General features: G+C 41.1%; 5 protein-coding genes, 2 long non-coding RNA genes, 1 other non-coding gene and 3 pseudogenes across 26 annotated transcripts; 4 read left to right on the forward strand and 7 right to left on the reverse strand.

Annotated features, from left to right (window-relative positions):
• The first annotated feature begins 2,850 nt into the window (after positions 1–2,850).
• Fgd4 (FYVE, RhoGEF and PH domain containing 4) lies at positions 2,851–230,085 on the forward strand. Of its 8 annotated transcripts, XM_021236542.2 has the most exons (18): positions 2,851–3,158; positions 164,792–164,941; positions 175,900–176,083; positions 180,171–180,672; positions 194,278–194,367; positions 197,040–197,185; positions 197,602–197,758; positions 204,077–204,215; positions 206,858–206,916; positions 207,241–207,387; positions 214,246–214,418; positions 216,657–216,687; positions 216,914–217,006; positions 217,310–217,435; positions 222,545–222,685; positions 225,408–225,451; positions 228,610–228,750; positions 229,635–230,085. In XM_021236542.2, exons 1-17 carry the CDS (start codon positions 3,005–3,007, stop codon positions 228,701–228,703), a joined length of 2,430 nt encoding a protein of 809 aa, XP_021092201.1. In that variant the 5' UTR covers positions 2,851–3,004; the 3' UTR covers positions 228,704–228,750; positions 229,635–230,085. The 8 variants fall into 8 exon arrangements, with proteins under 8 accessions (XP_021092201.1, XP_004855076.2, XP_087056310.1 ...); XM_004855019.3 differs by lacking the exon at positions 225,408–225,451; XM_021236543.2 differs by lacking the exons at positions 2,851–3,158; positions 225,408–225,451 and adding an exon at positions 105,219–105,625.
• LOC101713856 (ZZ-type zinc finger-containing protein 3 pseudogene) lies at positions 84,557–85,852 on the forward strand (annotated as a pseudogene).
• Positions 148,082–148,642, reverse strand: LOC101711704 (transcription factor BTF3). Its single transcript, XM_004855015.3, has one exon. It carries the CDS (start codon positions 148,640–148,642, stop codon positions 148,160–148,162), a length of 483 nt encoding a protein of 160 aa, XP_004855072.1. The 3' UTR covers positions 148,082–148,159.
• A 5,566-nt stretch (positions 230,086–235,651) lies between the features above and the next one.
• LOC110344005 (uncharacterized) lies at positions 235,652–271,414 on the reverse strand. The gene is made up of 3 exons (XR_015446972.1): positions 271,354–271,414; positions 254,065–254,201; positions 235,652–235,980 (listed from the first exon to the last, which is right to left on the reverse strand). It is a non-coding gene; the product is annotated as an uncharacterized LOC110344005 (long non-coding RNA).
• On the reverse strand, positions 257,269–258,961 carry LOC147821476 (transcription factor BTF3 pseudogene; annotated as a pseudogene).
• Positions 263,843–268,122, forward strand: LOC147821477 (uncharacterized). Its single transcript, XR_015446891.1, has 2 exons — positions 263,843–264,135; positions 264,244–268,122. It is a non-coding gene; the product is annotated as an uncharacterized LOC147821477 (long non-coding RNA).
• Positions 271,415–271,516: 102 nt separating the features above from the next.
• Positions 271,517–342,772, forward strand: Dnm1l (dynamin 1L). Of its 9 annotated transcripts, none has more exons than XM_087200194.1 (21): positions 271,517–271,704; positions 274,703–274,786; positions 311,667–311,814; positions 317,200–317,246; positions 317,651–317,722; positions 320,122–320,208; positions 321,331–321,493; positions 324,114–324,234; positions 325,176–325,307; positions 326,721–326,927; positions 330,367–330,487; positions 330,696–330,851; positions 331,075–331,164; positions 332,798–332,890; positions 335,336–335,392; positions 336,061–336,138; positions 336,447–336,479; positions 338,472–338,648; positions 338,810–338,919; positions 340,527–340,686; positions 340,935–342,772. In XM_087200194.1, exons 6-21 carry the CDS (start codon positions 320,200–320,202, stop codon positions 340,989–340,991), a joined length of 1,764 nt encoding a protein of 587 aa, XP_087056320.1. In that variant the 5' UTR covers positions 271,517–271,704; positions 274,703–274,786; positions 311,667–311,814; positions 317,200–317,246; positions 317,651–317,722; positions 320,122–320,199; the 3' UTR covers positions 340,992–342,772. The 9 variants fall into 9 exon arrangements, with proteins under 9 accessions (XP_087056320.1, XP_087056311.1, XP_087056312.1 ...); XM_087200185.1 differs by lacking the exon at positions 274,703–274,786 and adding an exon at positions 315,314–315,352; XM_087200186.1 differs by lacking the exons at positions 274,703–274,786; positions 336,447–336,479 and adding an exon at positions 315,314–315,352.
• A 1,327-nt stretch (positions 342,773–344,099) lies between these two features.
• On the reverse strand, positions 344,100–351,435 carry Yars2 (tyrosyl-tRNA synthetase 2). The gene is made up of 5 exons (XM_004855014.3): positions 350,613–351,435; positions 349,739–349,906; positions 345,835–345,990; positions 345,485–345,655; positions 344,100–344,585 (listed from the first exon to the last, which is right to left on the reverse strand). Exons 1-5 carry the CDS (start codon positions 351,392–351,394, stop codon positions 344,426–344,428), a joined length of 1,437 nt encoding a protein of 478 aa, XP_004855071.3. The 5' UTR covers positions 351,395–351,435; the 3' UTR covers positions 344,100–344,425.
• A 40,341-nt stretch (positions 351,436–391,776) lies between these two features.
• Pkp2 (plakophilin 2) lies at positions 391,777–473,886 on the reverse strand. 4 transcript variants are annotated; one of them, XM_087200040.1, is made up of 13 exons: positions 473,549–473,886; positions 458,803–458,915; positions 457,754–458,451; positions 448,545–448,680; positions 431,866–432,073; positions 421,046–421,223; positions 406,249–406,366; positions 404,709–404,873; positions 403,604–403,777; positions 399,856–400,009; positions 394,857–395,046; positions 392,091–392,178; positions 391,777–391,972 (listed from the first exon to the last, which is right to left on the reverse strand). In XM_087200040.1, exons 2-13 carry the CDS (start codon positions 458,809–458,811, stop codon positions 391,904–391,906), a joined length of 2,187 nt encoding a protein of 728 aa, XP_087056166.1. In that variant the 5' UTR covers positions 458,812–458,915; positions 473,549–473,886; the 3' UTR covers positions 391,777–391,903. The 4 variants fall into 4 exon arrangements, with proteins under 4 accessions (XP_087056166.1, XP_004855070.1, XP_087056164.1 ...); XM_004855013.4 differs by lacking the exon at positions 473,549–473,886 and adding an exon at positions 472,968–473,280; XM_087200038.1 differs by lacking the exon at positions 473,549–473,886 and adding an exon at positions 472,968–473,263 and having other exon boundaries at positions 403,520–403,777.
• LOC147821478 (U6 spliceosomal RNA) lies at positions 411,813–411,917 on the reverse strand. Its single transcript, XR_015446997.1, has one exon. It is a non-coding gene; the product is annotated as a U6 spliceosomal RNA (small nuclear RNA).
• A 44,677-nt stretch (positions 473,887–518,563) lies between the features above and the next one.
• On the reverse strand, positions 518,564–520,717 carry LOC101712773 (glycerophosphocholine phosphodiesterase GPCPD1-like; annotated as a pseudogene).
• Between the last annotated feature and the right edge of the window lie 55,999 nt (positions 520,718–576,716).

Here is a 576,716-nt window from a genome sequence, read left to right on the forward strand (position 1 = left end):
AGGGGGAAAATCCTTCCCAGAGAGTCAGAAGCAAAATTTCCCTCCGGAAATGGTTCTCCAGACTCATTAGGCAGAACCATTGACTGGCCAAAGAGACCAGGATTACTGGAACACCTGACTGTATCCATCCAGAAGAGGAAGAGGGAAGGCTGGAACTCACTGGACCACACTGACTTGGATTCCAATTACACTGATGTGCTTTGTTGTGTTGTTTGTATGTACAGTACTGGAGATGGAACCTGGGGCCTCATGCTAGGCAACCGCTCTACCACTGAGGTACATTCCCAGCCTGATCCGTATTTCTGTAATGACCTTAAAAATAGGAGATGTAGGCCTGAGATATAGCTCAGTGGTGCCACTGCCTGCCTTGCAAGCGCAAGGTCCTGAGTTCAATCCCTGGAACAACAACAACAACAAAAAATGGGGCATGTGGACATTTAATATGATGGCTAAAATGCAAATCTGTCCTCATTGCTTATTAAAAACTCTTGAAAATTATTCCTTTGTCCTCAGAATCAAGTCCTAATTCTTTACCAGGACTTACAAGGTCCTGAATGATCTCTCTCTGTGCCCCTCCCCTGTCTGTCCTGAGTCCCTTCCACTAGGTAACTCTGTCCCGGCACCACACCTCTCTCCCAGGCCTCCTTCCCTAGGAAGCTTCTCCTAACCAAGCTCAGGCAAGGAGCTGCCTTCCTAATTTCAAGAACACAGGGGCTCTGCTTTACAAAGTAACTGTTTTCAAAGGATTTTAAAAGATATCGACTGCCACTTCCTGTTTTTTGTTTTCTGGGGATTGAACCCAGAGCCTTTCCCGCTGCACTACACCCCTGTCATATGGCCCCAAGTTCCTTTTGTGTAAACAGATCATCTTTAGTTAGGTCCTCATGAAAACACCTTCTGTAGCTCTACCCCAGTGCTACTCACACCAGTTAGTGACCTTTACTACTCTCATGACATATAAATTCCTACTTACCGCCAGCATCAAAGTGAATAAAAAATAAGTGTACAATTCATTGTACTGAGGAAATGACATAACTTGTCAGATGGAGCGAAGTCTTGTCTTTCTTTTCGTGGTGTGGGGAAAAAACCCAGGTCTTTGAGCAAGATTAAAATAAGAGTGAATCGGCTGCCAAATTTTGATCTCTTTAATTTTGGGAGTGATGCTCAGCCAGTAGTGAAATCAGCTGATTTATTCATAATTTTCCTATTGAGTGTTCCTTTTTAGTCCTCTTTCCCATGACTTACAAGGTCCTGAATGACCCACCCCCATTTCAGGATCATTTCTCTCTCCCCAAACACCCTAAATCAATCATCTTTTAGTTTCATTTTTCTTGTTAAAGGCTAGTTAATCCCAGACTCATGTTGTTAAAGTTAACTTGAATGTGGAGCCACAACATTTTAATTAGGCTTAAAAGATATATGTCTAGCCAGGTGTGGTGATGGCACACCTGTAACCCCAGCACTCGGGAGACTGAGGCAAGAAGATTGGAAGTTGGAGTCCAGCCTGGGCTATATAGGAAGACCCCATCTCAAAAAACCAACGAAAAACTGAAGAAAAAAAAAAAAGAGGTAGAGAGATGTGTATCTATGAATATGCCAAGGTTTGAATGTGTCCCCCGAAAGTTTGTGTTGGAAATTTAACCCCCGAATTCATGTTAGTGGCAAACTGAGTTGGAGTGTTTGGGAAGTGCTTAGACCAGGTGGTACGGGTTTCAGTGATGGTATCCCCAGGGTGAACAAGGGCAAGCCCTTTCTATATTAATTTGTATTTGAAACCATTTAAATTACATACAGGGGCCGGGGATTCAGCTCAGTGGCACCACACCTGCCTCGCAAATGCAAGGTCCCGAATTCTATCCCCAGTACCAAAACCCAAAAACAAAGACAAAAATTACATTCAGTACTGAGTGGCACAGTGGGTAACACTGAAGTCACATAAGAGGTGATGACTGTGGAACTCGGTTTGGGAACCCAGCCTTCCTTCGAAACAGGGTCTCACTGTGTTGCCCAGGCTGACCTCCGACTCCGGGCCTCAAGCAGTCCTCCTGTCTCAGCCTCCCAAGTAGCTGACACTATCGGAGAGCACCACTGCGCCTGGCAGAGAGCAGGAACATTTTAAATGCAGATTAGGCAGCCAGTTTAAATTACATCTTTGTTTTTGAGGAAATAGGGTCTTGCTATGTTGCTCATGCTTGCTAAACTCCTCGCTTCGCATAACCCTGCCGCTGGCCACTTCGTCCAGCTAAAAGTGCATTTTTTGAATTTGGTATATAGCCAAAAACACATGGCTTGGTAATTATAGGACTCTGAACGCATCCTGACAGCGTGGGTCCGAGGCTCTCGAGACCCACGGGCGCTCCTTGGTTTTCTCTTCCCCACTCCTCCGCGGGCCTGGGCGCGGAGTTCCGGGCATGGCTCGTGTCCCCTGAGAGGACAGCCGAGGACAGGACAGCCGGTGCAGAGACCTGGACAGGGTCCCACGGTCTGCGACCCTTCTGCGGAACCCTGTAAGATCCGCACAGCGGCCAGAGAGGCGCGCGTGACCCGAGCTGTGGGTCTGGGTTTGGCAAGCTCCCCGGCGGAGACGGCGGAGCTGCCGGGCTTTTCTTTCGGCCGCGAACCCAGCGCGGGCCGCAGGTGGCGGCCTGGCCTTTCCGCCTGCCAGGTGTGCGCGCAGGTGCGGCGAGGGGGCGGGGCCTGCCGGTCCAGGGGCGGCTGCGGCCCCGGCCCCTCCCAGGGCTTCCGCTCTGCCCCGCGCGTCCTCGTCCGCCAGCCCAGTAGCGCTCCCGGCTCGTCCCTCGTCCCGCGCCTCGGCCGCGGCGATTGGCTCAGGAGGGCGGGGCGGGACCTTGGCGATTGGCTCGGGAGGACGGGGCGGGGCGCTGCGGTCCGCAGGTGAGCGCGGACCTAACCCTGTGCTACGAGGAGTCTCCCGACCTTCTGAGTCGCGGCGAACTCGGGTCCCATTGCCGGAGAGCGCGGAGCCGCCCGCCAGCCCGGCACCATGAGCGGCGACTTCCGGCGCGTGGCGATACGGCGCAAGTCCAACCTGCCCCACCTGCCGCCGGGGGTCCCGCGGCCCTGGAGCGCCCCTGCCCAGCGCGTGGGGCTGGGGGGGCTGCCTGCCCCCGGGGGCCGCGCATGCGCAGAGCCGGCAGGTGAGCGCCGCTGGGCGGCGAGCGGGCGCGACGGGCGCGACGGGCGCGACGGGCGCGGACCCTGGTCTCGAGGCGAACCTGGCAGCGAACGACTCAGTTCTCGTCGGGGAGCTTAGAACTAGAACGGCCGCCTGAATTTCTTTTTCTTTCTTTCCTTCCCATTCTTTAAAACTCTCCCCGCTCGTGGTCGCCGGAGAACTCTGAGGTGGCTTGGCCTCCGAGACAAAACCCTCGCTAGAGCAGCAGAAACGCAGGCGCTTTTGTTAACTATCATGCATTTTGTCACGATTAAGCAGAGCTCTTTTGGTGATTTAAATATGATAAATGTTGGAGATTTTAAATGTTCCCGTCACGTCCTTGTGACGTATAGGGCAAAAGACCACGAATGCGTGATGGATTACAAATATTTGAGCACATCAGATGAGGGCAGAGACGGCCGTGTGGGAAAATCTGTCTGCAGTGAACTGAATGACAGTGATTTCGGTCTCGGTGTATTTCTTGCAGAATCGGGACGCTGTTGAAGTAATTTCTGAAACCTTGCAGTTTTAGGTTTGATTCGTTCTTAAATGAATGGAAGAATGGTTTATCAAGCGAAAATGCTTTTGTTTTGAAGGTACTTACTATTTTTTAACTTAACAGAGCCAACTTGCTGATCAGCTGTTTTCAACTTGCAAATGGTGGGGTCCAGATTCTTTATATTGTCCTTTTACTAAGATCACCTGGTTTACTTTCAAACACTCTGACTTGGTGAACAGAATATAAATAAATCCCTCTTGGAAGCAAAGGCGAGTGCTGCAGGGCATAAATCGTGTGTAAAGCAGCTGTACTTATGGAAGGACCCCCCCCCGCGCACCCCATTCATTTATTTTTGCGGTGCCAGGTAGGGATGGAACCCAGGATTTGGCGCAGGTCAGACAGCTGCTTTTCCATGAGTTACACCCCCAGCTATTCTTTTTTTCTTTTTTCAAGGAGAATCCAGCAACAACTTTTCTAGGTTTGTTACATTGTTTACTCCGTGAAACTCAAAGTCCTTGTTGGTATTATTTTAAGGCTTGAAAGATAGAATTACTGTATCTTTTTTTTTTTTGATAATTACTGTATCTTAATAGGTATAGTTGTTCCCCTTGTATATTATAATCTGTAATGTCTGTAGAAGAATCTAGTTTCGTTTTTAAAATTTAACTTACTTATTTTTAAATTAGGACACTTGCAGTATTTTAAACAACTGGGCAACCACACCCTGTGGGGAGGAAACATTATAGAAAGTGCTTCCTTATTTGGATTAAACCCTCTTCCCTGTTTTGTGGCATCATTTATTATTACATAAGCACCCCCCCAAAAAATAAACGTGATATAAATTCTTGAGAAGTACCAGTTCACTTCATAACACCCAGGGCAATACTGATATATAAAAACCATAAAATTTAGATGCATTAATGTGGACATTACTAAATAGAAATGTTACTTTCCCTCTTAAAGAAGCAATAAGGGCTGGGGGGTGTAGCTCAGCATTGGAGGGCTTGTCTGGCACATGTGAGGCTTTGGGTGAGACTCCCAGCACCGAAAAAAAAATTAAAAATAGAGGGAACAAAACCTGAGAGGTTAAGAACTTGGCAGAGAATTCAGTCAAGCAGTGCTGTGCTGTGGTCTCTCTTTATGAAATCCACTAATTTAGAGTTCTCTGATTTTTGGACCGGGGATTTAGCTCAGTGGTGCCACCACCTGCCTCAAAAGCACAAGGTCCTGAGTTCGATCCCCAGTACCAAAACCAAAAAAGTATGATACTAGAGTTCTCTGACTTTTTTGCTCAAAATAATATGAAAATAAGCTAGGTTTGGTGGTGCATGTCCATAATCCCAGCACTTTGGGAGGCCAAGGCAGGAAGATCACAAGTTTAAGCCAGCCCAGCCTGGGCAAATGAGTGAGACCTAGTCTCAAAATGAAAGAGACTGGAGATGTAGCTCAGTGCAAAGTCCCTGGGTCCAATCGCTAGTAAAATGGAGGAAAAGGGGCTGGGGATTTAGCTCAGTGGCATCTCCCCTGCCTCGAAAGCGGGAAGTCATGAGTTCAATCCTTGGTACCACCCCCCCACACACACACACAATGGAGAAAAAAAGAAAGTCTACACACTATATCCACTGCGTGTGCCTGAGTGTGAAGCTCTCCCAGGAGTGCAGCAGAGAAGAGAAGGCATTAAGGGCAGAATGTCAGGGTTCAGCAGCACCCAGGTTCTAGTCCCTCTTCCATCACCAGGTGTGAATTGGGCCAGTTTCTTAACTTCGGAGTTTCTTCATCTGGACAGTGGAAATGACAGTCCTTTCTATGATTGCTAGGGGCATTAAATACAACTCTACAGGTATGACAGGCACAAAACAAACTACTAGGTGAGATCATAACAAGAACTCACTTGCTTATCTGTGTCCCAAAAAGTCTGACAGCATTAGGACAGGAGACTGTCTATAATAGTTTTTTAAAAAAATAATACCTGTTGAATTAATAAATAAATGGTCTCCTTCTTTGATGTTCATAATAGCTGCTATTTATTGCATGTGTTTTTGTTTTTGAGATAGAGTCTTGTTATGCAGTCCAGGCTGATCTTGAACTCATTGGTATGTAGTCCAGTCTGGCCTTGAATTTGCTGTGTAGCCCAGACTCGCCTCAAACTCGAGATCCTCATGCCTCAACCTCTTAAGTGCCGTCAAATACATTTTCTATGTGAAGAACTGTGCTGTGGTATACACAAGTATATATGTATAAATTTACTTGACAACAGTCCTCGGTAGATAATATTCTGCTCAATTTACAGCTGAAGAAGTTGAGGACAAAGTTGTACTAATGTACTCATGAACTGAGTTGTACTCATGAACAAAAGTACTCATGAACAAATGTACTCATGAACAAAGTTGTACTCATGAACTGAGGATGGAGGCAGGATTCAAATCTCAGTGTGTCTGGCTTCAGAGGTGATAGTCTGACAGAGCCTACAGCAGTCTCTTTGAGGCAGGAGGTATCTGTTAGTATTAAGCAAATGGTGAGAAGCTGAGAGTAAAAAGGGTAATACCATAGACACCAGGTCATCTTTAGGCTTGGAAAGGGGATGTTTTGACTGTCGTGACCCCAAAAATTAAAGTTTAAAGATCCAAACTCATTAGATTACTCTTTCAAAACAAAATTTTTAGCCCAGAACAATGGCACATTGTAATCTCCAGCTACTTAGGAGACTAAGGCGGAAAGATTGAGGTTTGAGCCCAGCCTGGACAACTTAGCAAGACCCTGTCTCCAAATTAAAAATAAAAAGGGGCTGGAAGTGTAGCTCAGTGGATCTACCTGATTTCTGACCTACTTCTATCAATAACTCCTCCATTAATTTCCTCAAATCCGATTATGGATCATATCTTTCCCATGGTAAAAACAAAACATTACATGGTTCCCTAGAGGCCCCTTGTTGACATCTGTAAACAGATGTCTTTTGTCTAGAAAAGATCACCTTCAATTGCTGCATAACCTTTTACCAGTAAGTAATTCCTTATTATCGAGGCACCTTCTGAAAACTTGTACGGATAGTGATCTTTTTTGTCCGGACTCTTGGAGGGGGCCAGCCAGGCCTTGAGTGCACTGTAGTAGTGGTGTTTGTTCCCAGGAGTTCACTTGGCATCATTTGCAGAGCATTGTATTGAGTTGGTCATCATCCGGGATCGCAGCGCAGGGCTGCTTTAACACAAGTGTCTGGGGTCCTTAATCAGCTTTGTGTTACTGCCTCACTTCTGTAGGACCAGAGTGAAGCCACCCCAGCCCTGTGCCCTTCATTAGCTTATGATAGCATGTGGTGGATCTGACAGAATCCAGGCTTTTATGTACGCTGAAGCAAAGACTTGCAAGTATATATCCAATAGTAAAAGAGAAAGCCACTACATTTATTGAAGGTAACAGGAAGATGTGCTCAGGGCAGGTCTGTACAGCAGAAATAAGAATGTGGCATGGACAGAATAGTGGTGTCTGAGTGGTAGGGAAATAAGCACACAGATCAATCAGGCTTTTGGATTCTAAAAGCTGTGCACCCCAGCCCAGGTGCCTCTCACTGGGTCTCTGGATAAGACTGACAGGAATGATTGACAGGGTGCTGAGACATCTCAGGGGCTTTCCAGACACAGGCCTGTCCCAGAGTTCACTGTTATTAAATGACATACACGAGATGCAGTCCATGTGGATGAACCTTGAAATCTGACATGCATGTGCTCTAGACTGGAGCAATAGAGGTTTCCAGCGTCTTTGCCATTTTATTGTTGCTTCTGTTAGAATAACGGAGGGAGGATTGGCCCTGGGGTGTTGCCCAGATTCCTTTGGGTAGAGGGGTAGTGGTTTCCCAGTCCCAGTTGTGCTACCTGTACTTACACCTGGCCTGGCCCGCAAATGCCTGGCCTCCTTGGCAAGGCTGGCCCGGTCCTTTGTGATAGGCTCCCTGGTAATGATGGCTTTAAAAAGCTGAATGGCTTTAAGTTAAGTTCATTTTGGGCTGGGGATTTAGCTCAGTGGTTCCGCCGCCTGCCTCGCAAGCGCAAGGACCTGAGTTCGATCCCTGGTACAAAAAAAAAAAAAATTAAGTTCATTTATACAATGTTTTGTTAAATAGATGCTAGGAAATAAAAAGTCAACATCTAGAATCAGAGAAGTTATAAGCCATCCTAACTGAAGACTGCTGTGGGTTGTTGCTGGTAATTTCAAGTGTGAGGCAGTATAGTCTGTCAAACATTGTCAGAACATGGGATAGCCAGACTTACTTAAAAATAATATCCCTCCAGAGAAAAATGAGGCTGTAAAATGACCTTTGTTTTCTCAGCAGAAACTTGAGTAAGCTGTAACCTTTCTCCTAAAACCTGGTATCTTGTCATACTGAGGACTCACCAATATGTTAAGTAGCATTGAGAATCTAGAGGTGAACGGGACCAGGGCCTTGACCTTGAGTACTTGCATTCTGGAACACAGAATATGATGTACAACAAAAGCTACTCTGTGTGTGTGTGTGTGAGAGAGAGAGAGAGAGAGAGAGAGAGAGAGAGAGAGCCAGTCCGCATGGCTGTGCTAAAAGCAGGAAGGTGGGCTGATTGGAAGTGTCACGTGCAGACCCAGCCTTCCAGGTCATCATGAGCCCAAGTCTGCTCTTGTTGGAGCAGTGTCCCACGGACAGAGTCTGGGATTCCATATCGAGTTGAGGAAGCAGTTTGGTCTCCAAGTTCTATTTGGAGCCCTGGGCCAATTAATCCATCAGTATTGCTATGCTGGGGAATGTAGCTTAGTGGCACAGCACTTGCCTGGCAAGTTCCAGGCCTTGAGTTCCATTCTTGGTACAAAAAAAAAAAAAGCAACAAAAAAACCAAAAACAACAAAAAGCATTGGTACTGCTGTGTTCTATCCAAATCCCTACATTATTTTTTCATTCCTGGTGCATTTTTCTGAGCCCACTAACTCTGGCATCCTTCATTCATTCAGCAAGTATTTGAATGTCTGTGTGGAGCCAGCATTGGAGGGCCTAGAAATCAAAGGAATGTACAATATGTTCTCAACTTATGAACATTCAAGTCTAGAACTTTCACAGATAGGAACAGATCCCAAATTGCAAACATTTGTAGATGCAAACAAATTGAGGAAGTAGCTCATGTGTCCGCCAGACCTTGCCACAGTTGTGCTGCTGTGTGCTCACTGTATAGTAAGATAGTGTGCAGTGGTACAGTGCTCAGTCAAAGCCCAGGGTATCCAGAAGCAAGAGGGAAAGCAGTGGTGATGTGGAGGGGACGGCTAGGAAGTGCAAAGTCAAAATAATTGAGAGTTTGAACCAAGGTGAAAAGATAGTAGACATGACTCATTCTTTTTATGCTTTACTTTGTATATTTGTGTCAAAGGTGTGTAAGATTCACTTTGCCTGGTCTAGGAATGAACCTGATTTATGAACGTTCTCGCTGAACAGCACTCATTCGTAACTCCAGGACTTACCAAACTGTAGTGGCTCAGTGGTGCAGTACTTAGACCACCTGAGTTCTTAGCTTGCGGATTCAAGGGTGTTACCAGGTTTTGGGGTGCTGGAGTCTCCTTCTGGAGGTGATTTCTAGGTTCTTTCTGTCCTGAGGAAAGAATTGATCAAGACAAGCACAAACAGTAGTAAAGTTTTATTGAAGATAGGAAAAGAAACAGGCTCCCGAGCAAGTTTGGGCCATGTAAAAATAGGAAAAGAAGTACACTCTACAGCGTGAGGGTGGGCCACCATGCAAGAGAGAGAACAAGAGAGAGTTGAGTGGCAGTAACTCAGTGTGCCAGATCCTTTTGTATCACTCAGTCCTCTGGCTAACATCAGGTCCAGACCACCTTTTTTTTGGCATCTGGAATGGAACTCAGGACTTTGTGCTTGCGAGGCAGGTGTGGTGCCACTGAGCTCCATCACTGGCCCTAGACCATCCTATTGAAAACCTGCTGAAGCTCTTGTGAGAAGTCCACATGCAGGGCTTTGGGAACTGTTCTGCTCATGTGTCCAGGATCTTGTAATGAATAGGTCACACCTACTACCCCAGCCAGCTTTGCCATGCCCTAATCTCCCATCTCATTTCCCCCAAGACACACATTTCCTCATTCTTTATAGGGTGCTGAGGGAGCTTGTTCTAGCTGGAATGGGCTGCAGACCCTACCTACTGGGTCCAACTACCTTGGGGTGTTGTGGCTCAGTTGCTGGGCTGAAGAAGAAAAACCTTTCAAAAGACAATGAGAAAAGAGTTAATGACTATTGAACTGTCAGTTCAATGGGAGAGAGAAAGTAATTTTACTATTATGTCGGTGATGTAAAGCCCAAATATGAGGAGCAGGTCAGATTTCCACAGTTCTTACGGAGGACAAAGTATGGCAAAGAGGGAGGTTAAATAAATTATTGAGAGCCTGAGCACCATAGCCTTAGCAAGATTACCCACATAATGCATCTAATTACAAATGGGAGCCTCAGTACAGGTACCCATATAAGCTGTGGTGAATCAGGGTCATTAGTGACTACGTATCTGCACTCAAAGCAATACTGGAGTCTTCCTTTCTGAAGAGGAGACTCAAGTCTTCCAGAGGTTTTCAGGAATAGCTTTCTTCTTAGTCCTGTGAAAATTCTAGTGACCATTATTTCCTATGTAAGATTTTTATGGCTTGCCACTGCATCCCTTGAGGAAAGACCAGAATGATTCCTCAGGAACTGAGAATAAGGTGAGGGTCTTGAGGGGATTTAGGGCTGCCCTTGCCTCTCTGTCAGCCTTTTTATTTTCCAAGGAGACTTTCAACATATCTCTTTGGACTCCTTTGCAATGCATGACTGCACCCTGCTTGGGGAGACAGACTACTTCTAAGACTTGTAGAATTTTCTGCTTGTGCTTCATAGATGATGGCATGTAGATCAGCAAGGCATATGTGAAACCTGTATAGCTATATAGCTTCTTGCCTTTTCCTATAGCAATGCCCAAGCAAGAACTATTAACACCACTCTGAACAAAGGTCCTTGGGGGAAGAAGTTTAGCTTCAGTGATCTGTTGTGAGCTGACAACTCCATAACCTGCCTCTCAGTGTCCTTGGACAAAGCGACTTCTGTCAGTGAGCTGCACCTCCTCAGGGTCTTGGAGGGGCAGGTTACTGATGTCCTGGTTGCTTACATAGGTCTGGGAGATCACTTGTTCACTAGAGTGGCTAACTTCTGGGACTGTAGGCATCAGAGAGCCAGGATTAAGAGTAGTGCAAATTTTTATAATAACTTCAGGGATGTCTAAGAGTTTGTCCTGGTACTTTACAAGCCATTCCTCTGTTAACTACAAGTAACCTTTGGTCTCAAGAATTGCTCTTACCTAATTACCTAATTACCTAATGGGGAGTCAGGACTTACAGTTTCTGACCTAAAGTTAGTTTCACAGCTTTCTCCATTAGAATAGATGTAGCTGCTAATGCTGTCAGGCAGGGTGGCCATCTAGCAGCCACGCCATCTTAACTTTTATGCCACTGGAAGGAGTTATTGTCTTAGCTTTTTGTTCAAGACACCCAAAGCAATTCCTTTCCTTTCTGATATGTAGAGGAAGAAGGGATTGCTTAAGTCAGGTACAGTAATACCTCAGTTCACAAATGCTTCTGGTTGTAAACAATTCAGTTCATAAACAAAAGTGTTCAGCAAAATTTTGCTTCTGTTCATAAACTCCACATTGGATGACAAAAATGATCATGGTCATTTGCCTCACATAAACACAGCTATCTTCCCAAAAATCATAAAAGAAATTAAGTTCAGAAACCAAGATGCTACTGTATTTTATTCTATCATGCAGCAGGATCCACCTGTTGGCTAATTAGTTCAGTGAGAACTGGCATAGTCCCAACAGGTAAAAGCCATTTTGGCCTTGGCCAGAATTTGAGAAATGTCCCCCATTTTCCTAATAAATCTCTTCCTAGTAAGAAAGTAGGACACTGTGGGACAATTAGAAATTCATGGTTAAACATTTGTCCTTCAAAGAGACACATCAGAGCAAGAGTAAAGAATCTCTGACTAGGGATCTCCTCAACCCCAACTATAGCTATAGGAGTGTTTCCAGAGAAGGAAGTCAAAACAGAATGAAGTCATTGAATTGGCTCACCCCTAATGTCCAGTGTCACCCAGGGTTCCCTTTAGGAGATGGTAATATCCATGGTTGGGGACGTTGCAGGTTCCCTTGGGCCTCTTCAGAGCAGAAAATGAGGGTTTCGTCTGGCCTAGCCCCTGTCTGCAGTGGGGACAGGCAGCCCTCTAGTGCCATGAGTCAGACACATTGGCCGCCTGACATTCGGAGCAGGGGCCAGGCAGTGGTGCAGTCACGTGCCCAGTGTCTAGGCTACTCACACTTAAACAGGACCCTCGGTGGTTCTTAGGTTTTGCATTAGGTGACCTGGGTGAGTTTAAAGCATTGCCAATTGCGACAGCCATAATTCTAGCTTTTCTCTTTTGACTGTCCTCTGGATCCCAATTATTGAACACAGAAAAGACCACGTCCAGCAATTGGGTTATAGGTGTCTGGAGCCCAGAAGTTTCTTCTGGGAGAGAGCCATAGCCCCCTGAGACACAGGTGGCGATCTGAAGATAGGATCATCAAAGATATCTCTGTCTTCCTCAGGGACTGTTCTTATGTGCCATGCTGTGTAGTAGTCTCTGGACTTTTCCTGAGATAAAGGATCACAAAAGCCTGAACATAAGGGATTTCACTCTACTTTTTGTTTGTTTTTTGAGACCTCTCACTGTGTAGTCCATCCTGACCTTGAACTCACTGTGTAGCCCAGGCTGGCCTCAAAGTTGAAGCAGTCTTCCTGCCTCAGCCTCCTGAGTGCTGGGATTATAGGTGTGTGCCACCAAATCTGGCTGCTTTCTATTTTAGGCAGAAACAGTTTAACTGAAAAATTGTCTCATAGTTTAAACTGCCATCCTGTTTCCATGCATCGCTCACCATTTCCTAGTTTGTATCAAACCCAAACCATATTGAATAGTAGATAAGCTATTTCTTTTTAAAATTGGCAGGATCAGGGCTGGGGATTTAGCTCAGTGGTTCTACCACCTGCCTCAAAAGTGCAAGGTCCTGAGTTAGATCCCTGGTACCAAAAAAAAGCAAAAAAAAAAAAAAACAAAAAAAACTGGCAGGGTCAAACTTTTCCCACTGATCAAGGATACAGCCTAGTGATAAAGTGAGTAGAATCTGTGGGGCGTGGTTCATGAGGTTTTCCATAGCTCATCTTGGGGCCCAGAGAGATGCCACCTCATGCAGCAGGAGGAGACCCGATTTGAGCCTACAAAACGTCCCTTTTGAGGCTTAGGTATTCACTAGACAAACATCTCTATCCGAAGCTAGGATGATTCTGGCCTCTTTCATAGAAGAAAGCCCTGCTGAGGGTTTTTTGTCTCCATACTGGCCCACTAATTCCTTAGGGAGAGGTAGTTGAGCCACTTGATGGCCCTACCTGGACCTTAGAAACTCCCAGGAGATCAGGATGGCACCCCCTTCTCCCAGTGGGACTCCCTTAGCCACACTGAGTCCCTTGATGGCTCTGCTTATGCAGAGTGGAGCCACTTGGGAAACAGTATCTCTTGCATTTACCCCAATAGTAAAAATGTTGGTAGTTTGTTTAAGGCAGTAGAGATGGAAACCTCTTTTTTAAGGAAAAAAAAAACCCTTTAAAAATCCTAATAATGACACAGTCAGTTGAGCTAAGCTTTTTTGGTGGTTCTTTTGTTTTGCTCAGATTGTCAGGCATATGCTTCTAAATTACCTACATTTTGTTAGAAGAAACAAGCCTAATGGAAAAGATAATGGCGAAAAAGTCCACGTGTTCCTTATAGTTGAAGGCTTAACTCCTGTCTGCTTTCAAGGGTGAGGCTTTTCCAGTGCTGTGAGGTCAGTTGAAAACCAAAATGGGGGAACCCCTGCAGCTGACTCATGTAACAAACCATTGGTGAAGAGGTGACCTAACTGGGATGAAATAATGTTCTGAGAAAGGAAAGTCCGTTGAGGGGGAAAGCACAGATGGGACTTTGAGCACAAAGAGTAAACTGGGGTAGGCGGCTACTTGGGCAGGCTGGCAAGTTACCAACAGCTATCTTTCCCCCAAAGAGTGAGACAGCTGGACCCGGGATTTAGCTCAGTGGTCCACCGCCTGGCTTGAAGGTGCAAGATCCCACGTCAATCCCTGGTACCAAAAAAACCCACAACAACAACAAAGAGTGAGAAAGCTGAGCTGGAGAACAGAAACATGAAGTCAGAAAGACTCTAGGTTGCACACATGGTACCTGCTCTGCAACTGGGTCAGTAACAGGCTCTCTGGCTCTTCACTCATACCAGTGTGCTGACCAAAAACAAGAAAAGGGAAGAAAGGGGAGACAAGCTTGAAGTGAGTCTGCAGGTCTCCCATGCAACAGCTACAAATCTAGCTTCTCTCTTTTGACTCTCCTCCAGGTCCCAATTGCTGAACATAGAAAAGGAAGAAAAATGGAGAGAAACAAACAAAAATGTCCCCAAGGGGCCAGTCTGGCTGCTCCTGTCTAAGCCAAATATGTTTTCAGGTTAGGGGGTGCTAGAGGGGGCTTCTGGGTTCTTTCTGTCCTGAGCAAAGAATTGATCAAGACAAGTACAAATGGTAGTAAAGTTTTATTAAAGGTAGGAAAAGAAACAGGCTCTGCAGAGCAAGTTTGGGCCAAGTAAAAGTAGGAAAAGAAGTGCACTCTATAGCATAAGGGTGACCACCATGGAAGACTGAGCATGGTGGCAACAACTCAATGTGGATGCCCTTTTGTATCGCCCAGCCCTCAGGCTGACATCAGGTCTAGCCCGGCCTATGGAAAACCTGCGCAAGTTCTGCCGAGAAGTCTGAGTGCAGGGCTCTGGGAACTGCTCTGCACATGTGTCTGGAATTTGTAATGAACAGGTCACACCTTCTTCACCCACCAGCTTTGTCACATGCTGATCTTCTGATTCAGGGACTCCTTTGGACTCAACTTCTCATCTATAACATCATGATCTTAATATTACCTTCATTGTTGGTGTTTTTCCTTTGTTTTATTTTGAGTCAGGGTCTTGTTACATAGTTCAGACTGGCCTTGAACTCACTGTGTAGTTCAGGCTGGCCTCAGGTGTGCCCCACCTTGCCTGGCTTACCCATACTGTTGGGAGAATATAATCAGTCTGTTTTTACAGGGCCTCGAATGGTGCCTGGGAAGTGCCAGGTAATGCCTATTCCTCAGTGTTGTAACATGGCACTGTCCTCACAGTGGCATCCGGTGGCATCTTGGGTGTGTTTCCACTGGATGTGACTGCTTGTTGGCAGGGTCCTGGGCACCGTGGAGTGGAAGTCGCTGCCCTGAACACATACATCTTGTGTCCCTTCTGTTCCTTTTCAGCTGAATCCTTCTGACTTTTCAGTTTTTCCTTCTGTGCTGTCTAGATCCAAGTTGTATGTCATGAAACTTCCCTAAAGCCTAAATTTCAACTAGACCACCCTCTGTCTCTGTTCCCAGAACACAGATTCCTGTCTTCACCACCAATGTATCTCTTTTCCCACCAAGCCCGGGGGTATCCCTGGAGCAGAGCCTCTGACCTATAGCTCTTCCTGGCATCAGACCTGCCCTCATAGCAGATCGGGGCCTGCAGGCTTTGGCTGCTCCTCCCCCGAGGGCCTAGACTGCTTGGTTAGGTTGAATCAGAGCCAGGGTCAGGATCTGAGGGCCTCATAGTCCATTTTCCTTCCTTTCTGTCCTCACCTCTCTCCTTCTATAGCCTTTTCTTCATTGACTTTTACTGTCTGGAGTCTTTTTTGGGGGGGGGTACCAGGGATCGAACTTGGAACCTTGCACTTTCGAGGCAGGTGCTAGAACCACTGAGCTAAATCCCCAGCCCTATCTGGAATCTTAATTGAAGAAAATCCTCTCTTTTGCTTGGTTACCAACCAGTTGTGTGCATGGTGCCATCTCTAATGGGCTGGCTTTAAAAAGCAAACAAGCCAGGTGCTGTGGTGCACACCTGTATTCCCAGCACTGAGGAAGGCCGAGGCAGGAGGATCATAAGTGCGAGTCCCACCTGGGCAACTTTGTGAGATCCTGTCTCAAAATAATAAAATAAAATAAGGGCCCGGGTTATAGTTCAGAGATAGGGCATCCCTGGGTTAGATCCCCAGTACCAGAACACAGATTCCTGTCTTCATGACAGTAGCAAACAGACATACAAACAAAAAACCCCAAAACCCTGAAAGGAAGGAACTAAGCAGGATCAGAAGATGGATTTTAGTTCATGGTTCTTACAGAAAAAAAGAAGACAACTTATCTGAACTTGGAATATCACTATTATTTTTTCATCTCTTAATGTATGTCATCAAATCTAAAATGTATGCTTTTTCACTCTCTGAAATTGGGATATTTCTTGCAATTGATGGTATTTTAAGAACCGTGATAATGAAATGTAGATTAGCTTACATTTTAAAATGTATTTGCATGATGTTTACTGGAAAAGTTGCATCTGAAAATATAGATTATTAAAGATGGTTCTAGGTTACATAACTGAGAAAACTGACTAATAATCCTCACACCAGTTCCTCTAAACCCAAAATATGTATAAATATCATTTTCCTGTCTCCTGTTGCTTCTTTAGCCTTCTTAATTATAATCCTGAGTCCTAATAATAGCAGCTGTCATTCCCCGAGCACTTTGGTAAGTCAGTTGCTTCCTCAGGGCTTTACCTGTGTGAACTTGTCTAATTACCACAAGGGTGAACAGCTATCTCCATTGAGCAGCAGAGGAACCAAAAAGACCAGACAGGTGAAATAAATGGCCCAAGTCCACATGGCTACGCTAGGATGGAGGCACCAGGTGTTACACCCGTGCCGTCAACCTGCTGCACTTTACTGTCTCCTGCAAATACCTCATCCCTGCTCCATGGTGCTGGGTGGGGGACAGAGCCTCACGCCTGCCAGGCCTCCTTGAGCCCTGACCTACCTCCTGGCCCTTCCACACATGTCTTATTGCCAGTTTCTCTGGACATAATGATACTGGTGCAAAACATATTTTCCCAGATATTCTTTGTCTAGTGTCATCTGAAGTCTGCAAGAGAACTCCCTGGTCTTCTGCAGTTAATGGGGAAGAGGTGGAGGACATTTCCAAGGAAAAGATTCTGCAGATAGAGACATGCCACTTCCCCATCTTCGCAGATTAAAGTCCTCAGAGTACCTGCCTCATCCCTCAGTGCTCCACTGCTGCCGTGAGCCCAACCAATTAGAGCATCAGCAGGGAAATAGTTTTCTGCTAAACTTTGACATCATGAAAGTAGTATTCATTTTCAAGAATCCTGTCAATTTTAGATGCCCTGCAAAAACAGGTTAACTTGCATTCCTCTTCTTTTATTCTGTTTAAAAAAAGAATTGCAATGAATGGATAGAGAAGAGTGTGTGTAGACAGGAGTAATTTATCTGTTCTGGCTTATGTTGGGAAACCTTGTTAATTTTTCTAGGAGAATTAATGCATAGCTCCTAACATCTTTGGCATCTGGGTGTAATGAGAAGTGGTGTCAGTGTTCTTTCCCAGGGATGCTGTCCGGTGGAAGCCCAAGTTGCAGGCTGAGGACTGATGAGGCTGCTGCTCAGAGCCGCTCTGCAGTTCTTTCAGAGAAGCTAGTGGAGCGGGCACTGGTAGGCCTTGTTCTCAGGGCAGTGTGGTGCCCAGCACAGGCTCATTTCTATGGAGAACTGGTGCCCAGTTCCAAATGTTAGAACTGAGGACCAACCCATCTGCTTTTGTTAATCTAGGAGATTTGCTTTAGCTACGTCATAGGCATGGGGGGAGGCAGGAAAGAGGAGCAGAAAATGAAGACTTGCCTCCCCACAGCCCCTGGTGAGCATTGTGGGATGGCACAGCAGTGCCCACAAGCTGACAGGAGTGTGGTGAGTGCCTCTCTGCCTCCTGCTTCACTTGTTTTCATAAATGCCATTGCTGGATGGAGAGCCTTGGTTTCAGAGTGTTCGTTCCTTTAGCTCTTTGTCACTTGTCCATTTCTGGCATAAATCCTAAGTCCCATTGCAGTTTATACTTTTTCATCTGAAAAAGGGCTTTTTTATTGTCCTTGTTTTGAGTCATAAGGACAATCTGTTTTTGCAAATGCTATAGTGGCTTATTCAGAAAATGGACTTTGCTAGTTGGGTGTGGTGGTGTCCCCCTGTAGTCCTAGTACTCCAGGAGGCTGAGACAGGAGGACTGCACATTGAGGCCCTGCCTGGGTAAATTAGCAGAACCCTGTCTCAAAATAAAAAAATTAAAGGTTGGGGAGGGCTGGTAATATGGCCCTGTGTAGAGGCCCTAGGTTCTATACTTGGTACTGCAAAAAGAAAAAAACTGATTTTTTGCATGGGATTTTGGAAAAGTTTATGCCTTACTGTTTTCCTTTATCCAAAAGTGCCCTCCTCCAAGAGTAGGATAAGAAAGTAATTATTATTATCTTTTTTCTTCTAATATTTTCTCTTTTTGCATGCCAGTTGGCACAACCTTTCATTACGGATTGGAAAGCCTTGACTAATTTGAAGTTTCAGGCACTTGCAACCTTTTAGTTTTTTATTTATTTTTATTAGTACGTGTTCACCCTGCATCATAAATACATTCGTCGTGGAGAGTTGGTACATACACATACTGAACCTCGGTCCTTTCCATCTGCAGTCTGCTTCTGTTTCCTGCTGTCTTTTATTTTACTCTTTATATTATTTATACTCAGCTTTCTCACACAAGAGAAACCATGTGATATTTAACCTTCTGTGTCTGAGAAACCTTTTAATTTTTAAAAAATTGAGTTCATGCTGAGATTTCACTTGAAAGTACTTTCTGCCTTCTCCAGCCTCTCTCAGTTCCTCTCCTTGTTTGGTTTTTCCTGCAGCCTGTGCCGCTCTGCAGCTCTCTACAGCATCCTGTCCACCTCCCTGCCTGGCACACACTCAGGTGCTAAGAGCAGGCATGTCTGTCTGTCTGTCTGTCTCACCCTTTCTCAGGGCCAGGGTGCACTCAGGGTCCTCTGTGTGGGGCTGCTTAGTGAGTGCTGCTCTGGGGACACAGACAGGATGGGACGGGATGGGGCAGTGGTGGGTATGTGCAGGGAGCCACTCGGGATGTGAGAAGCAACAGCAGGGAGTCAGCAAGCTGCTGTTTTGACAGGGACAGGAGCACAGCATCAGGCTGGCCTAAGCATAAACCAGAAACCTGGGTGATAGCAGGCCTGGGTGTGCAGCTCAGTGGCAGGATGTGTGCCTATGATGTGTGATGCCCTGGGGTTTGATCCTCAGCACTGAAAGAATTAAAAGGCAGTGCTAGGAATTGGCTTGAGATCTTCAGATCACACAGCCAAGGGTGTGAACTGGTTGAGTATCCTTTGTCCAAGATCCAAAGATAGCTGTTTGGGATTTTGGAATATTTCCATCTATTAATAATAAGAGCATGGGATAAGAAGACACCTAAGTGTAAAATTCAATTTTGTCTCTTGTATACTTTGAAGGTAATTTTGTATAATATTTTAAATAATTTGGTACACAAAACAAGTTTAATAGTGTTGATTTTTCCACTTGTGAGGTCAACTTAATGCTCAAACTTTCAGATTTTGGAGCCTTTTGGATGTTGGATTTTCAGACTAGGGAGGTTCAGCCTGTACCCTGAGGAATGTTCTGTATCACCTCTTAGTGATTTGGTCAGACTCCTTGAGAAGATGAGCCTTCCAGTTGGTGTCAGGACAGGAGGACGCCTCCTGCCAATCCTTTTGTTGTTGTTGTTGTTGAAACTGCTAAGTTTAACTTTATTTCCTCTACAGAAAACCATAGAGAAACTTAAAGCCAAAAATATGTGATGACTGTTGACACACTTTCTGCAAAGTGTGTAAAGGGTTTTTAATTAAGATGGCAATGGGCAAAAATTAAATAAATTTTTGTTTGAAGAATTTTACACATAATTCCTTCAGTGCTTATCAAGGTCACCTTAATGAGTTTCTTGGTCCTCAAGATGTCCCTTGTTCCAAGAACTGATCCTTAATCCAGTGGTCCCGTCTGCACTGCAGAGGGATGTAGAAGCTGAGAGATGATTACACAGTGCTCAGCAGTGAGGCTGGAGCCAGCCGCCTCGGGATCCAGGCCAGCACCTTGGAAGGATTTTAAATGCAGCTGTTGTAAATAATCCTGGACAATGTTCATCTTGTTTCCACAACACCTACAAGAATCTCGGTGCATTCAGTGTTTGTGAGAAAGATTTTTCCCATCCAGCAAGATTTCAGTGAGAACTGTCACTAGGCACTAACACAAAACATTCTGGGGGATACATCAGAATGCAAATTGATTAGACTACAGTTTTTATGGGGTACACTGAAGGGTAAAAGGAACAATTGACTTTCATTGGGCTGTGGTACTGCTTATATTGATATCACTACTTTAGAATCTGTGCTTAGCTAAAGCAAATAAATTGTGGTTTGGTTTGGTTCATTTTTTTAAATTTTGAGACAAGGTTGCATTATAAATTCCAGGCTGCCCTTGAACTCACAAGACTAGCCTTGGTTTCTTATTTTTTACAGAATTGGAGTCCTTTAAGCAGGGCATAGTGATGCACACCCATAATTCTAGCACTTGGGAGGCTGAAGCAGGAGGATCACTATAAGTCTGAGGCTGTTTTCATTTAAGAGGATATTACCTAAAGCTGTGTGGTGTGGTCCACACCTATAAACCCAGCACTCTGGGAGGCTGAGGCCGGAGGGTCGAAAGTTTGAGCCCAGCCTGGGCAACTTAGTGGCTTAGTGAGACCTTGACTCAAAATAAATAGAAGCCTGGGGTTGTAGCTCAGTGTAAACACCCCCGCCCCCAAAGTGCATCAACTATAACTTCCACAAGTCTGTTTTGTATAACAAAGTCTCCACTAATTATAGCCATTGAAATTAGTCATATCACTGTGAATATCTTTGAAATTTTCTAACATGGGTCAGAGGCAGAAGATAATTTAAAAACCTTGGGCCAAGCAAAGGGGATACCTGTCCTCTAATACCCAGTGAGCTGGGCTCTTTCCCATGGCATTTACAGCTCATCACACTCCACTCCTTCCCCACCTTTTTTGTTGGTATGAAATCCTAAGGCTTTGTCCCACCTTACAGAGGGAGGAGAATCTCATGGTGAGGGATTCAGTGTAGCCTGCACAACCGCTGCTACCCCTGTGCTGCCTGGCCAACCTGGTGGCTGAAACAGACAGAGGCTCAGGTGAACAGTGATAGTTTCCATACAAATAGCTTTCACACCTGGAGTACTGAAAACAGTTTTCCTCCTCTTCCAGATGGGTAAACTTTCTGCATGTGAACAAGATTTTGAATGTGTAGGCTGAATCCATGCCTTAGCTCCTTAGAAACAGTCTGGCCTTTTCAAAGAAAGCTTTAATTAGCATGTCTTTTTCAGGGAGGTCAACTGCCGGGAGCAGTGTGGTGCTGGGCCAGGTGTAATTACTGAAATCGCCTGCTCTGCAGAGTGCTGGAGCTTGGGAGCTGCCCACCTCTGTGGATACTGATAGGTAGAACAGCACTAACTTTGCACAAGGGTCAGATTTATTCCGATGCATAAATCAACCCTCTGATGGGCACCATAGGGTGTTTGGACCAGATTTTGTTGCTATACAGTACATGAATCACAGAGTACCGAACAAGATTTTTTTTTTGGTACTGGAGATCAAACTCGGGTCCTTGTGCTTGGGAGGCAGGCGCAGGAACCACTGAGCTAAATCCCTAGCCCAGAACAAGATTTTTTACAACAATCAAATATATTGGTGAATAATAGAAATTTCTCTTCTGAAAAGAGTAGCTTAGTTTCTTCAAAGTGGGTTGAAACTGCTTGAGAGACCTGGCTCAGTAGTTAAATGGGCCTGAGTTCAAATCTTGCCTCTGCCCTCTTACAGATGTGGGTGAGCCAGGTAATTTCCCTCTAGCTATTTATCTCTAAAATCAGGAGGATGAAAGTGCCTATTTCTTAATGTTATGAAGGACTAAATATGGTAATGCATGCATAAGTGTATGTACATATTCAATACTCAGTAAATGCTAGGTACAATTTTTTTACAAAAGAATATGTATGTGTGTGTGTGTATGTGTATGTATATATATATATATATATATATATATATATATATATATATATATATCTCTATATCTCTGGGCTGGGCAGGGTAGCACACACCTGTAATCCCAGCACTCTGGGAGGCTGAGTCAGGAGGATCACAAGTTCAAACCCAATTTGGGCAACTTAGCAATTTAGCAAGACTCTGTCACAAAATTTAAAAATAAAAAGCAGGGATATAGCTCAGTGTGAAGCCCCTGGGTTCTGTCATCAGTACCCACCCCCAAAAGAACATGTGTATGTATATGTACACAGTCGGCCTCTGTATTTGTGGGCAACCTTTAAGAAGACATGATTGCCAGCTTGTAAGGATTTAAATGTTTTCTACCAGGTTGTGTAACAAACACATGTGAAATGGTGACCGACTCACTGGCATGCTGTTCACAGACACTGAGCAAATTGAACTAGAGTGAGGCCCAGGCCTAGTGAGGTCCTATGCCTCCTCCAGCTCGCCCCAGTTGAAGGCCCTGGGTGTGTGCCTGCCTTGGCTGTGAGAAAATGTGGGTTGGACAAAGTGTGAAGGTGTCCAAAGGTCCTTGAGGAGGAGGAGAGGCTGCACCTATCTGGAGAGGGTTTGTCAGAAAAGGATTAGGTGCCTAGCAAATGGTTAGTGACTTTTCAGTGTCCAACCCTCACAGAAGAGTCCCTTCAGGGCTGTCAGTGTTCATCATGCAGCTCTGTAAAAAGTTCTTCTATTTTTTATAAGAGCCTGTACTGAAGTTTTGTTTCATTTTACTATTTCTGTGGCATACAATAGTTTCTGAGGAAATCTGACCTTGACTTACATAATCTTACCCTCGAACATTGCTGAGGGGTGCCAAGGTGCATGCTGGGGCCTATCTGAGACAGGGGCTTCTTATTTGGGTGGGGACTGTGTGATCGCTTGTTTCTCTGAGCACCAAAAATCCTTGCTATAACAGAATACTCAATGCTGAGGAAAGAAAAGAGGTTTCTTTAGCTCCTAATTTGGAAAGTCCAAGAACATGGCATGGGCTTCTGTGAGGGCCTTGCAGTAGGAGCCAGAGGGAAGGAGAGGTTAGGAAGGTATGCTTTTTTGTAACAAAGTGCTGTGCAGGAAGTAGCCTGACCCCCTCCTTTGGAACAGCATTAATAAATTCATAAGGGGGCTGGGGATACAGATCAGCGGCACAGCACCTGCCTGGCAAGAGTAAGGCCCTGAGTTTGATTCCCAGTAGCAAAATAAAGAAATAAATAAATTCACTTCTCCTAGGGCCCACCCCTTTGTTTTCCTTTTTTGGTGGTACTAGGGATTGAACCCAGGGACTTCACACTAAGCTACATCCCCAGTCCCCACTCCCTCTTGAGACAAGATTTCTATGTCATTAAGACACCTTGGCTGGGGTTGAACTTGCTAACTTGCCATCCTACATGGTGGCACACACATGTAATCCCAGCACTCTGAGAGGCAGAGGCAGTAGTATTGCTAGTTTGAGCCCAGCCTAGGTGATTTAGAGAGACCCTGCTGAGAAAGACAGAAAGAAGGAAGGAAAGGAGGAGGTAGGGCTGGAGATGTAGCTCAGTGTGGAGGTCCTCGGTTTAATCTCCAGCACTGTAAAACAAGCAAAGTAGGAGCCCAGTGAAAGACCTTGTCAGTGTGGGTCTGCTATGTCCTCTGACCTCGCCAGTGCGGGAGACACAACACACTCCTCTATCTTTTCATAACTTGTTGCCGCACTCCTGGCTGAGGTCAGCTGTAGTCTGAGTGTTCACACACTCCACTCAAATGCATATGCTGAAAGTAGTCCCCCATGCTGCAGCATTGCTTCCATGCCCAGCGATCTATTCTAGAATACCCATGACAGTGGGACTCTTCCAACCCTTGTTCCTTCAATTTTTCTAGGTAACGTATATAAATTTCATGCAGAAATTCAAACAATTTCAATCTTTGGCATCAATTGGTTCGGAGGTGGCATTGAAGGCAACATCAGTGCCCTCAGTCCCTGCACCAAATAGATGATAGGTCGATAGGTAGCTGGTAGATCAGCAGATTCATTTGCTTTTCACCCTGTAAAGACACAGCTGGAAAGGGGTGACTGTGGGAAGGCGACTCTTCCTAGCCCCAAACCTGCTGACACCCTGATCTGGGACTTCTGCCCTTCAGAACTGAGGAAACCATTCTGTTGTTTGTACTTACCCAGTCCAAGGGGTTCTGTTACAGCAACGTGGCTGGACTAAGACACCCATGATAAAAGGTGGAGTCACAGCAGAAGAGCATTACATTAAATGTATTCAATGTAAATTTTCTGTACAGGGAGCTGTCAGAAATGATGCCCCAAAGAACAGGGAAGCTGTGGGTTTGTGTGCTTGGGCTGAATGGAGAGCAGTCACGCAGAAGCAGAGTTGTTATGGTTTAGGTCTGGATGTCCCCCAGGAGCCTCCTGCACTCCTAGGAGGGGCTTTTGGATTGGATTGTGGGGGCTCAGGTTCCGAGAGGCCAGAGCCTGGGGCTGGACCTGAGGGGGTTTATCTCAGGCTCCTCCCTGACCTCTCTCTGCTTCCCTGCCTGGATACCACGAGGTGAGCAGTGTCCTCTGCCCTCAAAGCTGGCTAGCTAACTATGGACAGAGCCTCTACCAGCTGTGAGCCAAAATCTATTCTCCTGTAGGTTGTGGGTGTCAGGTGTGTTGTATTCCTATGACAAGGAAAATGACTAGGTCAAAACCTGAGTAACACTGGGGGCATTGGCCTGGCCTGCTCGGTCTGATTCTTCCCCTGTCCTGTGCCTGCAGGGAAAAGCACATTCCTTCCCCCATCCCCACTCTGGCCCGAGGCCTGGCCCGAGTCAGGGAAGGGAAATCTGGCTGGGCTCCACCACACTTCTGGAAGGGAGCGGTGAGTGAAGGGTGAGCGTGGGTCTCCTGCTCCTGCAGTCTCCTGAAGTGCCCATGGACCTTGATGTGGACCCTTGGGTGGTGACAACATTCTTTGGGGAGACCAAGCATCAGTACTTGTCACCCAGGCGAGAAAGCGATTATGCCAAAGGTCTGCCAAGCATATGCAGAGGAGCCCGGCGCCTGCAGTGGGGACAGTGAGGTGCAGTGACAGAGGAAGTCGCCTGGGTCAAGGCCTGGAGCACAGGTAGACTTGGCTGGGCTGGTTGCGACTGTCTTGAGGGGAGGGAGGCTTGGTGATTCCAAAAAGCACCAAGTTGAGCTTGTTTCTGGCTCGGGCCCTGGACATGTTCCAAGTGAGAAGGATGAGGTGGGGCTCAGAGCGCTGGCCTGGCACCTGCTAGGTCCTGGGCTCCATTCATCCAGCACTGCCAAAAACAAGGCAAAGCCTTAATTTGCAGCAGCCCCACAATTATACAAAGCTTCCCCAAATTACAGTAAGTCCCCAACTCACAAACATTCCTGTTGCAAACTTTCACAGATACAAATGGACCTCGAATTTGAATTTTTTATGCTTTACATTGTATATTTCATTTTTTTTTTTTTTTGGTACCGGGGATCAAACTTGGCCTTGCCCTCGTGAGGCAGGTGGTGGAACCACTGAGCTAAATCCCCAGGTTTTACATTGTATATTTGTGTCAAAGGTGTGTAAGACTCACTTTGTCAGACCCAGTTATGAGCGTTTTCTGTGTGTAAGACTCACTTTGTCAGACCCAGTTATGAGCGTTTTCTTCTGGAAGGGAACACGATCATAGGTTGGGGTCTTACTGGTGCTCACTGTAGGTTAAAAGAGAATAAGAAGACTTGAAAGTATGAAAAAATAACTTTTAACCACTTAAACAGTTCACCCCGGGTGGCACTCGGGCAGGTGTAATTTCAGCCAGCCAATTCTTATATTGAATAAACTTGATAAAATTGTCATTTTTATATTTCCTGTTATCTTATTGAAATGAATGGAAAATATGCAAATTCTGGTCATCCTGCATTTAATTGGACTGGAAGTGGTTAAGACAAGTCCCTCTATCCCAGCAGACCACTGAACTCTCGAAGCCTTTCTTTCTGTGTAGTCCCCTTTCTGTACTGTGGTCCCTGTCCTGCATCTCGAAGGCAAGCCTCACACATCTTTCTTTAAGGAGGATATCGCCTCAGTGCTGGGAGAATTGTTTTCAGTTTTGTTTCTTGCTAGACCTGGTCATCTTTGAGAACCACTTTTATATTTCTCACTGAGCAGTTTCCTGGTGTGTGGCTGAATGCTGAAATAGATGCTACTGAAGTTAATCATTTACTTACAGAGTTAAAATTTACCCTTCCCCTTTAAACATTGCATTCATGACCTAGGATGACACCATTGTGATATTTATGCCACTATGCTGTGTTCAGTGAGACACAGGAAACATCCTGACCCACCTGAGGTTAAACATGCAAGTGGAAGAGGGGCTTGGCATCCTTGTGCTGGGTCACTCTGTAACTTGCTTAACCTGGGTGACTCACTTCACCTGTTAGTAAGGCACCTTTAAATGTGGTGAGATGCTTGGTAGGGCCAGGTTGGAACACCCAGCACTGCACCTCACACCTTGCAGATGCATATGCATTTGCTGGTTGGAACCCAGTAGAGGGGAGATGTGTAGCTGCCGAGTCATTAGGAGGATGTGTTTTCTCAGTTCGTTTCTGTTCACGGTGGAGATCAGGAATGAACCCACAAACCTGTACTCATTACAGAGGGAAAGGACATTGGTACAAGATGAGGAACTGTTGCAAACAGCTGTGAATGTGAGACATGTCCCCATGTTCCCAGATGCCTGCAGCCTTGGCCTCCATGCCCTGGCTCCTTGACTCTGCAGGGTTCATGCCTCCAGGACACAGAGCCCGCTGTAAGCACGGTGGTGGCAAAGATGGATTTGGGTCCATGTCATCATTTAAAGAAGAAATTACATCAGAATTGGTGACAGGGCTTTTGGGGTAGAGGGGTGCAGGAAGTATGTGGGAGCAGGGTATGGGGGACATCATCTGCCCAGTCTTGGGGCTCAGAGCCAAAGGTGCTTGGACTTATTCTCAGAATGTGGGTGCATGTTCAGCAAGGGGAGGAAAGGGAGGGGATGGACAAGAAGGGCCCTGGCACACTGGGGCAGGCCAGGAGGAGATCTCAGATAAACCTGGGGACAACTAAGCCCTGCAACTTCTCCAGACATAAGAGGAACATTTCAAAATCATGGTGACTTGGGACTATGCTTGCATCTCCCAGCAAATGTGATGAGTGTGGTATCTTTGTGCAATTCAGCCTTCCTAATACCCTTGTCTGTTTCCATTTGTAGCCTTGAAACTGAAAAATTAGAGCCAAGTAATTTTCTTAGCATAATTATACCCAGTGTGTAATAGGAATTAGAATTAGAAATAACTAATATTTTTACATTGCAAAAACATTTCAGATGTACAGAAAATTTACAGATATAGCACATAGAACATTTTCCCCTCAATTTGCTAGTAAGGGGCCTGCTGAATATTTAGCTCATTAAAAAAAATTGTCATTCACATACTTGGTCATAACACAGCCATCAAGTCAGAAAATTAACATTATTACCATCAATTAAATTCTCAGGTTCTGTTTAATTTTCACCCTGTGCCCCAACAACGCTCTTTATGGCACAAGGATCCAGTTTGGAATTAACCACTACTTTAAGTTGCTATATCTATTGAGTTTCCTGCAGTTTGGGACACATCTTTAGTCTTTTCTTGACTGTCGTGACCTTGAGACTCTAAAGAGAAAAGGCCAGCTGGTCTGTAGACTGTCCTTCAGCTTGGCTATCTGTGCCTTTCTCCTGATTAGAGTTCAGGCCAGGCATCTATGACATGAATATCACTGGACTGATCCTCTATTCATTCATTTGGATCTCACCAAGTGGCTTATGACTTCTACTTGTTCCCTTGTTGATGCAGATAGAAGGTTGTCCTGTGTACTGGACTTCTTTGTGGTAAATTTTGAGTACTGTAATTATAAAGTGCTCTGTGGGGAAGTACTTTGGTTTTGGGTGTTTTGTTTTGTTTTTGTTTTGTGACAAGGTCTCACTAGGTAGTTCAGGCTGACCTTGAACTTACTATGTAGCCCAGGCTGGCCTCAAACTCCCCACAATCCTCCTGCATCAGCCTCTCAAGTACTGAGATTACAGGCGTGCACCACCACAACTGACCAGTACTTTGAAACTATGTAAATATGTAGTTTTTCATCACACATTAAATGTTTCATTTATGTCCACACACAGTCATTTTCTATGGCGCCCCTTCCATGCTGGCTTTTGTTCCCTTTTGCCAGATTCTCCTCATTCTTTGAGCATTTCTGGAGGGCAAGAGACATTCCAGGCTCATCCTGTTCTTTCCTGCCCCAAATCAGCCAATTCTTCAAGAGTCATCAGTGACAGTGGAGAAGGCTATTCAGAAATTTAAGATTTGGAAGCTGAGTGTGCTCAAAGCTCTTGGGGTATTACCACTTCTAGGCCACCTCAGGGTACACACAGAGCTAGGGAATGTATGTATCTGTATGTGTGTATCTGTGCATGTTACAGGCTATCTAAAGATTATGGGTTGTTCATCTGGATTCTGGGCCATCAAATTCTAGTCCATTGCCAGGATTCATTCTAGTGTTCATTTTTGCTAGATTTGTTACTGTTTTCCTGAAAATGAGAAGCCTGGCTCCCACTGTCCTCTCTATATGTACCTATTTGGTCAGTCCCTCTGTAGAGAATCAGCCCCAGCCCCCATGTGTATTCAGCCTTTTGGCTGCCTGGGCTGTGCTGAAGGAAGAGGAGTTGTGCTGCACACAAATGTTAACATGATTAATGTATATCAGTAACAAAACTTCTTTTTAAAAATATTTTTAATTGCAACATTAAAAGAAAATCCCACAGCAAGCCAGTGAGCTGTGGTTAGTGTTAGAGCCAGCAAGAAAGAACCAACCAGAGACTGATATTAAATCCACACAGGAGTTTATTACCGGCCAGTACCCGAGCCCCAACTGGGGGGAGACAAGCATGTTTTATACACCTTTGAGGCCAACAGTTTCTAGGCCCCCCTATGGGAGAACTAGCAAAGCAAGCAAAAGGTACAGAAGTGGACCGTCCTGCTGTTAGAACATTTGTAAAACAATAGTTGATTATTTCTAGAGGGGCTTTCTAAGAGGAGGAGGTTTCTAAGCTTCCTCCTTCTGAGTTCATCTAAAGGGCAGGCAGGTGGGTCAAGCAGCAATATGGAGTCTATCTTGCTAACTAGGGTCCTTCATTCCCCACTGGTTTTTGTAACTTAATCAAATCTTTGATTCCTGTATTTACTCTTCAGATTCTTTTTCTAAAACGTCTTCTAAAATCTCATAATTTTTTCTCAACACCATCATTCTAACTGCTTCAACCCTCTGTCTAACATATTTAGTCAGAGCATTTATAATGCAAGGCCCCACAAGCAAAAGCAGAAGTAAGATATCTAGGGGGCCTGCTACAGCAGAAACTAGGGTAGTTAACCATTAGCATAGAAGCAAAAGGTTTTTTTCCTAGGGCTACACATAACCCTCCTCGTTTCATGAACAGGAAGTCAAGTCCCCTTTGATTTTGCAGGACCATCTCAGCTAGGGAATCAACCTGGTTTTCTAATCTGGAAATCCAGTCTTCCAGGTGACCCAAATCTCTGGCTACTTGGTGGCTTAGGGCTTTAAAATTTGTGTCCTGAAGGATCAAGGAGGAAGTTTTAATAGCTACTGACCTGGCTATTTCTAATCCCACCAGAATGGGCACTAAAACGGGGGCAGCCTGTTTACTCCTATAGTGTTCAGTGGTTAGTCCCTGATGTTCACTGCCCCCTTTTCCATTATAATACAAGACTTGTGGAACAACATACATTGTGACACAAAATAAAGTGGCAGATTGGGTAGCCAAGACTGATTTGGGAATGCATTTAGTCAAGCCCTTGGTGCAAACAAATCAAGCATCTTCTGGAGCCTTTTAGTAATGGGGCCTGAGGCAGAGTGACTATTATAACTATTATTACATAGATCTCTATAAGGTGATGTGTCTAAATTGTAATCTGTTTCTATTAGACAGGTTCCTTTTTCTTGGATGTTCCCCAACGTGAGTCGAGGGTGGCTCCAGTCACAACCTGTTGGAGGGGGACGAGTCTGGCTTAGCCACAAGCCCCAACCCCAGATAATATGGGGGCTTGGGGTCAAGGCAGAGCCAACAATTCTTAGCCTCCTCAGGCCTGGATTTGTTGAGGAGTAAATGATCACTCATCAACACTTCCAGCATAGGGGTGGGGGTTAATCTTGTGGTAATACAGCTGGAAGAGTGGAGGGTTTTGGTTTCTGAGTAGGCGAGGGCACAGGCTTAGGCCTCGCTACCAGGATAGGTCGAGCAAAGTCCTTGCTGGGCCCCATAGGTCACTCAACCCACTGGCGACCTCGCTGGATGGTAAATTCTGACCCAGGATCCCACCAAGATACATATAATCTAATTCCCCATGTCCTTCCATTTACCCACCCAAGATCTTCCAGTCTTTGGGGTGTACTGGTAATCAGGTGACATATGCCAGTATCACAGGATTTATCATGATGTATGGTGGTGGGAGACATTTTTAACCAGGGATCTGTAACTTGAATGGACCAAGGAGCCATAGTCTTACATCCCCACTGGGAACAATGATAGTCATTGCCATTACCATCACAATGTGGGTCTTCATTTTCTGGACATACATAGTATTGGACAGGATGGAGTCCCCATTTAGTGAGAGTACAGCACTCAGATTTTGCACAGCCCCCGTTCCCATTATACCAGGCCTCCTCAACCATATGACATAAACTAGCGGTAAAGGTGACCTCGGATTGGTTGGGTCCTCTTTCTATTCTTGCCTGGATTTTTCCACTAGAAGTCAGTCTTAATTCCCAGGTTTCTGAATGGGGAAGAAATGCTGTTTGTTCCCCTGAACTGACATGATTGATAGAGAATATATACCAAGAGTACTAGTCCCCTTTTCCCAATTTTAACTTTAAGTCTCCTGGGGTGCTTAGGATCTTCCATGGTGCTGGCTCTGGGCTCTCTGCTGGTACTGACTTGACCTGGGTGTGATGAATCCAAGCTGTGACCCTAGCTACTTTGACCACAGAGGGGGTTACCAAAATAACAGGGTATGGCCCCTTCCAACGTGGCTCGAGACTCTTCGTCTGATGTTGGTGTATCAGGACCAGGTCTCCTGGCTTGAAATCATGGGGCTGGAACATCACGAAGGGTTTTTCTTGAGCCTGTTGTATTGTAGCCTGGATCTCACTCTGAAGAATCTGTTAGGCTTGGAGAGACTGAAGTAAAGAAACACAAGAATTCTGTGTTATCTGTTTAAGGTTTAACTTAGGGAGGAGTGGCGGCGGCCTCCCATACAAAATTTCAAAAGGGGTAAACTTGTCAACATATGGGGTACATCTAACTCTTAACAAGGCTAGAGGAAGCAGATCAGGCCATCTACCAGCAGTTTCTAGAACATATTTAGTCAGGGTTTTTTTCAGGGTTTTATTTATCTTTTTCACTTGCCCTGAACTTTGTGGGTGATAGGCACAGTGTAATTTCCAATCGATATGTAGTGCCTTCACTAACAATTTGGATATCTGTGCCATGAAGGCAGGCCCATTGTCAGACCCCAGGTAAGGAGGGATGCCAAATCAGGGAACTATCTCCTGGAGCAAAACCTTAGTTACTATGTTGGCTGATTCTCCACAAGTGGGGGAAGCTTGTACCTAACCTGAGTAGGTGTCAACCAATACCAGTAAATATTTGAACCTATTGCTGGATTTTATTTCAGTGAAATCAAGTTCCCAATGTTCCCCTGGCTCTCTTCCCCATAGTCGATTACCTTTGTTCCTTGGTCTCGTCTTGGAGTTTACCTGTGCACACACCTGACACCTGGACTGATGTCCTGGACCATAGAGGTCAGTCCTGGGATTGAAAACTTAGAGCTCATTAGTCTTTTTAACTTTGATTTTCCCAGATGAGTTAAGTGATGTAACTGATGAACAAGTTGTCACCCCAGGGCTCAGGGGAGACAAATTCATTCTTTTGTCCCTTTCCACCAGCCTGAGTCCAGTTTTGTATCCCCTCACTTTTGGTTTTCTTTTTCCTCTTCTGGGGTATATGTGGGTCTTTCTGGCAGGTAGCTAAAGGGTCGGATGGGCAGAATGTCTATTGGCCCCACTGGTTCTCTGGCCACTTGTTGGGCCACATCATCGGCCTCTTGGTTACCGTGGGCCTCGAAACTGTCTCCTTTTTGGTGGCTTTTGCAATGAATAATGGCCAATGCCCTGGGTTCCCAAATTGCCTCCAATAAGGCCAAAATTTTTTCTTTATTTTTGATAGTTTTTCCTTCTGATGTCAATAGCCCTCTCTGCCTGTAGATGTCGCCATGCACATGGGCAGTGGCAAATGCATACCGGCTGTCAGTGTAGATGTTTACAGCCTTGTCTCAACCTAACCTTAGGGCTTGAGTTAAGGCTGTTTAGCCCTCTGTGTCGATGCCCCCTGGCTTAATGCCTGTGCCCAGTATACTTGTCCTTCTGGACTAACTATGGCCACCCCCACATACCTGACTCTGTCGTCCACAAAACTACCATCGGTGAAGAAGTTCTCATCTAGGTATTGCAAGGGAATGTCAGTCAGGTCTGGGCAGTTGGTGGTGGAAGTTGTCAGAGTGTCCAGACAGTCATGGAGGGGTGTGCATATGAGTCAGAGTCCGGGAGTAAGGTGGCCGGATTGAGGGTCATTTCTTGGGCGAATTTGATGTGTGGAGCATCCAGCAACAGGGCCTGGTACTGAGTCAGGTGGGCGTTGAAGAGCCATCATTCTGGGGCTCCTCTCAGCAACGTCTCCACTGCATGGGGTGTGGTGATGACCAGGTCCTGTCCCAGGCTGAGCTTATCTGCCTCCTTGACCAGGAGGTTGGTGGCTGCAACTGACCTCAAACAGGCCATCCACTTGTCACAAGATCAAGTTTTTTAGACAGGTGGGCCACAGGTCTTTTCCAAGGCCCTAATGCCTGGGCTGGCACTCCTTTGGCTGTGCCCCCTCATTCAGCCACAAACAACTGAAAGGGCTTGGTGACATCAGGTAGGACCAGGGCTGGTGCTGACACTAAGGCTTCCTTTAAAGCCAAAAAGGCGGCTTCTTTTTTGTCCACACTAGGGGAGTGGTCCCTACCCCCACCCCCATGGTGGCTGAGTAAAGCAGTTTGGCAATCTTGGCAAAACCCAGAATCCACAGTCTACAATATCCCACCGTCCGTAAAAATTTGTCTCTTAGTGGTGGGCGGGGGGATTTGCAGGACAGCTTGTATCCTCTGAGGAGAAAGCAGTCTGTTTCCTTTAGTGAGCTGGTAGCCTAAGTATGTGGCCTTAGTTACACATAATTGGGCCTTCTTGGCTGAGACCTGGTAACCTAGTTGTTCTAACAACTTCAAAAGATCTTGGGTAGCTTTTTGACACATATAGGTGTCTTTTGCTGCAATCAACAGGTCACATACTGTAGTAGAGTCACCTCCGGGTAGGTGTCTCGAAACAGGGACAAGTCTCTGTTCAGGGCTTTATCAAAGAGAGTTGGGGAGTTTTTAAAACCCTGTGGTAATCTAGTCCAAGTTAGTTGACCAGAGTGGCTGCCATCTGGGTCCACCCATTCAAAGGCAAATAAGGGCTGGCTTACCTTGGCCAGCAGGATACTGAAGAAGGCATCCTTGAGATCCAGAATGGTGTAGATCTGTCTCTCTGGGGTAATTAAGCTCAGCAACGTGTAAGGATTTGGGACCATGGGGTGAATGGTTTCCCCCTCTTGTTGACTTCTCTCAAGTCCTGGACTGGTTGGAAGTCATCTGTGCCTGGTTTCTGGACTGGAAGGAGAGGGGTGTTCCAGGGGGACTTACATGGCATGAGGATTCCAGCAGCAAGGAGCCTCTCAATGTGAGTCTGGATTTTTTCTTTGGCCTTTTGTCTGATTGGTTATTGTTTTACTGTAATTGGAGTCGCAGTGGCATGTAGAGTGACCACCACTGGGGGTTGATGGGTGGCCAGTCCTGGGAGGTTAATCTCTGCCCATACTCTAGGACACAAGATGGTCAATTCCTGAAGAAATTGAGAGTCTGGGGTTTTTGAGTCCATAGGTGTGATATTGGGGAGCAACAGATATTCCTCTAGTAGGGGACAAGTAAGAATTTTGGCAGGCTTGTTACCAATTGAAAGACTAGCATGCTGGCCCTCAAAGGATATTGTAACTCTTAACTTTTCGAGTAAGTCCCTTCCCAGCAATGGGTATGGGCAATCTGGGATCACAAGGAATGAGTGTGTCACCCTGTGGTGCCCAAGGTCCACTGTCCTTTTTGTAGTCCAGGGGAAGCCTATAGTAATGGTCCCAGTGGCTCCCTGAACAAAAGTGGTTCTTTTGGTCATTGGTCCTAGTGGTTGGGTCAGAACCAAATGTGCTGCTTCTGTATCGACCAGAAAATTTATAATTTTGCCCCCTACTTTGGCTTTTACCCTGGGCTCCTAGGGGCTTAACAGATAAGAGCCCTGACCCCCCTAATCCTCTTTCTCCTGTATCATCAAAACCTCTGGTTTGCCTTTCTTGGAGGGGGCTCCTTTTTCCCTGTAGGGACACTCATTTTTCCAATGTCCAGTCCTCTTGCATCTAGCACATTGGTTCCTCCCCAAGTGGGGATGGTGTGAGTCCCTGAGGGGCTTCCCCTTCCTTCTGCTCAGAGAGACTGTCTCTTGTGCCTGGAGTGCAGCAATGGTGACTTTCCCCAGTTTTTTGGCTAGGACTTCTTCAGGGGCATCACAGTTATCATAAACTTTCTGGGCTATGCTCAGGAGTTCAGTCCTATTCTTTCCCTCAAATCCCTCCAATTTCTGTAATTTCTTTCTAATGTCTGGGGCTGACTAGGAAACAAAGGCCAAATTTAAAGCTGCTGTATTTTTGGGAGCCTCTGGGTCAATGGGAGTGAAAACTCTATAGGCTTCCAAGAGTCTCTCTAAAAACGCAGCCGGAGACTCTTTTTCCCTGGTGAACCTCACTTACCTTACTCAAATTAGTGGGCTTTCTGGCAGCTGCCCAGAGTCCCCCTAATAAGTGCTGACAGTAGGTCCCCAGCCTCCTCCTACCATCATCATCATTGGGGTCCCATTCAGGGCACCACGATGGAACTGGAGCCTCAGCCCTGGCTGAATACCCCAGGGTTCCGGGAGTGACACTGGGGTTTGGCCCCAGGGCCTCTTGGACTGCCTGTTGATAAATGTGGTCCCGCTTCTCAGTGGTGAACAGGATCTGTAAAAGCTGTTGGCAATCATCCCAAGTTGGCTGATGGGTATGAAAAACAGACTCAAGAAGAGAGATTAATGCCTGAGGTTTTTCAGAGAAGGGGAGATTTTGATGTTTCCAATTGTAAAGATCACTAGTTGTAAAAGGAGCATAAATCAATCCTCCCCTGGGCTCTGTTTTAAAGGAAAAAGGGAGGAGAACGACAGGGCTGATGGACCGTAGTCCTGTCCTGATTGAGTATGGGGAGGTGAGTGGATCTGGTCTGAGGAGGAATCTGGAACTGGGGTGCCTCCGGTGGGAGATTTAGGGCCCCTACCCCGGGCGCCCATTCCACCCGCATGATAAGGGGGAGGTCGGCGCAAATCATCCTCAGGTTCAGACTGGAGAAAATCTTTACTGGTTGACACAACCATCAGAGAGGGACTCTTTTCCAGTAGGTTCCAGTTTCCCCTTCTCCTTCAACTCAGGGTTGCCAAAGGTTGATTGGGACCTGTACATTGTATAAAGTATTTAGGGGGATCTTCCAACATATCGATCCAGATGTTGATATATGGGAATTGATCCAGATGCCATGAGGTCCCGACTCCCATGACCACATTCCAAACATTGCGAGCAATATGCATAGAATAAGTTTCCACCGGGGGCCAACTGACTCCAAAACTGGGCTATTCTAATTGACACAGGGTTTGTAATTTGCCTTTAGAAAATTTTATGTCATATTCATCTTCCCTGTCTGTGGAATAAATTTTTTTGAAGTTACTCAAAACACAGTCAAGTGGAGTTCCTTCTGTGGACTGTGAGGAACCCATAATTTTAGCCTGTGGAAATGCAAAAGGCATACAGAGCAAGCAGACAGACAACAATAAACAGACAGAGACAAACTTTGGCCAAGTAAAACCTCTGGGGCCAATGGATATAGACCCCACCCAGGGAGTCGCCCTTCTGATGACTCCGACCCAGTGAGTCTGCTTGCCATCATGAAGAGACTCTAGATAGGGGAACCTGTGCCACATCCGGCTTCCTCCTATCTACCCACAGTGCACTAAGAATCATTCGATTCTTATCTCTAGAGGCTTTCCCGATAAACTCCTGTGGCTCGGTTGATTGGCGATAGGGCCTGACTGGGACAGGCCTACCCGGAGCCCCGGAATACCGTCAGGGTGGCCTCTTCTCCTGCAGACTGGTGCCCAGAGGGGCCAAACACTGCTGATGTCCAATCCTGGTCTCTCCTAAAAAGAAACAATTGCTCCAAGATAATAAGCTCCAGAGCAGCTATCTCGCTGGGGCCTCCAAGAATGTTAGACCCAGTGAGAAAGAACCAACCAGAGACCAATATTAAATCCACACAGGAGTTTATTACCAGCCAGAACCCAAGCTGAGCATCAGACTCGAGCCCCGACTGGGGGGAGACAAGCATGTTTTATACACCTTTGAGGCCACCAGTTTCTAGGCCTCCCTATGGGATAGAACTAGCAAAGCAAGCAAAAGGTACAGAAGCAGAACGTCCTGCTGTTAGAACATTTGTAAAACAATAGTTGATTAATTGTTATTTCTAGAGGGACTTTCTAAGGGGAGGAGGTTTCTAAGCTTCCTCCTTCTGAGTTCATCTAAAGGACAGGCAGGTGGGTCAAGCAGCAATATGGAGTCTGTCTTGCTAACTAGGGTCCTTCAGTTAGACACACCACTGTACACACATACCCCACACCTGTTGTCACACTGATTCCAGTGTGCTATTACCCCCCTCACTCTGCTTCTGTTTGGTTCTGTTTGAAGTGTAGCAGGTCTAATAGCATTGGATTTACTTTTGGTACATAAGGTGAGACTTTGTGAAAGGGTAACTGAGACTTTCTTTGTATTTCTTTAAGGCTCGGTTGCCTTTGTGTTTGGGTCAGTTTTCTCATCTACAGTGGACCCCTGAGTTATGACCAACCTCACATATGAGCAACTTGGGTTATGACCGGCCTCACATATGAGCAACTTGGGTTATGACCAGACTTTTAGTTTTAACTTACAAAGTCTTGAGTTACAACCTGTATGTGAGCCACTTGTGTGGTTGTAAACAAAGACTAGAGTACGTAAGTATCAGTCAGCCCAGATGCATGTATCTGTGGATGTGATTTTGGTCAGTGCTTTATATAATTGCTACAACTACTGCTATCAAAATGGCCCCAAAAAAGCTAGAAAAGAAGCTATGAGAGGAAGCCAAAGTAAAGAAAACAATCACAGTCAAAAATAAAAAGGAAATTGTGGAAAAATATGAGAATGGCATTTGTGTGACTGATCTCAATAATATGTACAGCATGTTGTAACCCACCATCTTGACAATCTTACAGAGAAAAGATTTAAGGAAGCTAGTGTTGCTAAAGTTGTTACTCAAAGTAGTAAGTCATGATCAATAGTGTTAGATGAGGTAGAAAGACTATTAGTGTGGATAAACAAAAGGCAGATGGCAGGTTATATCCTATTTGAGTCTATAACTTGTGAAAAAGGGCTATAAATGCAGATCTCATAAAGGATAATCCATCAACAAGTGATGCTGGTGAAACATTTTGTGCCAGTAAGGGGTGGTTTCACAATTTTAAAGTGAGAACTGGGGTTCATAGCATAGCTGGGCATGGTGAAGCAGCCAGTACTGATAAGATCTGCTGAAAATTGCATACACCACTTTGAAACAGTGACACAGAGAAATGCCTTTTGTTCTCTAGTTTTCAACTGTGATGAAACTGGCCTTTTCTGGAAGAAAATTCCCAGGAGAACATACATTACCCAGGGAGAAAAGAAAATGCCAGGCCAAAACTTATGAAGAATAGGCTAACCTTATTGCTATGTGCCAGTGTGAGTGGAGACCTCAAGATAAAGCCTCTCTTGGTTTATCACTCTGAGACCCCCAGCGTGTTCAGAAAACATAGTCAGGAAGAATAGGCTGGGGCTCATGTGGCGATTAACACAAAAGCCTGGGTAGGTAACAAGAGTACTTTTTCTTGAGTGGATCAGGGAGGCTTTCTGTCCTATGGTTAAGAATTTCTAGAGGACAAAGGTTTACCACTCAAGGCTCTCCTCACCATGGACAATGCTCCTGCTCACCCACGAGCTTTGCAAGAAGAATTGGCTGAAGAATTCCCATGGCTCTCAGTCAAGTTCCTCCCACCAGCCTATGGAGCAGCAGGTTATAGCTAACTTTAAGAAGCTATACAGAAGCTTTATATTATAAAGAAACTATTCCTGAAGTGCTTCCAGCTGGTCTCAGGTACAGATTTAACCCTTAAAGAGTTCTAGAAGAAACATTACAGCATTGTTTTCTGTGTGGGATTAACTGAGAAATCCTGAGCCAATGTCTAAGGTCACCAAGATCTGCCTGGAAGAAAGTGTGGCCTAAAATTATACAGGAGAGAAACTTTGAAGGGTGTGTAGAAGAACCTGAGCCCTCAGTTGATCCTATAGTTAATGACACTGTCACTTTAGTAGAGTCCATAGGATTGCAGGTAGGCAGTGGTGATGTTGAGGAACTGGTGGAGGAACACTCAGAGAAATTCTCTACAGAGGAACTTGTGGCTGAGCAGTAGAGAATAGCAGCTGAGGAGCTTTCTGAAGAGGAGAGGAATATCAACAATCAGTGCAGCACAGTTTGTAATACCTAAATCTTGGAAACAGCCCAAATGCCCATCAACCAGTGAGTGGATAAAGATGTGGTTTTTTTATACAATGGAATACTACTCTACCATAGAGAAGGATGAGCTTCAGACATTTATAGCTAAATGGATGGACCTTGAGACCATACTCTTAAGTAAAATAAATTTGACACACATGTTTAAATACCAGATTGTTTCTCTGGTGTGAGAAACTGAAAGTGGAAATAAGGACTAAAAGGTATGATAGATATTGGGAAATGGGAAGAAAAATGTTCAAGTGGGAAGAGGAACAAGGGAGAAGGGAGGAAGGAAGGAAGGGAAAGAAAAGAAGTGAAAATAGAAAAAAATGGAAACAAAGCTTTTGTGCATAGGGAGGGAAGGGGGCCTGAGGGGTTAATGGAATAAATTAAAAGTTTAAAAAAAAACAGTGCAGGAAAGTTCTCTGAAATAAGGGAAATCTTGAAAAAATGGACAGAGATACAAACATTTGTAGAGAAGGCCCAGGCAGGCAGAGAAAAAGCCAATTGTTGCATTCACTTGCTTAATGACAATATCATGTAATACTACAGAACAGTGTTAAAGACAAGACAGACACTGACAACCTGAGACAGTTGTTCTGAAAAGATTGAGATCTAGTGAGCCAGAAGCAGGTCCTAGTGGGCTACAGATTTTCCCAAGGAGAGAAAGGACCCCAGAGAGCCAGATTCCTGATGTTCTCATGGAAGGGGGCTCTCCTGCCAAACAGTAGCCACCTTCCATTTCATCCTCCCTTCCTGCAAGCCAAACATGTCAACTTGAATGGTGAGTACAGTATGAAATCATTGTTTCTGGTAAATTATGCAGATTTTATAACTTTTTGGTGAATACACTAGGAAAATTATTGGTGTTTCTGGTAAGTTATGCACATTATACAACCCTTTTTAATGAAAAGGTTACTTAAGGGGTGCTTTGGGAGGTTCAGAAAGCATTATGGGTATTTCCATTATTAAGGCAAAAATATTCTTGCCTTATAACCAACTTAAGTTACAATGAGCCCTCTAGAACAAATCGAGTTCATAAGTCAGGGGTCCTCTGCAGTTAAGGTGTGTGTATGTATGTTCTTTTGTTCTAATCTACAATAGTGATGAGTGTTTTTACCTGTGGATTTTGTTGTCATGTCCTTGTTGGAGTTTGTGATATGTTACCTAAATGTTATATGTCACGGTTCAACTTCAGGTTAAGTAGTAAAAGCCATATGTTTGTATATCAGCATAAAATGCAAAGATGTTAGCACTGGCTTAAACATACTGTGTCTGGGGTCAATCCTCGCCTCTTTCTTTCATTTATTGTATTTATTTTGTTGTACTGGAGATAAAACCCAGGGTCACTCTGCCACTGAACCATATTCCCAGCTTTTTTTTTTTTTTTTTTTTTTTTTGGTACCAGGGATCAAACTCAGAACTTTGCACTTGCGAGGCAGGTGCTGTGCCACTGAGCTAAATCCCCAGCCCTATCCCCAGCTTTGTAATTTTTAAATTTTTAAAATTTGAGACAGCATCTCACTAACTTGCCCTGATGGAACTTGAACTTGCAGCTCTCCTGCCTCAGCCTCCCAAAGTGCTGGGATTACAGGCATGTGGTACCATGTAATCCTTACTTTTGTGTGTGGTCAGCCTGTGAATCATATTAACGTACCCAATATAAACTGGAATATTGCATAAATTTGTGATTCTTTGGTTTTAAAATTATATCAGACATCATCATTAGTGTATTAGTTTCTTAAGTGTTTGTGTTATTCCTTAGGCAGATGTCTTTTTTTTTTCTTTCAAAAAATGCATGATAGGGCCAGCGATTTAGCTCAGTGGTTCCACCACCTCTTGTAAGCGCAAGGACTCAAGTTCGATTCCCAGTACCAAAAAAAAAAAATGCACAACAAGGAAGTGGCTGCTAAGGTCTTGCTGATATTCCCAAGAGAGCATGGAGAACATTTTTTTAACTTCCTGAACTGTGTTCCCTGAAGATCCTTCTTTGCAAACAAGTCAATTTGCTGGAAAATGGAGCTTCCTAGATGTCCTTTGCATGTGTGCACTTAACATCTTTTGTTTGTTTGTTTGTTTTTGAGACAGGATCTCACTATGTAGTTCTGGCTGATCTTGAATTCACTATGTAGCCCAGGCTGGCCTTGAACTCACAGTGATCCTCTTGCCTCAGCCTCCCAAGTGCTGGAATTACAGGCATATGCCACTACACCTGGTTTAACATCCTATTTATAGGAAGCTTCTCAGAGGCAGCCACTCCAGGAACCAGTGTTGACTGACCCCAAGCTTCTGATGGATTTAAAGGCATGCTGACTTTAGCGCTGTTTTTCTTATTTGCATTTTGTATTGTCTGTTCTGAAATAACCCTTCTGGAAATCCATCCTGTTTCACTGTTTTTTTTCAGTGCTTTGGGGAGCATTTAACAGGAAGAGTGCATATTTCTGCATGGGGTACACAGTCACTCTTGTGGAATTCTCAGGGCCCTTTTCCACCAATTAGAAGTCAGATGTCACTGGATTTGGTGGTGCACACCAGATGTCATCCCTTCCTTAGAGTAACCCTACAGATAGATCACCATGATGGGCAAATAGCTGCTCGTCCAAAAGCAAGTCAGCACATTAACTCATCTAAGAGGCAAGGAAGAAGCCAGTGAAGAAATCATCAGCACAAATGCAGGTTTGTCAGTCTGTGAAGACAGTTAAACAGCAAAGTAATACAACTGGTAATGAACCAGTTAGATTGGGATCTAGAAGCACAAAAATCGAGCTTAAGCAATTGCTTGGTAGGTGAATGATTTCCTTTGAGTGCTCTCCTTGCTTTGTTTTGCTCCTGAACCTGTATGACTCATAGTTAAAAGTGTATTAGCACTTATAGTGTGACAACTTTATTAAACTTTTCATTGTGGAAATTTTCAAATTTGGGCAAAGCAGAGAAGACTATGGTCCATGTCCTCCCATCCTAGCTTTGATAATTACCAACATACAACCAATAACTTTAACTTACAAAGATGAAAACAAAAAATAATGGAATGGGACTCATAATATTCAGCCTAGTATATCCTCATAGAACTTAAAATAACATAATTTAAAGCAGTCATCCGTGTGTAAGTAAGCCTTGTGGCAAATAGGAAGTGGCCCTTGGAATCCCTGTTATCATTGCCTTAGGTGGTATATTCTCTTTCCCTTTTTGTATTGTGAAATTATTGGGATTCTTTTCTGGAAGAACTTGACTGTAGGCCTAACAGTAAGTAAAACAACCTTATTACATTCATGCTTGTTAGTTCCCTGTGTGAATTAAAGGGATTTAAAGAGGTCTTTTTGGTAACAAGTTTTCTTCTCACTGTTTTGTGAGGTTTTCCCCTGTGCTTCCCCCAGTGTAGCATTTCTAGGAGGACAAGGACTCTTGGTGAGCGCAAGGCATTGCCACCATGGTTGATTCTTTTCCCATAGTATTAGCACATTTCACTTTTTAAAAGATATTTGCTTACCATCTGCTTCATTCTCCAGACTATAATAAGATCCAGGAGGACAGGATCACCTGTTGTGTCTGTTACTATACACCCACCACCTAGTGGGACAACTGATATGTAATGTGCATGTTTGTTGAATGAATGAATGAATCATCTTTGTGGTAGGAGTTTAATTGTATTTAAAACTGTTTTAGGTGGCATTAATTTATTCCCTTCCCATTAAGAGTAATTTCTAGGTTTTTTTCATGAACAGAAACAGACTGTGGCCTCTGAGAGAGATAGTTGTAGACCTGACCTCTGTTGTATTTAGCTATTATTACGAAGAACCTACTAAAGCTACAATGTGAGAGGATTATAAAAATAGTTTATGCCCTAATCTGTCAGCCAGTTAATTAATCTAGTGGCATTGAGAAGAAGGAAATGAGCACATTGATCACATTGATAAGTAAATGTGGGAGTTGTCTGTGTCCCAGGAGCAGGGTAATGTCATGCATGCCCCCCACCCCAAGTACTAGGGATTAAACTAGGGCCCTCACTGAGCTCCATCCTTAGCCCCTTTTAAAATTTTTATTTTGAGATGGGTCTTACTAAGTCACCATGTTGTCTAGACTGGCCTCAGAAGTGAGATCTTCTTGCCTCAGTGCCCCAGAGTGCTGGGATTACAGATGTGCACCACCATGTGTGGCTCTTTTCTCCCTCTGACATCATTTAGACTGTGAATGAGTAATACAGTAATATGCATCTGTACCCCATGCCATCTGTACCTTTTGCATATGTATTGCCTTCTTGAAGCCTTGGCCTGGGATACATTGAAATGTCCAAAGCCAGCCTGGCACTGGCCAGCTTCCCTGGTGCCTGTGCACCTGCTCTGTCACTTTGCACACAAGGCTTTTTCCTGTAGTAGACAATTTCAGAGCACCTTTTTGGTCATTGGTTAAATGTTTTTAGTCTCACAGGTCCCTAGGATTATGGTTACACCTGTCTATACTTTGACATTTACAGTTGAAGTTAATCCAGTGCATCACATAGAGCATGGAATCACCATGACCCTTGGAGTTTTTCTAGTGCTCAAATAACCAAGAATTTTAAGTCAGTCAATTTTTCCATAATTTGAAAAATATAGTGCTTAAGACATAGAAACAGAGAGAGGGATCATTATTATTGTGTAAGTGAGTATGAGCAACAACACTCAGCATTTCTGAAAATACTGAAAAATTGCCAAAATTATTACACTAGTTTTGAGAATAGAGCATAATTTTTAAAAAGTGAACCTTAAATGAATCTGGGAAACAGATTCCTCAGTGTATTAATGATGCAGAGAGGACAGAGATCACCTGGGCAGGCATTGTGTCAGCAGTGAGGCTAGTTTATTTAATGTTTGGGTGCCATTGAGGGCTGAATCTGACAGTCAGTGTAGAGTGGGCAGAGAACAAAGAATTTATAGGGGAGGAGTTACTGCAGTGAGGAATTTGGGTGGATAGAGTGAAGTCACGCTTCTCCAGGCAGGCAGTGGTTGCAGATGTCATCAGGCTTCCTGGAATTGCAGCAGCTGGGACATGCTTTATTGTCTTTTTCCTCCTGTAAGGGTTCCTGCACATCTGCTGAGGAGGCTTGAGGAGGCTTGATGGTGCCCTCACAGTTGTCATGGAGACTGCCCCTGTTGTTGCCTTACCTGCTGGTTGTGACAGTAGAAGCAATTTTATGATGACATCAACAAGTCATAAAATCAACTACAGAATTCGAGGTTTAGCTCATATTTCCCTTTTTGTTTTTCAGTCATAGTGTCTGCCCTTCCCACATGCTCTTCTGTGCTTATCGTCAGGATTTTATCTGTGATCAAGTATACACAGTGATGTAGAAATTGAATCTGTTCTCTGCTGATGTTTTTAATGGGGTAAAAATTTAACATATATCCTTTCGATTCCCTGGATGATGGGGACCCAGCCGACAGGTTTCCAGGTTCTTGTGTGTGACAAAGAATTCAATGTTGCTCACAATGGCAAGGAAAAAGCAGCTAAGTTTAATGAACTTTAAAGGGGGAGGGAACCTAGCCTCATGCGAACAGAAAAAGAAAATGGTACTTGAGTGTAGAATATGTTGGGCTTCAGAGTTTGAAAATGTGGCCCAGGCCTAGGGTACCTCCCATTGGGTCTTTTGGGGCAAGAGTGACAACATGATTGACAGGGTGCTGAGTAATATCAGTTGCATCTGGTGTTTGTGTCCTTTTCCACTATTTACTCTGTTATAATTGAATGCATGAGATACAGCCCATATGCATGAACCTTTACGATTTCCACATGAAGAAAGGTCATTGTAGGTCCTACTGCCTTGTGTCCGGCTTTGGAATGTCAGTTTTCAGGGGGCTTTGTTATTTTTATTTCTGCCTCTAGGTAGTAGTGGATTTTAGGACAAAGGTCTTCGGAGGTTGGCCTTAGGATTTTACCCAGGTTCAGGTGAGTGGAGGGAGAATGATCCTATAGCCCCTAATTGTATTATTTATATTAATTTGAACATTGTTGGGACTGTTGTCATGACTTTATGTATTAATTTGGGTTGCATTAATATGAGATTTGCAGCATTGGATAATATATCCTAGGTTAGGAGGACAGAGTTGTACATTCAAACTGAAATCCTAAAAGGAAAATGAGACAGTCAAGACAGAAAACAGTGAACTTTCTTTAGTAAGCCCATAAAAATAAATTGTAATTAAGTTTTGGGGCTGAATTTTGCCTTTATTGGTTTAAAAAGGGGGCGTTGGGGCAATCAATAATTTAAAGGCTTACTGGGAGCCTGGGCATGGTGGTGTATGCCTGTAATCCCAACATTCTGAGAGGCTGAGGCAGGAGAATTGCAAGTTCAGGCCCAGCCTGGACAATGTAATGATTTAGACTATCTCAAAATAAAAAATAAAAAAAGGCTGAGGATGTAGCTCAGTGCAAAGGCCTTGAGTTAAATCCCTAGGACTTAAAAAAAAAAAAGATTTATTGGCCATTGTAACCTATTTAAATGTGAAAAGAGGAAAGCATGTCAAGTACTTAAAAATAGCAATGTGAAAATTATATTCATTGAAAATTATTTTATCAGTTTAATAAACAGTAAAATGAGCAGTTACTGGTTATTCCATGTGAGGTTTAAATTAAGATGAGGATATTTATAAATGTAGGCTTTGGGTTTTTAACTATGTTCAAATAAGATTTCTTCCCCAGATCTTTTTCAACCAATCCTACACTTACTGTTTATTGTCTTTGTCCTTAAGATTTGATTCAGACCAAGACCCTGAAATATGTAGTCTTCTTTCATTTCTCCATCTCTACCATTTATGAACTATTATTTATTTTGTCCTCTCTACTAAATTATAAGCTACAGGGTGACAGAAACCCATGTTTTTCTCATTTCTTCATTCTCACTACTAGTCACTCAAATATTGGCTTTATTAAGCCAGCAGAGGTCAAATATGACCAGTGTAATCTTACAAATTCCATGTGCTTTTGAATATTTATTATTAGAGTCCACATGTTAGGTACTTTTGGGGCTATCTGCCAGTCAGTCTTTTAATTCCTCCTTCTCTCTCTTTCCTTCCAAATGGATGGATTCTGCTTCTAAGCTAGAGCAACAAAATTTACCTTCCCATTTGAAACAAAAAAACAACCACAAACGACCAGGTAAAAAACAGTAAATGGGGCCAGGAATTTAGCTCAGTGGTTCCACCGCCTGCCTCGCAAGCTAAGGACCCGAGTTCGATCCCCGGCACCAAAAAAACCCCAAAAAACCAAACCAAAACAGTAAATGGCATCATGTATCAGAGGACAGTGGCCCCTGGGCCATGGTGACTAACTGACGTGAGCCCTGAGGTTTCCCCCGGGTGTCTGCCTCAAGAGTGTCCCTAGGCTATACCGGGGGGGGGGGGGGGGGGAGGCAGGAGGAGCCCAGGGATTCAATGAGAAGCCTAGAGACCATGGTGGCTGGAATTTACTGGACAATACCAGAGAAGGAGAGAGCTGGAAAGAGGGAGATTTTAATTCCTCCTTCTCTCTTGTCTTTCCAAATGGATGGAGTAATTGCATGGATATGTGGGGACCCCCCCTCCCCCCGCCCAGGGGAGGGATAAGCAGACAGTACAGGTGATGAGAAAGGGTACCCAGCTCTTACAGGGCACACAGTGTTTGTTTTCTGCCACAGAGCACTGGTAGAAGACTCAGAATGGGAGTAACTAATCCTACTGATTATGCTCTGGAACTGCCTACCAAATCATAAGAGCAAGACCTGAAAGATGCAAGGTGTTTGTAAGTCATTTCTAACTGCAACTCAGAGCAACACTCAGGAATATTCGTAAGAATACAAAAATATCCAACATTCAACAAAGTAAAATTTATGATTCCTGGCATCCAATTAAAGATTACCAAGCATGCAAGGAAACAGGAAAACACTATAATAAATAATCACTTAAGACCAACCCAGAACTGGCACAAATGTTAGAGTTATTGAGAAGGACATTAAAACAGGCTATTTAACTGTCCTCCACATGTTTAAGAACAAAAAAGACTGCTATCAGTTAGGGCTGGGCTGGGCTATATAAGGAGGAGTGCCGGTGCTGTGGCCAGGTAGTCTGGGGTTTTGGTGGTCTGGGCCCCTGGAGGTCAAGTGCTTCTGTTGGACTATGGGTGAGGATCCTTATCACACAGGAAGAAGATTTTCCTGACCTTTGGTGCTTTTATATTCATCTCAAAGCAATACTGACTTGACAAGTATTTCTGTGTTGTCTTCTTGAGCAGTAGTCCTTCTTTTATCTATCCACTTTCCCTGTTCTGGAAATGTGGCTATTTTTCCACACATTTCCTCTCTGGTTTGGAATGAAAATGATTGCTTTCTTTCATTCCACCTCTCAGATTCAACACAGAGGAGCCCTTAGGATGCAGTTATCCTGTGACTTCTCCAGGAAGCCAAGAGCACTGATGTGGGTCTTCTGCCACAGTTTGCTTAAGTTGTAAAGCCATTACTCTGCAAGCTGAAGGTGGATGTTTAGTTTTAAGCAGGTGCTTAGGTCATGGGATTTGTGAATTCTTTTGCTTTTGTTCCAAACAAGAAGAGTAAATAAATAGCAAGTATGGATGACTTCAGGGCTTCTTACACGTACCTTCCAGTTTCAGCCACTATTATGGTAAGCACAGTTGAGACTGTAGCAATGGCTTCCAAATAATTGTTCTAATTCGAAATGAAATATGTTAAAACATTATGTCATTATTTTTTAATATCTAAATGTCCCCTCAAAGCCTCATGAGCTCCTAGGTGGTGCTTTTGGGAGGTGATTGGCTCATGGGAAATGATATTTATCATGGAATTAGTCTGCTGATGAATTTACAGCTGACTCACTGTTAGGAGTGGAATCTGGTCGGAAGAGGTACGTCATAGGGGGCATGGCCTGGAAGGGTGTATTACTTTCCTGGCCCTTCTCTATTCTTTGATTCCCCTCGTAGTTCATTCATGCCATGAGCCACTTCTCTGCCATGCTGCCCTGCCTTAGATCCAGCTGACTGTGGACTGAAGCATCTACAAACTGTGAGCCAAAATAACCCTTTTCTTCCTCAATTTGTGGGTGTTGGATATTGTGCCTCAGTGATGAAGACATTAAGATGGACTTTAGTAGCAGGATTGGGGTCATTACTGTGATACTACCTGACCATGTGGTTCAGAGAGTTTGGAAAGGTTTGGAAAGGTGGGTGGGAGAAACAGCCATAGCATGTTGTAAGCCAAGCTTGATGGGAGATTCTGGCTAGAGCTCAGAAGACCAGAATGTCCATAGAAATGCAGACTGTAAAGGCCAGGCTCAGGTTTCAGTTGAGAACAGGACTCCATTGGTAGTTGGACCCCAGACCATGTGTGGTATGCTCTGGTAGAAAATTTTAACTACAGTTTGCTCATGTCCTAAGACTTTGCAGGAGACTAAGATTGAAGGTGGTGGACTGTTTAATCTGGCAAAGGAAATTTCAAGGCAGCCTAATATTGAGGCTGGAGATCTTATGTTGCTTGGTGGTAAAAGGATGTGCCTAGCACATGCAGGGCCTTGATTTGATCCCCAACTGCAAACAAAGCTGAACAAACAAAAACCCTAACATACATGGGTGCCACCGATATGTTGAGATATGGCTTGCTCCACTGATATGGGTAGAGCAAGCCATGTACCTCATGACAACTAGGGAGCAAAGAGAGGAAGTGCCAGCATCCTAATGTCCCATTTAAGGGTACATCTTCATATGGCTTGAAGACTCACCACTAGGCCCTGAGGTTGGATAGAAGAAATAAAAAGGAGGTAAAAAGGAGGCAAGGAAATTGAGATTTTAAAATTGCACTTTTAAGAAAAACTGCAGCTTCAAGATAAGCATTTCCCCTTCCAGGAAACTAAAAAAAAAAAAAAATTCCTAAAAGTGCTTTAATAGCCTTTAAATCAGGGCTGTCCACCTATAAATTGTGCTTCCTCCATCCTCAAGGAAGCAGCAGAATTGGCAGACAGCAGATCTCAACTTCAGACTCATGCAGGCACTTTGCGTTGTGACCTGACAGTGAGAATGCACATCTAGGTCACTCATCTTGAAGGCACCCCGTAAATGTGCCCCACTCCAGCTTGTAAGGAGTCTGATGCCTCTGAGCACCCCCACTCCGCTTTTGAGGGTACCCTAAAATAAACCCTACTCCAATCTCTTACTGAATTTTACTGAAAATTTTTTCCATGATGGGAGTCTGCAAACCTGCAAACTTACATTAAAAGGGTGGGATAGGTTCCTTATTTCAGCCTTGGGGACCTTTCGGATCAGGCCAAGTGACAGTGTCAATGTGATAGATCCCAGCTTCAGATTCAGTCATGCCAGATGATTGCTTTAAACAATTTTGAGTACTAATTTTTGTGTCTCTAGATTGTAATTTTGTTTTACTTTAAAAAATTTAATTGAACAGGATATTAAAATACACTTTTGATTGGATATTTTGCTGATCATCTTAAATTTTCTGGACTCTAATCCAGAATCTCAGAAGGTTCCCTCTCTTGCATGCTCTCTCACTGTCGCCATGGGTTGAACCTTAATCATGTTAAGCTCAGACTTTACCGCTGAGCTACATCCCCAGCTCTGAGCCTTCTCTTTTTACTAGTTGCCCTTTTTACCCTCAATGTTCTTGTTCTAACAGTGTATCTTGTGATTGTTTTCCTTCCTTTTGGGTGAAGTGGCAGAGTTCTAAAGTCTTTTTGAAGGATCTGGTGATCTCCATACTGACTGGGGCCTGTGACCTACTTAGGACGGGTCTTTGTATGACAAAGCACAGTTATCCCCAGGGTGACCATGATCCAGGATCGCCTGTGCGGAGTACATGAAGACTTGCCACGTCCATATCTTTTATTGCTCAATCACAATGAAGGAGCAGGCAGCCAAAAAGAAGTCAGGAAGATTCCATTGTATTTGACTTCCCTGAATTAAGTTTCATTCATCTCAGTGTTTTCTATAGATTCTTTCTCTCACAAGTAGATTGTGAGCAAGGATTGAGTAGCAACAACTGAGTGTGTGTGTGTGTGTGCGTGCTCATTCTCAATAGGTGAGCAACCATTTTGTACATTTTATTAGGAAGGGCATTATACTTACCCCTACTCTGTTTTGCTTCGGCATGTGGTTGTGTTATGGGGAAAATAACTCCCAACCCTTAGAAGTCAAATGTGCTGAGTTTGTTGTTTCATAACATCAAGAAATGAAGTTGTGAGCCAAAGAAGGGAGTTGGGAGAGTTTTATTGGAAGCAAGGAGAGAAGAATAGCTCCTGGATTTCCAGGGGGGTCCCGGGTGGGTGGCCACTGTGGCTCTTTGTCAGGGCCACTTTATGCAGCAAAGTCATAATGTGGCTACAGTATAGGTTAGACTATAATCAACCCTGTAGCATCACAAGTATAGCTTTTTAGCTGATATTGGTCCAATAGGGAAACGAGTCACATAGCAAGGGCATACGGAAAGGACAAAGGCATTTTGGGAAGGGAAGGGAGTTTGGATCCAGATATTCTGGTCACCCACCTATGCAGCTGATGCCTATCTGGTCCCACTGGACCAAGGGGTACCAATTACAGTGTAATCTCAAGCTGCTGTCTGTCTCTAGGGAGGCTGCAGGCCTGGCTTTGGGTCTCCATCCAGAGGCCTGGCTCTCTTCAGATTCACCTCCAGCCACAATCTTGGTTTATCGTCTTCTGCACTGACTTGAGCGCCGGATCCCTCTCTGAGTCCCATTAATTCCTATCTAAATTAGCTGTCTATTGTAGTTATATCATGAAGTACAGCAGCAGTATCACCATTTTAGATATTGGGATTTAACTTATCAGGATAATAGGATTAAAATGTATGGTGTACATTTTTGAATGTTTGCACTTAAGCATGCTTAATTCTTGTGCCTGGCAGCAGAATATCTTTGTTATTCATTCTGTCTATTCAGGATTGGGTCATCTGCCACAGACATTTCCTAATCATTGCAGTGTTTTAATGTAAGTATCTACTTAGAAATAACTTGAAAGTCACTTGAAATAGTAACATAAGCAAGACATATTCTCTGTGGTCTGTTATAGATGGTGCACATGAATCCACTCATTTAAATAGGCTTTTTTTGTGTGTGAGAAGAAAAGCTTATTCCAGTGAACAGAGACTAAAATCAGGGGCTAACATCAGGGATAGATTCTAGCAGCTAGCTGGGAAAAGCTGAGTTTATTACATCTCTGTGTGTAGATGGGCTGACACTGGGAGAGAGTAATAGCAGCAGCTAGCTGGGAGAGATTTCATCTGTGGGTGGATGGGCCAACACTAGGAGAGAGATATTAGCAGCTAACTGGGAAAGGAATTTGGCTTATATAGGTATTGAAGGGGCTAAGGAATCTGGGGTGAAATGTTTCTGACTGAGTCTAAGAACAGTCTGTGCAGATATATAGAAAATCACTGGACTTTGTGGTGCCAGGGAAATTGTCTTCTGTTTAGCCTGTTGTTTGCTGAGAGTGGCCTGTTTACTTGGCCTATTTGCTTATGAAGCTCTCACTTAAGTGAGACGTGACATGGTCATTATCAAGACTTGAATTTAAGGGTATGTGACTGTGGTTAAAATACTGTAAGGTTTTGTGTGAATGTAGAGGTGTTTTATGTGCTGTAGCCTCGAGGGGGCAGCAGGGTCTACTGTGAATGTCCAGTTCAGACCAAGGAAACTTAGTGCTTTGCCATCTCAGAAGTTTCATGTAACATGAAAATATTTTCCTTCTGACTCAAAGTTAGCACAGGGAATAGATAAAATAACACTGATATTCACAAAGTCTTTGGGAAGGATATTCTGTAATCACATTCTTCTCTTTGGGACTATTTTCAAAAGGAAATGAATTTGGTGAGCATTGTGGTTCCATAAAATCACCTGGCAATAAAGAAAGCAAAGGTGCTAACAGCTTCAGTGCTAGGTGCTTCCTCCCCATACCCTCTCTACTCCCTCTCATGCTTGGCCACATGCACTCTGCAAAGTAGGCAGCAAAAAGGCTTTCTGTACCTGGTTCATGGTTTTGGTAAAATACCATCATATGTGTAAATATAATTTGAGTAACATCTTAGCAAATTAAATCTTAGCAAACATTAACTGTTAGCTAAATCTCAACAAACATTAAAGTTCACCTGTAGCTACGTATTATTAAAGGCTGTCTAAAATAAGTCAAAATTCTGAAGATGTATTTTATCTGTTTTTTTCCTGTGATTGTGTACTTTTCCTGTGGGTCACTGTGTGCCCTGTGAATATTGCTGTAACTTGTGGTTTCAGGAGAGCAGAGCTTGTGCATGTATTGTAGGGGGACCCTGGGTGAGCAGCGTCCTTTGTCTGTTTTCCTTCCTTTTTCCTGTTTTTCTGGCACCTGAATAAGTGCTACTCAGTGATTTGAATTAGAGTATTGTAGTAAAAGGATACTGCCCTTTTGGTTTTCCTAGAATTGCCAGTTTCAGAAAAATTAATTCCACACAAAACTGAAAGGGAGGTTCAGAAGGCAAGGGCACTGGTGGAAGGGTTTAGTTATAATCTCAATGAAGTTGGTATTGCGGTATTTTCTCTTTTTTTGGTATTGCTCTTATTTTCATGTAATCTGGATCTGTTTCAACCAAAACTTCCTAACATTCAAGTCACATCCTTATAACTCTGAATGTACTTAATCTGGAAAGAATTCATCAGAGTAATCAAAAGTTATACTGAAAGGGTTGGTAAATATTCAAGAAAATTCAGAGCTGCTCTATTTTGCAAATAAGTCCAGTGAATCCTTTCTCACGAAAGAAGTCATTTGGCATTTTCTTGTTTGAATAGTCTCAAGCTTCCACCCCCTCCTTTTTGTATTGGAGTCAACTAATGAGCTGGGCATCTTTTGCCATTTTTGTAAATGCTTATTTGAATGTGCATTGTTTCTGCATGGACGGGGTGTTATTTGGGACAAAATGGAAATGGGACAACACAAACTGGTGTAACCAATTCTCAGCCCTGTAATGAGCAGGAGTGTACTTGATGAAGTAATTTAAAAACCATTAGTAGTATGTATGTGTGGTTTTGTTTTTTGTGTTTGAACTGGAGATTGAGCATAGGGCTTTCTCACTGAGCTATATTTCTAGCCCTTTTTAAAAACTTTATTTTGAGACAGTGTGGCTACGTTGCCCAGACAGGCCTTGAACTTGTGATACTCCTGCCTCAGCCTCCCAGAGTGCTGGGATTCCAGGTGTGTGCCACCTTCCCCAGCTGAGATAAATTTTTAATCTATCTTATTGCTAGGATCTTTGGCAAGAGTAGATGTTCTGTGCTTGGTTTGTCCAGTTCATACAGAATAGCTGTGGTATTATTCTCCATTAGAATGTCTTCAGTGGATGCAGCACTCAGTGGTTGATTGTGTTTTGTGCATGTATTTGTGTGTGTGTGTGTGTTTGTATGTGTGCATGCACAAACAGCTACAGAGTCCTGGGGTTGGAGATGACCCTGGATGTCTATACCTGGCTCCTCCAGCTCTGCTCTCTGGAGCTGGGTGCAGAGCTCTGCCACTGATGAATTAATAATGAGATAATGACAAGATTACATAGTTAATGAATAAATTTTTTTCATTTAAAGGTTTTTCATTCATTTTCTTTTAAACTTTCATCGTTTCCTACCACTTGTTTGTTTGGGAGTACTGAGTTGAGATAGGATAACAGGTGCAAAGGAATGCAAATTAACATGAAAAACTTGTAGCATATTTTTTCCTGGCTTTGCATGGTGGTGGCTGTGATTATTTATATATATATAAATATGTAAATATATTTATATATATATAAATAATATATGTGGTAAAAATAATATATGTGGTATAACTGAACTTAGCTGCTAAATTGCTATTTCCCCACAGAACATGCTCACCAACTGCATTGTGAGTTTCTAGTGTCCATCACTCGGTTACGAGGACTAGTGATTGGGTGCAATATGCTCACTTACCACTGAGGTCCAGAGTGATTTGGTGATTGTCTTAGTCACCTGACAGACTGATGGTAGTGTTACAGTGGGTGATGGGGTCCTGGACAAGTTTCTAGGTTCTTGTGCATGAGGAACAAAGAACTGGATGTGACACCTGCCAGTAAGGAAAAGGTAGCCGAGTTTTAATCAGGTGACAGAACTCAGAGTACAGAGCACTGGCTGGTGCCTGTAGAAAGAAAATGGCACGAGTATTGGCAGCGCTGGGTTTAAGGATTTGCCTCCAGAGCTGACTGACAGTGTGATTGATGGGGCGGAGTCAGGGCACAGCCTCTACTGCGCATGCCCTTTCCCAGGGCACACTCGGTTATGCTTGGATGAATGAGATACAGGCTGTATGCAGGAGCCTTCAGTTAGCTCCAGGTGAAGAAAGGTTGCTGTAGGTCATGCAGGGAGTCTGGCAGGCATGCGTCATGGTTTGGGATTTCAGGACTTTTCAGGACAGGCCCAGGAGTCTTTGTTTTTCTTACCTCTGCCTCCAGGTACTGGGCCTTAGGACAGAGGTGGGAGGTTGGCCTTGGCCCTGCCTAGGTACAGATGAGTGAAAGGGAGTGGTCTGCTAGCCCCAGTTGTACTCTCATTATTAGTAGGGTCAGGGTTGTATTACATGGGTTCTAATCTTGCTTTCATTATTCTGGATTTAGCAGTAATTCTTCCAGATGGAACTGAATTGGGAAGGAGACTTTTTGGGAATCATTCTCCCATCGTGTTAGTGTTCTGTCACTGTGACAAAGCTCTTAAGACAGTCGGTTTTTAAGGAGGAAAGGTTTTGTCTTGGCTCGTGGTTTCTGAGGTCTCAGTCTGTGGTCAGCTGGGCCCAGAGCATGTGTAAGCCAAGCTTCTCTGCTCCTGGCAGCTGGGAGTAGAGCGAGGGGAAGGGGTGAGGGACCTAGAGGCACCCCAGTAGGCTTCCTCCCCTGGGCGCCTCTCCTAAGGTTTCTGCCACCTCCCAGTTTGTCCAGGCTGGTGACTAAGCCTATAGCCCACCAAACACTGACATCCAGTGGCTGTAAGGCCACCAAGAAAGCAGTCTTACAGAGTTTCAGGGATCTGCCTAGTTTCTCTGGTAGTGAGAGAAGAAGCCAGCACAGGTACTGGAATTATTGATCCCCATATTATCGGCTTTTGGTAGGAGGCAGTTAGCAGGAATGATGATGGCTTCAGGAGTGAAATGTGTTAGAAGTAAAAATTTTCAAGGATTTGGACAGTAGGGAGAGTTGAGCCTGAAGATATGTATTTGGAAAAGAAGGTCAATTTGGTAAATTTTGCTTTGGGGGGAGGGAGTTTGAATGTTGCTGTTTATAAGATAATATAATAAATTTAAGGCATTTAAAGTGTTTCTGAATTTGGATTTGAATCAAATCAAAAATAAAGATTTGAGTGGTAGTCTCAAGCAGATGCATGTAAGAGTCTGCAAGTATAGTGGGGCTAGAAGTGTAGCTCGGTGCAGGAGTGTGTGCTTAGCATACGCAAGACCTGGTTCACATCCCAGTACTCTTCCCCCTGGAGTCTCTGTCTCAGGAAGATGTTTATTCTAAGAGAATGAGTCAGACTGTGTCAGATCATTATGAGAAAGAAAAAAGATAAAATATACAGCTGGTCCAACTTTATTATTTATTTAATCTTTGTTTTTTTGGTACTGGGGATCGAACTCAGGTCCTTGCACTTGCGCAGCAGGCGACAAAACCACTGAGCTAAATCCCCGGCCTCTATTTAATCTTAACTTTAAAAATCTGATAGTTGGCATTAAGTAGAATAATCATTCTGTAATTTCAACCAGGTTTTCCTTTTCAACATGTACAGAATTCACACTGGAAATGTCACAATGACAGTCACAGCATGGCTGCAGTGACATGGAAGCCACTGGGGAGGAGCCACCTCGTTTTGGCAGGCAGTTGTTGAAGTGGAAATGATGAGGTTTGGACTGGGTTTCATAGGGATTAGAGGGTGCCGAGCTGGTAACAGAGGAGAGTCCATCCTGGGTGTGGGCATGGCACGCATGTGTACAGAGAGCTGAGAAACCTGCCATGGCCCAGCTCTCGAGGTCCTCTTGAAATCTCCCAGTATGTTTTCCACATAGCGCTGTAATTCTGCTTACTTGGTGATTGTTATGGGAGATTGCACTGAGCCTTCAGGGGCAAAGACTAGGACTGTTTTCCTGAAGCTGGGCATGGTGGCATATACCTGTAATTCCTGTACTCTGGAAGGCCGAAGCAGGAGGATTCCAAGTTTGAGCCCAGCCAGGGCTATTTAGACTTACCAAGACTCTTGTCTCAAAATGAAAAAGAAAGAGCTAGGGATGTAGCTCAGTGCACAGGCCATGAGTTTAGTCCCCAGTGTGGCAAATAAACAAATTCACCAATGTGTGGTCTATATAGGAGCCATTAAATGCTTGCCTAGTGAATGCAGTTGTAAAAGACCTTATCTTTCTGGGTCCCAGCAGGGATCCAGAATAAGGCAGAGGGGCCCTCAGGAAAAGAGGAGCTGGGCACAGCACATATGGAGCTTGCTTTCTCATGCCGCAGGCTTTTCATGGTCAGCTGACATAGATCTGGTAGAGCCAGGCTTGTGTTACATAGTTTCTGACTCAGGCAGGAAGGGGGAGGCAGAGGGGATGGAAGAAGAGTGAAGCTGTGCTCTGTGTATGCACCAACTCCCCATGTGATCCTTATGTATTGCAAACATGCACTAATGAAAAAATTGAAAAACATAAAGTGGAAATCAAAGAAAGAAGAGTCTTTGAAGGGTGAACTTACATAAACCATTAAGTATGAACTTTGCCTTCTGCTTTATAATGCTATGAGAAATTAATATTATGAACTCAGTATTTAAAACTTTTCCATTTTATTTTTGTATCATCTTATTTTAAGTCCTGTTCTTGTGGGGGGTTTTTTGTTTGCTTTTGGTACCTCAGGGCCTTGTTGTAAGGCAGGTGCAGTGCCATTGAGCTAAACCCCCAGCCCTTGTGTATTTTAATATACTAGTACAGTATGCATGTAGAGAATAAATGTACATATCTTGGAGTGCAGAGTTAAATTTTTCACTGGGTTGCATGGTGAAAAAATTTGAAATGACTGATTCAGAAAAATGGTTAAAATCTAAGGCACAGAGGGACTGGTCATTTGAGGATCTATTACGGTGTTACTGTGTCCAGGTGACTGGATTCCTTTGGGTATGTTATGTGTGATAACAGTAATTCTGTAAAGTCAATAGTGCCATTGTACAGTCAGCAAAACCAAGGCTTGAAGTGTTCTGATCTGCCCAAGACCACAATTACTCATTTACAAACTGATTATTTTAGCATAGGTCTCTTCGTAGGCCCTTTCTGCATATGGTATTCCTTGTTTAATGGCCTGTTTAGTGACTGTTCGGACCTATGATGCAGGAATGTGAGTGGCAGCCCGGCCTTATCATGGCTTCTTCTACAGTGCAACACTGTACTTTCTGTTGATTGTACTGTGTACTGTGCAATACTGTGGTTTTGCATTCTGGTATTCATTACAGTGCTGCATGTAAGATTATGCAAATAAAAGCAAAGTCATCAAGTTAAAGTTTCCTCTGACCATTTCTTTGTTCTGAATATTGTAATAAACATACTATCTATAATTCCTCACTTAGCAACCAATTCAGTTAATGAGGAACTTGGTTGTTAAACAAGGAATGTCTGTATTATTTCTACAGCGTAATGGGGCATTTGAAAATGCCATTAGCTGAGAAAAGAATACAAGTGACTGGTTTGCCCAACAGATCACTACTTGAATTTTTTTATCTATCTATCTGTCTTATCTATCTATCTATCTATGACAGAGTACATGCCTAATAAATTGCAGAGTATGTGCTTCATAAGTAAAGGGTATCTGAACTTTTCTGCCTCTCAGTAAAGCAATCAGTTAAAAATAAATTCATGTAAAGAGAATTAGCTGCAGGGTTTCTCCTTTCTGGGAAAAGGAGCAACTTGAAATGAAATGTGTTACATAACTCTGTGAGGTTTTTTTGTTCCCCTTTTTGGCTAAATTTGAGAGGGTTACTCACAGAGAGCTTTTCTATTTTCAGTATAAGTGGAAGCCAGCAGAAAGATGTAGAAAAAGAATCAATTTGACAGTTTTCTTTTTGGTAGTGCTGGAGATAGAACCCAGGGCCATTGCACTGAGCTACATCCCCAGCCCTTTAAATAAATTTTTTTGAGACAGGCTCTGTGAAGTTGCCTGAGCTGAGCTTGAACTTGTGATCCTCCTGCCTCAGCCTCCTAGAGTGCTGGGATTATAGACATGCACCACCATGCCCAACTCAGTTTAACAAGGGTTTGTTTGAAGGGTTTAAATAAATTTTTAGTAGGTAAGCATTTCTGCAGCTTATCTTTGTATAAAGCCAGAAGCCTCCTGATGCCAAGAAAGTGGTGAGGAGAAAGTTCTGGTGAGTTTGGACAGAAAACTTGGAGATGTGTGGAGAGGCACATAGTATTATGGGCTCCTGAGCATGGCTGGATTCCAGGTGTTATTGAAATACCCATCAAAAAATAAGGTGTGTTTTTATTTTTAAAAATGTATTACACAAATGTCATTAATTCCCCTCAACCCCACCCCCCCAACACATTTCTCTCATCATTCTTGCCACCTTCTAAAGCACTTCTGGAGACTTCCGTGAGGTGTGATAAAAAATACGCTGAATGCTGCCTCTGAATGCCATCCAACTGAAAAGCAGGTATGTAAAAACACGACACTGTGTCCTTATCCCCCTTATCTACCAGATCTGGCACCGTGTGACTTCTGGTTTCCCCAAAGTCAAACTGACCATGACAGGGAAACATTTTCAATGGATTCAGGACGTGGAAGTAGCCACACAGTGCAATTAAGGACACTGACTCACTGAAGGGCTTCAGAACTGCTTCTGAAAGTGGCAAGAATGATGGGGAAGTATTTGGAGGGGACTCATGACAATGCCTTAATAATTTAAACATGCAGTGTATTTTTTATCACACCCCATTCATCTCCTGCAGCTGAGCAGCACAGTGGCCTGGAGCCTGACCTGTGGATCGGTCAGAGGTTGCTGTCTACTCGCCTGGCATTTAAGTCTTTAAAATCCCATCTCTGTCATATACCACTGAAATCGACAAAGGCAGGGGCTTCTGAATTGATGGCGTCTCTGGAAGAAGAGTTCCTTTTCATGAAGGCAAACTCTCGGAGGAAGAGTGAGAGCCAGGTGTGCCGTTCCCATCCCTTGGCACCCTTTCAGCCTGGGGGCCTTGGCTGGCACCATTTGTTCTGTGGTCCTGGTCCTGCTGCCACTAGGTGGCAGGAGAGAGGCGAGAACCGCAGGCTGAGCTGTGAGGTCTTTCTCTTTTTCGTGGCAGTGGACGTTTGCAAAGCAGCTTCGCCTTGGGGATGGAGGAAGGAAGGCTTCTCTGCGCTGTGGGCGGGACTTCAGGCTTTCTTAACCACAGCCCAGGGCCAGTGGTGTGGGCACAGGTGTGTGAGATACAGCTTGCCCTTTCTGTGTGTGTGTACACATGCTGGCTTTTTAAAAAATCAGACCCACTAATGGCTGGAACCATGGTTTGCAATCCTCCTGCCTTAGGGAGAGCAAAGCCCTTCCAGGTTGGTGGCATCCCAGGGCCAAATTCCAAGTGTGGAGGTCATGCCTAGGAGAGCCTGGGAGGCTGGCAGGGCCCTGGGCAGCCTCTGCAGCACGTGTCCTGTGTGACAAGGTCAGACAGTGTGAACAGAAGCCCAACACAGACACTGTGAATCACACCTCACATCTTCACTACATCTTTTGCTCACCTGTATTTCTTTTGTGGGGCGATTTCAGCCTTGCGAATTGTGGCTTGGTGGGCTGCATTTAGAGAGTAGGGCTTCAGAAACTCAAGTCAAAGGTCTCCAAGGGAGACAAAGCTCTCGCCTTGGAGGCTGCTGATCAGGGCACAGGCACATCCTTGTGTGTGATCTTGATGACCTTTGCTCCAGAGAGCCATCCCTGGGAGAGAAGAGGGAGATCTGTAATCTTTATTCAAAACAAGCACTGCCATCTAGAAAAGAAGCAAACAAAGCTCAAGAGTTATCTGGCTTGTTCTAAGCCACATGGCTATGGCAGTAAGAAAGGGTAAAGCTTCAATCTGGGTCTGCCTTGAACTAAAGCTTTGTAGCTGAGAATGTTGAGGTCAGGAGAAGTTGTGGTTGTGGATCAGAATACCAACTCTTCAGGCAACAAGTTCATTTAAAGGGTGTAGTCTAATAAAATACAGTGGACCTTCAAGTTATGACTGGCCTCAAGTTATACGAACAACTTGGGTGACAATCAGAATTTTAGTTTTAACCTACAAAGTCTTGAGTTATGTATGACCTGAATGCCAACCGCTTGTGCTTCCAGATGGCCTCAGATGCAGATTTAACCATTAAAGAGTTCTGGAAGGAACATAACAACATCTTTTCCTGCATGGGGTTAATTGAGAAATTCTGTGCCAATGTCTCTCTAAGGACACAGGTCTGCCTAGAAGAAAGTGTGGCCTAAAATTATATAGGAGAGAGACTTGGAAGGCAATTGGCCAAATTTAAGTTACAGCCAGCCCTTGGGAACAAATTGAGTTCTTAAGTCAAGTTCTTAAGTCACTGTAGCATTCACATATTATTGTGTAAATAAATGTTGAACATGCATTCTCTTCGGTTTTGTACTTCAGTTATCTTTTTTCTTTCTAAATTTTTATTAGTATCCGTTTGTGTGCAATACATGAATACATATCTCATCTTAATCTTTTTTACTGCCCCTTGTCCTTCCTTTTCTCTCCCCTCCCTCCATCCCTAGATCCTCTTCCCATGTCCAAAAGCTCTAACTCCCTGTTTGCTATCATCTATCTTTTGCTCTTGAAATTATTTATACTTTGATTTTCCAATATAAGAGAAACTGTGCAATATTTGACTTTCTGTATCTGTTTCATTTAGCATTGTGGTCTCGAGGTGTATCCATTTTCCTACAAATGACTCAAATTTATCCTTTAAAGTTAAGTAGTACTCCTTTGTGTTTAAATACCATACTTTCTGTATTCATCTGTGGAAGGACATGCAGGCTGCTTCCAAGATTTAGCTATTGTGAGTTTTGCTGCTATAAACATGGGTTGCATGGATCACTATGATGTTTTTACTCTTTGGGAAGATACCTAGAAGTGGTATAGCTGGGCTGAATGGAATTTTTAGTGGTTTTTTGGGGGGTTTTTTTGAGGAAACTCCATACTGATTTCAACAGTGGTCATACTGGTTTACAATCCAGCCAGCAATGTAGAAAGATTCCTTTTCCCTCGGCAGCATTTGTTGTTTTGAGTTTATGACAGCCACTCTTTCTGGGCTGTAATGTATCTCAGTATGGTTTTATTTTGCATTTCTCTGATGGCCAAACTTGCTAACCATTTTTTCATGTATTTATCGACCATTTGTATTCCTCTTTTGAGAAGTGTCTGTTCATTTCTGTTGCTCACCCCCCATTTTGAGGCAAGATCTTGCTATGTGTTCTGTGTTGGCCTTGAACTCACTGTATAGCCCAGTTTCCTCAGACTAGCAGTAATCCTCCTGCTTCAGCCTCCCAAGTTCTGCATTTACAGGTATACACCACTATGCCTGGCTTCAGTTGCCTATTTTTTGACTGCCTTTTATTCGGGGGGAGGGGTCGATTTTTTTTTTTTTTTACCAGGGGATTGAACTCAGGACCTTCTGCTTGCAAGGCAGATGGCGGCACCACTGAGCTAAATCCCTGGCCCTCAACATCAGTGTTTTTGTTTGTTTGTAGTGTGACCATTTTGGCAATATTGATTCTGCCTAGTCAGGAACAGGGAATATCTTTCTATTCTCTGATGTCTTCAATTTTGGTTTTTCAGAGTATCATGATTTTCATTATAGAGTGCTTTCACTTCCTTGGTTAGGTTAATTCCTAGCTATTTAGTTTTTTCAAAGCTGTTGTGAGTGGATTGTTGTGCTTTGTTTGTCTGGAGGAGCACTGATACTCCACAAATAGTTGTTCTGTGCAGCAAACCCAGAAGTGCCCCTGTTTTATGAACTTACCTCTTTACAGTTTTTATCCTGAAATGTGTGAAGTGGGTGGAGTAGATGGTATCATTGTTGGCCACACTGAGTGCAGGAAGTTGCATGAGAACTAGAATGACAAGCATTCATCCTGTGGGTCAAGCAACTTGCTGTTGTTAATAAACCCCTGGGGTCAGAAATGGCAGAGGACCATTCAGAGGCTGAGCCAGGAGGATTGTGAGTTTGAGGGCAGCCTCAGCAACAGTGAGACCCTGCCACTAAGTAAAATAGAGAAAGGGCTGGGGATGTAGCTGAGTGGCAGAGTGCTTGCTGGCACGCATGATGCCCCAGGTGGGCTCCCTTGTGCCAAAGACAAAGGCAGAGGGGGAGGACCATGCCACCTCTTTGCTGCCTAGGTTTACAGTGTGGCTGCATGAAGACTGTTTGTCGGTGTTCTGGGAAGATCCCAGGAGGAAAAATTACTTTTTTGAACTTTTAAGACACTACTTTCACAGCCAAGAAGCAGCCAACTCAACACACAGAAATAGTCTTTGCATTCTGATTTCCTTTCTGTCCCAAATTTCCTTTAGTTTTTTGTTGTTGTTGTTTTTGCCAAGCCCTTATTTGCATGTGACAAATGAAGCAGGCTATTCCAGTTTTTACATAGGGGGAAACCAAGGCACAGAATTTAACATCATGTTCAGGGTTGTGGTGCCATAAGTGGTGGAACAAGTTCGATGCTCTGAATGCAGTAGACAGTGACTAAGAATTATCAGGCAGTGGGCTCTGATTGGGACTTGATAGATCACTCATTTACATCTGAATTTTCCTCATCTCTAAGTAGAATCACAATCCCTCTTCTACCTACAGGTCCGATTTCAGGCAAAGATTAAAGCCACAGAGCAGCAGCCACTGTGGTAGGGAAACGTCATGGAATGAGAAGAGGCAGTAGAAAGGGGGTTTTAAAAATGTAGATCTACGTGCTTAACTAGGTGTTTTTAAGCTTTTTGCCCATTACTTGGCATTGAACTCAGGGCCTTTGGACTGAGCTATGTCCCCAGCCTTTCTATAAATTATATATTTTGAGACAGGCTTTTTTGCCACGTTGCTCAAGCTGAGCTTGAGGTTGCATTCTCCTGCCTCAGCCTCCCAGAGTGCTGGGATTACAGGTGTGAGCCACTGTGCCCAGCTGTGCTAAGATTTAAGAAGAGGGTTTGTGCTGCTTTCAAAAGTCATTGCTCTTAGGAACTTACCAGGTAAAGGACATTAGGGCTTCCCTAGCCCCAGCCATTCCAGGCAGCCATGTGTCTTCAGAAGCATGGTTTGCCTGTGAGCTCTGTGATGGGAGGAAGGGCTAGGTCACCCTTGAATGGAGAGGCCATCTGTCCCTCACTGCACAACTCAGCCTGTGTGGCTATTCTGCCAGTGGCCAGGCCATGATTTCCCCAGTTGGCCTCCTGCATTAATCAGAAATGTCTGCAGAAGCGGCACCTGCGTGTGTGTGTGTGTGTGTGTGTGTGTGTGTGTGTACATGCATGCATGTCATTATGATGATGACTCTGCTCCTGGGACTGGAGTGTGCCAGGTGCACCCGAGCAGTGTGGGCTGCAGGGAGGAGCCAGGACAACCGTGCTGCCAGCCCCTTCCTCTGTGGATGCTCTATTTGTTCTGTTCAGGCCTGAGACTGATTTGATGAGGGCCACCACATGTTGGGGCAAGCTGCTGTCCTCAGAGGAAGCTCATCCCAGTACAGTTCAGGTAGGCCCATGAGATTCGCCAGGGCTCCCTGGAGGTCATCATCTGACTGCAGGTCAGAATGGCCCTCAGAGCCCAGCATTTTACCTAAAGACATTTTATTAGGTAGAAATCCTAAACCTCACCAGTGAAACAAATAGGGAAGAAGGCACTTTAGCATGGTAGAATAGTGATGGATGCTAGGAGTTTTGGGGAGTGGTGTGTGGGGGCCAGCCGAGACGCGGCCAAGGACAGCACCCCTTCTCTCTGGGCCTGGAATTCACCATCACTGCACACCAGGCAGGACCCACTCTGAGATGTGCTCACTCTATGCCTGGCCCTTGCAGGGTTCTCCCTGCCTTTCAAGGCTACAAGCTCCTCAGGGGACCATGTCACTCTCACGTGAAGAACTGGGAGGGACACATGGTGAGAGTTGCACAGCAGCTGCAGTTTAAACCTTGGGAGAAGCTAATCCAGGGGAGGGCACTTACGTTGCTGCTCATATTAACTGAACAACCAGTTTGGTGTTTTGCAGAGGGGGGTTGATACTGGAGATCTAAACCAAGGTCTTTGCACTGAGCTGCAGACCCAGCCCTTTTTTATTTTTATTTTGAGACAAAGTTTTGCTGAGTTGACCAGGCTGGGATCCTTCTGTCTCAGCCTCCTAGAGGGCTGATATTACAGGCATGGGCCATCACACCTGGCTGAGCAACCATAATTTGAAGCCTTCTAGTTACTGTAGGGATGGTGTTTTACACATAAATGACTAATAAATATTTGATTTAAAAGAGATCTTACGGTGAAATAAATAGGACACTCATGTAAATACTGAATAGTTTCTCTAGTGTGAGAAACTGAAGTGTAAATAAGGACTAAAAGGTATAATAGATAATGTGAAATAGGAAGAAAAAGAGCAAAGGGGAAGGGGAAGTGGGAGGGGTAGAGGAAAGGAAAGAAGGGAATGGAATTGATATGAGAAAGTGAAAAAACGGAAACAAAGTCTTTGTAAATAGGGAGGGATGGAGGGGTTGAGGGGATGGCATGGGAAGGGGGAAAAATAAGAACCAAGAGAGATTAGTAAAGGTGCAAATTTCCAATGATGAATGTCATTATATTGTAGACCTAAAATGTACCAATAAAATAATATTTAAAAAAATGAAAGAGATTTTACAGAGCCGGGTTGTAGCTCTCTGCTAGAGCATGCATGTGGCTGTGGGTTAAATCTTGCCCCCTAAAATAAAATAAGCCTTATTCTATTTCTGCATTTCTTTTTTCTGAAATTCCCTGTAATCAGTTTACCTGCTATATGAAGCATGCTGGATATAATGCTGTATTAATTTGAGAGAAATTAAATAAATAGAATTTAGATGTATTGCTTGAGTTTTAAACTGAGATTAATTTGTCTTAATATCAGACTGGAAATAAGATGCTTAACACAAGATATCATCAAACATCTTTTGCTGTGCTTTTTTTGTAACTTAGATTTTCATTTTATTGTAGAGAGCAAGAGTTTTTTTTTTAGTTCAACCTACAAAAGAGATGGTGTGTTCTTTCCCAGTAATCTCTTACACCAAAATGTTCATTAATTAAAAATAGCTGCCCACACAGGAAGCAGCTCATGTGGCAGCTTCTGACCCCATTCTAAAAACAGACTTGAGCTGCTCTGTGCTGGGAGAATGAACATCAAGCCTATGTGATCAGCCTCGGGGAGAAGCGCGCGTGTGCGTGTGTGTGTGTGTGTGTGTGTGTGTGTGTGTTAAAGAGCACGCACTTTCACGCTTGTGTTTTCATGGTTGTAAAAGTCCCAAGTGCATGCATGCATATGTATTAGAAAGTGAAATTATCACCCAGTCGCTGGTGGCAGTTTAGCTTGGTGGTTTCTGTTAGCTTTTATCTGAACAGTATATACTTATTTTAAAAATAGAATTTTACTGGGTTTTCAACTTGGAAAATTTCTTTGTCCATCATTTAAAAGCTTCTTTCTTTATTTTACTTATTATCCTTTTTAAAGACAGATTAGCCTTTCATTCTACAGCTCTGTTACAACTTGTTAAAACCTGTGTCTTATCAGTATATGTGTGGGTTGATAACCTTTTCTTTAAAAACATTTTTTTCCTTTCGATCTAGTGTTCAAGGCAGGTGCACTCATTGAACAAATTTACCACACGTAATGTTAATGGTGCCATATATCAGGAGTTATTATGGGTCTGGCACATTGCTAAGAATTATCTTGTAAAATTTATAAGAATAATTGTTTGCTGGGTGTGGTGATACACACCTATTATTCTAGTACTCTAGGAGGCTGAGGCAGGAAGATCTTAAGTTCCAGCCTAGTTTGGGCAACTTAACGACTTTAGTGAGACTCTGTCTCAAAATGAAAAGGGGCTGGAGATGTAGTTCAGGTGAAGACCCTGGGTTTAGTTCAGTCCTCTTAAGTATGGCACACTTCTTGGTGTGCTGGGAGCCTCCAGGTCCTCCCATACACTATCTGGTGCATCCCTAGAATGGACTGAACAACAGGGGCAATCGGACCCTTATGTAAGGGCCTTCATCCAGAGGTGCACATAGCAGTGCAGCAGCTGCCTCCACAGCAGAGAAAAGGGAGCTTGCAAGTTCTTCCAGTCACTGATGGTAAAGATCTCCCTGGTTGCCACAGCGATGGGCCTTGGAAGCCCTGCCCCCTTGACTTCCTGCCTGCCTCCAAAGCCCCAGGCCCTCCTCTTCTCCCTGAAGTGCTGTGTCCTCGTGCCCTTGCTGCCTTCTCACTGCTGTTGTGAGTGTGTGTGACACACCTGGCCTGTCCTCAGTTTGTTGTGCCCCACATGCTGTGAGACGTGAACTTGCCCCGAGGTTGCTCCGCCTGACTTAGCAGTGTTTTCTGCTGACAGTAGAAATTTTTCTTTAAGAGACTGGATCGGAAGGGGTCTTGTGGCTCACACTTGTAATCCCTGCTCTCTGGGAGGCTGAGGCAGGAAGATCACAAGTTGGAGCCCAGCTTGGGCAACTTAGTGACTTAGCCCCTGGCTCAAAATAAAAAAATAGAAAAGACTGGGACTGTGTTTCAGTGCAAGGTCCTCCGTTCAATCTCCGGTACTGAAAGATGAGAGAGAGAAGGAGAGAGACAGACAGACAGACCAAGTGACTCCAGGTTTCAACTGTCTTATCCAGGCTAACCCTTGTCTGGTTCAAGGGATCCTCCTGCTTCAGCCTTCCCAGTAGCTGGTACCCCATAGTGTATGCCACCTTGCCCAGTGACTCTTAATTTTGTTATTATCAGTTGCTTAGACTCTAAGCAGAATCTCCTAGACTTAGTTAAGAAGGTGTATTTCATCTGTTTAAACATTTTTACATTGACCCTAAGTGTAATGCTTTTAGTTTTCAGAAGGAAAAATCTTTTTCCATTTTTTCATGAGTATCTAGCCTATCATGACTAGAGAGAATGAGGTTTAAAATACTCCTAAAGGAACTTCTGTTTGGTTATATATTGCACACAGTAAACCGTCCCAAAACATAGTACTGGAAACACAACTTACTCTCCACGCATGGGTGGCCTGGGGTTCCTGTCAGTTCTGCCTGCCATGTGCTCTGGTGCTCTGAGGCTCCTTGGAGTGTGCTGGCTGTGGGGCCCCTTGGGGACCATGCCCGGATTCCACTCGGAGGACATGGGTGCTGCCTGTGGCCATCAGCTTTCTGCTGCTGTGGCAGTTACCCGAGGCATGACATAGACCAGGAAAGGCTTGGTTTGGCCAGGATTTCAGAGGATTCAGTCCCTGGCCACATGGTCTGGTTGCTTTTAGGCCAATGGTGAGGGAGACCATGCTGGCCCAAGTGGCTGGAGGGAGGGAGGGAGAGAGGAAGAGGGTGGAGGGAGAGATGTTGTTGTAACAAACCCCTGCCCCAAACTCATTAAACTAGGAGCCCAGAAGTGGATGAATCCATTCCTGAGGTAGTTGGAACTCATGTAAGGGCAGGCCCAGCCCTGTCAGCATTGTTCCTGCCCTATGGCAGGGGGGTGGGGGTGGGGGTGGTCACAGCAAGGCAGAGGAAGTGGGCAACACAGAGCCATCCCTGACCCTTAGCAGTCCTGTGCCCAGCTGGGAAAATGCTCGGCTCAGGGCCCAGTTGCTGCATACGTGGCTCCGTGGGTCTCATCTCCAGCCCTCAGCTCTTGGCAAGGTCTGAATCTTCAGTTTTCCCCAAGAAATTCAACCTGGCCTCCTCCTGCTGCATAAAGCCCTGCTAGTTTAGATTCTAAGGTGTCTCTGTTCTTGGTCCTGGCTGATGGAGTGCTTTGGGTTCCCAACTTCAGGGAAGGACTGGACAGATTTCTATGAACCAGGGTGCCCTTTACTTTGGACCACCTTTCAGGTAGGGTGCTATGCAGAAACGCCTTTGACAGGTTACAAGCTCTCCGGTCTGGTTCAGGGGACCTTTTAATATACACCCTGGACTTCTCCAGAGCCTTTTGTCTGGCTGAGCGACTCAGGGCCTGGTCTCTCCCAGAATCCTTGGATCCCTCTGGGACTTAAGTACAGAGGACCCTTGACTTACGAACTCAATCTGTTCCTAAGGGCTGGTTGTAACTCATGTTGGTCAGTTGAAGGCTCAGGCACTTCTACACAGCCTTCCAAGTCTCCTGGACAGAGGTAGATCTCAGTGTCCTTAGAGAGACATTGGCCCAGGATTTCTCAGTTAACCCTAAGCAGGAAAGGATGTTGTAATTGTAGGGAACAGGGAAAGGGGACGTTACCAGAACCTCTGCAGTAAGTCCTAGTCTCCTGTGAGCCATGGCAGCACACGGCGAATTACAGAAAGGTAGACAAATGAGACTAAGAAGCTGAGCTTTGGGTCTGATCAGTGCTGCTCTGGGCTGCAAAGACCAAAGCCCTAGCCTGCAGCGCCTTTTATTCAGTACATCAGGAGAAACAAATGTAACAAATGAATACGTAGGTTTCAGTACTTCACATTGGGATAAACAAGGTGTAACAAAAGACTGGGTGGGGGCGGTGGAAATCTAAGAACAATGAGGAACTATGCAGATGAAGATTTGGTTCCTCCCTGGCGTCTCCCACAGGTGTGGTCTTGTCCTGGAGCAGTACGGCTTCAGGGGATCACTGAGGTCCCAGTTGTGACCCGAGGCCAAAATGCAACTATGTCTGGAATGTCGCAGCTGGTCTGTAGGAAGAAGAACCAGGCCTACTCAGATGACTTTCCCCTAGAATTATGTAGCGTTGCTTCCAACAGTAATGATCCCTCCAGAACTCTTTTAGGGTTAAATCTGTATCTGAGACCATCTAGAGGCACAAGCAACTGGGATTCAGGTCATAACTCAAGACTTTGGTTGTAAGTTAAGACTAAAATTTCAGTCATAACCCTAGTTGTTTGTAAGTCAGGCCAGTCATAACGCAAGGATCCACTGTACAGAGGTCAGGTCCCACCCTATGCTGTCAATTCAGATACTGGGGGGGGGGGGGTGGTCAGCAAACTGGTTCTGGGGCCCGTAAAGTTTTAGAACTGCCGGTCTAACAGAGAATGAGTGACGGATGACCTAAAATCCCCACGAGGTCCTGTCCATGGGTCTTACAGCCCAGTCTGGCAATACTGGGTTTGACCTTTTTTTTAAGAGTAGGAAAAATTTATTGAGAGAAAGAAAGCTTCTGTCTAAGAGAGACAGAAGGGGACCAGAAAGTGGGTTGCCTGCCCACCCCACTTTTCAAAGATGTTTTATACAGCAGAGCCATGTGGTGAGGCGGGTACAGAGTGGGACAAAACTATAAGACCCAATGGAATTTATAAGGTGGGTATGAGGTGGGACAAAACCATGACCAACCAATAAGATTACAAGTACAGGGCCGGGGATTTAGCTCAGTAGTTTCGCCGCCTGCTGTGCATGCACAAGTACAGTCACCCAGGTAATATTGATTAAATGGGGATCAAATGGGAAAACAAGTCACATACAAGGAATTCCCCATTTAGAATATCAATCACTGCTATCTACCTCTAAGAGAAGTAGTACTTCTTTTCCTTTTTATAATGCTAACCAGTGAATGTGCCTCAATTGTTCTCCATGTTGGTTCCTTGCTGTGTTGGCTCCTGGAGGGCTGGTGCCTTAAGGGAGGCCCTGTCTACCTGCCAACAAGATATCTAATTAACTTACCTATCTATAATAGTATCACAGGTTAAGTGCCTATTATCATGGGTTTGCCCTTTGACCTGACATCATGTCTTACTCTGAGCACCTTTTGCTTGCTAAGATGCAGAAATGGGAAATAGTTTCAGTTCTGATACCAAGTCCAGCGCTTTTATATTTCCTCTAAATTCTGCTTCAAAAGGAACCAACAGTTCCTTTTTTAAAAGGTTACTTCTGTATTTTATCACAAGCAACTCCAATAAGCTAGTTGATGTGTCCAGTCATTCTTGGAATTCTCCGTAGATCCATGGAGTTCTTTAGATCCCTTTTAGTCTTCCACATTACTGCGTGAAACAGCTTCACTAGTTATTTCTACGTCTCCATTTCTTCAGCTGCTCATTTGTGTACTGTTTTTCTTTTTCTTTTTAATGTGAAGCATGTAGTTTAATATGTTTTGGCTTTTTTTGGTACTAGGGATTAAACTCAGGACATTGCACTTGCAAGGCAGGCACAGTGCCACTGAGCTAAATTCCCAGCCCTGATACGTATTTTTAAAAATATTCTCACCTAGTTCTCCCAGCCATGCTGTGAGGCAGGTGGAGGAATCTTTTTTATATATGTATGTATGTATAGAATTTGGTTGGTTGTTTTTTTGAGACAGGGTCTTACTATGTAGTTTAGGCTGGCCTTGAACTCACTACATAGCCTAGGCTGCCATCAAACTTGAGGCGATCCTCCTGCCTCAGCCTTCTGAGTGCCAGGTTTACAGGCGTGCATCACCACACCTCCTTCCCCCCTCCCCGTTCAATGTGGGAACGGAGACTGTTGTGATAGTCTCACTAAGTTGTCCAGGCTGGCCCCAAATTTAAGTTTTACTTATTGCTTATTTGTTTTGTGTTTTTGAGACAGGGTCTCGTTATGTAGTTCAGGCTGGCCCTACACTTACAGGGATCCTTCAGGTCTCCCAAATACTAGGATTACAGGCATGTGCCACCATGTCTGGCTGAACTTGTGATCCTCCTGCCTGAGCCTCCTAAGTAGCTGGGATTACAAGCACACACCACTATGCCTAACTGTGCCACGTTTCTTTAAATGCAATGTGGCTTTTCTTGGTTCTAGCCTAAAAGGGATACTGTCCCGTGAAAGACTGTTGTTTTCTTTCTTTTTGTTTGCCTCATTCCTCTCTTCCCCATGTGTGCCATCCTTTTCCTCCTGTTTCAGCTTTTGTGAATGCCGCTTGCAGGACCTGTATCTCTACATCTGCTCTCCTGTGACTGAGGATGGCTCATAGCCCTTTCATTATCTGTAACTAAATCTATATTGTTCTCTTGTGATGGATGTTCCTCTTGAACTGTATCTTTCCATTTCTCTTCCTATCATTTCATTTATTTTTTGTCCTATTTCCTGTTCTGCCTCTGTTTCAACTGTCCCTTGTGCAGAAATGAAATGTGGCCCTGAGCAAAATAACTTTCATTTCAGAAGAGGGCTTCATTTTCTCTTTTCGGATGTGTGAAGTAGATGAATGGTTGGAAACCTCCAACTTCTCTTTCAGTTCTGGAACTCAATATGAAGATATCTGTATGTGAATCTCAATTGTTTTTCTTCTAGAAGCATTTTCCTGGTGCATATTGCTAATTCCTATGGGAAGGCAGCAAGGACTTGTAACCACTTGTCACTCTGGAAAAACTGGAACTAGTGACCAGGACATCCAGGTTCATGGTGGTGATGCTGGCAGTGGGACAGGCTGCCCCTCCTCCCAGAGGTTGCGAGCTCAAAGCCTGTGTACTGTTTTTCATATCTTTGCTTACAACATCCAGCTTCTGACCACCAACTGGATCTAAAACCAGTGCATATTTTGGGTTTTTGTTCCAACGGAGCCTCAACTCTGGTTCCAAGTTTTAGTTCAGCTATCTATTGCTACATACTAGTTACCCCAAATTTAGCTGAAAGCACCAATTGTTTTCTTGCTCAGGATTCTGCAGTTGGGCAGGAGTTCGGTAAGGACCTCTCACCTGTGGCTTGTGCTGTTGTTTTGGAGATCTGGATAAGGGCTATACATTTGTCTGCGAAATATATCACATCTTAATTTTCCCTCATTGCTGAGACAAAATACCCAACAGCCAAAGTTAAAAGAGGAAAGGTTTACTTAGCTCACAGTCTATAGAGGTTTCAGTGCATAGTTGGCTGGCTCCAAGGCAGGGTGGCATGGCAGAGAGGCATGGCAGGAAGATGGCAGCAAGTGGCGAGCAACAGGGACAACAGCAGCTTCTTTCTGTTCCTTTTATATTCTGCCTAGGCTACCTGCCTTCCACCCTTAGTGTGGGTAGCACTCATACCCAGAACTATGCCAAACCAACCAGTGGACTAATTTAGTAATCACACACCCTTAACCCCAGCATCACACACTCCAGGTCCAGCCACCTCTGAACATCCCTGCCCACGACTGAATGAGGTTTTGGAGGGACATCTAGACTTGGCCATAACACATCACTTGCCTGCCTGGTGACCTGATGTGGCTGCCAGCTGTGGTGTCATCGAGGTTTTCAGCTGATGTTTTGGTCTTTTCCACACAGGCCTTTCTGACCCACGTGGGCACCTGGACCATCTCACAGCATGGCCGCCAGACCCCAAAATGTAGGAAGAATGCCAGGCCTCTGAGAGGGGAGCTCAGAAATGGGATAATGAAATTTCTGCCCTTTTCTCTTGGACTAAGCAGTCATGGACCCAACCTAGAGCCAAGGAGGTGGAGAGTACAGCCCAGCTCCTAGAGGAGAGAGTGACCAAGTATTTATGGCTCTTGTCACTCCTCTCCAATCTGTTAACATCTTCTCTATACTAAGATACTCTTGGCCCAAGATTATGAATTGGTAAAAAGCAATTGTTTACTCCTTAAAGAAGGTTTTCAAGATCTGGAAGGAAATTAAACCAAAACATATAAAGCGCCTTTCTTGATATCTGTTCGTAAAAGTTTTAAATGGTACATTTCACAGATAGACAGAAGTTCTTCTTCTTTTATTTTTCTTTTCTTCTTAATCTGGTGTCCTATGTAGTCCAGATGGCTTTGAACTCACTAGGTATCCCATGCTGGCCTCCAACTCAGGCAGCCCTCCTGCTTCAGCCTCCTGGGTGCTGGGAGTACAGGTATGCACCACTACACCTGGCTCTATTTTTTGTAGAATTAATTTTTTAAAATTCTTCAGTAGAGTACTACTCTCCAGCATGGCTGCCTGTGTTCAGATATGTATGTGACCGAGAGGGTGACTGGGTTTGTCTTCTGTGCTATTCGTGTAGAGATAGCTCCCTTTCCACAGACTTCCCTCCTCTGAACTGTGACTAAGGCTGTGTGGCGGTAAAGGGCAGAGCTGGGTGCACTGCAGAAGTCGGGGTGGGAAGAGGGATGAGGGCCCCCAGTCTGCTTCCAGACAGGGTGGAAAAGCCTGCCAGAGGGAGCAGAGGCGGCCTCTGCATCTGCCTGCAAACTTGAATCATGGGTTCGATTTGCTCGTGGGGGACAGTGAATGACTTCCTGAATTTGTTAAGCTCTTAGCCTAGTAAATTTCTTCTGATCCAATTTGAAGTTTTATTTTTAAAAAATCAAATTATTGCTCATTTATGATAATGTTTCAGCAGAGCTTATATCTGTCTTGTAGTTTTAACATACATGGACTCTGACAGGTATTGTACTGATTGTTTGAGACAGAGTCTGACACCTGCCTCAGCCTCCTGAGTACAGGGCTTATAGGCATGTGCCACCATGCCCAGCTGTACTTTCTATTTTAGCTTACTATTATTGTACTTTTGATGTAACACCTTAGCTTTGGTTATTTATTGTTGATCCTGCTTGCTAAATAAAATTTTAAAAAATTTTAATTTTATTAGTACATGTTTGCAGTTCATGCCATTTACAATCATCTTGGGGAGTGGCTCATGTACACACCACAGCTTTTTCCTTTTTATTTGTTTTAATCCCCTTCCCTCTTCCTCCAGTTCCCCTATCCCTTTATTCATTCCTGTTGACATTATTAATCTCAGCTCATGTCATGGCATATAATATTTATATTAATTGGAGTTATTAGGCTCCTGTACATGGCATATCTTTATTCCTCTCATTTCCCCTTCCCCTCCTCTTCACCCCTCATCCTTGGTCCCTTGAACTACTTCCTTATTGCAAGAGATCCATCCACTTGTCCCTTTCTATCCATCCTTCATCATTTTCTTTGTTTGTACTTTGGCTTACTCAAATGAGAGATACCATATGGTATTTAACCTTGTGTGTTTGGTTTATTTTATTCAACATTATATTTTCCAAGTGCATCCATTTTCCAACAAATGTCACAAATTTGTCATTATTTATAGCTGAGCAGTATTCCACTATCTATAGATACCACATTTTCTTTACCAATCAACTGCTTATGGGTATACAAGCTGCTTCCAGTATTTAGCTATTATGAGTTGTGCTGCTATAAACATTGATGTGCATGCATTGCTGTAGTATGATGTCTTAAGCTCTTTGAGGGAGATACCTAGCAGGGAGATTGCTGGTCATATGGAATTTCTAATTTCTATTCTTTGAGAAATCTCCACACTGATTTCCATACTGGCTGTATTAGTTTACATTTCCAACAACACCGCAAGAGGGCTACTTTTTCACCACAGCCTCACCAGATTGACATTCTTTCTGGAGTAAGATGGAATCTTAGCATTGTTTTATTTTGCATTTCTCTAATGGCCAGAGATGTTGAATATTTTTTCATATATTTGTTGACCATTTGTATTTCTTTCTTTCTTTCTTTCTTTTTCTGAGACAGGGTCTCTCCAAGTAGTTCAGGCTGGTCTTGAACTAACTGTAGTCCAGGTTGACCTCAAACTTGCAGTGATCCTCCTGTCTCAGCCTGGGATTACAGGTGGGTACTACTACACACAGCAATCATTTATATTTCTTCCATTGTGAAGTGTCTGTTCATTTCTCTTGCCCATTTCTTGACTGGGTCTTTAATTTTAAAAATTTAATTTCTTTGTTTATTCTAGATATTAGTCCTTTGTCTGAGGAGCAGCTGATAAAAAGTTTTTTCCTATTCTTTGAGTTGTCTCTTCACTGACTGATTCTTTTGCTGTTCAGAATCTTTTTAGTCGGATGTAATCCTATTTGTTTATTCTTTTGGGGGGGGTATTGGAGATCGAACTCAGGACCTTGCGCTTGCAAGGCAGGCCCCAGAACCACTGAGCTAAATCCCCGGCCCCCTATTTGTTTATTCTTGCTGTTGTTTCTTGTGCAATTGAAGTTCTACTTAGAAAATCCTTTCCTACACCTATGTTTTCAAGTGTTTTACCTGTTTTATCTTCCAGTAGGTTTAATGTTTGTTTTAATGTTTAGATCTTTGATCTATTTTGATTTTAATATAGTATGTGGTGAGAGATAAGGGTCCAGTTTCAATCTTCTACATGCAGAAAACCAGTTTTCTCAGCACCACTTGTGGAGTAGGCTGTCTTTCCTCCAACATTTTCTTTTGGCCCCTTTGTCAAAGATCAGATAGCTGAATGTATGTGGAGAAGTTTCTGTGTCCTCAATTCTGTTCCATTGATCCATGTACCTGTTTTTGTTCCAGTACCATGTCGTTTTTATCACTATGGCTTTGTATATAGCTTGAAGTCAGGTGTTGCTATGCCTCTTTGTTTGCTCTGGTTGCCCGTAATTGCATTTGCTATTCTGGATCTCTTCTGGCTCCATATAAATTTTAGGATTATTTTTTCTAGAGCCGTAAAGCATGGTGTCAGTATTTTGATGGAGACTGCATCGAATCTGTGTAACAGTTTGGGGAGGGTAGGTCCATCTTGACAGTGTTGGTTCTGCCTATATAGGAGCAGGGGACATCTTTCCATTTGTTGATGCCTTCTTCAATCTCCTTTTTCAGAGTACAGTCCTGTAGTTTTCTTTGTAGAGGACTTTGACTTCCTTGGTTAGGTTAGTTTCTAGGTATTTTATTATTCTTGAAGCTACTGTGAATGGTATTGTTTTCATAATTTTCTTCTTACCTCTTTCATTATTGGTATACACAAATGCTAATGATTTTTGTGTGTTGATCTTGTATCCTGCTGCATTGCTGAAGTTCATTTTTCCAAGAGTTTTTGGTGGAGTTGTTTGGGTCTTCTATGTAGAGTATCGTGTCATCTGTAAATAATGATAATTTAAGTTCTTCCTTTCCTGTATGTATCCCTTTTATTTCTTCCTCTTGGCTAATTGTCCTGGCTAATGTTTAAAGTGCTATGTTAGATAGCAGAGGGGATAGTGTACTTCCTTGTCTTCTTCATGATTTGAGGAGGAATGGTTTAGTTTTTCCCCCAGTTAGTATGATGTTGGCTATTGGTCTGTCATATATAGCTTTTATCATATTCAGGTATAGTCTTTCTATATCTGTTTTTTTCATGAAGGGGTATTAGATTTTGTTGAATGCCTTTTTTGAATTTATTGATATGGTCACATGGTTTTTGAATCTGCTTTTGTTTATGTGATATATTACAATTATTACATATGTTGAACCATTCTTGCATCTCTGGGATGAAACCTAATTGATCATGATGTATGATCTTTTTGATGATGTGCTATATTTTATTTGCTAATATCTTAAGGATTTTTGCAATTATGGCCATTAAGGAGATTGGCCTATAGTTTTCTTTATTTAGTTGAATCTTTATCCAGTTTGGGGATCAGGTTGATACTGGCTTCCATAAATGAATTTGGGAGCACTCTATACCTTTCAGTTTCTTTGCAGAGCTTGAAGAGTATTGGTGATATAACATCCTTTAAGGTATTGTAGAGCAGTGAATCCATCAGGCCCTGAGCTCTTTTTACTTAGTAGATTCTTTATTACTGTGTCACTTTGTTGCTTATTATTGGTTTGTTAAGTATATTTATGTCTTATTGCATTAGTTTTGGTAGTTTGTGTGTATCTAGGCATCTGCTCATTTCTTAAATTTACTAATTTGTTGGAATATTTTTTTGAAGTACTTAGTATCTTCTGGATTTCAACAGTGTTGTGATTTCAACTTTTTCGTTTCTCATTTCATCGATGTGAGTCTCTTCTCTCTTGGTGGGTCTGGCTAGGGGCTTATCTATTTTATTTATTTTTTCAAAGAACTAGCTCTTCAATTCACTGACTTTTTTTACTGTTTTAGTTTCAATTTCATTGATTTCTACTTTCATGTTTATAATTTCCCTTCTTCATTTCACTTTGGGGTTTGTTGTTGATTTTCAGATATCTTAAGACTTCTCATAGGGTTGTCTGCTTGAGCTGGCTCTGTTTTCCTAATGTAAGCATTGATTGTGATGAATTTTCCTCTTAGATCTGCTTTCTTAGTGTCCCAGAGGTTTTGGCGAGTTACCATCATTGTCATTCACTTCTAGAAATTTTAAATTTTTTTCTATGACCCATTGGTTGCTTAGGAGTATTTTTGTTAATTTTCCAGGAGCTTTTTCCTTTTCTGAAATTTATTCTGTTGTTGATTTCTATTTTCATTATACAGTGACCTGATGGTATGCATGGGGTAATTTCTACTTTATATTTACTTCAACAGGCTTTGTGGACTAGTATGTGATCTCTTTTCATGTGCTATTGAAAAGAATGTGTACTCTGTTGTAGAGGGATGGACTACTCTGTATGTATTTATTAAGTCCATATGTTTTTTTTATTTTTGGTACTGGGGATTGAACTCGGGTCCTTGCGCTTGCGCAGCAGGCGGCGAAACCACTGAGCTAAATCCCCGGCCCAAAGTCCGTATGTTTTAAGGTTGTGGTTCAGGTCTGAAATTTCTTTCTTGGTTTTTTTGTTTAGTTGATCTATCTCTTTGCAAAAGTGGGGTGTTAAAATCCCCTACTATGATTGTGTCAGGGTTTATTTGATCTTTTAATTTCAGCAGTTTTTTATGCAAATAAGTACACCAGTATTCAGTGCATATATGTTTATCAGTATTATTGATTCTTGTTGGATTGTTCCCTTAACTAGTATGTAGTGACCTTCTTTGTTTCTTCCAGTCAGTTTTGGCTTGAAGTTTACCATATCAGATATTAGAATTGCTACCCCTGCATATTTCGGGGGTCCTGGTGCATGAAATGTTGTTTCCCATCCTTTAATTTTTAGTCTATGAGTATCTTTTTGGAGTAGGTGAGTTTCTTAAATGCAACAAACTGTTGGATTCTGTTTTTTTTTTAATATATAGTCTGCTAGTATGCCTATTGGAGAGTTGAGATCTTTAACATTAAGAGATATTATTGAGATATGTTGGTTATTTACTATCATTGCCTTCTTTATCTGTTGGTGTATTCTTTGCTTTTCTTTTCCTGATATTTTTTGTTGCTATTTATCCATTGACCTCACTAGTTTCCAATACCTTATTTATCCATCTATTTTGAAGAATAGCTTTGCTGGGTAAATTAATCTGGATTGGAAATTATTTACTCTTAGGGCTTGAAATATTTTACTCCAAGCTCTTCTGGCCTTTAGGCTTGGTATTGAGAATTCTGCTGTGGTTCTAATTGGTTTACCTTTATTATGTGATTTTTTGTTTTTCTCTGGCTGCTTTTAAAATTCTGTTTTGTCACTGGGTATCTGATAATTTCATAAGGATGTGCCTTGATGTGCTTCTTTTTTCATTGTAATTGTTTGGTGTTCTATAAGTCCTGCTTACTTGTATTTTAAACTCTTTTATTTGGGAAGTTTTCTTCCATGAGTTCCATAAGCATGTTAGTGAATCCATCTGTGGTATCCTCATGTTTTTGTCTAACTCCTGTTAGGCCTAGATTGGTCTTGTTGTCATCTAGTAGCTGCTGGATGGTCTTCTCTTTTTCTCTTCTTTTTGGCTTCTTTGAGATCTTTATTATAATTACAGTGGTACCTTGGTTCATGAACTTAATTTGATCTCTGATTTTGGAAAAGGTGCCATGTTTGTGTTTGTGTGGGAAAGATGGCTATGGTTGTGTTTGTCCCCCACTGCAGAGTTTACAAACAAAGATTTTGTTAAATGCTTCTGTTTGTAAACCAAACTGTTTGCAAACAAAGGCATTCATGAATTGACATACCACTGTATTTTGGCCTCAGTGTCTTCACATTGGTCATTTCTGCAAGTATGAATTTATGCAGTTTTTTATTTCAGGTATTTCTATCTGACATCTTCTTGAGGGTTACATATCCTTGTTGAATCCATCATCAGATTTTCAACTGTTTTTTGTTAGCTCATCTAGTTTTTTACCTATTTCCCTGAAATTTACCATGAGCACATTGAATGAGATTGCTAAGAACTTTTGGTTCATTTTCTCTTTGAAGTTGTCTATTTTCTTCATCCCTTCTATGAACTTTTCATAGATTTCTGCCACCTGGTATTTGTTTTCTTCTGCCTTTGTGACCCCTTGCTCTGCCTTGGGAGAGTTGGGGGAGGGGTGGAGATCCTCTGTACCCTTGCTTTGCCATTCTCCTTTGTATACCTGTGGTTGGTTGCTTGTATATGTAGATCTTATAAAAATATATGTGTACCCTCTTTTTTCTCCTTGTTTGGGTGGGGATTACTGCAGGTTGGGGACTAGAGAAGTGAAGAGAGTTTATGGGTTGCATGGAGATTTTTGGTAGGATGTCGCCTCCCCGTGAGTAATTTTCAGCTTTGTATGACCAGTGCTGGTATTTACTCCTGTTATTTACTTTACGTGATTTTTGACTCTGTCCCTATGTTTTGCTGCAAGAATTACTACTGGTTATAACAGCACCAACAGATTCAATCTTACAATACTTCTATGTGATAGTACTTGCAGTTACAATTGCCTTCTTTTTCTATTCTCTATGCCCACTCTGACAGTTTATTATTTGTGGCCCTACAGTGAGGTAGGTAGGGTGGGGTGGGGAGAGTGGAAGATGGTTAGATGGAGAGTGCTAGTAAGGGGGAGGTCTGAAGGGGAGGATAGTGATAGATGAGAAGAAAAGGTTGATGTGGGGTCTGATTTTATTGGAGTCCTTTGAGTTGAATTGAAGGGTTAGTATTGGGAGTTTTCAGAAGATATTTGTGGGGGTAAGGGTGAGATATGGGACAAATGAGGTTTACTTTGTGATCAGGGAAAGCTATGTGGTTGTCAGAATTTGCTGATAGGGAGGACAATAAGCTAGGTAAGATATGGAAGAGCCAAAGGCTTAGGATAGGGGAGGATCAAGGATTAGTACTAGAAAAGACCGGCATGACTACAACCCAGGTAAGTAGGGGGAATTAAAAAACTTGGGAGGAGGAGTTTCAAGAGGACAAGATCACCAGCACAAAATTGTCCACGGAGTCAGGATTATTCCTAATCAATCAAATCATCTGTTGTTCCAACTCCCAATGATTCTTTCAGTCCTGATGCAGTTCTCTGGTTCTCTATGAACAAAAAAGTCATTAGTTCCACTTTGCCTGTAGTTGCTGTTGGTGGTGCTGTGAGTTCTCCTCCTCCACAGTGTTATCTATGTTTTCTGTATCACTTAATCCTATTTTCTTCTTCTCTGTCAGTTCCCTGCTGGTTCTTGGGTAACCTCCACTCACTTCTATTCCCCTCCAAGCTATTTTTTTCCACCTTGTAGACACTTTGTCTTGTAAAAGTTGAGTCACTGCTCTGCCATTTTGGAAGTTTGTATTTCTTTTCTTGATAGCACCAATAAACGGTTAAATGTTGAAATAATGTTTTCGTCAATTTGCTTGGAAAAATGTTTGGGCAACACTAGTTTCCCTTACTCAATCTTAGTTTTGATCCCCTACACCTGAGTAGCTGTCAAGGGTGACTGGTAACATGTTTCTTCCATTATGTTTCCATCTCCTCCCTTGGGTCTTCTCTATTCTTTTCTTGTCTGTCTTCCTCACACCTTCCCAAGTCTGGTGGAGACATGTTGGCAGTGTGCCCAAGGCATGGTCGTAGTTATGATAAGCCTGGTGTGCAGTGCTGTTTGAGGAATCTTCTCTCCTCCTCCTCCTTCTCCTTCTCCTCCCCTCTCCTCTCCTCTCCTCTCCCTTTCATCATCTTCTCTTTCTCCTTCTTCTTCCTCTATTTCCTCCACTTCCTCATCTTCCTTTTTTCTAGTACTGGGGATTGAACCCAGAGCCTTTGCACAGAGCTATATCCCCAACCTTTTAAAAAGTTTTTTAAATTTTTGAGACAGGGCCGGGGATTTAGCTCAGTGGTTTCGCCGCCTGCTGCACAAGCACAAGGACCCGAGTTTGATCCCCATTACCAAAAAAAAAAATTTTTTTTTTGAGAAGAGTTTTGCTAATTTGTCCAGGCTGCGTTCAAACTTTTGATCATCCTGTCTCAGCCTCCCACAGTGCTATGATTACAGGTGTGTACCACCTCATCCCGTCTTGGCTTTTCTTGATATTCCACCCCAGAGTCATGCTTGTCTGGCACAGTATTGTTATCAACAGTTTCAAAAATGAGGCTCACATTCTTGGTTTTAAGAAATTATCTTCTCTATCCCCACAAATTTGAACTCCATTTGCTCTAGGAACTAATAGCACTCACAAACCAACTGAATAATGATTGTGTGAGAACTAGCAAAGCATTGCAGAGGTGGCGAAGGTAAACAAGAAGGAGTCTCAGTCCTCTGCCACTTGGTCTCCGGTCTTCATAGTCTTCTTTCACAGACAGATATGAAAGGCAGACATGGTGTTCTGAGATCTTAGCTTAATACTTACACATATCTCGTAGTCTTTAAATTGAGTATTTTGTTTTAGTGCCCTCCTGTCTTGACAACTATACTTAATCTTTAACAGGACTTATTTCAGGCTTTATAAAACACAATGTATTCTAATTCTCTTAACATCTTACTGTTAAGACCATATTTTAAATTTTTTAATTGTCCTTTATTAAGCTGATTACATGTCTGTAATACTGTTGTAGCAAAGAGGAACAAGTCAGTGTTACAGCCTAGTATTATAGCTCTCTGTTACAGCTACAGCAATTTGAAGACCCAAAAGTTACTCAAAGAGATGGAGAAAAACCTTGTACTAGCCAGCTGGCTCAGAGGAATTTGCCCACTCTGAATTCTGAGCAACAAGTTGCAGTAAGAGTCCTTTTATATACAGTTGGGGAAAGAAGTTGAGAGGAACCTTTTAGGATGGAGACATAGCTGAAAGCAGGGAAACAGGTAGAAATCCCGGGCCCTAACTGTTACATTGTTTGAACAGAACACTTTTGAACATTGGGCAGGTACATGTATAGCACAGTCACAGAACATTTTGATACATTGAGCAGAACACTGGGTAGCCCAAATGGTTACATTTCTGGGACAGAACATCTTATGAAGAAAAAAAAAAACAGGCAAAGAAAGGCCTGTCCTATTGTGCATTATTGCTTCATCAGTCCTAGCAGTCTGCTAGGCTGAGGCAGGAGGATCATAAGTTTGAGGGCATTGTGGCCAGTTTAGCAATTTAGTGAGATGGTCTCAAAATAAAAAATAGTGTTGGTGATATAACTCAGTGCAAAGGCCCTAGGAAAAACAAAAAGAAAGACAAAACAGAAAAGACCTTCGTTTCCCTTGGGTAAGTACATAACTTCCCAATTAGCCTCTACCTATTTTCGCTATATTCACATTTCCAGGCTGAGTAATTTTAACCCTCAAAAGATTTTTGTCATATATCCTGCTGTTTCCCATTGGTTTAGTAATTTGTCCAAATAGTTAATATACATTCACTGTTAAAAAGAATTACTTTTTTCTCCTACCCTTCTCTCTGTAGATATCTAAGCAGCAAAATTGACAAAGCATTATTTTCTACCACTAGCTCCTCTAAAGTGTAATTCCTAAAATAATGTGGAAGTTGAAGGGATCTTTAAAGGTATGTGATTTAGAACCCTGCAATTATTGCACATCCTAATGTTCAGGCTTGACGCATAAAATAAGCATAATAATTCAGACAGGAAAATAGTTCTAGTTGGAGGGTGCTGACCTTCTGCTTTGTACTTCATTTTCCTGTGGACTGTTTTAATGATTCTTTCTTATGCTCTGTTCATTTCATCATAAATTGTGTAAAGCCTACTTTCAGCAATATTCTGCTTATTTGCTGCAAATGGGTATATTTATTTGTGTTTCTCTTGAATATTTTTAAATTTAGTTAACCTCAATCATTTTGACTTTCGAAGTTTGGGCCATTCCTTTTGTATTTTGGTAGAATTTACAAGCTATTTCTGACTCATCATTCAAGTTGCTTTTAAAAATGAGATACCCCTAAAAACTACAAGGTGTTAATGAAAGAAACTGAAGATCTAAATAAGGAAGAGACATCCTGTATTCATGGATTAAAGACTCAGTATAGGAAAGGAGTCACTTCTCTCAGATTGGCAGAGGTTTAACATGATTACTTTAAAAATTCTAGCAAGGTTTTTGAGCCATAGACCAGATTCTAAAGTTTATATGGAAAGGCAGAGTGAAATAGAGTAGACAACAGGTTTGAAACAGAAGAATAACGTGGGAGAAATCACTACCTGATTTTAAGATTTATCAGTACTGTGGTGTTGGAAGCTGGGGAAATAAATGAAGGAAAATATAGAACCCAGAATGGCCACATTTAAGGACAGCCACTTGATATTTGAAAAGGTGCAAAAATATTACAATCAAGCAAGAATGGTCTTTTCAACAAATCATTGCTAGATATCTGTGGATGAGGAGGAGGAGGAGGAGGATCACAACTTAGAGGCCAGTTTTTGCAAACTAGTGAGAACCTATCTCAAAATAAAATAGTTTTTTAAAAAGGGCTGGGTATGTAACTCAGTGGTATAGCACCCTTGGGTTCCATCCCCAGTACAGTTAGTCCCCGACTTAAGAACGTTCAAGTTGTGAACTTTCACAGATAGGAACGGACCTCAAATTATGAACATTCATAGATGTAAACAGATCATAGAAGTAGCTCACGGATCTGACGGACACTGTCACGATTGTGCTGCTGTGTGCTTATGTGCAGTGCGATAGTGTGCAGTGGTACAGTGCTCAGTCAGAGCCCAGGGGGTCCAGAACAAAAGCAGTGGTGATGTGGAGGGGGTTGCTAGGAAGCGCAAAGCAGTAGCAATGGACACAAAAGTGAAAATAATTGAGAGATTGGACCACGTCGAAAAGATTGTAGCTGTCGCTCTTTTAACAAGGGTTGTTCAGTGCTGGAGATTTACCTCAGTGGCGCTGCACCTGCCTCACAAACACAAGGCCCTGAGTTTGATCCCTGGTACCAAAAGGAAAAAAAAAATTACTACTTGGGCCGGGGATTTAGCTCAGTGGTTCTGCTGCCTGCCTCACAAGCACAAGGACCCGAGTTTGATCCCCGGTACAAAAAAAAAACCAAAAAACTACTTAACATGAGTAGTGCAACCATTGCCACAGTTCTAAAAAACAAGAACAAGATTATGGAACATGTGAAGTTTTCTTATGCTTTACATTGTATATTTGTGTCAAAGGTATGTCAGACCCACTTTGTCAGATTTATGAACAAATCTGACTTAATTATGTCCTCCTAGAATGGAACTCATTTGTAAGCCGGGAACTGACTTACTGGAGGAGGGGGTGCTCAGTCATTGATTTAAATGTAAAATATAAAACTATGGGAATAAGATAAAAGGGGCAGGGGGATGGTGTTAAGCCCCCCCTTGTTGCTTTTGCTGCCTTGTGCATTCCATGTTGTTTCTCCTCTGTGATTCCTGTTTGCCATCCCTGCCTTGGAGCCAGCCAATTATGTACTGAAACCTCTATGAACCATTCCAAGTTGTGCCAGTACAACCATATAAATAATTAGCACCTGAAATCTCAACATAACATGGACATTAACAGAGATGAAAGATAAATACAGACGTGTGGGAGTCAGATACTAGGTGAAACACTTCCTAAAAGACCTTAAGAAACACATCTGCAGGAACCTGTCTGTCTTAATACTGGTAGAACTCAGCTAAAGGAATTTGAGAATTTCTAGTATTCTCCATGGCTGAAGCTGAGAGCCTGAAACCCTGATGCCTAAGCTCTATTGTAGACATAGCTCCAACTCCTTCAGGATATAAGGGAAAGAGATATTTCCAAAATGATAGATCTTTGGTTTTATAGGTTTCCCAGTGAGTGGATCATGATGACCGTATTGTAGGGACTTGCCATAGTATGGCTGCTTCCCGATGTACTCATGTGACAAGACCGATAGTGGGGTTAAACGGCTTGGATGAATCTTTTTGTGGTAGAGCTTTAAGGAATCGTAGCATTGCTCACCTCATTCTCAAGTATGATTAAGATCCCTAAAGAAGAGACTCTAAAGAAGTGCCTGTGCAAATTCAGAAAGAAAATAATAATGGAAAAACCACTGATTTAAAACAGCAGAGTACTTGAGAATCATGGGTAAGCCCTAGGAAAAAGAGGACTTTCTTCTTCTGAAAATGATAACCTAGGAAGGCAGGTGATAGAAAGTTGTGAGAGAAGGCAAATGGAACCTGTATCACCAGTTTTTAAAAGGATTAAATGTTGTCTTAGATCTGAGGCACCAAACAGTTCAGAAGAAGATTCACCTATCAGATCAGACAAGGAAGGAGTCAGTAGAACAGAGGAAGACAGGAGTGGACAATGATGCAGCTATTCAAGGGAGTAAACGTTGTTTGTTGGTGTCTTATACTGGATGATTATGAGAAAAGGGGAGTTAAAAAGGTGAATGTCAGTGAGGAAGGGCCACTTAATTCTGCAGTAGTTGAAGAAATCACAGGCTATCTGACTGTCAACAGTGTTGATGACAGTGATTCTGCTGGTATAAACTGTGATGACTGTCAGCCTGGTGGGAACGCTAAGCAAAATAGTGCTGGTTCCTATGCATTGCAGGAGAAATCAGTAGCTGAAATGGGGCTTCAGAAACCCAGACTTCAATGTTCCGTGATAATAGGAGGGATGACAGTTGTATAGACCATAACGTGCCTTGCACAAATTCAGAAGTGCAGGTCAAGTTGGAGGACCACAAATTAGGAGCTGCCTGCCTGTCTTTGGAGTGTGTTAATCAGCTGACTACTGAGCAAGCTCCAGGCCCCATTTCTGAAATCCAGTCATCTTTAAGGGATTCTGAGGAGGAAGTAGATGTGGTGGGAGATAGCAGTGCCTCAAAAGAGCAGTGTAGGGCTGGGGATTTAACTCAGTGGTTCCAGTGACAGCCTCGCAAGCGCAAGGTCCCGAGTTCGATCCCCAGTACAAAAAAAACCAGTGTAATGAAAATACCAGTAACATCTGGGATGCGGAATTTGAGGGTATGCCACTCTGGAGAAGCAGAGCTGTCGTCTCTTCTAGACCGCATCTCAGCTCAGATGACCTCTCTGTCAGAAACTCAAGAGCATTGCTATACCTTGAGAATGTCATCATGAAGGGCTGCCTCTGCCAGAGCTAATCCCACTAAAAACAGTTCTCCTTGAAGAGAGAATGGACAATTTGAGCAGAATAATCATAGTCCCAGTGAAACAGGTGCAACTGCTAGTGATAAAGTGAGTCTCCCACAAATCCTGATATTTCTCAAAATAAAAAAGTTTTATGTTGTGACTCTCAAAACTATAAAAGCGAAGGACCAAATAAGCCACCCTCAGAGGGAAGACTCAGTATCAGACATATGCCACCTGCCAAAGAGAGTGCCAGTCAGATGTTTACTACTTTGAATCAGATCATGTGGCCCTGAAACACAACAGAGTATGTGTAAATATGGTAACCATGAACTCTGCTTTGTTTAGTATCCCCCAGGTTTGCAGTATCTATTCATGACTGTCTGGGCATAGTATTTTTATGATAGCTAAAATTAATGCTTTATCTAAAATTTTAGGTTTGACATAATAATTTTTTTGACTCTTAAAAAACTCTGATAAAAGAAAAGACTTCAAAACTCAACTTTATTACTCCTCCCCATGAAAATATGGTTTTTCTATTCTGGTATTTTACATGTCTCAATTAGAAAAGACATGTAGAAACATGGGTAGTAATGTTTTTGTTTTTTCATAAGTTTTATGAATTAGCACAATACACGTTGGTTTATAGTTGTAGAGTTTTATGTAATGTCTGTGCCTTCCAGGTAGTGTAGAACCAATAATGAACATGTAGGTATCATTTAAATATGGGAAATCTAGCAGGCTAGAAATGTACTATTCTCTTTTTTTAACATTTAATTCCCTATTAAAAAATTTTTATTTAAAACATTAAATAAAAAATAAAACTGAATTTTTAAATGAAGACAGGGAGAAAAATCTTCAGTACCTGTGGCTTGCTAAAACGTTCCTAAGTCATAACATCAGACGCATGATCCATAAAAGAAAAAAAAAAAGATAAATCGAATCAAAATTTAAAACTTGCTCTGAGACTCCAAACAGGTTTAGGCTCTGCACAGGGCCCCAAGTTCAATTTCCTGCGCAAAAAAGGGAAAAAAGAAAGAAAAGATATAAACTGGGGGAGGACACATGTGAAAACCCTGTATTTGATGAAGAACTGTATCTGGTGAACCAGACAGAACCATCTAGAATGTGCATAGAAATCTGAAAACTCCACAGTAAAAAGATATGCAAACAACTAATTGCAGATAAGGAACAACTCAGTGACACTTCTGTCAAGAAGGATAGCAGGTGATAGGTGAAAATGAGCACAAGTGGACACTTAGCATTGGGCTGCAGATTGCACTTCTGGCCCTTTCCCCAGGAAAATGAAAAGTTAGATTTATACGAAAACCTGCACAGGAAGGTCATACCAGTTTTATTTATAATGGGCTATTGGGGACCTCTAAGGAAGCCCCTGACCCCCGATTAGGTATGTGATGTGGAATGAAGGCAAAGGTAGATGGTAAATGAGATGAGGCCTGGGAGGTCAGAGCTTCTAGTGAGCAGAGACCCAGAACCTGCGGACTTGCCAGTATTTATTGCGCACAAAGCAGAAGGGGCATACGGTCAGGTATGTGGGGTGAAGATCAGAGGGGCTGATGTGAGTGAGGCCTAGCAAAAACAGAACAAAGCATTCTTGCAAGAAGTGAATCTTAGGTTAATGGGAACTTGTTCTTTCCCTTAGATTAATATTAACTTTTTATAAAGGAGGAGCAAGAATCATGGGGTCTTCAGCTGTGATGCTATCAGCTAATACAGGTGCCCTGGTGTCCTTGACTTGGGTTGGTCTTGGCCATGGCCATTCACACGTAGAGCTCTCTTTCTGTGTGCCAGCTGCATCCATTAGGCTGTGCACTTACGACCAGCTCTGAATTATAGGTAAAGTCAGTTGTGATTAGCCAATTGAATATGATCAAAGCCTGCCCACCACATCTTCAGGGGGTCTCCTTCAATGGCCAAAGACTGTAAATAGTCAAATGCTCTTTAAAAGAAGAAGGCCTTGCCATGGTCCATCCATCCACACTATGAGGCAGGAAGGGAACTTGCTGTTGGGGGTTGCAAGGCCCTGAGTGGACACCCAGGACATTGTGTTATAAGTGCAAAAAAGCCAACCTCAAAGATGTGTACTCTCCAATCTGTAATCATCAGTGGAAACTGGGTGAAGGGGCACCCTGAATATCTCTGTATTAGTTTTACAACTTCCTGTGAGTCTTTAATTATTTCAAAGTAGAGTTTTAAAAAGATGCACCTAGGCATTAAATTGCTGTTCACTAGCCAGGGGTTGGTTTCAGAACTTAAATATAAACTAATTTCAGTTCTTTGGTCCCACAAGCCCCATTGCAAGTGTTCTGTGGCTACCTTAAATGTCTGTCACAGATAAGGAATGTCCCCGTCCCCACGCAAAATGCCTATGGGTGTCCACATGGGACAGTCCCTCCAAGTGCCAGTTGCCACCTGCACTGGTACCGACACTTATCTTGGGAACTGTCTCAGATTATAAATCAGAAGGTAATGGTCTATACTAGTAACATTACAGAGAAGTGGATTCAACATGTACTTTTTAAAAAGTGATTTTTGAAGCTGTATCCCATTTTTAAATAAGGAAGTGAAACATTTACTTCATGTTTGAAATAAAGTTTTTAAAAAATTTATCTACTAAAGTAGTTAGTTTTTCCCCAGATCACCACATAGCATATAAAGGAGTTGGGGGAAAATAGAGGGGATTGATGGCAAGAGACGGAGAAAGGAGCAGGAAGGTATTGCAGACATCTCACACTTGGCGCTGTCCTCTGTGTCTCCATGGCTGGCAACCGGCGACCGGCGCGCTCTCCTTCACAGAGGAAGTGAGAGCAGACCTTAAAGCAGAGCTATTTCTAGCCCAAAGTGACCTTCAGGAAGTGGCACATTTGCTCTTCTCATGTTCTCTCATAGCCAGTCACCAGAGTAAGATAAAAATGGCTGTTGCTGGGTGGGCTACAGGCCTGCAGGTTTGTTATTCTAAAATGATGTCCCTATTCTGCATTATGGGTAAAACTTTTTGCTTATAAGTAGGTCAAATACAATGTTTTGAGTTTAGTTATGAAAATGACCACAAGAGGTACAAAGGGGAAGTTTACTAGGCATAGCAAGTTTTAGAGTTTTAGTCTAGTGGGGAAACAGGAAAACAAAGACACAGGACAGAAATATTGAGTTGTAGATCATCTGTAGATGGTGTCAGTGTTGCCAACTATAAAATGGGCCTGAGAACCCTGTGTGAGGGTTGTTATGCAGAGGCCACAGCCCAAATACCTGGCTATAGTTACTGATAATTTTGTCAAGACATGGTGTTGATGTCATAATGATGATGTTATTGGGAACAGATAAATACCACTGTTTATTCTCTTTTTATGGAGGTTTATTTTTATTTATTTATTTATTTTGGTACCAGGGATCGAACTCGGGACCTTGCACTTGTGAGGCAGACAGGTAAATTCCTGGCCCTGGAGGTTTATATTTAATCACATGATTTGGGGAGATTACAAATCTTAGCTTTATGTGCAGTTTATTGAAATTGTGGTTACTAAAACCATTCTGAAACTTAAACATGTATATCACCAAATGGGTCAGAATTACTTGATTTAAAGACAAAAGAGAGAAATCCCCCTTTTAAAAGTCTAGCAGGGCAGGGTACAAGCAGGGATTCAGAAAAACATGCACATATGAGAGCTTTTATTTCAGCACAATTCCTGCAACATTTTTCTACAGCTATATTCATATACTACCTGAATGTTGAAAAGGTCTAGTCAGTTGTAAAGACACCTAGAAATCTATGCTGTCCATCACACCATCAGGGACCATTCCATATTGGCCCCTCCCTTCTCTCCAACTGCTACAGCATTGAAAAAGAGGTGAAGAACAGGGCCACAGACTCCTGGGGACCCAGCTCAAGTAGCACCCAGTAGCAGAGCAGCACAGATCAAGTTTTAGCCCATGGCTCACTGCCATGTGGTCAGATTGAAGTTTCCCGCCACCTCCTCCCAGCTAGAGATGGGAACCGAGCATGCTGACATCCTCATTCACGCTGGTCACTCTCGGCTGAGTAAAGACATGAGCACTTCCTGTACTGATGCCCCTAGCCTTAGCCACACTGGACCAGGCTGGGGTGTGACCTGTTTCAGTCAGGACATCACCACCTGTGGTTGGGCAGAACATGCCAAGCCTCACAGTTACACCTTTCACTGCCTAGAGAGAGACCCACTTTTAGAGCTCAGAGTGGCAGCAGTGTTCATTGAGATAGCAAGACTGTGGCTCCTGAGCTCAGGTCTCTTAGTATCCTCCGAGGGACCCATGATTTTTAGCATGGATTTCTCCAGTTAGTTTCCTCTGTGCTTCTACTTTTTGGTTCCTAAGCTATATTAAATGTGTAATACTGTATTCATCCAAATCTCAAGTACTCTCAAGGTACTCCCAGGTAATACACAGTTTTTGCTTTAACATTCTTTCAGGAACATAGTAATTTAGAAAAGTGGTGTTACAAAGCTGAACTGAGTCTAGGTGCCAGAGTTTGATTCTGACTACTTCTAAATATATGGAAAGGGAAATTGGAATTTAGATTAGTATATAAAAGTTGAATAAATGTGGTAACAAACCTTGAAGTGTTTTGAGGAGCCTATATTATGAGACGTTAATTTAAATATTCATCTTAATTAGTAATCTTTTACACGTACCAAGGATGAGAAATTTGTCCATTGGTTCCTTTATTACATTAAAATCCTGTGTGTTTTTTTGTAAAGAAGTTACTTGGGATTGCTGTGTGACCTGCATAGCTCTTCCTAGGAAGGAAATGCATTCCCTTTTGGCTTTGGGGGATAAAGAGAGTTTGTGTACAGTTTCACTATTCAACTTTTTTTTTTTTTAGGCAGGGTTTCACTATGTAGCCCGGGCTGGCCTTGAACTCGAAGTGATCCTCCTGCCTCTGCCTCTCAAGTGCTGGGATTATAGGCATGTGCCACCATGCCTGGCTATTCAACATTTCTTTTTTTTTTCTTTCTTTTTTTTTTTTTTTTTTTTGGTACCGGGGATCGAACTCAGGACCTTGCACTTGTGAGGCAGGCACTGGAACCACTGAGCTAAATCCCCGGCCCCTATTCAACGTTTCTTATACCATTTTTTATTTTTGTTTTTGGAGACAGTCTCAACTGTGACTGGCCTCCTGAGTGCTGGGATTAAAGATGTGTGCCACCATGCCTAGGTTCCTGTGCTGTTTCTTAAAGATTTCTGATGGCCTTGAAAAAAAAAAATACAATGATCCTTTAAAACCTCTTTTTAAAAGATAGGTTTTTTTCTATAAACCTAGAGCTACGTGTATAATTAAATCACATGTACTCCATGCTGTCCCTTCTGTCTCACCCACAGTATTCTCGAGCCCTCTGGCTATATTTTGAAATACCTTCATGGAATTTTGAAATGTATCACTTACGTACTTTTCCAGGGTGCATCACAGCCAGAAGAGTTGGGAAACATAACTGTGCACTTCCCATTACTTGGTTCTTTACTGTGGTGAACATGAGATGTGCAAAGTTCTGCTGCCTAAATACAAGATGCCTGTAGGTTTTACCTGCAGATCAGAATGCAAACCCTTCAGCTAGAAACAGGAAGTAAGCAGATCGAAAGACTAGAAGGTGCCACTGGATGTTAGCCTGACAAGACCCTTTTATGGGGTGCTGTGAGTACTGTTATTTTAATGATTATCATTTCTATCTCAGGAGAAAGCATTGGGGTTTTTTGAGTATACAAAGTATCTGAGTAGATGAAGTCACTGGTGTTTGTTTTTCTTCATTATTAAATAGCAACATGATTTGATGAATTATTGAATAATTATTATTGAAATAATATTGAATGTTTAATAATTGCAATAATTATTGAAAATTATTTCTTTTTTTACTTTATTATCATTCACTAAACGCACACATATACAAAAATTAAAATTATTCAAAGAAAAGCAATGCAGGGAAAAAACTATAATAATATTCAAATATAATAAAACTCAACCAAAGCAAAACTGAAAAGTGCTTAACATTTTTTCATATAACTTAAAAAATCATCTCAAGCATTAACAAGACATCAAAGGATGTGATTTGTTTTAGAAAGATTTTCAAGACTAATATTGAACAAATCGTGGTCTGAAAAAAAATTCTGATTAGCTAGTAGACTCCACATAGGCAAATTTTTTGAAATTTAAATTTCAATACAGTCATATGACACATGATGGAAATATAATCTGAGAAATATGTTATTAGGCAATTTCATCCATATGTATCGCAAAGTACCACACAATGCCAACTTCTAAGTGCAAACTGAGGAGGTATACATCAGTCATCTGTGATGGCCCCTTGATATTATCCAAATACGCAGTTAAACATGAGATACTTGAGGCTACCATTGGCATAGCAGCACACTGTTTTACAGTAAACTTTTATATAAGTGGGATTATGCTCTAAAGGATGAAAAGCACAGCATGTTGTGATAAGTACCCAAAACAGTCACAGGGGTTTATCATACTATCAAGTACTGTGTACTGTACATAGTTGTTTCTTCAGGAAACATACCCTTCTCTCCTTTGATCTCAGTGACTCTTCCTTCCCAACCCACTGATGAGCTCCAGCCTAGTCTCTATCTACAGCTCTTCCTACAGTTTTTTGGGGGTTGGGGGGAGACTGGGGATCGAACTCGGGTCCTTGCCCTTGCGAGGCAAGCGACAAAACCACCGAGCTAAATCCCCAGGCCCTCTTCCTATAGTTTTAAACACAATCTATATATGGATTCTTTCCAGATTCCAGCCTGTAACTCTGATCTCTCCCCTTCCCCTCCTGTCACCCCTACCCTTTTGAATCTTTTCTTCCTATTTCAAATTATCAATTATTTTAATCCTTAATTTCTTTTTAATAAAGGTGCTATTTCTTGTTCTCTGCCTCAGGACAATGGCTTAGAGGCGTGGTGTTTCTCTAGGGCCGGGGCAGGTTCACAGGCTCCTCTTAAGAGGGGTGGAGGTGGCCTGTGCCTTCACTGCTCCCTCAGTCATTAGGATTAAGATCTCTTTCTTTAAGCAGTTCTTGAAATCACATATAGTTTATCAGCATCTGAGGCCTACCTGACTGAACCCTGTCCTTCTAACATTGTGACTTTAGTGCTCTTACAGTCTTTTATATTTCACCAAAAACTGTTTTAGATAATAGTTCAGAAAAGCTTTTGCTGGTTTTTTGTTTGTTTGTTTGTGGTACTGGGGATGGAACTCGACCTTGCACTTTTGTGGCAGGTGCTGCACCACTGAGATAAATCCCCGGCCCACGAAAAGCTTTTAAAATGGATATTTTTGTTAAGTATGAAAGAGAAAGAACATGCAGGTGTAATGTACTCAGAACATTTTGAGGTGTTTTTCCTTTTTGTGTCTATCATTTTTCAAGGCTGAGGCCAGAGTGCCTCAGGAGTGGATTTTGTAGCAGGCTTCTCATGTCCCTTGCCACTTAACATTACATGATTTTAGGTTACTAAACATTCCCAGGAAATGTCCATTTACGTCACTCTGTGATACTCTGTTACAAGATGGACCACAGTTTAGCTGACATGTCTACTCGTGCTACATAGTTTTTCAAGATTCTATGAGGAACACTAATTTTGAAGTCTAACTTGCAAAGTATCTCGGAAAGGAAAACCCATTGGACTTGTATTTTTTGATGTTAGGTGTCTTGTTTTGTTTTGTTTTGTTTTTTTGGTACTGGGGATCGAACTCAGGTCCTTGCACTTGCGAGGCAGGCAGCGGAATCACTGAGCTAAATCCCCGGCCCTTCCCTGTGCTAGTTTAGATGGCAATATAAAGCACTTTTTTTGTACAGATGGGTAAAATTTTATTGAATTTGTGCTAAATTTAGAATTAGTAATTTCTATTTTTCTCAAAATAGATGTCTGCTACGAAATTGCTGGCGTATATATAGGCATTATATATAAACCCTAAAATGGTATTATATTCCTCTATAAACATTAACTAGAAGCCAAAGTGGGGTTTATGAACCAACCTATGCGTTTTCTTCTCTGATCAGTAATAAGTACATGTGTAAGATTAAAAGCAGACTCAGAATCAGGCTAACAAGCGCAGCAGGACTATGTTTGGGGGGCTGTCCCACTTTCGGTGGTGTTGGGGAGGTGGGCCGAGTCCTGCACTGAGTCCCGTCCCGTCCCGTCCCCGTCCCTGCCCCTGCACTGTCCCATCTGGTACCCTCTCTCTCAGCACCTCTCAGCCTGTCCGTGCTGCTCCGGGCCGCATGCCTACCCCATGTCATCTCCTGAGGCTCAGCTTTGTACCTGGCCCACTAGGAATCCCGTCCCGCAGTTTGTATACTCATGGCATTTCCTGCCCATGTGTTTAATCTTCCCCGCTCACGTGATCCTCTGGCATTGGAGGCAACAGCTGCAATGCATGTGGAATTGATAAAGAAGCAACGTAGTGTCCCGACCTAGTTCCTGAGTAGTGTCCCTCGTCTCTCAGTTGGCAGCTCCATTCCCAGCAAATTGGAAAAGATCAGTCCGTGAATTGTTTTTCTGTGAAAGTCTACACTGTGAAGTATTTTTACCGCCTAGGTCTTTCTCTAGCATAAATGCTTGATTTATTTGGCATGTCAGGTAGAACATTATTTTATAGGAAGAACTTATATATAAAAGTTCTTACAACAGTGGTTGATAATTGATCCTGAATGATACCTGTACCCCCTAGACCTTATTCTGAATGTGTGTGTATTGAGTTCCTCCTGGTGCTTTGTGTTCCATACATTACTTCTGTCCTCAGAACGACCTTGTAATGTAACCCTGTCTTTCAGGGAAGAAGGAAGGCTACATGAGGTTCTATCTTCTACATAGTTAGTATTCACATGAGTACCAAAACTGGACATCAAGTCCAGGAACATCTAGTTCCCGAGTTTGTGGCCTTCACTTTGCACACACTGGCACTAATTTGTTATTTTTCCTGGTGAACAGGATTTCATTTCCATTTTGCTGTTGATGGCTGTTATGATGAAAGGTGCTATTACTGCATCCATGCATTTTGGTGGAACTACTGCGTCATTTTTTCAACTTTAGGAAGTTCTGATTAAGTTTTCTATGGTGGTCCCAGTGTATACATAGCACAATTCTTCTGTGTACTTATGATACTTTTTTGTCATTAGCCGTGTAAGTGGTGTTCACAAGTATCATTTTAATACTAATTTGCTTATCCCTGAAGCTTTTTGTTTTTTGTTTTAAGGCTTTCTTTTTCTTGGTGCTGTTCTAATTTAAGTAGTGATGGCCAATTTCTGTCTTTTTCTTTAAAGTTAGGCCTCATGCTCTGTTTAAAAACATTTGCCTAACTGAGTGCCATAAACATATTTTCCTGTAGCATTTCTAGAAGTTTTACTTTTCACATTTAAGCCTGTGATCCACCTGGAGTTGATTGGCATGAATGATTCGAGTGAAAGTCAGGATTATTTGTTTGTTTTGGTACCAGGGATTGAACTTGGGACCTTGCGCTTGTGAGGCAGGCAGAGGAACCACCGAGCTAAATCCCCAGCCCTATTCATTTGTTTTTTGCCTGAGGTGGATGCCAGGTTGATTCAGCAACATTTATTGGAAACACTGGGCTTTGCTCTCTGATTTCAGTGGCAACTTTTTTTTTTTTTGGTACCGGGGATCGAACTTGGGACCTTGCGCTTGCGAGGCAGGCAGTGGTGCCACTGAGCTAAATCCCCGGCCCTCAGTGGCAACTTTGTGACCTCTACTGTTTTGATAGAGAATTCTGACATTTTCAGTATCTCAGGTAGCCCAAATTCTTTCCATAGTTTTATTTAAATCATCTCATGTTTTCTATTTCACACCACCTCACCTAGTACAGTGCATTTAGAGAAAGAGTGAATTCACTATAAGAATGAGAATTTGTTGGCCACGGGAAGGTTTTTACCAGTAGTGTGGCAGTAGCTGAGGAGTTGTGTTACACATTTCTGCAGGAGAAGGAGGAGGACAGGGCTTTGCGTTGTTGGATGGAAGAAGTTGGTGATTTCTAGGTGAAGGCTTCCTGGAGGTGCTTTGCTGTGGACTCTTCTGAGGATTACAGCGGTCCTCCTGAACTGACAGCAGGTGCCCAGAGCTTCTGGTCAGAGAGTCCGTTACTGCACTCCCCTGAGCTCCACGTGTGCTCTGGGCACGCTGTTCAGTAACCTGCATACATAGAGTTCCTTCCTTGTCTGTGGAGTTTCACTGATTTCTCTCAGTAACTGATCTTATTTTTAAGTACGCAAAAGACTAAACTTCCTGAAAGGATATTTGGTTCATGATGAAGTAATGGACGTTAGAAGGCCTGGCTATAAAAAATAAAGCGATTAGCCTGGAATAAGCACTAGCCATGTATTAGAAAGTTTAAAAACCAATGATCTAAGCATCTACCTATGAATTTAGAGAAAGAGCAAATTAAATTCAAAGTAGAAGGAAAATAATGATAAACATAAAAACAAAAGGTATATGAGACAAATGAAAGAAATGAAAAGTCATTTCTTTGAAAAGTTTAATACATTGATAAATCCCTATAGAAACTGATTGGAATTGAGAGAAGACAAGTCTAGTATCAGGATTCTACGTACAGGATTGTAAATGATTTTGGGGGATGACTTTATACCAATAAAATTCTACAAATTACACAAAATAGACAAATTCTTTTAAAAAATGCTTAGCAAAATAATACAGAAGAAAAGATAGAAAATTCAAATAGCCATACATCTACTAAATACATCAGATTTGCAGTTTAAAATCTACCCACAAATAATGCCGATATCTTAGACTGTAAGGTCCACGAGGGCAAGGAATACGCTGGTCCTTCTGTCTCTGTCTCTAACCCACAGTGACAAGGATTAAACCTGGGGCCTTTATACTGAGCTACATTCCCCAGCCCTTTTTTATTTATTTTAAGACAGGGTCCCACTAAGTTGTCCAGGTTGGTCCTCCTGTCTCAGCCTGCCAGAGTGCTGGGATTATAGGTCTGGACCACCACACTGGGTGTCAGGCCTCTTGATTATCTGCAACTGGCATGAAATTCTTGACAAGTGTTTGTTGCATAGAATTGAATGACATGGCACCAAGTAGAGACGTTCTTTTCCCTCGGAAAACCTATTTTTTAACTATCCTTCCTTGGTTATGAACATTTGATCTTCTCTTTAAATGCTTTTTAGAAAATGTATGTCCCTACTGATATAAAAAAGCTTCAATGCCTTGTGTTTTTTGAAACCATATATGAGTAGGAATGCCTCGGGTTTCCTTGGTGAGTGAATAAATCACAATGGGTGTACAAGTGGGCCATTTTCCCAGATGTGCTATTGTAACTTGAAATCATACATCCTGCTCTTGGAAGAGTTATACCAAAAGTAACATTGATCCTCTTTCGAGTGATGGCAGTTAATTTTTTTGGCCTAGGGGCAGGAAACAGGGGAGTCAGTGTGTGTGTGTGTGTGTGTGTGTGTGTGTGTGCGCGCGTGTGTGTGTGCGTGTGTGTGAGCATGCGTACGTGTGCAAGTGCGTACAGTTCTATCTGACACTGTATTGTGTTCTTTCTATTGAGCACTGAGTTGTCCATTTTTAAAAGAAAGAGCCAAATTAGAGCATCCCATTTGCTTGTTAAAATTTTTAAGTTTCGTCCAGTGACAATCATTATTCAGCTGATGGTTGAAAATTCTCTAAAGTGAACGGCATTTAGGAGATTGTTAGAAACCTTTTTAGAAGTCTGGAAGTGTCTCTGAATATTGAATTAGCTTAACCTTAACCTACGGGAGAAAGCTGTACATTTGCTGAGAATAAAGAGGGCTGCTTTGAATCAGGAGGAAGTCTTCTTAGGCAGAGAGTTTGTTTATTTAATGAAACTTGAAATTAATGTACTGACATTTATTGGACTGTTAGAGAAATTATGTTCCTGAGCAATGGCAATTTCTATAAAATAAAAATTAAGTAGCTCAATTATACATCAAAGTCTTCTTTTAAATTCTGACTACCTGACATGATTGAGAAAAAATGAAGCAGACTCTTCTGCTGAAATGACTTCATAAAATTTCTTACCAATTACACTATTCAGAAAGATCCCAATCCCATGTCTCACACAGTAGCACATACAATACGCTGTTTCTGCAAGCGTGAATACTTGTGATTTCTATGAGTGTCCACGTTCTGTGGTCACCTCCTGGGTAAGCTGTGGTGGTGTCATCCAGGCTTAGCATTGTCTGCATTCTCTGCTGCCCGCCCCCCCTTTTCAGTTGTTTCTTCAACGAAGATTTAAGGAGCAACTACTGTGTGCCATGAGAGACGATGCCCAGTGATAAACAAGAAGTCCCTGTCCTCATGGATTTTTACCTTCTGGGGTGGGAACCAGCAAGTGAAATGAATGAAAAAGAAACATCCAGTAGAGTATTGAGCAGCCATAAGTGCTGTCTTTGTACTTTTAACTACCAAGATATTTAGCTGCTTTTTGTATTCTCAGAGATAGATGAGAAGATCCTATCCTGTCCAGTCAAGGGTCCCATGTCTGAATTGACAGCTTCCGATTTGCCAATGAACTGGTCTATAATGTCTAAACACACTTGCGTGTGGTATCTGTTGTCATGAACATTTGTTAGTCTTCCCTGATGGATTGGAGGTGCTAGCGGAAAACACAGAGGAGTGGTTGGAGATGGGACTGGAGAATCAGGGCTGGTTGTGTCTGGGCCCGGGAGAGAGGGGTGTCACAGGGTGTGTCAGCTCTCAGAGAAGGTGAGGTATGAGGACTTCGGGTGGCCTGACAAGCCTGTGTGGGCCCTCATGGAGTAGAATCCCACGGGTGCTGGGCAGACAGAAAGCTGAGGAGGGACCAGGAGGTGAGGGGTGGCTGCAGTGGCTGAGACTCCTCACCTTTGTGAAATAGAGGAGTGAGATTGGAGCTGGTCGGGCATATGAAGGGAGCAGAGTTGTTTGCTGTTTTGTTTTATTCATTTTCTATCTCTTCTGTGGGTTTTTTCCATAGCAGGAAGTCATTGTTTGCCACATTTGGCTCCCAGGGTGAATGGCTGTCCTTCCCACTACCCCTTCTTACAGCTGTAGACTTTTCCAGGGATTCAGAGGCGGTACCTTCTGTCTCTCTGATCTTCCTGAGAGCAGGGTGCCGGATGTTTGGCCTGGCTCTTGGAGGGAGGCCTCAAGTCACCTGAGGAGGAGTCATGGGGGAGAGTTTTTATCAGGGTGCCTGTCCAGCCCATGTCAGCGAGACTGTGAATATGATGTGCCCATGTGCCTGGGTTATGCTCTGGTTACCCCACAAGAACCCATGGCCTTTAGGACTTGAAATGTGCAAAGCAGAGTCTTGAGCTTTGTGGAACTCAACCCCAGACCCCTGTACCTGCACACATGCCCACCTCACACCCCTCGCACACATACCACTGCTACATAAGTCACACACACTCCACCTACACAACACACATTCCTTCTATACCCAGTTTCAAATCTGGGCACCTTCAGATATGCACAGTAGACACACCTGATTCTTTGGCTCCAGGGACCCTGCAAAGTTTGACTTCTCTCTTCAATACTTTCCTCTTCATGGGGTTTGGACTTCGTAAGGCCCCACAGGAGACTGCAAATAAATCCCTAGGTATCAACAATAAAGATTCAACAGATCGTTTAGTTTTGCCCAGTTTGCCTTTTCTCCTTACAAATGAAACAGGAATGAAAGTGTAGGTTTGCTCCAAAGCTGGCATGGTTTGGTCCTATAGGTTTTTGTTTTGTTTTAAGACAGGGTCTTGCTTTGTCGCTCAGGCTGGCCCCAAATTCCTGGGCTCAAGTGATCTTCCTATCTCAGCCTCTCCAGGAGCTGGCTACAGGCATGCAACACTGTGCCTGGATCTAGGCTATTTTTTCAGCTGCAAGGATTAACTGTTCAGCCTTAACTTTTAAGCAGACAAAACCTAAGTTTTCATCATTTTCATTCTGGTTTTATCTCAGCCCTACAACACCAGTGAGAAGGTTCCTAATGCTTGAGACATTTATCTGTGTGGTGTATCTTTGCTGCTTGGCAAATGTTTTACTTATTGGCTCCTCCCTTTACAACAAGAATAAAAGTCTTTGTTTCTCAGATGTATTAAAATCTCACCAAGAGAAGGGTAATGGCTGCTATGGTCAATGGAGTGTAGAATGGAACTTTGCAAGTTGTAGAACACAACCCAGATCACATTTCTAGAGCATTCTTTATTTGTAGCTTCTTTTCTTTGTTATACTTTCTTAGAAATATTTTAGATGTTAATACTTTGACATGTTATGCACAGGTGTTCCTTGTAGCTTCTTCACTTTCCTATACTTCAGAATTCTTAGACAAAGTAATTTAAAAATCTAGATTCCAAATGAATGAGTTCTTCTTGAAAAATATAGATGAGGATTAAAAGTATGGAAGGTAGCAGGGTTGGACCCAGGGGCTCAATAATCCTACCCTCCAACCCCTCCTGCACTTTAGAACCAGCATTAAGGTTTTGGAGGGAGCAGGAATGTTACTCTCATGAAGATGTTAACAAATACCTTATGGTGTGAGGACACAAATCTCGTCACTCAGCCGACTGAGGCACCACTGTTCCTCTTCAGTGGGAAAGCACCCCAGGGGCACAGGTACATGTGGGGTGGAGTGCTTGCTCAAGATGGTTGAACTTTGAGGGCCAAGAGCTCGTCCTCCAAGATCACGGTTGTAGACTTACTCTGCCCAGTGTTTGTTGCTTTCTTTGCAGTGTGGGGACCAGAGCAGGTTGTGGACTCACAGAAACTTCTCTGACCCATGAACCACCTCAGAAGAATGATGGGCGATTTAAACAAACAAACAAACAAACAAGCACACCAAATAAATGCTGTTATCCCATCAGGGCCCACCCACAGGGCCCATGAAAAGCTAAGACTCTTCCTCTTTCTCCCTGCATACTGAGCAGAAAAGTTCAGCTTATTTCAGTGTATTTCCTTTTGCTTATAAGATACTCTGTACCCTACAAACACACTTTTGTCATTCATGTAAAATTGATTGCACAATTTTAAAATGCTCAAATTAAAAAAAAACCCTCATAGATTAACCCAAAATATAGAACTCATGGAAACTCAGGGATAGGATGTAAGGAAGCATCCCCTCTTAGACATTCCTGAGTTTTGTCCATGTCTGTGAGTAGAACTACCAGGGTGTGCTCGCCTGCAGGATGCAGGTGCCTCTGTGAGCCTGGCCCATCACGCCTGCCTATGCGCACTGCTGGAAACTGTGGTGGGCAGTTTCTATTGGGAGAGAAATACACCTTCAGCCTTTGTCACTCCTGCTCCTTTCTCCTTTCTCAGGCTGAGAGTGAGCCCTGCCTGCTCCAACCTCCCTCTCCTTATTTTGCAGCCAAAGTGACTGGAGCTGTCCCAGATCACCCCTCATTCTGTGATGGAGGTGCACAGGGCCACAGTGTGGATGCCCTGCCCTGCCATCCAGGTGGCTCAGTGAGACTCGGGCCGCCATGGCCAGCCCCAGGGGTGCTGCTTCAGGGAAACCAGCACCATCTACCCAACACAGTGCCAAATGCCACCTCCGGGTGTTCCCAGTTTTCATTTTAGGTGTACTGTATTTCTTTCCATGAGTCATATGTTTCCAGAGCTGAGAGGTTAGTGAGCACTGTGATAACAAGCTGGTGGAAATCAGTGTGGGAGAGGAAGTGCAGGTGTGTAGTGTGATCCTGTGGTGAGAGACAGCTCAGGGCCCGGCAGGCCCCTACATGCCATTATTAAGTAGCGGTAGTGAAGAGTAGAATAAAAACACTGTATTGCATTTTCTTGTAATGATTTTGTGTTCTGTTTCAAATGGTGCCAAGTAGCTAGGTCAGAAATACCTATTAAGTTGTTTGTATACAACTCGTTAACAAAAAGAGCTCTCAGGGATTTCTCTTAGCCTGCAAATTACTGAGATGCTAAGGACACCAAGGTTTGGGAACCTGTGACTTCAGATCCGTTCCTGGATAAAGCCTGTAACCAAGGAAAAAACAGCGGTGAAGGACACCGGGTGCTTGGTGGTGAATGGAGGTAGAGCTACAGTTCCAAGCAGATATAGCAGTGGCCACAGCAGGGATCCAGGAAGCGTGGCTGCCTGCCCTGTGTTTGGAGAAATTAAGCTGGTAGACTTCTTTGCTTCCAACTCCTCTTCACCCTGAGCAGCTGTGGGGCCCACTAGCTCTCGGTCAGGCCTCCTTATTCTTCCCACCCTTAGCAGATCTTGGCAGTGCCAGTGGAGTCACTGAGACGGAGGCGATGCCCAGTACCCAGCTGTGACCTGGAGCTGGAGAGGACCTGGCTACTCTTCACTGACCTTTCTTCATCTGCTGTTTTCCTTTCTGAGTAATTAATTCCCCCAGTACCAAGTTCCTAGAAACAATGAGGCAAGGTCTTTTTCATTTTTTCATTGTCTCAATAGGTAGTAGGTCCACTCAAGAACCTAGGGGAGCAAACATTTTAAAACATGTGTAGGAGGAATAAATATTATTTTTAGAAAATTGTAATTTATGATGTTAAAATTTTTGGAAAGAAGGGAAGTGTCACCAGTGTTTCTTCCTCACAACCACCCTTCACACTTTGAAGCCAAGGCCTGTGTTCCTGACTGTGTTCTTCTGTCATTGCAAATGTGTGGCGTCTGTTCATGGTCAGTATTCAGCTTTGTGCTGTTCCCTTAGTGTCTAGGAGGTAGTGTGTCATAGTGACTTAGACCCAGACAGACGAGGTCCTCGTCTTGGTGGTGAGACCCAGGCAAAGAGCTCAAATTCTGTGTCTCAGTTTCCATACCTAAAACATGAGAAGATGAAGAATACCTACTCCCTAATCCCTGGAAATACTTCCAAGTCCTCATTATAGTGCCTAGCCCACACTAAGAACTCAATAAATAGTACATTATTTTTTTTTTGATACTGGGGATCAAACTCGGGACCTTTTACTTGCGAGGCAGGTGGCAGAATCACTGAGCTAAATCCCTGGCCCAATAGTACATTATTAATAATATAAGAAACATCTCCCCTTTTACCATGTAGTCTTAGTGAGTGTATTTTAATAGCTGCCTCACGGTTTATAGTTATTACATCATTGGCTTAATTGCTCTTCTAATGCTAGTTCTCAGGTAACCTCTAGATTTGTACTAGGAGAAGAGCTGTGTGACACATTCCTTTATCCTTGCAGCATATTTGGTGCTCACCATGCCCAGGGACCTTTGCTCAGCACTGGGGACACAGAGTTCTGAGTGGCCCAGGGCCTGGCCCTGAGAAGCTTGCAGGCTGCATGGGAGATGAATGCCAAGTACCTTTGGCCTGTAGTAAAGCCCTGTGGCTGTCCACGGTATGGAGAAAGCTCAAGGAGAGGACGTCATGCCCTGCTCTCAGGGAGCTCAGGGGAGCAGGAGAGGACTGTGGGAGGTGAGCTGGTGTCTGAATGGAGGTGGGGAGCAGGTGAGTAAGGCCGTCACTCATCAGACTGTTGGAACTTTGACCTCAGTGTGCTGGGAAAGCTGGCTTGGAGAAGAGGACGAACCTCATCTGCCTGCCTAGGCTTGTGTGGCCTGTAGGGGGCAAGGTGGAGGCAGATTCCCACTCAGAATGAATGCAGTAGGAATCCAGGTGTGAGAGGACCTGTCCTGGGCCAGGTTGCAGTGGGAGAGAGGTGGCCAGATTTGAAGAAGCAGCCACCACATGCAGGCAGACAGGCTCCCAGGGCTCAGACTGAGTGACAGGAAGGCCGGGGTTGCCATTTCCAAAATCATGAAAGAACTTGAGAGAGGAAAAAGCAGGAGCTGCATTTTGCAGTGTTAGTAGGCGGAGGTTATTCAGAAGGCAGGTGATGTATGAAATGCAGAGGGACATGGGCTTGTCCTGGAGTCACAGGTCTGGGAAGTGTGAGTCTGTGGTATTGATACCATGTGTAAAAGCTTGATGCAGTTAGTGCCTTTACCCATTACTGTTGTTGCTTCTCTTATGTAGGATTTTCTTTGGTTCTTCTATCTTTTCTTTGGAAAATCCAAATAAATTTCACTTCGCTAAATTTCTTTTTACATAAATATGTTGGAAATTTTACAAAATGACTACTTATTTGGTAAATTGAGATGCCTTGGCATCTTTAAAAAGGATCTTTTTATCCTTCAACACAGTTTGTCTCTTCATTTAGCTTTTCTTTATTTCTCCTAGTTAGTAAGTTAGGAGCTCACATATAGTTCTTGACAATCCATTCCCAGGTGTTATATACTTTTTTGTTCTCATCATTAATAAACACAATCTTACTGCTAGTTTAATGGCTATTGCTCTTATAAAGGAATTGTTTTGATATATTTGGTTACTTCATTGAACCTCTGATACTATAAGTAATGTTACTTTTTTCCTTTTGATAAGAATAGAATAATAAAGTAATAGTTCTTTTTCCTTTTCATATTTGTATCACATTCCTTGTTAGAGCTAGGAAAGAACTCTGGAGTTTAAGATAGGGAATGATTATTAAGTAAGGAGTCGGTTAATACTTAAAAGTCCAGTCATAGTATGTATTTTTGTTTTCTTTTTAGGCTTATCCAGAATTTATGTTGAGGGATATTTTGAATGATGATAGTTTATATTTTAGAGATGTGGATTACCTCTAGTAGCTGGTTTTTGTTTGTTATATTTGATTTTCAATCATTTTTATCTTTCAAGTACTTAGTCTCTGACTCCTGGGTGATGACCAACAGTGGTTTGTTTGCTGGATCTGCATTTAATCTTCATAAATGCAGAGACAAACCCAGATGGTATACAACCAAGAGACTTCAAGCTTATAGTTGAGTACAGCTCTAGATGAAACCTTCAATATGAAATCTTATCCTTCTCCCTTCCTTCAATACTGTAAAAATGAATTTACACAAGTTTTCTTCTTAGAGTCAATTTTGAAAACTTTACTTTTTTCAAACTTTCTCTATCAGAATGTTCTTTATTATTATTATATTTATTCATGTTAATACCATATGATGATGGAGTTTGTTTTGGAAGCTGGCACATGCACCAAAGTATTTTTATACATTTAAATATATTTGTTTTTAAAATCCTTAAAATATAAACCAGTTTTCTGTTCTGAGCTAGTTGCAAATCAGAAAACAACTTGCTGTTGCAGTTTAGAGTTCTAGAATGCTTTATCCTGACTTTGCAAGTTAACTTTCAAATTTTCCTTTCTGTTTGTCAAGTTAAGTCCGTGACCTTTGTCCTTAAATGAGAAATCTGCACTATCTGAAACATTAGGTCTTTGACCACCAAGCGGGAGTTTGTGGAAAGCTTTTAGCTGGGCTGCCTTGCCTTGTTTAAATAGCCAAACACCTGCTAGGCAAGCCTTGGGCGTGTGAGTGGCTATGTGTGTTCCTTCCTTTAGGATCTGCAGAGCTGAAGCACAAAGAGAGCGATTGTTACCCAATAAGCAGGAGTCACACACTTCTACCAATCGCCTTAGGAGGGCTGGTTACCATGGAACCCACCATCTGTTCCCTCCCCACCACCGGAATGTGATTATCCTTGTTGGGCTGGGGCTGCCGTGAGTGAGCTGCCAGGCTGGGTGAGAGGATCTGCGATGGACTGGGGCGAGGCGCCGAAGCACTCGGCTCCCCGGAGGGGCAAGTGAGGGGAGTTGGTTTGTGACTTCTGGCTGCAGGATTGATTCTGCTTTCCTAGGGTGAGTACGGTGCAGCTGTGTCCGGCTGTCACTGTGTGGCTGGGCTTTCTCTCCATGTGGCTGGAGAAGAGCTCTCAGCCTCCAGCTTGCATACTTGTCTTGCGTTAGCTTTAAGCAGTTCTGTGATGTCCTCACAATTGCATTTGTATTGGAAAATGAAGGAATTACCCGTTAATCTTAAAAAAAAAAATTTTCTGTCTGTGAAATTGTTTTATGACCTCTGCAAGTGGTAAAGAGACAGTCGTTTTTAATGGTCTCAAAAAATTGCACCAGTATTCTTGCAGAAATACGCCCAGAACCACAACGTGTTCAATGTCTGGTCTTATTATTTGAAAAAGGTCTCTCAGGTCAGGGGCGTTTGTAGGTTATGATTCAGTTAGTGACTATCCAGCTCCACAGGATTGGCGACCATTACTAGGTCATGTTGAAATGTGATGTTTATGCAGTTTTATTTTGCAATATTTTACACAAGTTTCAAGGGCCCAGAGCATGTGGAAACAAATGTCACAGCCCTAACTGCGCAGGCTCCCTGATAAAGGAAGGGGCAAACCAGGAAGGTCGCCTCTGCTTCAAGGACTTCCTTTGTTTTTCTATTTCAATAGCCCCTTAAAGTGTGTGCTACATCTTGTGAGCAGAAGGAGATTTGGGTCCTAACAAATGGATGCCTGGCATTTTTCTGGGTAGCTGAGAGGTTGGTAGCTCAAACAAGGGACTACTATGTCTTTTGTAAGGCAGCATTGTATACCCTTCCCCAAAACTGTGCCCTAAAATATAAAAGAGAAAAGCAAAAAGACTGCTGTCTACACTCTGGATGCTGCTTTTGTGTAGTTTTTCTCCCGTTTACACCACAACCCCATGCCCTTGGAGTCATGCCGGGGCTGCCATTTTCCTGTGCAGGAGGAAGGGCTTTGCTTGAGCAGATTCAGCCGTGATCGTGCCCGGTGCATGTCTTGGACATGCATGCCAGGGGGGCAAAGGCTGACCAGAGAGCCTCAGGAGCACATTGCCCATAGGCCCTCATTGTGTGAGCTTTAGAGAATGGTGGTATAAAATTTAGTCACCTCATCTTGGCCAAGGACTCACATTCTTACTTTAAGAATAGGTTTTTAGGCCTGGTGGTTATTTGTGGATTCTTGGTCTGAATTGTAGTTGACTTTTAGAATTCTTATCTTCTGTACCTATTGATCTATATATTTTTAAATAAGCAGAATTACATTAATTACATACTATCTCTAAGAAAGATCCCCTTTTTCTTTCAGTAACAGAAATATGCCTCCCTTAACATTTCCTTAACACCATTTGAGATATTTTCAAGATAATCTTGTACTATGGGGATAAAATTCCCATAAAACCCAGTCATTCATAAGCACTATAAGGCTTGGAAGGAAGTGAGCTAATTTAACAAGCATCGTGTGTTCATGTGGCTTTAATTACCACAAATCTTCTTGAAACCCAAAACTTTTGAATGAATGGGTGTAAAGGTGTGGTGTCCTTGTGCCTAAAATGTGGTTACTAAGGCCCTGGAGGTGAGCTAAATAAATCTGTACACTTCTTCTGTGCTGGAGTGTTTGTGAATATGCTTGCTGTTTTTACTATTACTGAGTTAAAGTTACACGATTGCATTTTTAAGTGAAAGTTAAACTGTACCGCTAGCATTTTATGGTGGTTGGCAGGTACTTAGTCACTTATTTTTACTCAAAAGCATATTTATTAATATGCTCCTTGTTGGAGTTTCTAGAGGACCAAGTAATTAAACCACAGACTTGTTCAGAAAGCTTTGGTCCTTGGCCACCAACTAAAAACTTGGTGCTTCTTGAGGGTGACCCCTCACCAGAATTGGGTGGCAGAAGCACTGTGACCCAGCCAGGAGAACCGGGGACAGAGTGTGTGTCCTGGGACCCACTCGCACAAATGTGGGTTTGGATCTGGGGAGATGTTTGCTCCCTTTGCCATCCTTCTTTGGCGAGACCCAGTGCTCCTTGTAGTTTGTGTTGGGAGCTGATGGTGTGCTAGAAGTGCAGGTCTGCCGTGGATGCAGCTGGCAGTGGAGCTCGCTACCTTCACATGGATGGGGAGCAGTGACAGCAAAGTCTTCTCAACTGTCCCAGCTCCCATGGCTGGCTGCTTTTCAGACCTTCAATGCAATTTAAGTTTACTTTGAATTATGAGCATATATTTATGTGGATAAATATGTAAAACTCAGTTACTTTTGTAAAAGTATTTATGGATAACTATGAAATTCTAAATAAAGTACTTGGAGGGATTCAGATGTTTAGCCATCGGGATAGACAGCACATCAAGCCACCACCCGAGTTCAGCACAACGCTTGTCTTTGTGCTTCCTTATCTGACATCTCATGCTGGGCTGCTGCCTGGCCTGGCTTAGGTTCAGACAGGAAGACTGCAGCGCTAAGAAAGAGTGGTTAATTTCATACATTTTTCTTCTATGTTTTGTTGGCTCATGCTGCCTAACTCCTTTCTGTCAGTCTACTTCTGAGTACAGATTTATAACCCATTCTCTTGAAGTTAACTGTTTTGGGCCATTGTGGACTTGGGGCGCTGAGCTGGCTGCGATGCTGACTGGTAGGGAGAGTCTGTGGAGAGTCTGCAGATGCCAGCATTGCTGATGCCATGTGTTCTCAGGTCCTGGGGCTGAATCTGTCAGCATTCCTTGTGACGTAGGGAACCTTGCTCTCTTTTGCCCTCTCCCAGAATTCCATATTGCCATGGGTGCAAGATACACTTATAATGTGTTAATTGGATACATCAGCAAAAATGTGCATTGCTGTTTTCCTGCAGAACTAGAGGAAGGGAAGCCTATAAAGCATGCATGTGAGTGATGTAAACTCGCACAAAAGCTGTGGCTCAAAGCTCATGGCAGCGAGGATTTTCTCTCTGTGTGGGCAGTAGCGTGGCATGTTGGCAGCTGTTTCTTCTGAGTTGTCCTCTTCTGTTTTTATGACAGCTCCTGTGCTTCCCTAACATGGAAAGGCAAAGTTCCCCTAAATTGTCAAGGTGTAGGTCTGTGGATCCTGGAACACTTTCATGGATGGCACTTGTCCATTCGTCCTTGGGGTGCCCTAGGATAGCTTGACTGGGTTACCTGAGGTGTCCAGCAACACCTCACTCTTGGACAAGTCTATACTTTTACAAGTAACCCCCACTCTGTGAAGCTAATTGTTCTTTTGTAACACATGTTTTGAATTACTGACTTCCTCTGTAAGTAGTTCCTTCCTTCCTTTCCTTCCTCCTTGTCTGCCCAAATCCTGTGTTTTTTTTTCCTTTTTTAACTTTTACCAATTTCCTGGTCCTGTACTCAGACTAATGAAATAATGGCACAGAGTATTCACATAAGGCAGGCAGACTAAAGCTATTGGATTTTTTGATCCCTCCTATGTATCACTAGATATTGATTTTCACATTTATATAAAGACCCTAATCTAGAGAGAATGATCTAATTTTAGACTTGATTTTAGGGAAGAATCTAAGGCCCACACTGATGAAGCAACTTGTCCCAGTCCTGAAATCGGAGTTGCAGAAATGGCCAATGTTGCGTGTGGCATGTTGAATGCAAAGACATGAGCAAGGTCAACTGACTTTCTACATTGTTGCCCTTATGAGGAGCAGAACATGGGGCTGTCACCCTGAAATCTCAGAGATAGAAATTTCAGTGTCTCTAGAGAGTACCCAGTTTGAAGGATGGTTTCCTCAAGAATCACAGTCATGAGAAATAGACAGACTTCTCATTGTAAATGCCTAACCTTTTACAAATCACAGCTCCCAAACCAGCCAGAGGCCTGTGGGATGAGCCCGTGTAGCCTCCTGACAGCCTGCAGACAATGATGGTGAGGCAGTGGCTTGGCTATTGTTGGAGCCTGGAGCAGGCTTGGAGGCAGTGCAGAGGCCAACAGCTGGAGGCTGGCTGTGGTTCCGCGGGCCTGCGCACCTGTCACCTGTCATGTATTCCAGGGTGGTTGGTCGCCTCTTGTGCGGACAGTGCCCATTCACAGCCATGACTGGCTGCCTGCCCACCTTCCCTTTCTTCTGCTCCCCTACCCCCAAGGCCACGGTCACTTCACCACCATTCATTGGAGACATTACTGTACCACTGTGACCCTTTGGTTCCTTCTGCAAGTCCTCGCTGGATGCTGACCATGTGCTGCCACTGCTGTAGCTGTGGAGGATGTGTGCTGAGCACTGCAGTGAGGTCTTCAGTGAGATTCACACAGTAGAGGGGACGCGACACAATATGAAGCAACACAGAAGACGAAGCTTGCTGTGAGGCATGGCCTTAGGGTGGCGAGCTTAGATGAGGTAGTCAGAGCTACTTGGGGAGGTGTTGCATAGACCAGAGGTAAAGGATAAGGTGCCCACCCTGCCCTGTGTGCCAGAGTGGTGGGAGGTGTTATGGTCTTCACGTTTTGGAGCTGATGAGGGAGGGCCGGTCATCAGGGTTGTTCACAGTCCTGTCAGCATCATGCTCGGAAGCCACACTGCAAGCTCTTTGAATTTGTGCTCTGTGTCAAAGCCAGTGTTCAGTGGACAGCCATAAGAAGGCACCGCAGGATGGAGATTAAGATCAGCACTGTAAGCAGACCAGAGTTTAGGCCGTCTCACCCACTGGCTATCGGGATGTCCCTAGGCCAGTTACCCCTCTCAACTTTAATTTCCCCACTGTAGGACTTGTGGGGTTATTGTGGGTATGAAAAGAAGTAATGTTCAAGACTTCAGGTGGTGCTGAAAGCAATGGTGATAGTGATGCTGTTCTCCAAGGTGCAGGATCAGTAACCCCAAGGGCTAAAACCCATACAGTGGAAGCCCTTGCCTTCAGTCTTTCAGCAAACCTGCCCTTCTGGGTTCTGGATGCAGTGCAGGGCGAGGCCAGACCAGTGCTCCCTCAAGGCTTGTTCAGTGTGGTTGGTACTGTGGGGCAGGAGTGGGACAAGGCTCTCATGAGGTGGAGAGCAGGGAGCGTCCTAGGCACTCTAGGACAGTACAGGCATTTGGGTGGTGGTGTGCAGAGCTGCTTCCTGCATCCCAGGAGGCGGGAAGACCCTCCGAGAGCTTTAAAGATTTGGGGACTAGATCTTTTATCATATAAAAGGATAACAGGTGGCCATGATGGAAACACGGGAGGGAGTGATAGGGCAGCCAGAATTCCTCACCTCCATCTTCTTCATCAACAGGCGGCAGATTTTTCCTCTGTCTTCACCAGCACAGTTCAGTGAAGTCCTGTCTTATTCTTGGTATTTAAACTCTAAGGTCAGCATAAAGCAAAACTGGCTTGGTCAGAAATGTCCTTGAGAAATCCCTTAGGAAGGCACAGCTTGGAGAGGAGCCCTCTCATTAAATCCAACATGTGTGTGTATGCATGTGCATGTGAGTCTGTGTGTGTGTGTGTGTGTGTGTGTGTGTGTGTGTTTCCCCAGGGTCAGAAGAGGGAAGAGATTGCTGCTTCTTGGTTGGACGTGAGATAAAATAATTGCTTGCTTGCAATAAAAGGCTGTTCTACGTGAACTACAGCCTCACATGAAACCCAACATAGCACTTGGAGTCCTGAGTGAACCAGGTCTGTGTCTCTTACTACAGAGTACATGCTCATCGGGCAGAATCACCCACACAGCTTTGCCGAGTACACCTGTGCCTGCGTGCACATGGTCACACATTGTTACACACACTGCTCTCGGGGTGCAGGTACAGAAGCACACAGAGTCCAGAACAAGCAGGTTCAAATGCACTTAGGATGCAACTATGGAATTGCAGTCCATGTTAAATTCTAGTGTTTTATACATGCTAGACTGTGTAAACTATCCATCATCTCATCTAATCTTTGAAAAAGAGGGATTTACCCTCATTGAACAAATAAAACCTGCTGGAGATAACATACTACTTCTAAATCTTCCACTATTTAATGATGAGCCAGGATAAAAACCATGATTTGTTCAGGTTTTGATCCTGTGTTTCTAGCTTTTGTGCTTAGTTTTCTTAGTAAGAAAACCATTACATTAGCCTAGGTAACATAATAATAATGAGAAGAAGAAACTTAATTATTACAGTAACACAGGGGATATAGATAGAAGATTCCAGAGAGAATTAATGAGTTACTGTCTTTCAGAAGCCCTCAGGTAATCACAAAGAGCATGAATAGTTTGAAAGAAAGAAACACAAATGTCTGGTACACTTTAAAAGTTTTATATAATTAGTGAGCAAAGAAATACACAAAATATTCTTGCTTATTATATTGGCAGAAATTTTTTGAGTGCTTATATTCTAGATTTATATCTCAGATGACCTGTACATTGATAGGATTTTGGGGAAGATAGTTCATGTATTTTTTTTAAATCAGAGAATGTGCTATTACAAGGAATATGGTAACAGAAAAGAAAAGAGGGCTATGTTGAGACAATACAGAGAAACCCAGGGCAGGGGGTCAGTCCAGCCCTCGGAAGGGTGAGGATCCAGGACTGTTCCACTGTCCTTGTGGGTGTCTGAGCTCTTCTCCCTGCTGCCCTGCCCAGGGCCTCTTGCCCTCCCCCAATGTCTTGTAAACCTCTCTCTGTGGATGGCAGAAAACACAGCCACCCCAAGTCAGAGGAGACACACTGCCTGGGCCAGTGCCCAGTGGTAAGAGGCAGGTCTGACTCCTCATGCCTTGGGAGAGTCTACTGGGGGTCATTTAGGTTCTGTCAGCTGTGGCCCCAGGACTCCCAGGTCACCTCATTTGTAGCAAGATAAAGAAGCACATACTTGCTATAGCCATCAGGAGCTTTCATTTTTCTTCTTTATACTTTTCTGTAGATCTCAAATGACTAAGAAAAATTAAACTAATATAACTTTAAGAGACAAATTAAAATCTTGTAGGGAAGATACACCTGCCCCAAGTAACAGTGACCATTGTAGGTTGGTTTGTTTTTGTGTTGTAGACACAAAGTTGTAGTAAAAACTTAAGGATAGCTTTCCTGATAATTAGACTGTTTTAAAAGTGGAATGGTCTATTGAAAAACTATTTTCATATCACTGGTGGTACTCAAGTAGAAATTACAAGTTGGAAATGTTAGCACACAACTGTAATTCCAGAACTCTGGGAAGCTGAGGCAGGAGGATTGCAAGTTCCAGCCCAGCCTGGGCAACTTGGCAACTCAGTAAGACCTTGTCTCAAAAAATAAAAAGGTGTGGAAATATAGCTCAAAATGAAGGTCCTAGATTCAGTCTCCAGTACTGAAGAAGGAAAAAAAAAAGAAAAAGAAATTAGACAACACTTGTAATAGATAGATATTATAGAAAAGATTCATATATCAGGTAGGTATGGAGAGCTAAATGACTTCAAAATTCCTTCTCAATGCTGACATTCTATCAGGAAAGCAGAATTTACTCTAGAAAGAGGGTTTATACAATGCTTAATTAAATGTTGAGGAAGATTCTGCATTAGTTATGTGCATTCTGTGAAAGAGATGTGAAATTATTCAAGAGCCATCCAAATCTGTAGGACTAAGAGAGAGGCAATAAATTCGAGTCCTATCTTGAAGGCAGAGATTGAATGATATGAGGGAATTCATTTAGAGTTCAGTTAATGGTTGGTACCAAGGTAGAGTTAACTTGCAGCTAATGAGCTCTTATCTCAGAATGAGAGACAGTGTCAGTCATCTTTCCGTACTGTAACAGATAGTTCAGATGACCTAGGGGAAAGAAGGAAAGGTTTATTTGGGCTCATGTTTTCAGAGGGATCAGTCCATGGTTGGTTGGCTTCATTGGTTTTGGGTCTGTGGTGAGGCAGAACATCCAGGTAGGAGCCTGAGGTAGAGGAAGCTGCTCACCTCATGGCAGCCAGGAAGCAGAGGGAGAGAGGGAGGGAGCCCCAGTATCCCCTTCCCAGGCACACCCTTGTATGACCAGAGGACTTCCAACTAGGAACCACCTCTCAATAGTGCCACAGGCTAGGGACCATACCTTTAACACTTGAGGGACAGGTACCCAAACCTCAGCCATAACCAGATTGCCAGACAGTACAGGCATGACCCTTGTCCATTCTCCAGTGAAGTGATGTAAAGCTTGCATGGAGCAAGGGAATAAAGAGTAGTGATTATGGTGAGTGTGTCTGTGGGCCTAACTGTATTCTGGGAAGGACAGTGTAGGCCAATCAACCGTGACTTATGTTTTGGTAGTTTGGCTAAACTATGGCAGAAATACATTAATAGCTGCACTATAAATCAACTTAAAATATCTAACCTATAAAGAAAATAAGGACCTGTGTGTGTGTGTGTGTGTTTGTTTTGTTCTCCATCGTTGTGCTAAAGTTATAGTGAAGATATATACATTCTTTCTTTTCATTAGAAAAAGACATTAACTCCATAAAGAGTAAGCTGATCCCAGGATTTAGACTCAGTTTAGGACTTAATTAAATCTGATTTTTCTCCTTTTCAAACATGGACTAAGCATAAACTTTTTACTATGAAAATGATCACTGTAATGTAGCTCTTCCTTGGATTACATTTCTACTTTCTGATCCTTGTGTACAACGAGTCTGTTCTGTGATGGCCCAGTAGCATCGAAGATCATTCCAAAGAGTGCACCCTAAATGCAGAGTTGTGGCCACCTGAACCTGGGGAGCCAGGTGCTCCTTACACTGCTCTCAGCGTCAGTCAGGGTTGTGGTTGTTACCACACTATGTGGGACTTCTCTTTCCAGATTGGTGCCCCATCTCAGGGTCCACACTGCCACCTTGTTGGGCCATCTTCTCTTGGAAAGAGCTCCTGGGCCAGGCAGGCCAGCAGCAGGCTGGGCCGGGGTTTAGCTGCCCAAATGTGCAGTGGCTTTGAATAGGGCTGACTGCCTCTCAGGGAGCATGCACCTTTGACAAGAAAAATTGAGTTGCTTGGCCAGGCAGGTGTGAAGCCATCTTTCTCCCGCCCCTCTCCCACTTCTTCTAACTGACCAGAGGGAAAAATACCTTTCCAGAAAGGCTAATGTTCTATTGTTGGAGAACAGTGGCAGATCAAGGAAGGGCATGGTGCTTGCACAGAATTGCTAGTGGTGGATAGATCAAATGGGATCCCTTCCCCTCAAAGATGGATAGATTTATTTCATTCAGTGCACATTTAAGTGTTTCATCTATAGCCCGGTGCTGTGCGAAAGCAGTAAAGGTACCATCTTGCTCTCGGTAGCCTCCCTTTGGCAACTCTAGTGTCCAACACAAGGTCACAAAGCTGTGCCAAAGTGCGTGCAGGTGCTGTGATTGCCCAGAGAGAAGGAAGGACTCATGCTTAGGCTAGGGAATAAAAAAAATGTCACCTTGGAGACAGCTCTGGCCTGGATCTTAGGGTAAGGTAAGATCTACCAGGTGGTGAAGGACACTTCATATCAAGGAACAGCATATCTAAGAGCTTGAAAACTGTAATGAAGATAATTCACATTCAGAGTAAGAAGTTGGTACAACTAGAGTATGGGGATTGGCTGCAGAAGTAAAATAGCTAAGATCTGCAAGGTGAACAGCCCCAGATCCTGTTAGGTTAAGTCACGCCCTGGGGTGGGACCTGGTCCGGTGGAGAGAGCTGGCTGGCACACGATCCTCTGTGTGCTTGGGGAGTGACCTGGACAGCCCCATGTGGGAAGGACTAGGGTGGCAGGGTGCAGAGCTTTGGCATTTCCACAAGGAGCAGATGACGCAGGGGAGCAAGCATGAGTTCCTGAGTGGACAGTGGCACTAGGATGCAGAGGAAGGAGGAACCAAGAAGTCTGGAGGAGCAGCATTGTCAGGACTTGGGGATCAATTGGATGTGTGGCCGAGTTTTTCTTCTCGATCAACTTTCTGCCACTTGCTACTCTGGTACTGTGTTTAAATTTGTTGCCTTTCAACAGGTGACTGGACCTTGCTGTGGGGTGGAAGCAGAATGTAGAAAAGGGTTTATCTGAATTAACATAACATGGAAAAACAAATATACACTATATATATATATATCTCGTATGACCCTCATCCTATGTGTGTGTGTATAGATGGATAGATAGATTGATAGATATTTTGTGTGTGTGTGTGTGTGTGTTCATTACTGAGGATTAATCTGGAGCCATTGGACTGAGCTATGTCTCCGGCCCTTTTTGTTGGTTTCTGCTTTCAGATGAAACCAGGATATATTGCAGCATTAATCAGGCTCTTTAGAGATTCCCCTCCACCTGCACTTTTCCCCTCTGCATTACTCCTCAGCACTTTGTAGTTTTAAAAAATCTATCAACATACTGCTCACCCTTGAAAATCACCGCTTTGAACTGCATGGGTGCACTTACAGGCAGATCATTTTTCTAAGATTTCCAACAATATGAAAAAACTCACAGATAACGGCAAAGCCTAGAAATATTGAAAAGATTAAGAACAATTTGTTATGTCTTGAATGCATAAAATATATGCAGACAAGTATCTTTTTATCATTTACTCCCCTAAAACTAGTAGTTTGGGCTTTTGTGCCCAACAAATGGGAGGAGCTCGGCCCACCTGCTAATGGAAGGAGAGGTTGCCTTCTGGGAGTCAGGAATGGCTCTGGGTGCCCTCAGCAATCGGCCAGAGGACTTAAAAGAGTCATCTTTTTAAATGAAATAGTCTTTTAAAATACCTGTTTGGCTTTTCCACCTGTCTGCTCTTTCCTTGCTTCCTCCTGAATTAGATTCCTTCCTCCTCCTTTACAGAAGGGTAAGAGATGCAGGTAGAAGAGGAACCACTTTCACAGATGCCTTTTAAATATGAAAATGATCAGGGAAGGGTAAGGACCAAAATCCCACACCGGATAAATCCCCACAGGATGAAAAACTCTGGCTTTTTTAATGGATTATCTCTGAAAGGGGCAGATGAATTCACTCTTAATAAATGAAATAATCCTATTGGAGAAATCGAATCTAGTCTTTAAACAGGAACTCAATTTGAGTAAATAAGTAACTGCTAATCTCAAACTGATGCATGATGTAATAACTAAAATTGCCAAAAGCAGAACTGAAACTTTTCTCAGAAGCCAGTAGAAAAATAACAATAGTAAGCAGGGGGGAAAACCCTGTTAAAAGTTACAGGGTGGAATCAGGCAGCAAACTGAACTAATTTCCCTTTTCAAGCTGTGGTTCATGAGATCAGCATTTCCTCTTGGCTGTGAGGACCATGATCTCTGAGGTTCCATCCTGGTTGTTGGCAATACTGGGAGGCTGACACAGTCAGTCAGGGGCACGGCATGTGCCCACAGTGATGTGAGATACCTGCAGGAGGTTACAAAGTGACTTTGAGCACAAACATTTACATTTCAAGAAAAAAGAAGTTTAGTAGAAACAAAAACCTCTCATTTCAACCCCTGGGGTAATTAGGTGGCTTATATGGAAATGAAGAGAGTAAAATATGATTTTCTGCTCAAATGTCTCTGACCTATTCAAGTACCAAAAGTTTAATTCATTGCTCAAATGAAGAAAGGCGTGGCAAACTTGGGATTTTAAGATGATAATTTTGTGTAATACATACCTATGATGTAATACTGGGAATATTGCTCAATAATGCTGTAGTAGATCTGAAAAACTATAGCACTTTTAATTGGCAATTATTTTAGTTCTAATATCTTTTTAATAAGTACCCAAAAAATTCCCAGATGCTTAGTAAAACTTATTAACATTCAAATCGGCAAATATTTATGTGCCGTCTATGTACTTTGAACTGACCTTGTCTTGGGGGAAGGAGTATAGTTACACAAATAATCTCAGCCAGATGTAGTAGCATGTGCCTGTGGTCCCAGCTACTCAGGAGGCTGAGGCAGGATGATTGCTTAAGGCCAGGTGTTTGGAGCCGGGCTGGGGAATATAGTGAGACCCCGTATCTTAAAAATCATTTTCCCTCCATCCTTCTCTCCCTTCCTCCTTCTCCCTTCTTCTGCTTGCTTTCTCTCTGTCTCCTCCCACCCCTTAATGGATCACCTTCATCTCCACACGTGGGCACTTTGTAGGACAGTGCGCCCGAGGTGGCAGTGGCAGATGATAGGCAGTTTTCCTGCAGTTTACAGGTGTGACCATTCTGTCCATTTACATGTCATGTAGGCACTTGAGATGACAGTTTCCCCATAATTTACAATCATTCTGCTCTAAGGGGTCTTTAATATGTAGACTGTTGCAAAACTCCCACCTCAGATCATACAGTCTTAGCACTGGCAAGGAATTAAGAGGCAGAGTTAAAATAAAGGAAGACAGTTTATTTGGACAAGGGAGGAAAGAGAAGATGACAGCTGCTCTGGGAGTCCAGGGGCAGGCAGACACCTGTCAGTTTCTGTGCTCAGCTTCCTTTTATTGAGCCTATGGTCTCCACCCCACATTGGGCGCCCAGACCTTGGACCATTTTGATCAGCTCTCTGGCTGTCTTTGACCTCAGCCCAGGCGCATTTGTCTACATTGTCTGGGATTTCTTCTTGCCCTTTTGTGATGGATAAGGAGTGGTGGGGAGCCTCATAGAAGGCAGTAAAGTGTGCATCTGGTGCAATAATGCATTGAGCCTAGAGCAAGAATATACATATATGTATAAATGGATAGGTGGATGCCTTATATAATTAGATTTTAGGTGACACCCCATGTCTTTTATTTTATCAGGTGGGGAGCCTGGTTACCCTGGTATTTCATGTTCCTGTCTACTTGCTAAATTCTTAACATTAACTGTGTTACCTGGCACCTTACTTTTGTCTTTCCAATTGCTCAAGTCTAACTGCAGAGGCAAAAGCTGCCTTGAGTAAGATTTCCAATTAATTTTTTTAATAGAGCTTAATGAAGCCCTATTTGATCCTTTTCCCTGCCTACAACCCCCTTTTCCTACAAGACTAACTTCCTTTTTCAAGTATTTCCTTACCAAATTATTCTGTTACCCACATCCCCAGACTAGGGATTGATCCTAGGGCCTTCAGCTGAGCCACATTCCCAGCTTTAATTTTTAATTTGAGACAGGGTCTTGCTGAATTACCCAAACTGGGCTCCACCTTGCATCCTCCTGCCTCAGCCTCCAAGAGTGCTGGGATTTACAGGCATGTACCATGATGTCTGGCTTTCTGTTACTTTTATTTTTCAGTTCAGGGGGTTGAACCCAGGGCCTGCTGGGCAAGTGCCCTCCCAATGAGCTATATCCTTACCTCTGTCTGGTTACTTTTACGTTGGAGCTCAATGGCACCCTTCAGCTAAGGAAATTCTCTTGATTTTTTGTTGTCATAATATTCCAGAGTCAAACTGTGCAATTAGGCAGTCTAGCATCTAGACGGATCCTACGGAATATAATAAAGTTTTGGAAGAGTTCAACTTAAAATCATGTTGAAGATTAGTATTTTTATGTGTAGCATTTACTGTTTGTACTACCTACTTTGTACTGTATGTATCACAGTTTTATCATTGGTGTCACAATGTATTTATGTCAGCTTTCTGACATCTCAATTTCCGGAATAACTCGGAGATTAAGAGTCATTAGATGAGGGCCGGGGATTTAGCTCAGTGGTTCTGCCGCCTGTCTCGCAAGCGCAAGGTCCTGAGTTTGATCCCCAGTACCCGCCCCCGAAAAGAGTTGCTACATGAAATGTGCAGGATCACTGTAATAAGAAACTACATGGAAAACATGAATACTACATGTCCTCTGTCAAGTAATGGTCTGTAGTGTTTGTGTCCCATGAGGTACAAAGATAAGTTCTTGGAACACAAGAATCAGGGACCAGAGCTCGGAACAGTTTGCTGTGGAGTTAGAAACAACCTTAGGGCTCTCAGGAGTACTGAAATGAGTTGTCAGGGTAAGGACCTCACATCTTTTCCCTTTGAAAAGAGACAGATGCCCTTCATTTGCTTTCATGTCAGGGCAGGTGTCTGTTGGTAGATGTTTAGCAGCTTATTACCTAGCAGAAACATTTGAAAAAATCCAGTCTGTCCCTTTGTGGTGAAGGTGACACTGGAGTTTAAGGTTTCCATGACCCAGAGCTATGGAAACACACCTACAGACAGAGGAGTTTTAAAGTTTCAGCGTCGTGGGATTTGACCACTAAACAGCTGCAAGTATATCTTTTATAAACAATGATCTCTGCATCCACATTGAAACTTAAATAAGATTCTGTTAAACTTTGTTTGAAAAACTTTGAGATACTTTTAGTAGGTTTTAGATCAAATGTTTCAAAAAAATTTTTAAATGTAGTAATACCTTCCAAACTGTCAGGGTAGATGGAACGTACTGGAAGAATGTTGAGAAAAGCCTGGTAAATGGTAAAACCTTGTTAGCTGGGGTTTAGTGGATGCAGCCAGCGAGGCAGATCTCCTGTGTCAGGCAGCAGGTCCCCCTCAGCTAGGGCGGAGCTGGTGCTGAGGAAGGCGTGAGAGTGACACAGCCCCACTTCTGGGTGATGTTTAATCAAGACCTCAAAACACAAAGAAGCAGAGTCAAGCCTGTTTTCCTAAAAACTAGTATTTTCCCTTTACTTCATCTTCTCCCAGTCTTGTCTTCCAGCGTGCATGTGAGTGCACATTCATACGTGCACACACACTCAGCAGGTGTGCCTGCCAGGGTCTGTACTGGAAAGGCTGTTTGGTCAGGAAGCCAGGGAGGCTTTCAGAGCAGTGTCCTGAGTGCCAGGCTGTGATGGGCCAGCCAGGCTCATTGCTGAGTGTTTGTCCACTCTCCCATGGGCCCTGGCAAGGAGACCTTTGAACGAGACTGCGGATGGTGTCAGATGAGCCGTGCACAGGGCGGGCCTGGTCCTTGCCTTCTTGGGACTTTGGGTGTCATGAGACCAGTGCCAGGAAAGGACGTTTCAGGAGCATTCAGTTGCAGTTAGGAATACGCATTCAGAGGGAGCCGCAGGGAGAAGAGGTCTGGTCATGTGTGAAGTCCCCGGGGTCCTGGGGCAGAGGGTGGAGGGCTGAAGGAAATGGGAATGGCAGACAGTAATGAGCAGGACCTTAGGGAAATTCCCAGTTCCTAGCCCATCACATGTGTTGAGTTCCTCTAAGGGTTTGTAGATAAATGCAAACAACCATCTTAGAAGGGATTCAAATGTTTTGAGTGTCAATATTTAAACTTTTAAAACCCCTTTTCCAGTTCCCTTCAGTAACTCTGCTCCCCACTGCTGTAAACCCAGGTCTCCATTTGCTCTGCTTGCCTAGACTCAAAATACCTTTGCCTTCTCGGGGGGATTGGATGAGCCATGATCTACTAATGTGAGACGATTTAGCTGAATTGCGCTACTCGTTAATGTGCAAACTAAAGTGCAGAAAACCTGTTCTCAGTGCAACATTGTTGCTAAAGTTGACAATATATAGATTGCCAAAATAGTAATTAGAAAATTTCAGCTGGGTGTGATGGTGTTCCTGGGAGGCCAGCAAACAAGTAAATTTATAGTTTATTTAGTATCCATTCGCCAGTGAAGAACCAGATGATGGAAGTGTGCTGTTTTTATTTTTTTATCCTTGACCTTATTTCTCACCACAAAAACTGTATCTTAGAAAATGTTATCTAAAAGGTTACTAAAATCTGGATCTGCTGCTAGATGTGGTGCCACCTGCCCGTAATTCCACATAGTCAGAGGGCTGAGGCAGGAAGATTGCAAGTTGAAGGCTGGCCTGGGCAATTTAGCAAGACCCTCTCTAAAAACAATCTTTTAAAAAGATCTGGGGGGCCAGGAATTTAGCTCAGTGGTTTTGCTGCCTGCTGTGCAAGTGCAAGGACTCGAGTTCGATCTCCGGTATGAAAAATTTTAAAAATTAAAAAAAATAAAAAAGATCTGGGGATATTGCTCAGTGGTAAAGCATCAGAATTCTGGTCATCAGAAAATGTCCACTAACATTTTCCTTCTTTGGAACTAACTTTATAACTGTAATGTGCATCTGAGATGTCTAAAGGAAAGCAAATGTTTAAGAACATCGTTTTCTGTGGGGAGGGGGTAAGTAAAAAAGGGAGGCACTGGTTGTATTTCAGTTATCTTTTCTTCCATATTCTCACTTTAGCCTTTAAGAATGTTGGAGCCAGCCAGGTGTGGTGACGTACACCTGTAATCCCAGAACTCAGGAGGCTGAGACACGAGCCTGGGCCACATAGTGAGTTCAAGGCCAGCCCGAACTATATAGCAAGACCCTGTCTTTAAAAAAACAAAGAGGGCTGGGGGTTTAGCTCAGTGGTTCCACTGCCTGCCTCACAAGCACAAGGTCCTGAGTTTGATCCCCAGTACCAAAAAACAAAAAACAAAATGAAAAAGAATATTGGGGCCAACACAAAAGGCCTGAGTAGTTGCTGTTGCTCTTGGGGAAATGGAGCCAATAATCAGAAGAAATTTGGATAAGGCAGCTGATCAAAAAGTAGAGAAATGGGCCGAGGAAGTGCAAGGACCTGAGTTCGATCCCCGGTACCAAAAAAAAAAAAAAGTAGAGAAATGGAAGCCATGCCTTTCATGTCTCTGCTGGCTAGACTTTACCCTCTGTTTGACCTGGCAAGGGCACAGCCTATGAGTTATTTTCTTAAAGCCTAAGAGAAGCCTTTTCTGGAAGTACATGGTTATTTCAAAGTTGGAAAAAATAATTATTTGGTTCCTGTGGAAATTTATGAAAAGAAAACATTTTTCTTGACTTCCTTCTCAAAACTCAGGAACATGGCTTGGGCAGATATTGGCAGAACAGAGAGGCTGAAGGGGAGGGGAGGTGTGGGAGGGTCAGCCTATGGGCCCCCACTGTGAGCTTGGGGACTTGGGACACTTCTGTGAGCCACAGCCCAAAATCTCTCTTCCCTTCTGCTGCCTTGGGGAATTGTTCTTTATCCTTCAAGCTAATTCTCAAAATCCCCTTCCTCAGTTGTCCAGAATTTTGGGGGTGAGAGCATGGAGCTGGGAGGCAGGCTCGGTAGATATTTGGGAAACCACTGCCTTGTGAAGCAGCTGCAGCCCCTGGGGCCTGGGGCCCAGTGATCAGGAGGGAGCTGAGCATAAACAGATGGTTTAGGAAAGAGAGAAGAGGCCGGCTGGGGTCGGGAAGCATAAGTATGCAATAGAAAATGTTGTAGTTGCAGTAATTTTTATTGTGATACACGTAACATGAAATCGTACCACTTTCAACCCCATGCTCTGTAGCATTAAGTACATTCATTCAGGCAAGTGTGCAACCTTCCTCACCACCCTATCCTGGGGCTTTGTCACCTTCCTCTGTGGAAACTCGGAACCATTTAAATAGGCACTGTGGTGCTTTGCTGGCAACACAGGGCAGCTGGAGGGTGAGAGCCATCAATGGCACTGGCTTGATGTTGTGGGTGTGGATAGGAAAGATGTGCATGGGGCACCCCACAGCCTCTACAGGAAGTGTGTGTGGAGTGATGCTGTGTGGGCTTGGGGAGAAACAGAGGGCTCCATAGAGGGGAGTAGAGTGCAATTTACAGACAGGAATGCAGCTCTTGTGAGGTAGGACACAACGGAGTTTGCTACAGAACTAGTAATGGTCATAATTAAAGAAACACCATGATTTATCAAACAGTTCTGTTTCTGCTTAGATTTAAGATGACATAAATTACCTGGGGTTAATATAAAAGCAGAATTTATCAAGAGGCATCCCAGAAATGGGGAAAGTATCTGTGATGTGCTGGAAGTCCTCCAGAGACTTCTACAAAGCAGTAAGAAATCTATAGAAAAAGATATGAGCAGAGTTCACAGGAGTTTAAAAATTGGGTAACATGTTTATAAATACAAATTATAGATCAGGAAATTACAAATTCAAAAGTTTTTGGCATGAAATGTTAACACACATACACAATTCAAAGGATTGTTTAGAGAGCATGTTACCAATACATTGAAGACACTTATGGGCCCTTCCTTTTTTAGTCTACTTTTTCTACTCCCCAGCAGAATTTTATGTTTATTGTACCTTTTGATATTTACCACATATAGCTGTATGTCTATAGTGACATTTAAAAACCCTTTATATAACTGGGGTCATACTATGTTCTGTGACTACTTTTTACTCCACATTGTTTGTGAGATTGGCCTTGCCAATGTGTACCTCATATTCATCAGGTTTTACTGACACACAGTTACTCCACACCTACAATTTTCAGGAGCAGAGGTTTATTTGGCTCACAGTTTCAGTGGGTTCAGTCCAAAGTTGCTGGGTTTGTTTTGTTTTGTTTTGACCAGGCCACAACAAGCCTTTATTGCAGGGATAATCTGCTGGGCTGTCTCTGAACAAAGGAGAGACAAAAGCAATATGGCCAGGACTGGGAGCGCTTTTTATAGGAGCTGGGGTGGGGTTGAGTGAGGTAGTGTCTAGGGACTGAAGGAGCCTGTGACATCACTAGCTGTTAGGAGGAGAGCAAGTATTAGGTTACTCTTTTGGTGGGAGTAGGGGCATGTTGGGAAGAAGAAGGTAGCTATTATATACAGCAGCCACCCTAAATTGGAGGGAAATCTAACATTCCAGGCTCTTGTTTTATGGTTGTTAGGCAAAGGTCTCTTCTTCTGGAGCTGCTTCAAGCTGACAAAGCGGCAAAGGTTAGGGCTAAACCTGGATCTGATGGGGGAAGCAGTAGGTGGGGGCTTTTTCCCTCTGCCACAGTGGCTGGTACCCCGCCATGATGAGCTCCATGACTGTCTGGTCGGTAAATGCCCTCCTGCGTTCCTGCAAGAAATTTTGAAAACAGCGAAACAAGCATGGTCCGAAGCAGAGGATCAGACAGATAATACTGAGGGGTCCCAGGAGCGGTAATAGCCACGGGAGTCATGAGCTCCAGGAACCAAATGTATCCCACCATTGATTAGCACCTTGGGGGGCATATCTGGTTCATTGAGTCTTGCATTTTTCCCTCATTTGACGTGTAATTTCTCTCATTATTTACATAGGTCTTACAGAGACAGCTGGATGTTTAGGGGCTCATCTGTTATAGAAGTAAGAGATTGTTATAGAAGTAAGAGATCACAGCTCATGATCTAAGGACCCATGTGTCATGTCCTTGCTCTGAGAGAATGAGTGGAAAAGTGATAAACACAATTTATATAATCTTTATAATATTTTTGGGGAATATAAAAGGTGTATGTAACTGAGCAAATGTCTTTTGGAGGCCAACATACTGATGAGTACAGTGTTACTATGAACCTCACTTGTCCTTTAAATTCAAGGCCATGAAAACACACATTTTAGGTTGACGGTTCGAGCAAAGCCATGGAATAGTTGTGTAAAGGACAGTTTTATTCCTGTATCTCTCAGATTTTGGAGGCCTCCTAGATATATTTAAAAATAAAGAGAACTGATAACCTCAACAAGGACACTGGCCAACTTAAGGAGATCAAGTGCAACATAAAAGGCTTGATCTTTTTAGACACAGGTAGGTATCCAGGAAATATGAGCACAATGAGAAGAGGCATCATAAACAGAGAACAAGGATGTACATTATTTTAAAAGGAATAAATCTTGTAGCTGCTCAGTATAGAACTTATCCTGACTGTGGCTGACAAGCAGGTGATCTTCTCCCCAATACTCTTACTTTATGTTTTTTTTTAATCACTACATGTTAGTTAATTAACTGTCACAGAATCAGAAAAACACATCTAAAAGGAGAGATCTGGAGACCATTGGTTTCTAGGATTGGACACCTGCAAAGAGCTTATTTTAATTTTTCTGAAAAGAATCTATACACACTTGTAGCTAATTAATGATTTTCCCCTTCTATTTAGTCCCCAAAGTTTTTTTTGTTTTTTGGGTCCTTTTTTTAAATGGCTTTGTCATGAGTGAACCAAAAGATTTTCATGGATGGGCTGTCTTAATTTCTCTGAAGTCTAGCTTTATTATTATGTCATTGTTTTATACCTCTTTTGATTATTTTTTCTGTGGGGTGTTTAAGACCAAGTTAAAGTGAGACCTTGTCAATCAGTGTGAACCTCTTGCTATCTATCAAGGTCAGTTAAGTCTCCTCAGGCCATTACTTTGGAACCATGCATAGAGCCTCTCTGCTTCTCTGTCAGTGTCAGCCATCAGGACGGGTCATGGCCTTACTTGACCAAGTTGCTTTCAGTGAAAGTGTGGGAGAATTTTTTTTTTGGTGACCCTCCTTTGGCACATGGTACATTGTCCTCTGGTGTCCAGCAATCTCCCTGTTCAGGAGGTTGAGTGACTTACCAAAGATGTAGGACCCTGTAGAGAAGGTTCCCTCGTGTCCCGGATCTTTGTTGACCTTGAGAGGCCAGGGCCAAAATACTGGCTGTCCTCATAGCCTACTTAGCTTTTTAGTTTTTGTCTCCAAACTTTAGTTGTTGAACACCCAGAAGAGAAGGTCAGTAGCATTAGCATTGTAACAAGAGTAATGAACTTAACTATTACAATTTTACCTGAATAGCAAGCATTTTGGAATTTAAAATACAGAGAACTGTTATTGTTATCAGTCATGGTTGTTCTAGTAGTTGAATTCTGGTAGAATATTAACAGAAAAAGAGTCACAAATAATATTTTAACATGACAATCATGATGACCTTACCTTTGTAACATATTTAAATGTCCATCTTGATATAAAATAGCCATTGTTAAACATACTCATTTCTTAAAAACACCAAAAGTTTTCATCTAAATTATTATCTTTTGATAGGATACCATCTAAAGAAAATATTTCAGCCCATAAATGTACCTGTTATCATAAAGAGCTGGAGTGTATGAAAAAGGCAAATACCTGAATCAAAAAGAGGTTATTATCATAAACAACATATTAGAAAACCTGTACAGTCAGAAAGTATATATTTAGTATACCAGAAAAAATAAAGCCTTATTATTGATGTTTTTTACAGGAAATTTAGTCCTTTGAAAATGATCAGTGCAAGCATACCATAACATATTTAGAATTTATCCCTTTGATGACAACAAATGTAAACATAGTACAATAATATATTTAAGTAATATTTATTGATGTAAGTCTTTTATAAGGCTATGAAAACTATCAGGTCAGTCTGTTGTAAGACAAAAACTGTTGAGGTCCCCCTAGTGAACAAAGACTGGAAAATATTTCCATGTGGCTGCTCCTTTGTTCACCAAGGGGAGCATGCCTTGAACTTAATAACCTTTATCTATAAACAAAACAGCTGTATGATTGGACAAAAAACAAACATATAAGACAATTTATAAAACTAGAGTGCACTCAGATATATTTAGCCCAATGGAATTATAATATCTCGTTATAATTTTTAGGTTTGTAATTATAAATAAGACTAGTCAAAACTTTTGTAAGTCAATTAACAGAGATCTCTTGTAGAATTAGAATCAGAAGGAATGAAAACTCTATTCCTGTAAACCTTTTATAACAAACTTGAAACAAACAAGTAAACGTACATATTTCCTTCATAAATCACTTCCACACACCTTCTTGACTTACCTGGGCCTTTTGGTCTTGTCCTTCCAACAAGACAAACATAAAATCATTTTATATCAAAACTATATCTCTTTTACTTATAGCTTTTTAAATATTTTTTCTGCAACTCACTAGAAACTTTCTATAACAAACTTGTCTTTAGCTGTTAAAATTTTAAAGTGTCCCCTTTTTTTTCTGTTCTCAGATTATTACATGTTAAAATTTGACTGGTTGTCAACAGTAGCAACCTTGAGTTTTTTATCAACAAAGTACAGAAAAGAGCAAGTTAACCCTATAATTATAATTCGAGAGTTTACAATGTACAAGAAGTGTTTTAACCACACCACTGAAACATCAACTCAAATTGAAACAAATACATTTATCAATTAGCTAAAATTTGCAACTTGATTTTTCTTGTAAAATCTCTTGATGTCTGGTAGAGCGCAGTGTAGTTTCTCTGGCTTTGTTTTGGGATAACATAGCACTCACTTTGGCTTTTAAAGTCAGGAGTGTTTTTCTCGCTACTTTGTTTTATGCTCTTCAGAGCTTTTTCAGTTGTTTTTAATCCATCACTTTTTTTTTTTTTTAATCTGAGTGCAAGCCCTGCTTGACCCTCTTTAACCTTTTTTAGCTTTCTCTTAATATCAGGGCCTGACTGAGAGATAAAGTGAGTGTCAGCCTGCGATGGGAGGTAGGATCAATTTTGGTATATTTTTGAAGGGCCTCAGTGAGCCATGACAGAAACTGTGTCAAATTTTTTTTATGGGTCTGAGTTATTTTTTAGTCTTATCAAGGTTAACAGACTTGTGAGCTGTCTTTTTAAAACCTTTTATGAGGCAGAGAGTCGTATGGTCTCTGCGGCCTCTCTCTGCCTGGCCTAGCTGAGAGTCCCACTGCGGGTCTCCACCGGGACAGCCTGTGTTCCCACTGGCTTGGTGTTATCAGCAGCATAAAATGGACCTGCTGTGGTCTGGGCCACCATCCAAACTCTTTTCTTGTCCTGGGGGAAGAGTAGAAGTCAGCATCATGTAGCTATTGTGTCAAGTCAGATCACAGGGCAGAGTCAAGTAATGAAATTCTTCGATATAGATATCAGGATCAGAGAAGAAGGAGCCTAAGCGTTTTTTAATTTGAGAAATATCAGAGAAAGAGAAGGGGGCATGTACTCTAACAATGGTCTCGGTCCCGGCAACCTCTCGGAGAGGCATCTGTGTGGCTGGGGCTGATGTTGGAAGGGTGGGTAGCGAGAATGGGTGTGGGGTAGGAAATGCAAGATGGCAGAGATGAGGGAGGAGGCGAGGGAGGGTCACAGGATGGCGAAGGTGAAGAAGCACGCAACAGACGGAAGAAGAGCTTACAGGGTTATAAGGTGGGGGAGGTGCGAGCGGTGAGTAACCCGCTGGATCGAAGGCAATGGAGTCAGGAAGGGTGGAATCAGGAGGGGTGGGCGACGGAATTTGGGCTAGAAGTACCTGAGAAGGTGAGCAGGTTTGACAGAGGGAGGGTCGAGAGCATAAGTAGAAAAAGGCTTGACCATTTGCCATTGTGTTGACAGAAATTATGTAAATCACTCAATATGTGAAAATCGAAAGTGCCATTTTTGGGCTATTGAGACCCATTGTCTAATTTGTACTGAGGCCAAACCTGATTACAATAGAAAACAAGTCTTTTTGGCTTAAAGTCTGGTCCCAACAATCCCAGGGGCCTGAGTTGTGCCAGGAGGCAACCTAGAGGTGTTGGGGGGCCAGGTTGGGTTGTTGGGCTCCCATGATAGAAAGGGTGAGGAGGAAGGAGCTCCCTGAGAGGAGGACAAAAGAGAGGAGTGTCCTCGTCTCCTTTGACAATCTCCGAGTGAGTCTCCCAGAGGGAGAGACCAGCGAATGGGGCATCCTGTAGGGGCACGGTCCTGGGCCCAGCAGCCAAGGGGGTTTCTCTGACCAAGCGCTTGGATTTCTGAGAAGTCCCCAGAGGGAGAGAATGAGACAGAGAACCCGACGAGAGGGAGGCTGAACTGCCTACTCACCCAGAGACCGGTGACCGGTGTGGATGTGTAACATCAGCAATGACAAAGGCAGAAAGCCCCGAGAGGGTCCTGGCTCAGCAGATGAGGTCTGGAGGAGGTGGCCGAAAGGCCAATTGACCCCCACCCGCGGGGGATCATCACTTAATGGACCACCTACCTCCTGGGTTTCCGGCACCAGATATGTCAGGTAAAAAAGCTGAAAACCAAGACCAGACCTGGCCACAACAAGCCTTTATTGCAGCGACGATCTGCCAGGCTATCTCTGAACAAAGGAGAGGCAAAAGCCCAAAGTTGCTGGTTTTTAAGGCAGAAATGGCATGGTGGGAAGGCCTGGTGGAGGATTGCTGCTCACCCTATAGCAGCCAGGAAGTGGAGAGAGAAAGGAGGAGCCAGGGCCAAGAATCCATCCTTTCACCTCATGACACAGTGACCACCTCCTACCAGGCCCCACCTCCTGACAGCACATTCAGCTCCTGGGTTCATCAAAGGATCACTGTACCAATGAGTATAGCACCCCATGATCAATCACCTTCCCCACACAGGAGTCTTGAGGGCACATCTTAGGTCCGGGCTGTAACAACAGTAGTGTATCATAGACTGCACTGTAAATTTACTTAACCAGTTTTTGTTTTCACAGATTAAATTGGCAAAGCTGTTTTTAAAAATCAGGTATAATACTAGTGAAGGGAAGAGAAAATTATATAAAGTATTGGTATCACATCTCAGGAAGTAAAGTTTTTAATAAGTTATCAAAATTTAACATTTATATACCATTTAGCTAACAAGTCCATTTCTAGTAATCTCTCCATAGAGATACTTGTTCAAATATAGGGAAATATTTATCAGAATAATCTCTTTAAAAATATATAAAGAATAAGGAAATTGTTATGGTCAAACTATGGGGTGCTCTGCACATATCCCTGGAAGGGCACCCACCAGGAACCCCACTCCAGGGAGCACTGAGAAGTGGCAGTGAGCTGGAGGTCACCATGTGTCTCCTTGGGTCACAGTCAGATGTCTTCTTCCAGTACATCTTCATTCTTGGTTTACTTACTGCAGCTTTTTTCTTCAATTATTTTAATGTAACAAGCGATGAGGGAAATGCTAAAAGAGAGGAAATGACGCCAACTGTATCAGTCAGTGATTACTAGAGAAACAGATTAATGGAAGATATACAAATATCTAAGAATTTATGAGATTGGCTTATGATGGCCACCCAGAGTCAGGTGTGGAAGAGTGCAGAAGGGCTGCCTGTGCACTGGAGACCAAAGGATCCAGTCGAAGGCCTGAGGCTCTTTGTAGGCTCTGTGATGGGGCTCAGTGCAAGTCACATCAGGAGGCTGAAGGGTCTGTGCTAGAAGCCAGGAGACAACATCCAAGGGGAAGGTGAAGAGTAGAGCTCCTCTGAAGAAACCAAAGCAAACCGTTCTCCTTCGTTTCCCTTTTAGACCATTCTGGTGGCAGTCCTCCTTAGGGTGGGTCTTCTACAACCAGCACTATACGGAGAACTTATTTGGGCATTTCTTGCTCACACTGTCCCAATCAGTTAACTGTCACACCAACTTATAGTGTGTTTATAGCTCCTGAGTCTGGGATCGTGTGAAGCTAGTGGTTTCATGCAGGAACCCTTATACATAGGCAGTAAGTTGGGGTCAGACTGAGTGCCCCAGTTTAGGCTGGGAAAGTACATAGATGAATATGATGTACATAAATATAAAAAGTTATATATTTTTGGAGGCTGTCTCTCACGCAAGTGGACCTTGTCCTGTCTCAAGTGATACTTTTGCCTCCGCTTTCTGAGTAGGTGGGACTCCAGGTACATGCACTCAGCAGATGGATGGATGGATGATAGATAGATAGGCATATAATTTTACAAAAATACTGGGTTTCAATGCATATCATGTATTTTGATCCTATTTCTCCCTCCAGGATTTTTTTTTTATTGGAAGACAATTGCTAAGTTTAGATGATTTTACAGATAAAAGGTTTCTCCTGAACAGTATGTAGGAAATACAGTCCTGTGTCACTTATGGCAGGGACAGAATCTGGGAATGTGGCAGTGGGCAGCTGTGTCATGACCATGGTGGGCTGTGTGCTCACCTCGATGGCATGGGCCAGTCGCTTGCGGTGACCTCTGTGCAGTCATCAGGACGGTGGGCCCCATGAGGCTTCTGCGGCATAAACAGGGTGTGTTCTTTACAGTTACCTTGAAAGCATAAGCAGGAAGAGTGTCCTCTAAAATAACAGAAATACTGACCAGTAATGGTCACTGGGGCTCAAATGTCCAGTCCTATGTGGCATTTCTGATGGTAGGGCAGTGTGTTTGTGCCAGTGTCACAAAGGCTATGAGCGAGAAGTGCATGGTGCCAGGACATCACAGCCACCAGTGTTACCAGGCAGTGGGAATTCTTCAGTGTCATTATCTCATGAGAACATGGTTGTGTATGTGCCTTGCATTGATGGAGCCGTTGTTCTGGAGCTCATGACTATGTGCACTGGGCTCTGTCTTGGTGCCACTAGAAGGGTGTGTGGCCGGCCTTCCCTGGGCTCCCATGTAGATGAATACTGGAACTGAGAAGGGGCAGCAGTTGGCCGAGAATTGTGTTCTCACTCACCCAGGGGTACTGTCCTGGGGCTATCCATGCTGTGTGGTTGCAATTTTAACTGAAACACAACTAAAAAGGTAATAGAAAGTGTGTTTTATTTTGTTTTGTTTTGGGTTTTAGGGGAGCACTCAGCATTGAGCCCAGGGCCTCGTTCATGCTACGTTGAGGCAAAGGCTATTACTAAGCAATGTCCCCAGCCCTTTTAAAATTTTTATTCTGAGACTTGGACTTGTCAAGCTATCCAAGCCTACCTCAATCTTGTAATTCTCCTGCCTCAGCCTCCTGAGTAGCTGGGATTACAGGCGTGTTTCACCATGCTTGGCTAGAAAATGTTTTGTTGCCTATTTTTAATAAAAGAATAGAGATTCAAGGATAAGTTTGCTCTGAAGATCTGTATTTTTTTTGGTACCAGGGATTGAACTTGGGACCTTGTGCTTGCAAGACAGGTGCCGGAACTACTGAGCTAAATCCTCGGCTCTGAAGATCTGTATTAAAACAGTTTAGTGCAAAAGTATTCAAGCAACTGGATTTACCAGGCATGCATTCAAGAATTTCCAGGCATCATTTCATTAAGGCCCACAGCCAGGCAAAGTGGAAATTATGCATCAATCAGTTACTGTTATTTGTTAATGTGTTATTTTAAGCTAGTGAGGGAATTGTTTTAATACCAAGTTGTTATTTGATTTTTATTATATTGTTATTTGAATATTGACAAGTACAAAGTGGGTGAAGATTAAGATTAGATTTCTTTTTATAAAAATGAGGATTTCCTCAAATTTAATACTGGACCATCAAATGTGAGAGCTTTGCTTCTTAGTTGATAAGGGAAAATCAGAAGTCTTTCATTATTTTTTCCTACTTCCATTTTTATCTGAAAAAGTTTAAATACCAACATCCATGTGGTATGGTAGCCCTTTTATTTTATTGCTACAATATGTTTATTAGCAAATTATAGCTTACTGAATCGAAGTTTGCCATTAATACTTGGAAATTTTCAATGATATTACAGATGATGTGCCAGTTACCTTTAAATAAAAATCCTAAGGCAACAACTTAGTCACTCATCTATTTTCTTTCTTTCTTTCTTTCTTTTTGGTACTGGGGATTGAACTCAGTACCTTATGCTTGCGAGGCAGGCACAGTGCCACTGAGCTAAATCCCCACCCCACCCATCTATTTTTAAACATTGTAAATTCATAAGTTTCAGGAAGTATGGGTCGCGTACAAAAATCTTGATTGTTAGAGCATTTCCATTATAAATGGTAAACTATTGAAAATAGTAGAATAAGCACCCCTAAAAAGAAATGTAAGTTCAATATAATGCAAAAACCAAACTGTTATAAAATAACCCTGTATTTGGCAGAACTCTGTGTGTTCCTTGTTCAGTGGAATTTATGCAGGAATATCTCCATGATGAAGGAAAGGGTAGGATGCCAGCCTGCTGAGCCTTCAGAGCCCAAGGTATTTTCTAAGTAGTTCTGAGCTTGGGTCTTAGATGTCTTCTAGGAGTGATATCTATCAAATAATTTTAGTGTCTAAATGTGTTTACTGAAAAGGACCTTTTCACTGTAAATTCACTGTTCCCAGTTGGACTTTGTGTGATGCTTGCCTGTTCACTTAAACTAAAGCATTTAGTCAAGATTTGAATTTGTTAAGATTTTTGAAAGTCACAGAAAACAGGTACAACTAACCGATGTCTCTCTGCTGTGGAATGTGAGAATGCAACACCTGTAGTAGATCTCATTTAGCTTTGCATTTGCAATATCAAGACAAACTATCACTTTTCTAATGTGTTTTATAAAAGAACAACTACTTCTGTTCCTTTTTAAAAAGGGATAACTTCTGAACAGTAAACTCGCCCTCTCCATGGTAGATCTTGACTACTGACCGATACATGTAGTCGTGTAACCACCACCACAATAAAGTTGTACTTGCCTATTCCCCTTGCTGTGGGGGTTGTTCCTTTGGAAATGGCTCACCAGTCAGAAGTGTTTGAAGTCCTTCTTGCCTCCAACAAAGAATTGGATGAGACAGCCAAAAATGGTGCCAAAAGAATATTTGAAAAGCATGGAGTGAATGGGTATGGGAGAAACCAGCTCTGTAGAGCAAACTTGGGCAGAACAAGAGAAAAAGAAGATAAAAGTAAAAATAAGAGTACACTCTGCGTACTCTTGCTTGGGCTACCATGAGAAGTCACGATCGCAGCTCCCCGGGGCGTCTCATCTCTTTTATGTCTTCCACATCTTGTGGAAGCTCGTGAGAAGTTCTATGCATGGGGTCCTGAGATTTGGCTCTGCCCTGGGATCTTGTGATTGACAGGTCCCCCTCTTGGCCCCTGCCAGCTTTGCCATGCCCTATCTCCTACATCAACACGATCTTCCAAATTTCTGTTCTACCCTTTTGTGATCCTTCATTTCCCACACCGCCAGCCTCTGGCAACCAGGGATCTGTTTTCTATCCCTGTAAGATTTTTCCAGGGTGTCACATGGAATCATATACTATGTAGGTAGCTTTTAAGTTGGCTTCTAACTCATGTGAGGTCCTTCGTTCATTCATTGCTATTGTTGTGTGGTGCACCATTGTAGAAGGTCACCGGTCACCAGCGTCTGGTGTTGGGAATAAAGTCCTTGTGCAGGACTTTTCTAGTCCTGAGTAGGCTTTTGTGTGGGTTAGTACTGAGCACTTGGGATTGCTGGGCCACATGGACAGTGCCTGCTTAACTGTGTTAGAAACTGCCATGGCTGAAATTGAGTCACCTAGAATTTACTTTTACATTTGTGGTAGATGGTGCCTAAAATTGCAGATGATGCATTTGTGGACAATAGTTTGTGTCTTTTGTTGATGCCAGGGAATGAACCCAAGTGGTGAGTATGCTAAGCACCTTGCTCTTCTACTGAATCACATCCCTAGCCCCATGTATAGACTTGATTGTATTTCAGTTATCACTTCCTAGCTATAAACCATGTTTTGGTTTTCAGGCTTTCTTCTACAAAGAAAAAAAAATGAATACCATTGTATCTTAATTTGTTATAAAAATGTGAATTTAATTTCTTAAAGATTGTCATTTTATTAGTATGAATGGCCAAGGTTTTTAACCTCTTTTTTTTTTTTGGTACCAGGGATCAAACTCGGGTCCTTGCACTTGCGGAGCAGGTGGGTTTTTAACCTCTTAAACCTAGCTTTCTGTAAAATGGTGATGAATTATCATCATCTATGAAATGGTGATAAATTATTACCTTACATGAGGATTTAATCAAATGCTACATGCTTGACGTAACACCTGGCACAAAATAAATGTAAAACAGAAATGGAATTTGCTTAAAACCAAACTTGAAACTGTAATTTAAATATTGCTATCAAGGCTTAGGAAGCATAGATGTTGGGGCATTTTTGTGACAGAGAAATATTCTGTTTTTTACATTACTAAAATTTGCCAAGTCTAAGTGCTCTTGGAATCAAATCTAAACAATTTCTCTGCCATGGTGAAACTTGAACACGTGGGTAGAGTCTGCAAAGGAAATAAAAGACAATTCAGATTTCTTCTCCTTGACCTCATTTTTCTGTACTCTCATTTTTATTTTTATTTATTTATTTTTTAGATTGGTTGTGAAAGTAAGTCCTGCCTTGTATGGAAATGATGTTTTACTCTTTGTGGTACTGGGGATTGAATTGGAGTGTTGTACCTCCTGGGCAAGTGTTCTACCACTGAACCACCTCCTTGACTGCTAAAAGCAAATTTATTAAATATTATTCTTATTAAGATTGATGACCCACACTTCCTGACAAGCAGGTGTAGGTTTCTAAGTGTCTCATATCTATGCTGCAGTGAGACAGCTGACCCTTGTCCTCCATGGCATGGACTGACTCCTGAGGGCACTCACTTGGTGCTCTGAGGCCTTAGTGAGACCAGGAAGGTTGCCCCAGTGGTGCTGAACATATCCTTCCCCAAGTGTTGGCACAAACCAGGGAGCTTTTCAAAATGGAGATTCTGTGGCCCTACTGCACACCAGCTGCACCTGACGTTGGAGGCAGGTGACTGATGCATGCCGCACCGCGAGAGCATCCTGTCTGACAGGCGGCGGGGTGGGGCTGGAGCCATTACCTTACTTTGATTTCACAAATATTTTTATTCTGACATTTCCTAATTTTTCAAGGTCTTGAGAAAATTTTAAAGTACTAATCAGGTTATCTAAATTTATAAAGATATATCAAACTTAGCAATAAATATTTTATCAGTTAAACAATGTTCTGAAATAACTTGAAACTTGCTTTTCCTCTAAAACATTGACATACAGTGCTTATGCATTATGTGCTGTTTATTCACAAAAATCAATGATCTGTGCTAAAAAGTAAGGCCACAAGGAGCAAAATAGCATTTGGGGTCATTCAAATGAGCAATTTTAATATCTTAAGCTGGTGAACTGTGAAACTATGACTGGTCCAGGGACCCAGTTAAAAGGGAAAGAATGTTTTAGAGGATTACTAATAGTTCAGGCATTGGTCAGTTTATAAACCATCCCCTTCCCAACCATATTTCTAGTGCATTTGAAGGGCTCCACTGTTTATCTTAAACAGGTCTCTCCATCCTCAGATACTTACTTGGTCTCTTGAAGAACACAGCAGCAGCCACTGTGGGGAGGTGTGGCGTATTACTGTGCAGGAGGCTGTCTCTGGGGCAATTAGGTCTGAGAATGCTCTGAGGTCCACAGTGCAGCGGCCAGAGCTCCTGGCTGATCCTTGCTGATCTCCAGATGCCCTGGTGCTGTATGTCCAGGAGCAGGATTCTGTCCCATGGACTGTAGCACAGAAAAGCCAGACCCTTTGTTGCCAGCCCAGAGCACACCGATAGTCAGTCTGAAGTCATGTCCACTGAGCAAGGTGAGTGGTTTCCTTTTGCAGCATATCTTTCTTGTGTTCCTTTCATAGTGTGGAGGTCCCTGAAGACTTCATGCTGCGAGACATAAGAGGGCAGGGTCTGGTTTTGGTTTAAAGTTGAGAATAAGCCTCACTTTGTTTTTCAACTTCAAGAGTAAAAGTCTGTACTCTTTACAGGTTTTGGCTTTTCCAGGTTTGTTCTGGGTTAACACAAAGCTACAAATTGGTTTGATGCTAAAAATGAGCCAGAGAGATAAAATTAATGTTTTTAAAGTTTGAAAATTCAGCCTTTAAGGGAAAGTAATGCAGAGAAGGGAAGAAAAAGTTTCTTGTTTTTTCCTTCTGTTTCTGGTATAAATAAAGTTAAGAAATGTTTACCACTGACTCTCCTAGCACAGCTCACGGAGAGTTGTTCTGTTGAAACAGTCAGACATTCCTACCATCCCATCTTGTCTTGGCAAAGTCCAGGGGAGGGAGCCTTCCTTATTTTTCCATTTAAGATAACATTGCGGATAGGCACGGATTTATTTTTTAAAAGTTACTAGCAGCGGCATTAAGTCACTGTGGTTTCCTTGAATAGAGAGCTAATTAATGAGAAATTGAGTCCTATAAATAGAAATGAAATTCCACTGTGTGGTAAAAATGGAATCATGTGACAGGAAGTATTTGCTAAAAGTATTTTGTAAAAGTTGAAATGGGTTCATTTTGTTGAGCTATTTTCCCACTGATTCTACAAGGATATAAACTTCCCTGAAGAAAGTCTACACCGCTAACTGAGACGAACTGAATTGTCAAAGTGGCAGTCATGGTAGTTAGCAGGGTGTCTTGTTTGTGGTGTCCCCTCCCTTCCTCTGGCTTCTCAGGGCCAGCACTGTGGGTGGAAGCCCCTGGGTGGGGTCAGGCATGGCCCTGTGCTCCCGGCTGCAGCTGCTCAGCTGGGCTGGCCGGGCTCCAGGTCCTAGTGGTGGCCAAGGAGCTGGTCAGCCTGGTCCCTGCCAGTCCTGCTCCTTCATCCCTCCAGCCCTGGCCAGAAGCTGGACCCCTTTCTCTGCCATTCTTCTGTGAGGTTCAGGGTTCTCCAGGGTTTACCAACATACTCTAAATATGAAGTTCAAGTTTAAAAAAGAAGTGCAGCAAAGGGAAGCATTTTCTTTGTCTCCTCATCAGTGAAGTTCTCTTTCTGCTGAAATAGCTTCTCCTTCTCCTTCTCCTTTCATCTCCAAACAGTCAGGGCTTGCTGGGAGCCCTCCACCGTCTCAGAAGCACTCTCAGCTGGACAGAGGATGGGGGCTTGTGGGGGTGGTCGGTGCTGATAAACTTGCACAAACTGGTGTTCTGCTTTCTGCTTTAAGGGACAGAACTCCACATGGCATGAAACAGTGTGGGCTTTGCAAGTTCCTTTTAAAATTTTTAAGCTGAAGATACAGTCATACAGTACTTCCTGCTCATATTACTTGGGAATTTTATTGCTGTTAAAAAAATAATTTAAAGATACATGTTTAGTGTACATGTTCTTTGTATATCTTATCTTTTTAATAGCTTGAAAAACTTTTTAAAGCTTATGCTTGTAGACAAACCTCTTTCCCATAAAAAATGAAGTAGGATAGCATATGATGGAAGAAGACTCAGGAGGAAGACTGTGCCATTCTTTGGAGGGATGGTCATGTGGTCTTCATCAGGTTACCTTTAGGTTGTAGGATTAAGATTGAAATTTAGATACCAGAGGAGACATTTGAAGTCAAGAGTAGATAGGAGGCTAGTGGAATAATTCAGGGAAAAGCTGAGTTCATTCAATCCAAAAATAAAGAGACCTATCCATACCTTCTCCCTCTCCAACCCCTCTTTTGGTGATCATTTCTGTTTTATAAACAAGGAGCTCATTTTTATTGGCTGTCACGCATCTGTAAAGGTCTCCATCCTGACCAGCCCCCACATCTGGACCTGCCAAAGCTGGTCCTGGTTCTGGCTCTGTGTTTGTTTGGTTGGTGGAAGCAGACAAAAGGAAAGCTTCTCTGAGAGGAATGTGATGTTGGTCGTTCTGCATGGTAGTTATTAAAATATGGCCCAGGGAAAGAGAATTTTGCACTCTTTGAGAATAAATGCAGATCAAATTTTTTAAAATAACTTAAATAAAAAGAGGGTCACCATGGTGCTCTTTTTCATGTCATGTAAGAATTATTACTTCTTATGCTCAGGCCAAAATCCTTTGTCTTCCTTGAATTTTTTTTTCTTACACACATTCAATCTGCACTGCTACTCCTGGTTTAGGGGTGTAGGTTACACTCAGTCCCCTGGGTGATTCCACAGGGTGATTCTTACCTATCCAACAGGAAAACAAGCCTGGTATAGTGCACATCTGCTATCCCAGCACTGAGGGAGGCTCAGGCAGGAAGATTGTTGAGTTCAAGTCCTACTTGGGCAACTTGATAAGACTTGCCTCAAAAAACAAAGGGTTGGGGATGTAGCTCAGAGCTAAGGCCCTGAGCTCAATCCCCAGTACCAGGATGGCAGGGAGAGCATTATCACAGCCCTCCCATGGTCCCCAGGGGGAAAGCGTGTCCAGGATGCAGGCCTTCCTGCCCCAGCCCCAGCTCCTGCTCCTGCTCCTTAGCACACTCCCTGCCAGCTGGACCGCCCCACTGTTTCACTGAGCACTCACACAGGGTCGCACAGTGTGCGGGCCGCTCCCCAATACACTTAGGTCTCAGCCTTCACCATCCTCAGTGTGAAACTCCTGGGCCTCCCCTGGGTAGAATCTCACAGCTACCCTAACCCAGCAGCCATTCCCCAGCTCCGCGTCCCATGTTGCACTTCAGTTCTACACAGAGGCTGTTTTTATTGTTGTTGTGCTGTTCTGTCTCTAGGATCCAGAAAGGTAACTAATACATACGGTGTGGCTCATTAATATGTGTTGAATGAATACATTTCTGATCTTCATATGCCTTTTTTTCTGTTAGGAAATTCAAAGTCAAGTGAGAAGAAATATAAGACAAGGCAACAATTATAAATATTTATAGTGTTCCCCATTTCTTCCCCTCAATCCTCTGTTTAAAGAGTAAACATCCTTGTGGAGGATTTAGCTCAGTGATGCTGCACCTGCCTCGCAAGCCAAGGTCTTGAATTCTATCCCTGGTGGGGGGGGGCGCAGTAAACATCCTTGCTTGCCAGCTCCTTCTCCCCCTTGCTGAGCAGTGTTTGTGGGGAGTTTCTGTGGGGAATTTCTCTCCACCAGAGCCCAAGCTCTTTGCTGCGTATTTAGTAAACTTTGCTAATATAGTACTATGTTTTTTGTGTTTTTCTTCTCCTATTACATTTAACTCATTTCTCTCTTTGAAATACTCCTGCTGGAGGGAGATAGAAAAATCTAAAGGAAGACTAAATAAAAAGTACCAATCTAGAAATACTTCCTCATAATAGTTCATATACAGCTTGATTTGAAGGGTCTAAAATCAATAAATTAAAGTGCAAATTATTTATGTATTTTTATTTTATTGTTTCCAAATTTGTCTGGATAATTGCAAATTCCCCTGCCTTTTAAAATCCATAGCCAACAGTTAAAAATCTATGAGCTGTTATTTGTTATCTAATATATTGTACTTGATATGAATCACAGCATTGTACATTATTGGATCACATGACTTCTTAGTAATATGAATCTACTTTGTCCATAGTAAAAGGAAATGTATAAAGTTTGAAAATGATTAGTGATTTTTTTTTTTTTTTTGGTACCGGGGATGAACTCGGAACCTTGAGCTTTCAAAGCAGATGACAGAACCCCTGAGCTAAATCCCCGGCCCGATTAGTGATTTTTTAAAAAATGCAAGTCCCCATGCAATTATTGAGCTGTTGCAAATACCAGTTTATATGGAATTTCATGTTTTTCTCTTCTTACATTGCCCAGTAAATTTTTTTCTTGATTTATTTCTATCAGAATTGTTAATTTAGAGCATAAAATAGAGATAAAAATATTGAACCCAGAAAATGTTTTCTGAGTTTCGTTTCGTTTTTGTTTGAGACGGGCCCTGCTACATTGCAGGCTGGCCTTGAACCTCCTGAGCTCCAGTGAGCCTCAGGCCTCAGGCTTCTGGGTAGCTGGGAGTATAGGTGGGCACTGGCTCAAGAAGATATTTTCATGCTGGGGAGATGGCTCAGGGGAGAGCACGTCCCTTAGTATGCGTAAGGCCCTCAGCACCACCACCCAGAAAAGAAAAGACTCATTGGAAACCTCTTGAGTCTAAAATTGCTAAATTACTCAGAGTAATGGCAATCAGGAAATGTAACTGTATTCACTAGACTGAATCCTAAAAGAATTTTAATATCCTCACCTTCAATGATGTGTAATCCACCTTCCCATAGACATCTGTGGGTGACAGGTGTCATAGTAGAGCTACAAATACTCCATTTGGAGAACGAAAAGGGAGCTGCAACTGACTGTTTAGTTGGAGAAGATTTCCTCAGGAAAGGTGACATTGGAAAGGTGACATTGGAAAGGTGGTAGTTAATGTGCTGATCACAAGGCGGAGGTCAAGCCCGAGGGAGCCAACCTGCACCGAAACAGACAAACAAGAGCAGGATGGAACCCAGGTGCAGGCTGCGAGTGGACAGCTGAGAAAGCCTAGGTGGATCCTGTCCTACTGTGAAGGGTCCTTCATTGTATGAATACAGTAGTTAAATGTTTTATTTGTAGGAACAAAATCTGCATATTAGAAATTGCGAGTGCAGTCTTACAATTTGGAATTAAAAAATGGTTATCTTTGATGAACTGGCTCATTTTTTCTTCCTAACTTCCTCCTTTACTAAAGGCCAGAAAAATAGGAAGTACTAGATAAGCTACATGCAGTATTTGCCTTTTAAGTTTTGTATAACTGAAACAATCCCTTGCTCTATTAGAAGCTTAACACATGATGCTATTGTGTTTCTGGTCTAGACTCTTAGGGGAAAATTGGGAGGCCTTTTGGGTTGGTTCCACAGCAGGGAGTAAAGAAAGTGAACATCTAACTTTGTAAACTGTTAAATATTAAGTGCTGGTGAAGTGGAATTTACACTGACGTTTGTCTTGAAAGATTATTAAAATAATGAGAAGCTGGTATGGTGGCATGTACAGTGGACCCTTGACTTACAAACTCAGTTTGTTCCAGGGGGCTGGTTGTAACTCAGGTTGGTCGATTGAAGGCTCAGGCTCCTCTACACAGCCTTCAACGTCTCTCTTCTGTGCACAGGCAGATCTTAGTGTCCTTAGACATTGGCCCAGGATTTAACCCTGCACAGGAAAGGATGTTGTAATGTTCCTCTAGAACCCTTAAAGGGTTAAATCTCTATCTGAGAACATCTGGAAGCACAAGTGGCCAGCATTTGGGTTGTAACTCAATACTTTGGCAAGTTAAAACAAAATTCTGATCAAAACCCAAGTTCGTAAGTCAGATGGGTCATAAGTTGAGGGTCCATTGTACATGGTGTCACCAAGCCTTTATAAGAGAGCCATCTAATTCTCTACTTGTGTTTTCAAAAAATCTCTGAGTCTGAGGTCTGCATCTACCTACCTATGACCTGTGCCTGAACAGTGTTAGAACTATAAAAATATGTCTCTAATTTTTAAGGAAATAACTTTCCCACAGTCTCAAAATAAATAATCATGCCAGAATTTGACCTTTAAGCTGCTAATTTTACTAATACACCCTATTTTCTCCTACTAAAAAAAAATGTACTTCTTGGGTAAGTGTGGCCTTGCTTCTTACAGTAGATCTGGCTGGCCCTGAGCTTGTGTGTTGGTGCCTTTGAAGTTGACAGCTTTTGGGTGAAGAACTAGGAGCTTTGCCTGCTTGAGAGGGTTGATTTTACTCCCTATAGCCCTGAGGCTCAATTTGCGATTGAAAAGTGAATGAAAGGTGTAACTCCAAAATAAAGTGCTGGAGGGCCATGGGCCAGGAATCAGGCAGAAGTTCACAGAAAAAGTGTCAGGCTAGGAAGTTTTAGCTGCTGAGAAGTAAATTCAGAGAAATGAAGCTCTTAAAAATTAACCAGAAAAGTCAGCACAAAATTAATGAAAATCAACAAAGTCAGGAAGGCTTTGCTCATGGAAACCAGTTTTCCCTTTTGTCAAGAGGAACAGTAGGCCATTTTTGTTACTTGTTATTGGGGTAATTAAAAACAATTACAATTGGTTTTAAGAGCATCCTTGTCAAAACTTAGGCTGGTTTGATTTTCTTCTCTCTGGATGTGCAGATGAATTTGTTGTGAATAAATGGAAAATAGTTTGGCAGTGGGCAGAAGGGAGAGAAAAGGCCAAGATTTAATTTATAAACCAGAGTCAGCTGTAGCTACTTTTGCCCTTCAAGTTCTTTTCCTTCATCTGTTTTTATTTCATTCACATTTAGGAAGTCAGTAAAAATTTTAATTTATCTCTTTTCCTTTTCTTTTGTTGAGACATTGTCTCAGTATGTGCTCCAGACTGGCCTTGAACTCACCTTCCTCCTGCCTCAACCTCCCAAGTGCTAAGGGTAGTGGTGTATGCACCATGCCCTGCTCAGAAACATCCATTTCAGGGTTGGGCAAGTCTCTCCTTACGTAGCAGAGCCGTCCCTGCTCTCTGTCACAAATTCTTTTTTTTGAGTTATCAAGGCTTCTAACTGGTGACTTTTCATCTAAACCATGGGACTTTTTTTTCAGCTATGCTCTCTTAATAGCCACAGAATACTTCTGACATCAAACTTGTGTGAGTTTCCCTCACACCAGCATCTAGCTCTCCGGACACCAGCCGGGTGTCCCCCAGTCTAATTCCAGTGCTGTCCCTCTGGGGCTCGCCTGTGTGGCCTCATGAGCTGCCCCTCTCCAGACGCTGCCCTGGGCCCCAGGCAGTCCACAGTCCTGACCCGCTGGCCACATGTCCCTTGCTAGAGTGGATCACAGAACTCAGGAAACTATTTTATGGACATTTGCACTTTACTCTTATATATATATATATATATACTGGGGATCGAACTCAGGACCTTGTACTTGCGAGGCAGGTGGCAGCATCACTGAGCTAAATCCCTGGCCCTGCGCTTTACTCTTAGGGATACGATAAAGGAAATACATGAAGCAATGAATGGGGGTGAGTCCAGAAGGTTTGTGAGTGTGGGGTTAGGATGCTCATCCTCTGGGTGTGTGGGAGCCTTCCCCAGCTGGAGAGCTCTCTAAGCGTCGCCACTGCCAGGTGTCATTCCGTAGACATAGCTGATGATGAACTAGACTCAGGTTCCTCATTCTCCCCGCAGGTTACAGAGCCATGGGGCTGGGAGTTCTGGACTCCAGACCAAGGCCTGGAGGACAAGAACCCCGTCTCCTCAAGTCGCAGAGGGGCCCACCAAGGATCGCCTCTGTAAAACAAGCTTCTCTACTGAAGAAATCCCGAGTTTTAAGACTTCTGTCATAGGAACACACAATGCTCCTGTCATCCCCATCACTCAGCAAATCCCAAGAGTTTTAGGAGCTGCTCTTTGTCAGGAACTAGCACAAAGATCGAATACTATATATTATCATTTCATAAATGGGTTCTAAAACCAGCTAATCCTACTTCGGAAGGGTTCATGATTGGTGTATAAATGTTGGCTGTGACTTAAATAAGAGTCACATAGTGCTGTGAGCCTAAATAATTACTGTTAAAATACATCAGTAAGTTTTCAGTTTACCATTTTTAAGTTTTGCAAACTTTTAGCTCAGCTGTTCAAAATCCTAGCATTCCTTTCACACAGCTTCCACTGTAAATGCTAACTTGATCTAAACCTGTTATCACAGCAAGAATGGCTGAACCAGCTGGGATGCTTTATATATGCTGATAGCTACCCTCCCCACCTGAGATTCTGATTTAAGAAATTTGAGGTGCAACCTAAGAACTGCAGTTTCCTTTTTTAAAGTTCCATGGTGATCCTAATGGTAGCCATGGTTGAGAACCACTGACCAGTCCATAAAATTTTAGCCATAGCCAACCCCTTCCAGTTTACCAGTCCACATGCATACAGGTCTCAGCAATGTAATTCTGGCTGGACATATTCAGATGGCAGCTGCTGGCTGACACAAGAGCACACTATGCATGCAGGGCTCGGAGCACTAGGAAACTGAAATGATGTCCTAGAACACTGAAGTGTACAGAAGATGTCCCAGAGTGGTCTGTAGACTGAGATCAGCTGAGCAGTGCTGCTGAGTTCCCCGAAGCCAGAGGTTTTCACCTGCCCAGAGTCACACTGCTAGAGGGGGACAGAACCACAATTAGAAAATTACGACACTAATTTAGAGGTTGTTCCTTTTATTATTTAGTTCAGAATCTCTAAGATTTCTCCATAAAGGGTGAGACAGAAAATACTCTCCATTTCTCAGGCCTTGTTTTCACTGTTGCAGCTGCCCGACTCTACAGTGTGGTAGGAGCACTGTGTGCAGTCGCACCTGCGTGCCTGTGCTGTGTTGCAGTCGAACTTCTCGGACAAAGCTCCGCCCACTGCTTCCGACCTGTGACCCGGAGGTTGCACGCCCTTGATTGAGGGCCATTTTCTCCCTTCTGCTTTGTTCTTGTCGCTTACTGCTCCTGTTACATGGCCCTTTATTGCTTGTTGTCTTCACGCAGATATGTAGCTCCTAACCTTTCCCTGCTACTTCCCATTCTTTTGTAGGGGAAAAGGTGACACATATTCCAGCCAGGAGGAGAAAATGCTTTGAGGTCTATGACAGGATGCAATTACTGAGTATTGGTTACATTCTTGAAGTGAATTAGAAATCATCATTCACTCTGGACAGTCACTATTATCTCAATTTCTGAGAACGCATTCTAAGATTTTATTTAAAAATCTCAAAAGTATTTCTAATATTTGGTTTTGTGATTCACTAAGGGATCTTTAATGATTTCTATGAATATTGTTCATTTCTCAAAACTATTTTAATTCACTTGGATTTACTGTTCCTATAATACTTGTAATGGAGTCTTGGGCAAAACTGAACAAATATTGAGGAGTTCTTATAGCCCCCCCCAAAATACTGGAAATACAGCTCCAAAACATGAACCTATGCCTGGTGCCAAATGTGTTGACTGAAAATGGGACCAATGGGTGTAGGTAAAAGAGCAGTGACCTGGAATCCAAGGCCTGGTGTGACTCCACAGTGGGAGGCCTTCCCTGCCTCAGGATTGAGAACCAAGTGTAGGTCAGAAATGGGAAGCAGAACAGGAAGGGTGTCAGGAGTCTGAGGAACTGCAAAGCCAGTGAGAAAGGTTCAAAGCTGGGGCCAGACCAGGTAGTCTGGCACTCTGTCTTTGTCTATTTACTTATCCTAAATGAAGACTCACTGAGTTCTCCTATCTTGTATATCTTAAACTGGACAGTTACCCTGGCAGGTGGAGCTCTCGGCTGCATATTTTTGGCTCAAATCAAGGCAAGTAGCTGTGATATAACAGAGATGTAATCAATTACTGCTTTGTGACAGCCAGAGCTGAAGTCTGCCCAGAAGGTGCTTACAAACTACATGTAGATTCACTGGATGTCAGCTCAACCACTTGACACTTCAATCATTTTTATAATGGACATAAAAATGCCTGCTTCTCTTTACCTCGTAGGATTCTTGAGAGAAGCACATAAAGCATACTGTATAATGTGCTTTGCACTGTTTGGATCAGAATAAATGACTGTTAGATACCACTACCTTTATTACTAATTATAGTAGTAGGATGAAATCAAGTTCATTGTAGACTGTGTAAATTTTAAACCAAAATGAAACCCCACTATGTGTGGCAATATTTTTGTGACATTAAGGATAAATATTTTTGAGTGTATGCTCCCAAAGAACATGTCTCTGATCAGTTGACCCTACCCAAAGCTATGCAGAACATCACACTTACACAGACTTCTCTTGTGCAGGATTTGAGGGGGGAGGGGGACCCATGGCTCCACCCTCAGCCCTTTTTTATTAAGAGACAGGGTCTCACTGTTTTGCTCTGGTTGGCTTAAGAAAAGGGCACCTTGTGACTTTGCTGCCGGGGAGGATAATCTATTTATTCCACCACCCTGTTGGTGTGTGTGTATTACAAATCTTCAGTAAGAGGCCCAGCTTCTTACCACATGAAGTGTTTTGCCAGATCTGGGGACTTTAGCCCACAGGGAGGTAATATAGCAAGGGAACATGTATCTGTTCCCTACATTCCCTACTTGGAATAAAGTAAAGTGATGTGCTTGTATATTCAGAGGTCTTATGACACTTGTCTGATGAAGTAAAACTGCCTACATTGTTCTACTCCTACATATTACTACTCTCTCTGTTGTTATAATACTTTACATCCTGTGCTTTGAGAAGCATACAGATTTATTTTATAACTGCTTCCAAGAGAGAATAATTTCCTGTGGCGCTTCCCTGTGCTTATTACATTGGTGCCTCCATATCTGCTGGATTGTGGGATCTCACAGGCGAAAGAGGGAGAGGGCTAGAGTGCAGAGGTGGGCCAGGGCCAGAGTGTGGATTCACCTGAGTGCTTAGGCTGAGGGCTGTTCCAGGTCAGCCACCCCTTTGTAGGGACCTTAGGGTCCCCAGCCCAGCCCCAGGGCTGTTTCTGTGGTCAGAGCACAGTGGTGCCAAGTCTAAAAGCCCAAGCAGGTTGGAGTCCAGTTCTCAATTTCAGAGTGGGGTCACCAGGGTGGCCAAGATCATTACCAGGAAGTTGGAGGCAGGAGCGTGGGTGGAAGGTGTGGGAAAGAACGCAGGTGCCAGGCCCGCGGGACACTGACTGTGTGCATGAGGTGAGCAGGCTGCCCGGACAGGTGTTTCTCCCCACTCCTGGCACTGTGTACCCGCAGGAAGATGTGGCACGGACTGGTCACAGACACTGCTGGACAATTCCAGCCAGGGCTGCACCCTCATCGTGCAGTTGTCACAGGCCAGTGGCTATGCTGTGACTTTACAGCGGGGCTCTTAGGGGACTGATCTTAGCCTTGTGGGGTTCTGCAGGAACCCGCACCCTGGGCAGCAAAGGGTAGGGTCCCCCAACAAACTTTTCTCCTTCCTCCAGCATAATTCCTTGACGGGTGTTTGTTGCTGCTATTGACAGCAAGAAGAAAATTAGTCATCCCTTAAGGAAAAATGATGAGAAATGGAAAAAAATGGAAATAAAGTCTTTGTAAATAGGGAAGGGTGGAAGGGGTGAAGGGAGGGCTAAGAATGGGGAAAAAATAAGAACCAAGATGCATCATGTAAAGGTACAATTCCCAATGAGAAATGTAATTGTGTTGTATACCTAAAATGTACCAATAAAAGAATTTAAGAAAAAAAAAATTAGTCATCCTTAAATGAAGAATAAGTGACTTAATCTATGATTACTGAAATCAAAAGTAACAGAAGATAGTGGATGGATCATAGCCTGAGTACTGTTGTCCACAAATGCCCACCCCCCCCGCAGCTGCTCTTAAAGTGGCATTTTATTGTTTGGTGGGGTTTTTTTTACTAGGCAAAGAATTTTATTAATCTTTGTTTCAAACTTTATTCCCAGGCTTCTTCATTAATTGGCTGCAAAGAATGAATTGTATGTTAGCAAAAACTGAAAAGAGCTGCAGTGTCCAAGAGGCTTGGGCTTAAAAATATTAGAGATCTAGATTTTATCAGATCCATAAACAAAAACAATATTAAAAAGCAGCCATAATATAAAATAGCAGCTCCCAGTAACTTCTTCCAAGTTGTATCTTCCTCAGAAGCTGAGTCAATTCAGTTTGCCTCATTCTTAGAAACCTCATCAAAATTCTCCACAAGATCTGGAACTTCACCATCATCCTCTCCAGTAGCGAGTGGTGCTTTTCCATCCACAGATTGTTTGGGCAGAGCTTCAGCCAGCCTCCTTAAACTAGTCAGACTGTCTGCACCGAGCTGGTTCAAGATGCTGGGTAGCATTTCTGTCAGCTGTTTCGTCTCAGCATGGCCTGTCATGGTGAAAGTGTTTGCTGCCAGAGATGCCTGAACTTTTGGGTTGTTGAAGAGGATCACTGTTCCTTGGTTTGTAAACATATTCACCTCTTCAACACCAGAGATATTGTTTACCCCTAACTTCATTAATGAGAACTGAAGTTTTTTATCATCTGCTGTAGCTGTTCTATGAACCACCTTCTTCCTGCGAGCAGTTCCTTTCCCACCAATGCGCACTTGTGCCTGCAATTTGGTGCGTTTTTCCTGGTTCATGATAGTTTCTTTCATGATCTTGTTGGAGCGGTTTTGGCACAGTGCAGGGGACTAGGGCTGGCGCTCGGTGGGTCTTGGGCGGACCAGCTGAGATTAGGCGTACACACACTGGGCCGCCAGATGCCAGCTTGTTTTTGAGGTTTTTTTTTTAAAGTGGCATTTAAAAAAACTACCAAAGGAGGGGCCGGGGATTTAGCTCAGTGGTTCTGCCACCTGCCTTGGAAGCGCAAGGTCCGGAGTTCAATCCACGGTACCATAAAAAACTACCAAAAGGAATAGATCTGAAACCTGACTATGAGATGGAAAAACTGGTGCAGAGGGAGTGTTTGGGGTGGCTGACTGGAGGCGCAGCAGGGCCTGCTGTGTCCTGGGTGGGCTCCTGAACATCACACACCAAGCTTTGCTCTTGGCGTGGTGAAACCCTGCTTCCCTGTCACTTAGCAGGGGCCTAAGGAAGCAGTCTGCTTTCCTCGTTCTCCTCCTCCTCAGTCTTGACTGATTCCTTCTCAGCATACACTCCTCTCTTCACCTCCCTCATCTTGTCCTGGGCTGGGTGTCCCGGTACTTAGGGGTTTCCACGTGTTTCTTCCCCCTTCACCAGAAGTCACTTGTGGGTAAGGATTATGCCTTTCAGAACTTGTCTTTCTGTCCTCGGGAGACAGCTATGTACCAGGTACTTCTAATTAGGGAGGGGAAATGATAGAATAAAATGGAAACTTGCCAGGTTTTGTTACTCTTCTTGCAGGTGATCATTAGATATCCTCAGTGCTTACAGAATAGTTCGTAATTTGGAGGCATAAATATGACTCCTATTAATATTAAATATTAAGCTTTTTTTAAGTGGTCATGGTACTTAATCATCACAAATGAAATGAAAATGGAATTTTAAAAAGAATGGAATCCAGTACACATTGTCAAGACAATAGCATATAGGGCCAGGGATTTAGCTCAGTGGTTCCGCCGCCTGCCTCGCAAAGCAGAAGGTCCCGAGTTTGATCCCCAGTACCAAAAAAAAAAAAGACAATAGCATATAACATTAGGAGCTCACATCTTTTGTAGGAAACTCTAGTTTTTGTCAACTGTCAAGCATCATTTTATCTTTGCTAATACTGTTATCTTTATTAAACAAGAGACTCATGTTTGCACAAGCTCTGTCCACTTGTCAATAGTTCATTATTAATTTGGAAAAGAGTCACGATTTATGTAAAATACCATACTGATCAGTCCAGGAAGCAGCAGAGAAGCTGGCACTGGAGCCCATGGTGAGATGGTCAGATTCGGCTTCGGGGAGGCCGTGTGGAAGCAGGCAGGGCAGGCGGGGGGAAGGGGAGGAGGAAGTGGAGAGGGAAGGGCCCTAGGCCAGAGGGAGGCACCCCATCACCACTGCATTGCACATCACTGCAGTACACAAGCGATGCTAACAGCCAGTGGTGACGTAGCATTTATCACGTGCCAACTCGTGCCCTTGGAGCAGTCTTCTGAGGTGAGCGTCTCAAATCCTGCAAATTCTCATCAGATGATGAAACCAATTGAACTAGAGAGAAACTAAGTCACTCAGCTGATTGCCTCTACTGATCAGCAGATGTGGCAAAGCCAGGATTTGAACTTGACAAAATGACTAGTTAATATGACTGGGGTAACACTGAGCGTCAGTAATATACAGTCACTAGTGCAGTGGGCATCCAGCCAGGTGCCTGCTTCCGGGGAAGGGGAAAAGCTGAGTGCGTTCCTGTAGACAGTGCCCTCTGAGTCGCCTTCCAGTCAGGGAAATCTGACTCGAGTTGTGAGGCCCAAGTGCACAGGGCACTTGGAGCTTTTCCTGATAGAGTCCTGAGTATCACAGCTCGCACCTGGTAGGAATTTGGGGGACTGGTTGGAAACTGTGCATCTGTCTGACCAAGTGGACAGGTAACCTCTTGGGCCTACCTCTCACCAGTGCTGCAGGATTACGGAGCAGTTGAAAAGTCTATGGTCCGGACTGCTGTGCCACTGTGCTGGGCAGTAAAGGAAGCTCCAATTTTAAGTGTACATCAATGGGAAACATTTTTTCAGATCAAGCATCACAGAACCTCCTCTAGTTCAAGGTGCTGTCCCCCTATTATTGCCCTCTGCAAGAAGGCAGAAAGAGCCAGGGATTTAGCTCAGTGGTTCCGTCTCCTGCCTTGCAAGTACAAGGACCTGAGTTCGATCCCTGGTACCAAAAAAAAAAGAAGAAGACAGAAAGAGCACACGGAACTGATTGTAGTTTCTCTTTACTCCCCTCTGCTCCACTCATGGTGGCAGACATGGAGCAACTGACTTGTGTTAAACAGCAAGAGCTTCCTGTAGTTTCCAGCAGCACTCTTAGCTGGACATAGCCAAGGAGGGCACTGCCATCAGCACACTGGGGATGGGAATTCCCTTGTCAGATTTTCTTCTCCATGTAGTGGGTGGTAAGAAGGTGCCATGCCAAGGGAGGGCAGACCATAGTGCATCAGTGCAGCCCGGTGCAGGGGTCAGGAAGGGATGAGCATTGTTTGCCATCCTGTGCAGAGCTGTGAGGCGTCGGACAGAAGCTGGGACCCTAGAGAGGTGGGCTAGGATCTGCTCTGTGTTTCATACCATGTAACAGAATTGCAACTTTGAAGGGGGCCACAGATGAAAGCATTCTTTAGAAATTTTATTGTTATCCTTTCATTCCTTTGAGGTAGCAAAAAATTCTAAAAATTCAGTAATTATGAAGCATGTTTTGGGGAGACTAAAATAAATATTCTGAATCTTTTTTTAAGACAGTGTCTATGTTGCCCAGGATGGCCTCAAATCTGGCCCAGGCTGGCCTCAAGCAAACGTCCTACCTCAGCCTTCCAAGTAGGGAACATCAGCTCATGACACTGTGGTACTTTACCATTGTTGTTAAAAAGTACATTTTGTGTTTGTAGCTGAATTTTTTTTTTTTTTGTACCAAGGATCGAACTCAGGACCTTGCACTTGCAAGGCAGGTGCCAGAACCACGGAGCTAAATCCCTGGCCCTGTAGAATTTCTTTTATCCCAGTTGCAAGTATACATTGTTGTATATGTTTATGATGCAATAGTAAAGGTTGCCTTTTTAAACATTTGTGTTTACTCCCTTGTAGGGCCTTTAAAACTATTGAATGGCTGCAGTTACCCATCCTCAAGGCTTATTTTGAGTTCAAATTGCTGTTGAACTCTCAAGGACTTCAAGCCACTTGCTTTACCTGACAGCATAGCATTCTTTAATTCTAGGTAATATTAGATCACAAGTCTGGAATATTGGCAGCCTAGGAGAAATTTTATTGATTCTAGTAAATGTAAGCACAAATTATAATCTGAATCATTCAGTCAGTTCCTGGGATTTTTTTTGGCTGTTACTTTTACAAAACAAAAGTGGATAGTTTCACAATTCCAGATGTTTATAAATCTGCTTCTGGGACATGAGAAAAATTGTTTGGGTGTAGATTTTTTTCTTCAGAATATTTAGGGCTTGTGTAGAAATAACCTTGGACTTTAGATTTTAGGCAAAAGTGGAAATATTTTAAATTTGTTATAGAGTAAGCACTAATATAGCTATGTATTTATTGTCAGAATTTAGAAAATCTCTCTCATGAAGTAGAAAACTAGGAATGTAGCCAAATAGACTTGCTAAAGCCTCTAGAATTCACTTGTTTCATATATTTGTCAGGCACGTACTATGTGACAGGAGGTGTTCCTGGGATACAGGAAAACAGAATTTATTACCTCTTTGGAGCTTGCTTGTAACCAGGGAAAACAGGCAACAAGCAGTACAGGAAGTAAGGAAGGACCTTGTCAGAAAATGAGTGCTATGGAAAAAAGGAACTATGAAGCAGAGTAGTCTCATTCCAGTAAGTAGGGTGGCCAGGGTCAGTCTGTGTTTATAAGATGCAGTTAAGGAGGGTTACACCATAATCCACTTGGAAACTACAGTGGGTAGGGACAGAATGGTGGCAGAGGAGGGGATAGCGGATGGGCAACATCTGGAAATATTTGAAGGTAGAGCCAGATGGAAAGGATCTGCAGAAGAGTGGAGAAAGGACTTTCAGATGCTTCTGGGGGATTTTGCCCAAGCATAGATGGAGTTGCCAAGGGGCAGAAGACTAGAGAGGCTGTGGTGTGGGGAGACAGATAGGAGGTGGGGGCATGGATTTTGGGGGTGCTGGGTGTCAGATGCTCTACCAGTGGAGACCTGGGCAACAGTGCATTCACAAGTCTGGCTTTTGGGTTCAAGATCTGCAGTGGAGATGCGAGCAGGGGCCCCACATGTGGAAGGCCTGAGATGGGGCCAGATCGTGGCAGTGTGAATGGGTGGGAAGAGAGCCCAGCACGCTCCTGAGCAGCGCTTCCTGGTCAAAGAGCTTTTAATAGGATTCTTTCTCATCGCTGAAGTAAGAAAAACTTAGTGCTTCTTGATTTTTTTCTTCATGATGTAAAAGATGTACTTTACATTTTTTAAAATTTTAATTGAGAAAAACAGATAAAATTTGTCACCGGAGCCATCTTAAAGTGTATATTAGTGGCATTAAACACAGCCACATGGTTATGTGACCATGCCCACCATCCACACACACAGTTCTGCATCTTCTTACAGAACAACATATACTCCTTAAATGGCAACTCCCTGTCCCCAGCTCCTGGAGACCCATTGTAGGTGTCTAATATAAGTAGAACCATTTGTCTTTTGGATACTTGGTTATTTCACTTAGAGATTGCCCATGTAGTAGTCTGGGTCAACATTGCCTTCCTTTTGCAGCTGGACAGTACTCCTTTGGACACGCACACCGCATTTTATGGACCCACCAGTGGGTGTGGTTGGGTCACTTCCACTTGTTGACTAGTGAGAATATACATCAATGTGGTTGTGTAAATATGGGTGATTCCTGCCCTCCCCCCAAATCCCTGTAATATATGTACTTGTTGACTTTGATAATTTTTTAAATATAAGTAACTATGAAAACATTTTTTTGGGGGGTATGAGGATTGAACTCGGCACCTTGCGCTTTCGAGGCAGGCAGCGGAACCACTGAGCTAAATCCCCGGCCCCATATGAAAACATTTTTCATAAAGATTTAAGTAATACAGCTATCTAGGCAGCAAAACATGACAGTTCTTGTTCACTGTCTAACCACAGCCCCAGGCCCAAGTCCCATTCCATCCCTTCCCTCCCTTTAGTAAGTTTACAGGTGAGGATCCCTGATCTGAAAAATCTAAAGTCTAAGATGCTCTAAAATCCACAATTTCTTCAAAGTGCTGAGAAGATTCAGTAAAGCAAAAGATAGGATTTTCTTCTGGAACATTCTGGATTTCAGGTTTTGAGATTAGGACTGCCTGACTAATAAGGTCTGTGCAAATATTCCCAAACCCAGTAGCTCCCAAGTCTGAAGTACTTCTGGTCCCACGCATTTCGCATAAGTGATGCTCAGCTTGCAGGTATTTGTATCATTCTTCTTTCTGCAGTGAAATCATGCAGTATGTGTTGTACTACAGTTTTCTTTTATCTGCTAGTATTTAGAGATCTTCCCAGTCTGTTAAATATCTTCTATAATGTTGAATTGAGTATCTGTTTACCTTTATATGCACAGGACTATTTCTGTAGGTTAGATTCCTAGATGCACAATTCTTCAGTCAAAGGAACTTTCTTAAACCTTTCATCAGATTTTCTGTCCTGGGATCCTTTCTGTTTTTTTTTTTTTAATTCTTTTATTGGTACATTGTAGGTATACAACACAATTACATTGCTCATTGGGAATTGTACCTTTACATAATGCATCTTGGTTCTTATTTTTTCCCATTCCTAGCCCTCCCTCCAGCCCCTCCACCCTTCCCTATTTACAAAGACTTTATTTCCATTTCTCATCATTTTTCCTTTCCCTTCTTTCCTTTCCCCTGCCCCTCCCACTACCCCTACCCCTACCTCTTTGGACCTTTTCTCCCTATTTTACATTATCGATTATTCATTCTAATCATTGGTACATTTTAGGTATACAATATAATGACATTCATCACTGGAAATTTGCACCTTTCCATAGTCTCTCTTGGTTCTTATTTTTCACCCTTGCCCAGCCCTCCCTTTAACACCTCCACTCCTCCCTATTTACAAAGATTTTGTTCCTATTTTTCCATTTTCTCATATTAATCCCATTCCCTTCTATCCTTTCCCCTAGCCCTCTCACTTCCTTCCCCTTTGCCCCTTTTCTTCCTATTTCACATTACCTATTGTACATTTAGTCCTTATTTACACTTTCAGTTTCTCACACCAGAGAAACTATTCAGTACTTATACATGTGTGTCCTATTTATTTCACTTAAGAGTATCGCCTCAATGTGCATCCACTTAGCTATAAATGTCTCTAATTTCTCATTTTTTATGGCTGAGTAGTACTCCATTTTATTTAAAAACCCCACATTTTCTTTATCCAGTCTCCAGTTGATGGGCATTTGGGCTGTTTCCAAGTTTTAGCTATTACAAACTGTGCTGCTATCAACATGGGTGCACATATATCACTGTGGTATGATTCTTTTAATTCTTTGGGGAAGATCCCCAGCAGTGGAATAGCAGGATCAAATGGGATTTCCAGTCCTAGTTCTTTGAGGTATCTCCATACTGATTTCCACAGTGCTTGCACCAGTCTACACTCCCACCAGCAGTGAAGCAGGGTTCCTCTTTCCCCACAACCCCGCCAGCATTTGTTATTGGTTGATTTCATGATAGCAGCCATTCTTTCTGGAGTGAAGTGGAATCTCAGCATTTTTTTCATTTGCATCTCTCGAATGACCAGTGATGTTGAACATTTTTTCATGTATTTATTTGCTATTCCTACTTCTTTGTCTGAGAAATGTCTGTTCATTTCAGATGCCCATTTTTGGATCGGGTCTTTAAATTTGGGAGGTCTGATCTTTTTAAGTTCTATATAGATTTGAGATAGTAGACCTTTGTCTGAGAAAGAGAAGGTGAAGATTTTTTCCCACATTGTGGGTTGTCTCTTCACACTGCTGGTGGTTTCTCTTGCTGTGCAGAAGCCTTTTAATAAGAAGGGATCCCACTTGTTGATTGTGCTAGTTCACGGGCAACTGAGGTTTTGTTCATAAAATCTTTTCCTACACCGATGTCTTCAAGGGTTCTACCTAACCTCTGTTCCAACTGGTTCAGAGTTTCTATTTTAATATTTAGATCTTTAATCCATTTTGATTTTAGTTTAGTGCATGGTGAGAGATATAGGTCTAGTTTCAATCTTTGGCAAGTTGAAGCCCAATTTTTCCAGCACCATTTATTAAAGAGGTTATCTTTCCTCCAGTGAGGGTGTTTGGCTCCTTTGTCGAAGATGAGATGGCTGAGTGTGCCTGGCGTTGTTTCCCCATCTTCTAATCTGTTCCACTGGTCCTCAAGTCTGTTTCTTTGCCAGTACCATGCTGTTTTTTATCACAGTAGCTTTGCAGTAGAGTTGCAACTTGGGGACTGTGATACCCCCTGCCATGTCTCTGTTACCTAGAATTGCTTTTGCTATGCTGCGTCTCTTCTTGTTCCAAATGAATTTTTGGATTGTTTGCTCAAGGTCCATGAGGCATGCTGCTGGGATCTCAATTGGAATTGCATTAAAGCTATATAGCAGTTTTGGAAGTATGGCCATTTTAATCCTTCCTACCCAGGAGCAGGGGATGTCTGTCCATTTTCTGATATCATCTTCAATCTCTCTTTTCAGAGTGCCATAGTTTTCAGAGAAGAGGTCTTTGATTTCTTTCATTAGGATGATTCCTAGGTATTTCAGTTTTTTGGATGCTATTGTGAAAGGAATTATTTGCCCTATTTCTCTCTCAGTGAGTCTGTCATTGGTGTAGAGGAAAGCTATTGATTTTTGTGTGTTGACCTTGTAACCAGCTACTTGACTGAATTTGGTTATTAAGTCTAGAAAACTTTTGGTGGAGTTCTTGGGGTCTTCTATATAGAGTAACATGTCATCTGCAAATAATGACAATTTGACTTCTTCATTTCCTATCTTTATTCTTTTTATTTCTTTCTCTTGTCTAATTGCCATGGCTAATGTTTCCAGAACTATATTGAACAAGAGTGGTGATAGTGGACATCCTTGTCTTGTTCCTGATTTTAGTGTGAAGGATTTCAGTTTTTGACCATTTAGTATGATATTGGCTGTTGGTTTTTCCTAGATGGCTTCTATCAGTTTGAGGTAGAGACCATCTATTCCAATTTTTTGTAGGGTTTTTATCATAAATGCATGTTGGATTTTGTCAAATGCTTTTTCTGCGTCTAGGGAGATAATCATGATTTTTGTCCTTGGCTCTATTGATATAGTGTATTGCATTGATTGATTTTCGTATATTGAACCATCCCTGCATCCCTGGGATGAATCCCACTTGATCAGGGTGTATGATCTTCTTGATGATCTTCTGCATTCTATTTGCATTATCTTCTTAAGGATTTTTGCATCTATGTTCATTAGTGAGATTGGCCTATAGTTCTCCTTTTCGGTTGGGTCTTTCTCTGCTTTGGGGATCAAGGTGATGCTTGCTTCCAGGAATGAATTTGGGAGTATTGCTTCCCTTTCAATTTCATTGAAGAGTTGAAACAGTAGTGGCAGCAGTTCCTCTCTAAATGTCTTGTAGAATTCAGCAGTGAAGCCATCAGGGCCCGAGCTTTTCTTAGTTGATAAGTTTTTAATTCCATTTTCAATTTCATTGATTGATATTGGGTTGTTCAGAATTTTTAGGTCTTCTTCGTTCAACTTTGGTAATTCATATGTGTCTAGGAATCTGTCCATTTCTTCTGTGATGTCCATCTTATTGGTGTATAGGTTCTGGAAGTAGGTATTGATGATCCTCTGGATTTCTGCTGGGTCTGTTGTCATTTCACCCTTTTCATTCCTAATTGTATGGATTTGGGCCTTTTCTTTCTTTTTTCTGACAAAGTTGGCTAAGGATTTGTCAATTTTGTTGATTCTTTTAAAGAACCAACTCTTGGCTTATTGATTTTTTGTATAGTTCTCTTAGTCTCCATTGCATTGATTTCTCCTCTGATCTTTATAATTTCCTCCCTTGTATGAGCTTTGGGGTTGTCCTGCCCTTCTTTTTCTAGAAGCTTGAGGTTCAGCATCAGGTTGTTTAATTGGGCTCGTTCTGTTGTCCTAATATGCGTATTCACTGCTATGAATTTCCCTCGTAAGACTGCTTTCATTGTGTCCCATAGATTCCGATATGTTGTATTGTCATTCTCATTTAATTGAAAGAACTGTCTGATTTCTTCTTTAATTTTCTCTGTGACCCATTGGTTATTCAGAAGTGTGTTGTTCAATTTACATGTGTTTCTGACATTTTTTGAGTTTCTTTTGCTATGGATCTCCAATTTCATTGCACTATGGTCTGATAATATACAGGGGATAACTTCAATTCCTTTGCACTTACTTAAACATGTTGTATGTGTGAGTATGTGGTCTATTTTGGAGAATGACCCATGTGCAGCTGAGAAGAATGTGTATTCTGATTTTGTGGGGTGGAAGACTCTGTAAACATCTGTTAAGTCCATTTGTTCAAGAGTTCGATTGAGTTCTGGTATTTCATTACTTATTTTTAGTCTAGTTGATCTATCTATTTGTGACAGTGGGGTGTTGAGGTCCCCCACTACAATTGTATTAGTGCATATATGACTTTTCATGTCTGTTAGTATTTGTTTTATATAGTTGGGTGCACTAGTGTTTGGTGCATAGATATTTATGATTGTCATCTCTTCCTCTTGGATTCTTCCCTTTACAAGGGTGTAGTGTCATTCTTCATCTCTCTTAATCAGTGTTGGTTTGAAATCTACTTGATCTGCAAAGAGGATAGCTACTCCTGCTTTTTTGGGGGTTCCTGTCACATGGAGTATTGTTTTCCACCCTTTAACTTTCAGTCTATGAGTTTCCTTTTGAATTAAGTGTGTTTCTTGTATGCAGCATATTGTTGGATTTTGCTTCTTGACCTATTCTGCCAGTCTATTTCTTTTGATTGGTGAATTGAGACCATTAAGGTTGATGGTTATAACTGAAACGTATTGACTTGTCGTTGCCATGACTTTTTCTTTTTGTTGGGTTCTCCCCCTTTAAATTTAATTTCTTGTCATGCCAGATGGGTTCATTCTGCTTTGCTTCCTAGGGTTGTGAATCCTCAGTGTCTGTTCCTAGGATATTGTGTAAAATTCTTTGGAATGCTGGTTTGGTATTCACGAAGTTCCTAAGGTGCTCTTTGTCATGAAAGTATCTTATTTCTCCATCCATTTTGAAAGATAGTTTTTCAGGGTACATCAATCTGGGTTGGAGGCTGTTTTCTTTTAGGGCTTGGAATATGTCACTCCAAGCTCTTCTTGCCTTGAGGGTTTGTGTTGAGAAGTCTGCTGTGATTCCGATGGGCTTTCCTTTGTATGTGATTTCTTTTCTGTGACTGCTTGGAGAACTTTGTTCTTCTGTTGTGTTTCTGGAATCTTAACAATTATATGCCTATGTGTAGATTTTTTTTGATCAAGGCAATTTGGAGTCCTATATACCTCACTTATCTGTATGTCAAGCTCTTTTCCCCTGCTTGGGAAGTTCTCTACCATTATTTCTGTGAAGAGATTTTTTTATGTCATCTGCACTCTCTCCTGTTTCTTCATTGAGTCCAATCAGTCTTATGTTATTCTTCTTTGCATCATCTAGCAGCTGCTGGATTGATTTCTCATGTTCCCTTATAATTTTGAAGCAATTTTTTTTTCCTGGTCACTTATTGCAATCTTATCTTCTTTATCTGAAATTCTGTCCTCACATTGGCTCATTCTGCTGTGTATACCTTCAATGGAGTTTTTCATGTCCTGGAAATCTATTTGCATCTGTTTTATGGATTCCATTTGTTTCCTATGTTGGGATTCCATCATGTTCCTGAGCACCTCTCTAGATTTATTAATCATGTCTTGCACTAGGGGCACAATTTCTCTTGTTGTGTGAGAAATTATTTCTGATTTCATTTTTTCCAGATCCCCTTTTGTGGCCAGTTCAGTGGGTCCAGGTGGTTGAGTATCAGAGTGTTCCATCTCATTTCCCTTTGGGGTTGCTGTAGGTGATCTGGAAGTCTGGTTTTGAGACTTAATTACGTGTTTTCTCATTTTGACTTGGGGGGGGGGGCTGTTGTCACCTGCACGGATTACCTCCTCTGAGCTGGGAGAGGTGGGACAGGGGCCGGGAGCAGCGGTAGGGATGGTGACCCAAAAGCCCTTTCCTGTTCGCTGGGAGCAGCGGGAGCGATGGTGGCCAGGAAACCCCTACCTCTGGGCCGGGAGCAGTTGGAGGGATGGTGGCCCAGAAGCCCCTCCTCTGGGGCAGGAGCAGTGGGACAGAAGGTGGCCCAAAAGCCCTTTCCTCTGGGCTGGGAGCAGTGGGAGGGATGGTGGCCCAGAAGCCCCTCCTCTGTGCCAGGAGCAGTGGGACAGAAGGTGGCCCAAAAGCCCTTTCCTCTGGGCTGGGAGCAGTGGGAGGGATGGTGACCAGGAAGACCCTTCCTCTGGACCAGGAGCAGTGGGACGACAGCTCAGAAGCCCCTACCTCTGGCCCAGGAGCAGCGGGACTCAGTACCTTGGTCTGGTGATCTGGTGTCCTCTGTGTCTTTGTAGTGTGGAACCAGGTGGCTGCCTGTCTGCAGCAGGGTGATTCGGCATCTTCCGCAGGACTCTGTAGTTTGTTATTTTTCTGGAGAATATGCTCAACCCTGTTACTTTGGGGGACTCTGTAACCATGCTTTGAAATAAATTTCCTGGCTGTGGATTTGTTCCCCTTAGCAAGAGAGTTGGAATCCATGAGCTGGGGCAGGAAGATCACAAGTTCCAGACCAGCTGAGGAAATTTAGGGAGACTCTGCCTCAAAATCTTAAAAAAGGTGGAGCTAGGATGTAGCATAGCGGTAGAGTGCTTGCCTGCCCATATGTGAGGCTCTTTGTCCAATCCTCAGTTTCCCCAAAGGAGAAAAAAAGTGCCATTTCAGCTAGCATGGGAAAATGCAGCCTATCCAGGATTAATGGGACAGATGGGGAGTTTTTGAAGGGGTGATTGGAAAGACCATTGAAGAATGTCATATAAGCAAACATTTTGTTTATGTACCAGTTCCCCAAGATGAATGTAATTACTGTGTATCACAGGAAAAAATGCCAGGCGTGGTGGTGCACACCTGTAATCCTAGTCCTTGGGAGACAGAGGCAGGAGGATTACTGCACGTTCAACGCCAGCCTGGACTTATGTATGAGACTTGTCTTAAAAAAAAGAAAGGAAAAATATAATTGAATACTTTTACACTAATGACACCTGGTACCATCACCTTTCCAAGTGTCCAAGGTTTCAACATCCATGATAGTCATGTTGATATTGTGCAGTGACATAAGGAAGTGAAACAGGCACGAGACATTTATGATATTCTTCCCAAACCAGCACCCTCGACTGATCACAAGAACATACAAGAGAAGCCCGTACCAAACAGCATTCTTCAGGAGTGCCAGGGTCGTGTGAGGTTAATCCAGTCTAAGGAGCTGCCCAGGGTGAGTCCACCCAGAGATGTAATAACTAAAGCAATGCACTTCCCACATCACACCTTGTAACAGAATAAAAAAGATGTTAGTGGAAAAATAGGTGAACCTGAATAAAAGCTGTAGTTTATTGTTGCAGCAGTGTTTCAATAGAATGCTGTGGTTACATTAAGTATATTTTATTCCTGTGCCATGGTTATAAGAAAACCCGAGTACAGCTCCTATGTAAATCTAACATTATTTTAAAATGAAGTATTTTTTGTTATTTTAAAATTATCTCTGTACTTCCGGGCAATTTATTCCTAAAAATATTGTCTCCCCTAGGAGACCACTTCTGCCCTCTTACATCCCAGCAATTCCCTAGTCTTGGGGTAGAGTCGCTTGGGCCCCTCTGAACCGGGACCTGGTGTGTTTGGGGGGGGGGGGTGGATAGGGAGGCAGTTTAACCACGGCCGCATGCAGGGCCACAGAGGTGGGATCCAGGGTCACAGAGCCTAAGGCATGAGGTCAGGCTGGAGCAGACTTTCCTCTGGAAAGCGTGAAAGAGCCATTCAAGAATGATGGGGTAAACATGGCATCCCAACATGATGTTTTGCAAATTGTAGCCAAAATCCCCTTACCCAGTTGAGGGAAAAATCTGCCACTCAAAAGTGTAATATGACACATGAACACGGAAATCCAGGGTCACGTGTGGAAGTGTGACCTGGGCAGCCTCTCCAGTTCAGAGGAGGGCTGTGCTGGAGTAATGGACTCTGCGGGGAGCGGATGTCCAGCCTCATGTTCAGCAGACAGAAACCACAACCAGCAAGCACAGTGGGCATCTCACAGACAGTGCAAAATTGGTTGGGACCAGGGGCTAAAAAGCTTACCCGTCTGCCCCAGGAGGCGGGGTTTAAGGGTCACCCCTGCCGTGCGGACTGACGTACAGTGATGTTATCGTCTGTGTCCAGGTAACTCACTATAAGTCACTCCTGCTGGTGCTGCTTGATAATTTGGAACCTAAGATCCCCTATGGTTGATGTAAGATTTCTCTTGAATGGGTGGACCGGTTGTTTACAATTCTGCTTTCAGTTTCCTGTTAGGCAGTCTGCCTAACAGGACTGTCTGTAGATGCGGGTAGGCTGAGTCAGTCACAAGCAAGCAAACAGTTTTGTTTTTATTGCTGGTACCCACAATATTAGTGGATGAAGTGTTTCATGAAATGCTGCTTGTTTTAGGCAAAATTTCTTTACCATGATATGCTTTGACCTAGACCAGTAGTCCACAGATTTCCCATAAAGGGCTAGATGGTGCCCCTTCCCCCCAAGGTCAGGAGGCCTTGCAGCTGCACCTCCACGGTGTGTTTGTCCATGCTTCTCTCCTAAGCAAGCTTTTTTAAATGTGAGTGTTTCCTGTCCTTCCTGGTGTTTCCATGTTTTGTGATAGTGCCTGAGGTTTGGAAGACTTGCTTTATTTAAACAATGGTCTTTGATGACATTTCTGGCTGGAGCTTGATAGCACTGGCAAAGGATGTGTAATCTTGACCTTCATGAATTTGTACAAAAATGAATGTGCAGTTGATGTCTTATTGCAGGCATTTTGGTACATTGATAGGAGATAATCTCCCTAAATATGACACTTGTAAAACCTATCATGCTTAGAAAACTTGCTATCCAGAAATTACGGGTCTCATTTTCAATTTCAAATCAATATTTTTGTGAGTCATGTTTTATTTCTAAAGAAATGTCATTATATAACTTACTTTATATGTCAATATCTGGCTGTGGTAACCTGTTTCTTTTAAAAGATCCGTTATTTTTTCATCAGATTTGTTTTATGATTATGTTATAGTTTCTTCTTCTTGTATATACTTGAGCTCAAACCTTCCTTGGATGTGAGTTGAGTTTTCACCAATTCTGCCCCAAACCATCCTTCACTAGACTCCAATAGGCGATCTTTAGGATACTAAGCTGTTCGTGGGTTTTCTGTGGAAAAAACAGCCAGATTCCCCTAAAAGGCTTAATTTGTTGCTCGATAGGCTGTGGTTTTGCTACCTCACACAGTTTTTCTGAATGGGTACCTAAGCTTAGGCATTTAAAAATTTGAACTTTATTTCTTCAGTTTCCAGTTTTAATAACATTCTGTCAAATAATCTTTGTAACTCTTCCTTTCTCTAAACAATGAATGCTTAACCCAGCTGACAAATTTACAGTTTTACCATTAAAAGCTCACTTAATGTTTGTTTTCACCCTGGCTCTCTAAAAAGTATTTTCTCTCACACAGTACTTGGAATTGTCAATATTTTCCAAAATAATTTTAACAAGATAAATTGTTAGGGGAGCATGCACATACAATTTTAAAATCAATGTTTTGTTGAAAGGGAGCATGTTGGCTCAATAGGTAGCTGATTGGGTTTTAAAGCAGCTTTTCCTGTTTCGATTGGTAAAGTTTAAAAAAGTCTCCTGATGGTTCTCTTTTGAGATATTTTGAATTCTGCACTGCCATTTTTCTGGGAGGCTGAGCAGAAGGATGCAAGTTTGAGGCCAGGCTGGACAACTTATGAGACCTTATCTCAAAATAAAGAGAAAGGGAAGGGCATGTGTGTATATATATGTAAAATCTCAGTGTAAAGGCCCCGGGTTCAAACCCCAGTTCCACAATAACAAACAAAAAACAACTTGTATCTTAACCAAATGATGTTTGTTTGTTTATGTTTTGTTACTGGGATTTAATCCAAGGTTGCTATATCATTGAGTTACTTCCCCATCCCTTTTTATATTCATTTTGCGGCAGTCTTGCCAAGTTACCCAGGAGGAGGGACTTAACTTGCAGTTCTCCTGCCTCAGCCTCGCAAGTGCTGGGGTTATTGGTGTGCACCACCAGGCCCAGTTCCAAATGAATGTCTCTTACCTGGCCTAAACTGACTCAGTCACAGTGAATTCCTGGTAGAAATTTTATTTTCTCTTATGCAGATTTCAGTCCATTGCTGATGTCACCAGGCCAGCCACAAGAGAGGGAAAGTTTCATGTATAAAGACCAAACTGAAAGATCTTTGAAATTGAACTTAATAACTTCTTATACAAAAGCAAAAGACTAATCTTTTCCCCTTTGTCTATGTCTCAGCATGATTTCTGTGTTTTAAAGACTGTCTTGGCTCCTGAGTTCTAAATAACGCGACAGTGTCATCTGTACAGTCTCATCCTCTCTCTCTGGAAAACGAGGTCACCCTGAGCGTCTGTCGTGACACTGTGGGGAGTGTGAGTGAGCCCCTGGGTGAGAGGTCGTGTGTCAGGGCAGCTGTCACGCTGGTGCTCCTGCTTTGTCCTTTTGAGGCGCTGGATGACAGGTGACGAGTAGAGCCTGGGAAGAGTCGCTGCTAACAGATGAGCACTGGGCCCACCTGTCCTCCCCTCCCAGGTCGAGGCAGTGGCATCTGCCCTTTGCAGCCCTGCGGAGCAGTCTGTGTCCCTGTGCTTTAGGAAGTTGCCAGTGCACTGGGTGAGAAGCCTCCCCAGGGAAGGGCATTTCTATACTCAGCTTTGGAACTGTGACTGCTTTGGTTTCTTGCAGTCAGGAGAAATGTAACTTGGCAAACAGAGCTGTCCTCGCCATCGTATTTACCTCCTTTTCTCTCTGAACTCACAGGCAGCAGTACACGTCCAAAGGTCGCTCTGGTCCCACCGTGTCTGACAAGCAGCACGACCACACTGGTTAACCAGAATGTGTCGGAAGAGGCTCAGGGAATAAATGGGAAGACACGAGCGAAACGCTGTGCTCCGAGTCCAAAGCCGCAAGGTAGGTGCTGGGGTTGGTGATCGAGTGGTGCTTTGTTGCCCAGTGCTGACTGGAGAATGATGACCACAGGAGGACGTTAATCTGTAGAAGGGGAAAGTCGTACATTTTCCCCCAGAAGAGTGTCAGTGTGTAAACCTCCTGAGGCGCAGAGGTCGGATTTGCTCTGCTTCTAAAACATTGCGTTACTTTTCTGTATTAGGGGCCTTTTCACTTTGCTGCAATTGTTTGCATGTCCCCTTAACTCGTGATCTCTTCACACCTTGTGCCTACCCAAGTGCGGGACCCGACTGACCATCTGTATAATAAATGCGGTTAGAACTAACATCAGCAAGAAATGACTTGCTAGATGTCAGAGAGTCTGAATCAGGTAATTCTGAAACAGTGCTTAGCATACTTATTGAGAGCTTGATTGGGTGGTGGCATGCAGCCTCAAAAGTGCCTTTTGGAAATGTTGTGCACGAAATACAACATTAACAGCCCCTTCATTCACTATGAAATGGCCAACAAGGGGGAAAAATAAACATGATGGTGGAAGGCTTTGTTCAGTGACCATTTACGTGTACAAAGAAATTTCCGGTGAACTGAGTATTAACTTTGAGAAACACGAAATTACAGTCTTGATGGTAGAGAACAAGGTCTTTTGAAATCTAGTACAAAAGCTAAGCTACACTGTGGCTTTTTCCCCTTGGGAGTTTTACATATGGATACGCTGTGGCTTTTAATGTACAGTTTTTTCCTATTAGGTTTTCATTTATAATGAATGCTGAACATTCATCTAAGAAACAATACCTAGGCATTCTCAGAATTACTGTACTTTAGAAAAATCAATTTCTGTTTTGTTTCTTTTGTATTTGCTTTAGTTTCTTTCCTATTGCTAAGAAAAAAAGTGTACAGGAGAATATATTATAAATGAACTGGTGTTATTATTTAAAGTTCTCTTTGTTAAGTTTTTCAGAAATCTTTAAAATGAGTTTAAAACGGGAATCTTCTAGGTTATAGGATATTTGCCTTTTTGTTCTCACTACTAGCTGTATTTGTGGTGGTGTGGTATATGACTATCAGTTCAATGGAGATTGAAATGATTAGTCCATTCATGAGCGTATCACCTTTTCCTTTGGGCATACTCCTCATAACAATGGTGTGAAAACAAATGCAGAGTATTTCTTGACCTTTATTTAAGCTATTTTATTTGCAAAATACAAAATTCTACTTTTCTCATCAGACCTGAGTTGATGAGGATCAAATATTATGTAAGACTACAAGAAGTGACAATTTCAGTTCATGTAATTGTCCAGGTCAAAAGCAAGCATTTCTTTATTTTAACAGCCCCTTCTCTGAAGATACATCTCATTACTTCATGGTTTTCACAGTCAGTGTATTGAGAAAAATTAAATCAGCATCTTCCCTGAGCTGCTGAGTGCCAAAATAGTCCTGTATTTAGGGAGACAATACTTGACCTCCATTTTACTCTTTTGTACTTACAGTAAAGTAAGTATATTGCTATTTATTTTCTTATTACTTCCTATCTTAAGTATGTATTACATACACTTTTCTATAATGCAGGGAATATTTCCACACACTAAGTAAATCACACATCCCAAACATCCTTTCAGTGTTTGCCCCTTCCCTGGCACCCATAGCTAAACTTAACCTTGTCCTTAACCCTAACATTTTATATTTTCCCGTCTTAGTCTGTTTGGACTTCTTTAACAAAATACCATAAGCTCACTGTCTTACTTGTCCCCGTTCTGCCGGCGGGAAGTTGGGGTCAGGGCTGGCAGGTTTGCTGTTGGGGAGGCCGGCTTTCTGGCTTGCACCAGGTGGCCTATAGGCGGTCTGGCTGGCAGTGTGGCTGGCGTGGTGTCAGGTGTACCAATCCCGTTGTGACAGTTAGGCCCTCATGGCTGAATCACATTCTCGTACTGGCACGTGGAGGCAAAAGTGTCAGCTCGAATTTGGTGAGGACATGAACATTTTGGCCGTCGCATTCCACCTGTGGTGTGTTCTGCTCAGCCCACTTGGTTTTTCTGTTTTGCATTACTGCACACCCTCATGCCGCAGGTCTACAACACCACTCGTCACCACATGGCTCCCGCTTTGTTGCTGCTGTCCTTTAAAACCTCACGTGTGCGCTGTGCAGGGGCCAACATCCCTGAAAAATGGCTACTGCTTAATATTGTCACATGAGCTGCCAGATGGATCGGGTCATGATTTACTGACCAACAGTAGTGGAGAGAGAAGCTACTTTTTGTTTCTTCTGACTCTTCCAAGCATTCGAGTACCAGATGCAGAGAAGGGAAGCGGGCACCAGTTGGGGACCTCCTGCGTAGAACCAGGGATGAGCACACTGACTCCTTTCTCCCCAGGTGTCGCAGATCTCGTAGATTGTGAGGCCTGAAGGTGCAGAGGCTGAAGAGCCACTGTGTAATTTCATGGAATTAAGACTCATTCAGGATCAGTAATTCTCAGCCAGAGTCAAGTTTGGCACCCACCACCACCTTTTATGGAGCATGAGTAATACGTAGACACTTTTGTTTTGTTTCTGATGGTGCTTTGGAGAAATGTCGCTGGCATCTGGTAGGCAGAAGATAGGCATGCTGCTTAGCATCCTAAGATGCAGAGGCAGCCCTCACAGCAAAATGTTACCCAAACCAAAACTCCAGGAGTGCTGCAATTGAGAAACTCTGATTTGCACACTAAAAGGGAACATAACTAAACCTTGGGACAGTGAGGTCATAGCTACAGTTTATTTTGCTGATTTAAGGAGGAGAGAAAGCTCTGTTGCATGCATCCCTTTATTAGTAATTATATATAATATGTCTGCGACAACACAATGTTTTTGTTACCAAGAAATAAATATTTTTGAAGAATTGTGTGTAGGTTTTAAAAAGCTAAAAGAGCCAAATTTTTTATTAGAGATTAAAGTTGTATTTGGATCTAAATTGGACTGTGTAGATTTTGACAGGATTTGTTCAATAGTTAGAGCTTGTTTTGCCTTGGCCTCAGAAAATACCCTAAGGCCTTGAAAAACAATGGCTTGTTCACTTCATACCAATCCTACCAGTCAAACAAATTACAAGCAACCTCCAGCATAAGTCTTTCTTCTTATTCACCACTTTTAATATTGGCCTATTTCCTGCCCTGCTAGATGTAACTCAAAATAGCTTCTGTAAAGCAGAGTTCTTTTTCTAAGGGCTTTGGTTCACAACATTCTCTGCGGTTCACAGTTACTTTGGCAAAGCTCGCATGTTGCCTCAATCATTAAACCTAAATATTTCTTAAAATTTCATGTACTTAAAGCCACATTATTAGTTGAATAATTTACATAAATATGGAGAGTTTAAACCTATTTATTGGCTTTGAAAATAAAACAGTCCATGCTTAATCATCTTTTAAATGAGTATACATGTAGCCGATCATTTCTCATATTTATTAAAATAAGAGTAATTAAGTCTACTTAATAATATCCAAACAATCTGGCAATGAGTTTCTCTTTATTCTGGATCATCCCTTTGCGGCGTCAAGTAGTTACCTCAAATTTAGCATGTGCGAAACCAAACCGTCCACATTCTTTCCAAGCACTTTTATATTTTGCCTGGATTTCTGTAATCACCACTAAATATCCCTCCAGCTCCCACCTTCCTTTCCCTACAGCACTCAGCAGCCAATGTGATGTTAAATTTGAAATCATAACATCACATCTCTGCCTAGAATTCTTCAGTGACTTCTCATCTTACACAGTCAGAATCCCCTCAGTGGTCTGTAAGATTTTACACCCCAGCCTTCTCCCCCTGACCACAGTGCCCTCTTTCTGCACTCACTTGCTCTGTCGCATGTAATTTTAGGGTCTCTAGCTTGTGCTCCACCCGCTAGCATGCTCTTCCCTGAGTAAATACTTCAACTCAAGTCTTCAAATCCCAGCTTGTCAAAGAGGTCCACTTTGCACAGCCTGTTTAGTACTGAAATCTGCTCTCTCTACACCCCAATGCCATTTTCCTTGGCCGTAGCTCCTCCTGCCTTTCCCTCTAGCACCCATTGCGTGCTGATGTAGAATTCATCATTGGTTGTTGGCTCTGTCTGTCCTTCTGCTCACTGATACACTCAAGTGCCCAGAACTTACTAAGTATTCAGTACATATTTGTTGAATTGATGGATCTGAAAATTTGAACTCTTGTATAGATGCTATGAGAATTCCTGGAAGACATAAATTTTTAAAAGGCTGAAATCTTATGGTTTATCAGTTTTTCTACGGTCCCTGAAACCCTGAGAATTCACACTGCTTCTCATTCTCATGGACCTTGGTGCCATCAGATTTTACAGTTTTAATCTGATGGGACTGAAGCACCATATTGTGTACTTAATTTGCATCTCCTTTGTACACTATTTTTCCTTTTTACATCCTTTTGGTTGTAGCGTCTTTTCATAATCTATTGGAGTTCTTTATTCTGGTTGTTGTTCCTTTCTTGGTTATGTATCATAAAAGTCCCCTGGGCCTGGAAATTCCAGCTCCTCACAAGGTGTGGTGGGAGGGCCAGGGGTGAGGGCAGCCCTGAAGGGTCCAGGGGCAGATGACTGGCGTTATTAAACTTTGAGACTTTGTATCCACCATGAAATTGTGTGTAGATATTAGACAGCGTTCTTAAAAACAGTTAAGTTATATAATATACATTTTACTCTTGTGCAGTTATAATGTGCTTTCACAAATAGCATTCTTCTTTGCAGTGTCCAAAAAAATCATTTTCTAAGAATTTATTCCTCCATATGTTACTCTTTGAGTCTTTGATGGGAGCAGTGAGATTAAATGGAGGGTCAGCTTTGTGAAAGTCATTTTATTTCCTTAAGAGTAAAATCCTGAACATACCATCAGATGGGTCAGAAGAGACAGATGGAAACAAAGATGAGTAAGACTCACCAAGCTATCAAGGAGCGCAGTCCAGGAACTGGTGACTCAGTGGTGGTTCAAGAATATCCCATAACAATATGATAAATGTCTGTGGAGATGTGTGAAGATTTTTAAGATGGGGAGGGCAACGGCGCATTAAGGGTGTAACGGGCAGGTTAGTCTTCTCAGAAAGCTGGGTAGGTGGCACATGCCTGCAATCCCAGCACTCTGTGAGGCTGAGACGGGAGGACTAAGAGTTTGGGATCAGCCTGGGTAATTTAGGGAAACCCCGGCTCAGATAAAATAGGCTTAATCCCCAGGGCCCTCCCCTCCCCACGCCCAAACACGCACCAAGATGCCAGAGGTGAGCTTTGTCAGTGCATGAGAGTTACACCAAGGAGATGGCCAAATATATTCTAGGGGTTGCAAAAAGCCCGAAAGCCTGAGAAGACCATAGCAAGTATCGGGTGCAGTGTGCAATTCAGCGTGACGGGAAGCCGGGCTGCGGGAGAGGACACGTGGGGTTGTGGCGGGCAGTGAGGGCAGCCCTGAGGCTGGTCGGAAGGAGACACCTGGCCTGCGCGGCTCTCCGTGTGTTACTAACTCTAGGCATACAACAAAGCTTTCCTAACGTGGCTTTGAAATTGTCCATGTCTTAGCACGATATACACCAAAGTGCTTTTATTCAGTGAGAAAGGCTGTGGTAGATGTTTTGGGCTCAGTGTCTAATCTTATGGCTGTAAGAACTTTAATAATAAAGCGGGAAAAGATTATAGTTACATACTAAAATTCTGTCCGAGTGCAGAAACTAAATCCAGAAATGATTTTGCTTGTCTTAAATATTAATGTCACACTGTTATCCCTATAACTAATACAGTATCTTCGGTAAGCAAAGTGAGTAAATGGAGGAGGTGAGAGGAGAGAGCCGGAGCATCAAGGCTTTCCATTTTCACGACTCTGAGGACTCCGAGGCAGCAGAGACTGATGATAAACTGTGGCCTTAGAATCTTCCTATCATTTATCTTTCTCTCCTGTGGTAAAACTAATTTGCAAAAAAATAATTTTTGAAATATTGACTTATTTTACAAAACCATTCTTTCTTTAGTGGTAGATTATAAGTTTCTTTTTACTTTTGTAATAGATTCTTGACAATATGGATTATGTTGATAGTGTAAAGAATTTCTAAGTGTGGCTATGATACAGGAAATAATACTGGAGATGAAATATGAAATATTAATCTCCCAGCCTGTTAGAGACACTGAGCTCGTGTTCTCTAAAAATCAAAGAATGAATTCGAGGATCAGTGGAGGTTAAGAGTAGGAAATATTTATTGAGAGGAAATCTCATGAGAGGCAGGAGGGGTCCCGAGTGGGTAGCTGGGGACCCCACGTTACAGAGGAGTTTTATAGAGCAAAATCTACGTGGGTACAACGTGGGCTACAGCCATGATCAACCAGTGACGTTCCAAGTATAGTCATTTAGGTAACAGTGACCCAATTGGGAAACAAGTCACGGAACAAGTGTGTTCTTTGTTTTAATAGTGTTTGTCCTTTGAGGAAGTATACAGGTCTGGCCAACGTGTTTTTATCTTGAGGCCTGGTCTCCAACAGATGTGTCTCCGGCCGCAGTTGTAATGTGTTTCACCTCTCCTGACTCTTGAGGATCTAGCCCTATCTGACTGCCTGTACTATTTCTACCTACTTAGCTGTCTGTAATAGCTAGACCTAAGAATTAAACTGACATAAGTTAGTTTAACAAGAGAAAAACATACACGTTTTGATTTTTTTTTAATTTGTATGTTGGAGTCTCCCTAAGAAAAATGGAGACCTAAAGAAATTGTTATACTTGAATTCTTGTATACTAAATAGACAAAAAATAATACATTATAAAAACGTGACAAGGGAAATTGACTTTCCCTCAGTTACTGAGGGAAAACTGGAAAGATAGGAGTTAGTTTAACAAGGTCTGTACCAATTTTTCCCAGCTGCCATGACCCATCAGTGGTCATGAGAAAGTTACTTTCCTTCTGATATAGGGAGGACGTCTTCTAGAGCAGTGATCCCCAAACTTTTTGGCACTATAAACTGATCTTGTGGAAGACAATTCTAACATGGGTAGGAGGGGAGCAGTAGTTTGGGGATTTGATTCTTGGATAAGATTCACAACCTAGACACTCCTGTGTGCAGTTCACAGCAGGGTCCTCGGTGGTGATAGTGGATATCCTTGCCTTGTTCCTGATTTTAGAGTAAAAACTTTCAGTTTTTGACCATTTAATATGACGTTGGCTCTTGGTTTGTCATAGGTGGCTTTTATCAGATTGAGACAAAGACCATCTATTCCTGTTTTCTGTACGGATTTATCACGAATAGGTGTTGGACTTTGTCAAATGCTTTTTCTGATCTTTTGAGACAATCACATGAATTTTGTCCTTGGCTCTATTAATATAGTGTATTACATTTATTGATTTGCTTATGTTGAACCATCTCTGTATCCCTGGGATGAATCCTACTTGTTCATGGTGTATAATCTTGATAATTTGTTGCATTCTGCTTGCCAGTATCTTATTGAAGATTTTTGCATCTATATTCACTGGGGAGATTGGCCTATAGTTCACTTTTTTGGTTGGATCCTTTTCTTTTGGTATCAGGGTAATACTTGCTTCCAGGAATGATTTTCAGAGTATTGCTTCCCTTTCAGTTTCATTAAAGAATTTGAGGAGTAGTGGCATTAGATCTCTAAATTTCTTGTAGAATTCAGCAGTGAATCCATCAGGACCTTGGCTTTTCTTTGTTAGTGGGTTTTTAATTACATCTTCAATTTAATTGACTGATATTGGGGTAATTAGAATTTTTATATCTTCTTGATCCAGCTTTGGTAATTACATATATATCTAGGATCTGTCCATTTCTTCTGTTTTCCATCTTATTAGAATACAGGTTCTCAAAATAAGTATTGATGATCCTGTGGATTTCTGCATGATCTGTTGAGATTTCAACCTTTTCATTCCTAGTTGCATGGATTTGAATCATTTCTTTCTATTTTTTATAAGGTTGGCTAAGGGTTTGTCAATTTTATTTAATCGTTCAAAGAACCAACTCTTCAATTCATTAACTGTTTGTATTGTTTTCTTAGTCTCAATTGCATTAATTTCTTCTCTGATCTTCATAATTTCCTCTGTCATACATGCTTTGTGCTTGACTTGCTCTTCTTTTTATAGAAATGTGAGGTTCAACATTTTGAGACCATAGTGCAATGAAATTGGAAATCAGTGGCAAAAGAAACCGCAAAAACTTCATAAACACGTAGGAATTAAATAATACCCTCCTGAACAACCAATGGGTCACAGATGAAGTTAAACAAGAAATTAAGACAGTTTCTAAAATTAAATGATAGTGACAGTACAGCATATCAGAACTTATTGGACACAATGAAAGCAGTCTTTCAAGGGAAATTTATAGCGGTGAACCTCTCATATCTGGATTCCCTCTCTTGCTGAATTAGATGCTTCTTCTTTGTTTCTAAAATACCTGTGTCCCCAGGTCCCACTTTATCAACATCATTAAATTGTTTCTCCACCAGTATCTGACCTCCAGGATGGTATATTAATTATTTTCTGTATGTATTTCACAAATTTACCAAACACAGCACAAGTAGTTCCGTACATATGGTTGTGAACATAACATATGTTCTGTTCTTTACCGTAGAAACTCCAGCCACGGGCTATTGGTGTGGCTTTGTGGTTTAGCACTTGCCTAGAATGTGCATGGCTCTGGGTTCCAGCCCCGTCAGCAGGAAAGAAGTGGGAGAGGTTTGGAGAAAAAAAAGTTTAAATCCCTATTCAGTATTTTACTCCTTTTTTATTGTTATTCCATCCCACGTATCATTAGTTATATGGTAACTACACAAAATTTCTATGCACTTTGGAGAACAAGTACATGATGGTAGGAAAGTGTTAAAAGATGGGACTTGGGAAAAGGCTGTAGCTCTGTACTAGAATGTGTGCTTAGTGTGCACAAGGACGGTGGTTTACAATAGTTTTAGCTCCAAAAATTACAAAGAACATACGTATATTCTTCTTTTCAATATTCTAGTTAGAAGTTATGAAATTATTCCTAATGTTTAAAGTTTTGTGGGTTTTTGTGTGTTATTTTCTTGTCTTAATGCTTTTATATTGTTCTGAACAGGATTTTTTTCCCCCTTAAAATTAACAAATGCAGGCTGGGGGTGTAATTCACAGGTAGAGCATTGCTTAGCATGCATGAAGCCCTGACTTTGATGCTCTGCACCACACAAAGAAAAAAAAATTAATATGCCACACTTAGATAAGCCCCTTCCTTCCTGGTGGTCATTGCACTAACCCTTTCCCTACTGTATCTCGAACACAAAATGTAGTGTGCCATTTCTCATTCAGATTTTCTTATGTTGAAAGAGAATTAAGTGAATTAACTGCTCCACCTGTAGCTTATTGTATTTTTTCTTCCCTTTAATAAATTAATAACTGGCTCAGCAGTGATGAAATGTAGGCCAGCGAGCATCTGGCCTCTATCAGCTGGCTGAGTTTATAAAACAGACAAGATAACTGAAAACCAGGGTAACCAGTGGGAGAAAATGGGGCATGTAATCAGAAAGAGACATGATTCCTCACCCTTCTTTCAAAACGAGGAGAAAGGTTTGTAGAAAATAGGAGGTGATTCTATTTGATCTGTTAAAACCAGTTATAAAAAAATAGTAATTAGGGCTGGGTATTTAGCTCAGTGGTTCCACTGCCTCCCTTGCAAGCACAAGGACCCGAGTTCGATCCCCAGTACCAAAAAAAAAAAAATGTAATTATAGGGCTAGGGATTTAGCTCAGTGGTTTCACTGCTTGCTGAGCAAGCGCAAGGACCTGAGTTTCATCCCCAGTACCAAAAAAAACCAAAACAAAACAGTAATTATAGCTGGCACCCACCTGTAATTCCAGCATTTGGGAGGCTGAGGCAGGAAGATTTCGAGTTTGAGGCCAGCATTCACTACACAGCAAGACCATGTGTCCCCCAAAAAAGATTATGTACATTATGAACTTTTACTCTGAATGTTAATCTTAGAGAAAAGTGATGTGAAGGAATTCCTATACTAATTATGCACTTATGGCATATATTTTCTCATCTGTAGTCCGTATGGGAATTTCTGTAGATTTGGTATTTCATCAAGTGATCTGTTCCTATTATGAATTGAGTGAAGAACTTACTAATAAACGAATGGTAGAGCAATGCAAGAAAACTATATAATGCAGCAGACAACGGATTTCTTTATCCCTCTACCCTCTTTTGCTGGATTTATGAGGAGGGGCTATTGTCTGGGTACCGGGCCCAGAACAAGATTAGCCTTTTTACCCCAGCCCACCCACTCAACCTACCTAAACCTTCACAGACTTAGGAAGTAAATAGTGGTGTGCACCACAGACTCTGGACTATGAGGGATAAAATTTGATCTAGATTCAGATGAGGTAAAGTACTTTTGTTAAATGGCAAGGTGCTGAATCAGTGCCACATTGTATTACTGTATTACTGTTGTCTGTTGCTGGTCTGTTGGATTTTATGTTGTTTAACTTAGTAACCCCAGAGTCTGGTGTATCTGTTATCACTTTGTTAGAAAACCTGTATTTTGGCAAGCTATGTATTTCTAGGATTTAGTTTCAAATGTAGCACCTTTTCCCTCTTGAGACAAATAGCTGTCATGGTATCTCTAATAGACTTGGAATGCTATAGCCTTATATAGATTTCTAGGTGTTAATCAATGCCATGTTAAAGATGAACTAAGACAAAAAGAATGACTTGTGTTTGGGGATAGAATTTTCATGAGATATGAAACGGACTAAAACAAAGAGAATAACTTATGTTTGGGGATTGAATTTTCATGAGATATGGACCAAATTTCTAAGATAAATAAAGGTCCCTTGGTTAAGATGGAGTTCAAATACGACAAGCCCCTTTACAGTAGTGGTTAATCCTGAAGATTTTTGCACCCAAGATACCAGAATCTTTACTGTTAAAGAACAAAATGTCAGTGAAATATTGAATTCTGTTCTTTTTTACAGTGCCTCCAAAGCCAATACATCTGCAGCATTCACCTTCGTCCAATATACACCAAACCCCCAGACATAAAGCTTTACCTAGAGCAAAACCCAGGATGGAGGAAGTTAAACCTGCCTCTGCTTCTTGTGTCTCAAAAGAAAAACCCAGTAAGGTATCAGATCTCATCAGTCGCTTTGAAGGAGGCAGGTAAGAGTTAACTTACAACGGGTATAGGCAGAGGGAGGAAGAAGCTAATTCTCGACAAGCTGCTAGTCATAGGTTTTCTGAATCAAAACCATCATACCATACTCTATTAGGTTCTGTAGGCCTTCAGCAAATACATCTGAAAATAACTTAGGGACTCTTGCCCTAGTATGACTTGTCACTTACGATATGTGACCAGTGTGCAGTACCCTAGGCTACCAACATGTTTGTGAAAGTGTGCTTTTTTATAGATGTGCAGTCTCTCAGAGTCCCTCTGTATCTGTCACCTTCTGTGGCCGTTATGCCTGTCACTGTCTGAGTTGGAAAGGCTGAGAGGTTGTCTGTCTCTTTGTATACTCCTTATGTTTGTAAATGTGCCTCCTGTGGGCTTGACTCATCTTGGGCCTTTACTTAATGTGAATGTTCTGTACCATTCAGTCCATCTCTCCCCACCCCCATACCTACCTTTGGTACATTTTACAAAATGATATAATTAAAAGCAAAATACTGTGCATGCTAAATTTCAGTTTTCTATTTATAGATAGAATTTTACTTTAGTCCTAGTGTATATGGGGAAGGCAACTGAAATATTATATGTATTTCTCACTTCAAGATAAAAACAAACCCATATAAACTGCTTTTTTATATATGAGACCCTCAATTGTGTATTCCCATAATCTATTACTAGAATTCCCATCACTGACTTAAATAGAATTTTATTTAAAAGTTTATCAGAATGATTTTTTTTTGTCGCCAGAAGTCTGTAATAGAACAGAACATATATAACTTCACTTTTATCCTTAAAACCAAGTATTTCCATTCACTCCAGTATAATATTTGGGAATGATTCCTCATTAGGCAGTCTTTTTTATTTGTAGAATTTATTATGATTAAATAAATTCATACCTTGGAGATACTTTTGGATTGTTCTGGAAATTGTGACCAAGCACAAAACTGCAGTTTCCATCCTTTAAAATAAGATTATGTTTAGTTACAAATTCTGGAGGAAAGTTTAAATTTAGAAACCTGACTTCATTTTCTCATTCCTGATTAATTTTGAGAACTTTCACCATCCATCTTTAAACTTCAGCATCTCCTGCTCCTCCATATAGGATTTCTAACATCTTTGCTCTCTGGAATGATAGCAATCTTTGTAAGAATAGTTTAATTCTCTTAAATTTTTTTTGCTCAAGGTAAGTTGATTCAACCATAATAATCATAGCCGAGATCTGATCTCTTCTGATTGAGATTCTAGCCGCCAGTCTCAGCACCTGTGTGATGGGAGGGTGTCACAGTGTGTGCCGGCACCCACGTCCTGGGGTGCCGCCCCACACGCATCGGTCTCCAGATGGTGAGGCCTGTATCCTTCACTATCTTGGAAGCCTACACTTTGCATTATTTTGGATGCTTCTCTACATGTGAAACAGACAGTTTTTCCATTTAATATCATCAGTTTTCTTCTACTCTTTCAAGCTGCACAGATTCATTGTTTGGCGCAGAGCTTGAAGGTTGGCACTCAGGAGTGATGTGCTGTAATTCATGACATTTTTAAGCAAGGCTGTTCGTGGGCAGACAGGGTGCAATGTATTTTGGGAAGTCTTCAAAGGGCCCTGATTTGGGGGTGGAGTCTACTGCTGACACAGTAGTGGCATGTCCTCGGTGGACAGCACAGAGTGGCCCCAAAGTGTTGGAGTGGCTTAATATTGCATCGGCTCTGTAGGGTTTTAATGGGAAATTTCTGTTTACTGTTGAGTGATGTCCATGTGTCTTCAGGGTAATTTTTGGACTGGATCCCAGTTATCACTGCCTAGAGCAGCGCCTTGTGGAGTTAAGGGCCAGCACTCGTCTTTGGGTCATCACAGGGCATGGACAGGAAGAGCCAGCATCTGTCAGAGTGGAGGCTGTCAGGATTGTCCTAGAGGGCTGCGGCCCGCTGCAGCTGAGGCTTCACCTGGGCTTTGACCCAAGTACTCCGTTTATTAAGGACAGCAATTTAAAGCAAACATTTATTTTTGACTGTAGTTTCTTCTTACTCTGTCCTTTTTCTCTTTTCTGCCAGAATTTATCTTATGATAGCACTGAGGTTCAGAATTAACTTTTCCCTGCAGATGTGAACATTGGCATTTCCCAAGGGCTTTGCAAAGCCAGCTGCTCCCTGCCCCACCGAGTTTCCAGTCCGCAAGGCAGCAGAAATCATCCAAGTACTGGTTCCGCTACTGCCACCCCACCGCCTCCCCGTATTCCCAGCCCCCATGCACATCCTCCTGTCACTTACAGATGGGACATTTCCAACTGCCGTCCAAAGCAGTCCTGAAAAGTCCTGAGCAGGCCTGACTGTGCTGCGGACCCTGGGAGATCGTTGTTAGGGCGTCAGACCCTGATGTGGGCAGGAAGAAGGGCTGTTTAATTCAGGTGCCCAAGGACTGCTGAGAGATGATCTCGGCCCAGGGTCTGAGCTCCTAGGGGCCAGTCCCCCGGTGTGGCGTGGCACATCTATTTATACTGAAAGCCTCCAGCTTCATCATGTGTAATATGTTCCCTACTGAATTTTCTGTCCCTTCCTGAGGTGCTGGACATTACCCTCATCTCTTTTCCTCCCTCCTCACATTCTTGTTGCCTGTTGTAATTCCTGCTTTCCAGTCTCCAGTCCAGAGCAGCAGTGGCTAGGGTGGGAAAGGCAGAGTGAAGAAAGAGGTCACGCACATCTGAGCACTGCTCCTCGCCCCCTGCTCACCCCATTATGTGCTGCCTCTCTGCCTGCTCCAGGGAGGACACTGGACTTCTTTCCCACCACGTGTCTGTAGCTATTCATTTGCTCCTCACCACATCCTAAATGATCCAATGTTATAAGGTAGGGTTAGACCGTGAGGACGTAGGCCACATGCCATCATTTTCTAAGCCTGAATTTCTCTGTTTGTGGGTCCCTGCTTTTAGACTGATGAAGAGGAAACATGATCCATTCAAAGGGTTTACTGTGGTTTGTGGCCCTGGATAACACCTAAGGAATTTTATATGCTATTGTGTCACTGTCGCGGACCTCATGATTGCTATTCTTGGACAGTCAGATATGTATCCAGCCCAGCTCAAACATGAGCACTGTGCTATGAAGTAGGAACAAGGCAGAGAACCAGGTGGCACCGTCTGCAGCTCACAGTTGTTGTGTCTGTTTTTATTTCTTCCCATTTAGGCCATAGGAATCTCTCAGCATACAGCCCGATGGTCCCCTCCTCACCCCGACATCCTGTGTGAAAATGCCACCAAATACTTCCATAGGAGAATTGCTATGTTAGGGGTGGTTCCATTGTCTCGTTAGTCCTGTTATGACTGTGTAGTGTGGAGGACGGTAAAGAAAAGTGACATGAGACGTAGAGCTGGTGATGGTATGCTGTCTCACATAGACTGATCCAGAAAGGCCGGAGTGATGAAAATGAACTTTCCTGGTAGAGAAGAGCCATTGCAGAGACCCTTGGCTGTGCACTTCTGCTTGTCAGGAGCAGGAGGAGCCAGGGGCACGGCTGGACACGTGATGGGATGCAGTGTGACAGGCGGGATGTTATTCTAGTACCTGAAGTCTAGTAGGTGTCACTCGGGCCTCAGTTTATCTGAGAGTGTGCAAGGAACCCTCTGAGTTTGTTCAGACTTGTAGACTAGGGTAGAAGGGATCAAGACTGGAAACAGAGACAGCTAGGAGGCTGCTGTAGCACTTACTAAAAGTAGGTAAGAATGTGTCCTCCTTCCAAATAAAATTAACTTGTACAGAACCAGTTTGTAAATTGGAAGCTGTTATACTTGTTCCTAAATGTGAAGGAAGTCAAAATCTTGGGGTAAGATAATTTTATTAAATAGAAATATTTCTCACATTGAAGTCTTCATTCAACAATCCAAGGAACTGTTTCAGCCCCTCTGGGTAAAGCTCGGGCTCCGCATCTTTATTATATCCTTATTTAAATGTGGTGAGCATCGCAAGAACCCATGTTTCTAACATCATCAGAATTAGAAAAAAATCCCCCTCAGCTGGCCTAAACTTGTCTTTATTGTAAATCTTTTCCCCACCCCAGTTTTCATGCATCCTTTGTATTTTATTTTTTAGTGCGTTGTCTAGTTACAATGATCTGAAGAAGGACTCTGCTGTGAACCCCAGCACTCCCCGCACCCCAGGCCGGCACGGATTGACACCCACGGCTCCACAGAAGCCTGTATCCCAGCACACAGTGCAGAGGCCGGGAGATGACACAGATCCAGCTCAGGCCGGACAGGCCCAGGTGGCCAACGGCATGATGGCAGCGCCACTGCAGCAGGCAGAGTGTGGGACGGGTGTGGTGGCCTCACCCAGCCAAGATCCTCCAGTTCAGGCCACCACGCCCTCACTGGAAGTGCATTTACTGAACGGAGAGCAAGAGGCAGCCACCACAGGCTCCATGTTGCCTGTCTCCGATGACCTCGATGGTGATGCTTTGGACAGTAGCTGCAGGACTCCAGGTGCAGGCCCAGAGCTCCCCCTGAAGGGAGAGGTGGCTGAGACTGAAGCCCGGCTCCAGGAGGGGGAGAATGGAGAGAGCCCGGGGGATCAGGAGCAGCACCCCGAGACCAAGGTAGAGCCCAAGGGGGGAAGCCGCCCGGCAGGGCACTGTTTAAACCGCCTATGGCACCCATAGAAAAGAGGAGTCAGATCACCCACACCAGCACCTGGACTGTCCTCAAGCTCTGGGTGCCCATGGGTGTAGATGTGATATTTTACTTTTCTTTTCGTGTAGTTTCTGTTTATCTCACTCTTGTGATTTCAAGAGTGAGAGTGGTGTGGAGACTTCAATACAGGAAAACCACAGATGCGCTGTCTTTATTTAGGTTTTTTGAGGCAGGGTCTTGCTAACTCGTGGCCTGCCTGGGCCTCCCGAGTGCTTGGGTTACAGGTGTGCACCACCACGCCCAGCACATTGTGTTTTCACCATATGGGAGGAAAGTATTGTTAGTCTAGATGTTGGTGCTACAGCTTTAATATTTATAGGCTGAATAAGACAAAATTGTGTAATCTTTGTTTCTGCAGAGTTTCTAATCTAGTAAAAATAGTAGACCTGGAAGTTGAACTTACCACTGGCAGATGATGCTTTTAAAGACACAGAATTAACAAATTATTCAACAGATTATATTTATAATGCTTTCCAAGCTTCTTGATTTTTTTTAAAAGCTTTCCATTACCCAATTTTATAATAAATGGCTTCATTATGAAATTGAGGCCATTTAAATATCATCTTCATTAAGCAATTCTTTTATAGAAGAAATAGTCCCAGAAAGCTGAAGTGGTTTTCTGAGATTACACTGCTGTATGTAATTAATAAACACAGACCCTTTGGGCCATGAGTTCAGGCAGGTGTTGGTGTCCCTGGTGCAACACATAAAAAAACCTAAAAGGTGGGCCGGGGATTTAGCTCAGTGGTTCCGCCACCTGCCTTGCAAGTGCAAGGACCTGAGTTCGATCCCCAGTACCAAAAAAAATTTAAAAAATAAAAAAAATACCTAAAAGGCAAAATGTAGGAAATATCAGAAGTGCCACAGCCATGAGTAACATTCGAGAGAGCAGTGGGACTGGGGTGAACTTAAAGTTCATATCCTTCTGAAGAGGGAGGTACTGTAGTTTGGTTTTGGTTTTTTTGAGACAGGGACTCGCTATGTAGCTCAGGCTGTCCTCGATCACTCATGGTGATCCTCCTGCCTCAGGCTCCCAAGTGCTGGGATCACAGGCATGCTAACAAAGAGCTGGTTTGCTGGTGCAGTATATTCATAATTTCCCTGTAATCAAGTAAATTAAAGTGTTTCATTTTCTTAATGTTATGATAATAAATTTTATTAGGTATATTGGAAAAGTTAGTGGGATATCATGGACCAAGCCATTAGAACCAGGATGCTACTCCTGGCAGTAACAAGGGCACTGCCAGTTTGCTTTTTATTCATGTTAGTGTATTAGGAATATTAATAACTATGACTTTCATCATGGGAATCTTGTGTATCACAAGTACAATAGCAGTATACTAAATTTCCCTCGAACTAGAAGATTGTTTACATCTCTGAAGGCAGTTTCCATTGCTTAGTCTCTTACTGATCATACTGAATAATTACGTGTGAGTTGAAAATTTGATAATTATAGGAAAATTTGTAAATGGCAAATCCCAGTCTTAAATCTATTTAGGAGTTTTTAATATTGCTGTGCTTTATTGGACATTAACATTGGCAGAATATCAAAAGGACTGATTCTAAAATATTAAGAGTAAAAGGTGATTCATGATTGTATTTAGAACTTTGAAGTAAAATCAACCTTAGGATATAATTTTCACTGACCCTAAAAGAAATCAAAGATACACAGAGCGCGCGCCGGTGGCTTATTTCTTCCAGCTAGTGAGCTAATTTTAAATACTGACTCTTGAGCAGGGAAAGTTTAAATAAGGAAGTGGGTGAAGAAAGTGACTCATTATCTTGGTAACATTATCTGAAACGGTCAAGAAACAGAACATTGCAAAGACTCTGTACATCTTGATGTGGTGGTAGATTTTAAGGTCTTTGTGCTTCAAGGAAGGTGTAAGGAAGAGAACCTAGAATTTGCAATGGGGATGAAGCGTACCACGAGTGTTTATGAAACAGCACGAGCCATTGTTATTAAGGGAAATGTGTTAACTGGTAATGATGATTGTGTTTGCTGGGTGGTATTTTTCCTATTTTACGTTAAATATTATTCTAGAGGCATGTTCAGAGAAGAGGCTTACTTGGTTTGGGAGAGATTTAGTAGGATTTTATTATTAAACTAGTGAAATGGTCATATAGCTGGCTTTTCTCCTAATTGGGCTTTTCAGCAGTAATGGCACAGGCTTTATGTGGGAAGGAAAAGGAAATTTTCTCTGCAGAGTTGTGATCCAAACAACTCATCCCTCCCATCTGAAAACAGGACTTAGTATCTATGGGAAGAGGATGTTTTCTTTCTGTTGCCCTGAGAGCTCCTACATTACCTTTCCTGGTTCCAAAATGCATACTTATTCATTGTGGTGAGAGGAAAATTTTTGTTAGATATATTTTACTGTAATTAAAAGAAGAAAAGAAAAAATTTTTAAATTTTAGCATATTATAGACCAAACAATTGGGACCGGAAAATCTCAGTGCTGCCTCTGCTTTATGCCCTCGTTAGCATTCAGGACAGTTCTTCGTGTGTTCAGGGTGTGTACATTGAATATGATCTCAGTCCTGTTGCTGATGATCCAGTAACTCTACGCTGTGATATGTGGGTATGGTACCTCCTGGCATACCTGTTTCTTAAACCAACACGTTGAACTTTTAAGACATAATGGAATATTTTGAATTTCACTGCATAGACAACTGAAAAAATTACTTCTTTTTTTATGTAATTGGGTATAGAGATTTTATTGAAACCAATATTAAACATAATGAACATTTTCCCAGTGGCCACCAAGAGTAGTGAGAAAACAAGGGGATGGAGAACAGAAGGAGAATTGCAAATGCAGTTCAAGCACAGATGCGTATTGTAACATATCACAAGCAATCGTTAATTGAGGACTGCTTTACAAAGAGTTCAGCTTGTGAACCTGTATCGTTGATTCTTCTGAGATATTTTGATTAAGATCACTTTCATTGGCAAGCATAAAAGATAAAGAATTCCTACTTGAATTTCTGCATTCTACCATACTCTAGCAAAGTTATTCTTTCCCAGTGATTATATTTTGTTTGTCTGTTTGGTCAGCACTAGGGATTGACCCCCGTCATTGCTAGCCCTATTTTATTTTATTATTTTACAACAGAGAACTGCTAAATTGCCTGGGCTGAGATTGAACTTGTGACCTTACTGCCTCAGCCTCCCAAGTAGCTGGTATTACAGGCTGATTAAACTTTTTGTAGCACCAGTGATCTAGATATAACCAATCTAAAGTAAGCATGGTTTTTTTTTTGGTACCCAGAATCCAACTCAGGACTTTGTGCTTGCTCGGCAGGTGCGGCACCACTGAGCTACATCCCTCGTCCATCATGTACTTTTTTTAAACCTCAAAACTAAAAGAAAATTGTGAGTACTTTGTGATACTGTTAGCTGTCACCCACTAGGCCTGGTATCTTTAAGTTTAATCATGTATTATACCAGATGAAATCTTCTGAAGGGGAGAAATTGTTAAAAGGAAACACATTGAAGCTCCTAAATTATAGGAAGAAAAAGACAAAGAATATTGTAGGGCACATACATCACCTGTACCCGCGCAGGCACGAGCCCCCAGGGACACAACAAGCCCGGGCCACAGGGGTAGAATTCCTGTCAGGCATGATGAATTTGGGGTATCATAAATAGCTACAACTTTAGTAAGTGTAGTCTTATGAGATGCAGATAGATTTTCAATATGTTTTAGAATGAATTTTATTAAAAATGATTATTCTTTCTCTGATTTATATACTAAGATGAGTAAGCTTTTGTTGTCTAAAAGTCCAGTGAGGGGAAAGCGGCACTTATTGATGGTGCCATACCCGTGTATGAAGACTGAGACTTATGTGGCATGAACCTTTGAATATACAGGATGCATTATAACAAGTTGGACTGGTAGATTATTTTCTCCAGTTTATTCAGCACTTCCTTCCCCCGTATAGATTTATACCATTGTAATATATATACATCAAGATAGATGTATATATATTTTATACTTATATTTATATTTGGCTTTATACAGCAATCAAATATGTTTTATATTATATTTTTATTTATATAAATATATATTTTATATTTATATTTGGCTTTATACAGCAATCAATATAAATGTGTGGAGTTGTCCTTTTAAGACTGAAGTTTATATAAACATCAAATCTTTGTTACTGACAACATAAGTTCAAGTTACTAATATATAGAAACCCTAATCATAAGTTACAAGGAATATAACAAAGGCAGATTTTAAAAATAAGTTAATCCTTTCTTGACCAAAAATGACAGAAATTCTATAATAAAATGATTAATACACGAAGAAGGAAGTATACACAAAGTTGAGACTTATAGAAACATTATTTTTAAAAACTGAGTTCATTTTCTGGTTATTTCTGATTTTTAATTAGTTTTACTTACTATATTCATATATACCAGCTGTTAAACATATGGAAGAAGGGAAATAATCATCGTTCATAAGGAAGAGAGTGGCCAAGTCCAATCCAGCAGTAAGCTGGGAGTTTAGAGCTATTGATGGATTTGGAAACTCTATGAAGCAGTTCACTGAGAATGCTGGGGAGAGTGGGAGGTGCTGGGGGTCGGGAAGAAGCAGGGTGGGGAGTGGGTGTGAGAGCTGGTGACAAAAGAGGGAGTGAGTGCCCCACTTGAGAGAATATTTCTGACCTCGTAACAACACCAGAAAGACTAGAGACGCAAGTGTGGGGTAAGCAAAGGGCAATTACAGTGGGCTTCTATACCTTGTAAGAAGTGCTGTTTTTTCCTCTAAAAACAATATTTTTGAAAGATCTTTTTATAAAACCTACGAAGTCACTAATCACTGAAAAACAAGAAAATGTGGTAAAGCGTAGAAAATGTAAAAACCATCCATAATCTATCCCCCAGAAAGAGTTGCTTAGATCTTTAACATTCCACCTTGTTTTTCTGAGCTAATGTTTGAAAAACCGTATCAGCACCATAATGTATGTTCACAGTGGATCCTGTTTTGTTTGGTTAGATGTAGGTATTTTCCTATATGAATTCAAACTTTCCATAGCCTAATACTATCTGGCCTCAGAGACACTCAGTGAAACATGGAGGTGACAACAGTGACACATCTGTGGGCTTCAGAAAGATGAGTCAGACAAAGCGGAAAGGAGATGGGGCAGGGAACATAGTTACGAAGCAACTGCTCTAATCCAGGTGTGAGGTGCAGAGGGTGAGAAACAAAAAAAGAGTGACTTCTGAGTGTCTGGATGTAGGGCATTGGCCACTTTCAAATCCTAGCTTGCTTGAAGTGTGCCATGTACTGAACTACAAGAGGGAAGACAAAACATATTTTGGAGGCAAAAAGGTTTTGATGTACTGAATTTGAGGGGCTTCTGACAAGTCCAAGTGAAAACATCTGCTACCAAGCTGGGACATTTGGAGGCATGGTTTATTGATTAATAATGCAAAATTATTAAAAACCTAAGTCTTTATCCCTGTGGTGTCACATAACAGCTAGGTGACTTGGGTCATGTCACTTTAGCTGTCCAGGTTAGGGTTTCCTAATACGTTAACCAAGTGATCGAGATGATACACAGGAAAAACAGTAATGATGTTTTCCTGTGAGAGGACGGAGTCGAGCTGCTAATTAGGTTAATTTTGCACTGCCGAGTTTCTGGCTCCTGCAAAACATCCGTTTAATTAGGCCTGTGGAAATAAGGGTCTGAGGCCCAGGAAAGAGGGTCAGAATGGCAGCGGAGAGGCTAGATGTGTGATCAGTATATGACAAACTTGTAGGAACAGGAAGTGGGTCCAGAGAACGTGAATACAGTGGAAGGGGACATAGGAATTGTCCACGAGGAAAGGGAGAGCAGCATGTCCTAAAGCTCAGAGTTCAGAGGAGTAGGCTGGCCAGCACAGCTGAGTTGGTGAGCTTTCAGGGCCAAAATTCAGAAGGGAAAGTGGGAGTTACTCTGGAGACCCAGGCCTTGTGTGGAACTCAGCAGCTAACTAGCTCAGTGAACTTGGGGACCTGAATTAAACCGAGTAAATTCATGACACATACATGCTGGTGGCCCCTGCTATGAACACAGAGAGAAAACTTACAGTTGAGGCAGAAGACAAGATACGCAAATGCCCATCTCTCCTGACTGTATGGCGTGAAGGAGAAGGAGCACTCGGAGGTTAAGCCACAGTTCAGAGTGGCTGTGGGTGGGCTCCTTGTTGCTCACAGAGAAGTCGAGGCAGAGCCGGGGCCTCTCCAGGGATGGAGGGACCGAGGGACCACAGAATGGAGGTAGCCCTCAATTTGGAGCTGCAAAGGCCAGTGCGACGTCCTGAGGACAAGAAAGGAGCTGCAGCATGGTGAAACAGTAGGTAGCTGTTGTGGTAGTTTGTGACCATGATTCTGAGAGCCTCAGCCAAGGACCGTGGGTCACTCAACAGCCTCATGGCTTTGCTGGGTGGCCTGGCTTTCAGCAGCCTGGCAGAGGGAGCCAGCTATAACCAGCAGGTCAGTGGTGCCAAGATGGGATGGCAGCATCGGGTGGATTAACAGGATGTTGACATGAAGCAGGAGAGTTCAAAAAGCTCTGATGCATGGAGTCCAGGTGTTTAAAGCGGCAGCTTGTGGGCATGAGAGAAATGAAAAGGTGAGATCTTAAGAACAGAGCAGTTTGTATGTGACTTTGAAAACAGGAAAGAGAGCCGTGTAGCATGGCCAGAAACGGAACCCAGAGGTAGGCTGTAGGTTTGGATCCCAGCTGTCTGAACCTGAGCAGGCTGCTTAACCTCTCTGTGCCTCAGTTTCCTCATCTGTGGAGTGGAGATCATGTATCTACTGTATAATATACCCATGAGGCATAGATTGCAATGGACCCTCAAGTTACAACCTGCCTGACGTATGAACAACTTGGGTTAATTAGGTTAATGGAAGATTCATCTGCCTCTTGTTATCTATAGCATCTGTCTACCCAGGTAAACATCTAGATCTCAGCTGTATTGACCTACAGCCAACTTGAGTTAACAACCAGCCCTCAGGAACCAGTCAAGTTTATAAGTCAAGGATCTGCTGTACTCCATAGTTTTAAAGTATTTACAACACCGTCTCTGCCTGCAAGAGCTGTGTATTTGGTAAATACACATGACATCCTGTTTCTTCACTTGCCAGTCAAGATGAATACACTCAACATCAGAGGTGTCTTTGACCAGATCCAAAATGCAGCGCGTTCTGCCCAGTGCATATCCCAGCACCCTCTGCGGGTTCTGTTTTGAGCTGAGGTGCTTTCTCTAGGGATGTACAGATGAGTACTGTGACTTGGGATACTGAGGATTGTGTGAGAAAACCCATGGGAAGCATAGCATTGTGTGCACAATGGAGTCTGCCACTGTCTCTCATTTGTGATGACTTCTTCCCTTTTTGGTTTAGTGGGGAAAAATTTTGTAGAATAATTCCAGAATGAAGGTGTCTAATACACATTAGATTTAAGATGCTTTTCAGATGAGAGGCCAATTATGTGACATTCAGATATCACTATGACCTAATTTAAAATTATCACCTGGAGCCACATGGGACACTTTGCTATCTGAGAAGGCATTTAAAATGACATACCAAATTTTGATGCATCTCATGAATTCTAGTGCAAAACAATGTTTATTCTCTAAGTTGATGCAGATTTTTATGAGAAAATGGTTTCAGAAAGCACTGAGGTTCATGTATCTGTACAAAACCACACTTTCTGTTGGAGAATATGTTAACTGAGAGCAGGTTTGGGTAGAGATGCCCCGGACCTGAAAACCATTTCATTCAGTCCTATAAAAACCTCATAATTTACCTGGATCCTTTACATACATGTCTATGAAGTATGTAGGAAAAGCTGGAAAAACTTTTAGAAGTTTGAGTAGATGTTTTTAGAAAAAAAAACCTTCCTGCTTGAAAATGAAATGACATATGAGAACATGAAGAGTTAGGCATGGTGGCACACGCCTGTAATTCCAGCACTCTGGGAGCTAAGTCAGAAGAATCCCAAGTTTGAGCCCAGGCTGGGCAACATAGTGAAACCCTGTCTCAAAATTTTAAGAAAGGCTGGGGTGTAGCTCAGTGTGAAGGCCCTGGGTTCTATCCTCAATAATGGAATAAAAAGCATAAAGTCAGTATGTGATTCATTTTAGAATAGTTTTGCCCTTGGAGCCCTTTTGGAAAGTGTACTTGTTCATTGGCTCTGTGTCTGCTCCCCAGCTTGGCATGCAGGGCAGATAGCACTGATTTTGAAGAATGAACGACTGGCTCCACACAAGCGTTCCCTGCCTACCTGGTTAGTGAACTCTGCGGGTGGCAGCAGGGGCTTTGTCCTGCCCCCTGCCATATGGGAGACTCCTGCCAGGTCTGCAAAGGGCCGCAAGGCTGTAGCATCTTCAGGTGAGGTGGCAGGAGCGATGCTGAAATTTGTTCACGAGTCAGTGGCACCAAGGCCAGCAACCAGGCCAATCCTCCTCCCAGAGATGCCGACCCCACAGGGCAGGCACACAGAAATAGCTCAGGGGGCATTGAGCAGCAAGGGGAAATTACTATGGTATATTCAGTTAAAAGAGGAATTAATCTTTTTCAATTCTGGTAGTTTAGATATACATAATGTATTTCTGTTTTGAGGCAAAACCCTGAGGCAGTTTTCAATATATGAATATAGTATTGTGAATTTACAAGTGAAAAAAAAATCCTTTTAAAGAGAAATTCAAAAGTAGGATATTTCAGGCCAGGGATGTAGCTCAGTGACGCCAAGCCTGCCTGGCAAGTGCAAGGTCTTGAGTTTGATTCCAGGTACACAAAAAAGTAGGATTTTTAAAAATATAGTTTACTAAAAATTATAAATTATTTCTAATTCATAATTATTTATATGAAATGTCAGCCCTATTAGGTTGTAATAGAAGAAAATGAGGTTGTTACTGTTTTATAAACATTACTGTTTCTCAGTGGATCACAAGAATAAATTACTTCTTAGTAAAGCGCTAAGCATAAAGTAGGTGTTATATAATTTTGAAGTGGCAAATATTAAGAAACAGTGTTTACTCTACTATTTTAAAAAATTGAGTACCGCCCCCTTGTCGCAGCATTTGAAATGCTACTTTATCCTTGATACATAAATCTACCAGAGCCTGATGATGCGGAAAGAAAAACCAATGCTAGATCAGTTTCTCCTACCCAGCATAGGTTACTTATGTGTTCCCCAAATGAGCGAAGATTTCTCCCCACCAGCAGTTCTGTGGCTGGGATGCCAGCTCTGGGAGCCTTCTCACTGATTTCAGTGAATTCTACCAGGCAACAGCGTCAGACCCTGTGGGTGAGGCTACAGTGAGGCTGCCCTGCCCACTGCCAGTCACGGCCCCAGGTGGTACACCTGTGAGCTGCCTGCAGGCTATACATCAGGGCAGCACAGCCCCTCCCTAGGCATGACTGATGTGCTTTAGTTACTTGCAGTCTCTGCTTTAAAGTCTTTCGAAGGATACGGAGAGGCACAGGCGAAGGGTGGAGGTGTGGAGCTTCAGGGGCCCCAAGCTGCAGTGCAGCCAAGAAGCTCCACGTGCTCACCTCGGAGGAACTTTCTGAATCCTGTCCTTTGGGCTTTATGGAGACTTCCTTGCACTGGCAAGGGTGCTAGGAGACTAGACAGGAAGCCCACAAGGCCTTCCCATCAGGGTCTTCTTGGTCTCTGCCCCGGGTGTGGGGAAGGCCCCTGTAGAATCACCAGGGTCTGAGGCCCACTGTTAGGTCAGATAGGTCAGAGCATTTCTACGTGGCCAGCTCCAAGACAGAGTGGGGCAGATTAGGGTTCAGTGGCCCAGGGTGGGGAGAGAAATTCTAGTTTCTACTATGTGCCTTGGGGAGGGAGTACTGAGCCATGGACTATAGCTCCCCCCAAATATATATATATATTTATATAAATATATAATTGTGTCTCCATAAATGTACTCATAGGTGCACTTCGGTAACTATGTTGTAAAAGTTGAAAGCCATTATATTAATTTTTACATTAAAAAGGCCCAATTTTGTAGCCTGATAATTATTGCTAAAATCCTAAACGCTCTGCCTTAAATGAAATTTATGTTGAAGAATAAAATATAAATTAAAATGCATGGTAATTCCCACATCCCACTTCTGGGTGGATTTGGTAAGCAGATAGTTTGCCTCTGGACAGTCTGTCTCCTCCCAGGCACGCCTCGCAGTCTTGTTTTTTGTTGCAAAGAACGGTGAGAGTCAAACTGCATTCTGAGCAGTCACTTAGAATTGTGGACTCAGGTGTATGGCTGGAATCTGACACAGACGCTTTTGACAGTCTGTGACCTTGAGTAAACTACAGGGCTTCTTTAAGCCTCGGGATTTGATTGTGTGTGTGTGTGTGTGTGTGTGTGTGTGTGTGTGTGTGTGTGGTGTTGCCTGTAAAATATTAATAAAAATGGCTATAGAACTCTAAAGATTAGACAGTTTATGTAAAATACAGTGTCTGGCACACAAGTGGTCAGTGAATAAGAGTTAGCTGTTATTATGGTGATTTTGTTCTGATTAATCTAAAGCAAGGCTCCATGAATTCATGATTTCCTCATCTCTGCTGCGAAAATCCCTTGTAACTTTTCTGCAGACCTCTGTGTGAGTGAGTGATTAAAGTGTATGTCAGCAAAGTTATTTTTGCTAACTTTGCTTTGGCGCTGGCAAGGTCAGGCACCTAATGTGTGTATTAGACCATCTGTGTGGAAGGGGCACAGCTTTTACTAATAACAGCTGTCATCTCTCAGATTTTGCAAAATAGGACCAGGATATCCACAATTTGCCAAGTTCAGCTAACATATGCTTTATAGTCAGCAAAAGATTGTTTCTTATACACTTCCTATTTGAGATCCTGTAGGATTGTGGAAAGGAAAACCTCTGGGAACTTCATTGTGTAGCCGTAATAGATGGAATAATGTGTTGGTTAACATATTTTCTGGCTCATAAGAGTTCTTTTATCAAGGCACAAGTTCTGCTGGATTTCTTTCTTTAAAGATATTATCAGAACTAGAAGCAGATGTCAGCGCTATTAGACTAAAACTGAGGGCTTTAAAAGACCAAAGTATCGGGCTGGGGATTTAGCTCAGTGGTTCCACCGCCTGCCTCGCAAGTGCAAGGACCCGAGTTCGATCCCTGGTACCAAAAAAAAAAGAAAAAGACCAAAGTACCGCTACAAAAAGCAACACAGATGTGTCTCAGATGCATCTTGCTAAGTGACAGAAGTTGCAGAAGACCCAGTCACTGTGATTCCATTTACCAGACACTCTGGACAGGGACAGCTCAGGGTTAGCTGGTATGGGGAGCCTGGAAGTGGAGGGAAGGTTGTTAACAGAAGGCAAAAGAAGCATTTAGGCTTGTTGGGAATGTTCTGTATCTTCATTGTGGCACTGGTTATATGATTGTATGCCTATGTCAAAATTCCTAAAACTGGAAATTTTACTGTTTGTAAATTATGTCTTGGTAAATCAGGCTTTTAAAAAAAGACTTTGTCATGTTGAGGCAGCAGAATATTTCTTGTGAGTATGAGGGATAGTGTATCTGTTCCCCTGAAATGTTGATAGGGTTCATGTTTTTACTATGCATTTGAGTCCACTTATTACAGTTCAGAAGTCACATTTTTATTTCACTAAGTACTTTTATCTTTTCCTCCTCTAAGTATTAATTGCTTAAAAGTTACTTGAAAGTTTTTAACTGGATTTTACTGCACATATATCATTGTATTTGAGTTTTCTATATCAATGAGGATGCTTCCAGCCACAAATAACAATTAGCCAGACAAAATCAATGACAAAACTTTTGGCTTCCTCCCTCTGGTCATGGGATGGCTGTTTATAGGACTTATGTGTACATGACCCTCATTCACGTAGAGCCCACAGAGAAGTCTCTTTCTGTGACTCTTCCAGAAAATAAGCCAGGTATGGTGGTGCACATCTGCAGTCCCAGCACTTGGGAGGCTGAGGCAGCAGGATTGCTGAGAGTTGGAAGCCAGCCTGGACTACATAGTGAGACCTTGTCTCAAAAAAAAAAAAAAAAAAAAAAAAAGAATAAGGAAAGGAAAGAAATAAAATGCATTCTATTACAACCTAAGCCCAAGGGGTTTAAATACTTGAAGAAGCCTCCATAGACAAGAAATGGAAATTCAGCAGGTGGTCAAAAGAAGAGCAAGTTTAACACAGTTAAAGAAATATAGCAGGAGCATTTACCAGGCTGAGACTGAGAGGATGGAAAGAAGGAAGACCTGGAGATGGCCAAGAATATGTTTGGGTAATGATGAAAGACCTATTGGACTGGTGTGTTTGGAGAGAAAGATGCTTTTAGACATACAGTGAGAGAGAAGTTTGAGGAAGTGAGTGGAGGTCTGGGTGTTTCTCTAAATGAGAGGAGGACTGCTGGAGCCCACCTTTCTGTGGGAAGTAGGATCACGTGTACCGAGGAAGGTTTTGAAAGATCCCTCAAACAGCCAGGTGCAAGGCTGGGTGGACCCCCAACAAGTTGGAATCAGATCATTTGGAAACCTTGATTGACCCGAGCTTGACATTTGGTGTGCAGAACAGATGCCAGTGATGAGAACTTGAAGGATGATGGCTAAGACAGACCATCTTGAGCAGCGGGGCCTGGGAGCTGGCTGGATTTCACGGGAGGGGGCCAAGGGTCAGGCTTCCAAAGCAGGTGAACTGGAAAGAGATGCTTCCGTTACCAAGATGGGAATGTTTGGGGTTTGGTGTTGAGGTAGAAATTCTCCAAAAGGAAGAATTTGGTCTTAGCTTAACACCATGTCAAAGTAGTAATGAATGCTCAGCAATAGTTTGTAATACTCTCCATTTATTTAACAATACCATTCATTTATTCAACAATAATTGTATTGAATTCCAGTGTTTTCATGGAAGCATTGTAGTAGACACAGGAACTAGAGCAGCTAATAAGGAAAAAATGTCCCTGTCATCATAAAACTAGTAAGGCCATACAAATATATTTAAGGGTTAAGTATGTACTGTGAAAATTAAAAAGTGAGATATAATTGAAAATAATGTAGATGGAGAGGTGATAGGATGCATAGGTGAAGCAGGATAAACAATGTGTGGACAGTTGGGTCTCAGTGCTGGGCCTATGGGGGATTTGTTTTACTACTTACTATAATATGTGAAATATTTCGTAAAATGTGCCTTGAAAAGGCAAAGTGTGGTATGCATAGAGCTCAGAATCGGTCCAGATGTTTGAGAGAGTGGTGAGAGCCTGAGAGAGGTAGGTAAAAATAGTGCCAGGAACTGAGGAGAAAAGATGTTTTGAGGACAAGGTAGTGTTCACTGCTGCAGAATTAAACTGCATTTCAAATCTAATTGATTGTTTAGTTTGCAGATGTTCCCTGATGGCTGAAAAGAGTTGAGTACCTGAGAAATGTAAGAAATCAGCTTTGATCAGGCTACTTGGTGAGGTGTTTATTGCTTGAGAAATAATGTCCAAATTCCATTTCTAATGTGTGGATTTCTGTTCTATTCATAGGAAACAAATGAGCAAAAACTTCACAAAATAGCCAATGAACTTTTGCTCACAGAAAGAGCTTACGTCAACCGACTTGACCTCTTAGATCAGGTAATGTCTTCCCTCAGAATCATTTGATGAATTGGCATTGTATATTATTTTAACCCAGTAATTTAGACCGTTTAGAAACTGCAAGACAAGGCTGTTTTTTGATGAATAAGAGCTTTTTGCTCAAGGCCACTTTAGCACTTTTCAGCTACATTGGTGAACTCACTTGATATAAACATTTTGTAATTCTTAAGAGTTTTCTCCCTGTACAAGTCACAGATGCCTTAATCTGTGTTCCACAGTGTTAGACATTAGTCTGATTATTGGCCACTTATTGTGGCCCTGGAGGAGTGGGGCATGTTACTGTCACAGTCTGCATAAGATATCAGCAGTGCTAATGCTGACATGAACAGATTGCTGATTCTGTTTGTCTTGTTTGTTTGCGATTCAGCACTGTGTGAGTGATCTTTTTTTTATTAATTTTATTGGTACATTTTAGGTATACAATATAATGACATTCATCATTGGAAATTTGCACCTTTACATAGTCTCTCTTAGTTCTTATCTTTCCCCCTTCCCCTGCCTTCCCTTCAACCCCTCCATCCCTCTCTATTTACAAAGGCTTTGTTTTCATTTTTTCATTTTCTCATATTAATTCCATTCCCTTCTTTCCTTTCCCCCACCCCTCCCACTTCCCCTTCCCCTTCGCCCCTTTTCTTCCTATTTCACATTATCTATTATACCTTTTAGTCCTTATTTACACTTTCAGTTTCTCACACTAGAGAAACCATTCAGTATTTACACATGTGCCCTGTTTATTTCACGTAAGAGCATCGCCTCAATGTGCATCCATTTTGCTATAAATGTCTCTAATTTCTCATTTTTTATGACTGAGTAGTACTCCATTTTAAACTGGTACTCCATTTTTAACTCAGAGGATTTTGAGTTCATTTGTTTCACCTTATGTGAAATGTTTTAATGGAGTGCCTGGCATAAGGTAAACAAGGGAATATTTTTTGCACATATAATCACTTTGTCATATTTTGTACTGGCTTCATTATATTTTGTACTGGCATCATCTTGGCAGTCATTTGAGGATGATTTCAAGACATTTTTTAATGTATTATAAGAATAACTGTTGAAAACAAAAGCTTTTGGCTGGGGATTTAGCTCGGTGGTGCTGCCCCCTGCCTCAAAAGCGCAAGGTCCCAAGTTTGATCCCCAGTACCAAAAAAAAAAGAATGGGACTGAAAACAAAAGCTTTTAAACCTGTTTCAACAATTAAAAAGTGACACTTGGTTGACTGGCTACTGATACAGATTCTTCTTATTCAAAAAGAAGGTGCCATGTGTGAATGTTGGTTGTTAACATGAATTGTCCCTCTCCAGCAGTGGAACGCTGGAATTTCAAGGGAAGGGCGGTCCTGGGCACTTCAGCTGAGGTCTCAGGAGTGAGCACCATGCCTCGTAGGGTGAGCCTGGAGGAGCACTTGAGGGCTTCTGTTCTTTAAATAGGGAGATCGTAGCTCAAATGCTTATTTCCCAAGGAATTCCACTATGAAACAAAACCAGTGCCTCTGGAGTTCGAGCCTTTTGTTCCACATGAGAATTATAGACCTAGACTTTGTGGTGGCCCCATCATAAAAAATGTGTTCTCTCAGTAAGCCCGCCCTCCTCTCCTCCTCCCTCTCCCATTCTCTCTGCCAGACTAACTGGGCTACTATTGCTGAGCTCTTAGACTTTTAGGATCATAATTACTGTACTAGCCTATCTTCTGGAATGTCTAAGGAAATAATTTTGTGTTCTTTTTGCATCCTAAGAAAACGCAGTGGAGGTAAATTTAGAAAATTAACAACCATCTGGCCATTATGAAGGAACAGACCTCCTTCTGCCTATAGTTAGCAGAATTGCAGTGGAGAGGGATACTAGCCCTTGTGAAGTAGAGCTAAGACTGCAGGGTGTTTCTGTTTCTAGTTGTCTCTAAGGTACCTGTTACTGTATGCAGGGGATCTTTCTTCCCTACCAATCAGTGTCTCATTATTATCATGTATTATTATTTACTAAAAAGCAGGTGAACATCTATAGTCAAAATGAACTTTTGTCCACTCACTGACCAACAGTTCCATTGTGGAAACTAAATCATGTATCTTCCTTTCCCATGGTACATACAGTTTTAATGGAAAAAATGAGATTTACGTCAACAAACTATAATGAAGAATAGTATGTAGTAATTGCTATAGAAGTCATCTAAAACATAAACAGAAGTGAAAAAATACCACAGTGACTGTGTGTATAGAAAATGTTTTCATATTCCTTAGCTCTAGCTGTAGATCAGAAGAGTAAATCCTGTTCACTTTAATTGGAGATTATCTGGCACAGAAGGTATATTCTTTTTTTTTTTTTTTTTTGGTACCGGGGATCGAACTCGGGTCCTTGCGCTTGCAAGGCAGGCAGTGGAACCATTGAGCTAAATCCCCGGCCCTGCAGAAGGTATATTCTTTATCTTAACATCCACAGATAAGCACATACCTTAAGTGAGAGTCACTGTGTCCTAATTTTTATACATAGTCCTCCCAAATCATATACCCATTATTTCAAATAATGATTGGTTTCTTGAACCATTAACTTCTCCATTTATTCAACAAAAAATAACTAAGAGCCCACCGTGGGCCTAACTTAGTGCTAGTTGGTTAACCAACCAATCTGAAGTAATGTTTGGTTTATTCTTTTACTCAGGTATTTTATTGTAAACTATTGGAAGAAGCAAACCGAGGCTCATTTCCAGCAGAGATGGTGAATAAAATCTTTTCTAACATTTCATCAATACATGCCTTCCATAGTAAATTCCTATTGCCAGAGCTGGAGAAACGAATGCAAGAATGGTAAGAGGAGAGGATAAAAATGATAAGTCTACGGCAGTCGTACAGATGCTGTTTTAGCCTTTCAGTTGAAGTTGAAATACTACTGCACACTGCTAGAGCTAGACACTGTGCCAAATTTTTATGTTCACTGTTTGATAGCAGCTGTGGTACATTTTCAGCTTGAGCTGAAAAGAATTTCATCTCTGCTCTCTTTTGGCTGAGGAAGACAAGACATAAGGGTAACCTGGACTTTGAGAATGCCAAGCATCTCTTTTTACTAAACTCCCTTTCTAAAGTGCTTTATTCTCTTCCAGTCTCACAGCAAAGTGGATCTGATAAAGCACAGGGTGAACGTAAAAAGTACTTACTTCAGTTTGACTTGTTAAGCCATTCATTCTATAAGAAATCTTAATGACTTGTTTTGATATTCAATACAGGGAAACCACTCCTAGAATTGGAGACATCCTTCAAAAACTGGCACCATTCCTTAAGATGTATGGAGAATATGTGAAGGGATTTGATAACGCAATGGAATTGGTTAAAAACATGACAGAACGAATTCCCCAGTTCAAATCAGTGATTGAAGACATTCAGGTAAGAGGACAGGGCTGTGAATTAATTTTTCCACACCAATCATATGGTCTTCTAGATCTACAACTTGAGATCTAGAGATTTGTCTGGATACCTAGCTGAAATCTATTTTGCTGTGAGTTATTCAAAGGTCATCTTTGGAGAGTTAAAATATTTATTGAGCACATGCCACATACTTAGTGGTAAATTCTTTCTCTGCTTTTGCAACCAGCAGAGGCCAGCTTTATTAGGATCTACATACATTTGTAAAGCGAGTTCACAGTCTGCATATCTCCCATTCTTTCTGAGGTGGAAACTTGGAAGGAATATAAATAAATATGAAAAATGATTGCTGTCAAGCTGAGGATTAGGAGGAAAAAATTTTTTATCACTTTATATCTATATCCTGATTTTCTTTTCTATTAACTTTTACCAAACCCAGATGATACATTTTCATAATACCATAGTAAATTCCAGAGATTCTCTAGTCAAAAACTAACATTGTTAGTAACTTACTCTTTGATGTAATTTAAATATTGAATGGGAATTCCCTACATGACATAATATTTTGGGGGTTGGAATTTTATTTCTCTTTAACTTCCTTCTTCTGTGTTACAGAACTAGTTCTTAGGGCACCATTTTAATTCTTCTGGGGTTATTTTCCTGGTGATTACTCTTGAGATTACATTATACATACTGATTTATCACCACCTACTTCAGATTATACTACCTTAATTCTGCTGAAATATAGACACATTCCAATATAGCTCAATTCCCTCTTTAATGGTCTGTGCTATTAGCATCATGTATTTCATCTTTATAGTTTAAAACATAACAGTATAATGCTATAATTGTCTCATAATTTTATGTATTTTTAAAAGTTCAGGACATGAGAAAGAATTATCTGTAACTATATTAACACACATATTAGTCATTTCTGAAGCACTTTTACTACCTTAAAAATCATTTTTTGTTTTTTGTTTTTTGTTTTTTGTTTTTTGCAATACAGGGGATCGAACTCAGGACCTTGTGCTTGCGAGACAGGCGCAGTGCCACTGAGCTAAATCCCTGGCCCTTAAAAATCGTTTTTTAATCTTAAATTGGCTAGCAATGAATTCTGTCATTATTTTTATCTAAGACTATCTTGTTTTACCCTTACATTTAAATGGTAGTTTCCCAGGCTATAGACTTCCTGGTTGACCCCAGCACTTTCAATGTGTTATGTACTTCTTTGTTCCTCTATTGTTTCACATGAGAAGTCAGACTTTAATTTTATTGCTACTTTTCCTCTGAGTTATGATTCATTGTTCTTTTGCTGTTATCAAGATTTTTGTCTTTGTTATTGGCTTGCAGCAGGTGGAATATGATGTATACAGGTGTGGATCTTTTTGTATTTTTTTCTACTTTGGGTTGGTTAAGCTTCTTCCATTTGTAGGTTGTTTCATTGCTACATGTGCAGTACACAATGTTCACATTCCTCGTGGGGAGTTGGTGTGTGTTCAGAACACATCTTCATTCCTTTTCTCTTCCCTTTCTCTCCCCTTCCTCCCCCCCTTTTTGATTTTTGTACATGTTTGCAGTACATAATGTTTACCTTCCTTGCATGCAGTTGGTACATTATTTTTTAAAATCATTTTGAGCTGGTTTTGGCCATTACTTCTTTACTTTGTCCTTCTCTTTTCTTTTGTGACTCACATGGCATAAATGTTGATATTCTTTTTTTAAAAAATTTATATATTAATTGGTACATTTTAGGTATACAGTACATTTACATTTATCATTGGGTGTTTGTACCTGAACATGATGTATCTTAGTTTTTATTTTTTTTTCCCCATTACCTATGCGCCCTTCACCCCCACCACCCTTCCCTATTTACATAGACTTTGTTTCCTTTTTTTTTTTTTCATTCACATAATTTTTCCTTTCCTTTCTTCCCTTTCCCCTTCCCTTCCCACCACTCCTCCACCTTTGGACCTTTTCCTGTTTCAAATTATCAATTATTCGTTTTAATCATTTTCATCCTTATTTACACTTTCAGTTTCTCACACTAGAGATACTATTTGGTATTTACACATGTGCGTCCTATATATTTCACTTAAGAGTATCGCCTCAATATGCATCCATTTAGCTATAAACAACTCTAGTTTCTCATTCTTTACGGCTGAGTAGTACTCCATTTTATAAAAAAACCACATCTTCTTTATCCAGTTTCCAGTTCATAGGCACTTGGGCTGTTTCCAAACCTTAGCTGTCACAAACTGTGCCACTATAAACATGGGTACACATATATCACTGTGGTATGATTCTTTTAATTCTTTGGGGAAGATACCCAGTAGGGGAATAGCTGGGTCAAACGGGACCTCTAGTCCTAGTTCTTTGAGGTGTCTCCATACGGATTTCCAAAGTGGTTGCACCAGTCTGCACTCCCACCAAATGTTGATATTCTTTTTTGGTACCGGGGATCGAACTCAGGACCTTGTGCTTGCAAGGCAGGCGCTGGAACCACTGAGCTAAATCCCTGGCCAAATGTTGATATTCTTTATGTTATCCCACATGTTTATGAAATGGTTTCCTTTTCTTTAATCTTTTCTTCTTTCCGTTCTTCAAAGTATATAATTTTTATTAATCTTTAAGTTCCCCGATTATTCTGTCATCTCAGATATGCTGTTGAACTCTTATAGTGAGTTTTTCATTTTAGTTATACTTTTCAACTCCAGTTTTTTCTGTTTTTTCTCTTTTCATATCTATCTCCCCTTGAAAATTGCTATTTGTATATTCAGTGTTCTTACATTTTCCTTGACTTCTTCAGGCATAATTCATTTCCTTGGACATATTCATAATAACTACATTTAAGTCTTTGTCACATCTTACAACTGAGGGCACTTGGATAACTGTCATCTGCCTTTTCTCTCCATTATAGGCCACACTTTTTTTTTTTTTTTTGGTACTGGGGATCGAACTTGGCACCTTGTGCTTGCAAGGCAGGCAGTGGAACCACTGAGCTAAATCCCTGGCCCAGGTCACACTTTACTATGTCTTTGGGTGTATCATCATTTTTTGCTGAATAGTAAACATTTGTGATAACCTATCATAGCAACTCTGGATTCTGATTTTCACCCACTGAAAGTGGTTGTGATTACATTGTGTTTTTCTTACTGTTTTTTATTGTTTTGTTTTGTTTAGATTAGGGTCTCACTATGTAGTCCAGGCTGGCCTCATACTTGCAGTGATCCTCCTGCCTCAGCCTCTAGAGTGCTAGGATAACCAGGGTGTGACATCACACCCGGCTCTTACTGGTTTTTTGTTTTTGTTTTTGTTTTTTAACTTGCTTAGAGTACGTCTATAAAATAACTCCCTCCGGTGTGCAATTGCTGCTGTCTCCACTAAAGATTGTGTTGAATAGTCACGTGTATTCATGACCCTCCCTTTCTAGAGATGGCCCATATGCCTGTGCTGTTAGGAGTCAGGCAGTGATAGACAGGAGAGTAGGTCCTACTTAGAGCCAGTGCAGTTCTGTCTGTGCTGATGGGCCTGCCTGTGGATCCCCGTGCTCGTTTAGAGAGCAGGTCATTTTCAAGTTCACTGGGCCTTCTCACAACACCCGTCCACATGTAGTCCCAGGCAGCAGGTGACTATTTGCCGGCTCAGCCAAGAGTGTGCTTAACCACATGATTAAAGTCACCACACCTGTGACTTCTGGCTAGCTGGCCTCCTGGTGCCCGCTCTGAGACAGCACTGCTGATGCCCAGGCCAAGGGCCATGTGCAGTGCGCCCCTCCTCAGTGAATGCTTCTTTCCTTACCTCGGTGGGGAGCTGCTGGGCATCACAGCCTGCGGTGGCACTGGGAAGAACCCTCACTGATGGAGATGGGCAGCTGGGACCAGCCCCAGGCCAGAGCACCACACCTCTCACTGTTGTCACCCACAATCTAAAGTTTTTAAAGCATACATGCTTTGGGATTCCCCAAATTCGGAAAGGGTGGTTTTGCCAGTTTTGCCCAGTTTGATGGTTGCTTCTAACAGGGAGGATTTGCCAGTGCCCTTCCTCAGCCACAGCCACAAGTCTCATCCATCCCTTCATGGCCCTTTCAGCATCTCTTCTCTCTCATGGTTAAACACTCATTGACCTTTCAGAACACTGGCTCCTTCCTGACTGTTGTCCCTGCCCTACCTGTTGACTCTGAGACACAGGCTCGATGTGAGGTTTGCCTTCCCCGTCTGTCTTCAGTCCTGCAGTGACATCAGCTGTCCTGTCTGACACTTGGGTGGGGGTCTGCAGCCCTCTGTCCCCCACTTCACAGCAGCTAGTGCTGTGTGAAGACCTTGTCAAGACAGTGAGCCTGTTCCATTTGTGTTTCCTCCCAAGTATTTTTCCATCGGACTTTGCATGCCTTCCTCAGAGTAGCTGACAACTCTGGCATGGAATTAGATTAGACAACGCCATTATCCTCTCACTAACCAGACCTCAGTGATTCGGCTTTAGCTTTGATCTGTCTCCCCCTGCTTCTCTTTCTCAGTACTGGGGACTGAACCCATGGGCCTTCTAATCCTGAGCTACATCACCAGCCCATTATATTTTTAAACAGGGTATTACTGAGTCACTTAGTTCCCCCGGCAAGGGCTTGATCTTGTGATCGTCCAGCCGTAGCCTCCCAGAGTGCGGGGACTATATATGATGGTGTGTGCTGTGCCATCATAGCTGGCTTCCTCGTTCTCTGGGTGTGTTCATTTGTCAGGAGATGATGTGTGCAAGGTGCTCAGCACACTGCTTGCTGCACAGTAGCTACTAAATGATGAGGATGGTGGCGATGGTGCTTTATCAAGTTCTGCAACATGTGTCTTCTCCATATAATAAAGAAACACCATGAGCTGTGGAGAGCAGCAGACAGGGAACCCATGAGCCAAGCTTGTTCTGTCATGTGTGGTCGTTTGACCTTCACTTCTGATTTCTCTGAGAAGTAGTTTCTTCATGTAAAAATTTTGACAGTAGTAATATTTTCCTGAAGATAACAGATTTCATAAATCTGTTGGGGAAAATCAAATGAGGTAATTAAATTTATAAAATGAATCTTGCATTTTATTAAAGAAAGCTATAGTATTACTTCCTCAGCTTCCATGCCAGTTTCGGGCCCTTGTTAGTTTTTTCCCTGTCTGCCAACAGCTTCCAAGCTGGCTCGCCCTCCCCTTCCTGGAGCCACACTGCCTTAGGAGGGCTCGCAGAGCTCAGATCTGACGGTGTCGCTCCTGTGCTTAGAGACAGTGGTTAAGTCCGCGTTATTCTGCTGGTCCCTGGCACTATTAGCTCATCTTACTTCTTCTTCTCATCCCCAGGGTCCTTATGCTTATCTTTTTACCAAGACAGCCCCCTCACGCATCATGCACTCTGCCCTGTACCTGTTCTCTCAGGCCTCTTCCTGGACTGCTCCCTGTCTTCCCCACTCTTTTTCTACCAAAGCCTGCACTCCTCAGTGCGCTCGCTAAATGTCCCTTCCTGGGGAACCCTGTCGTTGCTTGTGTGCCGTGAACGCAGACACGACGTCTTAACGCAGTGCCTGGGTCTTGGTATGAGCCGAGTATTTTAATGGGGTGTCTGCTTTGTATGATATGAACACCAGCATGTTTTGTTCTTCCTTTCTTGTGGTAACAGCTTACTGAAAGTAAGGGATATAGGCTTAATTTTGTCTAAGAAATGGAGTTTGATCTCTAATGAAGAAGAATGCCCGACCTAACAAAAAATTAAAATTTTCAGTCAGATAAGAGGATGCCCAGATCTTGTCATTCTTCCACATGGAGTCTTTCTTTTCTTTCAGAGGAAATGACATTATGAACACCTTATTATGAAATAGTTTCTGCTAAGTCCAGAGTCATTTAATACAGTTAGGCCTAGTGAACCGCATTAAATAAGTGCATCTTTTGAAAATCTGTAAAATATTTTTATAACAGTGTGCCTTCACAGACCCTAGTTGTCATTAACTGAAGTGACTGCCAGGAATCTGGTATTTTCTTGTTTAAAATTCTGCTTGATTTTTTTCCTTTCTATTCTTATACTAGTGATCTTCAAACTTTTATGTTATAAGAATGATTTCCTTTTTTAAAAGTGCTTATTCTCTAGCTCCTTCCACAAAAAGTTACGATTTCATAGATTGGGCTGGGGTTCAGAAATCATCATTTTAGAAGATGGCACCACAAATATATCTGGGGCGTTGGTGCATAGCTACACATTGTAGTAAACTATTGTCCTGTATATAGCCACTGGTTATTATTATATTGCTCTGGTTATAGCCACTCCTTAGACTGGCCAGCCTGATTGTGAAATGTTTCTTTAAAACCTTGCTCATTGCAGAAGCAGGAGATCTGTGGGAGCCTGACTCTGCAGCACCACATGCTGGAGCCCGTTCAGCGGATTCCCCGCTATGAGATGCTTCTGAAGGACTACCTAAGGAAGCTGCCTTCCGACTCCCCGGACTGGAGTGATGCAAAAAGTAAAAGCCTGCTTCTCTTCCCCTCCACGATGGGATAATCCCACAGCCAAGCTACCTGTGGTTCTAAAGGGAGATGTGTCACACAGCTGCTGTGGGGAAGCGGTGCTGTCAAAGTATCATCTCCCTGGAAATTGTCATCAGCACCCCCTCAATTAGGCAAGCCACGGGAATCCTTTTTCCCCTTCTGGATTCCGGATAATCAATAATTGCAGAACAGAAAACAGCAGTCTTAGAGAGTTGAGAAAAGCAGTGCTCAATTACCTCCTCCCAGGAGGAGCACAGCATTTGGGATTGTAAGGGCTGCTGGTTAATTAGCCTGGGTAAGTCCCACCAAGGAGGCTAAGAGGACATTTACTAGGTAAATAGAACCTCAGCGAACCTGGCTTCACCCACCCTGAGATGTTTCAGGAAATGCTGCTTTTTATTATGTAATAATAATAACACTTTCCCCAAGAAAACTTTATTCCAAGGGCCGGGGATTTAGCTCAGTGGTTTCACCACCTGCTGCACAAGCGTAAGGACCCGAGTTCGATCCCTGGTACCAAAAAAAAAAAAAGAAAACTTTATTCCAATTACGGTAGTTGTCTTTAATTTTTTCATTAGATTTAAATGAAAGGCTTGTTAAGACTCATGGGTTTCAGTAATACTTTAGTTTTACCACGTAGTTTCTTTTCCTTTGTTGTTTTTTTTTCTTTTTTGTGCTGGGGATTGGACCCAGGCCTCACATATCACACATGCAGTACATCGTCTGCCACTGAGCTGCACCCCACCCTCTGGTGCACTTTGAAGAATCAATCAGCTATTAAAGAGATGAGTGAAAGTCAATAGAAATGGCCTGATATGCAGCAAGTACTAAAGTCCTGATGTACAGTCCTAAGACACTGCTCCTGTCCCTTATAATTTCTTGCCTTTAGCATAAGTGGCCCTTGGTATAAAGGGTGAGAAACGTGAAACCTCTCTTTGGCCTTGGAACCTCAGTGTTCTCTGGACGATAAGCTATGTCCGCTGTTTCTCCTCCCATGCCAGTGACCACAGAAACGTCCCTTTTCCCACCCTCTGCAGTCTAGTGTGAATTTGACATGCCATTTCCCCAGCCTGCTACTTCCTGGGAATCCTCCCCATCCCCTTTCCCACATAGGGCCTGAGTGCTGGGTTTCAGTGGAAATGACAGTGGTGTTTGAAGGTGAACCCTCTGTTCTTCCTCAAACTTGTCTCTTGAGTGGTTGGCCCTAGCCCACCTTACTGTATCTTCCTCTATCCTGCGCCCTGTGTCGAATGCACAGAACTGCCCAAATCTGAATACTGCTCCAACATGTAAATGAAAATGCACCCTCTTCTGTATTCAAGGACTTTCCATTCCCCTAAAATATCTATGTTAAAAACAAGAAAGTTGGCATAGTAGAGCATTGTGTTACTCTTTTTGACTTCCCATTGCTACTTAAAATTCTAAGGAAATCACAAAAGAAGGGCTTTTAGAGGCCCAAAAGTAGGAAGGAAAGCAACAAAAGTGCATTCTGTTCAGCAATGCAAAGACAACAGAAAATGCAGTCTAGAAGGAACTAGGTTGCTGTGGTAACAGAATGGAGGCCAGTGTTCACAGGACAAAACGGAAGGGAGAAACAGGACACAATTCAGGATTGAGAGGTATCCCTGAGGTGGCTCGGGCAGGGGCCCTTGGCTTCCACAGCTCTGCAGTAGCAGCCCTTGGAGCATCCATGATGGCCATCCCAAGAGTTCCCATTCTCCTCTTACCCACACTTGACCCAATAACAAAGCCCTCTAACACTGGCTTTAGAAGATTCCCTTTCATCCGGCCCAGGCTGGAATTATGAGCATATTTCCCCAAGGAAAGTTTGGTTATGCTTTGTGGTTACTTTGCTCATAAAACTAGTGAGGTACCACTGTTGAAATGTTGTAGAGCTTTTCATCAGAAGACCTAGGTTCAGATCTGACCCTATAACACCAGAGCCGAGTGACCTTAGCCAAGTCCCAATACTTCATTTCTTTCAAAGATGTGTAAGAATTGGCATTTAATAGTCCCCCCCCTTAACTGCAGGGGATGCCTTACAAGATATTCCATGGATGCCCGAAGCTGCAGATAGTACTGAACCCCACTTGCATATTATATACAGTACTGGGCTTTTTCCCCCCTGAACATACATACCTATAATAACTTAAGTACAACAAGAGATTATCTCATAATGGAATAGAGCAGTTACAATGGTGTACTGTATTAAAACTTAACAATTATTTATTTCTGGAATTTTCCATATAATATTTTCAGACTACAGCAAAATGGAAAATCAGGAGGGATTACTGTACATAGAGAAGCTCCTGGCAAGGTACCTTGCACCTAGCAGGTTATAAGTGCTTGTTGATTTCTAAGGTCTGTTATGAATTAAACATACTTGTGAGCATGATCATTGTATATGACTTTTTAAAATAAAGAAATACCTTTTGAGTTCAAGTAATCTGCTTACAGATGAGTTTTTGAAAGTGTTTAGTTTGTAAATGGAAATTGCTGCTACTTTCATTGTGTCTTTGGTCTCAGATTTCTTATTTTAGTATGTAAATTATTCAGTTACCTAGCAGCACAGGAAGGACAAAGCATATTTATTTACTTTTCTTTTTTTCCCATTTAGAATCACTTGAAATTATATCTACAGCAGCAAGTCATTCTAATAGTGCAATAAGAAAAATGGTAAGTGGTTTCTAGAGGCAAGAGAAGCCTTCAGGCTAGACATTGTCAGTAACATAACCTAATACTATCTGTAGGTCTGGACCAAAGTAAATGGATATAGATGAGCAAAAACAAATGTTTACACATGTCTAGTGTCATGTGGAGTAATCCTCTCCCCTTTTCTCTTAGGGTTCAGTTCACTGATGTATTCTACACCCAAACCTGTGCTTACTCCCAGTCCTTTCTGAATGATGTACATTTGAGCTAAGGACATAGTACAATTCCAGTCACTAAGTTGAAACTGCCATGTATTTGGTCTTGGTGTCTTTTGTTTTAATTTTCCAGGAAAACCTAAAGAAACTCTTAGAGATTTATGAAATGTTGGGAGAAGAAGAAGACATTGTCAATCCTTCAAATGAACTAATAAAAGAGGGACAGATACTCAAACTAGCTGCTCGCAACACATCAGCACAAGAACGCTACCTGTTCTTAGTGAGTATGATTGTCATAGTTGCATAAGAGTAATTTGCTAAAATTGTTGTATACATCTTGGAAAAGTACGATGCTTGCTCATTCTCCAAAGTAATTACATCTAACCTGGCTTAACCAACACTGGCAGGACTCCACATACGACAATATTCTAAGTAACTGGAAGTTACCTAACGGGCATGGTATGGCCGATAGTGGGGCCAAGCGTGTGTATGTGGGGTGTGATGTACTTTCTGAAACCCTCCTGTTTGTTTCCAGTTTTCTCTTTTGCTTTCATTCCTCACAGACTAATGAGTACCATTTCCTGTATATCTTGTTGGCATACTATTTCCGGCAACAGTTTTCCCAATCCCCTGTAATCACTATTTTTAGTCATTCTACAGTTAAAAAAAAACAAAACCTATGGACATGATTGTAAGAGTTGGGTTTAAAATATCTATGGGGAAATACATTAGTTTGCGCCTTTTCACTGCTATGGATCCTGTCCCTTCCTCACTTCTGGGAAATGACAATCTAGGGCTTATCTCAAATGTAAGAGCTCTTCCTAGGGCATCTAGGCCATTGTTTTTTAGTCTCTGTCCATGTGACCTTTATTTTTTGTTATACTAATTCATTCTAATTCTTTTATATCTAATAATATGATAGAGTTATAATACTGGCTGGCATTGGCAAAGAGTAAGCTACCAGAAGATGTCAATAAAGGTTAGCTTGGGCCGGGGATTTAGCTCAGTGGTTTCGCCACCTGCTGGCTGTGCAAGCACAAGGACCCGAGTTCGATCCCCGGTACCAAAAAAAATAAAAAAATTTAAAAAAATAAAGGTTAGCTGTTGCTAAGATTGTTGCTACAGACCAGGAGACAGACACGGTGGTCAAAGGGCCTAAGGACTGGCTTTGTGGCAGCCAGGCAGGCATTTCACCAGCTGTAACAAGAGCTGTCCTGGGGCCTGAGAGATTGCTCTTAGCCTTTGCCAGCCTTCTTTGAAAGGGAACTTTATAGGAACTAATGGTCAAGAAGACAAATGCTTGGTATCTCTTGGTCATCTTTGAAAAAGAACATTTGGTTACCATGTGACCCAGTGGTTCCACTTTAACAAAAAAACCAGACAAAAAAATATATATATATATATGTATCTTGTAAATTGATGTTTTATTGCAGCAGTATTTGTAATAACAAAAAAAAAGAGTACACAACCTAAAATGTGGTGTATCTTGCAGTGGACTATTATACGTCAACAAAAAGGAAAATGTGGCCATGTGAAAGAGGCCAGTCACAAAAGGCCACATCCTGCATGAGTCTGGTGTGCCTCGGATCACAAATTAAATTCTTTCCACGATTCCAGTCACAAACCGAATTGGATGAGAACCGAATCAAATTCAGTGTTTAGGTTCAGTGTTGACCTTTTGGGGACATTTGATTCAGTTCTCATCCAATTCGTTTTGCAACCAGAATCAAGGAGAGAACAGTTTGTAAACCAGGTACCACTGTGTAGGAAATGTTCAGAATGTGCATATACATAGAGATGGGATGTAATTAGTGTTTCCCTAGGCCGGGGCGGGCGGGGCACCACACAAGGTTTTTAGCTGAGCATGGCATACACTTGTAATCCCAGCACTGTGAGAGCTAAGGCAGGAGGATCACAAGTTTGAGCCCAGCTAGGGCAATTTAGGGACTCGGAGAGAGACTGTCTCAAAATAAAAAAGGGCTTAGTGTGAAGACCCTAGGTTCAAGCCCCAGCCACCACCCCCCCAAATGTATAGGTATTGTCCAAGTTAACTCTGAAAATCTTCATCTGAGCTAAAGAGAACTAAACAAAACAAGGATATGCTGTACTCACGTCAGGATTCAGAGCTCTACCCAGAAGTCTGTTATTAAATATAGGTTTAGTACTACTTGGGCATGGTAAGGAGACTGATGCCATTGAAAAACAGACCCCAAGAGGAGGGGCTATGCCTCCCTTGGGGAGGGAGCAGCAGGGAAGCCCCTGGGTCAGTGAGGCAGCAGAGGGGCAGGCAGGAGACTTTCAGGTAGGCAGAGTGAAGGTGTAGGATGCATAGTTTGACCAACCTCAGTGGGCTCTGGGGCTTAGGGCTGCTGTCTGGCACCTGGCCTTGAGGTGATAAGGGCAGGGAAGTAGTGGCCCAGGTTGATCCAGGGAGTAGTTGAGGCTGTTGGCTCTGGATTGGTTGGCCTCTGTAAGGAGGATGTGCTCACAAGGGAGTCATTTAGTATCTCAAGGAATAGAGTAACCCTGGAAGTATCAGTCTCATCAGAGTCAGCAAAGCCTGGAGATGTCAAAGCCTGAGAGATACAGAGTAAAAAGCATCATACCAGCCCCAATCCCTGGGAATCCACATCTGCCCTGTGTTTATATCATGGATGTTGAGTTTTTTCCTTTCTCTTCTTTCTTATTAGTGTGAGAGTGTCTATAGTTAAACTTTTAGTTCTGAGTGGGCATGGTAGGGCACTTCTGTAATCCCAGCATTTGAGAGACTGAGGTAGGAGCACTGCAAATTTTAACCCAGCCTGGGCATTTTGAGGCCCCCCTCTCAAAATGTAAAAAGGTTGGGGCTCAGGATAAATGTCTTAGGTTCAAAACCTCCTTCTGTGTCTGACCAACTGTGTTGGTTTAAATTTCACACTCGAGAATTATTCTGGAAATCGTTTTAGGTCGACTCTCCTAAGCCAGTATTTGGTAGTGACTGCAAAGAGCCTTTGGGGGACACAGCAGTCAGTGACGCTGAGGGCGAGAGCCATCGTGTTCCAGTTCACTTACTACCAGCTCTCAAAGCTGTCGCACCAGTGCCTCCCGCAGCAGGGTCCACTGCAGGAAAGCTGCATCCCCCTTCAGAGCGGTCTTGGAAGCATTTCCAGTGTGGCGTTCATTCACCGACCCCAACCTCTCTGAGATTACATTTGTCACGTTTATCCTCGGAAGCAACTTGTCCTATTCATAGCAACTTCACAAGTACCTTTTTTTCTCCCTCTCGAGGGAGAAAATGAGGGCTAGTTTTCTACTTCCTACTCTGAAAAGCCAAATTATATTTTGAATCTAATTTTACATTTAAATGATTTTCCCATGTTTGCATATCTGTTTTCCTTCATGCAGTACGATTTCACTTTATGTTAATGTCGGGCTCTCTGTTGACTAAATCACCATATTGGCATTTGAATGTTTTTAAAAAAACACACAACACTAAATTATCCCACAGAATGAGTAAAGAGTTTTTATTCCGGGCCTTTTTTGGTAGTTCTGTTCTTTATTTTCTTTCAGCCTAAAAGACTCAGACTTTTTCTTTTGACTTATCTGAACTTTGAACACACACCAGGCACTGTAAATTTCCTCTAGAAATGTACTATTGCCTTCTAAAATATTCATAAAACATTTTAGAGAACATAAAACATAAAATTGGGCCGGGGATTTAGCTCAGTGGTTCCAGCGCCTGCCTCAAAAGCGCAAGGTCCCAAGTTCTATCCCCGGTACCAAAAAAACACAAAAAACACATAAAACATAAAATTTTATGTGAGAACATAAAATTGAATTATTTCAGTGAAATAAATATTTTGCAAGAGGTGTAAAATATTTGAACACTGAAGATCAGGAAAGGGGACCACACCCCTTTAAGACTGAGACTTTTCTCTAGGTTTTGTCACCACCTAGGACTTGCAGTAGCAGATTGCTTGGTCAAGCACCACTTCTGAGCTATGGGCATGGAAGAAAAGGAATCAATCTCCTATAGTGAAAGAGAAAGTCAATACACTTGGTGCTATATGTGGAATGACCTTTTTTTTTTTTTTTTTTTTTTGGTACCGGGGATCGAACTTGGGTCCTTGTGCTTGCGCAGCAGGTGGAGAAACCACTGAGCTAAATCCCAGCCCTGGAATGACTAATTTCAGTATTAAAGGAAACCCAAAGATGCGGAAAACTATTTGTGAAGGTGATGGTGACTTGCCACAGAAGAAAGTTTCTCAGAACAGGACCAGTTCTGAGAACTTAGTTACCTGTTCTGTATTTTTTTTTTGGTACAGGGTATCGAACTCAGGACCTTGCACTTGCAATGCTAAATCCCCGGCCTACCTGCTCTGTAATTTTTACATAGATGGTGTCTTGTTCTTTGTAAGCAATATTTTCTATCCTGTAAGAGCTCTCACTTTCAACTCTTAAAGATGATAAAAGATATGTGTTGACTAGCATTAGTCTGGATTCTTTAAGATTAATACGTAATTACTGAGCGTTTAGAATATGAAGTTCTACCAAGGAAGAATAAAACAGTTGGGATGTCATCCGGAAAGCATGAATGGGAGGAAAGAGAAACATATCTGCAAGATAGTCTGACATCTTCTGTGAGAGTAGCTACAGAGGGCAAATGCTAGAAACCTCCATGGTCATGTACTTACATATCTATAAAATAACAAGATTGATCATAAGGATCAGAAGACTCAGACATTTTATGACATGACATTGCATTTGTCACTCTGTGTGTAGCAACAGCTTTTACTGTTGATGGCTTCAGAGTATGAGCTCTGTTCCTTGTGGTAGCTCTGCAGCCCCTGCAGTATGTGCATTGTTGACCAAGTCACCTCCTAAGGGGCCCTTGAAGGAAGAGGAAAAGAAACACTAGCTTGAAAAGTTAGCAAGCATGATGCCTTAGGCAAGCTGGGATCGGGATGGGAGCCTTTGGGAGTTCGTTTGGATCTCATGTACCATGAGGCTGTGATTGCCATTCTCTGAACAAGATGGACAGTGAAAGGCATTGGTATTTCCAGAAAGGTCAATATGTGATCTGAGATACTTTTAAAATTTTACTCAGTGCTTTCATTTCTATATTCTCCAGTATGGAACTAAAATTTATTACAGTGGTTATAGGAAGTTACGAAACAATGAATGAGAAATAACTGGGGAGAAAGACGCTTTCAGCATGAGTACAATGGTCCGTGTCACATAAACACATTGGGCCGGGGATTTAGCTCCATGGTGCCTCTGCCTGCCTCGCAAGCACAAGGACCCGAGTTTGATCCCAGTACCAAAAAAAAAAAAAAAAACCACATAAACACATTGGGATGTTTTAAATCTCCATTGACACTTACTGTCTTGAAAGACAGCATGGAGCTGAGCAGAGGGCCTGGCAGGAAAGATCTAGAACCAAACCCCAGAAGAGCCTAAAACAAGACAGCTTGTTGAATTGAAGCACTTTATATGTAAAGCACTGTTCTAAACACTTCACTTTTGCTTCCTGATTTAGTCTTCTCAGCATCCTGTGACATTTGTAGATAATGATCCTGAGTAGTGAGGGCTTACACAGCTTATAAGCTGTGTGTGTGTGTGTGTAGGTGGGGGAGTGCATGTATTTAGTCTGGCCTCCAAGTCTGCACTGATAAATAGTACTTAGCTGAAATCCTACTTAAAGTGAAGCTTCACAGAAAGTTTGAAAAATAACAAATTGAGAAACTTGGAAGTAAAAATCATGTTGGAATTTAAAGCACATGCTGTTGGAAAAATAATCTTATAAGATACATTTTTGTAATCCCTAATTACTCTTTATCTTGGAAAGATACATATAACCCTAGATATACTCAAAATGTAATAATTTCGAAGTAATTAACCTAAATCTTTAGTTGCATTTCTTTGCACACACTCAAAATGAAATAAGTGCTTTCATAAAGTTATTGTGAATAAATTTGTATTATGCGAGCCTTTTAATGTATTTTTGTAGTCCTAATTAGCAAAGACTATTAATTATTGACCAGAAAATGAGGCACTGTACATAATTTGATTTAGTATCAAAATAAAGTCTCATATCAAAGGTATATCTTATTTTCATAAGTAAGGCCCTGTCTTTAAAGAACTCCTGATAAAATTGATGGCTTTTCTATAATTTTTCATAGGTGATAAGATGCAAGGATTCATAGTACTGCACTTTTGAAGAATACTGAGATCCCTCATAAAATAGAGATGTTGGCCCCCAGGTGTGCTAGTACCTACCCATGATCCCAGGTACTCTGGAGGCTGAGGCAAGAGGATCACTTGAGCCCAGGAGTTCAAGACCAACCTGGCAACATAGTGAGACCCTGCATCTCTCCAACTCCCCACCCAAAAGAGAAAAGAGACAGATCTTGGCCATGTGATTTACTGTTTTATATAAGGTGTAGTGTACTAAAGTAGTTTGGATTAATGTATTGGCTCCTTTAAAAAAAAAAGAAAGAAACAGTAGTAAAAAATATTACTCTGCTAACAGCTATTGTGTACTTGTACTCTCAGGCACAATAATTAGAAATCATGGCATGTAAGGACTTTAACTTTGAAAAAACATCAGTTCAGGGATGGGAATTTAGCTCGGTGGTAGAGTGCTTGCTTAGCATGCATGAGGCCCTGTGTTCAATCCCCAGTGCCACACACACACACACACACACACACACACACACACACACACACACAAAACAACTTCAGTTGCCAGTATTTCAAAGGTCCTTAGTAAACTTTGACCGAATTTATTCTTACTAAATTGTTGCTGAAGCACTAGTATAAAAAAGTAGTTGGTTTACATAAACATTAGTGAAATTTTTGAGCCCTGAAAGGAAAATATATTTTTAAAATTTTGAGACTATCATGATTTGGCGGGGAGGGGTGTACGGGAATCAAACCTGGGTCCTTGCACTTGCGCAGCAGGCGGCGAAACCACTGAGCTAAATCCCCAGCCCTAGACTATCATGATTTTTTAAATGTCAAGGTGGTAGTAACTTTTGTTTCCATAAGAAGTACCATATTCCCTGGAAATTCCATAGACTTTCCAGGGTTATTTGTAGTATCAGTCAGTTTTTCTTCTTTATTTTCCTGTTTATTGATATGTCTTGCCTCCTTGCAGTTCAACAACATGTTGCTCTACTGTGTGCCCAGATTCAGCTTGGTGGGCTCAAAATTCACAGTGCGGAACAGGGTTGGAATCGATGGAATGAAAATCATAGAGACTCACAATGAAGAATATCCACATACTTTCCAGGTGTCTGGGAAAGAGCGAACGCTAGAACTGCAGGCCAGGTATGAGAACCCTCCCTGTCACATAGCATTTTGAGAACATCAAAACAAGTATTAGGACAGGGTTCCACCAAGTCACTACTGAAGACATCTGGGAATCTGCTCAGGTGTAAATGGAGCAGATGTCACGTCTTCCTCTGCTTTGGCTCCTCCACAGCGCCCAGGGCAGTGGACTCTAGACAGTTGGCATTCAGGGCCAGGGATTTAGCTCAGTGGCACCTCGTCTGCCTTGCAAGTGCAAGGTCCTAAATTCAATCCCGAAGTACCCACCCCTGCAAAAAAAAAAAAAAAAAGCCAGACAGTTGGCATTCAGTCAACTGATGGCAGTCAGGACTTCTGGAAGATGGCTCTTCTGTGTTCATGGTTTCAGCAGGAAGAGGTTGGCGTTCTGGGCTGCTGCTCCCCCAGCGTAGCCATGCTTAGGGGGCTGTGTGGAGTCACTGCAAATTGTGACTGGCTTCCTTGGGCCTAGACCTCTGGAAGACAAGGTGCTGCCGGGTATTGAAAGAATTTGCTTTGGAAAGCAGCCATGTGTGTAGCCTGAAGAGGCTGAGCATAGTGAAAATTTGGACGTCCCGAAGGTCTGAGATCTGAGTGTGATAAAGTACCAATCCCAGTTCCAGAGGTATCACTACCAGAGAACCATGCAGGGTTGGAGAGCTTTCTGTTTCTTTGCACGGTGGCACATAATTATGGTTGCTCTAATAAATTCATCACAGTTATTTGTATTTTATCACTGCCTGAGACCTTCATGTTCAGACTTTCAAAATAGAATAGAATAAATAATTTTATCAGGAATCCATGCCCAGGAATCAGAGAGTGGGTGCAATTACAGTTAGGGAGGGTATGGCAGACTGAAAGAGTTTGAAGAAATAGCCACTTCGTTGATTTCTCACAAAGGATATATATTGAAACCCTCCCTTGCTCTGAAGGGCCTGGTTATTCTAACCCATGATGGGATTTAGGACCCAGCCACTCAGATCACAAGCCCCAAATGTAGGATGGTGCGCTGGAGGCCCTCACTTAGAAAAACCTACCATGACTAAAAAACTAAGACAAAAGGCATTAGTAAAGTCTTCTCAAGGTTCTATGTCTGCATTTAAAAGACTGAAAGCAGTTAACAAATAACTATCCTTCCAGGGCACCAGTACTGTGGGGCGTGGCAGCGGTAGGAAGTTGTTGCTGTTTTAGTTTGGTTTTGGTTTTGAGGGGGTAAATTTGAAGGCCCTTGTGGGCAGTAAGCAGGATCTTCCCTGTGACAGACTGCACGGCATTCCAGGCACATCGCAGTACTCCAAGATAAATACAGGAGTGATGGATAGTGCCACAGGAACAGGCCTCCTGCTGTCTCATGCATACCTTTTCCTACCAGAAAGATGCAGGTGACTTTCAGGTCAGAAGCCACACTTGGCTTTAATCTCCCAACCACAGCAAACAAAGCCATTCTTTGATACTATTCAGAATTTAGAGATCTTACCCAGTTCCAAGTCTACTTAAGGGGATATTTCAAATATAGTATATGGCAACAGCCAGCTACACATACATCTTGGAAAGGAGAGGAAATAGAGAATTTGCCTTAAATGGAAAAAGGAAACTTGACCACAGCAAGGAAATTTTCTCCCTGAGGAAAATTACTAAACCCTGGAGTCTTATCGATCTGCGAAACCTTCCTGCAGACACTGAAAATGCTTACACAGTATGTTCTGTTTTACTTACAGTGGGTTAGTAATGATATTGCTGAAGCCTCCTAGGAATAGGAAAATAAAGTTAAATTGTTTCTCAAAGGAAGTGTTAAGTAGCCCTCCGAGGCCTTAGGAAGATATTTTAGATGCTCAAAGACTCATAATTTTTTTTCTAAGATGGGCTGTCCCAAGTAGGCTTTAACAGCCCTCATGTGTTTTAGGAAATTGAAAGACAAGCATTTGTAATGTGTGTAAGGTGTACACAGACACTTGACAGACACAGCTAATGGTGGTCTTTTATAGACACTGTACTAATGGAAGCTAACGTAATTCCCCATCAAAACCTACAGGTACCAAAGTTAGTAGATTGTCTGATATTGTGTTTAAGAAGAATTTGTTCAATTGCAAGAGAGTCTGTTTAATTTTAATTTTTATTGTAGTGCCTTCTAGGGCCTCCCTGCATGGATTTTCCAAGAAGTAGGAACAAAATTAAAGCATAGTTTTATTCACTAAGTATAATTCATTAATGTTCTCTGCATTTACTTTAATTTTGTTTTAGTTCTGAGCAAGACAAAGAAGAATGGATCAAGGTAAGCTTTACTTCTATTTTTGGTTTAGCCTGACTTCTATTTTTGTTTTATTGGTGACCTCTCTATGAGTGCATGAATTTGCACATATTGTTCTGTTTAATATGTAGTCATCAGAACAAATTAATTTTAAAGATGATTGCCATCATAGATATTTGTTTAATAAAGTCTGTCCATTGATTTTCATGTGATACTTTAAAGTGTGCTTTGAATTTCATCTATATTTTAGGCCCTTCAAGAGACTATTGATGCTTTTCATCAAAGGCATGAAACCTTCAGAAATGCAATTGCAAAGGATAATGACATTCACTCTGAGGTCTCTGTAAGTTAAACTAAGTTCTTAACTTTAAGCTCTTTTATCTCTTTACATTTCCAAAAGACCTTTCTAATCATTTAATTAGCCAGCCTTTTCCCCTTGCAATGCCAGCACTGTTTAGACAGAATCTTAGATGCATACAGTAGTGAGTACCTCCTTCGTGCTTCTTAAACTTCTCTGACATTTTTATTTTTTCTCCTGGTTCTGGAGTTTCAGAACATGGCTTACACAGTGGAGTGACAGTGCTTTTGAAGAAATAAAAGGGAACTACTTTTTTTTCTATTAGAGTTAAATTTCATTCCTTTCTAGACCGCGGAGCTGGGGAAGAGAGCCCCACGGTGGATCCGAGACAATGAAGTGACCATGTGTATGAAGTGCAAAGAGTCGTTCAACGCACTGACTCGGAGGCGGCACCACTGCCGAGCCTGTGGACATGTGAGACTGGGAAATGGGTAAACTGAAGGGTCCTTGGCCTCACAGAGCTTCCATTGTAATGGAGCAAAGAGACAAATAAGAATTTCAAATTAACTACTGATGGACTGAGAAAGGAATCAAGAAGTTCAAATTGAGAGTATTGGTCATGGAGGAGGATCTGGAACCAATGTCAGTTAGAAAAAAAAATTCTCTGAGGGGTTGCTACTTGTGTTGATGCCCAAAAGGTGAGAAAGAGCCTGACCATCAGAAGAGAGGAGGGGAGGAACACTGCAGGTGGTGAGGGTCTGGGCCTGAGGCCTGCAGTGCGCGGGGCCTGTTCCAGGTGAGAGAATGCCAGGTCTCATGGCTGGAGAGTGATGTGTGAGGGCATACCTGGACCAGAGGAGCTGGTGTGTATGCCCCAGCCCTTTCTTATTTTATGCTTACAAACAGGGTCTTTGCTGAGTTGCACAGGCTGGGCTTGAACTTAAGATCCTCTTGCCTCAGGATCCCATAGGGAGCTGATGTCTCTGAGAAGACAGAAAGAGATGGAAGCCACAGTACTGGTGGAGGCACAGCTTTCGGTGTGGAGAGGGGAATGTGCTCCATTATAGCAGAAGGGGAAAGATGGGTGCAAATGTAAATAGAGATGGGTTGGGTGGACTTTTTTGTTTGTTTTCATGATGGGAACTGAGGGCATTTAAGGTTCCACGTTATATTTTTATTGAAGTATTAGGCAGTTGTCAGCTGAAAGTGGAGAAGGAAGGAAAGGGGCGGTGGAGAGATTCAAGAAAGAAGACTAAATAGGTACAAAACATTTTCTCTGGCCCAAGAACAGTGATCCCAGTAGAAGTTTGTGGTTATAAACTTAAAGGGCAGTCATTTTCTCTAACATGTGGCAGTAATCAGGCCACTGAAGGCAGGTGACAGGGCAGAGACCTGGAACTGTGTGCATAGGAGGATTCATAACAAATAAGGAAGTCTAGCCTAGCTAATGAAGGGAGGGGGGTCAGGAGAGAGGGATGATGGGAATGAGAAAGTACTGGAGTCCGCAGGCAGAGGGTTTGTGCACCTTCAAAGCTGCATGGTAGTGGACTGCAGGCCAGCAAACTAGAAATATGAGGGATGGTAATCAAAGAATGGATGTCTAAACCTGGCATGCCAGATGTGGCTCAGTCTCTGGTGAGAACACAGTCCAGTGGGTGATTGTGAGAATGGACAGCTAAGTAGACTGCCAGAGAATGACTTCCCAGATCAGAGGGGTCAGGGTGAAGGTTGGTGTCACCAGGCATTGCTGTAGAGTGGTGAACTACAATCCATTAGCTATAAATTGCAGATTGATGGGGTTGGAGTAGATGCTGAGGGATGGAAAGCTCAGTAGGGGAGGTGGGCAGAACCAGGCAATGGGCCTCAAAGGTACCAGGGATGTTTGAAGGCAAGAAAAGAGTCAAAGGGTTACAAATCCCAGCTCTTGGCCCTGAGGTTCTGAGAAGTGGCAGATGATGAGGTGAGAGCAAAAGCAGCCTCCACCTGAGGAAGCAGAGTTTGGTCCTAATGAGAGAATTCCAGAGGGCCCAGAGGGAGGGTTTTCAGGGAAGAAGTGGAAGTGGGGGCTACACTAGATTATACACAGAGCAGTATGTGCAGGATGAAGCCAGCCAAGTGACCAGAGAAGCGCGCTTTCTCCTGGAAAATGAGCCATGATAGTGCTAATTCTGCTGGTCTCTGAGATGAGCAGGGGCAGCTAGACCAATTGCTGTGGTCCCAGGTGGTGGCAGGTGGCCAGAGGGGTGGCTGCCCCGAGAGACTGGTGACTCATACTTGACCTGAGGTGCACATGAGATATAGGTGGGTGGGTACAGGTGCAAAGCACAGAACAGCAAGAGCGGGGCTAGTAAAGTAGAGACCAGGTCATTGAGAGCCAGATGTGCTACACTAGATGCTAAGATCTGATGAAGAGTGAAAGAGCTGGTTCAGAGTTGAGAAAGACAAGAAGTCAAGAACAACTCCCCACATTAAGGTTTGCATGACTGAGTACATGATAGTCAATAGCTGACATGAAAAATAGAAAAATTATTATTTTATGCATTTTCATCTGTTTTATTCTCAGTTGTAGCTAATCAGCTATCCTATCCATTTTTTACATTTTTAATTTGTTTTTTTCCCAAAAGTTCCAAGTCTGCCTGATAATTTTTGGTAGTTTTTGTAGTTGGCCACTATTTTTTCAAACATTTCTTACATAATTTTAGAATTTCTATCTAGTAATGCCAATATCTCAAGAAATTTCAAGGGAAGTCTGTTAGTAGTAATTACTAGTTCTTGGTGGCTTATTCTGACATACTTTGTTTCTTCTAATTCTGAGTTGATATTTGGCTGATACTCACTTGTCCTCCTTTCCAAAGTTTTACATAATGATTAGGTGTCAAATTGACCTCAAAGCCACAATCACTGGCTGCAAACAGAAACTTTGAGATTGCTCTGTTTGCTACCATTACACTGTTGGCTCATTGTTTTTCTTTTGTTTATTCATTGAGTTTTTTTCCTGGAGGTGTGGGGAGTCCTTTTTACTATGAAGAAAGCAGTAAAGTATCCAGGATATAGTTATATTTAATGGCAAAAAGATCCTCAGAGTAGCTATTTAGTCAAAAAGGTATTAATAATGCCTATTCCATTTTATGACTTTGCAGTATTTCTATATCCTCAGGACTTCTGCAAACTTACAAGTTTTCTTACAAGTTTGTGTTCAATGGCTACTTATGAAATTTTAAGTTACTTATTGTCTTAGTTACTTTTCTCCTTGCTGAGACACAATACCTAACATCCAAAGTTAAAGGAGGAAAGGTTTATTTCAGCTCACAGTTTGTAGAGATTTCAGTTCATAGTCAGCTGGCTCCAAGGCAGGGTGGGTTGGCAGAGGGGCATCAAGAGGAGAAATAGTTTATGGTGCCTACACAGTAGCAAAAGCAACAAGAGACCTTAACAGTGTCTTTCTGCCCCTTTTATCCAGACTACTTAAAGCAGGTACCACTCACTCCCTTAATCCCTGTACCATGAATCAATCACAGACTCTAGATTCAGCCACCTCTGAGAAAGCTCCACCTAAGACCACATGAGGCTTTGGGAGGACATCTAAACACAAGCCATAACACTTATCCAAAAATATATTTCTGATTACCAGTTAACTAATAAGTGCATCACTGTATGGAAAAGTAACGATGCTTTGTATAAACATAACCTGAGTGTGGTTTGATCAGCCATCAAACTGAGTTTAAGATAGAGTGAAGAGGAACAAAACTTGAAGCCACAGAGAGGCAGCAGCAATTTGGGGGAACTTTATCAATCAAATTGAAAATTATACCTTATACCCTTTCTCTTAAGAGCAAACACAGCAGGCAGGGATTTAGCTCAGTGGTTCTTCTGCCTGCCTTGCAAGTGCAAGGTCGCGAGTTTGATCCCTGGTACCAAAAAAAAAAAAAGAGTAAACACAGCAATGGCATTACAGTGTCACGATCTAATGTCTCACTCTGTAGTTCAGGCTGTCCTTGAACTTGCCATCCTCCTCCTGCCTTAGCCTCCCCAGTGCTGAGACTATAGGTGTGTGCCACCACACCTAGTTTAACAATTCTCACACTGCAGACTTATTCTTCCTCTTTCTCTTTTTTCCTGGAAGTGGGGACTGAACTCCAGGCTTGCACTGAGCTATATGTCTAAACCTTTTATACTTTTTTTTTTTTGGTACCGGGGATTGAACTCGGAACCTTGTGGTTTTGAGGCAGGCAGCGGAATCACTGAGCTAAATCCCTGGCCCTATACTTTTCATTCTTGAGAAGAGGTCTCACTAAGTTGCCCAGGCCAGGCTGGGACTTGGGATCTTTCTGTCTCAGCCTCCCGGAGTGCTAGGATTGACAGATGTGCACCAACACTCCCGCCTCTTCTTGTTTTAACACTGACTTTACACAACTTCCTCAGTAAGTCAAATCAAAATTAAATTGATAGCAAAGATCTTTGTCAGAGTACAGCTTTTTAAATTTACCAGTGAGTTTGCTTGACACGACTGTTTACTTGTCGGCATTCTATAAATGTGCACTATGTGCCTGGTAAGCAAAATAGCCAAGGACAGTCTCCTCTGTTGTTTTATAGCCTAATAAAGGAGACAAACTGTGAAATAACCACACAAGAATATAATTAAAAACTGTAGTCAATGCTATGAATAAAAGTACACGGATGGGAATCATGTGCTCATCTGGAAGATGGAGGAATCTTCCTTGAGGAAGTGAGAGTCAAGCCAATATGGAAGGATGAGCAAGAATTACTGAACTTGAGGAGAGAGGAAGGGACCATGGCATTTCCAGAAGATTCAGACCCTGGGGAAGAAGAGGGAAGGAACCATTATACGGAACTCTGTGGGAGTGATTAGCAATGTGTTCTTTAATCAGGAGCAAAGGAAAGACTGAAGAATTTTAATCAGAAGAGGAACAGATCGGGTTAGCATTTTTAAAAGAGCAGCTGGCCTGTTTGAAAATTAGCTTGGAGTGGGGGAGAAGAGTGCAGGCCTGGAAGCCAGTAAGACCGTTCCGAGGAGCAGTGTGGAGGCCAGAAAAGCAGTCCCAGCTAGAACGCTGATAGCATGGACTTGGGTGACCTAGACAAATCCACAGTCTGACAGAATGTTTAGATGTAGATCAGTGAAACTTGATGTAGTGAACCAATGGACTGAAGTGAGGGAGCACCAGAATGATTCCTATGATTCCTTCTTGCTATGACTGCTTAGGTGGCCTTGCCATTCCTTGCTGTAGGGAGGACTGGAGGAAGACAGGTTGAGAAGGATGGGGTGGAGTAGAGCCTGGGGCAGGGAACATCACAAGCTCATTTTGGAAAGGTATTCATGGAGCATCCAGAAGAACAAAGTGGACTGAGCCTTTTAGAAGCTTGGTGGAAAAGGGTCCAAGGAGCCCAGGGCAGACAACACTCCAGCACCTTGCTATGGGCCCCTTGTGTCCAATGGGGAGTTTCTTAGTCTAATAAATTGACCTTTGCTATTTAACTTTTTGTCCTTATTACCTATAGTTGATTGTTGCTAATGTTTGAATATGATTATTCATTCTTCATTTTTCTCTTTTAAAATTTCAGGTGGTTTGTTGGAAGTGTTCTGACTACAAAGCCCAACTGGAGTATGACGGAGGAAAGTGGAGCAAAGTTTGTAAAGACTGTTATCAAATAATAAGTGGATTCACAGACAGTGAAGAAAAGAAAAGGAAAGGAATCTTAGAGGTATGAAATACTGGCTATGTTGTAGATTTTTGTACAAGGATCATAGAATTTTCTTAAGTACGAGGAATACAATTAATATATTTTCTTTCTCTTAGTATTTAACATTTGGAGTAACAATGAGCAAGAGTCATATTTTTGTTCTATTTTGCTTTTTTGGGATCCTCCTTGGTTGTATACAAAGGGTGGCTACTGTGTTTAACATACACTTGAAAACGAGATACTGGGTTTTTTTAAAAAGATGTATTGATTTTTTTTGTGGTAGTAGCTATAGCCAAATATCAAAATATTAATTGAGAAAATATATATATTAATTGAAATCTCTCCCAATGCCCCAATTATGTATTCTTTATAGGAAAACTTTTCTTTCAATTTCATCATATTGGCTTTGAAAAAGACTCCATGAAATTTTGCAAATTTAAAGTACATTATCTGAAAAACTCTCAACTTATTGCATATTCAGTTTATAATGTTCATCATAGCCAGTAACAATAATTAGCATTATTAATGAAAAGTCTCCCAAATGCTAAAGGGGGAAGGGTTGGAACCCAGGGCTTTTACATCAGGCTAAATCTCTAGTCTTTTTTAATTCTTATCTTGAGACAGGATCTTGCTAAGTCACTATATTACCCAGGTTTGTCTCAAACTAGTGGCCCTCCTGCCTCAGCCTCCGGGATAGCCAGGATCACAAACATGCTGCCACACCCAGCTTCTCCAGTGAATTTGATTCATGTTTTAAAGTCAGTTTAAAGCGGGAGTGGTGGCACACGCCTGTAATCCCAGCACTTGGGAGGCTGAGGCAGGAGGATCAGGGCAAGTTTCAGGCCAGCCTGGACTACATAGTGAGTTCAAGGTCAGCCAGAACTGCAAAGTGAGACCCTGTCTCAAAAAGGGAGGAAGGAAGGTTGGTCGGTCAATTTAGACCTCTATGCCTAGGAACTGTAATGTAGTCTGTATCTGAAATGAGTTTCACATCCAAAGATAATGAAATATAATAAGCAACTTATAATAAGGCCCTTATGGCAATAAAGTGAGGGCATCCTAGAGATAATGATCAAATTAATATGTATCCAAATCAAGAGATACACTTGATTTGGAGGAATTGTTAAAGAATCGATAATTGCATATTGACCATTTATAAGTGACATTTACAACATTTACAAGTACAAAGGCCCAAACATCAAGGTTCATATAAAGTTAAAAAAAATAGCCCCACAAACTACAAGTATATCTAAATATAATCCTGAATCCTCCTGGGATATAGATGCTACTTGTATGGCAAACTAAGGGGGAGCCTTCTCAGACAGGAAGGGAAGGAAGTCTTGGTGGGCGGCATTACTGGGAATTGAACACAGGGCCTTCTGAGCTATATCCCCAGCCACTTTCTAAAATTTTATTTTGGGGGCTGGGGATTTAGCTCAGAGGCACAGTGCCTGCCTGGCAAGCTTGAGGTCCTGAATTCGGTCCCCAGTACAAATATAATATAAAATAAAATGAAATTTTGAGATAGGGTCTCACTGATTTGCCCAGGCTGGGCTGGAAGTTGCAGTCCTCCTGCCTCAGCCTCCCAGAGTTCTAGACGGCTGGGAAGATATTCTTCACTGGCCTCCAAGATCATAGCCTCTGCCTCAAGACTTCATAACAGCAACTGATGAGACTGGCGTAGCACAAGTCAGGAAATGTATTTTAAGAATACGTTTCAGGCTGCATGTGTGAAATTTAAAAAACAAAAACCCTGGCTAGTTTCCTAGAAAATTTTATACTTGAAAGAAAATCAGTTACTTATTAGATTAACTTATTTAATACAAATAAATACTGTGAAGTCCACAAGTTAGGAGATAAGCATGTATGCACATATACTTAAATGCACACTGGAGACGACTTAGCGCATTCCCACTGGCTTGAAGCACTGGTGGTGCACACATGATGCCCTCTAGGTGCACAGACAGTCCCACCAGCGGCTCAAGCCACCTGATGAAACAGTCATGCAAGTCTGGCCCCTTAGTGAATGGGTTAAGAAAACAAATTTCCACAAATTCTTATTGGCAAAAATACCTTTGCAAATACATTGAAATCTATTTAATTTTTAATCTTTTTCAATTGCTGAGCCATTGTTAGGATAAAAATTCAAAAATGTTATTACTTAGTGTACAGGTTTTTGTAATATGGATCTACGAATCAGAAGAACAGGATTCTTTAGGGAAAGATAACATTTCACTTAATTGGAGTCCAAAGTTAGTGGTCCCTGTCATCACGCTGACTGTGAATGTTTGTCTGTAAAAGTTCCTCCTGGCTCACAGGCCACACAAAAGCAGGTGGTGGGCTGGAGGTGAGCCGCAGGCAGGCCTCTGCCTCCGATACTGCATCAGGTTCTTGGGATGATGCATCAAACACCTGTCCCCCAACACAGATCCACAAAAACACAGCCATGCACTGTTATCATTGGAAATTGCTTGACGCCCTGTGCTGTTCTTAACAGGTAACAAAAGGGCCTGCAAACCAGCACTTTGGGGAGAAAATGTTATCTCTTCCCCCCCAAAATTCCATTCTTACTAATAAATCTACAGTACATTACCAGAAAAAGCTATACTAAGTAATATTTTTAATTTTGTCAATAAAAGTTGGTGGAAATTTGTTCTCTTTACCTAAGTATACCTACATTATATCTTGATTTTGGTCTCTCAGCCTGCAAAGAATAAAATATTTTCTCTCTGATCCTTTACAGAAGTTTGTTGGCTGCCATTCTGAGCACGCATTAGTTGGCACCACGTAAGTCTGCCGTGTGCACTGCAGTGAATGCATTCGATATGAATGCACGGCGTAGCACTGACCTAAGGGCTTCAGAGAGAAATGGAAGCAAATTTCTATAATGCATCCATTTAATAAAAATCATTTATTAAAATGGCTTTGTTCCCTTTTAGCCCATGATTAATGTGTTAGAAAGCAAAGCAAAAAACTAGCTTTTCTAATCTTTATTACAGTGAAGATGCTTTTAATTATGTCAGGTACTAGGACATTGCTGGGCAGCTTTTGCCTTTTGCACTTTTATTCTTGCATTGTGCAAGCACTATGGTTAAAAGTGCAAAGTCTGGATTCAGACTGACTGCTTTTCAATCAGGCAAGAGAAAGAAAAAGGGATACGTACAGGAAAGGACAAAGCCAAAGTATCATTATTTGGAGATGACATTATCCTTTATTTACAGGACCCAAAAAACTCCATCAAAAGACTCTTAGAATCGATAACCAAATTCAGCAATGTAGCAGGACACAAAACACAAAAATCAATAACATTCCTATACACTAAAATGAACTCACTGAAAAAGCAGTTAGGAAAACAGTACCATTCACAACATCAAAAAATTAAGTACTTAGGTATTAACCTGAGGAAGTGAAAGACCTCTACAATGAAAATTACATCAGACTGAAAAAGGAAGTCAAGGAAGACATCAAAAAATGGAAAATATCTCCCAAACCTGAATGGTAGAAGCAACATAATCAAAGTGACTATACATCCAAAACTGATATACAGATTTAATGCAATCCCAATCAAAATACCAATAGCATTTCTCACAGAACTAGAGAGAACAATTTTAAAATTTACATGGACTCAAAAGAGACCCAGAGTAGTGAAAGCAATCCTAGGTAACAAAATGAAAATAGCATCACAATCCCAGACCTGAAGTTACTGTACACTATAAAGCTACAATGATTAGGGCCAGGGATTTAGCTCAGTGGTTCCACCGCCTGCCTTGACAGAGCAAGGTCCCGAGTTCGATCCCCGGTACCCCCCCCCCCCAAAAAAAGCTACAACGATTAAAACAGCATGGTTCTGGCACAAAAACAGGCAGGTGGCTCAATGGAACAGAATAAAAGAAGCAGAAACAACCACAGGCACATACAGCTATTTGATCTTTGACAAAGGAGCCAAAAGCATACCCTGGAGGAAAAGGTGCTGGGAAAATTGTATATCCATAATGGAGAAGGTTGAGTCTAGAACCATATATCTCACCATATACTAAACTAAAGTCAAAGTGGATCAAAGATCTAAATGTTAAAATAGAAACACTTAATTTGCTGGAAGATAAAATAGGTGAAACTCTTGAAGACATAGGCATCATGTCAAATTGAAACTTCTGCACAGCAAAGGAAGCATCCAACAGAGTGAAGAGACAACCTACAGAATGGGAAAAAAATTTTGCCAGCCATTCCACAGAGGACTAACATCTAGAATATATAAAGAACTCAAAAAAAAAATTAGACCTCCCAAAATAAAAGACCCAATCAGAAAACAAGTAACCAAGATGAACAGATGCATCTCAGAAGAAGTACGAACAGCCAATAAATACATGAAAAAATGGTCACCATCACTGGCCACCAGAGAAATGCAAATTAAAACTACACTGAGACACTGTCCATCTTAGCCCAAAAAGAATGGCCATCATCAAGAAATCTAATAAATGCTGGTGAGGATGTGGGGGAAAAGGAACTCTACTACATTGTTGGTGGGAATGTAAATGAGTACAATCATGGAAATCAATGTGGAGGATTCCTCAAAAAACTAGAAATAGAAATTCCATTTGAACCAGCTATTCCCCTGCTAGGTATTCTCTCAAAAGAGTTAAAGTCATCATATTACAGAGATAGATGCATCCCCATGTTTATAGTAGCACAGTTTATAAAACTGGATCTTGGGTCCTGAGAATTTAGCTCAGTGGTTCTGCCGCCTGCCTCACAAGTGCAAGGACCCAAATTCGATCCCTGGTACCAAAAAAAAACCCAAAAACTGGATCTTGGAAACAGCATATATGTTCACCAGCAGATTAATGGATAATGTGGTATTCATACACAATGGAGTAATACTGCCGTAAAGATAAGCTTGAGGCATTCATAGGTAAATGATGCAACTTGAGAACATAATGTTAACTGAAATAAGCCAGACACACAAGCTCAAATATTGCATGGTTTCTTTTATATGAGAAAAAGAACACAGAGCAAAATAGAGAGAAATAAGTAGGGAGAAGTTCAAATAATTCCCCAAATTATATATTTCATTGTTTTAAAAGTACTTCAATATATATGCTAATTTGTTTCATTTTTACTAGTTAATCTTTGTTTGTTGAAAAGCAAATTATCTGTTTTCTTTTGTAAGAATCTTTCTGGTTTATGTCTTGTACTGAATAAGTACTTTGATGATAATACACAGTGTAATAGCTTGTTTCATCTCTTATTTGGTTATGAAAATTTATTTCATGTTTTCATAAAATTAAAAAATGTGTGCTCTTGGGAAAGCTATTTGAAAACTTAGCTTCAGAGATAAAGTGTTAACTTCTCAGTGTTGGTGTGAGTATTAAATAAAATAATACCTGTATCAAGAAAAGTATTTATATAGGAAGTGATCAATAAATGTTTTAAATTTAAATTCCACATCTAGTAATAATAAAGAGTTAGAGTTGACTTAAAATATATTTCCATGTTAGTGAGAGAGTGTAGTAGTCAGCTTTTCTGTTGCCAGGACAAAATATCTGACACCCACACCCGAAACTTAGAGGAGATGTTTATTTCAGCTCACAGTTTTCAGAGGATTCTGTCCATAGTTGGTTAGCTCCAAGGCAGAAACAGTATGGTGGGAGTACATGGCAGAGGACAGCTGCTCACCCCACAGCAGCTGTAAAGAGGAGCCTAGAACATGAATATGTTATTCTAGGTCTTCAACCATGCCTCACCTCTGAAACACGTAAGACTTTTGGGGTGACATTTTAGATCCACCCATAAGAGTTTACAACAATAATTGCAAATAATCTTTTGTGGATGATCTGATGTATTTTATATAAATATATTATACTTTATGGCTATTTCTCTTAAGTTGATTTACTTCTCTATCTGGTTTGTTGTGTGCTTCTTTTCTCTTCTCTATTATATTTTTCTAGATCGAATCAGCAGAAGTATCAGGAAACAGCGTGGTATGCAGCTTTCTTCAATACATGGAGAAGTCGAAGCCTTGGCAGAAAGCTTGGTGTGTGATTCCCAAGCAAGACCCTCTCGTGCTGTACATGTACGGGGCCCCCCAGGTAGCTAAATGACTTGTGCTTGAAGGAACAAAGCCCTCAGAGTGACAGAGGGAGAGCTTGTGGACAGTGAAATAAAAATCCTTCCACTGCACCTTTGTAGAACAAAAGATCTTAGGCAGTGTCACTGTGTCTCATTAAAACTGAAAATGACTAACTAAAATCAAGTCTGTTGTATATTCTGATTAACTGATCGTAAGAAGCATAAGGAGGAGTTGTTAAAGTACCTTTTTTAATGGCTGGAAATATTAGGACAGCTTTTTGGTTTGGTTTTGTGCTCAATGGATGGATATTTGAAAAGAAAGCAGTTGGAGTGAAAGGGTGGATTTAAGTCAGTCTTGAATTTTGTAACTGTGTGCATCTGAGATGAATCTGTGGGGACAGCTGTTACACAGGCTTAGCTTCCAATAAGATTGAACACCAAGTATGCAGCACTTAAGAAACACACCACCCTTAAACCACTTATTCATTTATCTTGGAAACAGTAAAATTTTAAACACATCTGTTACATCTACTCTAATGGCTAGTAAAGTTGTAGACACAGACGAAAAATATCTAACCCTTACCTTGTCCATAAGTAAGTTGATAAATGAATGGATCCCCAAATAAAGTATTCTTTTCACTCCTCATTAATGCTTGCTGGCTTTAAACAGTGAGATAGCAGTTATTTTCTTCCCCTCTTTTCTGGACATCAGGCCTCCTTCGCCAAGGCTTCCACAAGCATTATGGTGGGCCATGTGATCCGGTGTTGGGGTCACCCTCCACCCTGCAGCTCATGGTGCGAGTCTGTGCAGCACAGTGGTAGGAAGAGAGGTTTGGTAGGAGCAGGGGCCATGCATAAAAGGCTGACACATCTCACTTTCTAATGCACAGTATTCTCTGCTTAGGATGTCAGAGCGCAGGCTACAATTCCACTTTTGGGTTACATCGTAGACGACATGCCAAGGAGTGCGGACCTGCCACACAGTTTCAAACTGACCCAGTCGAAGTCTGTGCACAGCTTTGCTGCAGACAGTGAGGAACTGAAGCAGAAGTGGCTAAAAATCATCCTCTTAGCTGTCACAGGTGAGACACCAGATGGTCCAAATGAGCATCTAGCCAGCCTGGATGATCACCCCGAACCTAAGAATAAATCCGAATGCTGAATTCCTGCAAGATGTACAACGAGAGACATTGCCAGCTCTCGTTGCTCATTTCTTAGCACTTTATGTTGAAAATACAGGCTCATGAGCTGGGGATTTAGCTCAGTGGTTCTGGCGCCTGCCTCGCAAGCAGAAGGTCCCAAGTTCGATCCCCGGTACCAAAAAAAAAAAAAAAAAGAAAAGAAAAAAAAGAAAATACAGGCTCATAAATGCATCTGTGGGGGACTAATTTCTTATGTTTGTGTACTCTTGGTAAAATTAATGTGCACCGCCATTCTCCTGATAAAGTTTAGAAGTAATGTGAAAAATGGAGATTTTTTTAAAATCAGCTTTTCCTTAAACGTGCTTTCTGTCTTGAAGAAAATGGTGTTGATTGTGTCACTACCAGGTAGAATGGTCCACTTTCATTACAGAAATCCTTCATTGTCTCTCCTTTCTACATAGGACCTGTAACAGTTTGAAAGATATACCTCCATATTGCCAAAATAGATCCATGGTGAAAAATACAGGGACAAGTTAGGGAATTGTATTAACTTACTTAGTTTATAAATCTCAAGCTGCATAAATGGTGTCCTTTTACAACGAGAAAAAGGACAAATTGTGGTGTTCAGACTTCTGACTTATTAAAAATAAGATACGTGTTTTTGTAGAAATACTCCTAAGAATACAATATCTAAAGTACATAGCAATTACCTGTGTATAGTATCAAATATATACTATACATGCTTTTCTCTTCAGCTTTAGGTTCACATTCATCTTTAATTTATTAAACTTTAAAGCATGTTTTATCTTGGAATTGAGCAGTGTTCTAAACTTAAGTGTTTTTGGTGATTTATGTTTAACAGATTGGTATCTAAGGGTATTGATATTTTTATAATAAGAAAAAGTAATTTATGTGGCATGGGATATATTAAATAGTGAATTCCAACAGTATTTTTAGAGTACTATTTTTTTGGTCTGTGCCTATTTAAAACAGTGCCTCTTTTAGAAGGTGCTATTAATAGCTGTTTAAATATAAGGGTGAGGGTTTAGCTAATATTTCTGTCTTGATTATTTTGAAGTTAAAATGCATTTTAATCACTGGGTTAGTCAAAGGCATACGGGTTATTTTATCCTTTACAGTAATATAATTGTTGCAGTAGTTAACATCAGCATGTACAAAAATCTTTACCAAAACTTGAACTGATAAGACACCTGACCTTACACAGAACTGGAATATTTGGAAACTACTTTTACCCTTTCTCTAAGCCTGTTATGGGGAAATAATGACTGTCTATAATGAATGCTCCAGATAACCTTGTGGGCCTATTCTTTTGTCAGATATGGGGCAGGGTTTGGTTGATAGATAGTAAAGGAAGTTTATGTTCAGCCACCTCACCAGAAAAAAGGGAAAACATTAGAAAAAAACCAATATTTTAATGGCAGATTTTCTGAATGATTGAAGAAAGTGAGAATTTTTTTCCCTTTTATCCTCTGAAATTTGACAAATTACGATTCTTTGTTACCAAGACTGTTAAAATTCCACATGGATCATTTAACTTAATCCTTTCCCCAAATTAGATCCCCTCCTTTCACTGACATACCCCGTGCATTACCACTTTTTATCCACAAGAATGACCCTGTCATCCTCAGACTTGAGGACTACATCTTAAATGGAGACTAGACTGACTCCGAATCTGAGACTGCCTCACATGTGTTCAGGCCTTGTTGCTTTAAGAAATAAATAGCTCTTATTTTGTTCCACGCCAGAGAAACAAGTGAACCAATTATGGATGAAAATTAGGTTTCCTTCCTGCATGACAGGAATGCCAGCCATGATCATTAACATTAAACCAAATATTTTAGGTAGCTTCTTATGCCCTATTAAATCAGGCCAAACTAAAAGAAATTTTGCATTCCTTTCTCTCAGCTGCCCACTGTGTGTGTGTGTGTGTGCACACGCGCGCAACAGAGACAGGCAGACATAGGTGTTTGAAGCAGTAATTGAGAAAATTAAACTACAGCTATAGATGCTACTTTGGTTTCTTTAACCTCAAGAAAAGAGAAGCGATAAAAATTTAGGATGATTATCAGATGAAGACTTTCATAATTGTGTTTAGAACAATGGGTGTATGTGACAATTAAATTTGAGTCAGATTTTTCTTGAAAACTATTTGAACGGCAAGAATTTATACTTACCCTACCATTAAGTTCTTCAGGAATAGATGTAACGTGGGTATATTAAACCTTAGGTTATTGAATACTGTAAAGAGAATATTTATTACCATGCTTTACATTAATTTTCATTAACTTATTAAAAATGGGAAATATTAAGATTTCTGGCTATCCAGTCACCGTCTTCACTTTTTACCCCACATTCTTCAGCCAGGCACAAAGAGAAGCAGTGAATCAGCCTTACTCATTTCTCTTTTAAAGAATCATTAATAGTTTTACTTGGAGGGAGGCAAAGGAATGTTTTGGGAACTTTTTAAACATTCAGCTGAACTAAAATACCTCAATGAGCAGCTGGGTACAGAATAGTGTTTTTCCTCTCCAAGACACCTGAACTGACCTGACAAATTGCACCTAAAAAAAATAAAATCAGGGCCTGGGATTTAGCTCAGTGGTTCTGCTGCCTGGCCTCATAAGCGGAAGGACCCGAGAGTTTGACCCCGGTACCCAAAAATAATAATAATAATAAAATAAAATCATTGGTTGCTTTTCCCTATTAAAATCAATGTTCTATATGGGCCTTAATTTGTTATTGTCTCTGATTTGGTGCTTTCCCAAGTCATCCTTTTTTAAAGCTCCCTTCCTTCAAGCTTTTTAAAAATACTTCTTGAGTAAAACTGCTATTCATTAGAAAACATTTTGATTTTTTTAAGCTTAAATTTTGCTTTGTTGAAAGTCTGCCATTTAGTACCATAAGTGCGAGAGGAGATTGCAGACTTTATCTCATGGTTGTAAGTGAGCTTGATAATGAAAAATGCCACCAGACACTTTGGTAATAATGCCATCTACCAATGCCATCATGTATTCAAGCAATAAAACTTTCCTGGTGTGGTTTTCTACTGAAAGTTTAATGTGGAGGACCCTAGCCACAAGCATAGAGAGAATTAACTTCCTAGAAGTGATATGATGATACATATTGCTGAGTAAAGGGAAGAGAATTGGGGATGGGGGAATCATTCCTATTCAAATATAGTGGACCCTTGACTTACGAACTCAATTCGTTCTCTAGGGCGGTTGTAACTCAGGTTGGTCAATTGAAGGCTCAGGCTCTTCTACACCGCCTTCAAAGTCTCTCTCCTGTATACGGGCAGATCTCAGTGTCCTTAGAGAGACATTGGCCCAGGGTTTCTCAATCCCACTTAGGAAAGGATGTCATAATGTTCCTTCCAGAACTCTTTAAGGGTTAAATCTGTATCTGAGACCATCTAGAAGCACAAGCACCTGGCATTCGGGTTGTAACTCAAGACTCTGTAATTTAAAACTAAAATTCTGGTGGTAACCCGAGTTGTTCATATGTCCAGCCAGTTGTAACTCGAGGGTCCACTGTACTATCAAAAACATTTTTACTTTCAGAAACGGTATAGGTAGTAAAACAGTTAAAGCACACCTGCACTATTAAGCTATATTTTGTTGTCCATGAAGTTCAATTCAACATATATGTTGGCATACTTATTCTCACTTGGCTGTCCTACTACAAATTTTTTTAATTACCAAAATTTTTACAGGAACTACCTTTTCAAATTTCTCTGTGGATTTTGTTAGAGTACTTATTCTAGTTAGTTATTTAGTTATAAAGAAAACTGTTAAAACTTCCTGGTATTGCAGGGTTGTTAAAGATCCATTGATGCCTTCTAAGAACCTTTTCTCAAAAATACTTCTGCAAGTTCCTATTTCTATCTTTTTCTTATTTCTATTTTATGGAGACAGTGTGGGGCTTTCTCCTCCCTTCACATTTTAGATCTCATTTCTTTGTATCTAAAGCCTTAAGTTATTCTGAGCATAGTGTCTGTGATACATCTCTAATCATGACTTTTCTATATAATGTGTATATCTGGAGGAATAGCACCAATGAGAGCAAATAAATTTCTAGGGAACAAAGGTCTAATTTTTTTGGCAAGTATCCTTGCTATAATGCAGAGTAGCTATATGAAAATTTATACATCACATGATATTCATAGTTGTCTTAAGGATTAAGCACATGGACTTTATCAGCTAAAATCTGAAAGACAAGAATGTCTTTGTTTTTATTCTAAAATTTTGAATTCTCCAAGCATGTGTCAAAATCAGAACTGGGGCTCACCAGTTCCTATTCTTAGGGCTCTATTGATATCTGATATCTATAGTGAATCATTTTACTTCATTCTTACCCAGTTTTATTAAAATCAAACCACTTTTCATTTTCATACCACATACTGTCTTACTATAGCTTCTCTAGATTTAGAAAGTGAGTACGTGTTATGTAGAGACCTCTAGGTCTACTTAAAAACCCTTTCTGTGAATTTATACCTCTATGTACATATGTAAAAATGGTTGATTTTCAATTCTCTCCTTCCATAGGAATGAAATTTTTATAGAAATTTTTCTTTAAGTATTTTAACATAAATTATTCACGTGGATTTTTAATGTATAATTCATCCTTTTACATGCCCTCACTCTTATTTTGTCGGGGGATAGGATGGACAGGAATGAGATTAGAGACTGAAACAACCAAGAATGAACAGAGAGAAGATAGATAGGCTGCTCGTCTCCAGATCAGAGCCATGGATGTTAGGAGGAAAATACTCAGATTGCACAAGGAGTATGAACTATAAGATACAAATCCACGTACTTGCATGCTGGTGTGACCCACTGCACCCAGGCTCTGACCTTGGCTTCTAAGTTACAGACTGCAGAATCTTGTCATTTTATTTTCTTTAAGGTTTTAAGAGATAATTTCATTCTCTTGGACCATTTTCTCTGCAGTTTACTGGGGCAAACATTCCTCTAATGCCAGTCATGGTATTATACTCTCTCGACTAAACCCTTGGCAGAGCACAGTGTCTTCTACATTGAGGTGAAATAGCACAAAGCTTCTACAAGTTAACCTGTGGAGGCCCTGAGTTACATAAAGGTCGTCCCTTTTCCTAAAATTCATTGTGGTAGGTTTGGTGAAAAAGCAAATCAAGAAATCTTCGTATATTTTAATAAGTTAATACTAAATAGAGTGAAATATAGGTTTGGAAGAAACAGTAGTCTGTGGGAACCATTATAACAGAATCAAATTATATATTACATAGTATATGGATACTGGAATTATCATGGGGGGTTGTCTTTCATTAGCAAAACAATCGTTATCTATATAGAAAAGGTTTTTTTTTTTAAAAAAAAGACTAGGATTTCATCTTGTGACAATTGACTGGTGTTTAAAAATAAGTATTATCTTGATTGTTTTTATTTGTTGACTAAGTTTGAGAAGATGTGTTATCATAATTTCAGAGTTGACTCTAATGTGAAAACTGTACATAATGATTTTTCTTTGCTAGCTGTATGAATGTAAAATACTTGCAGATAGTGTATATACTGTGTAACATATGTATATTTGGTCATAAAGGCAGATAATTGAAAACATTGTAAAATTAAGCACTTTAATTCCTATTAAATATTAAACATTTGTATCTTGTAAATAAACATCCTTAAATCATTCCTTAAGCCTAAGGTATTATTTCAGCCAAGATTATGTGTGTTCAGTTCATAATGATTTTGGTTTTCTGCTCAGAAGAGTTATTTCAACATGGTACTGGTTCCCCTCCAAGGATAAACAAAACACAACATAAAAATAAAAAACTTATCAAAGTCTTTCCAGAATAAAGCTTGTAAGAGACCCAGGATTCCCCATGCACAGTAACAGTGATTACCCCAGTCTGAGTCCCCAGGAAACAACAACACGGTGCCGCCCCATGCCCTTGGAAGGGACTGCTTTCCTCCATACTTCACAGTGTTTGCCTCTATTCTGTAGTCTTTATGTAGTGAGATCAGCATGAGAAAGTAGTTAGTGGGGCAGGGGATTTAGTTCAGTGGTTTCGCCGCCTGCTGCGCAAGCGCAAGGACCGGAGTTCAATCCCTGGGACCAAAAAAAAGAAAGTAGTTAGCGAACAGTTTAAATTGTATTCCTGCTACTACTCTTACTGTTGATGACCTTGGACTGTCTTCATGAATCCCCGTTATAATCCTGTAGTCATTCCAAAAAAATCAAGTGACCACAAAGCATTGTACAAATAGTGTTTCATGGCACATTTCATACTCTACTGCTGAGCCACACCTCTAGCCTCAGGCTAGTTTATTGGCTTTAGATTAAAAACAAAGAATCCTAAAAGACTTTCGGTATGACTCCACAACTAAAACACTTCCACATAATCCTTTTTAGTAGTTTACTAGCTTTTTGAAGTCATAAAGGACTAATTCAGTTAGTGGATACTTAAAAGTTAACACTTAGAAGTGACTGAAATTTTAAGGAGTCCTTAAAATACACATTGCCTTTGCTCATCAAAATGGCTCAACTGGGTCCACGTTCTTCCAGGGTGGGATGTGGTAATGAATGCCAGCGTGGTGCAGTTCACGGCTACTAAACGTACATAGAAGTCTCTGGGGATCTTGGTAAACTGCAGATTGTGGTGCAGTTCTACTAGTGTCCCAGGTGAGGCTACAGCCCTCAAGCTATCACTGGACCTCAAGCTTACAGTGGGAAGGGCGTGGCCAGGAGACCAGCTAGGAGCACCTGGTCCTGCCACTTACTGTTCGTGACTTTAGGCACAAGTTCGTCTTTAAAGTGGGACTTATGTGAGACAATAATGGTACACTGCCTGCCTCATGAGACATTCAGTATATTAAAGATCATTGTTGGTGCTTTTATTTTTAATTTCTTAGTATATCTTTCCTGTACATGATGTTTACATTCCTCATGTTGAGTCAGTACAAGTACATAACATATTCATTCCTTTTCCACGCCCTCTCCCTCTCCTAATGCCAACATCTGCAGCCCAGATAGCATATTGGAGTCGATGCAGAGTAAGGGCCCATCTTCAAATACTCTTATCTGGGTTGGGCTGTGAGCCAAAGTACTTGCATGGTTCCCCAGGTTCTATAACAGAGTCTGAGAACCCCAAATTGAGTGCTTATTCACTGCTTGGTCCTGTTCTAACATAACAGGTACATTATTACCAAAAAGCCTCCCAATAACATTCTAGGACTCTCAGATAGGAAACAGCTATGAAGAAGCTAAGTAATTTGTCACTCTGCTTTTGACGTCCTCTCTTCCTTCCCTTGCTCAAATTCCTCGTTCAGTGACCATCCTCACACTCCTGCTTTCTCTCGACCTCTTTGCACTGTCTAGCTTTGTCTTAACAAAACCAAAACCTGGTTTACTCAACCCCGCCTTCTCCATGCCCGTGCTCATGTGGCTAAATGAAACAAATCAACAAAACTGACTGAATTCATTACCAGACCACGACTTTACACCTCCTTTCTTTGTAACAGTCCATCATCCTCCCAGTCCTTGGTCCCAGCGGACAACCTCCCTCCCTACTTCACTAAGAAAAAGCAGTCAGGGCCAGGGATTTAGCTCAGTGGTTTCACCACCTGCTGTGCAAGTGCAAGGACCCGAGTTCAATCCCCGGTACCAAAAAAAAGAAAAAGCAGTCAACAGGTGACTTCCACAGTCTCCCACAGACACCTACAACTACGGTCCACACATGTGCCCTGCCTGTCATGTTCTTATCCCAACCTGACACTCAGCTGTAGACCACATCCTGTCCCCACTCTTCTCAAAGCTTCCATTCCCGCCCTTCTCCCTTTCCTGTAATGAAGTGCCCTGTGTATTGGATCTTCTCTAGCAGCAGACACCTGCTGTAATTTTCCCCAACTGAAATCTCTTCACTCCACAGTCTCTGGCAGCTCACACCCTCCCCTCCCCTCAGCCATCATGCTCCTCGAATTTTACACTTGCTGTCTCCAGTTTCTCTTTGGGCCCCACCATTTCCCTGATACTGCTCTGATCAAGGTTAGCAATGACTTCCATGTTGCTGAATCAAAAATAGTCCATTCTCAGTTCTCACCCTGAATTGGTAGCTTTCGACACATCTGATCACACCCTCTGTCTTACTTTCTCCACTGAGACAAAATCCGATGACAATTTAGAGGAGGAAGGGTTTGTTTGGGCTCACAGTTTGTAGAGGTTTCAATCCACAGGCTGGCTCCAAGGCAGGGTGGCATGGCAGGCAGGAAGTATCAAGAGGGGTTGAGGGAGCAGGAAGGTATCTGTGGTACCTGGGTTCACGAACTCCGTTCTCTCCATGATTCTGGTCACAAGCCGAACTGGATGAGAGCTGAATCAAATTTCCCATAAGGTCAACATTGAACCTAATTACTGAATTTGATTCAGTTCCCATCCAACTCAGTTTGCGAACAAGCATACAAAGTACACAGTTCAGGGCACGCCCCCAGTGACCCACCTCCTCTCACCAGGATTCTCCTCCCAGCATCACACCTAGCTATAAACCCACCAGCGGCCTAAACCAGTGTGGCACCCCCATGAGCCAGTCACTCCCAAAAGCCCCACCTATGAGTGCATGAGGCTTTGGGGGGACATCTAGATGGAAAGCCTAACGTCCTCTGCCTTAACTCACTTTCTTTGCTTGGCTTACAGAACTGAGGTGGTGAAGAGGTTGCTATCCCTTTAGACAGTCCTGGTCTCCTTTGCTTTTCCTACACCTCAAAGGTATCCCGGGATAAGTACTGTATGCCCTGGGTTGTCTTCATTATCCACTCTCATTCTCTGGGTGATCACATATATGGCATCATACTGTCAACTCCCAGTTTTAGAGCTCCAGCTCCTGTTCCTCTTGACAGTAGACACACTGATCTGTTGATTCCACTTAGATCCCTAATAGATGTATCAAACTGAACAAACTCCAAATGGAACTCCCGATCTTTCCCCATAAAGCCTCTGCGCATAATCTTCCTTACCTCAGTTGACAGCAACTCCAGTTTTCAAATTGCTCAACCCAAAAGCCTTCAGCTTGGAGTCCTTTTTCATAGTCCACATTCCAGCCCACCAGGAAATTCTATCAATTTACCATACAGAATCACATTCTCTTTTTTTTTTTGGTACCGGGCATCAAACTTGGATCCTTGCGCTTGCAAGGCAGGCGGCAGAACCACTGAGCTAAATCCCAGGCCCAATCACGTTCTTTTTTGCTAGTTCCTCTGTAACCATTCTGGTCTAGACCACCAACATCTCTCTACCACAGTACTGTAACGGTGTCCTAATTAGTCCCGAGACTTCCACCTTTGCCCTCCCTACGTCCCTACACCTTAGTTTGTTTTGTGTTGTTATGAAAACAGCATGGATTAGGTAATTTCTAATAAATATTTGTTGATTTATAGTCCTGGGGCTGAGAAGCCTGGTGTTAAGGGTCCTGCATCAGTGTGGACCTTCTTACTACGTTGGCAGAAGGGCAAAGGGGCCAAACTCATCCTTTTATAAGGGCACCAGCCCCACCTGCGAGTGGAGCTCTCATGGCCTGCCTCTTAAAGGTTCTACCTTTGAAATTGTTACAGCTTTGGCAATTACATTTCAACATGAATTTTAGAGGGGACACGTCATAGCAACCCCTTCTGAACCCGTCAGATCATGTGACGTCTCTAACCCAATTCCTCAGCTGTTCTCCATTTCAATCAGAATAAAGTCCTTGTAATGGCCTCAGAAAGCACAGTACCAGGTGTGGAGAACCTATGGCACTCGTGCTGCAGCTGACTGTTATCACTGAAAGTTCGCCATCACTGCCGTATACATCCCCATAACACTCCCAATCTACCACAAGTGTTTTTGCCTTCACAAGCCAGGTACATTCCAGCCTTTTACACATCTACTACACTGGCTGTTCCCTCTTCCTGCAGTGCCCCTTCCCCGAATAGCTGTATGATTGCCACCTTTGACAATTTTAAAAAATTAAAAGGCTGGACTTGACATATTTTAATTTTTTTTAATATCCTGGAGATTGAATCCAAGGCCTCACACATGTTAGGAAAGCACTCTATTTTAGCCCTCTGAAATATTTAAAATTACAACTATCTCCACTACCAATGTTGTATTCTCATTCTCCCTTAATCTATATCTTTGCCAGCACTTAGCATCTTGCAACAAACTACATAATTTAGCTGTTTTTGTGGGTTCTTTAAAACTTTGTCTCTACCTATTAGAACATAAGTTCCAAAGGCCAACAAGTTTCTTTTTATCAGTCTTGATCACTGATGTCCCCGATCTTTAGCACAGTGCCTGATATACTGCAGGCACTTAGTACCCATTGATGAAAGCCTTTATAAGAAAAAATGACCAGAACCTTTCTTCCAAAGTATTAAATGATTATGGGTACAGGCCTTTGAAATAGACACTGAAGGGAAAGGAAAGGAAATTATCAATATTTTATAAAGCTAAAATTTTTGTTTACTAACAAAGCTAGATTCCTTAAGTATTTGAAACCAACGTCAGGAACTTCAAACTGTTGATAGTGAAAACCTTAGCCAGCCTTTGTAAAAAGTCTCAGTCCAGGTCACCCCATTACCACACCACCTGGTCTGTGAGGAAGAGGCAGCTGGTGACTGTTCCAGAAGGATCTAGAAGCGCAGAAAGATACACATCCTGAGGAAATGGGGCTGGCAGAGTGCAGCTGACCCTAGATCTGGACAGTGAGTGTCTACTTGCAGTCCCTGTCCTGTAGAGGAAGTGATTCATGTGTTGTTTTTGTCTTGCATTTAATTAAAAACAGAAAACCAGATTGCTTGGTCTTGGTAAGGAAACCCTGCTTTCATACAATAGGATTGGGGCTCATTGAAGGACATGTTGTGCAAAAATTAACTTTGTTGTTTAAAAATGAGAGAAGAGGAGGGTGTAGCTCAGTGGAGCCACATGCAAGAAGGCCTGGGTTCAATACCCAGCACCACGACGTGGGGATACACTCCACTGTGCAGTGTATGTGCTTGAGTGTGGGTAGGAAGGGAGAACAGGCAGGCACCGAATCTAGGGAGAATGAACCAGTGGATCCAGGTCCGAAGTCATGAACATAGGAAGGAGGACACCATGAGGCAGCGTGGTGGTGCACAACTGTAATCCCAGCACTCAGGGAGGCTGAGGCAGGAGGTCTCCATCCTGGGCTAGTGGCTTAGCAAGACCCTCCTCAAAAATTTAAAAAAAGAGCTGGGGGTGTAGCTAACTGCAAAGACCCTGGGTTCAATTATCTGTCTGTCATCTAACATGTTTTTCTGAGTCTATCTTTGTGTAGAATTTGACTTTGGCACCATCTTAGTGTTTTGTACATACACACACAAGAATGGTGTAAAAGGACACCCTAAAATCTGTAACTAATCACAGTATATCCACTAAATTTCTTGTTTTGATCATTGCACTGTGGTTGTAGAAGAGAATATCTTTGTTCTTGAAAATATACACTGACAGGGGCCAGGGATTTAGCTCAGTGGTTCTGCCACCTGCCTTGCAAGCGGAAGGATCCGAGTTCAATCCCCGGTACCAAAAAAAAAAAAAAGAAAGAAAATATACACTGACATCAGCCGGGATTTAGCTTAGTGGTTCCGCTGCCTGCCTCGCAAGCACAAGGTCAAAGTGCCAAGTTCAATCCTGGTACCAAAACAAACAAAACACAACAAAACAAAAACAAAAACCCAAACAAACAAAAAGTAAAACCATTTGAAAATATACACTGACATACATATCTAAGGGTAAAGCGGAAGTCAGACAGAAGGCCAAGACAGAGACCGTGTTAATACAGACGGAGGGTAAACTGGAGTTTTTGTGATATGGCCTCGTAACTTGTATGAAGTCTAACCGCAAACGTTGTTTAAGAAGTGTTCTGAGGAGGGGCTGGGCATGTAGTTCAGTGGTAGAGTGCTGGCCTAGCACTTGAAAGGCTCTGGCTTCCATCCCTGGTGATGATGGTGATGATGAAGAGTTCTGAGGACACGTGAATTAAAATGAGATATCCCCTAGAGGAGTGGCCAAAATTGAGAGCGCTGACAACACCCAGTGCTGGCAAAGACGTGGGGCTCTCAGTCCCTGCTGGTGGGACTGCAAACGGTACAGACACTGTGGAAAGAGCTTTCCAGTTTCCTAAAAAACTAGACTTATTCTCACTCTGTGATCCATCAGTTTTGCTCCTTGGAAATTATTCAAATAAGGTGAAATCTTATATCCACACAGCTTTTCACAGCAGCTTTATTCCCAACTGCCGACACGTGGAAGCAAGTACCCTCCAGTAGGTAAACAAGTAAACTGCGGTACATCCAGACAAGGGAGTATTAACCAGCGCTGAGGAGACATGAGCAGAGACTAGAGGTACAATTCAGTGACAGAGTATGTGCTTTCCATGTGCAAAGCCTGGGTTTCATCCCCAGCACCAAAATAAATTTTTTAAATAAACAATATACAAAAGAGCTATCAAGTGACAAAAAGAAATGGGCACATTACCAAGTAAAAGAGCTAAGTGAAAAGACTATATACATACAATTCTAGCTCATTTATGACATGCTCAAAAGCAGATGATAGAGGCATTAAAAAGATGGATACCAGGCATTCGGGAGGACAGGGATGAATAGGCAGGGCACAGAGAGGGTTTTCAGGGCAGCAAAATGCTTCTGTATGCTACTATGCTGTGGGACACGTTCTAATCTACAAAACCCACAGTGAACACCACCAAGAGTGAACCCTGAAGTAATCTGTGGATTTGGATGTGATGCTGTGTTGCTGCAGGCTTATCCAATGTGACAAAGACCCACTCTCATTGGGATGTTGCTAGTTGGGGAAGCAGTGCCTGCCTGAACTCTACAGTCTCTGCTCAAGTTTGCTGGGAACCTAAAAGTGCTCTAATAGAATAAAGTTCATTTCAAAGGAGAAATGAACAGTTTGATGGAGTTTAACCTCCTTATTTTCTTGAGTTGTCTCTAAGCCTGTATATTGCAATTTTCCTTTTCTCCATCTCTTTATTCAAATCAAATTGTTTCTTTCTTTTTTTTTTCAGATATCAACAAAATTTTATTTATAAAGTTGTTCAAACACAAGAAAATTCTGGTTCCTTTTCTATGAACTATCAAAAGTTGGGGACAGAATGCTCTTTCATCTGAAAAAAAATCAGGTTTTGGATGACAGCTTTTCAACATAAAATAAAGACAAAATCAAGTTGAAATATGTGAAACACTTTTCTAGTCCATATATACTTGGATAATTTTGTAATAAGTTTCTTCAGCAACTGACAGTGTTGAAAGAAAATTTGTCTTGGGGTAGTGTTTTAAGAAGTCATTAGCAGCAGTGGTAGCAGTATCAAATTGTTTCTTAAAAAAAGAAAAGATAAGCCAGGCATGGTGGTGCACACCTATAATCCCAGAACTGGGGAGGCTGGGGCAGGAGAACTGTCTCGAGTTTGAGGCCAGCCTGAACTACATAGTGAGTCTTGTCTCAAAAAAGCCAAACCAGCCGGGGACTTAGCTCAGTGGTTCCGTTGCCTGCCTCGCAAGCACAAGGACCCAAGTTCGATCCGTGGTATCAAAACAAAACAAAACAATAAAAAAACAAACCAGGGCTGAGATGTAGCTCAGCAGTACTTCGCCTGCCTGGCAAGCGAAAGGTCCTGAGTTTGATCCCAGGTACTGGAAAAAAAACCGAAAAACTAAACCAAAGCAAAACAAATAGATATAAAATATACAAAGTTGTAGAAAGGAGAAATAATACATAATTTTAAGATGAAAAAAAAAAGTTTTTAAATGCACAAAGAAGTCAGACATGGATGATGGCACACACCTGCAAGTCCAGCACTTGGAGGCTAAGGCAGGAGAATTGTGAGTTCAAGGACAGCCTGGGCTATATAATGAGATCCTGTCTCAAAACAAAACAGAAAAAAAAAAACCCACACAAAACATAAAAGCAATGTCAAATTGTCACAGGAAAACAATTTTGAGAGTTGTTTATTGTATCAATAAGAAAATAAACAATTGTGTGTATTTATTATATCAACACTTAAGGTCTGGGACCACTTTCAGTATTCAATATTGACACAAGATGTTTTTCCTGTGAACACACAAATTCCTCTATGGTTGTGTTTGGTCATTCCTGTAATCAGAAGATATGTTCTTTATAAACAAAATATCCTGGAAATTTTAAAATATTGAGTCATGAACTGTCATAAAATGTGTGAATGTCAACATCCACAAGGAAAAAATTCTAACCCCACTCTTATCAGCTGTGATTTCATCTAATACAAGTCATAAAAATGAAATAAAAACAAGAGAAAGATCTAGTTTTAACCAGATTTACAGTAGAAATATAAACAAACTACTCTCTAAATGTTATGAAATCACACAGTGATCCAAATATAGTAAAAGAGCCAGGGTGGATTAAAATGCTGCTTTGCTGTGTAGCAAAGATTGGCTTATTTAAGGGACCCAAACGAAATGAATAGGTTATTGGAAGGGGAAATTGTGTGAGAATAAAAAGATGGTGTGCTGAGTACATCCTAGACATCTCCAAGTTCGTTCAAGAGCTCCTTGGTGCATGTGGTTTCCTGTGTTCTTCCATTTGTTAAAAAAATAAAATAGGCCTGGGGATTTAGCTCAGTGGTTCCACCGCCTCCTTGCAAATGCAAGGTCCCAAGTTCTATCCCCAGTACCAAAAAAATAAACTATGGGGCTGGAGCGCAGTGGTAGGACCCATGCTTATTAGCATGTGTGAGGCCCTGGGTTTAATCCTCAGCACCCACCCCACCCCACCCCCGCCAAAAAAAGAAAAAGAAGACAGAAAAATCTCTAATTCCAAAGAGGATCTGAGTTTCTATTGTTTTCAAACAACAGAAAAAGCATACTAGAACAAGTTACACATCTCAAGACTCAGAAAACAAGGCAACAGAAGCCATGGGGAGGAGACGTTTCTCAGACAGCCAACGGAAATAATGTCTGTAAGTTACAAAGAACACGGACAGAATGTGGCTGTTTTCTTTTCTTCGTGTTTCCCATTTTTTCCCAGTGCCCCAAACATATTTAAAGTCTAAGAAGAAACGGCATATGAAGGAACTGCTGCCATCCACCTCATCTATCTAAGGAAATGACATCACCAGTCCACTAGCAGCAATCAGCACTCACGACAGTTTGCCAGTCCCTCTGTCCTCTTGGCTTTGGTACAGTGTCTGCCAGTTGGAGGGGGGGGGGTACGCACAGATAGAACCCTCAGTAGCAAAAATCCAACTGTCAGCATCTGCTGACCATCTTACTGTCTGAGGTTCTGGAATGGGCTGTGGGACAGACTGGGATCCGACCAGATGGGACACACAAGCTCCCAGGTCAAGTAACAGTTGGGCACTCTTCAAAGTTAATATTTTTATTTGCAGTACTGGGGATTGGACTCAGGACCTATGTGCTGAGCTACATCCTCAGCCTTTTCTTTTTTGAAACAGGGTCTCACTAAATTCTTAACCTGGACTTGAACTTGTGATTCTCCTGCCTCAGGCTCTCACAGTACTTAATGTCTGTTCAGTGTTAATTTAGAGAAGGAAAAGCAAAGCAGTAAAACTTCTGGAGGCATCTGGCAACTTCTATTGTATTCTAGGCTTTTGGGTTTGGAGGAGAGAATTGTACGTGCTTATTGACAAACTAAAAAGACATGGAATCAGCTGGAACCAGTTTCACGAGAAACCTATTTAGAGATTATTGAGAGATCATTGCTCATGAGTGCCCCTGGGGTCTCAGACCGGGGCATGTGACTAACCACATTCTGTTCTGCATTTGAGAGGATCCTGATCTATTCAATTTTCTCCGTGTCTCTACAGTTTCCTGCATGCTTGGTCCTCACTGATATTTTAGCAGCTCTCCTACAATGGTAGCCAGGGTAGGCCGTCCACCTACCCTTCATCTAGTGCTGCGGGGAGTAACTGGCCACAGCACACTTCTGTCTGGTCCCTCCCCGCTGCCTGTGCTCCTGCTTCTCCTTCCTTCATCTTCTTCCCATAAGAAAATCAAAGCCAACTCCTCCAAGGTTTTCCATTCCAGAAATTAAGACTGAACCCAAGGGGTACCACTGTCACAGGTCAATCTCGAGCTAAAACTCCCCATATATGTCTCTTTTTTTCCATTTTTATTAGCACGTGTTTGCAGCGCATGGTTACCTTCCTTGTGGGGAGCTGTAGTTGCAGTCTGAGGTTTGATAGTCTCGTTAACACTGTACCCTAACCTCTTCCTCATCTCCAAAAGGTTTGAGTGCTTGATACGTGCTAGATACTCCTCCGGGAACTTCATAGAAAATATTTCCACTTTGCCACAATTTATTCAGCGACCCAGCTTTTGCTGTTTTCAAGCTTTAAGGAGCATCTGTAACTTGTTACTGAGAGTTCTCCCTGTGACTGAAGTTAAGCATCACAGGAAATCCATCCAGCAGGTGACTAAACTGTGAGGAGCGTGTAGGAGGAAGCAGCTCTGAGAATCATGGTGTTGTGAGCATACACACACCTGTTTCACACCTGTCACCCTTCTGGTGTGCCGAAGCCATGTGCTGGCAGGGGTGCAGGGATGTGATTTTCTCCCTGACGATTCTGATATATCCCATCTTCTTCTACCTGCCACCTTCATTTTTCTGACTCACTGGGGTAAGTTGGGAGAAAACCTTCAGTCTTCAGTGCTGTGCTCAGGCTCTGTTCCCCAGCCCTGCCTTCTCACTGTGACATCCCACCCTCCTACCGCCCTTCAACTGCCCCAAGTTTTTGCTGAGGGTCTCTTGGTAAGTCTCAGCCAATTGTGGGGCCTCTAGAAAGAAAAGAGATATATCTGGTGGAAATGGAGAGAAGAATTAACCCATAAAAGCCTTTGAAAACAGCTGAGTGTTTGTAAAGGAGAAAGGACACTGTGGGTTAGCCAAGGTGTATGCCTATCTTTTGTCTCCTCACACTCCAGAGCGGTGCTTCTCAACCTGGAGTCCTCCTTCCTCAGGGACATCTGGCAAAGTCTGGGGGTGTTTTTGATTGTCACAGCTGGGCTTGGGCTACTAGCATGCAGTAGGTAAAGGCCTGGAGTGCAGCTAAACAGCTACTATCTTAGTTTCTTTTCTCATTACTGAGACAAAATACCTGACGCCCAAAGTTAAAGGAGAAAAGGTTTATTTCAGCTCATAGTTTGTAGAGGTTTCAGTCCATAGTTGGCTGGCCCCAAGGCAGGGCAGCATGGCAGAGGGGCATCACAGAGGGGAAATTCATGAAAAAGCAGCAGGAGGCATTGAAGCAGCAGCAGGCGCCTCCCTTCCCTCTCTCCCTTTACATTCCATCCAGGCTGCCAGCGTATTGATTGTGCCACTCACCCCTGGTGGGGCTGCCATTATCCACACCCTTACTCCCAGTATCACACTCTTAATCTACGTTCCCGCATCCTAAGCCAGCTACCTTTGGAACTCTCTACCTATGACCACGTGAGGCTCTGTGGGGACATCTAGATACAAGCCATAACAACTACAACGAATGGAACCCCCCAGAATTGCCCAGCCCCAAATACTGATGGTGCCCAGATGAAGAAGCCCTGCTGCAGAGACTCTTCTTCTCTAGCTACCAGGTATGGATGAAGCAGAGGCAAGGCTCTCAGCCGTGACTTTTCTTAGCCCTGTCCTTTCTCCTGTCCCCTGACCAATGTTCTACTTCCCTCCCTGTCCACATGGAAGGATTCTAGTGTTTTATCAGAAAGATTTATGGGCCTGAAGTAATTTCCTGAGTTTCTCAGTCTGTAGTTGGTGAATTTTTAAGGTCCCTTGAGCAAAGTGACTCCTTATCTCTTGTATGAAATCTGGGAACTCATGGAGTGACAAGAATAGCCTGAATCCCAGTGCTCTGGGAACATGATCTGTGACCTGCAGTGTTGAAGGATCCCTGTCCTTAAATGGCCGTGAGCCATGATCACTAGACTTCTCCTTTAGAGTGTTCTGTTTCTCTAACCTCGCACCCTTTGGGGTGTTTGCTATACTTCGCTGTTGCTCCATGCCTTGATTCAGTCTCCAGGGCCACTTTGCACCCCATGTCATTATGAACAGTGTAGCTACTGAACTTGTGAGGGCAACGAGGAGCTAGAATTGGTGCTGTTATTAGTTGTTTAATAAATTATTTTCTGAGAAAAATATATGTTCTGAAGAAAGAAGTCCTATGTGGGTTTCTTATTTAAATGATTACTATTTTGATCTGAGTATATTTTGTTGCTATTCATCACGTTTCATTATAGGCCTTGTGTACATTCCTTGTGAACTGTTGCTTAAGATGAGTCTGCAGAAAGGACCTGAGAAGATTTAACACTGAGAAAAGGGAACAAGCGTTCATACTTTCAAACCTATCTGCAATATGCTTATACTAGTGTTGGTACCACATCTGCCGAGGGCAGAGTTGGGAAGCACAGAGAAGCAGTTGATATGTGTTCTCATCAAAGACTTGAACGCAGAGCTAGGCCCATATGTCTACCATGCTTTGGGGACTACACGAAGCATCTATTTCATCCTCACAATCCTGTAAGTTGGGATGAGGATGTTAAGGTTTAGCAATCTTAAGAGAATTCCTGTTAGGGTTTATATCTGATGTCCCCCCAAAGCCAATGTGGTCATAGGTGAGGCTTTTGAAGGGTAACCGAGTCATGGAGGAGCTGTCCCTAAATGTGACATTAGGAGGTGGGGCCTGATCCAAGGCTTATCACTGGGGGTTTGACCCGGCAAGGTCTATCACCCTCTCCAGCTCCTCCCCACTTTCGCTTCCTGGCTGCCATGACATGAGCAGCTTTCCTTGGCCTGGCCCTTCCACCATGCCTGCCTGCCTTGGTGCCAGACAACTATGGACTAAAACATGAGCCAGAAAGAAGCTCTTCTCCTAAGTTGTGGGTGTCAGGTATTGTGTCCTAGAGACAAGGAAATCAATGAAGTAACTCCTCAGGGACGTATAACTGAGGAATGAGCTCAGACTGATCTAGCTCCAAGGCTCATATTTGATAGTAATAGTGACTCCATTATTGAGGACATTTTATGAAATAGATATTCTGTTAAGCCTTGTATATACATTATTTTATTTTAAATGCCACAACTCCTTTTCATCTGAGTATTTTATAGACAGGGAAACAGAAGCTTAGAGAGCTCGGCCCAAGTTAGAACTGGTGAATAAATCACACAGCACAGATTTGGCACAGCTGTGCCTGCCTGTAAAGCTCACACTTTTACAGAATACACTGTACTGCCTCCACACACACCATTTCCACTCTAGGAGACCTACATGCATCATCTCATCAAATTCTACAACCACTCTCATGGCAAGTAATGTCAGTCCCATTTTGCAGATGGAAAAAGTAAAGATCAGAGAGTGTAGATAACACTAACCAAGGCCACTCACCTCTCACCACATGTGAATTATGTAAGGAATGTTTAGTAGTACTCTGATGAGCTTTACTTTTGAGGAAACAGTATAATTTTTAAAAAATGAAAAAAACTGTGTTCCACCTGCCCACTTACACACAGACACACACACACACGTTAACACAGAATTAGGTGATGTTGTATTCATTGCTTTGGAAAGATGCCTATAAGACAGTAAGTGCAGATATATATAGATAGATAGATAGATAGATAGATAGATAGATAGATAGATATATTGTTTGTTTGTTTGTTTGTTTGTTTTGGTACCAGGTATTGAACTTGGGTCCTTGTGCTTGCGGAGCAGGTGCCGGAACCACTGAGCTAAATCCCCGGCCCTAGTGCAGATATTTTTAAAAAATTGTAAAGCAATAGGTCTTTACTCTTACATGTACATGGAAAATTTCTGGAAAGTACACCTAAGACACCCGTGGTGGTAGTCAAGTTTAGAGCAAGAGATTTGACAGGGAACCAATAGAGGTTTTAGGTGACTCTTTTACCTTTCACTTCATACCCTTCTAACTAATGCTCACCCTTCCTTTAAAAATATACATTTATATTTATATATATTTATATATTTTCTTTCAGAGAAGCTCCTACCTTGAGGACATACATTCATCTAGGTGTGATTTAGGGTAATTGGTTGTCAACATGCTGGCGTTTTTAGTGAGACCTGGGGTGTGGGACCTGACATCTGTAATACAAAGGTTAACCAGGCGGGTGCAAGCGAGGGCAGGAAAGTGACTTTTAGAGAACCTGCAGGTTAGGTAAGCAGCTGAGCCTTGGGCAGCTGGGTTATTGATCCCCTGAGCTGATTGCCTAAGCAAGGCGAAGCTGGGGAAGTCCCAATCTGAGGGTGAGGCTCAGCAATGCTGCTTCTAGGGGATTGAGGTTGACTCCAGAGCTTGGATTCACCTAGCCAAGAATGCAGCAGGTCTCAGCCTGATCCTAACACTTTAACACCAAACTTTTTTTTTTTGGTACCGGCGATCGAACTCGGGTCCTTCCGCTTGTGCGGCAGGTGGCGAAACCACTGAGCTAAATCCCCGGCCCAACACCAAACTTTTAAAGTCCTGCTAACAGACACATTTGAAAATCTACAAATTGGGTTCTTTCTGTGTTCAGAGAGAAACACAAGAAACTCCTCAGTCATGGAGGTTTTGTCAAATTGAGAGTCGAAAGAACTGAATTCTAATTCTGACTCTGCTAGTAGCTAAAGCTATGAACTTGGGCACATCTTTTAACCTCTCCGAGCTCTGATTTATTTGTAAACTTCTACAGTTGGGCTTAAATGATGAAAAATGCTACTGTTCCTAATTTAGGCCTTTGCAGTGTAAGACTTTTAGTGTGTACATTTTGCTGTTCATTGTTCCCTTGACTCTTTGTTTTCGGAAAGTCTATGTTTGCTACAAGTGCAAATAGAAATTTATTTATGCATAAATATACATTGTCACACTTTTCAAATGTTCTTCGAGGGCTTCCTTAATTTGCTCCCCACCCCACCCCCCACCCCTGCAAGCCTTTTCTTCACTACTGCTCCCCTAGCAAGTTCTGAGACCTCAGCCAAAGCCCCGGGGCACCAGTGGCTTCCATGGGCACAAAGAAGAGCTCAGCATGTGTAATGATGAGCTTATAAAATCTCGTCTTCCAGACTCCAGGCTTTTATATGGGCAAATTGGCCGGGCTGATTTCAGGAAGGCATTTAAAGTGCTGCAAGAGGCACCAAGAAGGCATTTGTAGGGAAGGGGGCCGTTTCTGCCCTGGCCCAATTTTGCACGCTAGTAGCCTGATTCCTAATTCCCAGCACACACCCCCTGCACACTCTGCCAGATTTGGTCCTGTAACTTCACTTCCACACAGCTAGGCATGTCGCTATCAAAATTAAAGTCAGAAGCCTGATGAGAGAAAACATTTGCAGCATATACAACAAAGCTTATTTGTCATAATAAACATAAAAAATTCAAACAAGTGAATGTTTTAAAATATCAGTGAATGCAAAAAATGGGCAAAGAATTTGAATAGCTAATTTATAGGAAAAGAAAGGTAAAAAAAACCCCCAATATATGTAAAGATTCACAAATAATGAAATACAAATAAAAACAATGATTGCTTTTTGGGGAAAATAATTGGTTTTTAAACCTATTTCTGGAATTAAGAGTTAGGGTCCCCCTACGTTCCCCAGATTGGCCCTGAGCTCCTGGGTTGAAGTGATCCTCCTGCCTGCCATCGTTCCCAGATATCTCATTTAACCTAGAAATGTGTAAAACTGAAAATACTGATACTACTCCAGCGTGGGTAGGGAAAAAATATATTCCCATACATGTTTACAAGAAGTATAAACTTGCATTTTTCTGTAGTCCTGGGGACGGAACCCAGGGCTTTGTACACACTAGGCCAGCACTCTACCACTGAGCTAGCTATAGCCCCAAGTCTTCCTTTTTAATTTTGCGGGAAGCTTTCACTAAATTGTCCAGGCTGGCCTCAAACTCGCAGTCTTCCTGGTTTCATCTCCCGAGAAGCTAGGATTACAGGCATCCATCATTGCACCTGGCGTGGTAGTTTTGGGAGGGTAATTTGGAAATATCTATTCAGATTTTAAAAATGCATACACCACATCTAGGAATCAACCCTACTGAAATATTAATGTAAGTATGAAAATATACCAGGATATTTTCTGCAATGTCATCCATAATAAGAAATGCAAGGCTATCAGGTAAGGGCAAACAGTCCAATTTTCATTATCCCTATAAGATGATACTATGAAGCTGTTGGAAAGAATATTTGGGATTTTTATGTACTGATATGGCAGATTATCTATAACAGTGATGAGTAAAAAAACCTATAGTGAAAGGAGTTTTCTCTACAAGTGAGAAAAAGAACTGCACATAGGAGTTGAAGGGAGGGCTGGGCAAGGGTGAAAAATAAGAATCAAGAGAGACTATGGAAAGATGCAAATTTCCAATGATGAATGTCATTATATTGTATACCTAGAATGTACCAGTGATTAGAATGAATAATCGATAATGTAAAATAGGAAGAAAAGGTCCAAAGGGGTAGGGATAGTGGGAGGGGCAGGGGAAAGGAAAGAAGGGAAAGGAAAAATGATGAGAAATGGAAAAAATGGAAATAAAGTCTTTGTAAATAGGGAAGGGTGGAGGGCGTGAAGGGAGGGCTAGGAATGGGGAAAAAATAAGAACCAAGATGCATTATGTAAAGGTACAATTCCCAATGAGAAATGTAATTGTGTTGTATACCTACAATGTACCAATAAAAGAATTTAATACAAAAAAAAAAAGAACTGCACGTATAATGTGACCGCATGCATATTTTATGTCTGTGTCTGACCAGTGACAAGTATGAAGATCAGAAAGAAGCTAGCAGTGGTTCTCATGTGGAAAGTATGATCAGAGGTGAGGAGCTTTTCTTAGTTTACATCACTCATGTAATGAGATTGTCATATTCCACCCACCAAATTCATGTGACCTAACTGCTGATGTCAGAGTATTGTTTTTTGTTTGTTTCTGGTTTTTTTTGGGGGGGGGGTGCCAGGGATCGAACTCAGGACCCTGTGCTTGTGAGGCAGGCAGCAGAACCACTGAGCCAAACCCCCGGCCCCCGAGAGTATTTTTTTTTCCCTTAAGTTTATTGGTACATTTTAGGTATACAATACAGTTACATTCATCATTGGGAACTTGTACCTTTACATGATGTATCTTGGTTCTTATTTTTTCCCCATTCCCCAGCCCTCCCTCCACCCACTCCACCCTTCCCTATTTACAAAGACTTTGTTTCCATTTTTTTCTCATATTTTTTCTTTTCCCTTCCCCTACCCCTCCCACTTCCCCTACTCCTTTAGACCTTTTTTCCTATTTCACAATATCAGTTATACATTTTGATCCTTATTTACACTTTTAGTTTTTCACACCAGAGAAACTATTCGGTATTTACATATGTGTATCCTATTTATTTCACTTAAGAGTATCGCCTCAAAAAAAAAAACCAGGGGCCAGGGATTTAGCTCAGTGGCTCCGCTGCCTGCCTCAAAAGCCCAAGGACCCTAGTTCAATTTCCGGTACCAGAAAAAAATTTTGAGGCCAGGGATTTAGCTCAGTGGTTTCACCGGTGCAAGGACCCGAGTTCGATCCCCGGTACCAAAAAAAAAAAAAAAAAAAAAAGAGTATCGCCTCAATGTGCATCCACTGACCTATAAATGTCTCTAGTTTCTCGTTCTTTATGGCTGAGTAGTACTCCATTTTATATAAAAAAAAAAACCCACATCTTCTTTATTCAGACTCCAGCTGATGGGCACTGGGCTTTTTCCAAGCTTTAGCTATTACAAACTGTGCCGCTATAAACATGAGTGAGCATATATCACTGTGGTATGATTCTTTTAAACTCTTTTGGGAAAATACCCAGCAGGGGAATAGCTGGATCAAATGGGACCTCTAATCCTAGTTCTTCGAGGTGTCTCCATACTGATTTCCACAGTGGTTGCACCAGTCTGCACTCCCACCAACAATGGAGAAGGGTTCCTTTCTCCCCACACCCCCGCCAGCATTTGTTATTGGTTGATTTCTTGATAGCAGCCATTCTTTCTAGGGTGAGGTGGAATCCCAGAGTATTGTTTTTAAAAGAGGTAAAGTTGAATATAATCATCAGGGTGGGACCCTAATCTGACAGGACTAGTGTACCTCTAAAAAGAGGAAAGAGGGCCAGTGATGGAATTGGTAGCATGCTTGCCTGGGCTTTATGAGGCCCTGAGTTCCAGCCCCAGCTGCACTCCTCCGCTGGCCAGGTGCACACAGGTGCAGGCTGAAGAGAAGCCTCACCAGAAACCAGACTCAGACACCTTGATCTTCTCCTTCCAGTCTCCAAGCCTGGAAGAAAAGAATGAAGAAAATTAATGTTTGTTGTTTAAACTACCCGGTCTGTGGTATCTTTTTATGGCAGTCTGAACACACTGGCAGACATGCGTATACGTGTGTGTGTGTGTGTGTGTGTGTGTGTCTGTGTGTGTGTATATATATTAGATATATAATATAAAATATATATTATATATATATACAGAGAGAGAGAGATTAATTGATTTAGACTCTTCTCCTTGGATATTGTTTGTTGGAGAAACTGGGGATTTAATCCAGGGCCTTTGTACTGAGCTAATCCCTAGCACTTTTTAATTTTTAAAAAAATTTTGAGGTGAGGTTTTGCCAAGTCAGGTAATTGAACCTGTGACCTTCCTCCCTCAGCCTCCCTCAGTGCCATCATATCTGACTTTTATTTTTGTAGATGCTTTAAAAAGCTGACCCTCAGGCTGGGGATTTAGCTCAGTGGTACCACACCTGCCTCGAAAGTGCAAGGTCATGAGTTTGATCTCCGGTACCAAAAAAAGAGCTGGCCCTCTGGGGCAGTAACTTTTCATTAATGTATCCATTAGGGTTAGGTGGCAGACAGCAGAAGTCACGTGTATTAATGAGGATAATTAATATTACCTGCTGCAACAGACAAATCTGCAGAGCTCAGTACCTTTGTACCACCAAGATTTACTTTTTGCTCACATCTGATCAGGACTCTGTTTTGCAGAAACACTCAGGGTCCCAGGCTGTGGGGCTGAGGACATAGCTCAGGGTAGAGCATCTGTGATCCTCAGTACCACCAGAAAAGCAAACATGGTCTGGGCTGATGGAGGAGTGTGTGTCTCATTACAACATTCCCCTAACGTGTGGTTTCAGAGTTAGCCAGTGTGGAAGATGAGAGCTACAGGACTGAGTGAGGCCGGAAGAGCAAGTACTGCCAAACTAGCCCCACATCCCCACCTAACAGGAAAGGAGACTGGGAAATAGAGGGACTCAAGGGTATTGGATGAATTATTAAATGTTTTCATCATATTTCTTGTCCCCCCGTCATACTGAGGTACTAACCCCCCAGTGTCCAGAATGTGACTTTATTTGAAAGAAGTCTTTAGGAGGCAATAAAGTGAACATGAAGTCACTAGAGTGAGCGCTCATTCCATACGGCCAGGTCTGTAGAGGTGGGGAAGCAGGGCACAGGTGGACATGCACAGAGGGCAGGTGACGTGGACACAGGCTGTAGAGGAAGCAGAGATTGGGGTTACTCTGCTGTAAGCTGAGAGATGCTTGGGGTCACCAGAAACTAGGACAAGGGAAAGGGACAGGTCCTCCCTTGCTGCCCTCAAAAGGAACCGATCTTGCTGACATTTCCATCTTCCACTTCCAGCCTCAGAACTGTGAGAGACAAATTTCTGCTGATGTAAACTGACCAGGGTTCAATGCTTTGCTTGAGCAGCCCCAGGAAACTGGGACACGCTCGCTCTCAAGTTCATGTGGAGAGAGGGGCAAGGCAGGGAATCTGACACCTACAGATCTGCTAGAATGCCTAGGAAAACAGGCTGGAAGCTACACGTGCAGGAATCACGCCCAGAGCAATGTCAGATAACTGGGTGAGCCAGAAGTTTCAGAGGCACTGACCACAATCAGGAGCAGATTCTTAGGAAACTCAGAATCTGGAAGAGGTCACAGAACTAACACCAAGAACTAGGTTTTGCCTCCCAAGGTCTGAGAGAAGCCTTGTGTGGCTGCTCTGTGCTCTCACAATTTGACTGAATTAACACATCTGTTTTATATACCTGACTCTAAGGATATTGGGGAATTGCAACTTTTAGCCTTTCAGCTTCTGAAGGAAAGAAAAACATGAGAGATTCAGATAAATTTTGAATTAACTGCTTTGTGTGTGTGTGTCTTTCTCTGAGGTACTGGGGATTGAACCTAGAATCACACCTGCTAGGCAAGCACTCTACCGCTGAGCTACATTCCCTGCTCTCTCTTTTCCTTTTTGGTTCTATTTTTTTTCTTTGTTACAACTTATATTCTTATATACAACTTACACTGATGCAAATGAAATTTGATCTATAGTACCATTAATAACATGATATACTCTGACGTGTACAAATGACTAGAATACTAGTAATAGCTAACAAAAGAAACACCATGTCCACCCTTTTAATCCCCCTGGCCCACCACAGACTTGTTGCAGTGTGAAGACAGTAGGGACCCATTAGGGATAAAACACACACCAAATTCTGGTAAGACTTATTTTGGGAGGCAAATGAAGAAGATTTTCTTAAATAATCTTGTTTGTACACAGTAAAAGCCTCAAAAAACATTTGCTGATATAAAATAAAGTGATTAAAAAACTTTTTTAAAGTGTTTTTGAATGGTAAGCAACCACTTTCCTTTGTCACACAAAAATGTGAACTACAGGGGCTGGGGATTTAGCTCAGTGGTTTCGCCGCCTGCTCCGCAAGTGCAAGGACCTGAGTTTGATCCCCAGTACCAAAAAAAAAAATGTGAACTACATATAAGTCAGGGGACCTCACCCTCTCATGGGTATAGGCGGAATACTCCAAGACTACTTTCGTTCTGAAAGGTAAGATGGCCTAAAACCTTTCAATACTTCTCCATGTAACAATATAAACTGAGTCAGAATGAGTCAACATCTAGAAAAACATGGGTGACTAAATAGGAAGCCATATACTAAGACTAATTTGCTTCTGCATTCCTGTTCTTCAAAATTTTAAGCAAAAAACCTCTGCATGAAGTTGTTACATCCCCTGATATGCTGCTTTCAGCTCTGAACAAAATCCCTATTGGACTATAATTAAAAATATCAAAAGATTATTGGCAATACTGATGATAAAACTGAAAAAAACCGTAACCATAGTCAATGACAATTTGTTATATTTCAAAATAAAGATCCCAAAGGTTCCCAACACAAAAATGATAAATGAGGGAAATGCTAAGTACACTAGTATATTTTAAAAATCACTTCTAAACTGTATGTAGTTATCAGCAAAGCCCAAAATTTATAATTTTATCCGTTCCAACTAATAAAGGTAAAAAAAATCTTAAATCTCTGACCCCAAGCAAATAGAAAATATTCTATTAAATCAAGAATAACCATAGCAAGCTAGACAAATTACTATAAACACCAAGAATACTTGCTTAAAATTAATAATTTGTTTTTTAGTTTTTCTCTCTAAATCTAAAGATAGTCATATCAACTTAGAGGCCTGTATCACAAAAATGTGCTGTTAAATGATTAGAACCCAGTAAAACCAATAGGAAGCACATACTGTTTGGGCAGAGCTTCAGCCAGCCTCCTTAAACTAGTCAGACTGTCTGCACCGAGCTGGTTCAAGATGCTGGGTAGCATTTCTGTCAGCTGTTTCGTCTCAGCATGGCCTGTCATGGTGAAAGTGTTTGCTGCCAGAGATGCCTGAACTTTTGGGTTGTTGAAGAGGATCACTGTTCCTTGGTTTGTAAACATATTCACCTCTTCAACACCAGAGATATTGTTTACCCCTAACTTCATTAATGAGAACTGAAGTTTTTTTATCATCTGCTGTAGCTGTTCTATGAACCAACTTCTTCCTGCGAGCAGTTCCTTTCCCACCAATGCGCACTTGTGCCTGCAATTTGGTGCGTTTTTCCTGGTTCATGATAGTTTCTTTCATGATCTTGTTGGAGCAGTTTTGGGGAAGTGCAGGGGACTAGGGCTGGCGCTCGGTGGGTCTTGGGCGGACCAGATGAGATTAGGCGCGCGCGCGTGCACACACACACACACACACACACACACACACGGGCACACAAGATGGCAGATAGAGGGTCTTTTTTTTTCCTAACATTTTTCCACCTCCTATTACATGTTCTATGCCCATTCCAACAATGGCCATTTTTTTCTAGTTTATACTCTCTAGGTAAGTGCACCTTTTCTAAATTTGTCCAAGTGTCTCCATCTCCACTATACCTTCCTGTCTTCCTCCACCATACCATCATCTCTGACTTGCATCACTGCCAAGACTCCTTGATTTCCCTTTTTCTCACCTCATCCCTGTCCACTGTGATGGGGGTTGGTTTGCAAAAGGCATAAGATCATGCATCTCCCCTGCTCTCTCTCACTTTGTTATGTTTTTTTTTTGGTATCAGGATCGAACTCGGGACCTTGTGCTTGCAAGGCAGGTGACAGAACCACTGGCTAAATCCCCGGCCCTCTCTCTCACTTTCTCTACTACCCTCAGGATTCACCACCAGCTTCTCTCCCTGGTGTGTTTTCCATGAGCTGACCTCGCACTGACTGGCCACCTGTCTTGTTCCATAGACCTTCATGCCCTACACTTCGTCACACTACAGCATCAAGAATGCACCAGTTTTCCCTTCCTCTTCATTGTTGAGCAAGCTGCTCCCTCTGCTGGTTTGAACGTTCTTGTCCTCCGTGGTTGACTCCTAGTCATTTATCTTTCCATCAATCCAGAAAGCACAGGCTATAGTGCTTGGCTTTCCTTTGGGAACACTCGCTTAATGACCAAGTTCGGTCCCTGTGATGAGGTCGTTAACCGAACTGGTTGCTAAATGAGGACCCGTACATAATATGTGCATTACTATATTCAGTATAAAGACATGGTCAAAGGAAACTCCAACTTGATGACTTTGCTTTTATTTGCATAACTCTTTACATGCAGTACTGTAATGTGTAACAAAAAATAAAACTACTGTACTGCACTGTACAGTGCAATCAGCAGAATTACAGGGCTGTTCTGTAGAAGAAGCCGCCATAAGGCTGCACTGCTGCTCACATTCCTGTGTCAAAAGTCCAAGTGGTGAGCCTTAAGTCCCAACAATTGATAACCAGGTAGGTCATTAAACAAGGAATACCTGTATTGGCATCAAACCCAGGGCCTCATACATGCTAGGCAAGCACTCCACCACTGAGTTACATCCCCAGCCCTTTTAAAATTTTATTTTGAAACAGGGTCTTATTACATTGCCTGGAGTGGCTTTGAATTTATACTCCTCCTACTACAACCTCCTTAGTAGCTAGGATTACAGATAGGCACCACAACACCAGGGTGTGTGCTGACTTGTTATAGGGAATGAGAAGGAGATTTGAGAAACACCAATCAATGTGTCCAATTGATGTGTCTTACATGCCTTTCCATGCTTTACAATTTGATGTAGTATTTAATACTGACTTTATGTTTTAATTTTTATTCTATTGGCTTTTACTTTTACTGCTGGTGTGCAGAGTGATACACACCTAAACCTGCTGTCTGGGTTTTGGGGTGGATCATTTTCTAGCTTTGTGTTAACCTAGTAGTACTGTTTATGTTATTCAGCAACTTACTTTGTTTTGGTGGTAGGTCATAGAGAAGAGGTTAGGAGTAAGGCTATGGCTTCTAAGAGAAAAGGATGCTTAGAATGTTCTCATACTTCATCGGTTTTAAAATAAAAACTTGTAAGTCTCTGACTAGCCCAGATGAGTTAAAATTGATATGAAAAACATTCATTCAACCATCCACCTATCCATTCGTCCATTTAGTCAAACATCAGTAATTGAGGAGGAATTAACATAAATGAAAACCATGATAGAGAAGTCAATCATCAGATAAACTTTTCCACATATTACTCATGCCATATTTAGTACTTTATCATACACATTGTGCCACTGATAGGTAAGTTTTATCTTACCGTGATTGCGGCATTTCTAGAAAACTGGTTCTTATTAAATTGATGCTGCCTAATACTGAATAGAAGGACTGGTGGGGGTATTCAAAAAAGTTGTGCAAAGTCTCTAATGGGGGGGGGGAGTGAAACCAAGCAAACAAAAGTCAAAATAAACCGATGTCTACTAGATCTAGCTGCTAAAGTCAGGATAGATGTCCCTTCTGCTCATCACAGTGTGCTAGTGAGTGAGCCTTGAGATATGCAAAGATAGCTAGCTAAGGGATGAAAACTAAATTTCTCTTCACCATAAAATGAGCAAATTGGGTTGGTGCAGGGGAGACAGAAAGGAAACCGGAAAAACAGAGGAGGAGGAGGGAGATTTGAGGTGCTTCTCAGAATGCCCAACATTATGGGAACCAAGAGTGTGAAGAAGTTAAGGAGAAAATGTAAGAAATGGGATAGGCGGAACAGTTCGAGGGATGTCTAATGTGTAATTTTCAGTTGTTGGTATTGCTGTTATGTGAAAATCACTATTATCCTCAGTAAAATATGGCACATGTTTCAAGGGTGGGAGGATTCAAAGGAGCTCCAACCAGTGAGTGTGGAGCAAACCCAGGCCTGCATCTGAACTCCTGTTGTGCTGTCCTTTACTCTTAATTGTGTTACCACACTGCCCTCTAAGGGCTGGCGCTGTCTTGCCACATTGAATTGCTAGTGTGGGAATCAGCTGGCCCACTTCGCCATCTGCAGACAATTTCCTGCAGCTGCTAACAAAGGCAGCCCAGAGAGCAGCGCAAATTGACTAAAGCTGTCTATCATCTTTGCAAAATACAGGGAGTTTCCAAAATATTACAAAGAGGCTTCCCTATCAGAGTTGGGTATTTTATACTAACATTGGACCCTCATCACTATAATTTCAACAGTACAGCTTGGCTGTATTGATGACTAAAATGTAGCTATAAAATGATATAGGACACTTGCTATACAAATAGTCTGAAGGACCTCTTTCAAGAGCTCTCTGCAGTTCTGAAGTCAAGTCAAATAAACTTCCCTTCATTCGAGACTTTAGGTGAGAACAGAGCCAGCCTACCGCCTGGCTGAGTGACTTGGCAGCTGTTCTGATGGAGAGTCCTATGCCAAGCAAGCCTCACATGCATTGGCTGGGTTTGACTATAAATCCAGGTTGCAACTGTACCAATTCAGAACCGCTTACATCTTTGTTATTCCAGACTTCCCAAGTTAAAAGGGGGGGGGGGATCCCAAATCCAGTAGATTGATATTATGCAACAAGTGTCATGTTAGTTAGTAGGGAAAACCACAATTTTTTTTTTTTTTTTGGTACCGGGGATCAAACTCAGGACCTTGAGCTCACGAGGCAGGTGCAGTACCACTGAGCTAAATCTTTGGCCCCAAAACCACAATATTTTAACACCATATTTATCTGAGGTCAGTACTGGGGAAGGGTAAGTACAAGTCTACAGATCCTCCCTGCCCTCCAACAAGAGCTGCATGCCAAATATGTACTTGGTAAGTAGATGTTGAATAAATAAGGGAATGAATAGAGAAATAAGGCAGTATGTATAGAAGTTGAGTTAGCCAGATAGCCTGTTTTTTGTTGCTGTTGTTGTTAAATTCTTTTATTGGTACATTGTAGGTATACAACACAATTACATTTCTCATTGGGAATTGTACCTTTACATAATGCATCTTGGTTCTTATTTTTTCCCCATTCCTAGTCTTCCCTTCACGTCCTCCACCCTTCCCTATTTACAAAGACTTTGTTTTCATTTTTTCCATTTCTCATCATTTTTCCTTTCCCTTCTTTCCTTTCCCCTGCCCCTCCCACTACCCCTACCCCTTTGGACCTTTTCTTCCTATTTTGCATTATCGATTATTCATTCTAATCATTGGTACATTTTAGGTATACAATATAATGACATTCATCATTGGAAATTTGCACCTTTCCATAATCTCTCTTGGTTCTTATTTTTCACCCTTGCCCAGCCCTCCCTTCAACCCCTCCAGTCCTCCCTATTTACAAAGATTTTGTTCCTATTTTTCCATTTTCTCATATTAATCCCATTCCCTTCTCAGCCTGTTTTAATCCCAGCTCTGCCACACACCAGCTACACAAATTTACCAATTTACTCAACTTCCTGGAGTCTTAGTTTCCACATCCATCCCACCATGCTATTATAAAATGCTTAGCAGTGTAGCACAGTGCTTCACACACAATAAGTGCTCAATAGTTTAATAATATTGTGTAAAAAGGGCAACAAGGAAAAGAGATGAGAGTGATTATGAGGATTGGGATTTCTATATTATGCATTATATATGTACCTTTAGAAACATGGGACAATTTTAGAATTGGGAAAAAATTTGAAGGTGGTTGAAAGAGTTTTACTTTGTTTCAAACCAATTTATTCCATGTGAGAGGAAAGATATCTCTGGGGACAGTGACTCACATCCATACAGTTTTATATCCAGAAAGAAAATATCTGTTTAAGCAAATTAGAAAATCCTCAGGGAATGACTCTTGCTTGGATTGGATCCATTCCCAGACTTTAGGTACAGAAGAATTGACCCTCAAACACGTCCATGTCCTAATTCCTGAACCTGTGAGCTTTAGTTGGCAAAAGAGGCTCTGCAGATCTTAGAATGGGGAGACGCTCTTGCGTGGTTTAGCTGAGTCAACCTCATCATGTGCTCTTAAAAGCAGAGAACTTTCGCTGGCTGTTGGCAGAGAGGTTTAATGACAGAAGGATGAAAACCACGTGGCATTGCTAGCTTTGGTCACTAACAAGTGTTGGGAGTGGCCTCGAGAATGTTTTTCGAAAAGGGCTGGAGGACTCTGGGAGAATGGTATGCAGCTCTGATGACACTTTATAGATAATTTTTTCTGGTACTGGGGATTGAACCTAGGGCCTTTGCACTGAGCTACATTCTCAGCGGTTTTTTTTGAGACAAGGTCCAAACTGCTAAAATACTCTGGCTGAGCTGGAACTTGCAGTCCTCCTGCCTCAGCCTGCCAGGGTGCTGGGATTACAGGTGTGCATCACCAAACCATCTGTGATGATGAGTTGATTTTAACCCAGTGACTTCCATGTCAGACTTCTGAGCTACAGAACAGTAAGATAATAAATTTTTGTTGTTTTAAACCACAAAGTCTGTGGTAATTTGTTAAGGTGGGAATGAGGAACTAATATAGCAGAGAAACAAGGTAGAAACCTGGTTTCCCTTTGCTCCTCAGATTCTCAGCCCCACTTGTCCCATGGCAGCTTCCAGAATGAGATCTCACAGGGCCCCTCGAGAGCCCCTCACCCCACTCCACAGGACAAACTGGCTTGACAGAATGAAATCAACCACACGGACAGAAGCAGACACAGAAGGAACAGTTCCAGTGCTCTCGGAGCCCCTGCTCCCAATCATTTCTGAGGCCAGTTAAACTATTATCACATGCAACCAAACTATCCCACCTAAGTCACAAACCTCTAGCAAGAGGGACAGCTGAAGGAGATGAGCTTTTAAAAAGGCCTTTTGAGACAACACCTGATACAGCTTAATGTGATTTCGCTGAATCCATACTGCAAAGGAACATATTATTCTACTCTCAAGAAGAAAGAACTTAGTGGCTAAGTGGCTTTCCCACAAGCAACTGTTCTGCCATTAAAATGTCAAAATCCAAATTGGTTTGCTTTGTTTCCTCCAGTAAAACACACTACACAGAGTATCCAGAGTCTCGCTGAAAAAACTTATCAAATTAGAACCACTCTTTTTCGAGGCCTCATCACTTCCTGATTCTTTTCCTCTGTTCCTGATTAACTCAATGCTTTAGGAGAGTTACTGGACAATCCTGTCTAATGGAGTGATAGGGAAATTTCTGAGCACTGACCACAAGACTTCCTTCTTTTAGGAAAAAAAAAAATGCATGTTAATATGGGGCTCTGGATATTCCAGCTTGTCTTATTTTCTTGTTGCTGGGTCAAAATACCTGACACCCACCAGTTAAAGGAAGAAAGGTTTATTTCAGCTCAGTTTGTGTGGAGAGCGAAAGGTTGAAATAACCTTCAGAGACCTCTGAGTCTCTTGAGAACATAATCAATCCTGGATATGCAGCTGGCACAAAAACAAGGATGGTTACTTGTAAAGAGAGTGGTTAAATAGAAAGAGTTCGAATGTCTGTAATGCAAGGGAATGTTATTCCCGGAGTTGTAAAGATACATTTGACCTTTTCCCTGGAAAATAATTAGTCGCCGAATTATGTACAGAGGAGGGGTTGGGGGTTGTGGAAAAGGTATAGAAAGGGCAATAAAGTGGGAAGAGGGGTCTCTCCTCCGCCTCTCTCTCCTTTTTCTTTTCCTCAGAGGTTTTGTTTTTCTTTCATCCTCTCCCCTCCTCTCAGGTACTGTTCGACTACTGACGGCTGGCACCGTCACAAGCGGCACCCGAACAGGGACCTGAGCATGAAGGACAAGGTGAAGGACGCCGCCGGATTGTGAGCTCGGATAAGTAAGTAGGGGGCGGTGATATAAGGTATAAGGACTACTAGTAGTCGGATGCTGTTTGCTCAGATATTAAAAAGGATGCTTTGGTCCCGTGGAGCTAAGGTAGGGCAACAGCAGTTATGTCATTTTTTAGAATTTGTGGAGAGAGTCTACCCATGGTTTCCCGAGGAGGGATCAATTAATTTAGAACTTTGGCTAAAAGTCGGAAAACAATTACAAGATTATTATGATCAGGAAGGGCCTTCCAAATTCCCTGTTGATGTGTTTAGCCTTTGGGGTCTTATCAAGGAGAGTTTAGATCCTCGTCAAGGGACTTCAGTGGGTAACTCACAAACAGACGCGGTTGCCTCTAGCCCGGAGGACATTCCAAACATAGATAAACAAATTGAGTGCCCTTCTTCAGCCCCCCCTCTTGTAGAAGGTTTAAATGAACCCCTCGACCCCTCTGGTGCCGCAGATTTAGAGGAGGAGGCAACTAAGTATAACTATGAGAAATGGCCTCCCTTTTCTCTAATAGCTCTTACTGAAAAAATGAAAATAAAAGATAAAAAAGATAAATCTGAAAATACCCATCCCTCAAATCCCTTAGATATGTTATGGTTTAATTGGAAATGGAAACAAAAGGAACAAGCGCTGTTGAAAAAACGGTCACTTCAGCCCAGCGTCCTGGCAGGGCTTGACCCTTTTCCTGAGGTTGCCCGCCCGGATCCTCAGCTAGATTCCCCTCCTGTCCCACGACTCTCATCCCCAGCGCCCCGCCCTCTCTCGGCCCTGCAGGCTACTTTACAGGCGGCCGCCGAGAGGGAGAGGGGAGGATCTGGTTGGGTTCCAAATAGTCTGTCCTGTTTGAGTTCGCTACTTCCTTATCAAGGACTTGGAGTTCTTTTTATATTTACAGGTATAAAAGCGCTTTCATTCCTTCTGATTTTAATTTCAAGAGATCTCTGTTAATTGACTATTCCAAAGTTTTTGACCAGTCATACAATTATAAATCTAATAATCATAAAAAGGATATTACGATTCAATTTGGCTAAATATATTTGAGTGCACTCTAATTTTATAAATTGTCTTATATGTTTGTCTGTTGTCTGTTGTTTGTCTGTTTGTACAGTTGAGCTCAATTTTTTTTTCTCTTTTCCTTTTCACCTTTTGAAAAATTTTTTTTTTAAAAAAGATATTCACCTATTGTTAAATTGGCTTACAGATAAATGTTATTAAATTAAAGGCATGCCTTCCTTCCCAGGTTGCTAATTGATCAAAGTGCCACTGAGATTTATTTTATAAAAGTAATGTGTATTGTCACCTACATGCAAGAATCAAATTGCAATAAACAGTTGTAAAATAAAAAGATATATATATATATTCTTATTCTTTGTCAAAATAGATAGAGACTGTGGGTACTCCCTTTGGTGAATAAAGAAGTGGCCACCCAAAAAATAATTATTCTGGTCTTAATTCACTAAAGGGACCCCCTAGTAATTTTTATAATCTTATGGGAGACACACCACAACAAATATTGTCTCAATATGTTGTTATAAATTGATTACATTGGTTATCATTGATGTTTAAACGCTAAATATGTTATTGTAAAATGTTTACATTGGTTAAGTTCTAAATATGTTATTGTAATATGTCCACATTGGTCATCTTCAAAAGCTTAATTTATGTTATTGTAATATGTCCACATTGGTCATCTTCAAAAGCTTAGTTTCTGTGTCATAAAAAAGAGAGTGTTATTAAAAAGATGGTTTTGGTACCAAACTACAGTAAAAAACATCAGGTTTTATGTAACTGTGATATGTATTACTGCTCCTTTTCTGGTGTTCAATATGTATTCATGCCCTCTAATTATGTGGGTCTTCCAACATATTGTTTATGGTAATAACCTTTTGATTCGGGTATTTGCCCTTCTCTTATGCTCCAGCCACCTATAAAAATAGACACACTTGTATGCTGATACATAAAACTGGTATACCCTATAATCCCCAGGGACAGGGGATTGTTAAATGAGCTCATAATACCCTTAAACATCAACTTCAAAAAATAAAAAAGGGGGAGTTATACCCCTTGTCTCCTCAGATACCCTTTTCATTTTGAATTTTCCAATGTATGAATAAGACACCCATCAATAACAGGATCATACCATGGGCCAGATGTAGAGTGGACCGGCCGGCCATCTATAACTTCACTGATCAACAAAAAGTGCTACAGGATTGGAATGCCCAATTGGACAACTGTTAAGGTGGGGCGAACACAGAACAGCAGTTGACTGTGGGACTTTGGTGAGTGCCTTCCGGCCCTTTTCAGCCCATGATATGGAAACTTATGGTTGCTATGGGAGGAATAAAAAGGATCGGTGTGGGACCAGATTCCGGGTTGGAGGGAAACATTACGGCTTGTGTGCCCCGACCCTATTTACTATTATTGGAAGGTTTTAAGATTGAATATGAAAATGGAACTCGTCAATTTGATGTAGTATGTGATAATTGTATATTGTCAAATTGTGTGAAATTTGGGTATCAAAATGTTTTAATAATTCATCAGCCCTCTTTTGTAATGTTGCCAGTTAACCTTTCAGAACCATGGTATGCAGAAAAAGGACTTCAAATACTGGAGAGTCTAAATGGTTTGTTAAAAAGAGAAAAAAGGGTGGCCGGCATGATTGTAGCCAGAATTGTTACTTTTATAGCATTTCTGACTAGCTTATCTACCGCTGCAGTTGCTTTATGTCAGTCTGTACAAACCGCAACTTTTGTAGATAATCTTTCAATGAATGTCTCAAGCCTTAGAGTTACAGGAAAACATTGATGTAAAAATGGAAGAAAAGTTGAATGCTCTTTTTGACATGGTAATATATTTGGGACGCTCCCTTGAAGCTCTCAAACATAGAAACCGTTTACAGTGCCATGCAGAATATCATTGGATTTGTGTCACTTCACCAGCTTATAATGTGACAGATTATAACTGGCAAGTGATCCAGGACCGTCTAAAAGGGGCATGGTCGCATGGCAATAAAACCTCCGACCTAGTAAAGCTCCATCAGCAAATATTGAGTATTCAACAAACAAGAAAAACAAGTCTGTCACCTGCACAGTTGGCACAGTCCCTTTATGACTACTTAAAAACCTTGGTGCCTTCCTCACTTTTTGCTAAACAAATAGTGATAGGCCTTAGGCTGTTGGCAGGTGGATTGTTACTTATGTTTCTTCTTTTCATTATATTTGGCCAGTGTGTTCGATCCATGTTCTCAATGATGGCTCCAGTTGCATTATCAGAAATTGATCACCCCTAAGCAAGAGGCCGGTTAGTCAATGACGGGTTTGAGACCAGGAGAATCTCTTACCAACCTAAGACAGGGAAGTTTCTCTTCTCAATGACGGGTAAGGTAGGATTCTGTCCTAGGATCTCACCTAAGACAGGCACGGTCATCTAATAAATAAAAAAGGGGGAATTGTGGAGAGCGAAAGGTTGAAATAACCTTCAGAGACCTCTGAGTCTCTTGAGAACATAATGAATCCTGGATATGCAGCTGGCACAAAAACAAGGATGGTTACTTGTAACGAGAGTGGTTAAATAGAAAGAGTTCGAATGTCTGTAATGCAAGGGAACGTTATTCCCGGAGTTGTAAAGATACATTTGACCTTTTCCCTGGAAAATAATTAGTCGCCGAATTATGTACAGAGGAGGGGTTGGGGGTTGTGGAAAAGGTATAGAAAGGGCAATAAAGTGGGAAGAGGGGTCTCTCCTCCGCCTCTCTCTCCTTTTTCTTTTCCTCAGAGGTTTTGTTTTTCTTTCATCCTCTCCCCTCCTCTCAGGTACTGTTCGACTACTGACGGCTGGCACCGTCACAAGTTTGTAGGTTTCAGTCCATGGTGTGCTTGCTCCAAGGCAGGGCAGCAGGGCAGAGGGGCACCGCAGAGGAAGCTTGCTCTGGGCATAGCAGCGGAAAGCACAGGCACCCAGGGGAGCAGGTGTACTGTACACAGGCGCCCTTCCAGGCCACGCCCACAGTGACCCACCCCCTCCCACCAAGCTTCCTCTCCCAGGATCACATCCAGCTCTAAGCCTAACAGTGGACGAATTCAGTATCGCACACCCATGATCCAGTCACTCCCAAAGCCCCACCTGAGTGTGTGAGGCTGTGCGGGTACACTTAGATATAAGCCATAACGCAGCCCAAGAGAAAAATTATAATTTAAATGGAACTACATAATACCACACAAAATTTATGACATTTTGCCTTCTGGAATATATGTAGGCTTGCACTTCTAATTTTGCCATTAGCAAACAGGTAAAGATCGTGTATAGAGTGTCACAAATGAAAAAATCAGTTTTGATTGCAGCATTTTTACACCAGGGCACTTGGACCCTTCAAAGAAGTTACTGATTGTGTTTATGAAGCTTAGCCCTGAGCCTCCCCCTCACTCAGCTGCCTTTTCTTGCTGGAAGGTGTAGACTGCTCAGTTTTCTATTTGAAAACAAGAAGTCCTGTGAACCAGAGGGCTGAGAAGCAAAAGGGTAGTATTTCACTATTAAATACTATCTTTAATTGAAAATAAATTAGCTTGGTGATAGAATTCTCTGCTAGATAAAATGGTTCTTCCCAGCAGATAATAAATCACTCAGGGAAACAATAAACTAACTTTCCCTCCTTGAAGATCTCCCGCTTACAGTCGTTCCCACTGAGAAATTCAAACTTGCCGCTGGATTTAAACCTTACCTCTGACTGCAGCCAAACATCTACCTCCACTATGTCCCCCCCACTTATGCCCCCTGCTCATGTAAGAGGTCACCTAGCCAGCCCCTGGCCGCTGCTTCCGGCACCCTGTCCCCTAATAAAGGGCTAGTACTGGGTGTTCGTGTTTTCATCCTCTCACTTGGGAAAAGACTGCTCTCCATTTTTTAGAGTTCTGAAATTTTTGACTCACTTTTTCTCTAAAAAATTTTTTTTTTTTTGCACTGGGGATCGAACTCAGGACCTTGCACTTGGGAGGCAGGCAGCGAAACCACTGAGCTAACTCCCTGGCCCTAAAATTTTTGTTTTTAAAAAGAGAACATGGGGCTGGGGAGTTAGCTCAGTGGTTCCGCCGCCTGCCTCCCAAGCACAAGGTCCTGCCTGAGTTCATCCCTGGTACCACAAAAACAAAACAAAACAAAGAACAAATGTTCACAAAGCCTGACAGGATACCAAAACACCAGTATTAAATCTTCAGATCTTAGTTATTTCATTCAAAAATATTTATTAATCCCAGCTGGGAACTTGGGAGTCTGAGGCCAGCACAGAATACAGTGAGTTCAAGGGCAGTCTGAATTACATAGCGAGACCCTGTCTCAAAAAACAAAACTATATATATAAAGTACATAGCCTTTGTCCTGCTCAACATATCAAGTATGTTTCCTGAGGTGACTGTGTGCACCTGTGCTGATCAATGGTACCCACTGAAGTTGAGCAGTGCACAACATCCATGACTCAGGTGGTTCCTGCTCTTAAGGAGATTAAATCAGCAACTTCTAGGAAGTCTTGTTTGAACTTTGACTCCTCCCCCTCAAACTGCCCCACTTGCTCCTATTACATACACCCAGCCACAGCATTTTACTTGTTCATTTATAATAGTATTACTATTGCAGATAGCTAAGTTAGTTTCAAATTATTATAAGGCAGTTAGACCAAGCTAGGCCCTCAGCCAGCATAGAAAAACAATTGAGGCAAGTTCACTGGTGAGCATTATAAAAAGAGTAACTACTACACCCAACACATACTTCCCCTAGCGATAAGTAGCAGTGATTGATATTCTAAATAGGTATCAATCACCTGGGTGGGGGACCAACCTTAACCCATCCCTTCCTGGAAAGATTCCTCACCCACCCCCACAGAAAAATCCTTGCTCGTTCTGTGTATGCCTGCTACAAGACTAGCTTCCCCTTTTGATCCCCATTTAATCCATACTACGTTACTATACTTATTGTAATCTTATTGGATGATCACAGTTTTGTCCCAACTCATGTCCAGCTTGTGATTTCCTATTGGAACAATACTACCTAAGCAACTGTATTTGTAATCTTACTAGTTGACTATTATTTTGTCACACCTTGAACGGCCTCACCTCAGGGCTTTGCTCCATAAAACTCCCCTGGGAAACAAGGTCCCCTTTCTGTCTCTCTTAGACAGAAGCTATCTTTATCTCAATAACTTTTTCCTATTCTTAACCTTTGTTGTTCCTAGAATTCATTCTTCGATTTTAGAGAACTCGAACTCAAGTTGTGGATATCCAGCAGGTTTGGGAGATATAATAAATACTTCTCTTGTTTGGAACAGGTAAGTACTGATGAAAAAACAGAGAAAAGGGGGCTTTTCCTCACTTGATTTAGTTCTTTGCTTGGAGACCTAGCAAAAAGCAAGGCAGTTTTCAGATCTCCACTTTGGCAGGAATCAGGACACAGCAGATAAAGATCTATATATAATATAGAAAATAAGGGCCAGTAATTCCCCTCTAAAACTCCAACACTCTTTTTAAGAGTTTTTTTTCCCCAAAAATGGAAAAGAAATCTATGTAAATAGGGAAGGGTGGAGGGGGTGAAGGGTGCACAGGTAATGGGGGAAAAAATAAGAACCAAGATTCATCATGCACAGGTACAAGCACCCAATGATAAATGTAAACGTATTGTATACCTAAAATGTACCAAAAAAAGAATTTTTTAAAAAAGTTTTTTTTCCCCTGAACACATTTAAAAAATAACAAAAACCCTGGAGAACCCAGGCTGGTTCTGTATGTTTGCAAAAGTGCATTCCCCACATTGTAGCACCTACGCACAGACCTTCCGCAGCCGGCGGGCGTGTCTGTGACCCTGAGGCATTAAGGCCTTCCCAACCTCATAAGCATCCTCATAAGGAACGGATATTCTAGTTAATTAAGAAAGACATCGCTAATATCTAGCATTTTCACGTCTCTCAGCGTCTCGCTCCCCAGGCTTTAGAGTGGACTCGCCAAGCTTCCATTCCTACCTACCACAACTGCTCGCCGGCCGCGCAGCCTCCTGGGCCTCGTAGGCATCCGCGGACTGCCGCTCGGGAACTACAACTCCCGGCAGGCTTTGCTCCCCCCCCCCCGCGGCGCAAGGCCTGCCGGGAGGGGCAGGGAGCGGCCGCCGGGTCCAATGGGTGCTGGCTCCAGAGGGGAGGGCAGAGGAGAAGAGGAAGGAGGTGGACTCTGGGCCCCGTCCCCATTCATTGCCGCTGCCGCCGTGTTTTGGGAGTAATGGAGGCGCTGATTCCTGTCATCAACAAGCTCCAGGACGTTTTCAACACGGTGGGCGCCGACATCATCCAGCTGCCTCAGATCGTCGTGGTGGGGACGCAGGTGAGACGCGGCCGAGCCCGGAGCGGGCCTGGCGAGCGGCCTCTGCGGCCTGGAGGACGGAGTCCCTGCGGGCCGGCTTCTCCGCACCTGCCCCCTGGCTGTGGCGCGCCCGGAGAAGAGCCCAAGGCCCGCGGCGGCGGGGCTGAGCTACGGTCCCTGCGACCCGGGGAAGGGAGCGCGGGCGGAACCGGAGCCTGCGGGCCGCGCGGCTTCCAAGGGCACCTGGGGGACGCGGGGCGCGGGCCGATGCGGACTCCGCTCCCTCCCAGGCTCGTTGCGGGGCTGCGGACCGCCCTGGAGCCGCGCGGGAGCGCCAAGGCCGCCTCTGGGTGTTCCTGGCCTGTGACCCCACCAACGCTTTCGAGGTAGCGCTGCAGAATCAGCAACGAACAAAAAATTAACTTCCAAAGTCTCACTCCTCTCTGGAGTTCTCTGGGTGCTAGGCAGGAACAGTCAGGTTTTCGGCTTAAGCGGTAGTTTTTGTTTGCCACAGTTCTGTGATTGTGACCTAAACTATGCACCAGGTTTTCTGGCATGTTCATGTCGGGTCTCTCGGAGAGAAATCATCATCTTTGCTATGCGAACAGGTTGAGCATGGATTTCGAGAGCGACAGAAGTCTGAGTTTCATTTTCTTTGCCTGCTTTCTTTGACTGAAGAGGAATCAGAACTTTTGTTAGAGTTCAGAGAAAAACATTTCACAGATGAGTTAGTATGTAGGTTTTAAGTGCCTTAATTTTTTAGTAGCGTCTTTTCTTTTGAGCTGCCGGTTTTCCCATTGTTTTCCGTGAGGTGAATCACTACCTCTTGCCACAAAATCAAAGTGTATATGGTAAAATTATGAGAAGGAACTAATGCTTACAATATTAGAAGATAACACAGTGCTGTAAACCATGAAAATTATAGACTTCTTGTACTTGTGTTGTTTTGCTTTTAAATAGTTAAAGCAATAGAAGTTATTTTTGAAACAAATATCCTTGGTCTAATACAGGACGAATATAGAGTCTGCTCAATTCTGCCTACATAATCCAGTATTTGAACACTTACTATTTGTAATGTTTGGAGACTCTGAATCAATAATAAATTACGACCAGTATTGTTTTTTGTACCGAGGATCGAACTTGGAACCTTGCGCTTTCGAGGCAGCGCCGGAACCACTGAGCTAAATCCCTAGGATCTAACGTATTTTGTTCTGTCTGGGACACATAATAGGTGCTCCATAAATATGTAAATGAATATTACTCACTATAACTGGAGAATATTTTAAAACACTAGGACTTTTAACATCAAAAGTAAAGTTTTATAAAAGAATTACAGAGGGGATAACATAAATTCAGTTTTCTTCAGTAGTAATTTGCAAGTGGTGTATAGCTGCAGACCAGAATTTTGCCTTATATTTTTAAGACTTTCAGTGCTTTGTAAGCATGAATCAGAGCTTGGGGCCGGGGTTTAGCTCAGTGGTTCTGGTGCCTGCTTTGCAGGCACAAGGTCCCGATTTCGATCCCCGGTACCAAAAAAAAAAAAAAAAAAAGAATCAGGACTATAGTGTATCAGCATAAACAGTTTAAAATCAAGAAAGATTCTTCTTACACAAAATAGCGTATCGGTCAGTAAACCTGTTGGTTGGCAAAATAGAAAGGAGCCTAGGAGAAAAGTAAAGACACGTTCATCTGAAAGCCATCAACATGTGCTGACAGAAACGTGTGCTAGCAGCGATGGTTCTATGCCACCTTTGTGTGTTGTTTGAAATTTCTCAAGGGATCAGTTTTTTGACTAATGAAGTTTATCTTTGTCCAACCTCTCATTAAGTTCAGTCCTTTATTACTCAGGTATGGTAGAAACAATTTCTTTTCTCCATATTTTCTTAGTATTTTGGGGAAGAAAAAAATCTCTTCTACTGGATTTGAATACAGTATACCACATTGGTGGTGAACCTATGGCACGCGTGTTTTCTTTTGAGACAAAAGATGTTAACATATGGGAGTTATTCTTTCTAGACTAAAACCTCAGTATTTAGTTCTAATTGCAGTGTTGGCATTTTGTGATACATAAGTAGGTTTTGGGTTGCAGTTTGGGCACTTGTCTCTAAAAGGTTCGCCGTCACTGGTACACCACGACTTTGTCATTCATGCCATTTTTACTATCTGATGTTGTGTAATATAAATATAGCACATATCTCACATTCTTGTTTTTTAAAAATTTTAATGTTCATTAGTGCATGTTTATGGTATATAATGATTACTTTCATTGTGGAGAACTAATACATGTACATAACACATCTTAGTTTTTAGGGTTTTTTTTTTTTTTTTTTGAGACAGTATCTTTTTAGTTCAGGCTGGCCTTAAACTTACTACGCATGTAGCACAGGTACTATATAGTTCAAGCTGGTCTTGAATTTACTAGGTATTTATGTATCCCAGACTAGCGTCAAATGACCTTTGCGGCGATATCCCTGCCTAAGGCTCCTGAGTGCTGGGATTACGGGGGTGCACCAACCGCCACATCCTGCTTTGCAGGTCCCATTTCGTTGAACTACTTAGAAACGTGATTCTCAGACTCCAGTGTGTGTAAGAGTCACTTTGAAAATACATTTCCTAGATCCCATTCCTAGAGATTTTTGGTTAAGTTTGCAGTAAGCATGGTAACATTGGTGATTTTGATGCAGATGGCTCATAGACCCTAAGCTGAAAAGTGTACAAGTGAATCATTGAATTTTATAATGCACAATACTAAAAAAAGCAGGAATAATTCAGGGAGTTGTTTCTAAGAGTAGATGGTACAGTTTTAAACTATGATTTCTTAAATTGTGCAATTAATAGTTACTTGGGGACTAATGTGTTGGAGGCATTCAGGAGAATCATGTTTACTGGTATTATTCACATTTTTTATTAGTTAGCTAAGTAAATTGCTTTTTTCTTTCTTTAGCTGAGATCGTCTGTGTGGAAAAAACAGAATGGGGAGTAAGAAAGTTGATATTTTACCCCATGGTATTCTTTGCAGGTGGAGAAGGAGATAAGACTTAAACAACTTTTGTGAAAATTTAATCACTATTTAAGTTGAGAACTGGAAGGGAAAGTCCTCCAGGTATGTAATTCAGACCGTCACCTAGAACAGGCCCTCAATGTAGGTGACATTAACCCAAGACTCTGGCTTAGTGTTGCTCCCACTGTTCACCTTGCCTCTTGTTTCAGTGATCTTAGGACTCCATCTTCAGTAATTCAGACTGATGTGAAAAGGGAAAGGGATTTGGGTTTAGATGGCCAACTTGTAAACCAGCTTTTTAAATCTGACATGAACAAATTCATAAAACATAAAATTCACTATTATAAAGTATGCAATTCTGTGGTTTGTAGTATATTTACAAGGTTGTACAATGACCACTGTCTTAATTCTGGAACATTTTCATTACCCCAGAAAGAAAGAATTAAGCATTAGCAGTCACTCCTTCATGTCACCCTCTCCTAGCCTGCAGCAACCACTAATCTTTCTGTCTCTAGATTTGTCTATTGTAGACATTTCACATAAATGTGGTCTTTTGTATCTGGCCTCTTTTGCTCAACATGGTGCTCTTTTAGGTTCATTTGTATTGTATACATTGTCTAGGTTGAGCCTCTCTAATCCAAAAATCTGAAGATCAAAATGCTCCAGCCAATGTTCCAAAACTTTTTGAGTGATATAATGCCACAGGTGGAAAATGCCATAACTGGCCTCATCAAAGATAGTAGTTAAAATGCAGGGGCACTAAAAATATTGTATAAAATAACCTTTAGGCTATCTGTACAGTAAGGTGTATATAAAACATCAAGGAATTTGGTATTTAAATTTGGATCCCATCCCTCATTAAGTATATACAGGTATTCAAAAATCTGAAAAAAATCCTAAAATGGAGATACTTCATTCATACCCAAGCATTTGAGATAAAGGAAATGCAACCTTGTGCTCCATTCCTTTTTATGGCCAAATAACGTTCCATTCTATAGCTTTACCAGTTTATATATTCATCAGTTAATGGGCATTAGTTGTTTCCACTTTTTTTTTTTTTTTTTTTTTTTTGAGACAGAGTCTTGCTGTGCAGCTCATGCTGTCCTTGAACTTGCTGGGTCCTCTTGCCTCAGCCTCCCAAGTGCTGGGATTATAGGCATGTGCTACAAAGCCCAGCTCCACTTTTAAGCTATTATGAGTAATGTTACTGTGAACATTTGCTTACAGGCTTTTATGTGAACATGTTTTTAATTCTCTTGAAGTCAAATTGCTGGGTCATATAGCAACTTTTATGTTTAGGTTTTTGAAAAACTCCGTTTTTCACAGCAGCTGCCCCTTTTATATGCTGTCTAGCAGTGTATGAAGGTTTGGTTTATGCACTTCCTTATCAACATTTGTTACTGTCTTCTTTTAAATGCTAAGTCATTCTGGAATCATTTCTTAGGAAAACGAAGCACCTTTAAACCTCTGTCCTGGTTCCTTCTAGGACCAACTTTTTTTACCCTCTTTTTTCTTTCTTTCTTGTCAAACCACTTTATTGGGATGACCTTGGGACACTGGGTGTCCTGCCCACCATCAAAGGGTCACCCCAGCCTTACCCCTGGTGCCGTCCACGGGCCGGCTGGGCCGCTCCCCAGCCTCCATCCCCCAGGCGAAGAAGCCCCGCAGACCACTCACCAGGGGTCCTAAAGTGGCAACACCCTATCCCTAGTCTTTTTTTTTCTTCTTTTGATGCCTTTTCTTTCTTTCTTTTTTTTTTTTTAATCATGAGTACTATCTACATTTTAGTTCCTCCTGAAATCTTGGGCTTTTCTGATATTGTGTACATTTATCCTGTGCCTGTAAGAGGTGATGGCCTCATTAGGGTTAGTAATTTGGTGCCAAATACTGATTACAATTTTCATTCTTTCTGATGAATTGTTTTCTTTTGAGAATTCTTAAATTAAACACTTTTCCCTTTCAGTTTCTTTTATAACCATAAGCTACTTCCTTTTCTAACTTAAAAAACTGAGATTTACATAGCATGAAGTTAACCATTTTAAAGAGAGAATTCAGTGGCATTCAGTACATTTATAATGTGAAACCATCCTCTTTAGATCCAGAATATTTTCATTGCAGAAGAAAACTGTACTCATTAAGCAGTCACTCTTAGTTCTTCCTTCTACATCCCCTGACAACTACTGTCTACTTTCTGTCTCTGGATTTATTTACTTATTCTGGATATTATATGGTAATGGAATTATAACATGTGATGATTTATGTCTGGCTTCTTTCATTTAGGATGACATGGTCCTTTCACGCTGTGTGTTTACCAGTTCTTCATTACTTTTAATGACTCCTCAGTAATACTGCATTATATGTGTAAACCACATTTTGTTTACTCATGGCATCCACTGATGGCCAGTTGGGTTGTTTGTATCTTTTAACTACAATGAGTAGTGTCACTGTGAACATTTGTCTTATAAGAATGAATCAGTTTTTTTGGTATATACCTAGGATTAAAATGCTGAATCAATGTAATTGTCCTATGTTTAACTTTTATTTGGTACCGGGGATCGAACTCTCTACCTTGTGTTTGCGAGGCAGGCGGTGGCGGCACCACTGAGCTAAATCCCTGGCCCCTATGTTTAACTTTTTGAGAAACCATGAAGCTTTTCCACAGGAGATGCACCATTTTACAGTTCCCATCAGCAGTATATGAGCGTTCCAACTTTTCTGTATCCTCATCCTTGTTTCCTCTGTCTGCCTGGTTAATGCCATCCTGACGGATGTGAAGTGTCATCTTGTGGTTTTGCTTTGCCTTTCCCTAGTGACTAATGATGCTAGCCATTTTCATATGCTTATTGAGGTTGTCTTTTTATTGTTGAGTTACAAGAATTCTTTATAAATTCTAGAAACTAGAGCCTTAATATATGGTTTGCAAATATTTTCTCCCTTTTAGATTGTTTAGTTTCTTGGTAGTATCATTCGATGCACAGACATTTTTCATTTTGATAAAGTCCAATTTATCTACTCTTTTGTCGCTTATGCTTTTAGGGTCCTATTTAAGATATTGCCAGATCCAAAGTCATGAAGCTTTATTTTGTGTTTTCTTTTTTTTTTGGTACCCGGGATCAAACTCGGGCCCCTGCGCTTGCGCAGCAGGTGGCAAAACCACTGAGCTAAATCCCTGGCCCGATATTTTGTGTTTTCTACTAAGGCTTGTATAGTTTTAGCTCGTACATCTAGCTTTTTGATCCACTTCAGAAAATTTTTGTCTCTTATGAGGTTGGGGTGTAATTTCATCTTTTTTTTTTTTTTTGGTACCGGGGATCGAACTCCGGTCCTTGTGCTTTCGAGGCAGGCGCCGGAACCACTGAGTTAAATCTCCGGCCCTGTAATTTCATCTTTTATGTATTCCTATCCAGCTGGTCCATTTGTTGAAGAGACTATTCTTTCCCCAGTGAATAGTATTGGCACTGTTGTTACAAATCAATTGATCTTTGATGTATAGATTTATTTCTGGACTCCCAGTTCTTTTCTATGTCTGTCCTTATGAAAATACCATACTGCCTTGATTACCATAGCTTCTTGTCCATTTTGACATTGGAACGAATTAGTCTCCCAACTTTGCTCTTGAGATTGTTTTGGTTATTTGGGACCCTTTACCATTGCATGTGAATTGAGAATTAGCTTTTCCATTTCTCATTTCTGTATTCAAGACTTGGGAGTTTTGATGGGGATTGTGTTGAGTGTGCAGATTGCTTTGGGGCATTTTTCCATCTTTACAGTATTAAGTCTGATACAGAATTATTGATTGGTAATTTTTCTCTTTTAGCACTTTAGATCATCCTCTGGCTCCTATGAGTTCTGAGGACATACCTTTTACATCTATTGATCTTACTGAGGCTTTCCACTTCATGATATGTTGCTTCTCTGCTTATTTCTTCCTGCCTTTAAACTTTGTGTCAGTCTTTCTGTGGTTTGGCTGTAGTTTATCTCCATGTGAATCTCTCTCTGTTTGATCTACTTACAGTTTGTTGAATTTCTTAGATGTATAGAGTCATGTCCCCTATGCTTTTTTATTTTTTATGGAAAAAGTGAGGTTTGTATTTATTTATTGGTGCTGAAGATGGAACCTAGTGTCTGTGCATGCTAGGCATGTTTTGTACCACTGGGCTACCTGGCCCTATAAAGTGGAGATTTCTGGTAATATTACTTTAGCTATTCAGGTTCATGACCCTATCAGATATTGCATCTCTTCTTCTGTGAGCCACAGAACATGGGGCTGTAGTTCACAACCAACAAGAAAAATTCTTCCTTAAAGACTTCCTTAAGGACCAATGTGGTGTTGCACTCCTATATTCCCAGCACTCTGGAGGCTGAGGCAGGAAGATTGTGAGTTTGTGATTAGCACGGGCAACATAACAAGTTTAAGGCTCCCCTAAACTATAAAATAAGACTCTGAAGAAGTACATACTAGCACCTCAATTTAGGAAATGGTTTAAACTTCAAATTTATATTTTATCCTTAGGTAGAGAGTTTGAGACATAAGTCAAGAACATTTTAGTTTAACTGTCTTTTTTTTTTTTTTGATACCGGGGATCGAACTCTGGACCTTGAGCTTCTGAGGCAGGCGGTGGAACCACTGAGCTAAATCCCCAGCCCTAGTTTAACTATATTAAATACCATATGACTAATACTTCTAATACTACGACAAACATTTATATGAAAAAGTACTAAGGAAACCTCTTCCGTAAATCTATGATTATTTCAAAATAAAAAATAAACAGAAGCACATCTTTATCAGTTACATTAATATTAAAATAAAGAATTAAGAGGCCTGTCTTACATGATGAAAAATAAAAGTTAAAAAATGAAGCTGGGCATACTGGTGTAATCCCAGCATTCTGGGAGGCTGAGGCAGGCAGATCAGAAGTTTGAGCCGAGCTTGGGGAATGTAGCAACTTAGCAAGAACTTGTCTCAAAATAAAAGTTTAAAAATGGATAAGGATGTAGCCTAGTGCAAAGCCTCTGATTTCAATTCCTAATAAGGGGTGGGGGGGATTAGCCTTTTTTCCCTTATTTACCTATTTAATCCTTCTGGTACTGCTGTGTGCTACACAGGAATTAATTCATCCAAGGATGTCATGAGTTAGATCTTATCTTTTTTCCATTTAACACAAAGGAACATTCGGACTTAAGTTTATATAAATTTTCCAGGGTCAAAAGTGTAAATCATAATCAGAACTTGAACTTGAGCAGACTAGCTTCAAAGCACAATTCCTTTTTTAAAAAATTAATTTTATTGGTACATTTTAGGTATACAGTATAATGACATTCATCATTGGAGATTTGTACCTTTACATAATATATCTTGATTCTTATTTTTTCCCCATTCCCTTGCCCTCCCTATTTACAAAAACTTTGTTTACATTTTTTCCTTTTCTCCTATTTATTCTCTTCCCTTCTTTCCTTTCCCTTACTCCTCCAACTTCCCCTTTGCAGCTTTTCTTCGTATTTCACATTAATCTAGTCTACATTTTAGTCCTCATTTACACTTTCAGTTTCTCACACCAGAGAAACTATTTGGTATTTGCACGTATGTCCTATAGCCTCTTTAATAAATGGTGCTGGAAAAATTGGGTTTCAACTTGCCAGAGATTAAAACTAGACGTGTATCTCTCACCATGCTCTAAAGTAAAATCAAAATGGATTAAAGATCTAAATATTAAAACAGAAACACTGGAGCCGGGGATTTAGCTCAGTGGTTCAGGCGCCTGCCTCACAAGCGCAAGGTCCCAAGTTCGTTCCCCTGTACCAAAAAAACCACCAAAAAACAGAAACACCAAACTAGCTGGAAGAGAGGTTAGGTAGAACTCTTGAAGACATTGGCATAGGAAAAGATTTCGTGAACAAAACCTCAGTTGGATGTGACCTAGCACAGAGAATCAACAACTGGGATCTCTTCTTATTAAAAAGCTTCTGCACAGCAAGAGGAACCACCAACAGAGCTGAGACAACCCACAATGTGGGAAAAAAATTTTACAGGCTGTTCCTCAGACAAAGGTCTACTAACTAGAATATATAAAGAACTTAGATTCCCCTAGCAAAGGAAGCAGCTGCTATTTAGGGCTTTATATAAGCCACTTTAAAGTTGAATCCATCACATTACTCTGAAAACTAGCCATTCCTTTAGGGTCATAATGTCATCATTTTATTCTCAGATACTGTTCTGCACCCACCTCCACCTGAACCCTCATCCTCTGGTTCCCACTACATTCCCAAGTTCTACTCTTTGTTTTATCCACCTATTCCTGTTACTTGACTATCTTCCCCACCTCTCATCCTTGGAGGTCCTGACCACATCATCTAGGGAAGCCCACCTGCTGAGGTATTAAATATGGCCTGTCAGTCTTTCCCCATGTCCCAAACCTGGTGTGTGGAGCTGCCAACATAATATCTACCATTCTGAAGAGATGGAGTCAGGAACCATAACAAACCCTTTTTCCTCAGCAGCAGAGCCATTACTGCCACTTCCTCAGTCACCATTGTAAATCCTCAGTAAGCTGATCTATTTTAGGGCCATGCATACTGTTTTTGTAAAGTATTTTTCATTAATAAATCTATAAGATAGTTCTATTAAAAAAAGATCAGACCTCCCAAATTAAAAGATCCAATCCAAAAATGGTCATCTGAAATGAACAGACATTTCTCAGACAAAGAAGTAGAAATAGCAAATAAACATGAAAAAATGTTCAACATCACTGGTCATTCGAGAGATCCAAATGAAAACAAGGCTGAGATTCCACCTCACCCCAGAGGGAATGGCCGCTGTCATGAAATCAACCAATAACAAATGCTGGCGAGGCTGTGGGGAAAGAGGAACACTGCTCCACTGCTGGTGGGAGTGTCGACTGGTGCAACCACTGTGGAAATCAGTATGGAGATACCTCCAAAAACTAGGATTAGAAGTCCCATTTGACCCAGCTATTCCTCTGCTGGGTATCTTCCCAAAAGGATTAAAAGAATCATACCACAGTGATATATGTGCACCCATGTTCATAGCAGCACAGTTTGTAATAGCTAAAACTTGGAAACAGCCCAGTTGCCCATCAGCTGGAGACTGGATAAAGAAAATGTGTGTGTGTGTATTTTTTAAATAAAATGGAGTATTACTCAGCCATAAAGAATGAGAAATTAGAGACATTTATAGCTAAATGGATGCACATTGAGGCAATACTTTTAAGTGAAATAGATAATTAGCCTTTTAATGCAATCCCAATCAGAATACCAGCTCATACTGTACAGATCCAGAGAAAAAAATCCAGAAATTCATATGGAGCCAGAAGAGATACAGAATAGCAAAAGTAATTGTGGGCAACCAGAGCAAAGCAGGAATATCACAATCCCAGATTTCAAGTTATATTACAAATTTACAGCAATAAAAACAGCATAGTACTGGCATAGAACCAGAAGTGGATCAATGGAACAGAATAGAGAAGAACATTCATCTGTTTGATCTTTGACAAAGGGACCAAAAGCATACACTACAGGAAAGGTAGCCTTTTTAATAAATAGTGCTGGGGAAATTGGATATCCACATACAGAAGATTGAGTTTACACCCTTTTATCTTACCATGTACTAAACTAAAATGAAAATGGATCAACGATCTAAATGTTAAAACAGAAACAATTTGTTGAAAGATAAATAGGTAAAAATCTTAAAGACATAAGTGTAGGCAAGGACTTTCTGAACAGAACCCCAGTGGCACAAAAAATAATGCCAGTAATCAACAAATGGGATCATGTCAAATTAAAAAGCTTTTGCACAGTAAAGGAAACAACCAACAGAGTGACGAGATAACCTACAGAATGGAGAAAATTTTTTGCCTGCTACTCTCGGGACAGAGGACTAGTAGCTAGAATATATAGAGTACTAAAAAAATCAGCCCCTTTCCCAATAAAATATCCAGCCAAAAAATGGGCAACTGAAATGAATAGACATTTCCCAGAAGTACAAATGGTGAATAAATACCTGAAAAAAATGTTCAGTGTCACTGGCCATTAAAACAACAATGAGATTCTATCATACTCCAGTCAGATAACAGCAAATGCTGACAAGGCTGTTGGTGTAAAGAAAGTCTTCTACATTGTTGGTAGGAGTTTAAACTAGTACAACCATTATAGAAATCGGTACAGAGATTCCTCAAAGAGCTAAGAATAAAAATTCCATTTGACCCAGCTATTCCCCTTTTCAGGTATCTTCCTGAAAGAGTTAAACATCATATTACAGTGAAATGCATATCCATTTTTATAATAGCACAATTTATAATAGCTAAATCTTGAAATGGCCTTTATGCCCATCAATAGATGAACAGAGAGAGAAAATGTATTTATACACAATGGAGTACTACTCTGCCATAAAGATAAACGAGGCATTTGTAGGTATATGGGTGTACCTTGAGACCACTAAGTGAAAGTCTTAAATATCATATGGTTTCTCTTACATGAGAAACCCTCCCAAAAATATTAACAACGAACAAAGTAAAAGATAATAGGAAGTAGGGAGATCTTTGTCAAATGGATGGGGGAACAAGAGAGGGACGGGAGGGAGAAGAGAAAAGGGGATGGAAAAAAATGGAAATAGAGCTTTTGCAAACAGATAAGGGATCGAGAGTTGGAAGGAGCACGGAGGGATGGGAGGTGTAGAGGACAAAAAAAGAATTACCCTATGTTATGTACGTGCACCAGCTGCTCATGATAAATGTAATAATTATGTACTGTAACACATACTAATAAAAATTTTAAAAAATGAATCAGCTTTGGTTAATGTGGCATTGCTATTGGGTAGTTTCTTTAGAAATGGCTTGCCAGGGCCTAGGATGTAGTTCAGCACAGTGCCTGCCTGGCAAGTGTGAGGCCCTGAGTTCGTTCCTGGTACCAAAAAACCCCCAAGAAATGGCTCACCAAATAAAAGTATTTGAGGTCCTTCTTGCCTTGAGCAAAGAATTGGACAAGACAAACCAGAAACAGTGTCACAAGTTTATTTGAAAAGTGAGGGGTGAAGGGATAAGGAAAGAACTAGCTCTGTAGAGTGAATTTAGGCTGAACAAAGAGGAAAAGTGAAAAAGAGCAAAAATAAAAGTATGCCCTGGGTCTGGGAGACATAGAGTGGGCTGCTGTGAAGCTTCATGATAGAGGGCTCTCGTGGAGCCTCATCTCATGTCATCCACATCTTGTGGGAGCCTGTGAGAAGTTCCACATACGGGGTCCTGAGAATTATTTGGCACTGTCCTGGGATCTTGTAATTGACAGGTCCTGCTTATTTCCCCAGCCAGCTTTGCCAGGCCCTATCTCCAGTATCATTTTTCTCTGAGACACATAAATCCTCTAAATCTTTATGGGGTGCTGAAGGAGTGGTAGGCTCTGTCTTCAAACTGGAAGGGGCTGTCAACCCTACCTTCTAGGGATTATGTATTCTCCAACTACCTTGGGGTGCTCTGGCTCACTGACTGGGTTGAAGAATTTTAAAACACCTGTCAGAAAATACTGAGAAAAGAAGTAGTGACCTTTGAGCTGCCTGTTTGATGGGAGAAAGAAACTTTACTATTATCCTAGATGTCAGGAGCAGGTCAGGCTTTCATGCTTACTGTAGAGAAGAATGTATGTTTGAGAGGTATGTCAGATAATTATCAAGAGTCTGAGAGCCATGGCCTTAGCAAGATCTGTTTATCTGTAGCAGCATTCTGGAGCCTTGCTTTTTGAAGAGAAATCTCAAGTTTTCCAGAGGCTCACAGGAATGGCGCTCTCCTATTGGGTGCTCTTGTTCTTTGACAGTTCAGATGGAACTGGCTTTAATATAGAAAGATGAATCCAATTATCTATCAGCAACCTTTACTAGAGTGGGTGTTGTAAAGATCACTGAAAAGGGGGCCTTTCCATTTTGGCTTTAAGTGGTCTGCTGGTGTTTCTTCGTTCAAGTTTCCAGAAGCGCTTGGTCTCCAGTGCAGATACTAGGTGGTCCCCCTGGATCAGGAGCTGACAGGACCCTGTTCCCATACATTTGGATAGCTTGTTGCACTTGGTCCAGATTTATGAGATACTGTAAGAGTCTCGTGGTCTCAGTGTCTACTATCATATCAGTGGATAGAAATGCCCTTCCATATAACATCTCAAATGGACTCAAACTTAGCCTTATGAACCCTCATGAGTGCTGTTGTTAGCAGTTGGAGTCAGGACTCAGATGTCTCTTGGAAAGGTTTTGCCAGAGCTCACTTTAAGGTCTGGTTGGTTCTCTGTATCTTTCCAGAAGATTGAGGCTGCCAGGAGGAATGAAGGCAGTGCTTTATTCCTAAAACCTTTGCTACTCTGAGTTATTTGGGAGGTAAAAGAAGGCCCATTATCACTCTAGAGAGATTGGGGTAGTCCAAATCTGGGTTTTTTGTTTTTTGTACCCGGGTTGAATTCGGGACCTTGTGCTTGCAAGGCAGGCAGTGGCACCACTGAGCTAAATCTGCAGCGTGGGAATGATTTTTTAAGAAGTACCTTGACTACCTCGGTAGCCTTTTCTAAGCCAGTAGGAAAGGCTTCACCCCAACCTGTGAAGGTGTCAATTAGGATCAATGTCTGTTTAAATCATCTACATGGTGGCCTATGGGTAAAGCCTAATTGCCAGTCTACTCCAGGGTATGTCTCTCTCCTCTGTACAAGTTCTAATAAAGGAGGCAGCTTGGGCTTGCTGGGTTATAGGTGCAGAATAGGCAAGCTTTGGAGACTTGTTGCATGGTTGTTGCTAGTCCTAGTCCTGTGAAAACTTTGACCTTTTCCAGTGTACCATCTCTTCCCATATGGAAAGAATCATGAAGTGAAGTGTTTTTATAGCCTTCCACTGTGTCCCTTGGGGAAGCATCAGTTTGTTTCCTAAATACCACCAGAGTCCCTTTTTAATTACACCTTGTCCTAAGGGTGACGTATCTTTCTGGGGGCGGGTATAGACTGGTTTTAATGGTTCCTCAGAAATTGGAAATAAGACTAGAGCCTTAAGGGGCTGCAGAGCTCCCCTTTTTGCCTCTCTGTCAGCCTTTTGATTTCTCATGTAGTCTTTAGACATGTCTTTCTGATGTTCTTTACAGTGCATGACTGTGACCTGTCTGGGAAGATGTACTCTAGACAGAATTTCCTCTCTATTTTATTGTTGTTGTTTTTTTTTTCTATTTTATTGTTAATAAGCCTCTTTCTTTCCAGATTGCATGTAGCACCAGGAAGGCATATCTGGAGTCTGTGTAGCTGTTTAACCTCCTGTCTTTTCCTAATATCAATGCCGTAAGAGCTACCAGCTCTGCCTTTTGAGCAGAGGTTCCTGGGGAAGAGGTTTAGCTACAGTGATCTGTTGTGAGCTGACAACTGAAAAACCTGCCTTTTGTTGTCCGTGGACAAGCTACTTCCGTAAGGGAACCATATCCACTCAGGGTTTTGGAGGGGCAGGTCACTGGTGTCCTGCCTGCTTGCATAGGTCTGGGAGATTACTTGTTCACATGAGTAGCTAACTTTTGGTCCTGTGGGCATCAAAGAAGCAAAGTTAATAGTGCAAGTTTTTATAATAACCTTAGGGGTGTCTAGGAGTATAGCCTGATACTTGGTAAACTGTCCTCTTGTTAACCTCTTCTTTCCAGAATAGCTGATGGGGAGTCAGAACTTCTAGTCTCTGTCCCAAAGTTAATTTTGTAGCTTTTTCAACAGAAGTATAGATGTAGCTGCTATTGCTGTTAGGCAGGGTGGCCATCTAGCAGCCATCTAATTTCTTTGAAAAGTATGCCATTGCAGGGTTCTTGTCCTAGTCTTTGAGTCAAGACCCCTAGAGCAATTCTTCCCTTTTCTGATACATAGAGAAAGGAAAAAAAATTTTTTTTAAGTCAAGTATTCCCAGTGCTGAAGCATGAGTTTTAGGGCATGTTTTATTGTTTTAAAGGCATTGTCAGTCACTTTTGTCCGTTCTAGGGGCACAGACTCAGGGCCTTTTACTGTGTCATATAAAGGCTTTGACATTAGTCCAAAATTAGGTAGCCAGTTCCTACAAAAGCTTGCTACTGCTAGGAAGGAATGAAGGTGTTGTTTGGTGGCAAAAGGCCCAAGATCACAGATAGCCTGGATCTAATCCCTAGACAGCTGTTTTTCCCCAGGAGCAAGAATATATCCCAGATATCGAACTTTCTGGAGGGATATCTGAGCCTTTTATTTAAAGACTTTATATCTCTTCTTAGCTAGAAAGTGAGTTTTAAGACTGAGAACCAGTTGGTATCTCATGGAAGTTGGGAGAGGATTGTATGTGGATATGTCACTAGAGGATAGATTGGGATAACAGCCTTGGGGAGGTCTTATACAATCCTATGTTTTCCTGAGGTCTTTATTACAGTGAGAATGGGAGTACTGCAAAGGGATTGACAAGGATTGAAAAGCTATATTTGGATGAGAGGATGGAAGCCCTTTTACATCTCTCCTTTGATTGGATATTGTTTAATTAGGAAATTGGCTGGGGTCTTTTAGTCTTATAATTACTGGCATAGCTGAAATTGCTTTACTAGGTATTCCCTTATACTCTGCAGCAGAGTTGGCTGATTTGTTCAGGGAGACCTACTGTAGTCCCAGCAAGTAAAATACGTGTTTTGGCCTTAGCTGGAATTTGAGAATTGCCCCTAATTTTGTTAATAAAGTTCTTTCTAGCAAGATAGTAGTACACTGTGGGACAATTAGAAACTTGTGTTTAAACACTTGACTTTCAAAGTAACACATCAGAGGAGGAGTAAAGAATCTCTGACCAGGAGTCCCTTCAACCCCAACCATGAGTACAGGCTTAGAGTTTTCCAGAGAAGGAAATCAAAACAGAATGAGCTGCCCCATGTCTGTACATAGTTGAGTTGGCTCACCCATGATGTCCAAGATTACCCAGGGATAGGAGATGGTGATGTTCGTGGACAGGTTCCCCTGGACCTCTTCAGTCATCAGAGCAGGAAATGAGAGTTTTGGCTTGCCTAGTCCCTCTAGGAGCAGGGACAGTCAAACTTCCAGTGCCATGAGTCAGGTGTGTTAGCTGTCTCACATTTAGAACAGGGGCCAGGTGGAGGCTTGGTGCACGTGCCAGTGTCTAGTTCTTTTGCACTTGAAACAGGAACCCTCTCCTCAGTTGTCCCTGGGTTTTTCCTTAGATGACCTGAGTGGGTTTAAAGCATTACCAATTGCAGCAGCTGTAATCTTAGCCTTTCTCGTTTGTCTCTCCTCTGGGTCCTGATTGTTGAACTCAGGAAAGGCCATATGCAACAGTTGGGCCAAAGGTGTCTGTGGCCCCATCTGAAGTTTTTGTAGCTTACACTGGATACCTGGGGCTGAATGACAGATGAAATGTGTCCCAGTATCACTTCTTCTTCCCTGGAAGTTGGATCTATATTAATATACTTGTGGAAGGCCTCTGCTAATTGGTTACTAAACAAAGCTGGATTGTTCTCTGTGCCCTGTAAGACCCCACTCACTTTATCATAATTGACAGACTTTTTCATGTATCTTTTCATCCCCGTGATAAGAGCAGCTAGCATACTAGACATCATTTCTAGTCCATGCTGAGTATTATAGTCTTAGTTTGCCTCTGTTGAAGGGAGAATAGCTGTTCCAGAGTGATTTCCTTTCCTTTTTAAAGCATATTGTTCATCTGCATAGTTTCTAGACTCTGTAGGATTCTCTGTCTCTCATCTGAGGTACAGCAAGTAGCCAAGATGCATTGGACATCTCACCATGATAAGTCAAAAGCAAGGGGCAGGGGCAGGGAATTTAGCTCAGTGGTTTCACAGCCTGCTGCGCAAGCTCAAGGACCCGAGTTTGATCCTCGATACCAAAAAAAAAAAGAGCAAGGGTCAAATTTGCAATTCATCTGCAAATTTAGTAGGATCTTCTTTTAGTTGGCCTATATTGTTCCTTGCACAATTGGACATCTGCAACTGAAAAGAGAACCCGTACTCACTGTTTTCTTCCATCCCTGAGACTTATTTTATAGACAGGACTAGTTGTAAATCAGAGTATTAAGAAGCACCACTTTGGGTTTGACCTGCAGGGCGTAAAGCTGCCTGTGTGTACCTTGTGGGACTTAGGACTGCCTGAGGAGGCTGCTGAGGGGGCTGAGGAATGTTGGTTTCCTCTGGGGCACTAGGCTCTAATGGAATTCCCTGGTCACTTGGAGGGGATGGGCCTGATTGTCTGAGGATTCTTAGGGGGAGGTTGAGGAGACCTCAGTATGTTTATCCTCCCTAAATAGATCAGCAAGACCAGGATCTCTCTGAGAGACAAATGGGGGTCTTAGAACAGGGACATCCAAGATATCTTTGTCTTCCTCAAGGTCTACACTAAATACCATAGTTCGTGAGCATTGTCTTTGATGAAGAGTCACAAAAGCCTGAACATAAGGCATTTTACTCCAACTTTCATGTTTCAAGCAGAAACACTGTAACTGAGGAATAGTCTCATAGTTTAAAGTATCATCCTGTACCCATCTTTTGCCACTTCCCAGTTCGTATTGAACCCAGGCCATATTGCAATAGCAGACAAGCTGTTCTTGTTTTAAATTGTCAGGATCAAACTTGTCCCATTCACCAAAGATAGGGCCTAATGGCGAAGTTGGTGGAATCTGTGTGATGATGAGATCCAACAGATTTTCCATGTGCTTGTCTTGGGACCTATAGAGATGGGACAGCTAGGCCTGCACTCATTAAAATAGTGTCCCATGAATAAGGAGGTGCCCCTTGTGAGACTATAGAACCTGGGTAGACATCTCTATCCGAACTTTAGAGAGATAGCAGCATCATTTACCACAGAAGAAAACCTTTGATATTGGGGACCCATAAACTCCTTAGGGACAAGGTGGCTGGACCATCTGTTGCTCTTGCCTAGTCCCAACTCCCATGAAGTAATGGCAGAACATTCCCAAGCAAATTCTTTTAACCACCTAGTTGGATCCCTTGATGGCCCAACTTGTATTTATTCCAAGCCTCTTGATGGCTTAGCTAATACTTCAAGTCCCTTAATGACTCTCCTTAACCAAAGTGAAATTATGTGAGAAAAAATCATCTCTTGCATTTACTCTGATGGAAAAAGTACTAAGAATGGGGATGGCCGTTTTCTTATACTCACAGTTAATCTGCTTAGGTTTTTAAATGTTAAATGCTCTGTTCAGGCATAGGTCTTTAACTTAGCTGCATTTAAACAGGGAACCACAAAAGCCAGGTGATGGGCTCAGCCAGGATCTTGGAGCAGACAGCATAGTGTTGCTGGCGCTCAGTTCCCCCCAGACGCCTTGGGCATTTAAAAATGGACAAATTTTATTTTGTTGTTGTTTGTTTGTATTTGTGCCTCCCCCCTGGAGCCAGGTAAGATGGTCTTGCCCCACCTGGATGGGAGCAGGCCTCCTGCCTACTTTATGCCACATCTGTGGTCCTTCACCACCCAAAAGTTTTGTACAAGCATAGGCTGCATGAGTGGTTTATTTTGTTTTTTTTTGTTTTCTTTTGTTTTTGGTACTGGAGATCGAACTCAGGACCTTGCACTTGTGAGGCAGGTGGCAGAACCCCTGAGCTAAATCCCTGGCCCCTGAATGAGTTTTTAAAGGGATAGTACACAGTTTTTCTTTTTTTATATGGGAAGAATGAAAAAAGTTCCTCTCTTGTCACCAACCCATATGCTGTTTAGCCCGTAAGGCCACTTATTTAAAACAAAAAAAAGAAAAGAAAAAAAATGAGCTAGAGGAAAAAAAGATGGCAGCTGCCAGTGACCCCTGCCCACATAAAAGTTACATACAGTCATGAATCAAGACAAAATGGCAGAAGGCCATGTGGCAAGGCAAACTGGCAGTACTCTTGACCAAAACACAAACTGAGGAAAAGCTATTTACAAACTGGGTTAAGTGGAGACCAGGCTAACTTAGCAAAATACACAAAAAACAAATGCATGGACAACAAGGCATACACATGGATTGAACACAAGCAGCTAGAGAGAAAAAAGCCTATATTCTCTTCCCCCATCTCTCTTGGCTAGAAAAGCAGCAAACAGATCCCTGTATGCCTTTAGGACAATCTCCTGCATTCTTGGTTTAGAGGATAGAGTGAGGGAGAGGAGAAAAGAAACATGGAGGAGAGAAACAAAAATTGTGCCCAATATGGGCACAGATAAGACCTTGGTCTCTGATACCTGAGCTTTATTCCTGTGGCTGGCCACTCCAAAATGTTATCTTCTGTCTGGCTACACCAAAATGTTATTAGGTCATTCCTTTAGAAATGACTTGCCAAACACACGTATTCCAGATCCTTCTTGCCTTGAACAGAGAATTGGACAAGTCCTGCCTTGCGAGCGCAAGAACTCGAATTCGATCCCCGGTACCAAAAAAAAAAAAAATTGGACAAAACAAGGCAAAAATGGTGCCAGAAGTTTATTTGAAAAGTGAGGGGTGAAGGGGCAAGGGAAGAACTAGCTCTGGAGAGTGAACTTGGGCTGAACAAAGAGGAAAAGTGAAAAAGCAAACATAAAAGTATGTCCTATGTCTTGAGATACCCAAGATGTTCTACAGTGAAGAGTCGGTAACAGGCTTCTTGTGGATTCTTACCTCTTTTTATGCTGTCCACATCTTGTGAGAGCCTGCAAGAAGTTCCACATACGGGGTCCTGAGAATTATTTGGCACTGTCCTGGGATCTTGTAATTGACAGGTCCCACTTATTTCCCCAGCCAGCTTTGCCCTGTCTGTATCAGCATGAACGAACATTTATAATTCCTCACCCCCAACTGATGCTAGTTACTATAGAAATAGATCTAACTCTATAACAAAAGCTTTCAGTGAAAGGGCACATCTCAAAATAGAATTCAAGGTACTATAAATCCTACTGCAGTACAATTGGGAAGAAACTAGAGACCAGACACACAAATCTTTAGCTCCTAAATATTGTACAGGATATTGGTTCAACTTTGGTAGTATGTGGAGTGAAAAAAGCTGAAGTCCTTGGGATATCTATAGAATCCTATTATTTATTTGTTTGTTTGTTTATTTATTTATTTCTGGTACTGGGGATCGAGTTCAGGACCTTGCATTTATGAGGCAGGTGCAGCACCACTGAGCTAAATCCCCGGGCCCTTGAATCCTATTTTTAGAGCAAGGCAGAATCTAGGTGTTCCTTATTGGCTACCCTCTCAACCACTGTTTTAGGGAGGCCCACAGTACAGGTCTCATGGCACTAGAAAGGTTCTTTGCCACATTAGTGCCCCAACCATTTGTGCCACATAAACTCTATAACCATTCTTTTTATTTAAAAAGAATACTTATATAAATATAACAAACTAGTGAATGTGAAAACAAAAATTTTATGGCCCCTTCATTCTCTGTCCAAAGTAATATGAAATGAAGTTGAACTCTCACCTGAATTGTTTACAGCCTTCTGTGGCAAACTTCTTGCTAGAGTTGGACACTTGAGATTACAGATGATGTTTATAGAAAAGAGAGTGGACACAGGAGTTGTTGTACATCCTAAATCCAAGCCTGTGGCTCCATGGAATGTCTGCTTTGGGTGTGGCATGGAAGGGGAAATACTCTTACCCCTTTTATTACCTCTTCAGTGTGGGATCCTATGTCATATTTGAGGTACAATTATTTTGAAATACTGAGAATGTCAAAAAAACACAGTGAATACAAGAATATGAACACTCTTAAACCTACTTCTGGATTAAGAAATAGAACTTTAATACCCAATTGAATTTCTGTCTTTCCCAGAAAAAGAATCACTTTCTTGAGTTAGGGGTTTATCATCTCCATGACTTGCATTATACATATATGTACAGATGATGTAAACCATATGTAATAGTTTTGCATGACTTTAAGCCTAAAGTAATTGGTGTCAAGTGCTAAATGCTTTTCTGCAGTGTTTTATATACCATTATTATGTATATGTAATTTATACATGTATATACACACATGTTCCTTTCACTTAAAGTGCTTTATAATAGGCCATTACAGGAATATATCACAATTTACCCCAATGCTGAGGAACATTAGTATGTTACCCTTTGTTTGCTATGACAGTTTCAATAATCACTGCCACTGTGAACATTCCTATGTCTCATTGTACATGTTTGAGAATTTCTCTAAGGTATCAAGAAGTGGAATTGCTAGATTGGAGGGTATTTCTATTTATTCAGTTATTTGGAGGCAGAGTCTCACTATATAGCCCAGGCTGGATTAGTTTGAACTCTCCATTCTTCTGCTTCAGTGTCCTGAGTGCAGTGATTACAGACCACCATACCCAGCCATTTAGTTTTATTTTTACTGGATATGGCAGTATGCTCCATAGAATAGTTGATTGTGACCATTTATATTCCTTCCGACAGAGTAAGGTTTGTTTGTTTATGTCTGTAGTTGGTTCTGTATTGTCACATTTTTCATGTATGGTATCTTGTGCTTTTTATTGTATCCCACTGATTCCTAGTGACTGAGGATCTTACCATGTTTTTTGATCCTTTCTGGTTTTGTTGTTGTGAGTTTTGATCCTATCTGTGTACATATTTTCAGTCATATTATTCATATTTTATTTATTGTAGGAGTTACATGCTCTGGTTACTACATTATTTTTTCTTTGCTAGGGATTAAACCCAGGGCCTTGCACATGGAAACGTGCTGTACCATGGCTACTAATTCTTTGTCAGTTATATGGACCACATGTTTTCCCCAAATTTCTTCTAAGAAAAGATATTTTAACTCTGAAGTTGAATTTCCATCTTTTCTCCTTTGGTTTGTACATTTTGTGTATTGTTCAAGAAATTATTCCCCCCTCCCCCTTGGGTAGTGCTACAGATCAAACCCAAGGCCTGTGCATTCTAAGCAAGGAGTTACCACTGAGCTACACACCAGCCTGTTATTTTTATTTTCAAGACAGGGTTTTGCTATTGCCCAGGATGGCCTTGAACTCCTGAGCTCAAGTTATCCTTTTGCTTCAGTTTCCTGAGTACAGTAGCTGGGAATACAAAGTTTGTGCCACTGCACCTGGCTTAATTTTGTTTTTGTAACAGCTTTATTGAGATATAATTTATATATCATAAAGTTTATCTGTTTGAAATGCATTGTTTAATGGTTTCTGTCATACTCATGTAGTTGTACAACCATGACCATAAACTAATTTAAAAGTATATCATCATCTCAAAAGGAAATCACTCCCTACTCTTTCATCCTCAGCCACTTAATCTACTTTCTATCTCTGTTTTTGCCTATTCTGGACCTTTCATATAAACAGGAACAAATGATATTTGTGGCTGACTTCTTTCACTTAATTTAATGTTTTTAAGACTATACATGTTGTAGCATATGTCAGTACCTTATTTACAAAGCAACTTATATAAAACTAAACATTAGTTTCAATATTTCTAGGTTAGTTAAGTGTTCATACTAGGGATTCTGGGCAGATGGAAACAATGTTACAGTAGTTTTCTAAATATCTTTATGATGTTACCATGAATGAATAGGATAAGAAAACCAAAAACACATGGACAGCAGGTCTAAGAAGATTAGTTGACTGTGTTTCTCCATATACCTTCAAATACCAGCAGGTGGGGACAAACCATGAACAATTCCAAGACCTGTATGTTATCATCAGTGTTAGAAGCAGAAGGAAGCAATGGAACATCTGATGAATCTGAGAACTGAAAAAAATAGCCAAAGGCAATCATTAGAAATCTTGGAAAGCCAGTGAGAAGGAACTGAGAATTCAGTTGAATATCCCTAAAGAGTATAAACAAAGGAAAGAGAGTGTCCACATAAAAGTCAGGGACAATGAGTAGAGCCAAGATACCTTAAAAACAGAGAAACTATATTTTCAAACACTATAAAAACTCCAAGAGAGTTTCAGAGTTTTGTTTTGTTTTTTGGCAAGACTGAGGATCAAACCTGGGGCCTCCTACTCATTAGGCAAACACCCTAACACTGAGCTATGACCCCAACCCTGAGAGGGAGTATTACAGTGTGAAGTTAGAAAATTTATTCAGATCCACCACCTCCTTCAAAAATCAGCAATATAAAATGAGTATCTTCAAATTTCATACAAAAATTTTTAAAGAAAAACAAGACTCCCTGTAGATTATGAAAGCACTCCAGAAAGACATGCCCACAAAACAGATGAGAACCATGAAATACTAAGACAAAGATACTATAATGACAAGGCATTTCAAGAAACTAATTTGCATAAGAAAAATTTCAAAATTAGGTAGAACTCAGTAGTGTTAGAAATGAATGCAAATGTGAAGAAACACAAGAGCAAACAACCATAACAGGCAATAAATACTGTAAGAAGGAAAGAACTTTAAAAGTAGAAAGACATTAAAAACAAAAAAATAAGAGGGGAGAAAAGAAAATGATCGAGTAGAGACCAGCAGCAAAATACACGCTCTATGAGACCTGGAATCAAGACACCTGGAAAACAACTTGGTGAAGAGAAAAAAGAAGTATATCTCCAAGAAACTGGAGAGCACTAATGGGAAAAATGGAAACTACAGAGAAGTTGGAGAAGTGGTAGTACAATGCAGAAAAAGGAACAAAGCAGTTGGGAAAGGAACCCTGTCTCTCAGGGAACTGGACCTGTCTCCTGTGATGCAAGGTAAGCCCAGAGAGGGTCAGCAGCTCCAGGGAGAAACAACAGACCAGATCGGAAGCACTAGCCTTCAAAAAAGTGCATGGGTATTGTAAACTGTAAAAGATGCATGGAATTTTACACTGAAAGTGAGTTCTGCCTGGAAGGCCAGAGTTGGATAAGAAATCCACGTGCATCATATTTGAGAGTGCTTAATCAGAAGCCATTTTGGGAAGGGATTGTTTATGACTGAGCTGTAGAACAACTACAGAGTTTCTGGTGTCATCCTACCATAGTGACTGGATGTGAGACAGCGGCAGTATACAGCTGCAGAGAGGGCACAGACTAGACAGAAGTTTGGCCTCAGGCTGGGAAGGTCACAGGGATCACACTCCAAGTTGAGAACCTAGGCTTTGGAAGGGGCTGGAACTGAAAGTGCTGCATAAAGTCTAGTGAACTGCTGACAACCCCCAGCCCCCTGCACTGCCTACATCCAGAACAGCTCAGTGGTCTGTTGCTTCCCCCATCTGTCAGTGTGATCAGGGATATGCCTTGGCTTGGATAGTTCGCACAGCTTGGGGTAAATGTTCAGAGGGCCCTCTGGAGCAGGGAAGGCACTACACAAACCCACAGTCTGCAAAAGTAGCTGGAGAGAGCCACGACTTGGGGTACCCAAAGTAACACAAATTAGGAGCAGCTGGAATGACTAAAACTCTAGGGCAGACACCATTGATCAGCCATGCCCAGCAGAAAAGGTGAGGCAGGATTCAGCATTCACACACAAAAATGTAAGTGTGGAAGCAAACCAGGTCTTGGTAGTGCTATTCACTGTTCCTTCCCCATATCTGGTGGATTCTAATACTGCATGTTGTAGAAAGAAACCACTCATTTAAAAACATGGAGGAAGTTTTTTGGACTCAGTTCTTTTTTTCATAATTGAATTTTGGGCTTTTTTTCTTTTTTTTTCTTAGTTTGCTTTTTTTCATCTTGTTTATTTTACCTAATTCTATCAATTTTTAAAACTTATTAATAGGCCCCTTTGTCTCATTTTTCTGTTATCTTCCTTCTCTTTATTTTTCAAAGTTTGCTTTCATTTTCCCTTCCCCATCTTTACTAGTATTACTATTAAGGTTTATTATATTTAGATATTTGGTCTATGCTGTTGTTGAATTCTTTTCCATTGTTAATGGTGATGTAGTTGTTGAATTTAGTAGATATTAACTGTATATCAATATTTGGCTTGTGTCTAATTACAGATCTCTTTTCTATTGCAAGTATTGTACAGTAGTAGCTTTTATTGATTATCGTATGTCAATATTTAATTTGTCATTGACTATGGTTGCTGATTTTGTTGCTATTGCCAGGGTGTCACAGTTGTTGCTATCAATTGGTTTTTACTGTATGCCAATGTCTAGATTGTCTTTGTATCATAACAATACTGTGGTTCATTTCCAGAACTGGATGCTGGGCCAATTATGCTGTATCCTCCCTTTCTCAGATTAATGGGGGTACTTGGATCTTGGGACAGAGGCAGAGGCCTGTAATAAGCCATGACCGTAGTGCATCACTGAAAATGAGACACCAAAGAGGTCTCCATACCAGCAGCAGTTTTTCCAATAAAATTGATCCATAAACCTCAGTGCGCACACACAAACAAAACCTAATAGAAACATGAGAAGACAAGGCAAGAAACTGCCTCCAAAAATTCTCAGCTTCCCCAGACTAATCTGGGGGATCAATGGGGAAAAAATAAAAAACCAAAACAACTGAATTATATGAAATGATAGAAGAGGAAACAAAAAAAAAATTAATAAAGTGCTCAGTCAGCACCAAAGATGATATAACTAAACAGATAATGAATGGACTTAGATAATCAGTGAGCTTATGGAAAACACTAATAAAAAGCTAGCTGAACTAAACAAAATATAAAACATGAACGACCAGTTAGTAAAACGTTAGCACCTGTGAAAAAGTACCAAACAGAAATGCAGGAGATAGAAAATTTCTGTTGAAACTATGGGCAGCACTAGTGACCAATGTGAAGACAGAGTGTCAACTAGAAGATAGGGCTGATACAGGTGACTGTACTCAAAAGTACCTTAAAAACAAGAGAAAATGGGGCCGGGGATTTAGCTCAATGTCACCGTGCCTGCCTCACAAGCGCAAGGTCCAGAGTTTGATCCCTGGTCCAAAAAAAACTGAGAAAATGGAAAATGGATTCAACAGCTCCTATATGATTCAAGAGTAATTGGAATTAGTGAAAAATCAGAAGACATGTCAAATGGCATAAAAAAAAACTCTTACAGAAAGAACAGCAGAAACTTTTCCAGATATGGGGAAATATATCAGAAAAGAACTTCTCTATGACACATTGTATTCAGAATCCCAGAAGTCCAACACAAGGACAGAATCTTAAAAGCTGCTAGGGAAAAGCAACAAGTCACTTAGAAAGGTAAACCCATTAGAATTACAGCAAATTTCGCAACACAACCCTTAAAGACTAGGAGAGCTTGAAGTGTTTTTAAGTCCTAAAAGGAACTTCCAAGATTTATTGATGCTTGCAAAGCTGCCTTTGAAAAGCGATGGAGAAAGGGGCAGGGGTTTAGCTCAGTGGCTCCGCCTTCTGCCTTGCAAGCATAAGGACCGAGTTCAGTCCCAGAACCAAAAAAAAGTGATGGAGAAATAGTGGTTGCATGACAAAAAGCACCTTAAGAAGTTTCTGATTGCCAAATAGCACTCCAAGAAGTTATCAAGGATTTCCTAGAAGGACGCAGTAAAACCAGTAATACCAAAAAGTCTAATGGAATGAATCTATGAAGCACAGTGAGCAATTAGGCAAAAAGGGGGAAAAAGAATTATCAATGGGAAAATAATGCAGTGACACACTCTTCTCAGCAGCACATGGAACTTCCACCAAAATAGACCACATGCTAGCCCATAAACATGTTTAAATAGATACAAATGAATCAAAATTGTCCTGTGCATACTATCAGATCATACATAATGCATTGAAACTAGAAATCGATGGCAAATGAAACCAGAGAAATTATGCAAACACATGGAAATTGAATGAGTAATTAATGAGTTACAGAAGAACTCAAGGAAGAAGGAAGACATTACCTAGAATCACAAAATAATGTCAGTACAACATGCCAGAACCTATGGGGCACAATGAAAGTAGTCCTAAGAGGAAAGTTTATAGCTGGGAATGCCCACATCGGGAAAACAGAGTGAATCCAAATAAATAACCTAATGATGCACCTCAAGGTCTTAGAAAAACGAGAGCAATCCAAATCCAAAACTAGCGCAAGGAAGGAACTTACAAAGATCAGAACAGGAATTAATGAAATTGAGACTTTAAAAAACAAAACAAAAAAAATCAATGATTTGAAAAGCTGGTTCTTTAAAATAATAAACAAAATAGACAAACCACTAGTTGATCTTACCAAAAGAAGGGTAAAAAAGGCCCCAAAATCAATGCATTTAGAGATGAAAAAGGCAAAATCATAATAGGCTCTGCCAAAATCTGTATGATTAGTAACTACTTTGAGAACTTGTACTCTAATAAAATGTGGAAAATTTAGAAGAAATAGATTCCTAGATATATATGAGCCTCCAAAGCTGACCCAAGAAGATATTAAAAACCCTCAGTAGGGGCATGCCCACCAGCCTCCAGCTTAGCCATGGGCGAGAGCACAGGCATGGGCTGAGTCCTGCTCAGTCTGGCTCACTCCGCCCACTTGCGACCAGGAGGCTGAACTGCTACTTGGATCCACACTACAGAGGCACAGGGGGCCATAAAGGCCATTGTCTTGAGCTGCAGAAGTGAACAACAGAGAGAGGGCCTCTCTCAGGCTCCCTGATGAAAACTGAAGCCCACTGGAAAAGTGAAGAGAATCTCTGCAATAAAGGCACACCAGACCTAAAAAAAAAAAAAGGCACACCAGACCACTGAGCTTGGTAAGTTGAAGGGATCATCACCTCCCATCAGAACCTGGACTGTCTTCAGGGGAAAGGCAGATGGAACCTGCAATAGAACCTTGCAAAATTCAACCCTGCAGGAGGAGAGGGAGCTCAACTTGGGACTTGCAGCCAGAAATCTACCTGAATTTCACGAGTCTGCAACTGGCTTACTGAGACTCATTGACTTGTAACTGCACACTGCTGCCCACATTGTCTGTTGTGACAGCAGAGACATACCCTGGAGGAGGCCCTTCATTTTTATCTTTTATTTGTTATTTTCAAAATTACTATTTTTTTTGCTTATTTTAAATTTTTTTCTTCTTTGCTACTCTTTTAAAATTTTTATTTTTCTCTTTTTTCTCTCTCTCTGCCTCACTCCCTTGCTGTCCCACATTGTTCTTCATCTCCCTTTGTGTTCCTGTCCTGACCCTAATTTGTATTTCTTCTTTATCTTTCTTTTCTTCTCTTGCCTATGCCCTCTGGCCTCACTGATAGCCTTTCCCTATCCTTCTACTTACCTATTCCTCCCTCTCCAACGTCTTCTAACTCCCCATCTGAAAGGGTAAAGTTGCTATATTGAAGAGTTTATTCACTATAAACATGTGTTGGGTTGGTCCTTGATTTTGATTTAATTCACACAGTTAAAGGTGATAGATTAATAACTACCACAAATTGTCATTTTCTAAGAGGTACTTGATGCTATAGTGTTGCTGATTGTATCAATTGGGCTAAGGTGTTGTGATTGATCTAATCAGTTGTCCTTCCTGGTATAATGAAAATGAGACAGCCTCAGAGCCATTAGAGACTCAAAACCTAAAGATCAGCTATACCTGGAAGACACCTCTGAGAAGCAACAATTCCATAAGTGTTCTAAATACATCAACAAAGATACTTACAATAAACAACTTCAAAGTATCAACCCAGGAACTAAACCAAGGACAGTACCAAAAACAAAAATAAGACATTTAAGTAAGGCACAAACTCAGACTTCCACCCCACAAAAGGCAAATTCTGGGGGAAAAGAGGTGGAAACGTCTGATAATCAACCACCTGGACACCCTGAACTGATAGCACAGGAAGTAACAAAACAGATGAATGAGGCTGTAGAAAAATTCAAAACAAATAATTTCCCAGGTAACTACAGAGATGGTGAGCAGAGTGAAAGACATGATTAGAGGCTCTACAACAGAGACAGATAAAAAATAGATGATCTTAGAAACCTGCTGGAAGCCATGAATACCCAGCATAAGAAAGAAATGGAAACCATGATTGCCCAACATAAGAAAGAAATGGAATCCATGAAACAGATTCAAACAGATATTCATGCTCCATTGAAAGCAGGCAGAGCAGATTAGGGGAATCTGAAGATAGAATATCAGATACAGAAGACAGGATTGCAGTGAAGGACCATGAAAACAGAGATCTCTTCAAAATAGTAAGGGACCATGAGAAATCAATCCAACAACTGCTAGATGATGCACAGAAGAATAACATAATACTGATAGGAGTCCACGAAAAAACAGGAGAAAGTACAACTGACATAAAAAAACCGTTGACAGAAGTAATAGTAGAAAACTTCCCAGACAGAGGTGGAGAATTGGACATACAGATAAGTGAGGCATATAGAACTCCCAACTAGCCATGATCAAAAAAATTCTACACCTAGACATATAATAGTCAGATCCCAGAAACCCAACAGAAGAACAAAATCCTACAGGCAGTTAGAGAAAAGAAACAAACCACCTACAAAGGAAAGCCCATCAGAATCACAGCAGACTTCTCAACACAAACCCTCAAATCAAGGAGAGCCTGGAGTGAAGTATTTCAAGCCCTAAAAGAAGATAACTTCCAACCTATACTGTTGTATCCTTCAAAATTATCTTTCAAAATCAATGGGGAAATTAGATACTTCCATGGCAAAGAACACCTGAGAAATTTCATGAACACCAAACCAGCACTCCAAACAATTCTAAGCAATATCCTAGAAAAAGACAGTGAAGGTCACAATTCCATGAGGCCCAACAGAGGGAAGCCACAGGCAAGGTAAGAAACTAAAGAGAAAGGGGGAAAAAATAAGAAATAGAAGAGCCTACAACAGCAAAACATCATGACAAGGATGAGCCAATATCTATCAACTATAACTCTCAATGTTAATGGCCTGAATTCACCAATCAAAAGAAATAGACTGACAGAATGGATTAAGAAGCAAAATCCAGCAATATGCTGTATACAAGAAACACACCTAACTCAAAAAGAAATTCATAGACTGAAAGTAAAAGGATGGAAAACAGTTCTCCACACCATAGGAACCCAGAAAAAAGCAGGGGTAGCAATCTTACTTGCAGACAAAGTAGATTTCAAACCAAAACTAATTAAGACAGACAAAGATGGTCAGTACATCCTTGTGAAGGGAACAATCCAAGAGGAAGAGATGACAATCCTTAATATATATGCACCAAATATGAATGCCCCCAACTATACAAAACAAATATTAATGGAAATGAAAAATCAAACAAGCACTAATACAGTTGTAGTGTGGGACTTCAATACCCCACTATCACAAATAGACATATCATCTAGACAAAAAATTAACAACGAAGTTCTAGACCTGAACCAAGCTATTGAACAAGTGGACTTAATAGATGTTTAAGTGTTCCACCCCACAAAACCAGAATACACATTCTTTTTGGCTGCACACGGGCCATTCTTCAAAATAGGCCACATGCTAGCTCATAGGACATGTCTAAGTAAATGTAAAAGAATTGAAGTTACCCCCTGTATATTATCAGACCATAGTGTAATAAAATTGGAGGTCAATAACATAAGAAACCACATAACTCACACAAACACATGGAAATTGAGTAACACCCTCCTGAACAACCAGTAGGTCACAGAGGAAATTAAAGAATAAATTAGACAGTTTCTACAAGTAAATGATAATGCCAGTACAACATACAGGAATCTACAGGACACAGTGAAAGCAGTTCTACACAGGAAATTCATAGCAGTGAATGCCCATATTAGGAAAACAGAGAACTCAGATAAATAACCTAATGCAGAACCTCAAGCTCCTAGAAAAAGAAGAGCATAACAAACCCAAAGCTCATACAAGAGAGGAAATTATAAAGATCAGAGCAGAAATCAATGCAATAGAGACTAAGAGAACAATACAAAAAATTAATGAATCAAAGACTTGTTTTTTTGAAAGAATAAATAAAATCAATAAACCTTTAGTCAACCTTATCAAAAAAGGAAAGAAAAGGCTCAAATCCATGCAATTAAGAACGAAAAAGGGGAAGTCACAACAGACCCAGCAGAAATCCAAAGGATCATCAATACCTACTTCAAGTACCTGTACTTTGAAAAATGGAAAACACAGAAGAAATGGACAGATTCCTAGATACATGCGAATTGCCAAAGTTAAATGAAGATATAGAAATTCTAAACACCCCAATTACAATGAGTGAAATTGAAAATGTAATAAAAAATTTCCAACAAAGAAAAGCCTAGGTCCTGATGGCTTCATTGCTGAATTCTATAAGACATTTAAAGAACTATCACCATTACTATTTAAACTCATCAAGAGAATTGAAAGGGAAGCAAGGCTTCCAAATTCATTCCTGGAAGCAAGTGTTACTTTGATTACAAAACCAGGGAAAGACCCAAGCCAAAAAGAGAACTACAGGCCAATTTCCCTAGTGAACATAGATGCAAAAATCCTCAACAAGATACTGACAAACAGAATACAGAGGGTCATCAAGAAGATCATACACCCTGACCAAGTTGGATTTATCCCAGGGATGCAAGGATGGTTCAACATTCATAAATCAATAAATGTAATATATTAACAAAGTCAAGGACAAAAGCCGTATGATCGTCTCAATAGATGCAGAGAAGGCATTTGAGAAAATCCACCCATTCATGAGAAAAATGCTACAGATAATTGGAATAGAAGGTCTTTATCTCAAGTTGATTAAGGCTGTCTATGAAAAACCAACAGCCAACATCATACTAATTGGTCAAAAACTGAAAACTTTCACACTAAAATCAGGAACAAGACAAGGATGCCCACTATCACCACTCCTGTTCTATTGTTCCGGCAACATTAGCCACAGCGATTAGAAAAGAGAAAGAAATGGAAGGACTAAAGATAGGAAAGGAAGAAGTTAAACTGTCATTATTTGCTGATGATATGATACTTTACATAGAAGTTGTAAAAAACTCAGCCAAAGGACTTCTAGACCTAATTGACAGATTTAGTAGAGTAGCTGGATACAAGGTCAACACTCAGTAAACAATAGCCTTCTTGTACACAAATAGCAGACCCATTGAGAGAGAATTTTGGGAAATAACTCCTTTTACAATGGCATCTAAAAAAATGAAATATCTAGGAATCAATCTAACAAAGGAAGCAAAAGACCTCTACACTGGAAACTACAGCGCTCTGAAAAAAGAGATCGAAGAGTATATAAGGAAATGGAAAGACATCCCTTGTTCCTGGGTAGGAAGAGTCAATATAGTGAAAATGGCCTTACTTCCAAAACTACTATATAGATTTAATGCAATGCCAATTGAAATTCCAACAATAAACTTCACAGAACTAGAGAAAATAATCCAAAAATTCATTTGGAACCAGAAGAGACCTAGGATAGCAAAAGCAATTCTAGGCAACAGAGACATGTCTGGGGGTATCACAATCCCTAACTTGAAACTATACTACAAATCTACTGTGATAAAAACATCATTGTACTGGCAAAGAAACAGACCTGAGGATCAGTGGAATAGATTAGAAGATTCAGAAACAACTCCAGACATACTCAGCCACTTCATCTTTGACAAAAGAGCCAACCACCCTCACTGGAGGAAAGATAGCTTATTTAATAAATGGTGTTGGAAAAACTGGATTTCAACCTGCCAAAGATTAAAACTAGACCCATACCTATCACTGTGCACTAAACTAAGATCGAAGTGGATTAAAGATTTAAATATCAAGACAGAAACACTAAATTTGCTGGAAGATAAGTTAGGTAGAACTCTTGAAGACATTGGTATAGGAAATGACTTTATGAACAAAACCTCAGTGGCCTGGGAACTCAAAGAATCAACAACTAGGATCTTATCTTATTAAAAAGCTTCTGCACTGCAAGAGAAACCAACAGAGCTAAGATAGAACCTACAATGTGGGAAAAATTTTGTAGCAGCTGTACCTCAGACAAAGGTCTACTATCTAGAATATATAAAGAATTTTAAAAAGTCAGACCCCCCAAATTCAAAGACCTAATTCAAAAATGGGCATCTGAAATGAACAGACATTTCTCAGACAATGAAGTAAAAGCAGCAAATAAATACATGAAAAAATGTTCAACATCATTGGTTATTAGAGAGATGCAGATGAAAACAGCACTGAGATTCCACCTCATCCCAGAAAGAATGGTTGCTATCAAGAAATCAACCAATAACATGCTGGCAGGGGTATGGGGATAAAGTAACCCTTCTCCATTGTTGGTGGGAGTGTAAACTGATGCAACCACTGTGGAAATTAGTGTGGAGATACCTCAAAGAACTGGGACTGGAAGTCCCATTTGACCCAGTTATTCCCCTCCTGGGTATCTTCCCCAAAGAATTAAAAGAATCATAACACAGCGATATATGTGCACCCATGTTTATAGTAGCACAGTTCGTAATAGCTAAAGCTTGGAAACAGCCCAAGTGCCCATCAACTGGAAACTGAATAAAGCACTACTCAGCCATAAAGAACGAGAAACTAGAGACATTTATAGCTAAATGGATGCATATTGAGGCCATACTCTTAAGTGAAATAAATAGGACATAAGTGTAAATACCCAATAGTTTCTCTAGTGTGAGAAACTGAAAGTGTAAATAAGGATTAAAATGATTAAAACAAATAATTGATAATTTGAAATAGCAAGAAAACGTCCAAAGGGGTAGGGGTGGTGGAAGGGGAAGGGGAAAGGAAAGAAGAGAAAGAAAAAATTGTGAGAAAAGAAGAAAAATGGAAATGAAATCTATGTAAATAGGGAAGGGTGGAGGGGGTGAAGGGTGCACAGATAATGGGGAAAAAAATACGAACCAAGATACATCATGTACAAGTACAAGTACCCAATGATAAATGTCAATGTGTTGTATACCTAAAATGTACCAATAAATGAATTTTTTAAAACCCCTCAATATACCATATCAGGCAGTGAGATTGAATAAGTAATAAAAAGCTACCAGTAATAACAAAATCCCAGGTCTTGATGGATTCACTGGCAAATTCTACAAGAACTTTAGGGAAAATCTAACACTAGTACCACACAAACTCTTCATTGAAATCTAAAAAGAAGGAATCCCCCAAAAGTTGTTCCTAAAAGCTAGTGTTACCCTGATTTAAAAATTAGACAAGGACCCAACCTAAAAAAGGGAACTGTAGGCCAGTCTTTAATGAACATAGATGCAAAAATCTTCAACAAGGGACTCTCAAACAGGATCACTGTATCATCAAAAGAGCATACATCGTGATCAAGTAAGATTCATTTAGAGATGGTTCAACATACACAAATCAATAAATGTAATACATAAACAGAACCAAGGACAAAAACTACATCATCATCTTAATTGATGAAGAAGTCTTTAACAAAATCTAACATCCATTCAAAACAAAAGTCTTGAAGAAAGTAAGTACAGAAGGGCTTTATCTCAATCTGATAAAACCAATACCCAGCATGATATTAAATGGGGAGAAACTGAAAGCCTTCCTTCTAAATGCAAGAACAAAAAAAGAATGTCCACTATCATCACTAATGTTCAATGTATTTCTTGAAACATTAGCCAGAGCAATCAGGCAAGAGAAAGAAATAAAAGGAATATGTATAGGAAAGGAAGAAATTGAATTATTTGCAGATGACATATTCCTCCACATAGAATACCCAAGAAATTCCACCTAAAAAAACTCCTAGAATTAATAATCTATTTCAGTACTGTAGTAAGATACAAAGTCAACACACTAAAATCAGTATTATTGCTGTACACCAATAATAAACTCATTGAGAAAGAAATTATGAAGACAGTACCTTTCACAATAACATCAAGAAAATTTGAATACTTAGGAGTTAACCTAATCAAAGAAGTGAAAGAGCTCTACAATAAAAACTGCAGTACTCTGAAATAAGAGATTAAAAGAACATTAGAAAATGGAAAGATGACTTGTTCCTAGATAGGCTGAAATAATATAGTAAAATGGTCATACTTCCAAGCCTGATATACAGATTTAATGCAGTCCCAATCAAAATAGCAGTAACATTTCTTTGGTTTTTTTTCCTGTACTGGGAATTGAGCTCAGGACCTTGTGATTGCAAGGCAGGAATGGTGCCGCCGAGCTAAATCCCCAGCCCACCATTAGCAGTCTTTACAGAGAATTGCAGCCCTAGAGAAAGTAGTCCTAAAATTCATATGGAACCAGAAGAGACCTAGAATAGTAAAAGCAATTCTGGGCAAGAACAGCAAGGTAGGAGGCATCATAATTCTGGACTTCAGGTTATACTACAAAGCTAAGTGATAAAAACAGCATAGTCCTGGAAAGTGGCGTGGATCAATGGAACAGAATAGAGGATGCAGAAACAACTCCATATTCCTCCAGAATAGAGGACATGTATTCACTACCTGATCTTTGACAAAGGGGCTAAAAAGTTGCCCTGGAAAAAAGTTCGCCCCTTTAACAGATGGTGCTGGGAAAACTGCCTTGTCCACATGCAGGTACTACTATCCACATGCAGGTACTACCTTACCAGGTACTAAACTAAAATGAAAATAGAGCAAAGATCTAAGTATTAAAACAAAAACTTAATGTGTTGGAAAATAAAATAGGTAAAACTGTTGAAGGCATAAGTGTAGGCACGGACTTTGTGAACAGAACCCTAATCACACAAGAAATAACACCAGCAGCCAACAGATGGGATCATATGGAATTAAACTTCTGCACAACGAAGTAACCAACAGAATAGAGGCAACTACAAAATGGGAAAACATTTGCCAGCTATTCTGGCACAGAAGACTAATATCTAGAATATATAAAAAATTCAAAAAAGTTAGACCCCTCCCCAAATTTAAAGAGCTGCTTCAGACCAAGGAATGGGCAGTTGAAATGAACAGACGCGTATTTTTCTGAAAAAAGAAATACAAATGGCCAAGAAATACATGCAAAAATGTTCAATGTCTCTGGCCATTAGAGAAATACAAATTAAAACAATACTGAGATTCCATTTTACTCCAGAAAGAATGGCAATCATCAAGAAATCAGGTAACAACAAATGCAGGCTAGGCTGCAGAGGAAATATATGTCCATCTACAAATGAATGGATAAAGACAGTATGGTATTTGTAGACAATGGAGTACTATTCTGTGATAAAGAAGGATAAACTTGTCATTTATAGAAAAATGGATGCACCTTGAGACCATACTGTTAAGTGAAATACACCATTTAATTTAAACTTAAATGTTATATGGTTTATCTCATATAAGAAACCCAAAATATACACAAAGAGCAGAATAAAAGGTAGAGAATCAGAAATATGGGATAGATCTTTTCCATATGGGAATGGGACTAAGAGATGGAGGGAGGAGAGAGGGGAAGAGAAAGGGATAAAAAATAAATAGAACTACAAAAAAAACAAATTTTAGTTTTAGAAATTGGCATGTTGGAAATAGGCAAAGAGCTGACATCAGTAAAATAGTTCTCAAAGAAGAAAACAATAACAAAGGAGCATGACCAATAATAAATTTATAGTTTAACGCAATTTTAGTGAATTAAAAGATTTGGAACTGTTTTGAGGATCGAACTCAGGACCTTGTGCTTGCAAGGCAGGCTTGGTGCCACTGAGCTAAAAAATCCCCAGCCCAGAAACTGTTTTGAAAAAGAGCACAGCAATAACTGAAAGTACTGATGAAAAAGACCAATGTGAGGAATACTATGGAAAATTAGACTTCCAAGGAATAATAAAAATGAGACATGCAGGGAGGTCACAGAGCCCCTTATAAATGAAAGAATATCAGATTATTTTTCAGTTTTTCAACAGTAACAATGAAAAATATAGTTTTATGCAACCAAACTGATTTTTGAGTATGAGTGACAGTTATCAGTATTCTAGGATTGAAGAACATTGTTTGCATTAGACCTCCAGTAATCAACTAGAGAATAAGTTTTAGAGAATCAGAATAACTGGAGCCGCATTAGTAAAGCTCTTTACTAATGTAAAGTAGCTCAGTGGTAGAGTGCTTGCTCCACATGCACGAGGCTCTCAAGCACTGTAAAAAGTGAAAGAAAAAAAACAGCGCTGATGGTTTAATTACGCATAAATTAAACCAAACAAAATGAGGGTTTAAAAGGAGAAAGTGTGGTCTGTAAGGAGGGGAGAATAGAGGGAGTGTGTTCAAAACAATTTAACTGTTTTTAGCAATCTTGTTGATGGTGGTATCACTATTATTTCAAGAATCTATGTTATATGAAATAAAAAGCAAACAGTAAGTAACTGTATTCTTAGTCACAAACTTTATCATTGAGAACTACAGTTCTTAGTATGGAAGAAAAGGATAACAGGAATTGATGTTTGCTTGGGGGTGGGCAAAAGTACTGGTAACTGAGATAGAGAAATAAGCTAGACATTCAACTTCAGGAGGTGTTTTTGTTTTTAAAAGAACAGATAAACTGGGAAGTGTGAAACAGTAACAAGAAATTAACAATACAAAAGCAATTAAAAAGAAAAATCAATAAAAGTCGAACAATAAAATCAACTACTAGTCAGTCAGAAAACTTGGTCAGAAAAAACATATGGACAAAGTATTAGGAATAAGAAAAACTAACAAATTCTAAGAATATTATTAGTTTAATGCCCATCCACTTGAAAACAATGAATTAGATGATTTTTTGTGGACAAGTTTTGTCATATCAGGCATAGAAAAAACAGGAAATTTTCATGTTTAAACTATTGTAGAGCACAGAAATTAAAAGATAGAAGGCATCCCATTTTGCTGAGTGAGACATAGTAAACCTGGAAACAAAGTTCAACTGTACCAAAAGAATCCATTTGATCCTCCAGATCAATCAGTATTCAGAATGGGCCCTGTGTCTTCTGGCCTCCAATTGGATTTGGAAACGAGGAGCCCCAGCAGGGACTTGGAGAAAAGCGAGGCTTATTCTCCTGCCTCACACTTCCCCTTTGTAGGAGCTTAGGGCTGGCTGTGGCACTGTGCTGAAAGTCCTGATCCTTTCCTAGGGGCCTATGGGTGATAGAGCCTCTCTGATTTTTTTACTCACCTAGGTTACTGTGCTAGCTCTTGTTGTTTCCCTGAGTGTTACCTACAGATTCCATAATAGTCAGTCCTTTGGTCAGTAACCCTTTTCAAATTAGCTTAATTTGTGTAAGCTGTATTGGTTGCTGTTTCTGATTGAACTAGTGGAATTACGATTTTTGCATTTATAGAAAATATTGTAAGATGTCCTAGTTTTGATTAAAAAAGTGCAGGAAAATATATTGCAGAGAAAAAATACTGTATTACAAAATTTAGAAAAATGACATCTTTAGAAATATTTAAAATGAATACCATACACATTTAAAAGGTATAATGGAGCTTTATATGTTATTTTATTATTTACTGTGTGTTAAATGTTATTATTGTTACCTTATTTAAATTTCCTGAGCATGGTTCTTATATTGTAGTTATATAGAAGAATCCCCTTGTCCTTAGGAGATATGTGCTGCAGTATTTAGATGTGAAATGTCATGATATCTGTTACTAACTCTCAAATGGGCTAGCAAAAAGAGAATATGTGTGTATGTGTAAGTAAAGACAAAACATATGTGTCACAATGTTAATGGTGAATCTGTGTTAAGGTATATAAGTATTTACTGTCTACTAATTGTGCAACTTTTTGGCAGCATTCAAATTTTCAAAATAGCTGGGAGTGGGGCACATACCTGTCATCCCAGCATGTGGGAGGCTGAGGCCGGAGGATTGCCGCAGGTTTGCCGCTAGCCTGGGCTACATAGTGAGTTCAAGGCCAGCCTGAGCTACATACACAGTGAGACCCTGTCCCAAAAACCAAAAAAATAAAGTAAAATAAATTTCAAAATGAATAGTTGGGAGACATATTCAGAACAAAAAAATAATATATTATGGATAAAGAGCTCTATTATAGACTGCAAAGAAACATTTAACACTAGCATTTGAACAAGTAAATCATAAATGGAGAAATACAGAAAACCTTTTAAACAAGGATGCTTGACTTTAGTAATAGAGGAGTGGAGTGTTTTTGTTTTGTTTTTATTTAGTTTTTAAAGACAGGTCTTGTTATATAGTTAAGACTGTCCTTGAACTCAATAGGCTGAGCTACAAACCCAGGCTGGCTATAAACTTATGGCAGCCCTCCTGCCTCTGACTCCTGAGTGCTAGGATTACAGGCGTGGGCTACTATGCCTTACAGGAATGCAAATTTAAATGAGCAGTCTGTATCAAAGCAGCAGAGATTGAAAAAGTGATAAGACTCTGTGAGGACACTGAACAAAGGCCTAGCAGACTGTTGGAGCTATAGCTTGGTGCCATCTTGTGGTGTGCAGCTTGTCAGTGTCCATGTATGCTATATAATCTGTATGCTCTGTAATTCAATTTAATCTAATGAGGAAATAAGTGAGGTTATGGGCACAAGCATGTGCATTGCAGCATTCTTAATATTAGAAAAGATTTAAATGTCCATCCATTAAGATTTAAATTCACAGTAGAATACTATTTAACTATAAAGCATGGAAGTTGTTACTATATTGATGAGGAACAATATCCCTGATCATTACATTAAAAATAAAACCAGGGGCTGGGGATTTAGCTCAGTGGTTCTGCCACCTGCCTTGCAAGCTCAAGGTCCCGAGTTCGATCCCCAGTACCAAAAAAATAAAAATAAAAGCAAGTTAGAGAAAAATATATACAGTACTGCTCCCATTTAAAGTAAAATAACAGGGGCCAAGGATTTAGCTCAGTGGTTCCGCCGCTTGCCTTGCAAGCGCTGGGACCTGAGTTCGATCCCTGGTACCACCCCCCCCCCAAAAAAAACCCATAAAGTAAAATAGCTACATATTATAGGCATGGTTTTATATATACCAATGTCATGTAGGTTTTGAAACCTAGTTGGGAATGTATTTTAAAAGCTTGGGAGAGTGGGCCTTTTTTTTTTTTTTTTTAGTAGTTTTTATTTCTGATTTTGGATTTTTTTTTTAAAGGATATAATAGAAAATATGAGTTTCATTTTAAAAGTCTAATTTTTTTAACAATAATTTCTTTGTATGATGCTTTGTTGTTACAGTCTGTTAACATAAGAACCTGTTGCTCACTTTGCTCTCCAACATTCTGTTTTCAGAGCAGTGGGAAGAGCTCAGTGCTAGAAAGCCTGGTGGGGAGGGACCTGCTTCCCAGAGGTACTGGTATCATCACTCGGAGACCTCTGATTCTGCAGCTGGTCCATGTCTCAGCAGAAGACAAACGCAAAACAACAGGAGAAGAAAATGGTAAATTTCAGAACTGGGGATAAGAATCATTTTAAACTACTGTTATAAATGTTTGGTCTATTTTAAAGGAAGATTAGACAATGAGGAATTAGTGACTGTAGCAAAATCAAATCCTGTGAAGAGTAGTATGCATCCCCAAAAAAGTAATTTTTCTTTTATTGAAAGGCCATGAATAAAGTTGTTAGGAATATTCCCTTTTGAATAATTCAGTTTAGTAAACTGCTGTTAATGCTATTTAGTGGAAGGTCCAGAGAGACACTTAGTAAATAGTTACCAGTTATTTTAAAGAAAAAAATGTGTATCTTTTGGACTGAGTTAAAGTTCCCCTTCTTGTCCAGTTTCCCAGTTTTAACCACTGATGGATTTTGGTTTTTTTACTTTTTAGTTTTTTTGGGAGATCTCACTATAGTTCAGGCTGGCCTTGAATTTACTGTGTACCCTAGGCTGGCCTCAAACTCATGGTGATCCTCCTGCTTCAGCCCCTAATTTTTTACATTGATTTAGAATTTTTAAGTCATCTAGATTCTAGTTGAAAGCTTTCATTTTAAGTAAAATTAAAATGACTGATTTTTAGCTTAGCATTGTTACCTTTCCTCTCCTTATCTGGTCTCACCATGTGCCTGCTATTCCTTTGTCCCTCAATCTGAGTGTAGCAAGTATTGTATTTACAGCATGAGTTTTAAATTTTAAGTTGTTATTTTTACTTTTCCACATACACATTCTATTTTCACTTTAAAAGATCCTTTCCTCCTTCATGTTCAAGGATTAGTCGCCAGCTAAACTAAAGTTATTTAAGTAATGGATTATGTGAATACTAAGTGTGGAGAATGAAAATTAGAAAATATGCATTGTTCCATACAGTAGAGTTTTTTAAAGAAAATTAAAGTGAAAATATTCAAAGAAACGTTGTCTGTGTCTATTAGTAGCTTTTTAAGTTGCTTAGTAAATGTGTATCCTGTTATACTTAGACAAATTTTAAGTGTTGGATGAGAGTAATATATTTAATGTTTCTGTTTAGTTCAAAATTTGGCTTAGAATTTTATTTTTTACTTATAAAAGTCTATAAAATAGCTCTAATGATTAAAAACCTTTTGTAGCTGAGTACCATGTCTGTTTCTATTCTGCAAAGATACTTTCAGTGCAGTTTCACTGTATATCTTGTGTTCAGATTTAAGACAGGCTGACAGTATTGACAAAACAGATGTTACTTTAATTTCTGTATCTGATTTCTTTTAATCATAGGGGCCGTTGTGATTTGTTTTTATTTAAAATGGGGAACAAGCCTGTCATGTGCATCTACTGTGACTAGAACATTAATCACTGAAGCAAGATGTAGATGTTAACAAAATATTTTTGGATAGTCAGGGATGTATAGGAATCTTAGTTACATTAGGTATCTTCTTGGTATGTTATCATTTTGCATTTCTGTACTATTTCTTTATTATTGAAATTCTGAACTCTGAATTTAGTCATTCATGGCTAATTTCACCCTTACTGATTTCATCAAATTTACAAAAAAAGAAACTATTAGATCTTTTAAACTTTCTAATTTTCTTCAGTCACTTTGGTAGATGAGGTTCTGTTTCTCAGAAACTATTTGCAGCTGATGAGAAGTGTTGCCTTAGACAAAGCTTTGCTTGTTAGGAAAGGGTATACATTTCCGTATAGACAGGTCTGCTCACTGGTATCTCTGCTTGTGTATATGTGTTATGTTTTATTGATGTCTCCTCTTTGTGGTGGGTCATCAATCTGCATATCTTTAGCCATGTGTATATTTTTCCCAAGCTTAGTGCTTATTTAATTTTTGTGTGTGTATCCACCCCACACACACTTAAAATGACAACTCAGCTTCCCAGTACACAAAACAGATTTCATAAGTTTGCATATGAGTTTTCATGTTTTATTCTAGGATAGTTCTTTAGCTTTTTCTTCAGCTTTGTCTCCTTGGGATAAGCAGTTGCAGCTTATCATAAAATTATTTTAACTCAGAAAAAACTAAAAACTACAAGGTAGATTAACATACAGTTTAGTTAGTGGAATATGAACGACAGCTTGACAGTGAGAGAGGAGAATGGAAGGAAAACATAAATAGACAGAAAACTTTCAAAAATTACTCACTGACCATTTTGTACAGGAATTTACAAAGCCTCTGAGGACTTTGTTAGGTAACAAAGGCCTAAGTTATCAATAATATGTTAAGAGCAGTGCATCCTAAGATGACATTAGGACTGTAATCCATTTAGATCAAGACTGACTGAAATAAAATATTTTAGTGTTTAGTAATGTATAATTTAATTATCAGGAAAATTTATTTAGCAAGAGATCATTCTGCCAACTGCATGGTATAATTGAGGTATCAATATGTATATTTATGGTATTCTCAGCTTGCCTCCACTTCTACCAATGTAAAAGACTTTGCTGTTAAATTCTTATTTAAAACAAACTATATAGAGTGGGGTGGTTTACTTTGAATTGCACAATTACTTGTTATATCTTGATAAGAAATAAATCAAGCTTTTATTAGATTTCCTTCTAGACAAAATCCCAAAGGGCCATAACTGATTAGAGGCCAAAATTGTGCTTTGTGTTATACTTCCGAGCAGTGTCAATAAAATTTAAAAATTATGAGTTTATTTTTGGGAAAGTTTTTGAACTAAAGCAAGTGTTTTGTTTTCTTTTAAAAATACAAATGTTTTCTAGAATAATACTTGAGAATCTTAGTGTAATTTGAATCTTTACTCCCACTTAGTTGAGTTACCCATTTGTAAAAGCCATTAGTTTCCCCCAAAAGGCAGTAAAGAGTGAAAGGAATAAAGGTAGAATGGGAGCTGTGATACAAGTAGTAGACACTTTTTGGATTGAGTCCATGAAAGTCAGCAGTTAACTTTTTGTGGTGTTCTGTTAAATTCAACATACATTTCAAGGAAAATACAAAGCTCAAATCCTGGCTGCTAGCGCAAATACTTGTATATACTTACTCATTCTTTCAAGATAGTGAAAGATGTGCTTAGTATATTTTGTAGATTTTTTTTTTTTCTGGTACTAGGGATCGAACTTGGGTCCTTGTGCTTGCGAGACAGGTGGAGGAACCACTGAGCTAAATCCCCGGCTCTAGATTCTTTTTTTTTATCAGATAATTTATCTTTTCCCACAATAGACTGTCAAATATTTCAGGCACATCTTTGAATGGTGAGATAATTCTAATGCAAAAAATTTAAAATATTAAAAATTAGTGGGTCAGGGATTTAGCTCAGTGGTTCCTGCGCCTGCCTTGCCAAGCGCAAGGTCCCAAGTTCAATCCCCAGTACCAAAAAAAAAAAATAGTGTAAAAATTAGTTATGGCACACAATATGCTTTGCTTATATTACTAAAAACATAATCTGATTTGATTTTTAAGAAGATTTTAATTTTTTTAAAAAGTTTTGATTCTTTAAAAGGGTTTAAAATTTTAGGATAAGCACTAAACTTATCATTCTATGCTGTTTCTCTTTAACTACAGACCCTGCTACATGGAAAAACTCAAGACACCTTTCTAAAGGTTTCCTTTATCCATTTGTTTTTGGCCCTTTTTCTATTATGCCTGCATGTGTGCTTATGTATTTTTTTTTCCAGTTTTATTTGCCTCTCCATATTGATTGCAGGTTTTAGTGGTCCTTGTTACTTTTCTAGTGTTGCATCAAAACACAGGCTTTTTTGCTGGTGAATGTAATTTATTTTATTTTAATTTTTTTAAAAATGTGCTTGTGAAGCTAGGCCTTTTTTCATGATTAGGTAAATTGGAAACACCCCTTTGGTGTGTAGTACTTGCCTTTTTGAGTTCTGTTCACCTAGATTACTCCAGTCTCCAGTGCGACTTCTTGGATGAAGGTACTAAGCTACCAGTAGGTGAGCATTTTAACTTGCAAAAGGGATCCAGTTTTAGGGCTGGGGATTTAGCTCAGTGGCTCTGGCACCTGCCTGGCAAGCACAAGTCCTGATTTGATCCTCGGTACCAAAAAGAAAAAATACAAAAGAGTTGGGCCATGGATTTAGCTCAGTGGTTCTGCAGTCTGCCTCACAAGCGCAAGAACCTGAGTTCAATCCCCGGTACCAAAAAAAAAAAAAAAAAGGATCCAGTTTTATTTACTCTTTCTTCTCAAGACATTGTCAACCTTTTTCCTGATAAATATTTATGTGAACATAGCCATTTTTATTTCAGGTGGCTGATAATGCATTATTCAGTGCACTTAATCATTAAGATATTTTAAATTTTTTCTGAATTTTACAAAACAGAATAGCTGTGTTTGGGAAAAGTAATTAGATGACCTTCCACAATTAAAGATTTCTAGTTTCTTTGGGAACAAGCTTGCTCTCCAAGTTTTAGATGGCTCTACCCAGTGAATATATTTTCCTTTTTTTTTTTTTTAGCATGTGCAAGGAGGAAAAGACTGGTGATTAGAAACTTAACGGAGAGTGGTGCATATACCAGAGTTTTGTTTTGTTTTGTTTTGTTTTTTGGTACCAGGGATTGAACTCGGGACCTTTTGCTTTTGAGGCAGACGGCAGCACCACTGAGCTAAATCCCCGGCCCCAGAGTTTTGTTTTGGGATTATCTTCCTCCTTTATTTCATTTCTTTCTATCTTCAAATCTGTGGGAAAACTTAGCCTTTGGAAGAAATTATCTTAAAAGTCTACCTTACAAAGCAGCTAGTGCCCTGTTATTGAGAGAGTTCTGTAAAGGAACAGCACATGGGGACCTTATAGATAACCAGTAAGAAGACAAATTTAACAAACACCTGAAAAATTACCTGTTTGATTCACATATTGCAAATTTTTACCTTCAGTGATAAAGATGTTATATATGCTTTCTGCATTACATGAAAAATTAGCTTTTTGATTCACAGATTGTAATTTTGTTTGAAATTACCCAGTCTGCATTACCGAGTGCAATTCTTAATTTTTCTTCTTAGCCTTAACTTAATTGATCAGATAAACTGCTTTGATATATAAGATGTTTAAGGAATGTATCATTTACTGTAGTATAATTACAGCCAAAATAGGTGATGAACAATCTTATTTGTAAAATCTAGATTTCAAATTTGGAAAGTGCTGGCTGCAACTCTACCAGAAGTGAATCGTATTGTTAAAATACACAGTTCTTTTTTTTGTACTGGTGATTGAACTCAGGATCTTGCACTTGCAAGGCAGGCACTGGAACCACTGAGCTAAATCCCCGGCCCCCACAATTCAGTTTTTATAATGTGAAATTATAATTTAGCAGATCTTAGAATACTTGTTAATTTGTAGTTAATCACAAAATATAAACAACACTTTATTGTGTTAGCTTTTTGAGTTCCTAACTAACCATAAGAGTAATTTCCATAAATTAGTTTTTCTTTTTTCTAGGGGTAGAAGCAGAAGAATGGGGTAAATTTCTTCACACCAAAAATAAGGTAATCACACAAGAATATAATAAATAACACGTTGAAAATAATATTTTGTACAAGTAGTAATTTTCATTGTTAATGTGTTGTTACTTTAAAGCAGCTATTCCTTATAAAATTGTTTCTCAGTAGCATTTCTAACCACAGTAGCTTATTTGGTAAATAAACTTTAAATTGAACTTGATTCTTTGTAATTTGGAGCTTCTTAACTGTTGTGGGGGTCAGGCAACTTTGAAACAAACCTCATAAAAACTGAATCCTTTGCTTAGAAAAATGTATGTATACATTAGAATGTGTTTGCTCATTCTCTGAAGCAAATCCATAGACACCCTTGAAACCTGCCATAGTCACCCCTCCCATAAGAACTTTGATCTTATTTTGAATATTATACTTTATGTTTCAATATTTTTTAGCTCTACACAGATTTTGATGAAATTCGACAAGAAATTGAAAATGAAACAGAAAGAATTTCAGGGAATAATAAGGTAGGCATCTTTTTAGCCCTGCAAAGTATAAATATTAGTAAATATATCATTGATGGTTTTCTCTATATAATGTATAGGGAGCATTATAAATTCACAATGTTGGTCTTTGTCACAGATATTTTCACAAATATAAAAACTCCTTAAAGTCCCTTTCTCTTAGAGCTTTTATATGTCAAATATCTCATTTATGTGTGTATTCTTGATCTTATCATGTACATTCCACATTATAATTATTCTGTTTAGTGCTGATATAGTAGAGTTACCTTTTTCTGATGGATTATGTTCCATTTTTTTCAACTTTAAAAGTTTATTATGCATACAAAACAGTTTTATATAAGTGATAAGCAGTCTACTGGGAAGCACAGAAAAACTGGCTGAGAGACCTAACAGATTGATTACATTGTTTTTTTTTTTTGGTATCAAATTTGGGTCCTTGCGCTTGTGCAGCAGGCAGCAAAACCACTGAGCTAAATCCCTGCCCCCTGATTACATTCTTAACTGAGGGAACAGATGTATATTTTGTTTTATTTTGGTATGGGAATCGAACTCAGGACCTTGTGCTTGCCAGGCAGGTGCAGTGGCACTGAGCTAATTCCCTGACCTCAGATGTTTGTATTTCAAAGAGATACTTTTCTTTCCTGAGTAAGGCTTACTTACTATGAAAGCAAGAGAAATATCAGGTAGGTTTTGTTTTGTGTAAATGAAAAGTAATACGTTAACATCTGATTCTTACTTTCTAAGATTATGAGAATTTAAAATAAATTAGGTATCTGAGAGACTGCTAGTTATAACACCAAGCACTCTCATTGCCTCAGTGAAATTCTCCTTTTTTCTCTTTTCTCACTTTTCCTATTACTTTTCTCTCTGCACCCTTTTTGTTTTTACATCCATTCTTGTATTATCCAGAGACACATTTAATCCCATGGGTGGACCCTAGCCACTAATAGTGCTAATATCCAAAACACACATATTTATTGAGCCCTTGTATCTGTCATGTACTGGTCTTGTGAGATGACATTTTGGAAGACTTGTTAAGTCTTTATGTCTATTCTGGACATTTGCCTTTGTTTTAGTGATTGACTTGAGTTTTGTTCCTTAATAAACTCTATGCTGGTAACTTCATAGTTACTGCTATTGCTGCCATACTTCTGAATTTCTAATAACCGTATTCTGCAGAAGAGGTAGAAAAAGTGGCCAGAAACTGGATTATACTGGATAATTTTGCCTTTGGAGACATTATTAAATCACACCACACCAATCTGTATTGTCTCTTCTACAATTCCCATATATTTACTCAACTCAACAGTTGGTAGTAATTTTACATTCTACCAGAATTTAGAGAGTATAAGATTATAGTGATTGAAAAATGAAAAGTTTCAGTTAACATAAACTGAGTGTCATGAAAGATCAAGTCTATATACCTATAAGATATTTACCTTATCCTAAGGATATAATTCACTTAACCAATAGGTTTTCATCCACAGTATCTAAAACATGAAAAGCGCTGGGTGTAATCCCAGCACTGCAGAAGCTGTACCAGACAATGACATTGAAGCACTAGAGCATGTATAATAGAAAAGTAGTTCAGAGTAATCTGATAAGCAAATGTAAGTGTTTAAGGGACTCAGTGTAAAGAATGTTTCAAAAAAATTTCTTGGGAAATTAGAATTTTCAGTAGGTTAATGAAGAGAAATATAAGGTGGATAAACAGATGAGAAGACATTTAAAGGGTAAAGAAGACTGTGTACAAAGACAAGAGATGAATACCTCGGACGTGTTCTTTTACACATAGCTAACTCAATCCCAAAACTTGTAGAGGGCCAATGGTGAAGATGGAGTCTATGCAATAATCTTAGTCCATAGAAGAGAAAATACAGAGGTCTCATTGTTTACATTCTTGCTGTTTGAATTTAGAGACTTAAAAATTCAAATAAATTGTCCGAGGAAACCTTTACTGTACACAGTCTTGCCCTTTGGTATACAAAATCAGGAACCAAACTGATTTAAGAACTTACCTATTTCTCACTCTCTGAAGTCCAGAACATTATAATTTGAATAATGAAGGATAAATTGTTTCATTTGGCACTAAAGTTTACAAGTAAGAAATGGTATTTATACATAGAATCAAGAGAAAAGAGTGAAAAATAGAGGGGAAATCAGTGGTCTGTATTAATGGCATGCGGTTGGGTATGATTGTAACCTGTTGTTTGGCTGGCTGCCTTCTTGTGTTTCATTAGGTTTCAATTGTTGAACATTTGAAGGCTTAATCATCATGGCTTAATTCATACTTAGAGCATACATAGTCTAAATCATGTTTGTAATGAAGTAAGTTATACTTTAGCATTTCAAACTACATTGAAATTTTAATATATTTAATATATTTTAAAACTTATTTTTAGGGAGTAAGTCCTGAACCAATTCATCTTAAGATTTTTTCACCCAACGTTGTCAATTTGACACTTGTGGATTTGCCAGGAATGACCAAGGTGAGGAACAGCTGTTACTCATGGATTTGGTTATTTTCACTTTGACATACAGATTCATCGCTGCTGTCCTGTGCTAGCCATTATCATTTCGTCTAGATTAGTGCAATAATAATAATAATACTAGTAAACAACAGGTCTTCTTCACTGTCTATTCTTAACTAAGGAGCCACAGTAATTCTATTGTGGTGAAAATTAGATGATATCATTTCTTGGATCACAGTCTCCAGTGGCTTCCCGTGTCACTCAGAGTAAAAGCCTGCGTTCTTGCAGAGATCTGAAGCATCTACTTGACATACCCCTATTATTATTCTCCTAATTTCTGCTCCAGCCTCTTTCCCTTATTATTTCCTCACCCTGGAATATAATTCTCCCAGATATTGTGTTTCTCTAAAAATAAGCCCCCAGTCAGCCTATCCTTGACTTACCTGCCATCACCATTTTCTTGCTCAGTGGTACCTCTTTCTTGTAGCCTTTAATTTCTGCTGTTTCTCTCAAATGTCATTGTCTTGGTGAGGTTTTCCTCCTTAGTTTGAATAGAATTTATTTTTGTGGTACAGGGATCAAACTTGGGACAGACTCACTTTTGAGGCAGACAGTGGAACCACTGAGCTAAATCCCTGGCCCTGAATAGAATATTTTAAACAATAGTTTAAAATGGTAATCCTCTCAAATCATCTACTAGCCTCTTGTTCTGCTTTGTTTTGATAGCCCTATCACCTGGATACTGTAAATGTGTTTACTCTCTGCTTCTCTCACTAAAACAATCTTCAAGAAGACAAAAATTTGGATCTTTTAAAAAATTCACTACTGTAACAGTCTGATGCATAACATAATACTTGAAACAGTGGTGTGTCAAGAAATACTTGATGCATGAATGGATGAATTTGTCTTTAGTCAGTTAATACTGACCAGTCTTAACATAAGATTATGTCCAGGAAACATTTGTATAGAAGTAAACTTGATTTTAGCAGGAGTTAACATTTCGAGACTATATATTGCCAAACTTACAAGTACCACTATAGTATATTTTTAATTTCTTTAATACTGTATTCTGTGGATTGTATGGGAGATACAGCTGTTGATTTTTATTATTAGTTCCTTGCTCATCTCTGTTTGGTTTAGGTGCCTGTAGGTGACCAACCTAAGGATATTGAGCTTCAAATCAGAGAGCTCATTCTTCGGTTCATCAGTAATCCCAATTCCATTATCCTCGCTGTCACTGCTGCTAATACAGATATGGCAACATCAGAGGCACTTAAAATTTCAAGAGAGGTAGATCCGGATGGTAAGGACAGTTGTGAATATTTAATAAGGAGTTTTCATTTTTAAAAAGAGTATCTCCAGTTAACAAAGATTTTTAAAATAATGCATTCCTATTTTGCATAAAATTTCATATAGAAATTATATTGGAAAATAGTTATTAAGTTGATAGGCTAACCAAAAATACTTCACATAATGTCTATTTTTATAATAATTACCTAATGATTTTAACAGTAAAATGATTTTGCAAAAAAGATTCCTTGTGTAAATAAAATGATTTAGGTTTTAGAACAGCCAACTTTTATGTGCTGCTGAAGTGAACACAGGTTTTTTATTGTCGTTGTTTGTTTTTTTCAGTACCGGGGCTCAAACTCAGGACCTTGTGCTTGTGAGGCACATGCAAGGCAGGCGTGGAGCCACTGAGCTAAATCCCCGGCTAGAAGAGCCAACTTTTAGGGATAAATTACTCAATGAGTATTTAATCATTATAGATTATTATGATACAAGGGAGAAGTACAGTATTGTACATTGTGCAGAAGTAGAGAATATTTAAACACGCTGAAGGCACAGAAAATGTTGCGAAACATCCATAACTCTGAGAATGAGTTCATACCTGTGGGTCGGCGATCCTCGACTGATGACGTATGTGTAGGGATCTCTTAGTCTGTATAAAAGTCCAGGTTGTAGGAGAGTAGTTTTTACTACTCTGGTAAATATTCTCTGCCCCATAAGGCAGCCAGGTCTTTTCACCTGAATATTTGGAAATTCTGAAGGGTGTGTCGTATTTTTCTTTTCCTGATTTGAAGAAGAATTTCAAATAAAAATCTTAGAGGAAATGTCAGTGCTTTAGGATGCCAATTGAAATTTCCATAAGCAGGGCCATTAAAACTTTTTTCATTTCAAGTGTTAAGAAACTCTTTACTCTATGAGCAATTGATATTCATTTCAGTTAGACTAAAAGATAAACTACAAAAAAGCTTAGATTTTGTTATTTGAAGTAAAATATTAAGCATTTTATTTGTATTGACTAACCCTTGAGTCATAGAGGTAGGGGTGTAGGTCAGTGGCAAAGCATGCTCTCAGGAGCAAAAAATTAAAAAATAAAAATAACATGAAATAAAGTGATCCTTGCACAATAAATATGACTATGCTTTTGATCTAGTAATCTTAGCCTGATAATACATAGTAAAGAAATAATTCAACCCAGTAGTCATAGTATTAAAAATTCAGAAGCAATTTAATGTGACTGACTAGCAATAAGTAAATTAAGATGATAAAATATATAATTAAAAGGGATGACATACATTTGGAGCACTATAGAAAAATACTTAAAGTTTAAAAATAACCCTATGTAGCCAGGTGTGGTGGTGCACACCTATAATCCCAGCATTCCGGAGGCTGAGGCAGGAAGATACCTGAGTTTGAGGCCAACCTGAGCTGCACAGTGAGTTCAAGGCCAGGCTGAACTATATAGCAAGACCCTGTCTCTCTCTCTCTCTCTCTCTCTCTCTCACACACACACACACACACACACACACACACACACACACACACACACACACGGCCCTATGTAAAATTATACATTATTCACAGTAGCTGGAAGTCTTCATATATTGATGGTGAGAATGATATAGCTACTTTAGAAAACAGTGTGGGAGTTTCTTACAACATGAAATCAACAATCCCATTCCTAGGTATCTACCTATGCTAAATGAGAACCTATGTTCATATAAAAATATTATATAAATGTCTATAGCAGTTTCTATCCAATATTCATAGTTTCCAAAAACTTAAGATATAAACACATAAATTGTTTCTTAAATGGGGAATGAATACCCAAGTATAGTACACCTGTACAATGGGACACTACTTGGCAATAAAAAGAAATGAGCTACAGACATACCCAACAACGTGCGTAGCTCTCACATGCACTGTGCTAAGTGAAAGAAGCCAGACGCACGAGGCTATGTGCTGTGCAGTTCCATTTATATAGCGTTCTTAAAGAGCCAAAAGTAGTAATGGAAACGAGTTTGACTGTTGAGCACAAAAAGCTGTAAGGGGCAATGGAACTCTTGTTTTGAGGCAGTGGTGACACCTGTCTGCAGTAGAGCTAAAGGCTGTGGATATAGCTCAGGAGTCCCTGCTTAACATGCCAAGGCCTTGGGCTCAATCCACACCACTGACCAAAACAAACAGAAACAAACCACCAAAAATGATGCCCAAAAAGGGTAAATTTTAAAGAAGCAAACCAAAAAAAGTTAGTCCTAAAGCTGATTTTAAAACTTGCCTGTGAAAACATTTTACAATTGTACATGATGTTTAAAATTATTTTTTATTTTATTTATTTATTTTGTACCGGGGATCGAACTCGGGTCCTTCTGCTTGGAAAGCAGGCGGTGGAACCACTGAGCTAAATCCCTGGCCCTAAAATTATTTTTTGAAGGTATGTGTAAGCAAAGGTCAAAAAAGTATTATCAAAATGATGGAAGAGGTAATGTTAGGTGGCATTATAGGTGAAAATTTTCCTATATTAATACGTAATGGCTTTATTTAATGAATCATTTTCTTTCCTTTCCCTCCCTTCCCCTTCCCTCTCCCTCTCTCCTCCCTCCCTCCCTTCCTTCTCTTCCTTTTGCACTGGCCAGGCCGAAGAACCCTCGCTGTTATCACTAAACTTGATCTCATGGATGCGGGTACTGATGCCATGGATGTGTTGATGGGAAGGGTTATTCCAGTCAAACTTGGAATAATCGGAGTGGTTAACAGGTTAGCAATCAAGAATGGGGTCAGAATTATAGCATTCTCATTTCAGAGCAAGTGTTGATTACTAAAATCAGTCTGAAATGTCATCCTCTCCGATTTCCCTCCTTTGCTATAATGTTGGTATTGCTAAAGAATTTACTGCTCTGAAGGCAGGAAATAGATTCACTAAAGCCTCTCATGAATATTTCTAATGGAAAATGTTTCCAAAGTAAGCAGTGCCACAAACACAAGGCCAGGCTTTAAGTATTCTAGTCTGTTATTTAAGCTATTGTCTGAGAAGAATACTGGGTAAGGAGGAAAAAAAATTACCTGATTTACACCCATTCAAGAAAGTTTAAGGATTTTAATAGATTTGTTTAACCTCTAGCATTAGTGATGCTATGCGTTGCCAGGATGACTTGGAGAAATTTTATTAAAGTTGTCCTACTTATAAATAGCTGTGCAAACTATTATTGTCTAATTATGTTTAATTCCAGCTATTTCCCTTTTCAGGCAAGGATATACTGTCATACTGCTTTTGTATTTGTACATGATTGGTCTTCAAGTTAATTATTTTTGGTAGAAATTAGTTGCCTTTACATGAATGAAATATAGTTGACTAAGATAGAGTTATATTTTTCTACCTAACTGCTTTTGGGTATAATAATGGTAACAATGAGGCCTACACTATTCAGGCCTTAATTACCTTATGAGTAATAAAGTTCAAATTTGAGCCATGCTAATTAATATATGGCCTTGGGTAAATTAATCTCTTGGAATTCAGCTACTTGCTATAAAATAGGATAATACCTATCACACAGAATTATTGTGAGAATTTCATAAAACAGTCCACGTCAGGCATTAGGGAAGAATACCTAGTATTGTCATCATCGACAGTATCTTTTAGGGTAGAGGGAGGATGACAGTTTACTTTAGTTGAACAGTTCTATTACTTTTCAACCTAGGAGCCAGCTAGATATTAACAATAAGAAGAGTGTAACTGATTCAATCCGTGATGAATATGCTTTTCTTCAAAAGAAATACCCATCTCTTGCTAATAGAAATGGAACAAAGTACCTCGCTAGGACTCTAAACAGGTAACATTTTTTACCTTTTAGAAATGAGACTTGTTTGCCAACAAGCGTCAGAGACGTTATTCGTGTGTAGCTTGTGTTTTACACTGCTCCTGACAGTTTCACTTCTGTTTTCTGTATAGTAGGTTTTTGGGAAGTAGATAGCCCTTATTTTCATTGGTGTGGTTCACAGTGCAAGGACCCGAGTTCAATCCCCGGTACCAAAAACAAAACAAAATGTTTTAGTAAAATTAAAAATTTTGACAACTTAATTTTGAGGTTATAATTAGATAACATGACTTCATTTCTACTTGTATATAGGGATGGAATTAAGATTTATAACTTGAGCACGATCTATTTTTGCCTATTGTAAAAGATAAGTTGATGAAATCAAAATTAGGTAAAAGTGGACTGAGTGGCTTTTTTGTGGTAATTGCAACAATATGAAAATATTTGCATTTTTTCAAGCAATCTCCAGTTTGATGGGTTGAAGGCAGATTTCAATAACATTGACCAAAATATCTTCATGTCATTTTTGTTTTTCAAGACGATTTACCTCTCATCTGAGATTCCTTTACACACTGCTCTTGTGATCCAGTGTTCCTTCCTGTCTCACAGCCACTCAGTAGAGCCGTGAGCGCTTCTGACGCCAGAGGTGTGGGTTTCTCCATACACTATATTCTCTTGTCATTCTCCCTGGGTGTCCTCTACCAAGTCAGTTTTGCCACTGCTAACCTAGATGGCATCAGATCCCACAGGGTTAGATTGCTCTTCTACTTCACGTGCAGGTTGCAAGCACAGGGCATGCCTGTGCTTCTCATGATCTGACTGTAAATCAGGGCTCCCATGATCCCTTTCTCAGGCTCAGCAAATTTGCTAGGGCAGATCATAACACTGCGGAAAACACAACTTAATTTACCTGCTTACTGTAAGTAACAATGTAGAGGATATTGATGGAGGAGGGGGACAAGGCAAGGCATGTGGAAAAGCCCCAGTGCCCTCTGGGAGCCCACACGGGTCCAACTCCATAAACACTGTCCTGTTTCCATGGCAGCTTCATTACACACACACAGATTGAGCACATCACTGTCCACTAGTGATCAGCTCAGCCTCTGGCTGAACATCGCATCCTTCTGATCACACCTGGTCTTTCTAGTGAGCAGCCCTCATCCTGAAGCTCTTCAGGGACCCAAGGTGTACCAGTCGTCTCCTTAGTATGCAAAAGTCACTCTGGAGAGCCCGGGGCTTTTAGGAACTGCATGCCAGGAAATGTGGAGGAAGGAAGAAAATTATATATGTATAATTGTTTTTTAATATCACGCCTGCCAAAAATAAATTCTTTGACAAGTTTCCTCCATTATTTGCATTTTAAATATCTGACTTGCTTGGAGCATCAAAATAAAGTTTTACCTTCAAACTCTCCTCTCTAATTGTTAGGTTACTGATGCATCACATCAGAGACTGCTTACCAGAGCTGAAGACCAGAATCAATGTTCTAGCTGCTCAGTATCAGTCTCTTCTGAACAGCTACGGTGAACCCGTGGATGATAAAAGTGCTACTTTACTTCAGCTTATTACCAAATTTGCCACAGAATATTGTAACACTATTGAAGGAACTGCAAAATATATTGAAACTTCAGAGCTGTAAGTAAGATGTTTTTATATGTATTTGGTTACTTCTACTGCAAAATCACCTACCTTGTATTAAAAGCAACTTTAAGATTATCCAATTGTGATTTATTATTTATAAAACAGGAATTTCTCTTTGTAGAAATGAAAGAATGTGGACAGGTATTTATATAAAAATGTTTTATAATCTGAAGCACAGTAAAAATTTGGGGTTTTTAAAGTACTGTTCCACTCAATAAACATATAAAATTTTTAAATTTAGCTTTAAAAATATTTGTTGTTTCTTTAAAGCTGTAATTGTTCATGGGAATTTAGGTAATCCAAAAAAGTAAAAATAAAACAAAATTACCCTTAATTTTATTAGCCAGAGGTAATTCCTAAATTTAACATTGACCTAGACATTTTTCCATGCATCTGTAAGACATAAATGCCTGAGTTATACCTCGTTTTTCTGGACCTTGAGCTTGTGAGGCAGGCAACAGAACCACTGAGCTAAATCCCCAGCCCCTGATTTATACCTCTATAAAAATCAGGTGCTATACATGTTACTTCGAAAATTATTTCTTTTGATGAGCATGCTGCAAACCACTTTCTGATGTTATATACTGAATTATCAGTCTGAAGATTTGCATGCATTTTGCCTTTTAGATACACTGTAAATTGTTGAAGCAGTCCCCTAGTGTGGAATAATTTGTTCACAATTCTAGAAGTCCCTCCTCATCTGATGGAGATATAGCACAACACCCCTGTGGTTGTTTGAGACCAAGGGTAATACTGGACTCTACTGCAATACCAGCCGAGGTCGCTGATCTGCTGAGAGGCTCCTAAAGGATTGATGGGTGGGATACACTGGACAGGGGTGATCATATTTCATGCAGGGCAGTGGGAGATTTCAGCATGTTACTAGGAACAGCACACAGTTTAAAACTTAGGGACTTACTTAGTTTCAGAACTTGCCATTTAATACTTCGTGCTGTCATCGACCTTGGGTAACTGAAAGCTTGGACCATGAAAACATGAGACTGGTGATATGTACACAAACGTAGCTGATGTGAGGGCCGCTCCTGCACGTAGCTTCGGGCGTGCATTCAGGCTAGCCTGAGGATGAGCTTCTACAGGTAGAACTGCTACACGGGAGGGCACAGCATCCTCCAGGTGTCCATTCCTTATTACATGCTACTAGGGTAGTGCACTGTTTGACTGCTGGCACTGTGTAAAAATGTCAATGTCTCTCTCTGCATCCTCTTTTTCTTGCCTGCCCTGGCTGCCTGCCCCTATACTTCATTTATAAAAATGTTTTATTTTTTGTTTTTATTTTTTAATTTTTTTAATTTTTTGAATAATTAGACCCATTAAGTCGCAGAAAAATGTATGGGGAGGTCTCATGCATGTAACTATGGTACAGTAACACAAGGAGAAAATAAACATTAGGACAATCCACAGAACTTATTCAGACTTCACCAATTACACATATACTCATCTGTGTATATGTGTAGCTTTTATATGACTTAGGCGGTCTTCATATAACTTAGCTCCATAGGTTCAGGGTAATTTACAGACTAATTATTGAATTGTTATTGTATGTGTGGCTTACTGAGGGAAATAAAGGTGATTGGAGTGGACCTTTAAGTTTACTGGGTAATGTAGGTCAAAGAAATACGAGGCTTGAATAAGTGGCAAAAGTATGATTATTTAAATATTTATTGTTAAATATAATACATATCTAGAAAAGTGCATAAGATATCTCTGTGGAGTTTTATAAATTATTAATCAATGGGCTGTTTCCACCTAATCAAACTTTAAGAACACTGAAGAGAGACTATTCTATTTCTCTCAGATTGGGAGAGCTGCATAGTTAAAGAGGCATCTGAATTGGGCTCAGAATCTGGGAATGCGGTAGAGGAAGGCATTTTAGGCTTGGAAACAGCACAGAATAATGCAAGATGCATTTGCAGAATGGCACGTACATTAATGGGTGATAAGGCAGGAAAGGTGCCTACAAACAAGACTGTAAAAGCCTTGAATATCTTGCTCAGAATTTGGAGAGCTTATAAAAATACTTTTGATTGGGGGTATAACCTGTTTTAGGATAATTCAGTGAAGGGAAAGGTTGGAAGAAAAGAGACCATTGACCAGTAATTTTAACAGTGTAATTTAAGTGTGCAGTTCAGTAGCTTTGATTATATTTACAGTGCTGTGCAACAATCACTGGCATCTAGTTCCAAAAATTTTCATCACCTCAAGAGAAATCTATCTTTCCTGTGGTTACTCCTTGGTCATCTCTCTCCCAGGCCCTGGTAACCTCTAATTTACTTTCTGAGTTTGCTTATTTTACATATTTCACATAAGTGGAATCATACAGCATCCTCTTGTAATTGGGTTCAGTTAGCACAATGTTAGACTACTACCTTTTGCCTGAACTACTATACAAAAGTATTGATGAGAGGCTGGGGATTTAGCTCAGTGGTTTTGCTGCCTGCTTTGCAAGCACAAGGACCCGAGTTGAATCCTTGCTAACAAAATAAAAAGTATTGATAAATAATGGAGGTAAAGGTACAATTTTCCAACAATGAATGTCATTATATTGTATACCTAAAATGTATTGATAAAATTAATTTTTAAAAAACCACAGAAATTAATCTCAGAATTTCTAGTCATTAAGATAAAAAATACAGTGTGCCTAATACTGAGGTCAAGGAATTTGTCTAAAGCAAAAATAAACAAACAACAATTCAACAGGTAAGAATGATTTTTACATTATAAGTATACATATTCCTAGTATAAAAATGAAATAATTCAAGGAAGAGCATTTCATGACATCTAAAACATATAAAATGTACATCTCGGTGTGCACTGAGCTGTGCTTATTTGTTTACATATTGTGTATGGCTGGTTTTGTATTTAATTGAGTAGTTGCAAAGAGACTGTATGTCCTGTTTACCACCTGGCCCTTTTAAGAAAAAATTTACCATCTTTAAATTTTGTGAGTCAGCAGAAACAAAGTACTGTTCCCTGTCTTTAAGGGGAGTGCATAGGGTAGCTGAAGAAACTTGGGCAGAGGGAAGCTCTTTAGCAACTCTTACTTAACTGATAATTTATGTCCAAATATTGAGTAAACAACTATATATATACACACACACCTTTCATGGAAAGACTCCTTTTCTCTTTTAAAAAAAAAACCAAACAAAACACCTTAGAAAAACTGATTCATTATGAGAATACATTGAAACAGAAATGGATGAAATGTAATTGTTTATGAACGGTCTCAAAATATTATGCTCAGAGGTTAGAGAAAGACTTATTTTGTTTTGGTACCAGGAATCGGACTTGGGACTTTGCGCTTGCTAGGCAGGCGCTGGAACCACTGAGCTAAATCCCCTGCCCAAGACTTTCTAACTAGTAGGTTCTTTCTCTTCCAGTGGTGGAAGTAACCATATACTTCATTGCCTTTCAGATGTGGTGGTGCTAGAATTTGTTATATTTTCCATGAGACTTTTGGCCGAACCTTAGAATCTGTTGACCCATTAGGTGGCCTTAACACTATTGATATTTTGACTGCCATTAGGAATGCTACTGTGAGTATGCTTACCTGTCAGACTTCATAAAAATGAGATTAAAGCTTTTTTAAACTCTTACTGTCTTTTTTATTAATTATAGTTTATTTTGCTCTCTTACTTTGAAATTAAGCAGTACTTTTCATGAAAAAAATACCAAAAATGTGATTTATTTTTAACCTTTGGGAAGAACTGAAATTACATGTAGCTTTATGTTTTATTTTCTCAGGGTCCTCGTCCTGCTTTGTTTGTGCCTGAGGTTTCATTTGAACTATTGGTCAAACGGCAAATCAAACGTCTAGAAGAGCCCAGCCTCCGCTGTGTAGAACTGGTTCATGAGGAAATGCAAAGGATCATCCAGCACTGTAGCAATTACAGTACACAGGTCACTGAGGGAAATGGAACTGGTAAAGGGCTGGAGGTGGTGGTCTCACAGGGCAAGAAGAAATGACATAAGGTGGGCTAAAAGCTGAAATCTGGTACCCTTATCTAAAAGTGATTTGTAATAATCTTAAATGTAACTTCCACGTCTAATTCAGTATTTTAGTGCTTATTTAATTTTTATTAAACAAAATAGACTTAGATTTTTATCTCTTCGTCATGCATAGGAATTGTTACGGTTTCCTAAGCTTCATGATGCCATAGTTGAAGTAGTGACTTGTCTTCTCCGTAAAAGGCTGCCTGTCACAAATGAAATGGTGAGCTACTATGTCTCAGGTCATCATTATAAACAGTATTAGTAAAAGCTTAAATTTTAGCTTGGCTGCTGGTTTATATAGCATTGTGATTAGGGTTTGGGCATAATGTTTCTCAGTGTTGGGAGGTAAAAAGAGTGAGTTTCAGTTTTACTTCAAAGGAAATTTTTCAGCAATTCTTGTATAAAGTATATTTTTCTTCATATTTTAACCATTGCTAGCTTATAGCCACTAGTGTTCATGAGAATGGAGTTTTTGTTGAGGGTTGTAAATAGCTTTGCTCTATTATGTACTGGTACCACTGATTTAATGGGAAATTAGTTCTGCCTTCAGTCTTAGTAAAAAATCCTTTCTACCAAGTTCTTACTTAATTGCAGAGTACATCAGGGTAATTTGGCCTGTTCTGTAGTTTGCTTATTTGGCAACCAAATACTATAATGTCAGTGTTACTTGCTACTGTTATGGGTTGCTACTATCCACCCCCATCCCCCAAAAGTTGAAATTGATAGAAACATGAGATAAGCATTTGAAATTGCCTTTTGCCTCTAATTGTTAGGTGAGTTGTTTCCTGTTGGTCACTAAAAATGCATTTGGATTCTTGGCTCTGGATGGTAAGCTGCAGTGGAGGGAGATTTACTAAGAGTACAAAAACCACCCTTGGAAGTATAAAATATAAGTGATGCATGGATAAGTATCAGATTGAAACTTAACCTGATCTCAGATTCTACCCACTAGTAGCAGAGCATCATTGAAACTTCATTTGAATAGATCCTGTTTACCCATTTCAGCACCAGTAGGTGGTGTTCTCATACCTGAGATTTTTAGGACAGTACAAAAGACATACTAAAATATTTATTCTCTGTAATACTTTTAGGAATTTTGTAGAAGACTAGAAATTATTTTCCGGTTTTTTTTATTACTGTGCCATTAGATTTTGAACCACATACCATATTTTAATTAGATGCCTCATAATGAAACCTAGGTATTACTTCAGGTCTAAATGTATCCTTTATCCCAATAAAGTTAACATCTTTAACTTTATAACTGATTATGAACTGTTTTCTTACTGTTGAAATGGAAATAAAATTTCCACATGGAACAATGCATAATCTTAAATTTGAATAGCAAAGTTTTTTGTTGTTTTTTTTTTTTTTGGTACTGGGGATTGAACTCGGGTCCTTGCGCTTGCGAGGCAGGCAGCAGAACTACTGAGCTAAATCCCTGGCCCAGCAAAGTTTTTTATTAAAGCACCAGGCACATAACTTTTTCCTTTTTAACAATAAAATATTCCTGTCTTACCTTAATGTCAGTTTTCCTCCTGAGAAACGCAGTTATAGATGCTGAAAATGTAAATAATTAAAAAGCTAGAGCAAGCAGTTATTTGCCATAAGATTGATCACCTGGAGTATAATTACTGAGTACTTGTTTAGGCATGAGTTTTCTGTACTTTTCCAGTATTGTCTGTTAAATCTTATATGTAAATTTATTCAAGTAAAGTAAGATTGACAGGGCTGGGGATGTAGCTCAGTGGCACCGCACCAGCCTGGCAAGTGCAAGGTCCTGAGTTTGATCCCTGGTACTGGAAAAAAAAAAAAGACTGACATATTTTTGGATACTTAGCCTCGTTCTTTCCTAGGTACATAACTTGGTGGCCATTGAATTAGCTTATATCAACACAAAACATCCTGACTTCGCTGATGCTTGTGGGCTAATGAACAATAATATAGAGGTAAATACAATTTGTCCTTTTTCAGAGATTAAAAAGATATGTTGTAATTAAATTATATCAAGCTTATATGGCACAGGTAACTATAAAACAGATATGCTGTATTAGTACTTATTATATGCCAGAAACATGCTGAGGTCCATTACATTGTTTTCTTTAATTGTCAAAACACCTGGAGGTATTCTTTCTGATTATGAAATGCAAGTCAGGATCTGGGAATTCATTGATTTTAGTGTTGAAGGACTGCCTGGCTTCATTTCTGTAACTGTAGTTTATTCAGGTTTAAGTACAGTATGTAAAACTCAGTGAATGCTTAAAATTGCTTTCATTGGGCTTTGAAACCCGTGAAAGAAGCATTCTAGGAGTGACCTACCTTTTCATAAATTTGGAAAAGCAAAGTACTCTTTACCACTAGGGGGCCAGATGCCTATCATTGGTCTTAGTATCCATTTCCATATGATAGCAGATGGAGCCAGTGCTGAGGGCTGCAGCAATTTATCCAGATGCTCGTATTTTTGTTTTCTTTTATTCTTCTCCCAGATCAGTAAGTTATCCTCCTGCTCCCTAATACAGAAGGACTCGAGTCCCCTTCTGTATCACATTTCTTCTGCATGTGAGTTAATTGTAGACCTGGAATATGGGAATGGAAGGGCCCTGGCTTTAGCGTGGATAAAACAGACGATGAGCATGATACCCAGAGATGATAACAGCTGCTCTTTCAGTGCCTATTTTTCTGTGCACTGTTATATAGAAAACAAGCACCTTCTTTTTTTTTTTTTTTATGTGTATCGGGATTGAACTCGGGTCCTTGCACTTGCAAAGCAGGCAGTGGAAAACCACTAAGCTAAATCCCCAGCCCAAGCACCTTCTTTTTAACAGGTCCTGGGAATAAGTTTTTAGCTACAAACGTGGAATTTTTCCTATTGCAGAGAATTCCAAGGTGCATACTCAGAAATACTTTTAAAATACTCAGAAAGTAGATTAATAAGGGTTTTATTAAATATTGGCAGATAGACAATTCTTGAGTTTAAGAACTGAAAAATGTCTTCTTGGACAACTTTCATCTGGAGCAGTTTTGTTGTGTCACTGAAGTCACATGTGATAGGATCCAGATCAGTATTTTCTGCAAGTGAGCATGCCTCTGGCTTTGACAACTGCTCTGGAGGAGTGTGTGGGTGGTGCTGTGATTTAGTCTGGTATCCTGAGTGTCTGAGGGTAGGTACTGTTGTGGACAGGAAATCCAGGGTGACTTATTTGGTTAACAAAGCCAGGCAGACAGGTCTGCAGGTTCCCATGACCAGTCAAGGTCCTAACTGGTTGGTAAGACTGGTGAGGATTCCTGTTCTCCAGATTCCTTGCCTTTTGCTCTGTATCCCTCTAAAAATGTGCATTTTAGGGCCAGGGATTTACCTCAGTGGTGCCGTTGCCTGCCTTGAAAGCGCAAGTTCCCAAGTTCGATCCCTAGTACCAGAAAACAAAAAGTACATTTAAACATGCTTTCTATTGAAGTGTTAAAATCCATATATTTCTACCGTCTGTTATCACTGGATAACCTCCCGTGAAAAAATAAAAAATGGGCATATTTCTGTCAAAGAAAGAAAAACCCCCTATACATAAGACATTACCATGAAGCATGCTATGTTGTGAGTTTGAGAGTGTACATGCAGTATGTTCGGTGCAGGGTCAATTCTGACTTTATTTACCCTCCATGGTGTTTTTGCTGTAGTGGTAACTGCCTGTGAGAGATCACTGTCACCATTCACACCCTTCTTTACCTGCATGATCTTGCAGGTGTCACAGTGCTAGCATACAGCAGTGTTTATGCATGAACAGTTTCTATAGCTTTGTGTCATGGCTTGATAGGATTAGCAGTTGATCAATTTGTTAAATTGGCCAGGTTACGATATGTCTAATAGGTGTCAACACTATTGTGATGGTTTAGGGTCACTAAAATAAAACATTTTTAAAGGATAACTACTACCACATATACATCCTCAAGTGATGGTTTTGTTGTGTGGTGTTGTCTGAATTAACACAAAAGTGTGCAGATTTAAATGACTTAAAAGTTTCCTGCTATCTGTGCCCTTTGGATTCTCCATAGTATGCTGAAGGCTTATGTTGTTCTCAACAGTTTTAAATCAGTCTTTCTTAACTTGGTGGAAAGGGAAAGATGTTAGTCTTTCCTCTCATTTGAGAATCTCTAGTATAGAAAGCCTCTGTTACTGACACTGTATTATATTCCTCAGGTGTGTTGGGGCAGAAAAAAGATTGAGACACTCTGGGTTAAATGATTTGTTTCTTTTAAAATATGATAATTAGTTATGAGTCCCAACAGAAAGAGGATCTGTAAGTTATTTCCACTTTTCACCTAAGTCAAACATTTTTTAGAAGACATATTATCTCAGTACTCTGATAATCACTTTTGTTTTGCTTGGTTCCATTTTATAGGAACAAAGGAGAAACAGGCTAGCAAGAGAATTACCTTCAGCTGTATCACGAGACAAGGTAAAAAAAAGATGTTTTTAAAACATTCTCCCAATTCCCAGAAATGGACTGGTAAAGCCTCAGAATATTACCCAGTTCTAGAAGTCACTTTTTCTTCTCTTTTTAATACTCCATTGGAGCAGTTTCAGTAAAGGTATGCAAGTTTAAAATAGGCTTTGAGTAAGTTAAAAATAATAGTATTTCAAATACACGGGAATAAATGTTTAAAGGTGGCTTTTAGGCATCAAGGCATCTTTTAAAAAAAAATTCAGTAAGCTTTGTTAATAGTGACTTCATTATATGTTTTTGTAGAGGGAAGACAATAATATACACGGCAGAGATTTTAATTACCAGTAATAATAAATATAATAGTTGATACATTAAAATACATGTATAAAAAATCATGTTACCTTGAATTCTTCGCCAGAAAAGATCATATTAGATACCAAAACTAAAAGTGAGGGTTTGGATTTGTATTTTTCTTAGGTCTTCATTCTTCTGAGGAAAACTTTTAACAAAGGTGACAATTGTATAGGGAATAAGGCAGAGTGACAATTTTATCTCACACGATTACACTGTTCTTCATGTTATTTTACTATTTTATTACAGAGGGGAAAATTCACACTTAGAGACTGTTCTGAATGCACTTTTGGCACCCTTGATTTTTTTCCCTGCATTTTTGCCTTTAGTCCTCTAAAGTTCCAAGTGCTTTGGCGCCTGCCTCCCAGGAGCCCTCCCCTGCTGCTTCTGCCCAGGCTGACGGCAAGGTCTGTTCTGATTCGAATCTAAGCCTGCATGCCTAGTTGTCGAGTGCACCGTGATCTTCTGGGAATGATACATGGAGAAGAATAGCAGTTTGGGCTGTCATGCTAAGGTCACATAACTTTAAGCAAACTTTTAAGTTCCATAGCTGTGCATACTTTATAAAATACTGTGGACACCTTTTGCTTGCAATGTAGAAAATGCACACAGAAAAAGAAGTTAAAGAGGAGAAATTATCTTGCATTTTTTGGAATTTCAAACCATTGGTATTTAAATCTTGTTAAATTGCATGTTTTAACATATCTCTTAACAGTTAATTCAGGACAGCAGAAGAGAAACTAAAAATGTGAGTCTCTTGCTTCAGAATGGAAATGTTGGTACCCTTGGTTCTCACTGAAACACTGTCTTCAAACCATTGAAGAATTTGTTTGTACAGTGGCATCTATTGTCTGTTGTTCTTAATGTTCCTTTTATCTAACCTTCGTAAGATGGCAGTAACTCCAGTTTTAACATTGTTCTCATTAATAATAGGCTGTTTTGTTGCCTTCAACTGTAGTTTTGAATTTCACGTTTTGGGAGGGAAATCAGATTTTAGAGATAGAAATTGTACTTTGGGACATTTCCTCTTAAAGGCTGACTTTTGTCCAGGACTAATGGATAATCCTCTAACACTTCTTTCTTATGCTTCCTGTTAGTGTGCACTTGTCACTCTAAATACCTTCATATGTGCTTCAGCAGCTTAAGCAAATTGAAAACAAACGGGACTGTGAGAACTTGAGACTCTTGTCAATTCTTGATAACCTTTATGGCAGAAAATTAGATGTGTAAATTATTCAGTCCCATTCCTAATTTTCCTGCCATTTAGTTCCTTTTCTTACCCAGATTCAAGATTCTGAACCTTAACTGAAGCCTTATAAATAAATGTCTCATCTTCTCTCAGCCCACTGTGTTTAGGTATTACAAGAACCATCCCAATCATCGAACCAGTTTTATTTCACTCATGGCATCACACTGAATGTGCTTACTTTCCTTAAGCTTTCATTGTCATTCATGTGTAACTAGCAAGCATTTAAAAATAGTAATTTTAAGTTATATGTAATTAAAAATTATGTATTTTGTGCCTATGCTTCAATGAAGCTCACTGTAACTTACTAGAGACAGATTTTGACCAGTATTTCAACTCAGTATGATACCCCAAAGTAGCATCTTTATAAGTCACCCTAACACTCTTCTGTTAAAATACATACAATCCATGCTCAGATTTTGAGATCTCAGAGAGAATCTAGAAACATCTTTTTATTTTTGGTACCGGGAATCGAACTCAGGTCCTTGCACTTGTGCAGCAGGTGGCAGAACCATGAAGCTCAATCCCCGGCCCCTAGAAACATCTTTTTAAATGTTGATGAATTATGTTATTGTCAGGTTTTTTTTTTTTTACAAACTAAGATTCTAATCAGTACCCTAGAAAGTACAGTTACAGAAGCAGTTGTAATTGACTAATGGCACCAGATTTCTCTAACGCAGCTTCCTTAGGAGTATGGGTACTGAAGGAACATAGGCTGTGATTGTTACCTTCCACATCTGAGGCAGCTTAGTGACTGGCAGCCTAAGGAATGGCAGGGTCCCGGGCCATGCCACAGGAGGCTGTTTGCATCATTGAAAGCCATGAATGGTTTACCATCACTGGCCTAGAGTATAGGCTTGTTTCTTTTATTGAAGAGTTTCTACTTTTACCTTGTACTGTTTTTATTGGCTATTAGGAATATGAACTAATTTGAAGAAATAAATTAAGTTTGAAGATGTAAGTTCATGGAACTTGAGAGATCATAGTTCAAGTGTTTAAGATTACTTTGAAGAGATTAAAATGAAAGGCAGTTCTGTTTCCTTGTGTAAACTTTTAATGAGTGGTTTTACTTTTTTTTTTGGTACCAGGGATCGAACTCAGGCAGGCAGTGGAACCACTGAGCTAAATCCCCGGCCCAAGTGTGATTTTACTTTAAAGGGCAGCTTATACTGTTTACACCCAACATCCAGTGTTTGAGGGATGGTAGAAGAGGAAAAATTTTGTAAAGTCAGCAGCTGACGAGAAAAACTTAGGGCTTCTATTGGCTGAGACCTTGCAAACAACTTACAACTGAACCTCTTATGTAGGTTGCTCAGGTTTCCAGTTCTACATGCTTCCCTCTGTCCCTGTCTGACCCCAGTATCCTTCCTAATAGATTAAGCACCAGATGGGGACTAGATGTGTGTTCTTGACTACTGTCAAAGAAAACGGACATTGTTTAGTTAATATTAGAGATGATATAGCTGGTATAGGTTTTGGAACATGTTTTTTCAGGTTGCATCTGGAAGTGGTGGGGTTGGAGATAGTGGTCAAGAACCAACAACCGGCAACTGGAGAGGAATGCTGAAAACTTCAAAAGCTGAAGAGTTACTAGCTGAAGAAAAATCAAAACCAATTCCAGTTATGCCAGCAAGTCCACAGAAGGGCCATGCTGTCAATCTGCTGGATGTGGTAAGCCAAGAAATTTGGTTTAGGTGACCAAGAACATGACCAAATTAGTAGCAAAAAAGTCAAAAGGAACAAATCTCAAAAACTTACTTAACTTTTGAATGTTAAGAGGACTGTCATTTCAAAATGGCACAGAAGTAATGTTTCCCCCTCACCCCATTTAGCCAGTTCCTGTTGCAAGAAAACTATCTGCCCGTGAACAGAGAGATTGCGAGGTTATTGAACGACTCATCAAGTCTTATTTCCTTATTGTCAGAAAGAATATTCAAGACAGGTTAGTATTACTTAACGTGAATCATAGGCTATAATTTTGCTAGGTGAGTCCATGTTGTTTTGAAAATAAATTTCTTTTTAGTTTCTAAGTCAAATGAATTATTGGATACTCTTTGCATGACTGTCATGCAATACTCATAATCTGTTAACATAGATTAGGACCCGACACATTAGCTAGAAAAAGCTATTAAATACCCTTTTGTTCCATCTGGTTGTCACACTTTCAGCTAAGAAAATGTTTTTCTAAATTTCAATAAGTAGTTTAATTTTGGCTAGTTAACACTGACTACCTTTTTAGTGTTTTGATTCTGTGAAATATTAAATGTCTTTCATTGGGAAATATTTTCTCATTCTAATTCAGAATGTTTTTCATATGTCCGTTGCCTAGTGTCTTGTCCATCATACTGTTAGTGATGTCATTTCATGCAATAGGGAGAAGAAAAATGTAGCTGTTTAGAAAATATTCTGCATTTAATTTGTGGTGATCTATTAGCAAATAAGAAATTTTACTGCAGAATAAAAAGCCAGATACTCTCTCTTAACACTTCATATTGAAGCAGGTATTTTCTCTATAACCAGTTATTTTTTTTGCCTATAGAATTTTTTTAGCTTGTGGTAGAAACAATAATTCTTAGTTGGGTGTGGTGGTGCATGTCTGTAATCCCAGCAGGCTAAGGCAGGAGGATCTCATTTTTGAGCCCACCCTGGGTAACTTAGCAAGATCCTGTCTCAAAAGTAAAAAAAGTTATTTGGTCTACACTGTGTTCTAAACAAAGAATTCTAGCCTCTAGCTCTTCTTTTACTGCCTCTTCCTCTACAAAGGTTTTTGTTGCTGTTTTTAACATTCATATATATCATACAATTTGCCATTTTAAGTATATTTTGTAATGGCTTTTAGTATATTCATGAAGTTGTACAATGCTAATTGCTCTCTAGTTCTGTCACATCTTTATTACCCCATAAAGAAAGCTTATACCTATCAGCAATGACTACCTCCACCCCACAATCTACCATCTCTATCAGTTTGCCTATCCTGGACATTTTGTGTAAGTAGGAACACACCAAAGATGGGTTTGGTCTTTTATGTCTGGCTTCTTCCACTTAGTGTTGTTTTTGTTTTTTTTTTTGGTGCCGGGGATGGAACTCAGGTCCTTGCACTTGCAAGGCAGGTGGCAGAACCACTGAGCTAAATCCCCAGCCTTCACTTAAGTGTTTTTAAGGTTCATTTATATTGTACTTGTAAGGTACTTCATTCCTTTTTATGGCTAATACTAGCTTATATAGATACAGCATATTTTATCATTCATCAGCTTAGATACCTGAGTTCTTCATGTATTTTACCTATAATAGTGTTCATCAGTTTTGATATAATGGAGGAAATGAAACAAAAGGTACAATACCAAGAATTGTGACTTATCTCTTGCTTGATTATAATTAAGTAAAAATCTGAAGGGTGATTGATTATACCATTAAAGAAATATCCTGGTAGCAAGAAATACCCAGCTAGCTCAGCATTCTTATTTAGCTCTATTATTTCGAGGCCAGATTCTAAGCTCAAATTTTTAAAGGGATTTTGCCAAAACTTCATAATTTGGTTTTGTTTTTCAGCGTGCCAAAGGCAGTAATGCATTTTTTGGTTAATCATGTGAAAGATACTCTTCAGAGTGAGCTAGTAGGACAACTTTATAAATCGTCCTTATTGGATGATCTCCTGACTGAATCTGAGGACATGGCCCAGCGTAGGAAAGAAGCAGCTGACATGCTGAAGGTATTACTGCAAGCTTTTTCCAATGTTTATACTTGGGTGTAGATAACTTAAAGTGCATCCTGATCCTTGGATAATACAATCTTTATAGAACAGTAGGCTTCTTCCCTTTGGGACTTGATTAGATTCAAATTTCAGAGAAAATATTGATTAGTAAAAATATGCTACACACCAAGTAGAGAAATTTCTCTACATAATTCAAATTAATATCATAACTTAAGCATTTAAAGTTTTTATTTCCTTTAATGCAGGCATTACAAGGAGCCAGTCAAATTATTGCTGAAATCCGAGAGACTCATCTTTGGTGAAGAGAACTATATAACACCGACTGTTGACATGAAACCTGCTAGTTACTGCCTATTGAGTAGAATTTTATTTATGAACTACTGGGTACTGCAGTGATGCAAATCTCATGTGAAGACTGGCTGTAAACTGAAGTGTATTCCGCAATGCAGAACAAATCACACATTTAATCCAAATAATAAATGGCTGTTTCTAAAGTTTTCCTATACATATACATGTCTGTCTTGTGACAGTTTCATTTGAACTTAAGAACTGTTGATGTTCTAGTTGTACAAAGCCACTTGCCCGTGGATAAGATGACCTGTGTAATTTTTGTTAGTAGTTTTAAAGCTGCTGCCGTAGTCCATGAGGAAAGCGCCAAGACATTTCGTGTAACTCTGATGCATGCACTGTTTCAAGTCACCCAGCTGTGCAAGACGTGGTTGGCAAGTTCCTCACATACACACACACACACACACACACACACACACACACACACACACACAGTCACTGGATTCCACTCGCCCTTCGGTTTTCAGCTTTTAAAATCTCTGCGTCTTTGCTGCATTGGTAGGAAAGCTGAGTTAAAGAGGATCTGGAACACTGACAGAGTGTTGGGTACATACCGTGTAGTTAGTTACATGGCCCTTCTGTCATTCTGGAGTCCCTGTTGCACTAGTGTGTTAAAAATTAAAATACAATTTGATTGTAACTTAAACCTAAAAGCACAAGTCATGATTTACTGCATTTAAAACAATCATCTGGGCTTGATTATCTTAGTAAGATTTGGTAATAACGGCCAGTTCCTTTTAGTTTTAGAAGATCCACTGATGACCTAAATTAAAGATCTCTAAAATGGGGCACTAAGATACTAGGCTCTAAGATTCAGTTTGAAGGAGAACTTAAATGTAGTGGTTTGTAATAACTTTTTCTCCATACCAGCAGACTGTATTAGAACAGTGGAATGAAAATACCATTTTGTATTATTTAAAGGAAAGAATTAAGACATTCACACAGCCTGAAAGTGTGACCATTAAACTGCATAGAGGGGTTGGGAGTTATGTTTACAACTAATACTTTTTGTATGTGAACTGCCCAGGTGATTCTTGGTAAAAAGTACATTAAAGACTTGACTAGAAATCCTTAAGACCTCCATCTCTTAACAGATAACACATTAAGTAAATTAGTATTATAAATATTAAATGTTTTTCAGGTTATGACCAGGTATTTGTTAAGGGTTATTGGCAGGGACAAATATGATTATGTTAATGTTAGCTTATGGTACTCATTTACTAAGAAACAACAGGTTGCAACTCATCTCAAACACAAAAACCAAAATCAGCCTGACATGATAGAGTACTGCTTGAATTCATTAATAGTACCACCTTGACAGTTAATGCAGGCTACCAGAATCTTAGCACAACTGAAAATCCTTTTGCTATTATTAAACATGTTTTGAAATTATAACCATCCACGATTTACTTTTTTCTTCAGACCGATCAGATGACTGCCACTGTAGCCTTTTGAATTTGTAAGGAAAAAAAATTTACAATGTGCTTTTCCCCAATACATCAAACAGATTTCAAATTGAGTGTTGGCTTTAAAAACATACTATGGCAATGCACTTGCTAGTACTACACAGTTTGTACAAAGAAAAACAGGCAAGAAACTTAAGGAAAGAGAAAGACTCCTTTGTCAGCTCTAAACTGAGTGAAGTTCTAAAATGTGGAGATGATCTCGGACATACTTATAATGGATACCTGTAATGTTCTTCCTGTGTAAATAAACTTGCTAGTATGAAACAAAATTGAAGTTTGTCAATAATTCTTCTAACCTACTTCAGAAAAAGGTTTATAAACTAGCTTTTTGGCACAGAAATCTACTTCAGAATCTAACAGCAGACTTTAAGCCATACCAGAAGTTTTGTAAATTTCTCGTGGAGTCTCACCATTCACTGAGGTAGGAAAGCTCCATTTCTGCATATGAAGACAGTAACTTGCTCCAAGTAATCCCATGACTAGCTATAATCAGCCACATTTTGCTGCCTGCGAGGTTTTCAGATGAAATCTGATGAATATTTTATGTATTTTACTTGATTCCCCAGAGGAAATGAGGGTGCTGTTACCCTGATTTTTTAGATGTGGAAACAGCTTTACAGGAAAACTTAACTAATATATGCAGACCTATACTCAGTCTTGATTCTCATTCTTTAGTTTGACCTGAAATTTCCCTGATCAGAGTATCTTTTTTAAAAACTTCTTTTTTTTGGAGACAGGGTCTCACTAGGCAGTTCAGGCTGTCCTTAACTCGATGTGTAGCCCAGGTGGTGGCCTTGAACTTGCAGTAGTGATCTTCCTGCTTTAGCCTCCAGAGTGCTGAGATTACAGGCGTGTGCCACCACGCCCCGCTCTTCAACAGGGTATCTTATGTTCTCATAGGATTTCATATTTGGTAAACTAACTCTTACTCCTTTGGTTCCTTACCTTTTCAGTTTACCTCAGTTTCAATCTGCCTGGGAACAGAGTTGAAATAAAAACGTTTTTAAATTTATGAAATACTGTTACATTAGGAATTCACTTACAAAAGGCTATAAGTAAACAATTATACTGATTGAAATACAGGCTGAATTAGAAACTTTCTGAACAGTACTGATTTGTTCTTTTCTCTGAAAATGTTTCTTACCGTAATTGTTAATGGCAACTACAGCTTCAACTAACTTTCCAAGAACTCTTATTTGCTTCTCAAACAACAACAAAATAATCAAAAAATTGTTTCCAATAGATTTCCAATTTCTAATATTGACACTAGAGGCATGGCTCATTTATTAGTGAGATCAATACTCCCTTCTTGACATAAATATACTCACATTTCTTTTTCTTTTTTTGGTACCAGGGATTAAACTTTGGTCCTTGCGCTTGCGTGGCAGGTGGCAGAACTACTGAGGTAAATCCCTGGCCCATATTTCTTAACATATCTTTCTATTGTTTTTACCTTGTCACTTCCAAACGGAGAACAAAAAAGAGGCTAGAAAAGACATCATTTGGGCTGGGGATTTAGCTCAGTGGTTCTGCGCCTGCCTCGAAAACGCAAGGTCCCAAGTTTGATCCTGGTACCAAAAAAAAAAGAAGACATCATTTAGTTCTTTATAAACAGACTTTTTATGAGATCAATTCTTTTATTTTTGAGACAGGGTCTTGGTATGTAGTTTGGGCTGGCCTTAAACTCACCATGTAGCCCAGGCTGGAATTCCAGGCATGTGTCACCATGCCCAGCTTCAATTCCTGAGATGAATTTCTGTGGTAATGTCCATGGGCCAAGAAATAAACCATCATTAAACACTTTACTTATTAACCAACTCATAAAAATAAATTACATCGTGATCCCTCTCTTTCATTTTGAAGCCAACTTTCCTTATGTTTTGGGAATGACAGATAAAGGTGAACAACCAAAAGGATTTTTTTCATAACTGAAACCATTTTATAATGTAGAAATTCCTTTTTCCTATTTTAAGTAAAGAGAGTCCATTCTTGAGAATATGTTGTCCAACAACTAAAACAGTCTCAGGATTTGTTACTTGTCTGTGATTTATACTGACTCCACCTTCTGTTATCATCCGATACCTGAAAATAGAAATGTTTAGTAACTAGAGAGATCCAATCTCTGTTGCCCATTCCTGGCTAATGTTTTTCCTTCTACCTCTCACTATTCAGTTACAAATGAGTAACCATTAATTATATGCCAGATAACGTCTTATGGAGTAAAAAATATTATTCTCTAATAATATGGTGTAACAGGAATTAAAATACTCTGCTTACTTCCTGGAGAAAAACGCAGTTATTTTGTACTTCATAAGCCTTATGAAATTACATCTCATTTTCAGTAATTCAATCAACTTTTTTTTTGTGTGTGTATATATATATATATATATATATATATACACACATACATACACACACTCATTTTTATTTATGGGGAATTGAACTCAGGGTCTTCAGACTAAACTATATCACCACCCTGACTCTTTTTTTAAATTTTGAGACAGTTTTGCTAAATCACTAAGTTGCCCTGGTTGAGCTAGATTAGAACTCCTGCCTTGACCCCCCAAAGTGCTAGAATTATAGGCATGTGCCACCTCGCCCATCTCAACTTCTGTCCCCTAAAATAAAGGGGATAGAGCCTGAGTATGACAGGAGTCATGTCACTCTGTTCATTTGTCAATTTGTAACTACAGCCCTAAGCTAACTGATCCTGGAGCACATTTACTAAACAACAGGGCTGCTCAACACAAGACTGAGTGCTGAAGGGAAGACTAACCAAGTTAAGGAGTATGGGAATACTCTTTAATTTGAGGCATTTTCAAAAGTAAGTACTTTGCTTTCACTTTATTCTTGGAATTTTACTTTTAAAAGAAATGAGATCCTATGAAAACATTATTAGGAAAACACCCTCTCTGGAAATACGCTACAAATTATAACAATGGATGGTAAAGTAACTGAATCAAAAAGCTAAATCATCTTACCCTCGAGGACCATCAGGAATGGCATTTGCTTTGCGGCATGTGTCTAGGACACTTGTTCCAGGGTCAAGAACTAATTCAGAAAATGAAGCTTCTTTAAACAACTCTTTCAACTCTTGGTCGGACATGACTTCCAGTGCTTCTATGCTACTATGGTAAAGGGCTTGTGTACACCTAGAAGACATTTTGGAAGCCATCATGTAAGTGCCTCAAACATGTCCCAGTACACATTACCCAGCTATGGAGTGTCCACACCAAAAGCTTTGAAACCGCCACATTTATCTTGCATAGCTCCATAATTTCTCAAGTCTATCAACTAAACTTCACCAAGAGTTAATTGCTTTAAAGACTACCTTTTAGCAGAATCCAATCCTTCCTGTCCATGAACAAGCTTTGTTACTTCTGCAGCAAGTCGCTTCTGTGGACCTCGCTTTTCCGGTTCTTTGCTGTGCAGCTGCATAATATGGTCAATCTCTGCAAGGGGCAGAAAAGTGAAGAGCTTCAGGTACCTTGGGGGCAAGAAATAAAGGTTACATTTATATCATATACTAACTCTTATCTCCAGCTCCCTTACCCTTTAAAGAACATCCTGCTTGCTTTTCAAACTTTTTTATTTTTAAATATGAAAATATTAACACGCAGAAAGTACTGAAAATAATGTAACACACTCATGCATATACAACCCAGACTTACAAATGCTACCTTTTTGCCTTTCATGTAGTTCTCTGAAATAAAATGAGATATAAACGCTCTAGTCCTGTCAAACTCCCTTCTCTGTCCCCAGTGATAACCACTAATCTAAATCCTTCCTGAGCAAGTTGCTGCTATGCAGTACTTTTGACTTACATGTGTATACACCCATGAATAAAAAGTATTGCATAATTTAAAAATTGACATTCTGTACATTTCTAACCTTTTCTTTGCTGAAATGAGACAAAGAAAAAAAGTACATGAAACAGCTTAATAAATCATGAAGCAAATGTCTATGTAACCATCACTTTCATTAAAAAATACAATGCCTCTACCCAACAAAGCCCAAGCATATCATCTATCCCCAGGCTCCCTTCAGCTTAATCATTACTCTGCCTTAATGATAATTAGTTCCTTGTTTTTTTAAAACTACGGTAACATCTCAGTACACTTCCCTAAATGCATCACTTAGTTTTGCCCTTTTTTTTGAGATAGAACTGTGTTGCCAAGGCTGGCCTCAAACTCCTGGACCAAGGGCACCTCCCGCCTGAGCTCCAGAGTAGTTGTCACTTTCAGGCGTGCCACTGTGCCCAGCAAGTTTTGCCATGATATCACATGCATGGAATCATAAAGAATATATTCTTGTAGCAAGGGACCATGAAAAATCAATCCAACAGCTGCTAGATAATGCCAAGAAGAATAATGCTATGGCTTGTGTCTAGATGTTCCCTTAAACCTCATTTGGTCATAGGTGGAGCTTTTTGGAGGTGGCTGGATCTACCTGTGTGTGTGATGCTGGGATTGATTCATAGTGCAATGCTAGGATTAAGGGTGTGAGTACTACTATTAAGGGCAGGTAGCCTGGATAAGATATAAGGAACAAAGAGGCTCATTGCTGGTTGCTTGTTTGCTTTTGCTGTCTTCTCCCTGCTATGAACTGTTTCTCCTCTGTGATGCCATTCTGCAATGGTAACCTGCCTTGGAGCCAGCTGATTATGTACTGAACCCTCTACAAACTGAGCTGAAATAAACCTTTCCTCCTTTAACTTTGGGTGTGGGGTATTTTGCCTCAGCAATGAGAAAAGTAATGTAACTAAAATAAGATTGATTGGAATCAATGAAAAATCAGAAGATAGTCCAAAGGGCATAAAAAACCTGTTCAGAGTATCAGAAAACTTCCTAAGCATGGAAGAAAACATTTGACATACAGGTAAGTGAGGCATGCAGAACTCTAAACAGCCATGACCAGAAAAAACTACACCAAGGCATATAATAGTTAAGATTCCAGAAATTCAACACAAGAACGGAATATTAAAAACTGTTAGAGGAAAGAAATAAATCACTTATAAAAGAAAACCCATCAGAATCACAGCAGACTTCTCAACACAAACCCTCCAGTCAAGGAGAGCTTGGAGTGAAATATTTCAAGCCCTAAGAGAATATACTTTTGTATTTGGCTACTTTGGAACATCAGTATGTTTAGGCTATTTATTCATGATGTTGCATTCCATCCCGTGACTATTCATACATCATATATTTATTTATTCCAATATGCTGCAGGCATTTATACTGTTTCTACTTTCTGTACAAATGATAATGCTGGTATGAATATTTTCATATATTTAAGAGGTCTAGGTGCACACGTACACTCATTTCGGTTGGGTATGTATCCAGGAGAACTCCTGTGGGGGTCACAGTATATGTACATATTCAGCTTTAGTAGGTACTACCAAATAGTTTTCCAGAGCAGATCTGTAAGTTCACTTCCTTACCACCTTGGAACATTCTCATGGATGCTTAGTACTGCCATGTCTTACAGTTAGCCACTATGGAGGGTGTAGTGTATCTCACTGTGCCTTTACCTTGCATTTTCCTTTTTATCATGAAGGCTGAGCACTTTTTTACTGTCTTTTGGGTAGGGCCTTGGTGAAATGCCTGCTCATGTTTCTTTCTCTTTTTTCTACTGGGCTGTCCTTTGCTCACAGTTTTGAGAATTTGGGGGGGGGAGGGGAGTAAATCCAAGCCCTTCACAAAAACAGAAAATGAAACTTTCAAAAATGCATAATTTTTTGATACATCAAAACCCTAGGACTATATCATCAAACATATGGCCATAAATCCAAAGGGAAAGCCTTAATTTCTATAATTTTGCAGTAAGTCATATCATCTTCCTTTTTTTTTTTTTCAAAAATGTCTTGGTATGGCTGGGGATGTAGCTTAGTGGTAGATCACTTGCCTAGTATGTGCAAGGCCCTAAATTCAATTCCCAGCACCACATTAAAAAAATGTCTTGGCAATCTTAGATGTCTCTGTTTCCACATAAACCTAGAATAAGCTTGAAGTTCCACAAAAAGCCCTGTTTATGTATTGTTGGAACTACAGTGAACATGTGGATCAAACAGAATTGATATGTCTATACGATGAATATGGTATAACTCTCCATTTATGTAGGTTTTTGTGTTGGTCAAGTCTTTTCTGATGCTTTGCACGAAAGTTACACATTTAAAATTTTTAAAAGAATTATTCCTAGATTATTTTGATAATACAGTAAGATCAAAATATCCTTTTACTTTCCTTTGCTGCAGGTCTACTTCATTTTGCCTTAATTTATATTCTTCTAAGAGTATAAGGCAATGTAAGTGAACAAGAAAGTTGCTTTAAAATGATCCTTGCAGGGCATGGTGGTGCATGTCTATAATCCCAGCACTTAGGAAAGCTGTTGCATGATGATTGCAAATTCAAGTTTTGCCTCGGCAATTTAGCAAGACCTGTCTCAAAATAAAAAAAGAGCTGGGTGTAGTGTTGAATGCCTGTAATCCCAGCACTCTGAGAGACTGAGGCAGGAGGATCTCAAATTTGAGCCCAGCTCGGGCAACTTAGAGACTTGGTAAGACCTTCAATCAATATAAAAAAATGTGTTAGGGGGCCAGGGATTTAACTCAGTAGCACTGCACCTGTCTTGCAAGCACAAGGTCCTGAGTTCAATCCCCAATACCAAAAAAAAAAAAAAACGTTAGGGATATAACTAAGCGTGAAGGCTCTGGGTTCAATCCCTAGTATTGTGAAAGAAAAGAAGGGGGGGCAGGGAGGGAAGGGGAAGGAGGGAGGGGGGAAGGGAGGCCTGGGAATGTAGCTCTGTGGTAGAGTACCACTCCCAGTGTGTGTAGGGAGAGTCCTAAGGATGTGCTATGATACATTAAAGAAAACAAATGTTAAGAGTCAAACCCATGACAGGAGAAACAAAATAAGAGTAGTTAAAATGAATGGAGTTGAAAAGACTAGAATATATATGTGATAAAATCCTAAGTACTTGCTAGATACAGATAAAAACTTGGTTCTACACTTTCTAGCTAACCACCATAGTATTCTATCTTACCTAACAAAAAAGTTCAAGTTAAAGAACACAGTTAAAGTTACAATGTTCTGTAACATAATGCCTTAAATAGACTCGAAGTTAAAAAAAAACCAAACAAACAAAGTATAAAGGGTACATAGAGATTGAATGTAGAAAACTGTATCTTTAACTTATGACATTAATGGTTCTCAGCCTACTTCTTAAGGACTCACCTTTCCACGGAATCATCTTGCTGTCTGACAAAGAACTGATACAATTCAAAGGGAGAGGTCTTTTCTCTGTTCAGCCACACAGCATTGCCAGCGGATTTTCCCAGCTTTGCTCCAGCTGTACTTGTGATCAGAGGGACAGTGATTCCAAATACATCTTCGCCAGTCAATCTGCACATGAAGAATTTCATGACTGCTTCAGGCACAATTAGTGGTAAGTTACACTACTTACCCTTCAAGATTTCAGTCCGGTTATTTGCTCCAAAATAATTCTTCAATCTCCTAAATATAGATTCTTGTTCCTCTTCTGTTCTTTTACATCACTCACCTTATGTTTACATTTATCATCCTAAACTGCCAAGGCACAGTGTGGCTCTGGGCAAGCCAGCGGGAAGTGATTTTTGGAAAGCCAGTTGAATAGAGGAAAGAAAAGCGAGCGAAAGGTGAGTCAGGAAGAAATACTAAAGGAGTTGTTTTAAAGGGATTTTTAAAATAAGTTTTGTTCTGTATAGCACACGGGCTAGCCCTATTCTACATCTCCCTACTGAAATCTACATTACTTGTCAAATATTCGGCATTGTGATGTTTTCGGAGATGCCAAAGACTGGAACTAGCTTCATGGAGGGGGAAGAGCTAACAGAGGCCACTAAAGCATGCCCCGTTACCTTACACAAATGCAGTTTTTAAAGTAAGAAACAAAGAACAGGCGACTTACGGGAAGCAGACACAACCTGAGTCTTGACTAGTTGTCTACTTCCTGCACAGCCCATGTTATTAACGTCATTCTAGGTCCTTAAGACGGATAAAACCAATAGGCTACTAATGTGTAAATTATTAATCCCTGGATTTCTGTAGGGTCTACAAAGTAGGCACTTACTTGTGGATGAACTCGTATCCGGACACGATGTTACCCAGCTGATCAGACCCGCCCAGCTGGACCCGGCACCCATAATGCCGGAACAAGTAGTAGAAGTCGTAAGCCTGGAGCACCTGGTAGAAGAACTCTGCCAGGCTCATGCCCTCGGGGCTCCTGAGTCGCGTCTGCACGCTCAGCCTGCTCAGCAGCGTGCCCATGCGGAAGTGGCCGCCCACGGCCGCCAGAAAGTCCACCAGGCCCTGCTTCTGGTACCAGGCCGAGTTGTCCAGCACGGTAAAGCTGCCCCAGGCCCGCCCATCGGCGAAAAGCTGCTGGTGATTGGCGGCCAAGGCCTGCAGCCCGCGGCGCAGAGCGCTCGCGTGGGCCAGCACCTGCTCGGCTGCCAGCATCTCGCGCTCCTTAGTGCGGCCGCTCGGGTCTCCCAGGCACGCCGTGGCACCTCCCACCAGCGCGATCACGTTGTGGCCCGCTCGCTGGAAGTGGAACAGGCCCTGCAGTGCCAGCAGATGCCCCACATGAAGCGAGTCGCCCGTGGGGTCGAAGCCGCAGTAAATGGTCTGGGGAGAGTGGCCCGCTGACCTCCGGTCGAAGAGCTCTGGGAGCTCTGTTTTCGTACCCGTCTCCGGGAAGTACTCCTTGAACAGACCCCGAGCTTTCTGAGCCGCCAGTAACCCTTGAGCGCCTGAGTGTGACTGACGCAGCCCCAGGGGAAAGAGTCCTGACGACCCTGGGGTACCAGACCACCCTCCGGGGCAAAGCCGCCTCAATATGGGCGCCGCCATCTTGGCGTGCGTGGGGAATGCTGGGCTCTTGGAGGCCCCGCCCCTCAGCATCGCCTTCTGGGACCCCTGCAATGGCTGCGATGCCGCATGCGCGGGAGGCGGTTACTTAGTTACCGAGCTTGCTTCCGGCAAACCGAGTTCTGATTCCACTTTCGGGTGCTTAGAGTTACCAAAAGCTTAATTTCTTCACTTTTATTTTTTAAATTATTTTTTATTAGTACATGTTTGCGGTACATAATGATTACACTCATCGCGGGGCATTGGTACATGCAAATAACACGTCTTAATTCTTTTCCCCCTCCTTTCCCCGCTCTCCCTTCCTCCATCTCTTGGTCCCCTTTCCATTTGCAAAATCCTCGTCTTTAATGTGGGTATATTTATGATAATAGTTCCGACCTCTGAAGGCTGTTGTGAGGATTAAGAAGCACATTATACAAACGTTAACTTTCATTTAAATTTTCACGTTAAAATATCGTGCAAGTTCTTTGAAATCTTGGTTCTATGCAGAAACCTGTTCACAGGGCTCCTGAACGGCCCGGAGTCGGTTTCTCGGCGGGAGCTGAGCTGGCGCTGACCTAGGAGGGATCCCCGGGGGAGGAGGCCCTGCCCACCTCCTTCCCTCCGCCTGGCTGGGGCAGTCTCGCTCAAGCTACGAGAGAGAAGTCAGACGCAGAACCCTGGGTTCATTTGACTACAGCTGGGACCCAGCCTAGGGAGAGGATTCAAATTGGTAAGCACGTGGCACAGCCTGCCACTCTGGCGCCAGGGCCGGGACGGCTGGCAGGCAGGGGATCCAGCTCCAAATTCTGCTTTAGAGCCTGATTCCTGGGACCGTTTGCAATACCACCTGTCTTCGGTCGGGGTTCCCTGGACTCCGAGTTGGCGTCTATGTGCAGGAGGATCATTGGGGTGTGCGCTTGTGAACCCAGCTGGACGGAGTGCTGAAGTCAGCGCTGGGTAGAGAGATGTGGAGCTGTGAGCAGTTTGCGGTAGAGATCTCTTGATCCCGCGGGGACTGAGGAGAAGTGAAGGAAGGGGCACGGACTGTTACACCCTCTTATTGACTCGTCGTTAAGTGTGGCAGGCGAAGACTCTGGCGAGGGCAGGTCTTTTGGCCAAAAGCCAGATACAGAGAGGGACTCAACTGTGAGCCCAAGCAAACAGGAGCACCTCAGCAGCTGCCCTTGTCCTGGAGCGGGGATCTGCAGGACCTTTCCATTTCGTAACATCAGGTCATTTAAATAGATAAAATACTATTTTTACAGTTAGATTCTTTGTGTGTAAATTATCAGTGAATTGAGTTCCTCATTGCTAAATGTAACGTCTGTTGATTTTTAGGTAAGCATCCACCAGGTTCTGCAACGTAAATTTCAACTGCTGAAGAAAGTGACCAGGGTGCGTTCTTTCTTGTCATTATTCAAAATTCGCAATCATGCGCTCGCTTCGGCAGCACATATACCAAAATTCGCAATCATGACCTGTTGATCCACAGTCTTATGTCCCACCACACTGACCAGGGAAGATTTCGATATGCCTAGCAGGACCTTGCCTTGAGCACCTAGCATATGTTAGGTTGCCTACCTCACATACAGGAAGACTTGAAAACCATTTCAGAGAACTCTTTCCTTCTTGGGGTTTTTGATCAATATGACACGTACCTATCTGTAGCTCTTAAAGGTGCATTAGTCTAATACCAGGAAGTATGACTTCATACTGTGGTTTAATTACTTTGTTCCTTGAGGAAATCCTGCTTCTTACAAAAGTATGTACCCCTGTCAGCATTACTCAGTGACCTGCGCTTAATGGAGAAGAGCTTTTGTAGATTATGTGAAAATAAATATTTCTACCTGGGATTATAATTTATAGTCTTTTAAAAACAGATTTGTGTTCTCCTTTGCCCCCACCCCCCCCCCCCGGGCCTCTCCACTGAGCTGCACCCCCAGCTCTTTTTATTTTGAGACAGGGTCTCACCGAGTTGCCCAGGCGCCGCTCCAACTTTCAATCCTCCTGCCCCAGCTTCCCAGAGTGCCACGGGCTGAGGCTAAAGATGGTCATTTGTCTCTTCTTTGCTCCCTTTCTCCTCCCTAGAGAGTCAAGTGTTTGACTCATAGTGTCCACCCTGGATGGGGGGGGGGCAGTTACATTGTATCCTTCCCTTTTCCCTTACTGCACATGCCCAGATCAGAAAACAGTCATGCTACCTTCTTCCACATAGCACTATTTGCCCCACCTTCTCTTCCTGTTTGCCTTCCACTATAAATAAAGAGCAAGTGGTGCTCCAGGCGGCCATTAACTCCTGACAAGCTATGGCTCCACCTGGTCCCAAGTTTCAAGCATAATCTTGTATGTATCCTTCTTTCTTGGTTTCTTCATCTTTTCATCTCCCACTGCACTGCCCAGCTTCAGACCCTACACTGTGCAGGTCGAGGCACCGGAGTGCTGGGATTACAGGTGTGCACACCACACCTGGCTTGCTTTGTCTCTTTATCAGCTTTGTTGTATCTCACAAGTGGGAAGCAGTCTGGTACAGCAGTTAGAATCAGAGTGGGTGCTGCATGAGACTTGACAGCAGCTCAATGGCAGCGACAGTTTTGCCCAAATGCCTTCATGTCAGTTATTTTCCTTTCAAATTTTTGTTGGCATATAGGGGGAAATGAGGCTTTGTCTGAAAGACAGACAGGAGCAAGAGAAGAAAGCAGGACTTTCAAACCTTTGGGATTATACCCATGCCCAAAATTTTATGGTACCTTTTACTCATGCCTGTGCTTGGTTTAAGAAAGAGTGAACAATCCTAAAATAGCTAAAAGAGAGGAGGTTGAATGTTTCCAAAACAAAGGTGCAACAAGCATTTATGGTGACGGAGAGGTTAACTGCCCTCCTGTGATCATTATACATTATATATGTCATCACAATATCACACTGGGATGTTTCAATAGGTAAAATTATAATGTGTCAATTAAAAGTGAAGAAAATAAGAATTTATTAAAAAAAAAATAACCAAGTTGATTCTTGCTGGGTTTTGTGTGTTTTTTTTGGTACCGGGGATCAAACTCAGGACCTTGCGCTTTCGAGGCAGGTGGCAGAACCACTGAGCTAAATTCCTTCTGATTCTTGCTGTTTTTATTGGCTTAAAAAGTGAACATATGCATATTAAAAAGTAATTCAGAAAATATGGTTTAACTCAACCGTAATAACTTGAGGTTTGCTGGTCTTGCATTAGTGGCATCTTTTCTGCAGTTACCCTTTGCTGCAACAAAACACCACATAAACATTTTCTCTGAAAGACCCCTGTTTTACATGGTTTAGTTTTCAAAGTGTAAACAGTGATCAATATAACACCACTGAGCAAGCAGGAGAGAGGAAAGAGGAGCAGTGTTCTAACTCGTCTCCTGCAGCTTGTGCCAGTTGTTTAAAGGTTGGTGGCTGTAGTTCATTTTGAAGTCTTTCTCTACCCATGGCATAGTGTGATTCAGATTATAGCAGAGACTGTGCTAATACAAACGGTCCAAATCTCACAGCAGAGTGGCAGCAGAAAGGAGTTTGAGCCATTCTGATTCTTGTATAAGCACATTTCATTCCTATTTGTGATGGAAGCTGCAGTGCAGGCCTCTTCAGGAACATAAATGGGGACAGAAGATGCAAAGGGGAAAAAGATAGGAACAAGAAATAGAGCTTGTAAATTACTCCAGGGACTTAGCTAAGACCCACCTTTCAGTTGAAGTATTTTCAAGGCATTCTTATTTTCTACTATTTGAGAAAAGAAAAAATACTTTCTAAAGGTTGGTGTCAAGCCTTCGTTAGCCTTGTATAATAATGAATAAATCAGTCTGTCATCTTCTCATGGGGCTTCACTGTTGTCGTTACCTTTGAAAGCCAGGATCCTAAAGAACCCTCTCCCCAGCTCCTCCTTACCTGCAAGGCCATTGCTTCTCTTTCACTCCAAACTAATCCCTTCCTGGAAGGTGTGCTGCACTGGGTGGGGCAAAGGAAAGATGCTTTTACCAAGCAGGTCAATCATACTCCGAAAAGATATAAAAAATGTGAACTCAACCATGCTCATCCTCACAAAAAGGAAAGGCCATTAAATTTTATTAAAAATACAAATTTGTAAGCCGAGTATGGTGGCACATGCCTGTAATCCCAGCACTCAGGAGGCTGAGGCAGGATTGTTGCAAGTTTGAGGCCAGCCTGGGCTACATAGTGAGTTCAGGGCCAGCCTGAACTACAAATCGAGACCCTGTCTCAAAAAACAAACAAACACAAACAACAGATTTGTGGGAGCCAGGTGCCTTGAAAGCTAGTCTGTACCCTTTCACTGAAGCCACTCTAATGGCTGCTGAGCAGTTGGTCATCTTTACACATTCACAACTGGGAGATGATTTGTGTGTCTCACTGCTGAGCAGCTTGAACCACCAGTGGCACAGGCATGAATGACTGTCCTATTGGGTGGCTTTTTATTAATTTTATTGGTAAACAGACTGATAAAAGTGAGTAGATCCCTTTGTACCCTGGTGGTACAGGCTACCCAAGTCACACAGGTGCCAACAGCTGTCTGAGCCGGTCAGAACGTGCTAATTTAAACATTCCTCAGAAGAGATCAGTTTCTTTTAAGCTACTGGCTATAAAAGGACAATTAGATTACATATTTTTTAAACTGTTGTAAGTTACTGGTTTTTAAAATTGTATTTTTCTCTTCTTGTTCTCCCTTTTCTCTGTTTTAAAAAGATACTAGCATAATTTTGGGGAGCATTTTCCAGAATGCTCAGCAGTTGTGATTCACGGCCACACCCAGCTTGCCTTGTGGTAGGCGACTGAAGGGATCCTGTGTTCCTGACAGCAGGGGTACTGCGTGTGTGCTCATGGGCGTGCACACATCCGTGTCCTAGCTCATGCTACTGCTCCACTTTAGCTTTTGCCTTAGTACCCACGACATCTAGGTTGTACTGCACATCTCAATCTGAACTTCATCCTGGCAAAAACAGACACAGGCACAACAGGCTAAGCCCTCTGGAACAGTAGCCGGGTAGTCTGACCCTGAGTCTCCTCTGGACCTCATTTGGAACTTAGCCTGGAAAGTGACAGTGGACTGGAACAGAAGGAGGTCAGCAAGGGAAAGAGGAGAACCAGAGATCTCTGCTACAGCTTAGCCAGCTTGAGGTTCCAGGAATAGTGGCAACTTGATGTTCATGGCTGGAGTTTAGAGAATGTCTTACTTTATGTGGATTAGTCTTGGATACATGTACTGAATCCAAAACCTAAATAATGCGAGTGATGGGTTCCTGAGAGATAAGAGTCCAAATTCTTGTGTAAAAGCAGCGAAGCATTGCAAATGTACACCCGATGGCAGAAGAAAAAGCAGCTATATTAATTGAAGTGATCAGGGGACGTGTACTCAGAGGAAGCAAACAAGTGGTACCAACCAGGAACGAAGTGATGCCAGGTTGGCAGGAAAATAGGAGAATAAGATAAATCAGGCTTTTGGATTTAACACATGTGCCTCTCGTCTGCGGCGTCTCTCATTGGATCCCTCCAGATATGACTGACAAAGTGATTGACAGGATGCTGAGTCATCTCAAGGGGATCCAGTGAGCATGACTTTCCCATAATGCACTCTGCTATAATCACATGCATGACATGCAGCCCTTGTATACCAACTGTTATTGAAGCTCCAGAGAGGAAAATGTACTGTAGGTCAAGCTTGTGGCTCTGGCCCAAAGCTTTAGAGATCTTCCTGGACTTTGTTATTTTTCTTTCTGCTTCTCTTAGGACAATGGAAACAGGATTGGCTCTGGGGTGTTGCCCACATTCCAGCAGATGGAGGGAGAGTGGTCTCCCCACCTCAGTAGTGCTCCCTCATTATAAACAAAGACACATTTTAAAATATAAAAATAAAAAGTGACTACATACACAATTCCTTGCTGTATTAGGTTTTTGAGAGGCATGCACAGTGTTTCTTCTTTTAAGCCACTTTTGTAGCCAGTGGAATAAATTGGAGTTCTCGGACCTCCTCCTGTACCCAACTGGTTGGATATTTTGAAATATTTATGGGTTTTTAATCTCTCATTTTTCACTTTCCATTCCACCAACTTTTGACTGTATCATATTTTGTGTGTCGGTGCCTTGAGTAAGGTACCAGTCAGAGATGTGATGTAAGCCTGGAATTTTGTGTGGTTTTAATTTACAAAGGCCAAAAACCTACTATTATAGACAGCTAAATTAGGTTGATTTTTTTTTTGGTACCAGGGATTGAACTTGGGTCCTTGCACTTGCAAGGCAGGCAGTGGAACCACTGAGCTAAATCCCTGGCCCAGACAGCTAAATTAGGTAAAAATATGCTAGGCAGTCTAGGGCTAGGCCTTTGAGGGAGTCAGTGCAGAGGATAAAAATATATTACAACTAGGGCTGGAGGCGCATGTGTTGAAGGCCAGGCCTCAACATAAAGACAGAATGACCAGGCCTACATTCCTCCCCAGGGGATAAGATAACTGGTATTGCCTGGTCCAAAACAGTCTAGCTAGACATCAGTCATCCAGGTGCATGACCAAGACCCTCTGATCCATCCCTTCTTAAAAAGGTCCTTGTTCTTTCCATGTACACTTTCTATGTGACCTGGTTCCCCATTGGGTCAATATTACTTAAGCAGTTCTACTTGTAATCTTATTGGTTGATACCCACGTTGTACCTACCTCGTGATTTTTCTCTATAAAACTTTCTTTGAGAAGTGGGCTCAGTGGCAATCCACTTTCAGGTCCCCTCCTGTCTCTCAGGAGCTATCTCTCTCAATAAAAATTTCCTTAGGGCCAGGGATTTAGCTCAGTGGTGCCTCACCTGCCTGAGTTTGATCCCTGGTACCACAAAAATAAATAAATAAAATAAAATAAAATAAAATTGTCCTACTCTTAACCTCCATTGTTTCTTAGAATTCATTCTTTGATTTTGGGAAACACGAACTCAGCGTATCTGACATCTAGCAGGTTGGAGTTACATTTATTTCCCCTATATCACTGGGACAGAATAAAGGTTGGTGAAATAAGCTTAGAGAAGCAGAAGAGAAAGAGAAAACAGCTCCAATTTTTTTTTTTCAGACAGGGTCTCAGGCTGACCTTGAATTCACTGTGTACCCCAGACTGGCCTCGAATTCACTGTGATCCTCCTGCCTCGCCCACCTGAATGCTGGGATTACAGGCGTGCATCACCGTGCCGGCTAGCATTCTCTGCTCTGAGAGGGCCCCTAACCCCACCCGGGCAACAGAGCCCTGGGGGTTGGGCCTTTTGCCAGAGGAGCTGTGTACTGTTCCCTGGCCTGGAGAGGCGACTATGTGATACCAGTCACACCTGGGGCTCCGGCCTCACACAAGGATCCTCTGCTCCACTTAAGGCAGGGGTGGTGGAGGTCTGGGAGTGTAAACAGCTCTCTTGCTCTGATGGTGATAAAGAATGACACAACAAACAGCATGCAGTGGGGAAAGGTCCTGGATGTGGTTTAGTAGAAAGAACGAAAAAGAGCTCTCACTGGAGAGGGACGCCAAGGAAAAGCCAGAGTCTAGAGCCTAAATCCAGCTTTTCGGCACATGCTTGACAGCGCAGACAAAGGGGCCCAGGATGTGTGAAAATGCAGGTTTGTTGCCGCTTGCCAGGCTTCTTCTGGTCAGCAGATTTTCCTAGTCCTTTGTCTTCTGCACTCCAGTTTCCCTCTAGGTTTACCTCATTTTGCCCTTGAGCTTACTCAGGCACTTTGGCCCTTTATCTCCTGGTCCCAAGAGAACCACTGCAGGCTTGGCCAGCAAGGAGAGCCAGGATGATCAAGACAGATGGGAAGACCCAATCAAACGGCAGCAAAATCCTGGAAGGGGAAGGACTGCAGTCATGATGGGGATGCAATTTCCCACCATCGGAGCGGGTCAAGGATGCAGACATTTACTGACATGTATCCATTTAACAAGTATTTATGTAAAACATCGGATGAGTCATGCACTGTTTTAATTTATTATGATATATTATTATGATATATTCATATACCAAAGATCCCTGCCTTCACAGAAATGAAGTTGTTCTAGGAAGTCATGTGTCTCCGAGTAGACCTCCTGTCACTTACTTCCTTTTGGTAGTCAGGAGTTCTTTCCTGCCTCCAGTCTCAGGAGAGAGGGAAAGACCTCAAGGTGATTGGTGAGGGAAGGATGGGCTGGCGGTGGGGATGTTGGTCCTGGACATCCAGGTGGTGCTGCATAGAGTTAAAGGCGTCCAGGACAAAGACCTCAGTCTGTTCTTCCTCTTTGAATCTGTCATCCATCTCCTTCACCACTGCTGCGCCAGATGCTGCTCCTCACACTGCCCTGTCCCCACAGCCTTCTCTTCTGTCTCAGGCAGGTGACCCAGGGCTTTCTGCTCAGGATCAGGCTTCAGGAGTGATTGACAAGCAAGCTGTTTGTCTCTGCTGATGTGATGAGAAAAGCAGGCTTCCAAAAGAAATGGGACCTTGGAGACACCAGGTGTGATGCATTTTGAAAAGTTTGGTTCAAAAGGATAATACTTTCAGTCAAGAGTTTCAGATTTTCCTCTGACATTACCTCAGTAATGTTTTGGTCACACTCTGATGTAGTGTTTGAGTGAACCAGTCAACTCAGCATTGTCCTCTCATGGAGGCCAAGTGAAATTATATCTCCACTGGAGAAGTAAAACAATAACCCAATCAGCCCATATTTTGTAGAGCATTTCTATTTTGATTCAATCTCTCTCTCTCTCTCTCTCTCTCTCTCTGTGTGTGTGTGAGCACGCGTGTGTGTTCAATATAAGCTTTAGGTGCTTCTGTTGTTAAGTACCAAATGGTCAATTATCTAACGGGAAGCAAGTCTGGAAACATCATCTAACTATTTTAACTAGTGTCCTTACAACATAATGGATACAGACACCTTATATGTATCTGCCTCAAGCAGAAAGCCAAGGATTACTTCCTTCATCCTCACAACAATAAAATGTAGGGCCAAGGATTTAGCTCAGTGGCACTAAGCCTGCCTTGCAAGTGCAAGGTCGTGAGTTTGATCCCTGGTACCCAAAACAAAACAAAAAGAGCCCAATAAAATGTAGCTCCTAGTTGTGGTCCAAAGACCACTGGACTAGGAGTCATGGATGGTGGAAGTGGCCTCAGCTTGGCCCCAACTAGCTGTACGTACATCCATAGCTAAGGCACTGAACACACTGAACTTCTGTGTCCTTGCTTTAAAACACACGGACTGGATTAGGTCAACCCTAAAATCTCATCTCGCTCTTGCTGTTGCATCAGCCAAAGGTACTTTGTTGTTTTGTAACTTTACCTTCATTATTTAGGCCACAACATCAGCAAGGAGGTGAGAAGTGTACTCATCTGTCTCCTCCTTTACTGGAGTCAGCCTAGGTAGTAGAAGCCAGTTTAAGACAATCTCCATGTGGCAGTAATTAGGGTCAAAAATTTTTCTGAAAAGTTTTGAAAACTGATAATTTCAGAAGTGGCAGTGAACCAATGAAGCATACATCATATTTGCAGAAATGTTCAGTCAAGACCCAAGTAACTGCTCAGATCCAAGAAGTTTTGGTTATCACTGATCTCACTAAAAGCAGCCCACGGTAGGTCTCACTGACAGAAATAAAATGCAAATGACTCCTCTCTATACCCAGAGCTATTTTTCCTAAAACTAAAGGAAGTATTAGGTAACTCAGGTCATTCTCCCCACTATGGGTCTCATGTGACTCTTTCAAGTACAGTTGAAGAAAGCTATAGGGAAGTGGGGACCAGAGACGCTTTTGTTGTGAGATTGTAACCAAGTACATAGTATGTATAACCAAGTGAGAGATCCTCCCTATGGACTGCTAATAATTTTTCATACTATATATACTTGAAAAAGTTTTCTGTTAGTAGGTGACAGTAAGCCCTGGTTTATAGCTCTCTTGTCTCAGTCTAATTCCTTTCTTTTACTGTTTTTTCCTTTTCCTTTCCTTTTTTCTCTTTCTCTTTCCTTTTCTCTCTCTCTCTGTCTCCCCCCCCCCCCCACCCTGACTCTTTCTCCCTCTCTTCATGCTGGGGCTCTAACCCAGGGCCTTGTGCATGCCTGGCAAGCACTCTACCACTGAGTTACACCCCCCAGTTCTCAACCAAATTCTTAGTACGACTGCTTTATTGTCATATTTTGGCAATAATATGGTCACTCTTTCTAATACCAGACACCCTCTGTCTGTTTATCTCATGAAAACTCATGTTGTCTGGTTGGATACCCCCAGCTGTGCTGTGGACTAGAATCTGGAACCTCATACTCTTTTCTCTATGATCAAAGTTCTGAAAAGTCTGTTGCTCAATATTTAAAAAGTTATTTTAGGGCCAGGGATTTAGCTCAGCAGTTTCGCTGCTTGCTGTGCAAGCACAAGGACCCGAGCTCGATGCCCGGTACCAAAAAAAAAAAAAAAAAAAAAAAAAAAAAAAGTTATTTTATATAATTTCTAAAAATTTTTCCAGCTGCTTACAATGGAAACACAAGTCTGGTAACAGTTGGTAGAAGTGCCTCAAAAAATATTTTTGGTTGGGCCAAGGATTTAGCTTGGTGGTTTTGCCACCTGCTGAGCAAGCACAAGGACCCGAGTTCAATCCCCGGTACCAAAAAAAAATTTTTTTTTGTTTGAGCCTGGTATTTTGAGATACACTCGTAATCCAAGCCTTTAGGAGGTTGAGGCAGGAAGATTGAAAGTTGGAGGTCAGCCTGGTCTATGTAGCAAGTTCAAGGCCAGCCTGAGCTATATAGTAGGACCCTGTCTCTAAACATAAATTTGTTTTTGGTTGGATGAATGAGAAAATACTAGGAACCCTTAGAAGTTTATCCTGCATCTACTAAATTTCTTTTGTGTTCCCACAGGGACTGAAGACAGTGTTCTGTCAGGGTTGAACTTGCTGTTATAGCTCTGACCCTTTGATCTTTTGTCTGTAGCTCCTAAATTGCAAGTCACAACCAGGAAAAAAACTACTCCATGTCAGATTTTTTTAGAGTATATATGTGTATTGTTTACTAAATTACAATCAAAATCATAAAATTTTACTTAGTTTAGAATCTGTCTGGCAGCCTGGGGCAGGAAGATCACAAGTTCAAGTCCAGCCTGGGCATCTTAGAGAGACCTTGTCTCGAAATAATAAAAATTAAAAAAAATTAAAAAGGGCCAGGTATGTAGCTCAGAGTGAAGGTCCTGGGTTAACCCCCAGTACATACATATATGTGGCTTCTTGAAATGTCTAGGGTCTGATTCTACTGTAATCATCTCCTGCCTGCATTCCAGTAATCCTGGACACCAGAGAAGGAGATTTCATTCACTGTGGTTTCTCTAATTTGTGGCCTCTAATTTTGTGGTCTGGTGGTCTCCAAATCTCTCCTGGTCACACACCCTTATCATAAGGGAAGTCTGACACACCCAATATTTCAATGTGTGTGTATATATTAAATGATTACTACCAAAAGACTATGCTGTGCACATAATAAAATATCTACAAATCAAACTGAAAATACAAAAATAAAAGTTCTAAGTTTTAATTGTGAATCCTAATGAATAAATTTGTGTCCTCCATGGGTTATGCACACCCTACTTTAAGATGAATGTCCCACAGTTCAGGACAAGTTATACCTGAGCCGATCCCTCAGTGCTAAATCTCCCTGACTCTCCCTATGGAGATAGTTTGAAACTAGATTTTAATGTGTTTTTTTTTTTCATTTCTTAATGACCTTGAGTAATTCTTTTTACTTCAGGCCACCAGCTAAATTAATCCTTGATTTTTTTTTTTTTGGTACCGGGGATTGAACTCATGACCTTGAGCTTGTGAGGCAGGTGTGGTACCACTGAGCTAAATCCCTGGCAATCCTTGATTATTATTTTTTTTTTTTACTTCTGTCATATTTTTTCCCTCATTTGTTTTTGAAACAGGGTCTCACTATGTAGTCCAGGCTGGCCTTGACCTCACCATGGAGCCCAGGCTGGCCTAGAACTTGTAGCATTCTTCCTGCCTCAGCCTCCCGAATGCTGGGATCACAGGCGTGCCCCACCATGCCAGGTACCCTCACACCTATTTTCAGTCTGGTTTTCTCTCAGGCAGTCACATTTTAACATTTAAGAACACATGCATTTACACCAACTTTGCGAAACCTTGCAATTGAGAGGACACATGTGCCAACAAGGGAGGAGTTATTTCTTTTAGAGTCCGCTTGGATTCTGTCCAAGATCGAAAGGACTTGGAAGTTATTTAAAAACTGGATATGTTTCCACTTGGCTAGAAAATTAGAAGCTAAACTGAGATTTCCTGCCTGTACACATAGAAAAAAGAGCTTTCAAGAGAAATAAAATACATACTATTTTCAACAGAAAAATAACTCTTTAATACATAATAAGAGCTGTGGTATTAGCTATTTGACCATCACCTCCTGGGATTAATGTATTTGGGGCAAATTTGAGTCATTTAAGATGTATCCATTTTTTTCCCAGAAGACAACTATTGTTGCCACTTTCTTTTGCATCTTTTCCACATAAAACAGTAATAATAACATACTGCATAGACTTTCTTGCATTTTTATTTTTACCATGTTATGTTATGTGCTAACTTTCTCATCAGGGAGAGACAATACTGGATACCCACAGCTTAAAGGAGGAGAGGTTTCATTTGGCTCATGGTTTCAGGGGACTCAGTCCATGGTTGGCTGCTCCAAGACAGAGACATCATGGTGGAAGGATGTGGTGGAGTAACGTTGCTTAGTTCACAGCAGCTGGGCAGCAGACAGAGCAGCCAGAGCAGAAATTATAGGGACCAGACTGAGACCCCAAGACATTGCCTCTGAGACCCCCCCAGGCACACCCAGAAGTGTGCTCCGCAGAACTGGGTATCACCCAGCCAATCAAGTTGAAACTCCACCCTAACCAGCACACATCGTGTCTTGGCAGTTTCCAGTCAGTACAGGAACAGCACTTGCATTCTTTATACTTTTATAAAAAGCTATGGCTTAGTTTATTTAACCAATACTTAGTGATGACCAGTAGCACCAGTCTTTAGTTGTTATAAATACTGTTATGTGAGCAGTCTTGCATGAGCTCTTTTATTTATGCGTGAATGTGTCTATAGTATGTATTCCTGGGAAGTCAATCAGTTGTCAAAGGTTATATAATGTTAACTATTTTTCCTTTCCTTTCCCCTTCCCCTTTTTCTTCCACCTCCTCTCCTTCTCCTCCTCCTCCTTCTCTCTCTTCTCCCTTCCCTTCCCTTTTCTTCCCTTCCTCTCCCTTCTCCCCTTTCCTCTCTCTTTCTCTCTCCCTTTCCCATCTCTTCTCTTTCTCCTCTCCTCTCTTCTCTCTCCCCTCTCCTTTCTCCTCTCTCCCCTCTTCTCTCTCCTCTCTTTTCTCTCTCTTGGTGCTGGGAATTGAACCTAGGGCAATTTAAACTTTGAATAGGTATTAGCAATTATTGCCAGCAATATGTAAAAGTAATTTGTCCTTTACCATCCCAAGAGCAGTGCTTTAGAAATAGTAAGCACTCACATATTCATTCACTGGTATGATTAACTGTTGTAAAAGTCAACTAGAGCAAGGTATTCAGAAGAAATGATTAGCATAGTATCTTTAAGACCAAACCATGATTATTCTCCATAATAAATTCTTTTTTTTTCTTTTTTCTTTTGGGTACCAGGGATCGAACTCTAGTCCTTGCACTTGCAAGGCAGGCGGTGGAACCACTGAGCTAAATCCCCAGCCCCTCCATAATAAATTTTGAATCAGCTTATGTTAGACCAATGAATTTCTTGGCTTATTGCTTCCTGGTTGGGAAACAGGGAAGGAACACAGAAGTAAGCCTTCCTTCTAAACTCCATCCTAAGGGCTGGGGCTTTAGCTCAGTGGCACTGTATCTGCCTGGCAAATGCAAGGTCCTGAGTTCATTCTGAGTACTGGAAAAAAAAAACAAAACCAACTACACTGTAAGTCATTAGCCATACATTATATTATCTGTGGTGGCTCTGACTTCAGAAAACTATGCCTTAAGAGAAAAGGATAATGCTATGTTTTATCAATAAAACAGCAATAATAAATCATTTCACAGCACCTATTTGTTTAGATGAAAAACAAAGCCTGGTTCTTCTTCTAGGACCACATCTTTGGATAAAAGATATTCCCATTAATGCCTTGATTGAAGTTAACTTACCAAGCACCAGCTACTGCTCAGCATTTCCTGCAGTTGAATGCATTTAGACTATAAATAAAACCCTATCGGTAGGAAAGATGGCATCAAGGGGGTCGCAGCTGTGAATTAACAGCCTTCTAAAGCCAAGGAGTATACAGTGGCAATAGTTGGTTTGTGTACTGCAAACTCAGATGCCAGAGCACCAGGGACCTTGTGGGGGAAGTGCACCACATGCCCCTGTTTATGCCTGTCTGACACATGGTGGGATCCTTATAAAGGTGGTCACAGTGGCTCTGTTAGAACCTCAAAAGGTCTGCAGAGGACCAAGCCATTGCCCTAACACAGACTCAGAGCTCTGCCTTGCTCTGGGAGCTAACTGTGGCCTGGACAGCGCTCCCACCCACATCAGATGCAGCGCAGGTCAAGAAGAGAGGACAGTCTGTGTCCCCCAACTAGTGTATGAGCTGATGTCTGGAAATAGAATGAAAGTCAGGGTCTTTATTGCAGGCAGCTGGATGCATGCTCATTGAAGAGAAGATTAAACATGTCAATTTTAATAAATGTGCACAACCTAAAAAAACCCCAGAGGACAGAGAGCCCTGTTCTGGCATCACAGGGCACCTCTGCCCAGTGCTACCGCTGTGTGACATTCTCTACTTGAACAATTCTATGGAGTGGGTCCCAGTTCCAACAGGTCTACACCCGGACCTACCACTCTTTTTCGTGACTTCTGGAGCCCAGCCTGGATCTTGCACTCCATAACCCTACTTCTCCTTAGCTTACCGCTGGATGCCGCTCTGTGTCCATGACTTGTGTCCTGGCCTTGAATTCTTCACGCTGATCTTGTAACCCAAGCTTTGAATTTTGGGGTCCTCAGGCAAGCAGCGGCTCAACACTTGCGTTTCCACCTCTGCTCTGCTGTTACAGTCCCAGGAACCATGACTGGTCAGTTGGTCAACGCTGCCCCTGTGGCTTTGGAGGCTTGCTGGGCTTCTGAGCAGAGCCCCCAGGGGCAGGGAGACAGGGAGGGCCGCCAAGACACAGTTTTTGCAACAAGATAAATAAACAAATGGAGTCTCTGCTCCATGCTTGCTGGGCTGTCTCTTTGAGCAAGTTACTTAAGCCACTTTGAGATTTCAACTTTCTCACCTAAAATGTAGCGACAACAGTGTCTACTTTTCTTGAGGTTGTTGACAGGATTGAAAGCCATATAGGCATATCATTTTTGGCAAAGGTCAACAAATTTTACAGGCTTTATTATTATAGCTCCATCGTGCAATCACTTTTTTTTTTTTTTTTTTTTGGTACCAGGGATCGCACTCGGGGTCTCGCGCTTGCGCAGCGGGTGGTGAAACCAGTGAGCTAAATCCCCGGCCCCCTGCTGGCCCCCTGCAATCACTTTTGACAGCCTGCTTTTCTCCAATCAATGAGGACTGTGGTGGCCTCAAAGAGAGCAAAGAAAAGCATTCCTCTTCCTCCCTTCCAATATGAAAGGCGGTGGACCGTCCTTCTTATTCATGATGCCGAGTCAAAAGACGTTCACCAGCCCCAACTTGGGGTTCAGTCCTCCTACTGGGCAGGAGGGGGCCCCTGTGGGAGGTCCCTTCCCCGCTCTCCTTTTACTGCAGGAAATGGCCTTAAACAATGGCCCTTGGGCCGGGAATTTAGCTCAGTGGTTTTGCCGCCTGATGAAGAAGCACAAGGACCCCAGTTCAATTCCCGGTACCAAACAAACAAAAAAAACAATGGCCCTGCTGGCTATAAAAATGCAGGCTTTCAGCCTAGAACTCCAGGTATAGCCCACACTCCCACATCCCTTATAATTATCTTAGATTTCATAATAGTGTGAGAGGAAGCAGTTTAAAAACTGCTCTTTCATAATATTCTTACATTCAGAAGGCCAATAAATGGGAGATAATATACAGACTGTGAGAATTAGATGCAAAGAAATCAGAGTGTTTCACGCAAAACGCCATAAGGAAAAGTGACAAGTACATTTGCTAATGCCAAGCAATCACATGGTGAATTTTCTTCTCTGTGCCCAGAGGGATTCAAAGTTGTTTGTTACTGTTCCTTCACAAAAACTTGCAGATCTGACGACCATTATTAAGACTGCCTTCTGCTGTTTCTTACTGAGCCAAATGATTCCAGTTCTTTAAAGTTATAAAATGTTCTTCTAAAAAAATTAATTGATTTTGGGGGGGGGCACAGGGGATCAAAAAAAATTAATTGATTTTGCTTTGAATTTTCTTCAAAAATCTCTACACTAAACAGTGGACTAAAGTAGAAGTGATTACTTTTCTCTTGAGATTTGAAGTATTGCTGAATACATTCATGGTTCTGTTATTTGATGTTTTATCACCTGGATCACTAGAAACCAATGTCTCTGGTATTTTGGAAACATTCTTCAATCTAATCTTGGGTGTAGGAAAGCCCCAGCTTCACTGCTTGAAGCGATGTTGGACAGCTCTACCTGGTTCCTGTGTGTGTCCCTGTGGGGATTTAGTTTAGGGAAAGAAGCAAATGTCAACCAACGGCAAACCTACAAGGCTGGTCATAAACAATGGTAGTTAACTCCTTTTCTTTCATAAATCTAAGGAAGGAATCAAAAAAAGTAATAGAGGGACATGAGTGTCAGTAACATCACAAGACATTTTAGAAGCCAAACAAATTTGCTGATCTTCTGACCCAAATGTTTTACTCAATGGCAAGGCCCTAACACTAGAAATTGGTGTTGATATTAGAAATTGGCCCTGATACAATTACATGACATAGACATAACTTTATACCAATTTTATGGACAATGAAACTAAGAAAAGTCAGAAGTCACGTCATAGAAATGGGATTTGAACCTAGATTTGACTGGCCTCAGGGCTTAATGTTTTAGCCTCTGCTCTATCTCTGTCACTTCTCTCTCTCTGTCTACCTGTCATCTATCACGTATTGTCCATCTGGCTCTTTCTTGTGTCTGTTCATTATGAGTGACTGCATTCACCCCACGGCTTGGTTCACATTCCCTAAAGAATTGAAGTTTCATGGTAAGGAAGAAGCAATCACTTATGTTTATGACACATGGACTCACATATGTGCTTTTCCCCTGTGGAGAGTTCTGCAATCCTCCATGGCATCTCAGGAGACACAACTGGATGAGGAAGAAAAGCCAGGGCATTGGAGAAGGGCATAGAAAGGTCAAGATGAGGCTTCTAAAAAGCTGTGGGTTAGATGTGGCAAGTAATGATCAAAGGATATTGCCAGAAAATTAAGACGTTGAAAGTAATATTAGTCACACTTTAAAACTGGAAAATAACATTGGTAAAAGAGGTAGGTCAACTGAAGGACTGAGTTAAAGGGATGGTACTAGAAGAGAAAAAAGGCTCACTGTTTTCCTAAGGTTTGGCTCAAAATTTTGTGTATCTTTAGATGGTACCTAGGCAGGAAGAGAAGGAAGTGTGTAGGAAATTCTACATACCATACATTGCAGAGGACATATTTATTTCTAAATAAAAATACTGTATTTTCTCAAATTTATCTATTCAATAATTAAAATTCATGGGGCATCTATTCTGTGCTCAAACTAATGAGAAGGTGAGATCCATCCATAGATGACAAAGGTACCAATCCTGACCTGAATCAATTCACTGCTTACCAGGGAGACAAGCAACAGAATGAAATATACCTAGTGCTATCACGGGACCACAGAACTTCACAACAGTTCCAACAACCAACTCTGCCCGTGATTGGTTTGAGTGTGGCCTCCAAAGTCCATGTTGGAAACTTACTCCCAATTTCCAGTTGAAAAGGGAGACCGTGAAAAGGTGAGTAGGCCAAGAAGCTGGTGCCCTCACGAGCACCTCCATCCATTGTGAGAGTGGGTTAGTTACGGTCAAGGGGTTCCTGATAAAAAGATGAATTTGTTTTCTTTTCCTTCTCTGTCTGCCGCATGCTCTCTTTCCACCTTGCCTTCTACCATGGCATGGCAAAGGCAGTTAGAAGGTCTCTGCCAGGTACAGTTTTGACCTTGGTCTTCCCACTCTCCAGAACTCTAAGAAATGAAGCTCTCATGTTTGTAAATTACCCAGTCTCAGGCATGCTGTCACAGCAACACAAAATAGACTACGATTTGCGATCTCATCACAAAAATTTCTTTTATGTCCTGAAGGATGAAAGGAAATTTGGCCAGTGAGGAGTTGGGGTAAAATATTTCAGGTGAATGGTAGGAGATCAGCGGACACAGAATTTGAAAGGACAGGCATAAAAGGTCTGGAGAACTGTGACAAATTAGTGTGGCTCCAGGTAGAGGACTGTGGTGGTATTATATTAGCTAGAGTGGAATTTTCATAGCTGTTATAAGTTAGGTCCATTTATGCTAAGCCAGAGTAGAATATAGGCTGGGAAGAGCTGAATGTAAGGGGGCGGGGGGAAGGAGAAAGAAGTTTCTGTAAATGATAGAGGTTAGTAAAGATAAGATAAATAGAAGTCTCATATCACTGTGGATAATATTAGCAAGCTCATCACCTCCTTGAGCTTAAGGAAACCTTTACAATGAAGACAGCTAAATGGACCATAAACCTTGAGACAGTAGTGCTCAGTGCTTTTTTGAAAATAAGATGAAACTTCACAAGACTGGAAGCAAAACATCCAGAACAAACAATGAATAAACAGAATATTTTGTGTAATTCTTTTGGATTTTAAAAAATATATGTAGAGAAAAGAGCAGCAATTGGAATATGAAAGTTGGGTTTGAATTCTGGGTCTGCCATTTCCTAGCTCTGTGACCTTTGGCAATGTAACCTCCAGGGATCTTCATTATGCGGACATTGGAGACAGGAAGAGGAGACTTGCAGAAGCAACAGCACAGTGCTTGGAACTGGTGTGTACCCCAAGAAGGAGGGTTGCCATTGTTCTGAACAAATAACTCCAGTTGCTGCCTTCTTCAAACCTTGTGCATCCCGCCCAACCCACAGGGGAGGCCTGTGTTCAGTGGTCACGCCGCTATGGATAGCTGAGCAGCTGAGGAGGAACCAGGAGCCCATCTGTGAAGCCAGGACGCCCTGTTGGTTAACGCTTTGACCTACAAGTCTTTGCTTGAACTTCACTTTTGTGGGTGATGCTCCAGCCACCTGGACATCCCTGATTGACCAAACCCTTCTTTCAGGGTGAGTCTGGGAGCAGGCTTCCCCTCTTCTAATTTTTGTAGGACTCTAGGCCAAAGAGCAACAGGCAGCTTCAGTTTTCTCAGGCTCTCTGTGTGTGCATTCTGCCTCCCCAGCTGGGGTGCCATTCTCCCAGTGAGCACTACAGACCCCCTTTAAAAGGGTAATAGTGCTTTTTCATTGAACTAGTTTTTGGAAAAGGAAAAGGAAATTCTGTTTTACAGTGAATGAATGGTAAATGTAGGACAGTTATCTAGGAGCTGGGTGTGGCGGTGCATGCCTATAACTCCAGCACTCTGGGAGGCCAAGGCAGAAAGATTACAAATTTGAACTCAGCCCAGGTAACAGCGATTTAGCAAGACCTTGTCTCAAAACTAAACTAAACTAAACTAAACTAAACTAAAAAAGGCTGGAGATGTAGCTCAGTGTGAAGGCCCTGGCTTTAATCACCAGTATGGAAAAAACAAGTTACATAGGGGCAGGTAATTTTCAATGAAGACATAGACCCTATAAACTCTTTTTTGTACAGTTCTGTACATCTTGTTTGTAGAGGCTCAATGTCTTTTTGTATAGTACATCTTGTTTATACAGTACTGTAACTTTTGCTGATTGAACTGTACAGTACTGTAATTTTATGTTCTGTCATATATTACAGTACTGCATATAAGAGTTATGTGAGTAAAAGCAAAGTTGTTCTGAATATTGTAGAGTACATACTATGTACAAGACCTCATTTAGTAACCAATTCATTTAATGACCTAATCACAGGAACTGAACTTGGTGGTCAAAGAAGAAATGTCTGTAAGTATTTGTTGAATGAGTGAAGGAATGAATAGGATTGCAAAGGCCTAGGCTATCAAAGATGGAAGAGCTTTAACATAATCTGAGAGAAAGTTGGTAAGTATTTGGGGCTCATTTTGGCTTCTTATGTCGACACTGAGATAACAACTGTCAAAGGTTCCTTAGTGCCATTTTCCAAGAGAGGAGATGTCACTGGATAAATCCCTAAGCTAATGAAATTCCTTGAAATTCAGAGTGGATCTGAGGCTCATTTGTGAATAAGCCATGTAAATAAATTGTCCTTGCTAGAGGGGCTCAACTGCTCAACATTGCAAATGATGGTGGCCTTAAAAATATGTTTGAACTTTTTCTTTCTATTTCACATTATCTGCTATACATTCAAAGGGGAAAGAAAAAATATGAGAAAAGAAGGAAAAAAATGAAAACAAAGCTTTGTAAATAGGGAGGGGTGGAGGGGAGGAAGGGAAGGAAGGGGAATGGGGAAAATGTAAGAACCAAGATACATCATGTAAAGGTACAAGTTCCCAATAATGAACGTCATCATATTGTATACCTAAAATGTACCAATAAACTTATGGGAAAAAATATGTTTGAGATGAATTGAAATTTACACACCTTCTAGATTAAAGTTGAGGCAGAATACCCTGAGATTGCCACAAAAGCACTGAAAAGCCTGCTTCCATTTCTAACATCCTATCCTTGTGAAACAGGGTTTTCTGCAGTGAAAACTATATCTTACATTGTAATAATAATAGAAAGAGTGCACAATAAATGTACTTGAATTGTCCCAAACTGCCCCCTTCCCCTGGTCCATGGAAAAATTGTCGTCCAAGTAATTGATGTTGGGACCACGGAAATAGACCATTTTAAATACCTTGGAAGCCTAAACATAAATCTCCCCAGTTGTACCCTTCTTCCAGAAGTTGACCTAAATGTGATGTTAATCTTTTACTGTGACTTTTATAGGTTTTAAAGCCACATGAATACTGTATCTGTTCTTAATTGTTTTTGAACTTTATATAAATGAAATCATACCCATTTTGTACTTTTTTATGCTTAAGATAATCTGATTTAAGTTTGTTTTCATAGATGCTTGTAACAATGGTGTACTCTTTTCCTTTATTCTGTTGTGTGGTAAAGAATTATGTAACATTACTGTTTGTTTCATATAGTCTTACAATGTTGGTCAAACTTTTGGTGTAACTTGTTTAAGTGAAACTTTTATAATATCATTTTGCAGTTTGAAAAAGATTTCCTTTTTCTTTTTTCTTGTTTTTGAAGAAGATTTTCTATTTAATCAAAGCCTTACTTTCTACTGGTTGAACTTCAGGCTCTATGATAAACCAGATATAAATATTTTATTCAAGCAGGAACTTATTTGAGAAAGGATATATATGTTTTCCTTATACCACTTAAACTCCATTTACCTTTGAAGGACATTTGGTTTTTGTCAGAACATAGTAACATTTTAAAAATTCAAACATTTTATAACCGATAACTTGTAACTGTAGAGTTCAAGGAATATGTAAAGGAATGTTTTCTTAAGAAAAACACCAATGGGGCCAGGGATTTAGCTCAGTGGTTCCGGCGCCTGCCTGGAAGGCACAAAGTCCCAAGTTTGATCCCCAGTACCAAAAAAACAAAACAAAAACACCAATGAAGTCAAAAGGATAGGCAAGAATCAGTAGTGGATATATAAACAAACTTTGTGTACACGAGTAACTTTATCATTTCTGAATTTTATGACTATGGTTATCAAAGGTGAGGTCTCAGCTCAGAACACACCTTTTCAAAATAATGAATCATAGGGAGAGAGTCAAGAAATTCTGAACTCTAGCCCCCAGCTCTGAGAATGAAAAGTTCAGCTAATTGCTTGGGTTTTTGTATTATACCAATGTGAACAGTTTTTTTAAAACACTCCAAGCAGAGCATTGGAATGGCCTTTTTTTCTCTAATGGTTTTCCTGTCGAAGAAGAAATTCCTACAAGTAACCTCAGCCTTCAGTACAATTTCCAGTAGCTAAAGACAGAACAAATCAATGGTTTTAATTGTCTGCTTGCCAAAATTTAACTAAAACTCTTGAAAGCAAACACCCCAGGAGGGGCTTGTTTGAAAATGATTTTTTTTTTGTCCTGGTGATCGAACTCAGGACCTTGTGCTGAAAATGATTTTTAAACATCTCAAACTACTAAGTATTCTTGACCCAGGAAAGTTTCTTTGAAGTAGGATGTAAATTCTAGACCTCAAAGTGCCTTTCATTTCTCATGAGCTCAAATCTAGGAAGCTTTCAGGATTAATAGTTTTTCCCTATGAGGGAAACAGGAAGATGCTTTTCTTATAATTTTCTTTTCTTTTTTTTTTTTTTTGGTACTGGGGATTGAACTCAGGTCCTTGTGCTTGCAAGGCAGGCGGCAGAACCACTGAGCTAAATTCCTGGCCCTCTTAGAGTTTTCTTTAAAGTAATGTTCTCTAAATTTTAATTCTCTTAGGCTTTTAAAATCAGGATCAAAAGTCAACAACTTTCCATAAAAATTGGCTGATGAGAAAGGTAAGAGAGCCTAAAAATTAATTACAAATGTGTACGCACTTGCAGTATTCAATGAATTCATACAAGGCAGGGAGGAGATGAGCTGCAATTTCAGTTGGCACAAATGAATGTGTGTGTGAGTAAGGAATTGCCCCTTCTAAGTAGGATAATAAAACATTGCAAGAGGCTGGGTAAAGGGAACCATGTAGCAGTACAATATGCATTGTGTTTCAAATCCTACTGCTCTTAGAAGGGTAATCTGTGGGAAAGGGGACAGAGAAGGTTCATGTCCGGCTCGGGCAGTTTGGCTTGAATTGGAGGGAACCAGCACCCAGACCTCTTGTGCAGGTCTGGAAATTCTGTGACCTGAAAAGGGACAGCTTTTTGGTCCTTGATTTCCTACCAGATGTACTCAGCTACCCTGAGATTATAAATTTTCTTTTCTTAGTTCTGAGTTACCTTGGAATCTTTCACAGACATGGAGACTATCATAGAAATGATGACAGAAACCCAAACAGTAATTTTAACACTTCTATGTACAGTAAGTGGTGAATTCTATACTCACTGCTATAATATGCCTGTTTTTATTTAATATGTTCAATGCATTTAAGAGAGCCTGACAGTTTGCACTTGTGATTTTAATTTGAAATGCTTAATGTTAGCTTTATGACTTGTATGAGAAAGATATTGGATTTGCCAATATAATACTATTTATAATAGTATTTAAATGATTAAAGGAATCAGATGGATTAAATCTCTGTACTCAGGCTTCTCAGGCTTCTTTGCTTAGGACAGTTTAGTTTGTTAAATGTCTGGGCTTACCTGGACATTGTGTATGAAGGTCTTGAGAGACACTGAAATTTTGTAGTTATAGCTTTTTTTTTTTGGTACCGGGGATCGAACTTGGGGTCTTGTGTTTGTGAGGCAGGTGGCAGCACCACTGAGCTAAATCCCCAGCCCCTTGTAGTTATAGTTTGACATGTTTAACTGAATTTAATTTATTGATGTGTTAATTATTTGGGCTTAAATTACTCTGCTAAACTTATTATAATAGTAATCAAAGATCAAGCAAAAGCTTTACTGAAAAATTACTGGAATTAATATGTAAAAGATCAGATGTCTAAGTTGAGCTAAATATTTAAGAAACACACCTTTCTGTTACAAGAAAGATCCTTCTATAACAATAACAAATTCAGTTAACAAAATCGGGCTTTTCTGAGAAGCTAACTTTCCCACTTCCTAGAAAATAAAAATGGCTGGAATATTGTATTCAGGTTCAGCGCGGAAAACCGAACGCCCTCTAGACATTTGAGCAGTAAATATTTAAAACGGTTAAAAGGAAACTATGCAACATTTATGCTTGTGTCTGATTTATTTCACTTAGTATATGGTCTCAATGCGCATTCATTTTCCTACAAATAACTCAGACATACTCTTCTTTATGGCTTTAATACTCTATTGTGTATTTATACTTCTTGTGGTTGTTCATTCATCTGTTAATGGGCAAATAGGTCACTTCTAAGATTTAGTTACTGTGAATTGTGCTGCTATAAATGTGGGTATGCATGTATTACTGTAAATTAATGTCCTTAACTCTTTCGGAAAGATACCCAGAAGAGATATAGCTGGGTCAAATGGGATTTCTATTTTTAGTTTTTTTGAGGAATCTCCCTACTGATTTCCATAGTGATTGTACTAGTTTACCTTCCTACCAATGGTGTAGAATGGTTCCTTTCCTCCTACAACCTCACTGAAGTTTGTTATTTTTTGAGTTCTTGATGATTCCAATTCTTTCTGGAGTGGGATGGAATCTCAGTGTTGTTTTGATTTATGTTTTTCTAACACTTTTTTAATGTATTTATTGGCTATTTGTACTTATTTTGAAAAGTGTCTATATTTTTAATGTCCATTTTTTTGACTGAGGCTTTTATTTCTGGGATCTAATTTTTTGAGTTTAAAAAAATGTATTCTAGACAATAGTTCTCTGACTGAGGACAAAACTTTTCCCCATTCTGTAGGTTGAGTTTTGATTGTTGGCTGTTTTCTTTGTTGTGGAGAAGCTTTTAAATTTGGTATAACCCCATTTGTTGATTCTTGGTGTTATTTCTTTTTTCTTTTTTTTTTTTTGGTACCGGGGATCGAACTTGGGTCCTTGCACTTGTGCAGCAGGCAACAAAACCATTGAGCCAAACCCCGGCCCCTTGGTGTTATTTCTTGTACAATTGGGATCCTGTTCAGAAAGTTCTTGCCTATGCCTATGTCCTCAAGAGTTTAAACTTGAGTTTAAACTTTTGTCTGTAGAAGATTTGGTGTTTCTGTTTTAACATCTGGTTCTTTGATCCATTTTGATTTATTCTTTCAAACAACCAACTCTTTGATTCATTGATCTTTGTATTAGTTTTGACAATTAATCTTTTGTGTTAATTTTCACTCTGATCTTTATAATTTTCCTTGCACTAGCTTTAGATTTGGATTGTTCTTGTTTTTGTAGGACCTTGAAATGCACTGTTAGGCTATTTGGAACTGCTATTTTTTTAAAAAAATATGCATTCACAGTTATGAACTTCCCTCTTAGGAGACTACTTTCATTTGTCCTACAGGTTTTGGTATGTTGTGTTTCCATTGTTTGATTCTAGAAACTTTTTAATTTTTGTCCTGATTTTATCTGCAATCCATTGATTATTCAATAATGTATTATTTAATGTCCATGTGTCTGCAAAGTCTCTGTGGCATTTTTTGCTGTAGATCTTTATCTTCATTCCATGCTAGTGCAATAATATGAAGGAGATCATTTGAATTCTTTTGTATTTACTTAAGCATGCCTTATGGCCTAAGATACGGTCTATTTTGGAAAAAGTTTCATATGGTGCTCAGAAAAATGTGTACTCTGTAGTTGTTGGATGAAACACTGTAGATATTTGTTAAATCCATTTGTTCAGTGGTGTAGTTTAACTCTGTTGGTCTGCTGATTTTTTGTCTGGTTTACCTAATTGTGTCTAAAAGTGGCATATTATGTCCCTTTTTATGATTGTATTGGTGTCTATCTGTCCTTTTATGTCCAGTATTTTTTTGAAGTTGGGTGTGCCAGTATCTGGTGCTTATACACTTACAATTGCTCTCTTTCTGTTTAATTTTTTCCTTTACCAGTATGTAGTGGCCATCTTTGTCTCTTCTGATCAGTTTTGGCTTGAAGTTGGCTGTGTCCAAAAATAAGGTAGCTACTCTTGCTTGCTTTTGGACACTGGTTGCATTCTTTCATCTTCAGTCTTTGTGCTTCTTTTGGGATGAGGTATGTCTCTTATAGACAACATATGGTTAGACTTTGTTTTGATCCAATCTGTCAGTCTGTGTCTTTTAACTGAGGACTTAAGATCACTGACATTGAGAGTTTGGTTTTTTTTTTCAGTACCAGAGTTCGAACTCAGGACCTTGGACTTGTAAGGCAGGTGCAGTGCCACTGAGCTACATCCCCAGCCCAGAGAATTATTACTGTAAGGTATTTACTGAATCCTGTAATTGTATTATTTTTCCATTGCTGATTATTTTTTTCATTTTGTTTGACTACTGTCTCAGTATGCTTTTGGGGGGCCTCTTTGGTGGTGATGGCCTTTCTGTTTCTGTTTAGGATTCCCTTAAATATTTCCTGCAATGCTGGTTTAATGGTCATGTATTTCTTTGGGATTTGTCTGTCATGGAAAATCCCTCTGTGAATTTTGAACACTAATTGTGCAGAAAGCTGGGTTGACAATAGTTTTCTTTTGGGGCTAGAATAATGTCACTTCAAACTCTCCTAGCCTTTATTTAAAAGCTTTGTGCTGAAGAATCTGCTGTTATTCAGATAGTCTTGCCTTTATGTTACTTGTGCTATTTTTCTCTATCAACTTTAAGGATTCTCTCATTTTGTTAATTTTCTAGAATCCTAATTACAATGTATTGTAGAGAGTTTCTTTTCTGGTTGTGGCTATTTGGGGTTCTATATGTCTATGGTACTTGAATATCAAATTCTTTCCTTAGGTACCGATAATTACTATGATTTCAGTGAATAAGTGCTTTATACCTTTTGAATCATCTTCTAATTTTTCCTTTATTTTTATAATTTTGAGGTTGGTTTTAAAAATTATTATTTTAGTCATTTAGCAGCTGTTGGATCTAGCTTCCATGGTGTAATTTTTTTTTTTTTTTTTTTTAGGTACCGGGGATCGAACTCAGGTTCTTGCGCTTGCACAGCAGGCAGTGAAACCACTGAGCTAAATCCCTGGCCCCCTATGGTGTCATTTTTTAAGGGCTTCATTTGGTACATGATTTACTATGTTCGCCTTGTCTTCAGTTTCTGACACTCTGCTCTCACATTGGTCAAATCTGCTACTGATGCTTTTCACTAAATTTTTCATATCTTGTATTTCTGCTTGCTTTCTTTTCATAATTCCAATTCTTTACCAAAATAATCATTCATTTCTTTTATTGTCTTGTTTAACTTAACCAGTTCATCAGTTGTTTCTTTTTAAAACTAATTGAACATTTCACTAGTAAAGTCCTTTATCTGTTTAAATGATCCTTTTTGAGCTTGCTACACATCTTATGAATTTGCTTATATTCTTTCATCTCCTTAAACATTTTGACCATTTAATTTTTCAGTTCTCTGTAGCTTCCTCTATTTCAGCACCCAGGAGATCAGCTCTTGTGGACTTCATGGATTTTGGAGGCATATTGTTTCCTTGATTTCTCGTGTTTCTATTTTTTTTGTGCTGTGGGTTAAAGATCAATTAGGGCAGAGACACTGTCACTGCTGTGGAGACCTCTTTAGTTAGATTCCATCTCCCTGGGTTTGGGTTAGGGTTTGGTGTCTCCTGCTCATCAACCTCCTTGGTGCAATAGTCAGTCACGGTGCACAGATGGGTTTGTTGCTTTGCTCGGGAGTAACATAGAGGACTATAGAATTGTAGTATTTTTGGGTTCCAGAGTTTCCAGAGTTCTCCCTGTCTGTCTCCCATCCCCTCAGGTCACAGAGTGACAGAGGCTGTGGCAGAGTCACAGAGACCACTCAAAGCAGAAGAGCAAATTTTTTGAGACAGAGTCTTTCTTGCTAAATTGCCCAGGCTGGGCTCAAATCTGGGATCCTCCTGGCTCAGCCTCCCAAAGTGCTAGGATTCCAGGCATCTCTACCATGCCCAGCTATAGCTACATATTTTGCCCAGCTTTACTAAGGTATAATTGAAAAAAATTATACATATTCATGGTATACAATGTGATGTTTTCATATCATATATTAGGAAACAATTACCACAACCAAGCTAATTAACATTGCAATTACCTCATAGTTAGCTGTTGTTTCGTTTTGTTGAGAGGTCTCACTGTAGAGTTCAGACTGGCTTTGCACTCATTATGTAGCCTAGGCTGGCCTTGAACTCATGGCAATTCTGCCTCAGCCTCCTGTACTACCATTCCTAAGTAGCTTTTTTTTTAAATTATGAAAATATAAGGTCTCTCCTAACAAATTTTCTTTTCTCTTTCTTCCTTCCTTTCTCTTTTGCTCTGTCTGTCTCTGTCTGTCTGTCTCTTTCTGGTCTTCTCTCCCACCACCCCTCCTTTCTTGAGACAGCATCTTGCTTTGTTCCAGGCTGGTCTGGAACTGCTATGTAGCCCATCCAGTCCTCAAACTTGCAGTCCTCCTGCCTCAGCCACCCAAGTGCTGGGATTATAGGCGTGCACTGCAATGTCCTGCTCTCCTAGCATGTTTCAAGTCCACAGATAGTGATGTTAACTCTGGTCACTGTGCTGTACCTTAGAGTTCCAGAATGTATCCATCCTATGCCCAAAGTTTTTAATCTTTGACCAATGTCTCCCATTTCCCTCACTCCCACCCTCACAACCATCCTGCTACTTGGCTGTTTCTATAAGTTTGATATTTTTTACATTTCACATATAAATGAGATCATTACATATGTTTTTTTGCGACAGGCTTATTTCTCTTTACATAATGTTTTCAAGTTGTATCCATGTTGCAGCATGTAACAAGATGTCCTCCTTCAAAAGGTGGAATAATATTCCACTTATGTGTGTATACAGGTACAGATTTTCTTTTTCCATTCCTCCACCCACAGATGTGCAGGCTGTTTCCATGTCTTGGCTATTGGTCCATTGTATAGTTTTATAGATTGTGTTTCAAGTACCCTCTTTTTTTTTTTTTTTTTTGGTACCGAGAATTGAACTCAGGTCCTTGCGCTTGCGCAGCAGGTGGCGAAACCACTGAGCTAAATACAAAAAATCAATGAATCCAAGAGTTGGTTCTTCGAAAGAATCAACAAAATTGACAAACCTTTAGCCAACCTTGTCAGAAAAAGGAAAGAAAAGGCCCAAATCCATGCAATTAGGAATGAAAAGGGTGAAACTACAACAGACCCAGCAGAAATCCAGAGGATCATCAATACCTACTTTCAGAACCTATACGCCAATAAGATGGACAACACAGAAGAAATGGACAGATTCCTAGATACATATGAATTACCAAAGTTGAACGAAGAGGATCTAAAAATTCTGAACAACCCAATATCAATCAATGAAATTGAAAATGGAATTAAAAACTTATCAACTAAGAAAAGCCTGGGCCCTGATGGCTTCACAGCTGAATTCTACAAGACATTTAGAGAGGAACTGCTGCCACTACTGTTTAAACTCTTCACTGAAATTGAAAGGGAAGCAATACTCCCAAATTCATTCCTGGAAGCAAGCATCACCTTGATCCCCAAAGCAGAGAAAGACCCAACTGAAAAAGAGAACTATAGGCCAATCTCACTAATGAACATAGATGCAAAAATCCTTAATAAGATAATGGCAAACAGAATGCAGAAGATCATCAAGAAGATCACACACCCTGATCAAGTGGGATTCATCCCAGGGATGCAGGGATGGTTCAATATATGCAAATCAATCAATGTAATACACTATATCAATAGAACCAAGGACAAAAACCATATGATTATCTCCATAGATGCAGAAAAAGCATTTGACAAAATTCAACATGTGTTTATGATAAAAACCCTACAAAAAATTGGAATAGATGGTCTCTATCTCAAACTGATAGAAGCCACCTATGAAAAACCAACAGCCAATATCATACTAAATGGTCAAAAACTGAAATCCTTCACACTAAAATCAGGAAGAAGACAAGGATGTCCACTGTCACCACTCTTGTTCAATATAGTTCTGGAAACATTAGCCACGGCAATTAGACAAGAGAAAGAAATAAAAGGAATAAAGATAGGTAATGAAGAAGTCAAATTGTCATTATTTGCAGATGACATGATACTCTATACAGAAGACCCCAAGAACTCCACCAAAAGTCTTCTAGACTTAATAACTAAATTCAGTCAAGTAGCTGGTTACAAGGTCAACACACAAAAATCAATAGCTTTCCTCTACACGAATGACAGACTCACTGAGAGAGAAATAGGGCAAATAATTCCTTTCACAATAGCATCCAAAAAACTGAAATACCTAGGAATCAACCTAACAAAAGAAATCAAAGACCTCTTCTCTGAAAACTATGGCACTCTGAAAAGAGAGATTGAAGATGATATCAGGAAATGGACAGACATCCCCTGCTCCTGGGTAGGAAGGATTAATAGAGTGAAAATGACCATACTTCCAAAACTGCTATATAGAGTCAATGCAATTCCAATTGAGATCCCAGCAGCATACTTCATAGACCTTGAGCAAACAATCCAAAAATTCATTTGGAACAAGAAGAGACCCAGAATAGCAAAAGCAATTCTAGGTAACAGAGACATGGCAGGGGGTATCACAATCCCCAACCTGCAACTCTACTACAAAGCTACTGTGATAAAAACAGCATGGTACTGGCAAAGAAACAGGCTTGAGGACCAGTGGAACAGATTAGAAGATGCAAAAACAACGCCAGACACACTCAGCCATCTCATCTTTGATAAAGGAGCCAAGCACCCTCACTGGAGGAAAGATAGTCTCTTTAATAAATGGTGCTGGAAAAATTGGGCTTCAACTTGCTAAAGATTAAAACTAGACCTGTATCTCTCACCATGCACTAAACTAAAATCAAAATGGATTAAAGATCTAAATATTAAAATAGAAACTCTGAACCACTTGGAACAGAGGTTAGGTAGAACTCTCAAAGACATTGGTGTAGGAAAAGATTTTATGAACAAAACCTCAGTTGCCTGTCAACTAGCACAAACAATCAACAAGTGGGATCTCTTCTTATTGAAAAGCTTCTGCACAGCAAGAGAAACCACCAGCAGTGTGAAGAGACAACCCACAATGTGGGAAAAAATCTTCACCTGCTCTTCCTCAGACAAAGGTCTACTACCTCAGATCTATAAAGAACTTAAAAAGATCAGACCTCCCAAATTTAAAGACCCGATCCAAAAATGGGCATCTGAAATGAACAGACATTTCTCAAACAAAGAAGTAGAAATAGCAAATAAATACATGAAAAAATGTTCAACATCACTGGTCATTCAAGAGATGCAAATGAAAACAACACTGAGATTCCACTTCACTCCAGAAAGAATGGCTGCTATCATGAAATCAACCAATAACAAATGTTGGCGGGGCTGTGGGGAAAGAGGAACCCTGCTCCCCTGCTGGTGGGAGTGTAGACTGATGCAACCACTGTGGAAATCAGTATGGAGATACCTCAAAGAACTAGGACTGGAAGTCCCATTTGACCCAGCTATTCCACTGCTGGGGATCTTCCCCAAAGAATTAAAAGAATCATACCACAGTGCTTTATGTGCACCCATGTTGATAGCAGCACAGTTTGTAATAGCTAAAACTTGGAAACAGCCCAAATGCCCATCAACTGGAGGCTGGATAAAGAAAATGTGGGTTTTTAAAAAATAAAATGGAGTATTACTCAGCCATAAAAAATGAGAAATTAGAGACATTTATAGCTAAGTGGATGCACATTGAGGCGATACTCTTAAGTGAAATAAATAGGACACACATGTATAAATACTGAATAGTTTCGCTGGTGTGAGAAACTGAAAGTGTAAATAAGGACTAAATGTATCATAGGTAATGTGAAATAGGAAGAAAAGGGGCAAAGGGGAAGGAAGTGGGAGGGCTAGGGGAAAGGATAGAAGGGAATGGGATTAATATGAGAACATGGAAAAAGAGGAACTAAATATTTGTAAATAGGGAGGAATGGAGGAGTTGAAGGGAGAGCTCGGCAAGGGTGAAAAATAAGATCCAAGAGAGACTATGTAAAGGTGCAAATTTCCAATGATGAATGTCATTATATTGTATACCTAAAATGTATCAATGATTAGAATGAATAATCGAAAATGTAAAATAGGAAGAAAAGGTCCAAAGGGGTAGGGGTAGTGGGAGGGGCAGGGGAAAGGAAAGCAGGGAAAGGAAAAATGATGAGAAATGGAAAACATGGAAATAAAGTCTTTGTAAATAGGGAAGGGTGAAGGGGGTGAAGGGAGGGCTAGGAATGGGGAAAAAATAAGAACCAAGATGCATTATGTAAAGGTACAATTCCCAATGAGAAATGTAATTGTGTTGTATACCTACAATGTACCAATAAAAGAATTTAATAAAAAAAAAAAGACAGGTTTTGAGGAGCTGTTGGATTCTGCTTCACTAATATCCAACTGCCAGAATTTAGTCATACGTGTTCACATTACAGGGAGGCAGGGAAATGTAGTCTTCATTCTGGGCTTCCTGCGTCCTTTTAAAATTTCTGCTGGTGTTTGAAAAGGAAAGACAGGACATAGTGGTGGCAATAAGCAGCCTGTTCCACACCTGACTTTTATGCAAACACAAAGGATTTACTGGTTCCAAATATTCTTTTTAAAAAGTCAGTCTTTTTTTCAGAAAAGGAAATTAATTATTTGCCCTCAGCTGCACAAATGACTTCTTTTCAGAGAACACATCCAGTGTCCCACCTGGGTTAGCAATGACACAGCCTTCCTCTGCAACCTCAGCACAAGGAGCATGTCCTCCACTTCCTCTGCCTGAAGGCTCCCTTACGTGAATTCTCTGGGAGGATGGGCTGTGGACAATGGATCAGAAGGAGGTGCAGACCTCAAGATGGATGGGGACATGGAGGATGCAATTTGGCAGGTAATGTCCCCTCCTCTGAGCACTTCCTGAGTTTGCTTTCTGCTCTCAGATGGCCCCTGACACTGTGGAGAGCATGGGGATCAAGTGGGGACAGGAGGAGGTGGAAGGTGAAGGTTCCAAATCCCCACATCCCTGGCCAGCAGCCCAATCTGCAAGAGGGAGGAAACGATCAGTACCTTTCACAGAGTGCCTAAGTGCCAGGGATTTTGAAAACATCATTTTATTCCCTCAAAAAACAAAATAAAACAAAACCCTACAAAGTCTCTGAAAAAGATCGAAAATGTGAAAATATCTCTTGTTTTTTGACAGGAAGAACCATCATAGTGAAAATGGCCATACTTCCAAAATTGTTACACACATTTAATGCAATTCCAATCAAAATTCCAACAACATATTTCACAGAATTAGAGAAAATGATCCTAAAACTCATTTGGAACAAGAAGAGACCTACAGAGCAAAAACAATTCCAGGCAACAAAGGCAAGGCAGGAGGTATCACAATTCCTGACCTGAAATTATACAACAAAGCTACTTGTGATAAAAACAGCATGGTACTCATGGTACTGGGAAGACAGACCTGAGGATCAGTGGAACAGACTAGAAGATGCAGAAACAACTCCAGACACACTCAGCCACCTCATCTTTCACAAAGGAGCCAAACTTTTACCTTCACTGTAAGAAAGACAGCCTCTTCAATAAATGGTGCTGGAAAAACTGGCTTTCCACATGCCAAAGATTGAAACTAGACCCCTATCTTTCACCATGAACTAAATTAAAATCGAAATGGTTCAACAATCTAAATATTTAAATGGAAATATTAAATCTGCTGGAAAAGAGAATAGGTAATGCCTGACAACATAGGAGTAGGCAAAGACTTCATGAACAAAACCTAGACTACATGGAAAACACCACAAAGAATCAACACCTGGGACCTCATCTTATTGAGAAGCTTTTGCACAGAGAGCAAAACCACCAACAGAGTGAAGAGACAACCTACAGTGTGGGAAAATTTTTTTTTACCAGCTATTCATCAGACAAAGGACTATCATCTAGAATATAAAAAGAACCTAAAAAAAATCAGACCCCCCCCCCCCAAATTTAAAGACCCAATCCAAAAATGGCCATCTGAAATGAAAAGACACTTTTCAGATGAAGTAGAAACAGCAAATATCTGAATGAAAAAGTGTTCAACATCGCTGGTCATTCAAGAAATGTAAATTAAAACAAGGTTGAGATTCCATCTTGCTGCAGAAAGAATAGCTATCAATAAATCAACCAATAAATGCTGGAGGGGCTGAGGGGTGAAAGGAACCCTTCTCCACTGCTGGTGGGAGTGTAGACTGGTGCAATAACTGTGGAAATCAGTGTAGAGATTCTTCAAAAAACTAAAACTAGAGATTCCATTTGCCCCAACTGTTCCCCTTCTTGGTATCTTCCGAAAAGAATTATAAGCATCATACCACAGAGAAATATGCACACCCATGTTTATAGCAGCACAGTTTATAATAGCTAAATCTTGGAAACAGCCCAAATTTCCATCAACTGTCAAGTGGATAAAGAAGATGTGGGTTTTTTTTTATACAATGCAGTACTATTCTGCCATAAAGAAGGATGAGCTTCAGACATTTCTAGCTAAATGGATTGACCTTGAGAACATACTCCTAAGTGAGAGAAATCGGACACACATGTGTAAATATCACATTATTTCTCTGGTCTGAGAAACCAAAAGTAGAAATAAGGACTGAGATGTGTAACAGATATTGGGAAATGGGAAGAAAGTGTTCAAATGAAAAGGGGAAAGAGGGAGAAAGGAAGGAAAGGACAAGAAAAAATGAAAATAGAAGGAAAAAATGGAAACAAAGATTTTGTACACAGGAAAGGAAGGGGGCTTGAGGGGGGAATAGGAAAAAAGGGATGGGATATACCATGCATTCCCTATGCATATTTCCTACGAGGAGTGTTATCATTATGTATGCCTAAAATGTACCAATAAATGTGCTATTAAAAAAACCCCTACAAGGTGATGAGGTGAAGTTCTCACCTGTAAGGTGTAACTCCGCAGTCACACAGCCCGTCAGAGGTGAAGGAATTCACACCCACGCTCTCTGCTGGGCCAACCACCCAACACTGGAGAGCCACCTTCCTGCAGGGTGACTGTCAGGAAAGGTGTAACTCTGCTTCCATCATGGCTACCTAAAATGCTTGTTTTGTTTCCCAGTGCTGCGGCTGGAACTCATGGCCTCGCAAATGGTAGGCAAGCTTTTTACCCCTGAGCTCCATCCCCAGCCTCATAATTACTGCTTAAAGGTAAGAAATGGTGATGCCAAGAAGAAGGGAGAATAAAGAAGAGGTCCCAGGCCTCTCTTCTCTTCCACTTCCTACAGTTCAAGAGCAGCACTCTGTTCCTCCTCCTTTCTGACTCTCCCTGAGGTGATCATGGGCTCACAGCACTTCCTAATTAGTCTTTATCTACAAACTTTCATCACGTGGGCCCTACGTGCAGTGCAGCAACCACAGCAGGAAAATTTGAAGCAGAAACAGCCATATGTTGGGAAGGAGTTATCTTACGGGCCAGACGAGACCTATTTGCTGAAGATTATTGAATTTTTCCTTATCTGAGGGTCTCTACATATGGTGGACAATGCTGTGGGAGTACTCTCCAGCCCCATTTTTCCATCCTTGAACCTTGGGGAAGTTTGCACAGCTTCAGGGGAGGTCTAAGTGGCTCACACGGATTTTAGTGTCACTTTTCTCACTGGGAACTGATTCAGGACTGGGCAGATCTAATTATGGACAATATGAGACCTGATGGAGGCTTCTAGGAAAATTTTATTATATAAAAAAAAAAAGGATGCAGGAAAGGAAATGTTTGCTCTTCCAGCCTTTGGCTCTGTGAGGGTAAGATGTTTAGAGCTGGTGCAACCATTTTGTAAACATGAAGAGAGCAGTCAAGGGCAAAAACCAACAGGCGAAGGGTGTCAAAGCACAAAGATGGAAGCAACCTGCATTCGTGAGCTGCTGACCAAGCCTGAGCTTGAATCCGTTTTTCCTGTCACAGGAAATAAAAACGCTATCGCTTTTGGCCTCGTTTGGTAACCAAATACAATGAAATGTTCTAAGTGAAAAACTAAAGAAGGAAAGATAAAACATTAGGTGAGGAATTGGTTCGCTTCACACATTGAGCCACCAGAAGAAATGGGTATGGGTTACTCAACATGTTCACACATAACTCTTATTTAGAGCTGTTAAAGCAATACTACTAAAATAGATTGCGTTTGCTTTTTAAATTAGGGCTTAGGAAATCCCCAATTAGATCAAAGGGGCCAAAGAAACAAGTTTCTATGAAAAAATGTTGTCTATATCACAGTGAAATCTGTAACTTCGTACAATTAATACATTAATAAACATTTTTTGTCCATTCCCTAAATACTGGAATTTTCTGCACTCTTATTACGGTTGTGTCAGGTTGTTTTCCTTGTCATTATTTCTGACTGAAATACCAATGAGCATGAGCGCGTCTTGATAGTTCCCTGCTCTCACACCAACCATTTCCTGTTGCTGAGCTCTGTTTCAGGTAACTCCCTTGGCCTACGCCCCCTTGCCTCTTGCTGACAGTTTCCCCTGCATTTCTGTCAGGAAGCACAGGGTACCAAGGAAACTGGGAATGTGCCGTCACACGGAAGTCTGGCTCACTACTCTCTGTGAGCAGTCTCCCCATCACCTCTCACTCGCCCACAGCTCTAGGAGTTGATGTTCAATATAATACACACGTGTTTAAAGATGTATCTAAACATGGAAGTTGTTTAGTTGAGCGTGGTGGTGCACACACCTGGGAGGCTGAGGCAGGAGGAGCTCACCCTGGGCAATTTAGTGACTTAGTGAAACCCCGTCTCAAAAAAAAAAAAGAGAGAGGGCTGGGGGTACAGGTCAGTGTGAGGGCCCAGTTCAATGCTCAGTAGGAAAAAAAGAAAAGAAAATCCTAACTTTTGTCTAGAAAACCCTAAAATACCCAAAGGATTGCCTATTGTGCAAAACATCTTTGTATGGCTGTAAGAAAACCACGACAGTTTGGACGTGTTTCCTCTTCCTTGCCAGAGTGTTAGCAGCCTACAGGTAACGCAGGCTTCTGTGATGTAAGCGCAGGCTGGCGTCAAAGTTCCGGATCCGCTCCGCCTGGTCCTGCCTCAGCCTGGGCATCTGGGCCTCTGTCCGAGCTCCGCCTGGGGACAGGCCGCACTCCTGGGGTGCGCAAAACAAAAGTGCAGGAAATGGTCCTTCGGCTGAAGTCGCAGTTTCAGGTGTTAGCGAGCTCGTTCGTCTGGCACTAACCGCGGGCCTGGTTCGTGCAGCAGAGGCGTCAGCCTGCCGAGCGGGGCTGGGAGCCAGGTAAGAACTGGCCACACACCTTCCGTGCTCACTGGCGACCGAGATCCCTGCTGCTCCAAACCGCACAGCTCCAAGAATTAAGGGAGAGAAAACGGGCTTAGAGCAGAGGTTTGTGTCCGCGGCAGCCTGTGTCCCTCCTGGATTCCGAAATGCTGAGAAATGCTGAGGTCAAGCCTGGCTTTGCGGAGACTCGGGCTTCCTCGAACTGATTTATGAGTGTGGGATGGATCTTTTCTCCTAACAGCTCAATACCCACAAGGGACTCTGGCTGGCCTTGCAGGGGATGGGGCAGTGTGTGTGTGTGTAGCTTTGAACAGATCCAGACATATCAGCAAAAAGAAATTCAAAAGGGAAGAATTAAAAAAGAAAAGCAAGACCTCCAAACCCAGGAACTCCAAATAATTTAGCACTTACTGTGTTCCGGAGAGCATTGTTTCAAGCGCTCCGTATTTATTAAAGCAGTTCATCCTCATGCACCCGTGAGGTAAATGTCCCCGCTACTCACTGCAGTAGGCAAGGAGAGTCAAGGCTAGCGACAGAAGGTCTGAGAGAAGCCACAATCCAACTCAGGCTGGCTGCCCCAGGACTGGTCCCCCACATGCAACATCAGTCTGCCGTTTCTGCTGTGAAATTAATTAATTATTTTTTTTTTTTTGGTACCGGGGATTGAACTCGGGACCTTGCACTTTTGAAACAGGCGCTGGAACCACTGAGCTAAATCCCCGGCCCACTGCTGCGAAATTAATAAGAACCGAGTCTTTTGACACAGAAGGTACTAAAAGACCTGGCCTTCTAAATTCCTCCTAATCCAGAGATTCTGTGACCTGAGGCTTCTGCAATTTTGTTCAAAATACACACATACCAAAGTCCTCATTCCAATGCCAAGATTCATTACAAATTTATTTAGAGGAAATCTCACTACCTATACTATACATAAACTTACACACATACCTTATTTCCTGTTTTTTCCCCCCCTAAGGAACTGCTTCTTCAGCACATGATTACATTGTGCCTGTGAATCCCTTCTTCATCTTGCCAGAGTGCTGTGGTTTTCCCCGTCAGGTATAAACATGTGGAAGCAATGGGAATCCAAGGCAGCAGCCTCCAGGATTCTGGGAGACCACCAGGCATTCTTGACCTGGGAGGGACTCTTTGGAACTCTCAGCACAAATAAACAAAGTGGCTTTTCTGTTCCTCTGATGCCTTGGGCCAGCCAGAGATACACAGAAAAACCAAACTGCCTGTGGTCAAACTGATTACTGTCCACACAAGGCCTTCCCTATCTGGGGCACTCACAGAGTAAAGTACAGAGGTGCTTTCAAACAGAGACACAGTGCGGGACATAATAATCTGACAACCTATCTTTGTGTAGACACAGATCTACTTGATGCATTAAAACTAACAATCCTCAACGCATTTGTACATCCCAGTGACAGAGCACTTGCCTATTAAGTGTGAGCCCCCGAGTCTGATCCTCAGCACCACACACACACACAAATCGCTTGATTATCTTTCCATTTCTATGTGCTTTTGTCACTAGTTATTCCTGTGTTCTTACAGGAAATGTTTCTTGCTAGGGTATTAGCACTTCTAGCTCTCTGGGAGGCTGAGGCAGGAGGATCCCAAGTTTGAGCACAGCCTAAGCAACTTCGCAAGACCCTGTCCATCTCTAAATAAAAAATTTTAACAGGGGACTAGGGATGTAGTTCAGTGAGAAGGCCCTGGGTTTTATCTCTAGTACTGCCAAACAAAAAACCCCCAAACCTTAGGGAAGAAATATAAATAATTATAAAGTATCAGACACTTAGCAGTTGAAAATTATGAGGTCAAATCCTCAGCTCTCAGTCAATCCACCACACACCAAGACAGACAGATCAGATAAGCGCAGATCCCAACACAGGCGGTGTTACTTTTGCTTCATTTTGTGTTTAATATTTGAAAGCTCTATTAATGCCTTAAAAACATGGAAATATTTGAACATATATCATTTATCTAGAGAGAGAAATAAACTCTAAATGTTTATTGTCTGAAACCCAGGGAAAAACATGTAAATTCCCTCTTTAGGATTTAAAAAAAATGATAGCAACCTCATTTTGGTCTAGGTTAATAACCCATCTTCACTGAATTTTAAACTTGGAAAACAATTATTAAGTTCCATCTATAAGAAAGACTTAAGTATGCACTGAAATTGGAAATGAGAATTTACTTTCTATTACATTTTTCTGGCCAAAAGGAGCCAAAGGAGTTTTCCTTTTCTTACTTTCTTGCAACAAATATTGTCAGACTTCTTTATAGAAGCAAAATGTGTAACAGAACTGGAGTTGAGAAGACTAATCCTCCACGAGTGGTTTTAATCACAGCCCTGTTAAGACAATCCCTGCAGCTGGCGATGGCACCTTTGAAGCTCAGCATCCCGGTGTCATTTCGGGAGCACCTTGGCACCTTACCATGCGCTTCCTCCATGTGACTCTTCTATTATATCCGTGGCTCCGTTATTTCTTACATTCTGGGTGAGCTGAGATGCCCAGTAGTGGCTCATTTGCTGAGCTGCATCCACAACCCCGGGTGGCCCTGGGTGCCCCTGGCAGAGCCTGTCTCATCCCCCACCAAGGCAGAAGGGGAGAAGGCCCAGGACACAGCGCCCAGAGCCCACTGTGTAGAAGAGATCTTCGTCTCTGGCTGTTAAGACAGGCAAGTTATTTCCTTGAGCACAAGTCCCGCTCACCCAGTGCCGAGCGAGCCCTGCCTTACAGCCCCTGTTTAAGCTTGCTGCAAGCTCACCCCACAATTCCCTTTTCTTACATGCATGCTTCTGTAATGTAAATTTCTCAAGTTCATTTAAAACCACAGGGAAAAAGAGCCAAGGGGATAAAAACGAACACAGAGCAATCAAATGACCCTCCATGACACTCTCCTCTGGAGGCCTGCAGGTATTTCTCATCCCTTCTGATGGGTTTTAGCGTATCTGAATGACACACCTGTGACTCGGTGCTGAAGCATGTGCAGAAACTGGGAGTACAAAGGGAAAGCAAACTTTTAAAATGCGAGTGACACAGCAGCTCTGCTCTCACACACCCTGCCGGTGAGCACCCAGGCGGCCGGCCTCCGGAGGGCAGAGGCTGAGGGACAGCCTGCTGCGGGTGGTTACGGGCAGCAACCTTGCAAAAGTCCTCGGGGGCCTAACAACAGTGTGCTCTGATGATCTGTTTCCTGGATCTCAGGACCATGGCAACAAGAAAGGCTAGAAACGACACGTACTTTCTTTGTGAGGATTCTTGGGCTAGACAGTAGAAAAATAGGTCTTTTCCTTGGGGGTTTTTGCATGGCCAGGAGGGTGAGGCTGAAATCTCTGCAGCTGTCTCCCTGTCCTCAGTCCTTGAGGGAGTGGTAGGCCTTGGCAGTCCGGCTGTTGACAAAGTCTGTCTTCTTAAACTGAGCCTTGGGAATAAGCAGATGGGAAGGTGAAGAGTGAGAAATTCTCACACAAGACAACGCGGGGTGGCGATCTCTCCCCAGAGCCCTGCCAGCCTCTCCGACCCCCACCTCAGCTTCTTACCTTCTTGAAGGCTGTATGGAGCTCCGTGTGCGCCCACAGGGAGTACAGGAGCACAGATGCTGCCTTGGTGGCTTTGCTGGGGGCGTACCTGGAAAGAGAGGACACTCTGAGCCCGGTGACAGTGTGAGGCCTGACTTTCTGTGAGTCCTCCTGACTGCTGCCTCAGGAGCAGCTGCCTGATTAGAGGCTGGCCTCGATCGAGGCAGGGCCACACCTCATTTCCTTTTTACTGCAGAACTGGGGATTGAACCCAGGGCCTCACACACACCAGACAAGTGCTTTACCACTGACCCACACCTCCAGCCCTGTTTCTTTTTAATCTTTTTAAACCAGTAGGGCAGTGCTAATAAATACCTTGTAAAGAAAATTGCCACGGTTATAAGGAATATATCCTTAAACATGGTTTTAATTTTCTAATTTATTTATAGACTGCAATCTATATTTGTATATTTATGATGTGTGTTTACAGAACACCCAGGCAGGACAGCATCACTGAAAAATGTACATGCTTCTTAGTGACTCTATCAATGTGAAAGTAATTTTTCAAGTTAAAAAACAAAACTCTTGTGACAGTAACTGTTCATATAGTTTTAAATCATTTTATGTTTTACTATATAATGACAAAACTCACGGCTGTTATAAACCCAAGTCACCACTAAATGTGACACTGACATGGTCTGTTTTTAAATGTGTCCTCAGCTTCTCAATCCTTGCTAAAGACCAGTGCCTTCTTCCGTCTTTCTCTTCCAATGTCCGACTAGCCCTTGGCTGACTTATTTTTTTTTCAAACATGGAAAACAACAACAGTGTGCATGTCTGCTTTCCATTATCGTAAGAGCTTGTAAACATGCGTCCATGAGCAGAGAAATCTAAACTGCTGGGGCGGGGAGCACAAGGTGGGTTCATTCATTGCTCAGCATCTTTTCTTCCCACGCACACCAGCCTTGCTGGGAGAGCAGGTCACCTTGTAATCCAGGGTGGTCTTGAACTCATGGTGATCTTCCTACCTTAGCTTCACCAGTGCTGGGATTATAGGTATGTGGCACCACACCTGGCAAAAGTGTAAGAAGTTCTTAAACTTGCAAGGGTAATAGTCATGAAGCTTGTTTATAAGTTGGTTGGTTGGCACCGGGGACTTGTATGTCCGAGGATACAAGGCTGTAAATGATAATTAGCTCCCAGGCTAGCCCATAAATAACAGGTTGGGTATACAACACTCTGGCAAGGAAAGAGCAACAGGCATCTTTTTATGTTTTTTTTTTCTTTCCCTGGACAGCATGTGAAGACATCGGGGGTGTCACATAAGTGACAGACACTCCTCTGTTTTGCTAAGGTATATGAAGTTTCCAAAAGTAAATGCACAATCCCCCAGGCAACAGTTACTGCGTCTGAATATTTACAGTACTGGGATTGAACTCAGGACCTTGCGTTTGCCAAGCACGAGAGGCACCACTGAGCTATATCCCCAGCCACACCTGAATATTTAAATAGCTCCAGTTATGCTACCTTAACCTTACGGCGGGCTGCTTAGAGATCAGATGACTACTTCATGACTTACTCATAAGAGTCATTTCCATTTTGCACAATAGCTCATTTTTTCTGCAAAGACTGAGCAACTGCTATGGCCAACCTCTGGGGTTGAGTGAGTGTTCCCCGCATCCTACTGTAGTCTCCCTACCTCTGGAGTTTGGCCAGAGAGGGGCTATGGAGTGCCGGGTCCAAGGCGGGCTGGGGGGCAAGGTGTGTTCCCCACAGGACACCATGGAGCCCCACCCATAGCCCTGAGTGCCCAGTGCACCTCTGTCTACCACAGGCGAGGTCCACGTGCTCTGTAACTCATTAGAACTAGACAACAACAGCTTTCCTCAGGGTTATATGCAAAGGTAACTTCTAGGGCTGAGGATGGACTCAGCACTAGAGCACTTGCCCAGCGTGCCAGGGTTCAATTCCCAGCCCCAAGGAAAAAATAACTAGCATTTGTAACAAATCAAACAGTTCTGAATTAAATAAAGAATGCACATTACCTTCAGGTCCTTTTCCCCTCCCATCTCTCCAAATAAACTAGAAGTATCGATCTGGGTGCACACAGAAGCAAGGGTGGCTTTACTGCACCACATCTACTCTCGAAAGGGAGTAAGAGGTGGAAGAGAAAACCGGGAGAATGAAGCTACTTGGGCCCTTCCCCTTCCCCACCCATCTGCGCAGTCTCTGCTTCTGATAAGCTGCCTATGGCCTCAAAGGTGTGAGCAAGGCAGGGCCCTTCCTGCTCACAGGATGCCCCTTGCTACACTCTGCTTCCTGCAGTACTGGGGACTGAGCCCAGGGCCTTCTCATTGAGCTACAGTCCCAACCTCTTGGATTTTTTTCTTTTTTAAATTTTGAGATATGATCTTTCTAAATTGCTAAATTGCCTGGGTTGGGCTGGAATTTTCAATCCTCCCGCTTCAGCTTCCCAGAGTGCTGGGATTATGAGTGTGTGCCACACGCCTGGCTCAACACTGCCTTTCTGAAATCACAGCTCTGGGAAACAAGTTCATCAGGTCAATCAAATGCTGGGGGAGAAGCTACAGAGTGGGATTCTGTCTCCATGTTTTACAGGGAGCTGCCACATGGCTTGATGACTTTGCTCCTCCCTTGGCCACCAGGTGGTTCCCGGCCTTAAGACTGTGTTTGTGGCCAAGCTGCTGGGTCCTCACGAGGGACATTTCTAGCTGTGACAGAGCAGTGATGGCAGGGAGGGGACCAGGGCAGAGGTATAGGACTTACGCATCCCCAGCGCTGATGGCCATGACCTTGTGGAGACCCCCCGTGTTCAGGAGGTCCCGTGCGTTCTGGTAGCTGTTCTGGATTATGTTGTTCAGTGTGTAACAGGCCGAGGCTGCCATCTCAACGAGAAGGTCAGTTGTTGGGACCGTGTCAGGGATTATGGAAACCAAATCCGGTAGGGTTTCTTTGGCTGCAAAGTCAAAGAAAAACCACACTTGATTAGGAAGATTTTTCTTCAGCCCAAGATTCCAATACATTTTGGGTAAAGGACATTTCAAAAAAGAGACACAGTTGGTTAACAAACATATGGCAAGATGTAACTTTCCTAATCATCATATTTGAAAAAATTTAAAAAGAGGTTGTTCTGTTCTGTGCCCAGAACTTTGAAAATCTCACAAAGCAATTTGACAGAGATATCAAGAATTTTAAAATTTTTGTATTCTTCAACTCAGCAATTCCACTTCTGAGACATCGCTTTAAAAAATGAAAATGCTTTCTGTAGAGATCTTTCTGACAGAATTATATATAAGTGAAAAATTATAAAAAATCTAAATCTCATAGGAAGCAAAGATTGCTATGCATTCTACAGCATATCTTCAAAGCCTGTATAACAGGAAACGTTATATTGATATTCTGTGTGAAAAAGTTATATAAGGAATACACAATATTACAAAATAAAATACATATAAGAGAACTACACTAAAATGCTAACAGAACTGTTTTTAGTGGTGATCTAAAAACATTTAAAAATTATCTATATCCCAAAGTTTAAAAAAGATACGTAAGTAGTACTACTTTTTAAAAAGAGGAACAAACTATTTTAAATGTTCTTTTTCACCATGTGTGTAACTCTTGGTAGTAGGTTGAGTTTAGCATTTTTCATAGTAACATGAGAGGTATGAACATGTGAAGACCTCACTATAAATTGTCCTGTGGTATATATTTTGGGCAATAAGAGCTGTATTTTATTTTTCATAATGACTTTTCTTCTGTATATTTTCTTTTTGCTCTACCTTGGAAGTCTATTAACAGCTGAGGAGCATCCTCTGTAGCTTGTGTTGCTCACATGGCTCCACATCAGAGTGCTGTGTTGGTCACGAGTGTGTAATACGTACTGATTATTTTGATTATTTCTTCGTTTGTGTTCAGGTTGCACCTTACACCCTTCTTCTCTGTATGACCCTGGGTTATAATCGGGTCTGCACCTGTCTGAATTTTAGGTGGGTTTGTAGGTTCCTTGAATACAGTGATTTTATTTCTGTGTTCCCAGCAGCAATCATGATTCCTGAGGGCAAGAGGCACTCTATAAAGGGGCCCGAATGGCATCATCCAAGGACAACCCGGAGCTGGCTGACAGTAAGACACCTGCTCAGGGATCTGACCACCTTCTTCTCCGTGGCTTAAGCAGTGTGGCATGGAGGTGCAAACCGCTTGGCTCAGCCTCTGAAGCCCAAGTTCTTCAGCTTCAGTCCAGGCTCTGCTGCTTCATGGTTCTTGGTCTGGACAAGCTACTCCCTCTCTGCTGCAGTTCCCTAGGCTGTACTGCGGGGTATTCATAGTGCCCGCCTTCACAAGGGTGTTGGAAGGGAATCAGTGAGTTAATGCATGTGCACTGTGTGTTATTATCAGAAGGCCTCACCTGTCAATAGGTTAAACTGCAGAATTAAAGGCCCGGGGGACAGGAACTTTCCCTTCACTGTGTTATGGGGACAGTGTGGAGAAAGGTCTGAGAGAATCACTCCACACAGAATGGCCCATCAGTCTCTCTGCAGGGTGCCCTGCTGGGCACTGTCCCCCTCGAAGACGGCTCTGCCTCACTGACCCTGCCATGCCTCTTGAGTCCCCTGCTGCAGACCGGTGTTAAGGTGAGTGTGTGGTCATGGCTGAGGAGGAATGCCCATCATGTTAGAGACTGTTGCTTTCTGTTGTGTTAATTTTTCTTAGAAAAGTACAGCTGTTTCTGTGGCGAAGCGAACACCACAGTACAGCATAGGAGGGTGTCTAGTAGTGTATCCATAGCCATATTATCTAAATTGTTTTTTGTCCATATATAGTGTGAGCAAAAAACATGATAAATGTGTTTAAAAAATTTACTACAGTAAAAAACACATTGCTATTAATATCCCTCAGAATACTCAAGATATGCCCTCACTTCAAACACACTTATCCCATTATTTTGAAAATATCTTTAATTGTAATAAGTTTAAAAATTTAAACATTCACTGCACCTTTCAATCACCCCTCGCATACACACACATGCACGCATGTACACACACACACACACAAATATCCATCTATATAAACATATGTATAATAGATATATTTGTAGTCCTGCCTGTACTTTGGGTCTAAGTAAGATCTTTAATATTCGGATACCTGAAAGCACTTGTAGTAATGAATGGACAGGAGGTGGGATTGTAGAGAGGCACACCCTTCCCACTGTCGGCTCACTCATCCTCGAGAAACCCTGCGCGGTTCCGATCAGTCCCCTTTGGTGCACTGCAGTTAAAGGGCTCATCAAGGCGGCACCGTGGGAAGCAGACCCAGCGTGTCCTCTGTGTGACATCTGTTAATTTTGTCACCAAGACATACTGCCTGTCTTCCAGCTTTTGAGAAAATGTGTTTCTGGCTTGCTTCTGGAAATGTGAGTGAATGTGATCGCTGTGTCCCCGGTAAGGACATGGAGAGCTCCTTGGCAGGGAGGTCTCTCAGGAGAAGCACAGACAGGGTGCCCCAACCTCTGTGGTGTGCCCACTTACTCCAGGCTACTGAGAGTCAGAATCCAGAAAGATCCTATTACTTCATTTATACATTTAGCATAAAGCCAATTGGGATTTTCAAGCTGCATTTATCCTGAGGACACTGTAAGGGTAAAGGGTTAGCATGGAACCATCTTACCCAGAGCTGCAGGCCAAGCTTTCCCCACCTGGCTGTTAGGCAGGGGAGTGAAAGGTGGGAACAGACAGCGGCTCGGCCCTGCAGACCTGTGCCGAACATGCACAGTGCTGTTAGTCACCTCGGCAATGCTTTCAAGATGGAACTGACCTTTCATTTGAGAAAAGAAGATAATACACCTCTATTGAAGCTCAGCACAAAACCCCACACAAACAATGGGGAGAATGCTTTCATAATTTTGAGAGCACCCCTGGCAAGGTGTTTTTGGATTCACAGAGCAGTTTCCAGCTCTCCCTTCCTTCACAACAGGCACAGGGCCATTGTCTGACACCTCCTGTTGAGTGCAGTGCCGGCTGCCTTTGAGAAGGAGTCACTGTAATGCAGCTGCAGACCACAGAAGCCCTGGTGCTGTGAGTGTGGACGTTCCGAAATCTACTCCATTACAGGAAAGGAGCACAAATGTGTTTGTATTTTAGTAGAATTTTGTGAAAAACTGAATTTAGGTTGTTAGACGTAATTGACTTTCAGTGCATTAGGAAGCACACTTAATTTTAGCACTGTCCTCCTAGGAATCTCATGATAGATAGATAGATAGATAGATAGATAGATAGATAGATAGATAGATAGATAGATTTTGTACTGGGGATCAAACTCAGGACCTTGTACTTGCCAGGCAGGCATGGTGCCACTGAGCTAAACCCCTGACCCCTCATTTTATCATTTAGGCTTGGGTCAACATTTACCAGATACTTCTGACTATAAGTAAATGAAAAATTACATTATCCAGCAATGTACTGTAGTGATTATCTTTGTTAGAAAAAGTCTCTCTGAGAAGGCAAGCATAGTTCTTTGTATTTATTCTAAAGCCCAACTAGGCCAAACCTGCTACAGTCAATAATTCCTTTTGTCTCCTTCTTGAGTCTCCCTGTCTAACCTTTCTTTTTTGAGTCCAACATACTTCCAAGCTTTTAAAGGAAACAACTGCTGCAGTATTTCCTTAGCGTCTGGAATAGGGTGCTCAGCCAGGCTGCAGGGAGAGCGTTCTGACCACAGCTATGTGGATTAAGGTTGTGTGGAGACAGAATGGCAAGGTCACAGGATGGGAAATGTTGAACATATTGCTTATCTTGTTAAGTACTGGTATGGCCTAAATGTCTCGTCTGTAAGTGTCATGGCTGTGTCTACATGTCCCCCCAAAGCCTCAAGCAGTTTTAGGTGAGGCTTTTCAGAGGTGGCTGGGTTTAGAGTGTATGATACTGGGATCAAGTGTGTAATGCTGGGATCAAGGGTGTGTGATTCCTAAATTAGTCCACCCATTGGTTGGGCATAGTACTGGGTGTGGATAATGGGAAGGCCCACCCTGGGTGTGAGTGCTGCCTTCCCTAAAGGCAAGTAGCCTGGACAGAATATAAGGGACAAAAAGAGGGGTGATGTCATTGGTTGCTGCTTTTACTTCACTGGTTTGCTTCCTTCTGTCTTCTGCCAGCTAGGAACTGTTTCTCCTCTGCTTTGCCCCTCTGCCATGCCATCCTGCCTTGAAGCCAGCTGACTATAGACTGAAACCTCCACAAACTGTGAAGTACAATAAACCTTTCCTCCTTTAACTTTGGGTGTCAGGTATTTTGTGTCATTAATGAGAAAAGTAACTAAGACAGTAAGTAATTAAAACAAAAAAGCTAGATATTAAAAAAAAAATCCGGGCTGGGGATTTAGCTCAGTGGTTCCAGCGCTTGCCTCGAAAGCGCAAGGTCCCGAGTTCGATCCCCGATACCAGAAGGAAAAAAAGAAAAATCGAAGCTGGGTGTAGTGGCACACATCTGTGATTCCAGCACTCAGGAGGCTGAGGCAGGAGAATCTCAAGTTTGAAGTCAGTCTGGACAACCTGGCAAGACCCCGTCTCAAAAAAACAAAAAACATACACTCCAAGTTGAGGTCCAGTGAGACCCTTGATGTTTGCTGGCACAGAAGCCAAGCCAGCTTATCACCTGCTCTTTTCTCATTTTTCTACTTCACCCTTGTGAGAAGGTGTGACAACAGACAATGCTTCACTGCACCCTATCTTCTCCCTGGGTGCTCGCTACATGCACAGCTGGCCCTGACTCACCAATTTCGTTCTGCAGAGAGAGGTTCCGGGACAAGTTTCTCAGCAGAGAGACGGCAGTCTTCTTCACGCTGGGGTCCCCGACGTGCAGCATCTTCCGGGTGTGCTGCAGGCCGCTCTCCTTCAGCACCACGGTCTGGGCCACGGATATCGGCATCTGTGTGGGGGACACGCGCTCTAAGCGCTTGTGCAATGGACTCCACGGGAACATTACGCTTTCTGTAAACTACGTACAAGAGGCTGGAGGAGACCTGTGAAAAAGCCCTTCTGAAGGTATTTTCTTTAAATTCTCATAGGTTTTCAATGTAATTACTTGATAAAAACCAGTTTATTCAGTATTTTTAGTGCAATGTTGGATTTGGTTAACAATTAGTTTTTGCATCTGTGCTTATAAATTAAATGCGTCTGTCTTCCCTTTTCTTGTACTGCCCTTATCAATTTTAGAATCAAGGTGATAGTAATATCCTAAAAGTAATTTTGTCTTTCCTATTGTCTTGAACTGTTCGTAATCTAAGAATAATCCACTCCTAGTGGGTTTGATAGAATTTAGCCCAGAGTTACATCAGCTCCTCCTGAGCACCGTGACGTGGACCTGTGCTTCACCTAGAAAGCCCAGTGAGCTGAGAGAAGATTTGCAAGGGAGAAGCTTTGATCAGCACTTCGATTTATGCACTCATTAAAGGCTTAGTCGTCTTTTCTGTTTCTTTTGGTTCAAGTTTTGGCATTTTACATATCTCAATGAACTTACTCATTTTGAAACAAAATTCAGTTTATTTTGAGAGAGATATTGGGCTTTTAAATAAAAGGAACACTGCTGGCTGGATTATTTGTAGCTCTGTTCTGCATTGGAGGCTGCATCTGCCAGCGACTGGTGCAGGTTAGGTCCACAAGAGGCAAACCTGACCTCGAGGTTAGGCTGCCTGCCTTCTTTTGGGAGGTTAAATATTGATCGGCCCATTCCTAGCATCAACAGACCCCCCATTCTGGGGCCTTCAATCCTGTCTGACTTTATATTGGACTTCTACTTGAGGCTCCCACGCCAGAGATTCCCGGCCATTCTTCGGGGTGTTTATCTTGTTGTTTCATCTAAAAGCCCCTGGCTGTCGTCCTTAGCTTCTTCCTCTTCTCCACACTCCCTTCCAGAGTGAGGGGTCCCTAACATAGGGTCAAGGTTGGGCTGGTGGGACAGGGGCGTCCCTAAAACTGGCTTGTTTATAATCAACATCCCTAGGGAAATGGTCTTTAACCTTTATCAGACTCTCAAAGTGTCCTTGGCTCAAAGTCTAATCACAACTGTTTGTGCTTTCACCAATGAATCACAGTCTGCTTTCTGTGACTTGCAGAACATTCTGTTAGATTACTTGCCGCCCTCTGACAGCATCCTTCCCTCACAGCCACTTGACAAAGAAGCTGTTAACCCCGTCCACCATCTTGTGCCGGGTAGGGTAGGCCAAGTCTCTCTCCCTGATGTCCTGTCTAGACAGCGATGTCTTCCCACACAGCAGAAGCCCTGCTCTCCAGTGGCATCATGGTCCAGATCAGGTGCCCTGCAGGATTTGCTTTGGAGGCTTTGGAGCTCGCGTGCAGCCTCCTCTACCGCCTCCTCTCTGTGTAGAGGACCCAGGTGCGGGCCGCACTGTCCCGAGCCTCCCCGAGTTACTGCCTTTCATCTCTTCTATACTCTTGGTCAGATGGGGCCTGTTCACCCCGACACACACTTCCTCTGAAAACACAAATGTCAGCTTCTGAACGCATCCTCCCAGCTCCTTGCTCTCCCCACATCCCTCCCATCCTGTCCTCTTCAGTCTCACCAAGAGCTCCCTTCCCTTTGCCCCAGCCTTCCCTCCCCACACATCAAGCCTTTGTTTTCTTCTTTACACTGGGCACATGAGCATCGTATCAAACACTGCCTTTAATATCCTCAGCCATCTTGTCATTCTAGCTTACTTTTCACCCATCTACCAAAACTGCTATGTTAGGTTCAACTTAGCTTTTTGTCTTTTCTGCCTTTATTCTTTGCTACCAAATATTGCTAAAGCAAATGCTGCATCGTCAGATTGGTCTGCCTGCAAATGTATGGTCTCTCACCTCCACGAGGAAGTCAAATACAGCCAGTCCACTTGTTGCTTCTTAAACACCAGTTGGGACTTCAAAACATTACATCAGAATGGTCCTTCTAAAATTTAATCTCATTATGTTCCATCTTAGCTTTAAATCCTTCAATGACCCTTTATTCCCTTAAGAATCCAAACATCTTAATACGGCTCACAGCCTTTCAGCACTGGGCACCTCTTTTCCTCTCCTTCCTTACCATCTCCCACCAGTTCTCAAGGTCACAGTGACCCTAGACTGCACTTTCTCCTACTGGGCCATAAACACCCTGAATGGAGGGCACTCCTGCTCTCTCTGTGCACAATTATGCTCTATAGAAAAACAGAGAGATGATATCTGGCTATAATCCTAACCATGACATTAAGATAGGAGAGGGCCAGGGACGCAGCTCAGTGCCACCGCACTGCCTGGCAAGCATAAGGTCCTGAGTTTGATCCCAGGTACTAAAAAAAACCCCAAAACAAAACCAACTTGTCCCTAAGATAGGACAAATACTGGTTTTATAATTTTATATCTTTATTCAGAATAGAAAACGAACTTCTGTGTGAATACACTTATATTAAAAATAAATGATTTCTCAAAGAATAAATAGTATTTGTATTCCCTACAAGAGTATTTTGCTCTGTAGGAAGAGATAATTGAAGACTAGCCACGTAACAAACTATTTTAGAGCTTATTTTACTGTTTTTATGATCAAGGAAAAGAATATGATCTTAGTCCAAACGATTATTTATGGAATCCCTAAATACATAACATGGCATAAAATACATTTACTACTTTATACATTCTGAGTTTGCTGGGATAAAGTACGTGCATTTGGAAAGAGAAGCAGCTTTTTACTGTGTAGCTGAATTTCCAGGACACGGTGGCACAAACATCTTCTCTAACTCCATCCCAGGGTAGACATCTGTTGTTTTTGTGGCTCGGCATTCCCTCCTCCTCTTTTTGGTGAGAACACCCTGACTTTTCCATGGGGAAGCTGTCCTTAACCATGCAGCCCCTGGGGCTCAGTGGCAGTGGCCCTCCCTGACTCGCACACACAGCCTTGGCCCGGTGTCCAGACCTGGCCGATCACCATCCCAGCCTCCCCTGCACAGGTGCTGGTTAAAGAGACTCAGATCAGTGAGATGCATTCTCTCTGTGCTTCACAGTGCTCCTGGGAAAGTAGCTCTGTCCTGGGGATACCAGGCTGGTAAAATGAAAGCCTGAATAATTCCTGGCTCTCCTGGTTACCACATGGGCAGAGCCTTCGAGAACAGGGAACAGAGCTCAGAACAGAGAGTTGCAGTGATCCCAGAGCACCTATGTCCAAGTATGACAGAAGGCAGACGAGACCTACCCTGACTACTCAGTCCCAGGACACACACAACATCTCTCTTTCCTTCAACCAGCTCTACAGCAGCCCCAAACAGCTGAAGGCAGATTCAGAGACCTGCAGAGCAGGGGAGTCACGGTGAGCATCTCAGACAGACCAGGCTGAAGTCCTGGCTGACTGAAACCCACCCTAGCAGTTCCTGTGAAGTCTTGACCTGAGACAGGAAACTTCTGCTCTTACCTGCTTGCTCCATCTCTGATCTTGACGTGGGTACGCCTGTAGCATCATTATTTTAAAAAGTAAAAGAGCAAGCGGGACACTCACCGGGCCGCTTCCTGCAGTGAGGTTCTGGAGTGCTCCCAGGGATGCTTCCTGTGTGTAGTTTCGCAAGCTCTTGGCAATCAAGGACAAGTACATCCGTATCACAATGGAGTGCCACAGCCACTCCACGCCCTTGGGGTTGCTCTTTTCTTCTGGCATTGGCACATCCTGGTATTGCTAATGACACATACGAGGGAATCAAGATTAATACACCTCAAATGATGCCAACGATTTTGCACCCAAAGCAGCAGGCCAGAAACAGTATCTAGAAGAACTAATGATTTGCATAAGAAGCTTTCAAGTGGAAATTTTAAAAGCAAATATATATGATTTCCAATTACTTAACTTTTTAGACCATAATTATTATTCCTTCCTAACAACAACTCATACTCCCCATTTTACATTTCACAGCAAGAGTGAGAGTGTGTGTTGAGAATTAAGCATGGGTCTTTCTAAGATGGTTTTCTGGCTGCTTTGAAGCTAAAAGCTAAATTAGTCACCACTACTCTGAAGAGATGCAATCCCTCAGTCATGTGAAGTTGTCTAGGGCAGCATCAGGGTTCTAAATTTCCCAGTTGTTCTCCAAGTTCACAAATACCATTACACTAAGAGGAGTAGGGCCGGTCCTGTTCTTTCAGTCTTCATGTCAGTACGGAAAGGAATGTGTACTCCTTCCCATGAGGTTTGCTTTTAGTGTGTCTGAAGTTTGTTTTAAGAATGCCCACAGCCAAGTATCAGGGCTGCTTTCACTGTGTCTGCACTGCTGCTTGTACTATACTGAGATCATTTCCTAACCTACAGGGCATACAGCAGTATGGATTAATAGCTAATGCAAATCTAGAGCCAGATTGCTGAGATTGAACTCTATCCCTTCCATTTATATATTTGTTAAATTAACCTGGGGAAATTAATTACATTTTCTATGCCTCTATTTCCTCACTGGTAAAGGAAGGTATTAGTAACACACCTCTCCTAGGTTGATATAAAGATTAAAAGAAGCTAAAAATAGGTTCCTAAAATAGTGCCTGACACATGTACTAAGTAGGCCAAAACACACATATTCCCATTCCCCATCTCTGCCCCTCACTCCCAAGACCTCCCAATGTACCTCTTTTACTTTCCTGCTTCGATTACCAAAGCACCCGACACTTTTGCTGTTGTCAGTCTGGATATTGCGGTTTTGGATGTAGATACTCTGGGAATATTTTTCTGGGAGCTCTGTCTCCAGCTGGTAGGAGAGGTTGTGAAGGGTGCACACACAGTTCTCGGTAGCCTGAGGAAACAGGACAGGACATTGGTGACACACGTGCGGATGCCCTGTTGCAGGTGTGGTATTGTGGGGCTTAGCAGGCCTCAGTTCTAAGAGGCTCCCTGGGTGCAGCTGGGTCTGCTTGCATGTGGGATCCCTTGGGGTAAATAAATGGAACTACTGAGTCAGGCTGCAGAGGTGAAGGGCAGATCATCCACAGTTATGAGCAGAGTGCTAAAAAGCAGAAGCTAAATTTCTTAAAGCAACGGGGAGCCTTTCTAAACCCATCTTTCTTCCCTGCAAGCCTCCCTCCTTCCTGTCTTCCATCTTTCGGAGCTAGAGATTGAACCCAGGTGTCTGTGCATGTTAGGCAAGCTCTGCCTCGGAGCTACATCCCCAGCACTCTGACTTTTTAGAGTATGTCTGGATGACTGTATATTTTAGATACATAGCTTAGTAGCCATGCTGAGTTGAAAAACAGGCAATACTGTTCATAGAGACCTGCAGGAGGCTACTGCAATAATCAGAATGAAAGATACAAAAGCCAGAACAGCAGTAGTAGTATTAGAGAAGGGTGGAGGAGCTAAAGCTCCTTTAGTGGTAGAATGTGCATGCTTTGCTGTCCAGTGGGTATGGGAAGTAAGGAAGGGAGTAGTTCAAGGTTATTCAGATTGCCACCTGCTTCTCTTCCCCTGATACTGGGGATTAATCCCAGGATCTTCTCACTTGTTTTGGAGACAAAAATCTCACTAAATTGGTAAGGTGCCCATTAGCCATTTTCCTGTCTCAGCCTCCCAGAGTGTTGGGATTATAGATATGAGTGATTTCTATCTTCTTTTAATAAGTGGTGAAACTTATTAAGAAGGATTTTACAGAGGAAGAGCAAGTTTGGGGATAAAGGAAGAGATAAATGTAATTTTACTGCAAAAACATATAGCCTCTGGGTTCCTTCTGAACATCTACATTGAGTTGTTCAACAGGCAGTTGGAGCCTGGCACAGTGGCACATACCTATAATCCCAGCTACTTGGGAAGCTGAGGCAGGAGGATTACAAATTCAAGGCCAGAGTGGGTAATTTAATAAGACTGTTTCAAAATAAAAAATAAAAAGGGCTGAGGATGTAGCTCAATGGCAGAGTGCCCTAGGGTTCAATCCCTACTGCCTCAATAACAGAAGCAAAAACAATAGGTAGTTGGAAACAGGAAAATAAGGCTTGATAGATTTTAGTATTTCTAAGTATGTATGGGAAACCTTAAGCTTAACAAATGAGTCAGAGAATAAATGAGTCAGAGAATAAATCTAGAGTGGAGTAGATATTTTAAGAATATTCTAAAGCATTTTACTAAGTCAAAATAGGTAATTCAATAGGCAAGACATGTAAGTCTAACTCCCAAGTCACCTTATCATCCGGCTGGTAGTCTGCAATGGTCCCCCTGACATAGTGGACCAGGGAATCAATGAGTCCATCACATCTTCTCATTACTTTCCTCCCATCAGGGCCAGCTGAACTCATGTTTCTATTAGGAGAAACAAACAAGCAAACACTATAAGTCTTAGGCCATGGATCTTACAGGGCTTTGACTCAAAGCTTTACTTGATGGTTCTTCCAGGTGTTTGGAAAGTGGCAAATTTGTAAGTGTCACACACTTGTCCTGAGACCAATAACTCAAGAATTGCCTGATGGCCATCAAATCTGAATGCAACCTCTAGATACATCCACACAACACAGAATCATGTCAGTAAGTCTCCGTGGACTTCATTCCAAGTGCCATGGTCAGAGCGTTATTTAAATAATCTTCACTTTTGAGAGGGTAGATATTAGGCAAAGGTTTTAAAATGAACAGATAAACAAATAGCACATTAGGCATAGCAATACATTAGATGTCCAACTCCCAATTTGTTCCATGTCTTAGCTCTAAATAAAGTTGCTCTGGGCCTCTGTTCCCTCCTTCGTAAAGACACCACGTTAGACTATATTACTCTGGGGCTTTGAAGGGTTTGGTATTGACAAATATTAACCCAGACGCTCTAAAAGCACTGATCCTTTAATTAAAATGGCAGAGCGATGTCAGAGAAAACACGAGTGTTTCCAGCGTGAAAGACCAAAGTCAATAGCGTGACCTATAAATATCTTTGCACTTAGTCTATTTCTATTTTGCTAAGCCACGACACCTTTCTATAAACAGTAACTACGTCTACAAGGAGAGGTTGCTTCCTTATAGAGAAATGAAGCTTATCAAACGGCAAAATAATACACTGCAGGATTGCACTGAAGATTCAGATCATGTTCCTATCCTGGTATTGCTCCTGTGGATTGAGTTTTTCTTGTTAGTATTTACCATTAGAAAATATGTTTTTCCAAATATGTTAATACCTATGTCATAAAGAATAGGAAGAGTATTTTAGAATTTGAGAATAATCCCTGTTGCCTTTAAGCCAACTTTAATGGATAAAATCTGCTCCTATAAAATGTATTGATTGGTTTCTCTCACTAGTAGGTAGAATATCCAAACATATATTCCAGATTTTTTAAAAAATTCTTTTATTGGTACATTTTAGGTATACAACTCGTTTACATTTATCATTGGGTGTTTGTACCTGTACATGATGTATCTTGGTTCTTATTTTTTTTCCCCATTACCTGTGCGCCCTTCACCCCCTCCACCCTTCCCTATTTATATAGATTTTGTTTCCATTTTTTTTCTTTTCTTATAATTTTTCCTTTCCCTTCTTTCCTTTCCCCTTCCCCTCCCACCACCCCTACACCTTTGGACCTTTTCCTGTTTCAAATTATCAATTATCCAGACTTTTTTTATAATGTCTCAGTGTCAGTCTGATCGAAGAGAAATAACACAGGCCGGGTATTTAGCTCAGTGGTGCCACCACCTGCCTCGTAAGCACAAGGACCCGAGTTCGATCCCTGGTACCAATAAATAAATAAATAAATAATATAATATAATATAATTGCATTAAGTAATTTCAAAAACCCTGACTGCATTAAAAAAAACCACTGCTTTCAAAAAAACAAACGTGCTTGGGCCAGGGATTTAGCTCAGTGGTGCCGCACCTGCCTGGCAAGTGCAAGGTCTTGAGTTTGATCCCCCATACCAAAAAAAGGGGAAACAAATGCACTAGCATTGTATCAAGAACTACAGGGAAGGGAGTGTGTTCCTCTCCACAGAAGACCCCATCCGTACCCCCCCAGAGGGCTGTCAGAATGGCAGTTTCACGACTCAACTTAATAGTTGAGGGGAAAGGCAAAGATACTGAAAACTAAGAATATCCTAACAGTCTAATGCTTGTTGAATTGATTCAATGAATTTTTTAATTTTAACAAACCCCTTCTGTGACTTTCTCATTTGATTCTAATAATTCTCTTTCATATTTAATTTTTGCTGTACCTAAGAAATTCAGATACACTGTGGATTACCAAAAGATAATGAATAGGCTCATTAACTGGAAAGAAAACCATTTTTAATATAACTTTTTCTCAAGAAATAATTATTCAAACCAGCATCCTCTATCTACCCTCTGAGCCTTTTAAGAATCACATGGTCTTCATACTCTTAAGTGAAATAAATCAGACACACATTCAAATACCGCATTGTATCTCTGGTGGGAGAAAATGAATGTGGAAATAAAGACTGAAATGTATAATGGATGTTGGGAAATGGGAAGAAAGTGTTCAGATGGGAAGGGGAACAAGGGAGGAGGGAGGGAGAACGGAAGGAAGGGACCAGAAAAAAGTGAAAATAGAAGGAAAAATGGAAACAAAGCTTTTGTACACAGGACAGGGAGGGGACTTGGGGGGGATGGGATAAAATAAAATTTATTTTAAAAAAAAGAATCACAGGGCTGGGGATTTAGGTCAGGGGTTCTGGCACCTGCCTCGCAAGCACAAGGTTCCGAGTTCGATCCCTGGTACCAAAAAAAAAAAAAAAAAAAAAAGAATCACACGTTCTTGAAAAGTCTGACAGAAATTTAAAAAGCATCTTTATTATTCTCCTTGTTTTACATGTGAAGGAACTGAGGTCCAAAGACTTTAAACTACTTTTCCTGGTGACACAACATTAGTGGTGAGGTTGGGCTACAAAGGGCTACATTCTGTGCCCGGACTGGTCCAGAATAGAGCAGACCTCATCTAACAATCATTTGTCTGCCATTTGGTTAGCAAATACCACACATCCCCAACAACACAGTGTTATCGCAGGTTTCAAATCTCTCTGACCTTTCCCACCTTTGGCTTGGAGAAATGGCAGTTGTTTAAAACTGTGTTGACAAATCAAAGGGTCTGTCTAACTCACCAGCTAGGCCCACTACATACCTTGCAGATGGGTGCCTTCGCCTTGTTTAACTTCAGGGTGTTTATTTTGGGTCAGAATGGCAACTCAGTTTGGCAGTACTGCCAGTTCACACGTACTGTTGTCTTGCAGTTTGGTATTATCCAGACTCTGCTGGCTTGAAATGGGACTTATCAGAGGGTTTTGGCAGTTGATATCTTTGCTGACACTAAGTGCATGAAACCCCACTGGTTCAGAATTTGCTCCTGCATATCAAAAATAGCTCTTACCTTACTCAACTACCCATAAATAATGAATGATAAGGACAGATTATTTTATATCATTTCACCTATGAATAGAAGTCATTAGACGGAAAGTAATTTGTTGTTGTATCACTCTGAAAATAATTACCAAAGATGATATATTCATCTTTCAAAGTACTTTTCAACAGGTAATACTTATGTTAGTGGGAATCAGAGAATTAACATGGCTATACATTAGCCATGTTAGAATGTGTCTTGATTCTTGAGAAATATTTATTACTATTTCCTATATGTAACCCATTGGAAGTTTAATGTGGAAAATACCTAGAAATTATAAATGATAGCCAATAACCATCTCATTGAAAAGTAAAAGGGAACAAGCAGCCAAACGTAGTTACTCAATAAAAACTGGTCACCAATAGACTATCCTGGAAATGTTTCATTTAGTGCCTGTGGTTTGAGTTTGATGAAACTATGGGTTTACTTCCTCTGGTATAATCTAGCCTAAGCCTAAGTAAACATGTAGGTATCTTTTGTTTTTTTTTTTTTGGTACCAGGGATGGAACTCCGGACCTTGCGCTTGCGAGGCAGGTGCCGGAACCACTGAGCTAAATCCCCAGCCCACAGGTAGGTATCTTTAAGGAAACAAACGCTGTATACAAACTGAAATTTTAAAAACAGGCTCTTGTTCTGGTCAGTGAAGACCAGGCCACAGCCCTGTGGGGGTGCCGAAGGAGACAAACTCATCACATGAAGGCAGAACTCTAGGAGTTTTTCACCTCTGGGCCCAACAGGGGTGGTGGTGGGGGACCGGACATGATGACAACGACACACAGCTGGATCTGCAGCAGGATCTGACATCAGGAACTGTTCTGGCGATGTGATTTGTAAAGGATGCATGGGGAACACAATTTGAACCTTTAAAATCTCCGAACTGGTCAAGACTTCACATATTTAGGATGACTCAGGTGTCTTATCTGACAGCAAATCTGTGACTTTTGACTCTCCCTGGGACCACTTTTCTCACACATTCCTGTGTGTCATCATGAAAAAGAGAAAACAAAACACCTCCCCACCTTGTGCTGGAATTCAAAGGAAGAATGGTATTTCTCTGTTAAGATTAGTAACAGTGTGACTACATTCACATGGTAAACTAAAAGTGGGGAATGTCAAGCGATAAAAATAGCTGCAACTTAGTATGTCTGCTAGACATTATGGTAGGCAATTTACAAACATCATGACCTGTAATTTTCACAAAATCCCCCAAATTAGGGCACCCAAGAATTTCATTCAGCATCCTGCCCTGGGACTAGCATTTAAAATCAGAACCAAGTGCTTCTAACAGGCTCTTCATTAGCCCTTCCATCGGAGGGTGTCTGTGTGTGGTTATAAGCAAATAAGCTCTCAAATATGCCGAGCTTTCCAGCACTGAAAAGGAGAGGGCGTGGAAGCCTGGTGTCTAGGGTGTGGTCATGTGGCAAATGTAAGGCGATATGAAATGCTTCCATTCACATGGTCAGTTACCAGGACACCAACAAGAGGGTTAGGGTCCATATTTTCAAGACTAGCAAAAAAAAAAAAAAAAAGGTAATTTAAGAGACAGAAATTTCTTTTTAAAGAGCTATTTCTAATCGATAATGGTGGGTTTTTTCCCAGCGCCATTTGTGTGCGCATTGTATACAAGATCTGGTGTCTACAGAACCATTCTGAAAGTCTAACCAGCATGCTGAGATAGCGAATACTCTCATGGCTTTAAAATGTGGATGCAACTCCACTAGGTAGGCAGAGTCAGCATCTATTCCAGGGCCTCAGTACACAATGGCTGAAAAGGAAGCATTCTTCTTCTCTTGCTATTTGAGATTTAGGTCTTCGGCTTTTAACTCTCAACCGATACATATCAAACAGTTGGGCCTTCTGTGTGACTGAGCCAGAGCAGGGAGCACAGACAGCTTGTGGTTGCACACAACAAAAGAGGAGCCTCACTGGAACTGCCAGAGGGACAAAAACTCTAGGCCAAAAGAAGGGCTTGTCTGTTACTCCAGGAGTCCACACCAGTTCCTGTAGGCATCAGCAAACATCAGCCAAAGTCAACTGCTCAGCCTGTGCAGAGAAGCAGCACTGGAGGCCCAAGGCTCCACAGCCCACCGTCCTGCTCGTTTCAGAACATTCTTAACGGAACAAAGATGTGCCAGCACCTGGCACACGTCAAAAGCCTAGAAGGTAGCACAGGACAACATCCTTAGCCCGCTCTCCTGCATTTTGGGGTCTCCCAAAGCACTGTGAAGAGTCAGTTCAGCGGGTGAGCATGTAGCTGACAGGCAACATTCATTTCTTCTTTATGAGCTGGGACAGACTGGCAGGAAAAGGATGCCAAACTCCACTTAAAATCACTTACTGGCAGCCAACTGTAGTTTTTTGTTTTTAATATGGAACACTTCACGAATTTGCATGTCATCCTTGTGCAGGGGCTGTGCTAATCTTCTCTGTATCGTTCCAATTTTATTTTATTTTTTTGGTACTGGAGATCATACTCGGGACCTTGCTTGGGACCTTGCGCTTGCAAGGTAGGAGGCAGCACCACTGAGCTAAATCCCAGGCCCCTCATTCCAATTTTAGCACGTGCGCTGCCAAAGTGAGCACCCAACTGTAGTCTTTAAAAATACACACAGGAGCCACTGCCACTTGAGCAAGAATTCTTGAAACCTGAGGGAGAGGTTTGGAAGGCCAGATTCAGCCAGATGAAGACATGAGGACCCAGAGTAGAGTGGCAGGGTGTGTGGACATCGCAAATCTCCAAGACAGGCAAAGACTGCTAACCTCAGGGCAGTGACAAGGTCATCATTTGTTTTACATTGTCCAACTCAATTTAAAAATAATAATAATAATATATTAAAACAATTTTAGGGGCTGGGGGTAAAACTCAGTGGGAGAGCACATGTTTCGCATGTAAGAGGCCCTGGGTTCCATCTCCAGTACCAAAAATCCCTGCTCTTTTTTTTAGAAGTAGTTCTGACTATGAAGATAGTCCTAAGATTTTCAAAAGAGATTTTTACTGTCAGAAAATACAATACATAAAATACTATCCCCAACTTAAGCTGTGCAGAGACATTTTTTCTTTAAACATTAGGATTCGCTCTGACAGACATTTCTGGGCATTTCTTTTGGCGTCTAAGACTCAGTTTACAAGCTACAACTAGCAAAAATAGTTCACTTGGTATAATAAGTAAAAATGATTCTTCCTCCTCTGTGTTGTGTTTAAGTGTTTTAACAATTATCCCAGAACTCGGCTCAAAGTAGCAATTGTATTTATGGATTGATTGATGAAACAAAAGCATTTACAGGAGCCTGAGATGGTGGCACAGACCTGTAATCCCAGCACTCTGGGAAGCTGAGGCAGGAGGATCACTTGAGTACAAAGCCAACCTGGGCACCTTATCAAAACTGCCACCAAAAATTTTTTTTAAAAAGCTGGGCTGTAACTCAGTTGTAGAGCACTTGCCCAGCATGTATGAGGCTTTGGGTTCAATCTCCAGGACTGGGGGGAGGGGGGAGTTCTTTAGCAATAAGAAATGTGTACAATTTCTGTGAGGGACAGTTTTTAAACCAGGCTGGTGTATAGGGATGTGAACAGGATACTGGACTGGAAATTTTAGAATCCCAAGCAGAGGCCTTGGGAAAGGGTTTGCTTGGTTGTAGATGTGCTGCTTGAAAACCCCAATGAGACAGGTACTCTTAAAAACATTCATTTCAGGAAAACCCAATGAGGTGGCCAAGAGAGCACGGTTATATTAGTTTTCACTGATGGATTTGTTTGCTTTAACAACTTCAGAGTTGTTGAGAGATTTCAAAATAATAATCAGAACCTCCCTAAAGTTAGTTTATGAAACAATCATTTTTAAAGTCAATATCTTATTTACCCATTTGAATACAGCTGACACCTTTTAAAATTACATAGAGAAATTTACAAAGTAATTTAATTCATTAAATTGAACACTTGTTTGTATATCTAACAATCAACATAAGACATGGTTGTGACGGGTAATGTAGCAGAATTAGAAATGCTGATTTCTAATTTCTAATTTTCTAATTTCATTTCCCTGCATATATTTCATATTGCTCATGTTTACATAACAAATGGAAAGTTTAAATAATTAGCCAAGTAACTCAGGTTAAAGTTGATGATTTAATTGTCATTCTATTTCTGGAAAAATCATTCTGTGGGTTGAGCTATTTGGATAATTATGTCTTCCCATTTTGTTTCTACTGTCTCACCTAACATTATTTTTCTAGTTTTATGAAAAATTATTTTCCAGATGTAACTACATTGAGATTATGATTTTAAAAAGTAAGTTCTGGGGGTGGGGATTTAGCTCAGTGGTTCTGCTGCCTGCCTCGCAAGTGGCAAGGTCCCAAGTTTAATCCCCGTTACCAAAAAAAAAAAAAAAAAGTAAGTTCTGTTCTGCCTTTGGGACTATAGTGTCACAGAAAAGAAAATTATTTGATAATTAGAGGAATTAGATCCTCATTTAATTATCTTTATAATTATCCGGGATTATGCACAGGGCTAGACCCAACATGTCTTTTTCCATCATAAGGATTCAGAAGAGTGGATGGGTGAGCAAAGGTAACTGGAAAGAAAATCCAATAAAGCTCTCAGGTTTAGTATCGAGAAATGCACAAAAAATTAAATTTATTATATCCTTTATGTATGTCGGAGAAGACAGGTGTAACTGCTGTTAAAAATGTACATGGATAGGCCGGGGTGCAACTTGGTGGTGAAGCACTTGCCTTGCATGTGTAAGGCCCTGGGTTTGATCCCCAGCAGAGCAGAAAACACTTTTTTTTTTTTAAACATGGAGACAATCTTTTTCAGAGTGTCTGGTATTGATATTACAAATAAAACTTCCATTAGCCCATGGTTAATTAAGAACAAGACTGATAGTGACAGCTTTTCTTTAGAAAGGCATAGTTTGTTTCCTCTGAGAACTCCCCATGTCAGCTAGATTCACAGTTAAAAGGACAATGGAAGTTTTAAAAAAGACAGATATAAATTTCAATAAAGTCACACAAGGCTACAACCATAATGAAAGGGAACTGTATGTGCATCATGGCACATTTACCACCCATGTTGTGTGGGGGAAGTGAAGTATAAGTCGGTTACAGGTACAATGCCTCACCCATGGCCTTTGCCCCCGGCCTGTGCACATACACATGAAGTACACTGGAGAAGCGTGTTTGTAACGTGCCCACAGTGTGTGTCATTTTATCCTACTGTCCTGGTCAAAATGACAAATTCTTGGATGGCATTCACAATGCAGGTGATAAGGTTAGGCAGCAATTTTACAAGCCCTTCTCATAAGCAAATGGTTAACCAACTGTAGCAACTCAGGAAATGGCTTTTTGGGGCTTTTTCAATTCATATTTTTAACGTGACTTTTGAAAAACAATGAGCTGAAGACTGTGAGGGATGTTCAAACCCCTCTTCACTTTCTCATAGTTCCTCACGTGTGACTTTATCCAGAAACATTTTCCAAACTCCCAAGTGGTATCAGGAAGCTCCAAGCCTCTGTAAGTCGATTTATTCCTCTTTTATACTTCTAATCCAATGCATTGTCACTGTCAATTCAGGTGCCTGTCTACTTCTAAACCCTGAATTACTCTGGGTAAAGACAGATCCCATGCCTCTTTGAAATTTCAGAAATCTAAACAGTGTTTTAGATACAGCAGGCATTTAATAAGTACTCAAAGAGTAATGACAGGGTTGGGTAAGAGCAAGAACACAGGCCAAGCAGTAGTAAAGGCCCATAAAGGCTGGACTAGTTGCCATTCTCAAATTTCTGATAACTGGTTTTATAATTGTGGAAGAGTCTCTGCTACTTAATTTCCTCAACTGAAGAATGTGGCTGTTAATGGAGGCTGCCTAGACATGTTTGTGTTTGGCCTGAAGTGTTTCCCAAAACTTCAGTCTCCCTGCTCTTGGGCAAGGGTTTTTCCATTCTCTAGTTGGAGGGAGCCCCACTGTTCCCCCTTGTCTTATACCTGCCTACTTAGTGCCTGCTGAAGGCATTTTAGTTTCTTACCTCTAAATTGCTTCCACCTATTGTCCATTAAGAGAAGACAGATTGGTGAAACAGAAGAGAAGAAAGGAAAGAAAGAGAAGGGAGGAAAGAAGCCATAGTTGTGATATGGAGGAATGGAGAGGTAATGAGTCTGTGGCATCAATTCCAGATTTACCCCTAATAATAACCGTGGGATTTAATTATGCTACATACAAAGGTTTTCAATCAGTGAGGTGGAAGATACAGCTTTAACAGGCAGACTGCATCAACTCTCACGATACTGCTATGAACCACAGCAAGAAGCCACACCAAACAGGAAAGAATGGCCTTCTAATAGTATGCGGCAGCAACTACTGCTTGCTTTGTAACCCAAAAGTCTATGATTGTTACATAAATCTTTTGAAATTTGAGATATCTATAAGAGTATACACTAAGTGCAATCAATTATCAAATATTTTTGGACTAAGTTATATTTGCAACTCCAAATAAATTAAGACAGTTTTGAAAAATAAAAAGGATATTTTATCAGGGGTTTTCCACAAAAAAAACAAAGAAAGAAAGAAGGAAGGAAGGAAGGAAGGAAGGAAGGAAAGAAAGAAAGAAAGAAAGGAAAATGCTGAGCACTCATAATACCTTCCAAGAAAATGTAGGAATTATTTCTTTTTTTGAGAGGTTGATGCAGAAAGATGCCTGAATTAGTTATTCACATTCTGATGTTAATCAACTAGCGGAGATTCAGGGCTAGTGGTATGCAGGTCAATGTTTAATTTCTAGATTTCTGGGTTAGGGCACCGGAAGATCTGATTTCTAACCTTTGCCAATTTCTTAATGAAAATACTCCTGGGATGGCTGGTTTCCAGCTACCCACACGATGTTGCTGGAATTACCTAAGCAAGGCCAACATCATTCACTTGTGGGCTCCAGCACATTTTCTCCTCCCCTAACTTGGATTTTACTTTCATCATTCAGTGTAACAGGTGAGGAAGAGGTAGAAGGTGCAAGAGAGCACTGTCACCATTATAAAATCTGGGCCTCCTTGCAGTGAATGACTTCAGTCCTGCAGAGTATGTAACTCCAAAGGGACCTAAGAAAGCTCCACTGCCATGGAGATGCCACTGCAGGCAGATGGGAGCCTGTGCGCAGAAGACCTGACACTGACTGACATGGGGACCCCATGGTCTTAAGTCTTTTCAAAGGACACCACCTCTCATTGAAGCAGATCCAGCTGGGCGGAACTGCAGCCACTGCCACAATTCATGAGCAAACATTGTACCTGCAGAGCAGATTCCTGCACACCAGCACTATGTGCAGACAGACCTGCAATCATCCAGGGCTGAGCCTTATTAAGGGAGGGAGTCGCTGTTGTACTCGAATGGAGGGACTCACTGCAGTAATCTGAACCAAACAGAGCCCAAACCACTATCAGGTTACCAGTTAGGCTCACTGTTGGCTCCGAGTTCAGGGGGTGAGGTGGGGTTACTGCAGATGAACTTGCAGCATTTCAGACAGATGCTAACCTTTGTGTTCTTTTTTGGGGGAGGGCAGTGTCCGGGGATGGACAGGGCCTTTGCACTGAGCTGCATCCCAATCCCCCCTTTAAAATGGCTTTTGAGACAAAGTCTTGCTAAGTCACTCAGGCTGGGCTTGAATGCTTCATTCTGCCCCTTGAATTGTTGAGATTAATGGCAGGGACCCCCATGCCTGGCTTTTAGGGTTTTTAAAAAATGTAGCTAAGATCGACTCTGATTAGAACGAATTAAAGCTGGGCATGGTGGTGCACGCCTGTAATCCCAGCACTTGGGAGGCAGAGGCAGGAGGATCGCTTGAGTTCGAGGCCAGCCTGGGCTATATAGTGAGTTCAAGGTCAGCCTGAACTACAAAGCAAGACCTTGTCTCAAAAAACCAAAAAAAGAAAAACAGAACTAATTAAAATTTGTCTTAAAATCTTTTTAGAGTAAACTGGGAACAAAAAAAAGCAACCACTTAGTAGATATCTCTACACCACTTGATGAGAGCTCCGTTAGAAGGCTTTTCTTCCTTTCTGACATCCTGAATGGCATTTGGGTGGCCACCACACCCACTGTGACGTCTAAATTGTCTACACTGCTGTCTCCTCACTTGGAAAGGTGTCCTGCTCCAGTCCTCGGCCTGTGTATCTTCCCTGTTACATGAATGAGATGCAGTGCAGGGATCCACTTACATGGACAGGAACACAAGGAGATGGAGACGCAGTGTCGTGGGAGAACTCAGTCTCACTGAAAGTTGGTCTCTCGGACCCTAAGATACTGGGAAACGAAAGAAACTGAGGCGCTGCTGTATCAGCAGCCTATGGACATGTGACAAACACCAATGTGTCTCCATGAAGGGCTTTGGATCTGAAGACAGATTTTCTTGATTTGAATTCCAGACTTGTCTACTACTATGACTTTGGGAAAAATCACTTAGCCCCTCTGGGCCTAACTTTTCTCACCTATAATATAGGGAAAACCTACTCGATAAGGCAGCTGTTGAGGATAAATTGAGAAAATCTCATAAAGGATTTAGGGCAGTATCTAGAACTTGCTACGAAATAAATGCCACCCATTATTGTTATGATAGATATACAGGTGAAAAAAGTATTTCAGTAAGCATACACACCACAACCCTCTGTTTCTCTGATTTCGGCTATACAGGTATTCTGCTTTTGGACGTCACTCAAACCAGTGGTTTGGTTTGTATTGCAAACACTATTTAAAAGTGTTCATTCTGACTGAAGTGTATCAGAAAATGCGTGCCAAGAAGGGTATTGCCTTCCCCAAGCTATGTGTGTTTTCTACTTCTTGTTCCTAAGTGGAGACTACAGGATGAGATTTGTAACTAATGCCTTTGCCTTTAGAGTTTCACTTTCTCAATACAGCTTTCCTGTTAATGCCATCATTTTTCTTCTTCACACAAAACTTATTCTACACTCGATCTTAGCCAAAAGGCCAAGAAGCGATACAAAACTTAACTCTATTTCTGTCCTCCACAGTAACTAATTTTGCTTACAGAAGGAGATAATTAGTTTTTTAACATAACCCTCAGAGCTCCCACAACCTGGCCTTAGTCTGTATTTCCAACTTGATTCCTTTCCAGCTTAAACTCTGCACTATTACCAGATTTGATGATTCACCTATTCCCCATGTGTTTTAATTTGCTCACTCATTCAATTCAAATAATTTATGCTCACTTACTACTGTATACACCAGAAACTCTGCTGTTAGAGATTGAAGATTAAAACAAATGCTTAGGCTTAGCTTTTAAGAAGTTCACACTCAATTTAGTCCAAAAGGTATATAAATAACTGGTGAGGCAGTAAAATGATAAAGAAAAAAACAATGGTGACTCATTTATAAATTCCACTTTGAATGGTTAGGAACAAGCTATGGCTTTTGCTGGAGAGGCTGGAAAATGTTTCATTGAAAAGGTGGAATTTTGTCTTTGGCATTAAACCATTAGGAGGTGAAGCACCCAACAGGCAGATAACAGAAAATGATTACCAGGAAAAGAAAATAAAGCCCTGACTCTGAAAGTGCCCATGACATCCAGGGAAAAGTAAGTACTTGGGTGGTTTATGAAGTACATTTGTAGGGGAAAGAGGATCAAAAAGGTTGTGGGAAAACTGAAGAAGGCTGTGTATGCTATAAAGGACTAAAGTGCTCCTTTTTTGTTTTGTTTACCTAGCAAGTATTTACACCCTTTTTATGATAGCAGGAGACCTTGCAATCTTTGCTACAAATCATTCATCCAGTTCAGGTGTGGCCAACCCAGACATCAGTGGCTCAAATGACGTGTACCCTTCTGGAGCAAGGTGAGGGATAAACCTTCAGTGTGACTGCGGCAGTCATTTGAAGAAAGTGGTGCATTTTTTCTGCTTTGTCTCAAGCAAGAGCTACCTGTGATTACGTTATCTGCTCATCAGAGAAGGCTTGTTTGACTTTGTAGATAGAGCCCAGTGTGCAAAAAGAGCAAGCAAAAATGAGATACACATCAAAAAAGAGCCAGATACAGAGAAGCTGAGTCTCCAGCTGTGGCTCCCGGTCCACAACCCTTATCTTCCACAAGTGATCTCCAACATCTCAGCCACATGAGCCAGTGGATCTTTACTTGGCTTTAGCGAGCTGAGTTCAGTTGCTGCTATTCCCACCAGAAAGACCCTTAACTGACATATTTGCTTATTAAAACTTTGTTCTGTGTGGTTGGGAAACAGCTGCTGCACAGAAAATTTGAGACCTGAAATGGTTTTAAGTGGATGAGTGGTAGTCAGTCATGCGCTAGTTAAGCCACTTAGGGGCTGTCGCAGAAGGTGGGTTCCAGGGGCCCGTTGAGATAGTTCCTATGCCTTTCAAGAATGTGATGCGGGCTCTTACAATGAGATCCTCAGATTTTATAAAAGTACAGTCTATAGCTTTCTAGGTTCTTCACTAAAGTTGGTTGAACATAAAGAATATAAAGTGGCACCCAAATTCTTTTAAAGGTCTGGGTTTCTCACTAGTGATGTAGTGTGGGGAGTATTTTGTTCATGTATACTTTAGCCATTAAATTGGACACATCTTGAGCTTCTCTTAGAACGGTTTGGTTTTTTTTACTGTGCTTGGGGAGAGGGGATATTTTAATATAATTTTTGCCTAAATCAAACAGCCCACTCTAAATGTTAATTTTTAAATGTCAAACTTTGGTGAGCCATCTATTTAGGAAATGAGATTACATTATGCTAATTTTCAGTGATGGCTAAAACCAGAAAATTCTGGGATTTGTTACTATTAAAGCTTCATTAAGAGAAACTGATAGGGACTTTCTGTTTTTGATCAGTTGAATAGATACCAATGACAATGTATGGGAAATCTTTCTTAAAACTTATGCATGTATTATTTTGTTCCATTTTCTGTGGCATTTGGTGCAATAAACCTTTGGAATTTTTTAAAAAAAGGAAAAAGGAAAAGAATGTGATGCTTTGTCCCAGAGGATTTCTGGCTCTAGATAAGAGTCCAGCGGAGCTCAGCTGCCTTGGTACTTCCCCGTGCTTCTGACACAGCCAGCTTCTAAATGTCCCCTGGTCTGGTCCCTGCAGCACGTCACTGGTACCTCCAACACAGAGGGGCTCTCAGACTTCTGCATCTGCCAGGATTCCCTGGAGGGCTTGTTCAGTAAAATTGTATCAAGTTCTAGGTGACACCAATGCTGCTGCCCCCGTGGCCAGGCTTTGAGCACCACAATGCTGAACATTTCATTGTAGCTGGACTCTAGTTCAATTTCTCATCTGCATTACTGCTAGACTGAAAAGCTTCTTATGTATTTTCTTATTCGTCTTTGTACAAACCCTAGTATCTACCATAATAATGCCTTACACAACAGCAGTATTTGATATGTATTACTGTGTGATTAACTGAAGATTAAACATCATATCATAATAAATTCCCTCAGTTACTACTCATTACAACAGAGTCTCTCAAAAAATACGCTGTATAAGTAGAGAAGGGATTGAAAGGCAGAATACATCCTGACTTCTCTTGGGCTACCTAACTCTTACTTCACTGCCCATCTGAGCAGGGATGGGTGACATTGGGTGGCATTACCTGAGGCATCCAGTGACATTGTAGAATATATCAAAATCCAGCAAACCATTTGCTTTGGGGTAGTCTCCTTCTGGCCACCCCGAGAAGGGGATGATGATGTTCTCCGTCAGGGTGAGCAAGGCTTCGGTTATCATGAGATTCTTGAGTTTGTCATTGGAAGACAAATTCCACAGCAAACCTAGAAGAGCAAAGAGTTACCATGGGAACAGTGCAGTGTGGGGTCACAAGGGCTGCTGAAGAGTCCAGTTACAGTCAGGAGCTCCAGGCCTGTGACTAGTTATGAAAAGGGGGGACAAAGTGGGAAGGTGGAAGAGAGGCCCTTCCTCAGCTGAAAGACCCTGTTTAAAGCTCATTGGTGCTAATGGAAGCTGAGCCCTAAGAACAACTAAATATATACATAGTCCAGATATAAAATGAGGTGGGTTTCAATCAGTCAGGGGTGTGAATGGAAGCCTTTATTGCTGTTTCTCTGAAGTGAGCCTGCCACAAAGCTGACATCACTGGGATAAGCAAGCCAGTGCTTACCAACAGGCCCCACTGTAACCAAGACATCAACGTCTTAAGAGTTCCACTTTCTCCCCAGACACATGGGAGACTCTCTTCCCTGCCTTTTGTTGCTCACTACCTGTAACTTTCACCTGACATTTTGCCTCCCATTCATAGCAGGAATAGTCCACAGAAAGCCTTTCTCTGCCTGTCAACAGTAGGCTGATGAACATCATCAATAGTGTCCGCTGACACCGACCCAACAAGAGAGCTTAGGTCCTCCAGGAACTCATGCTTGCTGCCTTAAGCATTTCTCTCAAGATGGGCAGTGGAGGACAGCACAGAATACACTATCTTTTCTCTCTGCCAACTTACATTGTCTAAGCATTGTTCTATGACTCAAGTCACATTTGCTCACGTAACTTGCCCTTTCCTCTTCACTGGCCCACTTTAAAGGGAATGTCCAGAAAATCCAAGCAGGAAGAATTAAGATAATAGCATGATGCTCTTTCTGGGATATTTGTGAGATAGGGACTACGGCTTGGGACTGAGAGCTTAGCAGGTGCCATGTACATTTAGGATTTGTTTTCCTTGCAAATTTGCCATCCCAAAGCCTTCTGATTCAGTGGAAGAAGACCCATGTGCCTACTGCTTGCTATCTTGGGGACTTCTGGCAGGTGGAAAAGGGGCATTCTTCATAACTAAACTCACTGTAACTCGGGAAAAGGAAAGTGAGAAGGGACAGAAAGAACAGAGCTAAGGCTGCCTTTTCTACCGCCATTTCCCCATCTCCCAGTTACTAATTCTTACTTCTTAAATTGACTGCCTGGTTTGTCCCAAAGGAGTGAGAACACAGGTCCACAGTGAAACCCACTTTATGAACAAGGCAGACATGGCAGTCTTGCCTGAATTTAGTGGTGGTGTCATCTGCCCTGATTCTTTTTTTTCTCCATTAAGTTTACTGGTACATTTTAGGTATACAGTACAGTTAGATTCATCACTGGGATCTTGTACCTTTACATGATATATCTTGGTTCTTATTTTTTTCCCCTTCCCCTGCCCTCCCTTCACCCCCTCCACCCTTCCCTATTTGCAAAGACTTTGTTTCCATTTTTTTCCCTTTTCTCATATTTTTTCTTTTCCCTGCTTTCCTTTCCCCTACCCCTCCCACTTCCCCTACTCCTTTAGACCTTTTCTTCCTATTACACAATATCAATTATACATTTTTTAAATTACAATATCAAGATCTAGGAGACATTACCACAGATTTTACAGAATTTAAAAGGATATAGAAAGCATATTACAAAAATCCTTTTTGAAATAAATATGACAACTTCTAAGAAGTACCTTGGAAGACAAATTAATGAAACTGACTCTGGAGGAAATATAAAATTTGAATAGCACCTATTAAAGAAAGTATATTCCTAGCTTGAAAACCTACCTATATGACAACAACAGGCTCCTATATATTTTAACTGATGAATTATATCAAACATTTAAAGCAGAATAAAGGAGGAACACTTCTCCCCTCATTTTAGGAAATCAACATTGTGCTAATCCTAAAACTGGATAAAGCTAATAGAAGAAAAAATTATAAACATAGGAATTTGTTTAACAAAAAAAACTATTAGAAGTCAAATCTGGCAGTATGTAGAAAGTGGTTTTGTTATAGGGATGGCAGTGTTGGTTCAGCATTGGAAGATCCACCCCCAAAAGTTATCATTTTAACAGAGGAAAGGAAAAAGCCATATGATCTTGTCAGTAGTTGCAGAAAAAGTATTGTACTAAATTCTGCAGCTGTTCATGGTAAAAGCTATCAGGAGCCTAGAAGCAGAACAGAACCTTCTCAACAGTTAAGCCATACCCTCCGTACTTCCAGCAAAAATGCCTTATATGAATGGAAAAGATACAATGCTTTCTCCCTAAGGTGGGGAACAAGGGCAGATATGCTTACTCTTCATCTGTCCATTAAACTTTGAAACATAGGCCTAAGCCAAAATAGTCTGGCAAAAAAAGGAAACAATTAGCATAGGATTGGCAAGGTATAACTAAAAGCTTTATGTAGATGAAATGATCATCTACAGAGAAAATACTAAGAAATCTCTAGCAGCCCCTAGAACTTGTATTTGAATTTAGCAGGATTAGAAAACACAAGGTATATAAAAATTCAGGTCTATGTATACTTGCTATAAATGAAGAATTGGACATTGAAATTTAAAAGTTATGTAGGAGTACAAAGGACCTAGAAGAGTAAAAGGGGGAAAAAAAAGTGTTGGAAGACATTTATTACCTAATTTTTATTTTTTTTTTGATACCAGGGATCAAACTCAGGACCTTGCGCTTGCGAGGCAGGCAGTGGAACTACTGAGCTAAATCCCCAGCCCTTATTACCTAATTTTAAGACTTCCTCTAAAGCTACAATAATCAAGGCAGTGTTGGCATAAGGAAAGACATATAGATCATTGGAATAAAACAGAAAATCTGGAAATAGAACCACACATATATGATCCACCGAGTTTTGAAAGATTATTTAACATTAACATTTTATAGAACATAAACTCAATTCAAGAGCCAAGGAAAAGATAGTGTTTTTGGCAAATGGTACTAGAACACCTGTTATGTGCATGGAAAAAATGAACCTCAACCCTTTATTTCCCATACATAAAGATAACTTGAAAGGATCTATGAACCTAAATATGAAAGACTAAAACTACTTTAAGAAGAAATTATAAGGGAAAATGTTCATGAATTTAGAGTAGGCAAGAATTTCCTAGGATACAAAAAACATGATGTATAAAAGAAAAAAATTGATAAATGAGATTCCATCAAAATTTAGAACTTTAAATGACATTGTTAAGAAAATGAAAAGTAGTCCTTAAACAGATCATATTTATAATACATATAACCTATGGCCAGAATATATAAAGAATTCTTACAGCTCATTAATAGACAACCCAATTAAAAAGTAGACACAAGATGATAGGCAGTACAGCACAAGGCAAGGTGTGTAACACTAGAAGCAGAAAAATACTAATCAGTACAATAACAAGATCGTATTATACACTCATTAGGGAGATGAAGTTAAAAGTTTTAAAAGAACAGATGTCAGCTTAGGTGTGAACCAGTTAGAACTTTCGAATACTGCTAATATGAATGTAAGATGATAAAACCATTTTGGAAAATACAGAAATTGCTTGTATTACTATTAAGAACCAACAGTTCTGTTCTTAAATTTAGAGGAATGAAAACACATGTTCACAACAGATTTGTACATACAAGTTGACTATCCCTTATCTGAAATTCTTGGGACCAGAACTGTTTCAGATTATAGTTTGAAATCCACTTGATAGGCAAAGAGGATAGCTACTCCTGTTTTTTTTCAGGTTCCTGTTGCATGGAGTATTGTTTTCCACCCTTTAACTTTCAGTCTATGAGTTTCTTTTTGAATTAAGTGTGTTTCTTGTATGCAGCATATCGTTGGATCTTGCTTCTTGACCCATTCTGCCAGTCTACTTCTTTTGAATGGTGAATTGAGACCCTTAACATTGATGGTTATAACGGGTATGTATTGACTTATCCTTGTCATGACTTTTTCTTTTTGTTGGATTCTCCCCCTTTGCATTTAATTTCTTGTTGCACCCAATGGATTCATTCTGCTGTGCTTCCTGGGGTTGTGATCTTCATTGTCTTTTCCTAGGATATTGTCTAAAATTTTTTGGAGTGCTGGCTTGGTATTCATGAAGTTCCTGAGGTGCTCTTTGTCATGAAAGTATCTTATTTCACCATCAATTTTGAAAGATAGTTTTTCAGGGTACATCAGTCTGGATTGGAGGCTCTTGTCCTTTAGGGCCTGGAATACATCACTCTAAGGTCTTCTTGCCTTGAGGGTTTGTGTTGAGAAGTCTGCTGTGATTCTGATGGGCTTTCCTTTGTATTTGATTTGTTTCTTTTCTCTAACTGCTTGTATAATTTTGTTCTTCTGTTGGGTCTCTGGGATCCTAACAATTAAATTGCTATGTATAGATTTTTTCTGATTGAGGCTAACTGGAGTCCTATATGCCTCACTTATCTGTATGTCAAGTTCTTTTCTCCTGCTTGGGAAGTTTCTGGCCATCACTTCTGTGAAAAGTTTTTTTATGTTGTCTGCACTCTCTCCTGTTTCTTCATTGACTCTGATCAGTCTTACTCTTATTTGCATCATCCAGCAGCTGCTGGATTGATTTCTCGTGATTCCTTACAATTTTAAAGAAATTTTTCTTTTCCTGGTCACTAATTGCAATCTCATCTTCTATATCTGAAATTCTGTCCTCACATTGGCTCATTCTGCTACATAAGCTTTCAGTGGAGTTTTTAATCTCCTGGAAATCTGTTTACATCTGTTTTATGGATTTCATTTGTTTCCTACATTGGGATTCCATCATGTTCCTCAGATCCTCTATTTTTTTATGTGTCCTCTCTAGATTTATTAACCATGTCTTGCACTATGAGCACAATCTCTGCTGTTATCTGAGAAATTATTTCTGATTTCATTTTTTCCAGATCCTCTTTTGTTGCCAGTTCAGGGAGTCCAGGTGGTTGAGTATCAGATTGTTCCATTTCCTTTCCCTTTGAAGTTGCTGTAGGTGATCTGGAAGTCTGGTTTTGAGGCTTGTTTATGTGTCTTCTCATTTGGTCCCTGGGCGGGGGGTGGGGTGGGGGGTGGGGGGTGGGGGGGGTGGGGGTGTGTGTGTGTGGGGGGGTGGTACTGCTGGACCCCATGCAGCTCATCTTCTCTGAGCTGGGAGCAGTGCTATGGCGGCCCCTCTATACAGTTCATAGAGGTTTCAATCCATAATCAGCTGGCTCCAAGCCAGAGATGGCAAACAGGCATTGCAGAGGAGAAACAACATGGCATGCACAAGGTAGCAAAAGCAACAAGGGAAAGCCCATCTGCCCTGACTTTAATGACTGAGATAATTATATAGTTAAAGCTTGGTAATTTTTGAACCATACTTTTGTTTGGCCCAGTCAGTCAGAACACTTTGAGCCTAATGTAGTCTTTTGGGCTTCAACAGTTTGCTTTTGTTGTGCATGAATCATTGGTTTCTGAAACAATAACCCCAAATCCACTGCAGCCTACACATCATTCTCATTGGTCACAGATAGATTTCTGGCCCTTTCCTTGTCAAACTCATATTTGGAGTCAGGCGCAGTGTCCCGCAGCCACAGGTTTTGCAACACAATGACTTCATTCCTCCCACTTCATCTTTAAGAGGCCCTGGGAGGGGGACACACAGACAACAACACAGAAGGTGGAAAAAAAAAAAAGAAGGTGGTTGAAGACAATGTAAAAACAAATCTAAAGTTGAGGTTTGGTTACTAAGCTACAAAAAAAGTTAGAAAGAAAAGAGAAGAAGAAAAAAAAGAGCTTCCTGAGTTCTAAATAAGCAAACAAATTAAGTCTCGGCCCGCTAGAGGCTTCAAAATGTGAAGCATAATGACATTTCCTCTTTTTAAAAGGACCACACAGGGCACTCAAAGAAAAACACACCTCATGATAAAAGCCAGAGAGGATTAATTTGAACAAAGGGAATGGAATTTTCCTGCAACACTCAATATCCTTTACAGTCTGGTGAAGTGTATTATTTCTATAGACACACATGGTTTGGAAAGGTTTGGTATAATTTTTCAATTTTTAATGTAGGAAATTGTATAGAAATGTCATGGCCCCCAAATATCTAGGCGGCATGAAGCTAAAATGTTTAGTAGAGATTTAGGGGTTTTCTATATACTTATACATACCACCCTCCTTCATCAACATAACCAACTACCAACTGGGATACTATGTACAACATTATGAGACAAAGGGTTAACATCCTTCACATAGAATATTATTATAAATCATTAAAAACTAAAATACCAGTAAAAAATAGGGAGCAACACAAAGCCCAAAGATATCAGGGCTAATAAAATAGGATTGTATGATTTTTAATAACGGAAAAAGGGCAAATGTAAACAGCTAGATATCATTTTCTGTGACTGTGGGAGGCACAACCGGAACAGAAGAATGAGAGTTCTAAGGAAGGCGATTGTGGCTCCTTTTCAAGAAAACAAAGACCTACATGGAAGATCCAGCTCTATCACTGGGGAGGATAGAAATAAGTTAATTTCTCACCAAAATGTTGATGAAGATTTATTCTGAAATTAGTGTAAGACTAGCAGTTTCCAAATGAACCCAAGGACAAATTAGAATCACATAGTCTTGGGCAACAATTCTTCTTGCACTTGGGAATACTCTAAAAAGCAAGATTATAAAGGACCAGTTCTCTCACTATTGTCATTTCCCCCTCTTTCTCCTCATACTTCAATGAAAACAGGAAATAATTTAATATAAAACTTTGCGAGTTTTGATACCTAAGAGTTACAGCTGATTTAAATAACTGTATTTCCTGTCCTAGAGGGCAATATTAATAAAATACAGGTTTTAATATCATAAGATCTCTTTACTAGTTAGCTATGTTTTGTCAATCTTCCCAGGAGTACCAGCCATCCACTGTTGTTGGGAAACTAACGTTTACACAATTCAGTGTACAGGCACCATGCATATGGTGACCTAGCGTCAAAGGGTGTAAAGGTCACCTTATAGAGAAGCCTCTTCCTTCAAAACTCTACTGATGGGGATAAGTAATGGAAGGATGGTGCTTGAAATGTTTCACAAAAGTGAATCTGCATCCACTATTGAAGAGTGAGAGGTTTCTCCAGGAGGTGTGAGTGCAAGACAATAGCAGAGAGGATGACACCATGAGAGAAGACAGCAAGGGGACAGGCCAGCGTGACCTTCGGAACTTCAGAACCTGGGCTGGAAGAGCCTAAGAGGAGACCCTGCTGATGACAGTCATCAGATTCGCACCATAAAACTTTTGTGTGAGATGTCAGAGTATGGACTTTATCTTACAGGAAGTAAGGAGAATAAAGGGACAGTGTTTTCATTTGGGAAAGAAATCTCTAGAAGCAGAGCAGATGATAGATTGGCGAGGTGCTACACTGAGTCAGAGAGACTGGGCAAGATAAGACAGAGGCAGGAGAAACAGAAGAAGGGTCAAAGAGGTGGCGGATAGAGCTCTCTGATCCAAGAGTCTCAAAGCTAACCACTTCCTGAAGACGTACAAAAATGGGTCACCATGGGTATCAAACGAAGGAGGTGAGATCATGGACACAGCAAAATTCACAGATGAAACTGGCTTCATAACTGTGCCTCCCTCCCTACTACTTTGTTTGTTTGTGTGACCTCGCACAATTTACTTTACATTTCTGAGCCTCACACCGATCATATCTTAAATCATCATTTATACCCCCACTGCATATATGGTTGTTAGGAGAAACACATGAAAATAGCCCTAGCTTAGTGATTATAGTACAGGGCCAATAAAAAGTCTAAGAAATAGACTGATAAAAAAAAAGGATACACATATAGTATTGCTTGCTTTGTGTTGCTAAACAAAGACAGAAAGGTGTTCTTATTATATCTACAATTATTCTTGAGAACCAGAAAGCATTTATTTAGCTCTTCTATTTTCAGAGCTAAAGGGAGTAATTTAGAAGGATTTGTATCAAATGTCCAAGTATCATTTCAGTTCAATGAACACATAATGAGAACCCATCAGTAGGGAATTTGGCTTATACTAGAGATCTCGGTACTGCACAATCAACTTCATTTATCAGCTCTATAGATTATCTAATGATTCCCCAGGTGGTTTCTATGGCACCAGTTTCACAGACTGTTCTGACTTTAGTTTCCTACTGTCTGTGTGGAAGAGGAAGCATGCTCTACCCTCTAACCTTTCTAAGTTTCTGTGCACTAACTCCGATCTTTATATTTTCCAGGTTTCTTCTACATGACCAGCAGCTTCTTTCTACCTCTTTGCGTTCTAGTAGTGTTCACTTTGTCAGGAATAACTTTCGGGCTCTTTCAAAACATCAATCTAAGAACTGTCCTATCTTTTTTTTCCTGGTGCTGCTGGGAATGGAACCCACTAGTGCTACCACTGAGCTATATCCTATGATGAGACAGCCTTCCTTCATGGAACCTTTTCTGACTGTCAAATATCAGAATCATCTGTTTCAGGCTGTCTTGTGGTTCACTATTACATTTTAACGAGGAAAATGTTGGGCTCTAAATGTGAGGTTCGGTCTTTTGTGTGGGCCAGCCAGCCAACACATGATCTTTCATCTCTAGTAGATGGAAAAACAAAATTGACAGCCTCCTCGGGCTGTGAGTCTCAGTGCCTGATACTTGAGAGCTGCTCTGTAAATGTTAGCTCAATGGATGAGATCACTCTTAGTTTCTACCGAAGTTTTCACATAATGGATATGAAAGGAAATCACTCATGAGACAAACTGGACACTGGAAGAAGGGTAGAATGGTGCAACCCTTCGTATCACTATATACAATTAAAGTGCATGAACAGAGGGGCTGGACATGTAGCTCAGTGGTAGGGCACATGGTTAGCAGGTATGAGGCCCTGGGTTCAATCCCCACACAGAAAATTATATCAAAGTAGAAAAAAGTATGAATTCTAAGTAAGATATGACAAAATTTTATAGAAAAAAATAAAGATTTGTGTAACAGTATGAAGTCAAAAGTGCAAAATATATTCAACTTGAAGCAATGTATAGTGTCTTTTTTTAGAGCATTTATCAGAACTGTCATTATTTTTTAAAAAAACTTTTATTTGATGTAAATATAATGTTGAGTGAGTGAAATAAACAGGACACACCGGCTTAAATATCATGTGGTGGTAAGGCTAAGTACAAAGAGATCAGAGGCAAGAGGATGGATTTCTTGCAAATGGGAATTGGTCCAAGGTACTAAAGGCAAGGGGTGAGGAGTGAGGGAGAGAGGATGGAGAAATAAGCAGAATAAAGATGTGGCATGTGCAGGAACCTAATAACCTCAATGAATTAAACATTATACACCGTAAACATGAGCTAAGCTTGGTAATATTAATAAAGATGAAAATGGGGAAAAGGGAATTAGAGGAGGAGGGGGGAGGGAAGGAGGAGGGGATTTAAAGCAAAGGAAGTAAGTTGTATAATGCACGCGTACCCATTCCCTAAGATGACTGTAAAATACACTGCAAACATGCACTAATTAAAAAAGAAAAAAAAAGCATTAACTTCTTTGGGTTTAAGTTTTCCTGACTGTAAAACTGAGATTTAATAGCCAATAATATCTTAAACCCTAAAGTATTAGTGATAACTAAATTTTAAAATGCTTATGTATCACTTGAGTTACTGAAGATAATTATCAGTTCCCAAGGTGACACCACTGATGCAGTCGCTCAGCAGTGCTTCCTGCAGTTTGTGCCGTGTGTGGGGGCTGTGAGCAGAGCACTGACGGGGACAGCAGGGAGGGTGGCTTGTGCTTGGGACAGCCAAGAACCATCTTGTCTTCTACCAGATGCACAATTCGTTTAAATGCAACAAGTCCCCATCTTCATGGTTCAAGGAGATACTACCAAAGTCATTGCTTTCACCCTATCCAAACAGCTCAACTTTCTAATCCACTGGGCAGAGAGGAGATACCGAATGGTCCAAACCACATGTAAACAGAAATACAAAGCACAGAACTACAACTATTCAGCCACCCTTTTCTTTTTCTTTTTTGGGGGTATTAAAGGACAGACGGGCTAGAAAGGTAGCATTGAAGATGGAGCAAATAGTTTCTTATACTTTGAGTAATGATTACATTCACCCTCTATGTTGGAAAATTATTTGACTCTCCGTTTCTCCATCCTAGTACAAGTCCACCAAAATGGTTGTTGAATCAATAATGAAAATAACTGGGTGTAGTTCTTCTCGGTTTTCTTCACAATGTTTTGGACACCAGGACAACATAAAAGCTCACACTTCTCAAACTACAAACGTGGCTGTTAGTGAATGCGCGCAGAATTTTTATATAGTGACACTTATCAAGAAGTTTTAAAAAAATGTAGTCAAAAGGGTTTTTAATTTAAAAATTTAAGCAAAAGTGTCAGAATATCTTCCTCTTCAGAAAAATGAATTCAGACGTTGCTTGACTCTGGGCTGTAAGTCAGCAGGTGACAAGGTTCCTTTAAAACCATCCTTTGGGGCCGAGGATTTATCTCAGTGGTTCCGCTGCCTGTCTTGCAAGTGGAAGGTCCTGAGTTCAATCCCTGGTACCAACGACCCCCACCCCCACCCCCCGCCGCAAATCCTTTGTATAACAATGAGCCCATCAAGCATCCATTCCTGGAAATTTAAGAAAAACATATGAGCTAACACACCTGGCTGGGCTGCCTGTGCTCTGTCCTTTAATATTTGGTAAGTAGTACCTGTGATCTGCTTTTTAGTCTCCAGGTCTCTGGTCTGCTTCAGCACCTGCAGCAGTCGGGGCACCCCATTTAGTTCCGCGACCTCCAACTTGTTGTCATTATCTTCAAACACCAAGTTTCTCAAGGCCCCACACACAGCTTGCTGCATGGCTTCATTCTGAACTTTGAGCAGCTGCAGAAGCTTGGGGATGCCACGTAGCTGATAAACCTGAAGAAGAGGATACATATTTCCAATGCTTGTGAGTTTGGCGTGGCATGAAGATGGAGTTCCCCCATGTTGATTATGATACTCATCACTCTACAACTCTATGTGGCACAACCAGAGACTCACCTTGCATGTTACATGCCTGCTGGGAGGCAGGGCCTGTCATCAAAGAGCTTCAAGGGAAAAGGCTGTGTGATGAAGGAGTAGTGCAACAGGTAGAGTTAAGTGATAAGAACTTCAGCATAACAAGAAAGAAGACAGCTAAGGTCTAGGGAGTAAGGGAAATTTTTATAGAAGAACACCAAATTACACAAGTGCTTTGTCCAGAAAAAAACTTTTGAGTATACAATGAATAGAAATCACCTTCATCAATAGAATAAAAATTCATTTATCATGGCAATCTTAGTAGCAATGTGATCTAATGCCAAATGCATTTCCTGATCAATTGCTTTGAGTATTTAATGGAAACAAATGGTTTTCTCACAGGCTCCCACTTGCAACCATTTTTTTTTTTTTTAAGTACTGAGGATTGAACCAAGGGTCTCTAGACTGGGCTATGTCCCCAGCCTCCTGAACTTTTTATTTTGAGACAGGATCTCACTAAATCACTAAGTTGTGCAGGGTGGGCTTGAACTGGCCACCTTTTACCTCCCAGAGTGCTGGATTATGGATGTGCACCATTATTCCCAGCTGGAAGTTCTTGGGGAGTCAGTTACTACGGATATGATGAACTTCCCTTTCCAATGGGGCCCTCAGGTGTGGAGGTGCCCAGAAGAGGGTGTGCACCTGGCCCAGGGCATGTGTGCATATTTTCTATATATCCAGCTCCAACCTTCCTCTCATAGAAATAGCATAAACAAACAGCATTTAGAACAAAGCCTTCCAAGCTTACATAAATACAGCCCTTTGTTAGGTCTTGGGGAAAGATTAGGAAAGCTGGAACAAAAATCAGGGTTCCAAAATAACCTAAACAACAAAATAGCTTGCAAGATGAACCTTAGGAAGAAAGTACTTTAAAAAATCTGAAACATAAAAACCATACAAATTGTACATAAAGCCCCATAAATATACATATATAATAAGTATACCTATGAATAGAGTATCCTATGATCTGTCAATACAGAGGACATTTTTTGATACATTTAAGGCTTCATTGCTACTGAGGAGCAATGTACTTCTTATTAGCTCCCTTCAGAGGAGACTTGTGCAGGACTGGAGACGGAGCCCAGCTAGAACAATTCTGTTGGCCGATGACTAAAGCCGTTCTAATATATCTGTGTATTAATGCTAATGGTAAAGATTTCTTAGCTATCCCTTAAACCCTGTTTAACAAACCATCTATTTGACCACCTCATCTATTCTCATTATTACACATTCTTAAAAGCCAAAGAACACAATTTATGTGAAAACAACCTGTAATTCATGTTTCTCTAATTCTCTCCATTTTATTTCATAGTTAGCCATTAAGGTGGCAAAATTCATACTTTATGAACTTCATGAATGCCTGCTAGACCCACTCTTCATAGTAGCAGCATATACATCAGGTGCAAAAGGAAAATTCTACTTATCCTGAGGTACTTGTTTTGGGGGGTGGGTACTGGGGATTGAACTCAGGACCTTGCGCCTGCAAGGCAGGTGGTCGAACCACGAAGCTAAATCTCCGGCCCTATCCTGAGGTACTTTGAGAGCTCCAGATATATTTTATTGACTTAATTTACAATTTATAGGTTGCCTTCTTCAAAATATGATGTGAAATGCCTGACTGGCTGTACTGCATTTCAAGCTGCCATGAGAGGATTAATGAGGTATGGTGTGTGGAAGCCCTGGGGCTCTGTCAGCTTCCTATACCCTTTCTCCTCTCTCCCTTTGGCTTTGAGCACTTGCTTCAGTCCGGAAAGAGGGCACTCAGAACATGCAGTGCTCAGATAAAGGCTGACATCTGGCTACTTACGCATCTACCTGCTATGGAATTTGACTCCTGAGTGTCTGGAACTTATCCCAGGCTTAAAAATAGGTTTTGGTCTCATTTATCCAAATAGATGTATATCATACTAAATGCAAGTTGGGAGCCTTTTCCTCCGGGGGATGAACGAGAGGGTGGGAGATGATGAATCCTGCACACGTTAGGACTGGAGAGGTTTGCTGAGTTTCCTAGTTATACTGAATCCTCAGAAGGTTTCTCAGTTCGAGGAAATGAACAAACAAACAAACAAACAAATGACTACTATAAATGTCATAGAACTTCAAAAAAGCTTTCATTTCTACATTTATGAAAGGGCAGCATCACCTATTAGAATTTTAACTCTCCCTGGCTTCATGCTGACACTCTTCCTGCCAATTGTGCAGTAAGTCAGTGATGGGCTTTTAGGTGGCAACAAGCAAGGAGACCCCCGCTGCAGTGCTGTCAGCCGCTTCTCGCTGACTTCCCACTGCCATGTCCTGCCCACTCTACCTTCCTGCTGCTCATCCTGCAAGACCCAGCTCAAATGTCACCTCCTCCATGAAATGTCATTCCCTTCCTCTCCTTTCCATCCCATTAGAATTAATCACTCCTCGTAAATTGGTTTAACCTTTCAGGAAGGCAATTGGCATTGTGTATCAAAACTTTTAAAATATTCACTCCTGGTGACCTTCATTAGGAAAACATTTGAAGCGTAGACACAGACTAATACACAAAAACAGCAACTGCATTATTTGTAATAATGAAAAATACCCAACAACAGAGAAGACTGGTAGACAACTTTCACATCGCTGTCTGTTGCAGTCTCCATGGAAGGCGCAGAGCAGGGCTGGAGCTGACATTTTATGTCATTCAGACCCCCAGTAGTCATATGGGGACCCTGCAGGTTTGTAGTCACGTGCTGCACACACAGGGGTGACTCAGCACATGGGAGCTACTACTGTCACCACTGAAATGTCACCATGAAGCTGAGGTTTTTAAAATATTAGTGTTATGAGATAATGAATATGCTATTTTAAAAATGGAATAAAACATTTCCACTCATAAACACAGGCATAAAGGAAATGAGATGAGGGAATTTGGGAGAAGTGGTGAAGATACATCATGAATGGGATCTGCTATTATAAATAAAGATGCATTTATTCACGCTTTAAGAATTACCTTTCATTGAATTTTATTTTTTGGCCTTGAACTCTTGACACGCCCAAGTTCTGGGATTATAGGCATGCACAATATACCTGGATTAAAAAAATTTCAAAATACCAACAAACAAAGATACAAATTCAACTTGATTGAGGATGTGTAAATATATGAATTAAAAATTAGAGGAAAAACAATGACAATGGTGGGACTGTAGGTATGCTTTTTTCTTTTTTGTTTCTTAATTTCTCAAATTCATAATAAACTTGAATTAGTCTTATAGGAAGATTTTGCAAAACATACATGGCAATTGCTAACACTTCAGTTCTAAAACCAGAAGTAGGCATGGAAACGAAACTATTTTTAAAAGGATTTTACAGATTAAATGAAGAGCTCTGCCTTGTAACTTTCAGGCAAGAAGGGAAGTTACTGGAAAGGTTTCCCTGGTGCTGGACAGAGACTGGGCTGGGACTGGGAAGGATGGAGGCAGGGACTGGATTAGGAGGCAGCTGGGTTAACAGATGAGAGGGACAGGATAGGACAGTGATGCTAAAGCGGGAGGGAGCAGAGCTGTGTGTAGATCCAAGGCATTTTTAGGAGCGGCTTTAGGAGGACTTTGAGGACTGAGTGTATCTGACAGTAACAGAAACTGAAGGTTCAAAGACTGCTCAAGTTCTGATGTCAGACTACCTCAAAGAACTACATTCATGGAGAAAACAAATATAGTTTGAACACCTCTCATCCAAAATCCAGAATTGGAAACATTTCCAAATCCAACATGTTTTCAGCACTAATATCATGACACAAGTGGAGAATTCCATGTCACAATGGTTTGTTTCACGCACAAAAACATTAAACATGTTGTATAAATTACCTTGAGGCTATATATATTAGGTGTATATGAAATATAAATGAATTTTGTGCTTATACCCAGGTTGCAACCCCAAGGTACATCATTATCTATATGTAAATGTTCCAAAATCTGAAAAAAAAAAATCCAAACTCTAAACAACCTTTGGTCTCAAGTATTTTGGGTAGGAGAATTATTATTTCTGGTAGGCGATACATTATTCTCTGATTTTATTCTTGTAACAACTCTTTGTAGGGTACAATTATTTCTACTTTATAGCTAAGAGAGTGGAGGCTTGAAGAGGTAGAGTGTCTTTCCTGCCCAAGGTCGGCCAAAGTAATTATGCTACTGGGATTCAAACCCACCTCTGAGTGACTCCTGAAAGTCTGCTCAGACTACTAGCAATCCCCCCTTACAACTCAGCAGGAACAACAAGTGTGGGAGGGTTGGAGAGTAGAGGGAAAAAAAGCAAGAGAAGGCCATGCATTCATTCAGATAAGGTGAGGCTGAGTCATGATGAGGTGACACTGAGTCTAGTGGAGATGTCTGGGAACGGAGGGTATGTGGGGCGGACCGCAAGGGAGAGATAAGGGCTGGAGGTCATGAGTTATCAGTATCCAGGTCACAGGTAAAGCCAGAGGAGTGAGGTAGGTCAGGGAGTAAGAAAAGGCTGAGGAGAACATCTAAAGAGCATGAATAGTTGAGGCACAGGTAGAAGATAAAGTGGCCCACAGAGGAATCTTGGAGAAGCCAGAGAGAAGGAGAAACAACGCAGAAGACTGTGAGACAAAAAAGAGAGTGCTTCAAAAGGAGAGAAGAACGTAAGGTGTCAAATGTTCAGTCCTAATCAGGCACAGTAAGGACTGAAAAGCTGCCATGGGTTTTTAAATTACTATGATTTAAATTTTTTGCCTTATGTCCAAATTGTAGAGGTCTTTCATACATAAATTGAAAACTTTACCATCATTCTTAATATTAGTAACATTGGTTAATGGTCTTGGGTTATAACAGGATAATTCTTAGATTTTCCACTAAAGACATTCATTTTTACTTTGAAGATAACTTTCATATTCTATTATTCCCAAAACCAGCCTTTGCTCTACATTTACCCCTCTGTAAGAGTTAATGGTTAGAAAATTAAGAATAGAGGTAAAGCATGGGGTTGCAGCCTCTGGGAGGCTGAAGCAAGAGGATGTTAAGTTTGAGCCCAACCTGAGCAACTTAAGTGACTAAGATCCTATCTCAAAATTTAAAAAGATTAAAATTGGGACTGGCAATGTAGCTTAGTGTGAAGGCCCTGGGATCAATCTCCAATTTCACAAAGTATTAAACAGAATTAAGACAAGCACAGATTTAATCCTATGTGTAAGCAAAATATTTATACTCAAATTAGTAATTTAAAAGCCAGCAGAAATACAGCCCAACTTAGGTAATAAAAGAAAAATTAAAGTAACTTCATATTAAAAATGAAAATACATATAATAATGGCCAGTTTTTGAGGCAGGTGGCAGAACCACAGAGCTAAATCCTCGGCCCTTTTTTCTTTTTTTTCTTTTTTTATCGAACTCGGGTCCTTGCTATTGTGAGGCAGGTGCCAGAACCACTGAGCTAAATCCTCGGCCCAATAATGGCCAGTTTTTAAAAGCTGGGAATAGAAAAGGATTTAAACATTTATCTGAGTATCCATAAAAGGACCAATTTTTAGCAAAATTTAGCCTAATGATTCACTGTAGCATCTTTTAAAATCTTTAGTTATTCTTCCCATAGAACAAACATATAGGTAAAGAGTCAGTGAGAAATATCCAATAATTACCTTTTGAAAGAACAATCTAGATGTAAGGACTTGTCTTTTAAAACAATATCTAATTATACAGATGCCCTGAAGAAAAATACTGACAAATCTGACTTCATAAGAATATAAATATAATAAAAGGTACTACAGGGCAAGTTTTAAAATGAAAGGTAAAGCAGGAGGAAATACTTGTAATTTATATCACAATGGATTAATTAATATGTTGGTGAGTTTCTTATTGGGGTTTAAATTTTCCCTCATTTTGGCTAAAAGTCCTTTGTTCGTTCTAAACCAGTTGTGCTTTAAAATATTTGTCAAAGCCTCTCTTTGCTGGAAATTGATTTCTTTCTCCTGTCATCACCATTCTTTAACCAGAAAAATAGAGAAATCTGACTACAGATGCCTTTGTGTTTTTCTTGGTGGGGAGTACTGCCTGAACTGGTTTCTTTTTTCCACAGTAGAGGCTTTGAGCAATAAAGCTAGGATATGATGTGTAAATTTCTGACAAGCTATGTATAAATAAATGTTAGTACAATGAAAAAAATGTCCTAAGACCTGGAGTAAGAGCTTCTAAATTGTCTAAAATCTATAAGAAGTTACTAAAAAAAATTAAAAGCTTCAGGAAATTCCAATTCAGATTAACAGGGCAAGCAATCTCCTTTGAGGTATGTATTTCTCACCTGGCTACAATAAGGAATCTTACCTTCAGATATTCAAATTTAGGATTAAGCCATCCTAATAGTGTAACTTTTTAAAAGCTGGTAAATAAATTTAAGTCTTTGTTTTATGTATGTTGGTATGCACGCATATTATATGTAATGTCTGTGTATGTACTTGTGTTTCTATATCATTTAGATGGCACCAGTTTGATTTTAAAATAAGAGCACTCAATAATTTAGAAAGCATAAAATCAAATACCTTTTTGTTCATCTGACTTAAGGAAATGTTTTAAAAGATGTAATACAGATGTCCTCAAAACTGTTAACATGCATTTTACCTGTGTGAGCCAATCAGAATTATATTTTAGTTGTCTGAATTTTGGAAGAGTAATTTCAGTTTCACAAAGGTTGTAAGAGCCTCAAGAGCATAAAGGGAATGTAATTAAATTTTTAAATTTGTTAGGATCTCAAGAATCTTGGGGATGAGAGTGGGTTGGTTACTGATAAAATGTGGCACACATTAATATAGCACTCACTGGGCATCCTTTCATTTAAAAGATTAAGTAGTTTAGCTTTTCAAAAATGTTATGTAGGGCCAGAGATTTAGCTCAGTGGTTTCACTGCCTGCTGCGCAAGCGCAAGGACCCAAGTTCGATCCCCGGTACCAAAAAAAAAAAAAAATGTTATGGAGCAATAGTCAGTGTAAAAAGCCTGTTTCTAGTATTAGCAGAAGGGATCCTAACAGACAGTATTTCACTACTGCCAAACATTGAGTAAAAGAAGGATGGCTTATAGCTTTTAAGTTCCTGACTGGCAGGGAACCTCACAAGTCATGGTTTTGGTGAGTAGCAGGTAAAAGCAACAGCCCTGCCTCCTTCCCCTCCCTATGGTGGTCTCTTGTCATGACTGCATCACCTTCAGGGTTGTTTTTTGCCAGAATGCTCTCAGGACAGCTTTCTTGAGCAAGGGTAGTTTACAAAGACTGGCAGCTTCTACTTGGTTATTCTGCTCAACAGAAGCTGAGTTTGATACCTATGGTTTATTACAGTAGAGAATTGGGTGCAAGGGAAAGGTTTCTGTTTATTAGACACTATCTAATATAGGTCCACTTAAGAACTTCCTTACTGAGTCTACGAGAAGGAGCAGACAGTTTTGTCTTATGCATTACCTTGTGTCTGAGTAAATATACATTGTCCAGCCATGCTGTGCTTTCTTTCTGATTTCCTGAAAGAGCTGGGTTCATGTTTACCTGGGTAATAACTTCCTCAACTCTGGAAGGACAAGCCAGAAATCACTGACATGGAGCCAGGCCAGTATTTCCCCCTATAGTTTGTGGATCTTTCTAGGTCTTCTGAGCTTTGCCATTTTACATGCTCATGACCAGTAAAGTTTCTTTATAGTCTTCCAAATGCATTAACTTATGGGCATTATTATCCAGGTTAGTTTGCTTTTGGTGACATCAAAATTTGGTTAAAAATTAATTCCTTGGGGTCAGTGTATTCGAATTCAAAAGCCCCAGAAAACCTTTCAAAGGTTTTAAAAATAGCATTGTATTATATAGCACATGTAGATGTAATTTCCAATTATTAACTACAATTTTTCAGAATTATTTTTCCTCAGCCAAAAACAAACAAACTTATTTTGGGATATTAACTTGGGTTTGTCCAGTGTTTTACATTTTGAGCACAATATAGAGCTAATCATTAAAAATTAGATGGGGGCTGGGGATTTAGCTCAGTGGTGCCACCGCCTGCCTCACAAGCACAAGGTCCTGAGTTCGATTCCATCCCCGGTACCAAAAAAAAAATTATATGGATATATAAGTAAAACATCTGAGTTATTTATAATTAAGTTAAAATACTAAAGATATTTGCTAAGTATAAATATGTGTATTTGCTTCTTAAAATTTATAAATAATAACGTATTTGAGCCTATTAAATGTATTTCATTGTCTGCCTATTGTTTTAACACTGATATAAGATCAAAAGATATCTGCTCCTTTAAGTACTTTCAGAATAACTATTATAAGGAGACAATAAATAGTTCAAAATGGAAGCTTTTGTAAAACTACAGATCAAGTTAAAATGCATTTTAAGATATCCTGAAGTTAATAATTTATATGAGCACAACTCATTTAATATTCTAGTTAAGAGTTGGTTTAGAAAGTAATTTTGCTGTTGTTGAAGGATTAATAGCTATGATTTACCTGTTCTGTAATTGGTTTGTTTATGTGGCCTAATTCTAACTGTTTTAAGAGATGCTAAAAGGCTTGCTTGCTCCTCTGTAATAAACTGCTACTTATTTTACTATCTAGTATTTGCTTAAATTAAATACTTAATGGGCTGGGGATTTAGCTCAGTGGCACCACGCCTGCCTTGCAAGCACAAGGTCCTAGGTTCAATTGGTGCCAAAAAAAAAAAAAAAAAGAATTAAGTACTTAAAATATGTTTTTTAAAGTCACTTATTTTTAACAGAAAAGTCTTTCCAGGTCAGAAACAAAGATGTTGGGCTTTTCTCACCTCAAGTATCCTTGCTGTATGTTTTTCTCTAGGTGTGCATCAGGCCACATAAACAAACTATTAACAGAACAAGTATATGACACAGTTTGGGCCACAGATCTGAGTTAATAACATGAATTTAAAAACTACTAATAACAATGTGTGGGGTGACATAATTTTGTACTAATGTAAAAGTTATGTTTTTGTTGTAACGGTTTCTCCTCTGTGATGCCCCTCTGCCATGTCACCCTGCCTTGGATCCAGCCAACTATGGACTGAAATTTCTACAAACTGTGAGCCAAAATAAACCTTTCCTCTTTAACTTGTGAGTGTCAGGTGTTTTGTCCCAGCAGTGAAAAAAGTACCCAAGACAGCTACACTATGTGATCTCCGTATTTCTATTTTACTAGTTGAGTTACACGTTCAGGGGAATAACCGTGGTTTGTTTCCCAGTGTCTTTAAGTCATTTGTATTTGTTATTGTATAATTTATTTACCTACTCTTGCATGTGGATGAAATGTAAGTATGGAAAGTGTTCTGTTTCTCTGAAAAGTGATTTGAATATTTTAGAAATACTAGATAAAAACAAAAAGATTAAGAAATCTCTGTAGTCAGTTGTGGGTAAAGTTAATGTAAAAGATTAGAGAAAGTGCAAAATTCAAGAAGGATTTGAATTTAAGTGAACTGGCACCATTAAATTCTCTTTCCACTGTAGAGAAAATCAGGGCAGATGATAATGGGCACAGTTTATGCAGGAAAGGCAACATCAAATATAAAAGTGTGTGGGTGTAATTTAAAAAAGGATTTTTAACTGTAACTTTATTTCATTAACCAATAAGCTACGGTCTTGATTTCAGAAAATAAGGTTTTATTCTGTAAGATGCTTGTTTTTGCTTATCAGATTAGCAAAAACAACAAAGAAACGTATGTGTGGTACCAAATGGTATTGAAAACCGGCACTTGATACACTTGGTGGGCGGGTAAATTTGTACAAGTTTTAGGTGGATTCTTCAAGGAACTATTGATCAAAATTAAAATGGATCAATGGCAAGGACTCAATTTACCTCCCTCCTGAAACAATTAAGAAACCAGATAACTTGGGCATGGTGGCACATCTGTAATCCTAGCACTCAGGAGGCTGAGGCAGGAGGATCGTCATGAGTTTGAGGCCAGCCTGGGCTACATAGTAAGTTTGAGACCAGCCTGAACTACAAAGCAAGATTCTCTCTCAAAAAACCAAAACCTAACCAAAACCAAACCAAACCAAACCAAACCCAGCCGAAATATAAAACGCTTACAGAAACTGAACTTGAGTAAAGGATGGAAGTGATTCCAAGACTTAGAAGAAAACAAGCAAGACAGCCCCTATAGCTGCTTCAGGTCACTACCTTGATAGAGTTCCCAGGCCATGAGGGAAAGCGGCAAGGGAAAATCTAACAAGCAGAGGTGAAGAGACAGAACTCAGAGTCAGCAGACTAGACAGAGGGTGAGGACTGGGAGCACTGAATACTACAGAGGAAAGAGCTGCACAGGAGAGCTAAGATCTGCTGAGGGGCCCCTCCAGTACCCAGTAGAGTGTGAACTATGCAGGTATGTACAGAAACTGCCTGAGGCCAGGACAGTAACCAAACAGAAGGATTTAAGAGTAGCTCCAGGAAGAGTAACTTTCCAAGAGCCAACCAGATAAACCTCCAAATTAATGGTATTCTGGTATTAATGGTATTAATAGTAGAATTCTCTTTGGGACTGAAGCGGGAATGATTCACACTAGAATAAATGGCTGCTCTGGTTCTGCCTAAATCTTAAAACCAGGATTTGAAAAATATCAGACTGCTTCCAAGCAACGTAATTGCATCCAAGTAAAGTTCAAGAATATTTACCGAGGGCCGGGGGGTTTAGCTCAGTGGTTTCGCCGCCTGCTGCGCAGGTGCAGGGACCCGAGTTCGATCTCCGGTACCAAAAAAACCCCAGAATATTTACCGAAATATAAAAATAACCAGCATCAAACATGATAAAATTCATAGTGTCAGTAGCCAGGCATGGGGGGGTGGTGCCTGTAATCCTGTCTATTTGGGAGGCTGAGGCAGGAGGATTGCACGTTCAAGATCAGCCTGGGCAACTTGCCAAAACTTGTGTTATGATAAAATTTAAAAGGGCTAGAGGTATACCTCAGTGGTAGAGCACTTGTCTACCAAGTGTGAAGCCCTGAGTTCAACCTTCAGTACTGAAGAAAGGAAGAAAGGAAGAAAGAAAGAAAGCTAGAAAGCAAGCAAGCAAAAAGCAAAAAATATTGCCAGACATGCAAAAAAATATGACCCATATTGGACACAGATTATAGGATTAAAGTAGTGATTTTTAATTGTCTTCCACATGTCCAAATACCCTGAGTAAAGACAAAACTTGAACATATAAACAGAAGATACAAAAAAGAATCAAATGCAACTTCTAAAGATGAAAACGACAATGTATGAAATAAAAAATACACTGAATACAATTGCTGAAGAACAGATTAGCAAATTTAAAGCATAACAGTTAAACTTATCCAAAAGGAAGCAAAGAAAAAGGACAGGATATTGATGAGCTGTGCCACAACTTCCAGCAGCCTAACATGCATATAATTATAGTTCCAAGGAAGGAACAGGGGAAAGAAAAGAACTAGTGATTGAAAAAGTTCCAAAACAGATACAAATTTAAGAAGTTCAGTGAACCCCCAAACACAAAAAAAGCAAAGAAAACTACCCAACATACCAGGCACACTGTGACCAGATCTTGAAAGCAGCCAGAGGTGTGTGGGAGACACTGCACACAGAGGAAGAAGGACAAGGACAGCAGGAGATTTCCTGTCTGAAACATGCAAGTCAGAAGACACTGGGACAAGCATTTTTAATACTGAGAATTAAAAAAACTGTCAACCCAAGTAAGGTTCTACAGGTGGCAAAAAGTATCTTTCAAAAGCCAAGACGACATTATCTTTATGATATACAAAAACTGAAGCAGTTCCTCACCAGCACACCAGCACTCAATTAGACCCTTCAGAAAGAGAGAAATGACAGCAGATGCATCTGCACAAAGAAACGGATGGCACTGGAACAGCTTAGGGGACCTGGACAGATCCTCTGAAAGACATAAATACCAGAGCTCACTACAGAAGAAACAGGTGGCCCAAAGAGCCGTACATCAATTAAAGAAATGGAATCTGAAGTTCTGAACTTTCTCACAAAAAAATCTTCAGTCTGGTGGTTTCACTGATGAGTTCTATCAAACATTTAAGAAAGGAATAATAGGCTGAGGATTTAGCTCAGTGGTTCCGCCACCCGCCTCACAAGCGGAAGGACCCAAGTTTGACCAAAAAAAAAAGAGAAAGGAATAATACTGGCCGGGGATTTAGCTCAGTGGTGCTGTGGCCTGCCTCACAAGCACAAGGTCCTGAGTTTGATCCCTGGTACCAAAAAAAGGAAAGAAAGAAAGAAAGAAAGGAATAATACTAATTCTGACCAAACTGTTGTGACAAACTGAGGAAGATGGAATATTGTGCAATTCATTCTATGAGGGGAATATCACACTCAATCCAAAATCCAACAAAGACATTACGAAAGAAAGAAAACTACAGATCACATCTATAAATATATGTAAAAATTTTAAAAATTTAGCAAGTTCAGAGACATTTATAGCTAAATGGATGCACATTGAGGCCATACTCTTAAGTGAAATAAATAGGACACACATGTGTAAATACCAAATAGGTTCTCTGGTGTGAGAAACTGAAAGTGTAAATAAGGATCAAAATGTAGAATAGATAAGGTGAAATAGGAAGAAAAGGTCCAAAGAGGAAGGGGAAGTAGGAGGGATTGGGGAAAGGAAAGAAGGGAAAGGAATAAATATGAGAAAAGGAAAAACTGGAAACAGTCTTTGTAAAAAGGGAGGGCAGGGGAAAGGGGAAAAAATAAGAACCAAGATATGTCATATAAAGGTACAAGTTCCCAATGATGAATGTCATCATGTTGTATACCTAAAATGTACCAATAAAATTAATTTAAAAATTTAGCAAGTCTAATAAAAAATATAAACTGTTAGTACTTCATAACCAGGTAAGGTTTGTACCAGGAATGGGATAACATTTTAAAATCAATCACAGCCAAATGTGATAGAACATACCTATAACCCCAACACTCTGGGAGCCTGAGGCAGGAAGACTGCAAGTTAGAGCTTAGTCTGGACAACTTAGTGACACCTTATCTTAAGATACACAATGAGAAAAAGGCTAGGGATGTAGCTCAGTACAAAGGCCTTGGGTTCAATCCCCAGTACTGCAAAGAAACAAAAACAAAACAAAACAAAAAGGTAATTTACCATTATAGTAAAATTTAAATTAAAAACCATAGATTATATATTATAGTAAATTCATAGAGAGCACTTAACAAAATTCGATACCCATTCCTAATTTAAAAAAAAAAACAAACCTCCATTAAAGTAGGGGCAAAAGAAAAGTTCTTTGATGTGATCATTACAAGTAGCATTCTATTTTATGGAAAAAGACTATGTTCTCCACAAGACCAGGAAAAAGACAACACACCCATTATCAGCAGTTCTTTTCAAGATTGTAAGGGAGGTTGTTACCCAAACAAAGAGGGAGAAGGAAAGAAGGGAAGAAACAAAGTATATATAAGGCATTCAGTTTGAGAAGAAAGATTCTATGTAGAAAACTGACGGAATCTTAAAAAATGCTACCAGAGTTAATAAGTGAATTTAATAATATCTTAAGATGGAAGATCAATATACAAAAATCAATTGTATGTCTATGTAATAAATGTAAAAACTGCAATATAAAACAGTATCACTGATAAAGCATCCAGAAAGGTAATAAACTTAGGGATAAATATGACACAAGATACAAAAGACTGAGTAAAAACTATAAAAATATTTGAGAAAAATTAAAGACTTAAATAAAGTGAAATACCATGTTGATGGGTCCAAAAACTCAGTATTATTACGATATCAACTGCCCATATCTATCTTCAGATTTAATGCAATTGCAAACAAAATTCTAGCAGGTTTTTTCTTTTTTTTTAAAGAAATCGATGAGCAGATTGTAAAATGGAAATGGAAATGGAAATGCAAAAGACCTAGACCAGCCTAAACAACGACAGAACAACTATAAAATCTAACTTCTAATAAAATCTCTAGAAGAAAATGAGAATATTTTCTAATCTTTACAGTAGGGAAAGATTTCCTAAATATATCATGAAAAGCATGATCTGATGTATAAAGAAAACATTTGATAAACTGAACTCTATTAAAATGAAAAACTATTAAGAGACTGAACAACGAAGTATAACTGAGAGAAAGGAGTTCCAAATAATAGATTTGCAAAACAATCTGAATACAGAATATATAAAGAACTTTCAGCTGGGCATGGTGGCACATGCCCATAGTCCCAGAATTTGGGAGGATGAGGCAGAAGAATTGCTACAAGTTCAAGACTAGCCTGGGCTACACAGTGAGTGCAAGGCCAGCCCTGAACTACACAGTGAGACCCTGCTTCACAAAACTACAAAAAAAAGAACTTTCAAAATTCAGGAAGAACTGGGGATGTATCTCAGTGGTAGAGTGCTTGCCTCACTTGCATGAGACCCTAGGTTTGATTCCTAGCACTGAAAGAGAAATTCAATAAGGAAACAAATAAGTAAGTGGGCAAAAGAATCAAACACACCTTCCACCAGAGAAGATATGCAGATGGCAAATGAGCACTTAAAAAATATTCGACTTCATTAATGACTGGTAAAATGTATGTTAAAACCACAAAGAAACAATTACTACAAATGAGCAGGCTAAATTAACGCTAAAATGACAAGTGTTAAGATGCAGAGGGACTGGAGCTCTGGTACATTGGTGAGAGTGCAAAATAGCACAGCTACTTTGTAAAACAGTTTGTCAGCCACACACCAACCATGTCACCTGAGCATTCCACGCCTCAGGATTGTCTCGAGAGAAATGGAAGCATTTGTCTGTGTGGAAACTTCGACACAAATGTTCCTGGCAGCTTTATTAAAGCCCAAACTTCTGAAACACATCACATGGAGACAAGCTGAGTAAAATAATCCAGACAAAAAAAGCATATACACAACAAAATTCCACTAACCTAAAATTCTAGAAAATGCACTCTAATCCATAATTATGGAAAGCAGGCTATCTCTGAAGGATGGATGCTGCTGGCACCGAGTGGGATGTACAGATCACATGGGGCACAGCAACAGGTGCTGGGGCAGTGCCCTGGGCCTTGTATACGCTGAGCAAGTGCCCTGCCACAGGGCTCCATCCCCAGCTCGAAAGGACCCCTCTAGAGAAATGGATATGCTCATTATCTTGACTGTGATTAAGGGTTCATAAGGTCAAAACGCACCTCAAAACTTTATCAAACTGTAGCTCCTGAAGCTGTTTAAAATGAACCAATACACCAGGTATATTTAGGGCTGGGGTTAGAGCTCAGCGAGATAGCACTTGCCTAGCATGTGAAGCCCTGGGTTTCATTACAAGAACCACAAAAAATAAAACAAAAGTACATTTAGACAACAGAAATCAATATAGCAGTTTTAAAGAATGATAAAGGGCTTATACATGGAAGATTTCTAAGTTACAGTGGACCCTCGAGTTATGACTGGCCTGATGAACAACTCGGGTTACAACCAGAATTTCAGTTTTAACTTACAAAGTCTTGAGTCTCGACCCGAATGGATGCTGGCTGCTTGTGGTTCCAGATGGTCTCAAATACAGATTTAACCCTTAAAAGAGTTCTGGAAGGAACATTACAACATCCATTCCCGTGTGGTGTACAGGAGAGAGACTTGGAAGGCTGTGTAGAAGAGCCTGAGCCTTCAATTGACCAACCTGAGTTACAACCAGCCCTTGTGAATGAACTGGGTTCATAAGCCAAGGGTCCACTGTAGAGTGCTAACTGAAAACATAGTATGCTGCTATTTGTGATTTTAATTTGAATTGAAAAGTTTACTTGGCCAGTGCTTAGATTCCAACAGTTGATTCCGCATGCACAAGATGTCTCCAGAAAGGCGCCCACAAATTGACTGGGGAGAAGGCGAGGGGCTGAGGCTGAAGTCCGGAGTGGGGGAGACTCACTCTTTACTGAACATCTCCCTAACACGCCACTTTCAAAACAAATATGCCACGATTCACCGGTCCCAACGCTGGGCTCTGTCCTATAGGAACACTTACGGAACCGTCAAAAGATAGACGGATGAAACTGCCTTGAATGATTATCGTAGTATGTTCATAAAACAGTGGAACGAAAACAGTTACAAGCTATCGCTTCTATTTCTATATTTTTAAAATATAGAAAATAAGAGCTTAAATCTCTCTCTCTGAGAGGGGAGGCTCTGAGTCGTCAGGCCAAGAGGGAGGCTCCTGCAGCAACCGACTTTCTACATTTCCAAGGATTTTACGTAATGAGTATTTCCTCTTAAATTAAATCACTGAAACCAAACCCTAGCGAAGAGTTATAAAGACTTAAATGAGCGGCCGGTGCTGGCGCAGGGACGCCCGCACAGCGCAGCCGGTACGCACCCTCCTGCGGGCCTCCGCCTTCTGGAAGCTCTCGTGCTGGATGAAGGTGGCCGCGGCCGCCACCCGGGCCGGCGGCGTGTGGTCGGCGTCCAACATGCTCACGGCTCGCTCTAGGGTCATCTCCATGTCTGAGGCCCTAGATAGACAGGCACAGGTCAGCCAGGCTCCACCCTGCGCCCTCCGCCTGCCCCCGGCCCTCGGGATGCCCCTGTCGGTACTGGGCAGCACCTAGCACAGTCCAGCACTGGCTGCTGCTCGGTCGAAGGCAGAGGCTCCTGCTCTAAGTAGGCTGGCTCTGAAGACTCCCAGAGGGCAATCACAATGCAGCAAAGAGAAAAATGGAGCTCTTGTAATCAAACGTGTAGCTCGATAATTATACTTTAAAAAATGACTTTAAGAAATTCAAAATTATTCTTACCCCGGCAATGTCACACCTATACTAGAAACATCCATTCTCAAAAAGCATTAGGTTGTTTCTCAAGATTGCTCAGAATCTTTTAATATACACATTCCAAAATAGTGAAAGCCAGAAAAAGAGTTCTGTTTTGTTAAATCACGCTGAGCCAGGTGTGGTGGCACACACCTGTAATCTCGGCACTCTGGAAGATTGAGGCAGGCTTGAAACTGGCCTGGGCAACGTAACAACTTGGGGAGACCCTATCTCAAAATGAAAATAAAATTAAAAAGAAAGGCTGGGATTACAGCTCAGTGCAAAGGCCCTGGATTCAATCTTCAGCAATTAAAAAAAAAAGGCTGATGAGACAGAATGAATTAGGAAGGTAACAATTAAATGCAATACAATTGTAAATACTCTTTTTATTAAACAATGTAACAATTGTTACCACTTTCTTTGCCATCATGGTCACACTCGGTTTATGCCAATCCTGGTGGTGACATAGGACAGTAGGGCACGGCAGAGCTGGGTGGGGAAGTGGGCAGGATTTGTTCATTAAAGATCCCACTATGTGTGTGCAGAACAACCCCCAAAGCCCTGTGAGTGGACTTCTTGCAAGAACTTGAGCAGGTTTTCAATATGATGCCTAGACCTGAGGTCAGCCTGAGGCTGAGATCCCAGCACCGCCCCTCAGGACCTATACTTATAAGTTCTCACAGATTTCCCCGAGATCTGGACAGACACAGATGCCAAGAAGAGCTTGCTACTGGGGCTTTCCTCATGATAGCATGCCCTGTGTCCTCCAGGGTGTACTTTTTTCTTGCTTTTTTTTCTTTTACTTGGTCCAAGCTTGCTCTGCAGAGCCAGTTTCTCCCTCACTCTTCTTACTTTTTCAAATAAACTTTGCCACTGCTTTTTGCTCATTTCATTCAATTCTTTGTTCAAGAGAAGAACCTGTAATCTAACTCCAGAAGGAAAGGTGAGCAACCCAGAACTGGGTAACTATTTGTTGAGCCACTTTCAGGAGCTACCCAGTAACAGTGGCCGTCTTTGCCCTTCACTAACCTAGGTGATGGTCGCGTCTGATGGCATCTGACGCAGGGGGCTTATTCACAGAGGGCAGGTGGCACTGCCAGGTGTTGAATGATGCCCAAATGCCTTACAGAACTGTTTTCTTCTTCCCCTTTATTTGTGACTAGAGGTGACTGGGTCAGGCAGTCTCTTCTCTCTATGGACGTGACCAAGTCAGGCCTTCTGTAAGCCCTGCTCGGACACCCTAACCAGGATGGTGACACCTTAGAGTCATGCCTAAGGAAATGTCCTCAAGGAGACTGAGGACCCTTCGCTGGCATCAGAAAGGGGGACATCTGACCATTCCAGGTAACAGGGACACCAAAGACATCAGTACCTACTAGCAAGAACAGGGAGCAAACTCTCCCATGAGCACACACACACACACACACACATGCAACACGAGCAGCGCTGGGAGTGAGGTGTGAGTAGGGTGTGGGGCCAGTGAGGGGCAAGAAGTGATCTCAAGGTCAGCCTGAACTACACAGTGAGACCTTCTCCCACCCCCAATGGGGGGGGGGAGCAGAGCATTCCTGGGGTCTACTGTACACTGAGAATTACGTCATGTCTTTTTTGAAGATGTTGTGCTTTGACAGTCAATTTTGGTAAATTGGTAATTGGTAAAAACTACACAGGGAAGCTGAGCATGGTGGTACACACCTGTCATCCCAGCACTCAGGAGGCTGAGGCAGGAGGACTGTCATGAGTTCAAGGCCAGCCTGGGCTACATAGTGAGTTCAAGGCCAGCCCGAACTGCATAGTGAGACCTTGTCTCAAAAAACCAAAAAATAAAAACCAAATAAAGACAAAAAAACTACACAGCGTATTTATTCAAGCTAGAATTTGAGTTGCTTTTACATAATATGAACCCACTTTTTAAAAGAGATGGAAATCCTTTATGCTCATAGACTCCAATATCTTTGCAGAGATACCAAACATCTTAAATTCTCATACCCAATGCCAGTCCTAAATCTTGGCTCTCCATTCCTTAGGCGCTTTAACTGATGAGACGTCATTCATGGTGTAAGAATGGCATCCTATTTAATGCAGGCTTTTAAACAAAAGATTCAGCCATTAATCCCTCTCCTAAAGCCAGAAGTGATTCAGAAAAGTTTCAACTTGCCATCTTCAGCACCCACAAATACTTAAATTGCAAGAATCCTTTATTTTACTGAACATGACTCACAAATGAGCCCTGCATTCACTCCCAGTTGACTGCACGCTACTTCACTTTGGCACTGCAAACAGTTCCTAAACTAAATTAAACTCCTTCACGCCAGTTTCCACAGAACCCAGGGTGTCTGTGCTCTGTATTAGTCCTGTGTATAAAGTCCAGCTCCACAAGGCGGCCCTCACACTGCCCCCGTCTGCCTGTTTCTCACATCCTCTGCCCTCTTACTCCCACAACCCCGTACTCCAGCCACGCTGGACTTTCCATCTATGCCCTCTTCTGAGCTACCGTCTGTGACTGTTCTAGGGAATGTGCTCCTCTACCCAATTCTCATCCACATTTCAAAACTCAATTTGAAGGCCATCCTGCTGTAAAGGCTTCTCCATGCCTCTGAAGCCAGGCGCAGCTACTCCTCCCCACCTCCATCCTCCTAGAGCTATCCTACCCGCATCTGTTTCTCTCTCTTCCTCCATTTTTCCCCTTCTTTTCTTACTTTATTCCTACTCACTTATAAACACTTCTTGTGGCCTGCAGAAGTGTAGCTTGGAGGATCGGGCTGGGGTAACAGGTGGGGGATCAGGAACAATAGTTCCATGGCCCATGGGCCATGTTCCCTGGACAAGGGGACTCTGATGAGCCCGAGAAGCGGTCTTTCCAACAACATTGGTTAATATGTTAAGATCACAGCTGTGTAAAGGCCATAGCCTTTTCTCAGTGGTAGAGTGCTTGCTTAGCAAGCATAATGGCCTGGGTTTGATCTGCAGCATGCATGTGCGTGCACACACACACAAACACACACACACCCTGTAAGATGATGTCAGTGTAAATGAAAACACAAGAGGAAGCATGTGAGAGAGCACTGGCTGGAATATGAACCATCACTGGGTGGGTGGTAATCTGTGTGTCTGTGCAGCCCCACAGCACTCAGAATCCAGGCCACAATTCAGCCCCACCCCAGGCAGGCTAGCTCCCCAGATATCAGGACATGGCTGGCCGCACCTCTGCAGGCCGAACCTCTGCAAGCCGAGCTCACACCCGATCCTGAACAGACAGCTCCACAGAGCTGCTTGGAGAGAGGCTCTGAAGCAGACTTGTGTTTCTAGAAACAAGGCAACAGATCCAAGGGGACTGCAAGTTGTAGCCGAGGCGAGAAAGCCTTGAACTGGCCCATTAAAACGGAAGTGGAAGAAAGAAAGATGCACCAACCAGAAGCAACCGACAGTGAAGAGGGTGTGGAGGCATTAACAGCCCCCCAGCTCACTGACATCCCTGCCCTGTCCCGACAGCAAGGACGGCACATAACAGTGACCCCTGAGTCATGCTCTACCAGCAGTCTTTGCAGGTTACTGATTAGGAACAGGAGATGGTGAGCTACAACTCCAGCTTTTCCACAATGGACAAATTATGGAATCATAAGCAGGAGCAGACGGCTGAAAGTTTTCAGGATGGGCCGCCTCCAACATGCTGCTTGGTGCATTGATTATCCAGAACCAAAGGCACTTGAAAAACAGCAGATAAGAACAGAGTCTCTGCTCGGCCCTTTTCTATCTAAAGGCAAGTTATAAAACTTGTAATCAAACGGTGCCCTCGCTGCGCCAGGCAGAGAACACCTACCAGCAGAGACCTGCAGTTAGGCTGACATCAACCTGCCCAAAGAAACCTATTAAAACAATACCTTGCTTGGTTTCCCCATGCATTTCCTGCTCACCACATCATCACTTTCTGCACCTTACCCAAGGCCCCTTTGTCTCTGCACATCTGCAGAATTTATCATCCTTCCCCACACTTGGGAGGCTGAGGCAGGATGACTGAGAGTTGAGACCAGCCTGGGCCATTCAGTGAGATCCCATTTCAAAATAAAAAGTGCCTTGGAATATAGCTCCAGTGCCACCACCACCAAAAAAAAAGGTCTGTAAGCTTTTGGCCTCCGGACCTTTGTCCTTTTCCCTTGGAGACTCTCTTGTACATGTTTTTAAAAAATCTACAATTTCCTTCTGTTAAAAAAAAAAAGGGGGGGGAGGAAAGGCAGTATGACCATGTTCTGCTCTGCCCTGCTCCAGGTCACAAACTTGTGTGGTGATCTTGCTGAAACCCAGTCTCTCCTCTGTCTCCCTCAGCCAGACCCAGAGAGCTGTGGTCTCCCAGTCCCTACAGACACTGAGAGTAGCCCACGCAGCCTAGCAGTCACAACCTGCCCTATTTCCCTTTTCTCAGAGCCTCTCCTCAACCTTCATATATGTCACTCAATTTTTATCTCTGTGGTGCTTATGGGAGTGCTGGGTGGTGCACTGGGAGAAGCTGCTCTCCATTGGCTGAGTCACCAGGCCCCAACAGGTACATTTCTGACTGTGCCCCTGCCCCCAGTAGTGGGGATTGAACCCAGGGCCTTCAAACTGAGCTCGTCTCCAGCCTTTTAAAAAAAAATTTGGAGACAGGTTCTTACTAGGTTGCTAAGTTCCTCTGGCTAGAGTGGAACTTACAATCCTCCTGCTTCAGCCTCCCAGATTATAGGTGTGTGCCACCAGGCTGGGCGCAATGATGGTCTCTCTTTTACTCATAGTTTTGAACTCTCTGCCTGGCCGATCTGCTTTTGGGACGATCCATGGTGTGATACTTTATGTCTTCCCGCAGGTTCACCGTCTATCTAGCGACTGCACAGAATGTTCTCCCTATAAGAAAGAACACCTCCTAGGGAACACGAGGGAATTGTGCTAGGCATAAGTCCACAACACAGGAGGCAGCTAGTTTGACATGTGTGACGTATAGGGCAGAGGAGTGCAGTGTGGCCTCGAGGTAGGCATTCTGTGAGCAGCCTGGGGATGTGCATGAGCCAGGTGCTCTCCAAAGGAAACGGACAGACGGACAGCACACGTGCTGCCTCAGGCAAGTGTCATGTATTTTCCTCCCTATAGTAATTCCTTTGTCTCTTGCTCCTTTATAGAAAACAAAAATTTCCCTTCAGAAATCACAGGACCAAGAGATGAAGGAAGCAGAAAAAAGGGAAGGGGAAGCAAAGGGAATAAAAGATGAATTCAGATGTGTTATGTACATGTACCAACCCCCACAAAGAATGTGACCATTGTGTACTGCAAATATGGACTAGTGAAAAAAAAAGAATGAAAAACAGAAATAAAAAGGAATAACCCAGGGCCCAGGATGTAGCTCAGTGGTTCCGCTGCCTGCCTCCCCCAAGCGCAAGGACCCAAGTTTGATCCCCGGAACCAAAAAAAAAGAACAACTTAAATTGTCCCTTCAGAAATCATAAAAAAGCATTAATTTCTATGATTTCTAGTCTCTGGAACTTGGGGAATCTCAGGAAGATTGTTTACTGTTTAAAATGTCTTGACCCCAAATGTTCCTTCTTCTCTTTTCAATATGGTTAAATATTCTAATAAAATTTACTTTTCCCATTAAAACAATAACCTGAAATAGTACGGTTATTACTACTAGAACATGAGAACAAAAAAACCCAGATGGTAATAAGTAAAGAATTTATATTTCATCTTTCCCTCCTTTAATTCCTTCATTTTTTCAGCATACATTTACACAGAACCTATCATGAACCTGCCTCTGTTTTATGGTGCTGAGAATATAAAGATAAATACAATATTGGCAAGTAGCTCAAGGTCTAGGATAAAAGATAAGTAAATGAGTAACGACAATAAATACTCAGATAGAGAAGTCCACACAGTGCAGCTATGGTCAGGAAAATGGTGGTGCTTGAGCTAAACACAGAATTATGCAGAGCCACACAGGGGCAGAGGACACCTGGAAGGAGCTGGAGTTGGAGAAGGACAGCCATGAGGGAAAGGGAAGTGAGGGGTGAGCACTACAGCGGGGAGAGGGAGGAATGTTTGTGTCTTGCATTAGGGAAGTGCAGGAGGTTGCAAGGGGTCTGAGGGGTTGGGTCAGGTGTGTTTGGGGGTCATTGTGGTGCGAAGTGCAGCAGAGCAGAGAACAGAGCCTAGAGGGGGAAGTGGAGATGGAGTCAGAGGTGACAGAGCTCAGAAGCCATGCTAGCCAGCAGGAACACTTAGCTGAATCTCTGCAAGGTTACAAACTGGGGAAATGAACAATTCAACCTTGGAAGCACATTCTGACAGCCCTGGAGAACAGCGCTGAGCAAGGCCAGGGCAGAGACCTATGCCACAACAGAGGAGAGAAGGTAGGAACTGAGGGCAGTAAGGAGGGAAAATAGGGATCAGTGACTGGAGGGTGAAGGAAGGGTGACTCCCACCCAAGCTTGTAATGAGCAGACAGAGGAGGAGAGGGGCAGGAACAGCTGATGGATTTAATTTAGGATATGCTAGGTTGGGGTGTCCAAGACATTGCTGAATACACAGACAGTCCAGAGTTGAGGGGGAAGTCAAGGCTGAAGACCAAACTGTAGGAATCAAGAGGAAACCTGTGAGGTACCAGGGGGCTCCCTGAAGAACACTGAGCCTCACAGGGTGACTGAAACAGCCTTCTCTGGCCTGAAGAGAAGGGGCGCCCTGGGAAGACTGAAAAACGACAGAGGAAGTCAGTGGAAAACCAGGGGAGGATGTGTCCAGAACACAATGGGGTAGAGAGGCTGCTGTGAAGGCTGGATGTGCCCATGCTGAGGTTGTGCCTAGGAGTCTTGGCTGCACCTGTGAAGATAGTTGTTGGGAGCAATGCTACATAATTTTAGGGAACAATCATTTGCTTAGGCCTAGTTCTCCTGCCTACAGGCCAGCTATGGCATATTGAGACATAAATCATTTTTGGCCTCCGGTCACAACTGAGACCTCAATGATCTGGTGATACAGTGATGCTCCAGGACAAGATTACACCAGCGGAAGACATCCTGGGAGAAACAAATTCTTCACCTACTCAGTTTCTCATTGTTCTTGGATTTCCGCAGCCCCGAGTCATGTTACACTTTGTTTATCCCGATGTACTGAATTCTTGGCAAGTCATTTGTTACATTTGTTTCTTGCGATGTACTGAATACAAGCTAGGCACTGATCAGGCCCAAAACTCAGCTTCTTCTCAGTCTCATTTTTCTACCTTTCCTGTGTAATAAGTTAATTTGCCGTGTGCTGCTGTGGCTTGCAGGAGACTAGGACTCACTGCAGAGGTTCTAGTAACGTCCCCTTTCCCTGTTCCCTACAGATAGTGTCCCTGTGAAGTGGGGACTGAAGCCACATGGCAGAGCATTCAAGAGACTGCGATGTGGTAGGGGTTTAAGAAGCTGAGGGAGCTGGAGAAGGGAAAGGATGTCAGTTGTTGGAGGATGTGAGATGAGAGTTGTTACTGTTGAAATTATTTCACTAAAACTATGCCTCAACTATAGCAGGCATTCAATAAATTTTGAATTATCTTCTTAAGCCTTTATTAGCTTTTCTTCCAAAATAATTATTTGATATGGTTTTCTTCTTTGTAAATATGCTCATATTGACAAAGATCTGATTTCATCTCTATGGCAAATGTTAGGTGGGGATGGTGGCACATACCTGTAATCCCAGCACTCTGGGAGGCTGAGGCAGGAGAATCCTAAATTCAAGCCCAGTGTGGGCAACTTAGTGAGACCCTGTCTCTAAAAATAAAAAAAGCAGGAGCCAGTGTAGCTTGGTTTGAACGCCCTGGGTTCACTATTACCTGCTTCAAGATTAGATGAGCCCCAGCTCCCTTTTGGAAAGCAGTTTATCACCAGAACCTACCTTGTCAATGAGTGTACTAAGTTTTCACTTGAAGGACTGATGAAAGGTAACAATTACCCTTAAGCTACGTTAATACCACACAACAATCATATGTTTGATGTTTTGCCCTAATTGTCTAGGTCATTATTTTAGCAGTTACTTATTTAATCATCAGTCCATTTCTAGACCTTTCTCTTAGTAACTTTTTCCAGTCATCAGATTTGCACTTGAGCATCAAACTTGAATAAGGACTAAGTCCTCAAAATTAAATTGGCCAAGCATATAGGAAATAGGAAAGGCAAAGGATGACTTGCAGAATTCCATTATTTTGATTGTTTAATTTTGCTAAGAAATACTCTCCACGTCACTAATGCTGGAATCAAGAGCAGAGGTATCAAGTGTCAAGGGAAGGAAAGAGACATGTGGAAACAGCTGCCTTTCCTCAGCTCTCCCAGTCTCCACCACAGTGACGGCGAACTGCGCAGGACTTTGATACCAGCAGCCTGCTGTGGCACACATGCCACAGGTTCGCCACCACTGCTCTGTGGTGATCATTATCCAAGCAATGCACATACCACTGCCATTTCTTGGGCTACTCTGGCATTTGCTCTTGTCCCAAGCAGATTTTCACAGAGCTGAGGGCCGAGATCCGTTCACCCAGCACCTAATCTGGGACAGAGAGGCTCCAGTCACATTTCCCCACGGGGCTGCCACGTGCACAGGTAGCTTGGCCCTGTCCCTGAGGCAAATGGGCTGATCTGCCAGTTAGGCAGCTGCCTGTGAACTCGGTGTTTTAATCACCATCTCTGGAGCCCCTTCTCTGCAGCCTCAGAGGTGCGGCTCAGGCTGTCGGGCTGTGGGGACAGAGTGGCTGGCACTGCCTGGGCAGCACATTTGAGAGGAGACTCACCCAAGCTGCGGATCGGCGATGGTGCTCCTCTCCAGAAGCAGATTTCCACTGCCTGCCGCCACAACCTGGCCCACGGTCATGTGTGTCCTCCGGCCACCCGAGTCCACAGTGACGCTAGGCCCGGCTTCCCTAAGCGGGCGGGTGCTGTGGAAGGAGCTCTGGTGCCACGAGGACCTGGCGGCCCTGCTCTGAGTGACAGGCTGGAGGGGCACCAGCGGCCTGACCTGCCCGGCAGCAGGGCCTGTGCTCAGGTAGTTCTCCTTCTCTAGCAGGTTGCCCATGCTGTGACTGGTCCCTGGCCTAGGGTAGGCGAACACCGCAGGGGTGACGGGGACATTGTCAAAGACGGTGTCGCTGACAGACCCGTACTGGTGTTGTCTGTGGTAGGTGTCATAGTGGCGCTGCCTGCTCACGGCCCCGGCCTGGTTGAAGCCCAGGATCTCGGAGCGGGCGTATCTCGGGGGCACAAGGAGTGTGGAGCGCCGGCTGTCCTGGTGGCGCAGGGGGTGGCCCAGCTGGCTCCGCTGGCTGTAGTGATGCTCACTGTGTGCATAGTGGACCCGCTCGGGGCTGCTATCCGGGGAGATCTCCAGTCTCCGAAGCGGCTGCCTCCAGGGCCTGTCCTCCACCAACTTCTGGGAACTGTACTGCAGTGTCCCTCGGCCCCAGCGGCTGCCCTGTGTGGCAGTGGCACCAGCCTGCAGGAGAAAATAAAATTCAAATGAGGCCTAGACCTGCTTTCGCCTTTGTTGAAGACAAAAGGCACAAGATGTCTGTTCCTCTGAATCAGATGGAGAAGCTGCCCCTTCTGGTAAAGTCTTTTTTTACATGAGGCTTGGTTGACCTGAATCATTTATTTGCACTAGGGTTTCATACTGTTTAAAGTGCCCAGTTTTCCTTTGTGTCCACACAAAACCAATTTTCTCAAAATTCATTCAGGAAATGATGATACTCAGGAAAGGTAAATATTTTTTAAAAAGAAAGAAAAGAAATTTGAAAATGTTTTGCTGGCAATCTGCTATTGAGGGTTCTGCTCTTTGCTGTCCTACCTTCAGCATGTCGTAGGTCTTAGTGGCAGGGGAACAACCTCCAACAAAGTCATTTTCAACCAAGTGTAGGTTGTAGACATACTCTGGAACACTGCTGGTTCGGTGGAGATTTCCTGCAGTCAAGCAAATATTAAAATAATTCAGAATGTAAGTGAGCCAACCAATACTTAACCATCGTGTAACAACTGTGTATTAAACTTTTAAATTGAAGTCATGAGGGCCAATAATAAGTATTAAATCTATATTAGTGCTTTTAATGCTGGTTTAATACTACTTTCAGAAGTAGCAAATGATTAAAGGTTATGCAAACATTCTCTGAGTTTTTCAAAATAAAAGTCAAATTTAATAAAAGAAAGAAAAGAGGGATTGAGGATGTTGCTCGAAGTGCCTGGCGTGAGCACCAACTGGGATTGACGCCTGGCACTGGAAAAAACAAAAAACAAAACAAAAACTACCCCAAAAAACCAAAGTTGGAGAGAGAAGGATTCACAGAAGTTCAAAACTGGCCGCCACAATGCTGAAAAAGTTGAGCATCATTCATTAGTTCAGTTGGTCTGTTCTATAAAGTCTGGTTTTTCAAACCATAGGAGAGTTCTGTTCCCAGAGCAGAAACTCGGAGATTTTTTCTAATTCGTAGGTATAGCCAATAAATCTAATGGTGATGGGATACTATTAGATAAGACAGCCTGTATAAACAAGTGGGGCAGGGGTGGGGGGGGCGGTTGATGCAGTCAAAGAAAACAGGGATTAACTAACTGAAGGCCAGTCTGGGGGAAGGTGTTTGGCCATGCAGCACAAGGCCTCTGTCCTACAAAGAACTGCTTTGTCACCTGGCCCACCCTCTGGTGGCAGAACAGCCAGCCAGCTCTCCTGCAGACAATGAGTAGGAGGCACCCCTTTGTGCTCAACTCTGGAGCCCAGGGAGATTCTCAATTGAAACCCAGCTCCTCTTAAAATCCTGCTCTTTAGGGTGGGGGGCAGAGGACAGTATGTGTACCCTTTTAACCCTTCTCTCTGCTCTTTTTTTTTTTTTCACATTTTTATTTATTTATTTATTTTGGTACCAAGGATCGAACTCGGGTCCTTGCGCTTGCACAGCAGGCGGCGGAACCACTGAGCTAAATCCCCAGCCCTCCTCTTCTTTTTTAAATCTCTTACTGATTTGCCAAATTAAAAAAAAAAAGAAAAGAAAAGAAAAAAAGGAAACAATCATCAAAGCTGTCCAAAATCTAGGTAATTTCTAGTTCTCTGATTTTAACTGAAATTTTTTTTCTGTCCTGTAGCATACTCTTAGAAATCTGAAGGGGAAAAAACTTAACTCTTTTCTAAGACTTCAGCAATTCATGAAAGACACCAAGAATAAAACAACAGACAGCCCTTTCCCAATACAATTAGAATATACTAACACACTTTTCCCATAAATTGTTCAGAAGTCAAAGTTTCAAGAGTTAACACATTTACAAGTTATTTGGAAGAAGGGGAGAATGATAATTGCTGTTGCTAGAGAGCTAAAAAAAAAGTCTGAATCCATTCCAAACTATGTTTGTCCCTGTGACTTTATTTCCTGGAGCCAAACAACCCGTCAGAGGTGAACAATTTCTAAGCCCCAGGGTCCCTGGGGAGGAGCTGCTGACTCATCCCTGGCTGGGGAAGTAGAGGTGAGCCAGTTGGCTTCCAGGGGCCTGACTGCTCCATGGGGCCTGGCAAAGGGTGACCCAAAACCTCACTTCGCAACCTCTATGGTGGAGAATGCCTGGAGTCCGGACTTGGAATAAGGGAAAGGTATCTTTGTAAATTAGGAAAGGTTGTAGGAACTCGACCCTCAGGGCCTGGCTTCCACCAGCCACCCAGGCTAACCAGCCCTTACCGTCAACCCCTCCCTAGGCTCCTCCACTCCCCCAGATCACACCACAGGCTTTGGGGAAAGGGGGATCCAAAGGCCCTAGTTCTGGGCAGAGCAGAGGGGGTTAAAGACGGAGAGAGTGCTTACCTCTCACCCACCCCCAAGAAAACAAGCTTTTCACGAAGGCTGTCACCAGGCAGAAAATTATCAGTCAGCTGATACATATAAAAAATCAAATTTGCTGTCTTTAAAGAAAGTAACTTAGGGATATCCATGTTCAGAATGTTAGACGATATTAAAACTGAATATACAGAAGCCGAGACAATCCAGAATGGGAAAATATTAGTGGTCCTTTATGGACTCATTCCTTTTACAGCCATAGAAAAATGGCAGGTGATAGAAGTGTGCTATTTTAGGAATCCAGGAAAATTTCTGCAAATGGGGTCTTCTAGCTCTTGGGCACCTTCAGGATTACCTTGCTGGAGTTACAAGAGGAGGCAGCTATTCAGAAGCAGTTAACAGGGAGCAACTTCCATCTTTAAGCTGAGACTTCTGAAAAGTTTTCATTTTGCTTTTTGGTTTTTTTGGGTACCGGGGTTCGAACTCAGGCCCTTGTGCTTTCGAGGCAGGCAGCGGCACCACCAAGCTAAATCCCTGGCTCAATTTTGTTTTGTTTTGTTTTTTGAGGTGGGGGTCCCTCCCTGTGTTATCTAGGGTGGCCTTGAACTTGGCTCAAGATGTCTTCTTGCCTCAGCCTCCTGAATAGCTGGGACAAAAGGCACAAACTACCATCCCTGGTCTGAAAGATTTTTTAAATGTGAGACTCTTTAGGTAGGATCAGTGAAAGAGTCCATTCTGTTAAATAGCCACTTAATCAGTGAGTTTTATAATCAGGTTGGTTGAAGTAAAATGCTTAATGCATAGGAAGCATTTAATTGTTGCTGTGGGCTTTAAGGCTTTTTAAAAGTAATTTATATATTGGGCCGGGGATTTAGCTCAGTGGCACAGTGCCTGCCTCACAAGCACAAGGTCCTGAGTTTGATCTCTGGTACCAAATAATAATAATAATAATAATAATTTATATGAACTCCTCACACTTCAATATTGCTTTTATCTTGAGCTCAAATTATTTTAGGTTTCTTTACAATGTTCTGTAATGCAAGGCCAACTATTACTACCTGTTTATACACAGTGAAACTGAAATGACTGGTCTCAGACTGCAGAGACAGGTTAGAACTGAATCCCTCCTTTCCACTGTGCCCTGCTGCTTGAAATGGTAGCACTTAAGCAACAGTGAAACCGTCATTTACGAAGTCGCTGTAAGGGCTGTCATCATCACTGCGCTATGAGGACCAAAACCAGCTGTGCTCTCTCCTCTAGTACCTTCATCTGATCAACTCTCAATCCTCAGGAAACTTCAGTCTTTACTTGCTGACACGGGTCCTCAAAAGAAAGCTTCTCTTTCTACTTTCAAATGAATGAACTGAGACCCGTTTAATGATTCCCAAAATAACTATGAGGTACGGCGCCTGCCTCACAAGTGCAAGGTCCCAAGTTCGATCCCCGGTACCAAAAAAACCCAAAACAAAACAAAAAACTATGAGGCAGTTGATAACAGAAAAAAAAAAAAATGAGATTGGATTTTTTGGCTCATGTTCACACAGAATCCCACAACTCTTTCTGAGACAGGGTCTCGAATTGCCCGGGCTGGGATGGAAGTCGCAATCATCTTGCCTCAGCCTCCCATAGTACTGGGATTACAGACATGTGCCACCATGCTCAGCTACACTGGATTTTAAACCATGGGCTCCTCTCCTGCAGAATCACATCCAAGAGAAGATGTGCTTCCTGATGCTCAGTTTGCCTGCTGGCAGGAGAGATGGCTGCTTTGTCAAAAAGGCCGGTCTCAAATGACAAATACTGCAGACTCATTTGCTTAGGCAGTCATGTGTTTAGGATTGGAGTAGTGGATTAAGGGTGAACTAGCAACTGTGTTCTAAGATTTTAAAGAAATTTCAGACTGGTGGAACTGTGTTTTTTGTTTTTTGGTACCGGGGATCGAACTCGGGATCTTGCGCTTGCAAAGCAGATGGCAGAACCACTGAGCCAAATCCCCGGCCCATAGAACTGTTTTTAAAATGGTAAATATTAAGACAGAAACTGATCTCTTTAAAGCAAGTCATTCTTTTCTGTTCAGAGAATAAAATATATGACTGTTGAACATATAACTCAGTCACATGATGCCCAAGTGCATCCTGTTTGAAATCAACACAAAACCCAGATTGTCTTACACAGGAAAAAGCAAGGGTGACCCTAATTCAAAGGATTTATTTACTTTAAACCAAGGGGTAGGTATTTTCTCTAAATTAAAGAAATCTGGTCTGGCGTCTGTGCTCCTGCTTTCTGTGTGTTGAGACAATTCACTTAGATGCATCGGTTTTCTGGAATCCCAGTGACTAACAGGATTGCTGACAGAGAAGTTACCTGAAAAGCTCCTAAAGTTGTCAGGGATGCTACCCAAAACATGACACTATTGAGGACACAGGAGAAGCTGGAAATTAGCTCTCAGCTTCAGCTGCCTCTTCCCCTGAAGCTGCTGAGTAAAAACCCAGCTGACCTTCATTGTGAAGTAGGCACTAAAACTCTCACTGTAGAGGAATCCCAGAGGTCCCTCCTATGCTCAGAGAAAAGTAACGCTTTCCAGGGGGAGATTCTGGGCAATCAGGCTTTGTGTACCCCACTTTGTCCAGTCATAATTCTGCATCACATCCATGTACATACACATTTGCTCTTATCTCTTTGGGTCTTTCTTTCCAAAGGCTCCAGTGTCATATAAAATTTATATTTAATGAAGTTGTATGCTTTTCTCTTGTCAATCTGTCTTTTGTTGTAGGTGCCTCAGTCTATACCTAGCCATGGATGAAGAAAACAATATGCAAAACTGATATGGCTTTTGAATAAAATTGGGTCACAATTTTTTTCACACTTTTCCCTACATTCCATGTGTACTAGAAAGAGGGATAATCCAGTGTGCCTGCCAGCCATAATACACACCGTGCGGTAGCTCAGAGTTTTTTTTATTCTACCAAGTTTACCAGTGGGGCTGAAAGTGACTTTTCTTGTTGTTTGTGACTGACCTAGCCACTGAGGATCACTGTGACATTATGGGGAGCTTTCCAGCTCTCGCTCTATTTACACAGTGCATGATATGCTTCTGACGTTCCCTAAAGAAGATGGTGACTGAGGAGTACATCTTTCAAATTAATAATGATTCAGGCAACATCACCTGAACCTCTTCTTCAGAAGAACACCATGGTCACTGTACGGAGCCTACTTTAAGGGGAAGGAGGCCATGAGTTGCAGAGCAAGTCTCCCCCCAGCCTTCTCAAATGACAAGCGATCCAGGTGCCAGCAGCTGTAAGGTGGGGATGGCAGAGGAAATTCAAATTGCTTGGAAAGTTGCTCACAGGACAAGGCAATTTTCTCTTTCCTGGTCTAAACGTTCATCTAACTGATATGAAGCCTAAGTAACAGCTATGGGAAAAACAATCTTTGCTTCTGGTCAAATATACAAGAATCATCCCAAATAATAGATTATTTTTAGGGTCAGAAATATTAAATTTATTTTTGTCTGAGCAGTTTTATTACCTAACTGGTTAAAAAATGTTTATGAAATAAAATGGAAAAGCCTCTATTGTGGTTCTATCACTTGTACCTGGCCATATGTTTTAAAAATCAGCTACAGCTTTCCTTATAGTAATGAGGTAATCAAGAACTGGGAACAAACAAAATCTTCACGGAACCTCCTGCCGTCAAGAGAGAAAAGTAGCAGCTGCTGGCAGGAGTCACTTTTCCTTCCAACTCTTCAGCACTCTAAGGGTGCTTAACAAGAGATCTGCCTCACACTGAGCTCTCCGGGAGGTTCACATGAAAATCGGTCTGACTAAATGTATGCATAGGAACCACAAACGGTAGTTACTGGTATCGCTGGTCAGTGCTGGGAGTTAAACCCAGCTCCCAGCACGTGCTAGAAAAGTGCTCTACCACTGAGCCACACTGCCAGCCTGCTGGTATGATTTAAATCCCACATTTTGTGGCGCTAACAGCCACAGGCAGCTGTCTTCATAGGGTGGACCACAATGGTATTTTTGGTGGAAAAGAACTTAAAAGTCTAAAAGCTATCATCTTATATTTGGTCATTTATGGCAACTTCAGCTCTCATTCCCCCAGTATCTTAAAAAGACTTCATTTCTTCCATTATAGTTGGGGGCATATTATTAAAGGCATCTTCAAGACAAGGCATCTTCAAGCTTATTAGCGGGAATTGTGTAGCAATTCATATTTAATTGACTCCTTAAAGTAATTTACTACGGGGCCGGGGATTTAGCTCAGTGGTTCCCTCGCTTGCCTTGCAAGCGCAAGGACCCTAGTTCAATCCCTGGTGCCAAAAAAACCAAAAAAACAACAACAACAAAAATACAGTGTATCAATCATATCTTTGGGCTGGGGATTTAGCTTAGTGGTTCCTGTGCCTGCCTCGAAAGCGCAAGGTCCCAAGTTCGATCCCTGGTACCAAAAAAAAAAAAAAAAAGAGTAATTTACTATCAAAGGACTGCCTGTAGGGCTAAGGGTGTAGCTCAGAGGTACAGCAGGAAAATTGGCATGTTCAATCTCCAGCATCCAAAAAAACCCGCCAAAACAAACCAAACCAAAACAGAGCCTTGCACTTTTAAGGACCACCCATCAGTACTGCTGTTGAAGGAGTTTTGTGGCATTTGTTGGCATATATACTGTGAAACTGATCTCGCCGGACTTACACATTTAAAAAAAATTACTTCTTTTATCTTCTATTGTTATGTTCCAAGAAAAACCACCAGATATTTATGGATCCACAATCCTACACCTTACAACCCATGCAAACATTTGCTCAGGCTGGAAAATGGGTGGAGTTTGTTGGTATAGAAAACTATGGTGAAAAACTGACTGAGGGACCAGAGTAAAAGGTGTTGTATTATTGAAAATTTAATATAAAGTTGTGCAGTGCTATTCTTTTTGATTAGTTAACCCAGGCCAGATAATCAACCAGCTTGTATCAGGTGCATGCTAGGAAGTATTGGCTTAAAAGTCAGAGACACTGAGCTAGTTGATGGCTGTTATCAAACAACACAGCAGCCACCAGAGGTCCTTATTTTTCAGAAGACTGCTAAGGGTTTGAGAACTATCCTCTAAGGTACCTGTACCAGTTTGTAGCATTTGGGGAGTAATGCTCATATTACTGCTCTACAAAAATACATAAGTAAAAAGGCCCTTTAAGTTGGACACACCTGTAATCCTACCTATTTCAAAGACTGAGGCTAGCTTAGGCAACTTAGTGAGACCTTGTCTCCAAATAGAAAATACAAATGACTGGGCATGGTGTTAAAACCTCTTAATCCAGCTCAGTGTAAAGGCACTGGGATCAATTCCTAGTACTGTAAATAAGTAATAAACATTTAAATAAATAAAAGGACTTGGATGTAGCTCAGCTCCCTATGTTTAATCCCCAGTACTATAAAAAGCCCCTAGAAAACCAAAAACAAAAAAGGCCCTTTTACGTTACAAGTATCTGTGTCATATTCTGTTTGAGGTATGTGACTATGTGATCATGGAATTTGGGATTTTAAACTAGTAACAGGGGGCTGGGAGTATAACTCAGTGGTAGAATGCTCGCCTAGCATTTGTGAGACCCTGGGTTCACTCCCCAGCGCTGTAAAATAAATAAATAAAATGAAAAATAATGATTTAGCATGCTGGTGAAGCATTCATTAAGCGGACGTTTCCTGGAATTGTCTAATCCATTAACTCCTTACTTTAGCATTCCTGAGATGCCCATCATGATCACCTGTTAGATTTTAGAACTGCAGTGACAAATACCACACGATGCTCACCATGATTTAACTCATGGTCAGGAAAGGTCTATTTATAGAACTTGCCAATAATAGGTTTTTTAAATCTCATTATAAAACTGGGGAGGGAGGGATTGCTTGAGTGGTAGCAAGGCCAACCTGGGCAATACAGTGAGTGAGACTCCATCTCAAAAGCAAACAAAACCCTCACCTCTCTACAGATATTCTTTGTAGGGATCTGGAGTCATTATATTCCCCTGGCCTCTCACTTGCCCTGCCATTCCCTCTTTAAAACCATCCAGTCTGCCAAAGGTATTTTCATGAAGCCTTTGCATTTTCTGTTTCCCCCTCTGAAACACCTTCTGTGACCATAATTAACAAAGCCTCTTTCTCTCTGTTTTTTCTTCTTTTGCAGCACTGGGGATTGAACAGAGGCACTCTACCACAAGCTACATTCTCAGCCCTTACACATTTTTAAAAATTATTTTTTACTTTGAGACAGGATCTGGTTAAGTCTTTAAACTGCCCAGGCTGTCCCTGCTTGAAATTGTGATCCTCCCGTCACTGGTGGGATTACAGGTGTGGGTCGCCACAGCAGCTTTATCAAATTCTTCAAATGGTATCAGAATGGCCCTCTACAGTGGGAGGTGGGAGGTGGGAGGAGGGGTGGGGGAGGGTTCCTCTAAGAGGACAGAAGTGCACTGAGTTTTGAGGGGAGTGTAAGAGTTAACCAGGCAAAGAAGGGTGAAGCGGGGAAGGGGCAGGGCACTGAGATAAAGTGCAGTGTGTGTTTAGTGGAGCTCAGGCCGCTGAAGATAGGGCTGAAGTTTGAGAAGTTACAGGCCTCACATCACAAAGAACTTGGAATGCTGCGTTGAAGAAGGATTTTACTCCGGTAGAGAACAGCAAGAAACCAAAGGATTTGCAATTAGGAAGTGCTACAGTGAGAATTCAGGATGTTAACTCTCACATCTACAAGGAGAACAGAGCAGGGCCAGGTTAAAGTCAGAAGGGGTCACCTTATCTCCCACTACATTTTTACATCCTTGATACAAGCATATCGTATACTACTACTTCTGGCAGGTTGTGCAGCAGCATTTGACACGCTGATTACTGATTAGTCACATTGCTTGCACGTTTGAAATATCCTAGTCACACAAATTCAGTTTGCATGTAATCCTCAGGCTGACATTTTTTAGATCACTAAGGTGGAGTCAGATGTGATGGTGGTAGGCGAATCTGTGCTTTTGTCTTGGAAGGAGCTCAAATATTTTTTACTGCTCTTTTCTGTCCTGGGAATATGGAGAGCAGGAAAAGGTGCTGGGAATGGTGAGTTATGTTTCCAAATGCTCAAAGGTTTTCTTTTCCTCCAAATGTGCATTTTTACCTAGGTCTACAAGTGGAACTCCCTTGTTGATCTGTAAGCACTTTAGGAACATTACTTTTTTTTTGGCCAATACCCAAGATATACAAAAGATTTACAATTTTAATGTTCAGTTTAAGAGGTTATAGTCTGCATCAGTAGTCAGATCTTATAGTCTTCCCATTATACTTAACCTAGTAAGTTAGAGGAACAAGGTGGTTCATTTTAATAGAAAAATTAAGTTTCCTTCTAATTTATGTTCTATTTTTCACTTGCATTGTTGTCTTTTACTGTTTACTTCCCCAGGAGCAGGATGGGATTTATGCCCAAATATACTTATATGCATGTATAAAATAGCTGGCACCCCACAATAATCTCATATTGTAAAATTTTAAATTCTTGAAAATCATTTGGGATAGAACGAAATAATCTTACAGGCCTCCTTAATCAAGTCTGATTGCAAACTCCAGAGCTTTTAGCAACATATTTGCTACTGTATTTCACAACTATTAAAGACAGGTTGGCAGTAATACCTGTATGTTTGTGCTCGCAGAAGAAACATAAAAAGTTTTAATAATTTTTATTCATCAGACCAGAAATTCAATTTTAATACGAAATCAGTGTTAAATTATCTGAAGATAAAATAAGCACATATAGGCTTATTTTAATACATGAGAAAAAAATCGGATAGCTAGTATTCAAAATGACTCTTTGAGAGAATGTGCTGGGCACAAATGCCTAGAATATTTAATTCAAGGGGGCTCCGCCCATTCTCCTGGCCGTGCACAGGACACAGGCAGCAGTCTGTTTAAGGTGACGTGAGAAGGGGTCTTCTCTCTTTTTTTTTGGAACTGGGGATTGAACTCTGGTCCTTGCGCTTGCAAGGCAGGCGGCAGAACCATTGAGCTAAATCCCCAGCCCTAGCGGTCTTCTGTTTAAGGCGCGGTTCTGCATTTCAACCAAGGTACAGCGAGCCATGTACCTGTGTTTCCAACATCAAATTTCAGTTACTGAGTCTCTGTGGTTTCTTACAGTTCCACTGATTCTGAAGCATCCTCACCACGCATTCACCTAAAACTTTACCCGTAAAAGATGTGTTCTCACAGTTTGTAGGGGTAAGAGATCTATTTTTTGTAATCACCATTTTGCTAGCATTCTATTTCACCTAACTATAATCAGAAGAGTTTCTAAAACAGAAACAAAACACCACACTTTTTAAAAAGTTACATGTACCCAAACTGGGCCTGGTGGTACACACCTGTAATCCCAGCATTTCAGAGGCTGAGCCAGGAGGATCACTGTGAGTCCAAGGCCAGCCTTAAGTACACAGTGAGACCCTGTCTCAAAAAACCAAATGGAAATAAATAAAGTACCTACTTTCCCTGACACTAAAACAGTGGCCCATGGGCTGTATCAGGACACAGAGTCACCACTGACTTGTTACCCTCAGGGATGCGTGGCCTTTGCCTGCCACCTCACTCTTTTTTCTTTCCTGATCCTGCCTACTTTCTGAATGACTAATCGCCTCTCTCCCAGAATTGCTTCATTCCTGGAATTCCTTTTTTGCAATGAACTCTTTGAATAACGTCTATACCTTTTTTGGTTTGTTTCCAGTAGCACCTACTGCTTGTTTTGCTGTCCTGAATCAATTTTCATTCCACTCTCCAGAATTCACTCTTATCAGACACTCAAAACTGATTTACCAGAAAATCATACATATAAATAGTATGTCATTTTTGACAGATTTCCAAACAAGTTGTGAATTGCATTAGAATATTGCCCATTATATAACTATTACATACCATAATTAAAAACATGTCTTTCTTCTTACTTAGGTATGGTGTGTGTGTGTGTGTGTGTGTGTAATAAGTAGAGCTTCCAAGATGCAACAAACAGAATGTGGAGTTTTTTATTTTTCCCTTTGCTATGACTTGCAATTCTTAAGTGTCTTTATTGTGACTTGTATAAAAGATTTTAAAAGTTTTGCTACAATAGCGACTTACTTTACAATGTGGCTATACATCTTTCAACCTTCCCTCACCCAAGCATTATAGTCATCTTTAAAATGTTCAATGCAGTTTGGTACTAAAAGTCAATTAATGATTTACAATGAAAACTACCCACTTATATAAGAGAATTAGAAAGAACTGCAGGGTTAAAGACCCTGGCAAAGAGTTTCTCAACAAATCAACTGCACATATCTCATCTCTAGCAGATTATCTGCTCCCTCAGCCTTATAGGTATGTCAGCAGTTCAGAATTCTCCAGAACTCTGGAGCCAACAGCAGTTAACAACAGGCTCATTTCTTCCTGGAATTTCTTGTGTTGATACAGGATTCTTTCCAGACCAGCACTATTTCAACAACTGCTTGTCTCTTTCAACTTTAGACAGGAATAAGGAAATAATAAAAAAATACAACCAAATAACACTCACAAGTGCCCAAACCTTTTTAAAGAACTTTAAACGCCTTATGTGAAAAACCCCATAGCTGTTCCAAGGCATGCTGATGTTCAATTCCTTTGAAACTGATTTTCTTTTTTGAGTCTCAGAAAGCTGAGGTTTTAAAGTAAGTAGGTGTTATTTGCTACCTTATCTCTGCCCAAGTTGTACTTCTGTGTAGGCTACTGAATGTATTTCAGCTTGCTCCTGAAGCTGCTGCTGTAATCAAAATATTTTAAACGCTTTGCTCTTTAGTTGGAAGAGGCTCACAGGTTGTTGCCCCAAGCATTTGAGCAGAAGCACCAAGATAGTGCTCTTTGTTCTAGCACATCGACTTAGTGAACGATGAAATATTATGTTGTTTCCTCCTAGAATACAACCCCCACCCCGCAAGTCCAATTCCATTGAATTTCTGAGATTTAAAATCTCAATTCCTCCATGAAACTTAAAAATTCCCTCAGCTGGGAGTAACTTATAGTAAGCACTTCTACACTCCATCATGTCTTAGCTGTTCTTCTGGGTTGCTTACTATTTTTTATTTGGTGATACATTTTTTTCTAGCTTCAGGCTTTCAATTTTTTCCTTTTTAAAAGCAAGCCAAGTCTGTGTGTTTAATTCAGCACCTGCACAGTGCCTTGCAGAAAGAACACACCCATCTGATGTTGATGAATTTGCCTAGCAGCTGGTACACTATATTGTAGAGAAGACAGATCATGTGTGGGGCTGGGAGTGAGTTTTCAACAAATAATGAGATATATACTTCACATGTGAACAGGATCCTCTTCTCTCATCCAACTCTTTTCAGGATATAATGAAAGGCAGACACATGAAATTCTACAACAGGGTCAGGAACATCGTAGATGCTCAGCAGTGCTCCCCCATTCCTTCATGGACCCTTCGTTCCTCCCATCTGTTTAATTGTTGACGTCTGCTTGCTTGCTCGTTCAGGCTGGCCACTCTCATATAGTAAGAAAAAAATATCTAATTTGCATCCTGGGTTTCCCAAGCAGAGGAAGCTGGTTTATAGCAGTAGACCCATGGGTGCTCAGACTCAAGGTGCCAGCACACCACTGGCCCAAAGGATGGGGCTGAGTCATCATTCTGCAGTCTTTAGCCAGACTCCCAAAGCCAGAGACAGGGTCTTGTGCTCCTGTGGACAGTTCTGTGCTTTTCAGCCCGTTCCATGCGCTCAGAACTTCCTCAATTTCATTTATGGGAAAACTGAAAGAGGCTTAGGGTCTAAGAAATGCCACTTAACAAACAAACCAAAAACTTAACGATACAATTAATGGTTTAAAAGTACAGATTTTGGATTTTAAATACCAATTCTGCACTTACTACATGGGGGAATTTAAGTATTACTTATATAGTTTCCTTGCCTGTAAAATGGCAGTTAAAATATCTAGCTTGCACTTTTAAAAAACGATACAATGAATGCAAACTACATAGTCCAACTCTGGGCACATAGTGTAGGTATTCAGCTATACTATATACGCTTTTTGGGGGGCACCTGGCATTGAACTCGGGACCTTGCGCTTGCAGGAACAGCTATATAAGCTTACAATCACTAAATATCTTTGCTTTACTTCCCCACTGTGTGACTACTAACTGGCTGATCCCTTAGATTCTTTCATGCCAACCGAACACAGAGCAGCCTCCCCGACTGTCGTATATAGGCCTGGCCTGTCAGCATTTTACTTCCTAGTGGGTTTTACACTGGCCATTGCCCAAGCTACTTTCTACAGAAACAGATCAAACATTGGAGAAACAAACTTATCCCATCTTCAATTTCCTTACCTTTTTCTCTGTGGTAGGCCTATGTGCTTTATAATAGTAATTATAAAAGTACTGCACAGAACACTTCTTCAAGCTCCAGTTTTCCTAACTGGATTGCCATCTCCCCCCCAATCGCCCTGTTCACTGACGGCTAAAAATCCCGCGAGCCTGTGCAAGTGAACCCCTTCATCTTGAAGTTCATGTTTCAGAAAGCCCAGCCTTGCACCCACGCGTGCACCGGCGGCGGGGGCTGGTGGGGACGCGCGGCCCGCTCGCCACAGCCAGGCGGGCGCAGCTGCTGCTAGCCCGGCCAAAGTCCCCTTCCTTTTCCCCGACCTCTTCCTCCTCCCCCGCGGGGTGGTGAGACGGTGCCGGTGCCCGGCCAGAGCCTCCGGCCCAACCTGTTGGCTTCCAGATCAGCCACCGGGCCGCACACGGGGCGAAGCGCCCGAAGTACCTGGGCGAGCCGGCACTACCCCAATCCACAGGTGCTAGGTGCTTTCGGGTTTCCTTTTTCAAATATATTTAGGAGGACATGAACTCTTAAAATATCTAATAAATGCTCGGGGTTCTTTCTCCAGAATAAAATGATCCTGCACAGGAAAATTCTGCACGGAATTTCAGTGTGTGCAGGCTCCCAGAGTCTCCGAGTTGAGTCTCGGTACCGGACGGAGGGTAGGGAGTACTGGGGGCAGGAGGTGAACTCTTCTGGGCCCCCAGACACAGATCGCGAGTTGAGCCTGCACCGGTCCCACGGAGGACACCGGCACAGAGGCTCCGGGCGGCGCCCACAGGCGGGCGCGGGGCGCAGAGGGCGAGGAGCCACAGGTGGGCCGGACCGGGTCCGCGCCGCACTCACCGTTAGCCACGAGGCTGCGCCCCTTCCGGGCCAGGGTCTGCTGCACCTGCTCCTGGATCCGCAGACTCTTGGCCGCCTGGCCGCTGCGGCCGCCACCGCCCGCCAGTTTCAGCTTGGCCTCGGAGGGCAGCGCCAGACTGGAGCTGTCCAGCTGGCCCAAGATCTGCTGGCCCAGGACGGTCCGGATGTAGCCGCAGTCGGCCTGGGACCCGGCGGCTGCCATGGCGTAGGCGGGGGACAGAGCCGCTGGCCTGACCGGGACCTGCGGGCCGAGCCGCCGCGGAGCCGGGAGCTCTGCTCTGCCGCCCCAGCCCCGCCCCGCCCCCGCCCCCGCCCCGCCCACCGGCGCCCGGTCCCACCCACTGCTGCAAGCACCGCCCTCTTCCCCGCCCCTTCTCCGGAGTGAGGCCTGGACCCTGGGAAGCGCGTCCTGGGGGCTCGGGTCGCGGCGCGGTCTGGGCGCGCGCACTCGGGCTGGGGTGGGGGGTGGGGGTGGGGGTGGGGGCGGGCGCTGGGCCAAGCGAGGGGCTGGGCAGCCTGAGCGCCGAACGCGGGCCGTGCAACGCGCCGGGGTCGCGCACCTGGCAGGGTCCTTACGGGTCCGGCGTGCCGGGTTCCCTGGAGGCCGAGGTCCCGCTGCTCGCCGGAGGCCCGCCCTGCCCGCGGACAGGTGCGCCGGAGCGGCACTTCTCCTCTGGGTGGGGCTCTGGTGCCCGGAGCCGCACGCTGGTCCTTCCGGCCCGACTGCGCGACCTGTGACTGGTTCTGTTGGACCTGCGGGCCGCGGAGGGCTGTGTGCTCGGGCAGAAAGGGCCACGGGAGGAAACGGTGCCAAGAAGATGACACGCGTGACACCAAAGACTTGTAGAAATTTTTCCCTTGGTGGGCTGCGTGCTTCTTGCACAGACTCAGCCCCGGAGCCTATGTTCCTCCCCGTCCGCGCGTCTGGGTCCGCAGCGCACACACTGTACCCGCGCACTCCGCACCCAGGCAGAGGAACCCCAGGAGAGGCTGGAAGGCTGGCTTCAGCAGGGATGCTCTTTAATAGGTGACGTTGATTAAGGCCTTGATGACAGGCTCTTTGTGGGACCTACGGAAGGGGCCTCCGACTTCCACCCACACCTTCTACGGCTGGTATTTATGATGCTATTAATTATGCTCCACACGCAGCCGATACTAGAACTCGAGAGCTAAGCACGATGGAAAGGGTCCTTGACCTTAAGGTTTACAACCTGAACCACTCATCCTGATTTTCCTCTGGACTTGAGGGGCAGAAAGAAAAAGATCATCTGTGGTTTTAAGTAAGATAATCTTCCCTTTGATGGCTTGGGTTTGTAAGTTCACCTTCCCTCAAATCACTCAGTTGCCGTCAGGTCCCACCTACTGTGGGCTGGAGTGGCAAGAGAAGACAGCTTCCTCCTTCCCCATTTCCTCCCCACCCCGTGCCCCTGGATCCTTATACCTAGTGCACAGCTATGTGGCTTCTTGTTTTATATGAGGATCCAGGGAGAGAAGAGGGACCCAAGGGACTAAAAGCTGGGACACCTCAGTGGTGGTCGGTCGTTCCGCCATCCTTTCTCACCAGGCCAGATGGCAAGGTCCTGTGGGATGTCCTGAAGTGGGAGAATGAGGGTGGCCAGCTGGGAAGCCATTCCTTTCCCACACAGGGCCAGCCTTTAGGTAAATCGCACCTGTATAAAGCTCAGTTATTGAACTAGAAGCGAATACCCGACCCTGGTGCTGAGATTTAATTGAGAACAGGGATGAAGTGAAGGTTAAATGATAATAGACGTCAAACAACAATTTCCTTCCCTGGTCCCTCCCTCATCCCCTCCTGCTTTCAGTCCTCATGGCTTCCTCTGGTCAGCTGATTCAAGAGATGATTCCAGCACCTGCCATCTGCAGGGTCAGCTGGGGCATCCCGCATGTGTGTTTGTGTACAAGTGTGCCTGAAGAGCCAGCTTTGCCTCTGTGTTGATCTCTCACCAAGGAATGGAGAAGGTTTTTTCTCATTCATTTCAGTGAACCTAACCTCACTTACTTTTTTCCTCTTAAATTAAAAATTTAAAGTGTGATGTTGACCTTTTGTATTAGGTAGGTTCCAATAATTGAGCGCATAGAAGTCTTGATAGTGGGTAGTTGGGTGATCTGATAGAAGAAAGGTGATTAAAAACATACCCTGTAGCCTGTTGTGAGGGGGCACATGCCGATAATCCCAGTTACTAGGAAGGCTGAGGCAGAAAGATCACAAGTTCGAGTCCAGCCTGAGAAACTTAATAGGATCCCCTCTCAGAATAGAGTAAAACAAAATGAAATGGGGATGTAGCTTGGCGGTAGAGTGCTTACCTAGTGTGTGCACCGTGGGTTCAATCCCTAGCACAGTGGTGTCGAACTTGGGGCGTGTGTGCTGCAGCAGGCTGTTTATATCACTGAAAGCTCTAAAAGGTTTGCATCACTGCCCTAGCACCACCAACAAAACAAACAACAAAACCCAAAAAACCTGTGCGTGAAAAAGATCTAGGTTTGAATATTAGCTTACCTTTTGTAAGTTGTATGGCTTTAGGCACATTGCTTTATATTTTTACACCTCAACTCTCTGATCTGTAAAATAAGAATGATAAAAATACTTGTAGTACCATCATGGAGATTAAACAATGAGTCTCTATAACAGTGTTCTAGATTCCTTCACATCTTCAGGTCCCTGGGCACACGTGGACTTGTCACTTATACGAGACCTTGCACACACCGAGTCCCTCACCAGCTCCCAGTCAGCTCAGTTTTCCTCCACAGCAATTAACTTTGCCACACACCTTTTCCTTGGTTGTTTAGTGTTTGTTTCCCTATGGAATAAAAGCTTCATGAAAGCAGGGACTTTGTTTTGCTCACAGCTATCCTCCTGGACCTAGGATAAGCAGACAAGAGGTACTGTATATCAAATGAAGGATAAGAGCTCTTTGCATAATTATTTAGGCTTTCAAACTCTGTAGCTAACTTGTTACCCTTTAAAAAATCACATGGATACCATCATGTATCTTGCGAAGTCTATGGTTAGCTGTGTAATATTCTTTATAAGTGAAAAACAAACTAAACCAAGATAAAGCTTTAATTCTTGAATACTCATAGAGGTCAATAATTCAGGAGAACATTCCATTTGAAATCACATAAACTATGAAGTTCTTCGGAGGCTCCTTTTGTAGGTGAGAATTTGATCACAATAGCAATGGTTTAATTATAGGGTGAAGAAGCGTTTGGACTTTGGCCTTGTGCCCCAAGCATGTTCTAGATATTCTCATAATTCAACAGAGAGGAGGGCCTGTCGGGTCCTGTCCTGTTCTCACTTCTTGGGATAGCTGCCATCCTGACTTCCTAAATTGTGGGCAAACACTGAGATAATTGTTAAAGGTAATTTCTGGCCAACAAATTGAAACATGAAAACAATGCTGCGTATCCATTTGTGGTGTTTAGCTGTTCTGTGATCTGCTATCTCTTAGTATTTAGGTTCAGTTTAAAAATTTTTTTCATATCCTTTGTCTTTCATTTGCCAACAGAATCTGATGGAAGGGAAAAAAGGGCAAAACTACAGAAATATTGAAGTGGAATGCAAATAACAAATAGCCAAATTATGAGGCTATAGTTTGTTTTGTTAGGAACCTACAATAAGTATTCAAAAATTCTTGGGCCGGGGATTTAGCTCAGTGGTTCCACCACCTGCCTCACAAGCTAAGGACCTGAATTCAATCCCCGGTACCAAAACAAAACAAACACCAAATTCATTTATTGGGCTGGGGATTTAGCTCAGTGGTTCAGCTGCCTGCCTCACAAGTGCAAGGACCCAAGTTTGATCCCTGGTACCAAAAAAAAAAAATTTCTTGACTTTTAACCGTGCATTTTTATTTTTTTTCTTTCTTTTTTTCTGTAACAGGAATTGAACTCAGGACCTTGCACTTGGCAGCCAGGCATGGGGCCACTGAGCTACATCCCCAGCCCTATAACCTTGCATTTAAAAATCTAATACACTAGGGCTGGGGATGTAGTTCAGTGGTTCCGGTGCCTGCCTTGAAAGTGCAAGGTCCTGAGTTCCATCCCCGGTACCAAAAAACCCCCAAAAACAAAAATCTAATACACTATAGTCTACAAGCACTAATCTTGTATTGTTTTCAAATGTACAATTAGGGTTTTCTCAGAGTAATCTATTTTCTTTAATTATATATAAATTCGTTTATGGGCAATTCCAATGTGCAAACATTTCAAGATGTTACTAGAAGACTAAATATAGCATTAGAGTTAGAGCAGAAATATTTTAATGGTGAAAACTAAGAAACATTAATAGCACCAAAACTCTTTGATTCATATTAAAAAACAACCCTTACATATTTCATGAATGTCAACTCACATGAAATACTTCCTATTACTATTTCTAGGATATTTTTATCTATTGCCTTTAAAAATATTTCCTAAATTAGTGTGTGGGACCTGCAGAGAGATAATTTGAAATCTCAGAATTTCTTTCTTCTTTTAGCAAATGCTCATGTTGCCAAGGCAATGTGCAGTAGTTTTATCATTGAGCCACCTAGAATGAAACTGAATCGGACATGAGAAGGTAGGGGAGCTCCAAGCTTCTGGGCACTGAAAACTACTCTCTGATGGGTACTTTCTGCAGCAGAGAGGACCAAGGTGTTACCTCTAATTCTCACATTCCTTTTGCCTGAAGTTGTGGATATGCTGTGAATGTGTAGGTCTGAAAGAGTCTCTTAAAAGACCTCCCATGTGGTGTGGGAGTGGAAGCCAGGAAGGCACCCTGGTAAGAAGCTGAAAGTGCCAAATCTGTGCATAGTCATGGAGGCTCCACATAGCTCCTGGGATCATGACTAGGGGTTTGGACAAGTGGGGTGCCTCAGTTACCACACCTGTCTGCACAGAAGAGCACCACGGCAGCATCAAAGGCTTTCAGATCTTTCCCCTGTTGGCCAGGGAAGTTGAGTGGAAGAGACCATATTGTTCAGTCTCTCATCTCTTCTTGGCTTTATTAAAGAACATGGTCCTTTGGGCCGGGGATTTAGCTCAGTGGTTCTGCCGCCTGCCTCACAAGTGCAAGGACCCAAGTTCGATCCCCAGTACCAAAAAAAAAAAAAAGGGATCTAAAGAACATGGTCTAGATTTTGCCTGAGCCACTCAACCCAGAATGGAGATAACCAATAGGTACTTGCTGTAGTACGGTCGGTGTAAACTCTTATCTATAGGCCGTTTGGTTCATCAGCCTGCCTGAGCAGGCCCAGCTACCACCCATCAAAGGGAAGGGTACAGTAGGAGGGGCCTGGCTCAAAACGCCGAAGCCCCCCAGTGCCTGGGGAAGCTCATTGTTTAGTGACTTCTAAGCTTATGAAGGTATCAGAGAAGCCCAGCAGGGCTACTTTATAACTTTGTCAAGAATCTAGCACTCAGTGCCATATAGCCTTTAAAATATATTGCATTACATTTTTAAAAATTGTTTGGAAGTTGACTCTAAGGTTTGATTGATATAAGTATATATTCATTCACCAATAAACTATTTGCACTTTAAATTTGTCTCCCTTTTTTCCTATATACTATTATCTCCTTGAAATTCCAAAACCTGAAGTATTACATTTGATAGAGAAGAATATCACTAATAAATAATTTGGCTTGGATTTTAAGTCTCATCCACACATCCCTTTTTTTCTTTCACAAATTTAAAACATCAGGACAGAATGTAAAGTGATTTCCATCACCTCCCTAATGGTAAAGGGAGACTCCAACTCTTCAGAGAAAATATTCCTCAAGGGGAATGTACCAGGAATGGGAAGAGAAGCTACAACCTAACGCTCTTAGTAAGGAAACGGTGGCCGTTACTATTTAGAACTGGCATGAAGTTGGCATAATTATTACTACCTTTTGATGGCCAAAAGAACTAAGCCAAAGGAAGACAATTTTGATTTCCCCATGAACAGATAGATTCCTGAGCATGAATGGTGTTCCTCTGCCTATCGTGTAAGTGGATTTTAGCATTGTCCAACTCAACGTTGGGGATATTTAGAAGTTGAGCTAGGTGCTGCTGGACGGAAACAGTTTCTGTTCCTCTGGTTCAAGAGTGGGTAGGCTCCCCCCCTGCACAGCATCTCCTGGTGCTTCAACCCCATCATCTTCATGGTGTCCTTACTAATAATTAAAAATATTAATAAAGGACATATCAAGGTGATCAGTGGTATGCTTTACTTTTACCGTGGTGTTCCTACTTATAATAGGAGAAAAATACATAGCACCTTTACTACATTGAGAAGCACTTTTGTGCTATTCGCTTAGAATATAGTTGTTACATTCCAGTAACAGCAACTTTTGAGTCCAGTCCTGTTACGTTACATTGTCATCCCATTATGTTCTATTCTCTGTTATTTGGTGTGCAGTGTGGACCTTAATTTAAAAATTGTGTAAGTGGGGTTAGGGGTAAAGTTACCCCTTTTTATTTTTTGAAGAAATATACCCATACATTTTTTTCTTCTTTCTGGACTATGCTTTCCCCAAATCTTCACGGGATTGACCTCTTCCTGTCATTCGGATTTGCGTTAATGTCTCTTTCTCAGAATTTGCTGGCCAACCGGTCTGAAGTAGCCATCTTGTCATTCTCTGCAAAGTGCTTAGCACCACCTGAGAGCTCTGTTTTCAGAGGTCCCTATGTTCACATGTGTTATCTCTCTTTCAAGAATGTGATACATACAAGCAGAAACTGTCTTATTCATCAGGCATCTACAGTGCTTAAAATCCACGGAGGTGTAAGCTCATACAATGCAGGAAATGAAAAACTAACAGAGATACATTTTAATTTTAATTTTCTTTTTTAATAGAGTTTAAATACAGGGAAAATGTTTTTTGTGGAAGATGGTTTCTAATGAAAGATCAACTTCTGAGACTTTTTCATGATTATTAGTTTTTTACTTAATGCTGTAACTTTAAATGAAAGTAAGCTTAAGCAATCATTTGTTTTCACAATTTCTTTTGATCCAGGAAGCTGAAACCCAGAGGCTTATTGAAGTTTTGGCAACTCCCCCAGAGCCTCCCTCTTTTAGTTAGGATTTCTTTGGCAGTCTTCTGAAGGGCAAAGGCCTTCTGGGAAGCTCTAGATTTTCGTGGGTTCAGGGATAGGGCTGGAGAGAACACAGACTTCCACATACCTGAGGTCACTTGTTTTATCTCTGCAGCTGTTGTGCATCAACTGAAATTCCTCAATATCACCAGTGGATTGAACTCAACTAGTTCAAATTCAGACTCTATTTTAAACTTCTGCTCTTTGAAAGCTTAAAGATCTCAGATCACAGGAAACCAAGGGAACACTGGCCACAGATCCAAAGTCCCATGGGAACCCTAGCAGTTGTTTTGTGACATGGAGGTGGGTGTAAGAAGGATCTTCTGAAGCTGAGACTCGAGATAAACTTCTATGTCAGTGCCTCAGATGACTTGCTATGTACTTTGTGAACTCTTCTGGTGTGTGTGTGTATGTGTCTGTGTATGGTGGAGGACCAAACCTGGATCATGGATGTTAGGCCAACACTCTACCACTGAGCTATACTCTAACCCCTTGCTAATATTTCACTTTTATATATTTCAACAGAAAAAAATAAGCTTTTGAGCCATGCATAACAATGCAATTATTGACTCAATAAACTAAATTTCAAGGGTGTTTTCAGGAAAATATTTGAAGTCCATTAAGTTTCCATTGCTTAAGGGAGTGATGGCGAACCTCTTAGAGGTTTCAATGACAACAAATAGCCAGCTTTGGCACCCGTGCCATAGGTGCACCACTATTGGCTTAAGGGCTCAGGACAGCATTAATCACCCAGGCACTCCAAGATCTTCCTCATCAGCCGTACTCTACCCAGCTGACTTTATCTTACAACGTGGAACTCTTCCATGTAAACATACCAAAGCAGTCAGGCCAGAACTCTTACTGGACTCTGCATTAGTCTGCGCTTATTTTCTCTTATTTTCCATGACCATCTAGTCTACTTCTATCCAGGCATTAAGGTCCATTCATGGTTCCCTTCCTTACCAAGGCTGCCTTTATATGCCCTCATGGATTCCAGACTCTTAAGATTAAGTCATTTGTTTTTGTATCCTGAGAATCAAATGAAGTAACATTTTTAAACTCTGCTAAAAAAAGCCTGCTTTATATTTTCTTGTGTATATAAGGTATTGGAAATCAAAAACTAGAGGGCCATAATATTAAGCAAAATAGGTCAGACATATAAGCTTAAATATCACATGGTTTCTCTTATATAAGAAAAGGAAGTAGTCTTTTTCAAATGGAAAGGGGAATAAGAGATGGAGGGGAGAGGGAAGGGAGGGAAGGGGATAAAAAGAATTGAGATGTTATGTCCATGTATCACCCCTCACGATAAATTAAATCATTGTGTGCTGCAAACATGTACTAATAAAAAACTAGAGGATTAAAAAATGTATGATAGAGCTGGCGATTTAGCTCAGTGGTTTCGCCGCCTGCTGCACAAGCACAAGGACCTGAGTTCGATCCCCGGTACCAAAAAAATAAAAATGTATGACATTAGGGCCGAGGATTTAGCTCAGTGGTTCTGGTGCCTGCCTTGCAAGCTCAAGGTCCCAAGTTTGATCCCCGGTACCGAAAAAAAAAAAAAAAAAAAAAAGACATATAAAAAAATGTAGCATAATGGTGTAAAAATTGCCAATGGAGTCAGATGAACTTCACTCATTTTCTTTACTCTGCAACTTAATGTGCATTTAAAGTTGGGATTGTACATTTCTCTAAGTATTAGTTTCCTGGGTTGAAGACTGAGTAATAAATAGTATACATTTAGGGCTGGGGACATAGCACAGTGGTAGTGTGCTAACCTAGCGTGCTTAAGGCCATGGCTTCAATCTCTGACATTGCAGGAAAAAAATGAAAAAAGAAAAGAAAGAGAATATACATTTAATAGGGTTAGTGTGACAAGAAATAACAGATAAGAAAGTTCTTTACAAATAATAGAGCGCTGTATGAATGTTGATTATTATCTTGCATATTGTGCACTTTTTAGATATATACCATCAAAATAACTTCATTTGAGGTACATTTTTTTTTGGTACCGGGGATCAAACTCGGGACCTTGCACTTGCAAGGCAGGCAGCGAAAATAACTTCATTTGAAAGCCAGCAAGATGCAAGACAGTAGCTATTAGAAACCTGGCATCCAAAGAAAATAAGGCATATTCTTTCCCTGGAAGAGCTTTCAATGTTGGCAGAGTGACAAAATATATTTTGTTACAAAACAAAAATATGTCAAAAGTTAAATAACCATCTCATGTCAAAAGTTATTCAAAGCAACAATAAGGCAGGGAGTATAGGATGGTATGCCAAATAAATTTAAAAAATAAAGTATTTCTGAAGTTCTGGATGTTAGCGATTGCTTTCAGATTGGGATAGGCTAGGGCTGTGTTTATACTTTGTACAGATTGTGTTCGGTGTTAAATGAGCAGCACCTGTGGGGAAGGGGAGGGTGTGCCTGAGGCACGAGAGAGGGGCAGCCACTATGTGGAGGTGGAGGGTGATGGCAGACGCTGACTGTGACACCGGTGTGGCTAAAGTACAGGGTGGTGTTCCCAGACTCAACTGAAGACTAGAATCAAAGACGAAACTTTAAAACATCCATGCAGATTTACAGGCTCGCAGACTAATAAATCAGAGGCTCTTGAGGGCATGGGTTTGGAATCTGAAGCTTGATAAAGCTTTCAAGTTGATTTTAATGAGGAGCCAGCTTCGGGAACCACAGGTAAAAAACAATTAAGTGGATCATGAGCAAGAAGCTCAGTTCAGGTCTAAACCCTAAAGGCTTTGTATGTTAAGATTTTGGAATATATATTACCATTCTTGAAACTTTAGGAACGCATGAATTTTTCTAAAGAGGAAAATGTCTCTGGTGACCTATGGGAAAATTGCAGAAGGCAGTGAGAAGTCATAGAAAATTTGGGGGGAAGTGATTGTTTTCAGAGGTATGATTCTGAGATGCAGGTCTGTTTTTTCTCTGGAATTGTTGGGAGAGAAAAGAACATGAAGCTGGGTTGGTGAATAGGGGCCACAGCTGCAGTGCAGGAATTGTGGGAATCATAGAATTCAGGACCCCAGAGTGGGTGTTTTTTCAGCCAGACACAGGAAGGAATGGGGGTAAGCATTTGTTGTATGAATAGAGATGTGCTCAATACTATTCAAAAGCTCCTTGGAAAGGTTGGTTGGTTCGGGTGTTAAGACTGCTAGCTTTTCTAAATCTTACTACTATATATTTTCTTTCCTCTATCTCCTTTGGCTCTTAAAACAAGCAGTTTTTGCAATACAACAGAGCTGTGGCTCGCTTTAATATGTGTAAGTAAACCAAAAAGGGGCATTTTTTCCCCACTCTTACTTGGTAATCCTGAATTTCAGATATCATCTTTAAAAAGCTTTTTATTACACTTTTGCCTGCCCATCCTATACATTTAAATGAATGGTTTTCAAAGCACAGTTCATAGACTCTTAAGAGTTTCCTGAGACCGATTCCGAGAATTCTGCAAAGTAAGTCTATTTCCACAACAACCTGAGACTTCATCTACCCTCCCCACTCTGCTGATGCCTGAGATGGTACTAGACAGCAGCACAGGGTAAAATCCCTGGGATGGACTGCCAGTCACTGTATTCCTCATTGCCACATACTTGCAATAAAAAGGAAAACAACAGTTTCTTTCAGAGATGCCCTTGATGGGGTGATAAAAATTAATTTTATTAAGTTTGATTCTTGAAGAAGTGCCTTTCTAAAATTCTGTATGCTGAACTGGAAATGTACACACAGAACTGCTGCTGCAGATGGAAGTTAGAAGCTTAATCTTTTTTTTTTTTTTTTTTTTTTGGTACCGGGGATCAAACTTGGGTCCTTGCACTTGTGAGTCAGGCAGCAGAACCACTGAGCTAAATCCCTGGCCCCTAGAAGCTTTATCTTGAGGAAAAGTATTTGGCCAACAGTTGGAGTTGCAAGTTGTTATCGATTTCTCTTTATAAGAATAACTGACAGGGCCGGGGATTTAGCTCAGTGGTTTTGCCGCCTGCTGCGCAGGTGCAAGGACCTGAGTTCGATCCCCGGTACCAAAAAAAAAAAAAAAGAATAACTGACAAAGCCAGGCATGGTGGTGCATGCCTGTAATCCCAGCATTCTGGGAGGCTGAGGCAGGAGGGCCACAATTTAGCGACTTAACATGGCCCTGTCTCAAAATTAAAAAGGGTGAAGGATGTAGCTCAGTGTGAAGGCTCTGGATTCAGTCCCCAGTAAAACACACACACACACATACACACACGCGCCCATGTAAGTTCACGCACACACAGAGGACTGACAAACTATAATTATTCAAAATGTAATTATTCAAACTTGGGTAACTGGCAGATAACTTGAAAATAAATGAAGTGTGTTAATTAAAGGAAAACAAATGACAAGATTCAACCTTTTAAATAAAATATTATTAGAATTTTGAAAAACATGTATCTGTCACCATTGTGACCTTGAAAACTTTTGATATTTCGATATCAATGATACCTAATGAGTGGATAGTGATATTAACAAATATGGTTTTTTTTTTGCTATTGTAAAATAAGATATACCAATATGTGGAGGAGACTTATAGCTCAGGGGACCAACATTTATAATGTTATAGTTATGCATGTTTAAAAGGTCTATTCAAAGTGCGAAACAGACAAATAGATATTATTTTAATAAGAAAAATTAATATAACTTTGGATTCCACAGCAGAACTAGCTTTTAAGGTTCTGCCATCAGTTGAGTTTTCATATAACATCAAAGAAACTAAGGGCTGGGGATTTAGCTTAGTGGTTCCAGCGCCTGTCTCACAAGCTCAAGGTCCCAAGTTTGATCCCTGGTACAAAAAAAAAAAAAAAAAGAAAGGAAGAAAGAAAATGCCCACAATTTTCAAACCCTAGCAGGTGAAATAAACCAAACACAGAGGTCTCATCTGTTTGATTCCATTCGTATGGAATTTCTAGAGCTGGAGACAGAAAGTCAATCCATGGAGACAGAAAGTAGATCTGTCAGGGAATGGGGAATAGCAGAAGGGGAAAAAATCCACTAAATGAGCATACGCTTTGCTTTTGGGATAATGAAAACATTTTGGAACTAGTTAGATGGGGTGATTTTACAACACAGTGAGTGTAATTAATGGTCCCAAATTGTTCACTTTAAAATCACTAATTTTCACCGGGTGCATGGTGCATGCCCATAATCCAAGCACTCTAGAGGTTGAGGCAGGAGGATCTGGAATTCAAGGCTAACCTGGACTACATAGTGAGACCCTATCTCAAAGAATCAACACACAGGGCCAGGGATTTAGCTCAGTGGCACTGTGCCTGCCTCCCAAGGATAAGGTTGTAAGTTCGATCCCGGGTACCAAAAAACAAAACAAATCAACACACACACACACACACACACACACACACACACATTATGTGAATCTCACATTAAAGAATCATAGCTAAAAAAAAAAGAATCATAGCTGAATGATCACTATATACAGGAGGCTCTGGCATTCAGCAGGGATTCAGAATTTCTTTTTCAATTTTACTCAAGCAAGCAAAATGAACACTATCTGCTTTCTTTCTGTTGGCAGTGTTTTGTGTATCTGGTTCTAGTATAATCATTATTTTGGCTATTAGCAGATATAGCAATACAGTTTTTGCTTTGATATTTTCCCAGTTATCATGTCAGGGAGAAGGCAGAATTAGGCAGTAGGCTAAAATCAGATCAGTATTTCTTACATCAATGATTGGTTTGGTGAGTCTATTTTTAGTCACAAATCTTCCTTTGAAGTCTAACAGCAATTAAGAAACTTGAGATTGTTGACATTTCCTAAGGAAGAGCTGAAGCACTGTGTATTGTTGAAAGAACGAAAAATTTATCAACCAAACATGTGTCAACGCCTTCCATTCATCAACCAAAGGTTGGGGTCACCAAATGGGTTCTTTGTGCAAAGTTGTTCTGTTCTTCATTGAACAAACTTTTGGGAAATGTCCTAAATTTACTGGCTTATAGAAGAGCAGCTGGCTTGCAGTACTGCAATCTGCTGTTGGCTTCTTTTCCCTAGTAACCACAAATGAAGAAGACTGCACATTATGTCATGACGCAGGGCTCTTTATATTAAATTTTAGTCCAACCATCCTTGAAGTCTGAAGCCCAAACACTTAGAAAATTGGGTAGTGGCGAGGTGATACTTTTAAGACAAAATAGCATCTAAAGAGAGTAAAATGAGGTTTCGGTACCAGGATTTCGAGCTTCAAGGCTGACTTGTAGGGTGGATGAGGCACAATTTTATCCCAGGTTCTTCATTTGTAAAGGCATAGTCATGGGGTTTTGTGAGAGAGCGTCTGTCTGAAATGTCTTCTATGGGATCAGGTGTGCACTTGGCCTAAAAAGGGAGCTCCCTTTTTTCTTAGAGACAATGCTGGAACTAACATAGTGCTCGTTATAGAGAGGGGAGCGGGAGCAGCTCAGCTTTCTTTCAGTAGGAAAAACAGATATAAAAATAATGTGAAAAATGTAATTACTGTTATTGAGGGATTGTATACTGCAAAAAATTTGAGAAAAGAAAAGAGGGAACGAGAAGGGAAGAAGATGAAAGAAAGGTTTAAGTGAGGGATATTGCACATCCAAAAAAAATCATCTTGAATGAGATGTGGGGATGGAGAAATGTAAGATTGTTGAGTTATCTAGAATATCAGGTCAGCTTATTTCTCTAACATTATAAATTAGAAGAGTTGTAGGCCAAAGTAGAACTGAAATTTCTAAATCTTTTTTTGTGTGTGTGGAACCGGGGATCGAACCCGGGTTCTAAATCTTAATAATGCTCAGAGTTACTTTGAGAATAAGTGAAAATAGAAGCGCTGAATCCACCCCAGAGACCTTATTCTGCCCTTCTGGGGTCCAGTGGTCTGTGCCTCTTAGAAAGCTCACAGATTTTGGCGCACACGTACATTTGGGCACCGCGGAAGTGGGCATTAAATATTTACCTTTGTCCCACGGTATCAGTGCAATTATGTAATAGCGTCTCTGTGGAGCGCAAGAAAGAAAAATAAACACGGGGAAATAACCCTGTACGACCGACACAATATTGTCTTTAGAAAACCTTCCTAAAAAAAAAAATAGAACTTGATCTGTTTTCTTCTGTGACTCACCATGGTCGAAACCAGCTTCTTTTCTCCTCCGAAGCAGGAGACCAGCAACACCAGCGACATCAAGTGGTTGTTTTAGGGGATTTTCCTTTTCAGTTTGGACTATCTCGGCTGTTGAAGTGACTTGACTTACATAAAGGAAACGTTTTCCTTCGTCTCTCCTGTTTGTTAGAGATTGTATTCTTTAGTTCCTGGTCACCAGAAATACTAGAAGAATGAATAATAATAAACAAAAATTGAGCCTGCTATGTGATCCTTTGAGTGCTATCCAGTATATAAACACCTTGTTCAGTTGTTTCTAGAACCAGGTGGGTTCAGTGGAGTGAAAGAAAGTCTGAACTTCACACGAAAGACTATGCTGATACTGAAGACAGTGTCAGTGTATCTAGAACAATATGACTCAGGAGGGAGAGAGCACGGTGACCTTGACTACAGGAGAGTGGGATGAGACCAACAAAGTCTAGGAGGACCTGAGGAAGACCAGGACTCCACTCACCTGTCACCCCTGAGTTAAAACTTAGGAATCCAAAGAATAGTGACTCTCAGAATGTCTCCATTAAAAACAAAAAACAAAGCCAGGCCTAGCGATTCACATCTGTAATCCCAGAACTCCGGGAGATTGAGTCAGGAGGATCACGAGTTTAAGCCCAGCCTAGGAAATTTAGCAATTTAGCAAGACCCCTCCTCAAGATAAAATAAAAAAGGACTGGAGAGGCAGCTCAGTGCAAAGGCCCTGAATTCAACGCCCTATAATGCAAAGCAAAGCAAAGCTCCCACTAAATAAAAGTGGATTTGTCAGGTTTGGGTTCTAGTTTGGGCTCTTCTAACAAATTACCATAGACGGGGTGGGTTTATATAGATGGGTGGGTTTATATAGATGGTTTATATAGATGGAAATCTCTTTCTCACAGTGGTGGAGTCCAGAGCTCCGAGATTAAGCACAAGCAGGCATAGCGTGTGCTGAGGACCTGCCTCTGCCACACCGCCATCTGCTCCCATGTCTTCCCACTGTAACCTCTGACGACACGCAGCCCCAGGGGGCTTCCTGTTTCTGTTTTTTACCCCTAGGAGGACTCTAATCTCCTAGGAAGATTAGAATCTAATCTCTAATCTCCTAGGAAGATTCATTCAGGAAGATTCTATCCTCAGGACCTCATCACCTTCCAAAGGTCCATTACCTCGGGAGTTAGGATTTTACCATATAAATTTTAGGGGTATATGAACATTCAGGCCATTGCAATTTGTTCACTCCAAAAACCAAAAATATTTGTAGATATGTCCTACTGTATGGAACTCGAAGGTGGAAATCGATTTTGTAGGAGAGAAATTAAGAGATGCTTCTTGGGATTTTCATCTTACAGTAATAACACACATCAAAGATTTTCTTTATACAGTGACTTCATCAGGACATTTGTACTATGACTAAGTTGATAAAAATTTTATATACACACTTTCCAGAAATACATTAGCTAAGCCAAATAAGACACACCCAAATTACAAACAAAAGAAAGAGGAAGTTGGGCGATTCACTGGAATGCAGACCAGAGAGTCATTTAGTTACTTTGGATGGCGGTGCTTGAAGACGTTTGCAGAGGAAGACGAAGAACACCCAACTATAAAGGAAAAAGAACAAACAAACCACAAACAGAGTAAACAGGATTACTCTCAGTCCCAGGGACCATCACTTTATAATGCAGAACCAACAGATTTGGTTAAAGGCAGTCTTTGCAGGCTCTCCAGGCCATCATGCTGAACACAAAACAAACTTAGCAGCTCACAGGAGGCACTCTGCTTTCCCTCGGTGTTTCTCAAATGTCACCTTACTTATCTTTTAATCATTGTGTCTTTCCTATGCCTCCAAATTCTGAAACTGCAAGGAAATCTGTAGCTCTTATCCCCCTCTGAGTGGGGGAAGGACTGGCCCTCAATTTGAGATCATCAGTAGTGGGTAGACTCATTTAGAAATCTGTCAGGAGAAAAAATGATAGAAAAACTAAAAACAGCTGTCAGCTGATCGGATGGGGTATGGATTCGCTGCTGTACACAATTTAATGACCAGAAATAATAAACGGGAGAATTTCTATGAGTTGTCATCTAGTTTTGAGCTAAATGTTCTACCATTTATGAATGACCGAGTGATGAGGCATAAATCCAGAGGGCCTCTGCAGTTTGCATTCATGTGTGAGTAACTGGGAGAAAATAATGAGTATTCTTCCGTAGCTTCTGAGTAGCAAACAGATCTAAAAAGAGAAAGAATGCTTGCTTTGCCCTAAATAGAGAGTGCCACTGGATGGAAATACTGGGAGCTTTAGAAATCCCAATAAAAGCCCCAAATCAGAAGACTGACTTTCAACTTTTATTTCACTCAAGCAGATGCTAAGATGAACAGAATTGTGTCTCCTCAGACACAGACTAGGGCATAAACACTTGTATGGTGGCCAGTGGTAATCGTCATTTTTCATTCTCTCATACCCCACTCCCTGCCGTTGAACGTGAAGTAAGTACCCACTACTCATGAGATCATCTGGGAGATACAGGGAAGGGGTAGAACATGCATAGCTTGCTATTTTCTTCAGCAATAAATGGAAGTCAGCAAGAATGCAAAAGGTATGTGTTTTGGGTCATATTGCATTTCTTTTTTTCCCCCTTCTTCCCACCTCCTCCCCCCTTTCCTCCTCCTCCTTCTCCCTCTTCTTCCTCCTCTTTCCCTCTCCCATTCCCTTTCCTCCTCTTTCTTCTTTGCAGTACTGAGAATGGAACCCAGGGCCTTGCTCATGCTAGTCAAGTGCTCTGCCACTGAACTACATACCTAGCCCAGATCAAAATTTTGGTAGCTCTATTTCGAATTCCTCACTTGCTTAATAAGTTGAACATAAACTCACTGACTTGGCATATAAGATTTCTATGATTCCAACCTCATTTCTATTTATTCCTTGACCCTCTTGATCCTCATTCCTTCAAACACATACCACTGGGTATCAGCAAAGTACAAGACGAGATGCTAATGCAGAAGCATGAAAAGAATGAGCCTTCTCTCCACTGCTACTGCTATTTTGGGACCCTGAGTGAAGTACAAGTCATGGTTTTATTTTTTCTCTCTCATCCTTTGTCTCTTTTTCTCTCCTTCCTTCCTTCCTTCCTAAAATAAATATTATCTTGGCTTCTTTTCTTTTTTGAGACAGAGTCTCATTATGTAGCTCACGCTAACCTCAAACTGGCTATGTATCCCAGGCTGGTCTCAAACTCATGATCTTTCTACCTCAGCATTCCAAGTTATAGAATTATAGGTGGGTGTCATTGCACCTGGCTAAGTTGTCTTTTTTAAAAGCACAAGACAATTTACTGTCATTAATGGAGATGTTTTATAGTAAATGCATAATTACGATAGCTTTGATTGCAGAAGTGCCATTGGATGAGGTGGGTCAGACTCTGACAGTACCACATAACTGTATGCAGGAATCTTAAATATTGCTTGATTTTTTTCTTTATGACTTTCTGTATATTAAAATGTTACAAAGATATAAATTAAGGTTGTTTATGCACATAGAAAATCACCTTTATGTGAGAGATGACAACATTAGTTGAGAATTTCCTAGAAACACTATAAATCCATTAACAAAGAAGCTACATCTTGTCTGCTCTTTTTTTCTCTTCTTTTTTTAGATACATTGTCCTGCTATATAGTCCACACTGTGATTGGACTCACTAAGTAGACCAAGCTGACTTTAGTCTTCTGATATTCCTTCTTCAGCCTCTGGATCGCTCGTATTACAGGCCTCTCTGTCCACTTTTTAAAAAATTAATATTATGATCCATTTTAGATACACATAATGATACCCTTCATCATAGGGAGTTTGTTCCTGTATAGGATATATCTTATTCCTCTTTTTTCCCCATTGCCTTCCCCTCCCTTCAACACCTCTTCCCCTCCTTATTTACAAAAGCTTTGTTTCCATTTTTTTCCATCTATTCTTTTTTTTCTTTTGCCTTCCTTTCCCTCTCCCTAGTTCCCCTTCCCACTTGAACATTTTCTTCCTATTTCACAATACCTATTATGCATTTTGGTCCTTATTTACCCTTTTTGGTTTCTCCAGAGAAACCATGCCATATTTAAACATGTCCGTCTGATTTATTTCACTTAAGAGTATGTTCTCGAGGTGCATCCATGTACCTAGAAATGTCTCAAGTTTATCCTTCTTTATGGCAGAGTAGTACTCTAATGTATAAAAAAACCCCCACATCTTCTTTATCAATTCGTCGGTTGATGGGCATTTGGACTGTTTCCAAGTTTTAGCTATTACAAACTGTGGTACTATAAACATGGGTGTGCATATATCACTGTGGTGTGATGCTTTTAATTCTTTTGGGAAGATACTCAGAAAGGGAATAGTTGGGTTGAGTGGAATCTCTAGGTTTAGTTTTTTTTTTTGGGTACTGGGGATCAAACTCGGGTCCTTGCGCTTGCGCAGCAAGCAGCAAAACCACTGAGCTAAATTCCCGGCCCTCTAGGTTTAGTTTTTTGAGGAGTCTCCACACTGACTTCCATAGTGGTTGCATCAGTCTACACTCCCACCAACAGTGGACAAGGGATCCTTTTCCCCCACAGCTCTGCCAGCATTTGTTATTGGTTGTTTTCTTGATAATAGCCATTCTCTCTGGAGTGAGATGAAACCTCAGTGTTGTTTTAATTTGCATCTCTTGAATAACCAGTGATGTTGAAATATTTTTTCATATATTTATTTGTCATTTCTACTTAAAAGTGTCTGTTCATTTCAGATGCCTATTTTTGGGTTTTTTTTAATTTTTTTTTTTTTTTTTTGGTACCAGGGATCGAACTCGGGTCCTTGTGCTTGAGCAGCAGGCGGTGAAACCACTGAGCTAAATTCCCGGCCCTAGATGCCTATTTTTGGATTGCATCTTTAAATTTGGGGGTTTGATTTTTTTGAGTTCTTTATATATTCTGGATATTAGTCCTTTGTCTGAGGAACAGCTAGCAAAAATTTTTCCCCACTCTGTGGCTTGCCTTTTCACTCTATTGGTGGTTTTTCTTGCTGTGAAAAAGCTGTTGATTCTTTGTGACATTTCCTGTGTGATTGGGATTTTGTTCATAAAGTCTTTGCCTACACCTATATCTTCAACAGTTCTACCTATTCTATCTTCCAGCAAATATGGTGTTTCTGTTTTAATATTTAGAGTTTTGATCCATTTTGATTTTAATTTAGTGCTCGGTGAGAGATATGGGTCTGGTTTTAATTTTTGAAATGTGGAAATCCAGTCTTTCCAGCACCGTTTATTAAAGAGCCTATCTTTCCTCTAGTGAGCATGTTTGGCCCCTTTGTCAAGGATAAGGTGGCTGAGTGTATTTGGAGTTGTTTCTGCATCTTCTAATCTGTTCCATTGATCTTCAGGTCTGTTTTTTGTTTGTTTGTTTTTTGCCAGTACCATGCTGTTTTTATCACTATTGCTTTGTAGTATAATTTCAAGTCAGGGATTGTGATGCTCCCTGCCTTGACTTTGTTGCCCAGAATTGCTTTTGCTGTTCTAGATCTCTTCTGGTTCCAAATGAATTTTAAGATTGTTTTCTGTAATTCTCTGAGGTATGCTATAAGTATTTTGATTGGGAACGCATTAAATCTGTATAACAATTTTGAGAGTATGGTCATTTTCACAATATTGGTTCTTTCTATCCAAGAACAAGGGATATCTTTCTATTTTTTTATATCCTCTTTGATCTCCTTTTTCACAGTACAGTAGTTTTCAATGTAAAGTTTTACTTCCTTTGTTAAATTGATTCCTAAGTATTTTTTTTTGGATGCTATTGTGAAAGTTGTGATTTCTCTAATTTTTTTCTCAGTGAGTTTGTTATATGTGTACAGGAGTGCTATTAATTTTTTAGTGCTGACTTTCTATCCAGCTAGCTTGTGAATCTGATTATTAATTCTAGGAGTCTTTTGGTGGATTTTTTAATGTCTGCTCTGTAGAGTATCATGTCATCTGCAAATAATGATATTTTAACTTCTTCCTTTCCTATTTTTATTCATTTTATTTTTTTCTCTTGTCTAATTGCTCTGGCTAATGTTTCCTGAACTATATTGAATAGGAGTGGTCATAGCAGACATCCTTGTCTTGTTCCTCATTTTAGAGTGAAAGTTTTTAGCTTTTGACCATTTAGTATAATGTTGGCTGTTGGTTTGTCATAGGTGGCTTTTTATCAGATTGAGATAAAGACCATCGATTCCAATTTTCTTTGGGAATTTTATCATGAATGTGTGTTGGAATTTGTCAAATGCTTTTTCTGCATCTATTGAGGTGATTAGGTGAGTTTTGCTCTTGTCTCTGTTAATATGGTATATTACATTTATTGATTCACATGTGTTGAACCCTGCATCCCTGCATTCCTGGATGCATCCCTGGGATGAATCATACTTGGTCTTGGTGTGTAATCTTCTTGATGATTTGCAACATTCTGTTTGCCAGTTTCTTTTTGAGGATTTTTGCATCTATGTTCCTTAGGGAGATTGGCCTGTAGTTCTTTTTTGGTTGGATCCTTCTCTGGTTTTGGTATCAGGGTAATGTTTGTTTCCAGAAACAAGTTTGGGAGTTTTGCTTCCACTTCAATTTCATTAAAGAGTTTTAGGAGTAGCAGCATAAGATCTTCTTTAAATTTCTTGTAGAATTCAGCAGTGAATCTGTCAGGACCTGGGCTTTTCTTTGTTGGTAGGTTTTTCATTAGATTTTCAATTTCTTTGACTGATATTGGGTTATTTAGAATTTTTATATTTTCTTGATTTCACTTTGGTAATTCATATGTATCTAGGAATCTATTTCTGTGTTTTTCATCTTATTAGAATACAGGTTCTTGAAGTAAGTATTGATGAGCTTCTGGAGTTTTGCAGGATCTGTTGTGATTTCACCCTTTCATTCCTAATTGCATAGATTTGAATCTTTTCTTTCCTGTTTTGATAAGGTTGGCTAAGTGTTTATCAATTTTACTTAATCTTTCAAAGAACCAACTCTTCCATTCACTGATTCTTTGTATTGTTTTCTTAGTCTCAATTGAATTAATTTCTGCTCTGATCTGTATAATTTCCTTCCTCATACAAGCTTTGGGCTTGACTTTTTTTTTCTAGAAGCTTGAGGTTCATCAGTAGGTTTTTTATTTGAGCTTGCTCTGTTTTTTTTTTTTTTTTTTTGATATGGGAATTCACTGCTATATATTTGCCCTGTAAGGATGCTTTCATTGTGTCCCATAAATTCCAGTGTATTATGTTGGCATTACCATTTAATTGCAGAAACTATCTAATTTTTTCTTTAATTTCATTTGTGACTGACCCATTGGCTGTTCAGCAGGGTGTTAATTAATTTCCATGTGTTTATGAAGTTCATGTGATTTCTTTTGCCATTGATTTCCCATTTCATTGCACTATGGTCTGATAATATGCATGCGGTAATTTCAATTCTTTTGCACTTACTTAAGCATGTTCAATGAGCTAGCATGTGGTCTATTTTGGAGAACATCCTATGTACAGCTGAGAAAAAATTGTATTCTGATGTTTTTCTGGTGGACATTTACCAAGTCCATTTGTTAAAAAGCTTGGTTCACTTTTGATATTTCTTTGTTCATTTACTGTCTATTTGTGACAGTGGGGTATTGCGGTCCCCTATTACAACTGTGTTAGTGCTTATTTGTATTTTCTTTTTTTTTTTGGTACCGGGGATCGAACTTGGGTCCTTGTGCTTGGGAGGCAGGCAGTGGAACCACTGAGCTAAATCCCCAGTCCATTAGTGCTTATTTGATTTTTCATGTCTGTTAATATTTGTTTTATATAGTTCAGTATGCTGGTATTTGGTTCATGTATATTTATGATTGTTATCTCTTCCTCTTGGATTGTTCCCTTAACAATTATGTAGTGATCTTCTTTGTCTCTCTTAATCAGTCTTGGCTTGAAATCCACTTTGTCTGCAAATAGAATAGCTACCCCTGCTTTTTCTAAAAATTTCTTCCAATGTCTTTTTTCATTCAAAGGAATGCACATCTTATCACTAGAATAAGATTCACGATCTTGGGGACGATGAATAGGAGGAGAGGTGAGATGATTTGTAGACTGGGTGTTTCACAGGTGTTTACTTTTCGGTAGTTATCTGCAAAGTAATAAAGGCAAGAGCTAATTTGCTGCAGGGTTCAAGTTCAGCATCTCCCGGGTCTTCTAAATAATTTCTTGATTTGTTTTTTCTTTCCTTCAGTCACCCTTTGAAAGTTTACTAACCCTAAGAAGATTTTTTCCTAAAAATAAGCATATATTAAAGACTTTTGCATACCCCATGCATGACTTTCTGGGTTTTGAGTAGTAATAATTAAATACGTGGAATGCTATAAACTTTGTTTGGATTTTTTTAAGAATTCAGTTGAGAGTGGTATGACCCATGCTTACCATACTCAACCCAATAATGTGTGTGTAAGAGGTATTGGGTATTGATATGCTGAGGAGGGGAGAGGCAGGCGCCAGGAGTCTTGTAACACAACAGGGTGCAAAGGCGCAGTGGCAAGGTATGGGAGGAGGATGACGGGTACCATTTCTCTTTGCTTTCTTGTCTATTCTCTCAATAATCCTCCCTCTCTCTCTCTCTCTCTCTCTCTCTCTCTCTCTCTCTCTCTCTCTGTCCTAGGGATGCAACCCATGCCTAATACATGCTAGGCAAGCCCTCTACCACTGTCTAGAGTTGCCTCAGACTTCTAGTACTCCTGCCTCAGTCTCTTGAGTACCTGAGATTAGACGTGTTTCCCCCATGTCGAGCTCTGTGTATCTCTGTGTGTGTTTTAAATCATAGTGAGAAGGATCCTTAGTATATATGAAGGGAACCAAGAGACGAGGTGGGAGGAAGGAGGGGAGAGAAACGAGCTAAAAGGCGAGGGGAGTATTGTGTCCATGCACCAAGTCCCTGTGAGGAGTATGATCATCATGCACAAACATGTATAAAATGAAGGTGTCCCGGACATGCGGGCAGAGGGAGGGAATAAAAAAGAATTAAGAAATGTCAAGTGCATGTGCTAACTCCCCACAGTGAAAGTGATCATATGTACTACAAACATGTGCCCATAGGAAAATAGCCATGCCAGTGAGTATACCGCCACACCTCACTGCAGTTCTGATTTGTATTCCCTAAGTATTAGTGACATTCAGCAGTTTTTCATGTGGTTGTTTATCACCTTTGGAGAAAAGTCTATTCAGATCTTTTGCTCATTTTAAAATTGGGTTGTTTATATGTTGAGCTGTTTCTTTCTCTTTTTAAAATGCCTAGCATTGGTGTTTCTATCTTTTGAGACACACAGTGGGCAGGGGGAGTTTGGCACAGGCCACCTGTAAATTGATCCCAGTGTCGTACTGAGCAGATGGCAGAGCTCCTGAGTTATAGCAAAAGGTGGGGCAGTGCCGAGTCTCGAGCTCAACAGTGAGGGAGAAGTCAGTGCATCAGCTGGAGAGTGAGAGCCGCCAACACTTAGTGGGCGACCTTGGGCATGTTTTGCTTTATCTTCTGTGAAAGGAGGAAGGTGGTAATCGTTCCCTCAGAAGATTGCTGTAAGGGTCCACGAGGTAACGTGTGAGGGGCCTTGCCAAGTTGCCAAGTTGCCAAGTTGCCCAGGCTAGGCACAAACCTGGAATCTCCCTGCCTCAGCCTCCCGAAGTGCTGAGATCACAGGTGTGCACCACCATGCCTGGCTAACTTGGACTCTTTTTCACTCTCCAGTTCTCCTTGGCCATGGCTAATGGAGTTCAGACAGGAGCTGGTAGCCACCTGCAGACCAGTGGGGTGGGACTGGGCACCTGGTTCAGATGCAGACCCTTCTGTCGTGAAAGCTCACTTGCTGCCGTCACCTTCCTCAGCTTTGTCTTCTTGCCACACCCATGGCACATTTGACACTCTCAGGCAGGCTGCTCCAACAACACACCCCAGACATGGCTGATGACTGTGCAAAACACCCAGTAGTTATGAACAGTAACACGAAGGAGAACTAGAGAGGAATGAAGTGCATAGTTTTAAATTCACTTCAACTTAAACGCATCAATGACAAAGTTATTGAATACTTACTTTATCTTGAACATACTAACAGGCATTAGGAATGCAAAAGTATAAATTACTTTAACCAGAAGGAAGTAACAATACAGTGAGAGAAACTCCAGAACAGTTACAACATAGGATGACAGGAGAAAGGACAGGAAATAGTCATGAAGGGAGGGACCCTGCTGGGCAGGGGAAAGGAATTGGCCTTGTGCACAGGGCTGTGTGCACAGGCAGGGGAGGCCTCCGGAGCTAGGAAGACCTTGGGGCTCAGCGCCAACAGTGGGTGTCTCTAGAGTGCTGCCTGTGTGCAGCATTCAAAGTGAGAGGCCCCCTGAGAAGCCAGAAATAAGCGAAGGCTGCCCTCTGCAAGTGCAGTGATAGCTCAGCACAGACTGGACTGGAGCAGTCACTGAAGTACATGTGGGGTGGGTGCTGAGAGTCTGGATCCTGAATACTATTCCTGAGCAATATGGGCACTCAATCCTGGGCTAGGATAACCTGATGCTATTTCTGGGAGGACCTTACTCAGTGTTTCTGGAGCTTGGGTCTTGCAGAAGACTGTTTAGGCTGCTAAGAGTGTGAGAAAGTTCCATGCTCAAATAATTTTGAAAAATGCTGTGTTAAGCAAAGGAAATCCAGCTTCTTTAGGTAAGATCCATGAAAGCAAGTTATAAGCTCTGAAAAAGGATACAGTGTGTGGCAATTTCGTACAGGTTTGAAGCAACCTGTTCAGTCTGTGGTGTCTTTGTGTTGGTTAGTGTGTGTCTGCCTGGTGTGTATGTCTTTGTCTCTGTTTTTTTTTTTTAAATGTATGTGTGTGTGTGTATGCACACACATGTGCTTGGATTGAGCTGAAAGTGTTTCTGTTTGTCTCAGGGTAGTGTCTGTAAGTATAGATGAAGAATCCAGATTGGGAGTAAAGTTGCAGAAACAAGAAGGCAAATGTAACTGTAGATACAGTAAGTTTCAAAGTGTATTGTGAAGAACAAGATCATGTTAAAAATGAGGTCAGGTATTTCATATGTTGTGGGTTAAAAATAATGAAGTAGAGGTAGTTTATTCAGTGCATAAGAACTGGCTAGAATAATGTTTTATTTCTGAAACTAAACTGTTTCCTTAAGTCTGACAGGGTAGTTGCATAAAATAATTAAACTCCTTCGCTGAATAAAAATTCAACATATTTATTTTGTTTTATTTTTGTTTTGGTACTGGGGATCGAACTCGGGTCCTTGCGCTTGTGCAGCAGGCAGCAAAACCACTGAGCTAAATCCCTGGCCCTCAGCATATTTATTGAATATCTATTGTATGCTAGGCATGGTTCTAGATGTTTGGATAGTTTTTACCAAGAAGATACACTTGCTGCTGTTACTTCATGAAGCTCACATTTCCAGGAGTCAGATGTGCCATTGCTATTTTATGAACTCCAAATATTTTGTAGTGCTTTGGTGTAATTTTCTTCCTGTTTCTTGGATTTAGAGTTTTCTGAGTTTATTAGATGTGTGGACTTACAGATTTGGAAAACATCTTATTTGGAAATTTGGAAAACATCTTAGCTTTATTTAGATAATTTTTCTGTCCATCCCCCTCCTTTAGAAACTCCAGTCACATGCATGTGAGGTTTCTTAAACTTATCCTGCAGCTCACCATGGCTCTCTTCCAATATTTTCTGAGTCAACTTTTCTCAGTACTTCATTTTAGATGGTTTATGCCATTGTTATGCTTTCAAGTTTTTATTTTATTTTTATTAGTACATAGTTGCCATACATAATGATCCCATTCATCATAAGGAATTTGTTCCTGTACATACTATCTTCCCCACCTCCGTAATACGTTTTAATTCTTTCTTTTTTCCATTCCCCTCCCTCAAGTTTTTTGATGTTTTCTTTGGCAACGTCTAATCTGCTGTTAATCTCAGTTGGTTTTTTTTTTTTGGTACCGGGGATCGAACTCGGGTCCTTGAGCTTGTGCAGTAGGCAGCGAAACCACTGAGCTAAATCCCCGGCCCAGTTGGTTTGTTTTTCATTTAAGACATTGTATTTCCTCGGTCAATCTGTCGTCTCTCCCTGTCCCCCTCCCTCCTTCTCTTCCTTTTCTTTCTTCTCTTCCTCCTCCTCCTCCTCCTTTTTTCTCTCTTTCCCTCTCCCTCCCTCTCTTCTCCCTGCCATGCTGAGGATCAAACCTAGTGCCTTGCTCGTGCTAATCACGCATGCTACTGTTGAGCTCTCCCTTCAAGCCCTATATTTCATTTCCAGTTGTTTTACACAAAAACTAAATCTAGTCGTTGGTTTTCTTTATATCTATATCTTTCATTTTTCTTCTTATACTCAATCTGTCCTCTGCCACTTTGAATGTGTAATATAAAGACTGTACGTTTTAAGGTCCTTGTCTGTTAATTCTATCATTTGTATCTTTCTGAATGTTTTCCTGCTTCTTTACATGCCTGATGATTTTTACTGGATGCTACACATTATAAATTTTATCTAACGAGCCCTAGATATTTTCCATTCTTTTGGGGGTTTTTTTGGTACCGGGGATCGAACTCAGGTCCTTGTGCTTGCGCAGCAGCCAGTGAAACCACTGAGCTAAATCCCCGGCCCTCCATTCTTATTAATATTCTTAAGCTTCGTTCTGGGATGCAGATAAGTTACCGGGAAGAGTTTATTTTGAAATGTGATTTTTGTCTCAAGGGGCAGGACCAGAGAGGCCTTTAGTCTGGGTCTACTTTGGATCCACTACTGAGGCCCTGAGGATTCGCTGCTGGGAACAGGAACCTATCTGTGTGAACTCTGAGGATCGCCCCCTTTCTCTTGTCTCAGGTAGTTTTCTCAGCCCCGTGTGCTGATCATTGGTCAGCTGGAGACTTGCGCCCTCTACAGATCTCCTGAGCTCTCCGTGCCGCTCCTTCCTCTCGGGTCTCCTGGCCGCCCTGGACTCTCAGCTATCTTTTTCTGGTACCAGGGATCCAACTCAGGACCTTGCCATTGCTTGGCAGGCGGCGGCACCACTGAGCTAAATCCACGGGCCCCAGCTCTGTCTCTTGAACTTCAGATGATCCCCACGCTCCTCCGGGCTTCCTTTTTCCTGTGTTATGTTCTGAAAACATCAGGCAGGAAGTGCGGGGGCAATTACAAGATTCATTTCATTTGCTTCTTTCTCTAGGAATGACTGTTTTATGTTGCCTGATGTCTGATGTCAGAAAACTGTTGTATATTTTGTCTTACTTTCCAGTTGTTTTAGACAAAAAAATAAATCCAGTTCTTGGTCAGGAGACTGGTCAAGTAGATGAGTGGAGACTCCCAGTTTGAGCCGAGGCCTCCTGCTAACAACCAGGCCAGGCAGACTCTCCCAGGAGGGAGCCCCCTCTCACACCTGGCCTGCGACTTCTGACAAGCCAGGACCAGTGGTCCACCCAGTTAAGCCACTTTCAATGTTCTGTCCATGGAATCTGTATGAGATGATAAACATTGATTATTATTTTAAGATGCCCAAGTTTGGAATACTTTGGTATGCAGCATTCCAAAACTTACAGATTTTGGTACCCGTCAGTGGAATGCTGTCACAACAACAAAAAAAGACAATGGTGGGTGTGGCTTTGGGAACCAGTAGAGCTAGAGGCTGGAAGGGAGTTGAGGTGAGTGGCAGTGAAAGGCTCCAGGGTCCTGAGGAGCCTGTGAGTGGGCACCGCAGGCTCTTGGAGGTTTCCAGGCAGCACGTACTGGAAACTGGATAATAGGGGGTTCTTGTGTAGCGGTAGAAGCTGTAGCAACACCATCACCTGAGGGGAAAGAAAGAAGTGTTCCCGGATGCGATGGACCAGGTGATGTTGCTTCAGAAGTTTCCAGGGCAAGTGTTGAAGAAGCTTCTCAGATGGGCCTGGCTCAGAGGCACGTGCCTGGCCCTTCTAGGATAGAAGGTAAGGGCAGCCCCCAACTTAGCAGGTAATACACAGGTGCCTCTTGTCTGTCTAGGAAGAGAAGTATTGTAGCAAGGCATTCATCACCTGCTGATCAGGGCCTGAGGTTCAGCTCTGCTTTAGAGTCTTCAGGAATATTAAGGTAAAGATTTGTAAACATAAACTGTGTGTGTATTGAATAAAGACCATTTTTCAGTGATTTGAGTTTGTAGGTTTTCGGGCTTTTAGTTTTTATAAGCTTGTAAAAAGAGAAGCCTGGATCTGTCCCCTGACATCTCTTTCCATTCACACTGACAAAGCCGACATTCCTGGTCAGAGAAGTGCTTTGTTTAGGAATAAATGAATCCTTGAAATATTTGTGATGTGTTCCACCGTGTTCTCTGTTTGGGAAATGTTGGCAGCTGCAGGGCAGCTGTGTCCTGGAAAGATTTTCCTATGCACGGGTGATCATGGTCTTTGGCTCAAATAGGAATTTTTGGTTATTTGTGCAGCTGGAAGACGTTTGAGAGTGTCTCCTCCTGCACATACAGCCGAGGTACTGTGGTCACCTGTGGCGGTTCATCACAGTTCCTCGATGCCAACTGCGGTTCCAGCTCTGTGTCATCTTGGAGTCACTGATCATCCTAGAAATGCTCCAGTACACAGCCCCACCATGTTCTCTGTGCAGCCCACTGCTTCTGATACTGAGCAGTTTACTTAAGATGCTACCCCTGCTTTATTCCATACTGTAAGCTTAAGTGATATTTACCACACACAAGAAATTAAAAACCAACAACCACAACTGGATTGTTTTCTTTCCCTGTCAGAGAAGATTCTTTATCTCTAAACTAGAGTAAGTTGAATATTTCAGCCAGGTGCTTTTTCCTTTTGCTGTCTTGAAAAGGGGGAAATGATTGAATTATTTACCCTCTGGTGATAATAAGTGAGGTTCCTGCCAGCTCACCCTTGTCTCTGAGCTCTGTCCCCATTATTGCCTTTTGCAGATTAAGCTTTTAAAATTGTTCACACCAAGTTAAATAAATGAGAATAATTCCTGAGTCAAAGGATTCAGGTAAGTAGGAGATTAATATGTACTTTGATTATTATTCAGACAGTTGATGCCATGGAAATCAGTGTGAAAATTATGCATAGAGAAATGATTCCCCAGCAGTTACTTTGTGAAAGGGTGTGCCGTATCAAATGGCATAGGTAATAGATATTGCATACATTTCAGATGCAACCAAGGCTTGAGTCTCACTGGGAAATGGAAATGTCTGGAGGACAGAATGATAAGTGGCTGCATCAAGCATCTTAAATACTTCATTGTTACCAAGTACAGGAAGCTAGATGGTTATGTTTCTCAACTGCTATTGGTTTCCATTGGTGCCATTATTTTCTGAAATGATTTCACATGGAAAGTAACTCTGTTTTCCACTAAGCATCTGTTCCGATAAATAGATATATAGATGACTCAGCAGCTCATTCCAAATGGAAAAACATAAATAAGTTAAAGCCAGTCTGCCCCTGCCAATAGTGGAACCTCTATCAAAGCTGTAGTTCCTTAACTTAATTCTTAACTGAGAACCTAGGTAAAGTACTGGGGTTTCATAGTTCCTGTTGCTAAAATTAATCTTTGAAAACATATAGGTAGTGGAAACATGAATATACTCTCAAATATAGGTCTGCTATGAGCTCAGTAATGTCCATCCTGAAATTCAGATGTTTAAATCCTAACCCCTGTTACCTCAGAATGCAAGTGAATTTGGAGAGAGTCATTGAAGCGGTAAAGTGAGGTCACCAGGGGTCCTTAATCCAATGTAACTGGAGTTCTTATTAGAAGAGGCGATTAGGATGTGGATGTGCACAGAGGGAAGATTTTGTTAAGACACTAGGAGAAGGTAGACATTTCCAAGCCAGGGAGGGAGATCCTAGAAGAAATAACCCCACCATGCCCCTGTCCTTTGATGTTTGGCTCCCAGATTTGGGTGGAAATATATTTCCATTGTTTAAGTCACCTAGTCTCTGCTACTTATTATGGCAGCCTTGAAAACTAATATAAGATTTCAAAAGGTGGCTTTGAGAAAGAATGGGAGAGTTAGGAAAAGTGCCATTTGTCATCTCTGGAGAAATTTCCTTTCTATGGTAGTGAAGGTGGATATTAGGGCAGCTGAGAACACAGTTCACAAGGATCAGTCAACAATGTAGTGATAAATGTATCATCTGTCATTCTTTTCACCTAGGAGATGCTTGAGCATAAAAAGACAAAAGAAATTAATATATTTTGAAACTGAAAGATATGTGTAATACATCTCATTTTAAGCATAAAGAAAAAGTTACAGAGTGATTGGAAGTTTCCATCTACATATAAATCCAGATTTCTGCTAGTGACTGCATCTAGACACTGGAAAACACCCTCAATTTAACATGGAGGGGTGGTATTATGGCTTTGCTCTAAAGTGTTGCCAAACTCTCATGTGTTCAGAGATGGGGCTTTTGGAAGATGATTGGATGGCGGGAATGCAGTAGTTGTCAGTGGGTTGATCCATTGATAAATTCATAGCTGAATGTGCTATGAGGAGGTAGGGCCTGGTTGGAAGAGGTGCATCACCAGGGCCATGACCTGGAAGGATTCTTGTCCTCAGCTCCTCCTTTCTCCCTCTCTCTGCTTCCCGGCTGCCATGGGTTGAGCAGTTTCCTCTACCATGCCCATGCCATTTCTGCCTTACAGCTGGACAGCTATGGACTGAACCCACTGAAATTGTGTGCCAAATAAATCTCTCCCTCTTTAAGTTTAAAGAAGTGCCAGGTATTTTTTCCCAGTGATGGAGGAGTTAAAACTACCTAGGTAGTGTTAAAATCTGTCAAATAAAGTCAAATATATACTTCTGAAGTCAAAATTGTATTGAAAAGAAAACGCTTATATTTTAACTTGGTTTTAGGGAATATAAAGCACTAGCTTTAAAATGGCTTGTTAAGGTGAGAAATTCTTGGTGAAAAATAGCAGACACTTGCATTGTGGTGGAGGTGTCATCAAAGTTTAGTGTGCTACCTCTGACTGATATTAGCCTTTTCAGTATGTATTTTGGCATTGGAAGAATGTGTTAAACTAAGCCTACACTGATTTATTCTCTAATTGAGTACCTATTATAGGTTAGGCAACATGGTAGGGGCTGTCACTCAGTGGAAAGGCAGACCGCCCCATCCTACAGCTTATATTCTAGTGCTGGTGTTGGTAATGAGGTATATCATCATCCATGACTACACAGAATGATCTGTTGTCCCGGCCCGCGGGTAAGTCAACGAAGACCCTAGAGGGGGAGCGAGGATGAGAGGGGACAGGGGACATGAGAGATGGAGACAAGACAGGTTTCTGATCAAGTCTCGTTTATTGCGGAAGCTGCTACAACATATATACCGTAGAGCGAGAGGGGAGGAGTAAGAGGAGGGCACTGGGGCTACTTCCTTGTTGCCGGGTAGATCTGCAACAAGCCCGGGCATGTCCGTAATAGGCACTCAAGAGTTCTAGCGGGGGGGGGGGGCAAGGCCCCCCACAGGTCCTCCCTTTAAAATTGTAATTATAAGAAAGGCATCAGGAGAGCCAAGCCTGCGGGGGCTGAGCCTGTCTTGGGTCAGAGCAACAAACGTGTCTGCACCGTGCACCTTACCCGTCCTCGGTTAACCAGGGAATTAAAGCTCTGGCACCTGTCTTAGGCGGCGCACGAGGGCCTTTTTACAGCATGGCATGCTTGCTCAGTTGCCCGTCATTGGCTTGCCAGCCCTCTCACCAGGTACTCATCCTGATCAGCCATGGCTAACCGATTATAATGGACCTGTATGGGCGCTGTTTTTATTGCCTCGATTTGGGCTTTTAGGAAGGCCACGATTTTGTTATAAAGTATGGGCCCTAAGGAAATGAGCAAGAGTAGACCCAATAGAGGCCCCAACAAAGGGAGGAGATAGGGGAGAAAACCATTGAGGCCAGTCCAGAGGGGATTTTGAATGAGTTCTTGTCGTCTTCTGTTCAAATCTTCTTGAAGTTCGCGAATTTTTCCCCTGACGATCCCAGATTTGTTGGCATAAAAACAACAATGTTCATTTAGGGCTATGCAAATCCCTCCTTGTTTTGCCGTGAGGAGGTCCAGGCCCCTTCTATTTTGAAGGACCACCTCAGCCAGAGAATCGATCTGATCTTGTATATCTGTAAGAGTGTTGGAGAGAGCTTGAACATCATTAATCAATTGGTTGGATAATTTGGCATAGGAATGTAACGCCACTCCGACGCCAGCAGAGCCAGTGGCAAGGGCGCCGGACACCCCTAGCCCCACGAGCAAGGGGACCAGTGAGATGGCCCTTTTATGTCACCCAGCGATATAGTCAAAGCTGGGCAAGGGCACTGGCTCATCTCCAGGAATAAGGGAGATGTCCAGGAGGACAGTCGCCACCACGCACAGCCCAGTCCAATTAGTGGGGAGGGAGGTGAATGCCAAGCTCCCTCCACAGACGAGCACGTGACCCGGGGCAGGGCAAATGGCGGCAGGGCCGTTAAGCACTACCGAGCAGAGAGAGAAATTTTGGACTCCAACATGTATATTGAAGCTGTTGTTGTGGCCCGAATTTAGATAACAAACTGAGGCATTGAACTGTACTGGCTGGACCCTGAAAGGCAGAGAAAAACTGCAATTGTAACTAGAACTGTTGGCATAGTCAGTTTGGTCGGCAACTGGCAAGGCAAGGGGCAGGGGTGTGCCAAGAGTCAAGCATAGCCAACAATCCGCAGCAAAGGCTGGGTTGGATGTATTGATCAAATGATAAGTGGCCTCTAGGACACTCAGGGTTTGGGCATCAGGGTCTGGGCCTCGAGGTTTGGGAAGGACCAGTGGATGATAATTTAGGGAGGGATACATCTCTTGGATGATAGTCTCAAGTTGTTTTTGTACTCGCTCTTCCCTGAGCTGATCTGAAGGCCCACCACCATCAGATATATGGATTGGGGCCTGTGGTGGCCAGGAACAGCAACAGACCATGCAACAGATTCAGGGATGTCATCTCTTTAACCTGTAAGCAAAATTTCGTCCTGCGATGTAAACAAGGTTGGGCTGTAGATAAGAGAGTTAGGCTAACCTGATTAAGCTTTTGAAGATAACCAATGTGGACATACTACAATAACATATTCAGAACTTAACCAATATAAACATTTTGTAACAACATATTCAGTGCTTAAATATCAAGGACAACCAATACAATCAATTTATAACATATTTAGATAATATTCATTGTGATATGTCTCCCATAAGATTATATAATATAAAATTTACTAGGGGGTCCCTTTAATGAATTAAGACCAGAATAATCATTTTCTGGGTGGCCACTTCTATATTCATCAAAGGGAGTTCCCATCTATAATCGTTTTGACAAACAATTAAGAATATATATCTTTTTATTTTATAACTGTTAATTGCAATTTGATTGTTGCGTGTGGGTGACAATGCACGTCACTTTCATAAAATAAATTTCAGTGGTACTTTGATCAATTAACAACCTGGGAAGAGAAGCATGTCTTTAGTTTAATAATATTTATCTATAAGTCAATTTAACAATAGGCGAATATCCTTTGAAGAGGAAGGAACATATTGAGCTCAACTGTACGAACACAAACAACAGACAATAGACAAACATATGAGACAGTGTATAAAATTAGGGTGCACCCAAATATAACTAGCCAAATTGAATTATACTATACTCTTGATGATTATTAGATTGTAATTGTAGGCGCCATTGTTAACTGGTTAAGATTGGACAATGTCAGGTCATCGGCATCATCAGCACGCTTATCAACTTGTTTTACTAAGCGTTCTGGAAGCCACCTGGCTGACTTCATTTCCTTGGAGTAAACACACGCTGACCCTCGGCCCCAGACGAGTACGGGGTCAGGCCCATGCCATGAGTGGTCCAGGGGGTCTCTCCACATCACAGAGGCAAATTGTTTTTGCGTCTCTGGTTGCCAGAAACGGTTGGCTGCAGATAAACCTTTGGCATCCAAATTTAAGAAGTTAAGAATAAATAGTGCATCTGATATCAGGTTTCTAGGTGACCCCTTGATAGGGTACCATTCCCCTCTTTTTATTTTATCTAATGTAAGTTTGAGTGTGAGGTTGGCTCCTTTTATAATGCCTTGTCCCTGTGGATTATATGGGATTCCCGTTATGTGTGTTATGTCTAATTGTTTGCAAAACTTTGAGAAGCCAGAACTGGCATAGCCTGGACCATTGTCTGTCTTAATTTGTTGTGGACATCTAAGTACTGAGAAGGCAACTAGAAGGTGGGCAATTACATGTTTAGTAGCCTCCCCGGATTGTAGGGTGGCAAATACAAATCCAGTATATGTATTAATGTTGACATGTATATATTTAAAATTTCCAAATTTAGGGTAATGTGTGACATCCATATAGTGTATAACATACATTTGGGCCCAAGATTTACGTACGGCCTGAATAGCTGAAGCTACAAAGGACTGGCTCAATGGGCTGTACAATACCTGTAGAGTGTTTACCTAGCCCTTTGCCTGGAATGTACCCATTTTTAAACATCTGTGTAGTGACAATTTTATTAGGGCTAGAAATAATCATCCCCATTTGTGATAATAGGTCTCTCCCCCATAGATTAATGGGTAACCCTGAGATGATATAAGGTTGAATGGTGCCCTGATTACCATCTTGGTCTCTCCAGGTCAGATCTTTGGCACTTTGTTTAGGATTTTGACTCTGACCTATACCCCCGAGATGGGTGAGAGTGTCTTTTAATGGCCATGCCTGAGGCCAATTTTTTCCCTTGATGATAGTTACATCAGCACCAGTGTCTACCAATCCAGAAAATTGTCTCCCATCCAACCACAAGGTCATGAGAGGCTTTTGGGCTGAAAGCATCTCCGACCAGTAGACATCGGATGAGCCAAATCCCTGGCTGCCTCGGGCGTTGTTAAGAGCCTTATTAGAGGTAGAGAGAAGGGGAAGGAGTAACAATTGAGCAAATCTTCGGCCTGATTGAATGGTGTTAATGACTTTGGGGGAAGAAACCATAACTCTAATCTCTCCGGAATAATCACTATCGATCACCCCCAGGTAGATCAGCAGCCCATCTATAGTGCTGTTGTTCTTGTCTATTACAAGCCCAAAGGTTTCCTTAGGCAGGGGCCCAAAGACCCCTGTCGGAAGGGCCTGTACCCCCATTTCTGGAGTCAATACTGTGTGGGCGGTGGAACTGAGGTCCAGTCCGGCACTTCCCGTTGTTGCTCTGAAGAGGTCTGGAATGGATTGTTGTTTGCTAGAGCAAAATTGAGTGCCCCGTAAATTTGTTTGGAATTGGGGGCCCGGGGCTGGCCCCCTCTCCCGTTTCCCGAGTTCGAACCCTGGGGAGGGGGGAGGGGCCGGCCCTGGGCATCAGTCTTGGATCGGCACTCACTCGCCCAATGCCTCCCTCGATTGCATCGGGGGCAGGGCCCTGGGGGCGGAGCATTGGGGCCCTGCATTTTAGGGGTCGGGCATTCTCTAGCAAAATGGCCGGTGGCCCCACACCGGAAGCACTTATTGCCGACCTGGCGTTGCAGGAATTGTTTGACTGTGAAGCCTTGCATGGCAGCTGCCATGGCAAGGCCCTGTTGGTAGGCGGCCCCAATCTCAGAGCAAAGGCGAATGTAGCCGGAAAGGTCAGTTTTCTTTTTATAGGGGCGGATAGCGGCCTGACAGGCGGCGTTGGCGTTTTCAAAAGCAAGCTGTTTAACGAAATCCGTCCCCGTCTCCGCGCTCCCAAAAATTCGGCCTGCCGCCGTGAGAAGGCGGTGGACAAAGTCCGCAAACGGCTCGTCTGGCCCCTGCCGAATGTTAGTGAGAGAAGCCAATTTTTTGTCACCGATTTTAAAATGGCCATTGTGTAAGGTGCAATGGCCCCGTATTGAGCTGTGGCCGTTTTAAGTTTTTTAATAACCTTAAAATCGAAACCACTGTGGTGTCTCCACGCCTGGCCCTGTGCGTCAGCAGTTTTAGTTACAGGAAAGACTTCCACATTTTTAAGTTTCAGGGATACTCCTGACCCGGATGGCACCCTAGGGGCCGCCCCTCTAATGGGGGGTCGTGGCTTAAGTTTGTCTTCTCTACGGACATTTTCATGGGCTTTGCCTGTTCTTAAGCCTTCAAGCTGGGTAATAAGTTCTTGATGTTCCTTTTCTAACCTTATCTGTTCTTTTAGAAATTCTATTTTGTCCCGGAGTTCCTTTTGGGGATCAACAACAGGGCATGTCAAAGCGGGCGCAATGGGAGAGTGGGGTTCTGGAAGATAAGGAGGCGGACATTGAACTACGGGTGGCCAATCAGGATTGCGATATCTGGTTGCCTCCTCCTCAAGATTGGTCCAGTCAGCCTCCCCCGGACCGTTCTGTGGGAAGGGGGGGTTTCTGAAGTGTCGGAGGGAAGGCTACAAGGCTGGTTCCTCCTTAACAGGCGGGGCGGGGTCAGAGGCAGGGGCTGAAAGAGTGGGGGCGGAAGCTGAGGAGCGCTGAAGCTTTTCTTTAAAAGGCTTGGAAGAGGCAGAGCCCGCCTGTAAGCCCTCATCAATAACATTTTGTTTTTCCTTGTCTAAGTCATCGTCGCTATCAAAAGACATCAAGTCTTCTCCTTCATCCTTTGAAGGAGTCCCGTCCCGCAGGGGCTCGGGCCTCGGCGCCATCTTGGCGTCCCGCAGGGGCTCGGGCCTCGGCGCCATCTTGGCATCCCGCAGGGTATTTACAAACTCCTCACTCTGAGGGAGAGTGATCGACCCTTCCTCCGATTGGAGAGCTATCTCCCCGACCTGGATGGCTTGAGCCACCACCGGATCTTTGGTTTTCTGAGAGATAATGTCATTAATAAGATTCCAATAAGAAAATGCAGTGATCGGGACCTTTCCTGGTCCGCAAGTAGCATAATAATCCTTAAGGGCCTCCCCTACTCTTTTCCATCACCTCTCGTCAATGGTACCCTCGGCGGGAAACCAAGGGCAGAGATCTCTAATATAATCAAAAAATTTCAGCAATTGTTTAACTGTAACCTTTACCCCTCGTGCCTGTAATGTCTCCTTGAGACCTTGCACGAACAATTCGTGCTGACTAATGCCCTGTCCCATAATCGCTGCTCAACTTACCGAGGTGCGAAAAAGACGGCAGGTCTACGTCAATTGCAAGCCTCTCCTGTGCCGAGTGTGCTCTTTGTTCCTCAATCTTAATCTTAGGGCCCCTGAGCAGCGTCCTTCACTGGATCCCCCGTTCTCGGGCCCCACGTTGGGCGCCACTTGTCCCGGCCCGCGGGTAAGTCAACGAAGACCCTAGAGGGGGAGCGAGGATGAGAGGGGACAGGGGACACGAGAGATGGAGACAAGACAGGTTTCTGATCAAGTCTCGTTTATTGCGGAAGCTGCTACAACATATATACCGTAGAGCGAGAGGGGAGGAGTAAGAGGAGGGCACTGGGGCTACTTCCTTGTTGCCGGGTAGATCTGCAACAAGCCCGGGCATGTCCGTAATAGGCACTCAAGAGTTCTAGCGGGGGGGGGCAAGGCCCCCCACAATCTGTCATGATATCTATGTACAGAATCCCACTGATTCCCTTTTAGGAATCAGTAATATCATTTAATGATATTTTCCAGTGTGATATTAAGCAAATGACTTTACCTCTGTCTCTCAAAACCTCTTCCTAGGAACAATTCATTCTCCATTCTTTCTCATTTTAAAATGAGCTATCATTAGGGCCAGGGATTTAGCTCAGTGGTGCCACCGCCTGCCTCACAAGTGCAAGGTCCCGAGTTCGATCCCTGGTACCAAAAAAAAAAAAAAGATGAGCTATCATTGGGACCTTTAAGTCTTTAATTTGTAGGCTGGCAATAGAAATTAGGTCCTATGCTAAGTGATAATCTGCAGATCACAGAGTAATTATTTCTCAATTGTTAGTTTTTAAAAATAATCATAATCAAGAAATTTTTAAAAAAAGAATGTTCACATCCAGTGGAAAGTGATGGGCAGCTAAGTCTTGGCTAATTGAAACCATGATGTGTCTATATTTTTAAGACAAAAATCATAGGATTAATTGTCTCATTACAGCAACATAAGCACACATTTATAAGTCTCTCAGAAAACAATAGGAAAAGCAGCTGGGCTCAGTGGTGCATGCCTATAATCCTAGCTACTTGAGAGGCTGAGGCAGGAGGATCACAACTGTGAGACTAGCGTGGGCAACTTAGTGAGATACTGTCTCAAATAAAGTGTGGAAAGGGCTGGGGATGTAGCTCACTAGTAGAGTATCCCTGGGTTCAATCTTAGTACTAAAGAAACAAAAGCAACACAATAACAGAGGAAATTTATAGAGTAATTTACCAGATGCGGGCACTCTTTGTATCAGCTTTGTGAATCTTCATGATCAGTGTAAGAGGTAAGGACCATTGCCAGCCTTGTTTTAAAGTCAAAGAAAGTGAGGCCCAGAGAGGATTAGCAACTTTTTCAAGTGGAAATTTTACTTGCTGATGTTTCTCATGTTATCTCCTCAAACTGGCTTTTGGGTTTACGTAGGTGACCAAACATCCTGGTTTGCCCTGGACCATTCTAGATTTAGCGCTGAAGTTCTCACATCCTCGGGAGACCAAGATATTAAGATCACCTGAATATTCCCAGCAGTTGTTTAAATCCTGCTTTGATGAGATCACTGTCACAGGTGAGTACATCATTAATCTTGTCCTCCCAACTACTGCTCTTTCATCTTTCAGAAGAGAAATCCCACCCAGCTCCCCAATCCAGTCTACCTCCCCTCCGTGAGGTCATGTTATTTAAAATTTTTATTTATTTTGTTTTACCTTTATTAGTGTTTGATTGCAGTGCATAAGTATTACATTCACCGTGGGGAGTTGGTACATGTACATAACCCATCTTAATCCTTTTTTTCCTCCTCCCTGCTCCTCCTCTCATGCACCTCTCTCTCCAACTCTTGGTCCCCTGCTCTTTTGCAAAAGTACTATCTCCCCATTTCTATTATCTATCTTTTATTTTGTTCTTTAATTTATTTATACTTCAGCTTTCTCATATAAGAGAAACCATGCAATATTTAAGCTTGTGTGTCAATTTATTTCATTTAACATTATTATTTCCAGTTGTATCCATTTTTCTATAAATGGCTAAAATATATCCTTCCTTATGATATTTTATTCCATTGTGTATAGAGACGACATTTTCTTTATCCCTTCATTGGTTGATACACATAGAGCGTGCTTCTAAGATTTAGCTATTATGAATTGTGCTGCTATAAACATGGGTGTGCATAGATCTCAGTAATACAATGTCTTTAACTCCTTTGGGAAAATACATAGAAGGGGAATAGTTAGATTGAATGAAATTTCTATTTTTAGGTTTTTGAGGAATATCCGTACTGATTTTTATAGTGGCTGTACTATTACATTCCTACCAATAATATCAAAGTGTTCTTTTTACCCTGTACCTTCACATTTGTTATTATTTGATTTTTTTTGTATTAAATTCTTTTATTGGTACATTGTAGGTATACAACACAATTACATTTCTCATTGGGAATTGTACCTTTACATAATGCATCTTGGTTCTTATTTTTTCCCCATTCCTAGCCCTCCCTTCATGCCCTCCACCCTTCCCTATTTACAAAGACTTTATTTCCATTTTTTCCATTTCTCATCATTTTTTCCTTTCCCTTTTTTCCTTTCCCCTGCCCCTCCCGCTACCCCTACCCCTTTGGACCTTTTCTTCCTTTTTGCATTATCGATCATTCATTCTAATCATTGGTACATTTTAGGTATACAATATAATGACATTCATCATTGGAAATTTGCACCTTTCCATAGTCTCTCTTGGTTCTTATTTTTCACCCTTGCCCAGCCCTTCCTTCAACCCCTCCATTCCTCCCTGTTTACAAAGATTTTGTTCCTATTTTTCCATTTTCTCATATTAATCCCATTCCCTTCTATCTTTTCCCCTAGCCCTCCCACTTCCTTCCCCTTTGCCCCTTTTCTTCCTATTTCACATTACCTATGATACATTTAGTCCTTATTTACACTTTCAGTTTCTGACACCAGAGAAACTATTCAGTATTTATACATGTGTGTCCTATTTATTTCACTTAAGAGTATTGCCTCAATGTGCATCCACTTAGCTATAAATGTCTCTAATTTCTCATTTTTTATGGCTGAGTACTCCATTTTATAAAAAAACCACATTTTCTTTATCCAGTCTCCAGTTGATGGGCATTTGGGCTGTTTCCAAGTTTTAGCTATTACAAACTGTGCTGCTATGAACATGGGTGCACATATATCACTGTGGTATGATTCTTTTAATTCTTTGGGGAAGATCCCCAGCAGTGGAATAGCGGGGTCAAATGGGACTTCCAGTCCTAGTTCTTTGAGGTATCTCCATACTGATTTCCACAGTGGTTGTACCAGTCTATACTCCCACCAGCAGTGGAGCAGGGTTCCTCTTTCCCCAAAGCCCCACCAGCATTTGTTATTGGTTGATTTCATGATAGCTGCCATTCTTTCTGGAGTGAAGTGGAATCTCAGTGTTGTTTTCATTTGCATCTCTCGAATGACCAGTGATGTTGAACATTTTTTCATGTATTTATTTGCTATTTCTACTTCTTTGTCTGAGAAATGTCTGTTCATTTCAGATGCCCATTTTTGGATTGGGTCTTTAAATTTGGGAGGTCTGATCTTTTTAAGTTCTTTATAGATTCGAGATAGTAGACCTTTGTCTGAGGAAGAGTAGGTGAAGATTTTTTCCCACATTGTGGGTTGTCTCTTCACACTGCTGGTGGTTTCTCTTGCTGTGCAGAAGCTTTTTAATAAGAAGAGATCCCATTTGTTGATTATTTGTGCTAGTTCACGAGCAACTGAGGTTTTGTTCATAAAATCTTTTCCTACACCGATGTCTTCAAGGGTTCTACCTAACCTCTGTTTCAACTGGTTCAGAGTTTCTATTTTAATATTTAGATCTTTAATCCATTTTAATTTTAGTTTAGTGCTTGGTGAGAGATACAGGTCTAGTTTTAATCTTTGGCAAGGTGAAACCCAATTTTTCCAGCACCATTTATTAAAGAGGCTATCTTTCCTCCAGTGAGGGTGTTTGGCTCCTTTGTTAAAGATGAGGGTGTTTGGCTGAGTGTGTCTGGAGTTATTTCTGCATCTTCTAATGTGTTCCACTGGTCCTCAGGTCTGTTTCTTTGCCAGTACCATGTTTTTTTTTTTTTTTTTAAATCACAGTAGCTTTGTAGTATAGTTTTAAGTTGGGGGTTGTAATACCCCCTGCCATGTCTCTGTTACCTAGAATTGCTTTTGCTATTCTGGGTCTCTTCATGCTCCAAATGAATTTTTGGATTATTTTCCCAAGGTCCATGAAGTATGCTGGTGGGATTTCAATTGGGATTACATTGAATCTATATAGCAGTTTTGGAAGTATGGCCATTTTCACTATGTTGATTCTTCCTACCCAGGAGCAAGGGATGTCTTTCCATTTTCTGATGTCATCTTCAATCTTCCTTTTCAGAGAAGAGGTCTTCGATTTCTTTTGTTAGGTTGATTCCTAGGTATTTCAGTTTTTTAAATGCTATTTTGAAAGGAATTGTTTGCCCTATTTCTCTCTCATTGAGTCTGTTGTTTGTGTACAGAAAAGCTATAGATTTTTGTGTGTTGACCTTATATCTAGCTACTTTACTGAATTTGGTTATTAAGTCTAGAAGACTTTTGGTGGAGTTCTTGGGGTTTTCTATATAGAGTATCATGTCATCTGCAAATAATGACAATTTGACTTCTTCCTTTTCTGTTTTTATTCCTTTTATTTCTTTCTGTTTTCTAATTGCTGTGGCTAATGTTTCCAAAGCTATATTGAACAGGAGTGGTGATAGTGGACATCCTTGTCTTGTGCCTTGAATCCTTAGTGTGAAGGATTTCAGTTTTTTATCATTTAATATAATATTGGCTTTTGGTTTTTCATAGATGGCTTTTATCAGATTGGGGTAGAGACCATCTATTCCAATTTTTTGTAGAGTTTTTATCATAAATGCATGTTGGATTTTGTCAAATGCTTTTTCTGCATCTATGGAGATGGTGATATGTTTTTTGTCCTTGGCTTTATTGATATAGTGTATTATCCTGATTGATTTGCATATGTTGAACCATCCCTGCATCCCTGGAATGAATCCCACTTGGTCAGGGTGTATGATCTTCTTGATGATCTTCTGCATTCTATTTGCCAATATTTTTTAAAGAATTTTTGCCATCTATGTTCATTAGTGAGATTGGTTTATAGTTCTCTTTTTCAGTTGGGTCTTTCTCTGTTTTGAGGATCAAAGTGATGCTTGCTTCCAGGAATGAATTTGGGAGTATTGCTTCCCTTTCAATTTCATTGAAGAGTTTAAACAGTAGTGGCAGTAGTTTCTCTCTAAATGTCTTGTAAAATTCAGCAGTGAAGCCATCAGGACCAGGGCTTTTCTTAGTTGGTAAGTTTTTAATTACATTTTCAATTTCATGGATTGATATTGGGTTGTTTAGAATTTTTAGGTCTTCTTCGTTCAACTTTGGTAATTCATATGTATCTAGGAATCTGTCCATTTCTTCTGTGTTGTCCATCTTATTGGTGTATAGGTTCTGGAAGTAGGTATTGATGATCCTCTGGATTTCTGCTGGGTCTGTTGTAGTTTCACCCTTTTCATTCCTAATTGCATGGATTTGGGCCTTTTCTTTCCTTTTCTGATAAGGTTGGCTAAAGGTTTGTCAATTTTGTTTGTTCTTTCGAAGAACCAACTCTTGGCTTCACTGATTTTTTTGTATTATTTTCTTAGTCTCCATTGCATTGATTTCTGTCCTAATCTTTATAATTTCCTCCCCTGTATCAGCTTTGGGTTTGTTCTGCTCTTCTTTCTCTAAAAGCTTGAGGTTGTTTAATTGGTCTCACTCTGTTTTCCTAATATGAGTATTCACTGCTATGAATTTCCCTCATAAGACTGCTTTCATTGTGTCCCATAGATTCCAGTATGCTGTATTGCCATTGTCATTTAATTGTAGGCACTATCTGATTTCTTCTTTAATTTCCTCTGTGACCCATTGGTTATTCAGAAGTGTGTTGTTCAGTTTCCATGTGTTTATGAAATTCTTGTGGTTTCTTTTGCCATTGATATCCAATTTCATCACATTATGTTCTGATAATATACAGGGGATAACTTCAATTCCTTTGCACTTACTTAAATACATTCTATGAGTGAGTATGTGGTAATTTTGGAGAATGACCTGTGTGCAGCTGAGAAGAATGTGTATTCTGATTTTTGGGTGTGGAACACTTTGTAAACATCTGCTAAGTTCATTTGTTCAAGAATTTGATTGAGTTCTACTATTTTGTTGCTTATTTTTTGTCTAGTTGATCTATCTATTTGTGACAGTGAGGTATTGAGGTCCCCCACTACTATTGTATTAGTGCTTATTTGATTTTTCATGTCCGCTAGTATTTGTTTTATATAGTTGGGTGCACTAGTGTTTGGTGCATATATGTTTATAATTGTCATCTCTTCCTCGTGGATTGTTCCCTTTACAAGGATGTAGTGTCCTTCTTTGTCTCTCTTAATCAGTGTTGGTTTGAAATCTACTTGATCTGCAAAGAGGATAGCTACTCCTGCTTTTTTTTTGGTTCCTGTCACATGGAGTATTGTTTTCCACCCTTTAACTTTCAGTCTATGAGTTTCTTTTTGAATTAAGTGAGTTTCTTGTGTGCAGCATAATGTTGGATCTTGCTTCTTCTTTTTTTTTTTTTTTTTGGTACTGGGGATGGAACTCGGGTCCTTGCACTTGCGCAGCAGGCGGCAAAACCGCTGAGCTAAATCCCTGGCCCCATGGATCTTGCTTCTTGACCCATTCTGCCAGTCTTTTTCTTTTGATTGGTGAATTGAGACCATTAACATTGATGGTTATAACTGATATGTATTGATTTATCCTTGTCATGACTTTTTCTTTTTGTTGGATTCTACCCCTTTGCCTTTAATTTCTTGTTGTGCCAAATGGATTCATTCTTCTTTGTTTCCTGGGGTTGTGATCCTTATTGTCTTTTCCTAGGATATTGTCCAAAAGTTTTTGGAGTGCTGGTTTGGTATTCATGAAGTTCCTAAGGTGCTCTTTCTCATAGAAGTATCTTATTCCTCCATCAATTTTTTTTTCCTATTTTATCATTAAGAAAATGTATCTGTCAATTTATTTAACATTCATTCTTAAGTTACAGTTATGTCAATACACTCCACTTCTAAACAAAGAAACCTTAGCATAATCCTAAAACCTCCCATATACATGCATATACATTTAGTAAGATCTACATTCCTAAATAAATTACATGCATGGTATATATTAACTAATAAAGAATACCAACATGAGAATTCAGAACATTAATTTTTTTATATGGAGATTTAACTACTATACAACACACACACATGTAAAACAAACCCACAAAGCCATGATGTGTAATAGGTAGTGAGAGACACTAAGTAAGCGTATTTCAAATGCCTACAAACAGGCTTTTTTTTAGGCAATGAAATAGTTAGTCCTTGCCATTTCTCACACTCAGCTAGCACCAGACGCAATGACTAAACATTAAAATGTACAATCTCATGCTTAAAACCTAAAGCATGCATCAAATTGGATTTGTGTACTGTGATCAACTCTATTAATATGCAATACATATTTCTTGCTAATAGTTCATATGTTAAATTACCTTGCAATATTCTGACATTTTAACATTTATGCAAAGGAACTTTTGAAAGATTTATGAAACAAATTTCAAGGTGCACCTCCAGGCTTGTTTGGTTAAGTGGAAAAAATGGCAGCAGCCTCAAGGCTCACACTGAATGAAAATAATTTCTGTGTATGTCAATCCATGTAACAAAACCCAAAACCTATATATACAGATGGCACAAAGGGTTGTGGAGTTGGAATCACCAGTGCAAATGCATGCATTTGAGATACTTATTTTTTTCATGGTCAGGTATAATTATGTATAGTCATTTTTCTCAAGGGCTAAAGATGTGAGACCTGATCAAATAAAAAGCTAAGAAGTGTAAAAATGATATTTATATAGTTAATTTCAAAGATTTGTTTTTAATAAAATTTAACATTACATTAGGTTTATTTAGTTAAAAAAATATTTACCAACCAATAAGTTTTCTCATTGTAGACACTGACTGGCAGTTATACCTGGCCAAGTGATTGAAATAACATACTTGAAATTCTTGCAAGAACTGTAGTGAAAGAGTAAAATACTTCATTATTGCTTCATTGGACTGAGAAACCCAAAAGGCAGAGATAAACAATGCTCAAAAATTGAAAGTGAACACCCAGAAGAGCCACTGCTGAATGGTCTGCACAGTAGAAGCTAAATGCTCTCCACATTATCGATGCCATTAGCATCCACATGGTTGTCAGGCTCCCCGCACAGGGATGAGGGGGCAAAGTAGCTAACAGTGGGATGCAAGCAGCTCTTAAACTCTGGTAATTCTTGCTTCAGGTGTTCCAACAGCTCCACTTGGAATATATTTGTTTGTTCAGCATCCAATCATATATCCTATCATAAATTAGACCATTAACTCCAAATTCTTTCAACTTCATTCTGTTTTCAGGATCATTGGTGTCATTGCCCCAACAGAACATGACAAGGGAATATAGGATGGGTTTCTGAGCAGGTCTTCAGTATGTGCATTTATCCCCAGAAGATTTTCACGCTGTGCAAAGCTCATTGCAATTGGGGGTTGTCTGACATCTGAGGTCCATGAGTTCAGGGTAAATATCAGATTTTCCTTGAGTCAAAAATAATAAGGGAAGGGCTGGGGATTTAGCTCAGTGGTTTTGCCACCTGCTGTGCAAGCGCAAGGACCCGAGTTCGATCCCTGGTACCAAAAAAAAAAAAAATAATAAGGGATATTTGTTCTACTTTTGTTGAACCATTGTACAAATATCTGCATCAAATGAAGAAAACACAATTCTTCTCTTTCCAGAGTTTTCTAAAACATTTTTTAGAATTATATCCAAAAACAGATTCATGTCAAAATATGTTGACAAGTTACCATCCCATATTCCATCCCTTTGTTGACAGATCCACTTTATTTCTATATTAAACCCTACATCTTCTGGCAAAGACTCTAAAACCATCTTAAAAGAAGGAAATGGCTGGTTTTCAGAAAAGGAATTTTCTCCTTCAACTACAGATTTTTTCCAATCTTTAGATTTTAGTGCTGTCACATGAGAAAGCTTTAATAACTGTAGTTGGTCGAATGTTAGTTCCTTTATTGGAATTTCAAACAATTCAAATGGATCAGCATCAAATTTCTTTTTCATGGTCAAACAGCAGGTAAGATCATGATACACCACAGGCACAAAGTCCTTTGAAAGATGGACATCAAATTCTACAAAAGCTGCACAATAAGTAGCAGCATTTCTTAAGAAGCAATAGTATTTTCTTGAATGTTAGCCAACTGGGCAATTGTTGTCGAGTTTCCTGCACCTCGATGTCCAACATTCAGTGGTATTCTTGGTTTCCAATACTTGGAAAATGAAGATTTCATGTCACAACTGTATCCTGTTAATGGCTTAATGATGACAAAGTCAGCTCACACTTTGCCTATGGTTTTCCTGGAATTCCTGCTTATGATAGGAAGGGTAAGAACCCCGGCACTCCACCCACTCTCTGCAATGGTGCATGATAAGGGGCACTCTGTGCCCACATGTCCTGGAAGAGTATCACCTTGAACTACATGTTCACTGAGATCTTCCTTAAAAAAATCAAAGATGAGTTCTAGGTTATCCGGCTCCATGGTCTGCACGCTGTACTCAGTCCATTGGTCAGGCTGTAGGCCATACCCACACTCTGGCTGTGAGTGCCTGCACTTGAACTCTTGTCACTTATCAAGGCCATCTCCAGGGTATTAGACATTTTAGGAAGAACAGTGGGAGACCTCCTATCATCATCATCTTCCTCGGGACCCTCTAGTGTAAGCTTTACCCTAAATCTAGACTTTTTGAATTTTTTCTTGGTTATTGAGACTGGAGGTTTTTCTGAATAATGCAAACGTAATCTTATTTCTGACTGGCATGTCAGTCATCCACAATCCAGAGTTTCAGCACCATTGTGGATTCCAAATTGTCCATCATCAATAATAATTTCACTTTCTAAAGGGGTTATTGATCGTGGTTTTAGATGAGTCTCCCACTTGTGAACTATGACCTGACATGGACCACCGATAGTCTTTGGTTCTAAAAAGTGTCCTTTGTAGTAGTGATACTGAACTGATACTTCTCTAGTGAGTGCAACGATTGCTTTCCATAACATGCTGTCACCTGTCTCACTGTCTAGAAGAGCCACAGCATTCTGAGGATTTCAGTTTCCCAAAGCATCACAGCTTCCACATATTGCAAAAACTTCTCCTGGTAAGAGAGATCCTCTTATTTCAAAGGTAACCTGAGAAGGCATCATTCTGATGGATTTATTTTAGGATTCTTGCTCTATGAGAGATGTTGCAGGTCTACTTCAGTGAGAGCTTGATCCTCGGTTGGTTCTCAGGCACCTTCTGAAAAGGTGTTTGGCTTGGCTGAGCACTTTCGATAGGGCTTCAAGTCTTATCATCCAGTTTTATATTGAAGCTTAGATTCGATTCTGGGGCATTTCTGATGATGTCCCACTCAGTTAATAAACAGGGTGCAAGGTTGGTTTGGTTTGGAGGATGGGGTTCTGTTTTTGTTTCATTTTGATGGCTCTCATTTTAATCTCAGTTCCTTAAAGAATTATAATTTTCTCCTAATTATGTACCATTATCTGTTAAAGTCTGCTGTTGTACATTTCCTGAGAGCTTGGAGTTGCTTTCATTCCTCTGCTGTTAGACCTCAGGAACCAATTTTTTCTAAACAGTTTTCCTTTAAATGTTTATAGTAGATCTTTATTTTCCTGCCGTCAGTTTTTTCTTTTCTTTCTTTCTTTTTTTTCAGTACTGAGGTTTGATAGCCTTGCACTGGGCCACAAGCACAGCCCCTTTTTCTTTTTTATATTGAGCCAGGGTCTTGCTAAGTCACTAAATTGTTCAGGGTGGGCTAAAACTTGTGATCCTCCTGGCTCAGCCTCCCAAGGTGCTGGGGTTACAGGCGTGCACCAACATGCTTTGGCCTGTATCATTTAGTGATGCTTTTATTTGCCTAATGTTTGTAGTTCAAGATAGAAGGCCTAATGCATACTCCTTTCCTAAATCTTCTTGAAAGAACAGATTTTTTTTTTTTTTTGAGACAGAGTCTCACTGTAGTTCAGTGTAGTTCAGACTGGCCTTGGACTCATTATCTACCTCAGGCTGGCCTTGAACTTGTGGTAATCCTCCTGCTTCAGCCTCCCAAATGCTCAGATGACAGGCATACACGACCTCGCCTGAAATAACAATTAATGTTGGCTCTCCATATTCTCCTGTTTAACATCAGCAGATTCAATCAACCATGGATCCAAGTGTTCAGGGAAAACTGCACCTGTACTAACCAGGTACAGAGTTCCTTTTCTCCCATCATTCACTAAATACTGTGTAATAGCTCTGTACTTAGCATTTGCATTGTACTGGGTTGTACAAGTAATCTAGAGATAACTTAAAATGTAAAGAGGCCTTGCATAAGTTACATATAAACACTATGCTGTTTATATAAGGCCCTTTTGAGACAGAGTCTCGCTATGTAGCCCAGGCTGGCCTCAAACTCACAGTGATCCTCCTGCCTCAGCTGCCCTGTGCTGGGATCACAGGTTTGCACCAACCCACTGGGCCAAGCTACTATTATTAATCCACCTAACAGAAAAGGAAACAAAGGCCATTGAGGTTGAATAACTTAGCTGGTTCAGCTGGCTTCCTGCTTGATACAAACTGCTAATACTCTTGGGATCTTTTTTATGGTTTAGACGATGCCAGTTTTATAGCTAACAAAGCCAAGATAGGATCTGCCTCATCAAAGGCAAGAACTCAACTGGGAAGGCACCTTTTGTGTATCACCTGGTTAGAGAGAACAATGCTGCTTTCCATAGTTCTTCACAGACTCCTTGTAACACTGCTCAGGAGCTGCTCCCCGTGGACCCTGGACAGCTCCTTCCGCAGCAGTGTCCCCTCTTCAGCTAGCAGACTTGCAGCTGGTGGTGACCGGTTCTCTCTATCAATTTTGAAAGATAGTTTTGCAGGGTTCATCAATCTGGCTTGGAGGCTGTTGTCCTTTAGGGCTTGAAATATATCACACAAACCTCTTCTTGCCTGGAGGGTTTGCATTGAGAAGTCTGCTGTGATTCTGATGGGCTTTCCTTTGTATATGATTTGTTTCTTTTCTCTAACTGCTTGTAGAATTTTGTACTTCTGTTGGGTTTCTGAAATCTTAACTATTATATGCCTATGTGTAGATTTTTTTGGTCAAGGCTAGTTGGAGTCCTATATGCCTCACTTATCTATATGTCAAGTTTTTTTCCCCTGCTTTGGAAGTTTTCTGCTATCCCTTCTGTGAACAGTTTTTTTTATGTCATCTGCATTCTTTCCTGTTTCTTCATTGACTCTGATCAGTCTTATATTATTCTTCTTTGCATCATCTTGCAGCTGCTGGATTGATTTCTCTTGGTCCCTTACAATTTTAAAGCAATTTTTCTTTTCCTTGTCAGTAATTGCAATCTTATCTTCTATATCTGAAATTCTGTCCTCACATTGGCTCATTCTGCTGCGTAAGCTTTCAGTAGAGTTTTTAATTTCCTGGAAATCTGTTTTAGGGATTCCATTTGTTTCCTATGTTGGGATTCCATCATGTTCCTCAGCTCCTCTATTTTTTTATCTGTGTCTTCTCTAGATTTATTAATCATGTCTTGCACTATGGGCACAGTCTCTGTTGTTATCTGAGAAATTATTTCTGATTTCATTTTTCCCAGATCCTCTTTTGTTGCCAGTTCAGAGTCCAGGTGATTGAATATCAGAGTGTTCCATCTCGTTTCCCTTTGGGGTTACTGTAGGTGATCTGGAAGTCTGGTTTTGAGGCTTGTTTACCTGTCTTTTCATTTTGATGGAGGGGGGGTAGGTGCTGCTGCCCATACAGCTCACTTCTTCTGTGTTGGGATCCATTTTATGTTAGCCCAGAAGCCTCCTCCTCTGTGCTGGGAGTGGTGGTATGTGGCCCAGAAGCCTCCTACTCTGTTCTGGGAGCTGTGGCACGCCAATCTGGAAGCCTTCTCCTCTGCACTGAGAGCGGTCAAAGTATTTTTCTATTTTTTTTTTTGGTACCAGGGATTGAACTTGGGACCTTGTGCTTTTGAGGCAGGCGGAAGAACCACTGAGCTAAATCCCCGGCCTGAAAAAGAAATTGTACAACGAGTAAAAATAAGAGAGAAGTAATTAAGGGGAGAAAACTTAAAAAAGAAAAGTAAAAAAAAATAGAGAAATAAATGAAGAACAAGACATTAGAAGCTAGGCTGAGGGTCAAAGAAAGATTACCCAAACTCCAGGAAACTATGAAGAAGACAAGAGGGAAGGAAAGAAGGAAAAAAACAAAGACAAGAATAAAACAAAACAAAATCTAAAAACAATGTTCACACACACACAAAAACCCAAATTACAACAACCAAACAAACAAAAATTAGGAAAAAAATTCTTTGTGATTTTAAGCCTGTGGTCTTCTGAGATGTACAGTTTTGTGGCAGTGTCCAGTTCAAGGTGTGACTTTGTTCTTGTTGGTAGACGAAGGAGACAGTTAAAGCCCAGGTCCATGCTGGGTAATCACCAGCAAGCTGGCAGTAGAATTAGGGCATGGTGCTGATTTTGGGACTTTCAAATCCATAGAAATTCAGGCTGAACCTGGTCTTTTGACATAGGGGTGGTGCTTGAGTTGTTTTGCTCATAACACTCTGGGTGTCTCTTGTTGGCCTGAGCACATCTTCCTGACCCTGGATGTCTCCTGTGGTTGTCTCTCACCCAGTCACTGTGGGAGTTTAATGTTGGGAGCACAGAGATGAACCCAACCCATAGCTTCTCTGAGTCTCAAGTTCAGTCATCCCCTCCCTAGAATGGTGTCTGACCAGGCATTCTCCAGGCTATATGGCAGATTCTTGGATAGGAGGCACTCACTGTGTAGTGCATAGTATCCACTGCTCCATTCCACTGGTGCCTTTCTCCCTGAAGGCCTCTGAATTCACCCACTTTCTCTGTGTCTCTGAAGATTCTATCTTCCTTTCTCACAAGCCAGGAGCCAGGAGCTGGGGAGAAAGTACAGATTGCCTCCTCCTTTTTCTGCACTGAAGTCTGTCTCTTCAATTTCTCTGTAGGCTCCAGTTTTACTGTACGCTCCTTCCAAGGTCCCAGAAATCTACCTCCCTCCTTCTTTTCTTCCCCAATTTGTTATTTTCCAGTGTCTGGATTCCAAATCTTGGAGAGGCTAATTTGTTGCTGCTTACTGCTCTGGCATCTTCCCAGAAGTCCAAGATTTTGTTTTCTGGTTGTCTCAATTTCAGGTCCTGGAGAGGCTGTATGTTGCTATTTCACATTATATTCCATCATTTAAATCTCCAATTTATAGTGTTTTAAACTACCCTTAAAATGTTTTCTTTATTCTGACAGTTTTTTCATTATTATTTCTTGCCTCATTCTTTATCTGTTTTCCAACTTACTTATCACGAATGCTTAGAATACGACATAAAATAATTAAGCAGGATTATCTAGAAGACACTGTTCTGGGGTATGGGGCTGAGTTAATGTCAAATTGTGTGACATAGGAAATGACCCAGGGCTGTGTGGAGAGTGAGAACACGATACACACTGTTGTTATTTCACATAAGTCTGAAGACAACCAAGGGTTCATTTCTGCTATCTGAAGCAATGCTGACTTGTAGTGATTTTGAGATTCCCAACTGATAATAACTCTAGTCAGAGTCTCAAATATGATGAAACTGAACTGAAACCATAAATTTAAAATTGAAATATAGACTACATTAAGGAGAGATTTGGTGCTGGGCTTCTAGATTTTGTTTTGTATTCCTTCCTTAGGATCTTATTCATGATTAAATCTCAACACATCTATTTATTCACTTGTTAAATGGGCAAAATTATGTTTCTATTTTCACTGCCATTGAATTGGTGCAAAGTGATCAAGTTGTAATCTTCGTGACTGTTAATCATGGTGTGATAACTAAAGTGTATTAAGAAATGCTTAGCAGTTTAGTGGAGTATAGTTGTGGGTGTGTCTGTGGATGATTGACATATGGGCCAGCAAACTGAGAGGGAAAGATCTACCTGGGATGGGGGTGACATCAACCAATAGGGTTGCAGCCTGAATGGAATTCAAAAAAGGAAAGAGGAAGGAAGTATGGCTGTTTCTGAAGCTCTGCAATCTTTGCCATTGCCTTTGGACATCCAATGCAGACTCACACTGATACTTCTCCAGTGAGCTTTTAGGTCTCTGGCTTTGTACAGGTGCTACACTCTTCCTTGATCCCCCTTGTTCTGCAACTTCCATCCTCTTGAGCTGGGCAGCAACTAGGCCCCCTGGCTCTCTAGCATGCAGACGGCCATTGTGGATTCTTCTGTTTCTAATCCTGTAAGCCTGCCTAGTAAATCCTCTTGCATAATTATACGTCTATTTTATATTGATTCTGTTCCCCTAATTAATATTTAGGTTGGTGTAAATTTCACTTTTTTGTGTTATTTGTGGAATTATCTTCCCACTCATTCATCTATTTATTAATCCATCCACTGACTCATTCAAACTATAAATATTTATTAAATATCTAAACCTGTCTTCAATCCAGATTTAAGGAAGTTAATTTCCAGCAAGTCACAATAGGTTATGATGATTTCATGTCATCTTTCCTAAACCAACCAAAACCCAAAACTACTGAAAACAAAAACAAACAACAAAACAGAACAAAACAAAAAATCAAGCTGGGTACAGTGGTGCATTCTTGTTATCCCAACTACCTAAAAGGTTTAGCCAGGAGGATTAAAGTTCAAGTCCAACCTGAGCAGCTTAGCAAGACCTGTCTCAAAATAGAAAATGAAAGGGATCAGGGATATAGCTCAGTAAAAAGGCCAAGGTTCAGTCCCCCGTGTTACAAAATGTACAAATTAAAAAGAACCCCAAATTAACCAATCTACTAGTTTTTGAGCAATATTTGCTTTTTAAAATCATAGTAACTATACAAAACTGAGTTTAACAAAGATATGACATCAAGGAAAGGAATACAGTGTAATCTAGTGATAAAACTACTTCGGGATAATAATTTATACAATGTCAAGACATATTTCACTTTAAAATTTAGAATAACTTGTAGTACCTCTCCAAGTTTCCTACAATGCCCTTTGGTACTTTGGTGCACAGTCTGATAAAAAATTTATCTAGACTTTCTATCATCTCACTCTTATTTCGTTGGACATATTTGCATGATCATATAAAATTTAGAAGTTTTAGCCAGATTTTACTGTTTTCAGTTGCTTTAATTGCTGGGTGCAAGCCACTGAATAGATCAAAAGTAGTATTGATTGGTGTATTAAGAGTACCTAAGTAAGTACATAAAATGACCAATTTATTATGATAACCATACCAATATAATTATATCAACATTTTTATTTGATCTATTACAGCAAGGTGGTTACATAGAACACTATCCTATGAGGTGTCCTAAGAACAACACATAAAGATTCAAATAAATGTGTGAAATCTGCACATTGATATATTTATCTGCAATAAAATTTACATTAATTATGTCTTGCCATTGATTGAATAACTTTTGCAGAAATGTCTATTGGCTTATTAAGTATACATATTAAATATAAGACTTAGAAACATTACAAGGTGAATAAAAGTGAACCATAGAGTTGGGAATATATTGTGCAGTCTTTTCTTGGAGTTTTGAAATGCAAATTAGCATGTTAAATACTTTGAGAAGCCCCACATTATAAGAGGCTTATTTTTGTTTTCCTTTGGGTTATCCAAAGTTACTTGCTCACAAATATCTCATTTCATATACTACCAATTCATATATTATAACTCTAACACTCGTACTGGAAGGCACACTAGCGTATTATTTAGTTGTTAAAACGTGGGCTGGCAGTATTTCATTCAAAGGTGTTCAAAATGTTTTTAATTCTTTGCTGGTAAGATTTCCCACTAGGTGGTAGTATTACAACATCAAAATCCTTCGCAAGGACAGTTCCAGTTCAATCCCACAGGCATTTATTTACTGAGTGCCTGTGTGTAAGACAGTGACTTTGCCAAATGGAGGACCCAGTTCTCTTCATTCCCAGAGTGAGGTCTTATCCTCCCCTCTCCCCTCATTATACACAGCACGTGCACTTAGGCACTGATCTTCTTTTTTTTGTTTGTTTCCATTAAGTTTATTGGTGCATTTTAGGTATAAAATACAGTTACATTCATCATTGGGATCTTGTACCTTTACAGGATGTATCTTGGTTCTTATTTTTTCCCCTTCCCATATCCTCCCTTCCCCCCCTCCACCCTTCCCTATTTGCAAAGACTTTGTTTCCATTTTTTTCCTTTTCTCATATTTTTTTCTTTTCCCTTTTTTCCTTTCCCCTACCCCTCCCATTTCCCCTGCTCCTTTAGACCTTTTCTTCCTATTAAACAATATCAATTATGCGTTTTTAAAATTACAATATCAAGATCTAGGAGACATTACCACAGATTTTACAGAATTTAAAAGGATATAGAAAGCATATTACAAAAATCTATTTTGAAATAAATTTGACAACTTCTAAGAAGTACCTTGGAAGACAAATTAATGAAACTAACTTTGGAGGAAATATAAAATTTGAATAGCACCTATTAAAGAAAGTATATTCCTAGCTTGAAAACCTACCTATATGACAAGAGCAGGCTCATAAACATTTTAACTGATAAATTATATCAAACAATTAGAGCAGAAAAAAGAAGGAACACTTCTCCCCTCATTTTAGAAACTTAACATTGTGCTAATCCTAAAACTGGATAAAGCTAATAGAAGAAAAAAGTATGAACATAGATAGAAATTTGTTTAACAAAACAAACTATTAGAAGTCAGCTCTGGCAGGATGTAGAAAGTGGTTTTGTTATAGGGATGGCAGTGTTGGTTCAGCATCGGAAGATCCACCCCCAAAAGTCATCATTTTAACAGAGGAAAGGAAAAAAACCATATGATCCTGTCAGTAGTTGCAGAAAAAGTATTGAACTAAACTCTACAGCTGGCACTGATCTTCTTAGGAGTTGTGTGAGATCCTAACTTTTATTTTTTTGGTGGTGCTGGGATTCAAACCTAGGACCTTGTGTAGGTGAGGCAGATGCTTTACCTCTGGGCCGCAACCCCCCAGCCCTACCATATTCACTTAGCAAAAAACCTGCCTAGTTTTCTTTGCCAAAATCCCTTGCAAAGCTACAAACTTGCAAAGAAAAAAATTTAAGGTGTTCACGAAAGAAGGGAAATTTCTTGGGAACACAAAAGTGAGAGCATAAAAAAAAAAAATCCATGAAAAATTAGGAAGAAACTATGAGTTTCTAGGCACCAGGAAGGTGAGAGAAATGGTCTGTTGTAGAAATAGTTTAACTTGAGGAAAATGTTTCTGGACAGAACTGAAGTTATCACGCATATGATTAACACATGTACTCCATTGTGTGATCTATGCCCCAGAGTTCCAAGATGCCTATAATGTTACAACAAGAAGGCCTTAGGAGCAAGATACCTGAGGTTAAGGGGAAAGAAATAATTTGACAGGGTTGCAGGAAGAGCTTTAGAATGTACATGGAAAGGATTCCATCTAAGCAGATGTATCTTTAAATCATTACTTTGGCTGTCACCATTTTAGGGACTTGATCTATATTTTTCTTCCTGAAGTGAAACCCAATTTCAGGGCTGGTACATTGTACATCTTGCTGCCTGTTCACAACTGCTTGCTCTTACATTCCCCGTGTTATGAACAGAAGTCTGGTCTGATTCACAAGACTCTAGGTCCCTCCATCATGTTGTAGAATTGTCTCTGTTCCTCCTGAGTTGGCGGGTGTCTGAAACATGACTGGTAACCTCAGGCACACAAATGGGCCTGGACTCTCCCCTCCTTGTCATAAAGACCCAGCAACCACCTTGCCAATGTCCTGAGGGCTAGGGGGATAACTTGATAAAAACTTCAGAGTTCTCCTTTTTTGACAACATTTGTTTCTTTTTTAAAATTTTTTATATTTAAAATATATATATTTATTGGTACATTTTAGGTATAAAATACATTTACATTTATCATTGGGTGTTTGTACCAGAACATGATGCATCTTGGTTTTTTGGTAATATCTGTTTCTTTTTTTTTTTTTTTGTATTAAATTCTTTTATTGGTACATTGTAGGTATACAACACAATTACATTTCTCATTGGGAATTGTACCTTTACATAATGCATCTTGGTTCTTATTTTTTCCCCATTCCTAGCCCTCCCTTCAATCCCTCCACCCTTCCCTATTTACAGAGACTTTACTTCCATGTTTTCCATTTCTCATCATTTTTCCTTTCCCTGCTTTCCTTTCCCCTGCCCCTCCCACTATCCCTACCCCTTTGGACCTTTTCTTCCTATTTTACATTATCGATTATTCATTCTAATCATTGGTACATTTTAGGTATACAATATAATGACATTCATCATTGGAAATTTGCACCTTTACATAGTCTCTCTTGGTTCTTATTTTTCACCCTTGCCCAGCCCTCCCTTCAACCCCTCCATTCCTCCCTATTTACAAAGATTTTGTTCCTATTTTTCCATTTTCTCATATTAATCCCATTCCCTTCTGTCCTTTCCCCTAGCCCTCCCACTTCCTTCTCCTTTGCCCCTTTTCTTCCTATTTCACAAGTAACATCTGTTTTTAACAGTAAATTTTTGGAAAGAGCTTTGCTGTTTTTTCTTCCTCTATCTATATCTACATCATTTATTGACTTGTGTATCTTTCCCTCACTGATCTGAGGTATTATATTTGTCATAATTTTTATGATTAAACATGTTTCTAAAATTTTACAGTTTTTTCCATTTATTTCTCTTATTCCTTAGTGTAGAAACAATAGTATATGTTAAATTGGTTTTGGAACAAATGGGAAAACTTTTAATAAATATTGTCAATATTTAATATGGAGATGGCTACATAAATGAACAGTGTAATCAATCTCAATATTATACAAATTGGCTGACTCGTGAAGAGATAATTTTTATTACTGTAAAAGCGTGAGATTCGGGAAGGTGACTGGGGACTGGCTGGTGACAAATGCCAGCCCAGATAGGGGCTTTGTTCATTTTCTATATGCACTCTTGCAGATAATCAGATAGGCTCTTGTCTGTTTGAGCAATAGTCACTGGGAATTATCGTAGAGAATACTTTGTTTCCTTTCTTGGAAACACAGTCATTAAGTATGAAGGACCACTGAAGGCAGGACAAGAATAATTTTCAAAAGCAAGATCACAATTTTTTCATTCTCAAGTTTCTGAAATAGAACAAGGGAAAAATGAAAAGTAATAAGTTGGTGGGGGTTATTATGATAACTGAATGTAAAAGTGGATACAAAAAAAATCTGTGAACCCAAGAAATTATCCAGCCCAAATTAGACAATTAATGACATTTGATTCCCTAAAAGAAGTTCCACAAGACTCTTGTTGGCAATGGAGACTTTAGTAAAAATATAGAAAAGAGGGGCCAGGGATTTAGCTCAGTGGTTTTGCCCCCTGCTGTGCAAGTGCAAGGGCATGAGTTCGATCTCTGGTACCCCCCAAAAAAATGTAAAAGAAGAAATTACTCAACACATGGAGGTGATTAGCCTTTTTCCCATTTGATGAAATAACAACAGAATGGATCAAAAATGAGTGTTAGGTTTAAATTTTTTAAAATATGGAATGATCTTTTCTCCCTGTAATGTTAACAAGGAATATCTACCTAATGCTACATACTTTACATAAAGTTCCTGTGCTCTGATCACATGGATAGACTAACTCTAGAATTTCCCCAACAGCTCATGTGCCGAAGGGTTGGTCCCCAGTACAGCAGTGTCCAGAGGAAAAGTTTCAGGGAAGGGATTGGCTCCTCAAGGCCCTGCCCTCATCAATGGATTCATCCATTGCTGGGCTCATAATTTGATGCATTACTGGTAGAGACTGGGTGGGGCCCAATTAGGGGAGTCGGTTATTGGGGGTATGCCCTGGAAGGGTATATCTTGTCCCTGGCCCCTTCCTTGCTCTTCTGGCACCTTGAGGTGAGCAGCATCACTGTGTTATGCCCTTCTGCTATGATGTTCTGCCTTAACATGGGCCCAGTGCTCTGGGGCCAAGCAACCATGAACTGAAACCCCTGACAGTGAGCCAAAATCAATCCTTCCTCCTCTAAAGCTGTCATGTCAGGTGTTTTGCCACGGTGATGGGAAGCCAACACAGTCATTTTTTTTTAGGAGGGAGGGTGAAATATATCTTTGTTAATTAGTTCTATATCTATGTTAATTAGGTTAGGTAAAGTTCAGTTGGAAAGTATACTATAGAGCTCTCGTGACCCTCTTGTCAATTATTAATAGGATATGCTAGGGTGTATTTGATTTTCATTCTTAAGGTAGAGCTGTCAAATGTCCTACCTGTCAAATGTCTGATCTGAAGCCTTTGGAAAATTGGGTCAAAAGTTTTGTGTAAGTCACAAGTTTTGGATTTCAAACACTACACTTCAGCAGCTTAAGAAGACAGTAAGCTTGAGGAACTGTTCGTTAAGGACACATCTGACAATTGCAGTCTCATCATAGATGTGGGACATAAAATCACCTCTGAAAATCGTTTTGTCAGAAACTCAAGGGCACAATACATAGGTAGCAAGAAGTTAAAACCCTGGTGTCGTGGGCAGACTGCATTAGTGGCTTACGTTTTGTATCCCTCCAACCAAGCTCTTTGCAGGTAACTTGTGGGCCTTTGGATGCTCACTCTGGGCTTGGGCAATTTACTTGCTTTGACCAGTGGAATGTTGGTGAGTGACCAATTTCCCTGACTTGCCTGGAGCTGAGAGTATTTCCTGGATATGGGATAGACCACGAAAACCAAGGAATGTTGGTAACGTAAAACTTAGCACCAAGTGATCAAGCAGAGGTTGAAAACACACCTTTACTTGCTGCTGTCACTTTTGGGAGGAGGCAGCCTGCTGAGTGAGGAGAGACATGGAACAGATTGCTCATTCCTTTGAGGAGCTCAGCCAGGCCAGCTGAAATCCACAGATTCCCGTGGTAAACAACTCTCTACCAGCGGCACGCCACTGAGGTTTTGCAGTGGTTTGTCACATGGTGTTGCTATGAAATAGACAAATGATACACCTAGCTACATTTATTTAACATACAGAAGCATTATGTTTGTTTACTGACAAATTATAAAATAAAGAACAATCTTTCAGCTGAAAAACTTAACCATCATAAATTTTTATGTTTGAAATTGTTGTGTAATTTACTACTGTTTTCTAAATTGTATTGCCTAGCTGATTGGATCCCTGATTATTTTTCAGGATATAGCTGGAAGTCAGAGAGATAACTTAGTAGAACTCAGTGCACAGACATTTGGTGATTACTATTATTTCCCAGGAAAGCCTGTGGCTGTTGCTCCATGGCTACTGACTGTGCCATGTGAACTGCTCCATGATGATCTGGATGAGGTAGCTTTGATCTCCTGCTTTGTTCCTTCTCTTTATGATTTTAAGTCATGTTTCCATTTTCTGGAAATCTGTTTATTTTAGCATTTACCAGGTACCTGTTTTTTTAATATATATATTGGTACCTGTTTGCAGTCCATAATGCTTACATTCCACATGGGGAGTTGGTACATGTACATAGCACATTTTAATTTTTTTCATTTTCTGTTGCATGCAGCTTCTGAAAAACAATTGTGTAACTGGAAGGAATTGCATAAATAATCACCCTGTGTTTTCTGATGAGGAAACTGAAATTTGCCAACATTATGTTAATTTTCCCCTAGAGCAGTCAAAAAATTAATTGAGAAGCAGAATTGAAATTTAAGCCCAATGTCTACATGTGCTTCAGGAGCATTTCCTCAGGCCCAGTGAACCTGCAGCCACTGCCCCATGACTCTGGCCCTGCCTCCCTTACCCTCAGCAGAAAGTGTGACATTGCCAAACTGAGTAAAGTTAAAGCAGTTTGCCTGGTGGCTGACCATGACAGAAGCGCTGAGAGGCTCTGTACATGGTTCCAAAAGTGATGCCTGAGGAGACTTAACTGACCTTGATAGATATCACGAGGTTGATCTTGATGAACACAGGTCTTACTAGATAGCCTGTTGAGGTCCCAGTCTTCCCTGCTGCAGGGTTCTACTTGTGGCATTTGTCTTCCTACCTTGCCTGAAAGAGACAGGACATCGCCCATCTCCATGAGAAGTCTGAATGCGGCCCCAACCTCCCATCCTGGTGCCCTACCGCTTTGGAGATTCATTTGCACTATGCTCCTGTGTGGATTTGGGGCCAGCATCCTTGATGGATCTTTCTCTTCTGAGAATTGGACCAGGGCCCTGGCAGCCCCTGATGTGTCCCCAGTAATGATCCCTGCACAAGGTTTCAAATGCAGAGAGGTCCCAGAAGGCTGTTTTTAGGTTTTGTTTTATGGGGGCTAAGATGGTTGTTAAAGTCAAATTCCAAAATGAATGGGGGATTTTCTTTGGCTTAAATGTGCTGGGGAGTGATGACATGGAGAAGCTATCCAAGGATGGCCTTGATTTCTGGGCTTGCTCTCTAATGGTATCCCAAGACTGAATTGAGACTCTAAAACAGAGCAAGAAGAGGGGTCCCTTGGCATATTGTTCCCTGTATAGGCCCCCATCTCTCTTGAGGTTACAAACCAAATGGATAGTAGGTTGGTGACAGAACAAATGGAAGGTGAGAGGGAGGAGATGGGAGGGGTCCAGCCAGAGCCGCACTTCATCTTTTTTCTTTTAAATTCTTTTATTGGTACATTTTAGGTATACAATACATTTACATTTATCATTGGGTGTTTGTACCTGTACATGATGTATCTTGGTTCTTATTTTTTCCCCATTACCTGTCCTACCTTCACCCCCTCCACCCTTCCCTATTTACATAGATTTCATTTCCATTTTTTTCTTTGCTCATAATTTTTCCTTTCCCTTCTTTCCTTTCCCCTTCCCCTCCCACCACCCTACACCTTTGGACCTTTTAATATTTCAAATTATCAACTATTCATTTCAATCATTTTAATCCTTATGTACACTTTCAGTTTCTCACACTAGAGAAACTATTTGGTATTTACACGTGTGTCCTATTTATTTCGCTTAAGAGTATGGCCTCAATATGCATCCATTTAGCTATAAATGACTCTAGTTTCTCATTCTTTATGGCTGAGTAGTACTCCATTTTATAAAAAAACTCCACGTCTTCTTTATCCAGTCTCCAGTCGATAGGCACTTGGGCTGTTTCCAAGCTTTAGCTATTACAAACTGTGCTGCTATAAACATGGGTGCACATATATCACTGTGGTATGATTCTTTTAATTCTTTGGGGAAGATACCCAGGAGGGGAATAGCTGGGTCAAATGGGACCTCTAGTCCTAGTTCTTTGAGGTATCTCCATACTGATTTCCACAGTGGTTGCACCAGTCTGCACTCCCACCAACAATGGAGAAGGGTTCCTTTCTCTCCACACCTCCACCAGCTATTATTGGTTGATTTCTTGATAGCAGCCATTCTTTTTGGGGTGAGGTGGTGTTTTCATGTGCATCTCTCGAATGACCAGTGATGTTGAACATTTTCTCATATATTTATTTGCTGCTTTAATTTCTTTGTCTGAGAAATGTCTGTTCATTTCAGATGCCCATTTTTGAATTGGGTCTTTGAATTTGAGGGGTCTGATTTTTTTTCAATTCTTTATATATTCTAGATAGTAGTCCTTTGTCTGAGGGACAGCTGCTAAAATTTTTTTCCCACATTGTAGGTTGTCTGTTACCTCTGTTGGTGATTTCTCTTGCAGTGCAGAAGCTTTTTAATAAGATGAGATCCCAGTTGTTGATTCTTTCTGCTAGTTCCCGTGCTACTGAGGTTTTGTTCATAAAGTCTTTTCCTATGCCAATGTCTTCAAGAGTTCTACCTAAGTTATCTTCCAGCAAGTTTAGTGTTTCTGTCTTAATATTTAGATCTTTAATCCACTTATATCTTAGTTTAGTGCATGGTGATAGATATGGGTCTAGTTTTCATCTATGGCAGGTTGAAATCTAGTTTTTCCAACACCATTTATTAAATAGGCTATCTTTCCTCCAATGAGGGTGGTTGGCTCCTTTGTCAAAGATGAGGTGGCTGAGTATGTCTGGAGCTGTTTCTGCATTCTTCTAATCTATTCCACTGATCCTTGGGTCTGTTTCTTTGGAAGTACCATGCTGTTTTTATCACAGTAGGTTTGTAGTATAGTTTCAAGTTGGGGATTGTGATACCCCCAGCTATGTCTCTGTTGCCTAGAATTGCTTTTGCTATTCTAGGTCTCTTCTGGTTTCAAATGAATTTTGGGTTTGTTTTCTCTAGTTCTGTGAAATGTATTGTTGGAATTTCAATCAGCATTGCATTAAATCTATATAGTAGTTTTGGAAGTATGGCCATTTTCACTATATTGGTGCTTCCTACCCAGGAACAAGGGATATCTTTCCATTTTCTTATATCCTCCTCAATCTCCTTTTTCAGTGTGCTATAGTTTTCAGTGGAGAGGTCTTTTGCTTCCTTGGTGAGGTTGATTCCTAGATATTTCATTTTTTTGGATGCTCTTGGAAAAGGAATTGTTTCCCTAATTTCTTTCTCAGTGAGTCTGCTATTTGTGTATAAGAAGACTATTATTTTTTGAGTGTTGACCTTATATCCAGATACTCCACTGAATCTGTCAATTAGGTCTAGAAGTCTTCTGCAGAGCCTTAGTTTAATGGCCCAATTATTTCTTAGTGGACAATGGCAAAAAGGACAGGCTACATTATAAAATTCCAGCCTGTGAATAAGATCTATCACCTCTGTGGATAGAGAGAGGCATGTAATGGCCCAAAAGAAATCATGCTCTTGGGCCCTAGGGCAAAGAAGTCTCTGAGACATTTTTGCTATTTACCTAAAACACCCAAGCAATCCTTCTCAGTAGCAGGACAGGGCTCGGTTTTACTCAAAACGTACTCTGAACAATACACTTATTAATACACTTATTCATAACTCACAGGTTAAAGCCTGTGATACACTTATGAGATACAATACACTTATGAAACTTATGAAACTCACATGAGTGAGTACACTTACGGGATTCACAGGTTAAAGCCTGTACATATTATACATTAGCATAAAGTTTTTATGAAAAAGAAAGTCCACTAGGGGGAGCTCCAGCCAGGAAATTAACCCCATTTTCTACCTAGAGACCTGGGTCTCTGTACCACTGTACCACTGTAGCCACCAGTTTGAGTGCCAACATGGGCAATAAGGCTGCGTTGCTCCTTTTCTGGTCCCTGACAGAGAGAGCCTTTTTGAGAAGTGAAAAAAGACTACCTGTGACACTGTCCCATAGGGTTCCGGGAATAAATTGCCACTAAGCTATTACAAGAGGTGCACTTTCTGAAAGTGAGGTAGGGCAAAGCCCGGAGGTTCTGCCACAGCTAATCTGTGGCCAAAGACTCCAGAGCTAGGTAATGACCATGTCTGCAGCTTTCCTTTTGGTTTTCTCTGTCAGGGAATCAAAAATATGTTGTGTTCGGGGGGGTGTGTATTCCATACTGCAGCTCCACTCTGCTGTCCAAGCAGTTCACTGGGATTTATGAACACGGCTCCAGTAAAGGATTAAAGGGAATAAATTTAAAAAGGGAAAGCAAAGACACTTTATTTGAAAGGAGGGGACAAAAAGCTATGCTGTGAGTGAGTAGGGGGTTCTGGAAAGGTGGAGGACACTTGGGCCCTTTGTTTCTGGCTGCTTTTTTGGGATGCCAGGGCCCTTCCCTCCATCAGGAGCTTGTCACAACCTGATTGGCTGTCCCAGGCCATAAGCCCCAAACCCTCTCACCCTTGTCTATGTGCAGATTTCTAAGTGAGCTTTATTTGGTTTTCTTTATCCTCTTGGGCCCTATCTCTGAAATTTATAGGCTGTTTTGGAGGGACCATACATAAGGATAGAGTTAGCAATTCATTAAAGGGAAATATATATAATCTCCTTTCAGGAACTTAATTCTTTCTGAGATTCTGGTTACAAACTGAATTGGACAAGAACCGAGTCAAATTTCCTCATAAGGCCAACAGTGACCCTAACCATTGAATTTGATTTGGAGAGAGAGAGAGAGAGAGAGAGAGAGAGAGAGAGAGAGAGAGAGAGAGAGAGAGAGAGAGAGGGAGAGGGAGGGAGGGAGGGAGGGAGGGGGAGGGAGAGAGAGAGAGAGAGAGAACCAAAGAACCAAAAGAATGTATACACAGTCACAGTTCAGGAAAAGAAAAATAGTATGATTTTTAAAAAACAGATTGTGTTATCCTCATATGGGGGATGCTGGAGGGTGTCATATATCACAGAAAACCCACTGCATTGCTGGCCCTTAGAGAATAAACTGAAAATGTACAGGTAGCAATCTCAATGACCAGAGTCATCCAAGCAGCAGTTTGCCATACTAATAAATGTCTGGAAGCTGATGGCCACCACTTTGAGCCCCTCTTGTGATAGTAGAGACTAAAGGTAACTTGTGTTAACCTCATGTGCCTCAATAAATTTAGTATTAAAATATTTATACAAAGTTTTCTTTTCCTGAAGTGTGTATACATTTTTTAGCAGTCTCTGTATATATAATATACACGTGTGTGTGTCCAGGTGTGAGTATGTATCTTACATACTGTTACATAGCTCCCTCCCCAGTTTGTCACTTTTGTATTTTACTGCAGGTGGGGAAGGGCAGCTGACTTTGCTGAGGCACCTGGCAGAGCCACGCTCTGTTTGTCAGCTCTCTCTTAATTGTTCCTTCCAGCAAAGGTTTTAACTTTGTAGTTGGGATTCGCCAGAAAATGTACTGAAGCTTTCATGCTATTATTTCTTTCTCTATCTCCCCCTTTCCTTATACTTCAGTTGCACTCAGACTGCACATATGCCTTAATCTGTTTGCATATCCTAACTAGATTTATCTTTTAAAAACACTTGAAGAAATGTATCAGTAGAAAATTGGCAAAACATAAAAAAAAGCAGTTAAAAATTTTCAAATTTTTAGTACATGTATAAAAAAATTGTTGAGGTACATTCACAAGTAATTAAGGATATGCAAATTAAGACAATTATGAGATATGTATTTTTACTTGGCAAAGATATAAAATGATAACTTCTAATTTAGACAAAGGTGTGTGAAAAGGACTCAGAACTTAAATTGCTGTAACTTCTTCAGTAACATGTATATTAAAACATGTATATTTCCTTTTTGGAACCATAATTTTTCTTATAGAGGTATAGCCAATAGAAATAAGCTGACCATATTCTTACATCAGTGTGCTTAACATAAAAAATTTGAAAATCATACAATTATTTTGAAAATGCTGTAATTGATAAATTATGGAATATCCATATAAAGAAATACTATTTAACCATTAGTATGATAGTTAATGTTCTTTGATTTGGAAAAATAGTGTCAATATCTTGTCCATCCAAAATAGCAGATTTCATAATAGTGTGCATAGTATAATTCATTTTTATTTAAAATATTTTGATGAATATGTATCAAATTTTGACATTAAGTATTTTAAAATCGATGTATTTACTCTTGGTGAAGGCTTTTGTAGTATATAATTACACACCTCATTCTTTGACATTTCTCTTGTTAAGTTTGTTCAGAGGCAGCTATTATAGCTATTATAATTATTATAATATAATAATATAATATGTGATATAATTATAATATTATAATATTATTTTAGCTATTATAATTATTATTTACTATAGGTTTGTAAGAATTACATTTTCTGAATTTAATGTGGGAAATGTTGTTGTAGTATATGTATAATAGAAAATAATTTCCATTTGAAACATTTTAGTTTGTTAAGCTAAAGGATCCTTTAAATAAAAATTTAAAAGACCTCAAAAGAATTCCTTACCATTATTTTTTCCAATTTTTACCACTCTAGAGAACATAAAAGGAAACAAGTTACCACGCAAATGTAATAAATAAAAATAAATTAAATTACATCACACCTCTGTTCAAAAAGCTCTTGTACCTCCCTGTACCTTTTGGAACACCTTATTCAGCTTTAACATTCATCCACAATCTGATTCTTGTATTAACTTATTATCTGGCTGGTTCATTCACAAACACCTATTTGCCAGTTATTTCCTTATTTTATCTTCTACTCTTCCCTTTCACAATCTCTCCTGCTACTTAGACATTCTCTGTACATTGCTGCCTCGTTGTCTGTGGAACTTCCCATAAGTTGAGGTCTATTTGTTCAACACCCACCATCCATTTAAGGCCCACTCATGAACCAATTTTCCCCCCAAATATTTCAAGTCACATTTCTTCCATTTCAAGCAGTTTAGCTTTTTACTGTTTACCCTACATTATGGTTTATATCTAGATGTCCTCCCAAAGCCTCATGTGCTCATAGATGGGGCTTTTGGGAGGCAATTTGATCATGGAGGTGTGATACTCATCAGTGGATTAGTCCACTGATGAGCTTGTAGCTAAATGTGATGCTGGGAGGTGGACCCTGGTCAGAGGAAGTGGGGCTCTGGGGACTCTCCTCCCTTGATCTCACTCTGCTTCCCATCACCATGCCATGAGCTGTTTCTCCTCTATCACGCCCCTGTGTGTGTGAGGGGTGTCCTGCCTTGGAACAATCCCACTATGGATTGAAACCTCTATAGATTGTGAGCCAAAATAAACCTCTCTTCCTTTAACTTGTGGGTGTTGAGTATTGTGTTTCAGTAACCTGGCAAAAGTAACTGTGACACCTTGACTAGACTGTAAACTGTGAGGCTGAGACTGCGCCTGTGGGATTAAGGTTGGCTGAGGAGGCGCTCTGATGGTGACACCTACTCTCAATGGAGCAAGGGTTATGCATCTTTTCTTAGTGCCTGCATGGTCACTACTTTCTTCCTTGTTGGTAGGGATTCCTTCATATAACTGAAATGTGGAAAATTAACAATAGAGTTTAAGATGTTATAGGATGGTGAATTTCAATCCTAAATTTAAACATTATGAGCCTGTGCTATTTTCATATAAGTTGACAATCATTCTAAATGCATTTCTCAATGTATTCCTCAAGTGCTAATTGGAATTTTATGGTTTGCCCCAATATTTTATGCTTAGTTCCATAGGAAGAAACACATAAAAACCCATCCATCATCCACTTATTACCTTTTTCACTCTTTTCTGTGAGAGTCCTCTGCCACAGTCATACCAGTTTTTTATTTATTCATTTATTTATGTTTGGTGTGCTGTGGATTGAACCCAGAACGTTTAAGTAAGTGCTCTAACACTGAGTGATAACTCCAGTCTGTATTTGTCTTCTGATATTTTCTTTCCTGTTTTTCTTTGCTTGTATAGTGACTTTAGCTTCTTTATTTTCTCCGTTTTTTTCCTATTCCTCAAAATTCCACCAAATCTTACAGATTTGACTCCAAGACCTTTTATATCAATATTACTGATCAAATTAGTCTAAAGTAATCTTTTTCTATTCATATTTCTGCAAAGATTGCTTTTTTACCTAGTATGTTATATACATTACACACTGGCTTTGTTTCAGTGTTTCATCTTTTAAAAATCAGGCTGCATGGGTAATAGGAAGAATGTGGATTTAGAACCTGGCTTCACTTGTGGCTCAGCCATTTTCCTGCTGTTCACTCTCCAGCAGGTTACTTAACCCCTTTAATATTTTTCTTCTCTGTTAAATGAAAAAGATACTTTTATCATGGGTTTGTGGTAAAGACATAATAATACGTGATGTATTATGTAAACAGTGCTTTAAAAAGCTATTATCTTTTTTCTCATCAGTCAGGAGAGACTAAATCATACTGTGGTAACTAACAGTCTAACTCAGTTAATTAACAGTTTATTTCTTGTCTAACGTGTGTGTGCGTGTGTGTGAGTGTGAGTGTGTGAGTGTGTGTGTGTGTGAAGGGGGGATCTGTTCAATGAGGTGACGCAAGGACCCAGAGTGATAGACTTTTTGCTTCCATGATCATAGACACGGAGGAGAGAACATGGCAAATGATGCATTGGCTCTTAAACCTTCCACCTGGAAGTGACACAGTTTCTTTCTACTCACATTCTATTGGCCAAAACAAATCACATGTCCATGTTTAACTTCCAAAAGAGGTATGAAGTTCAGTCACCATGTATCCTTAAAGCAGAGAGCCAGAAATATTTGGTGCTTGGTAGTGAGATGTATCTTTCACAGGACTTGTGCTGTTCCATGTGTAACAAATTTGTCAATGAACAGATGCTTCTTGAGTTAATATTGGTATTTCTGGAGATGAATTTGAGCCCATAGTTAAGTAAAAACTTCTCTATTTGGATAGGTTTCCAAAAACCCTAAAAGAGTATTTTTTATAGGAAAAGAGAAAGTCATCCTTACCTTTACTTAGCAGGTTGTTCATCCTAATATTTGAAATGCTGTGGCCATGTCCCAGAAGCACTGTACTTGCACATGGGAAGAGAGCCCAGCCCAAGGTCTCACCCAGTCCTTCTCCACATTTCCCCGGTGGCTACTCAGCCCCTACTCCACCAACTCTGTTGATTCAATAGACTGAAAGTTTGGCGAGTTTTTATACTAAAATAGATTTCAGTAAAGGTTTCTATGCAGCTTTGTGATATACAAATTTATAGTTCTCTGTTTTACTTTTAAAGAACTTTGAATTTTGCTTCTGCTCATAAATCTTGCTATGGTGCGAACACTTGGTAGCCCAACAGACATTATTAGGAAAATAAAAAAAGATCGATGCATCCTACCCCAACCTATAGATGAGTTGTTGCTTTAATGTAATTGTTCTTTTTTATATCTAAGCTTTGTCCCACCTTGCTGAATACTGAGATGTAATATTGCAATTTAGCAGGAAGAGCACCAGGTGGTACACAATGTCATCACCGAAGATGTGGTTACTATGGTATCCAGAACCCTATGCCAGCTCTTTGCTTTTACCATTTTTCTCTGTTTTCACAGAGGGACAGAAGCTGCTGCAAACCAGATTTTAATATTTTAAGTATTGCCAGAAGGTTTTGTTCTCTTTCAGGACAGATGTTCTTTCCCATCATTCTTTTGTGTCAAGCAGTCTCACTCTGTGAAATCCGTAGCTTCCTTTGGTGTTAACAGATTTTCTCTTGAATAGAATATTTTAAAGTGTTACCATTGTAATCTAACAGCTGAACCAGAGAAGAATAAGGCACATCTGGGACACACATTAGCAAATAGAAGGTTGACAACCTTCTGTGCACTGTGGAGTCTAACTGGCAAGTGAAATAGTCATCTTTGTTTCTAAGAATCTCAAAGTATATGGATTGTTACTTGGTCTTCCAGACACTAAAAGATGATATTCTGCCTCCAAATCTTTAAGGAGGAGTTTGGATACAACCAAGACTTCTGATGTTAAGATTCCTTTAATTAATCCCAGCAAATCATATGGCAACACCTTAGTAATAAAGTATGGTATTTTGGTACGGACTTTAAGAGAAAATGCAAGTCTGAGTCTTCTCATGAGCATTTCCTAAAGCATGCTTTGCAGGATGTTATTGAATGTTGCACAACAAATTATTTCATTAAGAAATGATGTGTCCAAGGAAATCAAGCAGGTTTCCTCACTGCAGGAATTCACAGGAGCCATAGGTTATTATAGCACAGTAGCAATTCCCAAGAGTCGGTGAAAGTAAGCACCATTTTTCATTCTTACTTTACTATGAAACTCTATTTTTGTTTTGTTTATTTATTTTTCTTGAAGTGGAGTCTTGATAAGTTGCCCAGTCTGCCTCAAACTCATGGTCCTCCTGCCCCAGCCTCCTGAGTCCCTGGGATACATGAGTTCCCCACCAGGCCCAGATCTTCTCTGTTTATCCTCCCCCTTCTCTTCTTTCTTGTATTTTAGTGTTCTACTATTCCCCAAGACAAAGTTCAGGAAGATCTAAATTCATCCTATTAGTAAAATTTGACTGTCACATGTGCTACCTAAGTAAAGAATTTCCTGCATGGTTAAGCAATGTGTACATGATTAGATGAAGACATTGTTATAAATAACGATGAATTGGATGAATTAGAACTATTATCAAACATGCTGTGGAATAAGCTGATATAACAGACCATTGAAACTGATTTAGCTGTAGCTGCAAGACTGTTAGAAACCTGACTGTTCCTGGGCCGGGGATTTAGCTCAGTGGTACCGTGCCTACAAATTCGATCCCTGGTATGAAAATAAAAGAAACCTAACCATTTCTAATGGTTGTGTGACTGAGCAAGTTCCATTATGAAGGCACTATCTTCCCATGACTCTAAAGTAGGTACTGTCCAGTTGTATGCTTAACATTGCGTTGGGCTCATGCATAATACAGTCCTGTCCGTGATTTACTTATATTTTTTACATATGAAAAGAAAAATACCATAACTGAATATTGAATTGAGTTCTAAATGTGTTATAGTGACAAAAAGCTGTAAGAATTCAGAGGGACAGAGTAAGGGATTGGAAGGCTTTGATAGTAGATACAATTTAGCCTAGCTTTTGAGAGGTTAAATTGTAGTATGAATTCAGTATTTCTCTCTCCTCCTCACAATCACTCAGTCTACTTATCTTACTGATTATTTGAGATATGATACAGTTTGAGAATCCCTAATCGGGAAGTCCAAAATTGGAAATGCTCCAGCATCCAAAACTCTCTGATCACTGAGTTGATGCCACTCATGGAAAATTCCATATTATGAAATTTTGTTTTGTGCAAAAATTACTAAGAATATTATACCAAATTACCTTTAGGCTATATATATATAAAACATAAATTTCATGTTTATATATGAGACCCACTCCCAACATATCTCATTATGATATGAAAATATTACAAAATCTAAAAAAATCTGAAGTGTGGAACACTTCTGGGTGACACAGTTCAGTTAAGGGATAGTCGACTTGTCTATAGAATTATAGAATATGACTAAAAATAATCCAGAAATTTCCATACTCCTTCTTATAACCCAACAAAATATTTTCTTCACCTAAAAAATAGCACATATTCTTATTCATGAAAAGAATGAAAAAAAGCAGAATAATAGTTAGGATACGAAAGGAACCTGGGGTTTTGACCTAAAATATATTTACTGTGTCTTTGAAAGTAATCCATCAGAGCAGCCCTATGTCTCAATTGCAGCATGAGAAATATCCATAGCATATAGTCATATTTCATTATTTATTTACATGTAATTAATTGCTCAAAAATTAGAAAATAAAAGCAAAAAAGAGAAACAAAAATTTAAAAATCAGCAGTAATTTTAATTCCACAGAGGAAAAAAAAAGGATGGAAAAACCTTTTGTGTGTGATAATTAATATATTCCATATACATATTTATATGTTTAGTCATGTTTATATATGAAAATCTAAAACTATATATGAAAGTTAATATATGTTTGTATTTGGTCTATAACTATATGTATTTATAAAAATGGTAGTATAGTATTCATGCTACATTGAAACCTGACTTTTTTGTACAGTAGTATTAGTCTAATATATATGATAATGATAATGCCAGTCTAATATGTATGATAATGAAAATGCCAGTACAACATATAGGAATCTGTGGGACACAATGAAAGCAGTTCTCTGCAGGAAATTCATAGCAGTGAATGCCCATATTAGGAAAACAGAGAACTCAAATAAATAACCTAATGCAGAACCTCAAGCTCCTAGAAAAAGAAGAGCATAACAAACCCAAAGCTCATACAAGAGAGGAAATTCCTGATCTATTTAAACAAACTGCCACTGTTGGACTTTAAAATTGCTTCTTCTATAGATTTGACAAGTACTCATTTTATAAATATGATTCTAATGATTGAACCATAACTGAGTTCTTATATCACAGTTCACTAGAGTAACAGGATTTACAAGCGTGGCTTACAGTGCCCTCCTGCAGAGTCAGGTGTGGAAGAGTGCAGAAGGGCTGCCTGTGCACTGGAGATTTGAATGCATCTCCTTGGACTCAGTATTGGGAAGCTGAGGGGGCTCTGTTGAAAGGCGAAGAGTCTGAGCTGGAAGGGTGAAACTGGAAATCCAAAGGCAATGGTGAAGACAGGAGCTCCTCTGAAGAAGCAGAAGTGAGGCTTCTTTCCTTTTGTATTTCATCTTGGCTACAAGCCTATTGGTTGGTTTCACCTACACGCAGGTTGAGCCTTCCCTCTTCAGTAAGTCAATCATTCAGATGCACCCAGACCTATGCTAAACTAATAAGCTGGGCATTTCTTACACAAGGTGACACCACATCCATCTATCACAGTTCTCAAAATAAAAATCACTTGATATGTCAAAGCATATTGCTTCTTTTCTTTTGGTGGTGGTGGTGATACTGGGAATTGAACCCAGGTCCTTCACACCAAGCTACAGCCTCGGCCCATTTATTCTTTATTTTGAGATAGGATATTGCTGAATTGCTAAGTTACCCAGGCTGGGCTCAAACTTGCCATCCTCCTGCCTCAGCCTTCCAGAGAACTAGGATTGTAGGTATGTGCCACCAAACACGGCCTATTGTTATTTTTATCATTGTGAAGAATTCGTGCTCTGGTATGATCTGCCCACAGACAGAGTACTGTGACACAGTAGGAGTTTCCCAAATTATGGTCTACTTCTTTCTTTTTTTTTTTTTTTTTTGTACTGGGGATTGAACTTGGAACCTTGTGCTTGTGAGGCAGGGTCTACTTATTTCTTGACCATGTTTTATAATAAAAACAAAAGAAAACAACCCCCAAACTGGGAATTAAAAAACTTTCTTTTCAGCCTAGTTTAGGAATATCAATATTTTTTGATTTTTCATTTCTCCACGTAGAAGAAAAACTTCTTTTGGAAGTCAACAACTGTCAGTCTGTCTTCTTTGAGCACTTACAATATTCTGATGGCATCCATGTCTTGGTTCCTGGTGTGGAGTCATTGTGCAGAGAACCCATGACTGTTTATTATTAAGTTCCATCCATACCAGCGAGTAAGCACTTGTGAGAGAGATGGGCCTTGGTCAAAAGAGATGAGTCAGTAGAAGCATAACTTGGAAGGTATGTTTCTGTCTCTGGCTCCTCCCTTTGATCTCTGCTTCTTGGCCTCCATAGGTTGACCAACTTTCCTCCACCAGGCCCTTTCACTATGCTACTTCTTACCTGGGGCAAACTGGTTCTTCAGAACACTGAACCCTCTGAAACTGTGAGCCAAAATAATTCTCTTCTCCTTTAAGTTGTGGGTGTCAAATACTTTGTTTCAGTGATGGAAAAGTGACAAATACAATGCCCTATCTTTATTTAAAATTTTGATTTTTTTTTGATCATGGGTTTTGATTTTTTTAAAAAAGTATCACATTTTGAAAAGTCATTTACATTGATTGGTTTTTTTTTTTGGTGCTGGGGTTTGAACCCAGGACCTTGTGCTTGTGAGGCAGGCGGCAGAACCACTGAGCTAAATCCCCAGCCCTACATTGATTGTTAAGGGTTTGATGCCCTTAATTTCTGTGTGTGAGGTAAATACCTTGTTTGCCTCACCCTAATCTCATCCCTAGGTGATTAAGTATGTTTGTTATGACTTGTGTTTGGATGACCTCAAACCTCATGTGGTTGTAGGTAGGGGCTTTTTCAGAGGTGGCTGGATATAGAGTGTGTGATTAATGGTGTGTGATTACTAAATCAGTCCACTGATTGGTTTGGCACCTACCTTAAGACTGGTAGGCTAGATAGAATATAAAAGGGGTAGAAAGGAGCTGTTATTGTCTGTCTCTTGCTTGCTTTGCTGCCTTCTGCCTGTCATAAACTGTTTCTCCTCCGTGATGCCCCTTTGCCATGCCACTCTGCCTTGGAGCCAGCCAACTATGGACTGAAATCTCTCTAAACTGTAAGCCAAATAAACCTTTCCTTCTTTAACTTTGGATGTAGGCCATTTTTGTCTCAGCAATGAGAAAAGCAACTTAGACAATGTTGAATAATAATAATAATCCATTTAAAAATTAATAGTCACGAATGAATGAAAATAAACTAACAAAATAAAATTTATTTGGGATAAAAGTAAATGAGAAATTCCAGAAGATCAACTTTGTACATTCAGATTTGCCTTGTTAGGATCATTTCAAAAGAAAAAGAATTAGGAGTTTAGTTGACCATAGTTGCACCATTTGCTACAGGTGTCACTCCTTTATTTCAACACAAATGCAAACCAGACTGCAAAGAACAAGAAGTTACAATGGAAATTTTGTCTGCTCTGGTCAGACCACTGCAGAACTTCTAAGTTGTACATTTACAGATATATTTTGATTAAGTAGAGCATATTCTGGGAACTAAGAGGAGTTAAATTTTTTTCATGTGAAGAATACTTGGAAAAATAGGGAAGAACTTGTTTCAGAAGAAAAGATCAAAAGTGTTGGAGGGAAGATAGCCCTTCAAATATAATAATTCTCAACTCTGGCTGCACATTATATTCACATGGAGAGCTTTAAAAATTTTCAGTGTCCAGGCCACATCTCAAGACAAATTGGAATTTTGCTAGTGGGTTCTAGGCATCAGCAGTTAAGCTTCTTTGATTCTAAAGTGTTCCCAGATTGGAGAGCCACTGATTTAAAGGAATGTGAATAGCAGGAAATTAGCCTCATTTCCTCATATTTTGTGACACAGATGTAGGCCCTACAGGTAGAAGCCTTTATAATTTGGCTCAGTATAAAAAGTAGATTTGAACCCATGTGTTCTAAATATGCCTTGGGAGGAGGAGACCTCCAGCACAGTGGTAGTTCAAGTAGAGGTTTGGTGTTGTGGAGAAAATGGCCACTTTGGCTGGGAGGATAAAGTAGAACATTTGTAATATTCTTTTCATTTTAATGATTCTGTTACTCTGTGGCAATATTTTTAGCTATCCACTTTAGAACGCATGTCCTTTGGCTCACTTTGGTCTTAGAGGTTCATCTATTGACCTATCCTTTGCCTACTTTGATCTTAGAGGTTCATTTACTGACCAAACTATCCATTTCTGCTCTTCTACTCAATTAAGATGGATTAAAGCTGGAATAATTACATTTGCAAGAAAGCTATTAGTCTGAACAGATTATCTTCATGATAATCTAATTGCATAAATGAGCATTTGACAGACTATTTCTAATCATTCTTTTTTTTAAATTAAATTCTTTTATTGGTACATTGTAGGTATACAACACAATTACATTTCTCATTGGGAATTGTACCTTTACATAATGCATCTTGGTTCTTATTTTTTCCCCATTCCTAGCCCTCCCTTCACGCCCTCCACCCTTCCCTATTTACAAAGACTTTATTTCCATTTTTTCCATTTCTCATCGTTTTTCCTTTCCCTCCTTTCCTTTTCCCTGCCCCTCCCACTACCCCTACCCCTTTGGACCTTTTCTTCCTATTTTACATTATCGATTATTCATTCTAATCATTGGTACATTTTAGGTATACAATATAATGACATTCATCATTGGAAATTTGCACCTTTCCATAAGTCTCTCTTGGCTCTTATTTTTCACCCTTGCCCAGCCCTCCCTTCAACCCCTCCAGTCCTCCCTATTTACAAAGATTTTGTTCCTGTTTTTCCATTTTCTCATATTAATCCCATTCCCTTCTATCCTTTCCCCTAGCCCTCCCACTTCCTTACCCTTTGCCCCTTTTCTTCCTATTTCACATCACCTATTATACATTTAGTCCATATTTACACTTTCAGTTTCTCACACCAGAGAAACTATTCGGTATTTATTTATGTGTGTCCTATTTATTTCACTTAAGAGTATTGCCTCAATGTGCATCCACTTAGCTATAAATGTCTCTAATTTCTCATTTTTATGGCTGAGTAGTACTCCATTTTATAAAAAAACCACATTTTCTTTATCCAGTCTCCAGTTGATGGGCATTTGGGCTGTTTCCAAGTTTTAGCTATTACAAACTATGCTGCTATGAACATGGGCACACATATATCACTGTAGTATGATTCTTTTAATTCTTTGGGGAAAATCCCCAGCAGTGGAATAGCGGGGTCAAATGGGACTTCCAGTCCTAGTTCTTTGAGGTATCTCCATACTGATTTCCACAGTGCTTGCATCAGTCTACACTCCCACCAGCAGTGGAGCAGGGTTCTTCTTTCCCCACAGCCCCGCCAGCATTTGTTGTTGGTTGATTTCATGATAGCAGCCATTCTTTCTGGAGTGAAGTGGAATCTCAGTGTTGTTTTCATTTGCATCTCTCGAATGACCAGTGATGTTGAACATTTTTTCATGTATTTATTTGCTATTTCTACTTCTTTGTCTGAGAAATGTCTGTTCATTTCAGATGCCCATTGTTCGATTGAGTCTTTAAATTTGGGAGGTCTGATCTTTTTAAGTTCTTTATAGATTCGAGATAGTAGACCTTTGTCTGAGGAAGAGCAGGTGAAGATTTTTTCCCACATTGTGGGTTGTCTCTTCACACTGCTGGTGGTTTCTCTTGCTGTGCAGAAGCCTTTTAATAAGAAGAGATCCCACTTGTTGATTGTTTGTGCTAGTTCACGAGCAACTGAGGTTTTGTTCATAAAATCTTTTCCTACACCGATGTCTTCAAGGGTTCTACCTAACCTCTGTTCCAACTGGTTCAGAGTTTCTATTTTAATATTTAGATCTTTAATCCATTTTGATTTTAGTTTAGTGCATGGTGAGAGATATAGGTCTAGTTTCAATCTTTGGCAAGTTGAAGCCCAATTTTTCCAGCACCATTTATTAAAGAGGCTATCTTTCCTCCGGTGAGGGTGTTTGGCTCCTTTGTCGAAGATGAGATGGCTGAGTGTGTCTGGCGTTGTTTCTCCATCTTCTAATCTGTTCCACTGGTCCTCAAGTCTGTTTCTTTGCCAGTACCATGCTGTTTTTTATCACAGTAGCTTTGTAGTAGAGTTGCAGCTTGGGGACTGTGATACCCCCTGCCATGTCTCTGTTACCTAGAATTGCTTTTGCTATTCTCAGTCTCTTCTTGTTCCAAATGAATTTTTGGATTGTTTGCTCAAGGTCCGTGAGGCATGCTGCTGGGATCTCAATTGGAATTGCATTAAATGTATATAGCAGTTTTGGAAGTATGGCCATTTTTAATCCTTCCTACCCAGGAGCAGGGGATGTCTGTCCATTTTCTGATATCATCTTCAATCTCTCTTTTCAGAGTGCCATAGTTTTCAGAGAAGAGGTCTTTGATTTCTTTCATTAGGATGATTCCTAGGTATTTCGGTTTTTTGGATGCTATTGTGAAAGGAATTATTTGCCCTATTTCTCTCTCAGTGAGTCTGTCATTCATGTAGAGGAAAGCTATTGATTTTTGTGTGTTGACCTTGTAACCAGCTACTTGACTGAATTTGGTTATTAAGTCTAGAAGACTTTTGGTGGAGTTCTTGGGGTCTTCTATATAGAGTATCATGGCATCTGCAAATAATGACAATTTGACTTCATCGTTTCCTATCTTTATTCCTTTTATTTCTTTCTCTTGTCTAATTGTTATGGCTAATGTTTCCAGAACTATATTGAACAAGAGTGGTGATAGTGAACATCCTTGTCTTGTTCCTGATTTGAGTGTGAAGGATTTCAGTTTTTGACCATTTAGTATGATATTGGCTGTTGGTTTTTCATAGATGGCTTCTATCAGTTTGAGGTAGAGACCATCTATTCCAATTTTTTGTAGGGTTTTTATCATAAATGCATGCTGGATTTTGTCAAATGCTTTTTCTGCATCTATGGAGATAATCATATGGTTTTTGTCCTTGGCTCTATTGATATAGTGTATTACATTGATTGATTTTCATATATTGAACCATCCCTGCATCCCTGGGATGAATCCCACTTGATCAGAGTGTATGACCTTCTTGATGATCTTCTGCATTCTATTTGCTATTATCTTATTAAGGATTTTTGCATCTATGTTCATTAATGAGATTGGCCTATAGTTCTCTTTTTCAGTTGGGTCTTTCTCTGCTTTGGGGATCAAGGTGATGCTTGCTTCCAGGAATGAATTTGGGAGTATTGCTTCCCTTTCAATGTCATTGAAGAGTTTAAACAGTAGTGGCAGCAGTTCCTCTCTAAATGTCTTGTAGAATTCAGCTGTGAAGCCATCAGGGCCCAGGCTTTTCTTAGTTGATAAGTTTTTAATTACATTTTCAATTTCATTGGTTGATATTGGGTTGTTCAGAATTTTTAGGTCTTCTTCATTCAACTTTGGTAATTCATATGTATCTAGGAATCTGTCCATTTCTTCTGTGTTGTCCATCTTATTGGTGTATAGGTTCTGGAAGTAGGTATTGATGATCCTCTGGATTTCTGCTGGGTCTGTTGTAATTTCACCCTTTTCATTCCTAATTGCATGGATTTGGGCCTTTTCTTTCCTTTTTCTGACAAGGTTGGCTAAAGGTTTGTCAATTTTGTTGATTCTTTCAAAGAACCAACCCTTGACTTCAGTGATTTTTTGTATCATTCTTTTAGTCTCCATTGCATTGATTTCTCCTCTGATCTTTATAATTTCCTCCCTTGTATGAGCTTTGGGGTTGTCCTGCTCTTCTTTTTCTAGAAGCTTGAGGTTCAGCATCAGGTTATTTAATTGGGCTTGTTCTGTTTTCCTAATATGTGTATTTACTGCTATGAATTTCCGTCATAAGACTGCTTTCATTGCGTCCCATAGATTCCAATTTGTTGTATTGTCATTGTCATTTAATTGAAGGAACTGTCTGATTTCTTCTTTAATTTCCTCTGTGACCCATTGGTTATTCAGAAGTGTGTTGTTCAATTTCCACGTGTTTATGAAATTTTTCCAGTTTCTTTTGCTATGGATCTCCAATTTCGTCACACTATGGTCTGATAATATACAGGGGATAACTTCAATTCTTTTGCACTTACTTAAACATGTTCTATGTGTGAGTATGTGGTCTATTTTGGAGAATGACCCATGTGCAGCTGAGAAGAATGTGTATTCTGATTTTGTGGGGTGGAACACTCTGTCAACATCTCTTAAGTTCATTTGTTCAAGAGTTCAATTGAGTTCTAGTATTTCATTACTTATTTTTAGTCTAGTTGATCTATCTATTTGTGACAGTGGGGTGTTGAGGTCCCCCACTACAATTGTATTAGTGCATATATGACTTTTCATGTCTGTTAGTATTTGTTTTATATAGTTGGGTGCACTAGTGTTTGGTGCATAGCTATTTATGATTGTCATCTCTTCCTCTTGGATTGTTCCCTTTACAAGGATGTAGTGTCCTTCTTCGTCTCTCTTAATCAGTGTTGGTTTGAAATCTACTTGATCTGCAAAGAGGATAGCTACTCCTGCTTTTTTTCGGGTTCCTGTTGGCATGGTTTATTGTTTTCCACCCTTTAACTTTCAGTCTACGAGTTTCCTTTTGAATTAAGTGTGTTTCTTGTATGCAGCATATTGTTGGATTTTGCTTCTTGACCCATTCTGCCAGTCTATTTCTTTTGATTGGTGAATTGAGACCATTAACATTGATGGTTATAACTGAAACGTATTGACTTGTCATTGCCATGACTTTTTCTTTTTGGTGCGTTCTCCCCCTTTCCATTTAATTTCTTGTCATGCCAGATGGGTTCATTCTGCTTTGCTTCCTGGGGTTGTGATCTTCAATGTCTCTTCCTAGGCTATTGTGTAAAATTCTTTGGAGTGCTGGTTTGATATTCACAAAGTTCCTAAGATGCTCTTTGTCATGAAAGTATCTTATTTCTCCATCCATTTTGAAAGATAGTTTTGCAGGGTACATCAATCTGGGTTGGAGGCTGTTTTCTTTTAGGGCTTGGAATATGTCACTCCAAGCTCTTGTTGGCTTGATGGTTTGTGTTGAGAAGTCTGCTGTGATTCTGATGGGCTTTCCTTTGTATGTGATTTGTTTCTTTTCTCTAACTGCTTGTAGAATTTTGTTCTTCTGTTGTGTTTCTGGAATCTTAACAATTATATGCCTATGTGTAGATTTTTTTTGATCAAGGCTATTTGGAGTCCTATATGCCTCACTTATCTGTATGTCAAGCTCTTTTCCCCTGCTTGGGAAGTTTTCTGCCATTATTTCTGTGAAGAGATTTTTTATGTCATCTCCACTCTCTCCTGTTTCTTCATTGAGCCCAATCAGTCTTATGTTATTCTTTTTTGCATCATCTAGCAGCTGCTGGATTGATTTCTCATGTTCCCTTATAATTTTGAAGCAATTTTTCTTTTCTTGGTCACTAATTGCAATCTTATCTTCTATATCTGAAATTCTGTCCTCACATTGGCTCATTCTGCTGTGTAGACTTTCAATGGAGTTTTTCATGTCCTGGAAATCTATTTGCATCTGTTTTATGGATTCCATTTGTTTCTTATGTTAGGATTCCATCATGTTTCTGAGCTCCTCTCTAGATTTATTAATCATGTCTTGCACTAGGGGCACAATTTCTCCTGTTGTGTGAAAAATTATTTCTGATTTCATTTTTTCCAGATCCCCTTTTATTGCCAGTTCAGTGGGTCCAGGTGGTTGAGTATCAGAGTGTTCCATCTCATTTCCCTTTGGGGTTGCTGTAGGTGATCTAGGAGTCTGGTTTTGAGACTTATTTATGTGTTTTCTCATTTTGACTGGGGCCGGGGGCTGTTAGTGCCTGCACGGATTACCTCCTCTGAGCTTGGAGAGGTGGGACAGGGGCCAGGAGCAGCAGTAGGGATGGTGATCCAACAGCCCTTTCCTGTGGGCTGGGAGCAGTGGGAGGGATGGTGGCTGGGAAGCCCTTTCCTTTGGACCAGGAGCAGTGGGATGGTGGCTCAGAAGCCCCTACCTCTGGGCAGGGAGTGGTGGGAGGGATGGTGGCCCAGACGCCCCTTCCTCTGGGCCAGGAGCACTGGGACAGAAGGTTGCCCAAAAGCCCTTTCCTCTGGGCTGGGAGCCACGGGAGGGATGGTGACTGGGAAGTCCCTTCCTCTGGACCAGGAGCAGTGGGAGGGCGGCTCAGAAGCCCCTACCTCTGGACCGGGAGCAGCAGGACTCAGTACCTTGGTCTGGTGGTCTGGTGTCCTCTGCATCTTTGTAGTGTGGAACCAGGTGGCTGCCTGTCTTCAGCGGGGTGATTTGGCGTGTTCCATGCCACTTGGGACCTCGGTAGGGCGTGCACAGACCTGCCTGTCTGTAGCGGGCTGATTCGGCGTGTTCTGCATGACCCTAATCATTCTTTATAAATATTAACCAGGTTTAACTGTTAGCTGGTGCTATAGCTTGACTGTGCTTTATCTCATTGAAAACTCATGTTGTGGTTTAATCTCCATTGTGAGGTGTTAAGAGGGTAGAAACTTCACCTGACTGTGTTGGGCAGAGGTGCGGCGGGTAGGGTTATTAGACTTCAATAAGATCATCAGGGAGTATTCCCCCTTACTGAGTATTTGTGGCTTTGTAAGAAGAGAGAGGGGAGGGGCTCGAGGAAATGTACACACATATTCCCTTCTCTTGCCATGTGATGTCCTGAGTGAGTTGGGACTCTGCCAGTTAGCTAAAAGCTACCCCCACATGCAGTTCCTTGACCCTGGACCAGAATCGTGAGCCAAACAAACTTTGTTATAACTTTTGAAGTCTATACCATTGTATCATTAACAACAGAAAACACACTAAGGCAGCTGGGCAAAAAAAAAAAAATAGATTCTAGATGATGGTGGGACAATCCTTTATTTTGAGACACATCTCACAGGGGGGTCCACAGATTGGTAGGTGTTTGGAGGGGGTCTTGTACTTTATTCTATATGTCCTTAATTCTTCCATTTTTTTTTTTGGTTGCTAGGTAGGTAAATTCAGTCCTTTTGTTTTTTTAAATTCAGTCCTTTTTAAAGGACCTTTCTGTCTTCTTTCTCCATCTCATCAATTTACCCCTCTGCTTCCTTCCTCTCAGAATTTTAATTTTTCACAAGTCATTTTGTTCCATTAGGAACAACACTTTACAAACTGTGAGTGAGATTTCTATAGGAAATATGTTTCTTTTAGCATATCTAGTCTACATTATTAAGCTATAATTTCCTGGCGTTTTTTCTTCCTCAGCTTTAGTTAGATTACCAAATACCTTATTTTCTTGTCACCATGATTTAAGTAAAAGCTTTGTTATAGAAAAGGGAAGGGTTAGGTACCTAAAAGAAACAGGTTTATTTGCATAAAATTTGCACACACACACATACACACACACACACACACACACACACTGTGACAGTTCTCCATGGGTTTGTTTCCAAACGTTTTGTGAGCTGAGGCACTGTGTTAGTTACTTCTCTCTCATTGCTGAGACAAAATACCAGAAACCCAAAGTTAGAGGGGAAGGGGTTTATTTGGCTTACAGTTCGTAGAGGTTTCAGTCCATAATCAGCCAACTCCAAGGCAGGGATGACAAACAGGCTTTGCAGAGCAGAGACAACATGGCACTCACAAGGCAGTGAAGGCAACAAGAAGAGTTAACAGTGTTTCCCTGCCCCTTTTATCTTATCCAGACTACTTAGGGCGGGCAGCACTCACCCTTAATGCTGGTGCCCTTGAGCCTAGCATTGCATTGTGAATCAGTTCCAGCTTCACACACTATAGAGCAATCTTAGGACCACATGAGGCTTTGGGAGGACATCTAGACCCAAACCATAACAGGCACTGACTACCTTTGTTCTGGTTTATCCTTTCACAGATACTTGCATAGACAAGAATCTTGAAATATACAGATAGTGTCTTCCTTTGGAGCAAAGAGCTTCCTGTTTATTAAGAAAGATGTAGGGTTTCTAAACTTTGGTTAATCTCCTATAATGTAACCCACTGTGTATACAGATGTTACCTAATTGTTTTCATGTTTCATTGTGGGAATTGGGAACTTGGCACAGAAAATACAAATACTCTGGTTACTATGGTTACTGTGTGTGATAAAGTCCTTTGCAGGTTTCAGACTGAGGGGAGACAAAAGAAAAATTTGGGGTGAAAATTTTGAGGAGACATTCCTGTTTTGAAGGCTGATCTGCACTTACATGTCCCTAAGAGTAAGAGCCTCCTCAAAGGTTCATTCTTGGCCCCTTTCCTCCCTTATCCTAATCCCATCCTGGCATGGGAGTCTCATGCCTGCTGAAAGCATCCATGACACTACCTTAAGCTAACTTCTTATCTTGGAAATAGAATGAAGTCTCAGACCCTTTGCAGTTCTAGACTTAGGCAATGAGACTGGGATGTTGTGATAGTTAATTGTGATGTCGACTTGAATGGATTAATAAATGCCATTCTGGGTCTGTGTGGGATTCGGGGGGCACAGTTCTGGGTGTGTGTGTGGATGACTGAAATGTAGGCTGAAAACTAAGAAGGGAAGACCCACCCTAGATGGGAAGGGCACCAATCAATAGGCTTGTAGCCCAGATGAAATAGAAAGGAAAAGAAGAAGAGTCTTCCCTTTTGTTTCTTTGGAGGAGCTCTGGTCTTCACCGTTGCCTTTGGACATTTGCCTTCACTTCCTTCAGCTTGCAGTGCAGATTCTTTAGCCCCCTGATGCAGACCCTTCAGCTTTCCAACATGGACTCACATGGAACTCTGTAGTGAGCTCCAGGCCTTTGACCTCTGATTGGATCCTATGACTGTCCAGTGTGCAGATGGCCATTTTGTATTCTTTTACCCTAATTCCACTGGTGGCCATTGTAAGCCTACGAATACAGATGTGAGTGAAGACATGGCATTGCGAAGAGGAAGAATAAAGGCTTTGTAGGTTGGTTAAAGGATTTGAATAAAGTCTGTGGGAATTGTTACCAAATATATGAACTAAATTTTATGGTCACATATGCAATAAAAGTTCATCTTCTCCGTTCCTTCTAATGAGTAGGGATTGAAGAGGTGCTTATAGGGCAAATACTGGGAAGTAGGATTAAAGAACGTTTCTTAAAGATTGTTATTAATTATTTTGAATAGGGAAAATTCTTGTCAGTTTGGTAGTTAGTCTCAAGTGTGTCCCATTGTAACAACCAGAACTAAGATTGTTCTTGGGTGGGGAGAAAATTTTCAATCATCAGGTATGGAGAGTTTTTTGAGATTTATCTTTCATCAGGGTTTACAAATTTGTAGGTGTTTAGAGTGATTTTGTGTTGTATTCTATAGTTCTTAGAGCATCAATTGAACTGAAAAGAAAGAAATTTTTGGCCACTATAGGCAGAAATAAGGCAGATCATTAGAACTCTGGCATTTACTTGGGAAGTGAGAGGGAAGAATGTACAGATATTCCTTGTTTAGCGACCAATCTGTTTAATGACTATTCAGACTTATATCTGGAGTGTGCTGTTTGGACTTACCATCTGCTGCTCATACTTTTGACCTGGGTTTGGACTTACAATGTAGGCATGTCAGTGGCTGTTCACCCTTATGGTGGCTTCTTCTACAGTATAGTACTACAATTTTTGCTGATTGTACTGTGTACTTTACAGTACTGTAGTTTTATGTTTTCTTATACATTACAGTACTGCATATAAAAGTTATGCAAATAAAAGCAAAGTCATCAAGTTGATGTTTCCTTTGCCCATTTCTTTGTTCTGAATATTGTAATGTACATACTATATACACTTCCTCATTTAGGGCCAATTCAGTTAAGAATCTACTCACAGAGCTTTGTCATTAAAAAAGGAATATCTGTAATGGAAACATGAAGAAACTAGCTGATCCTTGGTGCACTGATGGAGACGAAATCAAAAGCAAAACAGCTGAATTATAGGAAGAGATAAAAGAAGAAACAAACTCAACATCAATAAGATTCTCAGTGAGCTCAAAGACAATATAACTGAACAGATAATGGACAAGCACAAGGACTTGAGTTCAATCCCTGGTACCAAAAAAACAAAAATCTAGCTGAGTTAAATAAAATGATAGAAAATTTGGATGACCATGGCCGAGCACAGTGGTACGTGCCTGTAATACCAGCACTTGAGAGGCTGAGGCAGGAGCATTGCCTTGAGTTCGAGGCCAGCCTGGGCTACATAGTGAGTTCAGGGTTAGCCTGAACTTCATAGTGAGACCCTGTCTCAAAAAAAGAAAAGAAAACAAAATTTGGATGACCAGCTTAGCAAAGAATTTATGAAAAGGTACCAAACAGAAATTCAGGAGATTAAAAAAAATTCTATTGAAAGTATGAATGGTAGAAGTGATCACTATGAGGCTAAAGTGTCAGAACTAAAAGACAGGGCTGATGCTGGTGACCACATATGCAGAGATACCTTTAAAACAACAGAGCATGTGGAAAACTGAGCCAACAGCTGCTCGATGACACAAAGAAGAGGAGTGTAGACTAACCAGACCAGAAGCTGATGCAGATGGTATGAAAAGTCTTTTACAGAAATCATGGCAGAAAAATTTCCAAGCATGGGGGAAAAATTTAACATACAGTTAAGTGAGGCATATTGAACCCTGAATAATCCAGATCAGGGAAGAATTTCTCCAGATAAATCATATCAAAATCCCAGATGTCGAACACAGGGTCTTAAAAGCTTTTAGTGAAAAGCAAAAAAATCACTTATAAAGGTAAACCCACACAGATTGACACACTGGATCAAAAACAAAACAAAACACCAATGGAGTGCAGCATATAAAAAGTGCATTTAATTATTAAAGAAATAATTCACAACTAAAAATTAAAGAATGGAAAATGATATTTCATGCAATGGGAGCCTTGAAAGAAGCAGGAATAGCTATCATGCTTTTAGACAATGTGAACTTCAAGTCAAAACTGATCCAAGGAAGCAAAGAAGGTCACTAAATATTGGTTAAGGGAACAATTCAACAGGAGACATAACAGTTATTCATACATATGCACCAAATGCTGACACACTCAACTTCATAAAAGAAATACTACTGGACAAAAAGATCAGATAAACATCTATGTAGTTATATTGGGGTACCTTAATACCTCACTATCTATCACAAGTAGATCAACTAGCAAAAAATAATGAAATTTTAGAGTTGCGACACACATTTGGGAAAATGCACTTAATAGATATCTACACAGTATTCCACTGAACAACAAGAGACTATATATTGTTCTTAGCAGCACTTGGAACTTTCTCTAAAATAGACAATGTATTAACTCATAAAGCATGCTTACCTAAATACAAAGGCATGGAAATTATTCCATGCATGTTATGAGTTTGTAGTGCAAGGAAATTAGTAATCAAAGGCACAAGATACCACACAGAAATTGTGCAAACACATGGTTTAATCAAACAATTCATTCTTGAATAATCATTGGGCCACAGAACAAATCAAGGAAGAAATTAAGGAATTCTTGAATCAAACAATAATGCCTGTACATCATCCCAGACTTTATGGGACACAATAGCAGCAATCAAAAGAGTGAAATTTATAGCTGTGAATGTCCACATCAGAACAGGGCAAGCACAAATAGATAACCTAATGATGCACCTCAAAGCCTTAAAAAATCCAAACTCAAAGTTTGAAGGGATGATGTTATAAAAATTGAAGCAGAAATTAATAGAACTGAGACTAAAAAATACAAGAGAGTCAGTGAATCAAAAAAACTAGTTTTTAGAATGAATAAACAAAGTAGACAAACCATTGGCAATATTACCAAAAGAAGGAAAGAAAAGACCCAAATCAATGCAGTTAGAAATGAAAAAGCCAAAATCACAGCAGATACTGCAAAATAAAAAGGATTGGTAGTAACTTCTTTGAAAGCTTGTACTCCGATAAATTGGAGAATGCAGAAGAGTTAGATTTCTGGGTACATATGAACTACCAAAACTGAACCAAGAAGTTATAAAAATCCTGAATGATCCAATCACAGCCAGTGAAATTGAGGTAGTAATCAAAAACTACCAATTATGAAAAGCCCAGGACTCGTTTCATCACTGAATTCTATAGGTGCTTCAGGGAACAGCTAACGGCAGTATTTCTCAAACTCATTAATGAAATAGAAAGGGAATAAATATTACAAAATTCTTTCCTGGAATTTTTATCATTACTTTTTTATCATTACTTTGATTCTAAAACTAGACAAGGATTCAAATAAAAAAGAAAACTGCAGGCTAATCTCTTTAACGAAAATGGATGCAAAAATTCTCAACTAGATACAGGCAAACAGGATGCAAAAAAATCATCAAAAAGACCATACATCATGACCAATAAGCCTTCATCCCAGGGATACAAGGATGGTTTAACATACTCAAATCAATAAGCCTAATACATCACATAAATTGAAGCGAAGATAAAAATCACATGATCACCTCAGACACAGAAAAAGCTTTTGATATAATCCAACATCCATTCGTGATAAAAACCTTGATGAAAATAGGTATAGAAGGACCTTATCTCAATCTGATAAAAGCCATATGTGACAAATCTACTGCCAACATCATCTTAAATGGGGGGAGAACTGAAAATGTTTCCTCTGAAATCATAAATTAGATTGCCCACTCTTACTACTGCTGTTTAATGTAGTACTCAAAACTTTAGCTAGAGAAATTGGTCGAGAGAAAGAATTAAAAGGCATATGTATGGGAAATGAAGAAGTCAAAGTATCCTTAATCACAGATGACATGCTCCTTTACATGGAATACTGAAAAAAATTCATCCAAAGACTCGTAGAACTAATAAACAAATTCTGCAAGGTAGCAGGACACAAAATCAACACATAATAACATTTCTGTACACCAATCATGAACTTACTGGGAAAGAAATTAGGAAAACTATACCATTCAAAGTAGTTTTTAAAAAAATTAAATACTTAGAACCTAACCAAGGTAGCGAAAGACCCCTATAAGGAAAACTACAGTACTCTGAAAAAGGAGATCAAAGAGTACACCAAAAAATAGGCATAACCAGTGTTGTCAAGAAGGCCATACTACCAAAACCGACATATAGCTTTAATGCAATTCCAGTTAAAACACCAACTGCATTCCTCACAGAACAAGATAAAAAGAAAAAAATTCTAAAATATGTATGGAACCAGATAAGATCTAGAATAGTAAAAGCATTTCTAGGCAACAAGTGCAAAGAAGGCGACATCACTATCTTGACTTCAAGTTATATTACAAAGCTACAGTGATAAAACAGCATGGTATTCACACAAAAACAGACATGGGGATCAGTGGAAAACAGAAACAATCCCAGTACAGTTGGCTATCTGATCTTTAACAAAAGAGCCAAAAACAATGTGCAGCAGGAAAGATATCCTTTTAAACAAATGATTCTGGAAAAAACTGACTATTCACATGCAAAAGATTGAATTTACACCCATGCATGTCACTATGTACTAAACTAAAATAAAAATGAATCAAATTCCTAAATATTAAAACAGAAAGACCTAATCTGCTGGAAGACAAAATAGGTAAATTTTTTTTCTTCTTTTTTTGTACTGGGGATTGAACTCAGGACCTTGTACTTGCAAGGCAGGGCCAGGGCCACTGAGCTAAATCCCAGGCCTAAAATAGGTAAATTTTTGAATACATAAGTATGGATAAGGTCTTCCTAAAAAAAAAGACCCTAATTGCCCAAGAAATGATAACAAGAATCAATAAATGGCATCACATCAAATTACAAAGCTTCTCTCCAGCAAAGAAAACAACCAATAGAGTAAATAGACAACTTACAAAATGGTTGCCAGCTACTCGTTGGACAGAGAACTAATACCAAGAATATATAAAGAATTAAAAGGGCCAGGGATTTAGCTCAGTGGTTTTGCCACCTGCTGCACAAGCGCAAGGACCCGAGTTTGATCCCCGGTACCAAAAAAACAAAACAAAACAAAAGAAACTAAACAAACAAAAAACTAAAAAAAAATTAGACCCTTGAAATAAAAGACCCAATCAAAAACTGGCAACTGAAATAAATAGACACTTCTCAGAAGAAGTACAAAAGGCCAATAAATACATGAAAAAATGTTCAATATCTCTGGCCATTAGAGAAATTCAAATGAAGACAACACAGATTTCATTTTACTTCACAAAGAATGGTTATTATCAATAAATCAAATAATAACAAATGCTTGTGAGGCTGAGGGGAAAAAGGAACCCTTCTCCATTGTTGGTGGGAATATAAACTAATATAAGCACTATGAAAATCAGTATGGATACTCCTCAAGAAACTGAATATGCAAATTCCATTGGATGCACTTGTTCCCCTTCTAGGTATCTTCCTGAAAGAGTTAAAGATATCATATTACAATGATGTGTGCATACCCATGTTAATAGCAGCACAAATCATAATAGCTAAATCTTGATAGCAGCCTATATGTTTATTAATAGAACAATAGGAAGTGTGGTATTTATACACAACGGAGTGCTACTGTGCCTTAAGGGATATATTTAAGTCGTTTGTGGGAAACTGGATGTACCTTCAGGCCATAAGTCTAAGTGAAATAATTCAGACACACAAGGTTATATAGCACATGGATTCTCTTATATGAGAAAGCCGAAGTTTAAATAAATTAAAGAGCAAATAAAAACAGATAATAGGAAGCAGGGAGACTCATCATTTGCAAAAGGGAAGGGATCCAAAAGGCAGAAGATCAGGGGAGTAAAGAGAGAGGAAGGGGAAGTAAAAAGAATTAAGAGGCATTATATACCAACTCCCGCAGTGAATGCAGTAATTGTGTGCTGCAAACATATACTAAAAATAAAAAAATATGTAAGCAGAATAAAACAAGATTTCAAAATATGAACTTTTAGGAAACAGTCAAACCTCATGCAAACCACAACTCTTAAGGTAGAGTGGCTACAGGTAAGCATCTGCTCACTCCATCTTTTAGTTTATCGTCCTAAACTTTAGATTCATCTGGAGATGATAGTATATATCTTGGAATTCTTTAAAGTAGCAGCTATAAAGGAACTACTTCCCCTTGCCCCACATTTTAGTATTGTTTGGTTATATGGGTTGAATCCAGGGCCTCACACATGCTAAGTATGTGCTCTACCACTTAGGGGACCCCCCCCACCCCCGCCCCCAGCTCCTGGCGTATTAAAGCAAGGAGGAATATCCTCAAGAAGGACAAATTCCCTTGGAATCTATAGATGAAGGACTGTCTGGTATTTGGGCTGTCATGGTCTCAGGGTGTGTTTACAATAGCAGAGGCACCTGAGACACTGGAGAAAGAGACGAATTCTTTTTTTTTTGGTACTGGGGATCGAACTCAGGATCTTGCGCTTTCAAGGCAGGCAGTGGCACCATTGAGCCAAATCCCTGGCCCCAGACACGAATTCTTATGATCATCCCCTCAGCTGGGAAACTCCAATAGTCCTTATGTTAAAACCAGGGTCGAACTAGGCAGATTTTACCAGATTTTATTCCGAGATGTCCTGAATTAACGTTATGTTTCTTAAAGTTGCTGATGTTATAGTGAAGCTTGAGTCAGCCAAAAGTCAAATATCCCATGATCCCACTCAGAAAACAGTGTAGTTATGGTCTTGAGACAAGGATCCCTAAAGCTGGAATAAATGATGTTGATAATGATAATTTTTGCCACCTGATATATAGGGCTTTGGGTCAAACAAAAGAATTGAAGTTCATTTGGAGGAGTTGCACGCAAGTGCTTTTCCAGGCAACATTGAAAGCAGATGAACTTTACTTATGGGCACAAAGTTACTGTCTCTCTGTGTCCCCTAATTCCTTTCTCCACTACTCTGACCATAGCTGTTTAAATAGGAAGGTGAGCTGGGGTGGGGCTAAGGTGTCCCTCTCTAACAGGTGGACCAGTGGGTGTTCAAGGTCATCTGAATAAGCTGAGGATCAGGGGAGGAGGCAGCCTTATATTTTTTATGACTCTGATAACGTATTAGTCAGCTTTCATGTCCCTGGGACAAAGTCTCTGACACCTTAACTTAAAGGAGGAGAGGTTGTTTTGACTCAGTTTCAGTGGGTGCAGTCCACAGTTGGCCAGCACTAAGGCAGAAACCCACACGGTGGAAGGTCTGCAAGAGGTCTACCTGCCTCATGATGACCAGGAAACGGACAGAGAAAGAAGGAGCCGAGGATGAGAACACACCCTTCCAAAGTAATTCCCCCTCACCTAGTGACTTGCTCCTTCCAACCAACCCCATCTCCAAATGTGAGACTTTTGGGGACGACTTAGATCTAAACCATGACAGATGGATATGGGAGTCAAAGTCGATGTGCAGTTCATCCTGGGGGATGAGAAGCCATTGAATTTAGTTGATGAGTTTTGTTCATAGTAGGAATGGAAAACAATGTAATCTTTGGTTAGAATTCTTTGGGTCAATTCAATATTCTATTTTTGTTGCCTCTGCATATGAATGTGTAGCAGGAATTGATAGATTTTATGCTTATATTTTCCCATCTTATAAATGTCAGAGGAAATTTTCTCAATTGGAGTGGTGTGTTTGCAATCCTAATGATCCCCTTGACTGCAAGTCTCTGTGACCGATGGGACATCTGACAAAACATCTGGCAAAATGAGGTAAATTATGTCCATGACATGATTATCATCAGGTACGCCATTTTGGAGAGCAGCTATTAGGGATACTGAGCTCTTGTTGAAATTAAACACCTGAGCCATGCAGGTCTTATCATCTTCTGGACTGAAATCAGATTTTGGGATCAGTCAACTTGCTCTTAATAACTCACAAAGTAGATAAAGGGCCCCCAAAACTCAAATTGTCCAGTGGAAATGTTATATTTAAGGATGCAGCTGGCACACTGTCAGACATCTTTTGCATTCATAAGTGATTTCTTTCCCTTGCAGTTATACTCAGTAGATTGGCATCTACCACTATTTACATACACAATTGATTACCGATGCAGTATTAGATTTTGTTATTCCTATTAATAACATTACTATAGTAAATATTTTTTGAATTTGCATTTTTAAATATAACTGTTTATACAAGGAAATTTTCTAGTAGATAAATTCTTAAAATTCATAATTCATAAAAAGTACATGCCTTATAAAAATTATTTTTATTTAGGGTAAATACTTTAGAATCATTATTATTTTTTTTTGTATTAAATTCTTTTATTGGTACATTGTAGGTATACAACACAATTACATTTCTCATTGGGAATTGTACCTTCACATGATGGATCTTGGTTCTTATTTTTTCCCCATTCCTAGCCCTCCCTTCACGCCCTCCACCCTTCCCTATTTACAAAGACTTTATTTCCATTTTTTCCATTTCTCATCATTTTTCCTTTCCCTTCTTTCCTTTCCCCTGCCCCTCCCACTACCCCTACCCCTTTGGACCTTTTCTTCCTATTTTGCATTATCGATTATTCATTCTAATCATTGGTACATTTTAGGTATACAATATAATGACATTCATCATTGGAAATTTGCACCTTTCCATAGTCTCTCTTGGTTCTTATTTTTCACCCTTGCCCAGCCCTCCCTTCAACCCCTCCAGTCCTCCCTATTTACAAAGATTTTGTTCCTATTTTTCCATTTTCTCATATTAATCCCATTCCCTTCTATCCTTTCCCCTAGCCCTCCCACTTTCTTCCCCTTTGCCCCTTTTCTTCCTATTTCATACTACCTATTATACATTTAGTCCTTATTTACACTTTCAGTTTCTCACACCAGAGAAACTATTCGGTATTTACACATGTGTGTCCTATTTATTTCACTTAAGAGTATCGCCTCAATGTGCATCCACTTAGCTATAAATGTCTCTAATTTCTCATTTTTTATGGCTGAGTAGTACTCCATTTTATTAAAAAAACCACATTTTCTTTATCCAGTCTCCAGTTGATGGGCATTTGGGCTGTTTCCAAGTTTTAGCTATTAAAAACTGCGCTGCTATGAACATGGGCACACATATATCACTGTAGTATGATTCTTTTAATTCTTTGGGGAAGATCCCCAGCAGTGGAATAGCGGGGTCAAATGGGACTTCCAGTCCTAGTTCTTTGAGGTATCTCCATACTGATTTCCACAGTGGTTGCACCAGTCTACACTCCCACCAGCAGTGGAGCAGGGTTCCTCTTTCCCCACAGCCCCGCCAGCATTTTTTATTGGTTGATTTCATGATAACAGCCATTTTAGAATCATTATTAATGTTGAACTGGCACTAATAGTCCTCCCAGTCCCTGTTTTTGATTTTTAGGTTTGTAAAATTTGTAATACTTAAAATGCACACACAATTGTACAATGAAAAACATCTGTCCAAAATCATCCCCACGCTACCCTGATCTCTTCCCTAAAGATACTCAGTGTTACCCTTTCAGGGCATTTTATATAAGTGCAACCCAGTAATAGTCATAATTTTCCCTTCTTCTAAGTTCTCTTTTTAACTAAAATGATTACATATTTTGCACATGGTTTTGTGGCTTAATTTTTTAATGTTATATTTTTGAGATATTTCTGTACCGGTGAGAAGGAACTCCTTCATTAGTTTCTCATGGCTGCATAGTTTTATATTTCTACCCTATTGATCTTACCTAAAAAAACCCCTATCTGTCAATTATAGCACAATGGACATGATAGCTAATTTAGCTTTCCTACTTCTGTATAACCAGTCTCAAATTTGTTTTGTTTGTTTGGAATCTCGCCTTCCTTAATTTCTCAGTGATGTACTTTGTATAACTGGGCTTCATTATTGGCTGTGATGATTAATCTTGAGTGTCAATTTTATTGGTTTGAGAGACACCTAGGAGATTCACAAAGCACACCTCTGGGTGTGTCTGGGTGGGTCATGGCGATGTGACCTTGGGAACTATAACTCATCCCTGGTACCTTCCTTCCTGGCACTCTCCCTTCTGCTCCGTTTCTTGGCTGCCATAAACTAAGCAGTTTAACTCCACCATGCTCTTCTGCCAAGATGTCTTTGCCTTGGAACCACCTGAAATGGACCGAGACCTCTGACACATGAGCCAAAATAAATTTTATATTTTTTAAGTTGCAGGTGTCAGGTATTTTGTCCCAGTAATGAATATCTGACTAACATACTGGTTTATGCACATGACTCACTGTTAAATACCTATTCTATTCATAATTACCTGTTAGTTATCTGTTTTACATTGCTTAAAGATAATCTTGGTTTTTTATTGTCCATCCTAGAAATGTCCTCTGTTGTGGTTTATATCTAGATGTCTCCCCAAAGTTTCATGCATTCATAGGAGGGGCTTTTGGGAGGTGATTGGATCATGGGGCATGATACTCAGCAATATCATATCTCCATCTACTTATAGCTAAATGTAATGTTGGGAGGTGAAGGTTGGTTGGAGGAGGTGGGTCACTAGTGTGGGGAAGTGGCCTGGAATGGTGTGCCTCCCTCTCTCCTCCCTTGATCACTCTCTCTGCTTCCTGCACTACCCTGCCCTTCTATCATGTTGTCCTGTCTTTGGGCCATCTGACTATGACTGACGGTTTCAGTTACTTTTCTTTTTGCTGAGACAAAATACCCGACAACCAAAGTTAAAGGAGGAAAGGTTTATTGTGGCTCACAGTTTGTAGAGGATTCAGTCCATAGTCAGCTGGCTCCAAGGCAGAGTGGCATGATAGAGGGGCACCACAGAGGAGAAACATGCATTGCCAGGTAGACAGGCAGCAGCAAGCTGTAGAAGCAGCAGTGAAGCCTCCCTTTATATGGCACCCAGGCTACATCACATCCTTCCCATTATCTACACCCAGAACTCTGCTAAATCATCCAGTGGACTAATTTAGTAATCATGCCCCTCCAGTCCCAGCATCCTGCCCTTAATCCCAGCATCACACAGCCTACATTCCTCCACCCCTGAAAAATCCCACCTATGACCACATGAGGCTTTGGAGAAACATCTACATACAAGCTATAGCACTGAAACTTCTACAAACTGTGAACTAAAACCTCTCCTCATTTAATTTGTGGGTATTGAACACTATTAGCTCATTTAAAAATACCAAAAAAAGTTTCTAGAGACAAGTAGATATAATTAAATGGTAGCAGTGGTCTCTTCTTACTGCATGTTTTTTCCCACTCAATGGGCAGGGAATTTCTACAGCCAGAAATAAGATCTCTTTTAAAGAGAAGTGATTAAGATTTTAATTTAGGTTTTAAATAGGGGGGAATCCCCCTCTACTTTAGAGGATCATTGTGAAATTTGATGATTATTAAATCAAAAAAGAGAAAAGCCCCAGCACTCATTTAAAGACCCATGCAGTAATGTCCTAACTTGAGCAGTGTTATGGTTTGTAGCTAGATGTCCCTCCAAAGCCTCATGATCTCTTAGCTGAGGCTTTTCAGAGGTGGCTGGATCTAGGGAGTGTGAATGTGGATTATGTGTGTGTGATAGCCAAAGTAGCACACTGATGATTGGTTTAGCACAATTCTGGGTGTGGATAATGGGAAGGTCAAACCTGGATGGGATAAAAGGAAAAGCAAAGCTTGCTACTTCCTGCCTATCATGCGTGGACTGTTTTTCCTCTGCGAGAAGAGCATGGCTTTTCTTCCATGCTGCCGCACCTTGGAGCCAGCTGACTATGGACTGGAACCTCTATAAACTGTGAGCTGAAGTAAACTTTGGAGTTAGTCATGGGTTTGGATCTCAGATTTATCATTTATTCTCGAGATCCTTGCCAAGTTATTATCCTTTCTAAGCTTTAGTTTTTCATCTTTAAAGTGAGTATAATAACACTTGCATAAAAATTTAATTCTTCAAGATTTAAATGAGACTATATATCAAGTAGCTCATAATATTTCAGGCACTTAGCGAATGTTGATTTAATTTTCCTTCTAATTTTTACATGATTCAGTGAGAATAATTAGAAACAATTATCAACAACAAAACAAAACCCCACTTATGACATCATTTTGCCTGCTTTGATGACATACAAAAAGGCAGCCAGGCCTCCTGGAGAGAAGCATAAGCCATCTTTATTATCTGTTTTGACTGGGGACTCATATCAACCAAACACATTACAGTAGTATGGATTTAAGAAACAGGGGTTTCAGATAGATTATGAACAAAGAATGTTTAGATTATTATTGTAGAAAATCTGAGCTTGATTCAATACATTTTATTTATTTTTTTATTATGGAAATGTAATTTTATATTTTTTTGAGGTAGAGTTGTGATAGCCAACCTGACTCCATTTTGAGCCTCAATGCCATTTTGTACCTGTGCTGGAACAAAGTGCTTGCACATGAACAAAGCATCCAAAACCCCCACATCCTGCTTGGCAGTAAACTTGCTACAGTTTCAGGATGTTTTGTAGCTCACCTAGTGTGTGTGAAACTTCCTTGTATCCCCCACTAACCTGGCATGATTCTGCTTCTGTAAGATTCTGCTTGCTCTCCCCTGAGCCCTCCCACCCCAATTGAAAGCATGATTTAAAAGGAGAAATCAAACTGCTTCCCATTGCTGAGGAATCCTTTCTGGGTGCTAGCACCCCTCAGCCGCTGGCTATGATAAATGGGCTTGAATCTGGCACAGAGTGTGCCGCATCTCTATTGTCTGAACTCACTCGTTCATGACAGAGTCTTGCTATGTTGCCTAGGGAGATCTCAAACTTGTGGGCTCAAGTGATTCTCCTGCCTTAGCCCCCTGAGTAGGCAGGAATATAGGGCCACATCACCATGCTCAGGTCCAATTCTGTATTTTCACAACTAGATTAATCTTTCCCTTCTCTGAATAATAGGGAATTTTTTTTATTAAATTCTTTTATTGGTACATTGTAGGTATACAACACAATTACATTTCTCATTGGGAATTGTACCTTCACATGATGGATCTTGGTTCTTATTTTTTCCCCATTCCTAGCCCTCCCTTCACCCCCTACACCCTTCCCTATTTACAAAGACTTTATTTCCATGTTTTCCATTTCTCATCATTTTTCCTTTCCCTTCTTTCCTTTCCCCTGCCCCTCCCACTACCCCTACCCCTTTGGACCTTTTCTTCCTATTTTGCATTATCAATTATTCATTCTAATCATTGGTACATTTTAGGTATACAATATAATGACATTCATCATTGGAAATTTGCACCTTTCCATAGTCTCTCTTGGTTCTTATTTTTCACCCTTGCCCAGCCCTCCCTTCAACCCCTCCATTCCTCCCTATTTACAAAGATTTTGTTCCTATTTTTCCATTTTCTCATATTAATCCCATTCCCTTCTATCCTTTCCCCTAGCCCTCCCACTTCCTTCCCCTTTGCCCCTTTTCTTCCTATTTCACATTACCTATTAGTCCTTATTTACACTTTCAGTTTCTCACACTAGAGAAACTATTCAGTATAATAGGGAATTTTTTTAACCTAGGGTAACAAAACATATGATCAAACCTAATAATTTGTTCTTCAAATTCAAAAAAACAATACTTCAAATAGTCTTCAAATAATTATTGCCCAAATTTGAAAAAAGAATTCATTTCTTATAATATAATATTTAAATAAGTGATTTAAAACTAGCAGAGTCTGAATGTGCCAACAAATGCATGCTTTTCATGTTGTGTGTGGAGGAGGTGAACTGGGGGATAGAACAAAGGTGAGGAATTGAGAGGTAGGTAAATGTTCAGGATAAGAGTAATTAAAATATAATCTTGAAAAGCCTGATGAAAATTAGTGTTAAACAATCTCAGTAGGAATAAAAACTGGTTAAGGCCGGGGATTTAGCTCAGTGGTTCCGTCGTCTGCCTCGCAAGTGCAAGGTCCCGAGTTCGATCCCTGGTACCAAAAACAAAACAAAAACAAAATAAAAACAACTGGTTAAGGTGAAAGAAGGTCACAGAAACCTGATGAAAAAGAGAGACTGGCCATTTATTTAGTGACTGTGATGTGACAAACAAGAGCATGATTTTAATCTCTAATTGTTTATTTTAATATGTAGAAAAGCTGTTTTTTGATGTGTGTTTTTATCTCTAAGCATCTTGTTCCTAATATGGCAAAACCTTGGTATAATTTGTTCTGGAAACATGCTTGTGATCTAAAGCACTTGTATATCAAAGCGAGTTTCCCCATAAGAAATAATGGAAACTCAGATGATTTGTTCTACAATCCAAAAATATTCATATAAAAATAATTACAATACTGCCATGTAATACAAAATAATAAAGAAAATACAAAACATAGCCTGCAGTTATTTTTGCAAACCTTTGTGGCTGGTATGAAGGAGACAAAAGAAAGGAGGGCTATTGTGTACGATGACTTTTACTATCATTGATAGAATCACTGCTATCTATTGGCTCAATGGAAACTTTTTCTTTATGTGCAACTTCAAAGAAGCTATCCAATGACACTTGCTTTTGTCTCCTTTTGAAGATTTTGAGGAAATGTGATACTGCATTGTTTTCTTTTTTTTTGGTACTGGGGATCGAACTCTGGTTCTTGCACTTGTGAGGCAGGCGACAGAACCACTGAGCTAAATCCCCAGCCCCATTGCACTGCTGTTAAAGAGTCATTGCTCACGCTGCTGCAGGCTTTTTTGGTGCTGCTTTTCTACAAAATTTTGCACTATTTCTCACATTTTACACATCTTTCTAATCTCATTTGAAACAAGAGATTCCTTTACCTTTTCTCCTCCTTTTCTGCAGACCAGCTTTCCTCTATAACCTCTTGGTGTTGGGAGATGATCACCCACAATCGAGAGAGAGAGAGAGAGAGAGAGAGAGAGAGAGAGAGAGCGAGCGAGAACTGTTGGCTCAGTTGTGATCCTGTGATCCTGTGATCATGTGATCATGTGATGTTTGGCATCACGTACTACTCATATTGCAAGACATCATTTGTTTATCAAGTCAAAACTTATTAGATACATTTGCTCATCTTATGGAACACTCACAGAACAAGTTACTTGCAATCCAAGGTTTTACTGTATATATTTTAGTTGACTTTTATATTTTGGGGATATTAAATCAGATTACAATGAAATAATGATATTTTTATCTCCTCTTTTCCAACTCCTATGCAGTGTATTTCATTTTCTTGTCTTGTTACATGAGACTGAATCTCAAAACAATGTTGAAAAATATGGTGGCAGTGGATATCACTACTTCCTGATAGTAATAAAACTGCTATTGGTAATTTATCAGTTGGTATGTTTGTGGCTGATTTGGGAGAAATCTTTATTAAAAGTTTTTTTTTAATTTGGAGGAAATAGTGAAATATGAGAAAGAGGAATTTATCCATTTATGCACAATAAGCAATAACACTTTGGAGAATAATGGGCCAAATTGCAGAATCAGGAAGACATATTGGAATTTCAACCACACCAGAGATACATGCTTATGTGATTCAACACCAAGATCATTACAACAAAGCAGGGGCCCAGATTCTCCACACAGCATAGGTGTGGCATGGAGGAAGTCTGGGTTATACATCTGGCAACCTCAGGAATATATTTCCTATGAACAACTATTAAATATGTACTTTTTCAATGTAATCCTGGATGAAAGCTAGTGTTTTTGTTGGTTTTTGTTCTTTTCGGTGGTGGGGACTGAACATAGGTCTTGTGCATGCTAGTAAGTGATTTACCACTGAGCTACATCCCAATCCCTAATAGCTAGTTTTATAATTGTAACATGAATTCACATGGCCTTATTCAATTAGTGAGAAAATAAAGCAGAAACAACTAAAAAATGAAACAAAACAATTAATAAAACTAAAAACTGAAATTTGTCCATGTTCCATAATAATTCTCTTCCAAAACTTCAGCATTATAAAGACTTTTCTAATCTCTACATTAATGTCTTCTTGATGTTAGTTTTCTTCTCTCATTTTGCTTTTGTGTTATCTTTTCTCTCTTATTGCTACCACTGCTTTATCTTCAGGGTGGAGTATATTTGGTTGCACTATCATGCCTGCCTGGATGTCCTAAATTGATTCAAAACATTTATCTCTCATGATCATGTTGACTTAGGGAAGAGCCAGATGTTGCACAGTGTGGGATCCAGTGAATAAGATGAGTGAGGACCTGCTGTCCTGTTATAAACCTGCCTCTTAGTTGGATAGCATTGTAGTTTTGATCACGTCTTTAAAGACACTCATAAAAGAAGACTTACAGAACTGCTTCAGAAAGTAGCAATAATGATAAGTGTGTTTGAAGTGAGGGGGATTAATGACAATGTGTCTTTTAGTGTACTAAAATTTTAAAATTTAGTATATGCTTTGATCAGTCATCGTATGCTCATGCAGGGCACTGTATCTCAGGGCATGTGTGGGTGGGCGGGTCGACACTGTCTTTCCATATTTCTTATGTTTCTTTATTTTATTAACTCCTTTTGTCATTCTCTCTGTTTCTCTTTTCTCTCCTTCTATATCTTCTAAGATGGATGTTACCTGACATTGCTTGGTGTCTGTCATGGATTCATCCAAAGAAAAAAACCCAGTAACCACTTTCATAAGTATCCTCCAGCACTGGTAGTAGCTGAAACATAAACTCAGCCAACACTTAATTGTATTCACAACTCCTTAGACAGCCCTCCTGACCACTCAGATCCTATAGGTTATTAGCATTCAAGCTTTAGAAAACAGCTCCATCTGCTGTTTTGAGAAAGTGTGAATACATTCATTGTTCACAGATATTCAGGGCAACACCCACTCACCTCATCACCAGCCTTCCCTCCTTCCCACTGGGAATAGAATTGGAATCAGCACTTAACAATGGGCAGCAAAAATGAATAGTGCTGGCTTTGAATTTGAGAGTCCACTCAAAGCTCACTTGCAAGTAGGTGTTGGGAGGTGAATCAGGTTGTGCTGATAAGAAGCACTGGGACAGAACTGGGAGGCCAAAGAAGGTGAGGTTGTCTTCCTGATAAGTACACATCTGCTTCAGTTTGGCAGAAGCTGGCCTTGGCTTTTCTCTTTCTGGCCTCTGGCTTTGTGAGAATGGGGCCTTCATATCTGTGGCAGTAGTGATTCGGGGAGAGGCTTCAAAATTCTGAATACCGGCTATCTGGTGTGACTTTGACCCAGAAGTGGCTGTTTCATTTTAGGTTGATCATATATCTCCATGTTTGGAAGAGTCCTGATTTTTAGTCATTTTATTATAGTAATTATTAAAAGAGACACCTTCCTTCCAAAAATATGCTCTTAGTTTGGAAGTAAACATATTTCCAATTCTCCAATTTTTGCAATGACTTTGTAAGTACCTAAGTACCTATATTTAGATTATTTTTGTTTGAAATGCCTAAAGTGGTTACCATTTCCTTCATTGAACTCTGACTAGTGTTAAACATAAACAAACCTGGTTAAAGACGATAAAGACAGATTTTATTCAATAGGAAGTATCGTAACCTTGGAAGAACTCAGTGTAAACTGAGCTCAACTCTGCTGTTTCTTTGTTTTGTTAACATGCATTAAAAAGTCAGGAGACTTTCAATATTAACAGATGCTAAAGCAAAGTCTCTGAGGGACTTGAAGAGGTGATGTGGCCATGTGAGTGGGCCACCTGGGTTTGCCAGTTGGTGCTGACCTGGAAGAAAGGCTGGCTTCTCTCTTGTCTTCATGACAAGGGGTAGTTGTATAAGTTAGAGCAAAGGTGGCCACAGAGGTTAGGCCCTCCCACTCCCACAGGACGGAATTGTCTCCTTGAATGTTTGCATTCCTTGGAGGCACTCCCAGGTCTTTGGGACAGCTTTTGGGGGTAGAATGTAGCAGACACTTTTGTCCAGTATTAACAAGATATAGTGGCACAAGCTTCTTGCCCCTCCATAATTTGACTGTGTTACATTGGAAATAGCAGAGCTTGGCTGAGTTCACTCCCAGTCAAGGTCAACAGACTCCAACTAAATTCTTCCCCTCTGAATTAAACATTTGTTCTCTTCAGCAAAGATACATTTGTGTCCTTATTCCACAGTCCTGCCTGCTTGATACTTGTTATCAGCAGGTGTCCCAAAGCCTGCCCAGTTTTCCCCCTTCCCACGCTTGTAATGAATAAACACTGGATGTCTCCGGAGTCCTTTGTCTTTGTTGCCCAGAGCAGTTTAGATCAGCCCAAGACTCAGTTTCTCTCAAGTCTCTGTCTTTGTGTTTCTTTTAATTCCCACTTTCCCATCTTTCGGAAATCGTACTGGCTTGCAGGAGGCCAGGACCACTGCAGGGGTCTCTGGCAACTCCCATTAGCCTTTCCCTATAGTAGAAGACTAACATTTCAAGGGAAGAGAAAAGGTTTCTAATTGTAATTTTACTCAGGTGGGCATCTTAGCAAGTGTTGGGCATTGTCCTGGAGACATGGCTTACATCTGGTAACAGTCACAGTTGTCTGATCATGAGAGTCTTTGTCACTGGTACAACTGGGGTTAATTCCTTTGGAAATGGCTTTTAGTGTCCTTCCTTCAGGCCTTGAGGTGAGATACTTTGAGCTATATATTTATAAATATATAATAAAACAGCCCCTTTTCTCCCATTGCTAAAAGGACATTTGCTGCAGTCTTTATCGCCTCAGTTCCCATCCTTCATTCTGGCCAGGCAGGGAAGAAGCCAAGGAAGAGAGGCATCATAACTTGTGAATACAATGCAGATAGTGGGGACCTGGCTTGTGAGCTGACTTTGTCCGGGGACCTAGCAGCCACATCCGGCTTCCTGGCACTCTTTCTGAGTCTGGCAGGCTGGGACCATCTGTCCTGTCTGCAGTTCTGGTCAAGACCGTCAATAGTTCAAGATCAAGGATTTGGGGTGGAGTTTATACTGAGTCTCTAAATTGCCTCTGCTTGATACTCATCCCTATGAAAGGAAACATTTATTTGTTCTTCAGAAAAAGCCACAAAATACATTTGATTATGCATAGTGTCTGACATTTGATTTATTTTGCCAGTAGATTGTTTTTAAAAATAGAAAGCAGATTATTATGCCTGAGTGAATTCAAAGCCTTCCCATCGTTCCAATTTGCAAAATCATTGCTTCCACTGAGGACAGACAGGGGCTGTGGCTGTGTGGGAGTAAAGAGGAGAAAGGGAGGAGGGCAGGAAGATGTAACAAAGTGCCGAGGAGGGGCGAATTGCCAAAAGCTCAACAGTTTGAAATTATAGCCTGCATGAATTACTTATTGTATTTCCTCAACTAAACTAAAGCTTGCTTGTCTTGGAAAGAAAATCAAGAAGCAAATATTCTTGAGATAGGAGGTAAAAGATCACAAACATTCTGAAGCAATTGGAGTAGAGTTACAAAGAATATTTACATAAAACATTTTTGACATCAAATTGCAAGCATGATTTGCCTTTTGTAAAAACATGATTTGGACAGAGTGTTAGAGAACAAATTAAAAAACCACAAGCCTTTTGATGTTGATTATCTACCTTTTTATTTTTATTTTATTTTGAGGAGGGTGGAAAAAGAATTAACTGTCTCTGCAGAAGACTAAATCATGAGTTATACTTCTTGCAAGATTTCTCAGCATTAGCTTCATCTTCAGGAAAACCTGTGCTATGTCTTTGAACAATCATAAAATTCATGTACGTTTTTCCTTTATGTACATGTGATTTATG

The sequence above is a fragment of the Heterocephalus glaber genome, unplaced genomic scaffold (genome assembly GCF_053883595.1).
Source record: "Heterocephalus glaber isolate CG9 unplaced genomic scaffold, H.glaber_assembly_v1.0 deba00001733, whole genome shotgun sequence".
NCBI classification, from domain to species: Eukaryota; Metazoa; Chordata; class Mammalia; order Rodentia; family Bathyergidae; genus Heterocephalus; species Heterocephalus glaber.

Coding starts and splice junctions, on each gene's coding strand:
- Yars2 (XM_004855014.3), bottom strand. CDS start 351,394: ATGGCGGCGCCCATATTGAGGCGGCTTTGCCCCGGAGGGTGGTCTGGT. Junction 349,907..350,612: donor GGATACGAGTTCATCCACAA/GTAAGTGCCTAC, acceptor CTTCATGTGCAG/ATTGACTGGCGAAGATGTAT. Junction 345,656..345,834: donor GGATTGGATTCTGCTAAAAG/GTAGTCTTTAAA, acceptor AATGTCTTCTAG/GTGTACACAAGCCCTTTACC.
- Fgd4 (XM_004855019.3), top strand. CDS start 3,005: ATGAGCGGCGACTTCCGGCGCGTGGCGATACGGCGCAAGTCCAACCTG. Junction 194,368..197,039: donor GACTTGACCTCTTAGATCAG/GTAATGTCTTCC, acceptor TCTTTTACTCAG/GTATTTTATTGTAAACTATT. Junction 206,917..207,240: donor ATAGTGCAATAAGAAAAATG/GTAAGTGGTTTC, acceptor TTAATTTTCCAG/GAAAACCTAAAGAAACTCTT.
- Pkp2 (XM_087200038.1), bottom strand. CDS start 473,190: ATGGCAGCCGCCGGGTCCCAGGCCGACTGCGGCTACATCCGGACCGTC. Junction 432,074..448,544: donor AGGCGGAGGCCCGCAGGAGG/GTGCGTACCGGC, acceptor CCTCTTCTTCAG/GTTTATCAGCTACGTGGCAT. Junction 421,224..431,865: donor GACTAAAAAGCAGATCACAG/GTACTACTTACC, acceptor TTGCTCTTCTAG/GTTTGCTGTGGAATTTGTCT.
- Dnm1l (XM_087200185.1), top strand. CDS start 271,603: ATGGAGGCGCTGATTCCTGTCATCAACAAGCTCCAGGACGTTTTCAAC. Junction 311,815..315,313: donor AACAACAGGAGAAGAAAATG/GTAAATTTCAGA, acceptor CTTTAACTACAG/ACCCTGCTACATGGAAAAAC. Junction 338,920..340,526: donor AGAAAGAATATTCAAGACAG/GTTAGTATTACT, acceptor TTTGTTTTTCAG/CGTGCCAAAGGCAGTAATGC.
- LOC101711704 (XM_004855015.3), bottom strand. CDS start 148,642: ATGAAAGAAACTATCATGAACCAGGAAAAACGCACCAAATTGCAGGCA.